The sequence below is a fragment of the Anas acuta genome, chromosome 3 (genome assembly GCF_963932015.1).
Source record: "Anas acuta chromosome 3, bAnaAcu1.1, whole genome shotgun sequence".
In the NCBI taxonomy this organism is placed as follows: Eukaryota; Metazoa; Chordata; class Aves; order Anseriformes; family Anatidae; genus Anas; species Anas acuta.
Genome location: NC_088981.1, coordinates 70,756,862 through 71,251,647, shown reverse-complemented (window position 1 = coordinate 71,251,647; position 494,786 = coordinate 70,756,862). Strand labels below are relative to the sequence as shown.

At 39.6% G+C, this 494,786-nt stretch overlaps 9 protein-coding genes and 6 long non-coding RNA genes across 50 annotated transcripts; 7 read left to right on the top strand and 8 right to left on the bottom strand.

Annotated features, from left to right (window-relative positions):
* The first annotated feature begins 9,010 nt into the window (after positions 1-9,010).
* LOC137854409 (uncharacterized) lies at positions 9,011-22,233 on the top strand. Of its 2 annotated transcripts, none has more exons than XR_011095152.1 (3): positions 9,011-9,149; positions 17,304-17,369; positions 19,156-22,233. It is a non-coding gene; the product is annotated as an uncharacterized lncRNA (long non-coding RNA). The 2 variants fall into 2 exon arrangements; XR_011095151.1 differs by lacking the exon at positions 9,011-9,149 and adding an exon at positions 9,184-16,085.
* Positions 22,234-30,266: 8,033 nt separating this feature from the next.
* On the bottom strand, positions 30,267-42,191 carry LOC137854407 (uncharacterized). 7 transcript variants are annotated; one of them, XR_011095145.1, is made up of 3 exons: positions 41,526-41,685; positions 31,534-40,887; positions 30,267-30,975 (listed from the first exon to the last, which is right to left on the bottom strand). It is a non-coding gene; the product is annotated as an uncharacterized lncRNA (long non-coding RNA). The 7 variants fall into 7 exon arrangements; XR_011095149.1 differs by having other exon boundaries at positions 30,267-31,696; positions 32,541-40,887; XR_011095147.1 differs by having other exon boundaries at positions 30,267-32,653; positions 34,280-40,887.
* Positions 42,192-52,067: 9,876 nt separating this feature from the next.
* LOC137854408 (uncharacterized) lies at positions 52,068-60,221 on the top strand. The gene is made up of 3 exons (XR_011095150.1): positions 52,068-57,349; positions 58,117-58,180; positions 58,271-60,221. It is a non-coding gene; the product is annotated as an uncharacterized lncRNA (long non-coding RNA).
* A 7,983-nt stretch (positions 60,222-68,204) lies between these two features.
* Positions 68,205-134,181, top strand: ARMC2 (armadillo repeat containing 2). 8 transcript variants are annotated; one of them, XM_068677745.1, is made up of 20 exons: positions 68,205-68,356; positions 68,441-68,561; positions 71,871-72,127; positions 73,405-73,477; positions 75,676-75,844; positions 77,029-77,239; positions 80,521-80,571; positions 90,318-90,388; positions 94,305-94,397; positions 97,274-97,449; positions 100,255-100,357; positions 103,890-104,110; positions 108,936-109,081; positions 111,184-111,283; positions 123,394-123,715; positions 125,143-125,265; positions 126,903-127,016; positions 128,438-128,570; positions 130,867-131,024; positions 133,807-134,181. In XM_068677745.1, exons 3-20 carry the CDS (start codon positions 71,910-71,912, stop codon positions 133,962-133,964), a joined length of 2,640 nt encoding a protein of 879 aa, XP_068533846.1. In that variant the 5' UTR covers positions 68,205-68,356; positions 68,441-68,561; positions 71,871-71,909; the 3' UTR covers positions 133,965-134,181. The 8 variants fall into 8 exon arrangements, with proteins under 8 accessions (XP_068533846.1, XP_068533843.1, XP_068533849.1 ...); XM_068677742.1 differs by having other exon boundaries at positions 97,271-97,449; XM_068677748.1 differs by lacking the exon at positions 133,807-134,181 and adding an exon at positions 129,763-129,941 and having other exon boundaries at positions 97,271-97,449; positions 130,867-130,999.
* Positions 134,182-137,445: 3,264 nt separating this feature from the next.
* On the bottom strand, positions 137,446-207,938 carry SESN1 (sestrin 1). Of its 10 annotated transcripts, none has more exons than XM_068677755.1 (12): positions 207,484-207,938; positions 197,521-197,664; positions 146,690-146,755; positions 145,588-145,788; positions 144,487-144,669; positions 143,045-143,275; positions 141,610-141,757; positions 140,727-140,839; positions 140,290-140,480; positions 139,829-139,973; positions 139,007-139,060; positions 137,446-138,573 (listed from the first exon to the last, which is right to left on the bottom strand). In XM_068677755.1, exons 1-12 carry the CDS (start codon positions 207,811-207,813, stop codon positions 138,487-138,489), a joined length of 1,893 nt encoding a protein of 630 aa, XP_068533856.1. In that variant the 5' UTR covers positions 207,814-207,938; the 3' UTR covers positions 137,446-138,486. The 10 variants fall into 10 exon arrangements, with proteins under 10 accessions (XP_068533856.1, XP_068533859.1, XP_068533852.1 ...); XM_068677758.1 differs by lacking the exons at positions 197,521-197,664; positions 207,484-207,938 and adding exons at positions 148,074-148,207; positions 151,688-151,703; XM_068677751.1 differs by lacking the exon at positions 139,007-139,060 and having other exon boundaries at positions 207,484-207,937.
* A 154-nt stretch (positions 207,939-208,092) lies between these two features.
* CEP57L1 (centrosomal protein 57 like 1) lies at positions 208,093-230,880 on the top strand. 5 transcript variants are annotated; one of them, XM_068677737.1, is made up of 12 exons: positions 208,093-208,150; positions 214,417-214,510; positions 219,842-219,986; positions 221,668-221,847; positions 222,433-222,554; positions 222,963-223,079; positions 223,366-223,443; positions 225,178-225,276; positions 226,028-226,108; positions 226,217-226,446; positions 228,080-228,224; positions 230,377-230,880. In XM_068677737.1, exons 3-12 carry the CDS (start codon positions 219,845-219,847, stop codon positions 230,599-230,601), a joined length of 1,419 nt encoding a protein of 472 aa, XP_068533838.1. In that variant the 5' UTR covers positions 208,093-208,150; positions 214,417-214,510; positions 219,842-219,844; the 3' UTR covers positions 230,602-230,880. The 5 variants fall into 5 exon arrangements, with proteins under 5 accessions (XP_068533838.1, XP_068533837.1, XP_068533841.1 ...); XM_068677736.1 differs by lacking the exon at positions 214,417-214,510 and having other exon boundaries at positions 208,096-208,150; XM_068677739.1 differs by lacking the exons at positions 208,093-208,150; positions 214,417-214,510 and adding an exon at positions 217,497-217,681.
* A 149-nt stretch (positions 230,881-231,029) lies between these two features.
* On the top strand, positions 231,030-319,127 carry LOC137854400 (uncharacterized). 3 transcript variants are annotated; one of them, XR_011095141.1, is made up of 47 exons: positions 231,030-236,535; positions 237,925-237,997; positions 238,218-238,328; positions 238,951-239,064; positions 240,684-240,878; positions 241,512-241,620; positions 244,082-244,239; positions 245,303-245,455; positions 245,835-245,936; positions 247,725-247,886; positions 250,910-251,019; positions 251,281-251,416; positions 251,611-251,814; positions 255,744-255,936; positions 258,936-259,063; positions 261,702-261,902; positions 262,883-263,004; positions 263,998-264,226; positions 267,285-267,487; positions 271,563-271,718; positions 273,000-273,090; positions 273,997-274,134; positions 277,056-277,207; positions 278,115-278,226; positions 279,411-279,460; positions 281,135-281,311; positions 286,261-286,378; positions 287,594-287,756; positions 290,347-290,485; positions 293,767-293,920; positions 295,107-295,202; positions 295,644-295,799; positions 296,765-296,994; positions 298,403-298,541; positions 298,926-299,046; positions 299,980-300,089; positions 300,878-301,027; positions 301,198-301,251; positions 303,753-303,920; positions 304,852-305,004; positions 308,839-308,973; positions 310,614-310,766; positions 313,522-313,731; positions 315,552-315,666; positions 317,396-317,531; positions 318,085-318,215; positions 318,342-319,127. XR_011095141.1 is itself a non-coding variant. In XM_068677734.1 (46 exons), the coding sequence occupies exons 1-46, from the start codon at positions 236,384-236,386 to the stop codon at positions 318,453-318,455; spliced, it is 6,540 nt and encodes a 2,179-aa protein (XP_068533835.1). In that variant the 5' UTR covers positions 231,030-236,383; the 3' UTR covers positions 318,456-319,127. The 3 variants fall into 3 exon arrangements, 2 of the variants coding, with proteins under 2 accessions (XP_068533835.1, XP_068533836.1); XM_068677734.1 differs by lacking the exon at positions 317,396-317,531; XM_068677735.1 differs by lacking the exon at positions 318,342-319,127 and having other exon boundaries at positions 317,396-318,227.
* LOC137854404 (uncharacterized) lies at positions 248,234-251,459 on the bottom strand. Its single transcript, XR_011095142.1, has 3 exons — positions 251,372-251,459; positions 250,876-250,995; positions 248,234-250,532 (listed from the first exon to the last, which is right to left on the bottom strand). It is a non-coding gene; the product is annotated as an uncharacterized lncRNA (long non-coding RNA).
* A 3,879-nt stretch (positions 319,128-323,006) lies between the features above and the next one.
* On the bottom strand, positions 323,007-331,072 carry CD164 (CD164 molecule). The gene is made up of 6 exons (XM_068677741.1): positions 330,815-331,072; positions 329,183-329,260; positions 327,744-327,815; positions 325,928-326,053; positions 324,615-324,692; positions 323,007-323,700 (listed from the first exon to the last, which is right to left on the bottom strand). The coding sequence occupies exons 1-6, from the start codon at positions 330,927-330,929 to the stop codon at positions 323,549-323,551; spliced, it is 621 nt and encodes a 206-aa protein (XP_068533842.1). The 5' UTR covers positions 330,930-331,072; the 3' UTR covers positions 323,007-323,548.
* Positions 331,073-334,789: 3,717 nt separating this feature from the next.
* Positions 334,790-348,728, top strand: LOC137854399 (uncharacterized). 3 transcript variants are annotated; one of them, XR_011095139.1, is made up of 4 exons: positions 334,790-334,947; positions 337,320-337,400; positions 338,562-338,802; positions 339,738-340,648. It is a non-coding gene; the product is annotated as an uncharacterized lncRNA (long non-coding RNA). The 3 variants fall into 3 exon arrangements; XR_011095138.1 differs by lacking the exon at positions 339,738-340,648 and adding an exon at positions 346,695-348,728 and having other exon boundaries at positions 334,791-334,947; XR_011095137.1 differs by having other exon boundaries at positions 334,791-334,947; positions 339,785-340,648.
* On the bottom strand, positions 335,549-344,476 carry PPIL6 (peptidylprolyl isomerase like 6). Its single transcript, XM_068677733.1, has 8 exons — positions 341,588-344,476; positions 341,276-341,371; positions 340,683-340,871; positions 340,152-340,214; positions 339,860-340,007; positions 339,047-339,103; positions 337,050-337,185; positions 335,549-335,753 (listed from the first exon to the last, which is right to left on the bottom strand). The coding sequence occupies exons 1-8, from the start codon at positions 341,669-341,671 to the stop codon at positions 335,642-335,644; spliced, it is 885 nt and encodes a 294-aa protein (XP_068533834.1). The 5' UTR covers positions 341,672-344,476; the 3' UTR covers positions 335,549-335,641.
* On the bottom strand, positions 347,685-357,274 carry ZBTB24 (zinc finger and BTB domain containing 24). Of its 4 annotated transcripts, none has more exons than XM_068677730.1 (7): positions 357,142-357,274; positions 354,546-355,545; positions 353,944-354,111; positions 353,698-353,781; positions 352,954-353,037; positions 350,557-350,638; positions 347,685-349,665 (listed from the first exon to the last, which is right to left on the bottom strand). In XM_068677730.1, the coding sequence occupies exons 2-7, from the start codon at positions 355,516-355,518 to the stop codon at positions 348,855-348,857; spliced, it is 2,202 nt and encodes a 733-aa protein (XP_068533831.1). In that variant the 5' UTR covers positions 355,519-355,545; positions 357,142-357,274; the 3' UTR covers positions 347,685-348,854. The 4 variants fall into 4 exon arrangements, 3 of the variants coding, with proteins under 3 accessions (XP_068533831.1, XP_068533832.1, XP_068533830.1); XM_068677731.1 differs by having other exon boundaries at positions 357,043-357,143; XM_068677729.1 differs by lacking the exon at positions 357,142-357,274 and adding an exon at positions 356,434-356,911.
* Positions 357,275-359,173: 1,899 nt separating this feature from the next.
* On the bottom strand, positions 359,174-423,744 carry AK9 (adenylate kinase 9). The gene is made up of 39 exons (XM_068677728.1): positions 423,677-423,744; positions 423,431-423,528; positions 422,870-422,993; positions 420,269-420,332; positions 417,558-417,610; positions 417,377-417,473; positions 413,891-414,003; positions 411,757-411,930; positions 410,941-411,066; positions 410,369-410,443; positions 408,760-408,858; positions 406,572-406,711; positions 406,308-406,488; positions 405,692-405,836; positions 404,563-404,685; positions 402,620-402,753; positions 401,847-402,003; positions 397,740-397,854; positions 397,248-397,321; positions 392,608-392,709; positions 384,898-384,981; positions 384,209-384,415; positions 383,159-383,286; positions 381,958-382,170; positions 381,113-381,379; positions 375,638-375,756; positions 374,943-375,162; positions 372,914-372,976; positions 371,938-372,144; positions 370,712-370,930; positions 367,698-367,911; positions 366,927-367,128; positions 365,559-365,705; positions 363,759-363,979; positions 362,370-362,566; positions 361,684-361,853; positions 360,105-360,203; positions 359,917-360,023; positions 359,174-359,374 (listed from the first exon to the last, which is right to left on the bottom strand). The coding sequence occupies exons 3-39, from the start codon at positions 422,984-422,986 to the stop codon at positions 359,238-359,240; spliced, it is 5,310 nt and encodes a 1,769-aa protein (XP_068533829.1). The 5' UTR covers positions 422,987-422,993; positions 423,431-423,528; positions 423,677-423,744; the 3' UTR covers positions 359,174-359,237.
* Positions 423,745-423,875: 131 nt separating this feature from the next.
* FIG4 (FIG4 phosphoinositide 5-phosphatase) lies at positions 423,876-489,461 on the top strand. 2 transcript variants are annotated; one of them, XM_068677727.1, is made up of 23 exons: positions 423,876-424,048; positions 430,010-430,108; positions 431,125-431,248; positions 433,973-434,129; positions 435,438-435,488; positions 437,710-437,858; positions 439,246-439,374; positions 440,267-440,367; positions 440,818-440,980; positions 441,611-441,708; positions 444,084-444,217; positions 446,163-446,279; positions 447,663-447,708; positions 449,297-449,445; positions 451,334-451,500; positions 458,509-458,647; positions 461,289-461,347; positions 461,647-461,794; positions 462,654-462,737; positions 465,454-465,649; positions 468,894-468,976; positions 473,467-473,556; positions 482,614-482,719. In XM_068677727.1, the coding sequence occupies exons 1-23, from the start codon at positions 423,983-423,985 to the stop codon at positions 482,636-482,638; spliced, it is 2,574 nt and encodes an 857-aa protein (XP_068533828.1). In that variant the 5' UTR covers positions 423,876-423,982; the 3' UTR covers positions 482,639-482,719. The 2 variants fall into 2 exon arrangements, with proteins under 2 accessions (XP_068533828.1, XP_068533827.1); XM_068677726.1 differs by lacking the exon at positions 482,614-482,719 and adding an exon at positions 486,372-489,461 and having other exon boundaries at positions 423,877-424,048.
* Positions 482,429-491,380, bottom strand: LOC137854395 (uncharacterized). The gene is made up of 3 exons (XR_011095135.1): positions 491,165-491,380; positions 489,800-489,908; positions 482,429-482,618 (listed from the first exon to the last, which is right to left on the bottom strand). It is a non-coding gene; the product is annotated as an uncharacterized lncRNA (long non-coding RNA).
* Positions 491,381-494,786: the final 3,406 nt, after the last annotated feature.

The window sequence follows — 494,786 nt, the reverse complement described above, 5'->3', positions numbered from 1 at the left end:
TCCTGCCTGAATATCTTTGCTTTTCTGAAGTTTCTTCACCTTACCTTGCTAAAGCTTTGTTCCCTTTCTGAGGAAGGGCCTTAGTGGAGATGACACGATGTTGCTGTTAGCAGGAGTCTCTCACGGTTTGGTTCTCCCTCACAAATGCATGGGTTGATCTGCTCCCACCTGGCCTGCGTCATGGCATATGCTTGAGTGGACTTTTTTTGTACAAGCAGAGAAAATTGCAAGAGATGTGAGGAAGACAGGAATCTCAAGTAAAGCAATGCATGGAAAAGGCCCAATAAAATGCAGTCCTTTAAGTCATATGTTGCTGTGGGGGCACCTGAAACACTCTTTCGTGCCCTTCAAGCATTCTTCGATCCACATCTGAAGCCACCCATGTTTCCCACTGCTGTCAGAAATGGTCTTCCTAACCTCTGATCTTCAGAGGTCTTTCTTTGAATTGACTTTTTTTTTTTCCCTCTGACTTTTTTTACATTCTCTGGTTTTCTAAGGCCAGATATTAAAATGTTTGTGGGCACAGTAATGTCGGTTATGGGTATGATTATTTTTAATGATGTTTTTATACAAGCAAGAATCCCAGCATAGACACAGTTGGCTGGCAGGAGCTGTTTGCCAGTACAACTCACTTCATTCCAGCTATGCTGGCAAGAAGCTGTCTTTTTTTTTGCTGCTACAAACTATGTCTGAGTCTGAAGACCGAGTTTGCTGGCCCAGCTACACCAGCCACCCTTTTTAAATATATGCTAAAGTGTAAATGTTATTTTGCACAGAATAGCAAGTCTGCAGCCAATATAAACTGTTGGCTGCATTCAAAGGTCTGCTAAGGTCAGGAGATGTGGAGCTGAGTGTGAGTGAAAATGGTTTGTGGCCCTCTTACCAGGTATGGCTGCTCAAACCGACAAGAGCACACTACTTCAGAGCGAGCCTCTGCAGCCAAAGGAATGGGAAAAATTAATGCCTCTCGCCTTTTTTAAAAGTGTCTCTCTTTGTTCATGCTCTGCTGGGCCTTTCTGTGAGAAATGGGTGTTGTAAAGCACGTTTGTGCAGCCTGGGTGCAGCCCAGAGTAACGCCATGCCACCGGCCCTCTGGCAGTGCTGGCATTTGTGACCCTGGTCCGTAATCCCTTAAATAAATCTGGCAACCTCTGGTTCTCTTTATTTGAGCCAGTCAAATATCTGCCAACTTCTCTTGAAGGTTACGAGAATTTGAATGTTTCATGCTGATCACCTCATCTGTAAGTGAACAAAAATCTTATCTGTTCCATTTCCACTGTAATTGACAGCTCTCCGTAGATGCGTGTGCAGCATTTCAAGACGAACCTGAAGGTCAAATTTATCATACAGGCAGACTGGGTGAGCTCATGGTTGAGGAAAGACCAGCTAAAGGTGTCTTGTCTAACATATCTGTGTACACACTCACACTTCTTTTTGGTCTAGCCCTGTCTCACACATCACTTATGTGCCAAGGATGGAGCTGTGCAAGGATAGTAAAGGTGAAGGGTCTGAACAAAGAAGATTCATTCAGAAATGGGTAGAGTGGAATTTCCTTCTTCTGATCCCTCTCATCTGAAACCCTCATTACACCAAACTGCTCAAGCTCCCTGTCAGCCTTTGAGCACTTTACTCCCAAACTTGGTGTACCCAAGGCCTGGGTCATGCTGCACGCAGAAAGTCCCTTTCCCATGGGAACTTCCTGGTCATATCCCATAGGCCACGTCTTGGAGGTGGAGGCTGGTCCTCCACCGAGACACTTCAACAGCTATCAGCTCTCTCACGTGAATTCCCAAGGCAGGACACGGCGTGTTATCTCCCCTCCCACCCATGCCATCCTCCTCCTGTGGGCCTAATCTCCTGCCACACGTGTCCCCATGAGGCCTGCTCCACCCAGCTGCATTCCCATGGCCGTGGGGGCCTGGAAACCTGAAAGCTGGCCACAGCCTCTGTCTGCTGGCCCAGCAGCCTCAGGACATGTGCTGCACACCCTAAGCAGGCCCTACATGCAGAACATGGGGTGCTGCCAGATATCCCCACGTAAACCCTAGGAGAAGGCTTTGTTCTACATTTTCGGAGAAGCACTCCCCGGGGTGGGTGCACACTCATCACACACACACGGTCTCGCAGAGGAGTGATGAGTATCTCCCTCCTTGAATCACAGGCATTTCAGGGGACCTCTGGCCCCATCCCACTTCTCTTCAGCAATTTTCAGTGGTGGCTTGGGCTGGATGGGGTAGGATAGACACTCACAAAGGCTGCAGGAGACACCATGCTGCAAGGCTTCCCTGAATCCTTCCCTCAGCAAGCTCGAAGTGGCCTCAAGGAACGGAGAGAAAATCAACAAGATGAAATGTTGTAGACAAAAGTGTACAGCGCCATGCTAAGGAAGGAGAAATCAGTTACATTTATGCCATGTGGAGCTCTAACATCCACAATGAAAAAAAAAAGAGGTGTTGTAGGCACAAATGAGCTAGAAATTGCCCAAGCTACTGCTGAGGTGTTGTAGCAGCCTTGGGCACTGGAAAAACTCTGGAGACATGTAGACAGAATGAGAGGAGACAGAGAGGATGGGGACTTATGAGAAAAGGCCAGTCATATGTTAGAACAGATTGAGAGGGGCCACAAGTTTCCCTTTATTTAGTAGATGACTGGAAAAACCCTTCCTGCCCACTAAGGAAAGGACATAAACCTGTGTTTCATTTGCAGCAAATGTAGCTTATGTTCTAGCTAGGAGGGTAGTTAACACCTTTCCTAGAGGTGTGGACTCTTCTTCATTAAGAGTGTTTTTGGGAGACAACCATTTGCCTTGATTTTCCTTGGTCTTGCCTCAGGACTGGAGATACGCTGGTTCCTGAGGTCCCGTCTAACCTTATGCTCTGTGACTTCCCTCAGAGAGTTAAAACAGCTTTAGAAACAAACCAAAAAAAAAAAAAAAAAAAAGTGAAGAGTCTTCTGCCCTTTCCTACCTGAGGCAGAGGTCTCTATGTACAGTAGCAAATCGTTATCTCTTCCCCTGGGCTGAGCATAGCAGGCATTGAGCAATGTTATCCCAGTTTGTTGACACACGAGCCAGGGTTTGCCCTGGACCCCAGAGAGGTATTGACATGACCCAGCTGCCTGCTGAGCAGCCTGGGTGTGTTTGGTTTCCTCCTGCTTTCTAGTGTCTCCCTTTGCCCCCGGAGAAGCTGCACGTTGTCCTGATTCATTCTCCAGACACGTCTTACCACAAACAGAAGTCATTTACTCCTCTTTCTGGTGAGACTGGAGGCTCAGAGAAGATCCCCTGCCCTGTAGGTTTCTTCTTCATGGGGAAGGGTCTGATGGGCTGGATCAGAAGACACTGAGTGGGAAGGCCCCACCGACCAAAGGGACAGGGCTGGGACGGGGAAGGCATGGTGGAGCAGGAGAGGCGACTCTTGGTGAGCAATTGCTTATCAGAAAGCCCAGGGCTGGAGAAAGAAGCAGCACAGCCAGCCAGTAACTTGGACTGGACTTGGGCTCCCAGACAGAAAAAACAAACCACCACATTTTCGGTGTTTACATTAGATGTTTATTTTACAGTCCGTTTCACAATCCATTTCTCTTCTTGCTTTGCAGTGAATTGATTTATGGTGCCGCAGATCCTATCTGGCTGCCCTGCCCAGAGCACGCACTTGGAAAAAAGTCTTGGAAAAGGGGTCTTAGTGTTGTTACTGTTTTGTCTACAACTTCCCTTATGTACTCCTTAAGCTAGAGTAGTTTCTTCCAAACCACAATAAGTTGGTCTTTTTCTCCCTCGCACTTGCCCTGGTATTTTGAAGGGTTGTGGCTCAGGTCCTGGGAGAAAAACCAGAGCAAATAACGAAAGCAAACAGGCAATGGGCACAAACTGGGACACAGGAGATTCCCTCTGAGCACCAGGCAGCTCTTCTGTGCTGTGCGAGTGACGAAGCACAGGCACAGGTTGCCCACAGAGGCTGTGGGGTCTCCTCCTTGGAGATCCTCAAAAGTCCCCTGGACGTGGTCCTGGGCAAGCAGCTCTGGGTGTCCCTGCTTGAGCAGGGGTTGGAGCAGGTGGCCTCCAGAGGTCCCTGTCCACCTCAGCCATCCTGTGATGCTGTGATCCCCTCAAATCTGGCCTCAGAGGAATTTGGGAGGCTGTGCTGCTTCATCAGCTTCATCAAGATGCAAAAAAAAGGCGTCACGTTTTACTGAGAAAATATTGATCTGGTGGAAAATCCCTGAGCAAAATTTCGTTGCGTGCTTTAAAGGAGGAGAAGGATTCACTGCTTCCTCATACAGGGCCAGGTGAATAACTGGACCCAACCTAAAAGAAGAAGGAAGTGCCTTTAAAAAAATAGAGGTGTGGTGATGACACTGTCGTGCTTTCCACGCCTTGTGCAATCTGTGACGCGCGCGGCTTCTGAAGAGCCTGTTCCCCAGTCACGCTTAGATCACTCCCTGAAAACAACAATAAAAGACCAATAAGTTGGCTGGCTGCAGGGTTTTGTTCCTTTTGCCCAGTAAAACTGCATTCACCGCAAGCAAACGTGGCTTTTTGTGGGCTTGTGTGACTGAAATGGTGGTTCCTATAAATCCCAGCCAGCAGTTTTGAAAGGGGAGCACGTCAGCCCTCCCAGTTCTGCTTGTCGCCACTAATTGTCCTAACGAGATGTTTGCGAACGGGCAGCAGGAAACAGATCAGTTTCATGCAGAGGGCACCGAGGGCCTGTGGCTACCTAAATTTGTACCTAAATGTCTCCACACAGACTTGTTCCGCAAGCTACACCATTCAACCTGCAGTTGTGTGAAGAACTGTGGGTGGGGGGCTTCACGTTCAGAGATTGCCTTTGTATTCAACTTGTCTACAAGAAGGGAACCAGTTCTCAAATAAATGCTTTTCAGCTATAGGACACTGGTCCAAATTTAGCCTGCTCCTGCACTGGTAAAATTTCTTACAGACTATATGAAAATACCTGATTCTTCCTCCTTTCCTACAAAAAGTGTGGGTGCATTTATTTAACTGAGGAATGATTCTTCCTTATCTGCAGTAATTCTGCAGGCACTGGGGAGCGATGTTGGAAATAGAGAAGTGAAATGGCCGGGCAAGCATTAACGTCTCTGCTTTTGTGCATGTGGGGATTAAATACTTAAAAGGAAGATCTGCTAAGTCTCACAATTTCGTGTGTCAATAATGCCTCTGAACAGTACGTTAAAGAATAATAATACATATATAAAGACTGCGAGTATGAAAATTGCCTCTAGATGAGGAAAATTGTATATGATAAAGTCCAACAAAGCCTTGAACATTTGCATCAGTGCTGTGAGTTGGGGTTGGGTTTAGGGGTTTCTTTTCCTCTAACTGAATCTGTGCGTTTTATCCAGGATAGCACTGCTTGAGAGTGGCTTGGAGATGCTTCTAAAAGTCTGTAAGAAAATCAAAGACAGAAATGGAAATCTGCGCAGTGGCAGCACTACCGAGGGTGAGGGTTGTTCCCGCAGGACTATCAGGAGTTACATTTCACAAGAGAGAAACCTTCTCCCCGGATAATTTTTCATAGCCAGCAAGCATGCCTTGCACAGTTTCTGTCTTGCAACAGAAGCTGTACACGGAGGTTTTGTCTCCCTACCTGACCTCTCTGCCTTGCAGTGGAGCGCCACCAGCCCTCAGGGGAAAAACCCAACCCCTGGGGACTCCTGCTGACACCTCCCTGCCTGCCTCCTGTCCCCAGCAGGCCACCAGAAGGAGCAGTGATGGATGGGGCTGCTGAGGCTGCCCTGGGGACCTGGAGGAATGGCAGTGGGACTTTCACGGGCTGGAGGACCCCAAGAATGGATGAGGGGTGGGGACACCCAGGGATTGCTCTTGAGCTCAGCTGAGCACCCCAACATCACAGAGATGCCGTGGGTACCCCGACATTGCCATGGGTGCCATGGTTTTGCAGAGGTGCCACCGGTCCCCTGCCACTGCAGAGGTGTTGGGGAGCACTCAGGTAGGCTCAATCCAGCCTCTCGCTGCCTGTCTTTCCTCCCCGAGGTCCTACGTGCTTGGCTGTTTGCCTGCTCTCCCTGCAGCCAAGTTTTGCTCTTCCCTCCCCGTCCCGTCCCTGACTGTGGCTTTGGCAAAGGCAACACCTGAGCAAACCCCACCAGGGCTTTGCCAAGCAGAGCAGGAGCAGAGCAGCCTACACTTTACATGAGTGCCCCAAAAACTGCCCGTAACCTCTCACACTCGGTGTAAACTCTGCCCGAGAGGCATTTGCACAACACAGGCTTTCTCCGGGCAAGCCTGCCCTCATGTAGAGCAGAAGTGGAGAGGTCGGCACACTCTCCTCCTCTCCTGCCCCACCATCTGCCCAGCTCCTAAAACCCAAAATCCCAAGGGGGAGGATTTCACCGGTGTTTTGCAATATCCTTCCTCCATCTGTTTTTGCTGACTCTGTTTCTCAGCCTGTTGGCTGCAGTCAAGGGTAGTAGCTGGTCAAGGACAGCCTGGTCCCATGCTTCTCTGCTCCTCAGAGCAGTGGGGACAAAGGGAGATGCAGTTTTGAAAACACGTTTGCATTATTTTGTAATTTCTTGCGAATCTTAGAGCAAGTACAGCAACCCATGAATGCAAAAGAAACAGAGGAAAGCAGTAAGTAAAGGGATTGTCAATATCTGCAGTGAGGATTGGGAAATGGCAAGCATAACCATATTAAAAACTGATGGAGATGTATCTGCTGGAATCCAGGTCTCCGTTGTCTGGAAGTCAAATGTGGTGCCCAGCGAGGATGTCCAGCTCCCAGTCACCCAGCAGTTGAACTCCTGAAGCTTTTCTTCTTGCAGCAGGCTCCATAGCAGTGTGTATCCACAGGTTTTTTAATACAAAAATCCTGGCAGATGCCAAGGCATGGTTTGCCAGCACGTTATTCCACCATATCTCCGGACTATAAGATTAAGGCAAATCTACACTATCTCTTCAGAGCAGTTTGTACTTAGCAGCATGGCACGTGTAATATTTATCCAGGCAAATCTTCTCCTAAACATGCGTGCCTGAAACAGGGCACAGGCTCAGGGCTTGCCACATGCAGGAGGCATGGTGTGGCAGTACCAGGGGTGCCAGCAGCCGTGCCCCAGGGCAGCTCAGCTTCATGTAGGATAGGCAGCATAGGGTCTGGTGCGGGGTATCGGAGAGCTGGGGACCCGAGGATGCAGAGTAGTTGTAACAGAGCAAGCTGCTGGCATGAAAAAAGCTCCTGCTCTTTGTTCTGCATCCAGAAATGGGCTGTGATATCAGGAAGAGATGGATCAGAGATGTGCGGAGCGCGACTTTGTCTTGCTGATTGCGGGGGACTGCATTAATAGGGCTGCTGAATGCTGATAGGGGCTGCTGTAGCAAGGAGAGCCAGCCCATGGGGACAGGTATGTATTTTTATGTCATGCTTTAAGCCATTGAATAGCACTAGGTGGGAGTGGGGTGAACCAGAGCAAGAGTTGGGTTAAAAGATGTCCTTTATGCTACAGAAACCTACTTGAACTCACTTGCCTTTAGCGTATATGAAAAAAAAGTGTGTTAAATTAGTTCTGATAAAGTGCTAACTGCATGAATTACATTCACAGGCAGGAAAAGTGCAAATTCTTATCATAAGTCTGGCCATGCAGCCTTTTGGGCTTTGGGTGTTTTTTGTCCAACCCCCATAGGATTGTACCTGAGGCCTTTCCCAAATAATAGCATCACTTGTAGGAAACCCTGTGATGCATCAGGAAGACCTCTCTTCTCTCCCCATGCAAAAGGAGCATTTTCGTGAAAACACACGGGCACGGGGCGATCAAAGAGGTTCTCCCTTCCTGTCATGCTTGACTGAAACCAGCCAACATTTTCAAGAGCTTCTCTACAGGCTGTGTCTGACCTTATTCAGCTTGTTTCCACAGACAACCAAGCTTAAACAAATCCTGAGCTGACCCGAATGCCTTTGCAGAAGATGAAATTTCTTCAATTGTCTCCTGCTCCCCGGAGCTCCTCAGAAGGGTTTGGGGTCTTTCTATGGCCTTTTGTCTCTGTCCCTCCCAAAAGAACTTATCTGAAGTGTTTGAATATGCTTGCAAGCATTTTCCCTCTTGCAGAGGTGGTTCTGTGGCACAAGGTCTGGCAGCTTTTTGTCTTGTCTGACGGGGTTCTTCATGTTGTTAATGGTCATAAAATTATCCCACCCTCTGCTAATACCAGTTGTTTTTGGACTAGAGGGCCAGCACAACCCTTGACGCTTCAGCATTTCACAGGCTGGCAGTGAGAGCTGGCTATGAACTGATCCGTGCGGCAAGTTACAGCTGTGGCATTGCTTCACTTAAACTTTTCCACATGTTGACTTCAGGACCGGAGTTTCTTTGCGACTCCTCCGTATGTAAATGTGAGACCTCATTTTTTCCTCTGCGCTTGTTGTGATGGAGTTTGAAAAATTAGTTCCTCTGAAAGCCAGGCTATTTTGGGTTTGCTAGAATGAACTTTTCTTTCCAGACAAATGGAGTACTGGGCTAAGGTTAAACTTCATGATTCAGTCCTTCAGCCTGCAACCACTTTTCTCCCTTGGCACGGGGCTGAGGTGACACAGAGTAGAGACTATTTCCTTCAAAGAAAAAGCAAAAAGTTCTTCCAAGAAGGCCTGAAATACCTACAGCCTGAAAAGTCCCTCAGGAATATAACTTATGGTGCTTGTTTGGACAGGAGGGGAATATCAGGTATGTATTTTTATCTGCTCAATGTTCATGTCTCTTTGTATGATCATTCACTAAGAATTATACCTTAATATTACAACCAAAGACATGTATTTAATTCTCATGGTGCCTACAAGGCACTACAGGCTCCTCTGCAGCCCCCTGAAACTGCGAAGTGTTTCACAACGTATCAGGAGTTGATTTGCAATGGGAATCAATATGCTAATTATTGTGTCAACACTTGCTGTTTCGTTGTGTCTCTTGGCTTCGTGTCCCGAGGTACACAGGCACGTACTGTCTCGGCTCACCCGTGGTGTGTAAGTGATGCGATGCGGTGGTCACACAACTCGTCGGCAGAGAGGCAACCCAAAGATGAAGACCGGTAGGGTTTGTACTGTCTTATCCAGTCCAGCTTCATTCTGTCAGGGAACATCAATTAAATCAGATGAAGAAATTAAGCAGCTTTTGTCTAGCCGGTAAGTTAAACAAATATTGATTAAAATAAAACGATTGTTAAACGGATGAGTCAAAATAACTACCATACCGATGAGTATGGTTTGCATAACGTGAAGTGTTGTTGGAGTACAAGTGTCAAATGTGAGCCCAAAAATGTCCTCCTTCTTCATTTTATTTATTTCTAACATGGTTGTGCCCTGAGTCATGGACCAAAAATAGCCAGGCCAGGCTCTCTTCTACCTCCGAACAAAAAGATGAACTTTGCCTCTTGGCTTCTTCTGCAGACTCACGCCTCCTTGGGACACCAGGGTGATGCGCACGGAGGAGCACGAGGAACAGGCGGGTGGTATGGCTTTAACCTCGTGGCTCCCAGCACGAAACAATACAAACACAGGGCGCACACCACATGTGACTGTGGGATAGTTGGCTCTAAAATTCCTGCCTCTGCGACAGGGCGAGGCTGAGAGCTATCCAGGAGTTCAGCCAAAATGGTCCTGGGAGCTTGGAGAAAGCAACCAGAAGACCCTGGCTGTCTCTGATAGCTCTTAGTTGCTCTGTGGTAGCCAACGGCTAAGCTGCATAGGAAAAATTGTAACACAAACTTGGGTTTTGCTTCCAGACTTTTTAAAGTGCTTGCTATAGGGGCTATGTATACGTGCGAGGCATGGGGAGGAGCAGCAATGTCGTGGAAGGGTGCTGCGGACTGGGATAAGGGGCTGCGTGCTTCTTTACTCATCCTTGGTGTCCCTGGCTGCCTGAAAACACAGTGCAGATGAAAGGCTCAGAGAGCTCCTCACTTCTAGGTACTTCCAGGACAAAGGAGAGTGTCCTTTTCCTCGTGCACCTTCTGCATGAGGAAAGTATATATATATATATATATTTGTCTCTTTACCACAAGGATGAAAAGGAAAAGTTAGGAAAGGTTTATGGTCTATTTATATTTACAAATAATTTTCAGACAAAATTCTTGTAAGTCTCCATCACAAAGAGCTAGAAAGAAAAACAAAACAATTTATACACGGTGCTACTCCACACCTGAGGCAACCGTCAAAGCATTTTCTTCTTCACAGGAAGCTCAGCTTTGCCAGCGCTGCCAAGGCTGGAGGCTATCGAGCCTCTAGAGGCTGGTGGTAAGCCTTTTCCTTTGAACAAGCACAACTTTGGGTGGGTTTTTGCCAACATGAGAGTTGATACATGTGCAGAGGGAAGCTAACCTGGAGGTGAACTACCCTGCTGCTGGCTCATCTCTTTTTTTTTTTTTCTTTTTTTTTTTCTCTTTTATTTTGCTTTTCTTTTACTATCACATTTCTGGGCTGCATTTGTCAAGGTTATGTTCTAACACCTTCCCTAATATTTTGACTTCACATGTCAGCGTTTTGTTTTCAAGTTGCTAACTATTATCAGATTACTGATTTTCCTGAGCTTCTCTTCAGCTGCAAGCCTCTTAGCTGAGAAAGTACTTGACTGAACCCCGGGTATTCTTGACAAGACCCACTAAAAAATGGGATGCTTTCCCTCATTTGCCTTCAGTAATTGACCTTGTGGCGGCTCTGGCCACGGGATGCCTCCAGCAGCTGCTGCCCCAGGTGAGCACAGAGGGTCGCGACACCGAAACGCCTTCGGGCCCCGCGGGTGTCAATAGGTCTGCTCAGCCCTGCCAAGTGTAGTCATGCATTTTAAGTTTCTTCCTGCATCAGGGTCTTAATTCTTGTGCCATTTCACCGGAACGAAGAGGTCGGGTTATTTATACGCTGGCCATGTTTGTGTGCTATCGATGCCTTTGGGGCTCCGTTTCCCGGTACTCCTTTTTCCCTCTGGGTCTCAGGTCCCAGCTACTCCCTCCTAATGCAATAACAGGCATTGCCCTACCGCTGGCCACGCCAGCACCCTCCATTAATGCCTCCCTGACCTAGCCAACAGCTCAGGCTGGCAGCCAGGGAAGGCCCACGTAATTTATAGCTCGTCAGAGAAGCCGACCAGCCCACAGTCTTCCTGTTTTGTAAAGAGACCTCTCACCCAGACAGTGCTGCCATGGGTGCACTGGAAAGGCAGGAAGATAAAGTAGTGCACAGACAAGCCCTGGCCCCGTCCCTTTGTTTTCGCTGCCGTTGTTTCAGCCAGGCACGTGCTCAAGCAATATCAGCGTGACTTGATACAACCAGGAGGCAACGCTGATGTGTTTGGAGCTACGCAGACGTCCCAAGGTATTTCACAATGTGGGTGCTGTTTCACACCCAGCCACCGAATGTGGAACACGAGACGTGGATTTGGGTCCTCTAAGGTTCCTCTGCTCAGGCCAGGGTCCAGCACAACAACAACCTCTTACACATTTTGTTTGACTGCTGTCCTATAGCATCCTGTAGGCCTTGCTGACCCCATGCGTGGGCTGACCCCAAAGCTTCTACGTCCCTCAGCCATTTTCAGGGTGCATCCACGGCTCTTTTGGGCTGGAATTGCCGTATGGTCCTCTGACACGTGGCTTGATCTCAAAACTGCAAAAGAGGGGCTTTCCTCCAGAGACTGCATGGAGATGGTCTGAGCTGCCAGCAGCCACCCTAAAAGCCCAGCTCCCCACTTCAGGCACCAAGCAACTGCTGTTGCTGTGAGAAGATATTTTCGTGTAATCAAATGGGAAAACAAAGGAACAAACAAACAAGAAACCCCTATGGGTTCTCCTTCACAATAGCACTCGTGGTGCACCTGCTCTTGGGTGGGGAAGTTATTTTTCATTAGCTGCTAAGCTGACACATCCAGCGGATTGATGAGGTTAGATAAAATGAGGAACAGATCTTGAGAGACGCACTCCTGAGGCAGATCCCAGCCCCATCCAGGCCAGGGCAGACCCCTTGCTCAGAGGGTATGAGGCACCCACACCTTCACAGACAAGATCGGCCAAGGGAAATCTCTTCTGACATCGCTTGGACGTAGCCCGCTCCTGGCCTCCAGGCCGTGAGAAACATTTTCTGCTGATGTTTAGGGCACATCAGGACGATAACTAACTGCACACCACCCCGGCTGCCCCGCGTCACCCAGCCTAAAAGTTTCTGGCAACATTTTGCTGAGAAGCTCTCACATTGCTGCTGCTCACATACGGGCTTGGAAATTCGGCAGGAACAAAGCGGAGGGGGCAGAAACGTGCTTTGTCTTTCTTCCTTTTGCTGCCACTTGATGTTTTTGGCTGAGATAAAAGCTCTTTTGGTAAATATTCATATCTTCATTCCGTGCTTTGGCAAACTGGGCAGACTGCATTATTTGCTGATGCTTCATGCAAGGAGTGGTAGGACCCAGATCTTCTTGGATGTGACAACCAGCAAGCGTCTTTATCAGCGAACGAGTACAAGATGGTGCTGTTTTGATGTGCAATTAAGTTACTGTTGATCTAGTCACAGCAAAGAGCTTTGAACTGAGTAGATCTCACTGCTTGAAGCAAATGGGGAAATAAAAACAAACAGGTATGCATCTGAGACAGTTTTCCAACAGGCAAACTGATGAAGTGAGGTGATGCTGGCCAGCCAAGGTGGCTTGGGTGGAGAAGGTGCGGGCTGGAGCATGGGGCAGGCTGGAGGACCTGGAGCACCCTGCCTGCCCGCTGCAAGGTGGGAGAGAGGGCCTGATCAGCAAATAAAGCAATCATTCAGAGGCCAAGAAATGCAGGTTTACAGTGGGGACAGTCAAAAGTAAACCTGAGCTGGAACTTGCAAAGTATTCCAAAGAAAACGGGGAAAGCTTCAAACACGAATGTAAGAGAAAAGCACAGTCAGGCTGCTGTGCAGTAAATGAGATTAAAGATAATCTAGGCATGGCCTAAAATCAAAGGAGTATTTTACCTCTGCTCTCATTTTTGGAAGACAAATCCTAGGGGCAAAAGCAGGCTGGTTAATGGGAACAAGGATATGGAAATGGAACTGCTACCATGGGGGAAGCAGCGCTCCCAGCACGGCTGCATTGCTCCTGGGGAGGGAAGAGACTCCGGAAAGACCAGCGTCAAAGGTGGCACATCCAACAGCAACCGTTTTGGTAGATGTGAGGGACCATGTGATGGCGGGACATCTTTTACAACACGTTTGCTTGTGCGGGGTTAAAAAATAATCCATCCAGCTGCAGTCCTTGTAGCTCTGACCTCACCGGTATGCAAGGCTTTGGAACATGCCTGGCAGGTTCATTAAAAATGCAAAGGCACATCAAAAAATGGGATAAAATGCAACCAGAGGTACATCGTGCCAGACTGACTCGATGGCTCTCTTTGATAACACAATTATTTTTCCAGACAGTTGATATCTGCCAGATTTCCTTTATCTGGGCTACTTTAATGTATTTGGTATGACGTCAAGTGTGAAACTACTGATGGAGACAAAATAGGTGAGCAGAGGGATCGCCTGGTTGCAAAGAAGAGGAGACAACGAGCATGGAGGGTGGAAATGCTAGGCTAGAAGCTACATGGCAGTGTTTTTTGAATAGGTTTGGGAGCAATTTTGATTTAACATTTCCAGTAATGGCATGCTCCTGGCCCACGTGAGCACCGTGCTGATGAAATGTGCCAGCACACGGCTGTGACGCGTGGTGGATACAGAGGTGGTTTGGAGGCCAGGCAGGACGAATGGGACACGTCGAGAGTGGCCGTAATAAAAGGAGGATGACATTCAAGTAAAAGACAAAAAGTCACACAGGTGAAGCCTGGTGTCAGAGGCGGCTTTTGCTATTAACAGGGAGTGAATCAATCGGGGAAAACACTGAGGAGAAAGAAAAACCAGCATTAGACAGTCATAGAATCACGTGCTGCCAGCTTGATCTTTACATTGCATCTATTTCCAGATGAGACGAGGAAATATTAGTACCAACCACACATCTTCCCTCTTCCCGTTCTTCGGGAAAGGTGCATGAGCAGCTGCGGGGGGAAAAGCAGGGGACCTCTCTGCAGGAGGACACAGGGAGGTCCTGGCTGCTGCTGCGCTGAAATTTATTTTGTTTTCTTTGGCTCAGGAGCACGAGCAGCCCCCGAGGCAAGTGGTGGAGGCAGCGGAGGGTCAAGCAGGGAGAAGCGGGAAGCACCGGGCTGGGCACAGCTCGGCAGTGCCAAACGGCTTCGCCCCCACTCCTGGGAGCTGCCGGCGCTCCCGCCTGCAGTGCCAGCTCTAACCACAGCTCCCGGTGAGGGGAGGCTGCAGATGTGTGCAATCAGGTTTTGTTTTAATATATTTTTTTCCTTAAAGCCTGGAAAAACAGCTTTTAAATGAATACAGACAGCTACTTGGTAGCCGGAGCAATACACTATGGATTGCTGTGCCCGGTGAGCAGAAAAGGAGGTCTTCTGCATGTGTGGTGGAAAAGGGAATTTGCAGGAGAGCCCCAGATTCAGCCTTAACAAACAGGTAGGAGCAGAGTCAGAGCCCCTGGCTATGCCTCAAGCCAGCCAGACATGAAGCAACCCCAGCCTGGGAGTGGTATTGCCCTGTTTGTTGGAGCAGCCCTGTCTGAGAGGGGCTGTTGCTGGGGGCTATCAGATAAGACCCAGCAAGTTGCTAAGAAGTGGCTTCCAGCCGAAGTTTGCCTCCCAAATATTCAGCTCAGCAAGGGGAGCAAAGGTGCTTGCGTCTGTGTGAACCAGGCTGGAGAGCGGACCCCTTTACGTTTCTGAATGTCTTTGGCTTTCCTAGGAACTAATGTTGCCTCCATCATTGCTACCTTCCTATTGAGAGGGGAGGGAGGGAAAGGAGGGAAAGAAGAGTGTTAGAGAAAAGAAAATAAGAAAAAGAAGAGCTGGATGCCCACACTAAACCACAAGAATGAGAAGTGGAGGCTCGTGGAAGTTGTGTAAGACCAGCACGGTGTTTGCAGGTTTGGAAACACATCCAGGAGGGCTCGGTCCTCTATCGAGGGCAACCAGGAGCAGGGCAGGACTGTCCCACAGGGGCAGCGTATCGATAGATGTGCTGGTGTTGAGACGCTAAGTCAATTACAATTATTAAACTGATTATTCATATTCTATTCTGTTCGCTGTGGGCAGATACTCCTTTTGGGGTTAGGTTTATGGGCCTTACAGACTGTCGGAGTGAAGCTAATTAGCAAGAGCAATCCAAATGGAACAACGACTGGTAATTGTTGCTAATGATGCAAGCACGTTACAGCAGCTAAAACGAAATCTTGGGTTGTGAGCAGCTCTGAGAGGCAAACAAACATTCACAGTTGTGTATGGAGGTTGTATGCACACCCACCTCGCTGCTAGGGGTGGTTTAGCTGAGCTCCTGTCTCTAAAAGAGCAGTTACTTGCCAAATGCTTCCCAGTGGTCAATGGAAGAAAACACTACAAGAAATGAAAGACCTGGGGAGTTGTGGTGGGAGAGGCAGGCAGGGCGGGCAGGGAGCTGCAGCACAAGGCGCTGCCAAAGCCCTGGACAAACGCGGCAGCCCTGGAACCGGCACACGGGCTGAAAGCCATTCCCTGCTTTGCTTTCACCAAGGCAAACCTCAGCTGCCTCCAGAGCTGACTGAAAAAAACAGGGTCCCTTTGACTTGCACAGGCTCTGGATTGTGCCTCCGTGCAGGTGCAGGGCCTGGAGCCTGGGAGCCAGACCATGGCGGGCTCCACAGCTGCTCGGTGCCGCTCTTGGCACACGTCTCCTGCTCCACCGAGCAAGCACGGGGCGGGACGCCGTCCAAATAGTTTGGATTAAGTTTGGATCCTGAATTATGCAACGCACGAACACACACAAAAAAACTAGTTTGTTGCTTCTGCCACCGGAGGTGGGCATGCGGGCCCTCCCTGCCCTGCTGCCAGCCCTGCCTCTGAGGGTGGCAGTGGAAGGGCCTAGTCCCCAGCCTGCCTCTCTGTTTTTGTTTGCAGACCCCAAATCAGAGTGCTGATGGCCACGGTGCTCAGTTTGTGAAAACTGCCATGCTGAAACTGCCAGCAGAGCTGGGACAACTCGTAGCAATCGTGGATTTGGCCCAGCGCTGAGGTTTGGTTCTTACATGGGATGGCCCTGATCCTGTGCCTCGTTTCTCTCTTTTTAGACTTTAAATGTTTTGGACGCATCTTCAGTTCAAGGCCTATTCCTCGGAGGTTTTTCAGTAGGATGGGTTTTGGACTTGTTTAGGAAAGCTGTGGGTAAAAGTGGTTGAACTGTTTCAGTTTGTTTTTTTAGAGGTTAAACACAAGTTAGCTGTTTTTTTTTGTTTGGTAGGTTGGATGGTTGTTTTTTTTGGTAATAACTGTGAATGTAAATTGTCATGAGATACTCTGGACAGTTGTTCTACTTATCTGTCTTTCCAAATGTGTGTGGGTAGTACATTTGATACCGGAGACAATTGTAGGAGATACTTGATGCAAAACTCCCCTTTACGTTACATTTTCTATGGGATAAAAGAGGAGTGTTATAACAGCCAAGGATGGGCAGGAAAGAGTCAGGAGAAATGTGAGAGTAAGAGTTTTGGTACCGTGACTGTGTCCCGTGGCCCCCAGCACAAGAGAGACTTGGATGTACTGGAAAGAGTCTTATGGAGGGCCACCAAGATGATGAAGGGCCTGGAGGACCTCTCCTGTGAGGAGAGGCTGAGAGAGCTGGGGCTGTTCAGCCTAGAGAAGAGGAGGCTCAGGGGGAAGTTAGCAGTTGTAGATCTTAAATAAATGCCAACAAAATGGCTGGCAAAATCTAACCTAGATTCTTTTGATTGAAATAACATTTAAGAGTGATCTGAGATAACTGATTTCTTCTTTTTTTTTTTTTTTCTTCAAATTTCAAACTTCAAATTTCAATCTGATTTTTCAATTATTTGTTTTGGCAGAATTTTTTAAAATCTGGTAGAAAGAAACCTTTCTTCTACATAGTCCCCCTCTTCCTGATGCAGGCTTTGAGTCAATATGAGTTCATCAAAAGGCGCTCAGTTTTGCCAAGAACTTGTAAAATTAAACATGATAAAGCTGTGAAAGTAATCAGTATGTGTAATGTATTTTGAGGACTTTTATTTGGTTCTTTTTTTTTTTTTTCCAGTGACTGGCATGAAACATTTTTTCATATATTCAAATTCATACCTAGAAATGCACTTTCCACAGTTAAAAGTGTCACAAGAACTTCATTTTTATCTGTTAAAAATAATTATGGGATTTGACTTTTTCTATGCTTTTATTTCTACAGGAGTATAAATGGTGATTTCTTTTATTACTCTTTGCTATTCAGATATGTCAAGGAATTTCAAAGAAAAACAAAACTTTGCCACTGAAAACAAAATTCCTGCACTACCAGGTAACCTTTTTTTATTTTATTTTTTATATATTTTTTTAAACATTGAGTGAATTGTTTCTTTGGAAATGATTTGAATAAGAGAATGCGTAAAAACAAAACTTCCATTTTTGGAGATATTCAAAACTCACTTGAACAAGGCACTGAGGAGCCTGAACTAATGCAGGAACTGGTCCTGTGCTGAGCAAGAAGTTGGACAATATGAGCTCTAGAGGTCTTTTCTGACCCATCCTATTCCACATTACTAACATCAAGTTTTGTCAATTCATCATTTTTAGGCTATTCATTCTACTCTTATTTTAATCTAGAGTTCTTACAGACCCAAACACATTTTTTATCAAAACCTGAGTCAGAATTCATTCATCTCTTCATATTATAAGTTACAATAAATAAATGTTACCTTCAGCCAGAAGGATCCAAAATTGTAGAGACCTCTTGGTGTCTCCTTAAGAAGAGTGAACAAGTGCTCAAGAGGAGTCTCATGACCTAGGCTAGCACTGCCAGTTAAGCTCAGAGATATGGCCAGGCTCCAGAAGGTCTCCTATATTACAGCAAAAATTCTTTACCAGAAAAACTAAACATGCTGAAAGGCGCCAATAACACCCACCCAGAGCACAAAGTATTTTGCTAATTCACTTCCAACTATTGCGTAAGAACAGAACCAGTAAGATAACTTTCAGAATATTACGATCTAGTTGTTATTATTTTTTAACAGCTTCAAAATACTCAGTATACTAAAAAAAAGCTTATATCTTATTACCGAATAAATAAGTCTCACTACATTTAACTAAAATTGCCTGACGTTTTAAATGCAGTTTTGCAGACAAACCGTGACACAAGTTTCTCACACGCATGCATTGAAATTATCGGTCCACGGGGTGGTAAAACATAGCAGCAGGGGTTGTGTATGGACACCCCAGTACTGTGCTGGCTCATGCTTTTTGCAGGAACGCAAGGGACACTGACACACATCACACAGTGTCCTGAAAGCAGCTGAGAAGAAGATAAATCTTATTTATTCTAGAATCTGAGAACCTGCAAATGTGGTTTGTGGTTTACATACCTAACAGCCAAGAGTGGCTGTCAGTAGCACAAAGGCTTCTGAGCAGCTCCTCAGAAGCTTAAAAGGCAAAAATGGCAATTGCATTTATTGATTGGAATGGCATCATCGCTTTTCTCCTTGATTTGCATTTAGGCTGTTCCAAGGTGTTTACTCCCAGTGTCCGCCCCATCCCCTTCACACAGGCTCTGTGTACAGCTTGTAGATGAGCTCCTTAAGGAGAAGTCTGCACGACTTTGGGATGTCCTCAAAGACATGTGCACTGATGGAAGGGAGGAAAGCCAGCCACAGGGACAGACCTGCTCCAATGAGTGCCATACACAAAACCTGCAAGTATTTTGCATCTGCCACCCGCCAGTAGCTGCAGTGCCTGCTAGCAATGGCCACTCCAGCAGCATGCAGAAATGCATGGCCTTGATGGTGTTTTGTACTGAAATCTCTGATTTGCTGAATAATACTCAATTTCCTTCAATAATGTTCTTCTTTGGTGAATTTTGTCAGATATGTTCACCTCATATTTCCAGTTAGAGGAAACCCCTTCTCACAAGGCAAAGCAAATAGCATTATGCTTGTAAGTTCCCTCATAAAAATCTCTTTCAAATCTCATAGTTCCCAGTCCACCAGTTCCCTCTACTTCTTCTGTCTTTCTCTTCCCTTTTCTCCACATGACCTCTTCTCCAGTCATTTGCTTTCCTCTGGGTTGACATTTTGTCCTGTCTGTCACTGCAGAGCTGGAGGAGGCAGCAGCAGGAACAGAAGAACCAACATCTCTCCAGGTGGAGGGATGGGGGAACACATGCTCCCATGTGCTTGTGGACGTGGAAGTGTGACGGGAGATCTGCATCAGACCAGGATAAGATTTATGGCATCTGAATCCCACCTGAGTCCCTAACATTTGCTGTCGGATGTCCCTTCATTCCTACATAAACCCAATATGCTTTAACCTAATGCAATAAACCTTGTTAAACTTATAAAATGTGATTAGCAAAGAACAAAGAATTCCTCCTACTTTCTTTATTGTGTCTAATTTATGTACTGCCTCATCCTTCCAGTGCAGGTTGATAATATTTAAAGGGCACTGAGATGTGATAATAGCATACTGCACTTGCCGATGTATTATGAAATGTATCCCATTAGCCACTTTATATCTGAAAGGCCGAAAAATTTCCACCTAGCAACAGAAAGGCATTTAGGATTAAAAAAAAATACTTGGCAGGCAGTCAGCATGTTAAACTACGCCGGGAGGAACCCAATCAGAGGTTTCTAGAGACAACAGGAGAGTACAAAAGTTGCCGTCGGTGCTGCCTATCGCAGAGCCTGAAGGTAACTCAAGGCTCCATGCCCTGGAGGGGCACGAGGCAGGTGAAGGGCAGCCCGGTGGCAGCTGTGTGCTGGGGATGTTGCTGGGGGCTGCAGAGGAGCAGCGAGGCGGCAGTGCTCCAGCTCACCTGGTCCCCACCGTGTCATGGTCCCACTCGTGTGCAGGTGGAGGAGCTGCCACAGGGACCTTCCTCTGCTTAAAAAAACTGACCCACTACCAAAAATGCCCCGTGACTGATGGTGTTGGTGAGTGAGATCGAGACACTTCTGTTAAGATTTCTCATTTTCCTCCTGTATACAAAATAAACAAATAACTAAGAATGCAATGGGTGCAAGGGACCTTATCCCTGGAAGCCAGAGCAAGCAGAGAGCTTCAGTTTGGGGCACCAAGCAAGCCATGCAAAAAGGACAAGAACTTTTCCCATCCTTTGTGTATATCATTAACTACTTAGAAAAGTTTTTTTGTTTGTTTGTTTGTTTTTTCAGTGATCTGTAATTTATCCTGAAACATAGGGTAAGCATATTGTTTACAGACATGTTTTTCCTAGGCCAGGCAAAGGCCACAGTATTTTTTTCCAAGTGCTCTGTGTTTTAACCATGCTCAAATTTCCACTCAACCCTTTTCCTTTGGAGAAGGAGCTCTCCTAACAGAAGAGGAGTGTGCAACCTGCTAACGTCCTTGTGTAGCTCAAGAGTTGAAGAGAAACAGCCAACAATACTTCATTTCCCATCAGCTGTGCCCATGCCCAGAACTGGAGATTTCAGAGGGCTGCCAAAAAAACTTCTACAGCCTTTGGTAAAACTCAGAAAATTTCTCCTGCCTCAGAAGGACATGAGCCTCAACCTCACAGTGCTACATTGCCAGAAAGTCATCCTAAAATGAGATGGAGGAGATGGAGGGATTGCGTTTCCATTTGTGAAGTGCCACTATTGTATCTGACCCCAGTGAGCAAAATGAACAAAATGAATACAAATGAGCATAGGGAATGCCTGTGACCACTCAGACTGGCTTCTGGTCCTGGAGGGAGCTGGTTTATTTATAGGATAGTTTTTTTTTTTTTTTTTTTTTTTCTGCTGCACAGTGAAGACCTTCAAAGGAAGGAGGGACAAGCTTCATCAGCCCCAGCCTTGTTAGAGAGGCAGGGGATGTACCTGCAGGAGTCATTGCTCACAGTACGTGGGCACTGATGGACATCTCAGGCCATTTGCCATGATAGGAGGAATGAATCGTGTCCTCTGCTGGGATTCATCCTCCTCCTCCAAAGGCAGGGAAAGGTGTTTGCCTTGTTTTAGTAGTGGTAGTGACAATGTTTGTGTCCAGCCTTGAAGAATGGTTTCACGATGCCTGAAGCAGCAGTGGAATCGCTCTGAACCAAGTGTTTGGTGAAGGTGAAGAGCAAAGAAACACCACCCATGCTCTCTGCAGCCTGCCTTCCAACTGCTTCCCAGCACCAAAGGCTTGCTGGTGCTCCCACTGAAGGTGCGAGCTAGCACAGCAGTGCTGGGCCGTGGAGGGTGGCCTGTTGGTGGTTATCTAAGAGGTCTTCAGATGCTTTGTTTCTTATTCCCACCTACTGAAGGCACTGCTGTGGCTCATACCTTCTGCCCGGAGAAAAGTTCTTACTCTTTGTGTTAAACAGAAGTCACTTTATTTTAGTTTGGGAACAAGTCATAACCCGTAATTTGAAGACAGAACCATGTAATCATAGAATAACCCAGGTTGGAATCGATCCACAAGGATCACCAAGTCCAACCCCTGGCTCCACACAGGACCACCCAAAAACCAGCCCATGTGTCTGAGAGCACTGTCCAAACACTTCTTGTACTCCATCAGGCTCAGTGCCCTGACCACTGCCCTGGGCAGCCTGTCCCAGTGCCTGACTACCTCTGGGTGCAGACCCTTTCCCTAACCCCCAGCCTGACCCTCCCCTGTCCCAGCTCCATGCTGTTCCCTCGGGTCCTGTCGCTGTCCCCAGAGAGCAGAGCTCAGCGCCTGCCCCTCCGCTCCCCTCGTGAGGGAGCTGCAGGCCGCCATGAGGCCTCCCCTCAGCCTGCTCTGCTCGGGGCTGAGCACACCGAGGCACCTCAGCCGCTCCTCACACATCTTCCCCTCCAGACCCTTCACCATCTTTGCAGCCCTCCTTTGGACACTATCTAATTGTTTTGTGTCCTTCTTATCGTGTGGTGCCCCAAACTGCATGCTGATAGCTGAATTTGCCATGCGCTTCCCTTCTGTTCAGCTGAGTCTTTGTGCATCCCGCCATGAGTTAGGCAGGGCAAATACAGCCAGACAAAACAGGGGCTGAAACTTGCCATCAGAGCCAGGCCTCATCACAGTCAGTGCCCAAGGCTGGAATTCAGTCATGGTGGAGTTGATAATAACACGCAGCAAAGAGCAGAGTCCTTTGCTGCCGTTGCTGAAAGCATGAAAAATACCATCTTAATTTAGAGACTTATTATGGCACATTATGGCAGGGCATGCCAATAAATGTGGAGCAAAGTAGAAGTGCTCTGCTACAGTATGTACTCTTATTGCAATAAGGGAAAGAAAAAAAAAAAAAAAACTTCTGGAAATAGAGTTTCGAAAGAAGAAAGAATGTTCTGCTGTTTATTCAACAATAAAAAAAAAGAAAAAAGAAAAAAAAGTGATGACATCCACACAATGCTCTCTCTTTAAAGTGGGTAAAAATAAACTAAAATGAAACAAGGCTCAGAAAGATACTTTTTCACCTCTTAAAAACTGTTAATCATCTCTGTGGCCTGCGGAATATTCCACTCAAGTGTTTTGTATCTTTTTTTCAGATTTGCTTTTCATCATGCTTAATATGTCTGTTTTATCAAATTTCAGACTTAAAAAAAACAAAGCTAGCCACTGAAGAAGCAGGCACCTCTAAATGGCATTCAGTGACTAATTTTTGCTGGATGAGGCAAAGCAGAAATCCTTGAAGACATTACCACGAGCTCCGGACAAGCATGAGATGCTTGTGGGGTCCCTCTGGTCAGATCTGCCCCCTCTTTGTGGGTTTCTAATGGGGAAAGCAGAGGTGGGGAGCAGACCTGCTGGACCTGGTCATCTCAGCTTCAGCAGAACCATCATCTCTTGGTCCTCATTGCCTTTGCCTTCACAGCAGACCAGGAAACAGGAATGGTGGATAAAATGCAGAGTACGACGGTACCAAGGGCTTCTGGCAGTTAGGGCTGGGTTTTTGTCAACCAGCATGTCACGTGAACCCATCTCTTGGTTTCTTAGTGAAAAACTATAGAAATCCTCAATTCAGGGGCAAACTATTGGCCTTTTTTTCTTTGTAGTTAACCGGTGCAGAGGTTATTCTCATGAGTTATAAACCATTCTCCAGCAGTGAAGGAGTGTATGGGATTTCCAGCATTAATGCTTGTAAGAAATCATTTGGCTGTCACTAACGTTATGTAAATAGATGGTTCATGTTTATACTCCACAAAACACATTTACAAGAAAAAGGCTGACTAATTCAGAGGTCAGCTTCTAATTCAAGGTTAGCGCTCAACAGTTTTTTCTTGCCTGCCAAATAAAACCACTAAAGGCTAAATTAAAACCATGTGCTCTAACCTACCTTTATGCAATTACTGATATAAAGAGGGTGGAAGCAGTTTCGCTATCAAATTTAATGCCAATAAGGAGTACGGGGAAAAGTTGTCCTACAGAAGCTTTTGCACAAGGAAGTGAATCAAGACTGCCCTGCCTAGAAGGTGTGAAGTCCTCCAGCAGCTTTCAGTGGAGTGTCAGTTACGGACTGCAGGCTTCATTTGCCAGGAATCCAATGCAATAAATAGAAATTTAATCAGAAAAATCCTCCTGTTCTGCAGGAAGAGCTCTTGTTACAGGAAAACTCCAAAAACAAAGTGATCAACATGATGAAATTTGCCCTTCTTTTAGATGTCTGGATACCCCTATCTTTTTTTCACCTATCTTTTTTTTATCCCTATCTATATTTTTAACTTTTCAGGTCTAAATAAAACTCAAAGGTGGCCCAGCACCTTCTTAAAACATTTGGCCAGAGGAGAGTGGGAACATTCAGTTGGAGGCTGGGCAGAAGGTCAGTGATGCTACTCAGCCTCTGCCAGATGAGAAGTAGGGTGCTATGTTTCCATTCAGCCCTGTATGCAAACTCACAAGTGGTTTGAGGGGTGAAATCTGCCTGGCCCCTTCTCCCAATGCTCCCACGTCTAAGAAATATTTGGTCCGGGTCCGTGAATGTGTGACATGGTGATATAAACCACATGGTGATATAAATTCAAGTGCTGTTGAGTGGTGGGACCATATACGCATGTATGTGACTCCCATGTGCAGAGCCAGCCCAGCCACGAGCTTCCTGAGTCCTTGGCCACTGAGCTATGGGCCTTATTGAGATCGTTTATTCTTGCCACCAATCCCAAACACTTCTAGTGCTTACAGTTTTAGAGGAAAGTCTTAATTTCACTAATGGAGAGTTTAGTTGTGCAGCATTTGTCTCTGGAGCCAGACACTTCATAGAGCAGATTTCTTTCTTGCAAAATCACTGCAGCTATATGAAGTAACCTTCTAACTTGGGAGCATAAAATACACAATGGACTATGAAATAAATAATGAATGCTCACACTTCTTCACCCCACTACAAACAGCCACTTAATTCACGTGTTGCATGAGTTTGCTCTCTCCCAGAGCATCAGATGTTTCGCTGGTTCAAATGCTCAAATGTTCTGCTTTTCACCACTCCTGAGTGTGGGTATTTGTGTTGCCTACAGGTGCATCTTGCCCAAAATAGAAATCATAGGCAGGGCTCCAGGCCTGAGGCATCATCACATAAGAAAATCTCATTAAAGAAGGAAAACGGTATGTTTTATTGCAAATGTCCAGTCAGTGTAGTGGTCAGTGGAATGTTTTGAAACATGTAGCTATCCAGTCCTTTGTGTTAGGTCTGCAAACTCCTGAGAAACCTTATAGACTCGGACACCAAGCCTGAAAACTGAAGCATCTGTCCAGAGCAAAACAAAGATCTGGTTGCAAGTAAGGAAAGTGCTAAGTATTCACTCTCCCAGCAGGATTTCTGAGATGCTTAACATCAGCTGCCTTTGCTGAAATCTCTCTTATTTCCCAATTTATCTTATTTCAGGTGTTACACCCATACAGTACCTTTAAATCAAGAAGATCCTAAACTTCTTTCCAAACTGAACCATCACCAAAATGTAAAGAAAGGAATTTTAAATGCATGCCCAGACTAGAGGTGGTCAACTAAGAAGAACTGCAGTGAAGATTGTGTTATACTCAATATTTTGGTATTTTAAAATGGAGATCACATGCTCTTATAATAGGCTCAATACTGCCTGTAAATCTAGCAGAGTATTTGAGGTCTACTGACCCAGCAGAAAGGGGAAATAAACAGAGTGATTATAACCCAAGATTGAGTTGATGTAATTTTAATCAATCAAGTTACACCTGTACCTGGATTGTGATCGTGACCAGAGTGGTAAGATGCCTTCCGCACAGCAAGATATACAGCCTAAAAAGAAAGAGCTTTGGGCTTTCGGATTAAGTGGAGAAATGGTTTTGAATGGATCAGTCAAGACAGCAATAATTGCCATGAGGCTTAATGTAGCTTGTGCAGAAAATGTTTCTAAATTGCTTATGGTGGATTGTCAGATGTAAGAGCAGACAAATTGAGCAGATTGCGAAAATAATCCCAGCACAGCTTCCAACAACAGAAGTTAAACTTTTGTTGTTGTTGTTGCTAAGAAATGTGAAATTATAAGAAACAGTAATACCAATTGATGGAAAAACAACAAAAGCGTACAGTATCGTTAGCTATAGTCATTCATTGTGTATCATCCGATTAAGAGAACTTGCTGAGTTGTAGTTTCCAAGACTTGCCCTTAGATGAAATGATACATCTTGGCAGGAAAGGTCTTCAGTATTGACAAGTGCATAGCGAAGCTCTTTGTAAATTGAGAAAACAGTTTTTGAAACTTTGCTGAAAAGAGCATATTTTTCCCTTTGCTCACTGGAGCCTCAAATCTTACTAAAATGCTTCCAAAGGTTTTTCATTATCTGAAAGGGGACTTATCAGCTGCTTGCCCGAGTATCTGCAACATTGTAATGAAGCCATGTTAGGAGTATCTGTAAAAACAATAAGCTATTTCACAAAGAAATTATTTGAATTTCAATAATATCCTGATTTAGAGATGCTAGTATTAACGCTGTATATTAACGCTAGTATATACTCTCTAAAAACTAATGAGAGTAAGTAAAGCAAAAAATGAGAATGAATGACTGCTTCTGGCTAACTGTTGAAATCATATATATTGCATGTAGAGCAAGGGCCATTAAGGGATGATCATTTAATCTTGAGGGTTATGCATAGCTTTCAGTCACTTAGGGATTTTAATCATCCGTCAAAATGTCAGAATTACAAACTTTTGTCAGCCATCAATTCATGGGAACGATGAGGCATGCCTTCGCATGACAGTTTCTCTCTATACCCTAAAGTCGAAAGATCTTAAAATGTTTTCCAGCTCATAGAAGTTATTTTTGTGCAGTAGTTAAGAATTGCTCAATTGCAATGCTTAAATTCTTTAAGGATGAGAAAGTGATGAAGGAAAGATGTTTTCAGTGACTGAATACTCCTTATCTTCATCTCATGCTGTGCTAAAAGTTTGACTGCTCTAATTTTAAAGCTATCTAATCTTTTATGTGCTAAAGCACATGAAATCATGCATTATTGGAAATATGAATTACAAGAAGTGTTCATTTACATGGTGCTACATATAACCTTTATCTAAAATGCATTGTCATTTTAAAAAATCACTTAGTGATAGTCTCTGGCTCTCAAATAAACTTTTCTTTCGGAGAACAAAATTGCTTCAACCTGATTGAGATACTTTACTTGGGAAAACAGAGAATTTTTTGAGAAAGTCCATAAACATTAGGGCATGTTTTGATGCTTGAAAATGACTTGGATATGAGTCTTGTGCATAAAGGATGTTCTTCACTGGGAGATCCATTCAAGTGAGCGTGCAGGCCTCAGGAGACTCGCGCTGGCAAACAGTCACATATCCTTTCTTTAGAAATGCGAGGTTTTCAATTTCTTAGAACATGTGGATTGTGTTACATTCATTTCACTGTTGCATCCAACGCATGGATGAATATTTTCTTTGTATACACGTAGTTGGAAAGGTTGCAGAAATCTAGAAAAGACAAACTCTGCTTAAGGTTGAGCTTCCAACTGAAAGCAATTTTAATTCTAGAAGCAAGAACTTTTTATCAATTGATTTCTTTAAGATGTACTTAAATGTACTAAAATGATGCTTATCTGTTTGCCAATACACTGAAGCTTATCACAGTGGAATGCTTCACTTGAGAGCAGTGGAAATTTCCACCTTAGAGAATAGCACACGATACTCGAAAGGCAAAACAGTGTTTCCCTAAAATGTCCTCTAAAATAAAGTTCCCAATTTCTACTCAGAAAGGTGGCCAACCTGCTTGAGAATGGTTCGTTCAGGATTGATTATTTGTTCCACAAAACCGAAATAAAGCGCGAGCCTGCACCAAGGCTTTAGTTTAGTCACAGGACTTGGGGTTTTGTTTTTTGTTTTCAAGTGTCACTAAATCTTTCTCCCTGCTCCTCCACTGCGAGATTAATTATTTTCCGTGCAAGGGCTCTTCTTTCAAAGTCTTCCATTATTCTGTTTTGGCCATAGTGGGGAACTTATCCAAGTCAACAGAAAGGCAGCCTTTATCACGAGAGGCTGCTCATGAAGTGGATGGTTTCATACATTACTGTGGGAGAATTGCCTTAACATAGCCTATTCACGCTGATGTGCCAGGTGCATCCACTTACGCAGCTCAAAACGCTGCTACCACCACATCCTCCGCTGCCAAGGCCATTATGTGCTCTGAGTGATGGAGCAAGAGGCAGGACTTAGATCTTCTCTGCTGGGAAGTGGAGGGAGAGAGACCAATCTTTGTGCCTTGGAAAAAAAAAAAAAAACTGCCGTAGAGAGCCTTTTAACTCTCTGTTGCTCTGCGCTGATGGAGCTTCGGAAGATGGGGAGGGAAATAGCAGGAGCTTAGAGCAAGGCTCTGCTCTGCATCGCTGCCCCAAGATGCTGTAAAGAGGACAAAGGGAAACTCGGATATAAATAGAGAATGACATTTTCCTTGCATTGTCCACAATGAATACATTTGTACACGAACAAAATCATTGGAACGAGACAGCATGCATGCTTGCTGCTGAAGAAAAGCCTGTTTGTGCTTAGTACATTGGAGACATTGTTCGAAAATAGTTCATCCTTTTGTAAATATTGCCTCTGCATTGGTGCCAGGGTTGCTGTTGGTTTGTGCTATCAGCTGAGTAAGTATCAGTCATGCACGTGCTGCGGGGAGAAATTTTAATGCAGGCACCAGCTTTAAAAGGAGCAAATTATCCTCCTAAGGACTGTCCTGTTCATTTTTAGTTAATGCAGCTTGCTCTCCCCCGTTCTTGTTTCTTCCAGGCTTACCCTGTTTTCTTGCATATAAAGTAGGGACTGTTGTGTGTGAGCAACTGAGAAAACAAATGCTCTTCCCCTTCTCTGTAGAAGTTATACAACAGCTCTAAAATAAGGGGGGGCCAAGCCACAGGGGGAAAGAAAAGGGTATTTAATTCGTGTCACCAGGAGATGAAACTTACCCCAGCCTTCAGGTGCTGCTGGTACGTGCACAGATGAGTAGAGAGCTTTTTTCAGGCCAAATCCTGGAAATGTTGTCTCTGCTTTTCATCTGTAAAGATACGGCTACAGCGGCTTAGGCTGTGTGCTCTGCCTGCGCGAAGTGGCCTAATTCTGCCGCTGCCAGCGGAGCAGCACCACGCTGGAGACTTTGGCTCTTTGGTTTGTTTGCTTGCTTGCTGGAAGGACATGCAGGTGGCAACGTTTCTTTTTCCACAAGTGTTGAGATTCCATTAAAACAAATACTTCTGTGAGATGCAAAATCAAATCTATGAAATGAAGAAAGTATGTCCTGCACCCAGTGAAAGCCTTCTTGTATCCCCGGTGCTAAATCAGATCTGATGGATAAGACAGGTTTGTATTCGTCCCCCAAACCAGCTTTTGGGCATACAATATAGGAAAAGATCAGAGTTCATTAACGTACTGAGATAATGGACCAAAACTTGCCTTTAAGTATGCTCGTGCGGCTCCATTGTTGATAGTGAGAAGGAACCGGCTGCAAATGAGACCGAATTAAACCATTAAATAAATAAATAAATAAACTAACAACCTTCCTGTGCTGTATGGCATCAAAACACTCGTAACCTGAACAAATCGTGCAGCCTGCCTTCAGTCAATGGACAAAATGGGCTTTCCAGAGCACAACCAATGCGACCCGTTTCGGGTCGCTCGTTCAGGCCGGGATGACCTGTGCTATAGCAGTGCCTCTTCCCCTCTCACAAACGGGATTTCAGACAAGAGGCGTGTGCTGTAGATGCTTAAAGACGAGGTGAATGCAAAGTTTTTTTGTTAGCAGAGCTGTACTAACAGATTTTAGAGCTAGCCCTGGATTAATGTGTTAAAAAATGAGGGCAACGCAAGAGCTGTTGCTGTGAACAAGGATGCATCTGTTGGGATTTAACAGACAGTGGTTAGTCTGGGAGGTAATTCTCACTGCTATGCTATTCATCCAAAAAGCATTTCACCACCGTGTTGGTTTTGGCAACCCAGAAAGCTTGCAGGTGTGGGGGAGCGTGCAGGATTCGGTGTCGGTCTGCTCCTCGGCTGTGCCAGATGAGATCTGGTTTCAGAGAAAGCCTTTGGACATGAGCAGTCTTTGAGCAACCCCTGGCAGATGAGGCCTGGCTTTAGATGGACCTGTCCTCTTCTTAAATCCCGGTATCCATACCCAGCAGGATGGATCTGTCTTGATTACGAAGCTCCTCCTCTGTGCTATGGTCAGCGATGCTACAAATTATGAAACCTGTTCTTCATCCAGCACGTGTGTAAGAACCAACGTGGCACCCTTCAGACCAGGCCTCCGGACTCTGCAATCCGTGCAGGAACAGCCGTGTTGTATTAGCGCCTTTATGAATGCACAATTGCAGTCGCTTAACTGGTTCCTTGTCATTGCAGTAATAAAGATTTCACATGCTGATGTCTCCTTAAAAAAAGAAAAATAATCTATAGGTTGAAGATGAATGTCCAAAGACTGTACTAATTAATTTATGGAGAATTTACTTCATACCTGATAATATGATTGATTGGAAATTAGTCCATCATTTGTTGCTTCAGGCATTCCTGATAAATAACTTAATGCAGTTAGTTTTCATGCCATCTTAACGCAGATTTCCTTGGTCTGCCATTCAGGAGCTATTTGGAGCATGTGAAATAGTAGATAATTGTCTGCAAAACTGTTGCATCCATTTTTTTTGTTTGTTTGTTTGGAATCGTATGTGCATGATTTTCATGCATGTAGTAGTCAATTATCAGTTATATTAAGCATAGAATTAAAAAATAAATAAAAAAGCAAGACATTAAAGTTCTTAATTCAGTCTTTTTTATTATTAATCAAAAGCTTTGTGGTTACATTGTACAAGTGTGACAAATGTGGGGCTTTTTATTTTATTTTTATTTTTTTTCCATATGGGTTACACTTACATGAAGTACACAGTTGGGAAGGCTGCACTAAGCCAACTCCACAGCCCAAACTGCTTTCATGTGAGTTTCCAACAACTTCGGCCCTCGTTTCAGTGTGGCTGTCTGCGTGTTTTGCAGTGCTGCAATGAGGCCAGGATTCCACTGACGTTTCAATCATTTAAAAAGAACACGGAAACCTGTTTAACAAAGGGAACCAAAATGCTTTAGTAGTGAACTGAGGTTGACTAGAAATGGGAATTTCAATGCAACCCAAAATCCGTTTCTGTAGCATGCGTTGCTGTGTTTGACCTTCGTATATGGTAGAACTCAGTGAACTTCTCAGGTTCTGTAAGAAACTCAAAAGAATCACAAAAATAAAGATGGGGATAATCATACTCCTGTCAAAGGTACTTCAGCAAACAGAAGATCAGAAAGTTGACATTGTAGAAGTAGCGACTGATCCCTCCAAGAAGTAGAGAGCTGAGTAGTCAAGGAGATGGCAGACATCCTAGGTTAGTATTTCCTTCCTCCCTGGATGCAACTCTGCAGCAGGTATAAAGCCTTGCCCTTGTCCTATATTTCTGCTGAGTACATGTGAAAGTTTATCTGTAACTTTATGGGATGGAATGACAACAAAAATAGCGCAATACAATGGAGTTATTTCAAAATACAGTTCCTCTCAGTATTGAGTAGTTACTTGCTAGAACATAAACATGGAGTTAAATACAAATATTCAAGATTGCCTACAAGAGAACGCCCTACCTTCAGCCTTGAGAGTGATTTAAAGCAAGCAATTTTGTTAATAGGATTCTAGCAGGAGCCTATACTACGAGCTTTTACCACTGTCTTTAGATGACAATTTGCCATCATAAACCTAATGTATTATTTATTCTAATTTGCTTTTATCATCCAGGTGTCCCCCTTCAAACCAGGGACCTTTGTTCCAGGCACTGTAAAAATTCATTAGAAATGTGCCTGGAGAGATTAAGATGAGTATCTGGCTACATCTTGGCCTTGATTGCAAAGGAGCACACTGTCAAGCCTCTTAATAACGTATTTACTGATGTTCAACTAGATGCTAGAGAACAAAATTGATCATTGTGCTTAAAAATGCTTGCTGCTGCCTTACAGCGGTGAAAAATGTTAGCATTCATCATACATATGGCAGACCTGTTGGCAGAACACCAGTTCCACAATCACTCTTCGTGTCCTGCGAAGGATCTGCTTTCTCGCTGGCCTCAGTTTTCCACAGGTACCTGAGCGGCACAGGAGAGAAAAGCTGTGGGTCGGAGAGGGAGAGCTCTTTGGGGCAAAGGGAGTTTGTAATGCAACCCTAAATAGAACAGAAAGAGAATAGGAAGATCATCGCAAAGCTCTACCAGGGCAAATAATCCTATTCACTAGACCTAAGAGGACTTGGTCTTGATTTAAATGCAGTTTCTGTGAATATTATTCCAATTGAGAAGCTGTTCTTAGAGCAACCTTACTCTCAGAACTAAAACCCACCTAGTTTCAATTTTACTCATTGTTATGCCGCCTGAGTAGCAACTAGCTCTTTTCCCATCTTTGTTTACCTCTCACGCGTTTTTTTTTAAAAACCATCCCCTCTGTCTTTCTTTTACTAGGTTAATGAATGTAATCCTTTTAAACAACTTCTCACAAAACAACCTCCTCGTTGTCCTGAGCAGCTCTTTCTACTTCTGGCTGTTTCCCATTTCCTGAGCACAGGTGACCAGAACAAGATGCTGCCGCAGATGAGATGTGATCAGGAAAGCTGTGGTTGTACTGGAAACCCCTCATTTGTCATAAGCAAGACCTGTGTTTGCTTCTTTCCCAGCTGCATCACACCAGTGGCCTACAGGTCATCCCATGACCTTCTCAGACATTCATGTCCATGTTGTAGAGTCCAGCTCGTGATCTCCCATCTGTAGCTGAAACACTTACTAGTTCCTTAGTGTGCTTTTTAAATACATTTACCTGCTTTTATTACACAGCCGTCCACTCACAATGGACTGACAGCAACTCGCACCTCATGTGCTGTTGGCAGATTTCAGCAGTGCAGCTGATGCTGTTCGTGAGGGTCATTAATCACAGCACTAACTAACCCTGATCATCAAGGAACTCCTGATTGCCTCATCTAGGAAACCATGTCAACAGCCTGCCACCACATCTTTTACCCAGTGTTTTGCATGTGCGTGTCGCAGTTCTGGTGGTAAGGCTCTCTCCTGCTGACTAACGATTTTCAGCGTGCCACTGCAACAACAGCTTCACAATTATTAATAGATGTGATCTGGAAGGATAACAGAGGGGAAGACGGGTGCAAATAAGGGTCAGAGCATTTCAAGGTAACTTAAGGTTTTTAGAAGTTGTCTTTTAACTTGAAGCAACCTTACTGAAGCTGTTTAGTTCTGCTCATTTTCTTTTTAAGACTTTATAAAATTGTCAAGATATGATTAGCCCTCAGCTAGCCTAGAAGTGCAAAAATCCTGGAATAGCAAATGGCAGGATTTAGAGGCTCTGATTTTTGTGGCCTTCTCAGTTACATTCTAAAAACTCCAGGAAAATCCATTACTTCAACAACATCTCTGTGAATCACTTACATGGGGGTGAAATGACAAAAAAAAAAAAAAAAATTAGTTCTGTTCCCACTTTCTTAATTCCTGAGTGGGAAAATTTTTAGATTGGTCTTTGGATCCAAGTAGAAAAGCAGCCAACTCAAATAGGATTTTAAAAACAAGCAGAGCTGCTGATTAAAATATTGGAAAAAAATGGGACCACCCACCAAGAAATCAGACACAAGGAAGCACAGGAATAGGAAGCAAGGAATGGAATAAATGGAAAATTAAAAAAATGCCATAAAGCTTTCCTAAGAGTAGATTATGCCACAATAGTCACACACACAAAAAAAAACAAATAAATTAAAACAAAAACAACATCAACAAAAAAACACAAAACACCACTTTTTTAAATCAAGGAAATGAGTAAGCCTCATCTTACTGGAATTCAGGAAAATATTTGCTAGTACACTACTTGAAAAACAAATGAACAAACAACAAAAAAAACACAACCAACCAACCAAACAAAAAAAGAATTAAGCTAAGGAAGACAGCAATTACTAAATAAACTCTGAATATAAGCCTGCGAAGTTGTTTTGAAGGGGAACTCTCAGGCTAAGGAAAGGTTACTAGTGGACTTACTTACAGAACAATCCCAGACAGATTGTATTAATTATTTTTGTGGAGTACCTTAACCAAGGAATTAAGCATACAATCAGCTGATGACACCAAGCTAGGATACTGTTAGCACAAAGGAGGACTGAAATTTCATGTAACAGAGGGCACAAAACTGATTTTACATGATGAGCTTGATTCAATATCCTGGAACCTGGCACACACCGAACTGAGCAAAAGCTCTCAGGTATGGTATTTTCACCATAAAGATAAACCCCACTGGTCACGTTTCTTAGCTGTGCTGCAGGCACAGAAATGTATCAAATAAAATTGCTCGAAAAAATGCCACAAGAAAAATTTCATACAGCAAGTTACATGGGAAGACAAAGAGAGGCAAGAAAAACTGTTTTTTATTTGTTTAATTAGAGACAATCATAATGTTACTTAACTTGCAGAAACACAACAACCCAAATCCTCCAGCATAATCTAATTCTTGTTTTTACAAGTTATTTGTGAGTGCCACTCAGCCCTTGTGCATCCTGATCTCCCTTCAATCTTACAGACATAATCTGCAAACTGGAGATTAAACTACTAGATCAATAGAAGCAACACAATGTGACAGTAAGTCCGCCTCTGTTGATCCTGGAAAAATACTTCCAAATTTGGTCTCTTGCTCCCAGAGCTGTCAAATGAAGCCAGTGTAGGACACTAAGTCAGGAGCAGTGAACTTCTTTCTGAAAACTTACCTGGAATAACGTCCTGTGATGTGCCTGAGGTATTGCAATACTCAAGAGAACTCTGTTTCATGAGCCAGGCTGGTTCATCTCTAGTCCTGCACCATATCAGGTGCATGCACCAGCTCACGTCTATAATCGTGCAAAGCGTAGAGATTCCTGAACAAATCTGGGCATGCCAGAAAACTCACAGGAAGCCTGGGGCTTGGATGAAACTGATGACACCCTTCTTGTAAAAAGCTTTTTGACACCCTTCTCATGCAATGCCATTGTAATAGTGCAAAGGTCAAGGTCATAACCTTGGAATGAGTAACAAGAACTTTACTATCAGCATCCATAAAACAAAGGTAAGCTAGGTGTCTCATTAAATCCTCAAGGCTTGTGAGATATTGGTAGCATGCAGCTCTGCAAAGAATAAAAAAAGTTAAAATATCAAAATATTAGCTGCTGTATTTCTAGCAGGGCTAGGAAGGTGTTAATGCCACCACGAAAGGTCCTGATGAGATCTTACCTGGAATATTGTGCATGCTTCTAATCCAGCATGTTGATAAAAGATTTACTGAAGTGGAAAAGGTACAAAGAAGGGTTAGAAAAATGGCTGGGGGAAAGGCATCCTCTTCTGTGACAGGTATAGCACAGTTATTTTGGCAGAACCAAGGCTGAGTAGGTTTGGGGAGTAATCTATGAAAAGCAAGTAATCCATGAAAGCTCAAGAGGTGACAGATTGGAAGGGACTTTTTACTTAGGGAGGGAGAAAGGCTATTTAAACTGAAGTCAAAGACGTTTACAGAACATGAGGGTGTCAGCTGGCTTTGACTACACGTTATTAGAAATCTTTAACCATTTAGAGGAATGGAAATTAGGAGCAACCTTACGACAAGGGTACTTTCAAGATGGAGTTCGATACCTCTGCAAATAACTTGCATGGCACAACATGGCTGTCCACAACAGCTGGGATCAGAGCCAATGGCGGAGGAGGTCTTCACCAGTCTTTTCTATGTCAGGATCAGAACTGAGTCTGAAAGCTTTGAATTTCCACATGCATATCAAATTAACACATTTGCCACCAGCCAGTTTATCACCACCTGCTATCTTGCATTCAATTGTGTTACACAAGAGTGTAAATTAACGTGAAGTGCAATTCTCATAATTATTATAGTTGGGGAACAAATGGGGCTGCGCATATGCAAGTATCTAATTAGTCATGTAGTGGTTGCATGTATGTGGAAATACCCCGTTTGACTACGAAATCACACTGAAAGCTTCGCCTTATACAACGATGCCTGTAGTTGCTACTCTTGCATAAGGAGAATTAGGCCTTCTGTTTTAATAATGCTGCACCATTCCGTTCGATTCTGAGCCCTTAATCTTGCATCACAATACAGCATTCCTGTAGCAACAAATACTGGTGTAGTTTTCAAATTTTCCATTTTGTAAGATGCCAGCTCCTGGCTTGAGGTAAATGGATACAGTGGACTACCTTGACACAAAATTAGATTAATCTTAACTGAAAAGAATCCCAGCGTAGCTGTAATAGTAAAAAGAATATGACTTTATCTACTCAGGCATTTTAGTTTTCAGTCTTCTTTTCTCACGAGAGCTCTATAGCCTTAGTATGTCACAAGTAGTTTCACCAGCTCTGTTTGTTTTAGACTGAGACAACTTGGCCTTATTAGCTCCTTCTATCCCCTCCAGTTTTGGTGGGGTCCCAAGTGCCTCCTTAGTTATATTGCAAAAGGAAATCCTCAGAAACCACATAAAGCCCTAAAAAAGCTGAGGGCAAAATTGAGTGGATCTCTGCTCTCCTTGGCAGCATCCTCCCCTTGTGCAGTGCTGCCACGGGTGTCAATGGAAGCTCTGCGGAGAAACGAGAATCACAGGCCACAGGTTGACCAGCTCTCCACGGCAGAAAGGCCACACTCGTTCCTAGTACCTTTTCTGTAGCTGCTGTATGCTTACAGGAGCGTGTTGCTGGGATTTCTAGGACAGAATGTCATCACTGCAGCACTTCTGTAATTTGCAGACAATGGACTATGAAATAGAAATGTAGTTCAGAGGACCAGGCATAGGATGAGGTCACGCTGTCTAAGGCTGGCAAGATACTTGCCTTTCTACTCAATTTGTAGGGGCACCTGCTTGTTTCTGAATTATTACTGCTTCTTTTAGGTTTGTGTTTTTACTTAGATCTTTTCTCCAGGAAATGAGAATTTATTTTGCTTATATATAGTAATTAGGATTGCTCCTAATTAATAATTCATTTTAACATTTTATTTCCTTCCCCCTCTCCCAGAACAGACATTTAAATAGTTCTGTACGTGCACATACGCATACCCCATCACATTTATTTCAGCATAAGCATGAATACCGTGAACCAAAAGTTTGGCATCCCTACGACTGTGAAGGCTGACTGCCACCTATGGGCAGCAGCTCATGTTAGCATATTTAGATAAAATTTTAATATTATTCTTTGTAATTAATTCAATTTGTAATTATTTTAGCAGGACAGAGTTTCAATTCATTTGCTACACACTTTTTCCACAGCAACCATTTAACATCCTCGGAAAGCTGAATAAAAAAAACATCGCTTTTATGAAGGAGCATCAGCTTTACGGTGAGTAAAAAAAAAATGGGGTAGGATGTTCTTATTTTTATTATTCTGACTAAGGAATAAATAGAAGTACCCTGTTTCTCCAAGCAAAGAAGTGAGACTCAAAGGCACACAGCCAGGTACATCGCACTAGATAATGCTGTATTTAATAATTACTGTAATTTTAAAGGTTAGCTATCTTGAGGTTTTAGTATTTTGTTTACTGCCTTCTTTTACTGAATTCATACAAATAGCTTAGTTGTGCAGTCTCATGAAAGTGTGTGTATCATTAGTATGCCATAGTAATTTTCTAACTGAAAATGTTCATTTTTCAGAGAAAAATGAAGGCTAACGTGGGGGAAGGGAAAGAAGAGTATAAAAATGTATGGCTTGATTATGTAAGCCTTGATTTTTCTGATAATCGGTCTGGTCAACATTTACTTAGAAAACTAAAAAAGGAAGTGCAGCCTGAAATGCCAAATTTACTGTATTAAAAATAGCGTTACCAAGTCAGTTTTCAGGCACTTACAAGCAAAAAGGCAGTCAATTCTGACTATCTGGTTACAAAAGAGAAAAATGCTAGATTACAGCTACTACACTGTAGTGAGCTGCATAAAGTGGGTATCCTCATTCTCAGAAATAATGTATGTAAAAATTGCTGGAAATCTAGCAAATTAAGGCATGTATTTTTGTTTGAGGAAAAAAAAATCATTTTGCTCCAATAAGCAGAAGTTGATTGTAGCCATTATGTTTTTCCCTTTTGGGGCAGGAGCATAGAATTTAAGAGGGAGGAGAGACAGGAAGAAACTTACAAAAGGGAAAATCGTATTAAAAGAGATAGCAACTAATAAGGAACTAAGAATGAGTTTGATACTCATTTTTTAAAATTCCTTTTTTGAACTAATCCGAGTCCTGGGCCTTCCCATTTGTGTTCTATTTTATTAAATATGATAATCAACCCATCTCAAAAAAGGGAAAAAAATATGCTAGTGCTTATCTTGTTTGTTTTCTCTAAGTTTAATTACTAAATGTATGTAATAAACTTATGAAATATTGTAAAAGCAGTATATGCCACTTCAACATCAGACATGATCATATCAACGTTTCCTGATAAGGTGCCCTTTATAATCTATAGAATTCAAGCATTTATGGTAAAATATTTGTGCTTAGGAGACAAAAGCATTTTGTAACTGAAGTAACTATGTTCTACACCAATTTAATTCTGATACATTTTGCCTCTTAATACTGAATTAAGACACTGCCAAAATAGCATTCTCCAATTTACTTTCTTGTGTGTGTCCGTAGCATTTCCCTGTATTTTCAAATGACAGTTTAAACTTAACCTACTTCGTCTCCGTGGATGAAAACTTTGCATCAGACATAAATTACTCCTTGGTATGTTTGATGAATCCAGCTTAAAACAAAACACGGAACTGCACGAACATCTGTGACAAATGACTCGTCTCAGCTATTCTGTTCTTTCTTATTTAATCTCCCACTCGAGCACAATTTTGTAGGTATACCATTTTGTAGTGCAGACCTCTTCCCCAACCTGCTGTTTACAAAAGGAATAAAAAATATTATTTTCCACATGTTGTACCAAAAACTGAATAGAACATAGTTGGACCTTTTAAAATTATTACTACTAGAAGGGAAATGAGCAAATAATCTAGAGCCCCAAATTTTCAAGAGCAACAAAAGGGAAAAAAAAAAGTAAAAATGCAATATAGGATTGTTAAATTATTAGATCAATAGCATATGAAACAGAACCCTCCTTTTCTGTTGACACTACACTGAATTACTACTTGCTTACTTATACAACTATAAACCCAGAGCAGAATTTTTCTTTATGTAGTCAGTTTTATGAATATTGAGATATTCCTATTTCAGTATCTTTAAAACCGAGGCCTTGTTAAAGGAGAGGCTACTTGGAAAGATCTCTATGATATCGGCAAATGCAGCTACGTTTCTCCTGATTTTCTTCCACAACTGATCTATGCTTGATAGAGGGAAAAAAAATAAATACCAGGCAATGAACCTAATTCTTTAAAGTGCTTGTTGTTAATTTTATGCCTTTCCAAAACAACAAGGAAAATTCCACTTCCCAAGTAAAGAGACACAGAACATCGAAAAATCCTAGCTCTAAAAATGAGTCTTTCTGCTCTTTACAGATGTCTCATCAATTTCATTTGAATGCTGCTTATACTGTGTAACGCAGATTTTACTTTACGTAACCCATATAGGCACTAAGTAATATTATTTGGTATCTTTTAACTTTGTTAAAATTGGTCATGGATTTTTATTATCCTACGTATTTTTTCAGTACTTAGCTATGTGTCTGCATTTTTCGACGGACTTTCAAAAATATTCTTCTGTTCTGGTCTATTCCATTTGTGTTTTGACACTGCAGAAGTGTATTCAGATACTCGTAATATGCTTATAGATGCAACTGGAGAAAAAGCAGATTATGTTGTGATACAGTGGAATGAATGGGACTTTCTTCTCATGAGGAAAAACCTTTTTTTTTCGTAATAATTTAATTTATAGATGAGGAAGGGAGCGAAGCACCTGGAACTGACTCATTGTGAACTCCAGAAATGCAATGAGCTTCCCGAAAAGTCTGCAGTTACCTTGTTTTTTAAGTAAGCACGCAGAGCTGACAGCTATTAACAGTAGCAAGGACTTGCATAACAAGGACTTGAAGGGAGGCTTAGCACTACCCATGCCCGAGCGATTTAAAGAGAATGAAGGCACGTATTTCTTTATGATGCATTATGTAACAACACAGAGGGCAATGGGAGACATTTAAAAAGATACGGGACCCACATCTGATCTTCCACTTGTTATTTTACAGTGCTTATAGCCTAATGCTTATCAAACACCTAACTGAGGAATGTGATCCTGCACAAACGAGTGTAAAATGTTTTAGAGGACTTGTTTTATGTCTCGTGCATCTTTAGGAAAACATAATAGGTTCTATAATTCATTTTCTTCAAGGTTCTGCAGTATATGCAATCTCAGATAAAATAAAATTGTCAAAATCAGTGATATCTGGACCTTCTGGTTCACATTAGTGTGAAGGGAAAACTGCTGTTGAGCTGACACATTGATAGATTACGAGTTCTGCTGAAGAATAGCTAAAAATGGTGATTCAATCTTGTCGGTACTATATAAGAAGAATAACAGAAGTGGAAATGTTACTCATGATATCGTGTCTTTTATCAGAGCCCTAACGGGTTCTGGTGCACTGAACACATTCTCCTTCTGAGACCTTCTGGCTTTATAAAATATCAGTGTAAGAGAACGACGCTAAATTTGCCCATTAAAAAAAAAATAGGATGAGCTTGTGCCCCAAATTTATTTAAACATGAAAATAAAGATCGGAAAGTAAAAAGACTGCCTTTTGAGGTGTTTTTTTTTTTCTTCTTCTTCTTTTTCCCTGCTCATTTTTTACAATAGAGATCCTGGTCTTGTACTGACGAAATGGAGAGCTACAGGATTATGAAACACAAGTAACATGAAGGACAAATCTGACTGAAAGAGATGGAGGATGTTATTCCAATTATTTTAAACTTAGCCGGGTTAGTTTCTTCACTAACTCGTATCGATACAGCTCCCCTGAAATCAGTATGGTGATACAGATCCATCCAAAGCATATCTGGCACATAAGGTAACGCGTCACCTTCTGTTAGGACACGTAAACATAAACACATGTGGAGAGAAGTCTTTTCTAAAAACCTCACTAATCACTAAATACTCGAAAGTGTACTTTCAGAAGAGGCACCTGAAACATCTCTGCTCTTTTACCCCTGCTTCTCTGCTGATCTCCGCCTCGTGTGGTCGTTTACACTGAAACGAAGTCGGGTTTAAACACTGACTTCAGTCCCTCAGTGCTTTATACTTATCTGTGCTGCAGCAGATCAGCAGGAAAGGCTCAAGATGGCAGGGAACCGGGGCCTTGCTGGCTTGCGTCTTCCTCCCCTGGAAAGCACCGACCCTTGCCGGTGCTTATTCCCGAATCATCCAAGAAGTCCTGCAGTAACAGAAGGGGAAACGACACTTCACAACCCTCATCCTCCGCTGGCAGGGAAAACAGGTAAGGAAGGGGGAAACAGAAACGCTGGGGGTGGGTGGGGGGGAGGATTTCTAACTGCAGGCTCCCCTCTCTGGAAGGAAAAGAAACCTTGACAGGAACTTCATTTTGTCACCAGGACACAAGCAGGCAGGCACCTCGCGTCTCTGATCCCTCCGTGTGTGCGTGTTTTTGGGGAAGGGTGAGGTATTTTTTATTATTATTTCTTGTTTGTTTTTTATCGGGGCGTCTCTCATGTTATTCACAGCTCCTGTAACCGTGCTCCTTGTAGCGTGGGAATTTTTATTTAAAAATAAAAAAAAATAAATTAAAAAAGGGGGGTTGCTGCCCAGAAAAACCATGACGTCAGCCCGGCTCTCGGTTTGGGGGCCGCTCGGGGCTTGTGTCACCTCCTTGCGACCAAGTTGCCACCAAGCCGGGTCACCTCCCTGCCCACCGCCACCCACCGCCTCCCTCACCCCCGGCTCTGCCTTGTGCAGCCCTCGCCCCGTCCCCATCGGTCCCCATCAGCCCCATCCCCTCAGCGGCCACAGCAGCGGAGCCGCCTCAGGACGGCGGCCGTTGCCCGCGGCGGTTACCTCATGGCGCGAGGCGGGAAGGAGCAGCCGCTGCCCGCCGGGGGAGCTGGGCGGGAAACGGGTGCAAAAAGGGGGGGGGGGGGGGTGAGCAAAGCAAAGCAAAGCAAAGCAAAGCAAAGCCCCGTTCCCGCCCGCGGCTGCAACCCCCGGCGCGCGCCGTGCGCACCTGCCCGCCGCGCGCCCCGCGCGCTGTATTTCCCTCCCTTAGCGACAGGGGAGGGGCGCGGCGCCGGCGGCGCTCCTATTGGTGGAGAGCGCGGCGCGGCGCAGCCCATTGGCTGAGGGGAGCCGGCCAATGGGGAGCGCTGTATCCGGGAGGCTGGGGGGACGGGGAGCTATTTCCAGCCGGCTCGGTGACGTCAGCCGGGGCGGCGGTTGGCGGAGCGGGGGGGACCGTTAGGAGCCCTGAGGAGCCCTGAGGTGGGGGCTCAGCGCCTGGGGGAGCCGTCGGCTAAGCCGTGTGGGCAGGCTGCTGGAGGAGAAAGGTGCACAGCCTGCTTGGAAAAGGCTCCTGCGAGTGTTGAAGGAGCGGCTGCTGCCTTAAAGGAGGTCCCGACGCTGCCTCAGTGGTTAAAGCGCGTTAAGCATCTCTCCCTCAAGCTCTGCCTTCACGGTTCGTCCCTTGGCTGCCACAGGTTTACCTGTAGCCCTCCAAAATCATCTGGTCCAACATCCCCTACTACCAATGTCACCACCAAACCATGTCCCCAAGCACCACGTCCAACCTTTCCTTGGACACCCCCAGGGACGGTGACTCCACCACCTCCCTGGGCAACCCGTCCCAACACCTGGCTGCTCTTTCTGAGCAGAAATGTCTCCTCATTGCTAACCTGAGCCTCCCCTGGCACAACTTGAGGCCGTTCCCATGTCCTACCCCTGCCACCTATGAGAAGAGGCCAACCTTCAGCTCCCCACACTTCCAGGTAGTTGTAGGCAGCAATAAGTGTACCAACATACACCAAAGCACACAGTATAGCCACTGCCCCATCTTCCTTTCCCATTTCTGACTCCTGTAATGACAGGGTAGCTCACAGGCAGGACTTTGAGAAGCTGAAACCCGATAGATGCTTCTAGCTGCAAGCGTTCTGTTTGCTATTGTGTTCCCAGCACCGCAATCACAGATGGAGTTGCAATGGTGTTATGTTACAACAGAAGATGATAAGCGAAAACAAAATCCAAACGCACTGGTCTGTCTTGGCAGGAAGTGTCTTGGAATTTGTTCTCCACTTCAGTGTGCTGGGGGCCCGTCCCGAAGCTCATCTCATTCAGCCTAATTAGGGCTGAAAAGTTGGGTTAAAACAGAGCTGTCCGACCCAAGTCCTATAACCATCCTGCTTGTGTCCTGATCCTCACTATATATATATATATATATATAGTGATCCTCACTATACTCAGCAGGGGAAGGCTGACCATGGAAGTGGTTTCTGTGAGGGAAGAGAAAGGCTTGTCAAAGCTTGTGATACCACAGGTGAATTGGATTCCTTCTTCAGGATGTTCTCTCACTGGGAGTCAGATGGAAGGATGCGAGAGCCCTTTTCAGGAACTGACTTGTGCCTTTTCAGTCTCACTGGCATTTTCTTGCTATTCCCACCCGATTTGGAAAGCTGCTTGCAATAAAGACGAATTTACCACACACAAGGTGGTGTTTATGTATTGTATTTGTCCAGTAATCCCACACGCCAGATTTCCTGTGAGATGCCTGCAAGGCTCAGGAAATATTTTTTTGTTGGTGTCGCTTCTTTCTTTCATTATTATTTTTTTCCCTTTTTCCAAGCATGTCCCTGGCTGCACGGCTTCTGGAGTGACTTGGGGAAGTGTCAGCTTTCTCCGAGATGTCAGATCAGTGTTAGCAGGAGATGAAAAGCTGGTCGAGAATATTGAAGCTTTTCAATTTTAAACGTGTTTTGTGTGTAAAATCCCTCTTAAATAATTAGCGAGTGCTCTAAGCATCACTGCATATTTTATATTTCATCTGCCTGGAAGAAATGGACAGTTCTGTCGCTACAGATTAACCGCGATTTATTTTGTGATTCTCTGACCGTTGGAAGAGGGACTTCATAGTTTATTACTTTTTTGTCCAATTATTCAAGGAATGGGGCTGGACAGAAGAAGGCTTTAACCACAGCTTTCCTTCTACTCCCAGTCCCAGCAGACATTTGAGTTTAGAGAGAAAAAATCTGCACAAGCTGGAAATGTGAAAAACAGAGAGTGAGTGGCTCAACAGTACAAAGGGATCGCAGTGCTGGATCTTATTGTCTTGGCTGCTGTTGGCTGTAATGGTTTGTTTATTTTACCTTTGACATAGCCTCATCCTGCATTTCGGTGTCGGTTTTTCTTAGTTGGGGGAAAAAATCATCGCTGAATTGCTGTTGGGTGAATTAGTCTCAGGCACCACTGGACACAAATTGTGTTAAAGCATTTGGCACTAAAAGCTGTTCAGATTTAACCTTTTCCTCACAGAAATGGAGTTACTAATGATTGTTTTTAGGGAATGAAGGATAAAATCACCATTTAATTCATTTAGATGATCAGGTTGTTGTCGTTATTGAGGCTCTTTAAACAGATGGCTGTGTCAGAAGTGCGTTCATGGCTCTGCTGCGGACAACTCTGCACATTTCAGAGCTGCAGAAACCAGCAGGCCCCCAAAAGCAACACAAAATAGTAACTGTTCCATCCATTTTCCTAGAAAGCCATTCTGTCCTGTCTTTGAGACAAACTTCTGAGACAGTTTTGTATTTCTAGCATTGCAATTGGCAGCACTACTTCTGGAGGAACAAAATGCTTCGATTTTGCTTCACTAGCAACAAGAATCTCATGAAGCCTTTAGAAAAGTCTCTTCCAGCTCACCAGAGACAGACATGTAGGACACTGGTGACCATCTGGGGTTGTGAAGAGGATGGACTGCAGAGGTACTCAGATCTGCTGAAAGGCCAGGTCACCAGTCAGGCCAACTGGGATGGCAGGGAAAAGATCAAGGACTCGCAGAAAGCTGATTCTCTACTTCGGTGACCAAACTGTTGAAACGCTCATTTTCTTGCAGCCTCACCATGATTGGCAAAAGCTATTCCAGAACATTGCAGAGACTGATGCTGATGGAAATGACATGCAGACATGCTTCACCATTTATGCTGCTCAGTTGCCGTTGAGTATGGCAAGCTCTTGTGTGCTCAAGCGCAGGGAGCAGAATAAAATAGACCAATCTATGAAGACTGGAGGGGTTATTTAACATCAGGAGGATTGGGGGAATTAAATATATATATATATATTAATCAGCATTTCAAAAAATGTCTTGAATTATAACTTTCCTGTTGCAGTACAGCTGTCTGACTAGTATTTTGGTATTTTGTTTGCCAGTAGCTTGGGACCAGATATCGAAAGGTGGTAACACCAAAGGGGGCTATAATAATGTGTTCAAAATAACAGAAGGAGGAATTCTATGTAGTATTTCCTAAGGCAGTGTAAAATTTTACTCTATTCTTTAATGAAAGCTATCTATGCAGATATAACAGTCTGTTTCTTAACTATTGGCCTGTTTGGGAATCTACTTTCGTATTTAGAACAAAGCCAAGCACGATGTGATATCATGTCAGTAAGTAGTGTTAATCTATGCATAATTTACAATAAAGGGCAGGAAACTTGAGAGGAATGTCCTTTTACAGCCCCATATAATGAACAGGGAAGCATGTCAGCTTATTTTCCCAGTATGTGGATTGTTTTCAAGTTTTAAACGTTTTTTAAAAACCTTTAATGTGTCTTCCTTACCCCCTCAACCTTGAAAAATAGTCTCTTCAATAGCTAGCGTAGAATTTCAGTCTGGAGATGACTGTTACAGTAAATACCATCATGTCACTTAATACAAAGTCTTGCCAAAAATTTCTGCAATAAAACCCACATCCTGTACGTATTCATATTTATCTATCGGTACTAGAGTATAATCTAGGCAGGGCTTAAGCATCGCATTTCAAAAAAGGAAATCCGTGTAAACCACTCATTACCTCTTCATCATCTGAGCACATGCAGACGCTATCATCCCTGTGACACCTCTCTAATCCTATGTGGAACGGCTTCATGAAGACAGATGCATCTTTAGCGTACATGGAGACTACTGAGTTCGAAGCAGAGCTACTTCCAGGCAAGAATGCAAACCAGCAGAGAGGGTTATTGCCCACCTCTTGCTTAACAGTCAGACAGCAGAGGTCTTGCCAATGAAATCAGCTTTTCAGGGCTCTCAGACAATTCCCATTTACTGGATGAGAGAGCTCACCTTAGTGGCATGAGTGGAAGCATGGCACAGCCTCTTCCACGGTCTTCAGAGCTGAGCTATGTCATCTGCCATGCTTGCAGGGGACTGTTTGCCTTTCCACAAACACTTAAGATGCAATATTCCCCTGGTGTCTCTGTAATTCCTGTTTTGGAGTAAGGAAGGGGATAATGTTAACACAAGAACTACAGTCGTGTCTGACTCTGAGGTAGACAGAAAGAGGAAAATTTCCTTAGTGCTGTCTCTTTAGGCTTTCTTTAATTTCTGACATTAAAATGGACATCTTTGCTCCTGTGCACATACTGTACCTCAACTTCCCTTGCATCCTTGGAAAAATTACTTTGCTAGCAGTTGTAAGTCACACAGTGCTTTTTCAGTGGATACAATTCAGCACGCAGGAGAAGTGCGTATCAAATTTATGGGCTGAAATGGAATCGTCAGCTATTCACGAGGCAACACCGTCAAGAAGGATGGCTTATGGCTTCTTGTCCTGAGCAATCCACAACTTCAAGCAACTACTGGGTTAACTTGTCTTTACAGAGAGCAAAAGCCCCTGTGGGAACGGGGGAATCCAGCATTACTTATCTGTTTAAGAGCTGCCTCTGTGTGTTTGAGTGGTGTCTTGTTTTGTTTTTCCAAGGGGATCATAACTCATTTGCATAAACAGTTCCTAGTCCATAATGAATATACATACCGGGGTTTATAATAGATAAGTTAAAGAAGATTTTATGAGACAGCAAAGCACGCAGTAGTAGAAGGGAGAAAAAGTACCCTTTTCATGCTGGCTGGCAAGAATAATCTCTTAGAGTAGAATATAGCTGGAATTTGTAAGTTATACAAGTATTCATGTGAAAATTTAAACAAACAAATAGGTATTTATGGGCACACTGGTGTTAGAAGTGCTATGGTATACTGCCTTTGTGCATTGCATTCAATATCTAATAGGTAACGTACAGGGCCAAAGTGCACAGTGCTTGTAAAAATGTTATTAAAGAATGCACCACATTAGGCTGCTGGAGAAAATAAGAAACAACGTGGTCTTAATTGTTCGCATGGATCTGGCATGACTTCTTCCAGGATAAGAAGAACAAGGATTCTTAAGTAGAAACTGGGTCTGGTGGCGAGTCAGCTGCTACTCGGAAAAAAAAAAAAAAAGAGTGAAACTCTATATGGTATCCTCAGCAAAAGAAGGAGATTTAGGATATTATGGTCTGTTGCAGAGAGCTAAGGGCACATGCTACTCTTTAAACTCATCTACCAGTAAATGAGCTCTGATAAGATGTTGGAGAGATACAACCATGTTGTAGGTGTGGGTGGAAAGAAGATGCACGGAAAAACAAGCTGGTTGGGTATGTGGAGAAGCATGTTGCTGGGAAATCTTGTGAGAAACTTCCAACTTGCTGACATGTTGTGTATAAACTCGTGTCACATGCTGTTGATTAGGCAGAATTCAAATGCTGAAGAGACAGAAGAGTGGCAGAGTCCCCGGCTTTGTGTGATGGCTGAGCAGCCCAGCATGGAACAGTTAATCTCTCGCTAACTTTTTGTTTGTTGTGACTGCTTGGTGCTGTTTCACGGCAATTTGAAGGTTATTTGATGGACTCTGGGGAAGGAAACCTGAGTGGCATAGACAATTGGAGTGGGTACTGCAACAACTGGAGGATGCGAGAGGATTCTTCAGGAGAAGAGCAGAGGGATACAGGGAGAGGGAGAAATGAACAAGCAGGGAGTGCAAAGAGGGATTGGAGGTATAACCATTCTGGCCTAATGTGGGAAATTTGAGGCATGTACCAGTGCTGTTTGCTTAGCGTGGCAGACCCCATTATCTAATTATTTCATCTGTCGTATTTCTACAAGTGATGTGCAAGCCATACTGCAACGTGGAGACAAGCACTGAAAGCAGTTCAGCTGCTGCAGTCTGCAGATGCTGATGCCTGTGGTTGCTCATGACCTGGTATGTGGGGAGGAAGCTTAGTAAAGAAGAGGAGAACCTCAATACATTTGGTTCTGTGGTTCAAACAGCTGTAGCTGTCAAACAATGGTGTTTCTGGTTTCAGAGTTTGCTTGGGTTCAAGTTCTTCAGACCAAGCTTTCCCAGTGATGGTGCCATTAGGAATTTGTGGTGTAAAGCTCCTTGGCAGCAGCTGCCCTTTTTTCAGTTTCTGCAGCAGTAGAGCAGGTTCCAAGGAGTGGGAGGGGAAATTTCAGGGAAAATTTACAAGACACCTGAGAGAGGTGTGGAGGGATAAGGAGGGGATCTGGGAAAAGCCAGAGCGATGTCACGGGTCTGTGGCAAACTTTGGGGTGGGGGCGTCTCAGTCTCTTTCTCTTCTCTTAGTATATACCCATCTCTTCCTCCCCAGGGGTGGCTCCTCATGTTCTTGGAGTTCCCAGCTTGTTTCCAAAGCCCACAGCTGTCTTCTTCCCCCCTTACAGCTGTCTTTCTCTATCAACTCAACTTTGCCCAGAAAACAAAACAAAACAAAACACCTCCTCATGGCTTTGCTGTAGCTTCTAATTATTCTCTCCCTAAAAGAAAAGGATGCCAGGAGCGACTCCTGCTACAAAGCAAAGAGGAGGCAGAAGGTGGGTAAGGGCCATTTAGGCCAGAACAACAGGACGCAGGCAAAGTCATTGCAGTCTTCAGCTGCTCCTGCCTTGCCTTGGCCAACTGAATTGATGTCACTCGAGTCATTGAGCTGATGTCAGAGGCCCGATCTGACCTTAATTTTGTTGCTGTGCACAGAATATCCCAGTTGGAAAGGACCCACAAGGAGTCACCAGCTCCACCCAGTTTGGTATTGTCCTCAAACTTGCTCAGAAAACCTTCAAGTCCTTCAGTCAAACCATTTATGAAAACATTGAAGAGGCCTAGTCCTAAAATGGAGCCCTGGGGAAACCCAGTGACAGGCCACCAGCCTGATGTAACCCCATCTACAAGAACCCTCCAGGTCTGACCTGTCAGCCAACAGTTCACCCATCTTATTATGCTTTTAGCTAACTGTATCCTGGTCAGTTCATCCAGAAGGATACTGTGAGAGACGGTATTGAAAGCTTTACTGAAATCCAGAAGGATTACAGTGACTGCCTTCCTTTGGTCAGCTAGCTGGGTGATCTTGTCGTAGAAGCAAATTTGTTAGAAATGACCTTCCCCTAGTGAACCCATGCTGGCTCTGGCCAATGACTGCATTGTCCTTTAGGTGTTTGTCAGTAACTTTCAGAATAATCTTCTCCATAATTTTACCAGGCACTGAAGTAAGACTGCCAGGCCTGTAATTGCCAGGATCTTCTTTCTTGTCCTCCAGTGCAGTTGTTAGGGATGTGACTTTTGTTAGGTAAAGCACCTTCTGGAAGGTGTTGTGAAGAAAACATAATTGGTAAAAGTACCAAACCTAACCCCAAAACTAACCCTTTACAAGAATAGTTGCCCAGTAATTTGCTACACCGATCAATGAGCAACACTTTAAAGTGGACCACCAACTGGTAAAGATCAGCCAACGTGGAAAGTGCTCTCCACCTCACAAAACTCATCTAGCTCAGCCCAAAGAGAAGCAACACAAAGCTACCTTCAGGGTCACCTGGCTGTGTAGGACCTTCAGGGACAGCTGGACCAAGGTTGCACATCCAAAGCCGATGCCCTTAACGCCCTGCTCCTCCTGGCTACTCACCGGCAGTCCTGTCAGCAAGGAACGGGGAGGTAGCAATAACCACTCCTCCATTATTAATCACTCTTTCACAGAGGTAATGAATATCCACAGTCCTTTACACACTTCCAATTATTGCATAGTAATTAATGCGTGCATTTAGCCCATCCTGTCCTAAACCACAGCATGCCTAAGTCTCCTGAGTCAGTTCAAGCCTGTCTTGTAGGTTTCTAAACCAGGATCAATTAATGGTAGGTATTTCCTGCATACCCTCTGAAAACTCTGCTGCTGCTTCCCTTCCAAGTAGGATTTCCAGTGCAGTGATCATCAGGAAGGGGTGATTGTAGTGTACACGAGAATTATAGGTCTGTGAGAAGAAAATTGATGAGAGCAGTAGTTTCTTCTCCATACTTTTCAGTATATGTAGAGGCTGCATCTTTGTGTCTAGTTCAATGAGGAACTGAAGTAATGCTAACTGAGTGTGTGTTGGAATCCAAAATTTTTCCCTTTACTCCAGATAGTTTCTGTCCAACCAAAATCTTGGCCAGCTGACCTCTCCACCTTGTTGATATTGCTCCTCTGTCTACTAGCATAAGTAAAACACAGCTCTGTTCCCTGAAAACTTTCCTGACATAGGTTACTAACCATCTTCCCTTTCATTCAGGTGTTACCATTGACTGGTCTCATCAGGGTCTTCATATCCATGCAGTGTCTAAAATTGCAGTCCTTATTTCATTTCTAAAATCGGTATTCAAGACTTTTAGTGTTTATCTGGCCCCTCACCACAAGACTATGAACTGGATTTACCTTCACTGCAGGAATGCTGGAATGTCCAGACTCAATAATTTCAAAAATCTCAGCAACTGTATATTCTTTTACATACTTAAACTAATAGATTTTTCTAAGCTGTATAATCTCACCAGATTCTTAAGGGATACCATCTGGCTGTACCATCACAAAAATCCAAGTATATCCTCCCCCAGCCCCAAAATACAATTTTTTTTTTTTTTTTAAGTAGAACTGTTGAACATCTTTTTACAATTAAAACAAATCTAACAATTATTTGAAGATGAAAGAGCATCATCAAAGCTAGGAAAGTAGATTGTATGACCTTCCTGCAAATTACCTGAAAATCCCAGACCTGTTGGGAATCTGGAGTTTGAGAAATGTTTGTCCTTTGTTCCCCTAGCTCAGGAACACTCTTCTTCCTGCACTAGTGACAAAAACCGTAATGCAGATCTCTGAATGCACCATGGGAATAACAAGGCAGGATACAGATATTAAATATTTACTTGTGACCACGTCCCACTCTGGTTAGTGCTTTCCTGGTTTAGGACTGTTATTAGCAGTGGATCTGATGATGAAGACAAACTTCCTCATCAACCTTCTCTCTACTCAACTCTAGCTTTCTAGTATCCTGCAAGCCCACAAGTCACAGCCCACGTTCGAGCTGTGCTGCATCAGGGGTCTGGCTTTATGAATGTCCCTATTAGACGAGGAAAGAGCACAGTCTGGAGAACAATTTGAGGCACCATTAAGGCCTTAGTGGGTATTACTGTGTATTTAAGTCAATCTGCAGCACTCTGTCATCTGGATCCTACATCACACCCATGTAAGGTTTTGTTTTGCCAAAGGTCTTTTATTCGTGTGTTTTCTCACTATCAAAGAAGCTTTGTTAGTATACTCAGTGTTCCCTTTCTGCAAGAATCCCTCACAGTTCAATGTACATAATTAAATATACATGTATGCCCACGTGTATTAAAAAGCACAGGTTTATATATACATGCCTATAAGAAGAGCAAATGTGAGGTGAACTGCTCTTCACAGATAATCCTAGGCCAATGAACAAAATGCACAACCCATATGTAGGCAGGTGGATGAAGTAGTGTGTCTTTTTATAACTGAAATTACAGGAACGTTAAAAAAGTAGAATGAGACTTTTGTTTGAATACCTGTTCTCAGTATTCATACAAGCCCTGAAAGCTCTGCGAAGGTGGATTTAATTTCTACTTAAAGAATTCAAAAAGATGCAGAGAAAGAAAAAAAGAAACAAACCACACGTTTTATCTGATCCTCTTTGAACAGGTAGTTGAATGGACAGAATTCCCACTTTTCTCAGCTCTTGGCTAAATATATTTCTTTTGTACCTGTGACGGCAAAGGGGGTCATTTTTTGTGCACGGTGTTGCTAGCCAGAGAGGCTTCCAGCACTCCTGGAGACCATCAATCTCCTTTCTCAACAGTACCACTACATCTTCCGCTGCTGTGGGTTCCTGTGGAAGTTCCTAATGCACGTGAACGAGTAAAACTGTAATGACAGCAAACTGCCTCCAGCTGAAGTATCACGATGCAGTTTCACAATCAGCCTAGGGTGACCTCAATCCATTTTGCTGCATCCTTCCCTCGTGCCCCCCTCCTGCCAGCAGCACCAGTCGTCCTACAGTTACAGGCTCACCTGTATCAGCTGCCTGATTTGGCAGAAACAGCTGCTTTTGGAAAGGGAATGGGTTGTGAAAATTAATGTGAAATGATTTTTTTTTTTCCAGCTTAATCATGTCCCTTCCTGACTGAACAACCCCATAGGAGTCGGTTCCATCACAAAATGACGAAAAGACTGTGAGTGGGGCAGGAACTCTCACTAAAAAGGTATTAAAACAGGCTGATAGAAACAAACTGTGCAAACTGCCAGGACTTGACAGTATCTGCTCTTTGACTTCCAGCTAAAATATGAGTGCTGCCTTGTTTGTAATGTTTTTAGGCCTTGTTGAAGTGTCCTAAGTAACAGAAGAATGGAAATTGGATAGTTTTGGATTGTTTTAGGGCTCTGCCATGCATTTGGTAAGCATGATCCAGTATCTCTTATTTCCGTACCAAGAAGATAAAGTAAAACTGTTACCACAACTAGAACTAGTGTATACAGTAAGTGGATATAATAAGAAAAGTCAATATGGCTTTTTCAGAGGGAAGTTGTACTTCTGAAATCTATTAGAGTTCTTTATGATGAGTGTAGAAAGGTGAACAAGGAGCTAAGAGTGATCCACTTTGATTTCCAAAACACTTTTACTCTGGTCCCTGAGTAATGGCTTATAAGAAATTGAGTTCATGATGGTAAGAGGTAATCATGATGAGGTAATGGACAAAATCTTCTGTGGGTCAGTAACTGTTTAAAAGCTGTGCAGCAGTGGATAAAAATAACATTTATTTTTTTTTACAACAGGTATTTGTTACAATTACACTGGGGATCCATGCTGTTATTTGTGGTGGTTTTACCTTGCTGGGCAGCTAATCTCCACCACAGCCATTCTCTCACTCCCTCTCCTCAAAGGAAAAGGAGGAGAAAATATGATGAAAGGGGCTCAAGGGTTGAGATGAGGACAGGGAGATCACTCAACAATTATTGTCATGGACAAAACAGACTCAGCCTAGGGAGATTAATAAAATTTATTAGCCATTACTAACAAGCTAGAGCACTGAGAACCAACCAACCAACAACAAAACCTAAAATCACTTTCCCCCCATCCACCCTCGCCTACATCCTCTCCTTGAGTGGCGCAAGGGAATGGGGAATGGGGGCTGTGGTCAATCCCTGAGGCTTCTTCTCAGAGAGGCCACCTCCACAGTCCCCCGCTACCAAAGCCTTCCCATGTAAACCCAATACAATATTTTATTACTAAGTGAAATCAAAAAGCTGAAGAATGAGGTGATGAGCTTTACTAATGATACTAAGTTCTTTAGGATACTAAAAGTAAGTGCCAACTGTAAAGTGTTGCAGAAGGAGCCCATGAATAGCTGCATGAGGAAGAAAAAAAAATGTAAAAAAGCTGACACAATTAGGTTAATTTTAGAAAATCCTAACTTTTCAGTACAGAGTGATGGTTTCTAAACTAATATTAGTACCACTCAGGAAAGAGGCTGTAGAATCATTTTGAGAAGTCTGATGAAAATACTTGGTCATTGTCTAAAGGCAAACCTCCAGGAAGGAAACTGAGAACAAACTGAAAACACTGGTATGTCACTCTTCAGTTTACAAGAAGAGCAAGAAGGATGATCAAAGATGTCCATATGAGGAGATAGCAAATGAAAACTAAACAGACTAAGACTTTTAGAGAAAGAAAACCTGAGGGGATACTATGCAAGATGTCTTTGAGAATGGTGACTGGTATGGAGAAGGGCAGATGGGGAGCAGTTATGCACAGCTTTGCACAACAGGAGAACTGAGTGGGAGTCTGTAAAAGTGTCATCTGGCAGGTTCAAAACACAGGATGTTTATTTTTTCCCTAACGTAGAATTGAATGTAGAATACATATTCTGTCAGGATGACAAAAATGTGATGGGTTAAAAAAGGAATCGGAGAGATCTGGGAGACAAGTCCATTGAAGAATATTGCAGAGTGGTCTAGAAAGAATTCTCCTGCTTGGAAATGCTGAGAACTAAAGGATATGCCCTGGCAAGAATCAATTTTTATGTCTAATGAGCTTTTCATAAGCACTCACAAATTGGCCATTGTGGCGAAGAGAGAACTAAGCTATGAAGACCTTTGGTCTGCCCAAGTACAGACATTTAAACTTCTACTTTCCAAGTAAAATAAATGACTTTAATGAGGCTTCTAATAATAACCACATAATGTGAGGTTACCACAGGTAAAGGATATTTCAGATACTACATTTAGCTTAATATTGCCTCAATAACAGCACTGAAATACACAAATGGCATTACTGGGCATTATTCAAGTGGCATTGTTCATATGCTGTGAATGCAACAAACCCCGTACATAACCACAGCTCTCCCTTCTGATAAACACCATGCCATATGTTTTTGTCAGGTACTAATTTGGGGAAGAATTAATCTATATAAAATTATTACATTAGTGTGTCCTAGTTATGTCAAAGGATAGAGCTAGGGGGTTCTTCATTTATACAAATATTACTGAACATTTAATTTCAGTCTGGTGGATAGTAAAAAACGACTACCCACCAAACTCATAGCATTAAATGGAAACTATATTTTTGGCAGCTCATCGGAGAGGGATTAATATTACTGGAATGGCTTTGTTTCTCAGCAATGTCTCCTTAAAACGGCTTCCTCTGAACACATATTTCTATTTTATTGAGAAAAGGAAATACGGGATTTGAAATCAATGTTTTTAAAGGGTAATTTAAGGAAATCTAATCTTGGCAGATGCTGAAATATTTTCAATTTAAAACAAATAGTATTTCTGTCATCCAGTCGGCTTTTTCAGATTAGACCATTACTCCTTGATAAGTTAATTACAAAACAGAAAGAGACTCAACCAATCTAAAAAAGCATATTAATGAAAGTATAGAACACATGTCCAAAAGCTGTTTTTACTGATTTATTGGCGAAATTTTGCTTTGTATATAAAAAACTTTGTCTCCGACGCGTTAAATCATAGGAAAAAATGCTCAATTTTTCACCCAATCACAACTAATTTCTTTACATTGGTACAGTGATGGACTATTGTTTTGCTGTGCTACAATCCATTATGAAAAGTGACAGCATCATAATTGAAATTATTTAAAATATGGTGCATTTAGATAATTCTTTACTTCAGTATAAATATGAAATACAGAAGAAATGCTGTTCTTGGAGACCGCTAGGATGAGCTACTGGAATGGAATTGTTGCTCAGTAGGCCATATTCCCCCGGGGACAGCAAATGAAAAATATCAGAAATTCCTTTGAAATGCAAAAAGAGAGAAAAAGGGGGATGGAAGGAACCTTTTTGTTGTGTCTGAAGCCTGGTCATCTTTAGTTAAATCTTAGTGCCACAGGGCAGACACCCAATATCAAATGCTGTGGAAGTTTCACACTGCATAGGTACTTAGGCTCCATGCAGACATCAGAGACAAATTCGTGAGTTTTGGATGTCAGGGATGGGAAAGATTGGGACAGACAATTGAAAAAGGAGTGCAGGAATCTTCCAAAATATCAATTATTTAAAGAGCTGTTGCTGCATGTGTAAAACACGAGATGCTATTTATCAGCACAAGACAAAAAGATGAGGTAGTTTAGCAAGCTTCCAGCTGCTACAAAAGCACATGTATAGCAGAGTTAAGAACCACCAGTGAGAAGGAAAGGTTGAGGCATTAGGCTGAGTGTCAGAACTCTTCGAGAAAGACTTTCACACTTGCCCCAACTCCACCTTTCTGCAACAGCTGTCTTTTCTTGTTAGCATTACTTGTTTCAGCCCTAAGTATCCTGAAAGGGCTTTGCACAGGCTTGGTGTTGGGAGCATGGGGCAGAAATCAGGGCACCTTGCACAATGAAGTGGGGAAGAACAGCTCTGCTGCCTGCATGGTCTGCCAAAAGCCAGAGGATCTCCCTCTGCCAGCCCTTGCTGGAGGAAGATTTTGGTCCTTACAAACAACTGGAACGAAACCAACAAAATAGGGAATCAAAACAGTTCTGTGCATTCCTCTATTGACTTTAAATTATTGTTCTGGCCTTCAAGAGATGGGAACAGAATCCCTTTCTGTCTTCTACTCTCAGTCCTAACAAATCCTATGTGATGATGGTCTGTAACTGGTTAATTTATTTGCTCAAGTTTCACCATTGGACTGATTTATAAAAATAATTTAAAGCACATCAAACTTTTTTTTTTTTAATTGTTTGTTTGCTTGTTTTTAAATAACGCTTTCCTAAGATAAGGGTTTAGGGTTTCTATTAATTCCTGTGCACTCTTGTATCTGGCATGCATTTACACAACTTTTTTCTCAGTGTCCAAATTTTAGAGCACAATTGCTACATATGGAGGTCTTATTTCTTTCACAGGGAAAAACAATCTCCTACTTAGATTCCATGTTTAATTTGCAGTTAAAATTTGCAGTGCATCCCTTTCTTGGAAACACGTCCCTAACACGGTGAATTTATACCTTGTTCAAGGATCAGGGTCCCCACAGAACTTCCTGGGACTAGAACAAGTATTTTCTTATTCGCATTTGACATTGCTGCCAGGGTATGAAGAGAGAATTTCTCTATTGAACTTGATGGCTCCAAAATTCCCATTTGATGAGCTGGCCAGGAGACAAATTTTCATGGGAAGGCCACAGCTGTTTCAGAAGTGAGTGGACCAGTTCTCCATAAATGTCTTTCCTTTTATATCCCTGGACATACGGGAAAACCTCACTGTCTGAGAAGTTTCCAACAACAGTCTTCTATGAAGCTTAGATTAGGAATTTTTCTTTAAGTTACCAAAACATCCTTGTTTTTTCATTTTGAACCTGTTCTCTCTGGTTCAACTTAATTTGTTTGGCTTATCTAGTACTTGCAAACTGAAAACACCCTGGAGCCAGCCACGGGCAGGTCTTCCTAATGTGAGATGTTGTATAACACGCTGGCAAAAAGTTACTCCAGCCCTAGAGACAACCTAGATCTGTTGTTAAATACAATCCTAAAGACGAACACAGGAGGCAGGAGGAGGGTTATTGGCCAACACCATACAATACCATATAAAACAGGCCAGGCTGGTTTCAGCTTGGCAGTAACTTACCTTTTGTCACACATTTGCAGTGTTAAGGTTGCAGCTATACAATAAAAGGCACTTATTTGTTCTCACGTTTGTTAATATTATGTTATTCCGATTGCATCACAGCAGGAGACTGTTAGAAAGTATTTGGGAGTCACCTGAACAAAACTTTTTGTTTTCCCCATGTGCTGGCTTGCTCCAGGAGCACTGAGTGGATAGAAGTAGGGCAGAAGAGACCTATCTAAAAAGGTAGTGTGGTAAAAGAAGACAGCTAAAAGAAAGACATTTTTCTTTAAACCACTCCCACCCAGCAGTGCTGTTTCTTGGACCTTCAGTTTCATTTGCTTCTTACACTCTCTCTTGCCAAATATGCTTACCTTGCAAAACTCCCCCAGCTTTGGAATGAAGGTGTCAGCAGCTGCAAGACCCCTGAGGGTATGATTATCTTATTTCCTGTCCGTCTGCTATGTTTAAACATATGCCATACTGGAAAGGTCGTTTTTCTAGTGTGACTCTGGGGTATGCTTAATGATAGTCCTGTAACTGACTGACCTCTTGTACCTACAGAAGTTAAACATCTTGGCCAAGTTTTCATTGCTTGAATCTGTGCCAAAGCCTTTTAACGCATGACTTGAGCACTTTAAAGCAATGGTGTAGAGCGAGCAAGCTTCAGTCACTTGATGCCAAGGGGCCTGCCTGATTTTTGCAGTAAAGAATCCAGAATTTATAACCACCACAGGGAACAGCAAAAGAAAATGTGTTTGTGCAGACCTTTGTCAGCAATGTCATCCGATGGCTAGGTACATCCTTCCTGGACCAAGCTGCAACCTTGGAACCGTGGATGAAAACACATTATCTGTGGCCAGGGCTTACCACCAGAAGCATAACCTCAGCTTTCAAAATAAGGGATTTACTTTTCAAGTATTTATATTGTTGAAATAGAAGTAAATTAGATCATGTTGCAGTGTTGGTTTTAGCAACTTGCACTTACTCCCATCACGTTTGGTCTTTAAATGTAGCTGAAAAATCATACTAATTCTAGAGTGGAGCTATGTTTATGCAACACTGGCTATTAACATTTCACAGTATCTGGCAACACTGGCTTTTCTGATTAGATTCAACCTTGCTGAGCAGGAATGTTTGTGTCATTTAAGAGCAATTTATTTTTTTTGCGCTGCCTGTACTCTGCATCTTCTCCTCAGACATGGGGATGATGACAGGTGATGCCTCAGAAGATAACCTTCCACTATATACCCTCTGTCTACGGTAAGTTCTGTAGATGTTGCACATGAATTTCATCAGGGAAATTCATCATGGCATGTTACCGACTTTATTTATCCATTCCATTTGATACAGCTCCTAAAAATAGCTCTGTAGATGGAGAATCCTTTCCTCTTGCATGTGCCAGTCTGCAGGATCCAGCTGTGTAACTTTCACAAAACTGAGGACTCACGAGACGGATGGGCTGCACGCACCTACTAACAAATGTGAAACTGTATCCTCCAAGAACATTCTCATGATTAAAAAATCATCAGATGTCAATTAAAATGAAAAGAGCAGGGATTCCAGACACCCCTTCACACTTATCTCTTCCTCTTCACTGTTTCCATTTTATTTATCAGATGAGCTTACTGTCACCAAATTCATTTCACCTTTTTGTACATATTATTTTTTCCTCTTCTTTACTTTTGCATATTTTAGATTACACTGTCACTCCATGACAGAACATTTCTACTTATTTCTAGGCACTTTCTGTATTTTTATTATTGGTGATCATGTGCCTGTTGCACACATGTTCATATTTAAATGAGTAAACGTACTCATCATTGATATGATGGGAACCAAGTTCAGCATCAACAAATGGCTTAGGACTGGTTCTTAGCACATGTGATAAGAAGGGGCAGGCCCAATTTTTTGTAATGATCACAAAACTTTGTGCACACACTGCGATTTTGTTGATATCTGCATTAGAAGAAGTAAATGCCTGAATGTGACCTAGCTTCTAACCACTAGAAATGGTTTTGCTTACATTATGACCGAAGGCTGCACTGACAGGAGACCACAAAAAAGTTTGCAGAAACTAAGCTTGTGATTTAACATTTTCTCCAAGGCAGTTCTCGTGTGCAGTAGGAGAGAAACAATGGGCCAGACTTTAGCTTGCTGAGCAAATACACAATACAGACAAGGGCAGATGGACAGATGGCAAAATAGTTCTTTTACCCAGTCCTTCCTCGGTGTGTTCACAGCCACATTGTAGAATATAAGAAGTGATGAAAATGAGCCGCAAAAAAACAGAGCATCCCAAGCATTCTTCAGAGGTCATACAGAACAGGGCAACAGTTTTGCAAAAGTAGGTGGGTTTGGCACAAGTATGAAGAGGGTACATCTAAGGGAGTTACAAGGTCACACAAATATCTCTGAGTATTTAAGCTGCAGCTCCTCTTGGAAATTAAACTTATTATTTATTTATTTATTTATTTATTTCCCAGTGTAATTCTACAGGTGGTATTATATTTTGGTACATAGTATAGTGCCACTCCCCACCTGGCTGTGCTTATTCCAAAATAACAAAGAACACCCTTTCCCTTATCTTACTTATCATGGAATAAAAGTGTCTACCTGCAATGCCTTACATATTGTCAGACTTCCTCTGGTTCATTTTTTCAGTAGAGACGAGTCCTGAATCTATCACTGAAGAAGAGAGGGATGCTAGGATGTCCTGGGGATGCTACTTCTGTCTGCAGAATCCTTTGCCAACTGAGAAAAAAATCCAGACCATTACACAACCCATTGTCAGCAATGGAGCACCATATTCAGCAATTTAGGAACGATAAGCAAGGCAATAGAAAAGACTCCAAAAAAGCAACAAAGATGGTTAGACACATGGTTGTGCATTTCACAAGCAACGAGCTTTCTTAAAATAACACGGAAGGAAGAAAGAAAAGGCAGAAAATTATATATCAGCAGTACTATTTCTAAAAATAATGGTTTTCAAACTTTTCCATGAGGCATTAACAGCTCTTTAAGGGATAATCTTTATTGCTTTGTAATGTACAAAGCAATAAACAGCTGCTGAGATTGATTAATAGCCAAAGCAAAGTTGAGGCATGTAATCAATCTAAAAAGCCATTTATTGTGAGTATACTACAAAGCAATAGAGATTATTGCTGTTGCACAACAAACCATAACAGAGAAAACACACACACACACACACACACACAGAGCAAAACCAGTTGTTTTCTTTTCAAAAAGCTCTCAGTGCTATGCTGCCTTTTTCCTCAGCCTTCAAACAGCAGCCTCGTCGACTGGCCACTGGCATCACAGCAAGCGATGTGCCCAACACACCCAAGGATCAAATTTGCCTTTTTCTCATCCCATAAAATTCGAAGCCAGTGGTTAACTTGCATATCCAGGCACAACTTACATATCCGTGTTTCTGAAATGATGACCTTGCAACTTATGACAGAAATTTATTTTAGTCCGCAAGGGCACAAGCTTGCAATTTGCACGATTAAATTTCACTCTGTTTCTACTACTCTGGCTCCCAAGGTTATCCAGGTCTTCCTGTATCGTATTGCCATCCCCTTCCATATCAATGATGTCTTTCACTTTTGGGTCATCAGCAAATTTCATTAACAAGCTCCATCTTCCCAGTTTAAGGCAATGAATAAAAATATGACTGAAGATGTATCCTCTTAGTAAAATACCACCCAAAGGTCAGTATCACAACAGTGGGCATTGAATTCTTCAGTTTCATGTTCGTAGGAAACACAGTTCAGCTCTGTAAGAATTACATTTCAGATCTTGTTGGATCTAAAATATCTAAACTGTTGTCTTCTAAATTCTGAACAATCTCACACCTACAGCTACCTAAAATTTAATATCAGTTGCTTAAAATATTAGAACTATTTTCATAATTTCATGTACATATCTCTACAGCTACAAAAATTTGGAGTGTAAGAATTGTACGTATGGTGTAGTGGTGAATTTGGTTTTAAGCATTTCACTCTGTTTGTTAAAAGATTTGTTTTAAAGTTATTTTTGCCTTGTAGTCAACTTTACTATTTAGCCAGACTTATATTTAATTTCTTTCCACATTCATACTATTCCAGAAAAGCACAGCTTCCCTGGAGAAGATGATCCCTACACCTAAGATCACATTGTCTGTGAATTCCTGTCCTCTGTGGGTTCAAACTTCCTCATTTCTCCACTTTGGAGAGTCGTATCATTCTTCCTGCAAGAAACATTGGGTCAAGATTCATGGCCTTGTCCACCCTTCCCCACTTTACATCTTTTTCCACTTGGAGAGTTTGGTGTCAGCAAAATCAAGGAAAATATTTTAAAAATTGTCATTGATATTCCCTTTTTCCCCCGTCAGTATGTTATTTGCAGAATGACCGTCACTGCAGTTCATGATCTTTCATCAAAACCCTGCAGAAAATGTTTAATTTCTAATACCCTAGCTGAAGCTTATCCCCATCTCAGCTGCGTTTAATGCTATATTTGTGTTGCTGATTGAGAAGAGTGAAAATCTCGTTGTTTTTTTTCCTATAAGACTGAAAATGGCATCTTGTTATCATTTAGCAGAGAATGACCTCCTGGAAGCAACGTTTGCTGCATCTGCATGATACTGCTGAGAGGGAACTGCTGGTAGAGAAGAGGAAATACAGCAAAGCTGGACAGTAGCACCCAGAGAGAAGTGCCAAAATAACTGGAAATGCAGAGTCCTGTGCAGGTCAAGTGCTGAACACCAACACTTCATGCTAGCAGAACTTCTGCTCAAACAAGGCCAGCAAAGAGAGCATACAAGAGGTGACACGCAGGTTTCTGAGGACATCTGTTGGCCTAGATGTGGCTAGGAGGAGGGCAGCTGGGCTTTCCCCTCGCCTCTTGTGCTGCTGCCGTGCCCCATCCACCAGGATGTTTGCACACCCAGCACCCAGCTGCTGCTGGCCTTGTTTGCACCAGAAAGTTTTCCTGGCAGTTCTGCTGGCGTGTGCTCCAGACGTAGCAGTGTTGGCAGGACGCGCTCAAATTTGGCTGTTTTTTGAAGACGCAACGTGTCCTCAGAGCATCAGGCTGTTATCAGCAGAGGCAGCCTGGCATTAGGGGAGGCTCACCCCGAACACCTCATGCCACGTTCGGTGGAGTGCCTTCTGGTGGTTTCCTGCAGCATATTGTGGAGCTGCCGTTGTATACTGTGAGATACCATCGGTCACATCATAAAATCTGTGCAAATATTGGGTCAGATTTTCAAAAAATCTTCCGTTTTGTGCAATACCCTATTTTTGCATGTGTTGTTTTCCCATCTTGCAGATTTGTCATTGCCAGAACCCCAGATTGTATCAAACAGCAGAGCTCTCTTGTTCATTTAGGGCAGATGAAAGGATTCTTTCTTATCTAAAGAGCAGCCTAAAGTATTGGGTACTGGGGACAAGTAGAACATAGAGACAATGAATGGTAGCTAACTATTTGCAGTGAGTGTTTGCTAAACTACTTTACAAGAACAAGTTGTAGTTTCGAGCCATGCTGTGAGCACCGTAAGAGAGAAAAATTCAGGGCTGGATGTTAAATTCGTGCCAGCACATTCACCCTGAGTTAAGAGCTGCTTAAAGAGGAGACAGCAGAGAACTAGGTGGTGCCAGCTTTCTGGAAAGCTGTGCTGATGTGGGCATTTTGGCATTACTTGGGGAGTTTCGTCTCCAGTGAGGTACATAAAGTTAAGTATTTCCTGCTGCACGGTCTTTTCATGCAGGGTAATGTACTGGAAATAAGAGATGAACCTGTTACAATGGGCTTTGCTAACTGTGGTGGAACAGTAAATAAGGTTTATGTCCAATTCTCTTCTATCTTGTTTTGAATACATAAAATGAAAGCAGTATTTCTCCATGGTGATCTCTCTAGACAGTGTTTTACATCAACGTTGCTTGGGAGAAAGCCCATGCTTGCCTCCCCATCTATCCCGTTGTCATTAGTGGTGTTACAAAGCCAGCTCTGGCAAGAGAGACAAGGCAGCTCTGGTTGGAAAGCTGTAGGTAAAAACAAAACACTGTAACTGGAATAAATAACAGAAATATGCACCAAACCACAAAACTCTGAAAACTAGTAGTCTCCTGCAAAAAACACGAAGGGTTTCACAGGGTTCCCTCACATGCTGAGTGGAGCTTTGTCCCATTTCCCAGATTCAGTGACAGGGCTTTGTTTTTCCCCGTGACATTTCCAGATATTACAGACAAGTGCATTCCTTAGATAGCCATTGTACATGTAGGACACACAGATGGCTGGAAAATACATAGAGCTTAGAGACCCTATACATGTGTGAAAGCTATAGGACTTCTACATAAATAGCCACACATGTAACCTGACTACCTGACCAATAAGTCTGATAAGGTAAGGACACAGCACCTGTGGTTTGCAGGCTGTATACAAGCAGTATGTGCAATGTGTCCTGGACACATCCATTTTATCACATATTCACAGATCCTCTGCTCAACACAGGCACAGAAGGTCTGGCAGGACTGCGTATGTGCTGTGCTGCACATGGACTGATACTTCTCTTAGATTTCCTGGATAAAAATCAGGAAGCCCAAGCTCCAAGAACCATATATTTAAAATGTATACTCACTCCTTTGTTTTCAGTGTTGATAAAAATCATCTACAGCGATTTGGTTTTGTTCCAACGACACTGCATTTTATTGGTTTGAAGCAAGTGTGTTCTGTAAATGGCGAAATTGCTCACTCGCTGCTTTGCAAAAGCCTTGTTTCTGCTCTCTGAAAGTTCTGGTTTTGACTTCTTGGACTTTTGCCCAATACTGACATTTCATTACTCTTAATATACACTCCCCTGTCCCTCCCACCAGCAGCTGGTAGCTACAATTTGACAGGAGAAGGAGTTAGGAGGAAAGGCAAGGAATGCTGATTTAGAAACTTTGACAAAGTAAACCCAATCACTATGTTAATGTGCCAGCCCCATTGCAGTGAATTCCCTTCCTGAATTAGCTACCTGCGTGCAGGGAGCTTCACAAGCAGTTCCCTATCTCAGCAGTTTTGACTCTACCCATGTCTCTCCTCCCAAGAATCTCTCCTGTTTTAGCCTCTTCTTGGTGGCCTTCACTACAGGCTTATGTGACTGATGAGCACAGTATCCCAGCTCAGTGTGCTGTCTGTAATGAATGCACAACCATAACGAGGAGTACACAACAAGATGGTCATAAAAGGAACACCTTAGGGAACTAAATTTAAGTCTGCGTCTTGTGGGAATACAAACAGCCTCTTGTTTTTCTTCCCCTGGCACTGGTTCTTATCTCTGCTTTTAGGCTTTCCTTTGGACTGTGGCCTCCACAATTTTCACAATTTCCCTCTGTATCTATTTATTCTCATAAAAAAAGGCTGTTTCTCCGAGTAACCCTTCCTGCTTTGGCTATGGAAATCTGTGTCTCAAACTGTATAGCAGCACCAAAGTCATGTAGAGTCCCACCCAGCTATTCAGGCGAAATGGTGAACTAGAAGAAAAGCAGACATCTTGATAACACGCCAGGGATTTCCAGTCACTGGCAGAGGCAGCACAATTAACAGGAAATCAACAAAAGCACTCATTGATGAAGGAACAATCGCACAGTGGGTATAATGTGCTCATAGGACGGCTCACAGTGCTTGGTTGGTGTAGGAAGCCCTTGCATGCCTTGTGTCAGCAGAAACCTACCGACCACAGGGTATTTTGCTGGGGAAGCTAGCATAACTTCACCAGGAAGGCTCAGGTTTTCATTACAGGACTGAACTTGAGGGCATCAAGTGCTGCCCAGAGGGTAAGGTGCAGATTTTGCAGGATGCTGGCAGAGGGACCAAATCACACTGAGCAATGCAAGCTAGAGAGCGTTCATTGCAATTTCCAAAGCTAAATTTCAGCCAAATCTGAATAGGATTTTAAGGAATAATAATAATAATAATAACAATAATAATAATAAATACATCCATCATAATAACAGAATATTTAAGGTTGGAGATCATCTAGTCCAACACCCCTTCTCCAAGAAGTAAACTAGAGCAGGTCGTTCAGAGGATTTTCCAGTCAGGCTTTGAGTATCTCCAAGACAGAGAAACCCACAACCTGTCTGAGTAACTTGTTCCAGTGTTTGACCACCTTCATCATAAAAATTTGTTCTTATGCTTAAATTGTGTCCACCAGGACCCCTAGCTCTTTCTCTGCCAAGTTGCTTTCCAGCCAGTTGGCCACCTGCAAGTACAGGTGCATGGAGCTGGTCCTCCCCATGTGTGGGACTTTACATTTCCCTTTGTTGAACATCTTGAGACATATTTCAGCCCATTACTCCAGCCTGTCTGTGTGCCAGCCTGGCACACAACACAACCATTGGGTGTATCAGCTATTCCTCTTGGTTTTGTATCATTGGCAAACAGCTGAGGGTGCACCCTGCTGCAGGCTGGCCACCAGCTGAATTTCACAATGCTGGTCACAACCTTTTAGCTCAGCAGTTCAGCCAGTTTTCAGTTCAGCTCACTATCCCCTTAACTAGCCTGTACTTCCTCAGTTTGTCGGGGAGGGTGTAATGGGAGGCAGTTGAAAGCCATACATAAGACACACTGCTCTCCTCTCACTCACCAAGTCGTTCATCTCATTGTACAACCAACCAGTGGTCTTCACCCCTGACAAATTTCCCCTACTGCACAGACCTTCATAAAACTTTTTGATTTAAACTTATTAAGCTACCTAGCATACGGGTTGTTTCTAACCCGTCTTTGTAATGAGCTACAAGTGGTAGGAAACATATCTTATTTAACACCACATGCCAGATGGCCTATGCAAAGCTGAACACAATAGGAAGATGATTTGTTCAGATCAGAGGTGGGTCTCTTTTGTTTTGGGAAGAAAAAAAAAAGAAAAAAAAAAAGGAGGAAAGAAATAGGGGCAGAGGGGTTGCATTGCTACTTGTGTTGCTGAAATTGCACTGGAGGCTGCTCCTACAGGTTGGCAACAAGAAGTGGCAAGTATGATCAATGAACATTTGGTATGCAAAGTGTCTAACAATTCTGACTTGCATTGAAATACAGGCCATGTATGCTTCGATATTCAGGTAAGTTTTATTTCTAGATATATTTAAGTTAGCCAAACTGAAAATGAGACTGGATACCAACACAAAATCCCTTTTGTGATTTTCAGACCTAAAAAATAAAGTAATTTCAATGAATGTGACATAATTGAATACTTTTGTGTTTTCCAATTAGTCAGACAGAACTACTCAAAACACATTGTTTTTACCTCAGCAATCTCCTTGGCAAATACCGACTTGCCTAGACCTAGTCAGTGTATATGTTTTGATTATACTTCCATCCTAAAGCCGTGTTATTGCAAACGAGGAGATTTAATTAAGTATTCGCATTAAAAAGAGGTGCTGAGAGAGTTTGTTCAATAAAAAGCACGAGAAAAGGGATTTAAGTGGGAAAGTTGCAACAGTTGAAACATGGCAGAAAAATACCACAAAAGAAATATTTGCTATAATTGCCAAAGCTCAAAAAATGAATACAAAATTAACTCTTCAATTGTTGACCTAGAAAATAGAGAGAGGAGAAATAATGTGCATATGAAAAGGATTAAAGAAGAAGCCAAGAAGGAAGGCTTAGTGGGTTTAACTGGGTGGATTTAAAAATTGTTTAAAGAATGATGAGATGATAATGGTAAAAAGAGATCCAAACTGGCTTTACCAGGAAACAGATCTACAGATTTTTCTGTGAAACTTCATTTGTATTATCTCAACAAAAGAAATGTTCAGAATAAAATAACAGAGAATGAGCTAACTGTGTATGATCTGGAAATAGCACGCACGCAAAAATGCACAAACGCACATACTCATTCTTTCGGCGGTTAAGGAAGAATATAAAATGAAAAGCAAGGAGAATACTAACAAGGTTTTCATTACTTCTGAGGTATCGAACTTGGCTGTAGAAGAAAGAGGGCTAGATGTTTAATAATTAGAGATAAGGCAGAAACTGGGAGAGATGATGGCATATGTAATGTAAACCTGGTAGGGTTACACATGGCTATCCCTTTACTAATATCATATTACTGTCAGGATTATAACAGAAACTGGAAGATACTTTTTTTTTTTTTTTCTAGAATAAAGGGGCATAACAAGCTTATAACAATACTCAGAAAGATGAATTAAATTAACGTCTACAGTGTTTTTTCTAAGAAACATGAGAAAGCAGAATTTATCATGTCAGCAAGCAATTAGCAAAAGGAAATTTAAGTCAGTAAAATATATATGTATATACATGTATTTATACATACGTGTATGTGTATGTATATATAATATCTATAGGACATAAACTTTATATAACATATTTATTTGGAGAGAGATGCTTTCAGATATATCTGAAGTTTGTTTGACAGAAACCAAGGAAGAACCTCGATCAGATGGAACTATACTTTTTTTTTTTTCTCTATTGTTCACAGATAATAACCACCCTTGTATAGCAGTTTTTAGATAAATTTCAAATGCATTCAGAGAGAGATAGAGAACAAAGACTGTTCTTGTCAGTCATGAACAACCCACTTGCCGCAACAGGCCTGTCTTTGTTGTTGTTACATGTCTGGAGATTTTCTGATAGGGGCTGTGATCACATTACCCATCCCACTAGCAGAGGGCACATGAGGGAGCTGATCGAGTGCCCAGTGCAGCTGGTAAATGGGGTCTGGCCTGGAAGCAGTTTGAGGGACACACTTTGAGCGACCCCCTCATGCCACCCAACTGGGGTCCCACAGGAGGGAGGCCAGGAGAGCTTTGCTGTATGCACACGGGGACACGTATGGCAAAGATCTGCTATGAGAGGATGGTATGAAACTGGTTATTTCCTGGCCTCCCCAAGAAAAAGATGTGGAGATGGGATAGTGCTTTGGGAAGATGAGCACCTCCAGCCACATGTGCGTGACTGCCGGTTTTGTGGCTGCAGCTACACAGTGCTTTATACACTGCACACCCCCTGGTGTGACCAACACGTGTAACCATCGTCCTTCACTGTAGGACTTTTAACATCAGTGATTTAAATCAGTAAGCCTGAGCTTGGAGAGCAGGCAAGGCAACAGCACGCACCCAACGCTCCCACTGAGTAACTCTTGGCAACCCTATGCTTGCACTAAGCCCTGAGCACGACCCAGGACAGGCTAAGTGAAGCTCCTACCGCCTGAAACCCACCACCCTCGGACTGATAACATAGCAGGACCCTCCCCGGCGACTCAGGCAGGCAGCACCCACTGCCTCCAACACCCCATGGAGCAGCCGCCATTTCCCCCCCCCTCAGCTCCCCTCAGCCCTCCCGTTCTGCCCTGCGCATGCGCAGGCGCCTGCGCCCGTCCCTGTCCGCCATGGCCCGCAGGTGCCGCGGCTCCGCGCGCGGTTGCCATGGGGACCGGCGGCGTCCGGCGCTGTGGTGAGCTGGGGGGGGGGGATGGACACACACGGGTTATCACACGACTCTTCTCGCTTTTGAGCAATTTTGGGTCTCTTCTTCCAGATTTGATTAACACCCACGGAAGGTTATCCCTTTGCTGAAGTGCTTTCTGCTTCCATAAGGCTGAAGCCGGGGCTGCTGCGAGGCGCGACGCTGTGCTGAGGGAGTGCTGAGGTAGCTCTCGGTGAGTAAAGTGTGGAAGCGGTTAAACGGTGCTGCTGTGGAGATCTGAGGTGGGATAATGCTCAGTGTGGTGCTACAGCGGGTGGGATCAGCCATGCTTTGCTCGTTAAGCCGGGGTGGGTGCTGCCAGGGTGCAGTTATCCTGCTTCTGGAGGCAGCTGGGGTTCCCTGAGCCTCTGCTGGTATCTATTGTACAATAAAGGCAAGACCTTTGGGAGAGGTGGGAAGAAAAGGTAAGAGACCAAGTGTATTTTTTTGGAGTGTAATACTCTTCTGCCTTCCAGTAGAGAGACAGGGAGGAGCTTGGCATCTGCCCTTTAGTCAGAAAAGGGTATAAGCAGAGCTTGTGAAAAAGGGTTTATATAGGTAATCTTACAATTACAAAAACAATCAGAAATACGGTCTTTAAAAAAAAAAAAAAAAAAGAAATGAAATGAAAAACAAGGGTAAAAGCAGCTGGTGCAGCTGTTCTCATTTCTTCATTCTATACTTCTTTCTACTACTTGCATTCATTTGTTGCACCTTGTTTCAGATTGTTGCCATGGAATGATTTGAGTACCTTATGCTCATCAAAGTCAAGAAAGCTTCAGGTGACCGGGAGGGTTTTTCCTTAAACGTGGATCTGGGTAGTCATTTTGTTGGAAGAGAACGGGCATAACATAGCTGGTGGGACTTACTCAGAGCTTCTGGGGTGCAGGACGCTGGAGGGCAGGTGAAACTTCTTTTTGGAGTGATGATGCAGCAGAGCAATCGCTTGATGCTTAAATATTTCAGCCTTAGGCGTTATAAAATAGAGGGTACAAATCTTTCTCTGCCTTTTGAGAAAGAGACAGTGGTCGTATTGTCTGTGGTGGCACGCTGTGATGGCACAGCTGCCAGGCTCATTCAGGTAAAGAATTACCATGGCTCCCAATTGCTTGCAAGAGAAAGCGTTCTTACCCTATCATGTGTGTACTTCTGATATTTTAATGACACTGCTTGCCCATTTCTCTGTGCTCTATTACATTTTCTGGCTAATGGGGTATCATTTAGTAGTATATTTGTATCCTATCACTACTGCAGTTTGGAACACGCATAATGGTACAGTATGCCACAATTAGGAAGTGTTACTGCTCTGGTGGGGTCAACAATGAGTCTTAAGCTGGCCTTGCTGCTGCCTGGCAGCCCCTGCTCCCCGCTCGGCGACTGACAGCGGAGACCATGCTGGCAGCAGCAGCAGCAGGGGAAGGCGATGTGCTGCAGTAGCAATGCACACCTGAGCTCAGTCAAGCATTCAGAATAGGCCACAGGTTCCCTTTACAGCATTAATTATTAAAACTTTATTCTTAATGGATTGGACGGGTGATTAAGGCAGCAGCCAAATGGTAGGACTTGCTAATTAAGCTGATGGTGGAAAAGCGCCTCTTACTAGAGAAAATGAAAGACCTGAGAGGTGAAGACAAATGAAAAGTTATCATAATGGAAGTTTGGTCTTAACTGCAACTGGTAAATGGAAGTACTTCTAGGACAGACAATCTGCAGCTGACAATAGAATTAACAAAGAACTTAAGCCAATTGTATCAAAGATGGTGCCAATCCACTGAAACACTTCGTACCTCTCAGGTAGCTCCTTAGTTTAATTAAGGAGAGCATATGCATAAATCCCATAAAATACACATTCCAAAGTCAGAGCACAGAGATTTCAAGAAGTAAAGAAAATGATGTCCTTTAGATATTAAATCTAAGGTATTAACATTTATATTAAAATTAGTCAATGTGTCTGGAAATACATGGACTATAAAAGAAAAAATGTGAATGATTTTGCATCTCTGACCTGTAGAATCATGTGGATTATGATTTAGTATCATTTCCGTGTATTGATGGTGAGAACCATGTTGGATATATGGCCTACATGGAAGACCTTCAACTTACAAGTCAAAATCTTGACTCTGGGTAGTGGGGAGAATACTGAATGGTAACTTACCCTCTGTGTTCAGTGAGAAATGGCTGTATAATTGTGTCAAATAGCCTGCTGCAGTGGAACTGCTTACTGAACTCTCTTGAATCATCAGAGAGGGAAGAGTGGGAATTGTAGCCAAATTCAGTTTCAGTTACAGTGAGGAAAAATAATGTATCAATAGTAACAGAAAAGATTAAAAACACTGAGAGGTTCAGGCTGCTGCTTTGTTCCTGTGTTTTGCATTTCTGTGTTGGTGCACTCTCCTTAACATCCACTTTTACCTGGCGTAGTTCAGCTGAAAGGAGTGGATCATGTGTTAAATAAAGAGATTGTGCCAGCACGTACAGGCTCTGAAAGAAAGAACAGAAGGGGTATCTGGAAACTTGAAACTGCAGAATACAAAGAAGTGGACTAAAAAAATAGAGAAATAGGAATTTTGTTCCATAGTTTAGAAATAACCAAGATGGCAGCACCTGATCTACTGTCAGTTCATTGTCATAAACTGTGTGAGAGGATAGAAGTTCCCCGATGCCAGTCTGAGTCAAAAGCAGTGCAGAAACATTTTTATGTTTAGGTAAGTTTGAAAAACAAATGGAATATTGGTTGGTTTAAGACTCGTGATGAGTTTGCTGCAAAATGACAAGGACGTTATCTACAGAGACCTGTACCAGGATAGTGATTGATTTTGAGGGGGCTTGAGAGATTAATGAAGCAAGTCTTCCACTGCTCACTGTGTTTGCTAGAAGATGCAGCAGGACAGAACATTGACTGGAAGTTTGGGTTTATTTATCTTATGTTAGTGTTACCTGTGTTTGCATGTGCTTGGGGGTGGGTTGGGGAGGAATTTCTTTCAGAAAAAAAAAATAAAAATGAATTGCCTTAGCTTATCTTACTGATAACAATACCTCTTTCACTTATTGACTTCATCAAGGGCAGCTTCCTAATAATTTATATTGGTTATTTCCAATGAGCTTAGGAAATAAAGTATCTCTTTGCAGCATATTATTGAATTTCTGTTTTGATTATTACAAGTATTCAGGTGTTAAGAAACAAATTTTCTGTAGTATTGGAGAGCACCATGTTTGACCAAGAAAGCACAGTGGTACTGAGCATTCTGGTTTTTAGCTCCCACTAAAAAAATAAAGGTCCTCCACCTCAGATGCTTTCTAGTCTTCTTCAGAATTTTCCCACAGAACTAAGAAATAGCGAGGGAAACAGTATCGGTAAGTCCTTATTTTCTACCACTTCATCACTCTCTCAGATTATTTTTTTTTTGGTAATAGTTTTTACCTTGATATACTAAAAAAGGATATTAATGCATTAATAATTTGTAACTTAAAACTAGCATTACATTCTGTGTCTTCTTTATAGGTTTTACAGTGTTCTTCCTGTACACTGCTTTGCAGAGGAATGCAAGCTTCAAAGAATAAAAATAGAGAAAAGACAGAGCCATTCTACAGGCTTTCGGTGACAAAGCAGAAGACCAGTTCTGAGATTATAAATGAAGCCAGAAATGTTCTACGAACACTAAGAACTCAGAGGCCATTTACACCTACAGAGAATCAAAGGAAACTTTTTGGATCCAGATCCTCACTAGCTCCTCAAAATAGACCTCCTTCGGTTTTTAGGTACAGTGACTTTAAGATTTTTCAAATATTCCTTAGCAGCAAAAGATCTGATTCTCAAATTATGTTTCTGGTGATTTTTTCCTGTGTTAGTCTGTATCCCTAATCACATCCTTTACCTTATTCTAATAATGTCTACTGTTGTAAATCTACGTGTCCCAGATGTTCCTGTGGATTAGAGCTAGAAGAGGCAGTTGTTACTCAAGTTTCATATGCAAAGAACAGTATAAGAAAATGGATTGTAACCTTTTTCTTAAGACAATATTTTAAAAATTGAAATAGTTTTTAGCTTTTCCTTAGAAACTGTGAAAGCATGCTTATTGCTACATAAACTGTTTGTATGCCAAATCTTCTTTAAGATCTTTTTCAGATCTTTTTAAATATAAAATTGTAGCTCTTGAGATTAAATTCTGTTTAAAACTGAGCACTTTTTCACTACTTAAATTATTTCTTACATATCTGTATGTGGCTTTGTTACCTAGCATAATTCAGAGTTCAATAGCTTTGGTTATGATTTTTGATATTCTCCTCTCCCTTTTATTTTTTATTTTTTACATCCATCTCCTCAGTCATTTTTTAGAATTGTCTTACCTAGAGAGCTGTAATGACTGTGGGGAGGAGAAATCAGCTGTCTTTGTTAATGTTAAGTGTGAGGTCTGCCAGAAAGGGTGCTAAACCATGTTTGAATGGTGATACGAGTTAAGTCAGTGGCCATGCTGTTTTCAAGCACTCTACACGTCTTATATTCCACACTGTGTACTGTGTAGAGTTGTGCTCTGACAGAAGGCAGGAACCTGAGAGTGACTTGGCTGTGCTTATTGGTGACCAGGTAATAAGATCACTCAGGCTAACATCCATGCTTGTTCTATCTGTGCTATAGCAAAGAGCACGCTCGTGCCTTTACAAACCAGATTTTTCTGCCCTGCAGTGTTTTGCAGTATGTGTCAGACAGCTTTGGTGCTAACCACAGTTGGGTTTGTGCATGAAGTTAGGCTTATATTAGAGAATTGTTGTAGATGTATATGAAATATACTGTATCACAGCACATGTACAGGCAGTCTGGTAATTCTTCTCCCCTGATGCTGCTGAATAGCCAGATATTGAAGTTAAACAGCATTCATCAAAGAAGAGTGGTGGTGTAAAAGTGCTCTCTTCCCTTTTCTTTCTTCATCCTTTTCTATATAGTCATTGGCAAATGATGGAAGCGTATTATTTAAAATAAATAAAACAATACACAAATATAATCACTGCTTTATTCATTTTATGCTTCTTTATCCTAGCGTTCATGCTTCCAGTTTTGATTTGGCTGAATCAAGACCAGTTTCTGGTGTTCGTCTTAGCCCACTGGATTTTGTGAGTACTTTGGACATGACTCTATGCAATGTTGACATGGAAAATACATGAATTTATACAATGCAACACAGTGGTAGGAAAGGATCTTGTTGAAATAGGTTGCGGAGAAAAATAAGTCTGTCATAATGTTAGTCCAGGACTTATAAAGTCAGCTATGTCTTTTTTTTCCTCCAAAAATAAAGCTTGAAATATTTTATACTGTTTAAATATTGCCGTATTGCATTATAATTATAAGTGACATTAACAAGAGTTAGAAGACGGAAACTTGAGTCAGCTTTCTCGTTTAAGATGACTAAAATACCAAAAGGTCACAAGCATCAACATGAGCCAACAATGTGCCCTTGCTGCAAAAAAGGTTAATGGCATTCTGGGCTGCTTTAGGGGGAGTGTTGCTAGCAGGCTGAGGGAGGTGATCCTTCCCCTCTACTGAGCATTAGTGAGGTTGCATTTGGAACGCAGGGGCCAGTTCTGGGCTCCCCAGCACAATAATAACACAGAGCAACTGGAGAGTTGGTGGCCCATTAAGGGCCACAGAGATGGTGAAGGGTTTGGAGCATCTCTCCTGTGAGGAGAGGCTGAGAGAGCTGGGACAGTTCAGTGTAGAGAAGAGGAGGCTCAGGGGGATTTTGTCAATGTAGATAAATAGCTGAAGGGAGGGTGCAACGAAGATGGAGCCAGTCTCTTTTTAGTGGTGCCCAGTGCCAGGACCAGAGGCAGTGGGCACAAAGTGGAACACAGGAAGCTCCCTCTGAGCCCCAGGCAGCACTGCTGTGCTGTGTGGGTGATGGAGCAAAGGCACAGGTTGCCCAGAGAGCTTCCCCTCTTGGGGATCCTCAAAAGCCAGCAGCTCTGGGTGTCCCTGATTGAGCAGGGGGTTGGAGCAGATGGCCTCCAGAGGTCCCTGCCCACCTCAGTCATCCTGTGATCAATAATATGAAAGTAATTTAATTAATGGTGTTTTGTATCTGAATTGCACATATATAAAGTGTAATTGATTGTCATTTATTTAAAAATTGGGTAGAGGTACTTCTCCCTCTGTGAAAATTTTGAATTATTTTCATTTTATAAATGTATTTGCTCTGTACATTTTTATATTTAATCTTTCAATATAAAATTGTCACAGTCACTGTTTAATATCAGAGAGAACAGAGTGTGCTAAAACAGTGAAGTGTGCTTGCTGTAGTACTATTCCTTCAGTACAGCAATCTAAATGTGGCATTCTTCGTGAAGTTAGGCAAGAAAAACTATTTTCAAGAGATGTCATACCATATATGTATATATTAAATATATCTATATTTGGATTTAAATGTTGGTGTTATTTTTTTTTTGTTTAGTGTGTGTGTGAATTGGGGGAGGACGCTCAATGCAGCTTCATTACTGTTAAGACCAATGCAAAAAAACTGCCTTTATCACTTTACCAACCGAGACACATTAGTACACTGTAAATGTAGAGCTTGAATTAGTTGTGGGCAGTAGGTCTCAGCTTTTACTTATCTTCAGCTAATGCCAGGGAGGGCTCCAGAGGATCAAACCGAAGGTTTTCATATAGATTGTTTATTATAAGAAAATTGGTGGAGAACCCAGATATTAGAGGGTGACATGTTTATGTAAGGCACAAAAAATTGTTTTGACGTTCAGAGTGTTGGTCACATCCTCTAAGATGTGAGATACTGACAAATAAAATGAGAACTTGCAAGTTTCTGGATCTGCATGATTTGTCACAGTGTGATAGGAAGTGGTATATATGATACGAACAAGTTTGAAGTGTTTTGAAAATACTACTTTAGCACTCAAAAACAAATCGTAAAGAACAGTTGTGCCTCTAGAATTGCTAGCAAAAGTCTTTGGCAGAACATTCTTGTAATAAATAAGTGCACTGCAGATGATGTTAAATAAGTATTTCTGAGGGAAACAATTCCAAGTTTCAATTGCTTTGCTGAGCAAGTTAGGTTAGTTGGTTAATTTTTTTTTTTTTGTACCCTTGAAAGTTTGCTTTTAAATGGCTTTCTGCGGTGATATTGGTATAAGTGCTCTGGCTCATTCAGTGGAATGTTGTCATTAGATTTTGGATATGTCCTCTTAATGAGCAAACCCAAATAACTCCTTATCTCTTTATATAAATCATTTGTGGTTGTTTTTTTAACTGCTTAAATTAAAATTGTGCTTTTATTAAAATTTCTTCTTTACCCTTGTGACAGAAGCCAGTACTAGTCACTTGTGCAAAAGATGAAGATCCTTCCATATCCCTTCCAAAGCCTGCTGTGGATGCTGCAGAGGTTAGAAAAATCAGCAGTGCTCGGGCACGCTTATTTAGAAGAACTTCTCAGGGAAATGTCTTTCCTGCTAAAATGGTTCCTCCTGATCAGAGTAAGTATCTCATTTCCTATATATTAAAACCCATCATGAAGTTATCATTAGTTACATTAATTATTGTATTAAAGAACTTTCAAGTCCTTTCAGAGTAAGTTTTAAAAATACTAAATGGCTTAAAACCAATTGTGATAATGTGATTTCCAAAAAAATGATACTGGCTTTCACTTGTGAAAATAAATTGAAAGCTTCTCAAGTGCCTTTGTTTCCTATAGGTTTTTAAGTATTTTTTTTTTTTTTTTTCTGAAAGCTTTCTTCAGTGAGTAAAATTAACAGCAAGTGCTGAAACATTTAACGAGATAAGGAGATGGCATCATCTAAGGAGATTCTCTGATGGATTTTTGAGCATAAAAGGAAGAGTAAATAGGAGTGATATGTCTCGACAGGCCTCCAGCTACTTCATATTTGTTGTTAAGTTTCATTAGTGGAGACTTAATAAAGGTCACTAAATGTGGGATGTAAAAGTAATTTTCTTGCAGATGGGAAATTAAATTACTTGAGATCTTGGTTTCCTGCACACTGGCTCATTGTATGTGGTGGAACTCTGTCTTTAATGATGACTCATTTGTAATAATGACAAGAATTGTCATTTTATATGATAAACTGAATATCTCATTTTTTTACTTTATTGCAAAATAAGGCTAACACACAAAAAAGCTTACTTTGTTACTGTGTACATCTTGTAGAGTATCCATTAGCCCTAATATGTTGAAGTGACTAATTGGAGAAGTTGAAAACCTAACATAGTTATTGCCTCGTGTTGCCTCTTCTTGTTCTGGTGTCCTGTAAGTGTTTACCTAGGTTTTTATTGCAGGTTGTTTTCATAACGGGTACGTACCAAGGTACAAAATTAACAGCTGCCTTTTTCCTGCCTTCTTAATATTCAAATTCTAAAAAGTAATCACTTCTATCACAAGGTACAATCCACTTGTCTGTAAAAAGGCAATTAAAAAGTTGAGAGATTAAAACATTAAAAACAAATCAAGAAAACTTAAATGATGTTCATAAAAAAACTTTGAATACTTTGCTCAAAATAGTCTTAAGCTTTCTCACTTTTTATATTGATACAAGGAAATTTTGATAATATAACATGACAAACAAGTAGTTCATTTTGAGCTCCCTCATGTGTATTTATTGTGTAAGAACAGTCCTGCAAAATATATTCTCTTTGGCTATTTCAGATGAAGAGAAGCTAGATTCTGAAGAACCAGCTAGGATGAGTAATCTTTGCAGAAGTAATGATACCTGCTTGACAGAGCAAAGGGAATACACACCATTTAATGATGAAAGTGGACAGTTAATTTGTAATGAGCATAGCGGCAGCAAATTGGAGAGGGAAGATGTCCTAAAAGGCACAGCAGGAAACTTTTTATTTCAACTAAAAGGTGAAAGGTCAGTATTGCTCAAGTATATCAATGTGCAACTTCCACACAATGCTCTTTTTAGTCATTCAATTGTGTGAGTATCAAAATATTTAGAATTGTTGGGATTTTAAGGTAACACTATTTGTGCATTAAACCAAAGCTGCGTTCAGATTAGTTGGCAGAAGAATTTAATAGCTGTGTTCTCAGGAAGTTTCCACACTCAAAAGACTAATTTGTCCAAAAATTGTAGGTAGGGAGTTGCTTGCTATGCTATAACTTTAATTTTTTCATCATTCATATTTTCGAAACTTAGTCTTTTAATAGATCCATATAGAATACTCAAGTTTAAATTCAATGTGTTTTTGTTTGTTTTTTGTTTTTTTTTTGAAGTTGAAGCCTGTTGTTTTAACATTCTTACCTTAGGTCCATAGATAAGTAGAGCCATATTTTCAGTTCTGGTATTGGGGAAATATGTTCATACACAAAAATTGGCATAAACTCGTTGGAAATGCAGGCAGATTTTTATGTGGGCTTTGAATTTTTTTAGTTCAGTTTTGTCAGTGATCAAAGAGCTGTAACAGATTAGTGAGACTTACATGCACACAGCCTGATTTTAGTGAACATAGATGCTATCCATTCTGTAATTCACAATTAAGTCTTTTCAGATCAGAATTAAGGAGAGGAAAAAAATCTCTTGTAGAGGGAGGAACATTCTGTGAGACTAGTCAGTCTCATGTATCAGTTGCTGCATTAGTAGTTGGACAAACAGCTGTTTGGTTTGAATAATATTGAAAGATCTGACAATCTCTACAACAAAGAATGAATAACAATTTTCAAAACATAGTCTATAAACAATTGGTCACCATTAAATGTTTGTCAGTAAATATCTTCTTTCTAGTTTGTTGTTATGCTTAGGAAGAAATTATTTCCCTGGGTTTTCAAATGCTTTGCCACTAGGGAGTTTTTTTTTTTTTTAACAAAAAAACAACAACAAAACAAACAAACAAACAAACAAAACCCACACCCTTTCATTAATTAAGTTGATAATGGTACTGAATAGTTTAAAGAATGTTGTCCATTGAAGCTGTTACAGGAACTGATACGTAGCAGAGCTATTGTAATACTCTTCTTTCATGTTAAACTGAAAGCAGCTTTAAAACAAAACAAAAAAAAGATTCCAAAAGACTGGAGTTGTAGGAGCAAAGAACAAATTTTGTGTATCCAAGGGGAGGGAAAAGGAGACAATGAGTGACCCCGACGACTTTCTAGCTAAAAACTGTATGGATTATCATACTACTACATAAGTTGCTGTAATTTGACTTTTATGTAGGAAGTTGTGGTATGAAGTAATTTGGTGTTGCAGTTGAAATGTGTAGTTAGTTAATGGTGTCCAAGTGTCTCTAAAAAGAAAAGGTCATTTGCTACTTTTACTAATTGGAGAGAATGACCTTCTTTCTGAGTCATAATTTTAAATCTTGCAGGTATGCTTAAACGGTTAATTTAGAACTCGTCATACATCCGTGCTATCCATTCAAAAAATACGTGCTTATCCTTTATTGGTGACTTTCTTGAGTCACCATCCCTGGAGGTCTTCAAGAAATGTGTAGATGTAGAACTTAGTAGCATGGTTTAGTGGTGGACTTGAGTGTTAGGTTAAAGGTTGGACTAGATGATCTTAGAGGTCTTTTCCAACCTGAATGATTCTATGATAAGCTTGAGAGCTCCCCAAGTGTGTTTTTTTTTGTTTGTTTTTTTGTGTGTTTGTTTAAGATTTTCTAAACCTGTTTTCTCTAAAACAGAAGAGTAACGTAACATTCTTCCCTCTTTTGGTGTTTAATTCAAGATGCGTATTTTTGAATGGTGCATCTTTACCACCTTCTGTGGGTTCTGCATGCTTTCTGTGTATGAGACAAAAATGATTTTTGCCAATGCTTCCTAAGAGATCTGCCTGTGCGACCTATACTCTTGTCCCAAGGATCACCAGCAACATTTAGGTGCTCGTACGTTTTTGAGTAAGACATGACTGTGATGTTGCAAAGTACACAAGAATAATACCAGGTGTTTTTGCTTTAGTAAAGGCCAAGGGTCCCTTGGGCTATTTTCCCATCTCAATCAACCCAAGCAGTTCATGTCATCATATGATGGAATGGCTCTAAGTAATCTCAGCTGCTCTCATACATTCTAAGTCATTACTAAGACTTATGCCAATAAACCCATTAGTTCAGTATTCACGTGATACTACATGAGGCAGGCAGACTTTGATTTATATCCTATTCTAAGTTCAGAGATGTCATTCTTCATCTGACAAGGCAGTTGAAAGGTATCACAAATCTGTCCTCCAGTGTATTTCCATGAGTTTCTTCTTGATAGGAGTTCCATATACACGGTTTCACTACCATAGAGGGATCATTGCAATAGTAGAGTTTTGGCGTTCTTTCTCAACAGAACATGTTTATATTTGCTAGGAGATTGATCTGATTAGATTGCAGCTACTCCTGTGTTGTACATACTTAAGGCATCTTGTACAAAGTTAAAAGATACTTTCTATTTAAAGTATGTTGAGTTCAGGAATAATATGGTGAGGACTTAAAGGAATGTGAAAACTCTTATTATCTGGAATCTTGTCATCTTCCATGTTAAGCAGTTGTGTCTGCCTCAATTCTATTTCCCAGTGATCTAAAAGCCCTTGCAATAATTAAGCAAGAGGATTGTAAAGGAAATACAGGAAAAGGTGCCTGAGACTCCTCACTGTCCTTTCCCTGCATTTCCTGTGTGTGTGCCAGAATATTTTTTCTAATGAACTTGTTTTTCTGTTAATAGTGGAACTGTAGGGCATGCCAAAATAGTATGGCAGATTACTGCTATTAATGCCATTACATTTATTTCAAAGGGAACAAGAGGAAAGTATTTTATTCTAGCTCACTTTCCACCTCAAATTCTTTTGTTGTCCAAAGAACTGATGAAAAGAATGAACAGCACTAATGAAATCACTACTACTGTATAAAGATGCTTTTTTTTTTTTTAAAAAAAAAAAAAAAAGAAGACCTTTTGGGAGAAGGGTTATTTGTCATTTGTTTTGCAATACTGTTTTTCAAATAACCATCTAGTTATAATAGAAAAGATCTATTAATTGAAGCAGATTGAATTTATTGACATGTTGCCTCAGGAAAGCAAAGAGCGGTTTCTGACAATCATAAGGAAGCTGAGTTTTGTTTTCATCTTCATCCAGCCATTGTGCCTTGCCATCTATTGTGATTACTATAGAAATGAAACTTCTAAAATGTTTTCTGCATTCATATATTTCAACAGAAGTGTCACCGGTGATGGCAGATTTGCTGATGAAGAGCAACCGTTTCCCTGGTGAGAAAAAATGATTTTTTTTTCTCCTCCTCCAATTTCTCAATATTCTGAAAGCTCAGATATCATCCCAGGACTGCTTAGAAACATGGGTGCCTTCAGCAAGGAAAAGCTTGGTGGCAAACAGTTTGTTCCCAAGTGGCCTGCTCTACACTTATATTAATTAATGATTTCTATAAATAGCTACAAAAGGATTAGAAGGTGCTGTAAGGAAGGTGCATCATGCCCTGTTTTCTATCACCACTGCTGTTTGTAGTAAATGCCTGTTTGATGTAGTTCTTAAGTATTCATTAACTGTTTCTGTAAGACAAGTTTCTCTTTCCAGTGTTCTCTTTCCAGTGCTTTTTAGAATTCTGGAATGCTTTAATAGAATACAATAAAAGCAGTGGATGAATGCTGGAAATTGTTTCTATCTGATAGCTTGAACTAGCTCCACATCTGTGCCCAAAATATCCTTTTCTTTTTTTCCTCAAAGTAAAGAATACCTACAGAGGAGAGAGATTTCTTTCCTGACGAGAGTACCCATTCTATTTTGCTCTGGTTGAATTTTTAAAATTAATGCCACAAAATGAATATCAGCTTGCTGTATTGTTTAGCTGATATTGCTGCAGATTATCCTGACTTTCTTCAGGATCTGTCTTTTCTCATTATATATATTCATAACTTTTGGAGTTCTTACGAAGATACAGAAGCAGAAGATTAATCTACTCCTAATTATACAGAAGCAGAAGGTTAATCTACTCCAAACTAATCTTTCTCTATTTCTGCCTCAGTTTTACTAGTTGTTAAGACTACTGATTTAAGAAAGAAACAATCAAGTGGTGGAAAAGCTTTTGCAGGGTTTTCTAAAGAGTTTTCCAAAGAAAATGTGATAGCTGCTCTTCCAAGAAGGTATCCGCAGAATAGAAATTTTACAGACCTCTGAGGAAAAGAGCAACAGGCAACAGTTATCTCTAGTCTATTCACTTGTGAAAGAGCGGAGTTCAGGCATGCTTTTGCTGCCTAGTCCAAAGGGAGTCTTTCTGCTCTAGTTCTTAGGTTATTGGTCTCAAAATGTGGGAGATCTAGGTCTTGAGAGTTCTTATTCCTAACTGAAATTGAGGCACCAGAATGGAAGTGCCTGCCATGGAAGGAGTAAAGGAAAGGCAATGGACAGTCCAGGTAGGACTGGAATAATAATGAATTTAGATTGAAGTTTTGTTTAGAATGAGAATGCTTATACAAGATTCAGATTAGGAAGATGAAGATGCTGTGGTTTTCAGACTAGAATATTTAGGCTTGTATTTCAGGTGTATTTTTTTAATCATGAGAATTCATCTGTCAGTTGTCTGCTTGCCTAAAGATACCCTGCCACAAATAGGAATTGTCAATAGTACTTTGCATATTAGGCAGAAAATGCAAAGTCTGAAGAATATAAAGGATGAGGATATAGGGTTTTCATCAATTCCTATTATTCTTTTAAGCCGTGCTATTTAATATGTACACCAAGTTCTTCAACAGTCTGTATAAACAGAATACCGTATTCTTTTTATTGCTGGATCTGTCATAAGTAATGGACTATGCTCATGATTGTGTTTATAGAGGAACTGTTATTTGCTCGTCTTCAGGATGACTCAGAGTGTAGTTGGCCTATTTGTCAATATATTTTTGCAAATTATGTTGCCTCTGTATTATTTATCCTTTCTCTTATCAGTAGTATCAGATAATCTCAGTTATACCTTTCACTCCCTTTGTTTTTTTTTTTTGTCCTTTTTGGTGTTGTTAGTTATGATATAATCCTCTAACTCTTAAAATAATTTCAGGACATATAATCAGTTGTATGTTTTGAAAATCTTTGTAGCTGAGAAACAGGACTGATTGAAGATTTGTGTAATTGGTTTAATACTTTAATTTATACCTTTTTTTAGCTGTCTGTAAGTAATACATTGTCTTCTTTATGTTTTCTAAAAGAAAAATAGCCTTTAAATATTGAGCTGTTATACTAAGTCTTTTTAATTTGAGGCACATCCATTACTTATTCCCACATTGTGTTTGTACCTACATTGTTTGTCCCTGAGATGACATCATAGAAAGGAAAGTTCAGTAGTAGTTGAGCAAAATAGGAACACGTTCTCTTAAGTAGCTCACTGAAGGTCAATGCTGTGTCTAAAAAGATAGAATGCCTTGCAGGTACTATGTTGTGGGTCTGGAAAAAATCACCTTGTTTAAAATAAGTTAAAAAACATATTCCCCTTTCGATCAATGAATTACAATAGAGAAAACTAATTCTGGTGTCCTTTGACAACGTAAAATACCTGGATAGTATAATTAAATAAGAATAAATGGATTAATAAACATGCAAATGTTAAATGGCATATAGGAAATTAATTTATGTAAGAACAGATAATTAAGTAAAATATTAATTTTCTGATTTTTGCTGAAAGCTAAAAACAATTCCTATTAGTTGCTTAGTTTTGAAAGTATCAATTGGAATTGTGTATAGACAGGAGGGAGGTTTTCATAACGTGTTATTTTTTTTACATGTATTATCTGAATAGTTTCTTAAATGTGTATCTGCTCTTACTCTTCAGTGTGCTTTTTTTTTTTTTTTTTTTAAATACTTTTTTAGTGTAAGGCCATCTTTGACTTCATGTTCAGACCAGAAGGATAGTAAACCCAGCAGCTGGGGAGTCAGGCTGGAGTTTGCAATCCAGTTTTTCTACAATATTCACAGTCTTCAGATGATTAATTCTGTTGCAGAGTACACCTGTTATTAGCAGAAGGATTTGAGTGTATGAGTCTTGATCAAGCAGAATTGTGAACCTTGGTGTGTGGTGGGTTTTTTATTTGGTTATTTTTTTTGGTAGGGAGTTAAATTCTGATTGTGTTTCAACTGGAGTGAAATTTGAGCTGATCTGTGGATGTTGACCAGCACTTTTGGTGGAATACTGAGCACCCACAGAGGTCTCCCTATAAAATTTTCAAGTGTAGTCCTCCTAAGTACTGCTTTTGTATCCAAATGATTTGAGTGGTATTATTTCAAACTCAAAATGTGAAATTTTAGCAGCAATAATTCCCCTGCCATGGAAAGAAGATTGGTTTGCATCTTGACCTGTAAGACAGCTACTGCCGTCTTCACGAAGTGTTCGCATTAGAAGTATCTTTTTTTTTTTATTTACAGTGCGTAGCTTTTCTGATTGTAATGATTGTTTACCTAAAAGAAGAAAGGAGAGCAATCTTGAATTGTTGGCTTGCAAAGTATAATTACTCCAATGGGAGTTAGATGTTCAGTCTAATTTTAAGTGGTGCGTATTTACTGAATCTCAGGGAAAGCATACGGGAATCGTACTTGTTTGCGTATGATATCAAAAGATCTTAAGAGCGTGTTGGGCTGTTTAGTGGCTAACCCTTTTCTGCCTTGAGCTAACTGTTCAGATTTTAATGAACATTCTAACACAGATGGACAGCATTGATCACAGCCTGCCTCTGACCCATGTGCAAGATAAACATACAGTGCACATACACACAGTTTTGAGTTGCTTAGTTTTCATGTTTACTCCATGGAGTCTGTAGCATCTCTTCTAAGTCAAGTTTGCAACTTTTGATGTAATGTTCTGTACAGCAGTGGTCTGCCTTTCTCTTTTTCCTAACATCTAGGAGCCTTATCAAAGTTGCCCGTCCTCTAGGCTGAAGGGGAACATTTTTGTGTTTTGAAGGCTTAAAGACCTTAACTGATGGAAGAGTTCAAATTTTCTGTTAATTTACTGCAGATAAGCAGAAAATAGTTGAGTATGCTTTATTGCATTACCTTTGGGGGTGGCATGTTCAAGTAATGGTCCAAAATACCAGTGCTACCTTTCATACCAACCATTGAGATGCATGGTGTTATGTTAAAGAGTTCGCTTTTCAGCAGTATATTTCTTAGGGGTTCATACGTTTTTGCAGTGGAAAATTTTGGGTGTTTAAAATTGATGGTTGACCAATGATAAGTACGCAGTGACTTTGCAGTAATTTTTTCAGAACCTGAATATCCTGATATTCTGTATATTATACATGTCAGCAAAATTTTTGGGGGGAAGTTTGCTTGTTTCATAGTAAGGGAAGCATGAGTTTGTTTCCTGTGTGATTCCAGTTCCTCTCGTTCAGTATAGTCTTACAGGTAAGATGTAGCAAGACGTGGTTTATATTTGATATTAATATGACCTGGACTATTTAATTTTGGGACCTCATGTATCTGAAGTTCTCTTAAGTTTGGAGACACAGAACCCTTCCCTTGTTTCAAGATCTCTTTTCTATGCACTTGTGTGCACCAAGACCCTGTCCCTGATGTGTGTTTCCACAAAGGTGCTTCAGTCTGCTATTAACATGTATCAGGAGAGCCTTTGTTCTTATCCTGTGTAAGAAAATACCCTTTTAGACAGATAATAAATTAGTTAGGGGAGCAAGAAAGATTCAGGTTCTTGCAGCAAGTCCTGCTGTTTTCTGTAGGGACAAGATGACTTTTTGTACCGACTTTACATTTTCCTCTAGCCTATCAAGCAGTTTATTTCAGAGTTGTGCTTTATCAGAGCTACCTCACATCTGTGAGGTATTTCTCTAAGCCATATTTTCCACAATTAAAATCTACTTAACGAGTGTTAAAGCATGAGATGTGTCATTATTTCTTCCTATATAGTCGACCTGAAAATTTTCAGAAAAATTCTGTGGTTGTTATTGAGCTGTAGTAGAAAATATGCACTTCAGCTAGGGGATTTCTTGAGGGATTGTGTGGTAAAAGCTCTTCCTTTTCCCTTTTACCCTCCTGATTTTAGCTAAGGCTCTTCAATTATAGTGCAAGTACCTGTATGCCTGTAGATGAGTTCTGCAGAGTTGTCAACAAGTTCTGTTCATATTTTAATAAGCACCGTGGTCTTTCTGAAGCTTCATAGTATAGTGTTGTCCAGCTGAATGAAGACCCAAAGGGCACTCTGAGACACTTTTCCAGATCATATTTTTCTGTCTGTGGAAATCATCAGTGTGATTTTTATTTATTTATTTTTTTGTAATCAAACAGTATGATGAGCACTCAAAAGAAGAAAACTAGTTATTTACCCATTCTTTTTAGAGACTTACTGGTTGTATATGCTTCCACAACTTATCCTTGCAGGTTCTCCCTTTGTAGTACATTTGTGAATCTTCAGTTGAAAGGAAAATACAGACCTGCTTCAAGAGTTAAATGATCCTAATCATTTAACAGTAGAACAATGCTGTCCTGGATACCGCTAGCGTAAAAAATAAACCTGAATTATAGTGTAGCTGTAGTCATGCTCTGAACATACATGTCAGTAATGTCTCAAAGAACAGTCTTTCTAAATGACACACCTGCTTCAGGACTACCCAGTACTAGAGGAGACACTACTATGATTTAGCCTGGAATTAAACCCCTTTGTTTCTAGTAGTCCTACTGATAGTGAGCAGGCCCCCGTGATCTGCTTAGCATTGCTCTATGTCTATTCTTCTCATCACTTAGTCAGACTTCTTGATTTTGGGTGTAGATGTCTATCTTCCCAATGCATGCAATATATGTTAATGATGATGTTCAGTGCTTCTATTTATGTATAAAGAGTCTGCATCTTATTGCAGTGCCTAGTCTACTTTCAGAGCCTTGTGAAGAGTTTGGTTCTCTTCTAGATATTTGAAGACCTGAAAACATCAGTACGCCAAGGATCCAAAACAAAATTGCTCTTGAATTACATTTCTGGGTTCTAAATTAACCAGGAGGAAGTAAGTTTGTGGGGGCTAAAAGGCAAAGAATTAAAAAATAAAGGGGGAGGGGAAGAAGTGGAATGATTACAGTGATTACTGGGGAAAAAGGAGGGGGGTAATGCATAAGGGGGAATGATGTGAGGGCAGAAACTGAAGGAGAACAACTAGGTGAGACACCCCAAGAGCATCCTCTATTTTCTGGAAGCATCAAAGAAGCCTGTTGGTCACTGTTAGAAGACACTGCACAGATGGACTCTGCATGACCTATTGTGGCATTTTTATGTTTTTGTCACATGAATGTCCAGTGCACTTTTAGATTATGCACTGCTGATTTTGTTTACCTAATCAAAATAAAGACAAGAAATAAAAGGGCTCTAATGCCAAACAGTGAAACTAGCAGTAGAGAGGCTTGCTTATGAGGAAGGAACTGAGAAAATTAGAACTGTGGTTAATTGGTAATGAAAATGCTGTGCAGATATCGATGTATAGCAATTGTGTGCTCCTAATTAGTTTTCTGACCAAAAAAAAGCATCAAAAACGAAAGAAAACAGTTGATAAACTAAGATGCTCTAGAAATTTATTTAAAAATAATCTAAATCTACCCTAACTAAATATTACTTGATAAAGTGCTACTATAGGTTAGCACTGAGACCAATGTGTTACTGAGAGCACGTGGATGATAAGAGATCTTTCATGTGGCAGCAACGCAGACTAAAGCTCGTTATCAGGAAGGAACTTCTGAATACGTCTCTCTGAGTGTCTGTACTTCTGTGTCTTGTCATCTGTTTATATACTAAAAGGAGTAGTTGAAGACAAGCTTTTGGCCTAACTAGACCATGTTTAGTTTCATATTTTTATAGAAGTGTAAGTTCTGTAAATTCTAGTAGTATTGGAGCTTCTGCAGATGGCACCTTCAGAAGACAAGGTTCTGCTGTTTGTCTTGCCAAGCTGTCTTCCACATAACCTTTTCTGGATTCAATGTTGCTGATGTTTGAGATACACTAGTGTTTTATATGGAGCTGGTGGAGAGAAAATGGTGTTTTGTTAGCCAGTCTCTGGAAACTCCTTGCATGTTAATTCCTCCCATTTTTTGTCAACAAAAATGAGTTTGGTTATTTCGGGATCTTCATACAACCCCTGCTTCCTCTCGTTAAGCTTTGCTGCCTCACTGATCAAACATGCTTCTTAAGAGGCAAACCTGCAGAGAAGCATTAACCTAGGGTTAGTATTACACTATGTACCCCTCTTAACTGGTAGCTAGATAATTGTGATGCAGTTCTTAAAAATGTACCATTTCCTGCAATATTTCTGAATGTGAGAGATTACAGATTTACCATTAGCAGAGGCTCATGGCTAGAAAAACAAACATATAAACACACAGGGTTTCTGAATGAAATACTTTCCCTTCAGGATGCATTACTTCACAGTCCTCATGGTCTGCTCACATTCAAGAAAGCAATGTTCCTCATACGGGCTACTGTGATTTCCCTCATACAAGAGGGATAAAGATGAACCAGTTGCCAAGTTTTTCCTCCTTTATAAATCATCAGAGCCTCTGTCAGTTGATTTTCTTGATGAGTCCCTTATCAGCTGATCAGATTTCTGCCAATTGACTTGGTTTCCAAGGCAACTGCTCTCTTGACAAGCCAGTTCCCTTCAATAGTAGGTAACTTATTTTTTAGAGTAGGTTGATTACATTTTAACTGCATGCTTCTTAACAAGATCTTGCTGCAGAAGTTTCAGCCCTACATGAAAGTGAAAAGATAACAAAGAAGCAAAAGACTGACTAAAATGGAGTTGACAGCACGGTAAAGATACATAAAGTGATTTCATAATCTCTCACAAAATTCATAAATTGTACATATTCCCTGAAGATAAGCATGCCCACCAGTTGCTCTCATTTATATATGTATTCAGGGTATTCTTTTTCTGAAAATAATGAAAGTTCCTCGGTTCTGTGAATACGAGCAGTGGAGCAGCCTGCTTTTGCAAAGAGCTATGTCTTTAAACCTATTGATACTGATGTTTAAGGAAGCATAGGTTTTCACCAGGCTTTTATTTATTTTTTAAAAACTCAGTTCAGACTTTGACATGGTCTTCCCCTTCGTTGCTCATACATAGACTGATAACTGTTCAGGTTACCACATCCTTTGCTTCAGGGTCTCTTCTATTCAGCTGGTTTTGTATTCTACAGAACTTGTGGGATTGTCTCTATTGAAGTTTCTTCGATTCTTCTTATGGATTAATGTTTTAGAGTAAGAGAAATGGACAGGATATGTGGTTTTTTTTTTTTTTTTTTCCTTAGGAGAGCAAACTCAAACATCTATATTCTAGATTCATATATCTGTATGAATATAGGCAGTCATGCCTATAGGTAGCCATGGTGTCATTATGCCTACATGCAAGTTTTAGGATACTGATTTCTGAATATAGCTGGATTAGTATTAAGTGACTGAAGTAGTTGTTCTCTTGCTTATTCAGTGTCCTTTCCAGAGGTTATAGTCTTGGTTTCAGGGATGACAAAACCTTATAGAATTATTTCTGAAACTTCTGGAGTTTGTAGGACAACTTATTCACATGAGTGAAATCAGGTATTGATTTGTGTTAAAACACTAAACTGTATTTAATGTGTACTATAGAACCTTCTTTCTTAGCCTACATGTATGTGTGTACAGATGTTGGTCTGTTTTAGGGATGTAAACACTTACCTTTTTCTTTCTTTTAGTCACTTTTTCCCAAGATGACTAGGAAATACTATGTATGAGCTTCAATAATTTCAAGACAGTTTGTATAAGCGTTTGGATTTTAGAGCACTTAAATCCTCATGCTGTAAAGGAAAGCATGTTTCACTGTTAGCCATAATAAAGCAAGTGTTCCTCTGTAATGTGATTGCTTGGGAAATTTTTGACTGATCACAGTCAGCTTTCCAGTCCCTTTTATAGGGAAGTCATCTTACAAGAGCTTTGTGTTTTATTCTGTCTCCATCTGTTGATAGGATGACTTACATCTCTGTCTGGACTGGCAGACAGGATTTAGGCGCCAATCCAGCAAACCACTTAAAAAACAGTTTAGCTTTAAGCTTTATAGCAACTAAATTAACAGGTTAAAAAAAAATGAAATAACGTTGCTAACACGCTACTGTTAGCCGTAGAATGAAATTTAGGAGATTAGGTTGTATTGGTACATGAACTATAAATGGAATAAGAAGTGTGAAATAAAGCATGTATTGAGAATAGAAAACATAGATGAAGACCTTTGTCTTCAGTACAGAATTTAAGGGAGGAAAGAGTCCTGTATTAATAATAAAAAGAGTCTATGTTATATACATGGAGATCAATGCCTCTTGGGTGTATAGATCTGCAAACAATAGATTTATTCACAAATGCATGTAGCAATTTCCTTTGGCCCAAAAGAAGTCTACTAATATAATCAACAAGAATTAAGGCATTGCTTTACAAAAAAATAACATCATGCATTTCTTTTACTAACAAAACTAGTCTACATTATGCAATTAGAAATAGTTCCCATGCAGATCTGAAAATTCTAATACTTACATTAAAGTTTGTCAAGGTTTGTTTCTTTGAAAAATCTTCTCATTAAATCTTGTAGAAGTGTTAATTCTATCATAAGAAACCGTTGTCCTTGTGCATGAATAAACCTACAGTTTTAAAGTAGTAAATTTTGTATTCATGGTGATAAAAATTGGATCAGTTTGATTTTAGGTTGGTTCAGCTTCCAGTCTTACTGTACAAGTGGAAATGCATCAGTTTGTATTCCATAAGAGTGACCTCTTGTGGTGTAAATATGTCAGTATTTCTGAAGGAGTTTTCTGTAATACACACTGAAGAAAGTTGTACTTAACGTGTCATTTTAATGAGCAAATAAACTAACAAATTAGTAAAAGTAGTTTATATTTTCCAATAAGCTGTTAATACATGGATCTTGTACTGACTATATGTGAAGAAGGAGGCATTTTGAGCACTGTATTCTGTTATATTTCTGTGTGTTTATGTTGTATCTTTTAGTGACCAGATGAGAAAGCCTGGTGTAGGTTCATTGTGGCCAAGAAGTGCGGGGTGGAAGAGAAGACTAGCAGGTACTCATATAAAGCATTTCAATTTCCAGTCAAAGAAACAGAGGTTTTAAAATTATCGTTATATTTTTTGTGTGTGTATATATATATATATATATATATATATATTTATATATGTGTGTATGTGTGTAATTTATTCTTATCTTTGCAGTTGTGAAATACATTCAAATAGATATAATCTATTTTTTGTGATTTGGAGATATTTTTTTCCCCTGTATTTTTTTTTCTAAATGCATTGTATTTTTAGTATTGGTATAGAGGAATAATATTCAAGAGATACTCACTCTAAAATCTGTTGATGTTTTCTCTTTTGGTTTTCTCATACGTAGTCTTAAAAATTTGCCAATCCCTTAACACTTCATTGTCCATCACTTCTTGTAAGCTCGCATAATTGCACTGAAAGTAATAAGGCTACCTCAGGCTATATTAGCTGAAGATACAGATTCTGGGTTCCCCTGTAGGGCTGCATTTTGCTAATTTTTACATAACAGATTTTAAATAATATTTTCTGAGAACTGGTATGGTTCATACATAGCAAATGCATATTTCAGAGTCTGGTATGCAAACTTGAAGTTTTCTACTTCGCTGTTACTTTATTACTATTTCACTAGAACTAAGCAGCTTTGTGATTCTGGATTGTTCTGGCAGAAGCTGTGATATGCTCTGCTTTTGTTTACGTAGAGAAACTGGGAATACTTAACATATCATGGGAGTTGTTATTCTATGGGGCTGTATCTTCTCCATTTACAAGCCTTTTAATCTATTTCTGCTATTTTATTGGAGAAAAATCATGTGTGTTATTATGATGTTTTTTAATATCTACTTTTTTTTTTTTTTTTTAAACATCATATAGCTTCCTTAATTCATCCTTAACCACAGAATAAATAGTGGGATAGCTGTAGGAAATCTCAAAAACTTCAGTAAGCCAGAGGGAGTGTTCATTCACAGATTATTTCTACTTTCAGATTTCTGTTTGTACTTTCACGTTTTAGAGAGGAGGTAGACTGTTTTCATATTGGTGTAGACATAGCCAATAAGTATTCCATGAAAAGGTTAAACACGGTAAGTCAGGCAGTACACAGCTTTTGAAAGCTCAGTGTTGCTAAGGCTCTTGTATTTACATGCTAAAAACAGCAACCAATAAATGTAGGCTGATTAGTGATTTTTTTTTTTTTTTTTTTTTTTTACCAGAATGCAAAGCTGTGGTTAAGACCTGTGAAAAACTGAGACAACAAACTTCAGTTTGCTAAACTCTTTTGCTTGAGTATTTTTCCTATTGAATTACAATTTGCTCAGTTAGGAGGTTTAGGACTGTTTCTGCAAAATTTCAACTACAACTAGTACCATAACTTCTCATCTGCACCTTAAAAATCTCCCAGGACTGGGAGTTCTGAAAGTTTATCATTTATTAATGTCAATTTTCTTTACAATCACATATCCACTGCTTATTCTTATTGCTAGGATTAATATTGTTTACTAAAAGCTACTAATCTTTTTTTTCTTTTTGATAGTTACAAGAGATACCTGACTAAAAAAAATATACCATGATACAACTTATATTTTATATAATCTTTTTTTTTTTTTTACTCTTCTCTTTTTCTGATGGATATCAAACAATTGCAGAAGAGTGGCATAAACCTTCGGTTCTTTTTGTTCTGAACTAAAAATTAAATGGCTTTTTTTTTTCTTTCTAGTAAGACATCTGGTTGTATCTGCAAATACATACATGAACTCTTCTATTTATTGCTCCATAAAGTTAAGCACGTGCATGGTTAGGAAGTTGATCCCATCTTAGCATTTACAAGAAGTAGCTGTCAATTAGAAAGAAAAGGGACAGTTAAGTAAATATGTGGGTTTTGTGGCAGGCAAGATAAGTGGAAGCTATTCCAATGGTCTTGTTTCAGCCATGCTCTTTCCGTATCCTGAACAGAATTTACACTGCCGATGCTGCAGTGTTTTTGTTAAACTACTCCTCAGATCTAAGACGGAGTTCATTTGATCTGGAAACTTTAATAAAAGGTCTGCAAAATAAGTAAAAAATAATAATTATGTTACCTAGTAATATGTACTTACACTAATATGCATATATGCACATACCAACAATATATATTTATAAAACAGCAGCTTTTTTTTTGCATGATCTGTGCTAATATATATTATTGATAGATTTACTCTGTGTAAAAGATACAGACAGTCAATATGGATATACAAAAAAGTGTTTGTTTTTTTTTTAAATCTCTGGATTTATTTTTTTAAATAAAACAAAACTAAACATTAAAACAGTTTAAAATTGTTTCACTCTTTCAAGTAAAGCTCAGCATATTCATTTTTTACGGTCTGAGATACTGTCCTCAGAATGCAAACCTCTTTGTACTCTGGTTTAGATTTATTGTTAGGTTTGAACTAGCTAAGAATTTACATTGTAATTTAAATGCAAGAGTTAGTAACAAAGAGCAGGAGATGCTTTCTGATAAATCTGTCCCTTAAAAGTATATATGGCTTTGTTCTTGTTACTTAGTGGAGTTGTGTGGCTTACTTCCCTATTAAAAAAAAAAAAAAAAAAAAAAGTTAAAACCTCATAAAAACTAAAAAAAAATAAAAAAATAAAACAACCCACAACCAAACCTCAACATTATAACAACAACTTTGTTTGTTATCAAGATAAGGAGATTAACCTGATCTTGAACTCCAGAGATATGCCTGCGTGCATCTTTAAGCAGTTGTTAGCTCCTTCCAAACTCAAGTTGCACAGAAACTCTGGCTCTCCAAGAGTAATGGGCCAATGGTCAAGACCAGAATTTTGTCACTTCACGTAGTGCCAGGTAAATGTGAAAAGGATGTACAACAGATTGAAATAATTCTCAGTGATGCTGAATTCATATGAAAGTCAGTACTGGAATCTATTTTTTTATGAAAACCCATTTTTACCAACAGCCTTGTTCAGTCTGAGAAGAGATCCAAGCTCTAAGTTTTGCTTCCAGAAGATTTCCAGACCACTGATTTTTTTTTTTTGGTCTTCCAATTTTTAACTTTCTGTTTGCTGATAGACATGTTTTATATTTCCTTTTCAAAAGAAACTAGAAAAAAATCTTTTTTTTTTTTTTTTTTTTTTTCTTGAAACTTCTGTTTTTGAAGGGGATAAGGTTTCTGACAACAAACAGTAGCTCTTTCTCATTCACTTTGTAGGAAATTGGTTGAGGGTGGCCAAGAGAGCTGGAAATTGGTTGATTTCAAACTTTCTGACATGTTTATTGGAAGCAAAACATCTTTCAGATATCTGCACTTTCCTATTTATCTCCCAAAATTCTGCATAAGAAATTGTCTAACGTGTAACAAAGAATAGAGAGAAGTTTGCATTTTATGTGAATTTAATCAGGAAGTTTTCAAAACCTGATTGCTTGAAGTGGTTAGAATTACTAACAGGATGTTTTAACTAGAAAGACTTTTTCCCTTACTTCTTGCTTGAGACTAAAGTGTCAGTTAATCAAGCTTAGTGTAATATTGTGCGTGTGTACTAGATAAAATTTTTAGCCCCAGAGGATTGTCTGTAGTATGGATGTTTTTAACACAGAATAAGCTGTCGCATGGATGCAGAGCTGAAAGACTGTGGGACATGTTGATGTAAATGTAGTCATTACCTTCCAATTCAGCAATCAAATGAAACATTAATGTCAGCAAACAGAAACAAATCTGGATTTACACTGTGGCTTGGCATATCAAAACATTTATCCATGTTGTTTTGCTTGAAACTTTTATTTTGGAGAAAGTGTAAACAGAAACAAAATCTTGAATAGGTAGAATAACCTAGAATATAGAAAAATAAGACTTTTTTTTTTTTTTCCTGATTGATGAATAAAGTGTGATGATTTATTTGTGTAGAAGTTGAAACCTTCACTGAATATGTACTTTTGTTTTGAAGGCTTAGAGAATGACACAAGAATAAATGAATCAGAAGAGGAAAAAATCTTTTGGCATATGAAAGTTCTACCAATTCTACAGGAACTGAAAAGTGGTGGGTAACACTGTTCTTGAGAATCTGTTTTCTGTTCTGCTTCCTACAGGAGACATGGGACTTGTTTGTATTTACTACAGAAGAATAAATGTAGTTGAACTATGTAGTCTTTTATGCTTTCATATGTTCAGTGAGTTAGCAGTGTAAAATAAACACTGGTTTAGAGATCTTGTCTGATTAAAATAGTTTGTCTTAGAGGTCATAGCTCTGCCAGCTTAGCAGTCAGTGAAGAGGTAATAATTTTAAGAATAAAGTACTTCAGAGATTCACTGTTGTAAGCATAGGCTGTATTGAAGGTCTAAACTAAGTTTAGAAAAATAAAATTTCCCTTTAAGCATAAAGTGTTAGATGTGTCAGAAAAGCATGTAACGACCCAGAATATCGAAGCAAAATTGAGTAAATTAACTGTGGCTTGAAAGATTGAACCCTGAAATCCCTTTTAGTTTCATGAAAAAGGTTGTTTAGCTTCCCTGTATAAACATTATATTTATTTAAATGGTGGGTATATAGAAAGTAGATTTTTTTAGTTCTTTTTTTTACAAGCAGTTAAAAGTGAGCATCAAATTAGGGGATTGATTCAACTGTACAGGATCTTTTGCAGAGTTTGTTATAACATGCTACAGATTAAAGTTATATATATATTTTTTGCATAATTCTGAAAATGTAGATGAGCATGGAGCACCTGTACAGTGCTGAGTGATTCCCCGAATGCACCATTATTTTAAAAAGCCAAGATTCTCATTCCCACATCTGTAACTGATGTGTAGAAAAAACAGTGGTCAGAAAATTGGAAAACAGTTGCGCAACTTCACCTTTTCCTTGCTTAATGCTGAGATTGTCAAATATCAGCCACTGAATTAACCTTTTTCATAGTGGCATGTTCTTTATAGGCAAGCAAAATACTATTTAGAGGTAAAATCTAATTATGTCATTCCCTTGATATGACTGGAACTAAGGAAAATAATTTTCAGGCCCCTTTTCTTCAGTCTCTATTTGATTTGGCTTAGTCTGCATTTGTCTGCGTTTAAAAAACAAAACACTTTTTTCCCCATTTGATTATGACTTAATTTCTCTAGTAATAAATTATCTAATGGAACTTTCATATCAGTTAATTCAATATAGTACTACAAAACCCTTAAAACTTTTGAGTTTTTCTGTTTCTTGAATATTCACATACATTGTAACTAAATTGCATTACCTCCTGCAGATGCAAGTTATATGGATTGATTTAGGTTGTTAACTGCACAACTGTTTTTTTCCTATAATAATAAGTATTCAAATAATAATTTTAATATAATTTTAACGTTTTGAGTGGATCTGTTGGTAATTCAGTGTATTTTAACTTTGTTTGCAGCTACTTTCGTCATACCTTTCAGCTAATTCCCTGCATGTGCATTTAGGTCACATTTAGTTTTCCATGTTGCTATATTAATAGGGAAGCCTTTCCTGCCCTTTTTCCCTCTTAAAGCTTTGTACAAAGCTTTTTGTTCAAAAACAAAGCTAAAGTTCAACTTGAAACTTAATTATTACCTTAAAATCTTAAGAATATCATGTGATTTGAGATGACTGTTACTTGAAAAAAATATATATACATATAACCCAAAAGTCTCTTTTTCTATAGGAGCAAATACTTTATTTTGTTACCTCCTAGTACTTGAGGGAAGATAACCTTCGAAAATGTGCTACAGGATGCATGATGAATAATTGTTGTTGTTTTTAATTTTGATGAAATGGGGCAGAGACCTTTCAGTTTTGGTTCTTTGCCTCTCCTGTTTCACCACGTACTGAAGCAGAGGGTTTAGAATCGTGGTCAATTTTGTTGTATTTTCTGTCATGATGGGAGTAGATGTGGACTGGTCATTGCTGTTCCTTGAGCATGACGACTGTAAATTGAGAGCCTCCAGGTACACAGCATTAGAGGTGGATCCTTGAATCTGCCTACACCTTTGGGCCCTTAGATATAATGGTTCTACTCATAGTTCAAACTCCTTAAATGTTTTTGTGCAAACTGCTTTGCCTCCTTGAGTATGACTAGTTCAGCTGTGAAGTACAGCCTCAGTAAACCTGGAATTTATACAGACAGTTTAAATGGGTTTATACTGTGCTTTATTACTGTCACCTTACAATCAGAAGTAAATGTAAGAATAAAGATTAAAAAAATAAAAAATAAAAAAGATTTTTAAAAATAGGCAAATCTTTTTGCTTGCCCTCTGAAGTACCCAGGTATTTGATTCCTCTATGTAGAGATGCATTTTTTTAAAAAACAATTTTACTACAGTTTTATGTTTGTATTTTTTTAAATAATATTTGAGGGATTCAGATTAGGAGATAGATGACCTCATCAGTAGCATTTGAGTGGGCAGTTGTGCATCTTGCACCTCTACTATACATCGGAGAGTTCTAGTAAGTTTTTACATTCTTTTGTTCTTAATCCCAGCAACACTTGATGTATTAGGTTAGTTATTGACTATTGTATTAGTTCTGTTATTGACAGAAAAAATATTCCTTAACTGTCTCATTCTCATGTAACATTTGGTAGGGCTCCGTAAAGAAGGCCTGCAGATTAATAGTTTCCTGGTGGACTTTTGGTCAATCTGATTATTAGCATTAAAGATGAGTTTCATTTTAGGTTTAGGTGTTATTTTGGCTCTGTGATTGCTTGGCTTGATTCTCTTCTTTTTGAAAGACAAACATAAATCTTTTTTCTGAGGATTAAGTTATCATCTTGAGAGATTTATTGGCCGTCTTATTTTTGTTGTTGTGCAACCCATTCTTTATTTTGTTCTCATGTTAATGTCTATTGAGGTGCTCTGGAAAAAAAGGCACTAATAATTGTTTTTTATTTTTCTCTCCCTTCCTCTACCCTTTTCAAGTAGAAGACAAAGTAGAAAATCTTTGTCTGGCTTGTACCAAACTCTATCAAGCCTTGAATGAAGGAGATATGCTTGGGAAAAGATTTAAAAGAAGAAGTGTGCTTCTGAAGACGTTATATAAACTTGTAGACATTGATTCAGATCCACTTTGCCTGAAGCTGGCAAAGATTATTCTCTCTGTAAGTGTTTTTAAATGCTGTTTGATAGAATGTGAAGGAAGCTTAAAATTGTGAATCACAACTTGTATTTAACTTTGCGTTTTGTCATTCTAAAGTATTTCTAAACTAGTGGTTCATTAATCACAGTTTCTTGCCATACAAATATTAGTCTTCCATTTATCCAGACTGGCACCTATTGGAGTCTGTTTTTTGCAAGGAAATTGCATCTGAGGAAGGGACACGATACCATAGTTGGTATATTTGGTATATGGTGTCTCATATATTGCTTAGGCATGGAAAAAGATAGTGTCCTAAGCTGGGATACTCAGGATTTTAACAAAATAACAATTAAAGTTAGGTGTGGAGATGGAACTTTTTTTTTTTTAAACATCTTGACCTTATTAAACACATTTATCTGAAAATACCAAAAACTTTTTTTTTTGAACAAGAGTAAGTATAATTACCTCTTTGAGAAAGCTAGAGTAGACAAAAATATAGTTAAGTTTTACAAGGTTAGATAATGTTAGTGGCAGACCTAATGTTGAGTTACACTTCTGAGGCTTTTGGTATCGCCTCATAAGATATTTGTATAAGCAAGCAAGGGAAACATGGTCTAAATTGAACTGATATTTAGGGGACATAAACATAAGCTGGAAAATTATATCCAAAGAGAAATCATGTCACTGGAAGAATGTAATGACTGGAAGCCTGCAACTATCTGTCTTGAATAGTCAGAGGTCAAAAAGCACCATCTGAGAGAAAGAATTAAGTTTGTTTAACCTAGAGAAGACTAAAGAAAGGACATGCTAACTTTCGTCAGATGTTTTTGAAAAAAAGGGAAATAAGCTGTTTCTTCAACGGCAAGGAGCTGTACACTGTAGCATGAGATGCCTAAGGTAGTCTTTAGAGATCGACATTGGAGGCATAGAGATTGATTGTGAGATAGTTCTGGATGCCTTAAAATAAGGTGTGTAAGACAGAACTAGCAATCTTTATTAAAAAATTGAAAGAAAAGGATGCCTCCAAAAGTACAGTCAACTGACTTAAAGACACGTGTATTAAGAATTAAATAAATAACCTTAATTTATGCTAAAAACAAGGTGTAAAATCAGATGTAATATAAAATAAGACTGAATTATTAGTATAATTTGAAGTAGACAAGTGGTCAATTTTTATAGAAGTGTATCTGTGATTTGAAAAGTGATTTTTTTAATTCATTTTTGTTGCTGGCAATGTCAGTGTGGTGATAAGTCTTGTCTGATTCAAGCATGACACAGCAGGTTTGTGCTTCTAAAGGGTTTATCCATTTTTCATTCGTGGTTAGGTGAGTCACCTGCTGCCACGATCTAAGGAGAGTTCCACATCCCAGTAATCACATTATTATAGTTGTACTTGAAAAACTTGATAGTAATACATTGTTATGCAGCATGCCATTCTGTTTAAGCTTCCTTTTTTTCTTCTTCTTAGATTTGTGATTTATAGAATGGCTGTGTTTCTACAAGAAGCAGGAAGCTAAAACTATTCTTCAGTTTTAGCATCAATATTCTGCATGGAAATCTCAGTGATGTTATATTTTATGTGTGTAATCAATAGATTAAAAGTTTATAATGATGAAAAAACCCTAGCAAAATCTGTGCTTAGCTTTGACATAGGTTGTATGCATTCCTGAGTAATGTGACCTTGCTTGAGCATACCCATTCCTGTAGAAATTGTTCCTACATGTAATTCATCCCTTATAGATTGCTTTTTCTCCATTAGTAGCAGCCTGCATTTATTTGATTATTCCAGACTGCTTTTGTGAAAGAACCTGTTGGTGTCTTTTTTCCAAGGACTTACGTTGAAGAATCTTTATGATTTCAGGGATTTTATTTTTTTTTTTTTAACCTTTGGAATGCGTACATTTGAGAGAATTTTTAAGAATTCTTGATCTGAGAATTTTTAAGAACTAAATTTAAGCAAAATGTTCTTGTGTGTTCTGATTTAACGCAATAAAGGAATGTTTCCCCTAATGCTGCCATTTAAAACTCTCAGTTAATTTGTTGCTTTTAAACCTACTGGTTCAGCTTCTATTAAGTATATATAGACTGTCACTAGTGAAATGATACCACCTGGCATTGCGTTGTAGACATTTTAATAAATATTGTGTGGAAGGATTCTTCTTTAAAGTGATTTAGGTCACTTTAATCAGCAGATATAATTATATATTCATATACGACATAATGTCTATGTGGTACTTATTAAGAAAAGCTCCATTACAGACATTTTTCCATGGAAACTTAAAAATCTTGAACAGGAGAAGAAATTGCCCTTCAAATGCAGAGGAAAGAGAGAGACGTGACATCAGAAATTTTAACACATATTTTCCTTTCTCTTAGTAACCTTTCGTACGTTGTAAGATATTATTTTTGAACATTTGTGAATAACTTTCATTATAAAATATATTATTGTACAAGATATCTTTGTTGTATGGCCGTAGATGCTGAACCAGTGAATCCTGTGCAAAATTTCTTTGTAAGAGTGAATTAGAGAAAAATGATGTGCAGTCATATACTACCTGCAGAAAATACATAAAAAGGTGTATATCATCTGTTATTTCAAAGTCAGTCAGCACAGTTTGCTAAAGAGAGCTTCAGGTAGCTAGGTTTCAGTGTCCTTTAATTCTGCAAACTTTACAGTTTGACTCAGTATCCTGTCAGGGTTTTAGCTGGAATTTAAGAGTTTTACTGTGGGAATACAAATTTGTCATGATGTCTGAACTTATAAAATGTTATGATGTATTTTTGTACGTAGATTTCAGTTGTGAATCTTGTGTCTTTTTCTTCACAGATGAAAGTGGATGGAAAAAATCTTCTCAATGTCTGCAAGCTTGCATTTAAAATTTGCAAGAATGAAAAAAATGATTATATCATTCAAAATGATAAATTATTGGGTATGTATTCTTTTATTATATATAGCTTAGATGTTACAATTCAATAGTTAGATTGATCATCTTTCAAAAAACATTCTCAGAGTTAGTGTTAGACATGCACTAAAACTTGCTTATGGCATGAAACTGTTTCTTCTAGTCCAGTGTTCTGTGTTTACCCATGGCTATAGATTATGTTATTTAGGGGAGCATGGAAACCTAGTTGTTTTCTGTGGTCTGTTTCCCCTGTACTACCTCAGCATCCAAAATTGTATCATTCTGTTAGGGACATTAGTTGGTATACCCCTGTCTAATCCTTTATCATTTATGGATCTTTTGTCCATTAATTTGTCCAACTCCTTTCTGAACTTTCTGTCTCTACAGTCTTACAGAGTAACAAGCTCTAGAAGTTCTCTGTCTGCTGTTTAAAACCTCCTTGTTATAGTATTGCAGGATTTGAGTTTCTACACTCAGCTTACCTTTCAGCTTTGTGATTTTTGTAAACCTCTGTCATATCACATCTCTTTCTCCCCTTCAGACTGAGGCATCCTAGCCTTTTAGCTTTCTCTTCTAAAGGATATTGCATCATTCTCTCAGTTGTTTTAGTAGCCCTTCTCTGTACCTTCTCTAGCTCCAGCAGATCCTTCTGAGATAGACAGAACAAAACTACCAATAGAAATCAAGATGTTTTTGCATGAAGTCTTATAGAAGTGAGATAATGCTATCTGTGTCATTGGCCATCATCAAAAAAGATACTGAGAACAATCAGGGGGTTTTTTAGTTGCTGCTGCACATTGAGCCAACAGTTTCAGAGAACTGTCAGTGACAGCTCTGTTTTCTGATTGTAACTATTTGTTGTTTTGAATCTACACAGTGTTTACAAATATGAGAAATATGGAAAAAACAATGAGTGCATGAAAGATAGTCAATATCACTTGATGATCATTCCTTTAGTTAAAATGTTATTATGCTTTATTAGGGTAGGCCTAGTTGTGCACATGAAATGTTTGCAATAAGTTAGAGTGTAAGTTTAGACCTATTTATATTTATATATTTCTATATAATTACATATAAATATATATGTTTATATATATATTTATATAAGACATGAGAGCACTCATGGTCTTAAAGCTTAGTATATGAGTGTTGGCAGGAGTGAAGACCAGATAAGCCTTTCCAGCATTAAGATCAACAGGAAAGGGCTCAGAGAAAAGAGAACAACTGAGATCACTCAATGGATCTTGCATACTAAAAACTACAGCTTTGTAGAGATAAACATCATAAAAAGTCTGGACAAGTTGGCTGTCTGTGCCTGTGTAAGCATTGTTTTTTGGGGTATTTTTTGTTCTCACTTCCATCTTCACTCACTTCTGTTTCTCTTGCTTTTCTTTCACTGTACTTTAAAAACTAGAGAAGGAAAGAATGTTTTTGATAGTTTTTTTGTTTGTTTGTTTGTTTGGTTTTCATTACATTTTGCACCCACCTTCTCCAGGCTGAAGACTTGAACCTTGTCATACTCATAATCACTCAGATTTCTGTTTCTATCACTGGATTATAGATTCAATTTTTTTCTTCCTCTGGCCCTACAAACTATTTATGTGCAGCAGCGCATCTCCAGTAGAAGAAATAAATTAACTGTTAATCCTAAAATAGATAGTGACTGTTCAAGACCACATTTGACATTGGGTAGAACAGTGGTTTGAAGCTGATTTCTCACATTGCCACAAGCCCAAGTGACTTAGCTGACCACTAGGCAGTTGGTGAAGGTGAGAGCCTGGGAAAGAGCTGGGAGGGTGTACTTCCATCCATACATGTGGAAAAAGTCTCAGTTTGAGGTGAGACACAGTGGTGGTTTCACACTGATGGTTAGCTAAGCTCCACCACACCTGTTCAAAAGAACAGGGGGAGAAAATATGGTGAAAAAATGCTCTAGGGTTGAAATAAGGACAGAGACATCACTTCCCAGTTTCTGTTATGGCCAAACAGACTCGGTGTAGGGGAGAATAATGTAATTTATTGCCTATTGCTAATAACAGAGAAGAGCAGGGAAAAAAACTAGAGCAAACTAAAAACACCTTTCTCTCCATCCCCCCTTTTCTACCTCCACCCCTCAAGTGGCACAGGAGAATGGGGGCTGCAGTCAGTCCCTGAGGCTTCGTCTCCACCGCTCCTTTATGGTCACTCTCTGCCCTGTGGAGGCTTCCCACAGGCAGCAGCTCTTCAAGAACTGCTCCCACACGGCTCCGTACCATGGGGTCCATCCCCCAGGAGCAAACTGCTCCAGCATGGGTGCCCACAGACCCGCTGCTCCTGCATGGGCTCCTCTCCAGGGGCTGCAGCTCTGGCCTGGGGCCTGCTCCTGCAGGGGCTCTCCATGGGCCGCGGCCTCCTCCAGGCCACATCCACCTGCTCCACCGGGGGCTCCTCCACCCATGGGGGGGCTGCAGCATGGAGATCTGCTCCGTGTGGGACCCATGGGCTGCAGGGGGACAGCCTGCTCCACCAGGGGCCTCTCCCTGCACAGCCCGCAGGGGAACTGCTGCTGCCTGCCTGGAGCATCTCCTGCCCTTCTGCTGCACTGACCCTGGTCTCTGCAGGGCTGGTTCTGATTTCTCACTCTCCCAGCTGCTGTTGTGCAGCAGTTTTTCGCTTTCTTAAATATATTATCACAGAGGAGCAACCAACATTGCCAGTTGGCTTAGCTCTAGTCAGTGGTGGGTACCAGTTCAAGCTGGCTGGAGCTGGCTCTTATCTTATACATGGGGCAGCCCCTGGGCTCTTCTCACAGAGGCCACCCCTGCAGCCCCTCTATTACCAAAACAGACAAAAACTTTTGAAATCTCTTAAATTAGATGAGGAAATGTTTTTATTCATCTGGATGAAACACAGAAGCAGAAGTAAATGTAAATTTCAACCAGTTACTAGAAATTCAAAAGAATAATGTTGGCCAGAATTACTTATTTAAAATATACCCACCAAATTGAGAATGTCTCAGTTTGGAAAGATACGCTAGGCTTGTTTTAACAAGTGTTAATTTTAACATTTCAGATATCTGACAGGGATGGCATAAAGCAAAAGTGTTACAGTAACTTTATCTACATAAAAAGTGAAGCTAAAAAGGCTACAGATAGGCATTCAAATGTGAGATGTGAACTACACATCTATGCTTTTTCATGCTCCATTTATGAGTTTTTTAGACTTCAGCAATCAGTGAGAATAAAACCCTTTAAACGTCTCAAGTCTAACAGACAAAATTCCAGGCATACACACTTTTGCAAATCTTGAAGATTTTAATGATTACTACTGTGTGTTTACAACAGGTACCTGAAGCCTGACAAAACAAAAGTGAGGCCCATTCTGTTATCCATCAATTATTATTCCTTGGTTTTGATCCAAATACCCAATCTTTCTAGCTCGTTTGTTAGCAAAGTACTATAAAGAATTCAATTAGAGGTGGTTGATTGTTGTTTTTTATATGTTAATCTCTTCAGTGACTGAACTATGTCAAATAGAAAATGTTAATATGAGGCTTTCTGAATAATGATTTTCATTTTAGATTGTTTATTGGAGGTCCTGACAACTGAAGATCTACAAAAAAACAGTGAAGCTCTCCTGTATTGCATGGGAGCTATAAAATTCATGTCTGGAAATGCAGTACTCCTTAATGAAATGGTCAGCAAAGGAGCTGTTGAAATGTTGCTGCAATTAATGAAGCAGATTAATAACATAAAAGAAAGTGACGCATATTTCTCCAACTTGGGCCACCTATTAGTCCAGGTTAGCATTTGCTTTTATTTCTAAAAGTAAACACTTCAAGGGGAAAATTAAAAAATTAATTAGAAGAGATGAGCTACGCCTGTGTGCAACCGTGAGTTGTCCCTATATTTGAATAGACTTCTTTTTATGAAGCTTATATGAAGTTGTTCAGGACCAAAATTTAATTATTGTAGGTATGATTAGTAGCTAATTTTAAAGGCTTCATAAATTCTGAAGTTAATAGGAATATTTTTAGGTACCTAATAAAATGAATTTCTGGTTATTTTATGGTGCTTACAGTGTTCTGGATCTTATAATAAATAGGAAAAAACGTGTTCCTTGTCTAAATTCTGTAAAAGGCAACAATAAATACAAACCAGCACTGCAAAATGCATGTTTAAAAAATGCATTGGAAAATATATCTACATTAATTTGACTAAGTACTTTTTGAAGAAATATTATTTAAGGAAGGGGCAACAGTATAAAAAACAATAGTAGAGTAGCTTTTTGAAGGCAGGAGGCTCAAAACTTTTTCAATTTGGTGAGTGATGGCTATAAAAAGTAGTCCTTTGCCCTAAAACTGTTTAAACCACAGCGCTTCAGAACAAAATGTGTGTGTAAGTACATCTTAAGGTATCCATAGGTTGTGGTGTTTTGTATTTGTTGAGGATTTGCCAAGTAGATTTGTCAATTATTGATGTAAAGATTAGTCCGTGGTGTAATTGCAAGCTTCTGGGCTCTTCCCAAGAAAACGAATTGGGTGGTTTTTCTGAAGCAGTGATTATACTAAATGGCAGGTTTCTCTACTGATTTATAAACAAGGGATTTGATACTTGCAATTCTATGTGAAAACAAATAGCTTACATCACTATGTTGCTCTTACTGATTTTTGTTTATTTTAGTGGAGCTGTGAGGTATGTCTCTCCAGAACAGTGTGTATAATCTTACACAAACATAGCCTGGGAGAGTTTGCAAATGGCACACTAATAAAACAAATGAATCAGAGTATGTTCAGCTGTTTGACCTGCTGTCTGAACTTCCCTGCAACTTTGCAGGGATGTCTTTTCTTCCATTATTCCATTATACTTTCTGCGTGGATAAATTTGGGTTTAAATTCAAATGTTTAATTTGCAAATATATGAAAGGAAGCTGTAATATTTTACATTTTTGTTTTGGTCCATTATAATCTACGCTATTTTTCAGTATGATTGGAAGTGTAACAAAAGGTGTCTTTTGTACAGTTCGGATACGCTGGATGTTTCTAGGAAGGCCTCAGTTAATTTTTGGAAAGTCAGTACTGACAACTGTCTCATTAAGGTTGCTGTTTCACTTGTTTGTATCTCTTCTGTAGTAGAACAAACACTAAACTGTAGTGATTCCTGCTGCTGTGCAATTGCTGTGTGACTTTTTCATGCCATTTCCTTTAGCAAATCTTCATTAATGTGACCCATTTCTTTGAACTGTTCAGTCTAACAGGACTAGCTCTATCTTCAGGGTTATCATATCAAATACCATTTAATTAAAAATTCACATCTTCAGAATACAGAAAGTTTTTGTGCCATACTTAAGCTTGTAGCAAAAGATTAAATATGCAGTGATGTACAGAAAAAATGAATGAATACAAGTTTTCAAGAGAAGAGGGCAAATTAGACTGGAGGAGAAAAACACCTTAAGTATCCAGTGATCTCTGAGGGAGGCTCTGCTGGCTCTAAATCCTGATAGCTGAAGTGTCTCAGTTAAGTGGAACTGACCCTTCATTTTTTAACTGTATAATTGCACAATCACCAGATGGCAGTGTTATACATAATCTTGCCAGGTTGTATTTTGTTGGAATAAACTTTCCCTCTGATGTCTTCATTATTAACAAAATATGTTACGTAGAAGTTTCACAATACAAGAATAAAAATGTTTGTTATAATATGCATTTTTCCTTAATAGAGGACATGAAATCAAGTTAATTTTTAACTTGTTTTATGTTACTGCATCTCGTATTCTGATCATATTTCTATGAATTACAGGAATGCATATTCAAAAATCAAGGCATCTGAAGTTTAACTGGCAAGACGGAACAAGTACTCCATATTCCTTAATTGAAAAGCACTTAAATGTCTTCCCCTTTAAAAATAGCAATTATTGGCTGTTAAATTTCCTGGTTATGTGAATTTGATCTTTCACATGGCAACATAAGGTTTAGGGGTGGTGGAAATTGCTAGAGCCATTTGTTAGGCATTTCTACACAAGTCATGTCTGGTTGAAAAACTTAAGAGTAGCTCTTGAATTCATCTGGTGGCTGGCTGGCTTCTGTTATTTTGTAATTTGGAGTCTTGACATTTCAGTTTGTACTAACTGTTCTTTTTTTATTAACTGTACCATCTCTCTATACGAGTTTAATTTCTGTCTAGCCTTTACTGTTTTTTTTTTTTTTTTTTTTATGTAAGATAGTTCTGTAGTTCTGATGATGACGAACTCTGAGATTCCCTGATAAAGTACTAGAGGAAATGCAAGTCAATTTTCAGTAACTTCACACATACACTTACCGTTGTACTTTGTAAATATTGCTGTTATTTCTAAGCCATGCAGAGATTGTATGATGCTGGTCACTTACAGTAAAATTCTTGATAATTTAAGTGCATCAGTAAAGGTTTTAGGGTTTGTACATGTACAGAGGCAACATAAGAACTCATTTTCTATCTTATAAAAAAAAGAGTGAGGAAGTATGCTGGGTAAGTCATACTACCATATGAAAACAAGGTGTTCCACGGGCAGTAAATCTGAAGGTACCTGATCTGAAATGGTTCGGAACTTCTAGGGGGTTCTTGCAACAAGTGGTTTCTGACCATTTCCAACAAAATATTTCTGGATGTTTGTAGGATTTAAGGAATGCTCTATTTGGGAAGTGGTGATAACATGAAATTTATCATTTAAATTACAAAATAGAAGGATTACTCCATTAGAAACTAGAGATGAGATGGTGAGTAAACAGAGAAATGTAAGACAGTAGTTCTTGATAGCATGAGCTGAGACAGTAAAACACAGAATTAGTGCTGCTATGGTAGACCTGGTGGAGAAAAAGCCACTGGTAGATGTCCAGCAGGACTGCAACAAAGTGGATGGTTATGATATTGTGTAAAGACTTTTCAGATTAGGTTGAGAGAGTGAATCACAGAGCTCTCCTACAATGTGGGTCCATTTTTACATGTTTTGGATTCCTCTGGTATTTTTGCTTTGCAAAAGGCTTTCAGCCTTGGTCTGAATTGCTGTAGATTTATTTATTTTTTTTAGTATTAATTAATTTCCTGAGGTAGTTTTTCACTTCAGCATTACAAATCTAGAGATTCAAAAACTCCTTCTTAACAGTGTAACTCCTCCACAGTGTACCTTTGTGAAGTTTGCATTTTGGAAGTTTATAATTACCTTGATTTTCCCTTGTATTAATAAAAATAAATGACCTGCAGTATTTGAACAGAGTTAAGCATTCTTTAAGCATTGATCACTGAAGTTTGTTACATGCCTGAGCCAGCAGTGCTTCCAACTCTCTTGGCTCAACATCAGCTACTTTTAGCAGCCCTCGAGCTCCTTCCTGCTTTTCTGTGCCATGCGTACATCTGGTTGCTGCTGCACAACAGCAGAGCACTGAGAAAACTATTTGCTAGTTAGAAATAACTTTGTTTGCAGAAGTTCCTGTTGTCTGACAAAAAACAACTTTTCTAAAACTTGTAGTATATGAGGACATGTACATTTTTGCCAAATTTGCTAAGATTGACAGCAAAGCTTTTGGAGGACGGACAGAATTGCTGTTGTGCTTAGTGACCTCTGAGCAAAAGCTGTTCAAAGGCAACCTCTAAACCTGCTCTTTGACTGATTTTTTCCTTCCAAATGATCAATTGCATATCACTGGGCAATCAGGACAACTCAGTGATGAAATACTTCATTTCTAGAGTTTTATGTGATTACAGAAAATTTGAACAAATAGTCTTTATGCCTTATATTTAAACCCGTATTGATTTAATACTTGGCTCTTAAAATAAGGAAAATTTGAAGACTGTTCCTATTCACTTTAAAACAAATGATCTCATGTTAATTTTATAGGTTCTGGTTTAGATCAAAAGTTAACTTACATGTCATTGTCTGTCTGACCTTGGTGTTTAACTACCCTTAACTAGGAAGAGAACCAGAGCATCTCAAAATATGCAGTAGCTGATTCATTGTGCATATTTACAAGTGATAGATTATTTTATGCTTTAAGTTCCTTGAAATAGAACAGTGTGAAAATACTTCATTTCCTCCAAAATAAACTTGGGCTTCAGCTTTTAATTTATATATTGATTGAATGCCAGATTTCTCTTGACCTTGATGAAAATTTGTTAATCAAATATAAAATTCAATACAATTTATTTAACAATTCATCTTCATTTGTCACTCACAGTTATCAAAATATGTATTGGATATCAGTACGAATTTGCAAGACTTAGATGTAAATTTACAAAATCAGATGTTATTTAACATATCACTTTAACTGTTCCCACAGCATTTCACTCAATTCCAGTTAACACGTGGTCATATCCATGCGTGGGAAAGAACGTGTTTTCCTCCAAGAGGGTACATGCAGGCAACGACCAGCATCAATCCTTCACTTTCAAACATTTATTTTAATATACATGCTTTTGTTACTTCCACATTTCCTGTTATGATTTATTGGCAAATACCTACCTGCAGAATATTAACAGGATATTCGGTCTGCCCGAGACATTATAAATGAGACCCCAGCTTTATGAAACTTTCAAAACAGTATGGATTCTGTAGTAAACAGCTACGATTAATGACTCTTTAAATATTCTGTACGCAGCTGACAGCTACTTTGCGAAACTTGGCTGACTTACCTCAGGCAAGATGCCAACTCATTTGCAGCGGTGCAGTCTCTGAGCTCTGTGTGGCGCTAGAGCAACGTCTGAACGATAAGGATGTGTGCACCTACATCGTCAGGATTTTCAGGTAAGTTTGGAACACAATTCTGCCTATTTCTGCTTGCAGTCAAGTCAGCATTACTCCTTCAAGTGACCTCAAAGTGGGCTGCATCAGGTACTAAAACTGGAAGGTTTATTTTCATTTAATTAGATTGGTTTTGAAAAGGTCTGCATAGTTTTTAATGATTTTATATTATAATAATGTCTTTACTTGTACTGATAGGATTCTTTAATATCATCCATACAAACTTGGATTCGTTCTCCCAGGTAAGAATATTTTCTTGTATTGTGTCACTCTCCATTCACACAGTTTCATATTTTTAAAGTACCTTTTCAAATATGTTAGAATTGCATAAATGATTCATGATTAAGTTAATTATCAATTAATTTAATCAATTTAACTTAATGATTAATCCTATTTAGGATTAATCCTATTTTAGGCCATGATTTTAAAAAGGTGCAGGAAATTACCCAATATTAAATTATATAGGGGACTGTATTGTAAAATACAGTAAAAAAAAAAAAATAAATCCATGCTCATTGTTTTGAACGGTTACAGCCTGTTTGAGGACATTAATCTGTGGGATCAGGGCCTGAGTGTGCAGATGGAAGCACTGAAAGAATCTCAGTTTTATGGGCAGCTCAATGGCTGCTTCCCAAGATGTGCTTTAGTAGAGGGAGATCAGTGTGAGTGAATCACCCCCAAAAGATTCTTTTGTAGTCTCAATAGTTTCTCAGTTGAAAAGCTTCCAGTTACCAAGCACAAGCTTGCAATACCCAGTGCTAAATGGACTTACAAACAATTTGAGGATTTTATAGAAGTTGTGAAATTAATTGTTGGCAATTTCAGGAGAAGTTGGATTATGAACACAATTTATGAATGCCATTCTGGGTGAAGTGTTTGCTGTTGCTGCTTTGTTACTGTCATGAGTCATGTTGCCTGTGGCTCCACATTCATTGAGCAGCCATCCTGGTATGGACTTTTCCCCTTATTCAGCCCCTCCAAATTATCCATCACGTTCTCCTTGATAGATGAGATTGGGTTGCACTTGGAAGAGCAGCTACACAACAATCTGTCATTCCTCCCTTCCCAGAGTTAAAAACAGGCAAAGTCTGCTCCTTTGCTCTCTGTGTTCTCTGTAAGGTGTGTGAATTGTTCCTCAGTTCCATGCCACCTTGTCTGCATTTGTCTCTCTAATTTTACTTCTAAAAATTAGTAAAATTCTAGCTGTGATTACAGATCACTTAGAGCATATCTACCTCTAAGAAGAGAGCATTTCTTTTACTTGGTAAAGTGCAATGGAAAGTGTGGCTGGTTAGGTAATGTTTTTGTAATTGCACTGTAATTCTGACAAGGGCATCTACTTGAGATAGAATTCGACATAGAGAAAAAGTAATTTGTCTTATTTAAAATTTCCTGCTGCTTCAATTTTTTTTTTTCTTACATTCAGTGATCTGCATGCTCTAAGGATACAAATTAGCCATAAAATCAATTTAATTAGCTTCCTGGAAATTGCAATCACAAAAAAAAAAAAAAAAATATTCTATACAGTATGGAATACAGATCTGAATTTTGTTCTGTTTTCCAGTAATATGGAATAATTATTCTTTTTCAGTAGCTTTTAGGCAGCTTTTCCTTGGAGAACATGCTCAGATCTATTCAGATTCCTCAGTTCTTTTAGTTTGTAAGTCTTGCTGTAATTGGACATTAAATATTGTGACTGCAAGGTTTGTTCTCCATGTTTGTTGGTGAGAGAGATGCTCTGTCAGTGCTGACATTGGGTTCTACTAGGCTTCTGTTAGGAAGAGAGTCCTTTATTCCTCTTCATCTGTCTTCCCATGTCACCTTATGGTTCTTCCATTTAATACTAAGAAGTGCTGCTGTTAATTTATTGTGTCAAATGGCAGGCAGGTTGGGAAGCTCCTTACATTTGTTTCTTTCCAGGATTCATCGTCATATGTGACTGTTTGCCTTTTATTAGAAGTCAGAGTATTGTCATTCATTCCACTTGTTGGATAACATGGCTCTGAGAGGCAAAAGCAGAGTGATTTTTAGTTTTACTTTTTTAGTCTTTTGTGGGAAAAAAAAATTCATTTATTCATTTATATTTTATTTTTGTACCTTTGTAGCAAACTTTCTTCCTATGATGACTTCTGTGCAGCTTTAGCAGACTGCTCCAGATGTTACATCTTATTTTTAGCCCTACTAAGCAAACACCAGAAGCAGCAGGTCAGTTTTTTCATCTCTTGATTTTTATATATTAATCCTCTGATGTGTCTGTGCATTATTGTGTGTAAGCCTGTTTTCTGTGACCTACTTTTACGCATTTTCCAAATAAAATTTTTAAAGGATTGACAGCATTTTAAGTAGTAAATAATTGAAGTGAAATCACTTAGATTAAAAATTCAAAGCAATACAGAAGACGGACAGTTGATTAACTTGTCTATTGGTTGCATGTGTCCTCTGAGTACTGAATTGTTTTTCTTAGTTTAAAAAAAAATACTTTTTAAAACAAATAGTTTATTTGAAAATTTAATGGTAGGAAATTGTAGGGATTCTTCTGCCTTCCTGTCCTCCGAAAGACGTGTGAATTTTCCAGAGCTAAACAATTTGAAAGCAGAAGAAACCTTACACAGTTTACAAGGAACAAGTTATCAGAATCTCTCTTCTACCAGGAAAAAAAAACATGCCTGTAAGACCTCATCTGGAACATGCACCCAGAAGTATGTGTTTAGAGTTTGTCAAAAACAGGGCTAGGGAGGTGATCGTCCCCCTGTACTCGGCTCTGGTGAGGCCGCACCTCGAGTACTGTGTTCAGTTTTGGGCCCCTCGCTACAAGAAGGACATGGAGGTGCTTGAGCGGGTCCAGAGAAGGGCGATGAAGCTGGTGAGGGGCCTGGAGAACAAGTCCTATGAGGAGAGGCTGAAGGAGCTGGGCTTGTTCAGCCTGGAGAAGAGGAGGCTCAGGGGCGACCTTATCACTCTCTACAGATACCTTAAAGGAGGCTGTAGTGAGGTGGGGGTTGGCCTGTTCTCCCACGTGCCTGGTGACAGGACGAGGGGGAATGGGCTAAAGTTGCGCCAGGGGAGTTTTAGGTTAGATGTTAGGAAGAACTTCTTTACCGAAAGGGTTGTTAGGCACTGGAACAGGCTGCCCAGGGAGGTGGTGGAGTCACCATCCCTGGAAGTCTTTAAAAGACGTTTAGATGTAGAGCTTAGGGATATGGTTTAGTGGGGACTGTTAGTGTTAGGTCAGAGGTTGGACTCGATGATCTTGAGGTCTCTTCCAACCTAGAAATTCTGTGATTCTGTGAAAATGCCTCAATATTGCTAGCTAAAATTATATAGAGAGTATACTTGTTGCCAACTTCATTAGAACTTCAAGGATCAGGTGTTGCTGTATTATTTTGCTGTATTGTAGTGATCTGTTTACTGGAGTTACTAGGCTCTAGGATTTTGGTGCAGAATCACAGTTTTAAAGATTACCACGTTGGTAGCAGCAGAGTGCCACACGTGTGGCAAATTACTCAATTGCCAGGTAAGATTTAAGGAGAAAATAATTTTTATCTAAAGCATAAATGTTTCAAAGGTGGAATGAGGTTTCAGAACAATGAGCATTATGTTTATTTTTAAAAGTGAGGAACTTTCTTAACCGCTCCAGCATCTAAACTAGCTTAGCACATTTGGTTAGCCTGTACAATTTATAACAGGTTCAGTAATTCCTGGTGAATTGTTGGAAGGAGGCCTTTTGTGCTGCTATTGTTAAAGGCAGTTAATGAAGGTAACAATATCAGCTACGCTGAACAATCAATTCCTTCTCTTGCCAAATACAAAAATAATTTATCCCTTTCCTGTTTACCTGCCTTCCTGTTTTCTATGATAGTACATGTGGAGGAGGGAGAGAGATTAAGGGACTTCCATTTTTATAAATGTCTGTTGGTTAACATTTCAGCAGCAGAGCTGAATATTTCTATGTTCAGGCTACTCTCGTATTATATGGTCTTTGATGACACTCAATAAAATGCTATGTAAACAATATGAGAAATATTGAAAGCATGGTATTTCACTAGATTTATAGCTGGTTTTCCTTGTGAGAACTGTATTAAAATTGCAACAAATGATGGGACTGGGAGTAAGGAGCTTAAAGTGAGTAGCATCTTCCTTTCAATCTTCATCTCTAATTTTATCAGGAACTTGTATAGGCTCCTGGCATAATAGCTGCGTGTTATAATGAATTCTAGGCTCATCTATATAAATTCAAATTGTTTGTTTTCAAGTAATGTTTAGAAGTTAGCTTCTCATATCTGCTTTCTTAAGTGGTTCTAAAATACATCTTTCTTCACTAAATAGCATTGATTTTTGTTAAATTGTCTATCAAAACACAAATTAGCAAAGAAATAGCTTGTATATTAAACCAACTTAGTCATTATATCATGATGATTATATAGGCAGGGTCTTCAGAATAGTTATTTCTTCCTGCAGGTTTTAAAGAACCATGAAACTGTCATTTGTCAGCTTAGTGAAACCCAGCACAATCAGGAGGAACAAGGAGAATGCAATGCACCATTTTTTCTGTACTGTATAATAAACATTTGAGCTGTGAGAAGGGGGAGCGATTTTGCTGGGATACAGTTGGCACTGCTAATCTTTCTTTCAAAATGCTGACAGCTAGTGAGTTATAGAGTGAGTTGGTATCTTTTGAAAACAAAACAACTAACAGCAGTGTGGGTAAAATTGTTTGCTGTGGGAAGAAGTAAGGAGGAGGATAAATCAGTATTATTAACTCAAACCATTCAAAATCCTCAGGACCGAGAACTGATACGTTAAGAAGGAGGAAGTGTGTGTGTTTTTTTTGAATTTTAAGGTTGTAAAGTTCATGTTTTTTCTACTGGCAATCATGACAGCTAGGAACATACTGGGAAAAATAAAATATAAAAGAAAGCCAACAGTCAGACTTTCTCAAGTGCTTCCATATCTGTGACTTTAAAAATAAGCATTAGACATCATGAAAATAAAAATGTGAGTACTGGAAATGGGACTAATGACTTGCTCCCATACCACACACTGAATTCCACAGCTGCCACCCAAATAGTCTCTGTTCTTCTCACCACACTGCAGTTTCAGCTCTTTTTTTTTTTTTTTCTCAGCTCATGCTCTCTCTTGGGTAAAAGAGTCAGAAAGAATAAGAAAGAAGTAATTTAACTCTGTGAGAAAGACTTAGAAACTGAGTTGACAAGACTTGCTTAATTCCATGTGTCAGAATCATAGGTAAGGAGGGGAGTACAGAGGACTGGAAAAGATGGATCTGCAAGGTGGGACTCAAATTCTGCAGTGCTTTTCAAGGCATCTGAAGTACAAATTCTGCTGGACTTCAATCGTGGTTGTTTTTGGAGTTTGCTTGTGTGGAGAAACAAAAAAAAAAAAAGTCCTCGGTGGTGCCAGATGTCATGAAAGCTGTCAAAATTGTTCCTGTAGAGCCTTTATCTTGTAGGGTGAGCTTTGCATGCTTCTGTTTCTACTCAGCTTTGTAGTCTGGTGTTCTGCCCATCTCCAAAAATCTTTGAACAAGGTGCTGTTCCTCTTCCCCAGCTCAGTATCTTTTCAGATAAGCTATGTAAAGGATGATGTTCTCAGACTGTGCTTAATATTACAAGCAGTGAGGAAGCTCTGCTTTTAGGACAGGGAGATTGTCTAAATAGGGCAGGAGCTTCTGTCAGTAGGTCAGGCACTGCCTGAGCTTAGGTATCCTTTTGGGGCCCTTCCAGCATCTGTATAATCTTTCATCAGCATACGGTTAAGAGGCTGTTTTCAATCTGAAGGGCACAAACACAGGGTGTGATGCTAAAATTTGCATGGAAGAGATCTTGTGACTGCTGTACAGAAGAGTCTCTTTATACTTCAGTTTAGCCTAGTCTTTTTAATTAGAAAACACTTGGTAAGCATCTGACATCATCGCATGTGGCAATTGTGTCTGCTAAGCAAAAAATAATTACACTGGGTCACAAGAAAGGTTCATCCAGCCTAGTAATCAATAGGTGAAAATCAGATGGCTAGAGAACAACGAAAACAGAGCAAGGCTTTATGATACTTCCTATGTAAACTTACCAAACCCTTCATTCTTTCCAGGTTGGAGACCTCCTCAGCCAGATGGGGTTCTCTGTGTATGAAACAAAACTCAATGGACTTCTCCATGAAATCCTAGTCTCCCCTGTAGAAGTTAGTACGGAGCTAAATACCCCATAAAAACTTCTAAAATACTCAATATCCATTGACAAGGAGCAGCAACTAACCAATGCACTAATAATTTCTCTTGCTTCTTTTAAATTTGGCCTTTACTATCTTTTTTGAGATGAGGGGACCCAAATGAAGCTCTTAAGATGTAGCTAGATCATAGACTTGTATGCTTGCAAAAGTTTGTTTGCCAGTGATTCTAAATATCTGACTTGCAGTTTTGGCCTCCTGGGAGCAACACAACCCCATGAGGAATCTGTCACTAACCCCAAAATTTCTCTCCAAGTGCTTATGGCTGGTTCAAAGGTTGTAATTTTGTATGTAAAAGCGTGGCTGTTCTGTTCTACTCTACACACATCATTTCGTGTTTGTCTGCATTTAAATTTCATGTTATTTTATTACCAGATGACTACAAATCCTTCTGCTTTTCAGTCAGCCTTTATCTTTGATACTTTGAATATCTTACTGTCATCAACAGGATGTTGTATCCCTGTTGTTTCCCACTTTTCCGTGTTGTTTATGGACATGTTGAACACAACAGGGCCCATCACAGAAACCTATGGAACTTCTTTGGCCATATTCTGCCCTTGCAGGAAACCATAATTTACTATTTTCTATCCTTTAAACATTTACCTATACCAGAACATTCTCCCTTACTTAATTTCACTAAAATTTTGTTGAGTGACGTTGTCAAAAGTTTCTGGAAAGACATACAGGTTGTATCAGATGGGTCTGCTTTATGTCTCTTGATCCGTTCAAAGAACTTCAGAATTGGGCATTGGGATTTAGGAATCTTAAAGTTGATTGCATGTATTCAACTGCCCATAAATTTTATTGTTCTTTTTTTACGGTTTCTTCAAATTTGTCTCATACAGACACCAGACTTGAATCTCACTTTGATCATTCTCTAGCAAATAGATTTCATTTTTGTTACCCTGTCCTTAGACGTCAAGCCAGTTTTGAATGAGAGGTTGCACTTCACTGTTAGTAATTAAGCTATTTAATTAATGAGTTCTTTTAGAACTCTTGGGTGATTTTCTGTTCCTGGTGATTTGCTACTGTTTGTTTCGTCAGCTTGTTCTCTAAAATTGCTTGTGATCACTTCAGCTTTTGACAGATCCTCATATGAGTCTTCCTCAGAGAAGACTACAGCATTGAAATCTCCCTGGTTTCTTTCATAGAGGGCACGAATCAATACAAGGAACTCATTTAGCTTCTCTGCAGTGACACTTTCTTCTTGAACATTCCTGTTTTATTCTGATCATCAGTTAATTCTACAGATTCTGGCAAATGTCCTGGTCCCGATATATATATGTGAAAAGGTTTGTTATTATTTTTGTATCTCTTGCGTCAGCCAGTAAATTGCACTAATTTACAATTATAATTTGTGTGCTGCTTTACCTGTTTGATTTAACAATCAGCTTGTCACAATTTACTCTATTGAATGAAGAATGGACTGGAGTTGCTTTGTCATCCTCTCTAAGGAGATGTCTGCATTTATTGGGTTCAGTGTGCCTGGAGCTGCCCGACTTTCTTTCCAAATGCATCAACCAAGCAGTAGGTCCCAAATTAGTTCTGTGAGCAAGCAGACTTCTCTTTGTGAGAGTTTTTCTTGTCTCCCTCTGAGAAGAAGACTCACAGGGCTGTTGAAAGTCCTTTTTGCTTTTTGGATTGCTGTAGTGGGGAAGACTGTCACAGACGGGGCCTGTAAATGCAGAGAATTTTTCTACTTTGTTTTTAGCATTATTTTTTAGGCAAAGGATTATCTGCATGCACTGACTGGCCTTCCTGGATGGTTTCTTTGGGTGGCTTATGGACAATTTTGAGACGAGCTCCCGAGAACCCAGTGTCTGTTTCAGTCAGTCAGTCACATGAAGTATGTCATCAAATAGCCTATCACAACCACAGGCTCTGAACAAGGGTCCAGTGCTGCAGCTATGTTTAGTTTCGCTTTGCATGTTTGCCTCTGAGATGCTCTGAGAGTATTATTGAACTCAGTGATGCTCAGTGGCATTAGGTCAACTGTATGAAGTTCAACAAGGCCAAGTGCCGGGTCCTGCACCTGGGGCGCAATAACCCCAAGCAGAACTACAGGCTGGGAGAGGAATGGTTGGAGAGCTGCCAGGCAGAGAAGGACCTGGGAGTGATGGTGGACAGTCGGCTGAATATGAGCCAGCAGTGTGCTCAGGTGGCCAAGAAGGCCAACGGCATCCTGGCTTGTATCAGAAACACTGTGACCAGCAGGGCTAGGGAGGTGCTCGTCCCCCTGTACTCGGCTCTGGTGAGGCCGCACCTCGAGTACTGTGTTCAGTTTTGGGCCCCTTGCTACAAGAAGGACATCGAGGTGCTTGAGCGGGTCCAGAGAAGGGCGACAAAGCTGGTGAGGGGCCTGGAGAGCAAGTCCTATGAGGAGCGGCTGAAGGAGCTGGGCTTGTTCAGCCTAGAGAAGAGGAGGCTCAGGGGTGACCTTATTGCTCTGTATAAGTACATTAAAGGAGGCTGTAGCGAGGTGGGGGTTGGCCTGTTCTCCCATGTGCCTGGTGACAGGACGAGGGGGAACGGGCTAAAGATACGCCAGGGGAGTTTTAGGTTGGATGTTAGGAAGAATTTCTTTACTGAAAGGGTTGTTAGGCACTGGAACGGGCTGCCCAGGGAGGTGGTGGAGTCACCATCCCTGGAAGTCTTCAAAAGACGTTTAGATGTAGAGCTTAGGGATATGGTTTAGTGGGGACTGTTAGTGTTAGCTTAGAGGTTGGACTCGATGATCTTGAGGTCTCTTCCAACCTAGAAAAATTCTGTGATTCTGTGATCATTGTCTTATGAGATACTGAAGATATATTATTGATTTATTCTTAATTATTTCTATTTTTTAGAGGTGGATCGTGTTTGTGGTTTTGTGTCCATAGCTTTGCCTCTAAAGAAATGGGCATCAGTGCTCACATAAGTGTTTTTTGTGCTTCTGCTAGTCCTCTCTGTGCCATCCCTCGTTTGGGCTGAGGACAGCGTTAGTGTGACTGCATGATGCAACAGGTCATAGAACTGACCCAGCTTCCAATAACCCTAAAAATGAAGGGGGGGGGAAAGCAGTCCTTTGCTGGGTTATGACCTGCATCACTTCCCAGGCTAATTTGTTTACACAAATAGTTTTTCACTCACAAATCCTCAGGAAACAACATGGGGCAGGAACCAAACTGCAAGTGGAAAGTAGTGAGTGCTGGTTGTGCCACCACTTCTGCTGAAATGCTCGGCAAGGTAACCCTGTGAAGAACTTGTTTAGGTAATGTGGTTCTTTTCTCTTTATCTTATCAGCATAATAATGTCCTGGATAATTAACAAGGCCATGAAAGGGATATAGTAATCAACCGTTGAAAAACAACTGACATTTGCTTACTTGCAGGAATAGTAAGGTCTGGCTCATATGATTATTTTCTCCTGCGTTTTCTGTATGTTCATAACTGACCATTTATTTTCTCCTGAATTAACATTTTGTTTTTTTTTCCAAGAAGGAAATATCAATTTTTAGGATAAATATTGTGACAACTATGAAAGAATTTTCCTGCTAATAAATCTGAATAACCACCTAAGGTCACCTTTTCCCTACAATGTGATTCCTGACAGTAGGCTGAACTGATAGAATACTAGGAAGATGCAAATAAACTGATAGTGATGTATAAGCATTTATTTTTTTCTTTTTGGTCTGAAAGAAAAGGAAAAATGGGTAAGAAGAGTGCAAAATATGTGTTTTGAATGGTAAGGAATGTAGAGCTCAAGGTTAGTAGTCAACCAGTCTTCATTGGCATATATCGTATAGAAGCATGTTGTTTTGGTGTACCAGAGGGTGCAAAAGAGTTGTAATAATACTCTCATCAATAATAAGAGTGTAAGTAATTATCAGATAGGTAAACATTAGAATATTGCATTATAAGATGGCATTACTGCTTAGTGTGATAGACACTTACTAAAATATTTTGCCATATTTTGGTATTCATTCTCTACAAAAGATGCTCAAAGCTTTCAAGCTTTGAAAAGAACTACAAAAATTATTATTTAAAAAAAAAAAAAAAAGAAAACACAACACCCCATGACTAAACAAATCAATTTATCAGTGACAAAGGTCAGATCATTAGCAAGCTGACTATTGGTAGAATTGCAAAGGAAGACATTTCTGTTTGGAGACCATCCTTCAAATCTAGAGAAAAAGATACTAAGAAATAGTGGCTGAGGCTGTACAAATTCAAACTAGTAATAAGTAAGGTTGTAACCAGGTAGATCACTAATCATTAGAGCAATACTATGGGGAATATAGTTTTGAACTTTTTCAGTTTGTGCTTTCTGAAATGTTTTTCAGTAGAGAGTATGTACTGCCTTTCATCAAATGTTGTTTGCTTGACAAAGTGCTTGCTTTTCTTTGTTACCTTTCCCAGATCTCCAGGTGTCTACAAACAAACCTAAGGGCATGACTTCATCATTACTAACATTCGTTAAGTGAACCCTATCCTGAAAAGTTTACGTAAACCGATTCTGGGGTGTAGAAACTATTGGGTAGGGTCCTGTGGCATGTGATACAGACAAATCTGTATTTCTGGGCAAGTAGCTCTGGGTGCCTGTGTTTGAGCAGGCAGGGACAAGGTGACCTCCAGAGGTCCCTTCCAACTTTAGCAATTCTGTGACATATAACTACGTTCTTCTAGTCTGTCTTCAGACTATCAGACCCTGCAAAGAAAGCCTCAGTTTTTCTGTCCGAGGGTACCTAAAAAAGCAGAAAGACAAACTTGTAAATGGATTTGAATGAGCCCTAGAAACAGCTTATACTGCTTGGCAGGTGGCAAAATTTTGCCTACTGCTACTGATTGCGTGTACCATGAAAAAGCATATTTCATTTACAGCTGGAGATAGGGAGCTGCTGGCATCTTGATTTTTTTGTTTAATACTACCCTTCCCCTTCTGATGGGTCCAGACAGACTAACAACAGGTATTTGGCCACTGTGTACAAACTCTGGAAAACTTCCCTCCTTTGTTTGTCTTGTTTTAATTGGAAATCACTGACCTAATTGGCTGTCCTTTCTTACTGATAAGGAAACCTGAACTGTTTGTAGCTCTGTTCATCATGATTTACATGGAAAGACAGATACGTTTTAATTGCAAAGATCAACTGCTGTCAACTTCTGTGACTCAGCGAGTACACTGAGTACCTTTGCTACTAGCACAGTGCAAGGAATAGGTTTTTAGAGTTAGAGAATCAAAGAAATCTTTTATACCAGCAATAAAATGTACGTGGCTCCAGTTGTCTGAAAATTAAGACTTAGATGTTGATGAGGTATGCGATGCATTTACCCCTTTAAATAGGAAAATATTGAAGGATCTTGATAGATTGGAAGAAAAGAAAAAAATAATGTCTCCTTCTGGAGCTTTTCTTGACATGTTTCTTCAAAGTTAGCTTTACAAGTGAAATTGTGTGGTTTCATGTATACTCTTCCCATTAGGTATGGGTGCACTCTGGACAGTGTGTCTCACATGAATGCCTCTGCATAAAAAGATGAAATAAGCAAACATAATTCCTATCTATGGTCTCATTTGCTTTTAGTGCCATGCATATTAAAACCTACATATCATATAAATGAAACTAATAAATGACTCGTGTATGATTTTTCTGCAGATGTCAAAGAGGGTCTGAAACTCCATATACAGAAAATACTCCAAACACTTGTCCTTGTACACGTTTAGTCTTGCTAGCAGTTTCAAAACACCATCCATCTTTGCATGCATTCCTTTACCCAGCGATTCCAAGCTGGTGTTTGTTACTCTTGCAGTGCTTACAGCAAGAGCATTTGGGGAAAAAAAAAAAAAAAAAGCCCCAAATAATCTGAACCTTAAAGGATTACATGACATGCTTTCTCTTTGACTCTGCTAGCTGAATTATCGCCGGAAGATAAGGAAACTTTGGTAATATGCTCTTAAAACCGGATGTGCTTGGCTAGAAAGAAGCTGTATTTGAGAAGTTTGTTTTGCTGGCTTGGAGGTGGAAAGCACAGCTGAGATCACACTTCTCAAAATATCAGTTGATTGCTGTACTGTACCTGTTTGTCTCCTTGCTGATTGGGTAGAGCAGTTGCTGGGCTGATACTGGTTTGACCAAAATTAGCAAGTCAATATAAACGAGTCAAACGAGCCTGCCTGCTTTTTTTTCAGTTCTCCCTTCTGATTCATCAGTTGTTTGTTTCAAATTCTTACAGCCTGTGTGAATTGGGGATTGTGCCAGCAAAGGTGAAAGCTCTTAGTGGTTAGTCAGTGAGAATGTTCAGAAAAAAAACTTTTGTCTCAATGACATTTAGATGCTAGCAAAAATATGATGCCTTGTTTAAATAAAAAGGTGGAAACGGGTCCCACAGAGCAATTGTATTAAATATAGAGAGGAGAGAACCTGTTCCTCCCTTAGGAAACAGCTTCTCAAATTCAGGAAGAGCATTCATCTTCTTGACCTTAAGTGGATGTTAGTGCCAATGTCTTGTGGCAAAGACTTCGACCTGAAACTTATGAGGATATATATGAAAAAAGGATTCACTGCTTACATGTCTTTATTCATTCGTTATCACTGTGTATGCTTCAAGTTGGATGGTGTCTGGTTAACTTATATTATCAATACCATGGAGGATTAAAATATCTGTGACTAGAACGATTGCTATTGAACAAAAACACCAAAATGCTGTGTTAATGCAAGTACAGCAGTCTAGCAGCTAAGAGTAGATGAACTTTTTGAAAATAAGCAGCTTTAGATACAAGAGACAAAAGAACATATTTTAATTAGTTTGCACTTGGATTGGTTCTGACTTTCAGGATGTTTTTTTCTTCTCCCATACAGGTGAATAAGAAAAAGGTGGTAGTGGTGGAGAATGCCATTGAATTAAGATCCACTAAGCTTGGCAAAAAATAGCTGAGCTCTGTCTGTCAGAAACAAAGTAAATGGAGATGTAATTCAATATCCCACTGAAGGGCAGGGATAGGACGTGCTGTAAGAGAGCAATTTGGTTAAATCATGAGATGTTGAGATACTATATAAAACCAGAAAGTAGGTCTCATTTACCAATGATAAGAGTAAGAGGGTAGCAAGAATATTTAAAATCAAAATCAGGAAAAAAATCACAGTGGGAGGCAACTAGAAGGGGACATAAAAAGAAACAAAAACTTTCTCGTTGTCTTCTTGCAATTAACTATAGAAAGTAATTGCTGCAGTGTTTGGAAGATAAGATGAGAACTACTGACATGACACTGTGAATAATGAAATGTGGAAATGTCTTTTCTTGTTTCTTTTTTTTTTTTTTTTGAAAGGGCTAAGTATGCTCAAATGATTAATCTCTATTCCAGGCTGAATTTATTTAAGTGGTATGTAGTATATTTAAGTGTCTTCAGACCAGCTAAGCCTGATGAAATTTACCCCGTGGTGCTTACAGAGGTCAGAAAGGGGTGGGTAATGTCTCTGGAATTCCTGAGAAGTTACGCAGGATGGCAAGGTTGTAGGGCACCTCTCTGGAAAAGGAGAAGGAGGGGGAACTGGGGAACAACAGATGAGTCAAATTTCTGGTAAAAATCTTGAACAAACAATTCAGCAATCTATAAGCAATCATAGTTAACAAGGAAATGACCTGGATTTAACAGTAACAAAGCAAGGTGAAGTAGTTTAACCTCTACGATAAGTAACAGGCCTAGAGAAGGTGGCAGTCTTTGGCCATACAGCTGACATTTGCATACTTGTAAGTTTAGTAAGGTCTGGCTCATATGATTATTCTGGTATATAAAGTGATATTTTAAGATGTTTTAAAATTAGTGTGGGCTTGATAAAAATGGATTACCTATACTAAACATATACCATGAGTAATTAGTAGCCCCAGTGCTGTACTAGATCTGTCAGATGTTTTGAATTTCTTCTGTAAACTGGGTTAGGAGAAATAGTAGCATATGAAATTGTTTCTAGTTGCTATATTTGGCATTATTTCAGTTATTCTGGACCTGTTATTAACCAAATTGTGGAACAGATTAAGTATTATCTTCTTTATAAGTAGTTAATAGCTTCTGATGTTTTCAAGTAATATGGTTTCCTTATTTTATTGCAGGATTTGGTTATCCGTATCATCTTCATTCTTGGTAATTTAACAGCAGAGAATAACCAGGCCCGTGAGCAATTCTTTAAAGAAAAAGGAAGTCTTAACACCTTGATATCATTATTTCAAACCTACCACGAACTTGATTTGAATGCAGAGAGATGGTGCCATATAAGAGGAAGGGAAGAAGAAAAACAAACAAAACATCCTTCAGAAGCAGAAGATGTTCTGATAAAACTGATAAGAGTGCTGGCCAATCTCTCCATTCACCCCAGTGTAGGAGCAGCTTTGGCAGCTGCCCATCGTGTTGTAGAATTGCTTGTTACAGTACTAGGTAATAACATCTATGTTGTGTGTGTTTCCTGTGTTCAATCTGTAGGGAGAGTTTAGGATTTTTCTACTTGAGCTTTATATCTAGATCAAGCCATACTTGAATCAATTCTGTTGCTAAAATAGCAAAGTCAATTTGCTGGTATTCATAAATTGTATTTTGTAAAATGCTGTTTGAGACAGTGGGAGCATTGACTTTTCAGTGTCTGTGGAAAGAGGTTGTAGAAGTGTTTAATTCAGTGGTGAGATTTGCAGGCTTGATCATTAAGGATAAGCAAACTAGAATTTTATTTTAAGTACATCTCACTGAGAGTTCATGTGTAAAAGGACTCATTGTTATATTTTATTTAAGGTTCACAGCTTTATGACTGTTCTTGGATTGACTATTCTTCTTTTTTCCTATTCTCATGGCTTTTAGTAGCCTCCAAAAACTTAATCTCTTTTTGTTTTCATCCTTTTTGGGATTTCCAACCTTAATCGCTTTCAAGGGAAGATGGTCCCTTCACCTCTAAACCGAGTTTTAGAACTGCATTTTCTTTACCACTTAACAATCCTTTTGGAAATCTAAACGTAGGCTAGGATGAGGCAGACCATTCTCCCAGTAACAGAGGTTAGCAGTGATGAGATAAATTTCAAAGAACTCAGTATACTTGAGTGGGTGACATTAAATATTACATAAAGACAATCAGGCAGTTTATGTGCTACTTTACCAGTCTTACCTACCAGCCATGCAGGATTAGACAAAGGCAGACTCACAAGTTCATCCATTCTTTCTTAAACCCTGTGGGAGCTTTTAGGGTTGGAACTATCTTAATCCTTGTGTAAGCACTCAAAGCTTCTCTCTGGCCTGCTCCCCTTTGGCTGAGCACCATATTAGTTTACAAGAAAACTTTCTTTCCTTTACACTTGGTTTCTGAGGGCAGAAACCTCAGAAAATCAATAAATGCAACTTTCAGCTTTGCTAGTATAAGAGGAAATTTTATATTGGTAATGTTGTCAGGAACTCTGAGAGAATGTTTCAGATATTATTAAAGAACACTATTTTTTCAGCGTCTTCTAGTAGCTGACATCTCAGTGTAACAGTCTTCAGTATTTCTTTGTGTCAGCAGTCTGATAACTATCATACAGGTTTCTGCATGCAAATTCTCCTCAGTCCCATCTTAAAACAGTAAATAGGATCTGTAAAATCTTTTAACTAGATTTTACACAATGTTACATTAGTCACAATGATTTCTGTTGATGAAGAGTCAGAAAGCATGATTTTGTATTGCCATTCTGCATCAGCTGTTCCTGCTAGCCTCTGCCATTTTAATGAAAAATAAGTTTTCTCTCATAGTGTCTTGTTAACTATGATTCAGTTTGCTTCTGAACTGTAATATACTTTTAAGTTACTCATGTGGGTATATATACATATGCTTTTTTTTATATCAGAATATAAGTCAATTGACGTCTGTGAGGAGTTGGTCATCAATGCTGCAACAACAATCAACAACTTATCCTTCTACAAAGTGAAGGGTTCTGCTGTTCAAGACAAGAAGCTGCACATTGCTGAAAGTAAGGACTTTTAAACTAGTACCTTCTGAAAGTGGAAGTTATGCATGCTAGATTTTGATACCACAGAAAATCAAGACACTGACAGTGTTCTGTGGCATTATGTTGCAGGATTATGAAGGTCATAGGGCTGAATTACTTCCATAGTGATTTCTGATTCCTTTGGAACATAACTATATGACTTCTGTGAAAATATTTAGGTTGTTGACAAACCCCATTTTCTCCCCAAATGAATTGGCCATGTTGTTTTCTGTGTAGCGGTTTTTGCTAGACTTTTTCAAAATTCATATGCCTGAACCAAAATAATCATATGGCTTTTTACTTCTAATCAGAGCATGGTAAGAAGTTTTTTTTTCCTTGTTACCTCCTAGACTTGCAAAATTTTGAGTCTGCAGTTGTTTTGTGTCTGGATTATGAATCTGTTGCCATTATAGGAGTTGTCCATGACATCAGAGGAGAGAGAATCACACAGCAGTCATATTTCAGTGGTGTGTAGGAACTGCATCTAAGTTCTGGGACTCATTGTGTTAAACTTACACAAAAGGCTACTGTTATACAACAAGCCTCTATCTTGCAAATCTCCCATTTTTATTGCTGGTGTGTGGAACCAGTCCCATCACCTTTCCTCTGTCTGAAATGAGCAGAGATGAAACCTTTAGATATAGAAGACCAGCATGCTTCCTTCAGGAGACATTTTGAGAATATTTGCTGTCTGATACAAGTGGGTGGATCCCAAAGACAAAAAACGGTCATTTCTGTTGTCTCTTTGAGACAAGTTCAAGGCATGTTCAGTATTGCAACATTCAAAGAAGGAAGTAATGAGGATGAAGCCAACCTCTTTTCTCTTTTTGTTTCTCTTACTTCTCTGTGGTGGAAGGGTTAAGGGTTCACTGATTTTCGTCCTTCATATGGTGCGCTGATTTCAGTGATTCACTTCTTCCTCACAGAAGACTGCTGAATGTAAAATGTAAAATTGCTTCTTGTTACGGTACGTTGCTGCTTGTTTGTGATGGTAGCTCTTCCTAGGAAATGCAGAAGGTCTCATTCTGTCTGCTGAAGGTGCATGCTAACCATATGTGAAACTGCTAAGCAGGAAACCACCAAGCAAGTAAGCGCTTCAGACCAGGGGCAATATTAAGTAGCTGTTCAGAGAAAATGTATTTGCTTGTTGTAGCAGCACTAAAAGAAAATAGAGCTAATGTCAGAAAATAATTTTAGTTTAAAGAGACGTCCCACCATAAGACCATCTGTTCAGGATCTAAATCAATTCTCTTAGATATTACAACATTTTTTTTGTTCTGTCTTCCTGGATTTTCACATAAGCCCACTCAAAACTGTATAGCAAAACTGGCTCCCATTATTGCAACTGTGCTTAGGCCATCTTCATAACTCCTCATCTGTTCCTTTGCATTTAGCCCCATATTGGAGCTCTTTGTCTCATCTTCAAAGCCCTACACAATTTAGTGCTTGTTCTACCATCTGCTCGTGCCCTTCACTGCAACCAGACAGTTAGATAAATGTTCCCATGCATTATATTTATTGCTGTTGCTGTTTGCATTCTGATATCTACTGATAAAAAGCCAAGCACGTTTGTGATATACAAGTAATTGTTTTTATTTCATTTCTCTGCAAACCAATAGTGCTTTTAAAGCTGTTAATGAGCAACAGTATGGATGGAGTTGTGGAGGCTGTCAGAGTCTTTGGCAATCTTTCCCAGTATCATGAGATCTGTGACTTCATCGTACAGAAAAAGAGTGAGTTTTGCATTTGTAGGAGTCCTGTTTTTAAATGTCTGTAGTTCTAAAAAAGCAGAATTCCTAATAAGCTGTCTGAGTTAAAGGGTAGAAGCAATCTTAGCTGATATTTTGCAAATTATGCCAATCTTAGAATCCAACAGTAGTCATTATAAACACCACTTTATTTCAGTTTCATTGAAATGGAAATATTGGAGTAGGAAAAACATGCCATGGTGTACCTTCACTAAGGTAAACACTACCAAAAAAAAAAATAATAATAATAATAAAAACAAACACTGTTTTTCCTGAAGACTATAGTTTTGAATTTCCCTTCACTCCTTCATTTCCTCAAGTCCTACAGGTTTGTAGTGATTGGATTTAAAATGAAAATCTAAGTCAATTCCCATGTAGGTTCATTAGCACAAATTTTTGATTCTGATATTTGACAGCTTATTAGTGCTTTGTGATACGCCTCAACAAAGAGACCTCCTGTTTGCCTCTGGGTGAAGCAGGATACAAGTCTTCTCAAGTCCTTTTGCTTTTGTTGCTTGAAGAGCTTTGGGAAAAATGGCTACTCCTTGCTACCCAGAGAAGGTGTGTCTTAAGTTTAATTAAACACCACTTCACTGCTAATTTTTTTTCTGTCTGCCTGTCAGCGCTAAAAGCGAGGTGATATGCCACAACATACAACCTCTTCTTTCAACGGTGAACACATCAAGGCTTGTTGGAGGGAGAAGGGATCTGCAAAGGAAGAAGTGATACCTAGTAGTCACTTGCTAATGAGCTGTCTCAGCCAAAGGACTGAATTTTCCACCTTGGAGAGACTGTTGCCAGTGTGCTGAGCACAGGGGGAGCTGGGAGGCTGCCTCCCCACTAGGCAGGACCGACTCCCTTGCTGGGGTTGCCCTCCACTGCCTCCTGAGTTCAGAGTCAGCAAGCACTGCGAGATGCTGCATGCCCAGCATCTGCTTCTTGCCTGTTCCCTGCAGGAGCCCCAGGCTGCAGCAGTCCCAGCTGGACTTGGTGCAGTCTAAGGCAACCCTGCCTCTCAAGGAGGTAAGAACTTCCCTCTGTGAGTGCCAAATGCCTAATCTTAGCAGTTTATGCTGACTCTGTAATTGAAAGGAGGGTGATACTTTTCAGAAGTAACCCTGTAATCCAGTTCGGTCAATTTAAGCTCTTCTGATTGGATTTTCACATTACTTTGATGCAGAATTTTGTAGGTGTTGTGTTGAAGAAACTGGTGTTCAGCGTGATGTAGTAATGGCTATTACTCTGTCTCGTAAGACTAATCTAGAAACATCACACAGTTTACATTTTGGGATAGGGTATCCCTGTATTTGACTGCTTTCTGAGTGTACATATTTAATAAGTGTGTTATAATGGCACTTGCGTGCTAAGTCCAACTTCTCCTTCTCGTTTCCTTCTTCACAATCCAGTATACAAGTTCGTGATTGCCTTACTTGATGCCAAGAATCAAGATGTCTGTTTCTCTGCCTGTGGAGTTCTGCTCAATCTCACAGTGGATAAGGACAAACGAGCTCTTCTGATGGAAGAAGGAGGAATTGGGAAGTAAGTTCCTGATTATGTTTTCAAAGGCCACATTCCAGTAGTTTGGCCAAAGAGTTTCAATCAGATTCTTTTTCACTGGAGCCAATAACTTACAAGGATTCCTCCTTAATAAATATCCAGGATCTAATAGTCTTCAAGAAAGAGCCTTTCATATTCTTCCATATGTGTGGGTGGGTTGGTTTTTTTTTGTTTGTTTGCTTTTAATTTTTGCAAAAGCCTTAAAGTGGTTTAGCCTGCTGCAGTGCCAAGAATTGTAGAATAATCTCCCAAAGACCCTCCTGATATATACAGGTGAGAGTACAACACGATAACTGAAGCATGAATGTCTTTGCAGTAGCTGCTTATGCCTGACTTAACTGGATCCTACGTGGTTTAAATGTACAAATAATGGACACCTTTAATGTGTATCTGTTTTAGCAGTGAAGGAACTAGGACACCCCACACGGTCTCTTAAAATTGTGGTAACATCTTAGTACTTCAGGAAGAACAATCTGATCTACCCGTGCTTGATACAAAAAAAGCTCCTGTCTTCTCTCTCTGAGAGCTCAACTTTAAGGCACTTTTATTGTAAGTGGTATTAGATCTTGACAAACCACTGTGGATGCAACACTTGTGGCTTTGATGTGCAGATAATAGCGGATCCAGCTTAATTGGAGCAACATGAAAGATCTTGTTCTTACGCTTGTAAAGCAGTTGATACAACCCACATTTATGTAACAATATGCCAAACTTTGAAATGCTTTCCTGCTCATATATCATATAATTACTTATTTTATACAGCGTAAACAAGACTTTTTGTCTGCTTATCTTCCCTTCCCATGTTCTGGTTAACTTTGAAAATTTAAAAGGTGAAAAACAGACATAAAAATAAAATTCAGACTAATTGAAGAATAAACGTGAGAAATATGAGAAATGTCTACCATGTAGAATCATATATAGTATGAAATTGTCTATACTATGCCTCAAAATTTGTGAAGCAGGAAGGAAAAGCTAACAATATGAAATGAATCCAAAGAATATGCAAGTGATTACAGTCAGGGTGACCTTAAAAAAAAAAAAAGGGCAGCTCTGTGGATTTTTGGAAATGAGGTTACTCTACCAATATATAGTGGTTCTAATAAAACAAGGAATTAGTCTCATCAGAGAGATAAACTTCAAAAAATAAAAGCAAGATCCTTTGTTTTTTCATCAGATGCGTGCCAGTCTTCTGCAGAAAGTGCTCTCAGAGAGGGAAGAAAAAAGCAAACTTTCTTTTGGTTGCCTTCCAGTTACTGGTGTTTCCAGCCACACCTGAATGTGATAGCTCTCCTGTGGTTCCTTTGCTAATCACCAGGCTGTAACTCTCACGATGAAGCCAGGAAGTGAGGGAAGGTGGGCACCATAGTGTCGAGGAAGAGAACAGCAGCGAAGGATTGCTATTAGAGAGATCACTAGGGACAGCAGGTGAAAAATAGTGTTTACTTCTGCTGCCCCAGGACGTGTGAACAATGCTGTTTGGTAATGAGAACTGTGGCTAGGTACTGTATGTAAACTGGTACACGCAGAAAAGTTATAGCTTAATTTCAGAGTCCTGCTTATGATCTAGCTTGCGTTTGATATCTGCAAAGAGGTGAGACTGGGAGAAAGGCCAAGAACCTAATGGTGCTTAATAAAACCAGCAGTTCTGAGAGGAGTCCGCTGGGAATGCAGGCTGAGCAAATACAAGAAGGGATGAAATCTGCAAAATAGTCAGACTCCACTGAACCTAAGAGGTAATTCTGTGAGTCATAGAAATAGCAAATTATTTTGGATAAGTCTTCTGCTGAAAGTTTTCTGGTTAGATCTTCTGATGTGTAATAAGCTGGAAGCTCTGACTGAAGCTTTTTCTGCATTCATATCATCTTTCCCAGGTGAATTTTTGGTGCCTGATAAGGTCTGCTTGCATTGCAATCTCTGCTGTGATAGCTACAGCTTTGGGACAGTCACAGATGGCCAAGAAATTTGTTGGAATTCAGCATCTTTGAATTGGTTGCATTTGTGACATATACGTGAATGAAATTGGTCAGTTGGGTTAAAAAGTTACTGGAGATGGACAGATGCAGACAGGCATACGTACATAGATGTGAGCAAAAGGCACATTTGCATCCTTAGGGAACTAGACTAAGTGAAAAAGAAGAGAATAACATCTTAAGTTTATTAATGTAGAATTTTCTTGCAACCTTTCATGGAATCTACGCATTTCTAGACGGCCTGGATTTTGAAGGGCTCAGGAGAAAACTGCACGGAGCAAAGCACTGTTTGTGTTTGATACTGACAGGTTAGTCGACTGTTTACGAGACTTTGGGCCAGCGGACTGGCAGCTGGCTTGTCTGATCTGCAAAACCCTGTGGAACTACAGTGAAAACATCACAAGTGCGGCGTCATGCTTTGGGGAAGATACTGACACACTGCTGGTGCTGCTCACGTCGCTCTTGGGTGAGATTCACAATGCTGGTCTCTTTAATAACAGAAATAGAAGGGGCAAAATCAGCCTAGATAATAGGCTGATAATAAAATATTATTTAATTAATAATAGAAATAGAAGGGGCAGCATTGTTTGGGTGGGAAGTCTGTCTGTGGGGCATAAGTGGTTGGCCCATACAGAATATCCAGCAACACAGTGGTTTATTGTCATGTAGCACGTTTAAAATGTAAATGAAATTGGAGCAGACCTTAACTAATTTTGATTTGGTTTTAAGGGGAAATTTAATAAAGATTAATGCTTGCTGCAAAGAAGACTACATGTTAGTCATACCCAGATACAACTGAGATCCCTGTGGTCTATTTTGTTTTAGACAATCAGAAAACTGGGTGGGTTTTGTGAGGATTTTTTTCTGGTCACAGAAATTCTTTAATTCTACTTCATAAGTCATTGCTTTCATTATATCCCTTGTCGTAATGATAGTTATAGCATACCTTAATATGAGAAGTAATCCCATTTATTTATCCGAAAATGCTCAGTATTTCAAGATCACGAGTGCACTTTTTAATATTCTGCAACATAACTGCAAACTTTACAGCCACAATCATACTTGAATTTTCTGGCATGCAGCAATGAATATGTATCTTTGTTTTGGATAATTCTTAATTGTTTTTTTTTTTGCCCCTCTGCATTTAACACTGCTTATTCCAGCAATTAAATTGACTGCAGAGCCCAGGCTGTGAAGTAATTGGAACTCTCGTTAACGAGTACAGCTTTCATGAATTGGCCATTCGTGTACAATCACAGTTCCAGTTCCAGCATGCAATGACAATTAATCAAAAATAGGTCAGAAGTAAATCAGAAGGCTTGTCTTCCTTCAAACTGTAGTCACAGGAGGAGCTTCAGAACAAAAAAAAAGCTCACGTTACTCATTGGATCTGGTTCCTCTGTGTGTTAAGAGCCAACAAATTCCTAGTAATAGCAGCTGGTTAATATTGTCCCACATCTTCATCCTCCCATTGTATCCAGCAGCAGCCTTGACCTGCCATTGCTCTGCTTCTATGGTTCAGGAAGCAGGAGGCAACTTCTGACGGTCAGACTGTCCTCCAGCTTCCTGAGGGCGTGCCGATGGAGCACGGCACAGCAGACACCTCAGTCCACCTGCTGTGTGTGGCCTCCTCCCCTCTATTTTTCTTTCCTGTACCTGGAACAAGGTGACAACAGATATGCAGGAACCAAAGGGGAGTGGAGTAGCCTTGTGTCACTTCAGAGAAGGTTCCCCTGTGACAGAAGTCAAGCAGGGGAAGGGGTTGCTCAGAAAGGCTGAGGAGATGCCATCCTTGGAGGTGCTCAAAACCCAACATACCTGCACCTGAGCAGCCTCGTCTGAGCTGGCTCTGTGGTGGGCATGGCCTGACCCAGATGTCCCCTGGAGCTCCCATCCAAACTAAATTATCCCGTGGTTCACCTGAATGTAGATCTGATGTCTAAAGCTGGGTTTTACCTCTGATTACAAAGTTTCCTCCTGCAGAGATGTGGCATTTCCATTCTTGAATGTTTGTTTTCTTTATTTATTTTTATTTTTTTTTACATAAAGCCTCCTAAGAGGCATCTCCCCTCCATGCAGTACCCCCATTTTAGGCTAGCATTTTGTGATTTTGGAAGCTACTTCACCATCAGCATCTCTTTCATTCTGGCAATTTGGAAGCCCTGTAGCAGCTTGGAAATGAAACATCACTTGCTGCTACTGGTAACCTCCTATGAAATGGAGCCATCTCCACGGATGAATACCTCAGCCTCTTCTTTTATGGCTGTTGCAGCTTGCAGCTCGGGCTCCCTGCTCTCCCAGGCACCTTGCCATTCTTTTACACATTAATAGCTGGTGTTTAAGCATTGACTCAGCGTGGGTAATGGAAGTTGCCCTTCAGCTCCCAGCAGGCAGCTCTCTTTAAGAGCTATTGAACAGATTGTGAACCTGGTGCTCTTTCGCAGCCCAGGGCGAAGATAAGTCACGCTGCCCATTAGGAGGGGGATTGCACCTTTGTTTCTGGTCCGTTTAGGGCCTAAGTGCTGTCAAATGTGCTTTCTGTGTGTTAAACTGTGCCATGCTCTTGCAGGAAAACGTTTGTTCAGTGTTATCAGCCGTGTTTGTAGAGCCCTGACTCAGGAGCGTGCTCCTGGTTGCGGACTGATTCCCGTGAGGGTTTGCTTCTTTGCAACATCCAGTGGCAGGCACACTGGAGGGGAAAGAACAAGTGATGATGTCCCTTCATTCCTAACATTTCTTGTCTCTGTTAAGACTCTTGTTTTATTTATGAAGTTTGCGAGGAAGGGAGGGCACCAGTAGTGTATTAACTAATCTGGGTCAAGTGCTTTAAGCATGGCAGTGGACACAGCTTGACTGAGTCTTCACAAACCAGATTGGCGAAGTAATCATGACACAAAAACCACAGTTGGAGTTAGATGAACAGATTTACTAACATTAGCAAAATTTTTATAGGTAATATTAAAACCTATGTAGCTTCCAGGCTGACAGTCACAATAAGTGCTTGGCCTCAGAGACACAATTTAGCTATAGCTTGAGGTGTGAGAATAGTAGAAGCTACAATACACTTCTTACCATTTTCTGACATCCTTTATTTTCAGTCAAAGCCAAGCCCCTTAGACAGGGATGCTCCATTTGTCGTCAGCATGGAGTTGTTTTTAAGTCTTGAACTTGTATGTGCTGTGGTCAGAAAGTACGTAGTTGGGTAAATATTAACTCAGAACTGATGGTGGCATTTTCCTTGATTACAGATGAGGAGCTGGTACAGGATTACAGCCTCGACAGGGATTTAAGGGACTACCACAAACGCTATTGGGAGAGAGAGTTCAAACCTGTGGCAGAAAAACTTCTTGACAGAATTCAAAGCCATCACTCCTTCGTTCCAGCTGTGACCATTACTGCATTTTAATCAGTCGTATTTTTTGTCACATAGATTGTACAGATGTAGATTTCTCATGTACCTGGTCATTGCCATTGGTAAGTATGGTGGGGAGCACAGGAAGTTAATTTTTAGGAAGTTAGTAAAGCCTGGCGTTTATATGCTGGAAACTATCTTCTGAGAAGCTTGTATGAATTTTTTGCATGTGTAATTGCTTTTTACAATACATTTGAGTTAATCAAGCAGCTGTTTGGTGTGATTTGTCGATTAATTCTGTAGTTGCTTGGCAGGCAAGTTGAAACAAAGGGAAGCTTTCACGGTCCAGGTTTTGGGACTGGTGAGGAGAAAGCTTCAGCGAAGGTAATGAAATCTGCAACGTTCCTTTTGTCCCTACAGCCCGCAGAGGAGAACTGCTCAGCTGTTGAGCATGGTTTGGCTCTAGCAACAGCTCTGCTGAACTCAAAATGTTCTCAGTCGTTATCCCTTCTTTTCCCACTTTGAGGGGGGAAGATAAATGGCTTCAATGCCCCATTTGCTTCTTGGCAAAACGAGCGGATGTTGGTTCTTGAGGGTATTAAAGGCAGCACGATGGGTAAGTGCTCCCCTGTGAGGAGAGCGCTGCAGGCATTTGTTCTTGGCGTCTGCATCAAGGCGAGAGGCAGGCAACCACCACGCTGTGCAGTGCGGGGTGGGGAGGCAGTGGAAAAGACCTCGTGGCTACGTCCTGTCAGAAGGTCTAATCAGAACTGAAAAATGCTGAATATCTGCCTGAAACTGGCTTTGTTGCTCGAGTCCCTGAGATGGCAGGAATGCATGCAGTTAGGATCTGTTCAAAGACAATGCGAGTTATTTCAGGGATCCAACTAGCTGAACTGTGAACAATGGCCCGGAGCAGCGTGGTGTGCTCTGTAGCATGGCAAAACTGGGCATCCCGTGCTGGAGAGAGAAGCTGGGGCACCTCTGTCCTCGTTATCAAGTTTGTCCTGTGGAGGCTTCAGGAGGAGGCACGTGCGGGAGTGCTGGGTGGAGCAGAGAGGACAGCAGAGGCCTCAGAGCACTCATGGAGCTTTGCAGGTCCATGTCTTTTCCTGAACAAAACTCGTGGGTAACAATTCTAAACCCCCAAATGCTGAATTTCTGATGTACTCTTACAGCATCTTCCGCCATTTGGTTGTCTTTGTGGCAAACTTCAGTGCAGCTCTCCTGTGACTTCAGGAGCTGTTCCTACTTAGAGTACCCAGCCTCTGCCGCTGTCTTTGTTTCTTTTGTCTTGGTTGAACATGTGCAGATATGCAAAGTTTTGAGCTGAAAATATGAGCTGGAAAGTCAGGGGCTGCTGGAGAGGATTGTTAATTGCTGCTGATGGGGCAGGTGGTTCTGTCATGCTCCCGTAACCAGATGTTCAAAAGAAAACGCTGTGCTTTTTCTTGTTGCTTGTTTGATTGGTTTTCTTTCAAAGTTTGCTGGCGCAGACTGGGTGTGTTCACGCTGCCACTGGGAGCAAGGCCACGCTCACACCGCCTCCTTCCACGCGTTGCCAGGCCTTTTGGGCAGCTTCCCCCACCTCCACCTCTTGGGGTGAGTTTTGAACATGAACACAACTCACACCCATGACACTTGGGTGAGGTGCTGCTGCTGCGCTATGCAGCAGATGAGGGCAGCTCACACCACGTCAGCGACTATGCTGGTGTCGTGGCTTGTTCCTGCCTCACACCTTGGCATCCCACACTGCTGCTGCTCTGTGCAGCGATAGCAATTTGCCACTGTCACTGATTGTTTTCACGTTTTTAAAGATATTGTCGCTGCTCTTAACAGTCTTGCTTGCTCTGCACTACTTAGGACCACAAAAGCGTTGGTACAGGGAAAACCCCAAGCATTTTTCAGCCCCGTGCTCCAAGGTGAGTAGCTCTGTGCGTGGTTACAATCGCAGGTTGTGGTTAGTCCTGTCTGAAAATGTGACGGTGTGAAGTCCTTCACACGCTGCTCTTTACTGCTTCAAAGGGGAGCGAGTGTGTGCATGTCCCAGCATGTGTCTGGCGGTTTGATGCTGGTACCATGCAGTCTGGGCTTTCTGGAAGTTTCCTGCCTACCTCTGAACCAATAAACGGACAGCAGGGCGACCAGATGCTGCAGAAACTCCACTCACAGGTTGGGAAGACACTTTTTTTTGTACGCTGTTAGGCATAAGTTAGTTTTATGATATGCCTTCAGACAGGAAAGTTTTGCTGTTTTTGGAACCTCAGAAATCCTGTATTTTTAGTTAAGAGGAAATAGCAGATGCTTCCTGTTAGTCACAATTTTCGACAGTTTATTAATTTCTCCCCTAGATCATTTTAGATATTTTAGCTTCTTGGATTGTAAGTGTTCTCAGAGCAGGCTGTGGTAACAGAAACCAGTCTGAGCTAGCTTAACTCCACTTGTGGGGTTGGGCAAATCCATTTCTTTCCTGCCTTACACAGTAGGCTCCTACGTTCCGGTTAGCAGGTCAAAGTTTCTACCCCCATTACGGCCAGCTATAGGAGCGTGTCCCAAAAAGTTGGTCACTCAGGCATCAGCCATAATCCTTCTGGATTTCAGTAAGGCCTTTGTCCAGAAGGATGGTATCAAACTGCCCATCGTTGAGCTAAACATGTTCACACCAGGCTGGGCAATGACCTGGCTCATGGGCTTGCAGTAAATGGTTGCAGAGCAACAGCACAAAGCTGTGCCAGGGAGGTTCAGGCTGGACATCAGGGAAATTCCTTCACTGTGAGGGTGGTCAGACACTGGAAGCAGCTTCCTGGAGAGGTGGTTGGTGGCCTGAGGCTGTCAGTGCTCAGGAGGCACTTGGACAACACCCTAGATCGCATGCTGTAACTTCTGGTTAGCCCAAAGGCGGTCAGGCAGTTGGACTTGATCACTGTTGATCCCTTCCAACCGAACTGTTCTAAATCCCCCTCCCACTCCCTGTGCCTCTTGCCATAAATTCCTCAGCCTGACTGCACAGAAGTGAATATCCCTTTTGATGCCAGAGGCCTTTCTGGCAGTTGTCTGTGAAAACTAGCAATCTAATCTGGAACTAAGTTCACTGCTGGACCATTTTAAAATCCATGTTAATCTCCAAGTGATATTTAGAGCCAGCTTTTGAAAATAAGTGGTTGTATAAAAATGCGTTTGATATCTCCAGTCACTTCCCACCCGTTACCTGTGAGGAAACAGAAAACCCTGTGTGGCGGAGCTTACCTGAATAGAGGGTAGAGGGCTGAGGGATGGAATGAGGGAGGAGACTAGGAGGGTATGAGAGAGGTGTTCCTGCTGTAATTTTAGTGAAGAGCTAAATACATTTTTTAAAACTTTATCTCCTACCACTTTAGACTCAATTGAAAAAAATCATGGTTTGTCATTTTAAGTACGTTTGCTCAGTTACTGTTTCAGGCATTTTAAAAGTCTTCAATATAATGGGTGTGTGAACGAGTGAGTCAACCAGCAGGAAGAGAAATGTGAAGTTAAACCACACACAGACACCAAGAGAAAAAGTTGTTACCTTTATTTAAAAAATACCAATAATACTGACAAATTTAAAAAGCGATTCACACTCATACAAAAGTATTCATGTGTTCTCCAAAACCACTGTATATTAAATGTCAGCATTTTTAATCATGTTTTGATTTACTAAAAATAGATCGTATTTAGCCTAGTTATTTAAGCAACTGCAAAAAAATCAGTAAGACCAGCGTTGGGCATGTAATACAGTAGGACTGTTTGGCAGTCTAGAACAACATTCCCACACCTTGTCCTAGCTCCTGAACAGGTATCGATTCCCCCTTGAAAAACAGGACAAGAAGCTACTCGACACTTCGTGTAGTTAGATCTCTAAAAAGCTCGGAGGACCGATGTCCTCTCCTCTCCATAGGAAGACCATTGCACTTTGGAGCTCACCAAATAATGCTGAACAAACGTCCTCTAGCATCTTAAGGCTAAATTATTTGAGAAAATTGACTGCTATCTTTCAAATCATCAGTGTGGACAGAAGAGGTTGAGTTCTGATTAAAAAGCTAAGTAACGAGGCTTTTTTTTTGAAACCACACACAATAAAGGCTCAGACAATAGCAGTGCTCACTTTCACTTTTAGCTTAACTGGAACAGCCTGGGTCTGTTCACTCCACCAGCACAAATAGCAGCATCAACGTTTTCTAAGATTATTCTTGTAGGGAAAGCAAATGTCATCAAGTCCCACTTCTTTTCACGCTCCAACTCCTGTCGTATTTGCCTTAGAAGATCTATATGCCTATCATTTGCTATATTGCCACAAGTTCATAGAGTGTCCCGTGCTGTCTAAAGCCAAAATACCATGATCAGGCAGCACTTCTGCACAACCCTGTCTTTTCAACTGCCAAGCGTTCACTGCCTACTGGCAGCAGCGATATTCCAAACACGGAAATAGCTGAAACTAAAGGAGTTATGGCACAATGGGCGTCTTAATTTATAGCTACCGTTGGTCCTGAGGCTTCATATCTTCCTCTGCCACACTGCAGCTGCACAACATTCCAACGTCGCCAGGCAGCCGGAGGCATCAGGTCATATAGCGAGTAATAGCTCTCAGAGCATAAAGTAGTTCGGCTTGCATCCGAGCTTCTACCAGAAGCAAATTTACATGGACCTTTCGGAAACAGAACAAGTTGAGCGTTAGCAAAGTGCTCGCAGTGACGTGCTTGGGTAAAAGGAAGTCTGTGGGGCTGTGGGTTTCGCATTAGTTTTTGCCTTAGCAGTGGGGGAGCGCCTTGCAGGTTTCAGCTACCCAGCTCGTTAGCTCTATCAGGAAAGCTTGCTGAAGGAGGAAAGATTTAAGGAACGCTCTGGTACCGTAGCACGGCGCAGCAATGGGGCACGGGTATGTTTAAGCAGGGCCAGGGTCATAAGAAGATGTAGGTGACCTTTAGCAGACCAACTGGTTTAGCTGGGAAAAAAACAGACAAGCTTTCAAGCACAGAAGCCCTTCATCAGCAGCAGACTATGTGCAGCTTGGGAACAACTGCTGAAATTGAGCTCAATTCGGTTAATTAATTAGTTGAAGGCAAAAGGGTGGTTGGTACCTGTGGAGCGGAGGGGGTTGTTAGCAAAGGAAGAGGTGATAAGGTCGTTTGCCCCTGTGGGACAGAGAGAGAAACACAGGTAATTATCACCTGAACAACACGGGAGTGGTTAGCTGAGGTGAGGCACGTCAGAAATTGTAACATGCCATAAAACTATCGTCTCTGTTGGGGTAGAGGCTTTCAGTAGCTGCCAGAGGTACGAATTTGAGTGCCCCAGCTCATCTTCTCAATGTCTTTACTGTATTTCTTTGGGGAGGAGATCAGAAACTATGTGGTGGAGAGGGGTGAAAAGCATTCTCTCACTGGCAGCAGGTTGGCTGAGAGTTTGGTTTGGCATGTAGGGGCTGTGTTCGGTTTCACTGATATTATTTCCATGAGGACGGTGAGAGTTGGCTGGTGATTGCATTCAGGAACATGTAAGATCCTTGGATTTTGATGGTTAAGGAGATGCAAGGGCTGGGGCTTTTAAGAAGGGTTTATGTGCTTGAAAGCTTGTAAGTCTAACAAAAAACAAACAAACAAACTATACACAGGGGTTTGTTTCACCCTTAAATCATCCCAGTTATAGTATCCCTGTTATAACTAGGTATCTCTAACCTATTTTCACGAGGAGCTTAGCAAGAAATGGAGCCCTTGATATGAACACTGATTAAGAAAAAAATTTTTCAGTCTGGGCAGTGCTATCCCCCCGAATTAATTTACTGAACACGAGCAGAATCCCAGTCACATCAGCCAAAGCTCGAGTGCCAGCTGGGTAGGTGTGGCGTTAGCGTGCCAAACAGGTCTCCCACCCGTGTCCCTCAGACCACACACGCACTGTACCTTCTCAGAGTGTTCAAACTGCCTCCAGAAGCTATCGTACATTCTTTTTGTGGTCTTTTCGGGAGTGCAAACCACAGTCTTGATATAAACTTTAAAGCTGCGGTCCAACAACTGATTAATTTCACCATAGTCATAATCATCGTATCTGTTCAGAATTGAAAGACAAACACTTTCATTTTCCAGAACCAGATATTTCACTTGCCTTGGTTGTAGGTTCCTTCAAGAAAATAAATTACTGTGCAATTTGTACCACTAGTGGCCCTTCCCCAGACGTATAAATATGTTTAAAATAAAAACAAACATGCATGTTTGCTTAATAAATAGCTCTGCTTTGCTCTGAGGAATAAAAAAACGAAAGAAAAAAGCTATTTTATATAGAATTATGTATAGGAATAAGAATTATGTATAGAATATGTATAAGATAAAAGCTGGTATGTATAAAACACTGTAGCAAAACTGACCTTATTCCAAACATACAATGAATATAGTTCCAGATCGCTCGTCTTAGCATTGAGGTATCCACGTCTTTGTGCATGGCCATTGTGTTGTAAGTCAGATTATAGGCAATGTGAAACTTCTCATCGAGGAGCTGTCCCACATCTGGGTAAAGACGGTTAACCAAGGAATAGCCGTGGTCTTCCCAGGAATAATCCTTAGAAGAAGTAAAAACGCAGAATGGAGCATTTCAGAAAGGAACTTGTGAAGGCCTCGTGCTTTAATGTCATCTCTCTCAGGGCACATCATCCAGTGTGGGGGTTTTGTTCAGCTGGTTTTTGCTCTAAGTCTTGCCATCCATGGGGCAGTAAGTTACAGCACAGCACTTTCTGGGTTTGGTATTTGCCAGACACCAAACAGACCGCACCCCAAGCTTCCTGAGAGCAGCCCCCGTCCTTGTTACCTGAGCTCGGAAGGTGGGCACGTGCATGCCGTGCCTGGAGAAGTCTTTGTAGCCATAGCTGGTATCCTCAAAGTGACGAGACACATCTCTTGTGGGTGCTGATTCTTCATCTTCTGTTAATTGCAAAGAGAATTTCATGCAATTTCAGTAAGAACAAACTGGAAATGTACTAGGGGAACTGTTACAGGAGAATGGGAGCCTGTGCTTTTCTAAATAAACACACAGTTTCACTGGAATACCTGTAATAAATCCTTTGGTACACCTTAGTGTGAATTCAACTATCCTTTTTTTAGAGGCAGTTCCATGAAAAACACTGAGAATCTTTCTGATCTGCAAACATCTTTTTTCCTTTCTTTTGTGTACCAGTCTTCACCCTATCCCCCTGGCCTAGGGGGTACTTTGCTCTGAACTCAGGAGGTCTTTAAAACTGTAAAGGGGAAACTTGGTTTGGAACAGAGAGCTTATTGAAAAAAGACCTCTAAGTCCTCCGTGCCAGCTTTATTTTACAGGAAAACACTAAAGAACCTGCAACAACCCTCAGGTTCAAACAGATTGTTATTTCACAGTCATCTGTAACGTTTTGTAGACTTAAAAAGCTACATCTAAGGACTTATTTTTACAGCACCTCATAAAAGAGGTTTAAAAGTTTCACATTCTGTTGGAAATAAACTTCTACTAAACATGATGTTGGTCAGTAAGTATTAATGTATGTTTGGGGTGCCACAAATCTTGCCACTGCTTTGCTTTTAAGTGATCCTGCAAGAAAACCAGGCACCCCTCATCTTGATCCCTTCAAAGCAAAGGTACTGTTTTTCAGACATCAGATAATACTTATTTCTTAGAGTGCTTTAGAACATATACACACACGCTCCATCTGCGCTACCTGAAGAACACACGAACATGCTTTCCCTCTTCTCTCTCTCAAAACGGGTGGCCATCTCTTCTTGGCTGGCTTCCTCTTCATCTCTGCACTCCTGCAGCTGCTTCATTTTCTCCATGAGAGCCTCAACTTCACAGACGGACTCTGTAGTCTTGAAAAGGAGACACAAACATTTCAGTTCCCTGTGTAACAAGAACTGACAATTACAGGAGAAATCATCAAGCCAGAAAATTTAAATGCAGGCTGTGTCCTTCATTTACATCATTAAATACTGATTTTTCCAAGAAAATGGCTCTTGAAAGAAATCTGTACTGACCTAACAGTTCACATTTAGTCATCATCTTTTCTCAATAAGATCTCTGGTATTTTTAGTATCTTTTAAGACTCACAGCTTTTTGGAACCAGTGGTTGTTACACTAAGATTGAAATAATTTCTTTTATCTAATCTAAATGTTCAACAACTGAAAAAATAGGGGCTGTAACAGAAATTCTGATAGAGGAAGTAACCACAATTTACAACCCAACTGTATTTTTCCCTTTCTCTGCTCGCATATTGAAGAAAACATATCGAAAGGGAAAGGAAGAGTGAATGTAATGCAGATTTAATGAAGCCTCAAAGGACAGCTAGCGCAAGATAATCTTACTTCACAAGAGCTGTTTCAACACCACCACAATATGCTCTTAATTCAGTATCTGGTCCTGTAAAAATCCATCATTACAGAGCAAAATTAAGTTATCTTCAGTTTAAATTATTCTCCCTTTTTTTTTTCTCTGCCTTTTGCAGTCGACTTGCTCCTTGAGAAAACCGGCAAGCTGATCTGACAAGATCTGAATGCCACCCACGCTATTACAGTAGAGGAACCTGCGAGGAACCTACATTGAAAATATCCTGTTGTCACTGCTCTTAAAGCAGCGCTCGGTTCACATCGTGTTTCTCACCAACTGGAAGCAAGTGCAGCTCAGCGAGCACAAGTGCTGCAGGCAGGAAGTACTGTTTTAGACACAGGGTCAGAAAAGTGTGAGCGATCTGTCGTGTGATGCACCACCAACACCTCAGGGCATCAAAGACTAGCATCAAAGGAAGAGCCAAGTTTCCACTGCACACGTGGAATAAAAAGCTTTCCTGGCCACTGCTACTCAGGTCATGTATCACCATCTAGCTGAGGTCAGCAGCAGTCCCTCAGATAGGCAAACAGATAAGAGATCAAAAAAACAGACAAGAGAGATTGTATCTTCGGCTCTTCCTTTGCTAGCTTTCCCCAGTGCCACTTCAGCTCCTCCTAAATACACCTTTTCACCAGGTTAGTCCTCAGCTAGGTTAGGCTCAGCAATCCCACTGAACAAAAAGCTGCTCGCACAGGTATCCTCGGTGTGTTCAGTTTACAAAGAAACTACTTCTGTTGAAGGAGAGTGTTCAGACAGTTCCTGAGATACTCACAGTTGGGCTGGCGTGAATGTCATCCACCCCGTGGTACCCATTTGTCATGTCGCAGATGCAGTAGTTGCTGACGGAAGGTGGCCTGAAGGTGTGACCCCCTTCGCAATCGATCTCCGGGCTGATTCCACAGCCAAAGGTGAAGGAAGCCAGGGAGTGGTAGTGTGTGAGGAGAACCACCGCATGGATCAGCTCCGCCAGGGACCAGCTGTTCTCTTCAGTCTTCAGAAGTTGCTTTAAAAACAATGCAAGACAAAAGCTTTACGTTTAAAAAGGAGTTCGAACGATTTGTGCAATTTATCAACACTTTCGTTTGACAGGTAAAATTAGTTTTCCAAAATCCACAATTGCTTCCTAACTCCCTGCTGCCCTAACTCCCTGCATGCTCGCTGTCCTGTTAGCAGGTCACCTGATGACTTCTCTCCCCTCTCCAGCCCCCCAGCAGCTATCGAGGCAGTTGGGGTTTCTGCTTTGCACCGTATGGTTTGCACTGAAACCAGACTGACTCGTGTCGAAATTTCACGCCTCTGGTGAAGACGCAACCTCAACAGTTGCCTCTTTCTTCGACCGGTCTTTACGGACTTGGAAAACCCTGGCACCTCCTGGCAGATCAGCTGTGCAACAACCTGGCATCAAGGCTGGGCTCCCTGCGCCCGGTCCCCGTGGGTGGAATGCTCTGCGTTTGACAAGAAGCTTCAAACCCCAACTTCCCCTTCAGGCAGGAAAGTGTGGGAGGTTTGGGCCTCCTGGCAAAGCGTGTGTCCTCCCCCACAGCCCAGGGTCCTGCCTCCACTCTCCACCTGGCAGGCAGCGCGGAGGCAGCACCCACTTCCTCCATGCTATGGGTGAAGAAAAGGGCAGAGGAGGGAAAATTACCCCAGTAGCCACGTTTAGGGTGCCCGTACTGTGCGAGCTGCTGTTGCTGCACACCCAAAGTGTTAGTTCTGACTTTTTTTCCCCCCAAATAAAATTATCTTCGATGTAAACACCAGGGGACTCGGAAATGCCTGCAGAGAGATTAGAGTTCTGAAAACCGAGCGTTTGAACCAGTGAATACTGGGCCAAAAAAAAAACATAGTGATCTGCCTTCAGCCTGGCGCCGCCTCAGAAGTGCTCGGGGATTTCTGGTTACTGCCAGCATCCAACTTCAGGAAGCGCACATCTGACCACAGCAGCGCTGCACCAACAGAATTCTGACATGCCAATTCTGAAATAGCGGCCTATCATAAATTAAATCGGGTTGTGGTTTGAGACCAGTAATGATTATGCCAGCTTTATGGGGTTAGCACAAGTGATACATCGTGCACACGGTATCGCAGTGACTGAACACCGAAATGAAAGTGATCTGAAACACAGAACATTTCTCACCCTGTCTGGCTCTTAACCCTGAGACTGCATTTACTGAAAAACAAGGGTACATTCACATCACTCTGTGAAAGACTTACCTCGATATGCTCCTTGGTGATAAGCCAGGGTCGGTGAGCCAACATTTTGTTCAGTTCTCCCAAATTTTGCAGTTTTTGAGGTGCATTTTCCAGCCCATTCAACCATTTAGGGTCTCCACCGACGTGAAGGAAGTCATTCACATGGAGGTTAACAAGGTAAGAGCACTGATGTCTTGCTGCAGCCTAAAAAGGAAAACACGGTTGTGGTACAGAAAACAGTGACAGTAAGTTAGTGCGTTACAACAAATGCCACAAGTCATCATTTCCTCAAAATATTCAAGAGTAAGACTTGCAGTGTTCAAAGGCTGAATTAAAAAAAAAAAAAAAGCCTGTTTTGATTATTGTTCTCCTAACACAAATATTCCTCATCTGTCTATGTTCTAATGATGCTGGCTACAGGAACAACATGCCTACATCCAGGCATAGATTTATTTTACGACCTGTAGCATCCTGCACAGTACTCTCCAGTGTAGAGGAATCAAGACTGCTTCTAGGCAAATCTTTACCAGGTAAAAGAAAGGCAGGTTTCAGAATGCATAGAGCAAGAAGAACTAAGGGCAGCTTTTCAGCAAAGAAGAGATCCGGTGTCATTTATTCAAGCATTAATACTTTTCCCATCAAAATAAGATGGGGTGCAAATCTTCAGTGTAACTTCAGCAGGCCATTGCTGACCACTGCACCAGCAGATAGGAAATTATAAAATCAGCCACTTCTGGCAGAAAACCTGCTCAGAATTCAGAGATTCAGAAGTAGATAATGGGACTACCGAGTTAGAGAGAGGTGCATTTGACAGAGCATGCATACAAAAAGCTGTCTTGAAAACCAGTTTCTGAGATACTAAGGAAACCAGGAATAAACAACTCTTATTTTTATAACAGATTTTTTTTCTCTTCCTTGCATTCCTACCGAAACTATGAACATAAAGTACTGATCTTATGAAACAATTTGTAAAACAGACACAAACAAACCTACTCTGTTTTTCCCCTTAGCTTCTGACGAAATGCCCTGCCAACTAGAAACTGCAAAACACTGCTATTAAAAAAGATCAGAGGCAGTTGCCAAAGCGGCTGTTTCTGCTCGCTGCTTTACGTTCCAGCATACCATTATCCCGATGTAGTGCCGGTAATGAAGAGGGAGCGGACCGTCCATCTGCAGCAGATAGTGCTGAGTTTTCAGAAAGCTTTCGAGGTACTGCGGGTGGAAAACCATCACCAAGGTAACGTTGTCCAGTCGGCCCAGCGTGGCGAAAGACTCTGCAAACAGCGTGTGCATCATGGCGTCTTCGTTTCCCACTTGAATGGTCTGCGTTAACAGAAAGAGAGATGAATGATATTGTCTGAGCAGTACTGATAAAAGAGAAAAAAAATGTATTACTGCAGCACCCAGGCCCCCAGTGAAAGGAATTGTAAGATATCTCTCCTAATGGCATTAAATCAGTGCACATAATGCAAGCAGGAGATCCTCTCAGCACCTCTCATTTGGATCCCAAATGATTTTATCAGCAGCAAAAAGAGATTTTTGCCTTTATACCTTCTCTCATGCAACACTGACTTCTCCTTAACTCTCACCTTCACTTTCTTGAGTGCCCCAAATTCATCTCAAGTTATTATAGCAAGAGCAAGCTAACTGAAAAAATATTTTTTACTGAAAGAAAAAGCAAAAAAAATAAAAAGCTACCTAAAATGACAAGAGTGAATTATAAAAGGAAACTGAAGCTTAAGGCTCAGAAATTCCTAGAAAACCACAGGCATATTACTGACTTGTCCTCTGCTCCAAGTTCTCCTACCAGTCGCTCAGGAGAGGAGCCCCAGCACTGCTCAGGCACTCGGCAGTTTGTCAGATCTTCAGGGTGGCAGCTCAAGAAAAACTAACCCCGGAGCAGAGGGGCAGGTACCTCGGGGACCAGTAGGAAACTACATCCGGATGTTCACAAGGAAACACACGCTCTGACACAGAGCAGTGTTGGGTTTCTCTGCTGCTAGAGAGCAGTGCAGGAGGTGTCACAACTATTCCAGAGCTCCCCCGGGCTCTCGTTGCTTTGTACATCAGAACCGTGGCCAAAGGCTCGCCAGGACTGAATGTGATCGCAACTGAAAATGTTTTGCAGTTCAGCAGCTGTCCTGAAACCAACTGTGGGTGACTACTAAAAGAGCTGTTCCTTAAAAGCATAAAGTTCACTGTGTACTTGAAAACACCACCACACCTCCTTCTCTGGGATGAATCTGCTTGGTCCGTGTCCCAGTGGTCTAGGAATTCGTATTCCAAGTTCCTAGAAAAGAAAAACACACCATCTCAGCGCTCGGTTATAAACAGCCTCTTAGCTGCGGCTGCAAGAAAGAAAAGAATTTGCCATTCAGGGCTGAGCTTATTTGGGTACTCGGGGTGCTCTGCCCCCGGTACTTTCGCCAGTACCACTTGTACGAATGCAAATTATTTTTCCGCAAGTACTTGAGGACCAGGCACACTTGTTTACAGAGCGCAGCCCCACTCCAGCTACAAAACCTGCAACAACAAAGGCCCTGTCAACCACAGAAAAAAAAAGACACAAATATAGCTATACGTGTGCGCACAGCACAACCTGGTTCACAGAAAAACTGTGCAGGAGGCAAGATATTCTGGCAGGGCGTCCGGGACAAGTTGTTCAGTACAGAGCCGGCTGCTGTGCGGTTATGCCACTGATACAAAACGAGACTGATGGATGTGTGCACATCCGCACTCAGCAAGCACATAACACTCCGTGCATCTGTCAGGAAATGAAACAGCTGTAACCCTAATCAGATTTCTTTTTTCCCCCGACCTCAAAGAGGTCTTAAACTGCTGAAAGTACCTGATCTACATCTGTGCCAGCTTTCTTTTCAAGGCTTTCTTTTCAAGACGGGTAAGTAGCTGCTCAGGCTCACACGGAGGCAAGGGGGAGCACCCTGTGGTGCTGAGGCACCGCAGGCAAGGCAGAGCAGAGGGGTGCCTACAGCTCTTTTAGGATTCAAGAGCAGTCAGAGCCCCTAAAAGCTGCCTGCCAAAGCCAGATTTAAGTTTTGCTGCGTTTTCCCTACATAGGTGAAGGCTGTTACAGCCAAGCAATACTGCTCTCACTTTCTAGTGCACCTTTTGTCCTTAGCTGAGGTTTCTATTTGCACGAGTTCATCACACGAGAAGCAATTTTATTAATCAGTTACCGCTCCCTGAATTTTCCACTAAGACTAAAAACCAGCTTCTGAAGGCTGTATACAACCAGCACGGATCCATCTCAGAGCTACCAAAGCTCACCAGACTCCACCAGCCTCCAGCACCTCTCAGACCGAAATCAGCAGCCCTCATTTCTCTTACAGGGGTAAATGGAGGCCAAAAAGCAGCTCTCAGCAGCCCTTTCAGGTATCCCACAGGACACTAAGCCCCTGATGGGGCTTTTTCCTCCTCCTGACAGTCACAAACACACCCTGCTTGTCAGCTGAGGTGCTACAGCAATGCCACTTGGATTCATTTCTTAAAAGCCCTCTCTCCCCAAGCTTCCTATCACTCTTCCTCAGTAATCTTGCAGCTTCTTATCCCAGCTGCAGCCACGCTAGCAAATTGGAGAAACACCTTACATGCAAATGACAGCGGAGGGAACGGCGGTACACGTCGGGTAATTTTGCAGATGCCTGCAGTTGTCTGCCAGCTCAGCCACTCCAAGAGCAACACCTTGAAGTTTAATTCCTGAACAACTGCGTTTCAGTCGGCCCTGTCCCAGGGGAGTTACAAGGAAGAAGAAAAAACAAATTTTCAGAAACAAGGCGAGGTGACCGCTGATGTATTTTGCCCGGCAATCTGAAACACATCCACGTCGATACGTGTTACATTTTTTAAAGCATGCCGGGGCCAAGCTGCTGTGTTTACGCTGCACAGAACTGGCAGCGTTAGGAAGGCAACGCTAAAATAAAAAGCGAGCCCTCTCTGCAAAGTGACGTTGGGCTTCCTGGGGGGCTGAAGAAGTCGCCTTGTTTTCCTCAGGCCCTGAAATGATGGCAGGGGTTCAAATGATGGCTGATGGCACCCCAACACTTTGACCTGACACAGACAGCCCAGAAATAAAGCCCAGAACACTCCTGGAGGACCTTCCTTTGTTTTTTTGCTGTATTTCCAAGCTCCACAATGCCTTCCAAACACACTCATCCTAGACACACCTCCCTCCAGCCTTTCCTTTGGAGGACGAGCCACCTCCCGGGCCACCTGCAGCACCCCTGCCCCTCTGCCTCCTGGCAAGGACACCCCTCGCAGGACACCAACAAGCACTCAGCGAAGGAGCCAGGGGCCAGGCCGAGCAGCAGATGCAAACAACCAACATTTATTTTGCTTCTGACAAAAGCCTAAGCGGCTTTCATGTGATTCCAGCCCATCAGGTTGCGCACCGGTGACCTCAGCGCTGCGGTTTCCCCAGCAAGCTTCTCCTGGCTTCTTTCCTCCTTTGTTAACCTCGCCGCGCCGCTTCCATTCCAACCAGGAACTCCGCAGCTGAATCCAGCTCCGAGCTCAGCAGAAAGCCGACCACAACTGAGGCCTGATGTGCAAGTAAGACCTCGTAGCGATAATCCACCGCGGGCGGCTGCAGCTGTACAAATGCTGTGTTGCTGGGCTGGAGGAGGCTCCCTCGAAAATCACGGGAAGGGAACCTCTCTCCTGTGTCCTGCAGAGTCAACCAAGTGTAATATCTCCCCCTTAGACAAAAAAGGAGAAACGCAGAAGCTGGGTGTCTACCCGAGGCTGCTACAGGAAGACCAATGGCTTAAGATGAGGTCGCAAGTCACAGGCTAATGCCCTAACCATCAGACCGTGTCTGTTCAGAGACCTCTCAACCAGGAAATGTGTGTTTTATGCAAATCTACACCAAGAAACAGCTCCTCAGAACACAGGCAGAGGACTTAATGAGACAAGTCTGCAAACTCAATTAAGCTTCCCAGTTACCACTCTCTCTCACCCATCTCTCACTCCATTTATCTAACTCCATGATGCCAACTGAGCCCAAAATCTGTACGGCATGCACAGATGTGCTGAGCAAAGGCCACTTACAAATCCATCAGCATGTAGAAACTCACTCTACTTACAGCTTTTCTGTAGCTTAACACTGTCAATCAAGCCTGTTTTTAGGTAAATTTTTAAAGTATCTTGTCAAGAACAGCACTCCTATCAAATGGAAGTAAAAGCTTGAGATGCAAAATTGAATTGCAAATGCTTAAGAGATGCATTTTAATACCTGGGGGACGATGTTCTCAGTGCTGTTTGTAACAGATCATCATCTACTTTGGTTTTAAACCTTTTCAAACCAAAGAAATGTCACTGCTAAACAGACACCCAATGTCAGAAATTCCACCTAGGAATACTGAAGCAGAATTGAGCTACGTGCAGGGATGCAGGGCTTTGAGACCAGGAACAGCCACGTAACCCCAGCTACTGCTACTGCTCCGTAGTTGAGCCTAAATGCTTTTTCAGATCCCTGCTACCGGCTCCTGGCAACTAAAGCTCTGCCTCTTATCACCAAACTTCTCCCAAAACTCAATCATAGTTCGGTCAGACGAGTACGGTGATTGCCACCAAACTTCTGATTTTCGGTAATTCAGGATTCACCAGCTGAGCACTAACCGTGAACCACAATCTTCAGACTGCTTGCCTGGGTTAAAACACAATGAGTCATTTTGCTCCCCTCAAGTACAATCAGCACCAATATCAAATGCTGTATCTCCCGGAGATGCTGATTTATATACCCACTTCAGCCCCTCGAAACAGCCAGAACAGAACATTTTGTCACAGACAAGCCACATGCGAAGTGAAAAGAGAATTATCAATTTACCTCACTAAACCACGCCTGGATTAACATCTTCACCCAAATCATCTGTATCCTGACTAACCACTAAGCACTGCTCGACTCAAACGAAATTTTATGGAAGTCCCATTCCGTAATGCAATATAAATGAATCAGCACAGGTATACAGAGGGAAATGAGTCTGAGGCGATGCTTTTTGTGGGTAACTTTTCCCCAGACGGCCAGTGGTCATTTTATGTAATCTAAGCACATTCCTATCCAAGCTCAGGGTTAAGTACAGCACAATAAACAACTTGTGGGTTCAAACCTCTTCAGCACAATTCCCAGGTAGACTTAATCCCCCCACTTCTCCACTGTGCCAGTGCTGGAAATTCAGCTTAGGATGCTGTGGCATCTGCAGCCGACATTAAATACATTCAGTTAGAGCTTTACACTCTTCTAGGCTAACAAGACCCAAAGGATCTCCGTGTCCGAGATGCTGGCACTGCCTCTCCAAGGGAGGCATTGGCACTTACCCGTCTGGGAGGCTGCTGCTGCCCTCGCTCTGTCTGGTTCCTGCTTCCCCTTTAAAGGTCACCGACAGCCAGATCTCTGCTGGTGACACTGACAGCCCACAAAGTCTGAGACTCCTCGTTTAGATCTTAACGACAAGGGCTGCCACACTGGGCTCACAGGACAAGTTATTTTGCTCTCCCTGTGCTCTTAGCACCAAGCTGGTGCGTACTCAGCCTAAAAGATGTATTTTTGGTCCTGCTCGTGCGGCTACCTTATCAGATGGGTAGCTTTTGCAAGCAGGTGGATTAAGAAACAAAGAGTAGGGATTAAAAATAAATTATTTTATCTGAAAAAATAAAAAACAAAACACCACAGCTCATGAGCACCACAGTTTCTAAACGCAGGGCTAACCAAACCAGGCAGTTTTTCCTCTTCTGCTCACTGATGTAATCCAGAAGCCTCTGCAATCGCTGTGTCTCTCTCAAGCCGACCCCGACTGCTATTAAGGTCCCATAACAGCAGTCCCCAGATGCCCACGTACCCCAAACGCCGCTTCCACTCCCTGTGTCCCCCGGAGGTGTCCCTCAGCCCGAGCCCTGGCCATGCCCGCACCCGCACGGAGACCCGCGGGCAAGCTCCAAAGCGCTGTCAGCGCACAGCAACCAAACTGCTGCTTCACCGAGCGCGTTTTCCTCCTATATTCATCAAAACCCTTTAAGGATCAACACGGGAACGCTCTCCCGATGCCTCAACATCCTTTAAAAGACCGCGTTTCATCAACCCCCCAGGCTGCAGGGCTCGAGTCAGACAGATATCAGGCATCCCAGCTCCGAAGCAGCGCTGCATCCCCTGCCCGAGGCCAGCCGGGCGGCCCCGCTCCCCCCCGGCCCCTCAGCCCCCGCCGGGTACCTGCTGCAGCCGCCGCCCGCCCGGCCCAGCCTCTGGCGGCAGCGCGGGGCCGGGCCCTGCCTCACCTCAGCGCCCGCCCCGTGAGGCGGGCCCCGGCCGTGAGGCGGGCCCCGAGCCGGCTGAGGGGAGCTTGGAGCCCCCGGGCAGCGCCCCCGCTTGGCTTTTGTGGTCATGGCTCCAAAATCATCCCCCAGCCGTCCCCCTGCCACCAGGGTCACCCACGTCCCCAAGCACCGCGTCCAGCCTCCCCTCACGCACCCCCAGGGATTGACCCCACCGGCTCCCTGGGCAGCCCGAGCCCTCTTTCTGAGACCACCACCGCCACCACCACCTCTGTCCCCGGCTCATTTCACCACCTTCCCCCGCCGCCCGCTCAGCCCAGCCGTGGCAGGAGGCGAACATTTCGCAGATATTTGTGCTGCTGCTTCAGAAATTTGGCCTCGCGCCTATTCCCAAGATCATAACAGTCCCGGGCAAACATATGTTTTGCAATCACATCAGCAAAACACTCGGCCTTTGTTTGCGGCAGCCTGTGCTTCTCCCGCTGCCCCCCCCGGGGCTGGACGCGCTGCCAGCTGCCTGCCATCTCCCACCTCTGCTGGGGTGGGATGTTAGGCTAGCAATCGGCTCAACAGAAACACGCCTCTGAACCGGACACCCTGAGTTTTTCCTCATCTTCCAAAGCAATCTAGGGTTTACGAAGCTAAAGTGTGTTAAATCACGTTCCAGCGAATATTGTGAATTAAAATAAAATGTCAGACACAAAGAGAAGTTGCAGTTTAGAGTGGAGGAGGCCAGGACAGCTCTGACACAGTCCCCTGGGGGATGAAGGCTCCTGCCTATGCTTTGCAATGCCCCAGACCCAATCTTGAGCTCTGGCGAGCTATCTGGTAACAACCAAGCAGGGAAATTCCACGACACTGAACTTTACACTCCTTTAAATGCAAAACTGAACGCTGAAAAACTCTTCACTGGTGGCTCCTGTTACGGGCATATGAGTCCTGCAGCCAAATGCAGAAAACACCGAGGACAGGGAAATGAGGCACCAGGGCTCAAGGCACCCATTCTGCACATTTCTGATGCTAAAGCTTTGGAAGTTGTCTTCTTTTTTCTCCACTTTCCAACTACTGCCTCCTGTCTGGGCTACAAAGTTAACTCAGCAGAGTGGAAGGATACTCTGCTTCCAAAGGCTTTGCAGTACCACATTAAATTACCCAGAGATGTGCCAAGTGCCACAGCTCCTTACTGGGGGACTTGGTTTTATGGTGCCCTGTTTCTCCAGAAGAAATGAAGCGTGTGTCGTACCTGCTTGCACTTCATAAAGCGCTCAACAGAAGCATGGAAAAAGAAGAAGAATTCCACACTGGCAAGGAGGGTTGCGTTTTGCGAGCTAATAAAATAAACTAATGAAGAGCACTGCTTAATTCCCCCTGGCTACTTCCTCACTTCAGGCCAAAACTTAACAAAGAGCTGAGGAATGGGCTCCTCTTGCAACACAGGCAAAGGGCGGGCTGGTGCTCAGAAAAACTGTTGAAAATTAGAGTAATGGCCTGAAAAGTTGACATGCACGAAGATGCCTCACCCTAAGAAGCCTTCCTGGATGTCAGATGAAATGTAATGCCCTTCAGTGAATTTGTTAACGTCCTTGGAAGAAAAATAAATAACTAAAAAGTGCAGCACTCAGTTCCCTGAAATGTTTTTCTATTTCCCTCACTGTAGCGGGTCACCTTGTCTGAGTATTTGTGAGGAAGCCTGTTTATGCTGATATTTGCTCCTATACAAAGAATCTCAGTAGATACAGATTTTTCTCTGACATCACCCAAGGGAAATTTTCTCCCATGAAACGGCCAACTCGACGGCAGAAAATTCTGCTGTGTTCTTTGCTTTCTGTATCAGGATAGATGAAGGCAGTGGCAACATGTCAGAAAAAGCATGTCCAAAGGGGAAGAGGAAGTCACACAGCTGTAGCAAACAAATAATAATGCTCTTAAAAGCTCTCCCATATGGCCTGAGCACACAAGCTCTGCTCAGGCCCCAGGTACGTCCCTGCTGTAGCAGAAGCTCATCAGCCTGCTCTGCTGCAAGTGCTGTCTCACAGCAGCGCTCACACGACTATTTCCAAAGTGCAGCTTCCCCAGATCAAGGAATGCACAAAACGGAGCCAAGAGCTGATCTATAAGTCAGTATGCAGCTGCACGCTGAAATTATTTCCATTCTGGGTCTAGCGAGGCGAACTACCCCCCATGGTATGAGAGATGTCAGGAGGAATACGGTTCAGTGCCGGCACGAGGTTTGTTTGGGTTCTGAGCGCAGAATCCCATGCAGCCAGGGGATGTGGGGACACATCTGGTGCAGTTTGCATAAAAACCTACAACAAATATTTAACGTGAGAATACAGGGAGATACCAGGTTTCCTTTCACCCAGAAAGAGCATATGGTAGATACAGGCATGGGGTCACCTCAGGCGAGCAGCACCTACAGCATGGAAGCATACTTCTCAGCAAGCACTTCCATAAAAGTTGCTGGCATAAAAGGATGGCACTCGACATCTGTGCTCACGAGGTTTGGTCATCAGAAATGCAAGCTTTCCTTGTTGCTGCAGTGAAGGAAGTGTAATAGAGAAGCTACGAGGAGACCAATCAGTTACGATGTGAAAAGCCTGATCCTGCAAACACATGTGTCTGAGCTTACCCTCTGTGACTTGGAGCAGGGCCATTTGAGACTAATAGGGTGACTTTTTGAGGAAAGTTCAGCACAAACAGATGACTCTGAAGAACTGGCAGGCCAGCATCTCAAATTCTTTCCATAGGAAAGCTATCCAAGCAGGAGCACTCCAAACGCCTGGTGCTGCTCTGCGCTGGACATCCAATTAGCAGCTCAGAGGATGATCGGACAATTCTTTCCCAGAAATATTTACAAAGGCAAACAAGGAGTTCCTTGGTGCTCTGAGGTACCTGATTTGCTTTAGTTCTTCGAACTGCATTGTCGTGTTTTCTTCCATAAGGCAGTGGCTGAAGGTGCTGTCTCCCAGCTGCAACTGACAGCCCAAGATGTTGGGGCCTGCAGAGGTGAAGGGGCTCCTCCACCCAGCTTCACACCGGGATGCTTACAGTCCAAATGACTCAGGACTTGTTTTGTTTCTTAAATTTATTTTCCTTTATTATTTGGGCAATTTTTAGCTCATTTTGATTGACAGAGGTTAGGCACTCCTAGCCACAAACAAATCCCAGGGGGCAGTGACCCCTAGCAAAGCAGCAGTGCAAAGAGCACGGGGGCAATGATCTCTTCAAGAAGAACAACTCGAGCAGCTCTGCCTCATCTGGTGCCTCAAGGAAGTCGCCAGGTGCCTCGGCAATGACTGAGCAGCCCCACAGCAGCAGCTCTGAATGTTTCCCTGTGGATTCCTCTCGTTCCTGGCTGTCCACAGCCACTACCCTTTTCATAACAAATTTCAAACATATCTCCTAATCTCTTCTATCCCTTTATTATACGCTTGTTATTTCTAAAATAGCAAAAATCTTTATCATGATAACAGGAGGGGAGGCGCAGCAATTGAACCATTAATTACAGCGATGAAAGAATTTAAATTAAATAGAAGACTCTATCAGCCCATCAGCGGGTCAAGAAAAATTGATCAGTATTTCAAAGCATTCTTTTTTACTTAAACTTAACAATCTGATCTGTCAGTCTCCAAAAAAAATTGCACTCTATTATTAGCATCAGCGCATAACTCTAGGGAGGAAGGTAAACTGTATTCTTTGTGCATACCTGAGCCTAAATTCTTGCTGTGTGTGTCAAAAGGGACCAGCCCTTAGGAACAGCACTGCACCTGATACCTTTACAGCAGGGACAAAAACAAGTTGTTTAGGAGAACAAAGGGCTGAAAATTGGCCACATCAGGAAATAAGATCACAGCAATGTACAGAAGCTTTCCACCTTGCAGTCTTTAGGAATGTAAGGCTAAAATTGAACATTTTAGACTACTAAAAGACAATATTTATTGTCTGTTCTTGTCCACCACGTGCATCCCTGAAATGCAACTTCTCTGTTTATAGCTCTTATTTACATGCTGCTTTCTTAATGGCAACACCTTCAACCCTAATGGGCAAATGACTTGCAAGTAATCAAGGGTTTTTGTGAGTAATAACAAAGCAGGTAACTCCTAGCCCACTGCAGCCCCAGCCTCTTTTCTCCCAGCCTACCAAGCTGCAAGGCTCAGCTCTTACATCTGAGCTGCTCTCACTGCCTTCAACTCACCAAGCTCCAGCATCTCCAGTGCCTCTATCTGCTCCCTGAACTATTTGGTTTGTTACTCAGGACTCTTATGCCCTCCCACCCCCAAACAGTCATTCTTCTAGCAATTTCTGCCTGTGATTAGATTTCTACAGTTCAACCCCACCTCTAAACCACAAGTTGTTGCTTTGGTTTTTTTTCCTCCCCCTCAGAGCTTGCCCAAATTTAACATCCCCTTCTGCAGTCATTAGGTAGCAGAAGTACGAAGTTTGGGGAGCTACAAGAAGTTGAGATCTTGAGATTATTCACGCTTTGGCACAAAACCGGACTTACGGTTTTTAAGACTACTCCAACTAGGTAGATTAGGAAGATGTGTTTCTAAAGATTAGCAGACTGAAAGAATGTTTTACCAGATTATTCTTTCCCCTTTTCGTAAGGGTACACAGCTCCTCCTAGGCTGATAAACAGCCACTGAATTACAGAAGTTGTTTGTCTGGCTTGCTGTGCACATCCCATGTTAGCAAAGTGGGCTCCTTCTTCCGAGGTGGCTTGGGGCTTGTGCACCACGCAAGAATACTCTGGTTAACATCTCCCCGCTTAGGCACAGCTCTCCCAGGTGGAAAGTCTGTATTAACTAGCTCCAAAACTGACCTTGGTAACTCGCTGGTAACTGCTGATCTTTAAGAGGAGGGGGTGTAAGGCGAGGGGATCAGCTGTCCAGCTGCACATTGCCACTCTCTGGGGAGCAGAGCATCTGCAGGCTGCCAGCCACTCCGCAGTCTTTCTCAAGACTACATAAACATCGAAGTTGAAAACAAAACTCACTTAATAAGAGTGCATTTGGAGTTCATTCAAGAAAAAGAACGCTTAATTTATAGCCGTCGAGCACCGGTTTTGTCTAAAGAGGTCTCTGCTCTCCGCTTCAGTTACCAAACCGCCAGGTCACACCAACACCCACAACAGCTCCTTGGAGCTGGGATCCATTTTACTCTTTTCTCAGGCGCTCTGTCCCCAAAATGAATACTGGAAAGGGACAAAAATCCTTTCTCGATTGAGTGAAAATTCACCCTTGGGAAATTCCTGCAACTCCGAGCCCTCATAATTGATTCAATTAAGAGCACGGAGGCCATGCAATACCTTATTTGTTACCCCAGCTGGAATGCTGTCAGACAGTGCCTCACCACTGCCGTGTAAAGGTGCTGTTGGAAGGCCCCTCCTACAGGGATGGAAGTTGCCTTATCACTCTGGGTGATCCACTGCAAACAAAACCTGTTACACGCTGCAAACCTGCATCTCCGAAGCAAGGGAAGATGAGCTGAATCACCCCTGTGTGAGTTTTTCTACTTTTTTAGAACTACATTTGACCTTGGAAATAGTCCTTGTATGAAAACAGAAACGAAAGCAATGAAAGGCAGCTCACTATTAGCTTCTGACAGATGTCAGACACAACGGCAAGCGCTGAGAAAAACAAAACAAACAGACAAAACACCTGAAGGAGTACTAGTGCTAACCTGATGTACTGGAATTGGGTGAGACCATGACAGCAAGCGACCCAGAGCCTTTCTATAAACAGGCTGTTTATAAAATGCTTATTACAGTTGCACTTCTTTGAGTCCACCCTTAATCTCACACTACAGCCAAAACCTAACTGGTTTTCTTCCTTTTTCTTTTTTTTTTTCCCCCCCATAAATTCACTTTTTTCCCCATGAAAATAAATCAAGAAGAATATAACGCAGTAAAAGCGTGTCACGTCATTTAATGCACTTCAAGGTTTTCAACTCTTTTTCTACAGCTTGGTTGTTGAAGTGAGATAAAATCAAGTGAAACAATACCAAACGAATATGGGAAGTACCACAAGAGATTCAGGAGCCCTTATATCAGTAACAGCAGTTTGGGGAACTGTTTTGTGGCTTTCTTAGACTTGCTACTTTCAGGCACGTGCCCAATACAGCCCAGAGCTGCAGATGGTGGGGGGGGAACACTAAAAAACACTTTTTATTTTCCGTTTTCCATGGTCTAGCTGTGACCCAAATAGCATGCAGTATTTATCTGAGTTTGTGAGCTTGGAGAAAACCATCAGATCTTTATTAGGAAAAAAAAAATCTAAATACCTATAAAGCTTTATTTTCCTAGCATCTTCTGTAACGACCTCTCTTGATGTTTTATGGTTGTAAATTCCTCAAGATTGATTCTGTCTCCGTATTTGTTTAATACGCAGAGCCAAATACAACAATATTATAGGATTTGTCAACTCCTTCAGAACATTGTGTTGGCAACAAGTTAAGCACATCATCGTGGAAGAGCATCTCCTGATGTCTAATTACAGCAGTTAAGAAAACAGACCATCCTCTGGGTGCTGCAGGTCCCTGGGGTACAGCCCATCTTCCTAAATCCTGGAGTTGTCCGGAGCTTGGAGAGCTCTTCCAAGGCATCTGGGACAGCCTGGCCTGCCTGCAGGACCATCTCCTTGCCCTCCTACCTCCACGGCCACCTCAGCCCTTTACTGCTGGCCACAGAGGCTTTGGGTCCCTGCAGGACAACCAGAAAATCACAGAAGATTTCTGCAACTGCGCTGCTTGGGATCTCAACAAAACCACAAACTTTTCTGGGCTTTGCAGTCCTGCTGCCTGCATCAGTGACGTTTAAACCGTGGATCTGTTCTTGCCGTCACCCACCTACCTTCTCAAAGATGTATTTGCAACTGGAACAAAGCAAAGCAGGCTTGAAAACAATTCTGGCACTTTCTGTTGAAATACAGTTTTTGTTTGTTTGTTTTTTAAAGTTAACCACAGTATGGGAATTTAGCCATAAAACCACTGTTAACAATCATAATTTTAAATCTGTTGCTATTGTGAGAGACGAAAGGCCACCTACCATTGCTGGACCACCCTAATTACTGTCCAGCATTTCACCCATATGATACACTTCAAAAGTCTTGAGAAAGGCCAGCATTGTACGGGTAGCCCCTCCGATTCAAATGCACTGAAACCACACACAAAATACATACAGCAGGCATGCCACAAAAAGACACAATGCTCTCAGGTTTCCATAGCAGAATCAATATTTTTGCAATCACGAGAACATTAAAGCCTGATTTATGGTATTTTCAAATGTCAGAGGAATTGTGGGATAAGTACGAGTAAATAAATACAAATGCACACAGTAAGAGAGTATTAAAATAGGGATAATATCCTTTAATAAGGGCTTTGGTGTTTACAGTTGACATTTGAGCTCACAAATCAGCTCTACAGGACATGAAGCTATACCGTTCAAAAACCCTCTCATTGTGTCAATAAAGCTACAAATCATACCTGTCCCCTATTTCTTACCTCCTAACTACTTTGCAGGGCTTCCAAGTCAGCAAAACAATGTGGAAAATTTAAGCAGACCCAAACCAAATCTTCAGTGCCAATGAAGATGCAACAATGATCACTGAGGCTTGTAAACTTAACTATTAGCAAAAAAATCTGTTTGGTTTGCTGACATGCCTGTATTATTAACAACAACAGAGAAGCTCTCTCATGATCAGGGTGTTTGTCATCTTGCTGAGAATTCCTTCTCATGAGACAAGACTGCCACAAAAATAATTTATTTCTTTATTCTGGAAAAAAACAGGCCCTAACTATTTGCATTTACTTATGTAAATGTATTTCCCCTTTTAAAAGACAAGTTTCAAGAGTAGCAAATGGTTTATGCCAATGTGAAATTTGACTTGAGAAAAAAAAAAAAAAGAAAAAAATTACATGTACTATCACACTTTTCACCAACAAGGATAGCTGAGTCTAACCCAGGTTAGGATTGTAGCCACCGAGGGCCAGTGTCTGACTCCTGGAGCTGCAGCTAATATGGAATTACTTGGCAAAGCTTAGGTCTGGAGTTGTCAGGGATCACTGCGTGATGGCTAAAACAGGACTGAGCCGAGTCCAGGAGAAGTCATTGGGGTGGGCTTAGGCCTGGGGCTCACAGAGAAATGGGGTGTGTGTTAGGATTTCAACCAGCAAAGTCTGGCAGGGCTGACTCAAGCATCAGGCTCACCTGAGGATCACCTGGCTAAAGCCTGGTGGGAGTCATTTTACTAAGGCAAGGTGTGTGAGTGTCTACAGCCTGCAGGTGAAGCCCAGAGCTTGCATCAGGATCCAGAAGGGCAGCTGCAGCTGTGGCAAACAATAAGGAACCCCAGGGTAAGGCAGGATTTTTGCTGGGACAGCATTAAAGACCAGCAGCTCTGGGTACAGCAGGCATGTGCCCATTCGATAGCCATGATTTCTGACCAGTTGTGAACTGGCTCCAACTTGAACTGATGACCTGAAGGGTTTAAAAAATAAAATAAGAGCGTGTGTGTAGCTGAATGTTGTTTCCAAGAGGCTGACTCTCTGCTTTGTAGGAATAAATGAATAAAACCCTGCACCCCTTGAACTCATATTGCAAGATCATCTTTATTCTTCCTTTTCTTTCACAACCAAGGGCCACATTTGAGACAGGCTGGTTCCCACAGAGAGCCTCAGTGTAAGAAACCATCAGATAGGGGCCCTGTATTTCTGGATGGGAACGCGGGCTGAGCCCAGGCAGCTGAGCATATGTGATGCTAGCTCAACAAATTTTGTGACTGTAAAAATACGGAAAGTAACTCGAGTGCATCCAGCGTGCACCTAGGTCACCAGACACTGCCTGGCCATCCCAGTATGGCAGGTCCAGTCAGTCTGAACGTGTCCCAAACACATCAGACGCCTGGGTGTATGCACATAGCAGCCATTTTACAGAGGCTTTCTAACCACCAGAAGCCCCAAATGGCCAAATTGCTTTTTCCCATTGTCTGTATAGTCTTGCAGGAGGGGTGGAAGGCACAGGAATGTGTGTGGGTAATGACAGAGCTATTTATGGGGTCCTAACACCAGAGTGACTCCCTGCAAGGGCACTGGCTGGTGAAAAAAAACAACACAACTGTCTGCTCAGCCTCTTAACAAGACAGCCGTTCACATAAAACAAAACATACATTTAGATTTTTGGCTCAATATTCTTGCCTCTGAATTGTTGCTCTCTATATGAACAAATGCTTCTTTGTTTTAAGAAAGCCTCACCGGCCACAAGTTCCCCACGAGAGGAGCACTACAATCCTCGAGCACAGACGGGCCTGCCCGGCCATAAGCAACCAGCATGTTATGGGGTAGATGGCCCAAAGCCAGCTCTGACTATAGAAGAATCCCAAGATCCTCTCCAAGAGAGGGTAAGTTAAGACGGCATCTGGATACCGACCGACCGAAAGGTACTGGCTCCAGTCATCCTCCAGCCTGCTATGCCACTGCCCTGCGTGCCAGCTTTTTGACATTTCTGCAGCTATTAAAAAAGAAAGAATAGCCACAAACAAGTCACCACGCAAAACTTGTAGAAAAAAAGTACCACACTAAGGAACGCTGGACACGGAGGTGTCCAAGTAAAGTGTCTTCAAGCAATCAACATCATGTTGAGAGTTATCGACTAAGGATCCTCAGTCAGCACCAGCTGAAAACATGCTCAGTCCCAAGCACACAGAGCATGGACAGGCCTGCAGCTTATTTAGGAGGCAAGGATGTCACCAAGAGCTGCAGGAGAAGCACGAGTCTGAATTTGGCAAGTAGATGCCTCCTCCACTCTTTTTAAAGTAACTCAAGTTTGCATTTGAGTATCCTACTAAGTTATGCATGGTTAAAAAAAGGTATAAAATTCAAACATCATGAGAACTGTTTCTTTTTTTTTTCTTTCTTATAAACAGTTTGTTGACAGAATCGAGTAACAACACTTCACATCATGGTTTTCAAACAGCAAATAAATCCTGCTATAAAAGCAAATGTATTCCGTGTTTTTTCTGTCAGCTAGCAAAGTATCAACTAAATGCTGATGGCATTTATCCTGCTATTTTGTTCACCATCAGATTTGAAGGAACACAGCTGTACCCCTTCTTCTCCCATGTATTACACAAGTCTCTTTCCCTAAACATGGTTTTCCTCCTCTCCTCACCAAAAAAAAAAAAAAAAAGATTACACTATTGCGTGTGACACTAATGTGAACTTCCTGATCACACCACCTACAACCTTTACCCCCGTGTTGTTCCCGGTTGTCTCGGGGGGCAAAGGGAGTGGGCAGCTGCTCAGCAAGTCTGTAGCTATCAGCACGTTGTGAAAGGAAGACGAAGACAACTGGAGTCAACAAATTAGATTGTATGATTTAAGCGAACTGCCAGGAGAAACAGCACGTATTTTTAGTCTGGTAACAGCGTCCAGTGCTACAGAAGTGCATTGTGTATGTTACCCGGGAAAGCATTCAGTTTGTGTGGGGGAGAGACTTAAACCTCCATGGCTTGCTGCTTATAAACAACAGCTCACATCGAGCGGAGGAATCCATCTTAGGTGCCCTTAGCCCAGCTTGAACACTTACTAACACAGTGTCACAGTGGGTTGGGAAACACCCAGAACAAATGCTTCCAAGGTTTTCAGTTAATTTCTCAATTACGTTTCTTCTAGGAATTAGTACATCTGTTCCATGCTTTGAATTTGTTTTCCAACTTTTTTTGCTTTGCTTGGTATTGTTGAAAAGTGCCTCATACAGCCAAACACAGAGAGCAGACTCAGATGAGTGCAGAGACTTTTCAGCAAGCCCCCAGGTTCATGGGGTCTATTTTATGCAACAGAAAGTTACATCTGCTTACATATGCTTTAAATGTAGATAGTGGAACACTTTACAGGTAGATGATACCGACCTATGCATGTATGCATGACCTTAACACACATATACTGGTAGTGCCTGTACACCATGTCCTTTCCTGGTAAGAAGCTCCTCCACCAAACTCAGTCACAAAATTCAGAACAGAAAGACCAGTTACCAAAGCAGACATCTCAAAGGGATGAAAACCTCCAGAGAACAGCTGGGCCCTAGATTCAGTCTCGATTTAGTCCTCCCTTCAGAGCTTAGCCGAGTCCTAGCAGGCATAGAAACACACAGTAACATACGAAACCAGGCAATACTGGCAGAAATTGGCATAACATTTTTCTACTGTTTTACTGTTTTCAGTCTCTCTTGCCCTCACTGCTTCCTTCTAGGACAGCTCAGCTCTTCCATGACACAAGAACTACAAGGGGCTGAGGTGCCACACTAAAGCTCCAGGACAATGCCCACAAGCAAAGTAGGCCCCGAGTACTCCTCTAAGCCTTCACCTGCAAAGACCCCACTTCAAGGTGTGGTGGAGTCTGATTTTTGCTATGCCACAGGCTGCTGCTGTTGCCATGAGACCTCTAGCTCTACAAGAGCAAGTTATTATTTTGCTGGTGGCTCATTATCAAAGGCACAAATCGAAACGTCTGCGCTGCCCCAGGAAGCACAGAGGCTGGCAGAAGTTCCCTGGGTTTGAGCACGTTATCATGAACCTGAAACTCGCATGAGGTCCCGAAGTGCAGACTGAGTTTCAGCCAGTTTCACACCGCAGCTTCCTTCCACCTCAGAAGAGCTCTGAAAGGAGAGACTGAAAACTCTCCCTGTACACTACCTTCAAAGAAGAACTCAGGCTGCACTCTTGCCCACTGTCTGACATCTGGATCCATTAGGGACAAAAGGCAGTTTCTGGAACTGAAAGATGACAAACCAGACCTTAGATGGGGAGATGGAGAAAGAGCCAAGGACTCCTAGGGAAAAGCATCCCTCTACCTATCTGGTTTCATGACAGTCCAGTCCCCCTTAGCACAGGGACTGTACATACTCACCCAGGACAACAGCTCCATAAGTCGCTGGGTAGTGTATCAGCAACGAGTGGAAACCACGTCCCTCAGCCTGGAAGCAGTCTGGGGGGATGCGGTTTGGCATGAGATTGCCAAACAGGGTAACTTCACTCAAGTTTCAAGCAGTGAAAGACTGGGCAGGAATCTCACAAAAACAAAGATTTTATCAGAGTGTGATCAAATTGCAACTAAATCCTTCCCAACGGCCTGCTAGGTTTGCTGTATAAACTCTGCAGACAGATTCAGCTGCTAGAACGGCGCTGTCAGTTCTATTATTAAGCAGAGCTGCTTGCAAACAGAAACAGACAAAGTCAATGTGGAAAAAAAAAAAAAAAAAAGTAGCCTATCTATTCCTTCCACCACAGCTACTGTATTTGTTTTCTCTCTTTGGACAAACACTCGCCCAAGCTTGGGACTATTCCAGCTGGTTACATCATGGGTTCACATGGCAGTGGTAAAAAAAAAAAATAAGAAAAAAAAAATCAGTCTTCAGTGCAACTCAATGGACTTTATTATAATTATCTCCTAAACCCAGCAGCATTATATAAAGATAACCTTGTTTGTTAATAAAATTACAGAAAGAAAATCCAGATGCCTTTCTTGACTTCTTCACTTCAGAATAAATACAATAAAGCACAATTACAAAGAGTATCTAATTCTCACCTAGATTTTCAGACATCCAACTATCATTAACTTTGCAATTAATGCTACAGGCCAGTGACAAATGATGTAGGAGTACCAGTTACCACAGTTTAACATAAACAGTTAAGTCCCCAAATAAAAAGAGATCCAAAGACTTTCAATAGGCAACAAATAGTGGGCAGCTAGCAACACTGAGAGATTTACTGAATTCAGGAGCCATTTGCAAACTGTCTGCCTGAGTATGGCTGAGTTATGAAAAATTCTCCCTTTATAAACGGTGTTGATGGGATTTAAACGGCCCATTTAAGAAGGATTAAAAGCCAATCAAGCCTGCACAGATAAGGAAGCCAAAAGAAACTGTGCCCTTGAATTCTGTACATGCTGTTTAGCCTTATCTGTGTTTCAGTCTCCTGGCACACAGTGGGGATAAAACAGGCTGCCTTGCACGCAGCCAGTGAGGTGGGCTGTGTTTGGACCATTTAATGCTCATAGAGTGCTTTGAGCTATATTGTCCCTTCCCTCCTCACTCCCCCCTTTTAAAGCTACACACTGAACATCATCATTTACCATCCCCAGCAGGTACAGCTAGCAGATACCAAAAAGAGGCATAAATTGCCAGAGTCTGTCCAGGCATGCTCTAACCATTAGGTGTTTTCCCTCCTTTACGTAACTGATGATCTTGCTGTTCTCTGCTAGACTTAAAACTGTACCTCAATACAACTCCTGTAAATATTGACAATGGGGGAGGCAAGTGGGGATTTCTGGGAGGAGGAGTGGGTGGGAGATAAGAACCAGGCTTTAATGTGTTTTTTGGTTTAATTTTTTTTTCCTTGCCTCAGAAGTATTCTGCTTTACACAAAGGTTGTTACAGCTTTAAATTTCTGTACCACTTCTTGGAATAAGAAGACCAGAGCATGCAACTTGTTCTTTTAATTCATTAATCCCTCCCTTTCTCATCTTCACTCCAAACTCCAGCCTATTCTGGTAACCTAAGTTGCCTATTTCTGATGAGCCCTTTGTAAGAGAGCCAAAACTAAAGAGCATTCAAGGTGAAAAGGTACAATGCCACGTCTTGTCTTGCTTTCCATAGCCTGTAACACAGCTGAACATTTCGTTTGCTTCCTTTGGTCTCATCCAGGCTACAATAAGAGCCTTATGAAAGAGCCCTCTAAGAATCCAGGCCACTGATCCGCACGAGGACTATTTAGCCATGACACACAGCACTGATGAGCACAGCTCAACAAGCCAGCTCGGGCAGCACCATGTCCATCTCAGCACAGGGCACTAAGAGAAGAGCAGCAGTGCTGGGACCTGAGCTTCTCTCCTCGTCCTTCCCTTCCCTTCTCTGCGCCACACCTGCCTGTCAGAGCTGGTTCAGGTGTCCCCGACAGGGCACCACAAAACACGCTGTAAACATATCCTGATGACTTATCTGCGATGTTTATCAGCTTATGCTCTTCTCCAAGGGATCGTGCAAACCATTAGGTAAATATAACTGGAGTATTACTTGTGGAAGGAGACAGCTATTCCACTGGGAAGCGGAGTTATATTTAAGAAACAAACAAGCCAGCCATGGGTATTTGGGAGTACATTACCTTCATGCAAACCTAGGGTGGAAATGAAGAACATCAACATACAATAGCCCCAGGGAGATTCAAACAGCTAATCAGCTTACTTGCTGTATTGGTATAAACCACAGAAAACACTGATTCTGTTGGAGATACACTTCCCTAACTTTTACGACCACAAAGTTAATCTTTAAAATGCAGTTTTGCTGTACGTCAGCACATCCCTGCTTCCATTGGTCTGCCAGCACGTGAAACTACCATGATAGTAGAGACTTCTCTGACTTCCCTTGTCTTCACGTAGGTGAGGAAGCTAAAGCCCTAGTCTAAATATTGTTTGGTGAATGCCTCATTCAACAGATTTCATCATACAATTCTTATCTGGTTACTGCATACTCTCAGTATTGATGAGTGTTAATCCTTGCATTTTACAAGTATGGGTTTACATCCTGTAAAGTCACTGTGGTACAGTCATTCAAAACATGTTTGTGAGTATCGATTTTGCAGCAACGAGTTCACAGTCCAGCCCTTCCTTTGGAGGGCACAGGCAGGGAACCACCTCAAGGAGATGAAAGCAAGCATAGCAAATCCAATCCCTCTTTTGAGCTCATCACTCTTTTTATTAAGAGTTGTCACTGCTGCAAAAGGGGGTCCATTGGTACTTATTTCTGTTTGGGCTGCAGAGCCAGCATAGATCAGACAGCTGGGTCTTCTTATCAGTGCCCATACCTGATCGTGTGACAGGAAAAAGAACCAGACTGGCATCGTAGAAGGGCTCTGAAAGAGGAAGTGAACCTTAAAACACTGACAGTCAGCCCTGCATCTGAATGCACTCAGGCAGCAGCCTCACTGAAACTCCTTCTGAGTGTTAGTCACAGGTCCCCTGCTGCAGTGCACGTAGTTGGAGGATTATGAGCTAAAAAAGTGCAGTTTGGCTTTGTCACCGTAACCTCATGATGTTGTTTGGGCATTTGTGAATAGTCAGATCTTCGTGCAGGAGAGCTGCTAATAGCATGGCACGTACCAATCGCACAGAGTGAGTGATCTCACCTAGGCAGCTTGTGTAAACACAGCACAGACACAAACATGACAAGCTTCTGAGAGTGCTTATGCTTATTCTATGAAGAACATTTACTGTGTTGCCCAGAAACACATAAATAGGGCTCCCGGGAGTTTTCTTCCCCTTCTTACCACCCCCTTACAGAATTTTCCATTAATGAAATTTATGGAAAGGACAAGGATTCCTTCACAAGAGTCTCTTGCTATTGCGGTAAATTACCATACCGTGCTCTGAAGAACTTTTCTAAACAGTATTTCCCAAAACAGCAGCCTTCCTTTTTGAATACCCGTTTCCCTTCGGAAGTACTCTGCTATTACAGACAAGAACTGCCAGCAGCACTCCAGAGCTCCCGTTTGACCATATGGATGCTACTAGGGACAGATTCTCCCCACGAATGCATTTTGGAGAGGCACTATATAAACAATCAAATCAAATTTAATTTGATTGTACACTCATGGCAGAAAGTATTGATAAGTGATCCTTCCCTTTCATTTGGTATTGAGCACTGTGCCACTTAGATTTAATACTGGAGAAGCAAAAATTTCATTAAAAACCATACTCAAACGTTGCACATTCATAACAAAAACTCCCAGATCCAAGCATTTTAAATTTGAGCTAAACATCTCTAAGAGTGCTAAGGACTTCATCATGCCAGTCCTTTAACAACTTTAAGAAACAAAGCACAGACACCACAGCAGAAACATCTTTTGCTAAGCATAATCAAGACTTGAGATCCTACACTGACATTTCACTGTGACAAAGATTTCCAACCAAAGGTTTGTGAAAAAGTTGGAAGAATTTGGACCATGGCTCAACGTATCTTTGATGGGTGGTGCTTCTTAGGAAGTAGAAGCCACCTCTCATGTCCTTATTCCATACTGATTTATGAAGATTAAGATACATCAGTTCTAGCACTGAATATGAAGTTGTTGGTTTGCAAGTTATTTACCACAGAATCCTGGGAGAAAATAAGGTTTATCAGGAGGAAGAACCTTAATGTAGCCAGAAAACTACAGGGGGCAAGCTCCATTTCAGATCAGGCTTAAAAGCTTATCTACTTTTCCCAATTGTATGAGCTGATCTAAGAAAAGCCACTACTTCTCCCCACAGGTCTGGTTTGCTCTTTTCACAGCTACAACACTATTTCTATTCAAAAAAAAAAAAAGAAAGAACAGGTTTAGAACATTTGCTAAAAGGTTTTATTTGTTTTTTCTCCCCATAAAAAAGCAATTAATCCTTTCCTTGATGGCGGCACTGCCACAATTGCCAGCGCAGAAGAAATGCTGGTCAGACTACTTATTTTAGAGATACATGCTCTGGATTAAGTAGGATTTCAGAGAAAAACTTCATGCTAGCCAGATGATGAAGAGCTTAGCCAAGGGCTTTGCTATTTTGGGGGTAACATCATAAAGTGAGTGGCTGTTTGGTTTCAATATATAGCTACTGAATTCTGCCTGGCTTGCCTGATGGGAACAGTGACAAAAGTATTATATATTATTCACTGATTTAACCTCCATAACCACTGACAGAAATACACCTGGAAAAATTTGTAAAACAAAGCATGCAAAATATTTAGGTGACAGTCACAAAGAAATTAGGAAGTTACTGTGGCTGTAGACAAAGGAGAGGTGGACCTTGAAGGCCTGTTGGAGGCAGGATGCCAGCTCCTGCCTCTCGGCTCAGTCAGCTCCCGCTTGGGCATCCCAGCAGAGGGTTGATGAATGTGTTCAAAGGCCTCTAAGGACAGACGTGCCATGACTCCCAAGGTAATCAGTGCTTGATTATCCTGATTATTAAGATCTAAATTTTACTCGGCACCACCATCTGACTTAATCTGTGAGCACAGAATGACTCTTCAGTGTCGCACCAAAAAAAAAGTGTTTTCTTTTTCTAAATGCTGAAGAAGTTCGCGCACCACCACTTCTTTTTCATAGCCGCAGTAGATATTGCTAAGAAAGATTTTATTACCCCATTACTAACTGCATGTCTGTGCCATCATACTCATCCAGATAAAAGCGACACAAATGCAAGTCTAGGAACAAACAGCATCAAGCGTAATGCGTGACAGAAGTATAGCTGACAGCAGGCATTTCAACTTCAGCATGGCTCAAAGCATTATTGTGCTCAGTTCTTTTATGGCCGCACTGGATTTGTGACTGAGAAGCAGGGGAACAAGGACAAAGAAAAGGGTGATTTAAAATTTTCTAAAGAACAATACAGTTTCCGGAGTGGGCAGTGGAGCTACTAGGAAAGGCGGCAGATGAGTCTTCCTGCTCCTCAGAGCTAGAAATCTCCAGAGCTGAGCCAGGTGGTTAGAGGCAAATAAACATCTCTGAAATCCAAGGTAGGAACAAAGGGAATGAGACATGACACAGGCCGAGGGAAGGAAACTGGAGATGATTGAACGCAACTGAAGCAGTGCTTCTTGTCAACCAAGACAGCCAGAGCTGCCTCAAGGAAAGCCAACTCGGGCAGTCTGATCCAGAAGAAGAGATGCACTCCAAATTCCCAGAAAGGCCACTAGTTCTCTCTTCAGTTTGTTTCAGTGACAGGACACTCTGTTATGCCATTAAGACCTCTTTAAATGGTCCGTGGCAAGTTCAATTTGTTAGCTGTTACATCCAGTCTATTACCAAGGAAGGAATATGGACAGGCACAAATGGATGCGTACCAGGGTGGGCATGCTCACTTACGTGGATCTTCCCAAATGTCTCAGGAAAGCCAAGAAGGACACCATACAGCTGGCCCCCCACATGCTCTCCAACTGCCTACAGTAGCTCAGTGACACTACTGCTTGCCTGCCCTTTAACATATGTGATAAAAAAAAAGAAAAATCAATCCCATAGGAAAAAAAGAAAAAAAAAGAAAAAATGCCAAATTTAGCTCTGACAGATGGTGTCACTGAGATGAGCACCTTTCTCTCCAGCATAGTTCTGGACTAATTTGTGAACTTTTGCTCCAGAGAGAGGACATATACACAATGGCATAGCAAAATCTGGGAAAGGAGGTTCTTAGAAAACTGGACGTCTGCTTACATCCAGTGTTACTAACTCCTGTCTTTCTATCCCAAAAGTAACTTGGGACTCCTGCTTCATTTCAAGAACCCCTGAAATAAAAATATGCAGTCATGCACTTAAGTCCTATTTCTCCCTTTATTTGTGAATCACTGCTATGCTTTTTCACTAACAAACTGGTTGTTTTTTCATCATTATGACTCAGGATTTGTGTTAATTACTGAACAACAGTTTGAGGCAATGATCAGGTACATCTATCTATACAAAATAACTTCCCATGAAGACAAAGTCCTTGAAAGGCACTTATTTTTCCCTGCCTACAAGCTTACAATCTCACCAGAGAACAGCAAAAAGAAAGCATCATGTTAAAGCAGTTACCACAGTGGGAAGGCAATCGACTGCAACTTCTAGGAGCTGCCATAACACAATAAAAATAAATGAATACATAGGGAAAATTGCTGAAATCTGTTGTGTGTCAAATGATAATATGAATTAGTACAGTAATCCACCGAGGCAAAAAGCCCACGTATGCAATTAAACTCTGTGTGAAATCCCACTCCACAAATAACTGATAAAGATTTGTTACTATTACTGTCCTCTTTAAATACGTTGATCTTATTTATCAAAGTATGGTACTTAACTGAAACTGAAAGTTTACTTCATCATCAAGAGAGGCAATTCTTTTCTTTTTAGACAGTTCACGTCTGAAGGAGTTTTTACATCTGCTTTAAAATGTAGTTTTGTTCAAGCAGCATGATTTGGTCACCCTTGCAGTACATTCTCAGTGATTCTGTATGAAATATACTTAGCCCATGAACAAAAGCTTTTAAAACTTTTTTATTTTCTTCACTTAGCTAGGCTTACTAATTCACCTCGGTTCAAAAGTCTAAAGCAGATGCCTACAGAGAGTAGTCCATCCTACACTTACTGTGCCAGTGCAACAAGGCGCCTGAATGAAAGCCAGCTTCAGTCCAGAAAATGTACAACCACGACACTGTTGTCACCATTTCAGAGCTATTAAACCCTGCCTCTTGATATGAGAAACAGGTCGAAGCCTGCTGGAAGACAGCCAACCATAATGAAGGTCAAGTTACATCCCAGATACATGCAATCTCACTCTGCTCAGCTCATTAATAATGGTGCAAACTAAACCCACCATCTGACGAGAAGGAAATCGGCTGCCTTTTGCTGATGCTTCTTAATCCTGGACTACCACCACCTGATTCATTCTTACAGTTCCCCAAACTTACAGGCCCTGTAAGCAGTGAGCATTCATGCAAGCTGCTGTGCTCAGCAGATAACTGGATCATGAGAGGAGAGGAGACTTGATGAGGAAGCATCCCCTTCATAGCCTCAGCTGGGTGCAATACTTGTAGTTAAACTGCTACCAAGTATTTAAAGTGGGTTTGGTTAAACTGTCACAGACTGTGTGTGTACTTTTTTAAACACTGTTTACAAATGGCTTAACAAGAAAGAGATACCAACTGAGTCAATAAGAAGCTTTTATAAGCCAGCATACATTTATTTACATCAGGACCTAAAGTAGCTTATATTTTACTGGTAAATTGGGTATGTACGGGAGATCATTTGCAAAACAGACTACTGACAACAGCTACACTGTTGTTCTTGCACTATTGTCAAGTCAGCCTGGGAACAGCTACTGCTGTGGTTTCCTTGTGAAAGTGTAAGCATTTTAAGATCTGATAAGAGACACTGTAGGAGTACATTATAATAAAGACAGAATTCAGTTTTAAATCTTCATCCTAATAAATAGCCTAGGATAACAAAAGCTCTCTGTGACGTAAGGGCAAGTAACTCAGGACTTTCAACAAGAAAACTAAAAGTCATAGAATCATAGAAGTTCAAGTATTTGAACTTGACACTGCCTATTGATACTGGATGAGCCAAGAAGGATTCCAATTTTTAGTCCTTTTCAGCTTCAGACCATACATTTATGAAAATCTTATCTCCCAAATTAGCAAATTTATATACGCATAACTCAAATATCTGCATATCGTTTGACTGTAATTTAGGCGTAGCGAGCAGTTGGCATTCAAAAAAATGGCATTCAAAATAATCTGCTGATGTCAATTTAGTGTTGAAATGTTAATTTCATACATTTAGTATAAATGGGGGAGGACAGGCAAGAAACACAAGAATCACTCAACCATTACTCAGGCATCTACAGAGCTCATTTGCTGAAGGATCAACCTCCCTTATTTCTCAGATACATTAATATGTGCTCTAAAATAAAAATTACATTACCTGAATTGGAATAATGTTGTTTCAGGGGAATGCATAAGTCAAGTATGATGGGGAACTGTCTCTCCACAAAGTGTAGTGTAATACAGATACTCTAACATACATAATTTTTCAAATCAAAAATTGTCAGAGACATCAGTTTATATTACTCAAAGAAAGTATGCTGCATTGCTTAATGCTACCAGCACAGAAGTTTAAGTGAATCTGCAGCAGTCTTTAAAGCAGCTGAGATAGCCTGTGTGATATGCTCTTCTTCCCCATTCAAAAAGTAAGGGAGAGGTAAAGGAAGTTTTACTTGCTAAGCTAATGAACCATTTGTATAATTTATTTGACAGTAAATTACTGGGACTTTACTAAACAATTCACACTTACTCAGTAAACATAGGGACTGCTGCACTGTTTAAATGACAGTCATAAATTGGGAAGATCTTCCATAAAAATGGCCAGAAATCTTGTACTATGGAGATCTGATTTTAAACCTGTTCAGCGGCCAAACATTTTTGCATTAACCATACTATCCACAAAATGCATTTTTAAAATTAAAGTATTTTCCTGACAAGGAAACTGGTCTCAGCTACAAAAGCCATAGCTGACTTCCTGCTCTTTCATTAGACCTAAATAATGTGTCAAGGCCAAAAAAAAAAAAAAAGAAAAAAAAAAAAGAAAAAGAAAGTACACATTGCTACTTCTCCAGGAAAACATTGGTATAAGCCATCTAACAATCTGCTAAAATCTTATTTTGTTTTGTATTCTTAATGGTAAAAAAATGGTAAAAAAAAATAACGTGGATAGTTTGCCACAGTGTTACGCCCACTAACATATGCAATCAGGACCTCACAAGATGCTGTGACGCAGGCGACACACAGACATATCATGGAACACAATTATAAAACCCTGAGAGTTGATACAATTCAAGAGGTACCAAAACCCCAGAAATTCAGGTTCAGTATTTCAGCATCTATTGCCTTTCTAACCTGAAATTAATTTTTAATTAATTAAAAATTTTGAAATTTGGCCATAAGTGGGTCGGAAAAAAACAAAGAAGTAACATTACTCATACAAAACCATCTGAGTTTCCTTTTATAACCACTAGATCTCTGCATCAATACAAATCATCAGACTAGAAAAGGGAAAGTCAGGCTAAAATGAATTTAAGGTACATACATCTTTTTAAATTGACTGGGCTTCATTAGTTTCACCTTAAAGAATTGACTGAGGTCCATTGGCTAGTGAGGTAGTGGTATTGGTGAGTGGTATTTTTAAGAAACTATAGAGGATGGGAAGCATCACAAAACAGAGGAACAAGAAACACTGCTTTTATTTAAGGAAGGAAATAAAAAAGGAACGAGTTCAGCCAGCTGAACTTCACTTAGTGAACAAAATGGAACAGAACAAAATAATAATAATAAAAAAAAAAAAGATAAAAATTCTGCAAAACAGCTTGTAAGTGCATAGATGGTAATAAGCGACTAAGTGAAAGCCAAAAATCAGTTTGAACTGCATGCTGAGGACAGATCCTCAACAAACCTTTGTAAATTGCATTCTTCAGTGGGGTAGTAGGTCTGAGGACAGGGAAGAAGCCAGCATATTACAATCCTAATTTTAAAGCAGCCAAGAAAGCCTTTCCTTGATGAGACTGCTGTAATAGGAACACCAATCTGTCTTCAGCTGAAAAAGCAGCCATTAATGGCTCAGTGCCAATATGCAAAGACACAGTGAGTGGGATTCCGCAGGAAACACCCCTAAATCTGGTTCTACACAGAATGATTACCTCACTTAAGGAATCAAAAGAAGGTCTGAATTAATGAGCCAATAACTAACGCTTGTAAAGACTGCAAAAATTTGGAGGACAGATGAACTTCTAAAAACTCTTGAGAATTGGAGAAATGTTTCATACTCACCTTAAAAAGAGAATTAAATTCTTATGAAAAAAATTTCAATTATTAGTCTTCAATAGAAATTACTGACTATATAAAGACAGGAAAGGGAAACAAGATGCTAGAGACACTCTGCTTGAAGAACTAAACATAATAAAGGATTATGGCATCATGAGGTCGGTGTGAAAACAACAAAAATCCACATACCTTACTGTGATTTGTATACGGTAACTTAGCTTACAAGACAGAGGAAGCAAGCAGGAATACCCCATTGTTTTGGTCAATGAATATCAAAGATGTGAACTGAATGCTGCTCTCTTCACTCCTAGCAACAAAAATCATCTGAGGCCTAGAAAAGATGATGGAGAAAGGCCAGGAACAGGGAGCAAAGCCAAAACACCCGAGACATTTCACCTATGGAGGAAGAGACTGAGAAGAGAAAGGAGATTCTGCAGAGTCTTGACTGCTGGTTAGTATTTATACAAGTTGGAGAAACTTCCCAGACATGGCCTAGGTACAATAATTGCTTCTTCCCTGGGGCATCTTGACAGATCTAACAAATCTCTTTAGGTCCTTTCCTACTTTCCTTATTCTATGGTTCTATGAAAACACATTTTAATGTAGTAAGCTATCCCACACATAAGGACAAAGAAACTAATCAACACATGGGAAAGTAATTTGGAAAGAAAACTCCAACAAGAACATTGGGAACTGCAGATCAGACTCCCCTGTGCATTTATGGTGTGGTTCAGCTGCTTAGAGGCTAGTTTGATCTTAAGTGTATACAAATAGGAATATCAGGTAGAATAAAGAACAACCTCTCCTCCATACACTATGCCAATCCGACCATTTAAGAATATGGTGACTTTCCTGGTGTCACAAAGGATTTGGAAACACTGGAGAGATGGGTAAGGCTCCCATTTAACTTAATAAGGAAAAGGAGCCTCTTAGTACACAGCTTAAAGCCAATTTATGAAAGAGAAAGTTGAAAGATGGCTTGATTTTTTGCACACACACACATATATATATATATATATATATATACATATTTATATAAATCCACACACACCTCTAGACAAGATTTCAGAAAAGGAGAAAAAGATTGAAATGATGAGATTTTTCAGATTCATAAACTCACAAAACAACTGCAATGAATGGAAATTGAAATTAGACAACTTTATCCTGAAGAGGTACCATTTCCTAGCAGCAAACAATTAAACACTGAAAGCTCTTACTATGGGAAATGGACACCCCTGTTTCAAATTTTTCTGAAGTGAGAATAGAGATCTTTCAGAAAGATGAGCTTACTTTTAGCTTCTGGGAGAAAAACAAACTCCATGACCTACATATACAAGAGATCAGATCAGATAATCACAATTATCTAACCTGGCCTAACAGCCTGAACACCTATTTCCCTTGGCTGTTCTAGGAGATGCTGCTAGTCTATGCATTTTGCAGCAGAAGAGAGCCAAAGGGACTGAATGCAGAAGTGACCTGACACAGAAACAGGCAGAAAGAATGCTGTTTCAGGTCCCTTACAGGCAATAGCCACAGAAAGATCCCCCCTTCAGTTTCACAAAGCCAGAAAGGAGCTTTAAGACTCAGCAAAGTAGAAAACTCAAAGGGCCACAGGGGAAAGAAAGAAGCAAGGAGAACAAACAATACAGCAAGAGGAAGATGCCCACTATCCCTCAGTGAAGAAATGGTGAGCTGCCTTTTGAAAAGGCCCTGGGCATGGAATGCATGCAAAAAGAAACGAAGCTCATCTACCCCCAAAGAGATAGGAAGAAAAAAACAGACTTCCACTTTCCCTGATGGCTGCCTGACATGTCCTATGTTAATTGTAGCTGAGGCTTTCTATTGACTCTTCATGGGCTGTGAGGCCACAGACTTGCCTGACAAAGCAGTTCAAAGTCGCTTTGCTTGCAGGGATGTCACAGAAAGGATGCATTTTATTGTTATTGTTGCACTGATTAACCCACCTCTAAACCTCCAGTATATGCCCTTCACATATAGTCAGTGTTTACATTTTAATTACTCTATTAGCAATTCCAAAGGAATCTTTCCTTTCCCTGTACTAACAACCAGGGGAGAAATTTTCCAATAATAGATTGTTTCCAAGTGTGGTTACTGTCATAACAACTTAACCTTCAGCCCATCCTAACGACTACTGCTAGAACAAATTCTCCCCTTGGCCAGCAATGCAGCCAGCTGCACTCCAAAACACTGTCAAGGCTGCTAGTGGATGTTCAGCAGGAAACTTCAGCAAGGTACCTAATTCATGCTACCTGTCTGCTAAAGAAAACTGAAAAATGCTGGTACAGCTGGTTCTTTTCTGCGACAGCAAAAAATTTGACATGCTGATGACTTGCAGCTCCCAGGCTTAAGGTCTTAATGTTTTCGCCACAATGCTGCCACCAAAAAAAAAATAAAATAGTAATAATGAAATCTCATGTCAAAATAAATAATGAAGTGGTTGGAAAACAAATTAAACATAACTGTTTTTTTGAATGAAGACATTAATTTAGAAAGGATTCCTAAAAATGTACAAAGGAGAAAGATTTATTAAGTTGTGTCCATATACATGATTCCAAAGTAGCCAAGACAAGATAATTCATAATAGAAGAGGGGAAAATTTAGGACTTCTTTGCTGTTTTGGAAAATATTTCACAGTAAATTAAGTTAGAGAAACAGAAAACAGTCAAACTCTAGCTTGGAAGAAATGCATTAGTAACATTTGAAAAAATACAGTTAGATTAAGCAATGTGGGTACTGGAGCTTTGACAGGAACTCTTGGAAAGGAGTCCTAAGGGATGACGATGTGGGGATTGGAAAGTCCCCGAATAGAAGAATGGAAGGATGTGACACTACAGCTGTCTCCAAAAGCCTAAGAACCCTAAGAGACAAAGGGGAGTGCAGGAGAAAAGTAAAAGCAAAGCAAAGCAGCCACAGACAGGATTAAGTGTGGTACATATTAGACGAGAAAATGGATATGGAAAGAACTTTGTGATTTGGGGCTGTTAGGAAAATAACAGGGGATTCTGAATTTCTTCAAAGTGAAAATGTGATTTCATTGTACTAGCTAGACCTACACTTTCCTTCCATTAGTCTCAGTAATAAAATAATTAGGATTTGGAATCTTGTGTGTATTGACCATGTGTTTCTATAGGTGTGCTGTATGTCCCACAGAACAGAGGGCGATATGGAAATGAACAGAGGGCAATATGGAAATGTGCCCTTTAAAAAATAGATTGTGCTACAGCAGCTCAATCCTGAAGTCCCATTTCTGCCTGAACCGAAACTTGGAGCTCATGGGTCAGAAAGATAAAATCCTATTTTATACACGACACAGAAATGAGAGAATATGAAAGAGTGTAGATCTGTGAGGAAATGTATACATACATCGGGGATGTGCAGGGAAGAAAAGGAAATTATAATAATGAAGAGAAGGAAAATGTCACCAGCAAGACATAGGAGAAAAGAACAAGCTGACTGTGTTAAAGCACTTCTGGAGCTAAGCCATCTAACAAACACGGGAAACATTCTGAGAAAAAAAATGCTCCGCCAGGCATACTGAGACATGTTTGTTTAGGAGACAGGAGGGATTTTTCACAGTATTGTAAGGTAGGTTCTGCTCCTCTTTTGAATGCTTTGGCTACTTTTCAGCCACTTGAACAACTGGCAAGTTAACACCGTGTTCTTCTAGAACTGCTAAGATTAGCAACACCTCTAAAATCCTGATTTTAAGTGTTCATAACATTTGAATTGAAGTTCAGATGTCTTCAAAACAGTGCTTCCTACACAGAAGAACAATGTGGTATCACTAAAACAGAAGCCTGACTAACAGCACATTCAATCAATGACATTTAAAACAGAAGCATCACATTCTGAAGTATTCTGGAGAACTGCTTTTAAGGTAGATATTTAATATTAACTCATACTTACTGAGCCCCAATTTATCCTTGTAAATATCTGGTTTTTGAGCTGATTGTGAAATTCCAAACTGTAGCTATTTAAGACCCAAGGGATGCTTTAGCAGCAATGCCTCTTTACTCAGCCAGGACTTACCCCTCTTATAGCAAACTATTCACCAGCTGAACAGAGCAATCAGAAGTTGCCTGCTTTGGTCAATACTTCGACGTTCAGATGGAAGCAAACAGCATATGCAACCTACCTAGGAAGAGCAACTCTAAACTTGGCAAAAAAGTCAGGCTGCCTGCTCATTTTTCACCCTTGCTTCTGTACCAATACCAACAGTGCAGAGCTGTTTCCTAGTCAAACTGCTTTAAGCAGACAATAAAAAATGCCTGGGAGAGATCAAATACGCAGTTCTCCAGAATCTGGAGCAGTTTGGAGTTTTCTACTTAATATCAAATCAATGTTATGAAGCTGTTATTATGTGAAGCAAACTGGGATTTCCTATCTTTTTTCCTAATTTTGAATCTATGGACAAAGAAATACCAATAGGCTTGTATTTTAATTGCTGGTGTGCAATTGCTCAGCCTGCCATTTATTGTTTCATAGCACTCAAACAGTCCTAGGAAAGGCTGTAGCACTTATATTTATGATTTTCATATGTAAACCATATATTAAAATGGGCCTTTATTACAATTTTAATTCCCCCTTCTCCTCCCATGATGAGGAGATACGGCACACAGCTTTCACTGCAGGATAAAGCTGATGAAAGCGATTAAAATAGAACATGTTGCAAAGCTGCTCAGCACCACACTCTTGTTTTCTGCAGTTTCAGCACTTCCAGAACTTGCAGGAAGGCATAAATAGACTACAACAATGAAACAGAGCTCCACCAGAGATCTGAGACAATGTACGCAAATACAGGAACTTCCCTTTTTCAAGTCTCAGGATCCCCTAATCCATGTAATATGCTACATCAAAAAAAGGGGGGACAGAATTTGGGTTGCCTGAATGATTTCAAACGTAACCAGCACCCTGCTTAAATTCTCACTAGACCTCAATCTTGGAAGCTTTGGCACATTGCCACATCTGGTACCACGGGGTGCAGAAATAACTTTGCTCACCCAGAGAAGCTTCTTTACACATCACAGACTTTTAAGCTCTGGCAATCTGAGTGAACAGAAACTTTTACACCCATTTTCCAACTGTATTGATCTTCCTCCATTTCAGCTCCAGGGGAAAAGATAATCTGCCAGGACTACGTGACCAGGCTGCAGATTTGTGGGCAGAGCCCACTGTGACCCTCTCACACCTCCCTTCCATCACAACTGAGCTGACAGCTCCCTCCTGCTCCCAAACTGATGCAAAGTTTTCACAGGGATGTAACTGAGCAAAGGGAAATCCCTCTTTTTAGCACTTACACGCCTGACAAATGGGAGTGGTAGGCACATAGGACAAAGAGAAGGCCTCCTGTGTAGTTCATCTGCTCCTGCCAAATATCAAAAGACCTCCTGCAAAAAATGGATAGGGCAAGGCTTTCACATGGGAAAGGTCAGGACCTTTTCCAAGGCAAAATTAGGGCATATTTGTGCAGTTTTGGCACATCATATTGCCACAGTAATGCAAAGCTATACTAACTTAGAAAAAAATAATAACGGTATAGCTGTAAAACTCCCAAATGCAGAGAGAGTAATGCCAATATTAAAGTACTTCAATCGCTACAGTTCATAGCTGTTGATAAGATGGAGAAGAATTTGTGCTGTGGACATTTTAGACTGGCAGAAATATTTCTGAGTAGTAGCATTACGAAACAGGTGAAAAAAAAGCCCCAGAAGGGGTAAAAATACCAACCTTATCTTGACGCATGGTGGTTTCCATGTTCTATTTGACCTAAAGGCCAATACACCAACTCAAATTCTTGAATCAAGCACCTGCTCCCCCTAAATTAAATGGTATTCAGCATTTTCTCCAGCTCAGATTTACTGATCTCAAGTGTTAGATCAGTCACCTATAACCTATCCTTTTGTTTCAAGTCTGTCTTTATTCTTAAATCGATTTATCTGGGAGGATTTCTCTGTTTTCCTCCAGTTTTTCAGTAAAGAGAGATTACAGCCATCTGCTTGCATAAATAAAGACAGACAGGAGGGGGTTTAAGGATCTGGAGATTTTACAGTGAGCGAACAAACTGTTTACATATTTTCCCCTTAGTTTCTACTTGAAGCAGAACGCTGTAACACAGTCCAACCCCTCTGCGTTGGAGCACTTATTTATCAGCTTCCTTTTGGCAAAGCTTTCTCTTACCTCTTATTTTAAGGCACTGAGGGTACCAAGGTGTTTCCTGTGCAGCCATTTATCACAGCAGCCTGTGATTTATTTTAACAAGAAACACAAGATAAAAAGGCTATCACAGAAAGGGTAATGCCCCCCAGTGCAGGGAATACAATTCTAACAACCACCCTGACAGGTTTCCAACTCTGAATATTTTCCTACCAAAGCAAGCACTGTTAATGTATGTCTAGCCACAGCACCGTACAGGTTGTTGGTATATTCAGAAATTGTTGCCCCCCTCCCCATGCTCCCAAATTAAACTGTTCACAGTACTATGAACAATTTACATCTAACCCTACAGAGAAAACTGACAGCTTTATATACACACACACACACCTACAAACACTCTCTGCAACTCTGGATTTCTTCTGTCAGGTCTCACCATCTAACAGGTGTGGTACATGCTATTCCAAAAACTCCTATAAGGCTTCCACCTCCATTTCTAGATTAAGATACATCACTGTAAGAAATTGTTATCACCAGCTGATAGAGCTAATACTTCAGCTGATGTTCGGAATTGGTACCGAGTTCATGTTAACCTTGAAATCACCACAGATTTGATAAAACCTATTTCTTTATTTAGCTTTTAATTGCTGACACAACAGACATGTTCCCACTTCCTCCAGGGGACAAGTAATTTAATCTCTGAATTCATTAAATGTTTGTGCTCTGCCTATTCCCTGGGCTGTATGACGAAAGGTCCTGGCCAAGCAAGCAAGCATAATCTAAGCTAAACATTTCCTTCATTCAAGGATAAAATTTTGACCTTTCTCTATTACCTTCTAAAAAACTCCAGACTTAAAAAAACAAAACAAAACTTTTCCTTAAAGACTTGACGGAGAAACTAGTGTGCAAAAGAAATTTTAAGAGATTTTTTTTTTTCTCTCAAATTTATTCTCAGCATTTAGAACCTAATGTGTCCTCTCAGCATGAGGAATTAATCAGTTCTCTGAGCTATCCCAGCCAATCCACTTTCCATTTTTCCCAGCCAAACATCTGTAATTGCCCTCCCCCATCTGTTCTTCTTGAAGGAGTTAGTTTACCATCTTAATTGCTGCAACTTCCTTTCCAGTTTCACCAGACAATGGATCGGTGCTTTCCTGAATGAGGATGCCTTCCTTCTTTTCTATCACTCCATCTTTTCCCCTTCACTAAACGGAGGTGATAGCATGAAGGATGACAAGCGCAGGCTTGTCTCCTCTGCTTAAGAAAGAAAAACCTTTTGTTTAATTCTGGGCAACTCATACACGTTAGGTATTCCAAGATTAAAACGAAGAGATTAAAAAAAAAGTATATAATAAGACAAATGCAAAGGCAAGAATAAGGAGTGCAAATACATCTATCTATAAAAAATACAGGCTATATTTGGTCTAAAGCAGATCAGGAGATCTAGACAAGGTCTCTCTAGAAGGCTATTTACAAGCCATGCAAACACATTCCCATAAACTACTGTAACCACTGTTAAACATTTACATGTTTTTGCCTGTGTTCAGTGTCATTTAAAAGGTCATTTTATTTAACAAAGTCAATGTGATGAAATGTATACCTGACTCAAACAAAGGTGTTAAATGCCTTTTACATAGATTTACAGTTCTATTCTGTGAAGGATCCCCTTTGGCTGTTATCAGCATATCAGTGCCTTACAGCTTTATGTAAAGCGTCATCAAATTTAGCCGCTAGTATCCCTTTTTGTCTCTTACCCCTTTCCCAAGAAGAGGACAGCATGTGTATAGAAGTAGCAACTTTGATGAATAAACCTGTTTTATACGTATGAGGGGAAAAAGAGCAGGTGGAAATATCCTTGAGCGTGGCTTCCCCATGGGTATGTAATTCATAATCTAGAAACACTCAGATGCAAAACAAGTAAGTCTGTGCTTCTGAAGTCCCCCCTGTGCATCCAGGAATGCAGCTTTCAAAGACAGCCTTTGGTTTTGAGACTTTTTTCCTGAGGTCTTGTGCACCTTTTTAAGCGTTGAAAGTAATTGGACAAAATCCAGGAATGCTCTATAAAGCCAAAAGAAAAATGGCTGAGTTTAATTTTTAAAAAGAATCAAATGTTACACCGTTTAGGTCAAAAGCGTGGTGACAGACTCCCCAAGAAAAACAAACACTAAGTCCTTTCCTATCAGTATCTCTACCGTCACCCACACCTACTGAAATGAATTTCCTTCTTTAGCAGTTGTTTCAAACACTGTATAATATTACTTTAGTAACACATCCTTCTCTGAAGAAGAAAACTGATCCAGGCCTCTTGAGCCTAAAATGAGAACAGAAACCAAATCCCCTAGCAATTCAATTGCTTCAAATGTTACCAACAGCATGCAAAACAAAGTACTTAACACCTCTAGCTTTAAAAATGGCATCGTTTCTCTGATATCAAAGTCAAGAATTTGAGTTGGTGAGAGATTTGTGGGACAAGTTATGCTGCATAAAAGAATTAAGGCTTTAACAGTTCTGGTTGCTTTTGTTGAGAGCTGATACACAGCATGCGAGGCACATCAGCTGGAAAGCCCTCCCTGGGGCTGTGAAGTTCCTGGCTGTTCACTGCAGCCTTTCACAGAAAGGAGGAGACGATCTCTCATTCGTGCCAGAATAGCATCAACTCCTCAAACTATCAGTTTGAGATTTTGGCTGCACTTCTCCCTTTCCCTTTTTACTTACACCCTTTCCCACTTGAGGACCCCCAGAGCTGGGGAAGACGGTTCTGCTGAACAGCCACAGCTCTGCAGGACGTAAGCAGCGAGACTCTGCTTTTATTTTCTTCCCTCCACATCTCATTTCACAGACTTATGGAGAGCTCTGAGAAAAAGCATTCAGCCTCCAACAACTTCCTCGGGACACCTTTAACAAGGTAAACCCTGTTAGCAGGTGCCCTCCTTTCATTTCCATTTTTGACTCTTGCCCTTTTTCTTTCTACTTGCAATTGAGATTCTCCCTGAGCAGTAGAGCTCACATTTTTTTCCTATGGTTTTCTAAACTTTTTTTCTTCAGCTAGAACACACCTGGGATGAATCTGTTATAATGAGTCTGTTTCATTCTTTGGTTGCTATTTGACCAAGAATCCAAGGGATGAACCTATTAAAATTTCGCTGAGTGGCAAATGCTTCAAACACAGCCCACCACAGGATGTCCCATTAGGACTAGGTTCCTCTTCATGCACGTCTTGCATTTGTCAATAGGCAGTGTCATCTGAGATCAGGTCACACTTTCTGCAGTTCTGTGATCAGCTGCCAGTTTTGCTAACTAATGTTGTATCAACAAATCCTTCAAGAGGCTAAGAGATTGTCACTTAATAAAATAAGACCTCTCGGCATTTCCTCACAATCTTTTTCTCTCTAGGAGAAAGGGAGAAGTGTCCATAAGCCTGCAGAGGGGTTGACCAGCAACAAAAACTATGTAAAGGGAAGGACTTTGTGCTGAGGCCTGCACTGTTCAACATTTTCATATGCAAACTGGAAGACACCTATAAGCTATCTTCCAAATTCAGATCCTTTCTTAAAGCCTACATTCATACCTGAGGCTTACTAAATCTCAGGTTGTGCAAGCATAATGGTGGTAAGCCAAGGAAACCCTAAGGCATTCCTATAAAAGGTTCTTGGGATTTCCTACAGCATACGAAAGAAAATTAGGATTGGGGGAAGCAGTCAGAGAGGCCCCTTTCTTCAAGCAGCAGGTCTTTAGGAGCCTCTTTATCAGTGAGCAAGCACCCCTCCTTCACACAATTATCCCTAATTACCCTAATTCAAAAATAAACTGGTCACTAGTTATTAAAGGGACCATAAACAAGCTCTCCCATTCTTCTCCAACAAGAAAAAGTTGTTCTTTATAGCAAAAATGACTTCTGCTTGCCACATTAACTAATTACATTTTTATATAGCTTGTTATATAAGCTTGTAAGAAAAATATACATAAGGTTCCTATTCTACTCCTGCATTTGCAGCTGATCTACCTTTTTTTTTTTTTTTTGAGCTTCTGAGGAAGGCTTTCTTAGCCACTTTTGTGTGTTAAGAATTTAAAACAACATAGACTTGTGCATCACAATTTTAAATATATTTTGCTGGCGATTCCTCCATAAATGCAGGTGTTAATTCCTCAGCACTTCACTCCGAAGAGTGAGGAATTTTAATGGGGTAATTTCAAAGTTTATGAAATCATCAGCAATGGTGTAGAGTTTAATAACGTAACATTTAAGACTGGTTAAGCTACACCAATCAGTACTAATGTAGCAAGGCTACTCTTCCAAAAATCTTGAGACATTAATTCCATATAGATCAGGAAAATATAGGTGCTTATTCAAAAGCAAACTGGCAATTCAAGTTTCATCAGCTACTAAATTTACTCTTACTTAAATATACCATAAGGAAAAACAATTCAGGGAAAAAAAATAATCTGAACTTAGGTTTAAAGAAATTTGTGGTAGGTGCTTTTTCTTTGCTTCTAGCCTCACTTCTAATCCCTATTTCCCTTCTCATTCTCCTATGTATATTTGCCTCTTCTTTTTGAAGGCACTAACCCCTAGAAGCCAGTGTTCCTGTATTTAGTGCTTGTCAAAACATAGGTTACTTGATAAATACATTAGTTTGTTTCATAAATGAGCTGAAAAAGCTCATTTTTTTTTCTATGTGCATCTCATTTGAACCACAACAAAAGTAGTATTTATTTTCCATATAGCTTTCCTCCCTTTCTTTTGGCTAGGAAGTAGGTTAATGAGTCCTGATGCATTCAGTTATGCCAAATACTTATTCAGCTGGAACATTCACTGCAGCTGATCAAATCTTTCCTTTGGTAATGATCTGAAGTTGCTTTGCATAGGAGTTCAGGGTTTTAAGTCATCAATTTAAAAAAAAAAAAAATAAATTCCAAGCAGATCAGATCTGTTTAAACTGATTTCAGTTAAAAAAAAAAAAAAAACAGCCATAATTCACTGAAACATGATCAGGACTAGTTACTAGGCACTTACAAAAAAAGGAAAAACATGATTGCAATTGTAAACAGAATATTACTGAGGGGACATAAAATGGCTTTTAAAGAATAACTCCTTTCACAATAAGCTGAAGTCAGTACATTATGAAGTCTGAAAAGCAACTTTCAGCTTTATTGAAGCACTTTCTTGCATCTTAGCTGTCACGTATACCCCACACAGAAAAATATAAACAGATCTAGAAAACTCACACAGACCTCATTGTGCTCAGGAGGAAAAAAAAAATTAATTCCACTCATTCAGCTGAAGCCTTACAGCAGTTCCAAAGAGGTTAACTATGTTTGCTCAAGTTTATTTGGGTATTAAATGCAAGATAAAAGATCTCCAGCTGAAATGTTACAGATTATATCTTATTTTTAGGAAATAAACAGATTCCAGAGGTGTGTTCCTGCTCGCCCAATCCCCAGGCTGTAGCACAGTGCTGCAGCTGCTCGGAGCCCAATCACAGCTTTGAAGGGAAACTTGTTGGGCTGTTTGTGTCAGCAGCGCTGCTGATGGATGGCTGCTTCAGGGGAGGAGATCGAGCTGTGTGGTAAATCTTCCTATTTGTCCCATCTGCTTTTCTATTTTAAACAGCTGCAGTGATCAGCCAGGCACCCTATGTTAAATACATAGGAATTGCACAAGAGAAATCATTTATGTAAGTGAAAATGTGGCTTAGATTTGTTCTTCTGTTCTTGAACTGAGCATGGAAACTTCTGCAAGCAGCTGTGGAAGTTTACTACAGTTTTCTGCCTACCTTTAGGAAAGTAAACGACCTGGCCTAACATGATTTTGCAGCTTTTAGAAGGGCAGCGCTGCAGTGCTAGCAGACTTCCAGCTGATGGCATTCTCCACCTCTCCCCCTCCTGCTGCCAGACCCACTGTGCAGTATGACTTGTAAGACGGCAAGAGAAGCAATCTGTAAGCAGAATATGTTTATTAAAATATGCCCTTCAAATAGACAAAAGCATAACACACAAGCTTTGCTTGTCTTGCAGTGGCACTGAGGTTGTGCGAGCATCAAGTATGCCAATCTCGTTTGGCTCTGAAGGTCACTGTTTCAAAGGAAAGCTTTACAAGTGCAGCCCATTACCGAATATTAAGCCGAGGAGGCTGGCAAACATATTGAGACAAGCAAAGAGGGTTTTTTTAATGTTTTGTTTTCAAACAAGTTGACTAAATTAAGCCCGAGCTTTCTGGCCAGACCCCAGTTGGGCCAAATCCTGCTTTCCCTTAGGCTTCCAAGTACCTTATTCTTTGTATCCCGAGACACTGTGCTGCACTGTTGTGTTCTGTCAAACAATTTACTTGCTTCTTAAAGCCAGCTACATTGCTATGGCAAGCAAGAAAAGCTCAGTGTTAAAGATGAGAATAGCAACCCCCCCACCCCCAATATACATTTGAGCAACATATATTGAGCCATTCTGAGTTTAAAGCAAATTAAAAGTTAAAAATGAATTGAAATAGCAATAAAATGAAAAAGGCAAAATAGCACTGCAGGTTGCCTGCTTACAACTTAAAAAGAGATCATTACATTTGGTCTCTATATAAAATTTTCTTCATATTTATATGTTGCACTGTAAGTTTTCTGAAGTGCAGTACTGTCTATGAGTTAACTGCTAGTACTGCAGTTTCAGCTATCCATACCCCTATGACTTTGCTCCAGTCATTTTTTCCACAAAACTTAAAATTTCTGTAGCTTTATGAGCATTATTGCCATTTTTCTTATGAGCAAAATGAGGTGGGGCAGTAGCTCATCTGTGTTTCCAGCCCAATCCCAGAACTGTTATGCCCATTTCAGTATTACTGAAGCCAGAAGGTGCATTTTAGGAAGAAATGCCGGAGTGGGTTTTCTTAGTAAAGAGTCCTGGGAAGTCAGAGAGAACACGCACTTGCCAAGTCCTTGCAAGATCAAAGTCTCAGTTATATTTCCTTCCACTCTTTACAAGAAACCAATGCTGAAAGTACCTTTCAACAGAAGGACACATGAATGTGACCGTAGCTTTCAACAACAGGACGCATGAATGGGATTGTACCTTTCAACGGAAGAACGCAAAGCTGGCAAAGGCTAAGATACAATCTTAAAGATTACCCACAATAGCTTCTATTAGCAGAAGTTGAAGCTGGCAAGTTCATACATTCATTGTAAAACTCTGCAACTATGACAACTTAACAAAAGAATAAATAACCACAATCTCAAATCATTACAGGGACAAATCAAAATTACTTTTAGAGCATTGGCTATTTGTACAGTTTATGTTACTTCCTAAGTCTCACCTTAGAGAAGCTTTTCATCCCGAAATCAGTTTAAGATTGTTGGAAAAGCTTAGCACCTTTAAGAAGAATTTCAGGACAAGGACTGTCATCTTCTATGTTCAGATGGGCCCAAACTAGAGATTTTGAATAATATTCTAATGGTGATATAATACTCAGTTTAGTCAATGTACCAGCGTGTTTTCTTTCGGTTCACCAGAAAGCACTGGGGAGATAGTACAAAAGGTCGCTGTGCAAACATGCCTTAAAAAAGGCATGCCAAATTAACCTAGAAGAATAAAAATACTGCTAGACGTACCTGCTTGCAGCTCTGAGAGCCGTATTGTCAATTTACGCGGATGCTGCTAAGTTGTCATGCTCTGTCAAGCAGCTGCAACACCAGATCGCTGCTCCCCACAGGCTGACAGTTTTTCTTTCATTCGGGATTTCAGACAGCTACACGTTGTTTGCCCTATTTCCTCACCTCTTGCCCTGCCCCAGCAGCACGTTCCTCTATGACGCTCCTATGGGTGCGTCAGAGGCACGCATTGCTGCAGAGCAGCCCGCTGCATGATGCAAGCACCTGCAATCTGGAAGGACTGGGGCTGGCAGAGGCATGGTGCTGTACACACTTCATAGGCACATGAGGTCAGGTCCTGTCTGTACAGTCGATGCCGAAATCAATAGCTTCACGCAGTCAGTGGCACTGAACATAGGTTGATTTTGTGACATACCTGTCTTTCTCTGTTCTACACGGGAAGAATATTTGGGTAAACGTGTTGAGGGAAGGCTTAAAAGGCAGGCATAAGACTGAAAGCCACCTCAGATAAGTTTTCATAAGTGTCACAGATGTTAAAAAAAACTTGAGGTCACTCAGAATCACGTTTGCATTTGGGGTAGGAAGTCTTGAAGTTAAAGACAAGCCTAAATACAATACCAAATTGAGCATGAGACAAATACAGACAAGAGGGTTGTGCTAAGACTGGGCAACACTTTTCAGAGTTACGGAGGGAAAACATCAAGATTTCAGATACACAGCACTATAAGAATACTATAAGCTAACAGTAAGATGATGGCAAAAGTTGTACACAAGAGCGATGAGAAGACAAAGTTAATGAGAAACTTGGGAAGGGAAAGACTGTAAGTTCGATTTGGGATTTGCTAACTACAGTAGGCATCAGATGTAAACATGAACTTGGTCTGTGCACAGAGGACTCAGACAGGAAACAGAAACCACAAGTCAGACACCAAGAGGCAGTCTACCTCACAGAATCATCTAGGTTGGAAGAGACCTCCAAGATCACCAAGTCCAACCTCTGACCTAACACTAACCAGTCGTCCACTAAACCATATCACTGAACTCTACATCTAAATGTCTTTTAAAGACCTCCAGGGATAGTGACTGAACCACTTCCCTGGGCATCCTATTCCAATGCCTCAAAGAAAATTAATAGAGAAAACATTGAAGGGTCTGGTGTAGGTTAAAAAGGCTACAACAATAATCTACTGCAAGTTTAATTAACCTGGACATACAGAACAAAAACACTACCATTAAAAAACAAACAAAACCATCTTTAGCCAAGCATAAAGATGTTTATCAAATGGATGTTACCGCTCACACCGCTTTCATTTCCAAATTCTTCAAAGTCTAACATTGACAGGTTCCACTCTTCCCTAAGCTATAGAGCTTTGTGAAATGCCTGATAGCTCAATTCCAAGTATTCTTCTGACTTAGCAGGATATATACTATTTCATTCCAGTGGTACAGAGTTACCTGGGAGCTGGTACAAAATTGACATGAGAGAGATGATTCTACTGCTTTCTTATCTCAATGACCTAGCATGGAGTGAACTTCTCCCTATCAGACTATTAAAAGGCTAAAAGCAAGCAAAAGAAAGTGTTTAGAAAATTTTGTCCATTAAAATCTGCATATTCCACAGGGCACTTTCATGGAAAAGAACACCCAACAAGCAGCCAGAGGTGGATACATTTTAGTAAGATCATAAATGTTCCCCTATTCGCTATACTTTTTCCTCATACCTTTCCCTACTGCTCCATATAAACACCCAGGCAAAATTCTACCTTACTGAGAAATACTGCTTAGTTTTAAATGTTCTCAATGCAAAAAAACAAAAACTAAAAAAAAATTACAAATTTTATTAAGTACGGAATTTTCCTTACCCTAAACGTACCCTAAATGAAAGAGAGGTGACTCTTAAGCATAAGAAAATTTTTTCTAACTTCCCAAGCTACTGCATTGATCACTCTCCACCAGCTGATATCTCTCTTTCCCACTCCAGAAGTGGAAACTAGACTTCACCTCCTATTTCACCTGTCCCTTTGCTGAACAAGGCAAACAGCATGCATTTCAATCCCTGCTCAGTTCTGAGCATGGCTCCTCCAGCACCTCTGCACAAGGCTCTGCCTAGCTCCAATCTCACCCAAAGCCTTAGCCCTTCGAGAGGCTGGATGGATCTCAAGCCAGAGGTTCAACTCCGTCTGTCATTAACTTGAAACCTCATGTTATATTCTTCTACCTTAAGAAATAAAAGAAATAATTAGAAGCAATGGGATCCTCATTCCACAAAAGCCTAATGCTGGAGACAAAAGCCTGTTATCCCCCTCAGCTTGAAACTTTATTCTTTCAGAAGTTAAAGTTCATGAAGTAACACTTGGAAGAGGTAAATTGTTGGAGCCCAAAGAGCGTGTTACTTTTTCTTTACATCTGCTATTCCTGGAGTCTCTTGGCTCCAGGCATAGGACCAGCTATAGTCACTAAAGCCTCTGTACTAGTCACCCCATCCAGCTGGGTCTGGTAACCAACAGCCTCACTGACAAACATTGTAGGCCCACAATGGAACAAGTCACTGTGGGATAAAGTACTTTAATAAACATAGTTTAGGCTTGGGAGATTCCCAGATTTCCAGCACAGAAAAATCAAACACTAGCAGTTGGACATTACACAAGCACAATCTCCCTACACCCCTGCCTTCTCTGCTTCCAGACACTCAGCATAAGAACGCACAACAAAGAACCAAATACAGTCCATCCCTCCTCTAAAGAAGGCTGATAACTGAACCTTAAAAGAAAAACTACCTTTTTATTTTCACGTGTTTTCAATTTCTTGCTTCTTTATCTGATATTTTGAAGATTAAGACTTCACAAGAGGGAAGGGATCGCCACAGAGGAAGCCTGCTCCATTTTTCTGCTATTTTTTTCAGAAACAAACAAACAAAAAGAACTGAAAAACCCACACCATTTTGAAGTTCAGTATTTATAACTCCAGACTTCTGACATTCAGAAAAGCTTTTACAACTAGGCCATCACTAAACATTCACCCCAGGAATTGTGTAACTAATTCATGTCACTTGGAGAGGGCTGGGGGAAACTATTAGCCCAGCCTTGTGGGAAAACAGGGAAAGAAGTGGCCATCATCTGCCACCTTCTTTAATCTTGTGCCAAGAGATTAAACCAATAATTGTCTACAGCATCACTTTGTGTTTGGCATTTGCTACATTTCCTTCCTTTCCAAAATCTTTTAAGAAAAGGTATTTGAAGATGATGGGATATATGCCTTAACATGTAGGCATGCTTTAACACAGAAATCAAGGCAAGCTTTTACCAGAAGTTCACACAACTGCAAACAATCAATTTACCACGGCTGGGAGTTAAAGTCTTGTCAATTCAGCCACAGCAACTGGCCATGTATTTCCCATTTAACACAGCAAATCAGACAAGTCAGTTTTTACAGATGAGCTACTCAGAACTTCATTAAGACATGGTAGTTTTTAGTTCACAGGCAGTCATGTGAAGAACCCCTAAATCAGAAAGCTCTGTTAGGAAGGGAAGTGCTGCAGCATACCCGGTGGGATCAGTCTCAGAGAAAGACTCGTTTGCTCTTCGGGTTCCAGATTTTCACAGCATTGCTTGCAGAACCTCTGCAGTTCTGGGATGCTTGTGGCCATCCACTGCGAGTAAGACACAGCTGCACATGGATCTGTGTTTGAATGAAGCGCTATTAAACAGAGTTGAAAGACAGCGTCACTAAAGAGACATGTATTTCAGCTCCTATTGTTTGATATAATTAGGGGATGGGGAAACAAGAAGGCTTCGGCACATTTAATATGTGCTATTATGTCATCTGGTTGCATGTTTGCTAAAGGCTTACTTCATTTGGCCTGAATATAAACTTGGAAGAACTTCAGGTTCTTTTAATGGTAATGATCGAGTTCCTGTACAGTACAGTCAAGTAAAAAAGCTTGACACGGGTAAACGTTAATAGCAATAAGATTACATTTTTCTCTTCGAGAAGAATTTAACTTTACCCTGTATTAAACTCAGTACAGCATATGCAGTTTTGCTCTTCCTCCACACCGTCCTGCTGCTTCTGGGACTTTGTTTCAGCCACTCAGCTGCATTGGTGCAGGTTACATATTTACATCTTGCTGCACCTGGCTTTGGAAAGCAAGTTGAAAGTCCACCAAAGAGCAAGTGCCAAACTGTAAAACAAAAGTCATATACAAACAACACCGGAATTTTGAATTACTTTTCCTTTCTAGATCACCATGTATTCCTCTAAAACCAGAAATAAGTAGGGAAAACTCCCAAATATAAGATGCAAGGGACACCCAGTTCTGGTTCAGACGCCCACAAAGACCCTGCAGAGCCATTCAAGTGTAAAGAAAGACTGAACCCACAGTGCCCTCATGTGTGAGGGGACGTGAAGTGGAAGTATGGACATAGATTTGGAAGAGAAAAGCTCTTGGGCTTTTAAAAAGAACCTTCGCTAATGGAAAAACACATGTCCTTGTACCAAAAAAAAAGAAAAAAAAGAATTTGCCCTTTTTCATTACAGACTACGTACTATAAACAGGTGCAAGAAACAAATGACAAACAGCTCAATTTTCAACTGCCTTTTCAAGTGCTTGTGGGCTGAAAGTTTCATGTTTGTTCTTACCACAGGAATGCAACAAAAGTAGTTACCTGGTATAGAAGCCTTTAAATAGTATTTAAAAGAAGTATCTTAGTAGAGGATCAAATTTTACACTGCAGAGGCAAGTCCAATGATACTCTGAACAACAACACTTTCTCAGTGCCTGGACCTCAGAGCACTTCAGTCTATCACCAAGGAATGCAAAACTAATATTTATATAAAGATTGTGAGGGCAATGCACCTTAGACTAGCATTCTCAAAAGCCTGCAGATCAAGTTGGGAGCCACCTAAATTAGCCATCAGGAAGCCCTGAAGACCAGAGTGCATCTTCAGCCTCATCTCTCAGTGTGCTAGGGCTTGCTGCCCACCACCAAAAGGACCTGCATCTATTCAAGACCACAACCTGAAGCCCAAAGACTGGCTCTTTCACCTCAGTGGTTAGATCCCTTTAGTAAGATAGAGGCCAAGTTCAAGTTATTAATAAGCCCAAAGCCATTTCAACGTCTCCTCCCGAAAACACAAAAGTTGAGCTGCTTAATGATGGCAACGCTGTCAGCACTTCCTACTGCACTGGTCCTGCTTCACATGCAATCCCCAAGGTGCTCGCTGGCCCAGAAATGAGAGCAAAACCTACTGCAATTCTCCCACCTTGGCAGCCTAGGCATGTACGAGACATGACTGTGAATCACCTCGGGCAGAAAAGGTCCCGAACCTGGAGTCCTCGCTCTTTGGGCATGCTCTAACCACGAAGCTGTTACTCAGGAGTAGGAGGGGTAGCTCTGTTTTGTTTTGTGCAAAGCCCATCTGATAGGTCTTCAATAAACACGCTCCAAGAACAGCGTGTTCCCCGAGCGCCGAGAGGAGACAGAGGAAACGGTTTTATCTGTGGATGCAGAGCGAGCCTGAGCAGAGGCATGAAATCATCGCCCACTTCCAGAACCGAAACATTTCTATGCACGGCTGAACATCCGATGAGGTTCTGCTGCCTAGGAGCTCACCGATTTCACCTGCAGGGCTAAAAGGACCTTGAGTTTTGAAGCGCTGAGTTAAGGCATAAACACAAGCTTTCTGGAACTCGGCTACAGGCTGCAGAATTGTCTTACAGTGACTTAGTAAACACCAGGACCTTTGTCTTATTGAATAATGATCAGAACAGAGGAATCCCCATGGTGCTGATCACAATCGTCACAACTCTTAAGATACCTCATTCCATTTTTCAGAAAAAATCATACTTATAAAAGCATCAAGTTAGAATAAACAAAGCACTCTGGTATAGCTCATAGCATCAGAAATAAGCCTACCCAGATGATTACAACTTCACTTTCTGTTGTAGGGAAAAATATTCAATTGGTGTCATGCTTCCTACAGTACAAACCGTTGAAGAACCTCACCTCTTTCAGTTATTGTGAGCTAGGCATTGCAAAGAAAGCAGAGACAAAGCAATCAATGAAAATACTGAAGAGTAAACTCTGTCACAATCATCATCTAAACATACTTTGTCACATACATGATCTAAGCATACACACAAGTGTCTGAATTACTGCTCAAGGAAGCAATCCAATGCCCAGAGCTGCATTCTGATGTGTTAGAGACCAGTAGTAGAACCCAGGGACACATGGTCTGCTGGGTCTTGACCATAGCCAAGGCTGAACTACACAGAACACTGCTCAGCTGGAGAATCCCTTGCCATCATGTCAGCTGGCAGGAGGGACGCTAAAATGCAGTGCAGCAGCCAGGATATTCCACCCTGGAGGGTCCCTTTGAACACATCTGAGTAAGACCTTTGCGATAGACCACTCAGAGCACAAGGACTCTGTTTCTTTCTAGTGAGTGTAAACTGTCAATGACAAAAGAAACCCTCTCTTCCACTATATTTCTTTGCCATAGTGGAAGATTAACAGTATTTAAATAGAATTTTTCAAAACTCACCCTAGACAATGCAGAAGTAGTTTTCATCTGCTTGTAATAGGAAAAAAAAAAATGTAGAATAGCAAGCAGTAACACTAACATGCATCCTATGATTTTACAGATAATATAGTTCAGCAAATAATGTTATTCTAGTAACAACTTAAACACATTCACCAGTTTTATTTAACATGAGCTAGAAGAATACAAAATGTTAAATAATGCCCCACCTCTCCCAGACTATAATCTACTGTTTTGTGGCTTCCTAAATCAGAAATTTTGTTAGCTGCCATTATCTTAATTTAAAATTTTTATTGCTAAGCTCATAATTTAAGTTAGAAGTCTAGATATTCACAAAAATTCTATTTCAGTCTCTTGCTAGATTGTTCAGAAAAAAAGAAAACAGACTGATAGCAATGTTTCTCCTAGTACCTACACTAATATATTCTGATTAGATTAGGAAAAGTCTACTCAGTGTCCAGCAATGTAACACTCCATCATAGATTCTCAGAAGACAGATTTCCCTCAAAAAGGGAATGGATTAGCTTTATGACCCCAATTGTTTCAACTATTGAAATGTCACTGTAGCTGGGATGATAGATTTTTTTTTTTTTTGGTAGTGCTGTGGAATATTTTTGTTCTGCTCTGCTTTAAAGACAGGTAAAAGCATTTCTCCTGTGATGAAAAGAGGTAAATTCTTGCTGCGTGACTTCTTTAGTTTTGTTTTTTAAAGACATTGATGCAAAGTCTTGATTAACAAAGGAGATAAAATCTGGAAAGTTTCGGTTGCAGATAAATTATTTTTAATACTGAGAAACTGCAAAATCAGGAATTAAAATAGAAACAGGTATACAACTGATACAGTGGTGAATGTTCATAGCTGTAAAATATGAAGTGCTACAGCTATATTTCATCTACCATCACAAATTTCTTTTTCATGCATTCTCTTTTCTTTCCTCACAAAGGTATCTCTCATCATTGCTTTCATATCTAGGTAGAAAAAGTCAGCTACAATTACATCATTCTTAACAAAAACTTGCATTAAGATATCATCGCTGCCACCACCACAAAAAAAAAAACAAACCTAAAAATAGAAAAGCAAGTGCCCCATCTCAAGAAGCTTTCAGTAGAAACTATTCTGTAACCAGAAATAGCACAAGAAAATAAGTTAACGACAGAAGTTTCATTTTTCAAGAGCTTGAGAATAATAACATCACCGAATTGAAGTCTATTGCAAACAAATCAAAAACTGGAAATTAAACAAAAGACATGAAGTCTCCCCCAAGTGTTCCTTCAAATTCATTACATCTTTCTGCAGCAAGCACATCAGCTTAAGTTCATGTAGGTGATCTACAAGTTAAAACACAATCTGTGTAAGAAACAAAAAGATAGGGACACCATCCAAACCAAATGGTTTGCTCCAGTACAGATAGGAATCTAAGAAACTGCTACTGCTGTCTCCAACAGCGTGGCAGAGCTGAACAGCAGCAGGCTGTCAGCTCAAAGCAGCTAGCTACCTGCTAGGAAACCCTTTCTATGTGGTATTCTCATGTGAAGCACACAAGTCAACAAGAGTTTACTTAAGCTAACTTAAATGTAAGTATTGGCATGGATTTATCTATTTACTGCTATGGTAACTGGCACACCTGGGAGCTCACAATCAGCAAGCCAATTTGGTCCTGCAAACACCGCAGCTGCATTCACATGACATTACATTTAGCCTCCTGAGCCCTGCTAGGAGTTATGATACCAGGGTAATACGGATCCTGTGCTTCCAGGCTCATCACAGCACAAAAACTCCTTCCTACATCTCTTTGCTCACAGTGCAACATCTTGGATTAAGAGACAACCGTGACCAAGCGGCTTGGCATAGTGATCACAAACTTAGTGGTCACAAAAGGTCCAGGAAACTTGAAACCTGTAAGAGGAAACGCACTAGCGTTCATAATGTAAGGAAGCAGTAACAGTGTTTTGAAATGGAGTCCTGCAGCAGAGTATCAAGATGCTTTTGGACAAGCCTGCCAGCACACAGCCTTAATCCTGTAAACACATGTATGCCTCACTTTACCACACATGGGCAGTCTTGTTAACTCAGGGCTGCTCCCAATAACATTCTCCTGAAAAAAAAAAAAAAATCACAACTGCTTAATGTCAAAAAAATTTTGTTATACACAACGTTGTTAATGAAGTACCTGCTGGTTTATTTTCCATGCCTAATTCTTTGATCAGATGGTAATAATGTAACTACCCTCAGCAAACAGCTCCCATTGCAAATGTGACAGTAGGTGGCCAAAGTACTAATGCTAAGACAACAAACACTCCAGCTCAAAATGAAAATCCTCAGGAAAACAAAACAAAAAACATGAAGAGCCATGCACAACAGTCCTCTAATTAAATGAATATGTTTGTTTAATATCATAACAAGGAACATCATCCGAATAAAAAAGGAAAAGTGCTTTGCCTTTTGGTACAAGAAAATTCTGACCTGCTGCTGTAGCACGACAAAAATGCATATATAAATATATATATTTATATATTTATATAAATAATATATTTATATATATTATATATATATTTAAAGGAGCCCAGGAGCTGAGCTTTAAAAAGTTGTATAAATTTATCCTGGTTTTCTGAAGCTAAAATATTTAGAAGTGTTCTAGAAAAGAAACAGTATTTACATACTGAACATTGTGATTGACAAAAGAATTTTAGCATGTGTCAGTCTTAAATAAAATCATTGTTCAGCTCACCTCATTAATCTAAAAACTGTATTACAACTACATGGTTGAGCAAAATCCACCATCGCACTTCAGAAGGCCTTAGAAACTTCTTTGCTACTTAGGCTTTAATATCAAGCACTTCTGCACTGAGGGAAATTAATTTTGCACCAGTTGAACAGCAGGTATTCTCTTCTAACCCAAGGAAGTTTTAAGGCCTCGGATACTTATTTCACCATCTGACATCCTGTCAACAAACAAGACCTTGCAAACTGAGTTCGGAGTCTGAAATGAGGAAGACCTGGTTTTAAATTCCAGTTCAGTCCAGATGCTACTCATGCTTGAATGGGATGCTCATTCATCCAAGGCAAATGCTCTAAAAAGATATTTACTGTTTAGGAGAAAAACATGCAACTCCTACTGCTTGAGGAGATCGACTCCATGTATTCAACTGCCTTCTGAGGTCACTGATCTGAGACATGCAAAGAAGACAGCAAAGGTCACTCGAGCAGACGACCACTGTGGCACCTGCCCCACTTGGTCCAAGGCGTGTCGCTGCCAACTTCTGCATGCAAAGAGGAAATAAGAGATGAAAAGTATTATTACTGCAAAATCTCCACATGCAGACCAGCCTTGATTACAGAGGGCAGAGCCAAACGGGTTATAATAGCAAAGAATGACCTGGGATAAGTCTGCCACAAAGCTATATCTTTAGCACGAGGTAGTAGACTTCCACTGAAACAATTTACTTTGATCCTCCCCTGCCTGAATAAAGGCAAACACAGAGCACAAAGGCAGCTTCCCACTGCCAACTGAAACAGGCCATTACAAACTAGGGTTAAATGGGGCTGGCACTGAGAAGTCGTCTGTCAGTGCTGCTTTGGTGGATTTGCTGCATTACCCCAGTTTATCAAGAAAAGGTAAGTACTGATGCACCTAGCGTAACCAGCTCTGAATAAAAATAATTCCAAACAATCCCCAGACAGCACACCACTTAATCCTCAAATCAAGATGAGATGCTACAAGGATTTGGGGATATATCTACATTTTGCCCATTAACTACAGAAAAATCTCAGGTTGCCTATGGACAATTTACAAGAAGTACCCCAAAATTTTGATAAAATTGGACTGAGATGAGCAGTCTGAACAGATGTGGAAAAGTTCTAAGCATTACTTCGGGGGTATAGACACTAAACTGGACCATTCAAAGGACCATTCTGTCCAGATTTTTCCTCCATGTCATATGAAATTAGAAGTTAAAAACCAAGAATCTTTCCTTCTTGGCTGAACATACTAACTGGAAAGAAGGACTTCCTGCCTTGCTTCAAGTTATTTCTTAAGAAATAACTTACTTCTTAAAACACAAAACAACTCTACCTGGTCAGCACCCCCTGCAAAATATCTGATATACTACCTCGAGACATGTCATCTTGAAATCATCTTTAAACAGGCAGTTTATAAGTGTATATCTAGATACATAATAACATGATAAACTCCAGAAAATGTTAAATCATGGCAACTGCTAAATATTTAGTACTGTCAAGCAGTCCTAGTCCTAGACATAAATTTGCTCTCAGTATTGATTGGAAATTCAGAAAAATAAAAAGCTTGAGAAAAGCTTTTTCCACTCCTCAGTCTCTATCCTACTTGGAAACCAATGCAAATCTAGATTACAACTAAAATTTAAATAAATGGAAAACCCAAACAAGCAGTTTAATCCGAGTGGAATGTACTGTTGGCAAACTGGCTTCGTTTTAAAGCTGGAAGTTTTGTTGCACCAAAACACCAGAAACAGTGGAGGCTCAGCAACAAGCTGCAATGGAAACATCTTTCAGAATAGAGGTTCCCTTTCTCCTTCGAAGAGAGAGAGAAGAAAAAAAAAAAAAAAGCACAGAGGAAAGATTTTAGAGCTTTAAATAAGTTTTCATTCTCAAGTTTGTTCCTCCTTTGAGCAAATATCATGTTATTTCATGTTTACTCTCTAGGAGTGAAGGAGTCCTCAACTAAAACACTTATTTCAGAAGGAAAACTTGAAAAACAATTCAACACCAAGCAAGAATATCCTAGGGAAGAAAATTGAACAAAGATGTTGTTATGCCTTAAGTCTCAAAACTTGGGCTCACAGAGCTGGGTGTTTAGGTTAAGAAAGGAATTGGCAGTAGAGAACTGCAAGTGAGAAAATCTTATTGCTGACTTCAGAAAGAATAGAAAAGTGAGAAAAACAGTTATAACTTCTAATTTATTTTCATTTAAAAACCAACATGTTTTCAGAAGCACTGTGCGTTCTTTTAGCACAATGCCTGGATTGAAAGCAAGTGCTTGTAGATGCACAGAAGGAAGACTTATATCAGATTACATGACATAATTAGCAGTATGCATTGTAGCACTGCCTCTATTTTTAACATAATACCAGCCCAATGCATTTTCGGGTGATATGCAGGCACTGGTACACAACGCTGGATACTTTTGACTCAAAGTTGTTTGAAAGAAGAAGGTTGGTTTCTACACAAAGGTAGAATAATGAAAATGGTTAATTGCATACTAGGTTTAAAAAGAACTAACCCAGTTCACCTTCCCAAGCCAACTTCTGGCAATGATATAATCCAAGCTTTCCAGAAGAATACACAAAGAAAAAAAATAAAGTCAAAGTTATTGGAAACTTCAAGAAAGTGGTAAACAACAGAAAAACCACCACTTAACGTTTTGGATTTAATTCATGGATGTAGGTCCAAGTGAAGATTTCCATGTTTGACTTGATTTCTGGAGAGAGCTCTGAGCCTTGTCCTTTTTTTTTTTTTTCATCCTTAAGCTGTAAACAACTTACTGGAATACGTGTGACAGCAAATCATATTTTTGGAAATTTCAACACTCAGTATCCACAGGAAAATATACTCAAGCCTTCAAAACTATCTTCTGTCCCACAATGGTATATTCAGTACTTTTCCACATGTTTATTTGAAAAGGAGAAACATGGACCTGAAGAAGTCAGGAGTAAGAAGACAAAGCAGCAAGAATTTCTTCAAAGTTCCCTTGGTGGTAGTAACAGTGAGACAACAATTTTCTTTTAAATAATCTATTTTGGTCAAACTAGATGAAAATTTATTATTTTATATAACCTAGGAGCCCATACTTCTTTTTCTTTTTTTTTTTTTTTTTTTTTTTAACTTAATGCTTCTATAGTATGCTAACTTCCAAATCTTTCCAAATTCTTAGCACTTTTCACTTTGATTGAACATCTTGAAGATATTAAAAATTTCTCCATATATGAATAAAAAAGCATCCAAATGCAAGCCAATGTCTCAAAATTAAGACAGCTATTTATATATTAAATAGGGAAACTAAATTATAAGTATTTTAAAGAGAGGGTAGAAATAAGCTGGCTTTTTGGCAATTTAAAGCTGAGCAGAGCTTTTAGCAAAATCAGTGCAGAGAGGCAAAGGATCGCTGCTATGCTACATTACCTTCAGGATGTGAAAAATAATTTAAGACAGAAGCCTAAACTGACATCTAAATACACGAGTATGGAAAGGGTCATCTCCAGTTAGGAGGTTAAAGGTACAGCCAACCTCCGCAATAGCCTCTAGTGAGAAAAGCAGAAGCAAAAAGAAGTCTAAAACAGTTAGTGTCCCACCTGCTAGATCAGAAGAACAGATGCTCTTACTTACAAAATGCATTCAAGCTCAAGTATTTCTGGCTCTGCAGATCTCTAGATATTACTCTTATAAAAAAAAAAAAATAAGGAACAAAACTTTTTGTTTCCTTTTTATGTAAGCAACTGTAGGGAGTACATTTGTTGCTTACCTTAGCAGTAAATAGAGATGAGGAAATGTCTGTGTTTAATTTCTTCACTTTAAAGCATTTCAATTCAGTCACAAAATAAAAATTCACCAAGCCAGTGTCAAGCGCCTGCATCACTTCACACCTCTTTTCAAAACAACTCTAGTTCTCATGCCCTGAAAACCAGAATCACATAAACCCTTACAGCTGCAGATCAACTTACCCCAAACAATTGTAAGAAAAAGCTGAGTAAGCGAAGCACATTACCACGCAAGAAGAATGGAATACAGTTAGCATGGAAAAGGATGGAAAGGCTCCAAACAGAGGAACAGCATTCGAAGTGACCCAGATACCTCACTTTACATCACTTTGTGAACCTCCACTGTTTCCAAGCCACTCTTTATTCCAGCCAAAGACCTTCTCAGGGTGAGGCAATTTTGCAGTTGACAAACTCAACAACAGAAAGTTTCCTGAAGTCTCACTCAACACAAAGACCAAAGCCTTCAGAAAGCAGGCAAGTAGGCTGAAGGAAGGAGGGATGAGAAAAGGCCAGCTAAGGACTATTAACAATTGAAGTTTAAATATAAAATATAAATGTATATTTGTGTATATCCACACCCCAGCTCGGAACATTCCCTGACATTTCAAGATTAGGTCTCCTCCCTTAACTTCTCCACACAGCCTCGCTAGGCATACGTGATACAGGCCCAGCAGCAGCACAGCGTGTTTACAATAAATAGGGCAGAGATACTGCTTGTTCTTTTGGTAGGCTAGCAGAAGCTGTAAATAAGCCTTATCGTTTAAATGCATCATATATTAATACTTCAGTATGAGCAAGAGTATCTGGACGGCAAAAAAAGCCAACAGACAAAATGTTTTCTAAATTAGCAGTCTGGCAGAGTAACATGCGGCTTTTGAAGGGAGCACCCTACAATAGATAATTAAACCCATTCCACCTCATGGCTGGAAGAAACAGAACATACTTTTACACTGAAGTGAATTCACACACAAAAAAAGAAAGATATGTTTTCAGTTACTTTACATAAGAGTACTACGGGAAACAAAAAACAATATGGGCATTTGCATTATGCAAGGAAACGAGTCAGCTTCCAGATGGGGCCGATCCACCACCACCAGTGAGGAAACTAAATTCATGGGCTTGAACAACCCATAAATTTTCTGTGAGGTACCTTTCTGCAGTGACAGACCAACAGCAGGCATCACGGGGAAACATCACTATCATGCAGTTGGACACTGTCAAATAACTTAGGCAGAAACCCCATCACCTGGTAGATGTGCCTAGCACTTTTCAGCTCCAGATTTTCACGTTGACTAAGGAGTTATTGCAGGAAGGCTGTGAAGATTGGCGAGGAAGTTCTAAAGTCATTTATCAAAGACTACACCAAAAGCAGATGAAAGATCTGGGAAGTTACCCAAAGTCTCCTGAATTGCACCCTAACATGAGAGCCATCGGGATAAGCCATTTGAGAACAAGGAGCATATCTGAGTTTCCCTCTCATTGCTCTAACAATTAAGTGCCACAGAGATCAACCATGAACGCTCATTCTCTAGAGCAGCAGACCTAAAACCAAAAAACAAACCACTGACAATGTACTTGCAGTCCTCCCAAGTCAACCATTGATTTTAAACAAGAGGCAGAGGCTCCTCATGTTCTGGTGCCACCCATCTGGTACGCATGGTCCTGGAGATCAAAGGGAAAGCGCTCAGAGGCCCCCCCAGCACTCACAATCACAAAACACAGAGGCTGGAAGTAAAAGCCAGCCAGTTGGCAATGCTCGCCCTTTCCCAGGGAGATAACAAACATATCACTCCTGACTGATGCTTAAGAGCAATTTAGACAAAGAGTTCTAGTGATGAACGTGACTCATTCTTCCTCAACAGGCTATACCATTGCTTTACTTCCCCAGTCCTTGATTTTTTCCTCCAAATGTCCAACTCAAGTTTTGTTAAACTTCAGATCAACTGCTCATTCATTTCAGCTCATGTTTTATTCTTCACAGGAGTCTCTTCATCCTCTCCATCCCCCATTTATCTGGGAACACGCTATGTTGGCCTTCCTGTTAGCTGACCATACCACCAATTTCGTCAACCTTTCTTCACAAAAATAAATAATAAAAGTCAGATCTCAAAGATACGCTGCAGGTTCCCATCCAGTATCACTGCAACTTTAAATTCTGTCCTTCTTCTCCAGTATTTTGACCCTCCCTGCCAGCTTGTACTCTTCAGTTCATCACATGCACATCTTCATTAATCAAGGTGGCGCTGGCCAGAACCTGCACAACCCGCACCGAGCACTGGCTGTCCTGACCTCACTCACCTTCTGAGGCAAGTTTTCCAGCTAGCTTTACTCACTGCACGGTACTTTCTTGCTCATAATTACCTAGCTTGTTAATGAGAATACTGTGTGAATGTCGAGGACTTCAATCTATCAGTCTCTCTGCACTGTAAGACCTGTTACTCCATCACAGAAGTGGAAGAAATACTAGACTTAAAATCATTTATCCTTGGTAAGTCTGTTTCAGCTGCTGCTCAACCTTTTTTCTAGGCACTCAAAATGTGTTTTTATCACCATTCCAGTATTTTTTTCTTTCAGCTGAAGTAAAACCCACCAGTTCATTCTTCTTCCCACCCCACTTGTGTCATACTTAAGAGGTATGCACTATTATTATTTTTCAGTCTACTACATCTCTCCACTAGCACGTCTGAGATTACTTCAACTAGGTTTTTTAAGCACCTTGGAATGAATTTCATCATGCCCTACCAGATTGAAAAATCTGTTGCTTATCTAAGTAATCTGCAGTTTTCCCCCTCTAATCCAGGCCAAGCACTATTTACCATTTTGTCATGACTTAACTACACTTGCTGGATTAACTATTTCAGAGAATGTTTCAATCACCTCAGCACCATCTCTTAATCCGTAAATCTTTGGATCTTTTCTTCCTTACTTATTTCCAATATGCACCTTATTATGTACAAGCAGAACTGCGACAACCAAACACATCCTAGTGCACTTCACATGCATCTTCAGCAACCTACATTTCCTATTTTCTGTATATTGCAAGTTTCACATCAATGAAGAGGTCAACAGAGAGCAAAGTTCTTTCACTGCTACTTTTTCCCTTCAAGAGAAGTGTTTAATACTATCAAGTTACTTCTCAAGTACTCCGAGACCAGTTTCTTTCTTCCTTAGATATACCTCCAGTCACGCTTTACATGCCAAATTCTGAGTATTTTAACACCTGTAGGTTTTATCCTGCTGTTTTGTCATCTTCCATGCTCTGTGGGCTAATACCTTGTGGTCATTCATGCAGAACCTCGTTTCCATCTACGAATTCTCAGTCCACTCCCTTGTTAATCTAAAAAACTACTTTCATGAATTTACATACCTCAGCAGAGTAGTATGTTCTGCACGGTCTTTCCCAGAAGACACTGGATGGTTTTAAGAGAATTTAACTAGCAAAACTCATACATTGGATGACTCTTCTCCAGCTCCTGATATACACCTTATACAAATTCCAGTTATGTACATCTAATTAACGTGACAGAGGCTGAGCAGAACAGTTTTAACAATCACGCATTAAGACCTTCCATTGCTGGCCAGTCCCCACCTATTTGTGTTGGCACGCAGACACCTAGGATACCGGGTGGAAGGACCCACTGTTCTGCAAGGTCATGAGCATTATGATATAAATACGTGCACAATAATATATTTACAGGAAGTCATCAAAAAGCTCTAATAGAGTTGGGGTTTTATCTGATAAATGTTTTTTTGAGATATTTGAAAATGTGAAAACATACGAAGTTGATCTTGTCACTGTTAAAACACTGCAAATAAATAGCTTTAAAATGTTTAAAGTTTGGTGATAAAGCTGATGATAAAGTGACTTTATCAGCTTGATATCATTAACAAAAGCAAGGAAGCCTAAATTAGAGAAAAGGAGGCCAGTGTGCTGATATTTTCTTTGTAATAATTCTTGCAAAAATAACTTGTCTAATCAGAATGAGAAATCAAATACATTCTCATAGGCTAAAAACCCGTTATTCTATATATGTAGATAGGTAGCACCTACACTAAAAAACTCATGGTCCTGCATACAAGTCAGAGAAATAGGAATTAATTTTAAGCAACTGTTTTTACATGTTTTTATACAGACAATACCATTTATTATTCAGAAACAAAAAAGAAAGACGCACGCTTAGGATTCCACTATATTTCCAAGCTATTTTTCTCCAGGAAAAAATAAAAGTCCGTAACAAAGACAGACTCTGAGGATGCCAAGCTAGGATCCTAAAAAGGAGCCATGCTGACATAAGCTGCTGCCAAGCCTGCAGCTTATGCTAGCCACGTAATATATTCTACCAGCCTGCTCCAGACAGAAATCCACAAAAACACTAGCAGCATAGCTGCTTGCACCTAAATAGTCGTTGGTTACCCCACCAGGCAAGAAGGCACCAGCTCCTGAAAGAAATAGCTACCAGGCAACATGGAAAATCCAGGTCTTTGGTTTTCTCGGTGACCTATCCTGAATGCAGAGCAGAACGATGAAGAAAGCACATTTTCCAAATCATTTCATGCAAAAAATTCAGCCTACGTTGGCTACTCGCCTGAGACTTACCATCCTACATGAGGGAGGACAGCAGCACTGCCCATTCCCAAAAGTAAAACCTTTGGGTTCAGAGCTGCCTCCCCCTGCCCTGGGCTCTATGCAGTTAGCTTGGTAGGGAATAAGTTTTAGACAGCATAATGATATGTATCAATGTGGGCTTAAAGCCTTATCCCAGCACAGGGAGATAGCATTATACAAGTGAATCCTGTAACAAGGATACTATCCTCAGCAGGATTTTGCATTTATAACGTTCCTAAGCTATTTAACTAGAAACACTGCTAAAAGTTCTATGGGGTAACTACATTTAATAGTTTGCTTTATCTGCCATCTTCACTGCAGAGATTTGAATAAGATTCCTCTTGGCCATCAACCAAAAACCATTTCATGCCTGACAATAGTCCGCAGCATCCAAAGTAGAATACTTGGATGGGATTATTTCTTCCACAAATGCTTATCCAAAGATTACAACAAACACTTTTATTTCCGAGTACGAGAGCCAAGACTTGCCACTCTATAATCATAAAATATTTCTCTTTTAGATCCATGCCTAAGAAGAAAATGAACTTAAGCAAAAAAGTTACAACAGCAGCTTTCAGAGATTTTTTTCAAGTCATGTTGGATTTGATTTTATTTCCTTAACTCATTGTAAACCCTTTGCTGCAGCTTGTGTAAATGCAATGGTTTTCATATCCATGTACCTCTTTCACAACCATGGGATTTGAACTTGGGCTTGCTGCGTGGAGAAGCAGCTGCCTGTTTTCTGTTGGAACTATCCGAGCTATTAGAAAAGCTAGTAACAAAGTTCCTAAACAAGACTAATAGTTTAATGTGCCAGTAATTTCATGTATGTAAAACTAAAAGAGACTTGGGAGATCAGGTGCCTGACCCCCTCCAAAATTCAGGTCAGAGATTACCACATATCTAGCCTTTGAATGGGCTCTGACAAGTGGTGCCTGCTAAAAGTCAGTCTTGCTCTGGCAGTCTGCTCCAGTGACTGACCACTCTCACTGTAACGGGCCACCTTTCTTCTCAGCTGTATCTTTTAACAGGCAAGATACTGAGGCAAAGGTGGCAGATAAAGTTTTCAACTTCACACTCAAGGTTTTATTGGTTTTGTTGTTGTTTGTTTAAGAGAAACAGTGTGATCCTCAAACCTTTCACATATATACAACATAGATATGCTTACAGCTTTTACTGGTAAAATCTGCCGCAAGAAACATGCCCCATACAGCTCACACTGTATAAATTAAATTATAGCATATTTATTCATCACATTGCACGCTACTGACAAGTCCTACAAAATAAGCCTCTGTCAGCTTCAATAATCCAAACCAAGAATTTCTTTGAACCAGTTCAAAGTAGAACAGAGCTACAAGTTCCTTCAAAGCCTATATATATACACACACACAGGGATGTTTTTCTTCCTTTGATTCCCCCATATGAAGACTGTTAAGGTTCAGGGGGAAAAAGCACAATAGTGGGAATCGGGGAGGTAATGCTGAGTACGGCTCTATGCGTGTGCTTGTGAGTAAAAGAAATACCTTAATTTCCTTTTCCTACCCTGCAGAAAGCAGTATTTTTAGCAGTGCCCTTTGATGCGAGCGGCACTTCGGGACCTTCGCAAAAACTGCAGGTGAGGGAGCAAATCGCGACGCCAGCGCCTATAATTAGACTGTGAACCGGGGGAAGAGTACAAAGTAACATTTATTTTTGTTAGCATAGCAGGTCTGTAAAGCTAATCCTGCGCTGCCTGGACTCTCGCCTGCTCCTGAGCTGGGAAAGAGAAGTTGGGAGATGTTATGTACCGGTGGATGCGCAGACCCAAACCTTTATTGTTTTTGCACTGGGGGTATCCCAGCCCTGTTAGCACAGGCACCCGAGCTGTCAGAGGATCAGGACAGTTGGAAGGGACCCCCAGGGCTCCCCCAGCCCCCGCAGCCTCGCAGCCGGCCCCTCTCCCCTCACCCCTGCGGGCTCACCTGCACGCCGCTCAGGATGGCCTCGCTCTTTTCCCTCACGTCGCGGAAGGGGCAGCGCTTGGCCAGCAGCAGCAGCCGGGCCAGCACCCGGGGAGCGGCGGCCGCCCCGCCGCGCCGGAGCACGGCTTGCCCGAGGTGCTCCAAGGCGGCGGCGCGGGCGGCGGCGTCGCGGTTGCAGAGCCCGTCCCAGCGCACGTCGCCCTCCCGCTCGTCCATCGAGCCCCCCCCCCGCCGCCTCAGCAGCCCCGCGCCGGCCGCCCCATGGCGGAGCCGCGGCAGCCGAGCCGCCCCTGAGGAGAAGGAGCCCGCGGGGCGCTGCCCGCAGCGCATCGGCGGGGGAGCGGCGCCGCCAACGGCCGCCCAACGGCCGCCCAACGGCCGCTCAACGGCAGCCGGCGGCGGGGGGCTTCGCCTCCAGCCGGCCACCACCCCGCGGCGCCGGCCGCTCCGCCCCGCCCCCCGGCGCGGAGGGGAGGGGGCGCCCCGCCCCCAACGGGTGATGGGCGTGACTGACAGCCAATCGGCTCGCAGCGCTCATCGATGGCGGTCCAATCGGGGAGGAGAGAGGTGGGTATAAGGAGGGGTGGTGGGGGGCGTAGTTCGTCCGGAGGGAGGCGCTGTGCACGTGGTGGGAGGAGGAACTACGAGTCCCAGGAGGCAATGCGAGGTGGGGGGGGGCTGGCGGTGCTCGGAGCGGCTCCGCCTCAGCCCCGTTTACCGGTGGGGCGGCCCCGGGGCAGGTCGGGGGAGGGGGGGGGAAAAAAGTCGCTGCTATTTCTGTGAAGTCGCTGTTATTTCGCTACTAGGGCTTCTCGGGGGCCCTCTTCTTTTCCCCCAAGTCCAACATTTCAAAATTTCTCGATCTCCGAACAGATATTTCAAAAATAAAAGCAAAAAGCCGGGCGATGGTTAGGAAGAAAATAAAGTTCAGAAGCTTGTGGTGGCAAAAATAAAGTAATAAGGAAAAAATAAGTGATAATAATGATAAAACACTGGGCTTTGAGCAACCAGAAAGGTTTATCAAGTAGGTACCTTCAGCCTTTGCTGTAGCCTAAGTAAATGTAGCAGCAGGGAAGGCGAACTGCCCGTGCTCAAGTACAGCGGCCTTCTTAAAATTAAAAATAAAGAGTAGTAATAATAATAAAAAAACTCCCTGTGATATTAAAATCAAGCAGCAGATCCCCAATGTTTTGATGCAGGTGAGGTGCAGGCTGCTGTCCTGTAGGCTGCCTTGCCACTGCCCTGGCCACAGGGACTCCTTCCTTCCTTTCTGCAGGAAACAAAATTTTTTGTTTATTTGTTTTTGTTTTTTTTGATAGAGTTAATTTTCAGCCCAGTCAGCTCCCCAAGCCGATTTGCCTCCTGGCACGGCTCCTGGTGCTGTCAGGAGCAGGAAGCGTGCAGGCAGGGGCAGAGCCACCCAGGTGCAGCTGCCACCTTGAAGCCACCATGGCTTGGGGCATGCTGAAGGGCTAAAGAGCACTTGCAGGTAAATCAGAAGCAAGATGTTGGCTCTATGTGGCCTGGCATAGTTATTTTGCATTTCGAGCATGCATGTTTCCTGCTCTGACATTCAAAACTCAGGCCTGAAGTTAAATACAGACCAAGCAACATCACAGAAATATATAGAAACTCTAACTCCAGGCGCAGAGCTGGGACCAGCTCACAAAAACTAGCCATCAACAGCTCCTTTATTTGCAAACAATCTGCTTTCTCCATCAGGCATTCCTTTCGTTTTCCTGGCACAGTTTCTCCAAAGCTTGCAAAACAAGCATCGTTCCATCATTACCTGTAGCTTTCAAGGCAGACCGTTCTATTTTTCCCCATTCCTCCTCTAAAAGCCTTTCTGCAGCGAGGCTGAGTTACCATTGTTTGGTGGCGTGAACAGGCCTGGGCTGCTTCACGCAGCTGCTTCCTCTAGGCCTTTGGCACCCTTGTGAACAATATATCTACCAAAATCATCACCACCTGCAATAAATGCGAGACTTTACTTCTCTAAGCACTCGAGGCCTCCACCCATCATAACTGATGGGTTCAAAGAAAATAATGCTGCCAGGGCCTTTTATGTTTTATTTTTTTTTAATGTTAGCTACCATTCAGCTTCCTGTCCCGTTCTGTTGTCACTCATTACAGTCTCCCAGTTTTCCTGTGAGTAGGCAAGTCACGAATGCTTGCTTTATTTCTATCTAAATCTTGATCTTCAGGGGTTGGATGTACCTTGTTTTTCCCATGGTAAGTTTGTGCTCGCTGGGTGTCTCTGACAATACCTACGTACATCAGGGATCAATAAGGTGAAATCGAATCAAAACTGACGCCTTGATGTTAGACTTCAGTACGGCTTATATTTCCCACACTGAACGCTAAGATTGATTGAGAGTCATAGCACTGCCTTTTATCTTTTAGAAGTTGTTTTTTCCACTGGCTGCGAATGAACTCTGGCTACAGGAAACAGATTGTGAAACTGGCTCCAAGGCCTAAACTTCAGATTTCAGCTCTTTGTTTGATAGATTTTAATGTAGCGCTTTGGTAATGGAGATGAAGGTGGCTTTATTTTTTCCAGACCAAATCTCTGCAGTTTTCCGATACTGGGTCAAGCTCCTGCGTGTACTGCAAGACACTGTGGAAATCAAGGTCAAAGGCTACTAGCAGAATTAATCAGAGCCTGAAGTTAGGGGAATGTGTTTGTTTGATTTGTGTGTTCACTGGCTGGAGTTAATATGCTTGTTTTTGATCCCTAAAGAATGGATAAGAGAGAGGCAGAATTATGAAGGAAACAATCTGGCAACCCATCCAGAATTACAGCATTTGAGTTTTTAGAATGATAAGCTGAAGTAAAACAAATCTGTGGCTGTTTTAAACCTCAGTGTTTCCTTCCTTGATTATTTATCAACTTCCTTCTCTTTTAACTGCATAAGGACCTCTATAGCAGTATGCAAATCATACCCAAATGCAGAGTTATTTTTTTGAAAATATAAAATAGTTGTATTCATGTCCTCTAAGTTATAAACAAGACCTACATTATATTTTATTTACTTTCAAAAATTCTTTTCCAGTTTCTGTATGCTCTCAAAAGAGCACTTTGCTGCAGAGTTCCTTTAGTATGTTACTGGGAACTGTCATTAACACAGTAAAACTCATGCAACTTAGAAGGAACTGCTTTTTGAATTAGATTCCTTCAAATGCTGTCATTTATGCCCATTTTTTGTTGAGGCTGATTTAATTCAAGCTAGCAAATACCTAGCCTGGGATCTCTTTCTTCTAAAAGTTCACCTTCACCTTTTGGGAAGCACAGGTTCCTTTGAGAAGAGCTTGGCTATGATGAACCAGAAGCAACCTCTTAATGTCACGCTGTGCTTGCCAACTTTCTGGCTGTACTCCAGTTGAATGTATAAATGCAGCCTCAAAGACTTAAGAGCTAGACCCCAGGAAAGAACATGTGTAAATGAAAACTTCTGATCCAAAACATGCCACTGAGCTGCCACCTGAACTGTTAGTCTGTTTCTGGATAGAAAGGTCCAGGTTTGCCCCAAACCTGTACCTGTCTCCTGTTTGTGCACACTTGTGGTCTAGGCAGTAAGCTGAACAGCTTTGAGAGAGGTCCAGCTGAGAAGTTCTCTGAGCCCAGCAGACTCACCCCAGTAAGGTCAGTTTTTTCTGTCAATAGCCACTGCAGGCTTTGGTGCCCATCTGCATTTGGTGGAGAGCTCACCTTCAGTGTGACAAGCCAGTGATGAGAGAAGCAGCTTTCAGCTCAAAGGGACTTCTGTCAACACCTGGTATCTACCAGCAGAGTGTCCTAGGTGCCTGGAAGGACTGCAAGTGGAAGGGAAGTGTTCATCCACTCATTACTTGAAATTGTCAGAGAAGAAGGCAAACACGTGGTTTGACATCAAAACTGTTGTGAAAGAGAAGGAAAGAGACACAAAGGGGAAGTGTGGTTTTGTAGACTTTTCCTAGGAAAAGGGACTCCGGGGTTCTGGAGGCTATTCCCAAGCTAGTGCTGTTTTATTTATTTATTTTTATTATTTTATTTTATCCAGGGACTATTTACTATAGAAATAGTAAGATGCATAAATAAAGCCCAGGACTCTTTTCAAGTGGTTAACTACATGTCAGAGACTCATCCTTGGTTTACTTTGTCTTCTGCCTCGGCTGCCATCTCCGTGTCCTGCACTCTTATAGGCCCTGTCTGCACGGGGTCATAACTTCAAATGAAAAGGTGGTGACTCCCTGCTTCCTTCCTACTCTTCCTCCTCCCAGCCCCAGCATGGTGGTCAGGGATGCGGTATGAATGCTTCCCAGGAAAGCCATTAAACTCCCGCTTCCTGGCCAGTGCTCTAACCACTGGGTAACAGCGTAGAGAAGATGGACACTATTTCCTCAAGCTATGCTTTAAAAGAAAATGAACGCTGCTTATTGGGAATTTTTTGTTTGCTGACAGCCAAATAGGGCTTTCAAACACCTTTGGCAGGCTGTGTATTAGCACAGGCTCCAGTATTTTCCAGTAATAACACAAAGAAAAATGCTGTGGCAGCAGACGTGAAATGAAATCACGGAGCGGAGAAGCTACAGGGACTCTTTATTCATTGTTTTAAAGAGCAGATTCTGGCACTCACCACTACAAGAGGACTCCAAATTCTGAGTCCTAACAGGACAAAGGTGCCAAGCACCAGGGTGGGACTTCACATACATCCACGTTCATAGCGTTTCCCTGCATCAGTTCTTGTTAGCTCCCTACTAAGCATGCTGCTTGTTTTGGCCATATACCTACACTTCTTTTACACACAGGGAATGTAAGCCAATCATTACCAAACTTGGGATCCAGCCCTGAGACTGATCCTGGCACATCAATCCAATATCAGTCCCACCCCTCTGTGATTTGCTAAGGTCACACAGAACACCAGGAATTCAAGTCGAGTCCCTCGAGATCCACAATTGTGTTCGAAGTTGCCTGGCAGTCAGAAACTGTGCATCAGGGGAGAAAAGTCTCTTAATTATATTATAATCAGTTGAAATTAGTTTTATGTATGAGACATCATGCAGAATTTCATGGCATCTTACTCAGATTTTTCCTGCACCTCTGAAGTCATGCAAGTTGAAATATACAGATTATACGAAGCAAGTATTCTTCTGCAAGGTTTTGAATGTTTTAAGTTTTCCCAGACAATATAGTGATATACTGTTTTTGCATTTCTGAGTACACATTATGCCATACTATATGCATATTCTGGCATTAATACTTAGAATATTGTACGTGCTCAGGATGCACGATGTGGATGTACTGGACTTGCTGTGAATATTTTAAGTCCTGCAAGCAGATGCTATCCTTTAACATTGTTCTTCAGCACGAGAGATCTCCAAAAGAAGATTGAGGAATTGCTCTTAAATCTGCTTGCAGTTTTTCTGCATCTTTAAAGACAGCCATTGGTGACAACAGATGACTTGGAGAATCATTTCTTGCCAGGAGAAAAACTTATATTTTCCTCGTTAATACTTATTTATGTATTTTTGGTCATTCTTTTTCTTAGGTTGCCTGGTGTACAAATAGACAATAGAATTCTTGTTCCCTGCCAGGTACCTAGTTAACAGCAGCACAGGAGTATAAGAAAAAAAATGTAGGGGTGGCAGTAGGTAAAAGGAGACAAATCCTATGAACAGTTATTCTCTTTGTTTCTGATCTCATCCATGTCATGCTCTTCCAGTTATCTGGCCAAAGATCTACCTCCTACTCCACTCTAGGTTAAAGGATGGTGGATGAAGACTGGCACTTTCCTGAGAAAGTGTTGGTAAAAACATAAGTTTACTTTGAAAATAAATTCCAAGGCGATGGTGGGGACACAATCTGTCTGTTTTATCTGCCTAGAGGGCAAGTTGCAACATTCAGAACCATCTTTCAATGATCCCATTAAATATTTGAGACGTAAAAGGTGAAAATTATCGTGCAGTAAAAGCGTTTACTGTGAATGAGTCAGTGCCTGCAATAACTATCCCCTACTTCATTAGATTTCTTCATTATGTTTGTCATGTCAACCCACACGTATATTATAACCCACACCCTACCTGAACATGTGTCTTTCTTTTTGTATTTGCCTTTCTAATCTCTAATTATTCTGCCTCTGCACAGATATATAGTCTTCTATACTGGAGATAGTTTCTCTTGAAACTGTTCCCTTTGCTCAATAGCCTAGTCTTCCTCTTTAAATCAAGGTTCAATAGGCAGAGTCAGTAATTTCCTCCTGCCTTCCAGTCTGTCTGTTCACTTGTACTCTGCTTTGCTCTCCAAAAAGCTAGAAAGATGCTTCCAGTCCAAGGAGTACATTCTGGAGGGTAAAGAGAAGTGAGCAAGCTAAGCAAACTGTATGTGGAAGACAGTGTGAGGGCATCATCGGCAGAAAATAGTGGGTAGAAAAAGTAACTTTTTGCTTTCTCCGTGAAGACTACTGAAGAGAGCACCTTACTTTCCCCATCACTCAGTGTACTAAGAGCAAACAGGATCTGTTGGAACTGAATCCTAAGCATGAAGGGAAGAAACTTGATAGTTCTTGTGTGAGAGAAAATGTCCCTTCTAACTTTGTTTAAAAAAGATAAAATATATATATATATCTTTTTATGCTAGTAGAGGGAGTGGGAGAAAAAGAAAGGGAGAAGAGCAAGGAACAAAGCTGTAGGATGGTGTAAATACAAGGGAAAGACAGGAAGTGAGGGAGAAAAAGCAACTATAACATGGGGGTGGATGAAAGGAGAAGATGAGAGAAACAGAATTACTAGGGAAGTGAGGAAGTATGTTAGTGACCATTGATAATATTTGTTTTTGTATTTGGTGCTTGTTACATAAAGGTTATATTTCATTACTTTGGACTGAGAAATGTAATTTTTTTAACACTATTCCAGGCCAGGTGCTTTCACGCTAACTTATCTGCTGTTACTTGATAGGAACTTGTGGTCTTGCTCCTCTGAGTGCTAAGTTCAGTTATCAGCTGCACGTACAGGTTAAAGCAGTTTGCACCAGCTCAGTCTCCCCACAAAGGTATGATTTTATCATGTACATATGACTGATAGCCCAGTTTAATGAGGAATTGGGTCTGCTGCACTCGTAGAAGAAAATAGCAAAACTCATTATGACCCAAGATTGCTTCATATGCTGTCAGGTTAAAATTCTTTAAATAAATAAATAAATAAAATCTCAAATCTGTTTTTTTTCCCAACCTCGTTATTTCTTTCCCCAGATTATTTGTGTAACTCACTCCATTTTCTTTATTCATCTTTTTTGTTCTCTATTTTTTATCTTGAGCAAACAGGAACTGCAGTAATATCGATATGAATGTTTAGGACTGACACAATGAATAAAAGCCTTAAGAGTTTCTGTTCATTACAATACTAGGTTTTACCATATTTTACAGTACATAGGATCATAAGAAAACACAATGTTTTTTTTCCCCTTTTTCCAAGAGTGAAAAAATGATTGTATTGAAGTTCGGCATGAGACTTGAGATTTAGAAATGAATAGGTTTTGGTATAGCAGTGTCAAAGAAACTGTGCACTAGACCTTTATATATCCAGTTCTGAGACTTCACTCTCACAAACAAAAACACAGTTCCCATGGATTTGCCTGTGTCAGCTTTTGAAAAAACTCCCCGCTGCCACCAAGTTCCTTAATTGGTCTAACAACTTTTAGTCGCTTGTTCTAAACTCATTTAAAGTGAGGATCAAGTGAACTTAAAAACATGTTGAAATGGTTTATTGATTCAGTTAGCTTTCCCTTCCTATTACTTTTGCAGCTGTCACCATTGCATATCTAACCCCTTTAGATCAAAGAAGGCACAGGAGTACCAGTTCCTTAGATATAGCCTGAGCAAGGTCGTGTGTTTCAAGCTGATTAAAGTGGCTGTGTCAGGATGCTAGAGACTGGGTGTTCCCAAAACAACAATGCAGTTTGCCTGCAACTTTATTTATTTATTTTGGTCAGTGGAAAGGCTGTTCTTTGTCCGTCCGGAACGAGGCTAAAAGAGCATTACAGCACATCCAGTACAGCTGATCAAGCTTTTTTCATGGTTCTGGAAGGAAAGTGAAAGGGGAAAAAAATAGACCGATTTGGATTGTGTCATGAAAATGGCCTCTAACATAACCTTTTGCCAGCAATACTTGGCTCAAACAGACAAGGCAGCAGCCAGCATTCTGGTAGTTTCTTGATATAGCCTGCGTAGGGGCAATTCTTTAGAGATTCTCCTATAAAATGTCAGATAAACACTGCATCATTCTTTGATTTATCTGAGAGTTTGTTTTCAGTTCAGAAAAAAATATTATGCCCAGCAGGTCAGGTCAGAAGGTAGATATCTTTGTGTTTCTTTCTGAATAATGCTTTATTCTGATTTTTCTTTTTCGTCTTTAAAGCTGTTCTGACAACATCTCTTTTCTTTAGTTCTAAAAGGTTGCCCTCATCTGAACAGGCCAGGACCTCTCTAAGGTAGCAAATGCTGGAAAACTTAGTGAAAGCATCCCTTACATTGTCACATTATTCCTCCGGTGTATATCTTTAGGGAAACTATTAGGCCAGCATTATTCCCTGGACCCATTAAAATTCATTCCTAAAAAGCTTGTCCATGTGCTGCTTTACACTGTGTGACATTTTTGTGATTTGATTTTGGTGATGCTCAGTAGCTCCTCACTGTTTACATGCTTACTTGGGCTAGACTTACCTGACTTTAATGAAATGGAAAATTGTTTGCTTTGAGTAACAAACTCTAGCTTGCTTGCACTCTTTAGAGTTATGAGAGTCATGTATAGATATATACGGACCTAAAGACAGGTTCACCGTCCAACAGCCTTTGTGCAAGCTCACTCTGGCCTGCATGTGGCAGTGAGCCGAGAGCCAGAAGTGGTCCTGCCGGAATGAAATGGGCCTGCTCATGCTCGCCCCCAGGGCGTGAGCACTCCAGCAAGGTAGGAGGTAGGTAGTGCAATTGCTGTAGTGCAGGGCTGTCACAGAGCTAATTTGCTATGCCAAAAAGCCTCCTGGATGAGGACAGCTTTGGTTTGGAGACAACATAGGTGGATATGCCAGGCTAAAGGTTAACGGGAAGCCTGTGGGCAGCACTAAATTGCCCATGCTTGATGTTGATTATGTATAACCTCCTATTTTGCATTTTTCTGTGTTAAATAATAGCGGGCATCTGAGCATCATTGCTGCAGCCACCAACACAGACTGGGTCAGTTCCAGTTAAAAAAAATAAAGGGTGAGACTCAATGTGAACTGCAGCCACAAGTGCTTCTCCCCGGGCTCTGCTACTGGGGCCACAGAGCCTCAACCTGGGTGTTTTGTCAGCCTCTATTTAATGCTCACACTTCTCCCCTGGTTGTTCCCCAAACTCCAGCTGGTGCACTGATTTCCCCAGTGAGGAGCTTGTCTAAACAGCACTGGTTTGACTGCTTTAACTGGTGTTGTTCAAGTGCTAAATCCTCCTAGGCCCTGCAGAGGTGTACTAGCACAAACACTACCATGCAGGGAGAGTATCTGCTTTAAAGCACCTCTCTAGGGCTAGGTACATGCATCCATGGCAGCATGGCTGTAAATAGCAATCAGTTAAGTTTGCCTGTGATGGTCTTATAGAAACATAAATACTCCTGAGGAAAAAGTTGGTTGTAGGACAGTTGATGTCCAAATGTATTTTGGGTCCTTAATTACTTTCTGATAGGTTTCTTGGATTCATGTGCTGAAAATGTTTAGGCTCTTTGATGGTGTCTTGCTGGTGTAGAGTGACTTGGTCCTTTTCCCAGCCCATTTCCTCGTCTGAGGCCTGCAGTATTGTAGATATTGCTCCTGTGTGGGATGGTTCTTATAAACTGTGTTTACCTCCCAAGATATTAAAGGGCTCATCCACACCAGAGCACTTCGACTGAAGTAACTGTGTTGGCAGAACCTAGAAATGCTATAGCAACCGTTCCCTCAGCCTATTTTAGTCTCCAAGAAGCTGTGGCAAAACAAGGCGTCTGTAACCGTGTCCACAGCAGGGGTTCTGCAAACATCAGCGTCTCCGTTGTGAATTGCTACCTTCCTTCACAGCCATCTTAAGAGCAGCCTGGGGAGCTCTTGCTGCCCGTGCTGCTCCAGGGTGCGTCTTACCTTCTGCTGTGCTGGTAAAATGGTGGCTGTGCATGCCGAAGCCCATGTGGGATTAGCTAGATCACCATCACTGGGCTGGTGAGCTGGCCTCTCCTCTTTCGCTTTCTTCCTGTTTCACCTGCTGAACTAAAGGGTGTTTTTCTTCCCTTTCTCCCAAATAGCACCCTCCTCCCCCTCTTGTGTTGCTGAGCTTGACCAGGATTTCTCAAATCTTCTGGCACTTTATTCCTTCCCTCTCTTATTTGTTATTTGCTTCGGATCATTGCCCTTCCTACAACTGTCCGCATACCCATCTCCTTGGAAACAGCAGGACTTGTTTATGTGAAGGCAATAAGGAAACTAATTGATTTGTAGCAGCTGCAGACATGCAAGAAAGCAGGGTGCCTTCCACTGGAGCATGGTAACTGATGTAAAAGTGAGCCTGCAGTTGTGCTAATTGCTGAAGGGTTAGATGGCATGGGCAAAAATGACCTTCTTACACTTCAGTTTCCAAATTGTGTTCCACTTAATAGCAGCAGCAGGAAGTTTGGTGTGTGTGTGTATGTGTATTTTTAAAGACCATTTTTTGTTAGTCCTTTTCGTCATCAGTGTGTAGGAGTTGAGAAGCAACAGGAAAACGGGTAAGTCTTGCTTATTTTGTACTTCGAGGATTATCATACTGTGCCATGCCAGGTACTTTGTGAAATATCCTGCCAGTGCCCCATGCCAGAATTATGTTCTCTCCTGTCCCCAACCCTGATCTCTCTGTCTGTGGGACTTCCCAAATGTTAGTTGGGTTTCCTGGTCCTCCAGGACAGAGCTGTGGAGGTCCACAAACAACTTGTACATGCCATATACCTGTGTCAGAGCCACCGGGTGGGACCTTTCACCCACCCTCTGCCTTCCTGCCCACCCAGCCCCGAAGGCCAGCTGCCTGGGCTCCGTGTGACCAGCCACAACCCCGAGATGGTGGCAGGCCCCCCTAGGAAGCTCTTCAGAAAAATCCTGTGGTGCAAGGGTGGGCAGCTCCCCCTCTTAAGCTCAGGTGGCCAAGGAGGAGCCACCTCAGTGCCAGGAAGGCTTGTCTGTGCCAGGGGGGCCACCCTGAGCTGTGGGATCTGTCCTGGGGGTGTTAGCATGCAATAGCAGTGGTGTCTGGGAGGCCTGAAGTCAAGCAAGCCCTGGTGATGAGTTGCTGTTGTCAACATCTCTGTGATGACAGCTTGGAGAAGGAAGAAAGTTGTTGCCTTCTTGGGAATTAGTGCCTGTAAATAGCTCTGTCCGAGCAGAAACCCCACTCAGTGGGTCTCTTGAAAGTTGCAGCACAGCAAGCCATGCTCTAGGGCAGGCAGCATCATGTGCTGCTGCTGCTCCATCAGAACAATTTGTGTTTTAAATTTAAGAGATACCACAGTGGTATCACTGAACCTTCACATAAGCTGTTTTTTAGCAACTGAAGCTGAATATAATCTTCATTTCTTAAACTATATCAAGTGAAGTGCTTGGTACTAGTTTGAAAGGTAGCTGTGTTGTGCTCTATCTTCCCTCTCTTGGTATTGTGTTCACACTTCCAATGACTAGCAAAATCTGGTCGGAGCTCTCTGAAGTGAGATCTCTCAACTTTAGATGTGTAAGTTGATAGGACCCTGGAAGTGGAAGAAAGCTTGTATTTTTAAGGAAAGCATTTGTGTGACATTGGGATTGTCTCTGCTCTTCCTAAGTAAAACTAGTAGATGAATAGAGGAGTGAAGAATACAGTGAAAAAGCTTATTTTTACAGTATCTGTAAATCCAAACTTAGTAAAGAGGGCTCTAATGTTAGTTTCTCTTATACCACTTCCCTTCGGATGATCTGTAGCCCTCCTTCACATGACCTGTAGACCATGCTTGGTTGTCATAGCATTCACAATGTAAACAACAAAATGAGGCTTCAATGACTTGTCATAGAGTACATATGAACTATAAAAATGTTGTTAATCCTTGGCTTTTAAAAAGCCAGAAATAAATTATTGGAAAACACCAAGAAAAATCTTAGAAAACTTTGACTGGTTGAGGAGAGCTATCTTTAGTGTTACAGAAGACATTGTTTTGGAATTGCATTAAAATACACAATACCTCTGGGTGCATGTGGCTTTTTTAATTATTATTTTGATGCAAATAACCTATTTTGATGTAAACAGAGCCAGGGACTGCCCAGTGACATGCCTTGCTACATAGTTCATTGAAGAGCTAATGTCGTTATTTAACTCTCCTTTTGCAGGCTATGGATTCTGAATCAAAGGACAGCTTCATAGGAAGCTTTCTTCAGCCACCAGATAAAATGATTCCTGCATCCTTTGCTTATATAGAATCAAAGAAGTTGGCAGCTGTTGGAGTTGACGAGCCTTCTATCTCCAATAACCAAGGTAAAGCCAAAATATGTCTTTAAAGTTGTGTTTTTAATTGTTCCTTGTGAAATCTCTTGAGCAAACTCCCCATTCTGTTTTACTCAGTTCAATGACTTGCAGTGGTTATCAGGCTGACAGTGACAGGATGTGTATGTGTCCTGAGGGAGTAGTCTCCCTGAAGTCATACATCTGGAATGGAAACTGCTTCAAGTCTTCTAACATCCTTATAAACTTTGGCTTTGAAAATTGTTTAACTTAAATATCGTCAGACTTCCTCTAAAAGCAAAGGAGAATGCTTCAAACTCAACAGAAGCAATTCACGCTTTAAATCCAGCAAAAAAAGATACAGTACTTTGACTTAAAATTGGCTTTGTGCAGTGCTATTCAACTCTCTCTAGCTTAAAATTACTTCTAAGCTTTTTTTTTTGTGTGGTGTGATTTACTGGGAGAACTTGTGAATAAAACAGACTCTCAGGAAAGTTATCAGTGTATTTGTCTGTGTGAAATACAGGTCCACTATGATTGTCTTGTGCCTTAATCAATGATTATTCCCTAGAGCTCATAGGACAAATGCCTAGGGGCTTAGCATGTCCAGAGAGCTCAGTGAATCACAAGTGTACCATACTTGGATTTAATGCCACGGATAACTTTGCGATATTGCACAGACATAGCATAGCCTGTGCGTGTCATTATTCTTTGTTTTGTGGCTTCCCCATATGAAGAATCTGTGACTTCAGTAATAATCTTCTGTCATATCACATTTGGGCTTTTTGGATTAAAATGTTCAGTTTAATATTAGGCAGCTAAATAGTATGTCAATAGAAAGATGGAAGAAGTGCTCCCACTTCATCTTTCTGCTCTCTGGAGTCTGTTATTTATTCTAAGGAGGCTGTGGGAAGCTGATTAGAGTTGTTATGGAGCTAGAAATATTTGCTGGATATTCCTCTACCAAGTGAATTGGTATAAGGAAAATATCAAGGCTTATGAAATGTCAGGAAAAAAAAAAAGCTGAACTTTGTTACAGAACATGTCTTAAACTTCCATAGGTATGTATGCTTTTTGGAGAGCTAGTAAACTTTTTCTTGTAGTTGAAGTTGGAACTCTGATTTTATTTTTGGTGTAATTTTGACTGGTATTGAGACTAAAAGTAAAATCTTGCAGATTTGATTTTATGGTTTTAAAAAGATATTGAATACAAGAAGTGAGACGGTTGAATCATTACCTTTTGAAACAATGAAGTTTTTTTAAATGCATCCTCTGCTAAAACGTCCCTTGCATCTGATTTTTCCAGCTGTCCAGTGTCCTTTATCTGCCCACACCAGTTGCATTACACCAAAACTTGTGACCTAACTTGGAAACCTGTGTTCCTTGCTTCTCTGTAAACAAATGCTAATAGTTCTAAGTCCCAGAGTTTGCTGTTCTGAATTTGCCATGATTTCTTTGTGTTTGCTAACATTTGGAGTGAAAATAGCTTTTCTCACAGGACCTGTGCTTTCTACCTCACTTATGTGGTAAACATGTTTATTTTCTCCTAGATACATTGCGAGTGTGTTATTGTACTGTTGGAGAATGTCATTCATTTTAGAGGTGATCCTAGAAAGAAAATCTAGGTAGTATTTTTCCTGTTTGAAGTGCTTTATTAAAATAGTAAGAGGAACTGTCATAAGAGCTTAAATATAACTGTTGCATTGTTTGCTAGCTGTGGTGGCAGCCCTGAGAACTCTTCAAGAAAAGATCCACCGTCTAGAGCTGGAGAAGTCACAAGCTGAAGATAATCTGTGCAGCCTCTCCATAGCAGCTGCTCAGTATAAGAAGGCCTTAGAGCATGAATCCTACAAAAAAGACACAGCACATCAAGAACTGATGCAACAGCGGAAAGGTATTTCTCTGAGTGCTCAACTGTAGCCACAGCAACTCAAAGGGTATAATCCAGGGAGTGTTTGATTTGACAAACAGCTGATTAATACAACCCCCCTTTCTTTTTTTTTTTTTTTGCTTCAGAACTGGGGAGAGGCAGAAGCCTGATAATTGCAGATCAAATTTAGATCGTATTTGTACATATATTAACCAAGTATTGCGTAACCCATAGAGCTGTTTTAAAGAATAAGATTTCAGGTGGTGTGTTTAACTCGTATGATAACAAAGCATCTGCTTACTTGTATAACACTGCTAACTTGAGAAAAGTAAGTAGAAGGGAAGGAACCAGATTCTGGTTAGATATCTACTGATATTAATCAAAGTAACAGCTGTGCTCACACCTTCGGAATTCATATTAGGGACTAGCTCTGGAAAAGCATCTTGATTCTCTTGTCATATATAAAATATATTTTAACCACACGACTTGTTCAGACTAACAAAACTTTTATTTTCTCTTTTGGAGATAGAGAATTCCTCAAAGAGATGACAGGATGGTTAAATGTATGACTCCCATTGCTGTACTGAATGTCTTTGCTTCTCTCTGTAGATATAAGTGTGCAGTTAAATGCGGCACAATCCCGCTGCTCCCTGCTGGAGAAACAGCTGGATTACATGAGGAAAATGGTTTCCAGTGCGGAACTGGAAAAGAAAATGGTTTTAGAGCAACAGGTGAAGCCTTTTAACACATTAACAAAGTAGTAATATAATAAAAAATATATATAAAAATGTGTAAGAGCTGAACATCTTTCTTCCTCAACTCTGTTCAGGGTGATAGCAAACAAAAGCAATTTACTGTCTGACTGGCTGTTGACAGCCATTCAATGAATTGTATGAAAAGACTCCCTAGGTGGAACTCCTAATGAGCAAAGCCATGCTAATACTTGCATATTTGGTAGACAAAAAGACTGCTGGAAACTTACGTCTTCTTCGTCTGCCTGGTATTTTTCATCACTTTGCAATTAAAAAAATATTAAATTTAAACTAATTAAACACTTCTACTGTAGTGTGTTTGTTGTTTTTTGCTGTCTGAAATAATTTAAGTCAACTGGCATCTTCACTCTTGCCTACATTTTCCAGACCCAGCTTCAGAAAGAGAATGATCAGAACCAGGTGGAACTGCATGCCAAACTTGAAAAACTTGAAGTACTAGAAAAAGAGTGTCTTAAACTTACTGCTACTCAAAGAATTGCAGAGGTAAGCAAGCTTAGAATTAGTCTGAAAGTTATTCATTTGGTACTGTTAATAGTGTAAAAGTTCTTGCAAAAGTTTCCTCTGCTAAAGCTGAGATCATAAAACATACCTGACTGAATGCTTGACTACCTTGGATTCATTTGCATAAGTAGTGTTTTTTTTTTTCAGTCTGGGCCTTAAAAATTCCTACAGTCCTGTTTTATCCCAGATTACAATTGCAAGCTACTTCAGTTTGCCATACTGAATCAGAAGCCTGAAGTGTGACTAAGCATTCTTACCTTCAATTCAGGACAAAATCAAACACTTAGAAGAAAAGCTTTCTGAAGAAGAGCATCAGCACAAGCTACTACAAGCCAAAGCTGCTCAGGTACACTGAAACTGTATTATTTTATCTCCTTTTTTATTACTGAAGGAAACTATTCTCTCCATCCAAAATTCCTTTTTAATTACATATAAACTCCACATTTAACTCTTAGAGTGCTAGCTCCTGGAAGAATCCCTGGAGTACTGAGTAGACTGGTTATAAATTACATAGGAAAAAGCTTGTCTTGATCAAGAAAGATTCTGCTTGTTTGTTTTTTTTTTTTGTTAATTCATCAGCCTTAAAGCTGCTACCAGCAATCTGGGTGAAGAGTGAATTTCTGGAGAAACTTCCACTGAGTCAGATAACCTTAAGTAGAAAGTGGTCATGTAGAAAACCTTATACTTCCAGTAAGGTTGTTTGTTCTAATTTGTATTCCTTTTTTTGTTGAGATTTGCTGAGATTTAATGTACTATACTATACCTGGAAAAGTCTTTAATCAGTGATACTGTCACATTATTTATTAAGTGTGAGTTTGGGTTTCACATTCACATTGTTCTGTGAGGTCACATTTGGTTTGTTGGGCTACCACTCACCTGAGGAACATTCACCAAAGAGACCAAAATCAAAGAAACACAGTGATCTTTTGTTAAAAGAGCAAAGTAACTTCAGGTATTCTCAACCTCACTTCACTGAGAGGTAGCAGCCACTTTGAAAGAGCTGTTTATGATGGTATTCCCTGGCGAGGGGGGTGCAGAGCTGGAGAACAGTGTTGTGAGAATGCAGTCATAAGCAAAGCTGAAGTTTATGTTAATTAATCACTGCAGTCACTTTTATACCTATTCCTCAGTCCAGGAACTTTGAATTAACATGCAGATTGTAGCCCAGATTATCTGATCACTTCCAGAATACAGCGGAGTGGCACAGTTGAAAACTTGCAGTTTTTTGGGTTTCTTTCTTAAACTGTTTTTGTTGCTGCAGAGCAGAAAGCCTAGTGCAGAGATTTTATCATCTCAGCAGCATAGTAAAAATTACTTTCCCAGAGTAGATAATCTGACATTAGCAGTAGTATAAACATTTGCTCAAGAAAGGACTTAAGTGAAGTAAATTGAGTCTTAAACTAGTACTAGTTGCTCCTTCGTTCACTGTAGGATCAGTTTAGGTCTGTTGGATCTGTGTTGGGAAACACAGGGTGTGGCATAGCTGGTTCAGCTTCCTTTTGATGACAGAAAAATCAGAATAATCTCACTTTAGTGATGAACCTCCAGCATTGTTTAGCCGGAACTGTTACACATGCCAAAACAAAGTTCTTGTCCTGTGTTTGATTGGGAATGGCTATTATCCTGTTTATCCTGAGCCTTTATATCAACTTTGAACTGCAGAGCAATCTGTGGATTGTCCAACAGGCTTGACCTCTGTGTTACACAGATGGGCTCATTTCTCTCTGCCCCCAGGCTGTGAGATCCAAATGTTCATATTCTTTGGATTTTATCATCAGATCCCCAGCAAGCAAAAGGATTGTTTTATCTCAGTTACTAGGTTATCATAGTGGAAAAGTACACCTGCTACAGCTGGATATGAAAATGGGAACTGGTAAAACAGAGCTGCAATATATGTCTGATACCGTGCCATCCTAGTGATCTGTTCAGTTTTTAAGCATAGCTTATCTTCCAAGCAGAATAGTTACTAGTGCCCTTAATTGGCTCTCATTTGTCCATGAAAGAGGGAATTAATTAGACCGTGTGATTTGAGTCTGCTAACATTACATTAAATACTTGCTTTTTTTTATTATTCACAAAGCTTCAAAAAGGACTTGAGATAAGCAGAATTTTGATGTCTTCAGTATCATCTGAAAATGAATGTAAAAAGAAAAACAGGAAGAAAAATAAACCCAAGAAGGTAACATGAAAGTTTTTCATTAGCATGGTGTTGCTGATAGTGTCTGACTCACACAGAGATTGGAATTTGTGAAAAATGGTGATGTAAGAGCCACTTGATTTGTCTGATGCACTTTATTACATTTCCAAAGTGAAGAACAGTGCTGAATACCTCTTTTTTCCTTTTGGTAATTAAAACTGGGATAGGGCTGGTAAAGTCTCACTGGAAAACTTTCCCGTACCAGCATGATAATAACCTCAGTTACAGTCTTAATGCTGTTCTGTGTCCTGTCTTTGCTGCTTTTCGTTTTATCTGGCAAAATTAGCATTAGCTTCCAAAGTAATTTTAAGCAGGACATCCTAAGATGGCATATTGTGCCTAAGATGGCACGTTGGGGGATTGCTGAAATCAAGAATATTTTGCAACACATGTTGCAGGTCAGTCAAAATTTTGCAATTCTGGTTTTGCAAACTTCAGTAATGCTCAGTTCCTTTAATGTCAATCTAATTGTCAAACTATCTGTTAGTAAGAACATCTTCATATCTCCTTAGTTAAGGTAATTTATTTATCTCATCTGTTATTGTTGGAAAATCCTACTCGTTCCACATACAGAAAGGAAATCATTTTTTTTAAACAAGAGGGAAACTGAGATGATGCATTTCACTGTTATTTTATTTGAATTTTACTTGATCCAAAAAAAAAAAGAAAAAGAAAAAAAAAGTTGGGTCAGCACATTGGCATATCTTGTCTTAATTTTCTGTCTGTCTTACAGCACAAAAATCCTACAGTGAAGAAAATGCACCCCTCACAATTTCACGTAAAGGCAGGCGTACTACCTTTTGTGGCTGGGAAGGTGCGTGAAACCAAATGTTCTCATTAAATTTGCTTCTACTCTTTCAGTAAGTCTCTTTACTGTAACTGTTAATCACTTTTGTAAACCACTTACTAATTCTGCTTTAAGTCTGTCAGCTCCAGCCATTCTGTTAGTGCAAATGTACAAAGTGTGTTGCATATTATGAAGCATCGCTGTCCACGTATCACATCACAAAGACAAGATGGAGCTACATCTGGGATTTCAGGACAAACTGCTCTTTCAAAACCTGTATCCTCTTGCTCTACATCATCTACTGTCACTGGAAGTCTTTCTGACCTTCTCTTGGCCATGCAGGACGAGATGAGCCAAATGAGCTTGTGAGTACTCATCTCTGGTGTTACAAGTGGCTTCAGCAGTAGCCCTGTGAAGCTATGGGTGTGCTGTACTCAAACCTAGCCTCATAAGTGTAGGACTAGTTGGGAGAATGGCCTGAGCAGGCCTGACTGGTAAGGCTTTTCTCATTCAAAAATTTCTTCTTGTCCTGATATTTAACCGATGTTGGAAGTGAGCAAACATATTCTTCATCTGGGTTTCTTTTCTTGTACTTAACTATGCTGCTACTGAAGTAACAGCTGAAGCACATGAAAAATCTTTCAGGCCTATGATTTTTTGAAATTTAAGATATACTCTAAGATCTCTAAAGTATACCTAGACTGCTCTCCTGGAGAATGCTGCAAAGGTAGTGTTAATATTGAGTAAACCTGTATCATGGAGTCAGTCTGGGTGGTAGAACAGGTTAGTGTAGCTGTGGTAGGAATAGCTTGGTCACAAAATCTAGCCTATGTTACTTTGTCCTCACTCTTTGTGTTCTATCTGTGCGTACCTAATACGTCTCTGAGCTGAGACAGTCCAGGGTGCATTCCCACTCCTTGTTGATAGCAGAACTTACCAGTCCTGTAAGGTGGTTGTGAAAAGAGGCACACTTTCCTGCCAGAAAAGGGGCAGGATGAAGCTAACACTCTAGATGCAAGTGTACATAGCATTCTAGCCATGCTAGTAAATGTGGATTAATTGTGTTCTTATACATCTTCACATTAACACAAGCTTGTAGAATTGTGGGTTAAAGCTATGCACCTGGTCATAGTAGACATGTCAACATGATGAGCTGTGGTTGGAACAGAAAAGGACATTTTGGTTAAACCAGTTAGGATGTTGACATAGGTTTGAAATCCTTGATGTGGCAAAACTTAAACTGGCAACCAACCTCTTCTTCACAAAGTAATGGTTGGCCTAATCATACTAATTCAAGGACAGGGGTATTTTTCTTTATAGTAGCAACTAGTTGCTTCAGTTAAATTGTCAAGAATCAACAGTTACTCAGAAGTCAGAAAAGAAGCTTTGATCTTTGGAAAGATATTACTTGTCTAACAAAGTCTCTGCTTTTGATCTGTTCGGCTACTTAGGTACCAAGCAGATCTACACCATTCCTTTTAATTAAGGACCTGCTAATCTTTTTTAGTACAATTTTTCAATTCGGACAATCTGTCAGAAAATAACTAAGTGTTGTTTAAATTAGTAACTTAAATTGATTTAGAAAAAAGTTACTAATTTAAACAACTCTTTCCTGTATTATCCTAAACCTTCAAAGTCTGCACTAAATTGGGCAAGAGGTGAAAATACAGTACTTCATAGCTGCTATTATCCCCTATTCACTTTCAAAATGTTCATTTTGCACACTGTTAGACATATAGTTGTTGTGATTGTGGCTAAGAGAGAGGAGTAAGATGTACATCAACTACAAATTTGAAGTGAGAAAATCAGACCCCATGGAAAAATCTTTTCTAGAGAATATATTCCAGGTGAATGTATTTTGTGTGAAGGGGTAAATAACGCTAAATTGCTGTACTCTGTACAAAACAGCTAGCATCTCATGCAATACACTAGAAGTACGGGAGGAAATCCTATGGGCTATATAGTGAATACTTACTGTACCATTTTTGTCGTTAATAGTGAACATCAAGAACTTCTGAAGCAGATACAGGAAACTCAGGACTCCAAAGTTCATGAAGATCTAGAACAGAAGCTGAGTTGCCTTGTAAAACAAATGAACATTAAAGAAGAACAAATATCCAAGCTGAGGAAGCACCAGACTAGTGTAAGAAAAAAAGTAAACTGTCCAGCCTGTAACACTAGTTAAATGGCTACCACAATTCTGCCTCCTGTTGACATTAACTGGAATGTCACTGGAATGCTTAAGCTAGGATGTTCCAATATGGGTGATTAAAATTAGCTTGCTAGTGCAGTGTTCTTGTACACCCAGTTTCTCCTGATCGAAAAACAAACAAACAAACAACAGCAACAACAACAAAAAACACCCGAAAAAACAAAACAAGAAAAGGTACTTAGAGCTGGCAGCCAGATATGTATGACAGTGAAAAAAAACCTTCCTGTCCTGTAGCAGCTCTGCAATACAGAGCTAGGTTGCTCTGTCTGTTGCTGCTGCTCACTGTGTTAAGACAGACTGTTGAGATTTCATTCCTTTATACCTTGTCCCTGTGGGGAATGAGAAAATTAGATGCATAATTCCTGTACAGACTGGCTTAGATGTCTTGTATATTACTGAAATATTGAATTTCTTATTAACCAAATAGTTTATTGATTGCAACTTCTAAGAAATCATAGCTGGATAAGCCTTTTAGTTTCATTTAACCCCTAACCTGTACGCATTCTGTCAGTATTTGTTTTAGAGCCATAAATAACAGCTTTTCATATATGCCCATATAATACCACACTTCTGTAGATGAGCTTCTTATCCCCCCTGTAGCAATTTGGTTTGGAACATAATAAAAAAATGCAACCTATAATTGTCAGATATTCTTCTGATCTTTCACCTTATTTTGCAGGACAAATAGGCTCACCTAAGAACTTTACTTATATAAGAAACAAAACAGAACTCGGTGTGAGACTTTAAGGAAAGGGAAAATTATATTTGATTTCAGTGTGAACAACTTCACTCACGTTCATTCTTTGATAGATTTTACCTTTTATTATTCATATACTTGCAAGCCAAAGACACTTATCAAAGTAGTCTTGTCAGGGTTGCATGTAAGCAACATAAACTGAAGACACTGACTGAGTCCTCGCTGTCTCTCTTGGCAATGTCTACTGTTTTTTGGATAAATAAGTTATACTCTTGAAGAGCCAACAATTACAGTGTTGTTCTTTGCCTCAGAATCTTGCTGACTTCATGAACTTTAGACAGTGGACAACAACTGTATCTTTGCTTCTTCATTTTGCATATCTTTATGGCAACCGCTTGCCTTCATTTGGGGATGATGGGAAAAGGAATGGCACGTATGGTGTGGTACAACTTTGTTATCCTTGTGTGTTATCAAAGTGCACATCTTCTGCTGGCACGTCATCTGTGCTGTGGTACAGCCTTATCAAAGCACACGCCTTTATGGTCATGATGTAAATAGCACATTATTCATGTTTGTCTGTTTGATTATTGTCCATCATGCCCTGGTTATCAATACAAGCCACTCCTGTAAGCCTTGACCTATTCTTTTTTTGGTGCTTTTGCACACACACATTTCTATTTGTATTTTACACAAATCAATCTTAATATCTCTGGTACATATTTCTGCGTTTAGAACCTGTCATGTTAAAAATGCTGTAGCTATCTTTGTTTTACAGTTAATAATATACTCTAGAATGCAATTAAAATTCGTTATTTTTAGAAGTAGACTTAAAGCCTGAATTGGCATATGGAATGTTGCCACCCTAATTTTACCTTCAGGACTGACATTTTCATGCCAAATGCAAGTCAAGACTTATCTGACATTTAAAAAACATTCTGTAGCACTCAAGCATATTTATTCTGTTTCTTGATTCTGTTGTGAGGCCTACAAGCTGCTGAGATATGGTAATCTATAATAGTCTGTATAGATTCTTGTTAATATGGTAGTAAAATCTGAAATGTGAAAAGACCATCATAAATGTAAATTGGTAACAGATGGTATTTGGGCTCTCTCTCTCTCAAGCAAGCATTTTTACTTTAGGGAGTGGTGAGGTTCAACAGTGTGCTGAGTGTGAGTGAGGTCAGTTTTCTGTAATGCTTTCTGTGTGGGCGAGGTCAGTTTTCTGTAAAACTTTCAGCAAGACAACTGTATGCAAGATGAGTAGGTTTTAATTATTTTTTTAAAAGGCCATTAGGCATCTTTAGCTTGGAGTTTGGTAGAAATTTAAGTTACACAGCAGTAGTTCTTCCAAGTTTGTAACATTCTAATTATTTATCTTTCTTCTAGGTGCAGAAATTAAAGCGAAAGACTCAGAAATTGAAACAAGAGGCAGCTCATGTCAAACAAAAATATGGTAACCAAAAGGAAGCGAAGGAGATTGCAGTCACTGTAAGGCAAAGTATGTCCAAATCTCATGCTGGACAGAAAAGTAGCAGCTCTCTTCAGCTGCTAAAAAATGTGCAGAAGCTTCAGTCAACACTGAAAAAAGATGATATTATGTGGGAACAATAGTTCTGAAGTTTACTGGGTTAGAAGCTTTGAAGTTGTTTGACAGCTAGTGAATTTTAAATTTCACAACGTAGCTTTTAAAAATAAAATAGATATAGCAATTCACATTCTAAAGTATTTAACAACTAGTAGGTCAGTTTGTTCTCCTCAGAATTAACTTTCATGTAGCATAGCTATAATTCCACTACACCGAATTGTAATAAAGTATTTTAATGGATTGATGAAATGCTTACGCATTAACTTGTCAAATAAAACTTAATACGCTTCTTAAACTTAAAATAATATGAAGCCTTTGGTGTCCTGTTGTCCCCTACCTCCTGCCAAGAAGATACTTAAAGTTTGCTTTTCCAGAATGACTACGGCTAGTGCTTCTGTTCCAAGACAGCCAGTGTTTTTCCGAAAGCCAGTGTTTTTCCCTTTTCTCTACTAACTGAAGGTTCACAATCTGAATCTTCAGATCATTGCAACCGAGGCAGAAAAAGAGGAATTGTCTCTTGTTTATATACTTACACTTATTATGTAAGCTTTATTGACAATCTTAGTGTCAGGGAATGCTATGGATTGGAAGCAAATAGCTATGCAGCTTTGCATGTATAACCCTTCAGACCTAGTAAAAAAACAGCTGTTTCATGGTAACTTCCTATTAAGCATCCCATTGTTTTGACAAGTTTGAAGTAGCTGACTTAAAACTCTGAAGAAGAATAAACAATTTTAAATGACTTTCACTGTGCCTATGAGTAGAAGTTTTCACAAAAACAGTCAGTAAATTGATGTGTTTGTCCCCAGCAGATACTGCATCTGCAGGATCAGGACTAGTGATAGTGAATGTTGACATGAATAAGGAAACAGAAGGACTTAAGAAGCACATGTAGGGGAGGAAATGGCAAGGATGACATCTGGGAGGAGAATATTGGTTTGCTTGCCATTCCAAGACTGTGTTTATGGCTCTGTAAAATTTTTAGCACCCAGGTTGATGCAAGAATGAGGAGGGACAGGCGTAGGGGAAGAAAAAAGTGTTTCAATTTTTCAAAAATGTTCTACTGCATATCTCATATATGAAAAGAAAGAAGTGGTCTTTTAAAGCCCCTCTACAGGTAAGAAAAAAAATGGAAGCATGCCCTCTTGTTAGGGCTTTGAATGCTAGTGATTTGTAGTCACAATGGAAAGTTGGGTCTTCAAATCACTGTTTCGCTCTGGCATCTGACGAGAGAAGGGGTTGTGACATTTTTCAGACAATTAACTTAAATTTAGAATAAACTGTTACAATCTTTGACAGGAGTTGTGTGTGAGAGCTTTTTGGGGCAGGTTTGAGGTGGGCAGTGAAGTTTATATGTCATAAACATCTTTATGGGGACTGTGGGAAACCAGGTTTTTCAGCAGATACCTGGGAATGAATTTCCTCCATTCTTCATTTCCTTCTTTGTTATGGATTATCTCTGGCTTAGAAAAGCACATCGTATGCTTAAAAGCACTTGAACACATTTCTAAACATGGTATTTTCCTGGTATAGATAGCATTTCTGAGGTAGGCTTACACGTTTCTGGATGCTGGAATTGCTGATAGTGGAGACAAAAGAAAAATGAGTATTTCTGCTGTTAACGTTTTCAGACTGTTTGTATCCTGCTGCCACGAGATAAGCCTTTGCCATTCCTAGAGGTAGTTAAATAACCTCTGAAGCTCTGTATGTGCAAGTGAGAAGGGCTCATTGTGCCTTAAGGAGCCTAACGCATTGTCTTTCATGTAGAGGTCCAGCCTGACATGAAAATACTCAGACATTGGATTGAGAGAAAAATTGGCAGTGTTTTGCCCCAAATACATAAAAATGGGCAGGAGTGAGAGCCAGAAGGCCCTGAGGCCTTGCAGGTGGGGCTTAAGGCCGTCACAGCGCTGGTAGCTTGGGGTTGCTATAGGGAGAGCTGGGCCTGCCCGGGCAGGGTGCTGGCACATCAGTCACCTGCTCCATCTGTGCCCTGACCTGGTGTTTGTGTTGTCTGTGGAAACCAGGGGAGAAGGTGCCATCTTGGTGCTGGAGAAGGAGGACCCATGCTCTCCATGTGGCGGAGGGCAGCAGCTTGGTGGCAGGCAGTCAGGTATCGGATGGGGCAGTGCTTCAGCGATGAAAGCCTTGAATAGCCAGGCTTCAAAATGTGCCTGCCTGCCTGCTGATGGGATATCTGGTCCCAGAGCCCAGAATTAAGCTGCTCTGCTTGCTATTTTGTGGGGTGAGGGGCTGGAGGGAAAAGGGAAAAACTGCTAAAACGGGTCCTGTCAGCAGCTGGGCAGGGAGGGGTTGGGAATCAGCTTGTGTATTTATTTAGTAGCACATTCACAGTTCGGAGCAATTGGCAACCACATAAGGTAAGCCTTCAGAGAGATACACAGCGATGAGCGATGACACAGAACGGCAGTGATGAGGTGAACTTTGTGCACAAGTGCTGGCAAGGTCCGGGTCCCAAGGGGATCAGGCACCCAGATTCCAGCGGGATCTGAACGCTCTAAAAAGTGCTGGCCTTGGACTCCATAAACATATATTTGGAGAAAGCACTGTGGTTAGAGCAGTCTTTTTTATAAGAACAGTATGTTTTGGCTTAGTAAATGCTTGCTCTAGTCTTTTACAGATTCTTGTTTTGATTTATATCTTGCATGTTCTTGTTTGTCTCCTTGAGTGAAACTGTATATTCCTTTTTTTTTTTTTATAAATGTTTTGAATCTAGCTATAAAGGGCAGCAGACAAAAACACGCAGTGATCCCAAAAAAAGACTAATTGGTTTATTTACTCAAAATCCTGGCTCTTTTATGCTGAGTTATGCAAAATTACCACAGCAAGAATGATCATTGACAACAGGTTTTGTTAGTGTTTTAATCTAGGGTTGTATTTTATGGCTAGACTTTAAGGAAATTGGACAAAAGATGTAGGTCAAACAGTATAATTAAAAATACAGAACAGCAGATTGGATCCAATAATAATTCACTTTCCTGCTGCTAATGAAATATGCTAGCACAAATTAATGGCTTGTTACTTAAGCCCGTTGGAAAGACTTTGTCCCAGTACAAAAGGCATTCAGTTTGAAAATGTGTGTTACAATCTTCTAACCAGCAAAGCTAGAGATTGGACATAGCTATAAATCCAGTGTGTTCTGGGAATAGAAGCTGGCAAAAACACTCCTAGCAAAATATCAGAGCAGGATCTCACTGGGATTTGGAGAGCGGCTAATGTAACCGAGTGCAGATGTTTATGTGGACCGAAAGACGTTCCCAGAATAAGAATACCATACAAACACATGGTGATTTTTATAGCAGAAAAACAAGGAAGTGGGGATAATAAAACATATGCTCTTATTTCTGATGAAGCATTTGCTGTTTTGCTCAATGCGCCTCTACTGAAGTGGGCAAGGCTGCCTCTCCAGTGCCTGCTGCTGGGGCCTATGGAAGCTTCTGGAAGTCCTTGGGTTGTGGGGCTGGTGCTCATGTGAAGCTCCACAGGCTCCCTGTGTGGCTCCCTTGGTCTTAAGTTGGCAGAGAAAGTAAGAGTTTCTGAAAGTGTGATGTATCACACGCTGAGGTAACAGCTAAAATAGGTCAGGTGGATTTCATCCCAGACACCTGGTTCTCACTACAGGCTACAAGGGGAGCCTGGGGTGATAAGCTTAAATGAATATATTTGTGTTATACATAGATTTTAGTCAGATAAATTCTGATTGAACATGGAGCTTTTTCCACTGATGTCTGGGAATCTTGGATTAACTCCTCAGAATTCATGGTGACAGAAGTGCTGCTTACATGTAGGGCTGCTGATGGGTTGCGAGTCCTATGCATGACACTGCTTGCAACCATTTGTCCTCCTGTCTTCATGCCAGCTTCACATGCAGTGGCCTAAGTGTGGGTCCCCTTCCTGAAAATGCTCTCAGGGTAACTCTACCAAGATGAGCAGTCTCACTGACCCAAAACTAGGACATCAGGGTCTCAGTGCTCTGTGGTTGAGGAAGAAGCAGATCACTACCAGGCCTTTATGGCCTATGGAGCCCTTTCCTTCCCTACTGTATACTATCTCTATAATTTTTTCACAAGCCTATAGAGTTGCACCCGAAACCAGGCAGACTATTTGTACCCAGTTCATACTATAAAAGTGTATTTTGCTGATGCTTCAGACAAGTTCCTTCTGCAAGTTGAGTTTATTTCTGGGCAGATTTACTATTTTGCCAAAAATTTTGCTTTTCTGGTTATCTGGAGAAGTGGTAATTTATATTTCTGCAGCTTCACTCCCCTCAGCTAACTCAACTTCAGTTCCATCTTATATATCATAGCCTGAGCTAAGTAATTCCCATTAGTTTGTAGCCATATCTGAATTATTTTTATCTGAACTGTACTGCCTGCATAGTGGCATCTTTTTTTCCCCTCTTGCTAACAAGGATTGTCTGCTTTTTATTTTCCTTACCAATGTTTAGTTTAGCTGGTATTTTTTGCTTGAGTTCTGGGCTTCCCAGCACTTGTTTCTTTTCCTGTTTTCATTCTCTGCCTTTAACTTTTTCATTGGCTGCACCATCCTTTCTTACAAGCTCTTTACCCTGCTTTTATTTTGAGCACAACTATCTTCTCTTGCGTGTGAAGTTCAGAGAACTGAATTCTCTAATTCCTTCTTTGGTTGCTTAGTGCAGCTCTTACTATCTCTTAACAGAGACAAGGATTGCCCGAGACCTTAGGATACTGTTGACCAAGAAGATCTGCAATAATATATATCTTACACTTCTGTATTCAACCTCTGAATTGTTTGTTTGTTTAAGAAAAAGGGAGAAACCTTATGCCCACAGCTGCCAAACAGATTCTGCAGACCACTGAGAAACAGATGCTACAGATTGTTGCTTAGTGGTCGATTACAAATAAACTTGCCTCTTCCTTCCCTTTGCCCCCAAGAAAGAAAACCCAAATCTTTCTTCAATGACTTGCTGCTTTTCCTTAAAAAGACAGCTCCAATTTTTTTTATTTTTTTGCTTTTTAATTGATTACACATCTAACTGACAAGGTAGTAAATAACTATAATTCCAGATGTGGGGAAGGAACGCAGCTACTTTAGAAATTATCCAAAAAAAAAAAAAAAAAAAAGGATTTTCCCATGAGAACTGAGTGACTTTAGTAAAAGGGGATTATTTGCAGACAACACTCTGTCAAAAAGTGGCATTTCTCGCAAGTTTTTCTACTCCTCGTATTCTGGTCAACCTCAAGTAATAGTTTCAGGTGAGAGAAATAGTGAAAAAATAGATTTTGAAGCTCAGTGGTTTTTATTTTGGAAAATAATTAAAGCAAAAAAGCATCAATCGTTTTCTTGTAAAATGTTTTATTCAGCATATCAAATTTCATTTTTGATTATCCAAAGTTTCTGGAGTGTTCTTAATAAACTGGGTAAAGAAGGGAGGAGATACTATTTGCTAGCGGGATTAGGGTGGGGTCTTGAAAAAATTTGGCCCAGAACAGTTATCTCCTATTTTTGTCAGGCTAGTATTCAAAATGGGAAGAATCCATTCCACCCAGTTCTGTTCCAGCTATTAAAATAAAATTATCATTAAAGGAAATTTTGAATAGACAGTTTTTTTTTATGAAGATGCTATGTGTTATATACTGTTTATATATCCACTTATATATTTTTATATAAACAATATATAGAACAATATATAGGAGTGGGAATTTATGCCATTTACATAGACATTTCTCCAGGTCTAGATTTCACAGGTGATTTGTTCTTGAGAAAGGAGCTGCCTCTTCTCGACTGCTTTGTCTTTTGGTCTGCCAAATGGAAATACACAAAATGGATGAAGTATACAAGATCTCTTCTACTGAGAAGGTCCAGCAGCTGGAAAGAGAACTAGCAGCACAGTTGGCAGAGCTGAAGGCACAAATAGAGGACAACGGGGTACTCCAGGGAACACCAAGCAGAGCATACAGGTAACGATAATTTCCTGAGGCATGTAGGAAAGAGTGAGATTATAACAAAGCATTGCATCTCTCTCTTTTTGCCTTTTATTTTATTCATTTTTTCAAATAATATAGATTTCATGTGTCTAAATATTCAATTTAGTGACTTCAATACATACATGGGAACCATGAATAGCAGGTTTTTCTTTGTGTGTACCCCACCATTACATTAGAAATGGAAGAGAATGTGAAAGCATCAACTAAATCCCATTTCATGTCATGTATTGCAAACAGAACTTTAAACCTGCCTAGCATGTTAAGTACTTCTTTCTTGTGGTGAAGAGGAAGTAGCTTTAAACATAATGCTGGGATGTCTAAACAGAATGGTCACAAGTAAGACAGCTGCTCTTACTTTCCTCAGCCATAATGAGATATAAACTGTGACAATGCACCCAGGTTTGGCTTCAGGCAAGCTGTAGACCACCTGGAGAATATTTGAGGGAAAACAGACATCAAGCAGTCTTGACTATGACACTTGAGACAAAAAGGAAAGCAGATGGACTACTGTCTCCATTCCACTCTGAATTATAAATCTTTAGACACGTGGGAGATTCTTGTTAAGACAAGGGGAACACATTTCTGTTTTCATTTATGAATAGGAAAAAAACATGGGCTAAAATTCAAACTTTTCAAATACAGTGTTAATTAAACACTGATGTCTAGTCGAGGAGGTTGCTGACCATTCATGATTGGAGGCCTTTAAGAACAAGATAGATAAATATTTGAAAGCAAAAATTTACTTTTCCTGCCTTAGAGCAGTTGGAATGCTAGATGATCACAAAAATCCCCTCCCAGTCCAACCTCACTAAGGTTTTGAAGTATTCCAGGGGCATTTCCCATATATTACTTTTGGCCAAGATTCAGAAGCAATTTTCTAATGGCCCAGGTTTCACCTATGTTTTTAATTTACATGCATACATTTTTATTCAGTTAAATAAAAAATTCGCTACATATGCTTGCTGCAAGTCTATTGATGCATGAAAATTGAAAAAACAGTTTTCATCCACAACTTTTCTCAGCCCCTTGTGATGCAGACATTTTAGGAAAGAAGCTGGTTAATTATGAAGGATGCTTGTCAAGGCACTCTGCATAATTGTGGGCTGTCATATGTGCCCATAAAATTGACAAGCATCCAGATGGACTTTTTAAAGATTTTGACTAAAGAAAATGGAGGTGGAAGAAAGTAGTGTGCCAAAAAATTTCTTCTAATTAAATAAATGATGCTGCTTTAGTATAGGTTTTTATACCATTAAACTCGCTTACGGTTAACCTCGCCATTTGAGTTGTGCTGGGCCTTACCATTTGCTTTCTACAGGCTTGTATGTAACATTCTGCTGAATGTTTTCTTTTTCTCTGCAGCTCTGTTCCAGTTCCAAAGGATGTAACTTATTTCAGAAAAGAAAGGGAGATAATACTGAAAAAAGTCTTACAGGTAGGTAGCTATATCATACACTAGCTTAAAATAGGTCACTTTGCTCTTTACCAAGTCAGAAGTGAAAATTAAATTCAGGAAAAGTGATATATTTTGTGGAATGAAAAACAATCTGTGCCTGTAATATTTCTTTGCCACATCTCCCAACTAAATTCAAAGTCTGAGTATTTTTCTATATTCACCACTCAGGAGATAGATTCAAAATACGCTCTGTTTGCAGGTGACAGAGGCAAAACCCCTTGTTATTCAGGCTGATGTCATGCAGAGGGAGTTAGAGAGCTGCTGGAGAAGGGAGTACACAGCAGCAAGCTTGCCTCTGCTGCTGCACCAGGTAGGATTTCTGCTTGCTGCAAAGCTCCAGGCAGTTTCTTCTAGCCCAGCAGGTTGCACTGTGATTTTAAAATAAGAATGGTATGCAACTCCTTCCTGAAAACAGGCATGAATGTATTAGTGCTTGCAGTTTAAAACATTTCCTTGTCTGATGTGAAATAATCCTATTCTGTTTCTTTGAAGAATGGGAACCTCAGCCAGATCAGATGGGCTGGAACGGTGTTCATGTATTTCCCTGCTGCTTTTGCTCTGTTCTATTATATCTGCCTTGTGGGATATTTTTATTCCAATTTTTAAAATGGAGCTCAAATTTCTAGGCCCAATGGATGGAATTCTGCCATTTTCCTTGTACCAAGTGTTTTTTTTTTTTTCATTCCCAAAGTAAGAGGTGGATTATCTTGTTGCTTTCTTTCCACTGTGACAACTTAAGTACCCAACATAATATAAATGTATAGAATATTTATATTATTAATCATAATAACAGCTCAGGGGTCTTTGACTATTATTTTGGTGTTGTTTCCTGATGCTTATGATGATCTATATACTGCTTAAGTTTCCTGTCATGTTAAACTGCTGTTGTTTACTAATGTGTGATGTGTTGGTTATTTTTTATTTTATTCAAGTTTTTTACAGACAGAATCACTCAGCTAGTCCAGAGTAAATATTTGCACATGCTTAGATGGAAGAGATTTTGTACACACAGCAGTGTTATTGAGAAGCTTTATCCTCTCTATCAGGTAGGATCCGAAAAGTAGGTTCTAGCACATTTAGTAGATGTTCATGAAAAACAGTGTTTTTCGTTGTTAGCAATGGCTTTTTTTCATCCAAAATAAAAACAAAAATAAAAAATTATTGTTAGGGGTAATTTATAAGACTTTTTAATATTTAGATTTTGGTATAAGTTATGGTAGCATCTGTTTATATGGTATATATAGAATCATAAAATCATTTAGGTATAAAAAGACCTCTAATATAATCCAGTCATAAGTTTCAAGCAATGCAATACTTGCCTGGAATATCACATCCCTGTCTTCCACCTGCTAGTACATAATACGAATATTATGTATGTAATAGGCATTTAACCCTATTTAACTACAGTCATTATGGTTTATTGAAAAATGTAAGCACTTGTAGACAAGCAGCATCTCAAGTCCGGTTCAGGAAGATTGAGAGTTTTTACTTTTTATCTCTGCTTTTATTGTTATTTACTTTAATAGCAGTTATTTTTCTCAGTTCAATATTTTCAATTTTCCAGGAGAAGCAGTTTTTGCTGCAAATAAACTGAGCTCTCTTACAGGTGAAAATGTTTTTTTCCCCTTCAGACACAAATAAATGTCACGCAAAATAGCTGAAATAACTGCCTTGCTACTATGTGACTATTCTTCTTTATAGTTGTAATTCATACTTGTTGATGGAATCTTCTATTAAATCATCTCTATTGTCAACAACTCTATTTTCTGCTAAGCACGGTCGTGCCAGTATTCTCAGTAAATCTTTTGTTCTTTGGGTGACTGGAATTTTCTGAAGGTTGTGACTGCTGGGAATCATGGTGGTAGAGCTTTGGTAAAGAAGACAGTGAAGAGATCCACCATTTTCCCACATGAGCTTAATGACAAGAAGCAGATCTGCAACAGGACTATTTGGGAAATGTATGAGCTGAGGGCCAGGAAAGAGAGAAAACTGGTGCTCTGGTGCAGGCAGAGAAAGTGGCAAACTATGTGCATGCTTATCCAGATCCTGTGCTGTTAAAACTACTTCAGTAACTCATTCTGCCATTATTGATGAAAAGGAAAATGCTGAGTAGAAGATGGCCAAAGTGTATTTCCAGTTCCTGGCCAGTTCTGGACTGCCTCTGACCAGCATAGATGAGCATCTAGATGAGCCATTCCCTAATGGGAAGTTCTCTAACAACATCAGCAAGATGTGCTTTTAAAAAATTGCACTTTTGCCCAGTCTTTTAATGGAACATACTTTCCTGGCAGGGCACTTGTATGTGAAGTCTCACCTTTTCTGGTGTTACTTGAAGAGTCTGGCCTATTTAAATGGAGAAAATGTGAAAAGATCCCTACATGTTTTTCAACATTATTATTAATCTGTCTGCATTCACACTTTGATGACTTAGAATACTCTGAGCTGTCTGCTTATGGTCAGTGTTAGCTGCTTAGAGAGATTCACTATTTAGAGTGAAATTTGTTTTTCCTCATTGAAAATACCATTCTTAAGCATTTAGGAAGGAATTAAACCTTAGAGATTATTCTCAAACTGAGACTTCTTAGGGAATGCAATGGTCTTCTAGCTAATTAGTGAAGATGCACAAGTGCAAAAATGATAGTTTCTCTTCTACATTCGTAAATAGCAGCGGGTTAGTCACATCATGGAGGAATATAATGATGCAGTTCAGAGGGCCGCAAGACTTTCAGCTGCAAGGGAGAATTTCCTGACAGGAAAGAAAAATCCAATGAATTTGGTGACACAGGAAGATCTGATGATTTACACTCAGTGGTTAGTGTGCCACTTCCACTCTTTGAAGGGCATTCACCGTTTTCTCCAGGTAAGACAAACATTTTGAGCAGTGAAAATAATTACACAGCATTCAAATCCTGGGTAAGAAAGTAAATTCAGTAACATAAAATTCAGTGTAAAAGAAATCTAGAGGTTTTGAAGGTACTGAGCCAAACTCCATACATATGACTTTCAGTTCTTTTAGCATATTGATTTTGCTGGAAAGAAAACACCTAAATTCAGCTTTGTCATTGTTGTAAGTGGAATAATGAGTTCTCTGGCTGCAGGGTAAACAGCTTTGGGCTTCTTGGATTTAAGGAGATCTAGAATGAGGAGGAGAAAGCCTGAGAGACTTTTTTCCATATTGTTACTCTGATACTGTTTTGATAGAGCAGAATGTTATGAAACGGTTGAGTCATCTTGATGAATAGTTAGTAGATTTGAGGAGTATTTAAGTGTTGCTTTTTGAAGACAAATCTGAGTACATCCTTATTTTATCTAGTTTCTTTAATGATTTTATTAGTGCCACAAGTCATTGACAGTGAATGAACTTCTATAATTATACAGAATGGATAACTATATTTTTTTCTTCTGTGTTTTATTTTATTACTAAATTTGCAGTTGAATAGTTGTATGCCTTCTAACTGACTTAGAATAACAACAAATATGTTTTTAAATCCAGATTCTCCAGCATTTGCCTGCTTCTCATAGACTGAATGTGGTTGATGAGAAATGTCCTGATGTGATCCCAAACAACTGGGACAAATTAAGTGCTTTTGACAAGAATTCAGGTATTTTGACTATTAATGTTTTCCTCTTCAAGAGTTTCAGGAAATGGTGAGCAATGATCAGCTTTCCTTTAAAAGTCCTATGGATAATGCATTTGTTTATGTATGTTCTTTAAGAAAGGTCAACAGTGCAAATGTGGGAAATACTGAATGTTGTCCTTGGTTTACATGCTTGAGAAATTTGGAGCATGGCTTTTGAAGTCAGCAAGAATCCTGGAAATCTGGTGTCCAAATTCCGAAGTGTGGAGCCCTAAATCTGTGGCGGTTGCTGCTCTGGCCTCGCCATGCACTGGGATGCAGAAACAGGCAGTTCAGAAGAATACTTGTGGGATCAGCTCAGTGGAGAATCCAGGATGTTGTCCTGATTATGCCAAACCCTGAAACTCACCCTTCCAACTTTCTGCAAAGATATTATTTAAAATATTTCAGTGGGTGGCCGGTTTCTGGAGAAACTAAGAAAAGGGAGCTATTGTTCTCAGACCCATACTGAACTATCTCTAGAAAAATCTCCTTGTGGTTATTTTCAAGTTCTCTTTCCTTTTGAAGGAAGGGAGTGATGTTGCTTATGTGGAATTACCCACGTGAATGGTACTTAGCCTGACAGCATTCCTGTTGCAGAGTGTTTAAACCCTATAATTTAACCTGTGCTTTTACAGAGTGGGAATGGTGTTGCACTGTAGGAGCCCACGGGACTGTCTCTGGAAATGCGTAGCCCCTGCCTCTCTCCTGGGGGGGAGCAGGCCACAACCCTGACCTGGAATGACACTGCCCTGTGAGTGGCACTTGGTGGAGAACAGTGTAGGAAGGGAAGAGATGAAGAACAGAGCTAAGGAGAGTGCACATTTACCTGGGAAAAAGACACAGGGCCTTTAGCTCTTAGTTGTTGTCTGCCTAATCTCAGACTGGTCTAACTGGCCTTGCTGGTGCAGCACTCTTTCTCTTCTTAGCCCCAGAGGGGTCCCAGGCATGGCATGGCAGCATTGCACCAGGAAAGCAGCACTATCAGTGTTAAGGCACAGGGAGAGGAAGATTAAACCCTTCTTCCGTGATAAAGCCCCTCAGACAGGCCACATTTCCCTCACGAGTAGTATAGGAGAGGGAGGGATAAGCCATGATCACACATATGGTGGGCTAATATTGCATGGAGAAGGGCACTAGACCTCCAATATGTTACAGGGTTGATGCGAGCCATTCATTTTGCTGAGAAACAGATGCTTACTGGTATTTAAAAAGCAACTCAGAAGTGATCTAGCTCATTTTGATCTTCAGTATTTAGTTATCTAATATTCGAGGCACAGTAGCATATTACCATCATAAGCTTCATTCATCTCCTAGCTAGATCTGAGCTTCACAGATGAAACAACAGAATGATTAAACAAGACATTAAAAACAAAGACGAAGTAAAGCATGGAACAGAAGAGCAGATGGCCCTTTATTGCTGAAACAATGAGATAATAAATTAGATTACCTGTAGTTCCACTAAACCCCGAGAGTTTTGCTGAACTTTAGCAAACAGTAACTTACCTATTAGAATCATTGTGTGTATCTGCAGTACCCATCAGTATTGGGTAAAGGAGAATGAGCTGGCATTTTTTCAGACTTTCAAAATTCTCTGGAAAAGAAGTAGCAGATACAATGCTGCAGTTTGTTATGGCTTGGCCCGAGACAGAAACCAGGCAGCTGGAATAGTGGTAATCTTTCTGTAGAGAAAGGTGATGGCACAGGGCAAACTGTAAGATTCTGCGTAAAAGACAGAGTTAAACTTCTCAAAAAGGTGAAAAGATGACAAAACATACGGGAACACAGTAGTTTTGTCTGATCAAAGGTGAAGGAACACCAAAGCCTTGAGCAAACCTGAGATGAGGTAAAGGAGGGGAAAACATTTCCATTCTTCTAAAAATGGGTGCTATACTGCAGACAAGACTCTTCAACACGGATACCAGGCCACTCAGCCATCCCTAGTACACCCTTGTTTCAGAGGTTTGTGATAACAGCATCATGCCAGTATCAGATACTGGAGGAGTGATAACCCTAAAATAGTAACATACTTGAAGTTCTTGTGGCATGTGAAGATTTGGGAGGTGTGTATGTGTGAGAAGAATGCTGTACGCCCCTGAGCTATGACTCTTTGTTCAGGCAGTAGGATTTGTTAGCTGGCATCCTTTCCAGCTAGAAGATAGGCACTCCTCCAAGGACCATGGAGGTGACCTGACCTACAACAGCTGTTAGACTTTCAGGGTCTGGTGGAAGGCCCTTCCCTAAAAGCAAAACAAAAATAAAAATCCGTATGAGTGTGGGCTTTTCCCTCCCTCCTTCTTTCTCTGGCATATATCCGCTTCAGTCTGGAAAAAGGAAATTACATCATTGTATGGATGCAAAGCAAAGGGCACTGACAGTACTCTTTGCAGTCATGTTGCTTAAAATGTCAATGTTCTCCAGCTGGACTGGTTATGGCTTTTTGCAGAATCCTGTCACAAGGACACTGGATTCACATTGCCACAGCACAGCACTGAAACCAAGGAGCTGAGACCCCAGCTCCAGCTTCTGATGGCTCACTTTGGTATTGACTACAACCTTGAGGATCTGAAGAACCCAGCCAATGAGATGGAGCTCTTTTCCCTGGTAACTGAAATGTGTTTCTTTATACTTAGGGGAAAAACAAAAAAAGCCTTTAAGAATATGCAAGGAAGTTCCATTTATGACAAGTCAGTGTTTTGTGTCATGGAAAAATAAGGTTATGGTCACTTTTGTTCTTGACAGGAAGTGGCAGAAAAGCCTGGATCATTCCCATTAAGCTGTGGCAAACTCTGACAGTTCTACAGCATTTGTATTTTGCAGTGTTACCGCTCTGAGTCTGTGCCTTTGCTCTCCCATCTCTCACTCGTGCCTTTTATGTGTTTTTCTCGAGTTTTCCTGCCCCTGTGTTGTGCATCCCAGAGCTGTGGTACTTCCACTAGAGGTCGGCTTCTACACACCATCATCAGGGACTTTGCCAACCTGCTACAGTTAGGAGTTATCAGCAGGAATAGTCTGTTTTTCATCTGTTCCTTCACCTACTAGCAAAACCAACCCCAAACCTCCACTTTGTGTTCAGGGCCCAAAAGAGATATATAGCTGTGAAACATAAATAGCATTGCTTTTAAATATGTCTTGTCTTACAAACCATGGCCTGTAGTGGAGCTGGTGGTACAGATGAAGAAGACAAAGGTTTGGTTACATAAATTGGTCTGTAAGTCTGCCATCAGATTTGACTTGCCCTGGTGAAATCACTGAACTACCCAAGATAAGTACAGGCTAGGAAATAATGCAAATTGCCTTCACTGTAGGCCAGTGGTGCTTGATTAATTTTTGAACAGGATTTTCAAAGAACCTCCTCTTGATGAATGCTATTCCTACCAAAGTTGATGACAATAGATTTATCACTGACTTTGACCAGAAGAGAGTAAGTATTTTTGAAAATCCTGGTGTTCTTTTTGGAAGCTCTAGAGTTAATAGCAGGGAGTTTCATTTTGCCTGCTGGAAGTGAAAGAAGAAAAAAAAAAAAGGAACCAAAATGTCAGCTTTGTCTCTTGACCATTCCAGTTATTTATTTTGTTTCAGCTGATTATATGCACTATTACTTTTTATAGAATTTAATACGCTGCTTGTGAAATTTATAACCGTGCCGTCTCCTTTTATACTTCAGGTTGTCAGAAAGTTTAGAAGCATCTTCAGCAAACAGCAGACGATGAGAACATTTCCAGTTTATGACACAGAGGCTTCTAGATCAGATAAATGGGGCATGTTAGATCCAACCAGGGCTTTGAAGAAGAGAGCCAATTGGATTCCCTTTTTAAAGGTAACTGTGAGGAACTTTCCTTTTTTAAATGTCTTAGTAAAATGTCCTAACCAGTCTTCAGGATGTACCAAGATATATTTCAAGAAATAAATTCTTTTTTTTTTTTTTTGACAAGTAGAATGATGATCTTTGAACAGTCAGGTCTTAAGTATCTTCTATACTTAAGTATAGCATATATATATATATATATATATATATATATATATATATATATATAGTATAGCATATATATCTGCATAGTCAAGAGCCCCTGTTCATGTCTGTTGAAAATAAAAAAGTAAAAGTGAATATCTTGCACTTTCCTTGCGAAATATTGCCTCTTATCCCAAAAACATATAGTGATATTCACGAGTTATGTGGTTATTTTTATGTCAACCAGATTAAGCCTAAAGTAGACCCCTGGCAGCAAAAGCTTTTGATAAAACTGAAACAATGGAAAAAAGTGGATATGATGATGGACCTTCATTCAAAATTTGTAGAGGTAATAATTTCTTCTTTAAAGTTATTTTATTTTTTTTTGTACAATTCCAGGGTAATTTAATATCTAGAAAAAGGTTGCCTCAGGTTTGTGTATCATCTGTACATGCCTAAATTCATTAAAGATGCATTACTAAGGTGTTATAGAGAGATTTCTTTTCCCCTCTTTCTCAGTTCAGTGGTTTCAAAATGCAACTTGAACACTTGCATAAATATTCAAAAGCTCTGAAGTTCACCTAAGTCAGGTCAAGTCAGCCCCAGAATTTGTGTCAAAAGTGTCAGAGGAATTGCTCAGAACAGCTTGTTTTTTCTTTTCTTTTCTTTTTTTTTTTTTTCTTCTTTTTTTTTTTTTTCATTTGACTGAGGTTCAGGCCTATGGTCAAAAGACAAGGGAGATGCTCTTATAGCGAGGCACAAGTCTAAAACTTCTTTAAGTTTTAGACTGCCTGTGACCCACAGAGAGGTGACCGAGCTTCACAGGTTTTCTCTTGATTCTGATGATATATTGCTATTTCTGGCCACTTTGGATATGTCCCGCAGGCCAACCCAATTCCATCTTCACTGCCTGCCCTCCAGCACATTCACAGATCAGGCCTGCTTTGCATCCGCAATGGGTTTTAGGGACCTGTAACACTTCACATCATTGTCTTGCAAATCACTTTCAACTGTGAAGAGTAATATTCATTTGTCCTAATTAAATCATATTTACTGAATGTACCCTGTAAGGCTGAAGGGCTGACTAGTGTGTGCCCAATGAGCTCTGCTCATTCACACCTGCTGCAACTGCATTGAGGGACTGCAGGGATTTCTGGAGTCTTATCACATTTTTCCTGTGACATTTTCATGTGTCTGGCATCCTCATCTGTAAAACTGGTATAACAGGTGTTCTCTGCCTCTTAAAGGATGAGGAGAATTAATACACTTAAGATGGTGAGCTAGTACTATAGGATTTGGGTCTGTATAAATACCTCAGAATACACAACTGATCTGGCAATCAGATGGCGAGGTTACTGCTTCTCATTTCTTTGCTAAGGCATGACAATGTTCTTCAAATTATATCTTTGAAACAAGTGATGAAAATATCCTGCAAGATTAGATATATTTTTTCAGAAATTACCTTTTGTACCATGACAGGTTTTATTTAACGTGTTTTTGGCAGTACAAGATTAGGTATTTACTGTAGCTTTTTTTCTTTAATTTAGGACTAAAATAAGCTTTCTTTTATGACTCCTGTTTTCAGACCCTTTCACCATGCCAGATATTTCACAAAGAAACCATTCTTTCAGATCTTGCCACAGCGTATAATTTCTCTGGAAAGCTTGGGCAAAAGCCGTCATCACCACTAACACAAGTAAAAAATGGCTTTTCAGCTCACTGAGACAATGAAAAAGAATCCTTTTCTTTGCTTCTCCCATGGTAATTTGCTCAGCAAATATTGTATTTTTGGTTTTGGTCAAGAAATATATATACCTCCTTAAGGATGAGGAGTAACAGCAAAAGAGAGAGGAATTACCCAGGAGTCCCACCCCTCCACAAATCTCAGTAAGAAAAGAAGTGCTTCTGTGTCCTTTACAGTCTGGTGCATTCCTTCAGTATGCAATGACAGACAAGTCCATTTCTATATTTTCACCCCAGAGAGTGGGCAGCAGGCAACTTTCCCAAATAGAGAAGCAGTAGTGGGCAATGCTGTGCTCCCTCACTAGATGCTCTGAATTGACTGACTCGCTTTCTGGCATGCTGACTTGTTTGCCTTGTGAATCTTTCCTCCGTGTTTGATGTGGTTTGTCTAAAGGTCTCGGACATGGAGAGGGTGCTGGAGGGTCTCCAGAATCATGCAGCAGTGGTGCTCAAACCACATGCTTTGCAGTCAAGTTCTGCCACCTCTCATGCCTCAGGACAGCCGAATTACGATCATATCTGGAAGGAAGTCTATGCCTTCTCTGAGCATCAACAGGTACTTGGAAGAGGAAAAGATGAATAATAGTCAATGAATGTGTCTAGCGAGTATTTGTCAGTTCCGATAGGAGGCTCCTGTAACTGATAAGTCTCCCTTTTTCAAAATTTAGTCTCCTTTTACTTGCTAGACAATATCTGCCCAGCTGCAATGTATGGTTGCTTGTCCAAACTACGTATGTGATGCCCTCTCTTCCCTGGAGCTCACTAGGGGCTGTGCAGCAGTTGCTGGAGGCCATCCAGCAGCTGAGCACCTGTGAATCTCACAAGCAGCTATCTGCTTTGTGTAGGGACCTGTTCTCACACCTGCAAGAGAACAAGTTCCTCTTTTCAAGGAGGAAGTGGAATTTGTGGGCATGGCCTTAAGGAGGTTCAATAGCTGTAAGAAAAGTTGTGAGAGATCTTCAAGTTTTGGAGATGGGGAAAAAAAGACAAATGGCCTAACTGACAGGGAAGTGAATAAGAAGTAGGGTCTACCTCTTGGGTATCTGGGAAATGTGTGGCATTTCTTATATGGCATACTCAAACTCTGTTATTAATCATCTGAATCAGAAGGTATTCCTTTGATGGACTTTGATTACCTGTTTATCGCCCTTCTGATTCAGAAGTCATTCACAGCTGCTGCTTTAACAAAAGTAAAAGCATTACATACAGAACTTTTAAATATCAGAATCTTCTGTATCTTCAGTCGAATGCTTCATTTGGCTCACTATACCAGTGTCAGGCTGACTGTACCAGTTGGCCCTGGGCAAATTAAGAAAGGGCTGAAGAATCTCCTTGCCCCACTGTTTGTTTATTTTAAGAGGAAGAGTCCCAGCTACTGGAGCTGGATGTAGCCCCAGTGTCAATTAGAAGGTCCTGCATCTCTGCTTGTGGTCAGGGTCAAGCAGGGCAGTGGGTGATGTAGAAGCAGGGCAGAAAGACAGCAGAGGCAGGAAGACATCACTTAATCTCTCCCCATTCCCTCCTTCCTGCTGATGAATCTGCTCCAAGTCTGCTACCAACCCTGTGCATAAAAATAAACCCACATATTTTTGTTAGGAAAAGCTCACACATGTAAAAACATGCAATTCTTCTTACCTCAGGTTGACTTTAACCCAGGATACAAGAAATATTTGATTATTTAATGAAACTTCAGAAAAAAAAAGAAAAGAAAAAACACAAAACAAAACATTAGGTTGACTAATGCAAAGTACATAATGATTAATAAAAAATAAAATAAAATAAATTTGCACTGTACGTCTCCTGAAAAGTACACTGACTCCATGACTGGACTGGGAAAGAGTTCTTCTGCAAGGGACATGACTGATCTCAGTAGCATTAGGTTAATTAAAAACCCAATTTTGAAATCAGCCTGGTCATGATGGTATAGCAAGGCTTAATTCAGATCTTCCACAAGAAAAGCACTATTTAGGTCCCAGTGTTTTTAAAAACAAAATTAAACTTTTACCCAAATATATGGCATCAGGCTTCTTAGTCAGTTCACTAACATATTTAAAATGACATTTTCTGTAGCGCTTTCAAGTGGAAATTTTAAGTGGACATGCTTCATCTCATGCTTAGTTCAAATAATTTCACTGATGATATTTAATAGAGATGCAGAAATACTGCTGTTGATTCATAAAATTATATTATAATTCTATTTAAGCTCACATTACTTTAAATAATAGTGATCGAAGGACCTAGTATTTCTAAAACTTAAGAAATTAGACGTTGTTTGGAATCAACAGGAACAGGATGAATGAGGATGGTCATGGTTGGGAGAAAGATAAGAATAGAAAAAACAGTTAACAGATAATCTATCATAGCAGGGATTATACAAAAAAAGTATCAGTGTTTGACAGTTTCTCATGATTTGTTTAGCTTGAAGGAATTTTTGGAGGCAACATCCTCATGTTAACTTGCAAATTTATGTAACAGCCAACCAAGTCTGGAGTTCATTTGTGTTGCTTGTACGTGTGCCTTTTTAAAAGTACCAATTTGTGAATTAATATTTGTGAATATTAATATGATTTTTGATAACCAGAAAAAAACAGTGCCAGAATCAATATTATAAAATCCTTAGCACACTGAAAAGTATTCCAACTTATGCCATCCAAGTTCAAATGAAGTAGTAAAATAAATTGGGATAGGGAAGTGGGTTAAGAGGACAAATCTTTCACGTATACCTGATTATTTGCAGAAATTAATTGGATGACGCCTAGTAAATCACTGCCCATAACATTCCACAATTAATAAATATTGTGTGACTCATAGCAATCTTCTCATTTACACTGTTACTAATGCCAATTTAATTTCACTGATGTTGGTGGAGTAACTCCTGATTCATGTGAGAAAGCCTTGGAGTTGATAACAAAGCAAGGATATGTACTTATACGTACTGCTTGCTGCCCTTCTGCTACTGTTCATACTGCGTTGTTGAGTGTGCTGGAAAGGAGTGAGGGGGGAAAACCAAACAACAAAGATTGTTTTTAATTTCACAGGATGTTAACTATGGTTTTTAGTATTTGACTGTGGTGGAGATGTTGTGTACACATCACAGTAAAAGTTTTCCTCAGCCTCGTCTGATGTTACTTCTTTGTTGCCACACTACGATTTTGCCCCAACCTCAGCCCATCGTCTACTGGAGCCCAGAAATCACTTTTTACTGGAAGGGAAAAGACAAAGATTAGTAGGTCAAACATGTAACTAACCATAGTTGGGTTGAGGTTTTGATGAAACAGATTTTCTGAACTTTTTTGGACAAGTTCCTTGATCTGACCCTTGCTGCTGTCTTGTCTTTAAAATAGGGATAGTTCTTTCATACAGCCCAGGGATTTTATGAGGATAAAACACTAAGGACTGGAGAGCAATCAAATATTGAAGACTTCTATGCCACTGTAATTTCACAGCTGGATGGATTATGAATTTGTTCCTGTATGGCTGTTTCTTTCCTTTTTTAATAAATCTTGTGCATAAAGCTGTCAAGTGATAAACATAAGCATACATACCAAAGCAGTCTTTAACCGTATGTGTTGTAACTAGGAACTAAGTACTGAGGATGATCACACAGCTGTGGCTCATGGTGAGGAGGATGTAGAAAACACCAGCTCCAGTAAGCCCCCAGCATCCTGCAGAAAGAAGAGTGAAAGAGGGTAAAATTTTTCTTGTATATATGTTTGCATTTCATAAAACGTGAAGGAAGAAAAATATCAGCCAATATTTCTCTGATGGAAGCAGTAGTGCCATCCTCTTCTTTTTCATTATTCCAAACTGTAGGTTTCCATGACAGTGAGTCCCAGAGGTAGCAGCAGACTCTCAGACAACAGACATAGCAAAAGTCCTTGCTTTAAAAAGGTTTAGAAATCTCCTTGAGTAGCAAAAACATAATTACGTTTTTTTCTGTCTGGAAAAAGGTATAGTTATATGAGCACCTTGCAGCTGCTAGGATTGGAAGAAAGAACAACAATTGCCAACAAGGAGCATGTGGTGACAAGAGGAACCTACCTGTCCTTTCTTCTCCTACGTCACCTGAGGCTCCGAGAGCTAAAGGTAAAAAAAAAAACAAAAAAACAAAAAAAAAAAAAACAAACAACAAACCAAACAAAAACAATCAACCAAAAACAAACAAACAAACAAACAAAAAACCAACTCAAAATCTGCATGGATCAGAGTTGCTGTTTTTTTACAGTGAGGGCTGTCATCCAAATGCAAACACAACTGTATGTTGTTCTGGTTCATTTCAGCGAGTATGCCTGGGGATCCTGAACTATTTTAGGTCTGTGGAGAGAAGCCTGACCATCAGTACCTCAGGCCTCTCCTTCAAGGCTGGTCATCTAATTCCCTGCGCAGAAGACACCTCCTGGGTCAATGCTGCCAAAGGAGGCGCTGGTGTTTCTGGTGGCTTGTGCTCTCAGCCCTATATTTACTACACGCCAGCTGACTACAAGGTGAGTGGTCAGCCTAGCCGTAAGCCTAGCGGATCTAGCTCTAATTAGACATCAAGGTTTGCAGACCTAGCCTTAAGTCTCCCAAAGCACGTGCTTCAGTAGAAGTGTCTAATCTCCTTCTACTTCCATGCAAACTGTGTTGTGATAAATTGCTGAGTCACCTGAGGGATTTGGTGTAACTTGCTCCTCAAAACCATGTGTCTTGCGTTTATGGACTTTGTAGCTATATCTGCCAGCGGTCTGTAACAAACCCATGAGACACTTCAGGCATGCAATACTTTAGTGTGAGTAACGCTGGCCAGATAACCATTAACTCAGACTAGTGCTGCTGACTCGCTTGAAGTAAGACCTTTATGTGTGGGATTTTCACACAGTAGATGTTCCTGAGAAATCTGAGGTATTTTGTGATCTAAGGAAACGATTTATTTAGATGTAGGTACAGTTTAAGGTTTGTTTTGAACCTTAGATGAGAGTATGTGGTTGAACTGATAAAATTAGTACACTTACCTTCACAGACTGGAAAAAATCATTTCAATTAAATTCCTAAGCTTTATCAAGCTTTTGTTCCCCACCCGTTTTTTTGTAAAATATACCAAGCAGAATGAACATATCATGCTGGTATTAGTGGTTTGATGTGATAAAATGTCTTGTCTTTTGAACTGTAAAATTTCTTTTAATCTCTGCTACCTAAAACTCAGGTCAAAATTCTCATATAAAAATCCTAAAGAAACACTATAGCACTTTACTTCTTCACCACTTTACTGAAGACTTGTTTGCTTGTTTTTGCTGTAGAAACGCATAGAAACAAGCACATTGCTACTTCATGGAGGAATTATGGCTATTACTGAAAAGGAAATAGGTTTCCTGCCCACATTTTTTCTAACATTAGGACTTAAACAAACAAAAAAACCCACCCACCCTCAAAAAAACCTTCCTGTCTCTAAATATAATAAAAGTCTAAACCTCTTTAGAAATAAAATCTTTGGGGAGGAAATGAAGTTGCTGATACTTTTAAGGTATCTTTAGTTTTATTTCTAATATGGACACTTTTATCCTTTAAACATCTTTAAAAACCCAACCTCTTAAACTGCCTAAATGGAAAGCTACTTGGAACTAGAAAATTTCCATTTAATCAATATTGAATGGGTTGGCCCAGCATCTTCAAATTTTCAGTTCAGAAAAAGTAATTAAAAAATTATTCTTTCCAGTGGAGAATTTAGTTTTCCTGGAAGCCGGCATTTTGACAAACTGTTCTTCTGGTTCTGGAAGAACTGTGCATAATCCATCTTTATTTTCATTCCCTTTTTCCTGTTGCAAAGTGGGAGAAATGATGCAAAGATCAATTCTGACCTTCTATCTAAGCACTCACTGTTCTGGTGATTATCTGCGAGATACTTCAAAGAGCCCCTAGCAGTGAGGGAGGCGTTGTTTCACCATGGCCTCTCTTTCCCCGAGACTAATACATAGATATGGATATATATGCTTGAACTTCAACTAGAGCCTAGATAAATATTTACTAATCCTATTACAGTTTAATTGGCAATGAATTTAAAAGCATGGACAACAGTATTTCCTTAACAACAGTTTCTAATGTGATTTTCTTTTTTTTTTAATTTTAATATACTGCACAGACTGTCTCTCAAGAACTGAAACAATAATAGAGCCATTTTCCTGGCAAACTAATTGAGACCTATCTAACATACTCTCTGATGCAAGCTATAAAACCAGGACCGTATGGCAATCTTTTTTAATACTTTCAACATCTAATCTATGTCCAAAACTGTGTTATGAGTCCTTCCAAATTGTAATCTGAGCCATTGTGATGGCTCAGCACAAAATATGTCTGAACTGAGTCTGAAGCAGTTTTGCACCCTCAATAGCAGACTGCTTGGGATGGAGGTCATCAGCAATGTTAGCTTCAATGACAGAAGGCCCTACAAACAATGCATTACATTAAATTAAGCCTCCTTCTGTCCCCTGCTGAGATTCAACTTGGAAGAAAATAGATAAAATATATGTAGGAGCATGAGTGTTATTTTATAACCCAAAAGGGATTTGCTAAGCCCCAGTAAACCGGAGCAGAGTTACTGGAGGAAAATCAAAATCTGCAGGCAAAAAATCTCACATAAATATCCAGTTGCTTGATTTGTTTCTACAGATGTACGGCTGGGTATTAATGTTTTTATGGAATAAGATGTATTTAAAAAGGCATATTAATCTTTGAATATGACTCTCATAACAAACTCTGCAGGGAGAAGATCTTTTTTTTTGTTCTGTGAGAACTCTCCAGTTTTGTGTCACATGCCACTTCTGCAGAATGCAGTTGTCATTAACCAAGATTTTTTGGTATGGTACAGAGCAGGAATCATTGAAAAAAATTCAAGAGGTTGAAAGGGAAGGCATTTCAATGAGTGTTCTCCATGAGGATATTTAAAAACACAGTTGAAAACCCCTCTACCTTCTATGGGGAAGTTGGACTAGTATTTGCTCAGTTATCTACCTAAACCAAGTAAAACTTAATTCTGCTGCAAAGGGCTTTGATTTAACCTTTAACAAATTCTGCAGCCTGTCACTAAGAGTGGTGAAACAAATAGTCCATTTGGAAGAACAAGGAAAGAACAGAGAGTGCAGAACAGTGTATCAAAAAAAGGAAAGGAATCTCTGCCCAGGCTGATCCAAGATTATGTTCAAATTACGTGTATGTTTTGCAGGGCTCCCTCATTACCTTTATGGTAAAGAGTGCATTCTGATCCAACATAGATCTATGAAGCTGGCAAGCTGTACTTCCCAGCATAATTACTTTTGACTGGCTAAGTTTGACATGACTAAAACAAATACCTCTTCCTTTTCTCTGTCCATTCTTAAAAAAAGAATTTTAACACATCCAGGTGATAGCAGGTAGTTTGGGTAGTGCTGGGGATTTTGTAAAGGCAAGTGTTAGCAAAGCCAGTGAAAGGAGGAAGTGCCAATATATCGTGCACCATTGTGTGGCACTAAAATGAGAACAAAGGTGCATTACAAACAAGGAAATAGTAAAGACAAACAGTGGAAAACTAGAGCTTATATTTACTTGCTGTCTTAGAAGAAGAACCATTTTTAAAGGTTCCTAATGCTATAGCCATACTGTTTATTTACACTGGGAGATTAATTTCTGTAATTATACACCTAAAGACAGATGTGTGTAATTGCCTTTGTGGCACTCTTAGTGAAGAGACAATATTCTGAAACTTAATGTACCACTTCTACTGAGGTAGAACTGAATTCTTGCCCGGGGCGTTACCAAGTTAGTAGTGACTCATTGCACACAGAGATGACTGTCTTTTAAAAACATTGATGTTTTTTAGGAAAGCGTTAAGCTTTTCAGCTCACTTAACAACTCACTCTTAAACTATTCTGTTGAACAACTTCTGACCTTACAGCAATTTGGGACATCAGTCAATGGGCATTCCTATTAATTAGTGCTAAAGTCTTCTCGTGTTTGATCTTATCTCCAAATCTTGCCAGTGTTATTACCCAAGAAGGCTTTACAAAATGTGTTGACTTCATATTTGAATGGCAGAATTTAAGGCTTTTGCCAAATTTGAGGTAAATTATATAAAGTGGAAGAAGTTGTACCCCAGGTCAAGAGCTTATCTTCCAGTTTTGATACCTTCTTGGTGCTTTTTGTGGACTTACATGCCTGAAGGAAAAACACAATAGAAATTTCATACAGTTTGTGTTACGCCATTATAGTATAAATGAAATCACAGTGTAGGCATTACCAGGAAAAAAATATTTCAGCAACATTTTGTTCTTGTTCTTTGCTAATGACAAAATACCATGTTACTAGGCCTGGCCCCCTGTTAGATACGCATATTATACAGAAGTACAGTCCTTGTAGAACTGACTGTTTTTATATCTCTGTGTCTCTGGGTATTTTTCACACATAGGTGCATAGTGCTCAGTTCATGGAGTTTGCAGAGGTGGAAAACCATGATGACTTCCACACTCGTGACGATGGATATATTCACACACAGGACCAGAGAGGGGCTTACATCATGTATGATGTGGCTTTAGAGGACCTGAAGAAGCTTGAGAACCAGCTGCTGCTTGTGGCCAGTCAGTACATCGAGAAAGATAAAAGTAAGATAGCTACAGGTCCAAAACACTTGTGATAATTTGGTTTGCTGTTTTCAAGGTAGACTGATCATATGACTTCTTGAATATCTACAGGACCAAGTTCTGACTGGATGTTTAGGACCTTTCTTTATCTTCCTAGTTAGTTAAGTGATGAATGTTATATAAGGATCTAACTGAGCACATGGAATTACATGTCACATGTTGTTGATGTCAAAGCTGTGCACTTATTCAGGGTAATAGATATCAAAGTCATCCTGGAGGGGAAAATAACACAGAAGGGACATTTACTGATGTATTTAAGTGATATAATGAGCCAGCAAATCTTCAAGGCACAGAGCAAGTCAGCAAAGAAAAATGTTAATTGTTTCTGAATGTCTTTTAATTAATGTATTGGATTGCTTTTCTGCAAAACTAAATTTACCTTCAACCACTTTGAACTTTTCTCAGTTTGTAAAATGAAGCTGCAAAATAATTTGTTTGCAGACTTTTTTTTTCCTGTTGCTTTTTTCGTAGTCAGAACTGAGATGAGGCAGACTGGATTACAGATTTCTAAAAAGAGTGGCCATATTTCTAGAACAGTGAGGAGGAAGAAGCCAGAAACTGTAGAAAACTGGGGGAAGAGGGGGGACGAGGGCCATTAGAAAACAGTAAATAAATGACATGTACATCTATGATATTCAGAGAATTGCAGAAAATATTTCCTGAGTCACTGGAATAACATTCTATGGGATGGGATAATGTTTTTGGAGTTTTAGTATGATTCCCCAAAACTGAATGTGTGGGCATGCAATGCAGGTCATAGCCAAAGATTAAGAAGACCTAAACCCTTATTCCTTACAAACATGAATGCCTAACTGCCTGCTAGGACTTTTTTTGGAGTCCCTGAAGGACCTCAGTGTGGGCCTTCTCCTGGAGCATTTTTTTTTGTATGAGGAGAGTATGAGAGGGTTGGGACTGTTTGTCCTGGAGAAAGTTCAGGAAGGATCTTGTCAAGTGTATAAAAAACTGATGGGAAGGAATGAAGAAGAGGGAGCAAGACTCTTCTCAGTGGTGCCAAGAGACAGAACAAGAGGCAATGGGCACAAATTAAAAAAGCATTTTCTTGTGTTCAGATAGAATTTCATGCATTTTAATGTGAGGGTGGTCAAACACTACTATAGTTGCCAAGATAGGTTGTGAAATCTGTGGTGATACTCAAAACCCATCTGGACGCTGTCCTGGGTAACCTGCTCTAACTGACCTTGCTTGGGGCAGGGTGTGGGCTAGAGGATCCCAAGAGATCCCTTCCAACCTCAATTGTTCTGTGATTCTGTCATTACAGGAGAGAGACTACTGAACGAGGTAGGGTGCTCTGGTAGTCTGGTATAGCAGTTCCTATGCTTTCAGGTCACTTTGTTATCCTCTAGTAATGTACAATTCTAGTAATGTACAACCCATCCTAGCTTCTTAGGAAGCTAGGACCTCTTGTTATGGTCTCTTTCCTTCTTGTTATGGTCTTTTTCCGTGGGTAAACAAAGGAAGTACATGCTGAAGAAGCAAGGAACTCAGCTGCCACGGACACTAATGCTTGTAATGCTGACTTCTTCAGTAACCATGCACTTCAAATGGCTCTCTTGCAACTTTTGAAAGATAGGACTCTTAAAGTCTGGAACTGAGGAGTAGCTGGTGAAGCCTCTTCTATTCACCCCAAGACTAATTTTTAATTCTGCAAAACTCTAAACGCTTCAGATTCGCTCTGCTTGAATTATCTTTTTTTGTGTCAAAGTTGGGTATGATTTAGATTGTTTGGAAAAACAAGACACCAAAATCATTTTTCCTTCAGGATTTCGAATGCGGTGCTGATGCAGAAATATTTGTAGCAATCTTTTTACTTTCTTCTCAGTAATTTTTAAATTATGAAGACTGACTTATCTAATAGCAAACTGTCTGAAAAGAAAACTCTCCTCTGGGTCTGCACTCTGCACAAGCGTTGTGGTTCAATCCTGTCAGGCACCTTGGCCCTAAGCGGCCATTCACTCACTCTTCCCAGGTGGGATGGGCGTGAGAATTGAAGAGGTAAAAATGCCAGACCTCATGGTTTGAGACCAAGATGGTTCACTGCACACAAGCCCAGCAGAACAAGGTATCCACTCACTGCTTCCCAGCGGCAGTCAGGGGCTCAGCCCCCTCCAGGAGAGAAGGGGCTACTTGGGAAGACAAACACCATCACCCCAACGTCCTCCGTGCCTCCTCCTTTCCCCCAGCTGCTATTGCTGAGCACAGCACCACATGGTGTGGGACATCCCTTTGGGCGGCCTGGGCCAGCTGTTCTGGCTGTGTCCCCTCCCAGCTCCTGGGGCACCCCCAGCCTCCTCGCTGGCTGGGCAACACCAGGAGCAGGAGAGGCCTTGGCTCTGTGCGAGCACTGCTCTGCACCAGCTGGAACATCCCCGCGTTATCACCCCTGTTGTCATCACAAATCTGAAGCACAGAATAATATGAGCCTCTACAAAGAAAATTAACTCTGTCCCAGCCCAAACCATGGCACCTGGTATATCTCTTTGTAAAATTTATCTTTGATCAGTCTGTGCTGATTTTCTTTGATTTGAGAGTGAAGGGGAGGAGGAGATTATCCCAACATGATTTGATGCTGTGAAGAATTATGTATCTCTTTTATTTCCTCCAGTAGTTTTATTGTGCTTTCTCTGTCTTGTTCTCTGTTTCTTGATGTGGGTCTCTTTGAACTCCAGCCCTTGCCTTTACCTTGTTAAAAGATGATAGATGAGATGTGTTAAACCAAATGCCTGGTCCACTTGTTTGCCTCACAGAATACTCTGGGGCCCTCCAAAGCTTATGGGACTTGAAATCTTTTCCTCTTTTTCTGACCTTAGGTTCCTTGGCAAGCAAAAACCACAATCCCCGACTATAAATAAAAATAATTAACACGAGCCCTGGGACTTTAGGCATATGGAAATCCCTCTAATATTGGCATCTGCTTGTTTCCTACTTATGTTTTTTCTTAGGCAATGTAACTTGTGGGAAGTATGGTGGCAGCAAAATCCTTGGCTGGGCACATGCCTCTGTGGATCGATTTGCTGTGTTGCTTGACCTTTGGACCTGTGAAGCTGCTCTCTTGGAAAAAAAATGCCAGGTACAGAAGCTTTGCTTGGTTTGAAAACAGTGACTTGCAATCTTCAGGTTGTTTAAGGTTGCCTTTCAGCAGCATTTCCCATTGCAAATGCACATGGGTGCTAGGGCTGGTGACCATAGGTGGTGGTACAGGTTCCAGATATATCAGGATCTTGCTGTTAGCTGGGAGCACTTCTGCGAGGCCCTAGTGATATCACCCATCAGTGTAAGGGATGATTGGAAAAGAACAAGGCCATCTCCAGAGCCAAACTGCAGAATGTTCTGGGAGAACCAGGTTGAGCTCTGCAGAGCCTGGGCCACCAGGGAGTCTGAGATGCCATTTTTTTTCTGTGGTCCTGGCTGTCCCTGCTGCCTGGGACTGGTGCAGAGAATTTCTTATGGTTGTCATTAGAACTGTAATCGTCGTACCTTTGTGAAGCTCAGGTGGAAGAGACTCAGTCTGCAGTTGGCTAGGATCATCATTTGGGTTACCCTTTGTCAGAGGGAACCAGAGAGGTATTTTGCTTGTTACACCATAAAAAATAATCCTTTGTATATATGGTTGTAAATATCATAAATTTGTTTCTTCTTTGTTAGTTAACCCACTTGAGCACAAAATGACATGACTTTGTATAGTATAACATATTAAAAAAAAAAACACAAACAGTAGATACGCATATTAAGTGGTTTGTAGCTTTGCCATTCACTAGGGGTGCTGCATATTCTGCTTGCTTTCCCCTTCCACTCTCCGAGTCTAGTCACACATCTATATTTTGCCATGGGACGTCAGTGCATGTAGTGTTTCTGCCCAAAGATTACAGTCTTGAGATGAAGATTTGACAAGTTCAGAGCGACAGCCCCAGAGAAGCTTGGAAATATATTTCTATGTATGGGACTCACCAGACCCCAGGACAATACAGTGAGTGTCAGGAAGTGTGAAAGAGCAGATAGCCCACTTCAGAAGCAGGGAGAAATGGCACTACTTAAGGTCACCTTCACACTCTTGAAATGTTTTATTCTCAGCCCTGGAGTAGCACAGGGCAGTTCTCAAAATAGGAATGCCGGGGGGTGTTAGGGAATCTCCTGTGTACCATTGAAGTAGCTTTAAATAGAAAACCTTTTAAACTAAAATGGTTGTATATAGTGTAGGTACTCTATGAAAGTGGAAAAGGGACCTTAGTAGAGGGACTTCATATGGCAACTATATAAAATGCTATCTAATTGCCTACTTCACTAAGCTTCTGCTCTCATCCCAATAGACCTCACTTTCCATTGCTGTATGAAGTTACCTCAACAAATATACCTGTTATTTTTATCACAGGCCTTCTGTATAAAGATTTTTTTTTCTTCAGAAAAAGAAAGCAAACAAACAAACAAAAACCAAACAAACCAAACACAAAGCATCCCAGTAGTGAAGAATGAAACTCCTACACCAACAATGCACTAATACTCTTTCAAAAACATCAAAGAGCATATTCTGAAACTACTCTCACAGTCCAACTCTCTAGGCAGCGTTAGATGTACAGATGTGTTGTTCCTGGAGGTCTTTTGCTTTTAGCTCAAATGAAATAGAAATGTGTCTCCCTAGCTTTGTTCCCAGCTGGGACAGAATTCTTTCTGAGAGAGGAAACAATAGCCCTTTGTTCAGCAGCTGAGACAGCTTGCCTTTGCCAATATAAAACTTGTCTGTGGCCTATTGCTCAAGCTCTGTATTAGCTTCGTGCAGAGCAGTTCAGGTCAGACAGGTCTAAACCAGAGAACTTGACTGTTTCCATTGAAATCTTTATTCTTAGCTACTGAGTTACCTCTGAGATGTTTTGCATCTTCCTCTTCCACAGTCTTCTTGTCTCAGCATGGAAAGTAGCATGAGTGAGTTTCTACTTCTGTGTCAATGCAAAACAGCCCACTGTAGATCTTTTTATATTGATACAACCAATTTGCCCAGAAGCAACAGCAGCACAAGTTCATATTTTTAATCTCATAATTGCCACCAGCCAAGAAGTTGGCATATTTCTTTTTCTGTCCTAGGCTATAGGAATTTGTAATTATTATTATTTTATTTAAATTAAACTTTATAGCTGCTCTTGGTAGAGGAGCCTGAAGAGGGCATGTGTCTTTGTACATCTTTAATCACATCTAAAATTAATTTGGAGTTTCTCCAGAAACTGACAAGTAACTGTGACAGTCATTGCCACGTGAGATAACCGAGTCTTACGTGAAATCTGCTGGTTTCAGGGCAGGGGAAAATGGAGTTTTTCAAAGACATGAAACCAGTATGTATGCTTGACAAAAAAAAAAAAAAAAAGTGGGATAAGATCTGGAAAGAAGTAGGTGTTTTTTGAGTAGTATGTACGTTGCCGTGCTATTTTTCAAGGGGAAAAATATGTATAATAAAAATCTTCATGCTTCACTATGCTTCAGCATGTTAACTGCACAAGCTGTGGAAGAAATTTCTCCTTTGGGCAGGTGATTCTATTTTCTGTTCCTGATCCTTCTGACAAAGCACCCAGTAATATCCTGTGTCAAAAATAAGATGCCATGGCAGGTCACTGTTGGTTTGATACAGGTGGCAACCTCCATATTCAGAAATCCCTTGCCAAAAAAGAATGAATATTTGGGTGAATAAACAATTCTCAGTGTGTTTCTGAATATCTCTGCAGCTTTTAGATGTTTACTTTGAAGCTTACCAACATGCTTTGGACCCAGAAGAAAGATTTGCTTTGGCCCAAGCAATAATTGACATCATGCACAAACATCCGCGGTTTGATCTCAAGCTTGAATATTTTGTGAACACCTACAAAGACGAATGCATCTGTTTACAACTTCATCACCAGCTGCTGAGGGACATAGTAAACCAACAAGTAGGTTGAATTTATAGTACATCCATCCTGAGCAAGCAGGAGGTGAAATCCAGAACGGGAAACTTTGATTGTAGCTTGCACTGGTTTACAGTGTTAAGTTAGGTTGATAATAGTTTAACAATGAAGTCTATAGATGCTTTGTAAATGGAAGGCCTAAAATTCAAAAGTAAAATACTATTATTTCATCAATATCAGAAAGAGAGTGTTGGAAAGATTGCAGAGCTTCATAAAGCACATTAAAGCCACATCTGATATAAGTTGAGAAGGAAATAGGAGTTGAGAGGTGTGGAAGCTAAAAAAAAAAATCCATAGTTGCCCTGTAATGCAGTTGATAGGGATCTAGTCCTGTTTAAAGTCTCTTCTCTCACCCTAATAAAGACATACAAACGAAGCTTGTACTTCAAAGTGTAAAAAGCAGTATATTTCAGATAGCTGTGAATTCCTGCGCTAATAGAGCGCAACATTTCAAACCCTCAGATTTTTATTCTGGTTTAAAATCTGCCTTAGACTTCCTCTGTATCCTGGCACAAGGTATTTCTTTTCTCTGAACGTTGATCTCATAGGCTGCAAGTTCAGCAGTTTAATTAGCTATCCTTTGTAACACAACTTTTAGTCTACAGCTAGAAGTTTTGATATTAGTACAAGAAGCTACTGTTACACCTTTGTTGCCACGAATACTAACATATTGTTAGCAGTAAAAATGGAACATTGCCAGCATCATTGGAGCTCAAATGTTCTGAAGGAATATAAAAGATTTCAAAATAATTTTAGCAGAAATAATTCAGATGGAGTGGGTACATATATAAAAGACTCAAAATTATATATAGTAACAATCTCTCTCTATATACAACACATTTATTATATAATAATAATTTAAACAGATCGTGCTTAAGTAAAGAATGGTTGTTTTTACCCTGATTTCTATCTATGTTTTTGAATTTTCTTGGCTAATGTCACTTATGTTTGTTGCTGATTTTTAGATAGATGTTCAGAGGGATTATGTCAACAAGATTTGGCGGAAAGGTCAGAAAGGTGGTATCAGTGAATTTGGACTTCCTTATAATGTGATTGCTAAGCAACTTATCTCTCTTAACACTAGCCAGTGAGTAACTTTACAGTTTTATTTTTCTGTAGAGTAACTGTTCTAGTTTCTGTGACCGATGGCTTAAAAAAAAATAATAAAAAAATAAATCTGGGATCCAGCACCTGAAAAGTATGACTATTTGAAAAAATGGCAGTTTTAAGATAAATCAGGCAGTAGAGAAATGTCTCATGTTATTTAGTCTCATGCTATTTAGTATACCTTGGATGTGCCAGAAAAGCATTCAAAGGAGAAGAGTGACTCGTCCCATACCACCTTTGCTCTGCTCTAACTTGACAGTGAATTTGATTAATTCATCTTGAAATTAATATTCCTATGGGGACAGAATATTAAACAGTAACCATGAAAGTGAGTACTTAACCGTAGCCGCGCTTTAGACTGACTGTATCAGTACTCAGATGTGGCTCTTCAGCTTTCACTACCCTTTGGCCACAGTCTGATACCCTTTGTAGCCCAGCCATCTGGTTGGATATGTATGTACTGTATTTTCACACCTGTAAGCCACATATTACTTATACTATAAATCTGCACCATGTTTCCCATCCTGCAGCTGTGCAACATCGTGGGTGATGTGAAGAACTTCCTTAGCATCTAATACATACCTAGAAGCCAAGAGCCCCCTGCCCCTATTGCTCCCACTGCACACACTTTGATTTTGTGCTGGTTATCTGAGAGCTTATTTTCAAGTGCAGACACTTCTCATGGGTGGGCATAATGGGCATGAAAATGTGGTTAATAAAGCAGGGCTGCTAACAAAAGATAATTTCAAACATTTTATTTTCATTAGCAATCGAGACTATTTAGATGTATTCCAATGTAATTATGTTTACTAAGGCTTCAGTTCTATTTTCAGATTTGATGATTGATTTCTGTACAGCTAAAGCCATTGCAATTTATTCTCGCAAATTAAGCAATTGCAAGGTTTCCTTATGTATGCAACTTCTAAAAGCCTTATTTGAAAGCTGTTTATTCTTTATTTTTGTTGTTTTTAAGTCCTACTTTGAAGAACATTTATTTGCTGGAGTTTCACCCTTCTCTTGGTCTGGTGTGCTTGATCCCCAAAGTTCTTGAGTATATCTACCAGGAATACTACAGCATGTGTAGACCCAAAACAGCCAGTAAAGCGATTGATTTAGAAAAACAACTACTTCAGCTAGCACTTCATGAGTGGCTGACTATGGAAAAACCACAATCTTTCTACAGCTCTCAGATTCAAGAAGATGTAAGTTCCACTTTTGCTTGTGTTAGTAATGACTGTTTACAGCCAAATGCCCAGGACTGTGATCCTGCTTAGTTCAATTATGTTTGTTGGTTAAGTTATGTTTGCTGTTTAGTTTTAGTAATAATAATAAATTATTATTTATAATTTAATAATAATAATAATTAATCAATTCAGTTACTTTCCCAAGCTTGGTGAAGATCCATTCCATCTACCTTAAAAGTAAGATTTTTTTTTTTTCTGTAAATGAACACAAATGTTGAACTCTTGATCTCACACCAGTACAAAATGGGAACAATCAGCTTAGGGACTAGCAGAACACCACAGTTTAAATGATTATGAGATCACAGTAAGTCTCAAAATTTTGTATGTGTTTGTCTACAGTCCTTCAACAACAACAGCAAAAAAGACTGGACATTAAAGCAAATATTGTTATAGCTGAAGCTGGTTATTACTATAATGTGCACCATTTCCTGGTGTAGGACTCTGAATTTCTTTGGTTATAATTTTGATAAATACTAATTATTTTGAATGAAATTATTGATGCTAGATGTCTTTATTGCGTTGATTTAAAAAATATATTTTTTAGCCAGCTTAATTGATGCTTGAGAGCCAGAAATGGAAAATAAATGGTTTTGTCTCTTTTCTCTACATGTTCAGAGTACAGCTGTGCTTTGGAGCATTGTTAAAGTTTGGAAAGGCTCAATAGGTAGTGATGTGCTGTATTTTCATTGCTGCCAAGATTGGCCATCATAAACTAAAGGAAGATATGCAATTGCACCATGTTTGTTAGGGAGGAAATATGTTCCCGTGTTCCCTGTTTTTTCTATAACGTGAAGCAAATCAGGATTTTCCACTTATTGCGGTAACATCTCTGGACTAAGCTTTGACTATGCTTGATTATGGTCTGAGCACTGAAAGTGGGCTTGAGGAGCTGCAAAATTTCACTGTCATCCATATTGCCTGCAGTGGAGGCAGTGGTGGGTAAGAAAACTCAGAAACCATTGCAAGGCAAAAGGGCACAGCCACCTCAGGTACTCCCCTCCCTGCCCTAGAGTGAATCCCGAAAATTACTTAGCCAGCATCCCTCTGATGCCAATAAAATCCACTGGCAGTGTTCCACTCTTCTTGCACACTGCAGATGACAAATGATTCTTTGCTTTTTTAATTTTAAATAAGTCAGTGGCAGAGATCTGTACATGGATCTTAGAGCTGTCACCCTGCTGTTGCCAAGGGGAAAAGGGAAATTTCTTTCCCATTCTTTTTCCTCCAAGAGAAGCTAAGAATGAGACAAATGCATGCAAGAAGGCAATGTTTAGAAGATAGTAAGGCTGTTAAAGTCATGCATTTAAATTTTAGGAAATTTGCCTTTGCCAGTGCAGATTTAATTTGGTTTGCTTTTGCATAGACATGATGATGCAGTCTTTACATGATCACTTTTTTTTTTGTATGACTCTGTATGCCATAATCAACATTTCTCACCTTCCTGGGCTGCTCCATTTATGACCGTAGTCCTCATTCTTCCATGTTTTTCCAACCCTTCACTAATGAAGTTTTTCCAAGATCCAGGTTTTATTCCCCGTATGACTTCCTAAACATCCTTCAGCTTTGTAATAAACAAATTACCCAGGGCTGAGGTACAGATGCTGCCAGCCCGGGAACAGGTACTTTTAAAAGAGAGGCCTTATAAAAAAGAAAAGTGAATTCTGGAACTACACAACCAAATGATCCATAGGAAGCTGGGAGATGTTTCTCTTACCTCAAGCCAGGATCTTATATATGAGATTATATTATTCATTTCCTTGAGATAAATGTCCAATATGTCTTATATTATTTCCTTGAGATAAATGTCCAATTCACAAGCACACCATATGATAGACATGGTCTATTCTAGTGCTTCACCAGCATCACCATTAGCAAGTTCTCCTTAACGTCTAGCACAGATTTGCCTTGCTGTGATCTAAGCTTATTTGTGCTTCTCTTGTCCCCTTTGGAACTAGGGATCCTGCTATTCTCTTTGTAGTAATTCTGTGGAGAAGCACATGAAGATAGGCTGTTGTGTCACACCCATCCATAGTCACAGAATTACAAAAGCACTTTGTAAAGTGCTGGGAAAGAGGGACAAAATAAAGTTGCACAACTTCTGACTCTTAACTTTGGGGTGTTGCCTTTTCAATTTTTTTCGATGTAGCTGTGAAGGTTTTAGCAAACAGCAGGTGTTGAAATCTAGACTTGGTTACTAATAACAGCGTGCTTGGGTTCAGACTTCCTCATGTTCTGTGATTCACTCATCACAAGCAGCAAAGCATGAAGCCATTCAGTTATAATAGCAGCCACGTCTGCCTGTGACATGAGCAGCGTGGCACAGTTGTACAAGCTGTGGCAGATAGAGATGAAGAGCGTTTTTTCCTACACACAGAGCCAGGAGCTGTTCCTGCTGACAATGCCACAGCACAACAGCTAATGGGCCATTAGCTTCTGTCCAACTCCATGTTACCTAGCTGCAGCTTTTTAGCATTTTCCTTTCCTGGGATTTCTGCTCTTTTGGGGGCTTCCGCCATTCCAACAGACGAGGATTCCAGCTCTGCTGAGTTGGCTGACCTTATGAATTTACCGTCCCTGTTTTGGGAACATCATACCTACAGTGGCACGTGTGTTGGGATCTGCACAGTCTTTATAGGAGGAATAGCCTCAGCTAGTAATGTGAATCAAGTTACAGAGCCCCTTCTCTAGAAGGATACATACATCTGAAAGCCTTCATAATTTTAATAACAACAGGAATAATAAAAGGCAAATACCTTGTGTTCCAGTAAATGGACTTTATTAAGTCCTTTGTGTAAACTCAGGATTATAGATTCAGTGTCTCTACCTTGGAAGCAAGTGGAAAACACTCCAGTATATTTTTAAAGGTCAGAAAAGGTCAGGGTGGACCCAGTCCTGACCTTGCATGTATTGCAAGTAAGAAGCAACTTCAGTCATTAAGAAAAACAAAAAAGAGATCAGTATTTAAGAACCTTTGTCATCTACATGTAAATGATGGCTGTTTTTCCTTCTCTTGCAGTTATTTGCAGAGGTACTGATAGAGGACCCCATGCTGGTGCGAGAGATTGCTTCATCACTGTTAGAGAAGGGAGCAGATGAAGAAAGAATGGAAGGCAGAGGAAGGCAGTTCTTGATGCTGGATTCCTTCTCCACACTCCTGGAGCTTGTCACGCTCCGCCATCGCTTGATAGAGGTGGCAACAGAGAGTGCACAGTTAGCCAGGTGAGTGGATTAGTAGTGCCTGTTTCTCTATGATGACCTAAGAGAGATGTGGTTTGTAGGAAACAGTAACATTTTAAAAATTGGACAGCTACTATAGCTGGGAAAAATCAGAGGGAGAGGGAGCATTTCCGTTTTTGTTGTGGGAGATACATTTACTTGTCATATGGAAATGGGGTTACAGAGGTTTGCTATATTCAGAAGTTGAGAAACAGATCAGAGGCCATTTTTGAGGCTGCTCCTCCAAGCTTAACAGAACAGATCCTTTGCCCAGTGAAAATGGGAATCCTGTGATCCTACTGAAATTTTATCGAAAGGAAAAGAAGGAGGAATTCACTGATCAAATGAACGTGAAGATGCAGATGATTATTTTAACTGCCTTCTTATGAAAAAATATTGCAATATAACAAAAGACACACAAGAAGCACAAACATTTTTTTCACTACCAGGAAGAGAAAAGCATAAAAATTGTCCTGGATTACTGATCCTTGTGAACATAATAAAATAATCTACACAAAGGAAGTCAGTGTCCTGCATTTAGGAAATTATCACATTAGCTGGAGATGACGACAATTTGTACAGGAAGACAAAGAAGATAAGGACTGAGCTAATGGGGAGACCACAAAGGATAGTATTTAGGATTGTATAGGACTTGGGGACGCAGGTTGTTGCTGAAGTTCAACTTGCTCAACTCCATATTACCTGATGTTTTTAGGAATGAGCTCAGTAGAAAGCAGAAGAGTGTGTTATTAAAATTAGGGCATTATAATGCTGGAAGATTAAAAAAAAAAAAAGATATGGAAAATAAATGGAATATCTTACACAAACATGGTTCTAAGGACTGGGGTAGTAGGAATAAGATAACCTTAAGCTTTTTGTTATTAATGTTTATGTGTAATATTAGGAAAGGAAGCTCTTGTATGAGCTTTGAGCTTATTATTTGGAAGCAGCGGAGGAGGAGGAAGAACTGTATGTCTGGCTTTTGGATGACTGAATTACCAACATTTTGCAACCATGGAAGGGGGAGGAAGTCATGATATCTTACTGTGAATCAGGCAGTGAGTTTTGTTTCCCATAGAGATATGAGAATTGATGCTTTGTAAGTGATTCTGGTGAGGTCTCACCTAGATTATTAAGTATAGCTTGGAGATTTGTGTTCAGGAAAGATAAATTCAGATTCAAATGGGAGCAGAGATGATCTAATAGGATGATGAGGGGAAATAGAGAATGCATTTTACAGAAGCAAATGAAATATCTTGGCTTGTTTGTCCTAGCAAAAATGAAGGCTGAGAGAAGATATGAGCGTTCCCTATAAATACATCAGGAAGATAAGCACTGGGAATGGAGAGCAGTTATTTAAGCTAACGGCCAATTTTGGCAGCAGAACAAATGGATCTAATCACTGTGAATAAATTTAAGCTGGAAATTAAATGGAAATTTCTAAAAATCAGACAACAAAGTTCTGTAACAAAAAGAGTGGAGGGTAGAAAACTAACACAGTTTTAAATGTGGCTTAATTCTTTCATGAAAAGGATTTGGGGGACGTGATTGCTTGCAATAGCAAAGTTGTGTGTATTAGGTAGATGACACTCCAGTTTTATTTTCCCCTTGTCTCAACTCTTTTTCAAGCTTTCTTCTGGAAAATTTACGCTCCATATCAAAAAGTCAGAACTGATTGTTTTCAGCAGCAGAAAACCTAGACATATCTTTAAGATATGTGAACTATGACAATGCAAACTTTGTTTGATGGAAAACCTAATTTTCTGTCACAACTCTTCTCCATTAAAATAAAACATTCTTGAACAGCTGTAATTTGCTATCTGGAACTTTCTTAGGCAAACTAACAAACAAGTTCATTTACTTCAATCCAAGTAAGTCCATGAAGCAAGAAGATGTCTTTTCTTGGTGATTTGTGTTTCTTGTTTGAATTATCAGATTTCTAATAAAATACAGATTTTAATTAAACTTACTCCTCTGGTTGAGTTATCTTTGTATTCCAATACTCATGCATGCATACACATTTTTTTCTGGTAATTACTATGGGGTAAGTTTAGACTGCAACTTTCCATTTAGTTGAAAAATCAGTATCAATTCACCTTTTTTCATGAAACCAGTAGGAACTCAGTATTTTAAAAGCCCTATCTTCTTGTCATTTTTCATTGATATTTGTCAACTGATGCAAAAATTATCCAGAGGAGACAGATGAGCTGACCGGGTGGTTACATGGCTGCCTTTGTTTTGGGGTCAGGTCTAAGAGGACATACTCACCAGAGATGACATACCTAGAAATCCCTGAAAAGCAATAGTAAATTGTCATTTTTTTCTGGTAAAGGACGTTAATTCAGTGACAAAAAGTAAGACTTCATGATAAGGCCATTAAAGCAAAACGTTATCTTCATTTAATAGATGGTTAGGTCAGTCTGAATGCCAGTGTAAACATACATGGTTTATTCAGGGTGACGTTTTGAGGGGCTATTTTTACATCCTCACCTCATATGATGAAGTTCACTGTTCATTATAGTATGAACTGTTAGACACTCAGATTCAGACTGAAACATCAGAAAGGCTAGTATTTTTTTTCCTCTTGCTATGCAGAGTAACATGAAATAAGTGCACCTACATTTATGGATTCCTCTGGAGAATTCCATTACCACATCTTCTTTCAGACTTTTGGGTGATCTGCAAGAATTACTCCTATTATTTGTCTGTCTGTCCATTCCTGGAGCGGAAGCTCAAAAGTATACATTTACATTGTATGAACCGTTCATGATAGCCCTTCTTGCTTTGTTCTTCAGTGTTCCTCAGCTCCTCAATCCAGATGGTAGTTCCTTCTATGATCTGATGAAAAAGGACGTGCTTTGGTAGAATAGTAAAACTAGATAGTGCAGATTTAGTCTGAATTTTGCTTCTCTCTGGTTTTGTTTGACACATTCACCTTTTGGACACCTTTTGGACACCTTTTCTTTTGCTTTACCTTTTTTTTTCTTTGCTCAGTACCACTAAGCTTATCTGTGTGTTGACGTCTGTGCTGTATAAGCTGTTAATGTGTTTGTACTGGTTAACTATAAGAGCAGCATTTGCAGTCATTACACAGGGCTCTGTTTTAAGACCTTGGAGTTGATTTTGGATGTGCTCCATGTGATTATTGAGTGATGTGCATGGTGTCTTTCATAAATTTTGTCTCCTGCCCTTTTCTTTCTCTAACTTTGCAGGCAGGGAATGCTACCTTTAAAGCAGCAACTTTAAAGAACTTTAAAGTTCTTTAAAGAACTGAGAACTATGACTTCTAGGCTCCATTTATGTCTTTATCACATTCTCACAACATAGCTTCTCAGTGACCTGATTTATTGATTGGCAATACACCTGTCTTAGGTGCTAGGAGGAAGAAGGAATAATTTTATTCCTTTGCAGTCTGTATTAAAAAGCACATTTCTAATTAGGCCATCTTCTTGTATTACATGAAAAGAATGATCACAGATCAGTGTTTCTGTGGTCTTGCATCTGAAGGAATACAGTGATGAATCCTTAGGGAGGAAATATAAACTGTGTCCACCTTCTGGTGCTTTAGAGATTTTCTGAGCTAATAGTTACATCTAGACCATGTGTTTATGCCTGCTGATGCACTGCCCTGATCATTTGTCATACTGGGGAGGTTGTGTTGGGGTTTTGTCATACTGGGGCCTTTTAGAATAAAACTTTCTTAAGTTATGAAGTCAGTGTTTTCATAGTAATACTGTGTCTGGGCTCTGCTTGGCTATTGAAACCTCTTCTTTTACAGTCAGTCCTCCTCCCAGTTCCTTGTCTAAAATTATATTCTTCTTTGTAGACTCTCAGCTTACTGTTTATAAGTCCTGTCTGTATCAATAGAATGGTAAATGCTAAGCAAACATCAGCTATCTGGATAAAGCACTTGTTCACTTCATATCTACCGTGCTACTTCAGATGACAAGAAATGTTTGAAGTTGAATGCTGATGTTATGTTGAAATGAACCTGCTGGATGTAAATTTCTTGGTGAGCATTACTTACAGCGGAGAGAAAGTTAATTTTTCAAATACATCCACATGTTTTTGTTTCTAGGTTATATAAGGCTTTTGCAATGGAAACAGGTTTTGGGGAGTTCCATTTGTATCTGAGGCCAGCACACTTTGAATCTGCAGTTCACAAGGAGAAAGCAGACCATCTCCCACCAATATTCATTACCTCTCTCTTGGAAGATGACAGCTGTGTTGACAGGTAGACTGAACTTTTTTTGTGTGTTTCTGAAGACACAGTCTCTTTAGGTTGGATGCGCCCAAGTCTTCAAACTGCTTAGGCTCAAATATAGGCCACAAAAACTTCAGTGATTAAGATATATAAAATTATTCACGTGGAAAATGTAAAATGGTACATGATTAGTTTCCTTTTCCTATACAGCCTGAGATAGAATAATTCAAACTTAAGACATTGAACAGTGAAAGTGAGGAGACACAGAATTTGTGTGGAAAAGTGACAGTTTTGGAACTAAAATGCGTTCTCTTTTAAAGCGAGAGATGCCCTACAATGCTTAGATAGATGCTATTCTGAAAATGGCTGCCACGAAACCTGAATGTAGCAAACCAGAATCTCAAGAACTGTAATGAGTAAACTCATAATTCTGAGCACGGAGAAAGCTTATTCTCCTAGAGTTATACTGCATTTTATGAAGTGACAACTTTGATCTTTGTTTTGCACTCAGTGACTACAAATAGATCCAATCTCTGCACTAGGAAAATACAATCTATCATCATCCCTCTTCCTCTGGGAAAAGTGACTGGAACAAGTAGATTTTGCGTTTGCTTTGATTTACTTTTTAAAGAATTGGTACATACGTTTGTATATACACACACTGGTTTGTGTGTATTTTAGACCAAGCTTTAGGAGGAAGAAAGGAAAAAACCTGTGAATTTTCTTACAACATTTAGGAAGGGCATTCCTGTTATTCCCTATTGCTATCAAAGGCAATAGGGCTCTCTTCCTTCCTGTGTGTATACCACTTGCAGTCATGTGCTGTTCCTCATATCCCATTCACTTGTGTACGCTCTTGCCATCTGCAAAAATCAGGATGTTCCAAAAATTTTTTAGCAGTTGCAATCAACTTGGAAGAAAATTTCAGCTGCAAGTTGAATCATGGCCAGTGATGAACATCAAAATACAGGAGACAGGAGGGCAGTGAAAAAAGAAATAAATTAAAACATGTTAGGCCAATTATTCTGCTATATACTGCTGGCCAATACAAGGCCAGCAAGACATCATCAAACTGAACAAGCAGATTTTTCAGTGGTTTGGACCAAGCTCATCCAGGAAGAGCTAGTGAATCGTTGTAAATTTAAACACAAAACTTCATGAGTGATATTATTCTTCTTAGGAAAATATTTCTGAAAACTCAAGCAGCATTCTAAGATCTCCAATTTAGGAACTAAATTGTCCTTTCATCCTCAGTTTGGCTTCAATCTGCGTTATAAATTGTGTTTATAGATAATTTTATTTCTGTTGCAGATATATCCCATCTAGCTTACCACTAAGCATTCAAGAAATCGACAGTCATATTGGAAAGTTTAGTTTTCGTACAAGAGATGCTGTTATGCAGGTGAATGATTAAATTTTCAGAATAAGTGAAGAATGTGTATTATTATTATTTATTTGCTGGGGTGTGTAAGGGCCTCAACTATATGTTTGCTAGACAATACAGACTTCTCTACACTTTGAGTGATAATATGATTTAGTCTACTGTTTTGTAATTAGCTTTATAAAATTACACTGAAAATGTGGTTGTTCAGATTGTGGCCTAATTCAGATATCCTTACTGGGATTAAACTTGTTAAGTCAGCAAGATTTTGTCTGAGGAACTTCATTAAATAAAGCACGATGCATGCATGTGGCTGTGTGCGTGCATAGTAATAACACTGGGTGCAGAGAGTTCTGTAAAGGAAGAAAATGACCGTAGTCTTCAGTGCCATTTTCCATACTAAGTCCTTTCCTCTGTTGTATGAGTGTATAAAAGCAGTATTGCACAGTGCCAAGCCATGGAGGTTTCTTCTTTAAAGCTGTTCTTAAAGTCTCCTTCTTGCCATCAACTCACTCATGACTTGTACTCTACAGCAGGGTGGCATGCAGTAAAAAATTTGTCAAGGAAAAACAAATATATTTTCTTTGGTATCTACTCCGTTCCCAGCCTGTTTGCACTTTGCTGCATGCTCTGGTAACATCATGCTCTGCAGAGTAGAGCTGAGAATAAAGCCCACTAAATACAAGTGAACTTGATCTCTACGTGTTTTCTTGATCTCTACATTTATTCATGTTTCAATGATAACAACATCTACAGCTATAGCAGAACGTTCCCTTACCCTTTCTTTCACTAAATTAATATGCTGAAGTAGTATAAGACAAAGAGTGATATCTGTAATGCAAAACACCTTCAAAACAGCCAAGGCAATGCCTAGTAAATGGCTAATGCATAAAATGCCTAATGCTTTGTTGTTTTCTCTCTCCTTAGCTCTTGTGTCCATCTGGAATAAAGAACATGCAACTTATCCTTGCCTGCCAGGTCATTCAGAAAAATGCTCTTTTGGCAGCTGTTCAGCAAGCCTCATTTTGTTACCTGCTCCAGTCTGTCCATACCCTGAACATAAAGGTTAGCATCACCTTTCTCCTCACATTGCACTAGTAATGGGTTTTGTCAGACTTAGCCCAAAGAGGGCATCTGTTAATTCTGCTTGTAATTGATTGGATGTTGGTCCTGTGCAACACTTGGAACAGCATCACTGATGACTGCAGGAACTGCAGGGATTGTGTATTAGCATATGACATAAAAATAAATAGTGTCACAGCGGTGATTTATTTAAAGTTTATTAGTTGGGTAAGTGATGAGGCATAGCTAAAAATATACCTCAAGGTAGGGCTGAAAGAGATTGGAGATGAATTTGATTCAAAAGGCACTGATGAAATTTTATAGCCTGTAGTATGCAGGAAGGCTAGCAATCACAACCTGACCTTGAAATATGTAGTCTTCTGGGATGGCGATACCATCAGCTCCTGCTGCTTTAATTTCTTCTGTCTTCTGAAAACAGAAATAATGGTCAACACTCTTTCCTATGGGAAATATTCATGCCAGTGGGAGCTGAGCAAGCAAAGCAAAATGGCCAGGGATTGAACTCTCCTTGCCTTTTCCATGGGGAAGGAGGGATCCCCAATTTAGCTGTGTGCTGAATTTGCAACATTATACCCTTGAGATCTCTGTTCTTTTGTCAAATGTATTTAAAATTAGGCAGACGGTTCAAAAGTTGTTGGAGATGGTTTGAACCAGCTAAAGAAACAAGGCTAAAATATTTCCTACGTGACTTCAGTTTCTTACTAAGTTTAAAAAGGACAAATACGCTTCATCATGGCTCCCAGTTGTCTCATTTTAGGTTATTCAGAGCAGTGTGGGGAGGGGGGGGGGAAGACATCCTCTGCTGCTGTGACTTGCAAGCTCCTGAGCATGAAATGCCATTCCTAGAGCAAAACGTAGTATATAGTTTCTATATACTTCCTTTCCTTACATGTAAGGGAGCTGATAGGGCCAACACTCACCCCAAAGGTTGTAAGCTTCATCAGAACAAACCTGTTTCACAGCTGCCTGGCTTCTCTCCTGCCCTAACATAAAGTGGGACAGTGATTTGGCACTGTGCAGCTGAGTTGAGGCTCCCAGGGCTCACTGGACCAGCAAGTACCAGAGAGGCCATGGTTTCATTTGTCCCTGGTCTCCTTTCCCTCACTATGACAAGTCTGAGACTTCCTGGCTAATTTCTAGCCAGATGCTGTGGCACTGAAATTCACTGTGGAAATGAACAGTTCCAACCTTGGTTTCTTTCCCAAATCATTCTTCTGCACTGCCACACAAACTGCTGGCGTTGTGTGTCTCTGCTGATAACTATGAGTAGCCTTACTCTGGCAATAGCTCATCGTCCTTCCCTGTGGTGAAAAGGATTGATCTTCCAAGCATTTGGAGCTCTTTTCCTGTCTAAATGGTGAATGACTTATTTTCCATAGGATGCAATTTTTGTTTTCAGATGTCTGTCCTCCTCTGTAAATCATTTAACAGCTGCCTCATCCATTCTGGATCAGTCTTTGCTGATTTACAGTTAATGGTTATTAGCTAGGCAATCAAACTCACACAGAACAATTAATATGACCAACAGAGGCAATGATAAGGAGCTCATACATCTGTTATGCCAGATTAACAAGTAAAACTGGAAAAAATACCCTCCTTGCATAGGAAAGAGAGATGGTTGGATATAATATTATCAAGATGTCACAGGCTGTCTGCACTGAGGGATCCCCCAGTGCTGTGGGTGGTATGTGTGCTTTGGCCATGCCCAGGAACAGGCCAAGGCCCCTGGCATATCCTAGGGTCCACGTGAAACATCTCCCTCATCTAGATGGTTGAGAGCCAAGACCTGCAGGCTGTGCCATGAAAGGCACAGAGTTAACCAGCCCAACCTCACAGTGCAGTAAGACTTCACTCGGGCCAGCCTGTTCACTACTGGTTTCATAGTCTAAAGACATTTAGAACAGCAAATTTCCATATATTCATAACTTCTGTGTCCAACATACGAAGGCTTTCCCATACTGACATTCTTATAGGCAGAGGTATTTCTCAAGAATGATGTCCTCTTGTCAGAAATGACACTGCTTGTGTTTGCCCATTCACTTCTAAGGCAGTTACAGACCACATTTTTATACTAGTTGTATATTCCCTGTGCTCAGCCAAAGCAGGAAGAATTATTCTCTTATTCTCTGGGTAAAAGTTCCATTTTCTACTACAGCAGAGCAGAGGTGTTCTTGGGCAGACCCATATGAAGGCTGGCACTAAACCAAGTCAGGTTTGTACTTAGAAGAAGGAACTCAATAAACTCTCAAAACATGGCTTTTTTTTTTTTTTCTCCATTTTGGTCTCTCCCTTTCCCACTCAATTCAAAAGACAATAGTTCTCCTTGACTTGCAAGGGAATTAGTGCCCTTTCTAGCTCACTGCCAACTAATGGGGAAAACCAAAGAAAGCTGGACTGCAAAGTGCCTGTGCCACTTTTGAAATAAGGAGTGGTAGTTTTCTAAGTTCTTAAAGTCTTCCTTCTTGAAAATTAGGAATTGTTTTTTGCATAAATATGCAGAATTTTCTGAGTTTCCATCATACCAGGTTCCATTGGGACTGTTCATAGGGAGGCAAAATCATTTTCCAGACAAGTGGTCTGGATATGCAATTATTTGTACATAGTTGAAAAAGCGAGTATTTTGGAATATTCATATTTTATTTGTAGCTGATTGAATGTCGAGAATGTTGTCTGATTTATAAATTGGGTGCTGCCTCTGACTCCACTGCTTCTACAGTTTCATTATGCCTTTGCTCAATGAGAAATGATTTTTTTCTGTGACTTTCAGTGATCCTAGTGAATTATTATATCATAAAGTTAGGGTAAATGAGAGCACACAGAATTGCAAATCTACATTGATTTAGTAGGAAGAGCTGCCATTCTTTACGAGAGCAAGCACAGAATTGATATTCATCACATTTTAGGGAGGAAATGTAAGTCTAACAAGTCAGAGGAGTTCAGCAAGTGGAAGAAATTCAGTGTCTGGAAGCCAAGCAGAGGATCAGCTGCTGCCAGCAACCATGCCGGACACATCATTTTCTGTGCGTTCTTCAGGTTTATGCCGTGCCTCTCACAGGTATTTGTTACAGACTGGCTAAGCCCCTGTCACTGGGTAGGGGTTGGTCTGATATGCGTGCAAATCTCCCAGACCTCCTCAGTGACAAAATGTAAAGATGTGCTCTCAATCACAAGGCCATGGTCCCAGGCTCCCCTCTTCTTGGTGTGACTCAGTCTGAGCATTGTGGTCCTTTAGCCGTACCCCATCAATGGGACTCAAGATTCATGTCAAATCCTCTGTTATTTAAAGGCAGAAATCCTGATATCTCATAGGGTTTTTTGAACATCAATGTCCTTACACTTGACAACTTCACAAAATTATGAGAAATAGTAAGTGGGACAGAATACAGCCATTCAATACAATGCCACTTCTGCACAGCAGAAGTTTGCATCTGCAATCATATGCCCACATACTCATTCCTTGTCCAAATTTCCTGGCTTTTCCATGAGGTACTGTGCACTAGTAAGGTATTTGCATGAATTTTTAATGTTATTGAGTGCTGATCATCTGGAAGTTGAGCACTGAAAACTGTGTTGATTGAATGTTTGGTTTGAAGGTACAAATAAAAGGGTATTCAACATTTTCATCTTAGCCCAGGCAGCCTCACGTTTCCTGATAGTACCATGCCAGTATAAGGAGATGCATTATTTTTAGTTAGCTGCTATTTCTTTTACCATTTATCTTACTTGCAATGAAATTAAAAATAAGAATGGGAGACTGTCCTCAGAGCTCATCGTGGCACTGGTAGCTGATCCACAAAATTGTGTGCATTGATATCCGTTATATACAAGGAACCATCAAACTGGATATAGTTGGAGAAGCATCTAATCTAGAGAAGTTATTTGAGGAGTTCAGATGACAGTTATCAGTTGACCCTTTGAGAAGGGGATTCCTCTCAATTTACACGCTTTTCTTCCCTTGTCAGGCGTCCTGAAGCTTTTATTTCCATCCAACTGGAGAAACTGGGGCCCCGAGATATGATGCTGAACACTTTCATCCAAAAGAAAGAAATGCTGGGCAGCAGAATGCAAACCCCTGTAAGTATATCAGGAGGCTTAGCCTCTTTGATAAGGACTGCTGATTTTTGGCACATAGGCAAAGTGGTAGCTTAGAGTTCAAAGGTATTCTCTTAGGACATCCCCCTGGTACACAGAACCATGACCTGCCCCATCACACACTGCCCATTTGTTCTGGGAAAAGATGCTGAGGCTCCATGGACTTCAATTTTTTCATCTGTGAAGGGGCTTCAGAGGTCAGCAACTTTCTTGCGGGTGGTCAGGTAGTCACAGGCTGCCCGAGCACCCACAAGAGCAATGCCTGATGGCAGCTGTGGAAGACCTGGAGGAGGTGAGGAAGGTTGGATGTGCTTAGGGTGTGCAGGTCAGACTCAGGGCTGCAGATGGTGGCCCAGCTCCATAGCAGCACTAGTGGGTGACTTGAGGGTCCTTGGTGAGTGGCTTTGAGATGTGTTATATGGAAGGGGAGAGTCCAAAAGTGAAAAGCTCAGTTTGGTTGTGGAGGAGGAAACAGCAGATTTTGTATGTTTAAGAAATGCCTCATTTTCACCTTTCAGCATTTTTCCCCCCTTGGTTTTGTTTGTCTTAGAGAGTCATAGAAAATTGTAAAAGTACCATGATAGGCATCCTATTCACCTTTTGCAAGTTTCCTCTTTATCCAGTGTCAAGCTAAAGGTGAAAACATGGATCCTGAATCAAACTGTTTGTGATTCCCTATCTATTGCTGAAAACATAACAGGTTAGGTGTGGTCTTTAAGAACTTAGCAGGTAGTAACAACCGAAATCCTTCTACGCTAACTCTTAATGGTTATTCTGTTTTTGAAAATTGTCAACATAAGTTATTTACTTTAATGTAGTCATAAGCTTCTTGCCAGCCGAGTAGGCTAGATGGGTATGTGAGAAAATAACTGCTAGTTGCAAACTCTTTTGGGAAATGTGAAAGAATTTTTTAACAAAATTATGTGAACCAGACTTGAATAAAATAATTCTGGATTTATTCACAAGACTGCCTTAACTACTTCATCTGTCATACTTGTTGAAATTTCTCGATGTTTATCATCCTTAGGGTTTTGAAATTACGTTTTTGAGACGTTTCTAATGCTGTGCATAATCTGATTTTATAAAATTTAAATAATAGAAAATTACATTTTTAGGGGGCTTTGTTAGACATGTAAGTCCTACACGAAAATATTTTCTCATCATAGGGTGAAGTTCTGGAACTCAAAAGAGACGTTATTGCTGAATATTGTCGTAAGTAAGTATATCTGATATAATTACTATATGTCTACTATGTTTAATACATTTCTAGTATAGACATTTCCATACAAACACAACATGTTTAAAACGTAACTCTTGTTCTGAAGGTATCTGTTTTATGTGGACAGTACGAACTTATGAACTTTCTATGCAGAATGTTATGAATACACCTGTAAACTATTTTGCAAACAGAGGAAAAGAAAAGCACGTAGTGGTTTAGTAGGGTTTAGTGGGATAACATTACAAGCAGTACAAGTCATGTTCTTGGACAACTAGGAAAATATGCCACTTAGTTTCTTTATGAGGGGAAAGGATTGATGATAGGATAGTAAGTAGAATGCAGAAATACCAAGTAAACACATCAATACAAAAGGGAAATTGTAGTGGAAATAATCTGCAGTTGATCAGAGAATGAACTGGTAGTAATGTACTGTCCTATAATTTAGATCTAGTTTGTACGACAACTTGTGAGAAATTCGAGTTTCAAACAGAGTTGGACTTAATTTTATTTATTTTTTAAATTCTGTGTTCATATGTCAAATTTCACTATTTTGTAGTTTTTATCCACAGCTGATTTTGTGTATCTGGGATTTTCATCTTGCACACAATAGCATTGAGCACACCAGCCAATAAATGAGGATAAAGATAAGAGTTGGATTTGATGATCCTTATGGGTCCCTTCCAACTCAGGATATTCTGTGATTCTATGAGGATAAGGAAATGGGCTATTTCTGGTCTATTTTTCACTGAGAAATGGACCATACTTGATAAACACCACTAGACTAGTTTGTACATTACTTTTCTATTGGAGTGCACCGCCTGTTATGAGCCCTTAAAGAATTATATGTTCCAGTTCCACTTTGCCAAAAGACTGGGCAAGAAACTGGAGTGTGGCCATCCACATCCGTCTTTTCCTCATATGCCAAGGTATGCAGAGGTGTGTCTGAGGAGCCCTGGAACAAGTTGCAAAAAGGGCAGCTGTTTCAGTATGTCTTGCAATTGAGGTAGATCCTTAGATTTGTAAGAAATGTCTATTCCACTGTGTAGCCGTACAACCTGGGAATTTCTGCAGCTTACCTTTTGGTTTCACAGATAAATGTGGACCAAGGTGGATATTTTGGTTCCTCTTTGCATAGCTTTGTGTCATGCAGCAGATGCAGACTTCCTCCAGCCCAGGTGCAGCTTATCCAGCATGTAGGTAAGGCCACACCAATCAGTCTGCAGCTTGCAGACAGGGGTTAGAGTTTCAGTGCAGCTGAGTGATTACGAAATCTGACTCAGGGTCACACCATCTAATTCCCAGTTCTGCAATTAACTCATCGTGTCACTTAACTCCTTCCTGCTTCAGCTTCCTTATCGTCCCGTAAGCACCAATAGCTACCACAAAGCGGTTGCTGTATTCATTAGTGGATATTTCTAAAGCATTATAAAGACATCTGTTTGATGACAAGCATTACATGTAAAATTTCGTTTGGTATGTAAATACCACTTTGTGATTTTAATTCCTCTAGTTGTCTCAGTATGGAAGAATCATAGCCTGTAATTTTTGCCATAGAAGATGCCAAAGATGTCCGTACAGAAATAAACTGGGCTCAACGAAGGTAGAACCTTTCACCTGAGCAGGTGATGCCCTGCACTATATATATTATAATTTTATATTACACTTTTTTAGGCTGAATGAGCGTGTGTCCCAGCATGCCCTGAGAGGTCAGCTCATTGCATACTACAATAGCCTAAGAAGCCTCTTAGATGATTTTCCTGTCATCAGAGACAAGTATTTTATAATTGGAGTCTCTCAAGGAAAGAAGGAGGAGCAAGACTTAAAGGAAAACCTTGTAGCTGATCCCAGGTTTGTATTATCTTTGAAAAAATGTTCCTGGGGGCCAGATTCCTCATTCAGTGCATATTACTAAGTAAAGGTGAATTAATACATGTTTGTAAGGGGAGTGATAGCCTAAAGGTGCCCTGAGCAGTATGTTCAGCCAATTTTCAGTCAGTTTTGATGGATGGAGAATGTGTACAGTCAGACTCTCTCCTGCAAGAACTGGCATACAAAGAAGTGAAACCTCAGAAATGTGCTTGCTTCTAGTCCCAACACTGTATGTAATAGGAAAATAAGTGGATGATTGCATTCTCCGGATGAAAATCCTCTGCTTCAATGATTAAATCTATCTAGTGAGGTTGTTATACCCTGTACATTTTATTTATTTAGGATTGAACTGAAACCTGTTAACAAGTCAGTCATAGACATGAGGCTTGTCAGAAGTTAGGGAGAGGAAGAGCACACGACAGACCAGTGGATGACCCTAAATCATCTGCTTCTTTCAGAAGGGAGGTCTGTTTGGCGATGTCACAAGGATCTTCTTCCTCAAAACTTAGGCAAGCCCTGATGCTGACGGTCTGTAAGCCTCTGGGCTGCCCAAGTTAGCACCAGCAGGCAGATGGTTTCGGATGTGAAAGTAGCCACCCAGCACACTGGTTCTGCTATTGTTCATCTTTTCCCCTGGCAATTGAGAGGCTCAGCAGCAAATACAGAAAAAAATGGTTGTTAACATTTAAGCAAGAAGTTAGTCCTGATAACAAAGCTTGGGGATGTGGTTACAAGCCAAACAAGTCATAAAAATTATAGTTCAACAGATACTTGACAAGGAGACTGTTAACCCCTCCCTGTTGTTCAACTCCATGTCAGCTGTAGTTTGTGGATGTATACTGGTCCTGGTTTCTAGTTGCCAGGGACCAGCCTCATCACAAGCCCGAGGTGCAGGCCATTTTCTTCCTTTATCAACCTGCCTTCACTGGGTGTTGTCTAAGGCATTGCCTTTTGTACTTCTATCTCAGATGCCCTCAGAAGCTTTTGAACTCAACGGTGTTTTGCATACAATCATAAAAAGTAGTTCACAGGCCATTTGTAACACCTTTAGTCTTAGCTTTAGAAAGAGCCTTTCTGAACACAGCAACATAAACTGTTTTAATAGGCTTAGTTTCAAGCTCAGGCTACCCCCAACCCCAGGTGCTTTCAGTCAGGGGGTTTGTGATCACAGTTTCCACTTTCTTTGTTAAACTCATTTGGGAGTGATGACAAGTGACCACTCTTGGTCCTAGCAGCTGTTTTGTTTGCTGATGTTTTATTAGCAAGGATTAATCAGACATTGAGTTACTTGCTCAGAGGAGCTGAGTTTGACTGCAGAACCTATACATCTGCAGCTTGTGCTATGCAATACCTGCTGCTCTTGGAACATCTAGCAAAGAAGAAAGCCATGGTGGGTTTCAGGAGTGTGTGAATATCCCACTCTGGGATCAAGTGCTAGCTTTGTGCACCCTAACTAGATAGTTGTTTGTGCCTCTTGGTCTGGTAAGTTTTCAACAGCAAGGAAATGTTTCAATGCCTTGGAATACTTCAAAGGATTATACCACTACAATTCTTTAAAAATGTTAATATAAGCATTTTAACTTACAACACAAGGAAAATATAAAAGCTTACTTGGTAGAGGTAGTTAAAGTGGAAGTACCTAGAAAGCAGCTGCAATCCACCCTTTAACCTACTCAGCCCTACCCCTGCCCTGGTTGGCACACAACTGGGCATTGATGCTATAAAGTCACCTTGGAGAGCTGCAGAAAGCTGTAGGAAAGGCTTTAATTAAAAATGTCTCCTGCCCTCTCAGCCCCTCTGTGCTTTTTTCATCCCTGCCTTATCAGTCATTACCAGTTAATGTTTCATTTTCTGTTGCTGTTTAACAGGAGCTAAGAAACACCTTGTAGACAGGAACTGTCAATTAGTTATGATGAAAGCACAAATTTAGCTTCCATCTTGCCTGCATTTAGAAGGTTATAGCAAGACATTAATTCAATTGCTTTCTTATCTTCTGAACTAATCTCGTTGCCTGCATTTGTGGCTGCCAGGCACTTGGAGCAGGGCTTGTGTTGCCCATCCCTCCTGCTGAGAAGGACCAGCAGATGGGTGAAAGAAACATGGATGTGGTGGAGAGGGAAGGTGGCTAGGTGTGGTGGTGGAGAAAGATTGGTGTGGAGTGAAGAGAGGAAAAAAAAAAAAAAGGAAAAAAATAACATGGAATAAAGAGCAAAGGGAGAGAGAGGTTCTGGGGAAAGAGCAGAAGGAATGAGAATGGGAATAGTTATAATGAAAAGCTTTTTGCACATATATATGTATTTCTGAAAGCCTGAAGTTCATTAACATCAATGAAAATGTTCCAGAATAGCCCACTTAATTGGAGATGCCTGTGTCTGATGAGGGTCCCCTGATTATCAATCAGTGCTTTAAAGGGATGGCTCATCTGACCTGTTTCAGATCCCTGCTTTAGGATGACATGAATTGTGTCCAAGGAGTGCCTCTTGCTCTCTACAACAACTTAGGAGAGCCTCAGGGAGGTGCTCATATCGTATATACCTGCATTTGGCCAGGTGCGTAGTGTGAAGCCCCTCTCCCTCCCAATTTTGCCATCTCCTGTTGCAGAGCCCAGCTGCAGTGGGACAAAGGGGGGGGGGGGGGGATGTGGACACCTGCCCTGTGCCCACCCTCGTTAGCGTACCTAAGCATGAGCAGTACTCCTGAGGAAAAAAGCAGGAATACTCAGGTAGGAAACAAGTCCTATCATGTAGAAGGTAATGAAAGATTCCCTCAGCAACTGCTGTCTTGAAAGTAAATGTTAGAAAGAAGAAAGAGGGAAATGTAGGGCTGCGGTTTTTGTGTAGGACAGGACCATCCTGTCCTTCCCTTCCCCCCGCCTGTTTCTTTGTTCCCAGATTTGGCATTAAAATCTGGGTCATAGCTCTTAGCTATACACTTTTAAAATGCCCTAGTATCTGTGTGACCAAATATAGCACACCTTTTGTTTTTGTTGTTTAGTTTATTTTTTTCCCATAATGTAGAAAATCTGCTTTGTCCGGGATTAAACCATCTTTTAGCTGTTTTTTGGGAGATAGCACCGCAAATCATTCATGTTTTTCTGGGATAAGTAGCACTTGGACTCACATGGATACAATGCAGTGTCCCTGTTTTGTTTCTGGAGAAGGTAGGTGCCAGGGTGACACTGCTGGACGGCTTTGCAACCATGGGGCAGTGCTGTCGGAGTGCTGCCCGTGTTCCCTCAAGCCTGTAAAGGCACAGAGTATCTGGGCAGAGCACATGCTTCAGCCTCTGGAAGATGCTCTGGGCACTGTGTTTGCTCTCTCTGTGCCGGTGTCATTTATGGGCTGTGATGTCAAGCAGAGGAAACGGAGAGTTACAGCACAAATGCTAATCTCACCCTGAAAAGCGTCACTTGTGCAGTTTCCTTAGGCACAATTTGTGCTTATCATTCTTCTGCAAAAGTTAGGAAAGGACAGCTGGTTAAACAAACCCTGCCCAAATATAACTTCCTGCTTACAACACAGAGCATTTAACCTTTCGTTACTCCATCCCACCCAAACCAAAGGTCTATTTTTTGCATTCAGCCTTGCTCTGTCCAGACAAAGGAAAAGAAAAAAAGTTAAAAACCCTAAAAACCCTGAAAAACTTACTTCAGAAGGAGATGAGCTTAATCTCCTGATTGAATTTATATCTCATCTCAGAATGTACTAGCTGCATATTGTACTTCATGTATGTGAAGATGAGAAATGACATATTGTATATAAAAACAGGAAAATGAATTATTCATGTCATAAATGCATTTTAATATCTTCTGGGGAAAAAAAAAAAAGAGAGAGAGAGAGAGAAAGGTTGGCTGCCTACTAGTAATTGCACATCATATTTTAAAATAGTTATTTAGATTTTTAATGCCTGCCTGCTGCTTTGCCTTGCCTGTCTCCCATTCCGTACAGAAAAACACACTCCTGGGGAAGAGACTGTGTGCCCTAAGCAGAGAAGCTCATGTCCCAGCTTTATATAAGCAGATGCATTGGTCACTATCTGGGGACTAACTTCTCTCTGACATGGTGGAAGGGGGCACGGCATTGATGGACCTGTTATCTTCGAGGTGGACAAAATTGGCAGATGATGCAAAACAGCTCCACCCTTCTTATTTGCTTCTTGCATTAAGGAGCAAGGGGACATTTCTTCAAAACTCGTGCCTGCTTCTCACCGGTGCTGAATGCCTTTGAGTCTCCTGGGATTTGTGAGGAGTGGATCATCTTGGATGATAGACTTTCCAGAGCATGTCGAGGAGCATCTCTCCGTGTCTGGTCCTTTGCCTGTTAGTTTTTAGTAACTAGTACTGTTTTGATATTGCTAGGGCCAACAATGTCATTAGACATATTGAAGAGATGCTAGATTCTCTCACCTCCCACTCAGCTACCACTTGGGATAGAAAACTCAGCAGCTCTGTAGCACCTGCATGCCAGTATTCAGAAGATGTCATCTCAGGGCGTTTATACAGCAGTGGATGCAGGTGCATACCTCTGTCCCAAGGTGCTTCTGCGATGGCAGGCAGTTGGACTAGGTCATCTCTGAACTGTTTCAACTGTTCTGTTCTGTTCTATTCTATTCTATTCTGTGGCTGAGCTCAACTCAAAGGTGCTGCTGTAAAACTTGTCAACTAAACTGTCTTAGGGCTTGGTTGAAAATCAAATAAAACGAAAATTTCTGTCAAACTCAGCAGGTTTTTAAGGTCAAATTTTGCCTTGTATTTTACATATCAGTGCTAAATAATGTTAGGTCTAAAGCACGCTTGCTCCAAATATTGGAGGCAATTCCAATATCCAAGTAGCAGCTTTATCAAAAAGAAAAAAAAAAATTTCAGGGAAGTGACAGGCAGAAACAAGTCTCAGAATGTTAAACATCTCTCACTTCTTGCAATCACTCAGATCCTTCCATCCTCGACCACACCATTTGCTGTCTCCAGATGGACTCACCTTCCTTAACCTGTGGTTCATCCCTCACCCTGCTGAAGTGCTGATTATGTTCAAGATGCTTCCAGAGAAGGTCAGTATTTGCTAATGCTAAAAGAGGTTTTGTTCTAGGCTATAGACATCTTTACACACACATAATAATTTTGCTTGTTATTGGAGATAAGGAAATGTACATCAGTGTTTTTAATCAGGGTACAGCTAGGGTGTGCCACTGATGAAGACAGCTGATGAAGAGTCATAGAATTATAAAATAACCTGAGTTGGAAGGGACCCACAAGGATCATCGAGTCCAACTCCTGGCTCCACACAGGACCTCCCAAAAAACAGACCATGTGTCTGAGAGTGTTGTCCAAATGCTTCTTGAACTCCGGTGGGCTCGGTGCTGTGACCACTGCCCTGGGGAGCCTGTCCCAGTGCCTGAGCACCCTCTGGATGCAGACCCTTTCCCTAACCCCCAGCCTGACCCTCCCCTGTCCCAGCTCCATGCCATTCACTCGGGTCCTGTTGCTGTCCCCAGAGAGCAGAGCTCAGCGCCTGCCCCTCCGCTCCGCTTGTGAGGGAGCTGCAGGCCGCCATGAGGCCTCCCCTCAGCCTGCTCTGCTCTGCTCTGGGCTGAACAAACCAAGGGGCCTCAACTGCTCCTCACACGTCTTCTCCTTTAGACCCTTCACCATCTTCGTATCCCTAATTTGGACACTCAGTTTTGTCTCTTCCTTATATTCCTCACACTAGTTTATCTGCCTCTAGCAAAGGAAAACAGCGTCCATCTGTTTAGACTGAGATAAACAGTGAAAATGATGGCTGGGAGGCACTGGGGTAGCAGTTTCTAAACCAGAAGCTGCAACACCAGATGGTATGGTGACGGCTGTGAGTGCTATCTTCAGCCTGAATGAAATCTGGCACTCAGCATTGGTCTTTGGGGTTGGGAGGCCAAGCAGGGCTTCCAGCAGGAACTAGGGCTGCAATTACAACCCTCCCTGCCCTGGGGCCCCTCACAGGAAGGTCTGACTTTGTGCTGGAGCAGTTGTGGCCACAGGACCAGCATGCGTCCTGTTAATGAGTAGCAGCATCTGTTAGTGCTCCCATTCCTTCCTCAGTGGGAAAGTAGATGGGATGTTAAGATTAATTCTTCAGTGAAGATCCAGTCGTCTTCTTTTGGTGTGTCCACCATTATGGACAGAGTCATATTTGCTATGTCATATTTGTTCAAAAAAATTTCCTACTCTGGTGTATTTTCTGAAGGCCAATCATCTGAGTGGTTTTCTTTGTGCATTTGTCCTGCCTGCAGGCTGCTCTCAGAGCTCTCCACCTAAGCCTAGAAATTGTCGGTGCATTTCATGATGTGGTTTCATATCTCCTGGCTTTTGCTCAATTAGGAAATTCACCAAGCCCTTTCTCTGCCTTAAACCCAGAGCCTCTGACCCCAGACTGGGGAGGAACTGAAAGGATTGGTAAGTTACAGATACTGCATGTTCAAGATAGATTTCTCTGAGTCCTGAAAATGAGTGTGAAATGCTGAGAGTGAGAAAGGGACAAAGCGAGTTTGAAGATGAAATCGATGTTAACTGAAGACTGAAATCAAAACAAAATTCCATTCTATCTTTTTTGCCTTTTCTGCTCCGTTTTCCTGGTGTAGGACTGTAATTTTTCAAGGTTGTACGCAGGTCTGAAGCAATCTCAGAGAAAAGCAGCTCACCTACCGGGTTCAGGACTTCTGCTCCAGCAGGAAACAGAAAACATGGTCCAAAAATTGCTCTTCCGCCTCTCGCAAGTTTCTGTTAAGCCATCTGGTCAGCCTGTGGGGATTTCGTCTTTACCAGCAGATTAAAAAAAGCAGGCTTTGCTTCCTTTAGTAAATCTGTCACTTGGTTCTCTATCCAAAGGCTAAAACAGACGTGGCATGTGTTGTCCTGCGTGAACATGTATTTGTGTAGAAACAGTACCGGCACTCCTAATAGCTTTGACCTGTTGTTCATGCTAACCTGTAGTTCAGGGGTGGGATTTACGTAGCTTTACTTTTGTGGTTAGGTATGTAACTGCTGGTGTCTAACCACTAGCTGAATACCTCTGCTGTCACTGACACCCTTGCTGGGCACTGTTGTCCTTGCTGGACACCTTCGTGGGAGCTGCTCATCCCAAGCTAAAATGTGTTTATAGTGAGTGGGATGAAACCCTCTCTGGAGCTGCCTGTATTCCTCTACTTAACGTTGCAGAAGCCCAATTAAACTTCATAACTGATAAATAGGCAACTAAAGTTACAGAAGACAACCTTGTCCCAAGCACTGAAGTGTTTTTAGTGCATGTTTTTTTCAGCCACTGCATTTCTGCTGTGTAGTGAGCCAGAGTTTCAAAACATGGCGTGTTATATTTAATCCCTTCTCTGTGCATGTGTGTGTGTGTGCTGCAGGGCTGGACTGTTTTCATGCCACCTAGAAATGCCCGTGTTTATAGATTTGGCACCACTCAGGCACAACTCAGGAGTAAAAACATCAACTGCTTCACTCCTACCCTGGCATCTCTTAAAAAATGAAAAATTGATTACGTCCATTGGGTAAAAATACAAAACTGCTCAAGAATTGAGAAAAATTGCTAGCTTTGTCTTTCAATGTGTCCAAATTTGTCATGTGATGCCTTATGTATTTTTTCTTTTTATGTGAGCAAGATTTTTATTACCAGTTCTGAATACATCGTCTTGAATTTTCTTTTTGGAAAGGAAGAAAGGACTCAGTGAATCATAAATACTTGTTATAGCTTTTATTTTAAAATTGTGCTTGTGAATGTTTGATTTTGAAGTAGGCTTATTTTCTCCAACAAAAAGCACTCCCTGTTCTGTGGTGTGTGCTCATTGTACCATTAGGTGTGTATTAGTAACTTCATTTCTAAATGGCTGAGAAAACTGACGTAAATTAGCATGTTTAATGAGCTTTGAAACAATCAAAAGGGCTGAGCTCAGTGCTCAGTGAGAAACCACATAACCAAATGTAGGAGGAATATTTTATGCAAGGTGCTGCTTGAATTTCAGACACATCTAATGCGTGCCTAGCTACCACACTGCAAAAACATAAATTGTGTACAATGGAGTAGTCCTCGCTACTCTGCTGTCTCCATAGAGCATTTTGTACAGACAATTTAACTGTGTTGCTCCTGACCAAGAGATCTTTCTTGTTGCTGTTGTTCAGGAATATTTTCCCTCTCCCCAAAATCAGAATATATAACTTTCTTAAACAATGACAGCCTGTGTAGCCTGACAGAAGGAACATTGGGTTTCTGTAATAGGTGCTTCAAAGTTAAATCACTTTTGTAGCGGATGTACCTTGGGAGGAAGTCCAGCTCCATGCACACATTTTGTGCAAGCAGTGCAAGCACCAAGTAAGATCAGGTGCTCCTGTAAAAAAAAAAAAAAAAAAAAAAAAAAAAAGTCTTTGAGAGGTCTGTTGCTTTGGGAAGGCTTTTTTTTGGATGGGCTTAAAGAGAATCAAAAGCTTCAGAGCCTTAGCAGAAAAACCTTCGCTAGCTTACAGAATTGAACCCTAAAAGTATTTTATTGAAAATAGTTGGAGAAGCTGTTCCTGTCATCATCTACCTGGTCATAACTAGTTTGGGTCTTTGGAGTATGTAAAATGCCATCTTAGGATGTGATTCTGCTCCCATTTGACAAATTTCATCTTGATACGATAACCAGTAAAATTGAATATAGCACTGGCCTTGTTGGCATTCTGTAACAATTGACTTTTTAATTGGTAAGGATAATAACAGAACTATTAAAGATGATTGTAACTTTTCATTCCTGTGCCTTGTCCTCCCTTACTACCTCCTTGTAATTCTCCACCCAGCATAATCTCTTTCCTTAAAGAATGTTTTTGTAGTGTTGAGGAGGATGGAAGTGCATTCTTTTTCTGCTTGACAGGGTAAAGAGGAAAACTACAGGAAGTCACGAGGTAGAAAAAAACGTGGAGGGAACATGCGTTTACAGAACTGAGATATTTTTATGTGCCTTTCCTGACACCTTATCTGGTAAACTTACTGTTCTTGGGACTCTAGGGAGTGAACTTCAAGAGATACAGAAAATGATTGACAGCCTTCAGAATCCACTAGATCCCAGTGAAGTAGCCCAGCTGCTAGCTGCTTACAGAGAAGTGATGTTTCTACAGTTTGATGCAGCAATCCGACATCGACTACGGTAGGAATTACAGCCTCCAGGGATAGGAGGGGCACCTTTTTTATTAAAGAGGCTTTTTATGTTCACAAGAAAGAAGATGTAGGAAAGATTAATTTAAATTTTTTCCATGGTATCTGCTCATGAAATGTCCCTTGTAAGTGTAGAAATATACCTCCTGTTGATTTTCTTTTCACCAAAATTGATAAGAGTTCTTACATGCTTCATTGAAGAATATTAATACACGATGCCTGAGTATAGCTGTCCTATTATCTGAACATTGTACCCCCTTTATGTTGTGATTCATAGTTTACCAAATCAGGGAGGATGAGGAGGGAGGTGGATCTGTGAGGCAGAGTTAAGAATTACCTTTTTATTCTATTACAGGATCTACGTTTTATATTTTCCTGTGTCAGAGAATGCTTAATAGCATGTAGAGGACTTCCAGGATACTGAGATCTAGGTTTACCCTCCTGTAAAATGTTAATTCCCCCATTGCAGAAACCAAAATGAGATATACTTTTCAGGACTTCCTAAAAAGTAACTGTCTCCCTTTTCTCCCCTTTCTCTTACCATATGTTGTCTGTCAGTAGTGATCACAGAATGGTTTGAATGTACTCAAGAGAAATCCTTGGCAGAACTGAAACAAGGGCAGGATGTGCAAAAGTAAAGGAAATTTCAGCTCTCTTTCCCTCAGTAAAATCCATTGATGGCATGACATAAGGCTGGATTTGTAGGTGTAATCAAAGACCATCTAATGGAGCAGCTGGGTTAGGGAGTCCAACAGAACAAAAAAAACTCCTGGACTTGGTCCTGAGTAGCATGCAGGATGTAGTTCAGATTATGCAAGCACAGTATGACTGCAAAGCATCCTTAAAGGAAAAGTTAAAGCCAAATAAGTATCACCATTGCTGGGAAACTACATAAAAAAGAGAATACTTAAATGCAGGAAGAAAAAAAAAAGGAAAAGAAAACTAAAAGGGTTAGCTAAGGGAGTTAAATCCTTGCAGATGGCATGGAGACTCTTTGGAGACATACTGGAGGCACTCAAGAAATGTATACCACATGTGAACAAAGACTTAAGAAAGGGTAAGAGGATGCTGGTATTGCTAAACAGCAAGATGAAACAGATCGTTAAAGCTAGACGGCATCCTTTAAAAAGCTGAAGTTTCATTCCAAAGAAGAAAACAGAAGGGAGTATAAACTGCAATGGGCTGATTCAAGACATCCCAGGAATGATTTTTAGGAACAATTTTGCTGAAGGCATCAAGATAAATAATGATTCTTATGTCAAATATATCAGAAGCAGTCAAATGCATTCAAATGTATACTGCTAGTCAGTAGGGTTCAGTGGAGATAGGGCAAAAGCACACATTTTAAAAAAAATAAAAATGTCTGCATTCCATATAGCAGAGGTTCCCTCACAAAAACCTTTTTTTATGGGGGATGCATCAAGAGGATCTGGTGCAAGTACAAGAGTTGCCACGAGAAGTTACGGGACAAATGAACTGAAACAAAGAGCAGCAAGTTACCAAGAGCAGATAATGTTCAAGAATTATGAAAGAACTTGAGGATTTACGAAAAAAAAAGAAGGGGGAGGGAGAGGGAAAGAAAAGGCAAAGTACTAACTGTAGTGTGTAGTTTCTTGCATAGAACTGCTTTGATACCTGGAGACTGAAGGTGATTGGTGTGTTGCCGGTTTCTAAACAGGATTGCGAGAGTGATTTGGCTAATCACAGGCTGATAAACCCAATAGTGATTAGGTTTAGGTTCAAATTAACAGAAACTGCAATAAAGCAGATGAATGGGCAAATGTGATATATTTGGGAGGAGTCAGGACTCCTTCTGGGAAGTGCATTCACACTTTACAGGCATTGGGGTTCTCTGAAAGTGTTAACAAACATGAGTAAGAGGTTGATCCAGCTTGTCTGGATTCCCTAAAAGCTTTACTAGTCTCAATGGAGACTCTTAAGGAGTGTAATCAGCTACTGGACATGGGAGGAGACGGTCACATTTGTAAATAATTTAGTTGAAATTTAGGAAGGAAAAGGCTGTAAATGGATAACAGTTGCAGAGGATAAGGGAGGTTACTAGTAGTGTCTCACAGGAGTTTGAACTTCCTCCTGTGCTCCTTCCTCCTGTGCTTCCTCCAAGACATTCATAGATGACTTCAAAAAGGGACTGAGGCTGAAGTGATATGGTGTGTACATGACACCGAGATATCCAGGACATGAAGTGCAAGGGCTGACTAGTGAAGGACCTGATAAGACTTACTGCAGAAATAAAATAGATGGGGGTCAGTGTGTCATTAAGCATAAAAAGATGCAACTGGGTGGATAAAACTAATCCCAATGTGTAAAATGACAGGCTCTGACTTAATCGTTACCATGCAGTAATGAAATCTCAGAGTTGTGACAGATAGCTCTGTCAACGTTTCAGTGCAGTAGTGATCAAAAAAAAAAGAAAAAAAGCAAATCGATTCCCTTTAGGAAATGTATGGAGAACAAAATTAAGAACACCTCTATACCACTGAATAAATCAGTGTTGATGAGGCTATGCAGTTCTGGCACTCCATAACAGAAAGGGCAGAGAACTCAGGACGGTTCCCACGAAACCACACAGATGATCAAAGACACAGAACAGGTTGCTGCATGGAGTAAGTAGGACTCATGAGGTAGGACCTTTATCTCAAACAAGGAACCGTGTTAACAGGAAGTATAAAGAAATGCAGTGTATCGTATGCTTCATCTTTATTATTCTTATTGCATGGGCAATTAGTTTCCATTTTTACAACACCATTCCCATCACAACACACCTACACAGGGTGTACAGTGTGGCACTAATTTATTCCTTTATGAACTTCTTTGCGAAGTTTGATCCCAGAAGCTGTTATTTGTTCCCGTAATTCCTTTGTTAGTCCTGCAACTGATAAGAACTGCATGGCATTTTTAAGAGTGCTTGTGTGTGTGTGTGTCAAAAATGAAAGAACAAGATCCTTTTCTTAGAGTTGCCATTCAAAGGAGCATATGCAGCCACATAAAGAGTTGAAGCCTAGATTGCTTCTCATATTGTGAGATCCACTTTGTCATGGGCTCTTTGTTTTGAAAGCATGTGAATGAAATACAGGTGAACTGAATATGACAAGGAGGCTGAGTTGAAATGGCAAAACCATGACTAAACTTGGTTGAATAATGTATTTACATGATGCATAGGATGTAGTAAGAAGTAGCTTTTGTTGTAGAACATTTGGAGAATTTTGAAGCAATCTAATTATTTTTAATACAAAAATTTTGGTTCTTTCACAGGGAGACATTTTTGTCCTCAGGGAATGTTTCAGCCTACCAGAATGTTACAGACAGGATGTCCCATGCACTGCCTCCACTTAGTAACTCTGCGATTCAGAGTGCATTTGCTTCACAGCTACGGCTCCCACAGTTTCTGGATCCTCAAAGTTGCAGGGTGAGTAAAGCATACCTGCAGAGACAGTCTTCACCTGTTTGCATTGAGCTCCTTGGAGAACAAAGTCCTCTGCAGTTCTTGCTGGAGTGCTTACTTTTCCCTACCGTGGTGCAAAGAACCTGATAGCTAATTTAAAAAAAATCCCATGATCACAGCTTATTAACTTGGTTCATCTTCTGGGATGAAAATGCTGTTTACAAAAGTAAATAATAAAAATTTAGGATGGAATGTAATCACAATAGTGTCACCAAAATGTAGTTATTCTCTGCGCTATATGTTGGAATATTTTACCTATCTCTACTCCATTGCTGCTGTTTCTAATAACTTTCTGCTTTGGGTAATAATCCTTATGAGCTCTTTCATCACCTAGCAGCAGATTTGCTTGCCCGGCATGTCTGTTATGATTATACATAAAGTGTTTAGGCCTACTGGTTTATTAGCTGCATCATCACACAGAGGTACACAATGCCACATCAGCTGTCTGTGTGCTAAAGAGGCACCTTGAATGACACTGGCAAAAAAAGCTGGTGTAATGGTAAGGGAAGTAAAGGTGAGTCTTGCTGGTCATATTAAGCATGTTTTGAGGTAATAGGCAGTTTTAGGTGATCATTCAAAGTTCATGTTTCCTCATTTTAATCCCATCCTTCCAATTTTCCAATATTTGATAATATTGTTTTATTTTTAAAAATGCCTTTCTTGAACAAGGAGTTATAGGAATAGAATTTTCTTCCATTTATGCCTTGATTTTGGTGACAATGACACATAAGACCTCTATAGTGTAATGGAGAAACAGGATTTGTACTTCCATGCAAAACTGCAATGTCTTAGATGAATAAGATGTACGCTCCTTGGGGAACCTTGTTCTGATGCCTCTGAGATATGACCAGCAATAAATGATGGGCAGTCACTGAGTAAGAACCTAGGAGCTATTCTGTGGAGGCAGAAGTACCACAGTATCTTGGTAGGAAATACATTCTGGAATGAATCTTATTGCTTCCTTCCCAAAGAGAGATAATAGATGCTTCTCTCTTCTAATACATGGCCTACTTTCAAAGTCAGAGCAGAGTGTATCAACATATCAAGCATCTTGGCCTCTGAGTTGCCTTTTCTTGATCAAATTAGATGGGAGTCTCATAACTAATTGAATGCTGTTCTTATTTATGAGCAGTTGTCTCTTTTCTTTTAGACACTCATGCATTTTCCTTGGAGGACATTCCTAATGGATGGCGGATTGTTTCCAGTCACTATCAACAACTCAATTAATGTAAATTACAACATGCAGGTACTGTAAGACAGCAGCCTTGTGCTTATGTTCAAAAGACACAAAGACAAGATGAATCTACAATGCAAGAGGAAAATAAACAAATGCTATATTGTTTCCTGTCTTTCTTTTTTAAAGAACAGGAGTGAACCAAAAACACCTCTCCTTTTTCCTGTCCAAAAGCCCGTTCTACTGTTTACTTTACGTTTGATCTTTCTCCAAGCACCACAGAGCACTTCTGTTGATAATGAACCTATAATTGTCATTTTTCTAATGTGCTAGAACTAGAGAATCAGATTATTTTTATGCATGGGCATATGGGTTTTAGGACCATGGTGCTAAAAGCTGGAACTCTGGGTTTATAACACACACACAAAAAAAACCCTGTGCTCACATTAGCTGAGATTTGCTATTGCTAAGCTATGAGCAGCAGACCTTCACAGACTCTCCCTTCCTCTCCAGCTGTGCCTGTGCAACCTGAGTGATGCAGACCGAAAAGTTGCTCACGGGGAGCTGACTGCAATGCAGTTTCTAATGGAGGATGTCTTGCAGAACTGCTACAGCTCTGCTGAGGAAGATCACACTGATTGTCAAGCCTCATTAGCTAAGAGCAAGCAGGTACTTCTGACAACTCAGTTTGGCATCATTCAGCTTCGGTGTAGGACTCCCTTTAGGTTTTGCAACTAAATCTCTGTGAACGTAAGAGACCCAGACCTGAGAAGTGTTGTAATAACCTTACCTACTCCTGGCCATCTGGTAAGAGGCCAAGGGAACAATGTTGTCTCCTACAAATCCCAAGTGCTCTTGAGCTAAGCCCTGGTGACTGATGCACCTTGAGGGCCTGCTGGTATTGCTAGAATTCTGACTGATTGTCCTGACTTCTCCCCACAGCCCACATGAGGCCCAGCTCTTTCTTTGGCAAGAGCTATTCAGTGCCAAAGAGAAAGGAGCAGCTTGGCCACTGTTTAAAAAAAAAAAAAAAAAAAAAAAAAAGTTAGTCATGGAGAGGTAGAGTATTGTGTTATGGACATATATGCGAGGGATGCCTGCTGGGGGAACCTGCCAGAACCTACACAAAGGTTTTGTTCAAGGAGAAAAGGAGATTTCCAAACTGCTTGTGATGGATAACAGATATGCTGATCAATTTGTAAGGGGTTCACCCATTTTAATGGGTGAAGAGGACAAATGCAGTCATTTAAAGATCTACTTCCTTTAAGATCTGAGCTAAGAGTTTGATTTCTATAACAATACTTTTACTTAGAGAAGAAAGCAGAGTTGCTGTTGAAGATACTCGCTTGAAGAAAGCAGCAATATAACAAAGGATTTAACTTCTGTGTAGTTTTATCCCCATCTCTGCTGTATGGAATTACTCATTGCAATCAAAAAGCAGCCCTGTTTTTTCCTATACTGTGCTCTGAAGGACACTGGTATACAGGCCAGATGCAAGTTTTGATTGTGCAAGAGGCTGTCACACATTTCATTCCACTGTATATTGCATGAGATGCTATTAAGCAAAGCAGAACATGTGAAAAACTTGCCACAAAACTTTCAGAAGCAAAATATTTCTCTATGACTTTTCACAGAACTTGGCAGAAATGATTGACACAAGTACTAACTGGTTGCAAAGCAGCAAAAAAATGTGCAAACTTTTGCTGAGGCATCAGGATCCAGTCCTATCATGTAACTTACTGAGATCTTTCCTGATACTGTGGAAGCAACTGGAAATGTTAAAGGCAGAATGGGGCCGGCTGAAGCTGAGGACTGAGGATATAAATACAGTTCCTCTCTACAAAGAGTTTTGTGAGCAATATGGGTAAGTTTCTGTTGGATGCAAGTATTCCAAAGTGACTGAAAAGATGACAAAGGAAGGAAGCCTCTGCCTTCTTTATCCATTTTCCTCCTGTCACCCTCTTTCACTTGCATTTTTTTTAAATCTATCCTTATTTTTTCTCATTATTAACCTAGTGCTTTTGCTTTCCTCTAGAGGCTTGAAAGCTGCCTGTGTTTCCATATGTTTTTTTTTTTTTCCTTTTTCTATGTCTATTTGGATTGTTTGCTGATGCTGTTTTCCAAGTGCATTCTTCTCAGTTGTGTGACCTGCCTCTGTATTTCAAACCTCATAAATAATGTTAAGTACAGTATTTTAATAAATGGTAATTTTGGAAGCCTGTTAGATGAATAATAGTAGAATTCTTCCTAACCCCCTCACTTGGCTCAACTTGGAGCAGTCAAGAATAGAAAACTGGAAGATTTCCATGAGAGAGGCCTTTCTGGAAGTAGAAAATGGAACACTGCCTCTTAAAAAGCCTTGTCCCCAGAAACCACAAAAAAAGGAAAGCGAAAGAGCAAGATGGGTGAAGTAAGGGTGAAATCTGTGCATGAAGGTGCTGGAAGACAAAGCTGTCATGCAAGGGAGCATGGAGGAAGCAATGCTGAGTGGGCCTCTTCTTATGAGGCCAAGGTGTTTTGGACTGACAGGCTGGAATTCACCACAGAAAGTTTTGTGGTTACAAACAGGGGTCATCTCTGTGTGGCAAGGATGGGACTGTTTTGAAGCTCCTGGGACATGCTGTGCCCAAAAATCCCACCATGTTTCCCTCATCCACACCCTCACCTGTCCCCCTTGCATAGACGAGAGTCTCCTTCTTCCTTCTCCCTGAGCACTGTGGTAACCTTTGTGTCAGGCCACCAAAGGTTTAAAAGGCAGCATGATTAAAGCAATAAAATGTAACAAGGTATATATGCCTTGCTAATGGCTCCTCTGCCTCTCAGAGCAAAGGGCACATCTGCCTTGGTACTTAGCACTCAGGGGCACTTCACAAACCTGTGACAAGGAATGAAGGAGAGCAGGCAGAGGAGGTGGAAGGAGTTTCATCTGCTTCACTGACAGTGATGGACATCTGCTTGTTGGTGACCAGATCTCCCTGCTTTATCTGGCTGATGCTTTGTTTCTTCCTCTCAGTTTTCTCTGTGTTTGTATAAACCTGGAGAAATTACTGAACTATGCAATGAGGCAGGATCCATGCAAAAGAGATTCCTGCCCTGTTTGAAGGTTGAGTGGGAATAACCCAGTGGGCATATTCAGTGCCTTAGGCATATTCTGCACAGGTTAGGAACAGGGGCAAGGGAAGGAAAAGGAAGCTAAGGTCCAAAGTCAGTAAATGCAAACACAGTAATTTGTAGAAAGAATTAATGAAATACGCATGTCTTGGTGGTTCTAGCACAGACATCTTGCACCCGGCCATGAAAGCCATAGCCAGAAAAATGGGCACAGAAGAGGACTTTGGAGGGCCTGTTACAAGCACTCAGCATATACTTCCCCCAAAAGGAGCATCAGAAATTGAAATGAAAGTGTATCAGGTAAGAGGAGGATCATTAATGGGTGCGTCACAGTCTGGTGGGCATCTGTGGAGGCTGTTGATGGGGACGTTTGGCAGATGTGGATGACTGGGGATGGTCTGCAGTGGCACCTCTGCTTTGTGGAGCATGGTGTGGGTCCTGGGACAGCCCACAGCAACAGGAGAGCCTGCCTCTGTCAAAAGCACGTGTGGCACAGGGATAGGCATGCAGTCACCCCAAAATTATATTAACCATGATACTTTACCTGAAACTACTGTATTTTAGAAAAAAAAAAGAAAAGAGCAGAATTGCTTTGGTTCAGTCTGGTAGTTTTTGATATTTAGCAGGTGGTTTTATAAACAATATACACATCTAGTATAAGCTGAGTGTTAAACATCATTCCAGCTTCAAAAGCTCCTGGAAAGCCTGGAAATCCACATGATCCATGATGTGCAGAAGAAGATTAAACTAGAGATGACTCTAGTGACATCTGAAAGAGCCAGACAAGAGAGCAGCCTCCCCACTGGTAAGGAGAGTTAAAGTACCATTGCTGGGACACGTGGGGGGCTGCAGACTCAGAGCTGAAAAGCAGCCCTGATGCATGCAGAAGCAAAGCTGCCCTGTGTGTGGACAAGAGGGCAGGTTTGGTCTCAGCTCCCCACATCCTCATTTGGAGGCCCGGGACCAGATAACCAAGGGATGGTTTCATTGATCGAAAATGGCAACAAATTCAGATTCCCTAAATCTAATATTTGACTTTCTCATTATAAGATGAGCATTTAACCATAATCATTGCAAAGACAATATTGCAGGCAGCACTGAACTCTAATTATTCTGGAATTTGCAGGCAGCTTGAAGCAGACTGATAAGAAAATACTTCTCTCCTCCTCTGTAATGGAGTGTTAATATTTTAGGCAGAGCAATTCAATCTAAATGCCAGACTTTTTAGCATGTTACATATTTACTTTGTACAGTGACAGCATGTGTATTCACAGACACATATAGTACAAAAAGAAAAAGTGGAAATAAAAGGGATGAAAAATATGCCCAACTGCCTCTGGCTGAGGATGCAGGCAGCCATAATTACTGTACAGAAATGTTCAATTTCACACAAAAGCCGTGTTCCTTTCTCAGTATTTACAGAAAACTCCTATACACAATTGTGGGCCAGGTCATTATTGACGGAACTGCTCCATAATGAAATTGCATTTTGGCTTTGATACCAGAACAAATGTGATATTGCGGCTCAACACAGCTTTTGCAATCTGTTTGCAATGACATTTACTTTTTGTTGTAAACATTTTAGGAAAGCTGAGAAACCTTAAGCTGTACAGCACGCCCAGTGTCAAATCCCAGGGATTATTGAGGGATCAATATTTTGTGACAGTGATACCCACTGATGTGTGGTCTGTTTTGTTTTCTTTTCTTTTCTTTACTTTTTCTCCCTCTATTCCTGCAGAGCTCTGGAAACATAGGGTAATGCAAGAAAATTTCTCAGTTGTACGACCACAGATAGTTGAAACATTTGTTCAAAGGCTGATGGAAAACTACCAAGAATCAGATACAGAGGTACATATTCTGCATTTCTATCAAAGCGACAATTAAGCCATGTTTACAGCTTTGTTTATTAAAGCTCTTGTCAATCACTGACCTAAAAGAGAAACACATTTCTTAAGCTTTTGAGCTCATATTCAGATTATGTTGTTTTGTAATAGCAGTACTGGCAGCAAGCTTGTGTATTGCCCTACTGCCTTGTGACAGCTTTATGTCAGATCTCAGGACTGTAGTAACGTGAGGATGAGTTAGGGCTGCAGGTTTATGTCCAACTGCAGTGCAGGATTGCAGGGCTTTATGCACAGTTTAAGCAGGGGAAATTCTTCCTGAGTCAGTGCTAAATCAGGGATCCAGAATTATGTTAGGAAGCAGGTTTGTGTTTTTTCTTTCAGTGAAATCTAAAGAAAATATTTACGACAAAATGACCATTTCAGGTTAAAAATCACAGTGCTTTTTTTTTTCTTGAGAAAAGGGATGTTGGGGCCCAACAGCTCAGGCAGTTTCTGAGCTGCTGAAAACATTTATCTACTGAAAATTGTCTTTTAGCTTCAGATAGAAAGAAATACATTATACAATTCCAGCTAGAACCAGTCAAAAACCTGACAAATTTGTTTACCATTAGATCAGTGAAACTGTAGATTGGGTAAAAACATTTACATTGAATAATTTTATTTTTGCATCACTTTGATATCACAGAAACATTTAATTTACAACAAGGTGACCATATTTCATTTTGACAATATGCTGTATATAGCAGCTTATGACTCAGGCAAGCTGTAAGATTTCTTTTTTGTTTTTCCTAGGTTACTTTTAAAAAAAGCCATTTACAACAGTGTCTTACTGTACTGGGCTGTGACATCATGGCCAGAGAACGCAGCAACTTTGAGACCTATTCCATGTTTTATGAAAATATTCTCCAGCAGCTGCATCATCTACTTTACCAAAAAGAACAAGTATGATCAGAGCATTGATTCTACTCTTCAAGAACAGGGCAAAGAGGTTTCTCTGGGTGGGAGGTACTTGCTAAGTGAAAATGAAAGCCGAGCTGTCAGGCTGGGAATTTGCTGAGTTGGAGTTGGGCTACACGAGCACAGTCACCGTGCACCTTTATGCTTTCCTTCAGGAGCTGCATGCGGTGGAAGAAGGTGGCAACCAAGGCGATATGGCTCTGGTGCAGGTTGGTGGTGATGGCCTATCGACTGGTAGGGCTCAGCAGTCCCATTTGGGACAGAGTGTACGAACACATGGTGATAGTCTTTGAGAAGAAAGGTAAGGGGGTCCTGGGGCTGCTGTTCCTGTGCTCAATACCAGAAAAAAGTATGAAATAAAGATAACCTGGAGGCAAAGGTAGTAGTAGCCTGCTGTTCTCTGGTTCGTGTTCAGAATGGATGATGTACTGGTAACCTTTTAACTTAAGCTTTCACTGATGGGCCTCTCTTCCTACACGAGGCATTTTCCAGAGCACTTCAGTCATATGCATTGAGCAAGATAGAAATAGAAGTGGGTCAGGCACGTAGGCTATGCCGCAGTGTAGGTGCCAGGTAGGCTGCATGATGGTTGCGTAAACAACTCCCCTCAAGTTGACTTGACTTTGCAACTTCATCTGTGTTTTTTTTAGGATAGCGGGTATGTGTGGGTGGAATTCTCTGAAGAAGTAAATCCAGCCAATAAATTAGAAATGCCATCTTGTGGTATCATGTGATATCCCTATAATCTATTAGCAGAGTTGGAGGCTTGGCTCCATCATCATAAACGCCACTGCTAGAGGCATGTCAGCTTCCACAGAAATCTACGGTGCAGAGAAGACTGCTTGGGTTTCAGGGATGTTTGCACACCAGCATTGGAATACCTGCATGTTCCTCTTCTCATTTACCCTCATTGCTGACTACAAGATTTCATTTTTTATTCTCAAAGTTTCTTATCTGTTTCTTGACTCACTTTTTCATGCTCTTTCCAGTTTTTGCCCCCATATCTTTTTTTTTTGTACAGTGCCTTGTCAGCAACCTCTCTCCTTCCCTGATTCCAGTGTCTGCATGTTTGGGGAAGCTGGGTGAGAGAGAAAATGAGAAACATGTGTGAGGTTTGAGCTGGGTGGAAAGATAATGGGAAGAGCTGGTAGGACTTTCCAGGAGTCTGTGTGCATGGGAGTCTCTCCTCCCCTCCCCTTTGCCAGCCCATCGCCACCAAATCCCTGTCTCATCTGCCTCTTCTTTCAAGTACAAGACAGCTTAATCCTTGTGACTGGCCAACCTGGATAGCTGCCTGCTGTCTCTGGGCTCCGCTTTAACCTCAAAAGAGACTTGTTCACAGCTCCACTTGTCTGCTCACTGGCCTACAGCAATTAATAGGGCTGTTACAAGTCTGAAGAGAGCAAGTTCAGTTGCTGAGGAGAGGTGACAGAAACCATGACAAAGGTTCAGGCATGATCAGTCATGGCAGACAGTTTAAAACCTAAAAAGTCTCTATGTAACATAAACGGACCATTTTTTTTTTCCCCAATGTACTCTGGACTTGACTGATTTTTTGCTGATTTTACAAAAAAGGCATCCAAAGCAGATGAAAACCCATTCTGCTCTGAATAAAGATCAACAGAGTTTTTCAGTAGGGCTAGAATACGTGTATTTTCCCAAACATTCATTTTCAGAAATCTCTAGATAATGCTTTCTGTAAGACAAAAAAAAAAAAAAAAAAGAACATTTCACTGAGAAACTGAAGTTATTAACATTTATTACTTAGACCTGGCACGCAGAGGTGCCAGGCAACTTAAAAGCAGAGTGTGCTGTTGGCTATACCTACAATGCCTATTTCTTATCTTCATAATGTAATATGCTAAGAATGTTTTTTAGCTTTCCTCCATTGTGCTCATCTGGTTGTAAATGCTGTTCAGAGGTATGAGAATGACCAAACTTTTACACCTAGCAATGACCCACCTATGTGAAATGTAAATGATGTCATTTAAATCTCTTTAAATTCTACCATGCACCTTCCTATTTGTGCTAACCTGCATGCCCTTTCTGAGAGTATGTTAATTGTCAAATATCAACAAATGGCGCACATAATTGTTTTTATCGTGTATTAAATGGTCTGTATGTACAAGCTTATCAGCAGACAGCACGTTTGCTCCGATAAATGTATTACCTCACAGCTTACTGAACAAAGCCTGGTCACAATTCTGGCTTTCTCTCTGGAGGCAACGTAGGTTATGCTACAGGAGGCCAGGCTCACCTGCAGAGTAGACCTGTGCACAAGATCTCCCAAAATCAGGCTCCCAAATCCTACTCTCTAATCTCTAATCCTGTTCCTCCCTCCTGCACTCTTTTTTTTTTGGTCTGTCAGTTCTCATACCCACTACATCTTTCTTTTGTGATTACCACAAACACTTTTTAAGGTTATATATGAATCTTCCCCCCCCCCTTCAAAGATTGGTCTTGAACTGCCACAATTCTTCCTACTGTTTCCAAGAAGAAAAAATATTTCTAAAACCAACAGAGATGTACCTAATGGATTATGGGTTATTTCAATGGGTTATTTTCATCTAGCCATTCAGATAGGAAGATATTGTCACTCTGATACTTAATTCTGTATCATGCTACATATTCAGAACTCTGAATCATTTACTCCTGGCTATGGTATTTGCTCATCTTCAGCTTTGCTCATTCACTTTCTCTGCTGTGATAGATTGCGGGGCTGAGTCATGGAATGATTATGGAAATAACCGCTCTCAGAGCCCAGGTTGCTGACTTAGAGGAAGAAAATCTCAGTCTCAAAGAGAAGATAAGGAAAGAAGTACGGGATGAATACGAATCATTAGTGCAGAACCTATTTGTGACTTGTGTCCATCTAAAAGTAGGTACAAAATAAGATGGGGTACCTAATTGGTCTTTTTTGTGCTGCTGATAATTTGCCAGTATGTGTAGCACTCAAAGGAATAAATTGCTGTAGTGTGCCAGGTGGATGAGTGGGTGAATCATTTATCTCCTCCTGTATATTTTAGAAGCATCCTGTAAAAATGTCTGGTAGAAAAATTGTGTACCTGTTCCAAGACAGGAGGCATAGTCTCAGTGGAACAGGTACCACATTAGAGAGAGTGATAGAAGCTCTTTTTAGTTACTGCGGAGGGAACTTTTTGGATATAATACTTCAACTTGTAATATTCTACATTATTTTTCTTGAAAACTTTATGTCCAGTGTGTAATAGTATTGCTTACTCTAACAATGCCTTTGTTTTTCAAGTAGTCCGCTGATTTCTGTGGTACACTATCATATGTCATTACTTACAAAAATAAGGATACCGCAGTCTAGCCTATAAAAATTGACCTGATTGTGACCATGTGTCGCAATAGGGCAACTATTAGCAACTATTGCTATAGAACAACTGCCTGTAGCAGATCCCCAGGGTTTTTATTCACAATCCATAAGCCCGTCAATGTCTGTGATCAGGACAAGAGTGACTTGAGGAATACTGAAATTCCTTTTGCAGTCCTGAGGGTGAGAGCATTTTTTACCAGAAAGCCTATTTTATCACCATGGTGCCACTGCTTCCATTAAATCCATACCTCTCAGGACTGCCAATAATTTGTCTATAAATGATATAATTGAAATCTGCTCCTTGCAATGTCCAGATGTAATAAGAATATTGCTCTGTCTTCCTGATACATTGATTATAGGGAAATAATTATCAAGAAAGACCATCTGGTTGTGACTTCTGAAATCTTTTGAATGTTGCTTTCCCATATGTGCACATTTAATCTCCAGTGGGTTCTGTTTGTAACTGCAGGGGAAGTTGGATGTCTATCGACTTAGCATTGAGCAACGAGTGCTTGAAATCATCAGTGAAGTGAGAAGGGAAGGAGTTGACAATATGATTGATCTGAAGAAAAAGTTTGGCTCCTCTGAAAATAAGGGTGACTTGAAAGAATACTTGTCTAAAGTAAGGAAAAATGTATGCATGTCAATAAATGAACACAAGGATAGTAACATAAGGTTAAGTTTTCTGAAGATGGTTTAAGTTACTGCATTCTATCTTGGACATCCACTGGGTGAAGAGCAAAGAGGTGGCCCATTACTAGACTCTTAATGGCTACTCATTTGTCAGGCTGTCGTGAATCAATCATCTTTGATTGTGTCTTTCTTCTCCAAGTACAGAAATTTTCAGCCAGACGCAGTCCTTAGATCCTGAATATCTACATGTATTTGAATTGAGTTTGGTTTTAAACTTAGAAAGTATGGTGTTAGTTTCAGTCACGACAGATAAAGCAGAGTTCCTATGTAGGTGAACATCAGAGGTTAAACTTCCATCTGAATAAGTGTAAAAGTGAACTCATATTCAATCACGTCAGACTGTGCTGTCATCTGTTGTCATTTTCCCAATTTTGCAGGGAGGAAACAGAAAATGAAGTTGCAGTGACCCAGATAAATGTGTTGATAGGTGTTTTATCTTATTGTGCAAGCTGTTCACGTAAAAAAGTGGGGACCAAATCCTTTTTTTCCATTTGGGGTTACTTAGAATAAGAATATATTCAACTCTGTTTTGAAAAAGTGCCCCCCAAATTGATGTTCTGGGAGTTATAAACTAAAGCCTGGGAAGTAATTTTGAGGCTACAATTTCCAAATCAATCCCTTTTATAGTCAAACACATCTCTCCTTGGTAAAGTTCAGTTTGTACTGAAACTATGGTAGTCAGTCAGTGAATACAAATGAGATCAAATGGGTAATGGCTAAATACTTCTGTCTGAAGCAAATATGCCTCCAGATCTTTCAAGCAGAGAAGTTTGTGAAACAGGATATAAATGTAATACCACTGTAGAGAGAAGGGCTTTCAACCCTCCCAGTAAACCCGGGGGATAGGAATGCCCAGAAGTAAATGAGGAACTAGTGGAAATGAAAGAGTTCCATGCCTGAGAAGGCTGCAGGGAAATGTCCACATTCCCACTGGGAAAGGACAGTGTGCAGAGGCAGTGAATAAGGAGAGCAGAGAGCTCACATGCAGTCCAATGGCTATGGTGTGGGCAGGGTCACGGAAACTTGGTGCACGCAGGTGGAGCATGGTCCTGGGTGGTTACAAGGTGTTTTAAGAAGGGCCAGCAGGGAAGAGGAGCAAGAATTGGAATCTGTATGGAGTTCATTCTCTGCACAGAGCTGTTGTGTGAGTGTGAAGATGCACTCCTGAAAGCCTATGAGTCAAGGTCAGGGGAGGGAGTCATTTGTTAATGACTGTGGTGAGAACCTGCTGCAGACTACCTGATCAAGAGGATAAATTGGATAGGCTGTCTACTGGGTGCTAAGGAAAGCAGTCTTAACTTGAGGCCTTGGTTTTCATGGAGGTTTTATCCCTGTGGAAATCTACTGGAAGCAGAACAAAGCATTTTGAAAGCACAGGCAGTTCCTAGACAGCATTAGTAATAATATCCTAAATGCAAATGCTAGAGAGCCAGCCAGGGTAAATCCCTATTTCTGCTGCTCACAAACAGGGAAAATCTGGTGGTATCATCACAGATGTCATCTGAGGCTGCAGTGACTGAAAAGATTTCAGGATCAGGAGGAAGGTTGCAAAATTATGCTGCAGCACTGTGACTTGAGACTTCTGGAGAGCAGACTTCTTTAGGGAATTGCTAGGCAGAACATCTGTGGAAACTGCCAGGAGGGGAGAAGGTGCTCCAGAAAGCCAGCTAGTTTTTTAAGAAAACTTAGATTTCAAAACCAACTGTCCTGTTATACAAGAAGACCATGGAGTTCATCAGAAACTTGGCCTTACTTGACTTAGCAAGGATTTTCTTAAACGACTAAAATGCAAAAAGAGATATTGCAAGTAGAGGAAACATGGACAGGCCACAAAGGCAGAATCACAGAGAGAGAATCACCTATAGTGATGAAATTAGGTAGGCCAAAGTTCAGGTAAAACTAATATGGGGCACACGGGGTAATAAGGTGAGTTGACACTAGATCATAGAATATCCTCAGTTGGGAGGGACCCACAAGGATCATCGAGTCTAACTCCTGGCTCCATACAGGACCACACAAAAACCAGACCATATGTCTGAGAGCATTGTCCAAATGCTTCTTGAACTTCAGCAGGCTTGCAGCTATGACCACTGCCCTGGGCAGTCTGTCCCAGTGCCCAACCCCCCTCTGGGTGCAGACCCTTTCCCTAACCCCCAGCCTGACCCTCCCCTGTCCCAGCTCCATGCCGTCCCCTCGGGTCCTGTCGCTGTCCCCAGAGAGCAGAGCTCAGCGCCTGCCCCTCCGCTCCCCTCGTGAGGGAGCTGCAGGCCGCCATGAGGCCTCCCCTCAGCCTGCTCTGCTCTGCTCGGGGCTCAACAAACCAAGGCACCTCAGCTGTTCCTCATGCATCTTCCCCTCCAGACCCTTCACCATCTTTGCAGTCCTCCCTTAGACAGTCTCTAATAGCTTTATTTGCTTCTTATACTGTGACACCCAAAACTATACCCAGTACTCAAGGTGATGCCGCACCAGTGCAGAGAAGAGTGGTACAATCCCTTCCCTCAACCAGCTGACAGTGCTGTGCCTGATAGTAGAGCTTCAGTGCAGGGACACCTTGAAAAATGGAGGACTGGATTTACAAAAGCCTTGTGAAGGTTTTTAAGGAGAACTACAAAGGAGATGCACAGCCCCATGCAATGGTACAAGCTGGGAGCCACCTGGCTGAGTGGAAGCTGAGAAGGACCTGTTAAGAATGGCCGTAAGACAGATGAATATTGTTATTCTACTAAGCACTGATGAGGTGGTACCTGGCACAGAGCCCTGTAGAAGGGCCTGGTGGTATGAGAAGGGTGCTTGAGAAAACACAGAGTCTAGCATGTGGCTGCCAAAATGGCCACTGGCCTGCTGTGGAGTACATTGCCTACAAGAATTTGAGGGAGCTGATCTGGTTTAGGCAGGCAGAAAGGAATTCAAGAGGTGACCTAAGAGCAGCCTTCAACTACAGCAAACAAAACCAGAGATGAATTCTTCTTGGTAGCACCAGATGGTAAACAAGGGGCTGCAGGCACCAGTTGTGGTGAGGGAGGTTCATGACAGACATCAGAAACACTTCTTTATGAGGAAGGTGGTGCAGCAGCAGGACAAGTTGCATGGGGAAACTGTGTGAGCTCCACCTCCAGAGTTGTTCAGGACTTGGTTAGACAAGACCATAGTGGACATGGCTTAGTGTTGTCAACAGTCCTGCTTTGAGCAGGAAGTTTGACCAGATGTCCTGGGGCCAAGACCTCCAAAAGTCCTCTACAACCCTTTTTTCTATGATTTTTGTGTAAAGAAACTGCTTTCCTCTGCCTTAAGAACATTTTCCAGGATGAAGTTGCTATTCTGAACAAAGAAAAAGAAAACCCGATGACTATACTTCTCATGAATCTTATAATTTTGTTCTTAATAAGGACATTGTAATTAGGGTGAACCAGGCTACTAATGGTGTATGAACCAGAATCTCCATCTGGCATAATTACAGTGTTTATCACCATTAACTGTGCTTCATTTCTGAGGGGCTTACCTGCTTGCTATTTTGGATTAGATTTCTTCCATTTTTTTTTTCCCCATTTCCTGGACAATATTCACATTTCCTGTTTCCGTGGAGACACAGTAATAAAGTTTATTGCCAAAGGCTGTGCTGGTTCAAAGTTTGAACATTTGAAAATTAGAATGAAATGCAAATAGTTGCCTGCTTTCTCAATTATATTTACTTCAAAATCACATATATGTCTTGGGGAAGGTAATCTTTGTGGGTGTCTACTTTTACGGATGTCTTCTGTAGCAGGAACAGCTGCAGCTCTTGCAGGATGAAAATATCAGGCTAAGCAAGCTGGTGTGCAAGCTGAAGGCTCTGAACTGCTGGAAGCAAACCACTCAGAAGGCACGGCTCTCTGCAAAACTGAGAGATGCTGAGAAGGTTATATTTCCTTACCTTTTCTTCTGTTTTAAGTGTCTGCTAAACTAATGGTCAGATTGGTCAGACTCATTATTATTCAGTGAGTTTATAGGCTTTCAAGGTAACCACAGGTTTTAGATATAAAACTTTTTCCCCTCTAAGTTATAGCTATAAGGGTGGTCTTCAGCTGCGAAGGGCATGAAACAAATCACTGATGCTTGCTTGAAGCAAGAGCCTAGGAAGTATGAGCAGCCTACAGTATTCCTAATTCTGCTGTTGACTTAGAAGAATAACTATAATATTATATCAAAATAAACTATATCACAACTGACCAAACCATATGAAAAAGAAGACAGGCAGATATGAAGTGAAAACAAAGTAGACAGTTTGCTTAAGAGAAGGCTGACGTTGTTTTTTGTTTTGTTTTGTTTTGAAATTGGTATCTGCTTAAACAAAGCAGAACACAGCATGAGGTTTGTAAATTTAATTACAGAAATACAAGATGAAGCACAAAAATGACTAAATTAAACTAAAGTGAAGATGAATGGAAAGAAAAGTGCCTCACTGCTTTAAATGAGGCTGATTAGAATGGAACAAACAGGTTATTGATTGTTATATAGGTTAATTAGCTGCACATGTCAAGCAAAGGGAAGGCAGAGCGGATCGTATTTAACTTAAAAAGAGTGAAAGCAAAATGTTTTTTTTCTGTACTTGTTAATTTTGAAGCCAAATAAAACTGAATATGCATGTGTTCAGTTCAACTATATCACAGAGATGCTAAATTGATATTTTATTAATTTATTAATTTATATTAGATGCAGATCAGCCAAAGATGGATTGAATTATTGAAAACTTGTGGATTTAAATAAGAAATAAGAATTATCTTCACAGTATTAAAAAAAAGTCTGAAATAAAAATAAATGGGAAAATGTTTTTTTTTTTAATGCTGAACTAACTCATCTTGCTGAGACAGAACTTGCTTGTGTCTGACTCTGCAATGACCCTGCATATCTAAGAACTGGTATTTCACCATCCTGCACTCAAGTGCAGAGGATCCTGGAGCTTGCTTGTAATGGGGAAGGAGAAAGAGCTGTTAAATCTGTGCCTGACATAATATCATGTATATACATATACATTTACATCTGTGTTTAAAACAAACAAAAAGACCCTACCCAGAAGGAAAACAAGCTACATCACGCACATTTTTCCTTTACAGATAACGAAGGAATAAACAGATTAGTAGATGGACAGCTCTTTCTAATGCACAAACAAGATGAAGTTTTGTTCTGCACTTGTTTACACAAAAGAGCTTGAATTGTTGATGTGGATGTAATTAAAGAGGTGCAGTAGTACCCTCATGAAAGATTGTTATTATTTTAGTTATAAAATACTGTCATCTCCAGCTGGAGTACTTATGCCTGTAACTCTGGTCAAAGCAAGAAAAAAATATGCAGATTTTCATCTTTAATGAACCTCTCTTGTCCATTCTGTTCTGCATTTTGCCTTAAAGTAATCCAGCCTCAGTTAGAAGAAAATATGAACAATTCAATCCTGCTCTACAAAAAATCTCTTAGAGATTATCTTTCAAGAAACCTGTTGTTATATGGAAGAGAGAAAATCCTTGCTCTCATAACTGTTCCTGTTATTTACTTTGTTTACAGGAAGCTGTTCAAAACAAAAAAGAGTGTCTGAATGCTAAGATGATGGCAGAACAAGAGGTGACTTCATTGGAGGGTCAGCTCACGTCCATAAGGAAAGCTCTTGTAAAATCTCAAGCAGACAATGACAAGCTAAAGAAACTGCTACATAAACAGGTATCTGAGTTAGAGCTCCAGATTCATCAGCATAGCAAGCTGAATTCTCCTCTCCATCTCACTTGCTTTAATGAGGATTTTGCCTACTGTTATTTTGTGAGAGGAATGGATTCAAAACCAACTGCATGATACAATTACTGAAGCTAGATATGTATTTTATAACACTGAAATAGTGTGTTCATTTGATCTTTTTCACAACTGCAGGTAGAGAGAACTAGGGAAAACCTGTAGCATCTTGTATAAAGTTTAAGTCACAGGCCAAAATGACAGCTGCAGGTACTATATTCATATATGTTATCAACATTGCTTGATCTATGTTTTTGCAGAAGAAAAAATGCATTTGATATTTTATTCCACAGGCAAAAATAATAATTAAAAAAAAAAAGTTACAGACCTTGAGGTTATTAATCTCCTACCCAATCATTAAATTTCAAGGAAACATTTAGACATGTTGTCGTTAAACCCACGACAAAATCATTTCACATTTTTTGCCATCTGAATAGCTTCATGGATATATCACTGCCATAACGAGCTCCTTTCTACACATGGCTACATGTGCTGAAATGGCTCGTTCCTCAAAGACAAACTGAAAAGTGCACCCTTCACTTGCAACATAATTAATGCCAGGTAACATGACTATGGAAAATAAGCCTTGTCAAGCCAACCTCATTTCATTCTGCTGATAAGATTACAAGTTAGATAGATAAGCATAATGCTTGAAATGTAATACATATTTGGAAAGACCTTGTAACGTGGGTTAGCAGCATACACCTTCTGTATTTTAAACTTTAGCATTATGCAGTATCTCTAAAAATGCTACATGGATTAAGAACTAGATTTTTTGACGTCTTACAAATGTGTTATTTTTATTAAATGAAGATGGTTTCTGATGGATTTCTACAGGGACTGGTAGCAGAATTTTCAGTATTCAACATTTTGGTCAGTGGCTTGGAAATAAATGCAAAATTATAGATTAAAAAGGTTACCGATGACATATTTGAGTAGGATTGTTAGTGAATTTGATGAGTTACATTTAATGAATAATGATGTGGGCAGAGCAGGTGTACAGAGTTGTACAAAGAGCTTGGTAACTTAACTGTCTCTCCAAGAAATATTGCGGTTTATGAGTAGATACAGAACGAGAAGAAAGCAAGGCTTCTACAGAACAGGGTAACAGCATCCCTACAAAAGACAGGGATCATAACAGGCGAATGAAGTGGAAGGAAAGGAGGGATGCTGCAGTCTTGTAGTTTATAAACAGCTAAATAACACATACACATTAAAAATGGTTTGTGTACAACATGCTGTAATACTGCCTCTGGTTCCAGTGTGCTATAAAAAGATGAGAAAATACAGAGAGGATGTGGAAATGGATTACGAAAAATGATTTGAAGGCTGCAGAAAACAGTCGAGAGGAGGACCCGGTCTATTGTGCCTATCTAAAAGGAAAGTGACTTGTTTATAATCTACAGATATTTTGTAGGGAGAGAACAGCAGATGCTAAAGGGTCCTTAGAGAAAGGTGTAACAAGAGGCAGTACCTAAAATTTGAGGACAAACAAACTGAAAATTGGAAATAAGAAACAATATTTTCAAAATGCAATTAACCATGGAAGTGACAACATCTGAGTATCCTTAAGTCAAGACCAAATGCCTTTCTGGGAAAGATGGCTTAGCTAAACCAGCTTGCTCATTCCAGTACGAGAGTAATTGAGGTAAATATTGTGGCATGTGATATTAAAAAGTCAAATCTGATGCTTAATTGTTCCATTCTGAGCTTGTTGGCCTATGAACCTCCAGTCTTAGTATGGTTTAGAGAGCTTCCCAAATAAAATATTTGGGGCCTGAGTGCTTTGTGTTCTGATTTTTTTGCTGGTATGGTGTTGCCTTTGGAAGATAAATTGTTTTTTCTGAACAGACAAGCTGCCAGTTTACTTCCAAAAGACCCGCTGCATCTACCTTCTTTCTTGTGGCTGTTTTTGTTATTGGTTTTGTTTTTTCCTTCGGTTTCTGACATCAGCTTCTGGTTCTTTCTCTTGTTTCTAATTCTTTCCATTGTATAGATAGTGATGAAGGTGTTTACAAATTGCAGACTCCATTTCACAACCCTTGGCTGTGACAGCTTGACCCAATCTGCGTGGTTTGTAATACCATTGCATTCAGTTGGGATACAGATTCTAAAATGCAGCCACACTTACTGGCTTTCTCGACACACAGTGTATAAACAGCAGTGTTTGAAAACGCTGTGCTCATTTTTCCCCTCTCTTGCCTTGTTTATGCTTTGCTTTTAAAGACAAGTCCCACATGCAGAACAGAGGCTGGTTGCAGAGAGCAAATTACAGCAGAACAAGGAAATTGGAACCAACTGCCTTCTTGTTTATTTGCAATCGAACAAGTTCTACACACAAATGGTGTTTCAAGGCTTCTCTCTCTCACAAGCAATGCTGTAAATACAGAACTCTGTTCCCACTCCCCCTTACCCTTCCCATGTGCTCCCCCCTCCTGCAACCCAGATTTTATTTTGAGTTTAGGTCTGACTGTTCCTTTCATAAGATCTGAAGATAATTCAGATTTGTGTACCAACATTTCATTCTCTTCAACACCAAGCCATATGGGATGGGGTCTCTCCTCATTCTGCTCAGCTGGGGATAATATGTCAGGACTGGTCATCAGGGTTTAAAAGGAAATCTAAAAGGTGGGTATGAGAATTGGGGGAAGTAATCCAAGTCTGAAACTTTCATGATCTTCTGTTGTAGAAACAAATGCTATTGGAAATGGGACATCAGATGACACAAGAAGCTAGGAAGAGAGAAATTCTCAGGGCGGTGAAAGCTGAAAATGTGGAGAAGATGCTTGAAGAAATAGAAGGAAAAGAGCAGAGACTGGAATGCCTGACCAAGGGAGCTGAAAAGCCTTCTAAAATAGGCCAACTTCAACAAAAAAGGGTCAAAAAAGAAATGCACAAGGTAAACTCTAAGTATGCATTCAAAAAACAGAAATGATAGTATTTCTGGAGCAGCATCTCAGTTTTAACACTGTCTAGCTACATCTGAGCATATCCCCTCAAGTGTCTCAGTTTCATGGTGCTTCACAGCAGCCCTCCAGGGTCTCACAGCAAGTGGCACTGTGCTGGGTGCTGGATGCTTGGGGTCACGCTCCTCCTTTGGGTGGCATCTTGTGTTTCTAGTAGCTGTCGAGCTTGCTTTGGTGCCTTTGTCCTATAGAGTGAGTATTGTTCCCCTTATTTTAGAAATAAACTACCTGGGAGTTCATGCAAGGTGCTGTGCAGTGGGGACAAGAATCTGCAGTGCCTGGTACTTCCCTGTGACATTTCCCAGGCAGGGTTTTCCTCCCTCTGTGCCAGTGCTGCAGAGCTGATAAACTGCTGTCCTTTTGCTTTATCTACTGCGCATGTGACGTAAACCCTCTGCCCTTACCTCTTTGTTTTGCATACATTACACCAGTGTTTCCCAAATTCTGAACTGCCAAATGAACATACTGGGGACAGGGCAGCTTTAACTCTGTCTATACACAGAAATGGCATTAGTTTTAACTAAACTGAGGCCATTGTACTGAACTGATGTATTGACTTTAAATTGGTTACTGCATTCCTAGTCGTGGATTTAGTGTAAGTGAGTAACCAGGTCGCTTTAAGAGCATTCCCCTGTAAAAGGGACTGTAGAGATTTAACTACTTCCATTTAAAAATGGTTTGGCCAAGTAAATCTCTGTGGATAGTGCAGCTGGTAGAGCGAGCTCTTGGCTCTGAAATGTGCAGTGTTTCTTTTGTCGTGTAGCCTGTAGAACAAAATGCTATTTGGAAACTGCTTGATTAGGCTTTAACTAGATGAATCCATCCACTAACTGACAGCTTTGCTACCACTAAAGTCTCCTAGCCCTTGTGTTCTTGATCTAGAAAGCACCTTGTAAATGTATCTGAATGCCTCTCCTGTAAGCCAAGCAAGTATATTCTGTCTTCAGTCTTCCGAAGCACCAAGGTGAAAGCATTGACTGTTTGTTTTCCAGAGTCAGGATGACAAATGCCATTCTGCTGGGAATAATTTCCAGGCTGCTGGCATGTTCTTTCAGCAAAATTGTAGGATAGTGAGAGACCGCTACACAGCCGAAGCAGTGGGTGCAGACACGAGGCCACTGATTTCAGTGTTTTCTGTCTTTGATGGGGCTCTGAGCTGGGGCTCTGATTGCTGTGATTACAAAATAACCCTTCAAGAGAGAAGAGGTGGCAACAGCTGGATCAGCCTTCCAGGAGAGCAGAGGGCAATGGCAACTGCAGCGGGGAGGCTTTTGCCACACAGCAGTCGCAGCCACAGGTAGCACTTGTGATCATTAGCACCAGCAAGCTCTGCATTTAAACTTGGCTGGCAATCTCTGCAGTCTGTGGGAGAGATGAAGGAAAAGCTGCCTGTTTTTTCACATACCTCAGCCCTGAAACCAGAGGTAGGGTTACACAAAGAGAACAGTGAGAGAGGTCCTCTGCTGGTTTTATTTTCCTCCCGCAAAGCCTGAAATGCAGATTCCAATTAAGCAATAATGAGGACGTCAGTTTGCCCTATTTTCTGTTGTATTTTGCATCCAGAGGGATCATGGATATGCTTAGCAAAGCTGTAATTACAGATTATTACAACCAGCAAGAAGTGATGGTCTCTCATTCACAAGCACGCACAGGGCATCAACATTTTTTCCTCTAAATCTAGGCCCCTGCTTTAAGCTGGAATTGCTGGATTATGAATTTTTGTTGCTGCCATTAATCCTTTTATACCTTTTAGATAGGAAGCCAGTTAACCCAAGAGCGCAGTTTCAAACTGGAGACCTTCCAGCACGCTGATGAACTACCGTGTCAAGTTTATGGCCTGGAAGCTTCCCAGAGGAATGTGACTGCAGGTAAAGACTGATTGTGTTGCAACCTGCTTCCTTGGGGAAATAAGTCTTATGAGCTATGTGTCCACCTCCCCGAATCCCTCCTTAACCTTTGAACCACCAGGCAACTTCAGCCAAGTATGAAAGAAGAGAAGACCTCCTCCATAACTTAAGTGCCTAGGTGGAAGGGAAAGACCTAAATCAGTCTTGGGAAGTGATTCCTTCCCTCACTGCAGCTGCTCAAGCAGTACAAGAAACATTGAGCCCCAAGCGAATAGCTTTAAACCACTGCTTAGGTCATCTTTTGCTTTGTAGGGACATCAGGGGAAATACGAGGGGTCTGCATGCAGGGGAGGAGGCAATTAGGAAACCAAGGATCCCAAGTGGTAGGAAATCAGGCTTCATTAGAGGCTCTGGTCTTCATAAAGCTTGCTTACAAATCATGCGGACCAGTGAAACAAATTGGTACACTGGTAATTTGATGAGCTGTTTGCCCATGATTGTAGGTATCTTTAGAGGAGCTCAAAACAGCGGTGAGAACTTCCTAGCCTTTAGACAACTTAACCTGGAACTTAAACTTTAAGAAAAATCTTCCTTCTCTGCTGCTTGTTAGGTATTTTTTTTTATGCAATGCTTACATAATTCACATAGTTTAGAACACTCAAATAAGGATTTCTACTCCTATCTGCCTGAAATTGCTGCTTTCTCTGTGGTATCAAAATCCTACTGGGGCTTCAGTCTGAGAAACTCATGCAGACGATGGGTGATACCTAAATCCCTAGTAAATTAAATAGATAGATAGGAAAAAATAAACAATGATCTTTCAAGGTGCAGCTCTATGCCACAAGGAATGTAAAGTACCACAGATTTAGTTACAGTTTGCTCTGCAGGAAGACACTAGTTATTCCTGCCAGAGGAAACTGAGAAATGCTCGTTAGCACACTGCTGAAGACAAGACATGAACCGATCATGGAGAAATAAAGCACAGGGAGGTATCTTTAATTAGTGCACACATCCGTGTGGTTTCTGTGGCTTTAAAACAATGAAGTCCAGGGGAAGTTTGTGCAAAATTTCTAAGTCTGATGATACTGAGAAGAAGGAAAGCAGGTGAGACAGAATGGAGACTTTTTTTTTTCCCTTGCAGTAAATTACTGGTGTTAAACACGATGCAGAGCTAGAGAAATTGTCTGAGGAGCTTGGAGCTCTCTGTCGTAAACAGAGGACTACCATCAAGCTATAGACGTAAATACTTAGTCTGAACCTCTCCAATATATTCAGCTACCTTTTTTTCCTCATTTTTCTCCTACATCTGTAATAGTAGATGAATGTTGTGAGGTATTTTTTTCCCCTTCAAAAAGGTAGCAGGAATACAGCAGATCTGTTGTCCCATGGATCTAGTTCCAGCCCCCCTGATCTGAGCAACCTGAGCCACATCCTCTAGCTCTTCCTGTGCTCCTCCTTCATCTTCACGTCTTCCTTTTCTTCCCTCCCAGCTGTGCTGAGCCATGGCCTGTCTGGGCGGTGTAAAACAGCTGCTGCCCTTCTCCCTGGGTTCCTGTGGTGCTTGTGTAGTCACGCCTCTCAAGCCCCATGCTTCGGGCTGCAGACACTGCCTGCAGTCTGCCTGGGGGTAGCTCTGGGAGAGGCGTCTGCTCTCCTGGTGCTTTACGGGAGGCCAAGTGGCTTGGACACATATCCTGGAATAACGCCAGACACAGCCAACCTATACAGTCCAGAACGTTTTGCATCATAGCTGAGGAAGAGGAATGCCTTCCCAGAAAGTGCAGGGTTGCAGCTATGCAGCAAAACACCCTCACTTCTCGCCTACAGTTCCTGGCAAGGCTAACGGGTGGTTTCAATGCAGTACAGCAATGCCACGCCGTACACAGGTACAAACCGGGGTTAGATCATGTTAGGGGTGGTGCCAACCACAGCATTTGGTTCAGCAGGCTGAAGGGTGGTGTTAAGCGGCTGCATCTCTGCTTTTGGGAATCCTAAAAGGACAAAGACTGGAATTCACCAGGAGCACGTTATTAACCCCTCCACTCCCACCTCTTTTGATCTTGGCTTTCAACAGGACCAAAGAAATCAGGGTTGCGGGGAAAATAGGTGCACGACACTGGGCACAATTTTTTTTGCTTCACTGATCTATTTCCTGCTGAAGAAATAAATGCTGATACCTTTGTTACTATGAATGAGAAGAGCTTAGAGTGAGCCGTTATGTAAAAATACCGCAACTAATTTTTGTTCTGCTTTGTGTTAAGATCATATGTGAACCACTTTGTGCAGACCAGGCAAGCTATTGTTAGCACTGCCCTGAGCGCTCACAGCTCACTCCCTTTCTGTTGCTGTTGTTAACATTCTGCTAGAGATCAGAAACAACAGCTGTGGCATTTATTCAACGCAAGTTCCCCTTTGGCTGTGTTGTCAATAACACTCCAGGTTCTGCAGCTCAGGTCCAGAGGAACAGGTCTGCAGCACCCACTCCGCTCGCTGATTACAAGCAGCGCCCTTCGAATCCTAACCCAAGAAGCAGCACCGTAAAAAGAAGAAACACTCAAAGACCAAAGACAGTAAGAACGCTGGCGCTGGTAACAGCAGTCTGAGAGAGCTGCAAATGAGCAACTCTTTTGCTCCATGCACCCCTGGGGTACCCTGAGATGGTTGGTGACTCTTCCATTTGTTACTTGTGCTTCCAGGTTCCTAGCAGATGGAAGGAGAGCGTGGCAGAGAGGCCGTTACCACACCTAAACGAAAAGCCTCTTCCTACTGTCTTCCTGCAGCTACAGGAACAGAGGCCTGTCCAGAAGTAAGCCTAAATGTGTTTTTTATCAGTTCGAGGCATTTCAGAAACTACCCAGGTTGGCAACCTTGAAGTGAGAGAAGCCCCATTTACACACAAATCAAAGGGAGGCAGCAATCCTCTAGTGCTGTGCACGTACACTTCAACACCTTTGGATGCAGTGCTGGCAGCTAGAGCCAGTTCATCCTCTAACTGGGTGATGCAGGTCCTCCTTCTGAGCAACAGCAGCGCTGCACGTCCTCCCCTGATGGCCAGTGCAGCACAGCAAGGCAAGGATACCAGTCAAAACTAACAGGCTTCCTTTTATTGCGGTAACCTTGGAACACAGCCGTGCAAAGCACAGCTAAGTTCTCAGAGCAAAAGTGGTTTTAGTTAAACTGCTTCCCTATTGCAACCATCGAACACCACCACATCCTGCCTGACTGCTTTTACCCCCGGAGGTTGCTGCCTGTGCAGTGAACCTCTAATGTTTAAAAATGAATCATCAAAACGTCAGAACCTTTACCTTCCCTAGCACCTTCTTCTCCTTCCCCCTAGAAAGGGGAAGGAGAGCGGCTCCTTGCACCGTGCTGCACTGCTAGAGCAAAATGCATAAATTCATGCTCCCTTATCTGCATCTCTCCCACATGTAAACCCATTGTTTTTATAACTGAATCAATAAAGGAATCAAAGCTGTTTTTCAGAGATGTGTCAGATTGTACTGCAGCTTTTGATGATGAGTTAGAATGCTAACCTATCAGCATCACCCAGGTTGCTGGATGCTTGTGCACGTGAATAACAATACTCACCTCATTTATATATAACCAAGGCTTAAGCATTATTATTTCATTCAAGTTGGCTGCTACTGTACAAGTAGCAATATAAACAGAATGCTGTGGAATCAGTCATCAAATAACATGAGTTCTTTTTAAGGTGTGCCTTAAACGAATAAAAAGGGGGGCTGGTAATTACATAAAGCCAGCTGTTGCTGAAGGAATTATCAAATGTGATCATCACACATTCCAGGAACCAGAAGCCAATTTGGACGTAGAACAACATCCCCTGCAAGAAGCACTTACACGCCACTGCAGTGGTAAAAAGGGAAGGGATGGCTCAGGATAATCGCAGCATCTTGATGTAATACTCCTCTGGGAGCTCGATACAGCAAAATTCAAAGATGAACTTTGAATGAGTGCTGCACTGACAGAAGGTTACCCTCCAAGAGCAGCAGTACCACAAGGCTAGTACTATAAGAAAAAGCAATCCTGCAAAGGCTTTCAGTGCTGCGCTGTGACAAATTTAATTCAGTGCTTGACTGCATGATGTAATGGATGATTTTCTGGAAGGCACAATTTTAACACCTCAGGAAGCTCTAGGTTTCCTCCATTTCCATACAGCCTTTCCAGAAACAGTACTCAAGTTTTGCAGATTTCTTGTATTTGACCGAGTTGTGCCACCACTACCCTTGTGACACATTCGCACTTGACTACTCACAAAACCATCGAGGTCACGATGTGAAACTACTGAGGTTAGTTCACTGAGAGCTGGTGATGGTTTCAGTCAGCCTGTGACTACAGAACTGCATGCCCTATGTTGGCTTTTTCAAGCATACTCTGACAATCACTCCCTAGCAAATATCCTTGCTCTCCTGATTACACAGGAAAGGCAATCAGATCCAGAGCAACCCCTTTTTCACGTAGGCAGGGATCTTAACATGAAGAAATGCTTTAACATGAACATTAACAGCTTGCCCAGAGCCACAGACTGCAGCCCCTCTTCCACCTTACAGGCAGCCAGCCAGTATTAGGAACTTTGCTACTGGAAAAAGGCACATTCAGCATTAGACTTACAGGTTGTCACAGGTGGAACATGTGACAAATACCTTGTCCTGACCTGACAGCCAAAGCACTACAGAGTTAATCTAACACAGCAAATTTCATCGCCTAATTGAAAATTACTTTTCTGAGACAATTCTAAATCTGAATCTGTACTTTTGTACAAACCAAGCGCAAAGTTAACTTCAGAGAGCTAGATCAACTCTTCAAAGATTTTGTTTTCGCGCTTTCCCCAGTGTTTGACTGCTGTAGAAAACAGTTCTTATCTCCAGAAACTTGGCAGACTGTCCCCTCTGGGATTGCTCACATGAAAGAAAGTTTACAAGTAAAATTCCATTCAACAGATTTTATTTATCAATTTGGTTTTGTGATTACAACTGTTTCAGTTTTCTTCCACTGAAGACAAAATAAACTTTTACAGCAACACTTGCAAAGAACATTCATAAGATAACAGCTTGATATTTGCACAATTGGCTTTGAGAAAAAGCCAGATAACTTGAAGAGTCACTACAGTTCAGTGCCTAAAATTGATTTAGGGGCAAATAAAACTACAGATCTATGAGCTACCTTCCACTTCAAAACACAAGGCCGAGAAGAACTGCAAGTTGTTACTTCGGGTTATTTGCTAGTACACTGCACAGAGTAGCCAATACTGCAACTTCGCCAAGGAGTAATTTGCTTCTACAGTGAGGCAGCCAAGCACAGGGTGGAGACATACAACCCAGGCCCCCTCCCCACAGAGGGGAACAGGAAACGACCCCAGCCCCAACTCTGGAAGCTGTGGATTATACCTCTGCAGCAAGGCTAATGAGCAAGCAATGCACAACGCAGGCCTTCCAGAACACAGCTGAGCTGACGCAGTACAAGCTCGAGTTTTTCAGACTGGTATCTGTACGTGTCAGAGATCCTGGGTTTCCTAAAGTCTTGGAAAGTAGCCACTGCTGGCACCAAGAAAAAAATTTAGTAACTAAGGCAAGGTATCCTTTCTACCCTTTTAAACAAAATCAGAGGCAAAAGATTAAGCAATTTTAAGGCACTTGAAAATTATTTTCGTTTGCTTTATCAGCGTATTTTACAACCTAAATCAGAATCAGCATAGCTCATGAATAAGCATTTTAGCAACATATTACAGAGCAACAACTTTTTTTGGTGGCAATGTCTTCCATGCTATGAAGTGTTCTGTAGCATTTTTCTGCAAGTTTCCGAAAAGATAGCCCTTGGAGGCAAAAATATATATATATATAACACACTACGAATACAGTTTGCTTTGCTGAGCTGAGGAGAACTCTGTCACACTTTAGGAGAGTATTTTGCTCACTTCAAAGCACAGAATACAAGCTCATGGATATCTTCTTAAACAAATAAAGGTAATAAAATAGTTCTGAGATAGGGAAAGGAGAGATTAAGTGATTTCACAATAAGGCCAAGGATATACCATCTAACCCACACACACTGTTGCTGGAAGCTGGCTGCTCACTTGTTTTAATAAACCTGAGCTGATTGTCTTAGGTTTGCTTAGAAAAACCACAAGCTCATGAACTCAAGGATACAGTACTGGTGAATAACCTTTGTATTTTGTAGTAATTTGAGTTTTCTATGCAGCACAACAGAAACAATGCCATTCAAACTAGAACATAAGAAAGCAACACCGTGCACTTAAGTGATCTGCAAATGAAGTGCACTTGATTTGCTTCGTGTCTAAGCTACACTGCCATGACTATTACCTGCATTAATGCTATCCTTTTGTTGCATTTCTGCCAAATTTAAGTCAAATCAGAGCTAGTAAGACAGTACTACAGATGATCCTGAAATTGATGATCAAGCAGTATCATCAAGAGCTACTCTCATGTGCTACACCCACTGTTTCATTTTATTTTTACTTCAGTTTTTCCTGTGGGGTTATCTTTGTGGGTCTTCAAGTAGGTCTACTTTGGAAATGACGTACCTTTGTTTACACTCAGATCACAGGGGTGATCCAGCCAAGGAGGGAAAAAAGAAAAAAAGAAATAAAAGCATTTGGCTGAGTAAGTTTTCTTAACCAGTTTCCTGCAGGGTCAAACAAACCCAATACCAGGAACGAGGCTCATGGAAGATACAGCCCTGACACTACCAGGCCTACAGCAATCCTGACTTGGATCAAATCAGCAGATCCTCTGACTACCCTTAATCGCTCCTGCAGCAAGCAGACACAGGAAGGTTAAAAAAAAAAACACAAAAACCACAACTGAAATCAAGTTGCATTTGAATAAGGAAAGTCAGGATTTCCCCAAACACCAATATTTCAAGTATAAATGGAAATCATTGCCTTTTCACACAGGGAGTGAACTGTACTTTCTCTGTCACTTCAGTTTTATGGTCTTTGCATGCCAGAACAAAAAGGTAAACGACTTACAGCTAGTTTGTAGCTGAACATCACTGTACCATACTCCCTTCACCTGCAAACAAGGTCAGCAAGGGACAGTTATTTAACGCAGAAGATTTTGAAACTGGAATGCTTAAGTCACACATACTCCTTTCTCCTATATAAAGCTAGTACCTACTAAATTTTATTTATCTTTGATAGATGGGACACTTTTACAGCCTGCTAATTTTTAGTCTTTTAAGGCACTAATCTTCATTTCCCCTTTACGAGCATTATCCATACATCCCCTCTCCACCTTCAACATTATCTGGGAAGGGCATGGGATTTCTGTTTGGAATGCATTATTTTGTCAGGCAACCTTTTATTTTTTTCCTGTTTAAAAAAAAAAAAAAAAAAGAAAGAAAAAAGGGTTCTTCGATTTCACTATGAGACTATCTACTTCTACAATTTCGTTCACCTTTCTAGCAACACGCTGTGCAAGCCACAAGCTAGAATAAATGGTATTTCACTCCCTGAAGTCAGTCACCAATAATTCACATCTTAATAAAACTGAAGGGACACTGTATCAAATGTTGATTAAATCAGCCTTCATAGGAAGTCATGAGATTGTCTACTCGAGACAGTGTTGCCACTGAGTAAGAGACTGAACATCTACATTTGGCATATCAAAAACAAAAGAAGTCCCACATCAGCAGCCATTAAAGAAAAGACAGCCATTAGAACCCATGCAGCATATTGCAAGTAATCCTGTTGGAGAGATTCATATTACCTCTTGCCAAGTATAATGGTGCAAAAATATTCTTTTGAAGTCTTCTCTTAGAAATTTAAAGGATATTATGAACTGCTGTCTTCCATGAGCAACAGAAAATATTTTGGTTCAGTGAACTACAGGTGTTGGGCTACTAGTCCATTATAAAGTGACAGGTCCTAAAGTGTGTGGTAGTTTCGGTCTTTTGACCTGCAGAATTTGTACAGAAAGAAAATAACGGCCTGCAGACCCAGAACAAGGACGATTCCACCGATGAAACTGGCAGCATCGAATGTAGACTTGCGTGAAGAAGGTGCAGGAGTCACAGTACCTGTCAAAGGACACAGAGCAGTTTGTGAGTGTACAATGCTTACAACTTTACAGATTGTAGCGTTGGTGTGCTCCTGTTAAGATTACTCAGACAAAACATTTGAACACCAACAAAAACAAAACGTAAAAGTAAAGGTATGCCAGCAGCTGCATTTAGGTAAGTGATACTGAAATTTTAATTAAGCAATGTTTGTAAAAAGATAGGGATACTTATAGCCAAGCTGCCTTGGACCTCAATACTGAGCAAGTCCCAGCTGGACATTATTTGTACTTCAAAAAGCCACAGTTTTCCTCCTTTCCATAGTGTATTATAGATATGGTCAGTCAAAACCTATTTTCCAATTTTTCCTGCTTGCTCTTTTTTGCCTAAATTTGCATTATCTTTCATCTACTACACTTTTACTCCAGAAATTATACTTTAAGAACTCAACTGAAGCCAAAACACATGAATCTAGAAGTAACAGCCATCTGCTGATGGCTAGTTTTAAAGAGCTTCACCTCGCTAGAGCTTTTAATGAAACAGCATGTTCAGGACTAATACTGAAATAAAATACAACTTAACTTATTCCCACCACTGGATGCACCCCACTATACATACACTTTAAAAAAAGGTATCCCATGCTACAAGTGAAAAATAAAACATCTTCCAGAAGTTAAGTCCTGCAGCTGAGTTTACAAATGACTTTCAGACATGCTATTAGAAGTGGCCAATTGATTTAGTTTGACCAACACATTTCTGACACTTAACATTTCACCAACAAGCATTGCTGGTTGGGCTATTATCTTGCTACATACATACATATACATAACCTCAGCAAAATTAAATTTGGTACAACATTAAAAGTACCTTTCTAGGCAACACTAACACCAATTTCTAAGTGTTTTATGCTTCAGCTATACTAATAAAGCCATTACCTGGAGTACGGGTTGTTGTGGCTGGAGTAACGGTGGTTGAAGGCATAGGAGCATGTGTAGTTGCATTGGTGGTGTTAGCTGTTTGAGAGAAGAAAAATTCAGCACATATCATAAGCTTCAAGAGCAAAGTTTGCAAGTATTTAAGTTCTTAAATAAGTGATTTGCTTTGTTTCAGCAAGAATAGGTTTTGATCTCAGACTATACCCCATGCAATTTACATGTTCAGCTGCATGGCATTAAGCCAAGTTTCTGCAACAAGGAATTTATTTATTTATTTATTTAAACTTACAGCCTGACCATACCATTGTTATCCAAATATTTCAAGGCTCTCCGCAAATCAGAATAGTTTTTCACTTAGGCAGAAAACCCTTCTTTCAAACACTAACATAAATGTTATTTGAATAAGAATCAGGACAGCTGCCTCAAGACAACTGAATCTGCATCCAGGTCAAGGACTTTCACTGAGTGGCCTTTAGACTCAGTCAGTATTCAGTGCATTTAATTACTTAAGTACAATATCTCTAGACAGGAGATAAACACCAAAAAAACGTTTCCCAAAACCACTAACTGCCAACATCATAATTGGAATATGAGAACACTTCACCTGTAGCTAAACTGTCTCCTAAAAGCTCTTCACTTAATATGGAAATCTGGCTCTCTGACCTTCCCCATCCCACGATTAGTATTACTAAAAATTAATGAGTATTCTGCTATGTACCTAGGACAAATGCCAACATTTGTTCATTTACTGATAGGTAATCATCACCCCTCTGTACATTAAGCTCTCATGAGTCTAATCAAGTACAGCTCTTGTTACCCCCCCAGCTGCTTTAAGGATCAGATGCTTTTAAAGACAAGATCTTAAGAACCTGACTGTTAAGACAGCAGTGTGTAAGAACAGAAGCTTTTGGACTGGGCAACAAAAAGTCAAGCTTGTAAGAACCCATGATTTGTGGAAATGACTAATGTAATCCAAACAATTACCACTGAGCCAATTCTTAATTATATCGGAAGGAAAAAATTCTCTGTCATAGTTTATACAATCCACTTCTTCCAAGCCTTGGGACCATTCCTGTATTCCACGCCTCAGATGTTAGGCAGTCATGCTACTACAGTGAGCTGCAGAAAAAGCCCTTGTCCTTGTTTTCCTTCACTAAGCCCTAGCTTACTGCCATTCTATGTTGAACAGAGGCCATCCTAGCAAGGCGTACTGCATTATAATTGCCACTACAGTTTCAAGTTCAAGCAGCAGTTTACTAAGTGATTCTGTGCGTCCACTCATCACTTCACCGGGTCATGCTCCTTCATATTACCTATAGTAGGATGAGCTGTGGTAGCAGAAGTTGTTGTGGTAGCATTGGAAGACTCTGTAGTAGAATTGGAAGGTGGTGTTGTGGTATTGGATGACGATGTAGTAGCGGGAGGAGCAGTTGTATGAACTATGAAAGAATAAAAAGTTACATTAAAAACATCAGCAACAGTATTTAACAGGAGAACAGTAGCAGGCAGAGTTTTAGGGACTCTGAATTCTTCTGTAGTTCTGGTTTGTAATTTCTAACCAGTTGAACTAACAATCTTGTGAACTAAGCACAAGTTGCACAAATGAATACATGTAGACTTTGTCACAGGCAGTGCAATCAACCCAGTGCTCAGCCTCAGTGCAAATTAGAATGCAAGATCCCTGTTGACTACGGCAACTCAGGCTCCTCAAAGCAAACAGAAAGTAGAACAGCCCTCCTGGACAACCACAAACTGCGCAGGTTTTACACAACACAGAAGTAGGTAATCAGTACTGCTTCCTGACCTCACTGCTCAGAAAAGCAAACCTGACCTACCAAGGTCAACCAGAAAGCAGAGTGGTTAGACAGCTGAAGCCGGGGGGATGGGAACTAGGACATCCTCAACAGTTTGAGAGTCTCTGTTCTGAAGGCTGTGGCTAGTATAGGCGTAAAAAAAAAAAAAAAAACTAGCAGAAAAACCTGCGAAGCCTTCTACAACTTACGGTATTAACCAAGCTAATCCCACACAGACAGGACTTGGTCAAACTATGAACACTCACACCTGAGCTTCCTGAGGGAATACCATTATGTCCAGAAGCCTTTAGAGCTCAGTCATTTATATTTTTTGGCATCTTGATGCAATTTGGCATGGTGGGAAACCAGAGCTGCCTGATTCTAGACAGACATCAGAATCTACACCTGGCCTCAAGCCAGTTTAGGTCCACCATAATGTACTTCCATGTCAACCCGCAGAGGTAGTGCTGAGCCATGCCACTGGCTCATTAGGAGCTCCCATCCATCCATGTTAGTGATTGACATCACTAATTTAACTCTTCCATGGTGCCTATTAAAACCGAGCCCTTGCTTGTACAACAGGAGGAACCAGCCATAGCTGGGCAGTGGGGAGGAGGCTGGTGATGAGAGCCTCCCTTCCCCAGCCACCCGACTGAGTTCTGCTGCCTTACAGCCAAGTGACCCAGGTACTCCTGCCCCTCAGCCTCACAGGACATGAGGTGAGGCACAGGACTACTGCCACCGTACCCATTTACGGCCCCACTGTCCACTGCTGGCTAACCCACACACAACACGAGGCCTGCTGTAACCATCAGAGTCAAGCTATTTGGGATAAGCCATCTTCCAGCTACCATGGGTAATGCAGAGTACTGGTACCATTTTACAGGTAGGTTTCTAAGTCCCCCCGCATTTACTACTTCTCAGACAAAGCTGAGGATTTATCATGTGAAAGTTTTTGTTTAATACGACTTACTCTCTTGAGGATAGTGCTAAGCTCCTAAACACCTCCGAGGTACTTCGAAATAGGATAGGCTCTATCTAACAGGGAATTTCACACATTTTAATACAAGAAAACAGGGCACTAGCTGAGGAGACATCTATTAAAAATACATCAAGCTTCTTGAAACAACATCAGTAGCAGTTACTGAACATGTAATAGAATTGTGTATTTTTATGTCACATCATCGGTTTAAGCTGGAAGCAAAGGGCTTATTTACATACTCGTGTGAGCATATGTAAATTGCAGAAGTCATTAACAAAAGTCACCACGTTAAGGAGTTGCAGATGAGACTGCTTCAATTTAAACAGCCTAGAAGCAAAATATCTAAGTACTTACGTGAACAATCTTCAGGCACACATTCATTATACGATGAGCTGTTTACTTCTGCTCTTTTTGCACAGGTATAGTCTGTCAGAAAAGGAAAGAACAAGTTCTAAATACTTTTTATCTTAAAAAAGTTCTGCTACTGTAGATATTCTTAAATGCTAATAAACTGTTCCCAGGATAAACTAAGTATCTTCTAGGTAGGATAACATTAAAACCACTTCAATATGCAGGACCTCAGTCTTATATTAAAAGTTACAGAAGTTTTCGTACATTCTTCCACTAGTTACTCTACTGCTCAACATTTAAGCACTATGCATACTTGGTTAAAGACCACTTTGCAGTAACAGTAGAGCCTGACACTTCTTTATAGCCTATAAAGATTAGGCAGTGTTTCTACTATTTGTTACACTTTTCAAGTTAAATATTTTGGTTCTCTATGGAAACAGTATGTAATTCTTACTGTCTTAAATTCTCCATGCAAGCAAAACTTAGTTCCAGCTTTTCAATAGACCCATGACCTTGTAACTGTTTAAGACATCCGTTTCTTGTTCATTGTCTGCACTTTCCTCGATTCAGATTTCTTCTCTGCCCTCAAAGAAGTTACTTCAAACACCTGTGAGATCTGCCTGCTGGTCAGACAGCGCATGCAGTGCACCTTCCTGAAGGATGTTTGTACCAGACAAGTAACATTCCAAATTCTTTTCCTCAGTTCTGAACCATCCTCAGCCTTCATACATACTCTATCCATAAGAACATTGTTACAGCCAAGCCATTTTGTTTTCTTATTCTACCTCACTTACAAAGTGTACACGATCCTCCTGAGGACTACTTCTGTAGCCTTAATATGCCTTTGTCAACAGCAGCTTTATCTCCTCAACAAGAGGTCACCTAGAAGTATTTACATCCACCTCCCCAACAATGTGGAAAACAAGGTTCTGACCGAGGCCAGCTAGTGCTTTGCATTCTTTTTGACTCTACTACGTCCCCTTCAGTGGGTTGCAACTCTTTTAGGAACACTGCTCTTAACTGGTCTTATTTATGGATTCCTTTCCCTTACTGCATTTCAGTTCAGGCGCAGTGTCAGTGACCAGGTCTATGGCACAGCATCAGAAGGGGCCGCACTGGGATGCACCTGCACGTCACAGCCCACTCGTGACCTGACCCCTTAACAATAAGCACGAGTGACCAGTTTGTTCTGCTGACATTCTGGAAAACGTTAGCTTAGCAGCAGCAGATTCAAATCAGAAGCCTTACAAATCTGGGCTTATTCTGAACATTTTCAATTGTCTCACAGAAGAACTTCAAATTTACTGAATAACAGATACAAATTATGAATTTATCCTCCATTAGGTTATCAAACAGAACAACGTATTTCCTGTAGTGAACATCAATACAGGTAAAATACATCTAGTTGGATTAAAGGATTTGCTTCGTGTAGTCTTACTTACTTGTTTCTCCACACTTCATCCACTGGCAGTCATGTGTGCTGTTACATAAAACACAGGTAGTAAAGTTTCCACAGATGTCTGAAAAGAAGAAACAGATACACTGGTTAGGTCAAAAGTAGCACTGTAAGAGAGCAACTTCACCCATGGAAACAGTCCTTAGGATGATATTTCTCACGTATCAACGCCCTGGGTTAAGGCACAACCATTCTCACTGAACTAACTGCTCCTAAAAGCTGCAATTTGTGAATGCATCTGACGAGACGAATACATATCCCTCCCAACACTACTGATACTCCAAAACCAGACCTCACATACACACTGAGAATATGCCTCAAATAATCTCTCATTATAGTCAACCTGGACAGACAGCAGAAAATATACTGCTCTAACTGAAGCTACCAAAGTAATTAATTGAAGTCTCCCATGGCAAAAGCTTGGTCCTTTTGATTATGGATCTTTTAATACAGCCAGCTATGAAAAAATAAATAAATGAGAATCCTGCAGTAGAAAGCAGCTGATTTAAGGGAAATAAAGACACCAGCTTTGAGGACTTCACATACAAGTGCACATAAAGGAAAGCAGAAACAAAGTAAATCTATCCCCATTTTGATCACAGCAGAAGCCAGCAACCCAACCAGTCGGGCTGCTTTTTTTACCGTCAATCTCAGCCACACATTGTCCTCTCAAAACCACAATGTCAACACGTCCAGTGTCTGGATCAAACAAATTCTCCCAATCTACAATTTCACTGCATTAGTTTTGAATAAGACTTAGTCACACGCTCATCGCATTCAGACAACACACGGCTCTTTGCACCACAGCCTCCAACACATTCCCCGCACATTTCCACCTCCTCCAGGCACCGATGGATGACCTCTCGCCTCTCTCTGCTCACCAGCGAAGGGAGCTTGGCTGTTTGTGGATTTTTGGCAATCGAAACAAGCAGATGATAACCAGAAAGGGATCGACTCTCTGCCTTCAGTATTCTGGGGATTTGAATCATGCCTGAATGCTGCTGGACCTTCTGTTGGGTACAGCAGGATCGGGCTAGGAATACTGGTGCTATTTCTTTATGCTTCTTAGAAGCAACGAGATGCAGTAAGATCGTTGCCTGTTTGTATCAGTGAGGGATATGACAGTCTTAACACAATTAAGTGGCAAATGGTGCCACTTAAACCACTCCATTGGGTGCATGGCCATTCCTCGCTACGAGATCCCAGATAAAAGCTGCTTTTTTCCAGGTATCAGGCACAGCTTCGTGCCTGCCCAACAAACAACGTCCACCTTCGGGACCCCCCCTCTGGTTCTGACCGAGACCTGGCACAGCCCACAGGCTCACACCCTGCGCCTCAGGACCTCCACTCTCCCTTCAAACCTCCCCAAAACCCCCCTGGGGAAGGACCCTGGTCCTTTCAGCACCCGCTAGGAAGCCTTCACGAACACGCTGCCACCCCCGGGGGACGGGGGCAGCCCTGAGGGCGGCCGAGCGCCCCACAGCGACCGGCACCGGGCGGGGAAGGGGAGGGGAGGAGGGGAAGAGGGGAGGGGAGGGGCTGCCCCGTCAGCAACGGGGAGGGGAAGGGACGGGAAGGGGGGGAGAAAGAAGAAGGGGGGAGGGCGTGAGGCACTCACCAGGGGCCTCCTCAGCTCTGGGCTCACGCGCCCAACGGCTCCGCACGCCGCCCGCGGCCAGGCAGAGGGCGGCCAGCAAGAGGGCGGCCAGCGGGAGCGCGGCTCCCCGGCCCATGGCGGCGGCGCTTCCCTTCTTCCCTTCTCCTTTCCCTTCTTCTTCTTCTCCTTTCCCTTCCTTCTTCTCTTCCCCTCAGCCCCGCCGCGCTCCGCTCCCGCCGCCGCCGCGCACCCTCTGAGCGCCGCCGCCGGGCTCCGCCTCGCCCCGGCCGCGTCACGCCCCGCCCGCCGTCAGGGGGCGGCCGTTGGGCGGGTAACGGCTGCCCCAACCGCCGCCGTGGCCGCCTCAGCCTGACACAGGGCTTCTCCTCTCGCTGCTGAAGAGATTTCACCCCTTCTCCCCGTGTTGTTCTTCCTCCCTCAGGCGGCCTTTAGCCCTCTGCGAACAAAAAATGTCTGAAAAAATGGCTTGTGCCACGCCGACGCAGGCAGATGGTGGGAAGCTGAGGCGAGGGGATGTGGTGCTCCTCACGCAGGGGAGCCCGGCTGTGGTGCTGATCTGGGAAAAAGACGAAAAGATAAAATCGGGAAAATTCTCCCGTTTCTCTTAAGCATGAGCCGGGCTTGCGCACTACAGGGGAGGAGGCAGCCAAATAAACTTCTGGCTTAATCCTCCATTTTAGTGTCTTGCCAGAAGGTGCTGTATTGCCACAAGACCCATACAGCATCAGGAGCTTTCAGGCGAGCCGCCTGTCGGGGTTACTGGGCAATAACTACAGGATTTGGGTTTGGGGTGGTCCTGTGTGGAGCCAGGGCTTGGACTCAATGATCCTCGTGGGTCCCTTCCAACCGGGGATATTCTGTGATTCTGTGACTGCTGATAACATAATTTGGGTGAAGAAAGTTCTGTGCCGTCATCTATCGGGGTGTGTAGGATGTCTCACGCTTTGCCTTTCTGTGAAGAAGTCTCACAGATGAAACAGAAAAGCAAAAGAAACGGCAGACAAAATGAGTTTTGTGGTATAAAGGGGCACCTCCTAGATGACGGGATGACCTGACACGTCTTGTTGGCTGTGAATTTTACGGCATTCCAATTCCTTTCAGGAAGGTAACAAAGGTAGAGAAGTCGCGCCACCTCAGCGACCTTTCGGTCTGCACATGCTGGTGTGACACAGCTCGGTTATTCCCTCAGTACAATCAGAGTTGCTGGCTCCTTAATGAGAAGAAGTAGTTTCCACATCCATTACTTAAATATGTTTCTGTTATGGCTTTGAATCAGCAGCACGTAAAATAAGCTGTGGAGCAGCATAAATAGATATTGCAGCACCGCTGAAACGGCAGCTGAAGCTGGGAGTTCCCCATGGCTCCTGCACATCCCTGCTGGCCGTGCCGCAGGGGTGCCTGTCCTGCTGGGACAAGGACCAAGGACCTGCTGGCATCCTGCCGGCCTTGATTCACTGGGTCAGTCCCCCGTAATTTCCCTAGGCATCAGGCGTTATTTGAACTCACGTTTTTCCCTTTTTGCAGCTCCTGGAGGGTTATGGTATTCAATGTATTTTCAGCAGTGAATAATAGGGTGTTTTGTGTTATGAGTGGCAGGAGGACAGCAATCTTTTTAAACTGCAAGCAAACAGGATATATGCTAAATGTGATTGTTAAAAGATGACTGATAAAAAATAGCGTGTACATATTTGGAAAACCAGAGAGAAAATGAAGTGAATGAAACCAAACAAACCCAAGACGACCAGCAGGGCAAGAATTGCAGCTACAGCTTGTCTCCACAAGTGAGTGAAAATATGTCTGTCCTGTAATCCTGGGGGCTGGTGGCAATCCAAGTGAATGATAAATGTGGTTTGCCTGTTTTTTTTCTTAAAGTCAGCATCTTGGGACTTTGTTGAGGAATATGGTCAGCAGGATCACGGCAGTCGGGGTTGTTGTTGTTGGATTTAAAATACCAGACTCATCACTGTATTCATTTCTCGTTACGCCGTTATATACTTAGTGGTCAGTAAGGCATTTACCTCTGCTTTGAATGTCAGGACGCAAGCACTGTGTTACTGGAAACGTATGCAAAGCACTTGGCAGAAATGGATCAAGCCTAAGGGTCTGCAGATGTCCATTTTAGGGAAGCACATTTTAAATGTAGTAAATGCCCAGGAAACACAGCGGATCGCCCTCTGCATCTGCTGGTGCTGGGCAAGACAATAATGACAGGGCTTTGAAGAGGTGCCAGGGGAGCCGACTGCAGTCTGGGATGGTGGCAATGAATAAAACAAAATGTAGCAGATAAACTGAAGGGAACATGTGTTTGTTTCAGTTTGCAAACATTTCTCTTTGTTTCAAAAGTGTTATCTCACCTGCGTGGTTTTGACAGGGAAAATACAGCATCCAAAGTGGTTTTGGGGTACTTCACACCATTACATATTGGTGCATTGTTGGAATCTGCAAAGTGATTTTTTAACCTTTGTAACCTTTTGAAAATATTGCTGGTACTTTGACTCCCATGCTCAGAGCCTGCTAACCTGAGCTAATCCTTGTGCAGAGAGGCGGGTAGGATTGCAAAACCTGCCGTGAAGGTGCACCCGATCAGGGCTGGATACAGCCCCGTGGCACGTGCTTTGATTGAGGTTAACAAGATGAACAAGAGCCTTCCTTTATTGTTTCACTGTTCATCACCCAGAGCTCCTTAGGCTACTTGCAGGAACTGGGGGACCAGAGCTAAAAGCCACATTCTTTGAGGTGCCCTCCTCAATACTGGATGAAAGATTTTGCCACAATTTTTCTGGCAGAGTGTCCTTCCCGACCAATGTGAATACAGTAATTGTGGCTTGCCTGCAGGATCCTTATGCCTGAAATTCAAAACGTATCCTGTATGTCGTTCACCCAGCCATCATGCTTTCTGTCAGGGCTGTGACCTTTGGCACGGGATCAGCTTTCTGATGCCTGACGCAATCAGGTGCTTGTCTGCCCTGCGGGATCCTGAACATTGCCCGTCTGCAGGGCGCGAGCTCCCGTGCCCTGCCTGCTGCTCTCAGCTCAGGCTGTTTGGACTCGAAGTGATTTCCTTACAAATAAGAAATCAAAGAATCCTCCTTTTAGAATTTTCTTCTATAACCTGCAGAATTAAAACTACTTTTCTAACTTTCATCTTCAAATATTTAAACAATTTAAAGTCCTTGCAAGAAATATGAGCCACTAACCTGCATCCCAACACTGAGCTTTGAAGCCATATCTTTTTATAGCATTTTCTCTACTGCTTATGAAAAGTAATCTGTCAGGACATATATTGTTTTATGAAGAAAACACAACAGCATATTTTTGCCTTTGGCACAGAACTATGAAGTGAAATTAATTATTCTCTAGGCAGTTTAATTGATCTGAAATGTTCCTACAGAAGACTTGGTCCGTGTATAGATTTCAGAACTCTTCAGAAAATAAAAGGAGAAAATGTGTTGACAGCTCCTTAGCTAGCTGAAGACGTATACATATATTTTAGGCTAAAGAATATTTTTGTTTGTACCATAGATAAAGAAAAATCTGAATTTCTTTGCTAAAATTAAGATGTTCGTTATACCCCCTCAGAGCATGTGGGATCACTCTTAAGTCTACACCCTCTTAATGCATTAAGTTGAACACTGGGTAAGCGATTTGTTAAATTCATCCCCAGTTAGCAAAGAAACTTTGGCACATTGCTATTCCTGAAATCCACAGGCTTAAGCTCAGACAAAAGTGGGCCCCTCCTAATGCTTTGCTAATTCCACCTTTCCCATCTTACGCTGGCCTTGTTTTGCAGATTTGAGTGGCTCACGCAGCAAGCTCAGCCCAGGAGCAAAGGTCACTCCCTTGGTGCAGCCTCTTCGTGCTGCTGGAAATAAAGGTGAGAGGACGGTAAGCTGACAGTGTCTGTGTGTCTCACAGATTGCGTCTGCACCTTAGCCCTTATGACTGCTCCTTCCTTTGCATTTCCCGTGCACTTCCTTGTGGCCTCTCTTTCCAGGCTGCGTTTTCATTTTCTTCTTTTAGTGCTTCTCTGCTGGAGCCATCAGCACCCAGGCTCTGCTCCGTTCGCCAGAGACGTCTTCCATGTATGCAGTCCTCAACACCAGCAGTTGTGTATTAGACATTTGCATCCATAGGTAACCTTAACATTTCCTGCTCTGTGCTAACCTTATAAACAAGATTTTTCCCTGTTTTAGTGGGAAAAAACATTTTTGGTTTTAACAAAATCCGTGAAAAAACAATTACTTAAAACTTAAGCTTATTTTAACATTTCTGGTTTTAGCCTGATGCAGCTCAACCTGATTTCAAGGGTTATGTCAAGGGATTTTAGTTAAGAGTGATTGGTGAAGGATCAAATGTATGGCTCTCAGAGAGGCCTCAGTCCTGCAGACATTTTTTTCTCCTTTCCTCTAAGAGATGTGAGTTACCACATACGGGCTGCACCTGGTGTCAGAGCTGTGCAGGGCATTGGTGCCCCAAGCAGCGCTCTGTGCTGTGTGGAGGTTGCAGTAGAGGCAGAATTTGGCCAAGATGGGTCAGCTTTATCCATCTGGGTGCATACCCATCTGTCCACCTGCACTTTACCCACTGTATCATCATATTTTAACACCATTATTCATAAACCAGGGGCTGGCACTTGAACATGTTCACAAGTATTTCCCTATACATGTGTAAAAGTGTTTTTAACAGCCTACAAACACTTTTTAAAGTCAAAATAACAATCCCAGATCATTCTCATGTACAAAGAAGTGCTTTTATTCTTATCGTAACTGAAAGCCTGAGCAGGAAACAGCGCTCTATCTCACTGCGCGCAGAGAAACCAACTGTTGATCATGGCTGGAAGGTCCCACAGTCCAAAATTTTGCAGTCCACTGTAGGCCTTCTGTTGTTCGTTGGTACAGCTTCCAGTCTCTGGAGAACCTCCGTGCCCTCAATCACCTGCCTGTGGTAGGGAAAAACTGCTCTGAGCTGCTGTCACTGCCCAAGCAGCATCCCCTCTGCAGCTGCTGCAGGGCCGTAACAGAACCAAGCAGGCTCTGCTCTTTTTTTGCCATGGGGTAACAAATGCCATTGGCTCTCGATTAAATGGTTGCCAATTGGTGTTGTAGGAGATAAGAAAATACTATGAGTTTGCGCAATTACATTTATTTCAAGAAATAAGCCTTGTACCCAGCTGCAAAATACTTTTGAGGAGAAAGAAGTGAAAAAAATGTGCTAAATGTTGGCAGTGACAGTTACAGGAAGAGTCTCCCGGAGAAATACCTTTCATTTCCTCCCTTCGCAGTGCCAACCTGCACCCTGTGTTCTGCAACCTTTGCTGTTTTCAAGATCTTTTCAAAAGTCTTAGATAAGTAAAAGAACCTATCTAAGAAAATCTAATAAAAATTTTATCTATATAATATTTTTATCTATGTAATATTTTATCTAATAAAAGAACTTACTTTTATTAAGTAAAAGAACATCCAAACATTTCCTCTGTTTTCAAAGTGAGGTGGCCAGAAGAGAAAATGTTTTCCAGTGTACATATACGTTAATTAAGAGCTTGTCCTGTAGAGATTAGCCTTGTAACAGGGGTCAGTTATGCTCGAGGATTCTGCACCTTCCAGATTACACAGAGCCGGTGGCGAGGCAGGAACTTGAGGTAAACACCATGGGTTAGAAATCTGTCCAGCCAGCCATCCCGCTTGGTTTGTTCTCTGCAGGTTAGGCTCTCATGTTTTTCACATCCTCCCAGAACGCTATCTGTCATGCAACTACGTGGAAGCTGCACTGTAAATTTCTCTCTCTGTGGAGAGAGAAATTTAAACGTGCAGATTTTACGCTGCTATGCCTATTAAGCTGCTTGGAGTAATGATCTTCCTTATTACATTTTGGAAATCGTAAAAATCCCACCAGGGCCAGCCCTGTGCGTTAACCTACTGAGACAAGCATTTGCTCAAACAATTTCTCTCAGCTCCTGCGGGCAGAGCAGAGGCTGGAGGCTTTTCTCAATGCCTCCGTGCCCGTCAGGTCACACCTTCAGCTGACACCGAGCTATGCAGGCTCCGATTTGTAGCCAGGGCAGAGACATGGAATGAGGGGGTTACCTCAAATCTGACGTATCCATCCTCCCCCTGGCCAGAGACATCCTTGTTGCAGCTTTAGGGACTCAATGGACCTCCCTCCAGGGCAGCAGTGTCCCGCAGAGCTAGGGCAACCTCCTGCACGCTGCAGCAGGTGCAGACTCGTGCATACATACCCAAAGGCCACACACTTTTTGTCCAGGTAGGGAATTGGCTGGAGGGTGATGTAGAACTGGGAGCCATTGCTGTGGCGGCCCTTGTTGGCCATCCCGAGGACTCCTCTTCCCTTGTGACGGATGGCGAAGTTTTCATCTGGGAAAAGAGTTGAGGGATAAGAGGCAGCACTTGTGCTGCTTCCTTCCTCTGCTGTGCTTCATTTCCAGCTCCCACAAACTCCCATGTCTTTCTTCCCCACTCACACTTTCCCTTTTCCTTTTTCCCCAAAGGTCCCTCAAGTTTCGTGTGAATAAAGTCTGGTGTGAATCAATAGCCTTCCAATGGACAGCTGGGGATGGAGAGGTGACAGGGTGAGCAGAAGCTGTACTTAGATTTGTGGGATGGCAGCAAGGGCTGGATGCTTCTTCCATGGACAGGAGCCCAGCGAGGAGGTGGAGAGCAGGGGAGCACCGATCCTGACCTCATCCACTGCTCATCTCCTGCCTGCTCACACCGAGTGATCCAGGGCTCCATCAAAATCTCAACAAGCTTGAAACTGTAGAAACATTTAGATTGTAAAATTGATTTTGGGGGGATCATTTTTACCCTGTTTGAGCGCCCTTCTCAGAAGCTGATTCACAAAAATGGTAATGAAATGTTAACTGAAGAGTTACTCCCCGAATGCTGACTCGTGGTTCGCAGAATGACTTCAGCAGTCTAATTTTGGAGCGGGATGCTCTGCGCTCTGTGCTGCTTCGATCCAAATGATTCTCTGTAATTACCTCAGGGCTCTGAGCTCATTACGGTAAAACGTAGCCGCGTCCCTTTAATTTCAGCAAGCGTTGCAGTGAATGGAGGTGTGCCAAGTGCCCAGTTTCGCAGAACAGAGTTTCGCCATCTGACAGAGGCATCTGTCACTGTTTGCAGATATCGAAGATATTTGTCCTCTGTCCTCTGTGTAAACAGGGTGGCGGGAAGCACTTGGAAAGCAACCTAAGCCTTAAAATAGACGGCTGTACCCGAGTGAACACCTTGCTGGAGGATGAAAAGCTATGGGCAACTTTGAAATGTTAAGGAGAAAGAGCAGGGCTCTGGGCAGTGGTGGTCAAACCCGCCAGGCTTCCCGCTTCCAGCCTGCCTTGGCTCAGTCCGTGGCCTCGAGGTGAAAGTGGGCTCTTCATTGCCTTTGAAAATAAAGTTTTCAGCTACTCTTGGCACTTCTGATCTCACTGTTGGCTGCTGCCCAGCCTGCTCGAATATAACATTGGTTGTGACATTGGCAGAAAGCAAGCTTTTACATAAGAGAACATAAATCATTTTCAGAAGCGCTTCAACTGCCCTAAAACATCTTTATGGGTAGCATTTAATCCAAACGGAGTATCCCAAGCGCCTATGTCAATTATATGGGTGTTTTTTCTTAAATAGTGCATGTCATAATGTCCTTTTTTCTTTACATCTCATTACTTTCTATCAGCATGGGGGGACATTTATTGTTAAACTCGCTCATGCCTGTCATTTCTCGACTTTCACAGCTTTATGGACCTTCTGCACGTCGTCGGATTCAGAAGTAACTCTGCATCCCACCGCAGTCACAGAACTGACAGCAGCGCTGCCTGCGGTGTGCCCAAGCCTTAAAAGCTGCCTGAGGTCCAGGAAATCTGGAGATAAAGCCAACTCACTTCCATTACTTTAAACACATTTGAACGAGTGGCATCAGCAGCCTGGACATCTGCAGCTAACCCACTTCTACACTTCTGAAGTCCTTCCACAAGGGTGAGTATTCATGGTTTGAAGCGGGCAGGCGGGTGAATCTCAGCCCTAACTTTGTCAGGGAAAAGGGACAGGTAGAGCTGAGCACCCAGCATCAGAGGAGTGGGCCAAGACTGCAAGTCAGTGCCTAAAACAAACTCTCACTGAAAAAAAAATAATAATCAAATTATTTCCTCTGGGGAAATGAAACAATGTGATTTTTGCTTAAATTTGCCATTTGCACAGTAAGGTAATTAAGGAAACATACCTTCAAAGGTGGGACCATAGATTGACTCTCCTCCATCTCCTTTCCCAGTGACTATGTCTGTAGGGCAGACAGAAGGAGCAGTCAGAGGCCGGGTGTAGCACGGGCAGGATTCGGGGTTGTCTGAGCAGCTCCAGCAGAGCTCAGAGACATGGGTTCCCTGTCCTCTGGGGAAACAACTGCACAGACCTTTCTCTTTTAGTACCAACATTTTAACAGACTTTTGGGAATGTTTCATGAGTCACTGCATTAGCCGACGATGGGACGGGTTGGGAGAAGGGCATCTGTCAGAGAGAATGGGGTTAGAACAAGGAAGGAGGAAAAGGCAGCTGTGATGCTATAGCAGGTTAAGGCTTCTCACGTGCTTGAGAAAGAAGTATAGTAAAAGAGAAATTCCCATTGGGACAGATTTCTGATGGGTGAGACAGTAATTTTAGGTTGGTTTTGTGGACTGCATAGATACCTGCTTAGATGTTTGGAATATACAAAGTTTGTCTTCAAAGTATAAACTTAAAATGGATTTGAGCACTCGTGTTTAGAGTAGGCAAGGCAAACACAGGAAAGAAATACAAGTCTTGGATAATTAAAAGAACAAATTATCTACACTTTTTATCTATTTAGAAAGTAAGATGGCTAAAAAAAAATAAAATGTTTTCGGTTTTTCGTATGTATTGATTAAGAGCTTGTCCTGCAGAGACTAGCTTTGCTGTTGTGTTTGGTTATGTCTTCTTGGACTGTAAGATCCAAGATCCATTCAGATCATCCCATCCCACATCTGCTGTGACCCACATTTATTCGGGCTGTTTGGAAACACACCTCCTCCTTGGATCCACCCGTTCTTTACCAGCTGATGAAAACAGGAATTTTTGTAAGTCAGCTCTCGGCCGCTGTAAGGAGACTTCACTCCTCCAACACACAGAGCACGGAAATTCTCACAGGTTTTGGGGCACACATCAGAAAAGAGCTGCAAAGTGAGTGTGAGAGGAGAAACGTGAAATTCATAACCAATGCCAACTGGTCAGATTTTGGTCCCCCCTCCTTTGGCAAGTGAAACCACCACATTTGCTATTTTTGCTCTTTGCTTTTGCTGTTCTTCACAGCACCATACCTCAAACAGAAGCGTCCCGACAGGCTGCTCATCAATGGCTATGTCCAGGTACACAAACACGTGCTGTTTGGACACAAAAAAACAAATCCAGTGAGATGAAGGCCAGCTTTCAGCGCAGCCCTCGCTTTCCAACACAGGGCAGCTCCCAGCAGCCCAGTGAGAGCCATCTCAGCGGGATTGCTGGTACAGAACAGTACTTCTATTGCTTTGTGTAAGCAAACAAAAAGGTAGAGGACGTTTCACTCTGTTCTGGGCAGAAATAACCCGAGCAGTGTGCTAAAGCGAATCCTGGGCAGGGCTCACTTCTTCGCCTTGCCCTTGTCCACACCCCTGTGGCAGTCTGTACGGTAAGAGCAGGACAAAGGAACCAGCAGCAATGCCCTTCCCACCACCCCACCACAAGGCACGTTTCTTGCTCTGTGCCCCCCGTTCTCAAATCTGCATGGAATCCATGTGGCATCCTCTGTGTTTTATCAGATAATGCGTACAGCTGCATTATCATGTGTTATCTTGTAAACCTGCGTTACTTGCCTGGCTGTTCTTCAGGTGCTTGGTGTAGAAATCCTCAGAGATGGCCTGATAAAGCACCTCGGGCCTAAAATCGCGGTAGTCCCACTGGTGGAGGGCCCACCTGAGCAGCTCCTTCTCGTCCCCCAGCAGCCGCCCGTCAACGAAGCACATCACGCGGGAGGCATAGGCCCACACCTCACCCCGCAATTCCTGCATTGCAGAGGGGTTAAAGCCTCAAGGAATCATTTCCACCTTGAGTGGAGAACCGACGGGTAACACTGCACCACTGCTTGGGTGGCCTGTGCTCTTTTTATGCTTTCTCTGGTTTTAAAACCACAAATCTGGCCAACCCAACGAGTCTGCACCCCAGGTTTTGGTGAGGTGCGCTGATGTTGCACACAGCTCAGGGGCTGCTGCCTGCGTGCTCCTCGGCCCTCATCCCTCAGGGATTTCCCCAGGGCCACCCAGCACCTTCTGAGCAGCACTGACAGACACAGCCAAGCCTTGAGGGCCCTGCTTATCTTACCAGCCCGAAGCTGTCAAACAAGGGGCCCACAAGCCAAGACCCGCTCTTAATTATAGAGGTGCAGGTGTCTGTTAGTAATGAGAGTTACCTTCTTTTTCTCCTGTAAATATTCATGCCATGCAAATTCTAATAAAGGACATATTACAGGATCCGCAAACTTGCTTGGAAACTTCAGCTTCAGAGCCTAGATTTTCCAGATATGGGGAAAAAAAATGCTTACAAGCAGTTTAATACCCCTCCACCCTGTCCTATCCCAGCTTGTACTTCCCTGCAGCCTCCGCCACGTGTTAACCCAGTAACCGCACCACTCCCCTCCTGCCTTTGGCACCTGCAGAAGCAGACACCCGGCACCTGCCCGTGGATGTTGTGGGGTTTATTTCTTCCCCTCCCTGCTGCTCACCTCAGCTGTGCACTTGGCCACGTGGAAAGCTGGGTCCTGGAGCAGCCCCGTCACCGCCACCGCTACCAGCTGCCTGCGGGCCATGGCGCCCCTTCGTCAACACAGCCCGGTGCCACGGCAACCCGGCCACGCACCTCCTGCTGCGGGTACAACATGTTCGTAGCATGCCTGCATTGCACGTAACTGTACAGCTCTCCCCAGCTCTTTGTGTGACGTGCCCTGCGGTGACACGACGGGACGTTGTTCCCCGTGGTGAATGCAGCCTGGCACGGTGACAAAGCAGTTCTGGAGGGGTCGCAGCTATCACAGCAAAGCTTTCTGCCACCCCAGCAGGTTTGCTCCCTTTCTGCTGAAGCATCCTATATAAAAGCGGCTTTGTGGGATGGCTGCGGGTTCAGCGAGGGTCACTGCCAGCTCACCTGAGTCGGGTCACTTCGCTTTCAGTCTCTGAGCAATGTGGATTTTAGCGGACGCTTTTATGAGACAGGACAAAACTTGGTGGTGTGTAAGGTCAGAGATTCATGAACAACAGAACAGTCTGCATGTCCCCAGAGGAAACACATCCTCAGCACATCAAAATCTGACTACTGATGAGACAGCTGTAATTTTCACGCAGAAGAAAACCATGACAGAACAAACCTATGTTAAGCACAGCAAAGAATTACATTCATTTCTTGTCTTAGAAACAACGCACATTTGTATTTACATTTTTTGGAACTGTATAGCCAAGTGGCTTCATGAAGTGCTACACTTGTTCATAACCCCAGGGGCAGAACCACCAAAGCCTGGAGCCTCGCAGCTCAGTAGTTCTGAACCGCTCTGGGAGCTTCCCAGAAGTTAAGCCCATTTGCAAACCGAGACCTATTCTTACAGAGAGAGTTATTGCCCACCTTTTTCTTTTCTTTTCACTCTTTTTTTTTTTTTTTTTTTTTTTCATTTAGGTGTGACAAACGCATTTTGCAAGGCACTGACGTGACGCTTCATTACAAGTCATTTTTGCTGTGCTCTCTACTTTTACCGCATGATGTAGTTTAGCACAGAGATAAGGCTGTGGGAAATAAATCATGTCTCCACTAGGAAAAAAAAAAGCATTTTTGACATATTAAAATCCCATCTGAGATGAAGCAATTTTAATTTGTATACACACAAATTAAATGGGGTGGCAAAGAACAAGCCTAGGTGTGACTCTAGCTAACCGCAACCAGCCAGCACATTAAACTCCAGCTACTTTTTCGACTCTGGCCAAACGAAGGTCAGGAAAGCCTTTTTCCTCCTCTTCAGGCTGCCATAGCCTCTGCAGCTTGTGACAAGCAGAGCCTAATTTTAGTAGCATGACCGTATGGCTTCTGCTCCAGCCAGAAAATTATATAGCAGCCATATAGAAATTCATTTTTCTTAAAAAAAAAATAAAAATAAAAAAAAATATATCTACACAAACACGCACACATATAGCTTGTCCTTACTTTCTTACTCATAATTTCTAGGTGTGCAAATTCTTACTGCCATTGTGGGCAGGAAGGAATTAGCTACAGACATGCTGCTAATAGTCAGGTAATAGCCAATGAAAACCAATGGTCAAAGAAAAAAACGCAGCAAGAAAAAACAAAGAGCAGTTAACCACAGCAGCACAATATTGTTAGCTGGGCAGGGCTGTTTTCTGAAAATTTATGCTGGGCTTTTTAAAAAGAGAGAACAAGCCAAGAGCCACAGATTACTTTTTGTCTCTATCCATTTCTTATTTTGTTTCTCCCCTTCCTTTCATGTCCCTTTGTACTTCAGGTACACAAAAATCTCGTGAGCAGGTTGCCAATTACCGAAATCCTTAATTACCAAAATGCTAAGCTGGATGCTTGTTTTTCTTTTCAGCTTTTCTGTTACCCACTTATGACAATCTGAAACTGCTTTGCAGGCTTAGTCACAGCACTCGGATGGGTGTAAATGGTTTGCGGGTGCTAAGAGTTTGCTGGAAGTGTGCTCACACAGCACTGCCATCATTTCTGAGAGAGGATTACAGTGAAGGAAAGCATGGCAAGCACAAGCAGTTGTACAGTATGTTTAAAAGATGATCCCGAAGCCCTTTCAAAAGGCGTGCAGCTGATGTTCCTGGAAACATGAAGTGCTTTGAAACGTGTACACGTGCCCTGACACATGAGCCCCGAGTTTTCCCTCTGCGTGATTCTTGGAGGGTTCGCCCTCGCCAAACCTCTCCACCTGCTGCCTCTGCTGCCATTTCAGTTCCTTTCAGGCCAAGATAGCACCCGAGAGAGGCCGAGAAAGAGAACAGAAAGGCAAGCTGGATTAATGTACATTGGCTACAGCACCGCCCAGCAGGAAGCATAACGGTGCGCTTGTTAAAGATGCAAACACCAAAGAACTTCACAGCAAATACCTGGAGAGGAAGCGCTGCCCAGCTCGTCTGCTGCAGCTGCCGAACCATAACAGACGGGGCTGTGGAGGGGAAATGCAGCTGTTGGTCACCCAGTGGTCAAAGCAAACAGTGTGGGAGGCTTCAAAAGTCTTCCTACTGCAAGGGGATGATGGACACATTCGGCTGAGGAAACAAGGCAGACCTCTAAGGAAGCTTTGTCTTCCACGTGGAAGGCAGGAGCTGACATCACTTCATTAAAAAGTTTAAAGCACACCCAAGGAGGAAATGTGATTATGAAGATGACGATATGCTCGCTACTGGGCTGTCCACAACCTGAAATTCTCCAACTGACTGCTGCGGGAAAGACCCCTGAACACTTCTGGGAGCTGGTCCCCTTTGGGAATGCACAGACACCAGGCTACAACCGTGGATGATACAGAGACCTGCAGGACACACCAGGGAGTTGCTATTCCATCTATTCCAAAGATACTTTCCATTAGGTAGGGTTAAAACATAAGCCAGAAAAGAGCAGTAAGCGTACTACAGTGAGATGCTGGATCACCTAGAATATGCCTGCAGGTGTTTTTTCACGGGGAAGAACTGCTTGGGCCAGAGATAAATGGTGGTCCATCCGTTGTCCAAAACCATTCATTTTTCACCATCTTTATGGAAGATCTGAAAAGGGATGAAGCGTATAGGGTCTCCGGTAGCTCAGAGAACTGCAGGTCTGTGAGAAGCACCATCTTTAATCCTATGAAGAACAGATACAAGAGATCCTGAAACCATAGCTCTGGGAAGTACGGCATCGCCAGTTCCCTCTCCACTCTTTAAGAGGAACTGGGAAAAAGCGGAATTAGGAAAAGCCTCCAGAGCAGGACTGCTGGCCATGGGCAGATGCGCACACGCAGGAGGCACCACGATGACAGCCCAGACTCTGCAGCACGCCTGGTCTGCAAGCTGGTCTCCTCCTGGCTGCTCCCCTCAGCATCTGCTTCCCCTGCATCTGGGCACTTCCCACTAGGTCTGCCTGCCACGGGGACACAGAAAGCACTCACCTGGGCATTGGTAAGGGATTAGGAACTAATCCCATATTACCCTTCATCGAAGCAGGGAAAGATTTAGAGAAACAAAAAACCAACACACAACAAGACAACAGCAGCACAATAGGTTAATAGCAAATACCATCTGTGGCCTGATCACGATGCCTCACTAGTTCAGAGAGTGAAACAACCATTTCACTCACAGACACAAGCCAATCTCTTCTTGAACAACTGGCAAGGTTGATGCCAAGCTCAGCATCCTGAACTGTGTGAACAAACATTCAGGTTGCAGGAGTTCACGAGGAGGTGGTCACCGCCTCCTGCCCTGAGACACCAAGAGGCAGACACTGTAAAACCCCTGGTGGTGCCTCTGAGCATGGCAGAGAGCACAAAACAAGTGTAAAAAATACGTCTGATCCACAGCGACAGCGTCCCGGCTTCTAGACGCAGATCTGCATGCGCTGTAAGCTTCAGATTGCTGAGGTCGAATGTTATTTACAGCTAAACCACGGATATCAGTGGCAAGCAGCGTAAGCACGCACACAATAGCCAAGTACATACCTCGGCACAACGTGTTTGCTCTACCCCATAAGAGTTTGTTTAAACTTTCACTTGGCCAATCAGCCAAAATCTTCAGGAAAAAAAAGCTGGTATTTCATTAACTTGCATTTGGAAGAATAGTGAAATTAATTTCGGGGTCACACACACTGAGCAGTTTACAAACGGAGTGGCATAAACATACAAATGTGTTAATTGCTCACAAAAAATGGGTCTTTCAGTAGTCTACTTATTTTCCTACATTTACATCCAAAATCCTAATCTCATTTTTACACAGTAAGCACTGAGGTGAATTTGCTAAGATTATGTTGCGTGAGGAGGTGAGAAGCTGAGGTGTTTATTGGCTAGGGAGGAAAGATATTTAGAGAGCTGCTTCGAAGCAGTTTCAGGGGCATGCATTTTTTGCTAAATAGTTCTTGGTGACAGCTGGACTGACAAGCAAAGCTGCAGGGGTTTCCTTTAAAACTCAAAGCAATTTTAGGCTTCAGTTGCAGCCTTAGAAATGCACACACGGAATAGAGATTGATTTTCATCTTTAATATAAATGTATTCGCTACAAAGGAAGTAAATGGTGTCAAAATGCAACATTTGTGGTGCGAGAAACCACGCGAGCTTTTAATTTCCCAACTGCAAGCTAAAACGTGTGCTGACAGCTTAAGCAATGCAGGGTGCAAGATTAGTCACTGCTGTGCTATCCACAGAAGCAAGTTTCTTCACTGCTTGTTGGGTAATTTGGTAGAAGAGCGTAAGAAAATTCCAAAAGCAAAACTTCCTTTATAATTATAGGGAAAGAGAGCATCCAGCCATGCCTGTGTGACTGCAGCTCAAACGTGGTTTTCAAGGGGAACTTCACAGTGAACAATTTAAAGCACAAATAAAATAATAATAATAATAATAAAACAACAGTAGAAAGTGTATAACAATTATTTTACTGGTGGCTTGGAATTTAGCTTGTAATCAGCTTCTAAACATTCCAGGAGTTATGTCAGTAAATGGCAGAGTTGCACATTTCAGTGTTGTAGTTTACCTTCATTATAGATAGAAGTTGTTGGTATGAAATATCTTAATTGTATACAATTCAGTAAGATTTCTGTAGCTCTTACAAGCAGCTTCACTGCATTTTTTTTATATGTTCTCACAGCACCAAGACTTCAAGCTTTTGAAGTGCAGCTGCAGAACATGCTGCTCCTCCTCAGTGGCAGGAAGTATAAATTGTATTGTTCTGAGAGGGAAAAAATCAGAAGGTGAAAAGCCTGACTAGTGTTCTGCTGTGGGATTTGGTTCTTTGTATTGATCCACTCCCACTGCCTACCCTCCTTATGATCAGTCTGTATAAAACCTGACCTAGGCCTTTGAAAAAATTGAGACGCTTACCCAAAGTCCAGCAGCACACGGTCAGAAGCCTGCCTAATACTTAGACAAGGAACATCAATCAAGCAGAATTTGGGCTCCTTGGAACAAGACAGACACTGACACACTGGGCTGAGCACAGCAGAAGACTGCCAAGGTGATTAAAGAGCTGGAGGTGACGAGGCTGGGTTTGCTCAGCCCTGAGGAGAAGGCTCTGGGAGGAGCTGTCTTCAACTGCCTCACGGGAGGGTGCAAACGCAGAGCCAGACACTCCTTGGAAGTGTAGCAGCGGGATGAGAGGCAGCAGACACAGACTGGAATTTTGGGAATGGCCATAAAATACAGGAAACATTTTGTCACTACAGTTACGGTCAAACACCAGAACTGGTCGTCCAAAGAGGCTGTGGATCTCCATCCTTGGAAATGGTCAAACTGAGCAAGATGATGGACCGGCTGGCCCCTGGAAGTCCCTTCCACCTTAAACTGTTGTACTATTTAAGAACTGCTCTTTTATGCCAGTGACTCCCTCTGGTCAGTCACATAAGCCAAGCATCAAAAATTTGGTTTTGTTTCCAAATTCACCTGCCGATGCCTTATTTTTTTTTTTTTTTACATTTTTAATCTGTTAAAACACAGAATACCAATGTAAATCACAAGAAGGACTTTTTAAAACGGATGTGATGATTGAGTACGTTGCTTTTAGTACCATTTTATCTGGATTTTAACACACCTGTACACTACATGAGATATTACCAATAGCTGAACTTGAAGATGCAAAGCGTATACTCCGGCACACCATTTTATTAGGATGACAAATCTTTTTGTTAGCAGTCAGTCACTGAAAACAATCTGTACACATCTAATCTAGACAACAAAAATAGCTGTACAGCTTTAACGCAATATGCCCCCTTTATATAGCTCGTTATGCTCTGGAGAGGTTCATTGTTCAAGTTCCCACAAAAACAATTTCCGGCTTTAACATATATTAAAAGTAACATTACATTCTGCTCTCAAAAGTAGAAAAAATAACACTTTAAATATAAACTGGCTCCTAAGCTTAGACCGAGGCCTGTCAGGAAGAGAATTTTGCACTTAACAGACAGTGCCTCCAACATCAAGAGCTCTTCAAAGTGCTTGGCAGAGCGTGTGAACGTTATCCACGCTTACTACATTAGGAAACTAAGGCACGGAGGTCAACTGCCTTGCTCACTGTCACACGGCGGGCGAGTGGCGGAATGAACACAACTCGGGCTTTTCGGTTGTCCAGTGTAACCACCGCATCCCACTGCCACTGTTCAAGTGCAATGGCTGAAGCATTTCTGAGGAGTGAAACTCTTAAAGCATACAGTAACGGAAGGGGCAATCCGGAGCCAGGCAAAGGCTGCAATAATTTCAACCCAACCCAAACCAATTTGGTATTCAAGAAATCAAAATGCACTTAAGGGAATGGTCACACAGGAAGTGATTCTTTAACCCGCAGAGAGAAAGCTCATTAGACGTAAGACATACGGCATGATCTTTGCAAAAAGTACCGGTTATCTGAAGCTTGACAGTAGCTCAGGTAATGTGAAATCCATCAGAGAAGCTGTACTTTCAGGTCAGCAGAGACATCAACACTGTTCTTCCACCAGCAAGGCACACTTCCCTGGAAAGTCACGTGGAAATGCAAATTGCAGGGCAAGTACCTGCTCAGTAGGCATGGATGTGTAAGAGGCACACACAAAAAAAGTATGAATCGCTTGTGAGGTATGGACTAGAGAAATACCAACTGGCGATAATTAAAATGTCTAAAATAAATAATATTAAGAAAACTGAAAGTCACCCATGGAAAATCACCAAGAAATGCATCTTCAGATAGATTATGCTGCAGAAAAGAAAGTGCGACGCGTGTAATCACTGCTTGGCTGAGAAGCACGCTGTAGCCTAGCCCTCTGATGACAAATAAGCATTTTCAGAAAGGTTGCCCTTGAATAGGATGCTCATGAGCTGACTCATTTACTGACAGAGGCTGCTGATGAGATTCAGAAACCTGTACGTTTTGATTCTGTTCTCCACTAATTTGATGGGAAGGAACTGTATCTTGGCTGGAGTGCGACTGTTGACTTGATTCCTGAGTCAGCTGCATGTGCTGAGCTGGATGGGAAGATCCTGCTAAGTGGATGTGTTCATTTTGCCCTTGATGAGCGTGGAGATGTTCTAGTGCTTCCTTGGAAAGAGTGATGACATGCATTTGTTCAGGCTGGGCAGCCTCTATTTGATTTGCCATCATATTGATGCTTTGGATTTGCTCCGCTTGCTCCTGCTGAGCTGAAAGCAACAAGTTTTGCAACTGCTGTGGCGGCTGAGCAAGCAGCGTGAGGTTAGCAGCCTGCCCCGTTGTCATATTTGGGGCATTTTCCGCAGTGACAATGCTAATGCCTTGATTGTGACCAGGCATGAAGTTTATGTTATGCACCGCGTCTGTAACCAGCAGTTGAATTTCCTGCCCTCCAGAGGTGGCAAGTTGATACTGCTGCAGCTGAAGAATGTTTCTGACTTCCGAATTCGTGGTGCTGCTGGGAGCAGCGCCGGCTTCTTGAAACTGCTTTTCCTTGCTATGAATTTTCAAATGAGACTTCAGGTTGTCCAGACGAGCAAACTGCAAACTGCATTCCGGGCAAGAAAAAGGCTTTTTACCGGTGTGTAAGATACAGTGTCTCCTCTTAGCACTGGAATCAGAGAAGGATTTTCCACATATTCCACAAGAATATGGCTTTTCTCCTCTGTAAAAGAACAGATTTGATCGCATGAAAATATTCACTTTAAAAGCGCTGCTTTCGACAACAATATAGAATAAAAAATCAAAACAATTTTCTTTTGCTGCATCATAAACACTTAAGAATATTCAACATTAAAAAGTGTTGTTTGACTTCCTAATTTTTATACAACTTCACATGCTGTACAACACCTGCATTAATCTATATCTGCTCAAGAGCTACAGAGACAACACAATTTCCCTCCTGTTATGATACCAGAAGTACAAGCTCTGTGCTGCTAGATCTTGATTAAGAATGCAACAACTTACAGGATTGTAAGCACCGACTGTTCTCAGGATGTTTATTAATAGTGTGGGCTCTCTAACTAAATGAGTCTCTAAACCCTTCCTTGCTGCTTGTCTCAAAAGTCAAGAAATTATACTGGAGGTATTTTCTTTTAAGGCACAAAACAGTCCTCAAGTGATTTCAAATCTGACGTGCCTTTATGCAATATTCACATCGATAAAAGCTAAGGAATGCTATTAAAAAGACATGATAGACTACAGGAAAACAGGAAAGTGCTCCAATAACCTTGTTACACCATGGCTGCTGTTTTGCTGTCAAACAAAAATTCACAGGAAATATTTTTCATAAATAATACCGAAGTACATCGTCATTAAACAGACACAATGTAGAGAAGAAGAATCTTCAGCGTTTTGGCAAACTAATATTTAACTGTGCAATATCTTCCACTACTAATTATTTCTTTAAATAAATTAAACAAAAATGTTAGCCCTTAATCATCCATCCCAAATGCAAACAAACCTTGACCATCTGTAACCGAACAGGCACTGGATACAGGTAGCAGATGAGAAATTACAGTTGTAAAGAATGTGCTGAAAATTAGACATACTTTACCTGTGAATTCTAATGTGAGTCTGAAGAGAACTTTTAGCTGTGAACGATTTGCCACAAATTTCACAAGTGAAGGGCTTCTCACCTATCAAAAAGAAATTTGACATCGTTTTTCAGGTCGCGCTTCCCATGAATTTATTTAAAAATGTGACACTTTACTGCACATTGTTCCTAAGCATGTAAAGCCAAATGATTGTGCTTCTGCCATGGGTCAGGATGGTTAACTGAAACGGAACAAGCTCATGCTTTAAATGAAGGTGTAGAATTTTGAAGGTACATCTCTGACATGTCTCCTCTTTGAAGACAGAGAACTAGGTGATCCAAGCCCTTAGAGCAACAAAAATCATGCCTAAGACAGATGGAGGTGTCTTGAGCTCAATCCACATGGAACAGCAAGTTTGAAAAAGGCTGACCCTGAACTTGGAGACATTAATGCCAGGCTCACGTGCAGCACACCAAGCAGATGAGTAAGCCCCTATTTCCAAACCTGAGAAGTGAACCCATCACCTTAAAAAGTCTGCTGACCTTTAAGACTCCATCCTACACCTGCAATACCCTGGGAACATATCCCATGTCTCTGCTCAAGGCACGGGGGTTGGAACCGGATGATCCCTTCCAACCCAAACAATTCTATGATTCTAACACCAATCAGAGAAAAAAATAACTTATGGTGGGTTGAATAATTTTTTGTTGTTTGTTTTTTACTGTAATTTTAATTCTTGTGTCTGAGTAGAAGCAGAATGAATGAATTGAATAGCAGAAAGGTTCACAAGAAACAGATACCACCCAGCAAAATGAATGTCTGACTCACACCACAGATTTTCTCTGCATTCAATGACTTTAAGACACTAGGTAGGAGAATCTGGATCACCACAGTGGCAATTCTCACCACCCAGGCATATTGAAACTCAGCACAGGGCTGCAGCCGCTTTCCAAGGAAGCCTCACATTTAGTGTACACCTGCAAAGCTTTTCAGCTTTCATTCTGCTTCAGAGGGCTGGGGTGAAGTTTGAGAAGAAATGTTTGTTGGAAGGGACATTGGAGGTCACCTGGTCCCAGACCCCACTGGAAAAACAGGAGCAACTTAAGGGGACTGTGTTCTTATGACATCCAGTGCTACAGAACTGCTGCCAAAGAGTAACAGTCAAATCAATGTTAACGCTCTTCCCCCAAACTACTTGTGATTTTAATTCTTGTTTTTGAGATGGAACAGATCCGTTGCACTGACAATACTGGTGTCCAGCCTGTCTTTTCCAGAAGCACTACCTACTGCAGATCAGTTTCTACTAGAACTCAGTTAACCTATTTTTGCAACTTACATGGCTACTGTGCCCCCTCTCCTCATTTCCCACCACCAAGCTCATCTCCTGCTACATTTACAGAGCTGTATCAGCTTCAGATACAAAAATGTTGTGTGTAAATACATGCTACATTGTCCTCAATAAAAAAGGCAACATTTAAAAGTATCACAAGTTAACACTATCCCTGATACACCAAAAACTCCCAAAAGAGCAAATTCTGACTTCATCATGTCCTAAGGAATTTAAAGCTCTTATTTTCACTGAGAAGGACATGAGTTAAAATTCACAATTTGATCTTGTGCACACTACTATAACCACACGTAATATAATCATATATAATTCAATTCTGGGAAGGAACAATTGCCACTGTTTAGAGCTATTTTAAAAGGCAATATTTACATGTCATCTTATGAACTTCTTCAAAGAAAAGTATTTTAAGAAGCTTATGCTTTGTCATCATGAGAGATCAACTTTTTTTTTATTCCTGTTGTCTGGCCATTCAAGTATCACCTCACCCCCTAAATCTCTTTTAAAACACCCTCTGATGTCACTTGCATTGCACCATCCCTTCCAGCCAATCTCCTGCCAGCACCTGGTTTACTACAACATAATAAAAAGATAAACTGAAATAATTATTTTTACGGTCAGCAACATTTTCCATAAACATCCATCTCCCACTGACACTTTTAGGACGTACATTTTCTGTTCCTACATAGCTCATTTCAAGCCCAATAAATGCTGGATGTGGCTCTCCAGATGAGCTTAATTCCCAATCTAAGATTTTACCACAGGAGAGCTAACCAGCACCTTCTGCAGATGGCTTCCTTAGGGGAAAAAAAAGAAAGGAAGAAAGAAAAAAAGCTTTTCTTGTAGTAGGTGCTGCTTCTGCACTGTTGTAGTATGTCCTGTTTTGTGCTCGTTATGTAATCTCAATAGCTATCTCCTAATTAGAAACACAGGCAACATTATGTGTAAGCACAGACAAACCCCATCCCAAAGAAATGAGCGTCCTTTGCGCAATGTATTGTTTTGTCTGTGTTATTTCAAGAAAAAAGAAAAAACAAACAAACACAATTTAAAAACCAGCAGAGGATAGTACCTGTGTGTGTTCTTAGATGTTTCTTTAACTGAGCTGCATCCATGAATTTGCGATGACACTGGTTACATTCCGGCAATGAACGGCCTTGTCGCAACAACAAAAAAAGTGTCAGTGCATAAGTGATCCCCTGTATCTCTTCAGTGATCTTTGTTAAAGCACTTTCCTGTAAAATAACCACTTTGATATAATATAGAGATAAAACACAAGGTGATTCACTGCCTTCTCCCTACCTCGTCATGAAAACTAGCAGGATGACACACCCCTCTGACTCTGCTTATTCTCAGGCCTGACACCTGCTCCCCCTCAAGCTTACTTTCTCTTGAACTCCTGCAAAATCTGATTTTTTCCACCACTTCCTGCATATGTAATTTTACCTTCATCTTTCTAAAACAAAACTGTAAAACACTTCTTAAAGCTTGTCTGCCATTACTAATCCAAAGTAATGCGAAACTACAAGGCAACACGCAGCGCACAAGTGTTTATAAAACTCCTAGCTTTTATGTAACACGGACAGCGGAGCTAAAACGAATGAAATTTTATGGCTAGTACAGCACAGCTAATTTTCAAACATCAGAAGGGTCCTCTTCAATTAACTATCTTTTTTAAACATTCCACTTATTGTACACTATTCAGTCTTTTGAGCCTAAATACATTGTTGCAAAAGAATACTCAGCCTTAGTCAATCTTTGTGAGGACAAATGAGCATGGATTGTCAGCCAGCTCTTCAACCCCAACTTGTGATACCTGTGTGCACTCGGTAATGGCTCTTCAGCTGTCTCTTTTGGCTGAAGTACTTCCCACACTGATCGCATGTGAAAGCCTTTTGCCCTGTAAAGAAAATCACTTATTAAAATGCAAGCTGCATCTAAAGTAAGTATACAAACCAGAAAAAAAAAGTCAGCACATACAAGAAAGAGTAGAAACACTTATTTTGCCCATATAGGCGCGTTTCTGGGGGAAGGGAGGTTACCTTTGCCTTGTAATATTTACCTGTATGTAGGCTCATGTGCTCCAGAAGAGAATGCTTTGTTGTGAGAGCCTTGCTGCAGACAGTGCACGTGTACGGCCGCTCTCCAGTGTGCATCCGCTCGTGGACCTGAAGGGAGTGCTTCTGGGAAAAGCCTTTGCCACATTCGCTGCACTTAAAAGGGCGCTCCCCTGAAAGCAGACGATGACATTAGGAAGTACAGAGGTGGTATTTCTCACTAGGTATTCCAAGCCGACAATGGGATCACTGCAATCTAATATCTACTAAACGACTTATAGATAGTGATAAGGAGAATTAAAATAAAGAGGCAGGCCTCATGCAGCAGTAAAAATATTTAAGTCTTGCCACATAATTCAGTTATTTTCAATTTCAGTTAACAGAGAAATGATTAACTAAACTGCAATCAAGGTAAGACATAAAGGCTACGAGATCTCCTGATAAGAAAACAGCAAACAGTCTCGGAATCGCACCATAATAATTAGGATGAGTGTACTATTTTGGGCAGCTCTTGCTATGGACAACAGCCCATATTTAAACAAGAGGCTTGCATTTAGCAGCAAGTCACTAAATCCTACACTCAAAGAAGCAGTCTCTTAAGGCCTACCTGTATGACTTCTCTGATGAATAGCTAGAAAGTGATTATATTTAAATACTTTGCCACAGTCTTTACAGCGAGCTTCAGAACCTGTACGTTTTCTTTTTCCATCAGTTCTCTTTGCCAGTCCTTTTTCATCCTCTTCACCAAGCAGCTTATAATCTTTTAGTTTGATGGACCTCCTTATTCTACGTTTGCTGTAACGGCTCTGAGTGCTCTGCATCCCCTCAGATTTGGGATCATAATTCTCATCCTTCTCAGCTGACAGATCAACAGCAGCTTCTGAGCCACAAGCAGGTTCCGCTTCTTCTGCATCTTTCCTTGCTGGATCCTGTTCACTGACAACTGTTTCTTCCGCTGCCACGTCTTTTTTCATAGAATTTTGCTTATTCTGCATGGAGTTGTTCTCTCTCAGCTGCACATCTTCAGGAGAATTTGCTGCTGATTTTTCTTCCTGGACCGTCTTGACTTTCCTCGGTCGCCCTCGTTTTCGCTTTGGTGGCTCCTCGGTTTTCTTGTCACTTGCAATAAGGGCTATGGAGGTGCCGCTGTTAGACGGTGCCGGCAGCGCGCTACTTGGGCTGCGGCTGGCCTGGTATTCAGAGTAGGCACACACCAAGTCGTTCACTTTCAGGAGCTGTGCAGTAGCTAGAATTTGTTCTGTGCTTTTTTCACTGGCGTGGAGGTAACCAGTGTAGATAAATTCTAGCAGTGCTCCAAAGGTGTCGGCAACCATTCCCTCCAGCATGTAAATTGACTGCCCTATTTCGCCCTCATCTACAAACATCATTGAAAAGTACTCACTGCTGGCAGCGAGCAGAGCTTTATGGGCTCTGAATTGCACATTCTCCACTATTAGAGTAATGTCACACAGAAAATCTTTTTTCCTTTGTTCTTCAAAGTTAGCTAGAATGGTATCTTTGTGAGTTTTCGAGTGGATGACAACCAGTTTCTCAGAAGGGTCAGGAGCCGTCTCTGCCATTTTTATTGCAAATATGAAAGGAGGCACCTACAAGAATATAGAAAGTTTAAAACACATCCTGGAAGTCAGCATATAAAGACATAAAGTATTGTTTTATTTACTAGTCAGAGTTCAACAATTTCTAAAGCACTTCTGAAACCTCTGAACTGTTTTTTATAAAGTCAATTCTAATGCTGACAGTTTTTTTTTTTCTTCAGAAAGCATTTTAAAATCCTAAGAAATGGCTACAGATAGTTTCTTCTGAGATCAGAATTACTGCCAGTTATTTTATTTGTTTAGCTCTAATGTACTGTGAACTGTACAGCATCTAAAAACATGGCTGCCCCTTCTGAAAACTCCTCTTTCACAACTCAAACAATTGAACAAAAAGCTCTCTTTGTTTGCTGCTCCTAAACAGAAACAAACAAACCAACCAAAAAAAAAAAGTCAACTGCAGCTTCATCGCTACAGATGCCCCAGTTCAGACTATTCAGGCTATCAAATCCTGTAAACAATGATAAAACTTGATTTGCTTCAGCCTGGCCAGACTCCATGTCCTTCCAAAACTTTCTCCTTCAGCACACATACCTGTGAGGCTTCAGGCTGTGTCCGCAATAAAGGCATAAAGCCAGCAGATTTTTCTAAGAACTGTGTCTAAAATAGGGCTGAGTATTCTAAGTATTAAGCATCAGTTTGGCTTGCTACACATTTTCAATTATAAATATAGACAAATAATAATAATAATCCAGCAATTCTGAAGAATCTATCAAATGAAAATAGCACGGAAGATGTGCCAAAAATGGTCGTTTCACATGGACCGGCTGAGCCAAATGTGAGACAGGCTAGCTACCTGCCATCCTAACTTATAAAACCGACATATTAAATACAAATACATGTTAAAGTGTAGCAGTCAGTGAAGGCAACAGTTATGATTACCTGAAGGAATGCTGTAAGAAACAACATGAGTTACATACAGGTGATATCAAAGTGCTATTGAGGTGGCCAACAAGTGATTCTTTAGGCCCACTGAGCCACCAAACTCATGCTAGAGCCAAATTAGAACAGTTTGATATGAAGGGACCTGCAAAGGCAACCGAGTTCAAGTGCCTGACCACGCCAAGGTACACAGAAGTTAGAGTGTATTACTGAGGGTGTTGTCCAAATGCCAGCTGAACACTGACAGGCTCAGGACATCGACCACCTCTTCAGGAAGCCGGTTCCAGCATTTGATCACCCTCACGGTAAAAGATTTTTTCCTTATGTCCAGCCTGGTGCAGTTCTGTGCCGTTTTTGTGTGCCCTTGGTTACCAAGGAGAGGAGCAGCTGCTTGACCAAGCGCAGCAGAGCCACGTTGACCTGGGAGCCCCAACTTCAGGGGCATGCGGGCCTGATGTTCCTGGGGCCCCCTAAAACCCTCCTGCGCCGTACTACAGGCACTCCCGAAGCACCACCGCGGCCTGCGGCCGTCCCTACACCACACGCCCGCCTCCCACAGCGGGCTGCGCCGGTTCTGCGGCTTCTGCCCGCCCCAAGCCACATCCTCACCCCTCGGGGGGCACAGCCCAAGCGACGCCCACCCCGCACCCCCCGGGGTCAGGCGGCGGAGCGGGGCCGGGATGCAGGGGGCCCGGGCCGGGCACTCACCGCTCCGCCGCCGCCGTGACGCGAGATGGCGGCCGCTCCTCCTCCTTCCTCCCTCCCTCCTCCCCAGCCGGCTCCGGGCTAGGGGAAGGCGGGGCGGGCGTCCTTGAGGGAGAAGAAGGTCTGCAGCTTGAGGTCGAAGCCCGGGGGCCGGCGGTGGGGCTCGGTGTAGTCGCTCGGCATCTCCCGGCCCAGGTAGGGGACGAGCTCGCAGTGCTCCCGCAGCTCCGCCAGCTTCTGCCGGTACGCCCGGCGGCCCTGCGCCGAGCCGCGAGGGTTGTGCGCTGCGGGAACAAAGCGCCGCCTGTGTGACCAACAACAGCCAGCTGCTCGCCAGAGACAATAAAAAACAATGCTGCATTTTGCAAAGGTGGGTTTCCAGTGCACTAGAACTTAAAGTCAGAAGGAGTTTAGAAGAAGACAACCTGTTGTCCTGGATTCCTGTGGTCAAACTGTGCATGAGGAGAGTTCTGTGCACTTACATAACCCTTACAGGTCATCATCCAGCACTAACAATGATTTAATGATACAACACACGAGCAAAGCATTCCTAGAATGGACATGGTTACATTAGCAAAGCTGTGCTAACAATAGAGTAAAAACAGTCTTCATGGGTGAAAAAATCTACAGTACAAAACCAGCTTTGCTGGTTTAAGAACTGTATGTTCTTCCATAAGGAAGCTACTCCAGCAAAAATGTGTGTTAGCCCATGAAAATTGTGAAGGGTGCTGGAAGCTGGATAGAATAACTCTAGATGTGAAGAACAGCAGATAGATAATAAAGGTTGCCCTTATCTGACAGGATAAGCAAAACTTCCAAATAACAAAAGGCAAGGTAAAGATCACCCACCAAACTGGTTGGTTTGTAAAAGGCAAAAGCAGTGCATTGAAGTGTTGGTGTTGCTTCAGAAATCTCTAGCAATATATACTTGAAACCAGATCAAAGCCACAGCAGAGCTGCAAATCAGGCTGCAGAAATCTTGAAAGATGGCACCATTGTAGCCTGATTGCATACTGTTAAAGATTATTAGCTGCAACTGTTGTCTTGGAGTGGAGAAAAAAAAAGTTCTAAAAAATAGCCCGTATGAGCGCAGGAGATGAAGTCTGAACAAGTTTCCTCAGTGCAGACATAGTCCTAACCACTGCTAGCTCCATGAGGTATTACTTTATCATAATTTTGTGGGTAGAATACAAACACCTAGTTTAAATTTTGAATTATCTTTGTTGTGGAAAAGCAAGATGGTCAGATCGTAGATAAAATTAAAAAAAAAAAAATTAAAAAAATTGAATTAAAAATAATCAGCATACTGATACTCTATATTGATATTGAAATCTTGTCAGATAATTTCACAAACAAGCAGACTGATAAATAACATTTCATTTCTCTTTGTTAAAAACAAAAAAAATCTAATTGAATCTGCATAAACATCTATTCTCTGGTACTGTATAATTTAGTGTATCACTAAGCCCTTGTAAAAGAAATGCTTTTCTTGAAAGTGACAGTTGTTTTATGTGCACTTAAGCTGGTTTTCAATACAATAATACTTTTTTTTTTTTAAACGTATTTAGGTGATGTCTTGTCAGAGATATGCATGATCAGAAAGTTGTCCTGAAGTTATTTGCAAGGTGAGGTTTTTTACTAAGTTTTACTTGCATACTTGAGACAGTTAAAAAAAGACAAACATTCAGGCACCAAAACCATTTCTCAGAGTGTGTTTCAGCAGTCTTTTATTACAGTGATTTCCATAATTTTTAAAGACAATTAAGGTTGTTTATGACTGCTTTAAAATATGGTGCCACCTAAATTATAAAATCTAACCTTCCGTCTCAAAATTCTGTGATACCTGTTAGAGATGTTATCAAGGCCATCAAGTTGTTGGTGATAAAACATCATTAAAATCTTGTGATTTGTGAGCCTGTCTATCTACCTAAGCTGTCAACCTTATTTTCATCCCTGGTCCATACACATCTCCAAGAAACTTGGCAATGTGTACTTCAATCAATATATAATGGTATTTTTCCAGATTGGACATAAGAAAACAAAATAAATTGATTATCAGTGTATCAGATGATTTACTGCAGTTATTTAATTTACTGTTTTTATAGCATATTATTTTGTACGTTACCTTTTAAATGGCAGGCCACAAACAGCAGAGCAGTTCTTTTTACGCTTAGGAATGGAAGCTTCGGCTTTAAGCATCCAACTTCATTCAGAGCTTTTATTAGAGAAGTTGCTACTCCCTAAAGAAATAAAACCATTTTAGAAGACCATTACATAGATCTAGAACAAAAATGTATACAAATCCTGATCCTGTCGTCATGCAAATCTAACAAACGAGGATGACATCTAAGCTAGTGAATTGTAAAAAACAAACAAACAAAAATATAAAATTGTGAGGGAGGTAACTGTAAAATTTTGTCTTTATTTCATAACCATATCTGAAAATGTAACCAACTATCCTTAAATGATTACAGATAGGCTTGTATCTATCGTGGTTTTACAAATAAAAGCAAAATGTAATGTTACAAGGTATGATAAATAAAAGAGTCATGAAACCCATTGCATAATCTTGCAGTTTCTTATTCCTGTCTGGTATCTTGCTTGTATTTTTACCATTTAAGTTACTGATATCTATTATTTTAAATATTAAAAAAATCCTCAATGGTGAGTATACATTTTTCAATCTAATGTAATCCTCTTAATACTCATAAGACTTAAATTGCATTTAAAACCAAAAACAACAATGCACAATCACATTTAAAAAAAAGAAGCAGCAACTGGCCTGTTCAAGGTATCCAGCCATGGGAAGTGCAGTGAGTAGTATTGGCTCCTTTTTGGGAGGGAGCTTACGTGGAAGCTTCAAATTCCAGTACTTCTCTGGTAACCTAACCAGATAAAAAGTAAACACTTAAAAGTTGTGTAAGATGTGACATGATTAAGGTTGAAAATACAGCTAGTATATTCACCTCATAAACTTCAGAAGTTTTTCCTCAGTCTCAAAAACGTATACTTTATCTTGGTACATTACAGCGTACTCAATGTTGCCAGGCACCAAAGCTTCATATCTGAAGAGACAGAAAGAAAGTATTATGCTTGTGCAGTGCATATTCATCAGATACTGGGAGCCTTCTGGCAATTTAGCAATTTGTAGGAATTAAAAAAAGCAGCTATCACATTGTCCATGCTTCCATCACATTACTGGCAGCTACAAGGGTCAAAATCTGAGTGAGCCCCTGCCTCAAAACCTGCTTATAAAGGGACTTTTATAGAGCCACTCTAGAGCTCCTCTAGTTAAAATGCAACCATGGTTGTTCAGAAGATTAACATGGGACAGCACAGAATTGACTCCTAAGATTGTACCTCAGTGAGGAATTCCTGCACGCTGAGGAAATTGTTGGGGCTTTAAGGTGGCGATTTATGGATCTCTTAAAATATTGTAATAGTTCAGTATTCCATCTACATAGGTTTTGTAGGATTTATTTGAACTTTTGAAGGGTTGTGGTAGGGAAAACTCAAACTACATCCAAACAGACTTCATCACAAAAGACAGTAAGCCAACACAGATCCTTGTGATTGGCTTAATACTCGTTCAGAAAGCTAAGCTTGCTGTCACCTTCAGTCAGCTTTGGCGAAATGGATCCCATGCATTTAATACACTTCCATTTAACTGTCAATTTAAGTAAATTGACATTACCCAAGATACATAAGGAGAAGTAATCCTGGGTTCAGAGAACTGATTACCTATGTATCTGTCCTTCTCAATCTTCAGTAGGTGATCATCTGGCCAACTTAAGTCTCCACTACATAAGCCTGCCTCACAACTGTTAAGGGATTTTGGAGAGAAACCTAACCCTCTTGCGTTTCTCACTTACAGATGTAGAGGAACTGCTGATTTTTGGGATGCTTCAAATATACCTCGTCTGGTTACTAGAAATACTCTAGACCATGCTGTAAAGGCAGGGAGTTGACAGGGAACTTTTCACCCTCAGAATAAAGACTAATGCAAAATCTTTTAACAGCTGAAGCAACAATGTTTTTAGTGCCCACTACTGCAAGAAAACTAGTGGAGGAGAGGAGCAGAAGTCTGGAAAAGGCGGGTCTCCAGTTTTCACACTATAGTGTAGTGCTGCTCCTTTCCAGACTGCACACTTGTGCTTCCTTCCTATGGAAGCTGTAAGAACATGGAAGAGAGGGACAATGCTGCATTTCTGAATTTTATTTTGAGGAGGAGTTATGACATGAATGGAACACTAACTCAGATTCAAGGGAAGTCTTTCAGGTTCCCCAAATTTAGACATTTTGTACTCAGTTTACTTTCTATGCAAGGTTGTCCAGATTCAGTCCAAAACCTGTAGTCATATGAGTTTCAGAAGGTTATTTTGCATAGATTTGCAAAGCCACAGGCACAATGTAGAGGGTTATGATCAGTTTTTCTTTCCAAACCCCGAATGTTATTAAAAAGTACTTTGAAAGCATTTCCTCATTAATGTGTTAATATAGGATACTTTGTCTGTAATTCAAGTTATAAAAACAGGAATGATGTACCTCTGTTTTCCATCCAGGTAAGTGACTGGACAGTATCCGTGCATTTCAGCACTTTTGGGGAATAAGGCCTTCACTTCTGCTGCTGTTAGTCTTTTTGGTAGCATGTCTGGGGGTGGAAGAGGGTGAGGTGCCAGTGGTGGCACATACACTTCTGGTCTGCTCAAGAATTTCTGTAAAGGGAGAATATAAACGTTTGCATAATGAAAGAAGGACTGAAAGACTGTTAGTCAAACTCCAGAGGACATGAAATTTAGATACTTGTTTCTTCTACAACACCTCTTAGTGTGTTGGCACTACTGCTACAGTTGGGTAAGTCATTTCTTTTCCAACCCACTCTCAGTTGAAATCATCACTATCCACCCACCATCCATCACTATCCATTGCTATCACTGGGGCTTCTTATCCCCAGCCCCCTCCAAAACAGATGGAGAGCGGAGGAAATGGTTACTTTAAAATGATTTTTTCATCTATGACAATTTGTAAGAAGAGCACTGGTTTGAACTGGCTCTCAGCTGCATTTCATCTGACTGTACATTTGATAGCAAAGTATACAGACCAAAAGTGAGAATACTAGTAATAGTAGCCTAATTCAAATAACCTATTGCTTGTTTCTGTACAGAATCAAAGAATCCAGGCAGCATTTCCTTCCCCTGTAGTCCCCTCCCCACAAGCATTTTGACACTTACCTCCAGTTCTTCCTGTGAAGCCATTTTGTAATAGTGTCCTCGAAACTCTGCAGCAAACTGCAGTGATGCTGTGCTAGAGCAGTCAACCAGTTCACCCTTCTCTGCAAGGCTGACGGGACAGTACTGCCCAAACTCCCCCAGCCGACCCTGCAGCTCTTCAGGGGTGATACATAAATCAGCAATGCTGGCTGCTTTGCCTGTTAATAAAAATTAATGTTTTGCTAATGAAGGACAGAAATGTAAAGCATTTCTATGTAGAAATGTTACAGTTTAGAAAATGTTCCAGATTATTACGTGAAAATGATATCAAATAATGAGAATCGAAATAGCAATTTTTATAGATTGATATTAAAATGAAGTTGCAATCCATTTTATAAATTAATTTTAATGACACTTTCCTAGCACTTCCTTTTCTTTACTCAAGAAATCCAATAATCATTAGTTATGTGGGATACTCTGCATGCTTAGCTTACTAGTGTGTTTTCCCTGGGACAATTTTATTTATTTTTTAATCCCTTGTGTTGCTAAGGCATACTTCAGCTATTATATTTCTTAACATTGGTGGAAAAAAAGTGCAAGATGTGAGGAAAGCTTCCCATTTATTCATCTGTATCTTGCAAATGTATCTGTATCTTGCTACAGTCTATCTGGATGAAATCTATTCAAAATCTTGAATAAAATGCTATATAAAACCCAGGTTATTTAAGAACTCTGCTTTTCAAACTTCATGAGACTTCAGACTGAAATTTGTAAGGAGAGTGCAGCCACAGAGCTGTAAAAGTTAAAACCAAAAGGAAGGTATGAGATAAGGAAGAGACACGTTTGTGCTTTAGAGAAATCCCTGTTAAACTGTACAGACGTATTTGAAGGGCAGATTTAATCCTGACCTACGCTGACACACACAAATTCAAGTGGGAGCTTTCCCATTTCATGCTTTTCATCCCTCAATTCAGAAATTAACTCAAATGGACATTTAACCTTAATTCTGAATTTATAATTAACATTTTTCCCTTCATTCCCAATTCCTCCACTGACATTTCTGTGAATCTGCAAGTCGTATTTTCCCTTGTGTATTTTGGGGTACCCTTTGTGATTTTCTGTTATCACTCAAAGTTGAGAGATCTGCTCTGGACTTCAAGACCTCTGACTTCTTTCAGCTGTATTCTGCTACCCTGTTCTTTGGGAAGATGGCTGCAGACTATTGGCAAAGGCATAGTTGGTTTTGCCTTTTCTGTCTTCAAGAGATCTCTTCAAGCTCTCTCCAGATGAGATCAAAGAATCAGGAATTAGGTTCATTCAAAGCAAGTTGAAGTTGAATATAAATGCACTCATTACATTACAGCTTGTAAAAGAAATTAATATTATTCTGAACAACTTTTTTTCTTTTACCTTCTTTTATTCTTTCCAGGTATATCTGTATTTCTTTAACAACCACTTGAACTTCCTGCAGTACTTTGTTCCATATCCACCACTTGCTCTGAGTGGCATCAACCATGCACCAGTTCTGGTGCTCCTTCTTATAGTAGGTCCTGATTGCATCAATGTGCTGTTTATAGCAGGAATTTTTAATTGCTAGAATCTGTGAGCTGTCGTGTACAGGGTAGGAAGGTCTGAAGACAACAAAAAATAGCACTGACTTAATATGAGTCTGAAGATTAGATCATTTTATTGAATGTTTGATGTAAATTCTAGAGTTCATTTTAAATCCTTTTTAAAAATCCTGCTTTTCTGAATCAATAGAATGTACTAGAGAAACACAGATTTGTTATTAGGAATGATACCAGTTCCATATGGAAAGTAGTATCATAGAATCATAGAATGCATTATATGCTTCTGACCAGGTAGTTATATTCAGAAACAAAGAACAAAAAAAAATGTTATTTATTTCCCAAATAGAATTCAATATTTTGTAAAGGTTTTGGATTGTGTCAGCACACACTAGCCAACACACCATAAAATGCTACCCTAAACAAAATGTTATGGGAGTATTAGAATGAAGGTAAGTAGTTCATTGAAAAACAGGCTTAATTCCGAATTACTCTGTTGTTTGAAATTGAGAAGTAGTCACAATCCTTGGATATGTTTTGAAAACTATCTGTAATATTTACATATACATAAATGAAAATAATCCATTTGACCTCTAAAACATTATGCAAGACCAGAAGAGAGATTTTCACTATAACATAGAAGCTTTTACTATTCTGGTTCTAAATGTAAATGAGTCAAAAAAAAAAAAAAAAAAAAAAAAAGAACTTCTGTTTTAACAGTATTCATTTCTCTATATCTGATGTTGTACATTTATTTGTATTTAAACCTATAAATGTAATTAGTTCGGTATTTAGAGTCAAGAAGGTATTTAGAGTTTAAAGTAAATGCTTTCAAAGAGAAGCATTAATTTAATTTTTTGCTATGCAAATTGTCTTTAGGCTTTCAGTAAACAATTAAGTGTTGTACTGATTACTTGATAAAATGAAAGAGAGAAAATGAAAGAGACATGCAATAATGCTCTAAGATAGCTGGAACTTCTTAGAAATTCTTCCCCTGATGAGAACCAGGTTCTTATACAATTTAATTTCAAGGTGAATGTTCTGTTCTTTTTAACTCTCTGTTGGTTTATAAACTACTTAGTGGTCTTCCTCAAAAACATCCAATAGGTCTTTAAACAGAATATTTAACTCATAAAAACAAGCGAGAGATTAATTGTAAGATTTAGATGAGTAACTCATGAACCGTATGCTATTAAAGTATACATTATTTCTATCCTTTTTAAAAATAACTACAATAAAGACTTAAAGAAATGATCAATTTCTCTTATAATGATAATATTGAATTGATGAATAATAAACTTCAGCAGCAGAGTGGACTAGTAAATTTTTTGATACACAATTTCATTAAAATCTATTAAATTAAGCAGTAGGTGCATGCCATTGCATACCAATATCCCTCAGCCACGCACTCTGGGGATCTGTCCAGAGAGTGCCACAGATTTCTTTGACAACTTATATCTTCATTTTTGTTCTATGGAAATCAAAGATTGTCAAGGGCCTTATGCCCATGTCTGTTCATATATGGAGTTTGGAGGCAGCTGGATTATGCAGCAGTGCAGCCTCTCATAATACAGCACTGAGGCACATACATAGAAAGAGATGACAATATTATGTGTATAAAAATATCAGGGAGCATCACTACCTATTCGTGCTTTCTTTGTCCGACAGAGCTCTTCTGAACACTTCCTTTGCATCCATTTCTAATTCAAAGATTTTCACTGGAATTATCCTAGCTGATTCCAGGAGCTTTACTTGTTTTCTTGTTACAGGGTACCCATCAATAACAACTCTGCATACAAACAGAAACAAAGACAGTTTTTCTAGGAAACAAGTTCCTAATTAACCATTAAGACTACCTGTATTCCCAGTACATTCTCAACAGAGACAAAAGTCTACTCCTATGCCATCAATCCTGGCTTGACAGACACAGTCTTCTTTCTGAAGAACTTACAATCATATTAAAATTTTAGAAAATCAAGTAGCTAAAATTAGAAATAGTAACGAGTAAAGGAAATACACAAGGGGCAAAAGGTATAGAAATGTAAGTGGACATACAAATGATTGGAGTTCTAAATTCTGACACATTAGTCTTCCAGAAACATAATTTTAACTATGTGAAAACTCCATATGAATTGGGAGAATTAGTTTTCAAGATGAAAAATAAATTGATTTACAATATTTGAGTTTCTCTCTTTTTTTTTTTTTTTTAATCCTATTGAAGAAGAAATGCTTCTTCAGAAATGCTTCTTCATATTAGAAATGCTTTATATATGCTGGGCATATATAAACACTGGGGCATAACCTACTGAAACAGTATTCCAGTATTTAGCATGATAGAAAAGCTGAAAAAATTCTGATCTCAAGCTGAAATAATTTTCAGAGATTAATCTGAAATGGCCTTTTCCTGTAACAATTCTTCTTTTGAGAGAGTTGAATTTCATGAAATCATGATCATGAAATGAAATGCTTTTTAGGTCTGCCCATCTTGGACAGTGTTTCAGTGGTGGGAAAAAAACTAGGAAATCTGGATCATGTAAGAAATTAGCTGGAAATAATTACTGGTTTATGTTCCTCCCTAGTAAGTTAACTCTTAACAAAACCAGAAAAAAAAAAAAAAAAAAAAAAAAAAGGAACACTGAACTATCAGTCTGCTTGACCAGAGAGAATCAGGTGTCCAAGTTTTTACTGCAATTGGTAATAAGAGAGAGAAAATGGCAGTTTTCAATGTATAATAGAAAGTATTGGCTTGTTGGCTGAAGAAAAAGGTAACATAAAACATATGACTTTGATTTGATGGAATAAGCTGACTTGAAAATTGCAGAAAATTATGTTTTGGGCTGGTTTTCCTGAGTAATGTGAAGAATTGCATTTTGGACAGGTTATTTTCTTAATGCATCTGATGTGTTTTAGTGAAATGGTTTTACAGTGATAATGTGGAAATCACTGCCTCTTGAGGAACTGTCATGTCTTGAAAAAATCCCTAAAGAAAAAGACCAAAAAAGACTCTTACCCAGTGCTCATACATACACAATCCATCAGAGCCACATCCAGGGCCTGGATGGCCAGTTCATCAGGTACAGTCAGTCCTTTGTGAAGGTGCCACTTTAACTGAAGTCCCAATGCACTCTCGGGCTGATTGTTTATCACTAGTCGTATGGCATCTCCTATACTCAGCCGCATCAGCCCATATACACTTGCAAATTTCCTGGCAACTGTAAAACATTTTGATTTCAACAACCAACTTTTACATAAGCAACATCACAGCCTAGCAGTCTGTTAAAGTATGTTCTTAGTGTTACAAGCTACGTGCTCGTTCCTTGGGTCATCTGCAATGCGTAATCTTGGTAAGCAGTCACCTAACCCCAATTAGCTCTCTAAAGTACCCAGACCTTTGTGTATGTGCAAGGTGTGTCCAGGGCACACTTTAGCTCAATTTAGCTCAAACCTCTGCAGCCATAGTCAATTTTATTCAAAAATATCTTTGAAAATACACTTCTGTTATTGCCCCTTTTACAGAACAGTCTAGCAGTTCCAGTTCACTAACTTCGTAAGAAGCTGCAATAAAATTAAGATAGATAATCTGTAAGTACCTGACTATAAAATGATACACTATAGAATGTAACTAAAGGTTTCTATGCCCAATAAAAAGAGTAGGAAGACTAACAATATTAGAGATTTATGTTTTTTTTTTTTTTTTTTTTTTTTTTTTAATAGCAGTAATGACAGACACAGTGTCACTCATTTGATAATTTTTTTCTTTATAGGTAATAGTGTCTCCTACCTGTAGTCTTCCCAGATTTTGGAGGTCCCACAATTGCAATCTTAACTGGCACAGGTGGTTTAGGTTTTGGCTGACAAATATATTTGATGGGATTTTTCATAAATGTTTCTTTATTTGCTTTACTTGAAAAGAAATAAATATATTGTCGATGGATTACAGGAAAGAGTGTGTTTTCAGGGCTTTGTGCTGGCTTGATTACCTCTCCTTCACTGAGCTGTAGAATACACAAAATGGGAAGCAACTGATTAGGTTTGGCATAGCCCCCTCTCCCTTTATCCTACAAAAGTGGTTTTACAGGCAGGTTGAGAAATATCACTTGGTTGAGATAAAACATCAAAGTATTCTGAAATATATACAGGCAGACATAATATTTTGTATGAATCTGTGGTATTTTTGTATGTAATTGTAGAAAAAGATGAAATAAACACTGAAGAGAGAAAGAATATTCACTGTTTCCAGTAGGTGGTACCGTAACACTTTCTGTCCATCAGCAGAGTGTAATCAGAGGTATAATGCGTAACAATTTTTTTGTCTTTTTTTTTTTTTTTAATTTTCAAAGAATTTACGCCATTTCTATTAAGGATAAAAATATTCCTCTGTAAATTAAAAACAAAACACAAACAACACTTATCTGCCTGACAGTAGAGGATACACTTAGAATGTTGTACTCAGCAGAAGTCACTTCCAAAAGAAGAAAACAGAAATGAACATCAATATTTAAATTGTGGTGAAATGTAAAACCACAGTGAAGCAAGCCAAAAAAGCTTTTGGTAAAATAAATACACTGCTGATGGAACCTTTTCAAATACATCAGGTTACCTACTAGAAAGTCTGTAGTGCTGATGGCTAATTGAGTAGTAAGACGAAGCAATGGTAGAAATGGTCATTGCAGGAACACTAAATTAATTTATTGCAGCACTGTTCACTAAGGAAGAATTTAGTCATGTCCCTGTTAGAGCCTTTCTTGAGGAACTGCCTTAAAGTGTCAAAAATTGTTTTAGAACAAACTGGAGACGTTTGTAGGGAAAACTGCAGAGACCAGATGGTATTCATGTTACAGTTCTATGGGGATGCAGAAGTGAAATTGTTACTGACTGATGTATAACCTATTGCTTACGTTGGTTTCTTCAACAAAAAAGTAATGTGGAAAAATTGATAATTATTTTAAAAGGCCTCTAGGATGCCTCCTGGCAACCACAGTCCAGTACATCTGTCCCTGTATTGAGCAAATTGGGAAAAAAAAAATCGGTAGGTACTAGAAATAATGCAGAGAAGCCAACTCAGCTTCTGTGGAGGAAAATCATACCTCACAAATCTATTAGTATTTGTTGAAGACAATCTGCTTGATACAGTAAGATAAGGGACTGTTTGCTGCATGGCATTACCTTGCCAGACCCTGGACTAATTCTTAGGTTCTTGTTCTCACAAGAAGTCAATTCAGAGTATATGCCCTCAATTTATAAGATGCCAGGACTCTGATCTACTGTATATTTGCTCACACTCCTCACTCAGCTCATCATTTTTCTTCTCTGGGTATCTAATCAGTTGCATAACTACTTCCCCCTATCAATTTAGTTTAAAAGTAATTGTCATATGCTCTATTTGCCCTTCTTCGAAAACCCTCCAGTCTGTAATCAATTTCATTATTTCTATAATATCCTAAAATACCCTTAAAATGATCTTATTTTCCTTTCATTATTGTGAGCATGTACATTTCCTACTGTCAGCACACTCCTCTGATTTCATCTAATGGCTTTCCAGGACTTTCTTCCAACTGATTTTTTTTTTCTTAGTTGGTAAAAAAAACAACACACAAAACACACAAAACACTTCAGCATAAATGAAGGATTTGAAGAAATGGAATAGCAAAACTGTAGTGACTTTAATAGGACAAAGTTCAAGTCCTAGCATGTAGGGACTAATAAGAATTTCATATATTAAGCTGGGATTCAGTAACTGGAAATGACAGAATTCTGAGAAGACATATCTGCTTCTATTAGTCAGTCATTTAGATTATTAGATGCCAATTTGATGCAGCCATGGAAAAGGCAGCTCTGATCCTAACACACTTTAAGTATTTTGATTCTCTAAAGTCCTAATCAGATCTGATCTACGTACAGTTCTGGTTACCAAGATTAAAAAAGGAAAAACATGATCTGGAAGAGGTGAAAACAAAGACCAGCATGATTTCTGTGCAAAAAGAAAAAAATAATTAGCATAGTGAAATGAAGGCCAAATGTATGCTTCCTTCAGAAACTTTCTGCTTTCTATTTCTTGTTTGCTGTTGTAGTTTTATTATTTATCAGCCCTCCTTTTTATTTCTGATTTACTCACAATCCAACTTGCTTTTATTTCTAGCATTAAAAAAATACATGTATTACCCACTAACATTTTGTTTGTTACCTGTAAAAATCTATAAGCCCACAGAGATAAATATGAGTACATTCTGACCTCAGCTTTCCAGGCTGCTGGTAAAATAGGAAATCAGATTTACTGTTCTTCAAAATTCATGCATATTGACAACAAAGAATTATTGCTGATGAGTGACATACATTTAACATGTGTTGGTTTACTTTTTTGCTACTGCAAGTGTTGATGGCCACCTACATGACTTCTTGCAAATTCAACCCCCAAATTTTTCCAGCTTGTTTTCACTGCTTCTAGAAGGCTCTAATATCTTTGTTGTTCTACATTTCATGGGTCATTACCAATTAGGCATTTCTTTCTGACTCAGTGCACCTTTAAACTGCATCAGTAGTGCTAGTGTAACAAACTTTAATAAATGCCTCTCAGTGTTAGTTTAGCTGTAACACTGAAAAAGCTAACACCTTTCATTACAAATACTTGCTGTATTTTGTATACGTGTTGTAGTGATGTAGTTTTGATTCAGTAATGTAGTTTTCATTAAGTATTACTGGTATTACATGATACTGTCTCATAATATTTGTATGTGAAATATATTCTTTGAAAGTATTACTTTCTAAAAATATTTTTGTATTATTCAAGAAAATTACCTTGATTGGATCCCACTGACCAAAAGAACTTGGAAACTTATATAAGAAAATCAACATCTTATGTGCAAGTGGCAAACTTATCGGGTAACATTTCTCAAAAATGCTTCCACGGTTTTCCACTAGAGAATTCAGCTTGCAATATATTTGGTAGCGTACGATGTGAGGCTTTCGTCCTCCATTGATCTCAATTAGTGGTATTAGCAAATTTTCAAGTTCCTCCTGGTTAATTGAAAAATAATAAAACATTAAAATAATAAACATGTTCAGATTTTCGTTAATAACCATCAGCAAGATTTTCTGTGAACTTTCAAGGATTTTTGAGCAAGTTCTCAGTCCCTGTAAAGCAGAAAAATTTTATTTGAGACTGGTCTTCCTCCCCACTGAAGTCCAAGTTACCCAGGCTACATTAAGTATCACAGTATTCAAAAAGAATTGGAAAATCTGACAGTTAACACTGAGGAATATAGTACGATAAAGCTTGAGAAATATATTTTATAAAAATATTCAAATATCATTCTTCCCTACTCCAAACAATTTAGAATGCTTTCTTTAGCTACTGTCTAAAAATGTTCCTGCTCTCTGGTGACTTCTTAGTCCCCAGCTTATTCAACTAAAATATAAAGATATTATTAATAGTTTTACCAGTGCTATAACTTTTTAAAGTCATCATTTATTCTTCCATAAAAGATGAAGATTCTACAATGTCATAGAGGATCATCAATTAAAGAATCAGATAACAATAACCAAAAGTCTTGAATAACGTATCAGAAATAGCAAGTTATACAGCATTAGTAATAAGGGCATAAATATTATTTGAAATTTTTTAAAAATGGGGAAAATGTAACAAGGGATTCTAACTAGTATGCAATCCCAATTAATATAATTCACATGTTAACGTAATTAAAATGCTAATAAGAATTTTGCATTTAAAAAAGTATGTATGAAACGTTATCCATATGTTCATGATTCTCTAGTTTGGTTGCCTGTATCGACTATTCTGTTTGTCTTATAAATTATATACTTTTGTAAGCATGTAGTTTCTTTGTACAGTTTTTATCTCTCTCATATATTTAGATCATGACATCAGCAGCACTATTGCGCAAGCACTGTAACTTTAAAATCTGATGACTAAAATAACACTGAAGACTTCTTGCATCATACAGTCATTTATTATCATATAATTTATAGATCATGTAAATTAATAAAATAAGCAGTGGAATAGGTACCTGTACACCTTGTAAATTGTCTCTTTCTGAATCAAACCTCTCTGCAATCTCATTTTGCATGCGCTCAACAGCATCAGTCTCCTGTTCTTCTTCAGCCTCTTCTTCTTCTTCTTCTAAAAACTCCTCTTCAAGTATAGCTTCAATGTCTTCATTTTCACTCTCATCTTCCTCCTCACTGGCTTCGTCATGTTCCCTGCTTGCTAAAACCTATAAATGTAAAATATTCTGTCTTCATGTCTTCTATACATATGTTTTGAGCGAACATTTACTATCTTTTTTATTATTTTTTTTTTTAATTAGAAAAATCATTAATTCAACCAAACCTCATTTTGGAGGCATCCTCTGTTGCAAGCAAAAATCTAGTAAATTCTAAAATCATATTTCAGAGGAAAATACAAAGGTATTGCATAGTGCATACAGGGAAGCATCATATCTGAGAATGCTTAAAAATCTTAATCACTATGCTGTAGTTTTGATGAGAACAATATTTTTGAGAAGTGTCTGCTACAGATACCTGGGTATTGTAGTTTGGCAGGACTTTGTTAAGAACCCACTTGTTAGCTGATAGCGTAGCTGATCAAGTTTCGTGAGCAGTCTAACGCATTTATAAATATGCTTTGTAATTGAGCTTGGGCAGAAGTCCTGGTAGAATCCTATTCTGCATTAACTGTGGATTTGACAGGATACTTAAAACACATACCTAACTACAATCACTCTTATGCTTACAAAGTAGGTAAGTTAAAGACATTCTAAAGTATTTTGCTGAATTGGGGCATGTATTGAGAATTGTTTTTAGTGTTGATGAATCAATAGTTTCTAAAACAATTTAAACATCTTGCCAAATTACTTCAGAAAGCAGAGATTTCAGACAGTCTATCACATTTGTACTATTATATATTGCCCTGAAAAATGTGAAATTTCTAAGATATGAAATGCAAACACTTCTTTTTAAAATAGTTTTTGTAACTTTTTTTACCTTCTGTTTCCTTTCTTTTTGTTCTGCTAAAAGTTCTGCCCTTCTTTTAGCAATATTCTCATCCTGTTAATGAAAAAAAAGATGTAAGAAGACAATGATATTTTCTCATAAATCTCCTCTTAGAGTTGGTATAATGAACTAGAATTAACGTTATTCTTTCCACCTTAAAACTCTGAGTTGCTTCTAATGCTAAAAAATCCTGTCTGTGTAGCCTCAACTATTGCAAACCAGATATGCTTCTAGGTGAACATGTACTTAAATTTTTGTAAAACTAAATTGTCAACTTTTGAGAATGAGATTAGGGGAAGAAAAGACTGTGATTCTGTTCACACTGAAAATATTATTTGATATTGAATATTATATTTTTTTGTCAGTAAAAGAGTCAGAGTCAAAAAAGCTACAGTTTCTAAATTTGTAGGTAGTTACTGGCATTTGGCAAAGGGGTGAATGAGTATTATATGTGTGCTATTTGCTAAGTGTGTTTAAAACTGCACGTTTTTGACCAAGTTATAAGCATTTAAAATACATTCCTTTATAGATACACTCAGTAGATACCTGTCATATACATGATCATTAAATTCTGTCTCAGAAGTAATACCCAGAAGCATTCTCCTTAAGACCACTGGGGTTAATGGGGATTCAACCTGCACCTGCTGTTCTTGCACACTCTGATACTTCCACCTGAATTGAGATCAGATAAACTGAGCATGTCACCACTGCAGGCAATACTGCAGAGTTAGAAATCCACATGAACTTTAAACAAAGTAGTCTAGATACCAGGGCACTGGAGGCAGAGCAGCAAGAAACTGCACAGTCTAATTTTCTTTACTCGCATGGCTATTTAAACTCAGGTGTTGCTGAGCAGCACCGCAATGCAGATGTACTCATTCCTCAGTCCCCTGTTGCCAGCTTCTTTCGGTGCAGAAGGAAACTAATGCAGCATTCAACAGGTGTATCCGCTTTTCTGACTCTCTATGCAATTTTAGTAATTAAAGAAGAGAATAGCACACCCATCCATGCCCCATTCTCACAAGTGTCCATCTTGCTCACTGACTGTATGCTATGGAAAAATAAGTCAACATGCAAATAAAAACTGTAATGCAATACACATCAGCAAAAAGATCAAAATATTATTACTCCAGAAATCCTGATTCTCACCTTTCCTTACTTCTAAGTGGGGGTCTTTTATGCCTCGATCAATTTGCATAGTTGCTTTGTGTATGTGTTTTAAGTAACAGACTGTTACTGTTCTTTTTTGTTAATAGACATATTGATGCCTACACCGTAGAAGTTTGGACCCTAAAATCCGTAGCATACGTATTTGTCACTAGAGTTCTCAGAGTAAGTGCTTACTTCGTGAGCTTAGTACAGTGATACAGGCTGCTCACTAGAATGCTCCTTTTCCAGATAGATTTCCAGCTTGTGTCAGGGAAGATAAATGCAAAAAATACTTGAGTTCTGCAAGATTATATGCATTCTCAGAGCCAACCTCTGGAACAAGCAGCTAATGTAACTTACTGGTACCATATGGGTCTTATTCGAAGCTCCATTGTACTAACATACTGTGTGTTAGCTGCTCTTTAGTAACTTGGACCTTTTTTGAAAGTACATGTGAAGTAATATAATTTCCTTTTATAGAAAGTTAGGAACCTTGAATATCTTGCACGGATTGTACATGTCTACATAGAAGTTTCAATTTCAAGTCACTTGTAACCTATTCAGTAATAGTGCTGTCACACTGCCAGGTGTCCAGCAGCACAGTTACTTTGCTTGGTCTATCAGATATCTACACTTCTGCATGAGTTAATTGCAGCAGGCTGTGCTAATGTGGAAGGGGCAGAAGAGAAAAGGAGAAATGAATTCTTTTTGGTTCCTATGATGAATCTGGGAATGCTGTGAATGTGGGGAGCTGTGTCTCCTGGCTCCTATATCTGTTCTGTGTGTTCTTCACTATTTTGGGAGTTTTAGAATCTGTCTTCAGACCTGTGCCCCTGAAATTGCAAAAAGTTTGACAGAACTAAAAACCTACCCTTATTTTTGCTTTCAGTTCTTTCAGTTTCTTTTTATTTTCCATTTTTTTGTTATGTCTTTCTTTCCATTTTTGCAGACGTGGAGGAAAAAGACGGTCAATAATGTCATTTTCTTCTACATTAATATAAACTGCAACATCAGGACAGAGTCCTCGTTCTGACAAATACTGGGCTTCATCTAAAGTACGAGGGAAACCATCTAGTATAAAGCCTGTGGACCTAATTGAAAAAATAGATATTTATCATTATACAATGTAGTTTAAAGTGCATCACAGAGAAACTGCAGTGAATTTAAAAAAAAAAACAACTAACTCTCTTATAATGAGAAAATTTAAAATTTACTTTCATGTATTAACTTCACAATGTAGAAGTGATAAATCACTATATATTTTAATTGTTGTACTATTGCATTTATTTCTCATGGGGTTTTAATGTACAGAGATAAAAAGTTACTTTAAAATAACTTTAAAATAAATAAATAAATAAATAAATAAATAAATAAATAAATAACTGGTGTCCTCAGTATTATTTGTGTGACCCTAAAAACTGTACTTCTTAGCCACTGTTCTCAAAGAAAACATGCCCCAAGCATTATTTTGGTAACATCTGTCACAGCACTTTTGTATTTGTGGACACGGTGGATGATATACTTCCTAAGATTAAATAAAGAAACAGAGAATCTAATTACAGTTACCGGAATGGCTCTTTCTTCCACCAGTCAGGGACGATGTTATCAAGTACTTCTGGAGGCAATGCCTCTGAATCCATTAGATTTGCTTTGATTGCTTCTTCCTCATCAGTTAACTCCACTTCCTTTATATAAAGAAAATCCACAACAAATGAAAACAAATGAAACAGAAAGAAAAAAGATCTGAGACAGTTGCTGTTCTTTTTGTCTAAATAAGGCACTGGTTACAGTCTTCTTTTGTCTTAATCCAACAGAAACAAAGTAAACTCCTTTGCTACAATTCATTGTACTACATTATACATAAAATTAATGCCTGGAATACTTGTGGGTTATTTTCTACATGCTTGAGGTTGGATATTTCCCTAGAGTTTGGGCAATTTCCTATCAACCTGAAAGGCACAAACTTGGTGCTGGCTGTACTAGGGGTTAGCTTTCCCATAACTGAGTATGGCATCTACCCCTAACTGGCATTAATCAGTTCATCATTTAGAAGCACTAGATGTAAAAGTGGGCCTCAGAAACTTAGAAAATACATCATAGTTTCATTAATGGTATGTGGTAACTATTAAAATAACAACAAAGACAACAAAAATTGTAGCGCAACATTGCATAATAATTCAGCTTTACAAAGCACAGGTCCCATGGGCTACATTTACATGACTCTCCAAGGGCAGTGCCTAAGGTGGCCATGAATACAATATATTTTGATGTCTTCTCACCTTTAATTTCCATTATTGTCCAAATGGCTGCCTCATAAACAGCCTGAAGGCTGCCTGCAGACAATGCAGAGAGGTGCTTGCTCTAAAAGCTAGTCCCAAAGTGCACCTGTTACGTGTAGTACCTAAGCCTAGCTCTGATCTGGCCTTGTGGATTGAACATCCATTAGCAGATGAAATGCATTAGGCAGGTTTCTGAAGTGTCTTGTTGTGTTTAGCTTCAAGATGAATTCAGTTCATGTACTCTGAAACTGTTCTATGTGAACTGAAAAGGTGGGAACAAATGGGAGATTTGCTTCTAATGCATGCTCTGGGCAGAAACTAAAATGTTAACTGAGATGTAATGCTGTCATTGTTTGACAAGGAGGTTGGATATCACAATTACCATGCACTTGAGTTGAACCCTCACAATGTTGCTGTTCACATGAAATAGAATTCATGAAAATTAATGAAATCATCTTACTGATAAAATATACTTCGGGGGTGGTAAAAATGTACAGTTTTCATTGAAAAGTGGTAAAATTAGCAAGATGACAAGAACAGATGGAGGTTCTGTTAGAAATCCAAGTGTCCTGATAGAATTAAGTTCTTCACTAATAGAAACATCTTAGATAAACCTCTCAGAAACGTATACATTATTCAACAGGCAAAAGTGGAAGTATTTTAAGCTAGTGCATGACAAGCTCAAAATCACTGCTGTATGAAACCTAAACCAAGCACAATTGTTAAATATTTAATTATACATAGGCTCAACTCAGAGGAATAGAAACTGATTTTTTTTTTTCTTTTCTTTTTTTTTTTTTTTTTTTTCTTTCTTTCTAATTGCCTACAGGAAGCTTTCCACTTAGTTTTACATGTTCTCATGCTGGAAGACTACACTGCTTTACATCAAATTTATTTATTTATTTACTTTTTAAGAGCAATTTTTAACTTTTGATGTAATCAAAACAAAGATGTCAAAGAAAGGTATGTAGGATTACTGAGTATGGGCATGTGACCAGATATCACAAAGATAACATTGTTCTATAAAGCAGTAGGGTTATTAATGACTAGACACATGCTGAGCATTTGAATACCAAATCTAGCTTTTAAGATTTTGTGCAAAAATATTTTTTCAGCATATGAGATTGATATGGTTGAGGATGTATTTCTCATAGAATGGCTTCCTGACACACTGCACTAAAAACGAATGACAAGAGGATATAAATTGATGATCCTGGATTAGTTTATATCAGTCACAGTGTCAAAATACATACTTTTAAAGATATACTGGAAGTATAGACATTACAAGCCAGAAAGATATGTTTGTTACTCAGATGCAGTATTAAATTTTCATGGAAATATTTCACAGAAGAAAATATTATTTTCTAGATAGCTGAGATTTTTTTTCACCTGAAAACAGAATGGCCAAGTTCATAACTGAGAAATCTATCTGGTATCCTTTAACGAATGCAATACCTTTTCCGCCATACTTCTATAAAAATCTCACTTCTAAAACGTCATCTATATTTGTTTAAGAAGACTAGACACATGAGTTTGTCTTTTAATCCCAGTAGTCATGAAACATCCACTTGCATTCAAAGTCACCGAGAGATAAAACTTAACATGCAGCTAGGTATTCCTCTGTCTCTTTCAGCAAATTAATTTAAGTTGTACCCTGAAATTCTCTTGGGAATTCATTATAAAGTTCTGCTATACTTTCCTCATTGTAGGTAGTCACATTAACCTAAATTGCTCAAGAATTTGTTAGCATGACCTGCCAGAAAATAAAGCAATAACCCTCACTAACAAAAGGATCCAAGGTGGTTCAGGAACCCTCAAAATGATGGTAGGGAGCCGGTTGCCACAAGGCCAAATCTGAATAAGAATTCTTATGTCTGACATTGATTCTGATAACGTAGCCAAAAGAACCTGAGAAAACGCTGGAAGCCACAGGTCTAATGAAGTGTGAGTGTGAGTAATATTTCCTCTATTGCCTGACACAGGGTATATATTAAAAGATGGTAATACGGCATATGAGATACCTAAGAAGACAGAGCGGTAGCCACAAAGATATCTTGAAAGAACTGTGTGAAGTGGGAGAAACAGCAAAACACATGTAAAAATATATCACTGACGTCACTGTAGATGTGGTGTTGAAAATGCATCTGTATTTGATAAAATTATTGAGATGTGTATTCTGGGTGCAGAAAAGAGCACCCAGTGTTTTGGTAGTTCTAAGGAAAAAGTTGCCAGGTGAAAAATAGGTCATTGGCTCTCCAGACTGGTTAAAGCTGCAAGGGCTTGGCTGACACACTAAAACCACCACGATATTTGCTTGCTAAATTCCCAAAGACTGAATGCTGTGTTTTGTTTGCCTTGTATTATTTTTGCTTTGAATATTATAATTGATTTTTACCTGAAGCTTCAAGAGATATACTTCAAGGATTTGAGTTAGGAGAAGTAGTGGGTCTTTGGAAAACAGGATAATCATACAATTTGGTGGTAATCACACCCAGAGAAATGCTTAGGCAGTCCATAATCTTGGAAACTATGCCTTACAGTGTTGGCCTACAAATGGAGCTAGAAACAGGTTTCTAAAGTGAACTGCAACTATATCAGCTGTGTTTTGGTCATGTCCGCAGATAAAGCACTTTATAGCAAGTCTAAGAAAAAAATACTAATGTAGAAGAACATTGTTTACCAGGAGATAAAAAGCTGATGAGGAAAAAAATACTAGCAGAAGGGCATCAATGTAAAATGTTGTCTTGGTGCCAAAAAAAAATAATTAAAAAAATAATAATGCTGACTGAGAGCCAGCCATAAACATCAGTGCCAAGAACACTTGCCTTATTTTTGGCTGTGATGATCAAATTGTAAACAGACTTGCCAAAATAACCTCCTCTTAGATTTAACTGATGAAAACCTGAAATTTTGTTCTGACATCCATGATTTGATCAGTACTCCATCTGTGTTGAAGCATTTGTTTCCAATATTACCTGCTCTTGTATTATTTCATCAGGAATGCTATCTTCCAGTTATCAGGGACCCCTCCCTACCCCGCTTTTCAAGGCAAGAGAAAGTGGCCTCGAATGAACCTTTGGCAGCTTCCTCAAGCACCTGAGAATATATTCCATTCAGTCCCACTGAATTGTGTATGTTCAGATTCCATAAACAATCACGAATTCGGTCCTACTCCGCTGTGTGTAGTACCACTATTTACGCATGCTTTCCTATTTGCACTGAGATCTAGAAGGCTACAGACTAGACTGTACTTGTAAAGACCAAAGTAAGGAAGGCATTGGGCACCTCAGCCTTTTCAGTATCTTTCGTAAAAAGGCCACCTGCCCCATTCAGATGCAGACTCCTATTTTCTTTGTCTTCCTTTTGCTGCTGCTGTTCCTGTAAATATCCTTCTTTCTACCATTTGCTAGTTTCAACTCCCAATAATTACTTAACTTCCTAATCCCATGCCTGGATGATGGTGTGTATGCCTCCTCCACAGCCTGCTTCCCCTCCTGCGTGTTTCCTTAGATTCAGTACTAGGATGTCTTTGAAAGTCTTTGATGACTAGTAATATGAAGAAACATGACAGCTATCAGGAGAACAAAAAAATGGCTCTTAGAATGTGATGCAGAAACTTATTTCTTCCTGAAGCTTTGAGAGTTGGATAAAACCTTATTTGTATTGTCTAGAAGGTAGAGTTTCTTGTACTATGCATTTGAAAGATCTTTATGCTGCATACCTATGTGTAGTGATTTCATTACACAATAAAGGCTTTTATCATATCGATTGCTGTCTAAAGAAAAAATCATCATCATCATCAAAGCCTTGCATTTTTTTCCCCCAGTATATTACTGCCTAATAAAAGAAATTGTTGTCTTCTGGTAAACATTTATGTAAATGATTATTGCTAAACAGATATGTTTCTTGCTTGGGGATAAGAGAGGTTTTAGAATATGTATGTATAAAAATTTACAGTAACTATTCAAACTTAAGGAAAACACCTAATTTCCTGAAAACTATTGTTCATGAATTATTTTACAAGTATCATAAGTATCTAGCTATGTGAAACATTTTTTTAAACCACAAGCCGTATTTTATCTACCTAAGAGTTTTTTTTCTGTTTAGAAACTCCTCCAACAATAAGAGAACGAAAGACAACACTACAATCCAGATAATAAAACATATTAAAAACAATCATACAAAAAAACAACCAAACAAAAAAAACCATACCTTACTCTGGTATGAACATTGAAATATTTCTGACTTTTAACACGGGATGGTCAGACTGAAGGGATGGTTAAGCATTCTATTTATTTTGCCCCAAGACAGTGCACAGAGTACTGCTGGGGAACATTTTAAAACTCTTTGCAACTGGTGTACGTGTACCAGCCTGAACCTACTGATTATAAGCACTTGAAGAAAACCACACCCTCCCATTATTATTCTGACCTTCATTTTTTTTTCTCTATTTGTCTTCCTTTGTCCCATTTAGTAACTCTAGTATCTTGGAAAAAACAGAAAAGACAAACCAAAACAACAACAAAAAAAAAACAACCATACATAATTCTTATAAATATTTGGGAAAATCTTTGTGGCATTCATAAGAAAACACAGTCAATGCATGTATTATTTTATTGGAAAGAACAGTTATTCCCTAATTTTATCAAGTAAATAATGTAACATAAGCACTTTTTACCTAACAAGAATTTTATAGGTAATTGCTAGTTTGGTCTGAAAATGGTTATGCAGTGTACAGACACGAAAAAGTTCAGATTGTTACCTGCTTGTTTTCTTCATTTTCAGTTTCAGTCACGGTCTGAGAGAAATCTTCCTGTCCCTGTGATAGAATTAGCATTTTATCATCATCTTCTTCAGGTTCTTCATCAAAATCAGGCCCAATTTTCTCTTTAATTTTGGGTAAGAGCAGTTCCTGTAGATATTCTTCAAATTGAATATGGAAAATACCAAATTTGTCTGCTAGCCATCGTGCACAAGTGGTTTTACCTGCTCCATGAGTCCCCAGTAAGCACACCCTTAGGGGAGGTGCCTATAGAAAAAAAATGAAATATTTTAAAATAATTTGGACTCCACAGTGCACCTCCTACTGTTTTTCAGTTCCAAACTGTCATTATAAAAATTGCCTAAAAACCAATCAGATTTTGCATTTTAATTTTTCCAGGTCTTCTGCTACCATTCCAAACAGATAACCCACTCTCTGGAAATATAAACAAATACACTACAGCAGATAGTGACACTAAGTAAAAATGAAAGCCCATTAGATAATTCTGGTAAATATGCACTTCTTTTACCCTTCTTCCAATAATAATAAAAAAAGACTTAGAAAAATAATATTTGTAATTTGTTATTTACGTCAGGTGATTATTGTATGCCCTTAAAATCTTCTCTTTTCTGCTTTACCTGCATCATCAATACAATGTGTTAATTCAAATGTACACCATAAAGTTACTAAGGAAGCAACATGTTTTATTTGTTTCAGGGACTTGCATGATATACAAATAATTAATTAGAAAAAAAATCAGTAATGATAAACAATTATAAATGGAAATGGAAAATAGTGATTATAATTTGTTATTATATTCTTCAAATATTGTTAAAGATTCTCACTTGTATTGGTTCATTGTGAGCCACATACTCTTCAGGGTTCTTCAAAAATTTCTCTCTGTATTCAGGATTTGAAAAATAATAAATCTTTTCTTGATATTTAGCTGCAAGTTCAGAGAGTCCTGGATAAAGGACATAATTCTCTTTCAGACTGACTGGACAAAAGTGTTTTGTATCTCCCATGTGCCTTTTCTTTTCCTTAGCTTTTTCTTCATCCTGAAAAGATTATGAATTTTTTCAAAAATTGTTTAAGCAGTTCACTCAGATTAAGCAGATCAAGTAGATTAGAACAAGTTATATCAAATGTGTCATCTGAGCATTGAATGAGAATGGTGTTCTCAAAACACTTTATAAGCTGAGTGTAAGTCTATGAAAATATGTACTTTCTAGATTCACTCAGAAAACAAACTATCCAATCTAGTGAGACCATTATGGAGAAAAGGCCCATGTTAAATTTCAAATGATAATACCATAGCCAGCTGTTGAATACCAAAATTAGGTTAGAAGTATCTATGATAATATCTTTTCCTGCAGTGTTCTTGCAACTCACTTTCTGTTGCTTCTAAATGTTAAAAAGCAAGTAGACCTCTTTGGAAAATCAGTGAGAGCTGGTAGTATGAAATCTATTTATCCAATAAAATGACATTCTAAAAAAATCTATTTAATACTGTTCCAGTACAGTATATAGATACTTTGTACTGTTAAATTTGGGAAATGACATATCTGAATATAGGATGAAAATTAAAGAAAGGTGAAGCCAGACCTTTAATTTAATTGAAATATTATAAATAGCTGAGATGATACAGAGGATTGTACATTAGGACTTTTAAATTGCATCTTTTGATACTTGCGTGATAGATCACAAAATCATTGCTGATTGACAGAAATTAAAGTTCTCATTTCCTTCTTTTTATAAAACCCCTCTATACCATTAAAAACAAACAAACAAACAAACAAAAACAACTAGCTACATTGATTCTATTAGCATGGGGTATTTATGCTTCCTGCTGGAATAAAACTACTATCAGCCAGAACATGGGAATACAATGAAACTGTTCTGGAAGCATGTGCTTACATTTATTCTTTAAGACAGCAGAAACTGGATCACACAAAAACAGGTGCAAAAACTGATTTCTATGGGATACTGCTCAAACTGAAAATAAACTAAAATCAGATGATAAATGGACAAAAACAGCATGCTTACTTCTTCTTCTTCATTTTCTTCTTCTGCAACTTCATTTTCTTCTTCAGCTTCCACTTCAGCAACCAGATCTTCTGCTTCCTCATCTAAGTCTTCAGCAGATAACTCCCAACCATGATATTTAAAAGGTTCTGAAAAGGTTAATTCTCTTCTGTTTCAATATTTTTCATTTGGCTATGTTAAAATAAATTCTCTTTGTCCATAAAAGTAAGCACATATATGGAAGCAAATCATGCCAACTGTATATTCCGTTTCTCCTACTCATAGAATAAAATGTTATTCACAAACATATGAAATAAATATATATTAAGGTATTGATTCTTCCAAAAATTAAATTGCTACTTTTTTTTTTTAATTGAAGTAAATTAGTGTTGTCAATGGGATCTCCTAGTATGAAAGTATTATACAAACACATGCAGATAGTGACATTAGTATGTGCAACAGTTTCTTTCATATTGATTATTGGCAAAAATCATCAGTCAAATTTTATTTGATTATAAAGCTAGCATAACAGATACTTTGTTTAACTTGCACTGGAGTAACTATAGGAAAAATGTATTACTAATATTATTTATCCAGTACTCAAAATTGTTAGAGATTTTAGATTTTGAGTGAAGAAAGTGTATTTGCCATAAAAATATTAACACTGCAAAAATTCAGCCTTGAAACACAGTTGATGCAGGTGGGTAGATTATTACACACACTGAAAGTCTCATTGACATAAATGAATATTGTACATTAGTGAACCTTTATTATCTGTTCACTTCTCATACAGGTATCCTGGCACAAAAACATAGAGAAAGTGACTAGGGAAATACAACATCAGAGTGTTTAGGGAACTATTTTGTATATATTTGTATACCTGTATATGCATTTCAAATATATATATATTCCCCACTCTTCCAAGGTCTGGAAAGCTGTTAGCGTGCTTTTCAGCTTACTTACATGTGCGTAAAATAGAAATGAGTTTAACCTCTCCCCCATTCATCATACAAACTCTCCAAAATCCCTCTTGGTAAGGTAAATGTAAATCACATAAACAATATTACTTACCCTCCATAACCAGAACAATCTGATTAAGCAGACTTTCTGGACTTTGCTCAGCAATCTCTAAAACAACAACCTGAACTTGAGATGACTGCTTAATTTCTGACTCCACTGTTCGCCAGTCATTCATGAAAAGGTTAATCTTCGTTTTAATTATTTCCATTTCTGGTATATCTAGAAAATCATCCTCTTCAAATGCAGGTAGCACGATTTCTGAAAATCAAATCATATATAGAAGGCAATGTTCCTCTAAAACATTTTGCATTTAAGTAAGTATCATTATGTTTTAAGATAATTTTTATTTTCCTCAGATATGGTGGTATAATTTCTCCCTAATGCTTTAATTTTTCTCTTCTAATTATAAATTATTATATTACTGGTTTAAGAAGATACTTTGAAAATGCCAGCTTCATTATGTTGAAGTACTATATACTGATGCATCTCCAGGAATGCAGACAAGTTTCGATTACTTAATTAAATTTGCATGTGGTTATTTAAATTAGCACACATATATATAATGGCTTTTTATGCATAGCAAAATACAGTATATATAATAACTTAAAATAATGATTTAATGATGAACAGTTTTTGACAGACAATCCATATGGTCGTACCTCACATAGAACTTGTCAATATAGGAAGAAATAAAGAATAAGAAAACTAGCACACACTGCAAAGAAACTTAATGTTCTAACCTGGTTCAGGTTCAGTTACTAAAGATGTAGTGGATTGCTCAGGTTGCATGCTAGGTGTCTGTTCTTCTTCAAGTGGCGTATGTTCTGTTTATGTGAATATAAGTATAATGCACATTACTAGGTGTTTTTCCCTCCTGCACAAGATCTCAATATATACGTGTTAATAGATCAAAATTTCATTTACTTAAATGAAAGAGGTACATAGATATATAAAGATCAACATGCCAACATTGCTGAGAAAATAGAAGATTTAGAGAAGGGAAAAAAAAAGAGACTAAACAGAGAAGTTCACTTCAGTGTAAATATCAAGGATATGAGGGTGCTATCAACAACTGAAATCCTAAATTGATAAATCCTAAATATGCAATATAAGAGTTATTAAACAAATTACAAATGACCCTTCTAACCATAACTAAAAAACAAGGCAAGACAGGTACACTGACATTATGATCCACCTTTTAAAAATTATCTGTACTGGAAATGTCTTGATTCCTGAATATCTCTGAATATCTTTGCAGATACACCTAACACCCTTTTGCTGTAGCATGAAACAGAAACTGGCTGTTAAATAGCTTGATATTTAGATCTCTTTGTTTAGAGAACTGGAATACTTTCAATGTCACAACCAAATCTGTGACAGAATTAAGAGGGAATTTATTTCTGACTTTCAAGCCTTGTTTTGGTGATTTAATCACTAAACCAGGACACTTGGAAGTTATGAATCCATTTTATCAATTGTGTATTGCTATTAATGTACAGATATTAACTCAGAGTTGATCTGCTACATATTCAGAGACAATTTGGTCATGCGTGTGTAAAGAAAAAATAAAGTTTAACAGATAATGGCATAAATTATGCACTACATATGAACTCAAAATATCACAATATCATGAAAATCATAATGGAACCTCTTCCAATTTCAAAGAAAAAGTCTTTTTCTCCTCATTATGTTATTGATAATAACTGTAAAAACAGAAAACAAAATAATGCTTGGAACATCTATTTATACTTCTTCAATTTTATAAGTTGCTTTTAAATTCCACTAATTCTCATTTGGTTATCTGTTGATACATTTTGTTTGTGTTTTTTTTTTCCTCAACAAAATGGATCAGCGTGATAAAATTACTGTGCTAACACGCTGTCCCAGAAGAAACTGTTAACTCCCCTATTTATGCTACTGAATATGGGGAGAATATGCATGTATTGAGGGCTGAAGGTCTCCCCCCAAATAAAGTAGTTGCATCATATTTAAAAGTCACTGTGCGATTTACAGGATTCTCAGAAACAGAGCAAGCTTCTCTTACACTACTGGCAAAACTCAGCAAGTAGCAACAGCCTAGTTTTACCATGTTCTTGGAGTATGACTTAGTGTGCTGGTGTTCCCTCTGCACTTTCTCATCTAAGCACTTACAAGGATCTTAAGAATACTCTTAATTCTGCAGACAAAAGCATTTTAAGAAATGACTTATACTTAAACCAATGACCTACTGAACCCAAATACTGGTGCTATGAAACATTACAGATGTATGTACATACAGAATAATTTTAAGAAGTGCCAATAACGAGATGCAAAAGTGTAACCCCTTTCTCTGGAGGCCAGAAGTCATCCATAGGTGTACAAGAAAAAAGACTGTGAATGTAGATATTATGTGCCCAGGCAATATACCCTGGGACAAGGAGTACTATATTATTATTATTATTATTATTATTATTATTATTATTACTATCATTATCATTATCATTATCATTATCATTATTATCATCATTATTATCATCATTATCATTATCATTTTATAATAATTACTAATTATATTATTATTATAGTTAATATATTATTATTACTAATTATATTATTATGATGATCATTATCATATTATAATAATTACTAATTATTATTATGGTTAATATATTATTATTATTACTACTACTACTACTAATAATAATAATAATACAGAATGAATAAATAAATAAAATTAAATGAAAAGTATATATCAAGGCTTCCCTCTGTGGAAACTTAAACTGAGGAACTCACAAAAAAATTAATTTTAATGAAGCCATGTCTGCATAGAATAACACAGTTTAATGAGTAAAGGAAAAGAAAGACAATCTCTTAAATAACTTGTCCAGAATTGCAATTGTATAAGGTTGTCCAAGCCTGTCTCGTAACGCTTTCTCATGAAAAGTAAACAAAAGTTAGAAATTGAAAAAATGCATTGATTTAAATAAGAAATTCAAGGTACTATGCACGACAAACATGGCAAAAACTTCATGCATAGTGCTATACCAAATCTGTCACAGTGAACAAAATAATAAAGAGCGAGCTGCTTCCAACACCATCTATTTGCTGAAAAAGCCAGAGGTAATTAAAAACTTATTGACAGTAGGAGAACACAGCAACAGAGAAGGAGAAACTCATCAGTTTGTAGGGCTGCATTTCATATCCATGTAGACCTTGTTAGGTCCTGAAAGTCCTGGTACAAAGTTCTGTCTCAGCTAGAAGGTACAGAGGTGCCTAGATAGCATCATCACTTCCCTGTCTGTACTATACCACAGCCTCCAGCAGCTGCAGCGTGTTGTTGCTACTGTTCACCTTCCTTGCCCTCCTAGCATTTTCAGCCCTGATTTTCTTCCTTCTCCTGTCATTTTTCTTTTGTATTCTGTTTAACAAGGCTGACATCACTTTCTTTAGCTCACAGACAGAAAAGAAGTTGAGAGCAATGACTGTAATGGCCTGATATTACTATAACCTTGCTGTATGCTGTGTTTGTCTCTTGCCAGAAATGAAGCTGCATGGAAGAGCTTGAATAGGGGAGAGAGTAGTTTTCTACTTTGCCATAATTTTCCCCTCCTCCTTGTGTTTCTGTCCTGTTTTGAGAGCAGGAACAGACTTTGACACAAGCAACATCAGGGTTAGCCAAAAAAAAAAAAAAAAAAAAAAAGGTATTGCTAAACCAGAAAGACTTATTTAATGCTCTGTATGTTAAAAGCTTTGACCATTTTCTTAAAAATGCAGGGAATACAGTGAAAAAGTGGTTTTTGTTTTTTGCTTGGTTGATGGATTTTTATAGTTACCCCCTGACATAAAGCAGGCCAATAGTCACTATGTGAAATTACAGCAATGTAACTTACATTTTTTGTTTGCCCTAACCTGAAAACTCAAAAAAATGTGTTTCTGGTTCATGAAGAGTAAGACTGCCCCGTTATTGTTTTCTTCTTTAAGAAAATTTATTTATTTCCTCCCTAAACTGAATGCTTATTTTTCTATTGTGAATTGCTGCAGAAATACACAAATGCCACATTATATTTTCCAAAATAGAGCCTGCTCAAAAAATTTTATTATCAAGTACGATGTAGGTGGATTTTGGTGATTAGATATCAGAAGTATATGGCAGGAAATAGGACTAAACATAACAGCAAGTGTGGAGATGCTGCCTAACTTTTCTCTAACATGCTACCAACTAAAGCAACATCCATGCGTGTTAATAGCAGCTGGGATAAGGGGCTATGAGCACCTGGCAGCCAGGGAACACATCTAATTTTTTCTGACTTGCCTGGCTAAGCTACCTATGAAGCTATTGTATCAAAGGAAGTATCAGTGCTGTCTTCTAGAAGTAATCAAGTCTGTGCCCTGCCTCCAGTGAGTTAATTGCTGAGGAAATAGAGGTAGTGACTCTCGTTCTTTTGTCATCAGCCAAATTTAAAAAGATGCAAGTTTTCAGATACGTTCCTCTTTCTGACATCCCTTCATGGCTTAGTAAGGTCAGCCCCTTCCTAGTTTGCTACTCGTGCCTATTTCTCTAGCCCTAAATTCCATATATGAAGGCAGGCATTTTAAAGTTAATATGACAGTTCTGGGAACTGCAATGCCTACATCTCCTTGCAAGTCTAAGTCTTAAGGTGTAGCCCTTTAGAAATAGAGTAAATTCCTAGATACTTCAGTGTTTTTAAGAATTTTATTCTTCTTCCATTTACAGGGCTGAATATCTTGGCCATGGCAATTTGCATGCAGGATCTGAGGGCCCTGCCAGTACTGACCGTCTCCTGTTCCCCATTCCCTGGAGTGCCCCAACTCTGCCCAGGGTCCCACATCACCCTGAGACCATCAGCTCTTGCCCCACTGAGGCTGCAGCAGAGCCAGGCTCCAGCTCCCCACAGCTCTGCCCTGCCTGGCCCCAGCCTCTGTCAAGCCAGGCCCACTCGTGGGCCCATGTCCTGACCCAGCATCAGCCTGTGCCTGGGGAGGCACCTGGTGACCTGTGGCTGGGGTTGCTCAGGTGCCCCTGGCTGGGGTATTGGGACTGGGCCCTGGTGCCATGGCCCTCTGCCCTGGTGGCTGTTTTGTACACTGCTCTCAGTTCCTGACACGTTGTCCCTAAGGTGAACGACAAAACTTCATTTTATTTGAGCCACTTTTCAATAACAACAGGTTAACAAAGAAGCATTTTGATGAGTATTTTTGTGATCCTTTATAGCAAAGAATAATTAACGCATTTCCTCTCCTCTTTTTACAGCTTTGAACAGCACATAATTGTTAGACTGACACCTCAGTGGCTAACCTTCCCTGCATTTGAGTGATTTTTAGTCCAAAAGCACAAATGGGAATATAATTAAGCAGAAACAGCATGCAGAATTCACATAATTCAATATTGAATTAGAAATTAATTATTTTCTTGAAAATGTTTATAAACATTTTCTTTTTACTAAGCTAAACATTCATCTCATCGCATTAGTTATCCTCAGCAATGGCACTGCTGTCTCCTGTGATTCTAAATAGGAACATGAAACTACCTTCCTTTTTTATGTACATTAAAATATGTTGTATAAATGCCACAGTTAATTATGTTTCAGTCTACAGTGATGTATTCCAAATGAGACAGACATCTAGCCAAGTAAAACCCATATAAATCTGGGCAGCAGTAATGCATTATGTAATGATGATTCCATTAGGAACACAGATATCAAGAAAATAAGCAAAGGATACAGTAATAACTAAGTTACACTAACTGTTTTTTGCACATTATCCCTGGCACATTCACACTGTAGAAATCACATGTGCTGCCTTGTGAACCGCAGACCTATTCAAAGCAGTAATGTATGGAAGATGGTAATGCGTATTGTCTAGATCTAGCATTTGACAGAGCATCTTTCAGAGTTCTGCCCTTTAAAAACTTCTCAATTCTGAGTAGGTCATGAAATTTTGAAAATACACAGGCAGAATAATGGATTTAAATGAATATGTGGCATCATCTGAGACAGCATATTGAACACGGTAACAAATCCACTCAATAGAGGTCTTCCCACATGAACCTTAATCTCAGGAACACTCACAATTCATGCTGTACCTTTTTTGATAGGCTACATTTATCAAATGATGATAAGCAACTTTGATGTTCCAGGTCTGATTCACTACTCTAGATACATAATTCAGTCATATTACCTCTACCAGAGAGTTTTCTTGCTTAAGGAATCTTATTCAACAGCAATTGTTGCATACTTAGGGAGTTTTTAATAGATTATGCAGGCAAATCAAAGAAATGTTTAAAAGATGGGAGAAGTAACAAAAGGAAAAAAAAAAAAAAAGATTACATTCCTAGGGAAAAGGGATGATCCCAAAACCTTACAACCCAAATATTATTTTGTATTGGCTCTGGTATTTCAACATCATTATGATAAAAAACATTGCCTCCCTGACATTTGGCTTTTCTCAAACTCAGTCTTGGGGACCCAGAATACTGGAGAATAGTTTAGTAAGGCAACTGCACCTTTGCTATTATATATGAGTTACAACATTGTGCTTACAGAGGTGATTCACTGTGCGAAAAGATTTTTGAAGAAAGAAACATAATCAAGAAAAATATCTTGAAAAGACAGTAATGACTTAAAAATAACTGGATCTAAAAATCCAAACACATTTCCTGCAGAGTAGGTGTCAGTCAATCTAACCGTGCTGTTCTTAATCGGTTTCTTTTCTTCATAACTGAGGTGATAGGAGACAATCCCCCACACCCCTAAATCTGGAGCTTTCACGTGGCATGTCTATACCACAGTCTCTCATATTCTTTTGCTCTGTGTCATTTTTGCTTTTACTGAGCGTAGTTACCATAGAGACAAACAATCCTCAAAGGCTTTCTGCCCCCACATTCTCCAAGTGAGTTACTGGGGAAGGAGAGGCTTTAATGTATTTTTACAGTGTTCTGCTGGTATTAGATATGACTTGTTCTGCCCTCAGTCCATATTCAACAACAAAAAAGATGAAAAAGTCCTTCCCTCACCTCAAACCCTGCCAAAGCTGAGACAGAGAGAACAGAAGCTAACATGGCTTCTTCATTAAGGGTTTAACCATCAAAATAAACAGACAGGCAAAATGTGGGATAACAGCGACACTTTCATTCCTTGAAATTGATACACATTTCATTATGAACATGTTTTCATTTGTCTTTTTGAAACAGATCCTGTAGTTTGTTTAATAAAGACTTTTTATTACTTAAAAATATATGCTGCCAAATAATTTTGAGCTAATTACAGTGAAATGCACTTAGTAGGCAACCTTATATTGTGTGTACTGAATCATGGTGTTTGGTAAAAAGCTGTTTAGTCTACAGATCAAGTTGACTCTTTTCACTGCATAAGGATTGAGGTGACGCAAAAAGAATAAAAATGTACATTTAACATCTTTCTATTTAACGTTAAATGTTTTATGTTGGATTTATTTGTCTCTTGGACTTCAATATATTCTAAATCTTCTCATAGTTAAAATCTAAAACGTTAATTTTAAATACTAAAAAGGACCATCCTCATTAAAGACAAGTTGCCTTCAAAATATTTTTTTGAGAGAAAGCTATGATATTATTTATTGTTTATTTTCATTAGGTAATGGCTCTATGGCATTCCACATACTGTAGAATTGTGCCTTCTACCAAAAAGAAGAAAATACAACTCCATGGGAAAACATGAAACAGGACAATGGATGATTAGCAAGAATACAGGACATATTCCCATTATTTACATCCAAAGTTCAAATTCATCCATTTCCATTTTTTTCCAAGATTCCTTGCTGCAGAGAACAGATTAGTAATTTCAGATTAATGTGGATGTTTATATTAATTTGAAAGTGGTCTGTAGAACTGGGATTTGTTAAGATCACATGCAGCTATTTATGAATACTGGAATTTGTTTCCTGGTATGTTTTTAAAATTCCCTCATGCTCCTCTCTCTCTCTCTTTTTTTTTTTTTTTTTTTTTTTGTCACAATTCATGATAGTGATTTTCTAATATATATTTTTTTATCTTCTGATTTCCCTCACTTATCACTTCATCCTGTAAAGAGCACTCATTGGTTTCTGAAGAAGTTAACCTGGAATTTCATCAAGCCTCACTTTACTTGTTATTTGTATAGATCCCTGTACATATTTATTAATTTGGCATTTAGACTGGACACAGCAATGGAAATAGTGGGGTTTTGTTGTTTTTCAAAATGCATAGTACCTGGTACATTATTTTTAACAGGAAATCACTAAATGCCTTTAATTGCATTTACAAATGTTAAAATGACTTGAACTTGACTATTCCATTATAAACTTTTTCTTTTTATAAAAAAAAAAGAATTATATTTACAGCTCATTTTTCAAATATAGTAAAAACTTGCAGAAAATGATACAATTCATGATACTAACAAGTAAGAAAGAGAGATTATATATGCTACAAGGCCAACCTGTATGATTGGATTCTTCATTATGACCAGCAGAATCACCGGACTGTTCCTGAGACACTTGTTCAGTTTCAGGTGGAAGCTGCTCATCATTGTCCTCAGATTCTGTAGGCACAGAAGTAACTTTATTCATTTATGTTCATTGGTAACTTTAGCATACCCATTGATGGTTGACTGAGGCACTAGAGAAATAAAGATATTTTTGGATCACACTGCAAAACTTGCATTTAATCACCAGCAAAAGAGGTGTTTGTTCCTTTGATGCTTAGGTATTGCATACTGAACAAAACAGCTTACAATCAGCTACTTGATCTGTGCAGAAAGGCAGACTATCTATCAGATGCTTAAATACTGTGAAGCAGAGAAGAATAGTACTTAGTTCAGTGCTTTCATGTAAGAATATTTTAAATTCATTATAAGCTACGTGATCTGTGCTCAAACTATGCTCAAAAACATGACCTTGCAAAAGAAAACACTCAGTGTTCTACAGATCAGCTCCTGTTGGATGGCAGTGCTTCTGACTTGAAGACCTGTGTACCTGAAGGCTGGTATAATTTTTCTGACTGTATGAGTTGGTTAATAATAAATACCACTTTTTTCTGCAAGCCTTGTTCTGCTTATGCCCTTAGTAGTAAAACACCATTAATATATATAAACATATTATGACTACCCAAAACTGAAATAATATTATACAAGGATGTATTTTAAAATCTGAAGTTATGGCATTTATTTTTACATATATCTCTTTTTTTGGCAAATTGAATTTCTGATTTATGCAGTATCAGGAAGATTTAAATTTCTCATAAACAAGCATCTTCTTATGTAGTTAGCAGACAAAACCCCACAGCCTTTAGCATGTGTCAAAGCAAGAAAATTCTTCACTTAGTCTAATTCTTTATTTCCTCTTGATATTCACAGGAATGCAGTCCAACAAAATGAGTTTTGATGCTCTGTATTAAAGAAATCAAGAGTTCGTAATATGCACAAAGAGGAGAATGACATGCAGAAAAATATGTGCAAAATGGAAGATAATTTGTGAAGGCTGTCATTGTGCAAACCCTCACATGCATACATAACAAAATCACAGACAGTCCTTAAGGTATTGGAAATAGCTGTGGCAGAGAAGCTGAGCATGTCTGATTTTCACAGTGTGTCTGAGTACTTCAGAGATTTCATTTACAAGATTGGTGCTGTATGGGAACAAGAAAGACAGACAGACATTAAACAAAGCAAACAGAGAAGATTTTTTCTTATAGATGTGCAGAAGCTGACAAGAGCTTTTCTCAAATCGTAGGCTTTCATTCTTTTTGCTGAGAAGAGATGCATAGTTGTACAAAACCAATATCCCTTAGCCTTTTTTTCTTCTCTGAATAAAAGGCCAAAAACTTGCAAAACTGAAGATATTTGGTATTTAACTGATAAGCTGTTCAAAACCTTTCTGCTTGAAAGTCTGGAATTCTGCCTAAAAAGCTGTGATTATGGGCATTAGAATGTAATTGTTGTGTCTGGCTTATGAAGGAGACCAGAAAGTGTCTTTGAAGACCATGCAATAATGCTCAAAGACTGAACAAACCATTCCTGAGAAGATAATATCACCACAGCTTGCTTTAAAGTTTGTGGTACAAGTAATTTGCTATTCCCCTGTCTGCAGATTAATAAACTTTCTTTCTTCAATTTCTGTTCTCACTGAAAAGCTTCCACGTAGAGGTAGAAAAAACAAACAAACAAGAAGATGGGATTGTAGTTACACGTCCCACTGAGATACAGCAACTGAGGCATACACATGCATTTGTTCCTGTCCAGTTTGCTCTAAGGAAGGGATAATCTCTGGCAGAAAAGCAGGGCTGACAAATAAAGGACAGAAGATAGTCTTAAACCATGACAGCTGCTTACTTCAGTGGACAAGATCAATTCCATCCAAGACAACGCCAGCTTTTATCTCAAGAGTATTGGAATGATCACCCAGATCATTTGAAGCTGTATAACTCTTCTATATTCTCATGAAGTTATATAGCTGTCATATGGTATAAATAAATCCATACTCATGCAAAGCTGCTAAAAAATACTTAAAGACAATTAAAAAAAAAACTCTTGAAAATAATTTAAGCTCGGAATAAGAAACCTGAAAAAGATATGGGGCTATAATTTGCAGCTAGACACTACAAGAGGTCCTATGTAAATTTTTTTTGGCATACCTTCACCAGACATTTTCAGCATTGAACTTAGCTTCCTAACCTAATTAAATATTTTTGATAAATTCAGCCAAAAAATTTCCCTATGTACTTTTAATTTCATTAGGGGACATGCAAGTACATTGCTCATTACTAGAATATTTTTTCCCTTTTAAACACAGATAATATTATAAATTTGAATATGTTCAGTCCTGAAGCAATTCCCATTTAATTCAACACTAAGGTAACAAAGATTGCAGTTACTGAAATGCAACTTATTTATGTGACACATCAAAGGAGCATGACTGGGGCTCTGCAGTGTTTTTCTGTGTTTTTTTTTTTTTGTTTGTTTGTTTGTTTTGTTTTTTTGAGTTCTCATTTTACTATCATAACTGCTATAAAAAAAGCACTGTGAACATATAATCAATTTATATTTTTGTAAAGACGTCACATGGCAAAAAAGCTGCAGTCAGTGTGCTGATGGCACTACATGTGAAATAAAACAGATGTCAAGCTAAGAGCAGCATGACTGAAGTGGTTTTGGTGAGTCAGTGTTTGATTATTGAAACCAAACGTAGGCGTAGGAAAACACGATTTCCCTGAACAAGGACTTATCACGTGTTAATAGCACAAGTGTGTGTGTGACATTATTTCTTCTGTCATTAATAATTGTTGTTTTGATGTACTCAGATAAAAATGAGTTATATATTCAAAATTAAGATGAACTTTGTAGTTTGAGAGAAAGAATATGGTATGTCCGTAGAACACTTTATATTTAATACTTTAGAACCCACTCACTTTGGAGAAGAGCTATCTGTTTTATTTGAAAATTGAAAATTTAATTGAAAGAACAAAGCTTGAGTATTTGTCAAGGAAAGGTAAAACGTTACCTAATAAAAAATTAAAAACAAGTTACCAAATTCAGTGTATCCTATACTACCTTTATGTCTTAGTCCTTTTTATAGATAGATAAAATAAATACCACACTGGATAATGAAAGAGTGTATAAGGCATATTGACAAAAAAGAACATAAGCTTGGCCACAATATCTTTTGACAGAAACTAGTATATTATGCTTGAAAGTAAGACAGAAATGGAAGTCTAGCCCCTATAGCTGTGAGAAAAATAAAATGAAAATGAAAAATAAAATAAAAAAAAAAAAAAGAATATTAGCATGTATGTCAATTTTTAATTTCTGATCCAAGCTGTAGGGTATAATTTAGGCTGCCATTGAGCTACCTACATACCCTGTAGCAGAAGCAAATCCCCAACCTGGTTCTTAATGTAGGAAGAGATATTTGTGCATGGTACTTCATCCTGATAGCAAGTTTAAATCAGACAGCAACAATCTTCTAAGAAAGTAGGCAGTGACTGAAGAAGGTAAAAAGGAAGGTTCAACCTTACAATTTTTTTGACCACTGAGATTCAAAAATGTTGAAACTAACCAGAATTAATTTTAAATGTTGACCCAACTGATAGAATTACCCGAGGAGCAAAATTCCAACTGGTTTGTGACAGTTAGCCTGCCCTCAAAACCAGGACAATTATATTCTCTTTTTTTTTTTTTTTTTTTTTTTTTGAATCCCGATTATTTAATCAGAACAAAGATAACCCTGACTTGGTTCCTCTTGGGGCCATTGGAAGAGGAGTCAACCAGGGAGGCTCTCCCTGCCTATGAGGGCGTGAGACTCATTAAGAGATGCCAGGAAAAGCAGTTTGGGACTGTGAGAGACTCATAATATTATGGGAGACATTTCAGAAAAGGACCAAAGGCAAGAAGAAGAAGGGATCAAAGTGGACTGTAGAGGAAGAAGTGTAAATAATAGAGGGAGAAGAGGATGAAAGGAAAATTGGGAATAAATGCTCAGACTTGTTACTGGCTGGACCTGGGGACACAGAGCTGCAGCAGCCTTGCCTCTAATGGCATATGGGATTCATCAATTTGTAATATATGTTGCTACTGTATTCAGCAATCCTTAACACATGTTAACAGTGCCACTCCTGAAGTAATTTCCATTCCCCTTTAATTGTTTCAGGCTGAGCTTCTTGGAGGAAAACACATCTTCAGACAGTCTTGCGATTTTCTGATTAGCCATTGGCTGAATTCTAACAAAAATTTCTAATTTGTGAGGGGGATACGGATTTTTTCATGAGTATGAAGTTTCAATACAGTTAACAACCCACTTAGAAAAGTTACTAGAGAGGAAATAAAGAGTTCTGCCCTTCAAATTTATTGAAAACCATAACTGTGCTGGCTGATTTAATAAACATCTTTATTCTGCAACATCCTTTAAGAATGCCACATAGAAATATAGGCCTGAATCAGTGAAGGAAGCAAAGACAGTAATTTGAAGTCATTTTTCTAACTGTCGAATGTAAAAAGAAATTCAAAACTAAAATATGCATAAACACCAAATTCCTAAATCATTTGAAACACATACATGGATAAAATAAAGCTTGAACGATACATACTTTCACCTTTCTCCTCAGCAGCTTCCTGAGACTGCTGTTCTTCTTCTAGTGTCAGTACCTCTTGCATTTCTCTTCTGTGAGTAAAAGATAATTCATCTTAAAGATTTATACAAAGATGAACATAGCAAATTGCAAATTATTAAATGGAAGTAAATATGTGGAAAAATACTGTTAAGAATTGAAATATAATTTGGTTCATACATGTATCATTGTATCATACTTGTATCGTTGTCTCAAAAGGCTGGGCTAGTAGAAGGCTAATGAAAATGCATTTAGCAAGATAATCTTCTGCCACCACATGTATCGATCTAAATAAGATAACCCTTGAAGTTAACACATACTGGGTTATTTTATATCCATCAGGTCAAAGCTTAATGTGCTTTTTTATTAAATTTCTGTTGATTGATAAATGCACTGATAACGTTTAACTCAAAGTAAGGCTAGAATTTTCTTGTGAGCACTTTATATGTTTAAATATTTAGTATAATTTACCTTGCTGCTGCTGCTGCTTCTTTCTTTTCTAATGCTTCATCTTCTAGTCTTCTCAATATCTTTGAATTAATTTCATCTTTATTTGCTAAGTATGTTCTGCGTAGTATACAGCTGCCTGCAGTACAATTATGCAACAGTAATTAGTTTTGTGCAGCTGTATAAAACTAAAGCTGAGTTAGGAAAATTATTTAACAAATAATAAACAATTTTCCTACTTCTTTTTAAAGCCCAGAAAAGGCATATATACCACTGAAATGTTATTATAATGTTTTAGAGCTTTGTTTTCAACTTCAAGCATCTAATAAACTGACACTGGGATATTGGAAGGCTATGATGAAGGCTATAAGGAGAGAGAACACTGAAATGATTTATCTTATATTTCCATGTATCATGCATTTCTCTGGCATTTATTTTGTTTGGATGTGCACAAAGAAAACTATGAAAGAACAAATGAAAAACATTCAAATAAAAATTTAAAGCCTGTGCATACCTGTACTGCTACAGCTGGTTGACAGAAAGGAAGAAATACATTGTTAGGATACTAGGAATCTCAACTGATTTATTTACGTTGGCAAATAGATTTATGATACATGGCCATGTGGTCGAAATCTATTTCCAACAGTTGAACCATGCTAGTTTAGGCTACCTCAAAGAATAGCTTACAAAGTAGTGACTCAAAATGCTATGTAAACTCTAGTACCACATTATTATTTAGAGACAGAAATATGGGAATCAAATAAAGAGTTCAGTAATAAATAAATTGTCCAAAGGTGGAAAAAAAAGGAATAAAATAAAAAAATAAATAAAAATTGCTAAGTTCAAGGAAACAGCCATAAACAAAAAGTTACACTTGCAAACAAGCCTTCTAGCAGACATTATGGACTTGCCTCCTTCACCTCACCTTATCGATACTTATTCCTCCCAAATCTCATGTGGTCACTATTGTGAACTCACATAAAATTTATTTTTAAGTAAACTCAAGCACATGTTATTTAACTTTTAAGAACATCGAGCCTGTGTCAATTTGATATAGATGATAATTTTGTGTGAATGGTACATATTTGAAATAGATTCTCTTAATTAATATATATAATTCTGAAAAATGGAGGGAGAGTAATGGGATTTTTTTTTTTTTTTATGTAGTTTGTGAACTGATATTTAGATAATTCTGTCTGGATATTCTTTTGCAAAAAGGTTGTGAGTTTTCAGTGGCTTTGTCTGGTGGCCCAGATATGTACTTCCCCGACTTTGTGTCTTCTCACAGTGTTATGAAAAGCAGCAATGCCAAACAGCATTAATTTAATAAATTATTCAGAATCCAAATTACATTGAACTATAGTGAAGCAGCTTTAATTACTGAATCAACCTATGGAGAACATCTAGAGGAAACAAAATTAGTATACTATCTATGATTCTACGATTTCAACCATTCTTTCTTCCTTATATACCATCATGTGTTGTTTCTCACTTAAAAGATCAATATTATTACATTTCATAAACGATTTCAGTATCACTTGATCAAATTGAGCAAGTGACTTATAAGCATTTATAATAACAGATAATAAATTAGCTAATTTCCAAGTGGCTGACCTGAGAATATCAACCACTAGTATTAACCAGAAATGAATTTGCTAACGGAGCAGGTTTGTAGGTAGCTGATCTGATTCTGGTTAAAAGAACAATGCTCTTGAAGTGTCCTGTTTTAATGCAATTTAAGGTCTTACGAAAATCTCTATGCCAGCATTACATTTCCCTTGCAGTATAAATACTATGTCTTGCATTCAATTTGCACAGGACTGGTTTCAAGCTGAGACAGTAAAAATATATATTTTATCATTTAAAGTAAGTTAATTCATTTCCTCCCACCTGAGTGAAACTCAGGAAAAAAAAAAAAAAGACATTCATTCATATGAAAGTCTGATACAGTACCAGGGATAAAATTAGTGTACAGTCTCATTATCATCTCAAAAACATTAAAAATGGGAACGGTGATTTCCTTCTAAGCTTGAACTCTACTTAAACTTAGGACCAAATGGAGTGCAATTAAGAAAGAAGTCTTTATTCCTATGTAATATAAAGATTATGACAGTGTTAGTTCAAATAGAGGTAACACTGGTGTTGTGAGCATAAAATCTAAATTTCATGAAGATCTGTCTCACTTCTAGGTGGAAAGACTTAGGTTTAGGCTTTAAAGAATCTTCCAACTATCCGACTATAAAAACAGAAGGTAATTGCATGGAAGAGATGGCTACCAAGAGGATAAAACAGATTGTCCAGATCAGAACAAGTGATCCAGAGATAAGTTTTGAAAACTAGTGGCAGTGTCAGAAAGGTGTGCATTGAAGACCCTAGAGTGGTCTTCATTTGAAAGCCTCTGTTATGGACTTCAAGTTCTTCCCTTCCACAACGAAAAAAAGGGGGAAATTATTATTGATGAGTTTCAACATGGTTCCCATGAAGAATTATCTATTCCTAAAGTGGCTGACCTATAATAAAGATTATAGACTAGACAACCTTTTCTTTATCCAGTTAATTCCCTAATTTCTTAACTTGCTCTTCACTTGTCAGAATTTGACATAGTTCTGAAAGCACCTACCCCACCTCAGTCCTTTCCCTGCAGAAAAGGCTAGAACTTGACTCCTGCTGTCTATTATTTAGTATTAATTAACATACACCATGTTAATATATCACAGTATTGTTGTGTTTATTATTGTAAACAAGACACCGTATTAATATCACATTGCTACATACCAACTACATGCATTAAGGTGTTTTTTGTGGTAGGAAGAAATGACAATGCACAGCATTCCAGAAACAAGGTTCATGACCATTTTAATATTCTTGAAATTTCTGGGAGGCAAAGATCAGGCATGGAAATGCAATGTATCCTTAAGTTCTTTCTGGAACTGCCCAAGATGAGCTCTTCTTAAGTGACAGGAACAACAAATATGATTTTTTGACAAGCAGTGGATCTAGAAATTTCTCATAGAAATCTTCATCCCGTTTTAAGTATGTATACAAGCTCCAGCCACATTTGACTTTTCGTTAAGATGTTTAAGTTACAAAATTTCACAAAGTCATATAACGAAGTAGTTTGGGTACTTAGATGATTAGCTGATCATCTGATCAAGATGACATGCTTCTGAAAAGCCTCTTTTTTAAATAGGAAAGCTGCTCTACATAAACTATGTAAGCAATGTTTGTTTTTATATTCAAGGACAAGGGATTTTGACTGATTTTAATATCAGTTACTGAGGTTTTTTGAACCAAGTGTTAATAGACGTTCCTTTATCGAGGGGCAGTTTCTACTACTGAAAAACATTTTGATAAGAAACTGGGTTGAGCAAGTAATGATTATATATGATTGTCACAGGACAATGAAACCTGCTGTGTAGTATGAATCAATCAATCGATTAAGACATGATTTGGCAAGCAAAACTGTTAACAATGTATGAATCTGTTTCATTTTTCCATACCTGGTACCAACCTTCCTTCTTGTTTGAAAGCCTGAAGTAAAAATTCCTTCCTCTGCATTCATTGATATCAAGCTATTGTATCAACCTGGCCAAATAGTTCCTTAAATTTCTTTGTCCTCAGGATGGGGAACAAGGTACATCTGCATATAGGTACTCCCCACTTTTCTCTTAAGCAGAGAAAGTTCATAAGTTATAATCTGATTTTGCAAGCAGGGAAACCAATGAACAGGCAGGGAAATTTGAGAGCCACATTAGAAGCTAGCGGTCAGCCAGACATGGAATACAGAGTCTGCAAGACAAAGTCTGCAGGAGTCCAGTGTTATTTACTAGTATTACTGATTGTAAGTAGTAAGAGAATGTAAATAGGTTTGTAAATAGAAGGTATTTACTGCTTTGTAAAGCATTCCTCTTTTCAGTTATCTTAATTCCCTTAATCTAAACTATAAGAAATTTAGAGTAACCTTGTTGATCCACTAAATCCTTCCTTCTCTGTTCACTTTCTACAGACTCCCAAAATTTGTAAATAGAACATAACTGCTGGGTTTTCTTGCAGGTGTGTTTTATCTACAGATATCTATTTTCAACACATAAAATAGAAAAGGTTAAGTTCCATTAGTGTGTATTTACTAACCATCTTTTTCTGTATCCTGCAGACAGACAACAGTGTCAGGTAAAAGTCCTTTTTCTGATAAAGCTGACCAGTGATCTTCTGACAAAGGGTAATTATCCACTACCCATCCTCCTTTTTCTGCAGCACCAGGATACCTGTCTTTGTTCTGCTTCGTGAGCTGTTATGAAATGTTCATTAACGTAAGGTTAATTAACATTAACATTTATGTTCATTAACATAAAAAGACTAACACAGCTTGTGATATGTTTAAAAAGACTGTATGATACAAAATGATTTTCTAAATCTTATCACTCTTTCCCTATTATCATTTCATGTTAATAAAAAGTAAGACATTTATAATTTTACATATCTGAATGCAATAAAAACATTTTGAACAAAGAGAGATGAATATGTCAGTAATTTTTAGGGCTGCCTATAAACAATTTATATTTCAGGTTCAAGATTTACAAAACAGTGCATAAATTTAAAACAGTTCATGATTCTTGGATAAACTTCCAAATACAATTCTTTAACAGTGACTAAGAGTGTAACAATGTACTTCTTCAAGATATTTCTCCTTGTCTCTAACAGTTTGTATCAACCTTCAATAGATTTGTCTTTCATGGTCTTGCTCAGTCTATCATCAATCATATGTAAGCTTTCAGGCTATGTGATACGAACTAGACTGATCTTTCAAATTGTAAAATTAAGAATATATGTATCAATAATCTATGAACTGTTAGAGGCTGCTTTTAGAAAGAAAGTGCTTTGATTTGCAATACTTGTAGGTTTACCTCTGCAATAGCTCTCTCCAGTGTTTCAGCATATATTTCAGGTGCCAATATAACTTCAGATTCTGATGCACTTTTTACGGCTTCTTCTACCATTGCTTGAACTTCTGGGTGGTCAGCAGTTATCTCTGACATTTCTAACAACATAGATTTTAAGAACATCACAAATTCCTAAAATACATGTTTCCTCTAATCAGGAGCAACTGCTTGCCAACTAAATTAAGCCACTGTATAACTACAGTGTAGCAGTCATTTTAAACAATATTACACAATGATATTGAAAAAGAAACAAATAGCACTCCCTCTGAATGCATTTCCGAGGAATATCTTAAAATTTAAGTTTTAGGATCTTGATTTGCTGCTCTCTTATTCAAAAAACAAAACCAAAAACTTTTAACTCTACAGTGTATTCTACTGCTAAATGAAGTATTCTTTCAATATGAATGGAACAACATTTAGTATACTAGAAATATCAGGCAGCTGCGGCATCTGAGAATTTCCTTTGATTTGATTTCTCTTTGATTCTTAAATCCAAAGGTTGATCAGATTGATTTAAAAATTAATACAATGTGTAGTTCAAGACAGTATATCATCAATAATCAAGAAGCCTGCATTCCCTAATATATACGAAATACTCACATTAGATTCATATTATGTTAATAATTACTGATACAATGAACTGTAATTACTTACAAATTTTTTAAGAAAACATTCAGAGTTACTTCACAATTTACATACTAATTTGATAAAATTATAGCATAGTTTGTTAAAGAACTGTTCTTAGTAACTGCAGTACTGTTATGTGAGGAGTATAATTAGCAAAAATGTCGTATTTGCTTTCTTTAATTATGCCAATATTTTTCAGTGATTGTATTGATATTTTTTACATGCACAAATATACACATTACTAGTTGCTGTGTTTTTTTTCTTCTTTTTTTTTCCCCACAAATTACAAGCTCCATGGGAAAGAGATAATAGCTTTCTAAGTGTTTCTATTCTGAAAACAAAAAAGCAAACAAAACCCACAACCAAACGGAAAAAAACTATAAATAGACTTTACACTTATTGTAGCTACAGACACTATATTCTATTTCCCCACATTCAGAAAATGCTATTTCTTCAGCGATCTCTTGAACACCTTTTGCTATTAAAGAACACCTTGAAAGGAAGATCATGACTGAAGGAACAATTGTTTTCCTTTCAAAAAGGCAAAGGAACTTGTAAAAACTACTTCACTTTCCATGTTTATTTCATTTCCATTTTAGATCCTTATAAATATATTTAATAATGTCCATTACTAATTGTATACACCTAATAATCCATTTTCATCACTTATGACAAAATGTCAGTCTGTTCTGTATGAGAATAAATCCTAGTATTTGTAAACCACGTCAGGCTTACAAACGGTTTTCATTTATTTTAATTGTCATGAAAAATGAAAAAATCATGAAACTATTTTCATTTTGCTTATTTGTTTATTTCAACTAATTAAAACACAGCATGCTTTAAGTTTCTCATATCCAAGTGGCAAAAAAATTTAATTCTTGAATTTAGATCCTTTCTTTCTTCAGTTTTTTGTGTGTGTGTGTGTGTGTGAATGTACACTTGTTCCCTTATCTATGAAAATTTTCTGAAATGAGTTTATGCTATAAAAACACAAAGTGTAACTGAAACACCAAATTTAGCTCCTACAAAAATCAGTGGGAATTTTTTCCCTGTATAGTAAAATGGTATTAATGAGTCAACTAACCTAGATATGTTTTCAATTACAAAATTAACCATTTCATTTTGTTTCTTAAAATCATAGTATCAACAACAGAAAAAAAAATTAAGATAGTCCTACAAGTGTAAATAAGAAAAAAAAGATTATCTTTCACTTTTTAATTTCCAAGACACAGTGAAGGCATGGAGTGCCATGCTTAGAGTAGCTAAGATTTACTTTTTACCTTCTTGGATGATGTCAGATTTTACCTCGCTACCCTCTTTTTCCAAGTTTATTTCTTCTCCCATTTCAGTGGTTTCTTCAGAATCATCTGCTTCCTCGATACTACTAAGTTCCTTCAAGTCTCCTATAGTTATGAAATCATAATAAAGTCATGAAAAAACAGGTAAGTAGAAAATCATTTTATACAAATACTTCACCACTAAATCCATCTGACTAAAACATGCCAGCTTTCCCTTCATGAACTCCAGCCTCCCAGTCTGTGAAAGCCCCCAAACAACCTTTTAGGAATTGTAAGCACCTTTTAAGCCCTGGCAATGGACAAGACTTGTACCCATCAGAGACACAAACAGCTCTCTAGCAGTATCATTTGTCTGTATGCCTATTTCTCTCTTTAAGAGAAAGATCAGAATTATGACAAAACACAGAAAAGAGTAAAAAATACATACATTCTGAACCCTTCTTCATTTCAACAGGTTTCTTACCCCCATACCTGATCCCCAAAACACAACAGTGTGGTTCTGTTCGAGCTAGATGTCATCCGAGTGCATTAAAAGACTAGGACTTTTTGTTTAAAGATATTAAAATAACATGTTATTTTAATTCAAAATATTTCCACACTTCATCAAGCTGCAGAAACTTAGGCAGCTGAAGAAGTATAGATATGGCCAGATATGCAGAATCTTGTGAATGTGCAATCTGAGACAGCATATTTGGAAGGCTTCCCTAAGGTGGAACATCTGTAGTTCATGAATTTACACAGGTGTAGCAGACTAGCTGCTTTTTTGAAGAAAAATTCAGTTTTGAAAAGATTTAACTTTTCAGAAAGAAACTCAAAGGGAAAGATTCCAACCAGTATGAATCAGAATCAACTTCTTCTTTCAAAAGGAGCTCAGAAAACTTTCTCGTAATATGATTCTCAACTTCTGAATATTTATATATAATACCAAAATATTGAGCTCTACTTAGATTCCATTCACTTCATGTTCTTTTGATTTATATAATATACACATTAGACACAACAACTTCTGTAATATTTTGTGAGTAACTTAGAGCATTTCTCAGTGACAATTGTTTCCATTAGATAACCTAAAGCAATGATAACTTCAAAGACCACAGAACATCTTAATCACCTGGCTCTTTCAACTGTTTTTCTGATTCCAACCTATCTTTCACTGCTTTTATAGCCTTTTCTACTGTATCCCTTCGCACTTGCTCGATGTTTTGTTCTCTTGATTCTTCTATGTGGAGCTGAATGAGTTCCGTCATATCAAGAACCTAATGAAAGTACATGAAAAAATAATAATTAATGAAGAATAGACATATAGCACCAGATCTAACAGCTACACAGTGAAATAAATTTGGAAAAGATCTGCAAATTTCAGAAAAAAATACATATAATTCAGTGAGTTATTCGTGTGTGTGTCTAAAATACTTTCTAATTTGTGATTACATCTAATTAGCTTAGGTGCAACAGATAGTCAAAATATTTTTATGCTAAGACAAATAACTGACACAAATATTTGTCTCACATAGAGGAGAAGTAAAAGAGCTTTTTTTTGGGAAGTTAGCTACTTTTATGTAAATGAATTTCACTTAACTACTATTTTTGCATAGTATGTATGCTTGCAGTATGTTTGTTAATATTTGCAGTATGTATGTTAATGATACAACAGAAATAAGAATGTTTTTAACTGACTTACAAGCCTCAGCTAACACTCGTATTATATAAGGTATTTATTAACCTACCTTTCCTTTATATTTGTTTGCAATTAGGTTACAAATAGTTGTTCTTCCGGAAAATGGAGGGCCAAATACTAGTACTTTACAAGGAGGAATTGGCATTGGTGGTAATAGGTAAGGCCGTGGATTCAACATGAATTTTTTCAGTGCCTCTGGGGTTGACAGTACATACATTTTACCTAGAAAACTTAAAACAGAAGAGAAGCTATCAATTTAGACAGTTGTCTTATAAAACAGAAATAAAAATAAGAAGTGCCAAAATCCACTAACCTGACAGCCAATTCTGGGTCTCCCATTACAATATCACCCTCCTTCAAAGCCACAGGACATGCTTGTCCCCATCTGCTTCTACGCCATCGGTATCTGGGTGCTATTTGTTTGAATGATGATAGAGCGCGGAAAAGATCATCCTGTTTATTAAAACAACAATAATGGCACATGTAATTATTGTCTGAAGCTACATATACCTTGTTCTGTATAAATTAGCCTTCTGAAATATTTTGTTGGAAAAAAAGCAAACCTAAAAAGAAAATCAAATCACAAATTTGAAAATATTTAAAAATACATACATATTTCACTATTGTAGTACAATTTAAGGAGAAACTATTTAGGTTTTCAATTTTATTTAATTAAAAGGAGTACTTAAAATAGTTCTTGTAGGCTTCACTAATTATTTTCAGAAGTTAAAATATGTAAAATAAATAGGTACAAGTTAGCCAGTTAATGAAGAAGACTGAAAGTGACCAAGATTTCTTCTAAAAGGGATGAAGAAAGGACCAAGATCTAGGAGGGGGAATAGCAAGGCCGAAATATTTCTTTCAGGCATGCAGAAAGGTCATATGACAGGAATAAGTTTAATAGACGTTTACAGAATGTGAATACTGGATGAATTCTAAGGTTTAAGGTGACTCTAAATTATCCAAAATAGTACAGACAAGTGCTAACTATGAAGAACTGCAGAACAAGCTTCAGGGTCTAGAAAGCTGGGCATTAAAATAGCATTTTTACATAGAAAATGATGAAATGTCATTGACTCTTACTACTCTGGAACAGATCTTGGAGTTTAAAATATTTGGGCAATGCCCAACAGCAGTCAGAAAAATGAACTGGATATCAGAAATAGTTAGCAAAGAGAGAGTAAAATGTTTAGATACATTTTTAACTTGTATAAATCCTGCCCTCTTTTTTATTGCTGTGTGCATTCTGCTACACTAATCTCAGAAAGTATGCTGTAGAATAAGTTTCAGAAAAATGTGATGTGATGGATCAATGACACAAAATGGTTTCCATGCAACAAGAAATGAGATTAAGTAGATAGAAATTCTTCAGTTCTGGAAAGAGACAGCTACATAAAAACTGTATGGAAGTCTAAAATCATGAGTTATTAGGAGGCATGTAAAAAAAAAAAAAACAGAACTATTCACTGACTTTTCCGTGTTAGCAGCTAGAGGACTAAAAGGTGGCAGGTTTAACACAAAGGGAAGCAATTCTGTATATAACGTCCAGTTAAGCTGCAGAATTCCTTGATCCAAACACTGCACATGCTAAACGCTTACACACAGAATAACACAAACACATAGCCTAAATAAATAATAGGTATAGACCTCCTCTGATGCAGAAAGTCCTTCACTTGTGAATTTTGTCAGGGACTGAGAAAACAAACAAATGGATTTTTTTTTTTGCTCTGAAATTGTATAGCTGGGTTTCCCCAGTTACAGTACGCATATATTCACGGTATTCGTATATTCAAAGTTTCGTTGAAAAAGTAAGAAAGATGACACTGCCAAGTGAATGCAGATTTTTGGTTTTCAGTTTCATTTGGAATTCAACAGTAACTTGTCATGTTTCTAAATAACTAAAGGAAACACAATGTATGTGAATTCAGCAATGTTGCTAAATTCAGCTATGTTGCTAAATTTGTATTAGCATGCTACACTTTTCTTTCAGGAAAAAAACAAAGATTGAACTAAGAATCAGCTGCTGAGGCTAAAATTTGGCTAAAAATCCTTTGGTTAAATCCTTTGGCTAAAATTTCTTCAAAGGAATTCATTCTTCATCCATTGCTGAAACAAATATTTTGTTCAAAATCACCTAACTTTTTTTTTTTTCAATCACAGATTTATTTTTTTTTCATACAATTTTAGGTGGATTTCAGTCCCAGAGTTATCTTGAATTCACATTTTTTGAAAGTTGAGGTTCAAAAAATGCCTTCATTGTGTCATAGAAGAAACTGGTTGCAGTGAAATAAAGATTGTAGAATCACAGAATTATAGAATGGTTTGTGTTAGAAGGGGCCTTAAAGATCACCTAATTCCAACCCTGCTGCTATGGACAGGGACACCACTCACTAGATGAGGTTGCTCAAAACCCCATCTAAAGATGTTATTGTATAAGCTCATAGTAGAAAATAAATATTTGTATAATTATTACAGTCAATAACATTTTAGAACACACTTACATTTTCCAGTCCTTCCAGCACTTCTTCTTGCTGACTTTGAAGTCTAGTTATAGGAGCTCCATTTAGAACACCCATAGATTGAAGTTGAACTACAACTGACTGAAAAGAAAACATCTTAGTACCAATCAAAATTGCTTTTGTGATCTGAAAGGACCCCCAAAGTAGTACTTAAATTGTAACTTATGGTCTATATAGTGGCCACATTATATAAATAATACAAATGTATATAAAGTGAGGTCCAATTTCTAACTTGAGGCCATGCTAGTTATTCAGTGGAGCTCTAACAACCAATTTGGTATATACAGGCAATGTAAAATGCTGAATCACAGCCTTTGTATCTCCTCAGTATGCTGTGAATCCAAGGCCTTCTAAAGGAATACACTGGAAGGACTATTTCCTACAAAGCAGTACAAGTATTCAGATGACCTCCATTCTGTGCCAAGAGGACTGGAATAGGAGGAAAATCTCTTTAGGAGATCAGAATATTATGCACACTTGAAAGCAATACAACTTTGGGTAATTTATTTTAAAAGATAATTATTATTGCCTGCCAATGAGAATCAGACGATAATGAATTTAATTAAGTATTTCCTGAATGTGATCTTGCTTGAATGCAAGAGTTCTTGAAATGAATAAGCTAATTTTGTCATGCTTGGACTAGTTCCATAATTCTCTTTGCCTTACTCATAGGTTAAATAGTTGGAAACCACTATACAACTTTATTGCATTTAGTATAAATCTCTTGTTGTGATGTTCACAAAGAGATCATAGATGATGAAATTTTATATTCCCACTTCTCAGAATTTGTGTTTTTTTTTTTTTTGTTTTTTTTTGTTTTTTCTTTTAATTTACAACCCATAGAACTACAATTGATAGTAAAGTCAAGCTTAAATTTAAACGCTTACAGAATTATACTCAATTTAATTTGTTTCAAACAACAGCAGGGAAAGTGCAGGAAAAGCTCACATCCTGCATTCTCAAAGACAATATCTCATTTCATTTTCAACCCCATACTTTAGGTTCTGATTAGAAGTAACTCTTATTATTGAGGCATTGGATAAGATTATTTATCTTCAAAATTTATCATTTTTAATTTTAATAGAGAGAATGAGTTGCTGTGTTATAAGCCAAAAATCTAGATACAAAGACTCAGAAGATCTGTCAAATGGAAAAAAATGAAGTGTCTTCTATTACACTGTAAAACAGTAACAAAGATAATAAGAATTCTGTCATTTTAGACACAAGCACATTAAGCCAATTCTGTAAATATATCACTCCAAAAATGTTTATTTTCACATGCTAATAATTATACTTGACACTAATACAAGATATAAAGCCGTAAAACTGGGGATACAATGCAAATGAGTTTGTAACCTACCTGGAAACATTTTACTGTATCACATATGTAAGCCTGGGTGCAGTGCAGTGAGTTATATAGTAGTTTTAGAACAAAAGCAAGCATTTCAAAGGTGATGTTTTTTATTAATAATTAAGTGAGCTTTATACAGAACTTAAAATTTTGTTAACACCTTAAGAAATAAATCAATCCAAAGAACTGATAAATTCCATTATTGTGGAAGTTAATTAAGTTGGTGTATAGCTTACTTACTGCAAAGAGTTCGTCTGGCTGCTGATTTCCATCCAGTTCAATGAGATATTGAGAATCCTGTTCAGCCATCAAGACCTGTTTAAGAACAAAGACATGCTCATCAACTGAATGTACCTAACCATGTAATGACATTGAAGCTCATTCTGTTCCTGTAAATATTAAAGGTTGGACTATTGTGGACTTCAGAAAAAAAAAAAAAAAAACAAAATTCATTATGCTGATGAATTAAAAACCTCTAGATTCTAGAGTAGAAACAACATGCACAGATGACAATTTTGTATTATTGATTTCAGTATGAATTACAGATCTTGGGGATATGTTTTAGCATGCCTTGTGCCCACCTCCATGAAATAGGCCTCAAACTCAAGAAAAACCCCTCTGTTGTGGTTTCATCCAGCAGGCAGCTAAGCACATTATTTCTTCTCCTAAATACAAAAACACAGGAACATACCAGCCAACACAAAGAAAATTAACTATCTCAGCCAGAGCCACGACACCCTGAAAATAGTGTAAGATATTTTAAACAACTTTTTTTTTTTTAAGCATTATCATATTATTTTGCTTTTTCTTACTTCTAAAGAACGAAGCATTATATCCTTATACATGCCAACTCTTTCCTCTGCGTTTTCAAGAAAATCTTCAGGCCTTTGCACTAATTGATGCAAAATTTCTGACATCTTAAGTGAATCTTCTGCAATCTGAGGAATCAAAAGTTAAATATTTCAGGATACAGAAATAAAATAATGTACTAAACTAAATTTTGTCTACACTCTGAAGTAAATAAAGTAGTTTTCAGAAATATTGCAATGAGTGCCCGGTGATTGTTGACAAAGATCCTACTTCTGATGAAATGCAGTTCCTAGAAATTGAGAATAATGTGACTGGAACTTGCATTGTGTCTAGCCAGAATTACAAACCAGAGCAACCCAACTGGGATTCAAAACTAGTTACTTCATGAAATAACACAAAATCTATTTGTAGTAGTCTAACACCAAAAATTGTGTTAGACTCTATCTTGCATATATCCAACACGTAGAACATGGTACAATAAACAAAAATTAAGAACTTGTATTTGCTCAAACCAAGATTCAAGGCAATATAAAGTCACCATTCTTCTGGTACACCCTTTTAACTTACAGCAAAAAAGATTTCAGTGACTTCCAAGTTAGAGGATTAATGCAGAGCTATACAATAATCACCATTTGCTGTTATTTCAATCTACCATTTAAATATTTTCCTACATCTCTTAAAGCAGAACAGAAATGGAATTAAGATTAGAGCTCAGAAAAATTAATTCATAATGTGGTATGGGATATTTTAGAACTTGTTCTGCTTTGTCTAGAGTACATTCTAATACTTTGTACTGTTTAGGAATTAGCAGTACTTACCTCTTCTTCTTCCTGCTCTTCAATTTCTTCTTCATCCTCCTCTCCATGCTGTTCACTATTTTTCTTTTGCTTTTCAATAACTTTAGGATCCCATTGGTTCCTCTGATATACCTGCCCTGAATCAGGGTGTTGCCTTTGTCCCGATATTCTCTGACATAAGTCATAGTCTGAACACTAGCAAGGAATAATTAAAAAGAAATGTGTTTAGTGGACTGCTATAACAATATTATTTTTCCTTAAACTGCAGAATACCGGGGAGTGGGAGGGCGGGCAATGGGACAGGACTGTTTGGCAAATATTTGGATTCATAAACTTCTTCCCACATAACTTTCTAAGTAAATAATATCTTAAAAAAAGCAGCAAAGTTACTTGGTGCAAAAATAAGTTATTAAAAAGACTTAATCACTCGCATAGTTACTCCCCTTTAGTATTTTACATTTCATATCAGGAGTGCAGCCACAGCTTGAGCACATTTTGCCATATCCAGTTTTTTTTCAGGTGTAATTTATGGATAAAAGTCTTTTGCAAACAGGCTTGTGATTGCTCTTGCAATTAATGCTGAATGGGTTTGGACTTGAGCAAGATAAAACAATTTTAATAGGTGCCTCTGACCTCTCAGATCTTCACTAGTACCCAAAAGCATAGTGCTACTGTCCAGAGGTTAAAGGTTTTCAGCAGTTTAGAGCTCTGAGAGAACAAGTACAGGTCTTTCTATAAAACCACCTGCAGACAACGTTAGTTTAACAATAAACACAGGTAAATCTGGATGTGGTCTTAACATGGATGTCTTAAAATTCTACTATAGAATTGGGGATCGTGTGCAACAAAGAAGAAATGGTCTTCCCTTCTGAATGGCTAAAACTTTCAAACATACATATGAAAAACCTGAAATAACAAGAAAATATTGTAGTTAATAAATTCAAAGAATGCCAGAAAGGGAAAATTGATTTCTGCAGAAGAAAATAGAGCTTTTGAGATCACATTGCTAGTAAGAGGCATACTATCTATGCTCATTACCTAAGGTATCCCTTGAAATATAACAATACTTCAGGATATTTCTACATTTCTGCTGTAACAGTGAGTCATACAGCTGACATTGACTACTATATGACATAGCACATTTTGAAATAGGGAAGAAGAAATTTGGTCAGATATAGCTCTTTTTTTCAAAGGTCTTTTTTCTTTGAGAGCAAAATTTCTCTAAATTGGTCTGTAATAACAGTATTTCGTTATTCCCAGAGATATCTAGTATGTCCCCCATTTCTTTCTTTTGTAATGAAAATAGTTGCAATTCTGATATATCCATGAAAACTGCTCAAACCCAGCAAAATCAAAGGAAAAATTATTTATTTGAATTTGGGGCAAGGATTTTTAATGAGCATTCTGTCTCAGTTTTTTTTCCAAGAAAATGATGTAATTACATGAAGTAAAGAATTCTGTTTTCTTTCTAGTGTAGCTAATATCACTCTTCCATATGAAACTATACAACATCCATTCTCAAGAGCTGGGATTTCTCACTGCCTGGTATTAAAAAAAAGGTTGACTTTCTGTAGCTGAAAAAAATAAAAACAGCCTAGAAAGCAGCACAAATATTTGTTTATTTAATGTTTTAAGATTTTTCCAAGAGAAAAAAAATGAGGAAAAAAATGTTTGAAATAGACATTCATGCATTTTAATAATGCATGGCCAAACAGATTAAGTCTGGAAAGTATGGAACGTAAGGAGCCTTGTCATTAAGACCCTGACTTAAATCTGTCAAAGTGATAGACTCAGTCCAAGCATGAAAATTTAGCATCTGACAAACCACATAGATTAATGCCTGATTGATCTGGTGGCCTTCTATGATGGAGTGACTGCATCTGTTGACAATGGAAGACTGACCAATGCCATCTGTACAGGAGTGAAAAGACTGTAGCTCTTACTGAAGTTATAGGAAATGCTCATTATTTTATATGATCAGTGCTTATAATGCAACCAGTTAGTGTAATTATTTCCAACATAAAAGAGAACAATATATTACTCCTCAATAAATACTATACTCAAATGCATAGGAGAAAATACTATCTTTTGACTTATGCAGTAAGTCTACTAATAATTAGGCAAATGTCTAACAAGTTATTGAATAAAACATTACCTTAATGTTAATCAAGAAATCTGGTTTTAATTTTAGATTTTTTATTTTCTCTATTTGCTGTGAAACAGTCATATATTCCTCTGAGAGAGAAGGTAATCCACTGAGAACGTAACCTGCCAAACACATTTTATTAAATACATGTATATCTTTTAGAACATTATGACAAATATACCAGTTATACTGATCTCCTTTAAATAACACATCTATTTAGTGGCAGAATTTAAAACCATGTACATGACATAACACTGTTACAAAAATCGTGCACCCATGTCCACTCTAGATGAAATACAGACATAAGAGTGTATTATTTTCAACTTAATATAGGACTCTTAAAGAGTGTTAACTCACTTAAGAAATGTTAGAAATATTTAGACATTAAGGATCATACTCAGACCACCTGCTTCATGTGCCTAACTCAGCCATTACAGCTGACTAAAAGGAAATTAGCTTTTAGTAACTTTTTTTTCCCCCACTAAAAGTCATTGTGAAAGGTATTGCACAAAATAGCCACACTATGACACAAAGCATTTAAAGCATTTTAAATAGGAGTCTAAGCTTTTTCTACAGGCTTTAAAGGCCATTATTGACAATAAATGCTGGATACACAGTGCTCCTAGACGTCAAATTTTCTCAGAAGGAGGCAGTATGCACACAGTATGCATAACAAGGCACATAACTTGGCAAGCATCCATTCACTAAGGATTTGCAATACGAGTTCTTTTCAGCAAAGGCACTGACTATACATGACAGTAGTGGTAATACCTTTTTCCTAGTATTAGTGTGCTCAGCCCCAGAGAGACTGGAACCCATAGCTTCGAGTATTGTAACTACCAAAAACTACATACAATGAAGGAAGAACTGCTGTATAGCAAGGAAATCAATATTCATGAGGCCAGAATGAAAAACTAAACAAGAATTGAGCTGATTTTTTTAGCTTAATGATAAGAATATTCGTGAAATGCTCCAAATGCTTAGACTTGTATGTGATAACATTTAAATTCAAGTCTATGCAACACAAAAACATAGCAGCAGCCTCTGTAACGGATAGTAGAACTGAGCTCTTTGGGGAGTTTCAATCCACAGATGTAAAATTTATGGAAGAGCATTAGCAAGAGAAAATATAGAGCATAATCATTCCTCTGGGAAATGAAAATCTAAGTTGACACCTCTAGAGGATTCTAGCAGGCAGTGAGATATGGGGAGCCTGCACAGCCTCCGCTTATAAATAGCTGGTTAACAACAGCTGATGTGAGAAGAATGTGAGTACAACATCTGCACAGATTACTCCAAACTGTTTGCTCTCTGAGAGGGTCTTTGCCCTAAGGCTGATAACGCTGTCAGGAAACTAACAATGAAGAAGTTTACCTATACGACAACCATCAACCAGATCAAACGTTAACCAGGGTAGTATCAAGAGACTTTTGAGAAAAGGAGTCATCTCGAAAAGAAACATTAAGGTCTCTTACCACAAATTGTAATGCTTCTTTAGAGTGATAACAAGGTAACAGCAGCCAAACTGGGTTTGAAGTGCCACATTCTCTTCTTCTAGGTCTCACAGAGCAGCCTCCATGCTGGGTGCTGTGAGTAACTTGCATTTTGGCTGCTGGACTGACAGTGCAGGCTAAGTGACCCACACCTTGAGTGTGTGCATGGGAATTTCTGGGGAGTTTTCTCACTGGTGTGTGGATCAGCAGTTTGGAGGAAATAGCACACACAAGGCTGCAACATGAACATTTCCAGCAGAAAGTGTGTCTAAATAGGTGAATGTGTGGTCTCAGAAGAGGGAACGTGTGCTTATAACCACCACCCATGTTTGAGAGAGGGTTTTAATGCATAACCATGCAAGTTTGAGTGTACTCCTTGGAATTAGTTTTAGGAGTTCCGAAATTTGTAGGTGTTTATTAAGATTTGGCAAGTGCCTAGTGCTGTGGTTTATCTGTTGCGTGCCTGATACTGAACCTATTCCCTGATCATCAGTTCACTGATTGCCAGTTAATCACTTGTCATTAATAAATCAATAAACAGCCTTCGTCTTGATATGGTTTAAATAATAATAATTGAGCAGGTTTCTCTGGTAACAATGACACTGAACTTTCTTTGCAAATACTATTTACGCTAACATGGTATGAACTTATTCTTTTATTGTTCTATTGAAAAAAATTAGCAAACACACCAGCTACAGGGAGGTTACTATTCTGTAAATTCTTACCTAAAATACCCTAAAATACAAGTGTGCTTGTTATTCTCCAGTCCTTCAGTGGCTATGTTATTTTAAAAAGAGAGACTGCTTATTCTGAGAAATAGCTTAGCAGCTTCATATCTGACCTCCTTAAGAACTCAAAGAATTAAACTCCACTTAGTGACTTAAGCTTTTAAAATACCATCTTTTGTTTTAGCACTTTTAAATACCTCTGACACATCAGTCCCCCACATAGAAGGTGTTTATTTTCTAAGTCAGAAGAATATAATTGAAATAATCCCTTACTGTGTGTACTGTTTAGAAACTTCAATTTTGCAATGTTAACAACTAAAGTTAGAAGTAAAACCTCAGCCTCTCATATAACTGTTTATCTTTAATGAATATTTAATGAATAAATAACAGCCAATTAACAGATTAGTTCCTGCTGAAAGCCTACTTAAAATCTCCAAGGATTATATTAAAATAACGGTTGCTAAACAAAAAATTATTAGAGAGAGAAAATATTTAATGAACAGAAAATACTTAACAAAAAACTGGGTTTGGAGTTGAGTTCTAGTTAGTAGAAAAAACAGCAAGGCCATAGGTTATTCTATCCCTTGTCCATTTGGGGGATTTGTAATACAAAAAATGGCTTTACTACAACAACCAAACTTTTATCAACTTTTTGGTTTACAGTCTCTAGAATCTCTGTGGTGCTCTGTGATACATCTATGACATTCATCATCAGACTGACTCAGAGAGGGGAACTTAGATAACACAGATGTCTCTGTAGGCCTTTATTGAAGTCCTGTCCAGACAGAGTAACATTAGCATTACTATTCCTATCTAACTTGCTGTGACAAAATGGAAAGGCAAGCAAGCCCATACTACTTCACATTTTAAATAATGTTTTTCTTTTTCTATACCTTAAATTTTTAAAACATTTTGGTAGTATTTTTTTTTTTGTTGTTACATAAGTATTCAAGTCAAAAATTCTGTGTTTTAAATCCCATAACATTTACATCCAGATAACACTGCCAAATGAGAGTCATTGAAACACTTAATATTTGGGGCAAATTAATTTTCTCAAAATTAACACAATATAGGATTGGCATGATGCTTTCTTATCTCCCACATTGGTAAATTAATCCCTACCTACACTCTCAGTTTAGAGATGCTCTGCAACCTTAGGAGCACAAGAAAAGTTGCTACTGTCTAATATAAAATAAACTATATTTAAGCAGTAATGGATGTAAAATGTGACAAAATTATAGTTACTTTATTCTTGGAAATTTAAACATACTTACCAAAATGAGCAGCTTCTGGTGACTCAATCTTTTTCAGAATCATTTCTGTAACCAGTTCTTCGGAAATACTTTGACCTTTAAAAAGCAATTCTTGACACTAAGACAAAATGCAAAACATAGCCTTATTTAATATATATTTGTCAGGAATGTGACAAAACTTACTAGCACATCATACTTTTACCTTAAGCCCATATTCTGTTTCTTCACGAATATTCATTTCAATTACTTCCAAAGCTGAAGAAGCACATCAGACAGAATAAAATTAAAACAATTCATAAATAAACATATACATGCATGTACATGCAGACAAACATACATAGACAAATACACAAAGGTAGGTATATGTGCTCCAAGACAATTCTGTGATGAAACACTGCATAGCAGCAAGCCAGACTATTTTTTGAATGACAGCCATTATATTTAGGGCCTTTATTATATTTTGTCCATCCAGAACTTGGTGCTTTCTAGCAATGGATGGGTAAATTATCTTCCCTACAATTCAGGTCTATGTAGTAAAGATAGCAGCCTTGCAAGTTTAACTAATGATTTATATCATATTAATATTACTGTTGTGTAATCCAGAGAAGAATATTTGAGCTCAAACACTTTCAAATTTTAAAAGCAATTTTTAGAAAAAGAACTGTTCAAACAGAGAAAATCATCTGTTTTAATAATGCCCTTAAAAGCCTACTATGGTCTAAATAAATCATTTAATTAATTACCCAGTTTGACACCCCTCAAATTCAAAGGTCTTCCTTCCCGCTGTCTCTCTGGACAGTGACATCATGGCAGAATGATCCTGGAAGTCTTTCACACTTATTGAAATTAGCAGAAGCTCCCACAAAATTTTCAAGAATGACCGTTAAGGTTACATATATATTACCGAATAAACCAGGCCAGGGAATGTTCCTGAAGCTAGTGGCTCATGCCTATACAGCTAAAATCTTTCTCCCCAGAACACAGTGGCTGTGTCCAAACTACTGTTAGTAGTGATGATGACTGTCACAAATATTCCCCACACAGTGAATGGCTGCTTGGGAGACTACTACTTGGCAGGGAGTCAAAACTGGCCCAGGGAATGCACTGACAAACAACACAGACCACTGAAATACGCTATTGTACATGTACCCCTGCCTGGTTTATTTATGACCTATCCACTGAATAAACGAATAGACAGTATTTTGTCACATTACAAAGACTGTGAACACTTTTCATATTTAATAATTCTTAAACTTGGGTTGTTTTCCATATAAATAACACAGCACAGGCCAGATACTGACACACTGGAACAAGGCCAGTGGCAGGCATCAAGATGATTAGGAGGAGAGGCCAGAAGAACTGGTCTTATTCAGCCTGGAGAAGACAGGCTGAGGGCAGCTCTTATTGCTATCTAAGACTACTTAATGAGAAGGCACAAAATTAAAAGCACTCTCTTCACAGAAGTGCTGAGAGGACAAGAGGCAACAGATGCAAGCAGGACAATGTGAAATTCCAATTAGGCAATTCTGATTTTGGTCTGATCTGTGTTTTGGACCAGGTATTAATTTTTTTTGTTAGACAATCCCATTAGTTAAAAATTCTATAATTATTTAAGTAAAAAAAGGCACTTGATAAAACTGACTTTTATAATATTTTAATTCCAAGCCTTTAAAATAAAATCAAGTTACTTCATTTGATAAGTAAGCCTATATATTCACAGGAATATGAAGTGCTACACTGTCCACTAGAGGGCACATTTAAAAGAAAAAATGTAACGAAAATTAATAGATAAAGAGTTAATTCACAATGACTGTACACATATATACCATAAAATTAGATTTATAATTTGGTATCCTCAGAATCATTCAAAAAATGTCTACATAGTTCAGGTTATTATATGCCTTCCTTTTCTTCTACTTAAAGTAAGGTATTATCCTTCAAACAGGTAGGACAAATCTGGTGGAAAAATATATCTTTTTTTTTTTTTAATAAGGTTTAATTGTAGTAAATGAATTACAATTTGTGAATTACAATATCACACATACAAAAATATTAAAAGAGCTGAATATATATATATATATATATATATATATATATATATATTGGTTACGACTGACAAGATTGATATAAAAGAAAACTGCCAGATAATTATTTTTCATGGAAACCCACTTTCTTGCTGAGGTACCTCAAAATGAATAAAGCCTTCTAGCAATATATTTAGGGGGAATATAAAGTAAATATCAGATTCCGCTCTACAGACTTTTAAAAATCTTTGATTAGAGGGACTGTCAGAAATGGAGCTGAATGGCTTAGAAGATGAAATGGTATCTTCTAGTCTGGTGTATGATGCTTACTACAAAGCATCTACTATGGTAAACTTAGCTAAACTTTGTGAAATAAGCCATTGGACGTATTTGTTTTAGAAACTTGAAAGTGCCAGCTGCCATTCTTTCACTGATTTCTTACACTAATTCAAAAGCTGTGCTTCTGTTTCCTGGAGTACATCCCCCCTTGTATTAGACACTGCATAAATACAGAAAGGAAAGATTCTCCTATTTTCTCACGGTCTGTATCAGAAAATGTCTGTGATCCCCGGACTTCAATCAGTTGCCTCCACGTAAACAAGAAGGGTCACATGAAGTACCTCACATGACTGAGAATGTAATTTGATTATATATAGGCTTTTGAGAAAAAAAAAAGGGGGGGGGGCGGGAGGGCAGTTTTTAAACCTCTTTATACCTAAAAGGCTATTTTTGAGCAATTGTGTATCTGGCAAAATGATTACTTGGTCTTCATCAGTAGTCTTTGTTGCAATCAGCAACATATCATTTTGAATTACCAGGAAAAAAGGATATTCTAAAACAAAAGGTATTATGAAGCCAATGAAATGTTCCAAATATAGTGTATATTTACCTTCTATATAAATGCATTTCCATATTTGTGCTAGTTTTCTAGCTAAAGTTTTCTTTCCAGAACCCTTAAAATGAAAAATACACATTTAAAAGAAAAACAGTCAGAATGATAAAAAATCATATTACACAATAAATCATATATATTTTACATGATAAAAACAGTTAAAAGCAGCCATTGTGAACTCTGCACTGGACAAACACAAACATTTATTTTAATACCATCCCTTATTTTACACTTCCCAGCATTGCTAATATACTGTCACTGTCCTTTGCAGTTGAGTATCTCCAAAGCAATGGTATTGGCTTCGTTTCTGAGTAATTCTTTTTAAAACTCAGCTATGATTTGTCCATAAATTCCTTTGAGAAACTCTCCAGGATTAAAATTATCTTCAGTCTCAGAGAAAATTATGATTAAAACCTGTATGGTCGTATTTCTGAATAAGATACATAGGGATAGTGCTTTTTGGCTAAACAATGAAAACATAACTATTGCCCTTGTTACTCCATAGACCTGCTTTAGATACTGACAAAATGTTAATCTTATCACTTAAATTAATCCTGAGGAACCAACATCACCAAGATTAATGAGTCCTCTAAGAGTATGGCTACCTGAATGGGATTTTGCAAATTCACCATCTACTACCTTTAGGATTAGGCCCTTTTGACAAGGGTATTCAAAAAGACCTTTTTTTTTTTTTTTTTTGCCAGTCTGCTTGTCTGTTTGCCCTAGATAAATTTTGTTATTGAAAATAGTAAAAACAAAACAAACAAACAAAAAACAGACACAAATAAATCACACTCCCAGTTAACTCTGTATCAAACACTCCAGCCTAGTCATAGCTTTCATCTTACAGATGTGACACGAATATACGCATTTGGTTTTGCTTTAATGGCACTATTTTTTTAGCTGAAAAGAAATATCTTAAAAAAGACAGATTGACACATTAGCCGTATAAATACAAGGTATTATCATAAAAATAGAATATTTAATACTGTTCTCTTGGCCAGGACAGTTCATTTTCAATCCTTTGTTAAAATTTGTAAACCTGTTAGGTATTAATATCAATCATTTACTGAATGCAATGATTTCAGAAGAGAATATCTACTTCCTAAATGTTTTTTGCATTGTCTTTCACTGGGCATTTCATGCTGTTTTTGTTTATAAAAAATGTAAAGTTACTTTTTCCATATAAAGTTAGAAGTTTGAGCTTTGTTTAAAACTTGAGAAGCCAGACCACTGTAGCTGTCTACTGAGCTGACTGCATTCTTTCATGTCTCATGCTGACCAAAGGCTCACTTGTCAGCTATTAGCTTATGTTCTGCCTCTGCGAAGCTTGTATCTCAGCCACTTGCAGAACAATACCCTGGGTTCTTTCCCATTTTGGTCAGGTGTGAAGATCTGCAGTTAACCTTTACCCAGCAACTGGTGCCAAGAAGTAAGAAAGGATGCAGAGCAAACACTAGGAACTGGGAGCCTCAGGCTTTTAAGAAACCAAATGTAGCTGCATCTTGGCTGTATGGACATTCCCCCATGACATAATCTGTCACTGTCATGTAACGATACATCCTGGCATACACAGGATAGGTGTGCATTAGTATGTGGTGTGGCCCAGACAGAGGGACATGGAGTGTAATTTGGTGGGTAAATAAGCACTGAAGTGTGGGTTGGTTGCCAGCTCTAGGTGCACATCACTTAACTCTGCCTGGATAGCACAAAGCAGATTTATGTACAGTCACTTCAGACTGTGTTGTGGTACCTACTGAAATTACATGTACATGCAGACGGCAAGCTGCTAGAAGACCTTGTGTTCACACAGCTTCCTGTGCTCTGAAGGCACTGTCATGGACAACTGCAGTGCTTAAGAGGAAAGCAGCTTCCAGTGTATCAGTTGTATGTTTTGGTGCATACCAGGTTTAGTTCAGACATAAGGCATGTAAAAAGAACCCCCTTCAGCACACTTAGGGGCTAATGTAAGAGTCTCCCATACTTGGGAAGAAGAAATCTGAGAAGTCTATAATTACAAAGTATCAATCTTTCCTAAGTCAAGGAGGCCACAAATTATTTGAGAAAAAGGGAAAGCTTCAACTATAATTCTAATATAGCACAATTCTTCTTATCAGGATACCTAGAAGGATTTCAATTATTCCCAATCATATAACCTATGATTATGTCAAAGTTCATTTAAATATTTAATATCTCATTGCATGCCTCTAAGTCAGTACATTAACCTGAAAGTTCTTTTATGCCTATTTATGTCTTTGTCAAGTTTACTAAAAATTAGAATATTAAAATAACATAAAAACAATCTGGTTGCCAATACGAAAACTTTTAGTATTTTGCATATTTGCCAATATGCGACTTTATTTATACTAATAATGCTTTCAAGTGCATTTAACCTGTCATTCAGGCCCCAAAGTGGCCTCAGTCAATATGATCAATATATTTACCTCACTCTACAGGATTTGCAAAATGGAAAGGATAAAATATAAAGTAAGTGTCTGCTTTTCTTCAGTGTTACTAAACTAATGCTTTTGAAAGGAAAAGTAACATTACTAGCGGTGTATTTGAAGAAAAAGAATTAACTTCTATCAGACATCTTACGGGCTTTCCAAGGACAATAAAGCAAGTGGGCTTGGACAACAGAAAGGATTTTTCAGCTTCATCTTCATCGAAGATGTCTGTAAAGGGCAGAGCTTGTTTTTCTCCTTGTGAAGCCATAATTTATCTAAGATTGAAAGAAAAAACAGCTTGTTATAAAATATATTTTACATATGTATAAAATGACATATTCTTAAGGGAACAGAATAATAACGTGATACAAGGCAAACTACTTTGTAACAGCAGATGTAATAAGAAGGAAAAGACTTTAGTGAACATACACAATGCATCCAGCCTTACGAGAGGATGTGCTTCAGAAAAATAAGGGATTATTGGAGCCACCCCTGATGTAACTATGCTGATGTTGATAACAACTTATGCTCTTCTTCCTGACTCTCCAACTGTCCATAGTATTTCTTAAAGCAGCCTTTATTTGTTTTGTTACCTTTTCCTTCCTTACCCAATTACCACATGGCTGGAACTTCTCTCTGGAATGGGCCTTGCCAGGACCTCTTGTGAGCTTCAGGCAGAGAGGAGCCCCACCACTGCCAGCAAACTACTCACTGTGTCCACAGCCAGTTAGAGCCGTAAAGCTTTGCAGAATTAAATCACGACTCATGATCTGTCCTGCAATCCTCTGGTAAATCCTGGGACATCCAGCGCTATGCCACAAAGGGAAACAGAAATTTCTAAGTAAAGTAAACTAGAGCAGAAATTGGGCCGACATTTTAACGTTAAAAAAACAAACACAGGCACAGCGCCCCCCCCCCCCCCCCCACGCCCCTACCCCCTCAGCGCCCGGCCCCGCACCTCAGCTCGCCCCCGGGCCGTTACAGGCGGCAACGGCCGCCGCGCGCGCCGCCGCGCTGTGTACCCCGTCACCATGGCAACCCCAAGCCCCGCCCCCTCCCCACCTGACCACGCCCCCTCCGCGTGGCCACGCCCCCTCCGCCCCCCCGCGGGGGAGCCCACGCGCGGCGCCGCCCCACACCGCCCCCCGCCTCACGCCGCCGCGCGCATGCGCAGTGCGTCCCGCCGCCGGGAGCGCCCTTCGCGGCCTGTGGGGCCGTGTCGCGACAGGCGGGCTCCTGTCGCCTGTCGCCCCACGCGTGAGCCATGCCGGCCGCCGCCGCGCCGCTGATCAGCTGCGTGCAGAAGCTGGTGCTGTACGAGACCAGGGCTGTAAGTAGAGGGTGGGCGGGGAGGCGGCCGGTGTCGTGTGGGGCCCGCTGAGGTAACCCTGAGGGAACCCTGGCCCCACGCAGCCTCCTCGCTTCCCAACACTCCCACACTCCTGTTTCCTATCGCATCTGAGGTAATACGAAACTGTCTCCCCAAAATTCACGATGGAAACCGTGAGAAGGCAAGGAAAGGATGCCTTAGGTTGTGAGCACAGTGGAGTTTACACCGATCCTGCTGCCTATTCCTATAAAAGGCCTTTATATCAAAAAACAAACTGGATAATAAAGTAAAAAACAATTCAGAAAGCTTTTTTTTTTTTTTCCTTTTCTCTTTATTTTTTTTCTCCTCGAGATAAGAATGCGCTAGCATTATTGGAGTCAGACAGGAAAGACTCCTAGAGGTGAGGAGAACTGAGTTCACAGCGCCAATTGAAGCGCCAGAGAGCAAAATTCTATATTTTCTATTAACATTTATGTTTAGGGGAGTCGCTGAGACTTTTTGAACAGCTTGGATCAATAAGTACCGTGGAGATGCAAATTATATCTCTTGCTTATCCTGGGAAGTTGAGGGCTTGCTTGTTTAGAAGCCATTGAACTGAAACACTTTCATTCAGATCAATTCCAATAATCTTTCATTTTACGCATATGTTTACTGTTGAAATGCACACCAGAGGGCAGCCAAGATGCTTCAGGAATCTGAAGAAGAAGAAACAAAAGATATTTTCTTTTCTTCTTCAGAAGATTGATCTTGTGTGTATCCCCCAAGTGACACCCACCTGAAAGCGGTAGGCTGATTCACTGGAAATTTTCATTCCCTGGAGGTGGTCTGACATTGAGCAAAGCAACTTGTGCCATCTCTGTAAAAGCATATCACTTACCCATTTTCAGGGTTTTATGAGGCTTAATTAATATTATTTTATTCTAATCAGGTTCTTCTACAGTCTTTGTCTCCATAGTACCCAAATGACTTCCACAAGTTTATTAAGCAATGTGACTTGCATAATTACTTGTGGATTTTTCTGCCTTTTTCCCTCAGGAGAACTCTGTGGGTTTTTTATGCATTTAATTTCTCTTCAAAATAATTTGAAAGTTTTTGTATTAACAAAATGAGGTCAAAGAACCTGGTTAGCTTATGCTGAGGTTAGTCTGTAGTCAGACAGGAGAAACTGTAATGTAAAAAATGATTTGACAGAAAAAGCTACACAACTTTTACAGAATTATGAAGTGCACGAGTTTATACAGGTGGTTATTTATATAGGTGGTTATAGATAGTATTTGAAAATTGTTAAAAGTAAAGAACCATCTACTGGACCATTTAATTAGCTATCATAATTTTCTAGCTAGAAGTTGCTGTGAAATTTTGTCTCTCTGGAGTGACTTCATTAACAAGAGAGAAAGAACCATCCAGGAATGGCGATGACATAGTGGAACAGAGGATGGAGCTGGGGCAAGGGCAGGAGTTTTGTGAAACTCAGGAAAATGTTGTTTCTGTCTTGAATGTCTTGGTGTAGTGCCAGGTATATGGGCAAAAAAAAAAGAGAAATTTATTCTTAATGGTGTGTGGGGGATCTGAGACCATTTATAAGTACAGCAGTGCTTGGTGGAATAACAGTAATGAGAACACAATGAGTTTTGAAGGGTATATGCTATTCAGCTGGAAGAAAAACACTAAAGCTCCAATGTGGTAGCACAGCACTGCATAGGAAAGATAAGCCTTCAAAGGCCTGCTGAGCTTTTTTTTTTTTTTTTAAGTGGCAGATAGTTTATTTCCTTTGTCCCGTTTTCTCCCAGGGGTCATCACGTGTTCACTATGTCAAAAGGAGAGAGGTACTCATGGATTTAGTTTTGCTGTGAATCCACTTTTCTGGTTGGGATGATAAGGGATTTGTGACCACAAATTAATGCACTTAAATGTAGTGGATGGATGAAGAAAAATAGGTATTTTCTATTACTATTTTTTCTTTTCAAAACTAAGTACTCAGGCAATTATGTTGAAGACTTTATAGACCTGAATGTGTTTTTTAGATTCCTTTAGTCTCTTGAAGAGCTAAAATTTGTAGGAATCTAATCCACAGTCTGTGAAGGTGGAGAGGTGTGTGATGGGCCTGACATTTCACAGAAAGTTTTAAGTGGAAACCAAGGAGTTACTGGCCAAAAAATTGTGTGTTTACTCCCTGACATCTTGATCTCTAAAGAGAGCACTGCCAAAAGTCATGCTCAGCTGATCACTGCAAAGGATGACAGAGCAGCTGCAGAAGTTTCTTCAGGCATGTAAATAAGAACAGAACGAGAAGTAGACCTGCATAGAGACCTGCATAGAGAAAGAGGAAACAAACTAGCTAGGTTGTTATGGCCCTACAATGAAATTAGCATTTATCTTATTTTTAAGTAAGAATGACCATAGTGAGTGAGGGGAAAAAGATAAAATGAGCTTATGAAAAGGGGAACAATCAATGTTGGGCTAAAAATAAAATTGGGTGTATTCAGCATGCTCTGGTTGGAGGGTAATACCTCCATGCTGGAAACTTGAAGACAGGCATGCAAAACTGTGGTATTGCTGTAAATATTTTCAACAAGCTGTTCAAGTTCAGGGTGACGCTGTGACTGGAACATCAAATGAAATGCTTAATCCATTCTGAAGGCCTGTGCATAATTTTCTGGAGGAAAGTAATTGAAAATTGAGATAAGTGACATAAAGTGCAGTCTAGACTCTGAAAGATGCAGCCAGATTAGTCTGATTGTTTTGCTTATCTTCATCTAAAAATTAGATGGTCTTATGTATTTAAACCAAATGCTCTGCTGAGGTGCAGTGCTGTGAAGAAAGCTTTTGGCTTCACACATGGAAGGGAGGTTAGCAGAGAAGTTAATTGTAAAGTGAATAACGAATCATCTCATGGGGGGATTTTTTTTTCAAGTAATGGATTTAGGACCAATATATTTTAGCATTTACAGTAATGATCTTGACCCCAAATGAGGCTGAGCTCTGAAATATTGCCAATAATTAGGATAATCAGAGTATAAATAGCATGAAATGGTGATAACCCTCAAAAGAAATAATTTGAAATAGAATGGTATACTATGAAACAATGCACCTAGGGACAGATTACACACCAACAGAAGTTTGGTGAGAGTTTATCAATTCAGAAGGTATAGAGGAGGAAGATCTGGGTATTTTATCTGAAAAAAAGATGGAAGGTTGAGCTGCTGAAGTGCAACTGTGAAAAAAAGCAGATCTGTGGTATGGTCATTAATGAGAAATACTAATGTATCTGTATAATGAGACCTTGTTTGGTGTATGGAGTGTGGATGAACAGAAAGTGTCCACAAAAAGTAAGAATTCATCATGGAAAAGGTACAGTGAAGGTCCAAAGAGGTAACAGGTGCTAGAGATACCTCTCTTAGGAGGAGCAAAGGGTCAGGAATATTTCTTTAGTCTGTTGTAGCGAGTGCTGAAAAGGGATCCAGTTACTTATGTTACTAAAAGCATTCCAGTAGAATACGATGCTAAAGAGAGGAGAAATCTTTGGCTAAAGGAATACGTATAGATGAATGGTTAATAAGTTTAGCTGAAAATTAGAAGGGAGCATCTTGAGATCCTCAACGGAAGCAGCAAGAACAAAGTCCTGACTGGGACAGAAACACTTTGGTTGCACTGGGACAGAAAAGAATTACCAAATGTTGTGAATTTAGGATGGGGAGTAAGTAGCTATTTCTATGTGCCCTGAGAGTGGTGTTTGGCAAGCTATGGTTTAAAATTTCCCATCTTGAAAGTGTTTGAGGAACTTCAACAGACTGGGGGAAGTATACAACATGCTCGCTGAGTTTTTGCTGTTTCCAGAAACATCTTTTTGCTCCTTCTCTCTACCTTTCTTCATGTCATTCTGCCAGTTTGTCTGAAAGATGAAAGATACTCCCATAAGAGCTTGGGGATCTGTAGAAAGAAGGAGTATAGTACAGTTTTTGCTATGCCTTATGTCTAGGTGCAATGACTCTTCTCCCTTTCTCTGCTATAGTAAAGAGGCTGAACCTATATACTTTTAAAGCTTATGTAATGCCTCGTTTAAGCCATGAAGAATTTCTGATTTACAGTCAAGTTCACTATGTATTAAGACTACCACAAAATTATAAGGCCAAACAACAATTTGCAGAAGTTTTTTGTTTTGCTTATACTCCAACTCCTTTTAGAAGAAGCTATTTTTACTGGCTTGGCTGAATCAAGAGATTGATAAAAGAGGGTGTAAAGCCTTTCAATTAGATTTCTTTGCTTAAAACTCAGTCCCAGGTGGAGGTGACGAACGATTGTTCCTGTCTTGTGATTGCTTAGTGATAATTGTGCAATAAATTAAGCTTCAGTCGAGATCTCAAGGTACTGTCTGCATGGTGTACTGCCATGGTTGGTGAAGTACAGTAAGCACTGTAATGGTCATGTACAAGGTGGAGGGAGGTGCTGCTGATGTTCCCTCTTACTGTTCTTAAAGTTAAGTTGTGTGGTTTTTTTCTTCAAGAGTTTACTATTTAAGTGTTGTTGTGCTTTCAAGGAAACTGAAAGGGGCTTTAAGTTCTTCCGTCACCTCGAATATTTTGACTTCAAAGATGTTTCTTAATAAATAATGGGTATGAATTATGAAATTGAGTGTTGTGTGAATGTTGTTATTGATTTCCTCTCCCACACCTTGAATCCATGTGACTGTTCAAGTTAAGAGCTGGCTGCATAGATTCACATGAATTTGCCATGCTTTCCTCCTAGGCTGAGCAGCATTAATGAGTTATCTTGCTGCGTGGTAGCACCATACTGATTAAATGAATTAGTGAAATGAGAGCTGCCTACAGCATGTCAGTCTTGCAATCTGCACTTACTGTCAATTCCTCTAAATGTAAAAAATTACTTCTAGTCCATTTCCCTTAAATGAGAAATGGACACACTATGCATTTGCAGTCTTTCTTGTTTTAAATGAGAAATATAATCGTTTTTAATATATATTTTTACAAAGAGGAATGAAAAGCTGTGTAACTGGAGATGATTTGTCTGGAGAATTTCATGTGATTTCAAAGTAAGCTATTTCTTTAATTATGGTGTAGTTTGGTCCTAATCATAAACTGCATCCTTATTCCTGCAAACACCACCACACTGCTGTTGGTACATATGTGTTCCTATTCACAGAGACAAAACTTGTATTGAAAGCTTCTTCATTTGAAAGTGTTGATTAGAAGAATGGTTATGAAATGTAGAACTTACATTATTTGTGCCCCTTTTTTCTCTCTTTTTTTTTTCTTACTTTTGCTGTTTTCCTTTGTCTGTCTGACTGCTGTTGAATTATCTTTCCTTTTCACATTTTTTTTTAGCGTTTTCTCATCAGATTGTCTGTCAAAGCTCTTATATCTTTCACTTTGTAAGAGTGTTTGAGTTCCAGTGTCAGTGGAGAAGGACACCGACTCATTCAAACTGGCCTGTTCCTGTGGGTCTTTGTTACACAATGCCACCAAGAGACACTGGTTAAGTTGCTGTTTTGCTGCAAGTGTTTGCAGCCTGGTGCAAAAGGCCAAGTGGTTGAAGAATTCACAAACTCGTATGTATAAACTGCTGAATTGTGTATAGCAAACAGGAAGACAGTTAACATCTGTGGCTAGGGTAGTTGGACAGTGCCTGCTGTAAGATGCATTTTTTCTTCTCTAAACAAGTTTTCACCTTTCTTCATTTTTTATTTTTTCCCTTTCTTGTACAGTGGAGTGAATGAGTTTTTTTAAGTTGTGAAGTTTGATTATATGCAAATGTACTTGCCTGAAGTACTTATATCTAGAGCAGTTTATTAACAGTGCATATGGAATACAGCTTATTTTATGTTAATCGAAATGGATCAAATCTAGAAGCTATATAAACAGCATTGCTTATGTGTAATGTTATAATGGGCTTTGATTGCTTTATGTTGTGTCTTACATGTTATGTTCTGACTTTTTTATCTAGAGGTTTTTTCTTGTTGGAAGTAATCCTGCAGAAACCAAGTACCGTGTTTTGAAAATAGACCGCACTGAACCAAAGGATTTGGTTATAATTGATGATAAGGTGAGTGCATCTCTTGTTAGATATTTTTTTTTTTTCAATTACTCCAAAAATACCATGTGTTATCCACTGGCTGAATTTTAATAGTGCACATTTAATCTGTTTCAACAAAGGTATGGTACAGAATAACAGTCACGGAACAGTTGAAGTTGGAAGGGACCTCTGGAGGTCATCTAGGCCAAGCCCTATCCCTAGAGCTGTATCCGTTAGATCAGGTTGCTCAAGGCCGTTCCCAGGCACTCTTTGAATATGGATGGAGACTCCGTAGCATCTCTGGATAATCTGTTCCAGTGTTTGACCATCCTCATGTAAAAATAGCTTTTTCTTATGTTCAAAAGGAATTTCCCTGTATTCCAGTTTCTCTCTGTTGCCTTTGGTCCTTTTACTGGACACCACTGAGAAGAGTCTGTCCCAGTCATTGTTACTCTCTTCTTTAGGTATTTTGATACACATTGATAAGATCTCTGAGCTTACTCTTCTGCAGGCAAATCAGTCCCAGCTCTCTTGGCCTCGTATGTGAGATACATACATTATTAGCATGATAATGACTATATTATGGGGAGTAGTCTTGAGATCTCCAAATAGTTCATTCACTTTAATGAAAATTTCCCAAGGTCTTAAGTTGGCTGTGTATATGCTCCTAACAGTTTTCTTATGTTTGGTTATGCTGTTCTGAATGCAAAATACATTTAATTACTATTTAGCCAGATTTTCATTGTTTCTAATATATCATATCTGAAGCAAAATAAATATTTTCAAGAAGGTTATAATTTAAAACCTTAATGTGTAAGAGTCAAGAGATGTTTGAATTCACATGTGACTGTGATTATTACTGTTGCAGTGGACATTGTTTTTTGTGCATAAAAACTCGTTGTACCTCCTGGTAAGAGTGAAACAGGAGACTGAGGATGCAGGGCAAAAAATTGTTTTATTCTATATTAAGTAAATTCTACTGTTCTCTGATATGGAGTAACATCTAACTACCAAAGCAGTAACTTGAGGGACTTTTTATTTTAAAGCATGTGTATACGCAACAAGAGGTGAGGGAACTTCTTGGCCGCTTAGACTTGGGAAACAGAACGAAGATTGGGCAGAAGGGCTCTTCTGGGTTATCCCGAGCTGTCTCTGCTTTTGGAGTAGTAGGTAAGTGTTTCATTTGTTTTTTATCCCCTTAAGGAGGTGAGGCTTACTGTGTCACACTGTACATCTTTGTCTCCCCTTGAGGTTGTTTTTTTTTAAACTGAAGATTTTCACATGGAAAACGGTCTCCTAAATTTCAGAGCTCACAGAATGCTTTTTAAAGTAAAACAAAAGTCAAAGTTGGTGTCCTTTATTAGCTTGTATTTTCTTCATCACATACTATTCAGGAAGATGACTAATTATTTTTTTTTTTGGTTAAATTTTGCAGTGAAATCTTCAAATATTTCTTTTTCATGTTTGAACAGGTATGACTGTCAAGTATGTCAACTGAATTTTTAAATGCTGATCGGCTGTCCATTATCTTAGAAGCTATTAAATTCTTGAAGCAATTTTCTAACTAACTTAATCTGAAAGTCACTACTTGCCTCCCTATTGTCAAATATTGAGTTTAATATTTGGATGGGTGATGTCTCCAAAGTAGATGTTAATGTGAGCTCTGACAGCCCCAAAGAATACTTTGTGCCTGATTGACATCAATATACACCTGAACATCTAAATCCAAAACGGCAAAGAAGGTAGAGACTGCAAGTACTTTAAAAGATGCTCCTAAATTTTGTATAACAACCAAATAAAAATAAAATAGTTTTCTAAAGTTGCAGATTCTGCAACCTTACATCTATATTTTTTTTTCTGCTAAAGAAAACCCCCAAACCAAAAGACAATTTGGAAGCTGTCAATGGATCCACTTCTTTTCAGAAATTCCTCAGATGAAGTTTATTTCCTATTAATGTAGGGGCATTACTAACACAGCTGAAGATAAAGATTCTTCTTATAGTCTTACAGCATTGGCTTTCTTTGCACAAACTACCAGTGTTCCTTACATAAACGTATGATATGTTTGCTCAGTTGGCAAGTAGTCATGTTCAGTTAAAATTTTGCATCCAAATTGTATGTATATTTATATGTATGCTTCATAACCATTACAGAAGAGTTGAAATTCTGTGTATTGATTATTAGATATGGTGTACTATTTTTAGACATTTTTTAAGAAGCAATATACTCTTTTGGTAATCCTCAGGTATTTATCATGCACTGTTAAGGTACGTGCTCCAGGCGTTTTATGTCTGGGTCCTATCTAATCTGAGGGAATTTAACAATTTATTTATTGCTGCCTTCTGGTCAGGAGGACGGTGCTATTTTTTGTAGAATCAGAAAGGACAGTTTTGCTCTGCTTTCTGGTTACTTTGTTAACCAGAGATGGTGTATGTGGGTGCTCCAGAATGGGGGAGATGGCATAGTGTTTAAAAATAGAAAACACTACTAAATGGGGAGGACCAAGCAAAATGGAAAGGCTGGATTCCCAGTCAGACTTTAGGATAACATTTGGTGAGATTCAAAGGACAAACAATGTTCGCTTAAGAGATTTCACTACCTGGAGGATGCAGGAAGAACTTCGACTGCTATTTAGGAACTGAAAGTCAATAGCCCAGCTCTTTCAAACAGAAGGTTTTGCTTCATAGTGTCAGCAGGGTCTCCTTTCCTTGTGGAGGTGAGAACATTTTTCCATGGCGGATAATAAGGGAGAAGAAAAGAATTGCCATTCATTCGATCGCCTTGCAGCCTCCAGCAGTGACAGGGTGGAAAATGAGTATGCTTACTCATCCTTCTTTAAGTTATAATGCAAAACTAAAAGAAATTATAAATGCACTTTAAAATGACTGTGATTTACTTTTTCCAAATGAATATATTTGTTGACAGTGCAGCAACATTGCAAAGCAGCTATTTTCCAAGACCTCATTCATACAATTTATTAGTTAATTAAACTTTGTGTTGCTGTGTTACTACTTACATTGTATTGAAAACAAATTTTGGTTCAGGGGTGTTTACGTATTTCTCTTTTTAATTTGAACTTATGCTTTTTTTTTTTTTTTTGCATTGAATGGTTTATTACACATTTTCCTGATGATACATAACAGAGACATGCAAAGAAACTCAGTAAAGAAGTATGGCTATACCCTGTAGTGGTAAGGAATAAGTAGAGAGTTCAGAAGCCTTTTTTAATACACAATAAAGCCAGACACTGCCTGTTCTGGACTTCAGCAGAGTCAAGCATATTTCCTGAGAGAATAAATGGCAAGAAAGGATTACCCTCGATTCTCTGAATGGCTAATTTTTGGGAGAATCTGGGAGACATTTGCCTACTGTTAAGGAGAGAGAACATAAAGGTAATATTGTACCCTTGTGCTTTTTTGTGCCCCTTCCCAGCAAAGAATACATAAACCTGAAAAGAAAAGTTTTAGACTTTTGGTGTCTGAAGTAATTAGGCTATGCCTCACTCTGAGTAGTGAGAGACATTTAAAAAGTAAATGCAAGTATCGTAAGCAGACAGCAACTTATTTGGAATAGTCTGTGTCTTAACTCTGCTACCTAATATTAAAAATATAAACAGTGAAGGGCGGGAGGGTGAGGAGAAGAAAAAAACAGACAACAAAGAAGCAAAAAACCCCAACTACATGTACGTTGTTTTATAACACGTTGAGGTGAACATTAGGAGTCTATCAATAGCAGTATTTTTATTTACACATATAATCAGATATATACATATATATAAATAAGAATATTTTATGAAGTCCTGAATGGTTCTGATACTGTTTTTCTAACTACGATCAAATCAATCCAAACATCCAACTAATGGTATTTTCATACCTTTTTTTTTTTTTTAAACAGGTTTTGTCAGGTTTTTAGAAGGCTACTATATTGTGTTAATAACTAAAAGAAGAAAAATGGCAGATATCGGAGGTCATGCCATATATAAAATAGAAGATACAAACATGATATACATTCCAAATGACTCTGTAAGAGTCACTCATCCTGATGAAGCCAGGTAAGTTATGGTGGCAAATGGTGTGTGCCTTTTGAATGTTTTCCAAGCAATGAGGAACTGGAACTAGAGATTTTGGTCATGGATTCCCTTTTGTTATGTCATTCAAACCATTTTATCCTAGTTGATAAATCAGTCTAGAAGAATGGAGAATGGGACACAAGTTCTGTGGCCTCTACCCAGGAGGGTATCTACCGCTGTTAGTCTCAGAGCAGTTTGTCAGCCTCTCCATGCCACATGTCAAAGCTGCATCTTAGCAATTGCACAGCGCAAAACATCCAATATAAGCATTGTACTCTACAAAAGCAATGTAATGCTAATACTAGTTTATATTGTTTGGGGTTACTGTCCTTTCATTAATCACTTGCATCATGTTAATCTCACCTGAAGAGATCTTTCAAGACATTCTGAGTAGATGATTTAATGTAATCTTTATGTGCTGTCAGAACCTTGTGGATGTTGGTGTTGTAAAGGGTGATAAACTCACCCATGGGTAAGTTTAGCTTCATTTTTCTTTCTGTGACTTCTTTCTGAAGAAGAAAATGGGGCATTTGATCAGCAGGGAATCTTGTATGAAATGTACAAATACATCCTGATGTTGATTTTATCAGGATGGTGTAACTTTAATTTTATAAAATGCTGGCGAATGGTATCAATAAACTACTTCTCAGTGTCTACCAACAGTGAATATCCTAAAAGTTGTGATGGGTTATGATAAACTGATGGCAGGTAATAAATTAAGCTGATGGCAACTATTAAAAAAAAGTTTCCACATTAAGATATGATTGACAGCATACCTCAGTCTCTCCTCTTAAAGTGCAGCAAACCATATTATCTAAGCTATTATTTCAATACCCATGGTGTTAGCCATTTTATCTTTCATAGGCAGTGTTAGAGTTTCTTCTGAGAATTTGTAAGTGTATAACAGGTTGATCTAGATATTTCTTTCTCTGTTCATTTGAGAATAACTGTAAAAATCTTTAATTTTTATATAGTACTGTTGGGAGTTTGCTTATGTAAATCCTAGAAATTTTGACCCACATTTGTGGAAAACAGAATTACAACTGTCTCTACAGCTGCCTAAAGAAAGAGGATCTACATGAGTAGACACTGTATAAAAAAATTATTGGTTTAATCCAATTGTTGACATTGTAGTGGAATTACCTGACTGTCAAAACAATTGCAGTAAGATAGCTAAAGAACTTCTGACAAGAATCAATATTTATATGTAGTTTACTTGCTGAGGTCCTGGTTGACTTTGGTCTGTATGGCTAGTAATAACTGTCCCTTTAACTTCCATTATTTTTTTAGGTATCTGAGAATCTTTCAAAATGTGGACCTTTCTAGTAATTTCTATTTTAGGTAAGTACTGATTACTAAGTCCTTTAAAGTAGTGTAATTACACTTCCTATAAGATTCTGCTTTTGGATTCTGATAATCAAGATCTTTAAGTTGTTATCTTAGGGAAGTTAGATGGATATGATCACACAGTTTGTCTATTTTCTCTGACTTTTGAACCTGCTTCAACAAATTCATTGAGAATATAGCCTCTGTGAAGCTGAAAAACTTACAGAAATATTAATGACAGGGTAGATACTGAAATTTGTGTTTCACTGACAGAAAAACTGCAGTATGAACCCAGCACTAATCTGTTCTGTTTGCTATGCTGCCTTGTCAGTCTGCACATGAAGACCTTGTGGAGATCTATGAACTTGGAGGGGAAATTGTAGAGCTGAGGAAATTGTAAAATATAATGAGAGTTTTGGGATCACTGCTTTCTTGCAATTGTAGATAGAAGGACATTGAACTGAAATTGATAAATAGTTCTGCTGCTCAGAAAATAATGGGATTTCTCTTTGCCCAGTTCTCAGATCGTTTACCTTTGTTTCATTCTGCAAGGTGTTCACAGTAAGTGTCTCCTAGATGCAAACTGTAAACAGTTGCCAGTATTTTTGTGTGCTGTTACAGGCTCATTATGAAAACTGCAATTTTTTTCCTGCAGCTCTTCTTGATTGGTTTTCTCTAGTCAAGTTGGATGGGGAGAGTGTAATACTACTTGCCTTAAATAAATAACACAACTGTTCACCCTTGCCAGATAACACAGTCGTTCTTTCTTTAAAAAAGTGGCGTATTTCAGGGGATTTGCTTGTCCTGTCAGTTTTTCTTTCTTGATCTCATTTTACAGAAATGGAGCTTTGCCTTGATTCTGAAACAAAAGAACAGAAATAATACCCTGTGCAGAGTGTATCTTTCATAGGGCCTTCTTGGCATTACTGATTCACTTGCCTACTCTTTCATAAAGTGACAAGTCCCTATGTCTAGTCCCAGCTGCTATCACACGTGAAATTTTTCGTACAGTAGAAAAATGAGGGAAAGGTTGTGCTAAACCTAGCAGTGTTAGTTACGAGACTTTGTCCTAAAACAAAACGAAACAAAACCTCTTAAAAGTACCAAAGTACTTAACAGTCTAGAACATACTTCCTCTTGGAAAATACAGGCTTTATGTCACAGCTGTATCAGTGAAGAAGAAACCTACCCAGGCTTCGTGTCTGTTTCGTGGCTTTGCACAGGAAGACTGTTTTCACAGTGCTGAAACTGCTCTTTTCTTATCTCTCAGATCTTGTGTAATATAACCCCCATTTTTAATCTGCTTGGAGATGATGAACATATGCCGTTGCGGTGGTTGTGCCTAGAGGGGAAAGGAAAGGTTTCTTGTAAAACTCTCTGATAAACACATTTACCAGTTTAATTTTAATTGTTCATGGAAATTTAGTGGATACGTGGGTTAAATGTTGTTATCATCAACCATAAATCTATACGCCTAATTTGTTTTAGATTGTTAATGAATATTTAGAATTTACTGGAGGGCCAATAATCACCGATGCTGCCTTAGGCTAAAGTGGAAGTCTCTTTGTACTTCTGATTTAAGTGTTGCATAAATTTGGTTTCTCCATGGGGAAATGAATCCTAATGGCTTGTAAAAGTGAGCAGTAAGCATAGTGTTGTCAGTATAAAAGGCATGAGATGCTGCATTTGTTACTGTTATGGAACTAAATTAAAAAAAGACAACTTTTGCTTATTCAGCAGTCCCCACTCTTAGGATGTATTTATGCTGCAATCACAAATTTCAGGTCAGAAAGTTTTTGTGGGTCAAATTTCTTGCTGCTTTGAGTTCAGGTAGTAGGTAGAGAGCGATACTTAAATTTCTGAAAATGTAGGTTGTCTCTGTATGGGTATTTCTAGTGGAATAGCTAGCTTTGATCATCTGGATTGCTTCTTAGAACAAAGGGAAGTATGTTTTCAGATATGTTTTGTTCAAAAGCCATGTTCAATTTTCAATTATAATAAGAATATAAATACAGTTTCATCTATTGTAGCATAAACAGTTTCTGTGTTTGTAAAGCTTCTTTTGGAAACCATCTGTACCATTTGCTCGTATAGAATCAGAATTTTTGTATGTTGTTTAAATGTCATTTTTTAATGTATAACATAATATGTTAAATAAAAGTATAGCTAGAGAGTAAGGGCTTTCAGAGAAGTCTCATGCAATTACAATTATTAATAAATGTTAACTGTCTATCAGTTACAGCTATGATCTGTCTCACTCCCTTCAGTATAATCTTACGGTTCTGAGAATGCCACTTGAGATACTGAAAACCGAAACAAGTCAGACCCGACAAGAGAGTTTTGATATATTTGAAGATGAAGGACTTTCAGCACAGGGTGGAAGTGGTAAGTAAATAAATCTAATAAAACAAATTTTGTTGGTCATGAGTACATTTCGAATATATTCCATTTAAGTTTACTTTTGAGAAACAGTTGTTTCTTCAATATTAATCAGTAGTCAATAAAGCAGTGAATTAATAAAAGATTAAAGTACCAATTAGACATTTGAATTTGAACAATGCAATTTGTAGACATGATCAATCATTGTTTTGGTAATTTACATTGCAGTTCAGGCAGATAATTGAGCATGCTAACATTTTTCAGCAATTGATTATTGAACTGATTTGTAGTATTCTCAATAGGATTGATTTACAAACAGAATAGGAAGCAATAACTGGTTAAATGCTAAACCTTTTTTGTTTCATTTTGGGAAATACTTACTGCAGAGGAATTGTATGAAGTTAGTATCAACTTGCTGTATCAAGCACTGTCAGGAAGCCCAAGAATATTCGTTGATTTCGGTTGAAAACTACAGCCTTCACTTTGGAGCTGACATACACACATTAGACAAAAGATTGTAAAGATGACCAATCAGACTTGAAAATTGTTCTCTCTCCCTTACGCTTTGCCCTTCCAACTCTGCCCTTCCACCCCATTCCAAAAAATCAACCCTACCCTAAATTCTTAATATTGGATTTCATTGTGTTGAAGCTGATGTTTCTAGGTTTTATTATCCTGTGACTTGCACTAATAATCTGAACGCACTGGTAATAAATTGTGTATTTTTATTTTTATTTTTTGGTATTGTGTCACCACTTTTTTTTTCACTTGTTTAAACCTATAATATTCTAATTTCTGAAATGAGTAAAGACTCAGGTTCCAGATGTATTGGAAATTGAATTTTAATACGCAGCCCAACAACAGCTGTGTTGCTTAGTGTCAGCACAAATTAAGAAAACCAGACTAAATTATGTAAGAAGGGGAGATATAATACTTTTTTTTTTTTAAAGGGTTAAAGGCTATTCACAATCTTCCAGAGCTGATCCAGAATTGAAAAGCTTATATAGTCCTTCTCTGGGAGTATTTTTGCCTGAACTGGAATTCACAACCTGATTTCTTTCCTTTTATTATCAAATCCTCCATTACCATACGGAGATCTCTCTTTAGTATTGGAAGTAGCAGAAACTTCTGCACAGTGTGTTGAAGACACTCAAATACTGCAGTGACTGGCAACCATATTAAAAATTTACATCTCAATAAATGCTGAACTTCAGCAAGTGCTTCATGTTATCTGTGTTTGGCAAACTTCAAGGATATGAGTAGATGTTATGCTGGGTTGCAGCCGAGGGTAAATAAAAATAAAGGTCCAGTGACCCTATGTTTAAAAAAGAGTCCGATGTAATTGAGTTTGTTTCTTAATCGTTAATGCTGTTTCATTGTAATGCCTTCCTAGGTGTATTTGGAATTTGCAGTAAACCTTACGAAAAGTACGTGTGGAATGGGAAGCTGCTGGAGGCAGTAAAAAATACTGTTCATCGTGACTGGCTGCTGTACATCATTCATGGATTTTGTGGGCAATCAAGTATCCTTTTACCCTTGTAACTAATGGCAGTTTATTGATTTTAAAACTTTGAATGTGTGAAATACATTGAACTATTTCTTTTTAAGGTCACCTTTTAATTTTATAATTATCGATTGTGTTTTATTTTCATTACTTCTCTAGGCTTTGCGGCTAAATATGGTTATGTTCTTTTTATATGGTTGTGATGCAAGTAGGCTGTATTCTCACAGAGGCACTAAGTAAGCATGGACTTCAGTAATAAAGAGCTTGAGAAGATTTTAAGGCTCAGCTGTATCTTTCAAAGATATTTGAGGAAGGGCAGAAAAGCTGAACAGAACTGAATTGCTGACATAGAAATGCCCTCTAACTAATCCCCTTTAAAATAGTTTTTTAGTAAGTGAGATTTGAAGAAAATCTTGACTTTACACTGTTTCTTTCGGAAGATGATGATAGACCTCCATGACTTCTGCAGCAATTATTTTAAATGTCTCTATTTACATAATAGTACTAGGAGAAAAAAAAATAAAAAAATGCATATCTCATTCCAAAGAAATGCCATCTCAATATCTTAGTTGATAAGAATTTAGTAAATTATGGGGATGTTAGATTTTAATCATCAACAGTATAATGCTAGTTAAAATAGGCATACTTCTCTTCCATATGTTGTGAGGAGGTATTGATACATTGTGATGTAAATTCCCTTTTCAAAATGCTTCCAAAATGATTGTTGAAAAGGGCAATATTTTCTCCCAACTGCAAAATAAATTTGGAAGTGATATTCATCTCTATAAGGAGATTTTAGTAGAACAGATGTTTTGCACCCCAACTTTTTTTCCTAGAATTTATTTTTGCTCACTTGAATTAAGCAAACAAAAATCATGTACAACATGTAACCCTTAACTTCTCTTTCAAGAACTGTTAATTTATGGTCGTCCCATATATGTCACTCTGATAGCCAGAAGATCAAGCAAATTTGCTGGAACACGTTTTCTGAAACGAGGAGCAAACTGTGAGGTAAAATAAGTGTGATCACAGTGTTGTGTGGTAGTTCCCCCTTGTCCCCTAACAATGTAGAAAACATGAACCTGGATGACTAGTGAACTGATACGTTTAGAGGGTTGCTGTGGCTTTGGTTGTAAATTATATTATTAGATAATGTTACTAAAACTGTCGCTACATTTTAAAGGCAGGTAATAAAGCTTTCTTAAAATAGTAATTTTTAATTGGAAGTTCTTTATAGCATTTATGTTATTTGCATCAAGAATGTTATTTGTCAAATAGAAAAAAAAAAAGATCAAATACATTTAGGGAAAAATGGATATTCAGCCTTCATTTGTGTTGTCACTACTATGCTTTGGTGTCTTACAGCTTAATTGTGCTCCATCTGTAATGATCAGTTCACTGTAATGCATGCAGCTCTGAAGTGTCATGTCTATTTCATGTGTGTATTTCTGTTTGTTGTAGGGGGATGTTGCTAATGAAGTGGAAACTGAACAAATCCTTTATGATGCATCGGTTATGTCATTTTCTGCGGGGAGTTATTCTTCCTATGTTCAGGTTCGAGGATCTGTCCCTCTGTACTGGTCTCAAGATATTTCGACTATGATGCCTAAACCACCCATAACACGTATGTACAAATTTTTCTTTGTAATAGATTATGGCTGGCACTGTGTCCTAATGGAACACCTGAGAGAGTAAATTAAAACTGAACTTGTAAAGTGAATAAACTGTCTAAGCGTTTGTTTTATGGGAGGCTATCATTTAAGGTAAACAGAGTTCTTTATAGTAAACATAGTGCCTTATAAACATTCAACCATATAAACATCTGCATTTGATGAAATTGAATAGAAAAAAATCCCCATCTTAGACTTCATAGTCAGATATGGAATACAAAAAAACTTACATTAAAAAATGTCAGTTTTCTTTGTGCTTATTGGTTTGTATACAGTTATGTATTTTATCTTAAAGGGTTGTGAATAAAATTTTGAACTTGTTGAAAATGTTGGAAAACATCTGGGATAAATTTAATGGGGCCAGAATAATTGCTCTCTAAGTATCTCACAAAAGTTTTGGTTTAAAAGTCACTTCCATTTATGAAAAATGAGGATTTTTTAACAGCTTTTGCATGAAAAGAATACATAATTATATCATTATAGAGACTTAGTAACTATTATGTGAAGAGTACATTTAGGGGAAAATTATATAAGTGACTCTACAGCTGTCTTAATGGGATCTTGAATATATGTACCTGTTGCAGTTGACCAAGCAGATCCTTTTGCACATGTTGCTGCTCTTCACTTTGACCAAATGCTTCAAAGATTCGGCTCTCCCATTATTATTTTGAATCTCGTGAAGGTACAATATTTTGAATATGTTCTGTATGTTTTGCTATTTTAAATACAATATGCTTTTCTGTGGAGTCTCTGTGTACTTTTGTTTGTACTCTGAACTAACGTTTGTGTTTGTGGTTGTTTTTTTTGTTTTTCTGTTCTGATTCAGCCATTTTCTCTCATGGTATCTCAGCTGGGCAGGTTTGAGCTTGCTGTTGGAAGGTGGGAGGTATACCAGGCAGCATAAATAAGAGAGGAGGAGTGGACTCCAGACCCTGGGAGTTTACCCAGTCTCAAACAGAATTTCTAATAAAATAAGAGAAAATAAATATCAAACATCTGAATATGGTGTCACAACAGAATAACAGTGTAACCTGTTTTTAAAATTAGTTTTATTTGCTACAAGGCAGAAACCATAAATTCTTTTTACATTTTGGCAGCTTTAGTAGAGCAGATGCAAACTGTGTAGTTTGATTTTTTTTTCCAGAATTTCTGTCATTTTATTTGGTATTTTCTTCTGATAGCTGGACAGGAAAGGTTATTTTATATATCTTACTGCAGTTTTTTCTCTTTAATGAACTGCTTCCACATTCTGTTTTAAATTGATTTGTTTTGCTTGAATATTTAATACTTTTTAGGCTTAAAAAAACCCACTATTTATCATTTCATTTATCATGTAGAACTGTATTCAGTAGAAAAAAGGACCTTTTATCTGCTTGTAGGATCCATTCCTAGTATGAAAAAAGGTAGGGAAAATACAAAAGGAAGACTTTTAAAACCCAGAATTGTAATAAATGGCAACTAGATGACCTATTTTTTATTTCTAGAAGCTTTCCTACATAGCAATACTTTTAAGACTGTCCAAGAGTCTGTGGAATCAACTTAGGATAGCATTTGTTGACAAGAAAATTTTCTCTCATGAGAAAATCTTCTCATATAGATTTTCTCTCATGAGAAAATCTTCTCTCATAGATTTCAAGGGCCATTGTTACAGTGAGTCTAGACTCACATAACCTTGACATGTGAATGATTATATGTCTTTATTCACAGGCCGTTTGATACTACAGCTGAAAATGCATCTCTTTCTTTCCCTCAAAAAAAAAAACAACAAATCACCTTTGTTTGCATGTTGCTCTTGCTTTTACACAAATGCTAATGATTTTTGTCTCCAGTACTTTTATTATTTGATTTCTTAAAAGCTGATCAAATGTAAATCTACTTCACACTTTACCTGTCTAGCCTGGAAGTTTGTTTATCAGTAACAAATGTATTAGACTTTCTTTGGGTTTGTTTATTTATGGCTACAGTTATGTGTTTAAATCAGTCTTTGTAACATAAGTTCAATATAGGTTTTAGTTTAGACTAAATTGAGAGAAAAGCTATTTTATAAGAGTGCCAAAAACATACGGTATGTTCAGAGAATGGCGGTGTAATTCTAACTTTTGTCAAATATTTAGATTATTCTCTCTTCTGTTTGTAGTGCAGTTAGACTAGTTATGCAGATGTGCCAGCAGTGGTGTGGTGTACAGCTTCCAATTCTAATTTCTGTTAATGACTAAAACATTCAAATACACCACTGAAGTGAAGTAAAACTACTCATGCTTAGCTTTTTTTTTCAGTGACATTCAAAAAAGTGACAAAGTTTGCTCTAAGATGGTTGAGATAGTGCTGTGCATTGATTGATTCAGAATGTACTAATGCATAAGAGGGATGTGAGTCTGTTTTTAATATAAGCATGCACTGCTACTATATGACTGTTTAATTAATGCTGCTTGTTAACTGTCTGTTTATTGGTTTAACAGACAAAATGTTTGCTAGATTTTTTATTTGTTTTTCCTTGTCTAAGCTATTCTACTTGAAGAAGAACTCGTGATATTTACTGTTTAATTTAGAAGGCATTATTAAGGTTTTTGTTTCTCCCATAGACCTTTTATTTCTCCCCAAAAATATACCTAGGAAATAAATGGGATAACTGTTTGAACACAGGTATCAAATATGCCTGACACTGCACACCTACTGCTAGTTCTGATTTTAGTACAGTTATACCCTATTTGTTGCTGATACATAGTATCACTGTGATTTTTCACAGATTTTATCAGTTATTTCACTTAAGAAAATATTACTAATATAAGCTGATATTACTCTGATATTGTTCTTCAAATTCAAATGCTCATTTTCTGATTTTTATGTGTACTGTGTGAACATAATTTACTATTTTTGTTTATGTCTTGTTTCTGCCTCATTCATACCAAGCAGGTAACACTTAAGTCTAGGTTAAAGAGTCTGTGTTAGAGTGTATCAGTCTATAATACATACACAGACCTACATATGTAAGTGTAAAGGTTACATATGTTTGTTAATGAAAGTACTGACGTTAACGTCCTTTTCTTTTCACCAAAGGAACGTGAAAAAAGAAAGCATGAAAGGATTCTTAGCGAAGAACTTGTTGCTGCTGTGACATATCTCAACCAGTTTTTACCCCCAGAGCATGCAATTATATATATTCCTTGGGATATGGCCAAATACACAAAAAGGTAGAAAAGGTCATTCATTGTATTAGTGCTCTTAGCCACAATTCAAGTAACTATATGATTTCAGTTAAATTTAGCTTAGGAATGATGGGAGAGTCTTATTAAGATCTATGGACAGAATAAAACCTGACCTTTCTGGAGGTTTTTTAATGTTCAAATATATAGCATCATACCAAATTGGAGCAAGGCCTGAAAACTTTGAAGTTCTCTGCAAAGGAAAGTTCTAGAGAAAAGCCAACAGCATTCTCTTTTTATTTTGAATGAGTCAAAACACTGCATTTTGTCAGGTATTTCATACCAGTCTGGAATTTATTGAGTTAGAACATTCTTTTTTAAGGAAAAAAGAAAAGGGAGGAGGGGTGAATCATATCAATGTCTCTTCCATTTCTGCTTTCAAAAGGAAATGAGGATAATAAGGATATTGTATTAATTTCAATGTTATAAAGCATTTAGATTATTAGATTATTTATCGTTGGCAAATATATTCAGTAATTTTTATGATTTTTGACAATAGATTGTTGTACTAGTGTTATGTGAAAAGGATTAATGTTTTCATAAATGGTGAAACATTTACAAGTAGGAAATGTTTTAAATCTATAAACGCAAATTGCTTTTCTTCAGTAACACACAATTCATTTTTGAAGTTGTGTGGCCTGCCTATATCTACTGTTTCTTATGATACCAAAAATTCCAGACAAATAACAAGAATGGTTGTATCTGCTTTTGGGTCTCTGTTACTGTATCAATCTGAGCAAAATAATGAAAAAAATAGCTTAATTCAAAGGATAGGGATGTAATTAAATATTTTTAATGGAAAAAAAAATGCTTTGAAAAGCAATCCTTATTATTTGAGATTACAAGCTGGGAGTTATGGTAGGTCACATAGATATGAATGACTATTAATTTAAAGTTTGACTTGGTTTCACACTTGGTTTTTATTCTAAAATGTCAGTTAGGTTAGGTCTCTTTCTGTTATGGTGAAATAACAAATCTCAAAAGAAGAGTAGATTTTCTTTCATAAGATATGCTAGATACAAGTTCTTGGGCTCTGTATGGAGCAATGCTTCATATGGGGAATGATACCAAGTGATCAAAAGATGCCCCTTCCAGCTAAAGATAAGTCTATATTTATAACCACACTAGTACAGATACAAAAAAATATCTGAGGGCATTGAACAAGATCATTTTTTTTATCCAACCAAGAGATACTAAAGAATGAACGATAATGTGTCTTTGCTTAAAGAACTGACCATTTCAGGAATGCTGAGACTGTTTCAACATGTACTTTTGAAGTAAGTTTTGGTGGACATGAAGTAATGAATTATGAAGTAATATTGGTGGACACGTTTCAAAAATAATACTTCCATCTTAAGATAAGCAGTCATGAAAAAACAAGTAATTTTTAACTTCTGTTTACACATACTTGTTTTCAAAGTTCTTACTAAAATGTAAGAACTGTACTAAAATGTACTCCACTTGAGTAATAAAGTCTCAACTAATGGATGGATGCCCTGATCTGAACAAACTGGTATAGAAAAATGTGAAGAACACGCTGAAACAAACGTTACTGAGTAACACAGGACCTTGTAAATAAAACCAGGGCATGCAATTTAACATGATCATGTATCCTTTTCTGTCACATTCTTATTTTGTGGTAATCACAAAAACTTCAGCAGGGAGAAGTGTGCCATATTAAAGGCAAAGAGTTTTAGATTTTTGATTCCAATTCAATTTTATGTAACATGGTTATTAATAACTAAACAAAATTGCTCAATGTTTGTTTTCTAGGTCTGCAAACTGTAAGGAAAAGTGTAGACATAATTACTGTTAGATAAATAAATCTGATGGGAGTCTTCAATTAAATCATTTTTGTTAATAAAAGACTTCCAAGCAGTGAAAATTATTGAATATTAATGTATCTTTACTGTGTTTTTTTTTCTCTTCTCAGCAAACTTTGTAATGTGCTTGATAGATTGAATGTGATTGCAGAAAGTGTAGTAAAGAAAACTGGATTTTTTGTGAATCGACCTGATTCATACTGCAGTATTTTGCGGCCAGATGAAAAGTATGTATTCTTATACAGATGTAGAATGAATAATATCTACTGTTTGGAGAGTTGTCTGGAATTTCTACTGTCTGTTTTAAGGCTTCAGTTAACATGAAAATATATATTTCATTATTAAGTTTTAAGCAAAAGGGATTGTAGTCAAAGGCATATGCTAAGAAATATAATACACTGAAAATTTTATAGTCAGTATAATTATGCTGTTGTTTTTCCACTTATAATGAATTCTTCCATCAAACCATTATTTCTAACTTGTATTCTGTGCCATGTGTATTTATATAAAGCTTTTTTTTTCCTCAACCAACAGAATGCTAAATTTGAGGGTAAACTTTAACTATGAGAACATTTGGAATTTAGTAAGGGGCATCTTTTAAATAAATGAATGAACAAAGTACCTATCAATGAAATGTTACTTAGTCCTGTGTTTTTGAACTGATTTTTATTATATTAATACAAAACTAAAAGCTTTTTTTTTTTTTTTAAATATAGAAGACGTATTTGTGTGGAGTGCTATGGAAATATAATGATTTAATCAGCTAAATCCTCTAGGGTCTTTGAAAATTCAGAAATAAAGTAACTTCCAAGTTAATTTCATCACTACCCTAATGGGTATTTTTATTTTACATTAAGAGTATCTTTGCATTTTTAGCCTAACCTGTTCAGAAACAATGAAGTAAAACTCAGAGACTCTTAGAGCTTTTTTGCTATGCAGTACAGTAAAAGTGGCAACTAGCATGAATGAGATCGATGTATCCTTGTAATGCTGTGGTTTGTAGGGAGAGTCAGATGAGACTCAAAAGTAGTGCATAAGCTAGTTAACCCTCCTAGCTTGAAAACAGTCTGTTGTTCAGGGTTTACTTGCATTAAGTATAACTGTTCTTCTACCTCAAAATGTCATTAATTTCAGATTCGTGTTCCCTGCCTCTGGGGTACAGCTAGTGCCTGCACAGAGTAGCAAGAACTGGACAATGAATGGACAATGAAGGCAAAATTTAAATCAGCCAGCTTGTGCTACAGAGAACGTTTTGCCTCTACCTTTCAGTCACTAGCACTGTACCTACTTCTTTCTGTTTTTACACTTGGGACCCATTGAGCAAGGCTTGTGTAGGTCACACTCTTTCTTGAAGGGAGCAAAAGAAATATTTCATATGGCTTAGCAACATTTCTACTTCAAGGCTAGGTTTTTTTTTTCCAGTGTAAATACAACACCTTACTAATGCACAGAGCTTTCCCTGCTTTCTTCTGTTCAATGATTCCAGTTTTGCTTTGCAGCAGGTTTTTAGTTGACACCCTTTTTCACTGAGCTGATCTATACATGGTATCATCTGATATATTTTTAAAAGGATTTGTAAGTCATTCTATTCTATTTTGTTTCTCTTTCAGGTGGAATGAACTTGGAGGTTGTGTTGTTTCCACTGGTCGCCTGCAGGTACTAAGATAATATACTTCATTAATTCAAAGTTGTAGTGATGTAAATCAGCACTCAAAAAGCACCAGCAAGCCACATCATGTAAATACTTGATTGGTGATTCACAGGTTGTTCTTTTAAAGTAATATTTGTAGTAGAGTCAACAGCATTATTGGAGTCCATCTGAGAAACCTAACTGGGAAATAGGGCTTTAAGTTCTTGGGTAGTACCACAAAATTACTGGAATTATATTTTTGCTGAATATAGTCTGAGAAATGTTCAGATTTTAGAATAGTTCTCACTACTACATAGTCTGTAGTACTACCCAGGTAGCAAAAGTTAAAATACCAGCTTTTTAACAATCTGTATAATATAGTATTAGATGGGAGGGGTGAGAAATACACATACTTAAGTCTGTTGACATTCACACACGTGAAAATGAGTATTAAATGCATTTTTGCTACTGCTGCAATGTTCTGTACATTGTTACAATTACTGCCACTAAACGAAAATACAACTAGAAAAACTGCTTTGAGGTCAAAAAAGTGCAGGGTGATAAATTATTTAGTAACGGATTAATACTTGAATGTTATGGTTATATACTCTGAACACAGGATGTGTTCTAGAGAAACATCAATGCCTTTTGACGTGTCATTCATTACTTTGTAGTTCACCTAAGCTGGAAAGCATGTGACTTTACTAACTGAGCACACTAGGATACGGTCCTTAAGGGCAGATAAACAGCAAAGCAGGTAGAATTTGGTCTGTTCTAAAATAAAGAAGCATATCAATGTCATGTTTTTTTTTTAATGCTAGTCTTACAGTTTTACCTGTATTAGGGGTATGATATTCTTTTCTTTCTCTAAACTTAATCATTTGAGGTTGTTACCACAGGAGTACTGCATAAGCATTTAAATCATGATTTGTCTTGTCTTGGGATAGACAGCTCGTGTCACACTCAAAATGTGCTTCTTTATTAAGACAAACATTTAGATGACTATCACAGATGTAACCATATAGATATATATATTTGAGTAGAAGAATCCCCCATGCTACTATATTAAACATTTTCTAGCAGCTGTTCTTATTCTATAATAACTTCTTTTGTGTGCATTGCGGAATTGAGGAGTGGAGGTGCAAGGAGCATTAAAGTGTGTATGACTGTGACCAAAACGTTCATACATGTTGCTTAAGATATGGGAAGCTTAAAATACAAGCACCATCACAGTAGAACCACAGCAAGCAGGCATGCTTTTGTGCAATAGTTAAAGCATATTTGAAAATTAGACCTTCACTGATGCAACACACTCTTCTTAAGGTAAATTTTTACGACTGTTTATGAGTTGAAAGATTCGGTTTGTGTGGTGAGAGAAGCAAGAATATTTTGGAAGTTGGCCTTATAATAGTAATTTAGATTGCTAGAGATTAATTTAAAAAAAAAAGGTCTTTGAACAAGGCTTCAGTTCAAGGCTTGAACTGACATAAAATTTAGTATGTCAGATGTCATAAGTCTTAGGATAGCAGGAAAAATAGTAATCATGAGTGCAGTAGCTTTTTAATTAAAAAATGAAAAAATAAAAAAATTGCCTTATCTGGATTGCTTTACCAGACTGGAGTTCTCCGAACCAATTGTGTGGACTGCTTAGACCGTACTAACACAGCGCAATTTATGGTGGGAAAATGTGCTTTGGCATACCAGCTCTACTCACTGGGACTGATTGATAAACCTAATTTACAATTTGATACAGATGCTGTTAGGTAAGAAATACTACTTCAGTGTGTCAATTTTATTTTATTCTTTTGTGAAGGGACTTTGGAAAAGTATTGTCTGTGTACAAGAAAAGTGCATTTCTTTTTCTATTGCAATGATTTCATATTTATTCATCTAAGTCAAAAGTCATTCATGTTTGAAATCTTCTTGAGAAAATCCAGGCAGGTTGAAAGTTTGCTACTCTGAAAAAGTGTGTTAATCATGTTTCTTAAAACTTAACTGCTTGGCTTCATTCTCTTTATGTACCTAAACTTAGACTGAAGAGTTTCCCTCTTAAATAACCATAACAACAACAACAAAGTCTCTAGTAGTCATTCATTTGCTTCATGCAAAATCTAAACCAAAAATGAAAACTGAAATTGATACATGCTTTTCTACAGAATGCCAAACTGATACTTGTATAGAAGTATCTTTGTATCTGATTTGTATCTTACCTTGCTATTTCTTACTTTTCATTTGAAAAATGTTGTGCTTCCTGATTTACTGAAGAAAGGAGTTTTCAGCAAAGTTGTTCTCTCCAGTCAAATATCAATGGCACTTATTCAAGCGTCCTCAAACAAACAAGAAAAGTCAGCATTTAAATTAAATGCTCTGGAGGTGGGAGGAAACTAAGCTACTTAACTTGTGAATGCACTTTGCTAAGAATATGTGAGGCGATGCATCTTTATTCCTTACAGCTGTAGTAATGGCCATGAAACTTACAGCTTCATTGCTGTCTTTGTCTACTGGTTTGTTAGTTTTAGAACATGGACATGTAACTCATATTTCTAGAAACAAAAAAGCACTGGGTCACATGTTTCTCTCAATCCTCCTCCCCTTTACTTGAAGTGTACCTTCAGCTCCTGTCCTTTCTCCTCTGTTAGCTTCTGACACTTGCCTGGTGCCAGGAGCAGGTAAGTTGTACAGAAACAATCTCACTCGCAGCTTGCTGGCTCACTGGGCAAGCAGTGGCTTTTAGCCTCTGCCTGATGGCCAGCTGGCTTTCTCAGTGCGCTAGCAATACCTCTCATACACCATGTTCCAGCTGCTGGGTGCTGCGTCTTTACCTCTGAGAACAAGCAATTGCTGCAGTTGCTGTGCAGCCCCCGGGGACTTGGTAATTGGGGCTGTTGGTTTATAACCAGAGGGGATCAAGAGGAGATGGACATGTCTTCAAAACCACACAAACAAACTGGAGATTCTCATGGGTGGCATCGTGAGCAGTGAACAACTATATGGAGGCAAATGTGTTTGGTTTGGTTAAGCACATCTTTTCGTACTTGACCTTGGGCAGAAGATTTGCTGGACAAGTGTTTTATTTTTACAGAAAGTGATTTGTTGCTTAGGTGCTATACTGATGTGAAATAAAATAAATGTCCACAGGGTGGGGGGTGATAAGTATGTTAGTTTTCTTCTTTTGATTACACTTTCAGTGTATTCTAGCCAGATGTCCTCCTTGTCATTGTCTTGCTCAGGCAGGGCCATAGTCTCTATTTCTGAGAAGTGTTTATTCAGTCTTATCTTTTAGACTGGGTACCATTTATTCTGTAGTGTGAATGTATTCTGATATATTACAAATTAGTGAAAATCTTAATCTCATCCTTTTTAGTAGTTATTATGTCTGAATGAAGAATACAGACACAGCTTGAAGTTTCAGAGTTAACAGGTTAATAGCATGTTTTAATGAAATACTTGTTTTTGTAAACTGGAAAAGTACCGAGGAGAAGAAAAGGTATTGCTTGTTACATAGAAAAGCAATTGGATGTGTGAAGATGTCTAAAGTTCTTGTTTTCTTTTACTTCCAAGTGTTATTTTGAATTTTAAACTTTATTCCTTTTTTCTTCTAAAAGCCCTTTTCAACAGTTTAATAGATGTCACATTTTGCTTTTCCTTCAGATTATTTGAAGAATTGTACGAAGATCATGGAGACACACTTTCTCTGCAATATGGAGGTTCTCAGCTTGTCCACAGAGTAAAAACCTATAGAAAGATAGCTCCATGGACTCAGCATTCCAAAGACATTATGCAAACACTCTCAAGATATTATAGTAATGCTTTCTCAGGTAAATCTAATTAAGTCCTTTCTTTTAAGCTATTATTTAGAAAACATCATGTGATGCTTCAATAATCAGTACTATGGCCTTATGGCAGAGATCCTCTGTACTATGATTTCCAAATAATTTGGTAAAAACTGCTGGATATCAAATGGATATTATGATTTGATGGAATCTTTATAGCACATCTCATTCAAATGTGTGCTATATCATGTAACCTTATTTGGTAAAGTTAATGAACCGATATAAGAACTGTTTAGTGAATATAAACAGGTAGCACTGAAGCTGCCAGTGCAGTGACATTTGCATCTCAACAGAGGAGCAGGTAGCTATTACAGAGCTGTTAAAATGATGGAGAGAATGGCTTCAAAAATAATAGGACACTGGCTAATATAAATTCTATGCACAAGTAGAAGGCTGCAAGTGGAATAGTTCTCAGAATGGAATTTGGTATTTTGTATAGCATGTGATACTCCTGGGGACTATCATGTGGGATATAGCTTGTGGGATTCCTGGGGAAAGCAAGCTCTGATGCACATAATTGTTACACATGAATAGAAACTACTAATTATTAAATCTGTGGTAGAAAGGGCAAATAAAATTGAATTAAAAAACCAAGCCCCACCAAGTAGATAAACTATTATTTAAGATAAATCACTTGTAAAACATTAGCTTACTCCTTTACTGGCATGTGTCACTTATTCATACAGTTCTACTTGGCTATGGAAGAGGGAAATTAAAAAAAAAAAAAACACCTTTGAAAAACACTGAGTCATATCTTATACAAAAAGTTTTTAAAAATGTCTAGTGTTTTTAGAAGTTATGAGAAAGATCTAAAAGAACAATCAAGGACAGTCTAGGACTGTGTGTCAAGACAGCAAACACTGAGTGCTGCTGTGTTCTTAATATTGTGTCAGTCCTATTACTCTTGGTCACGAAAGCTTCACTGCTAAGGAACAGTGTTGTATTTTTTTCTAGTTGATTTTTAGTAACTATGTTAACTTTAAAACAGTGAGATGGACTCTGGCTGAAAATACTCGGGTACACTCTGGTTCCTTTGGCTGAAGTTCCTGCTTTTGTTAGTGACAATTTTGTGTATGTGACAAAATGAGAGCACAGAGCATTTAAAGTATTGTTTCTAATTGTAATCTGTGTAATTTGCATATCATATTTGCTCAGATTAGTGAGAAATGGAGAGCTTGTTCATTTCAGTGTTAGAGTCGCTTATTATTTGCCCTGGTAAAGGTATGGTTTCATCAATTCTTATAAACAAAAGGAAGCATGTTTGCAGTATCACCTGTTCTGGTAAGTACAAGATGGAGAAGAAGAGAAGGCTCAAGGGGATCTTATCTATATGCATAAATACCTGAAGGGAGGGTGTAAAGAGACAAGAGACAGGTTCTTTTCAGTGGTGCCCAGTGACAGGACAAGAGGCAGTAAACACAAACTGGAACAGAGGAGGTTTCATCTAAACATCAGGAAGCACTTCGCTGTGCAGGTGATGGAGCACAGGCATGGGTTGCCCAGGGAGGTTGTGGAGTCTCCCCCTTGGAAATCTTCAAAAGCTTCCTGAGCATGGCCCTGGGCAAGCAGCTCTGGGTGTCCCTGACTGAGCAGGGGGTTGGAGCAGGTGGCCTCCAGAGGTCCCTTACAACCCTAAATATTCTGTGTGATTTTGTGAACTCCTAAGCTGTTCATACTTATGGCAGACACTGGACTGGTTAGATCGAAGCTTTTGGAAACAAGCTTTAGCAGAGTTCCAGATCATCATTTGAGGACTTGGTCTACTTGCAAGTATAGTAAAAACTGCTGTTTTCATAATCAAATAATTTGTTCTGAAAAAGGTGTTACAAAAAAGGAGAATTAATTTTTTCATTCTGCATTCTCTCTTGGCACAACAGTAAACTTGCGGCTGAGTACACAAACAGATGTTAGTCTTCACTGAAGTCAATAGCACAACGGAGACTTTCATAAAGTTTCTGCACACTTTCATCAATTTCCTTATGTTTTTGGTATTTGATCTCATTTGAGCCAAATATGCTTTATGCATTTCTTGTGTTTGAAGATGGTGTTGTTGAAATGCAACATTCTGTTTTAATTACTGCATGTTTAATATGAAATTTTAAGATTAATTTCAGAGATATGTGAAGGTTCACTGTCCAGCACTGCCTGTTGCTCTTCAAGTAGTATCTCCAATCTGTTACTGAGACAAACGAAGAGAGATCACTTCCTTATGTTTCTGATGTGAGAAACTTCTTTTTAATGCTTATTATTTACCAGTAGTAAACAGGCACAGAAAGTTATAGAAATCATGGAAAGTGCCTTGCCTCATACAAGGTATCAGATTCAGAACAAGATTACAAATGGTCTGCTAACAGTGCCTCCTAAATATGCCACTTAGCCACTCTTGCTTTGCTTATTGTAAAAAAATGTGATTATAAAATTAATTTTCACTTTCTAAGAAGATGGTTTCCTCTGTTGACCTCAAAGCTCTTAAGATAATTACCAGGAATTAAGTTGTACAGATGAGAAAAAGTAAGACATGTAATGGTAAGGTGTTTTGCCCAGAGATACTGATGCGGTAGATAAGACAGACTTCTAAGAAAGATAAGACTTAGACTTCTAAGAAAGATACCTTTGAGTGCAGCTTGACCCTAGTTCTTGTGCAGCTTAGCTTTCCTGTAGATTTTTTGTATCTATAAATTTGTATTATGTCGCCTATATGATAGAAGAGTGCAGAATTAAAATATATTCTAACAATCAGTTTAGTAGCTGAAGCATAGAAGAAAACCAAGTTTTTCTTCTAAGAATATGGGACAATGAATTTTAAGGTAACTAGAAAAAATCTTACAGGTTTAGGCAAAAATTCTGGCCTTTTTTCCCATGCACGTTCTTAGCATGCATGTTTTTAAATTTAACATTTGAAAAAAAGTAGAGGGTATAGTGTAGTTTGGGAATTCATCTGTTGAAAGTACCCTGGCTATAAACAGGTAAGTTGTACCAGAGATAAGAAAGTCATCTAGCTAAGAATTACATGTTACTTCAAAACCATCTCTGGCAGGCATTCTGATTATCTGAATTCTAACATTTTTCTTTTGTTTGCAATTGAAAAATTAGGGAATAGTATTCAAAATAATACTCTTTTGGCTTTTATGCCTTTAGAAAGTAAGGTGACATTACAGACTTCAGTGCTGGAGTTGCAACATGCATAATAAGCTTCTGGAATCTGGAATAATCTGTTTATCCACAGACAGGACTGGACATAGTAAACCACCTTTTAGTGTTGTATGAAAATAAACTTAATTACTATACCCTTTTAGTCATGGGATGTTACAGTCCCAATTGTGTTGAATCTCTCATGATTTAGTAATTTGTCATGTAGTGCTGTTGCAAACTCAGATTGAGAGCAGTAGATTATTTTTGGCTAATTGAATTAAACATCCCCCTTCAGTTCCTGTTTTCTCAAATGGTCTTAAAATGTGCTAGTCTACACGTACATTGCAGTATCTTTTGAAAAATCGGTGCAGTCTTTCTACTTGCTTGTACATAATTATAACATTCAGTGCTAACAACGAAGTAAGAAAACCTGTTTGCTCTTTTGTCTGCGCTCCGCTGTGCATTGACACATTCTTATTTATTTTTGAAAAGAGATTTTCCACCTAGATAAGAAAATTGATCTGAAAAGCTCAATATCCTGTATTCTCTGCCTACTGTGTCAAAGACAAAAGCTTTCATTATTTTTGTTCAAAATATATCATAAGATTGTTCAACCCTTGAAGTAAGACTGTAAAGAGGGGAAGGATTGTCTCCTTTTGAATTAACTATCTGCTTCCCAAGTCTCATGCATATATGTTACCTATATTCAAATTAGGCGTTGAAAAGTAAATCAGAAAGGCATTTTCTGACAAATGTCTCACTTTATAGTTACAACACGACAGCTGAAACACAAAATGTAGAAGAGAGTGTGTCCTTTTGCAGAGTAAAATTTAACAGCAGAGTCATTTTTTTGCTACAGAAGAAAAGTGGAAAAGCTTTAATGAACTGCTGCCATAGACCTTTTTATACAGGTGGTTAATTCAGTTGGTGTGGGTTTAGATTCAAGCTGTTTTTCATGGAACAAATTTCATTTTGTTTCATTTAATTTTAGCATCTGTCATATAAGTAGTGACATAGTTTGTTAATTGAATTTTGTTGTTTCACTCTGATTTAGTTAACAATTTCAGAATACCTTCTGTTCGTGGGAGGTGAAACAATGGTAAATGAACAAAGGCACATCTCTGCCTTCAGTGTTTACATATCACACCAGTTTTAACCTATTAACCAATTAATTAATTTTGTCTTGGGGGTTCCTCCAGTTACTATGCTCAAGGTGGAAACTTCTCTGTGTTGTTGGATCTTGTTAATCGCTTTCTTTAAACCACTAAATAAATAATTTATCAGGAAGAAAGAATGTATGCTATTGCTTGTGACTTTTCCTTTCTGTTTATTACTCAGTGTCCTTTACAAGTTTTTCTTTAAAAAAGATGTTTTTACTGAGTTCCATAGCCTTCTTGCATAGGTCCTGGTCTTCCTCATTCTCTGCTTGTGTCTTCCTGTGCTGACTTAACACTGGTAGGTAGCCAGGCACCACACAGCTCTCTCACTCTCTCTCCTCAACAGAACAAGGGGAGAAAAATACTATGAAAAAGCTCATGGGTTGAGATAAGGACAAGGAGATTGTTCACCAATTACTGTCACAGGCAAAACAGACTCAGTGTAGGGAAGATTAAATTAATTTATTGCCAATTTGTAACAATAGAGAGCAATGAGAAGTAAAAGCAAACTAAAAACACCTTCCACCCATAATCCACTTTCTTCTATGCTCTCCCATAGGCGGTGTGGGGAATGGGGACTGTGGTCAGTCCCTAATACTTAATCTCCGACTCTCCTTCATGGTCACTCTTTTCCCCTGCTCTGCTGAGGGCTCCTCCACAGGCTGCAGCGTGGAGATCTGCTCCATGTGGGACCCATGGGCTGCAGGGGGACAGCCTGCTCCATCAGGGGCCTCTCCACAGGCCGCAGGGGAACTGTTGCTGCCTGCCTGGAGCACCTCCTGCCCTCCTGCTGCACTGATGTGGGGGTCTGCAGGGCTGCTTCTCACTCCTCACTCTCCCAGCTGCTGTCACACAGCAGGGTTTTTTCCCTTTCTTCAATCTGCTCTCCCGGAGGCCCACCCAGCATTGCTCACTGGCTTGGCTCTGGCCAGCAGCAGGTCCCTTTTGGAGCCATCTGAAGCTGGCTCTGCACTGACATGGGGCTGCCCCTGGTCTCCTCTCACCCCTGCAGCATCTCTTGCCATGTAAACCCAATACACTTTGTTAAACTGTGACACTATCTTGCAGAAGTAATATGTTCTGAAAGCCCTAAGGACCTATGTATGCTTTTGAGTATTACTGTGTAAGAATTAGTAAGCTGATCCTCTTAAGAAAATAAATAAGGTGAGCAGAAAAAAAGAAGGTAAAATAAGTATATTTTTGCACAGTGCTCTGAAGGGACAATAAAAGTATCTGGAAAGAGTAGTAGAGAGAAAAGGAAGAAAAAGCCAGATTCCGGGTGAAAGGCCCTCTAAGTAGGGAGGGGATGTGGAGAAACATCAAGGGGTTTCCCCTTTCTTTCACTTTTCCTTGTGCCCTGCCTTCACCATGTGGCTGCTTAATACAGAAGATACCATATCCAAATATTGACCCCAACATGTGCACTTCGCTGTAAAGTTTCCTACTATCCTATAATCTTGCCACCAGATTTCTATATAGCACTTCATTTGTCGGCTACTCGTGTGTCTGAATTCCCTGTAAAAATACTACACGTTGCATGGGGGAAGAGATGTGGGCTGAGATTTTGGTATCACAGCATCGGTTTGTGGATTCTGTTGGTTATTTTACCTGCTTTTTGGTACACTGAGAATTCACAGTTTGTCTTTTTGCTGCAGTGTGTTGCTAAAGGGACACTCATCTCATAATACTCTTTCTGAAACACGGAGAGAGCTGAAGAAGTAATGCTGTCAGAGTGCCTCTCTAGTCTGAACTATTCCGTGTCTGATGATTACTGAAGTGCCAACAGAAGTGGAGACGAGAGCTTTCCACATGCTAATTTCTCAGGGCTTAAGTAGAGCTCAATTTCCCCATATTCCTCATACCTGAAGATCTTTTCCATGTAAGCGTCCTCTGCTTCTCTACATCTGCTTGCAAAGTTGTCGCCCTCACTGTTCACCATCCCCAAGCCCTCACCTGACTCCTGTATTTCCTCAGATCTGTTTTAACTCATCCTATCTGCAGCCGGGTAGTGAGGGAGATTTCAAAGATGTAGATGAACAACATTTTTTGTCATGCTTCATCTACAGTGGCCCGTAACTGCTGGATTTTGTATTTGCCTTATTAATGTAATGAAGCTTAGGACATGGTGATGGAAAAAAAAGTCCACATTTTTAAAAGGTGTTTATAAAGTTTAATCATTTTACCAACTGTTCTGTAGTAAAAAACAAACAAACAACAACAACAAATTCTTAATTTTTGTCTGCTGAGGGAAATGTGTGCATTGTATTGGTTGTTGTTTAATTTCAAGGAATTACTCTTCTGTTATTGAATGTTTGGTATCTGACTTAAGTATATTTGGTATCTGCTCTGTAGACCAAGTCTAAATGCATGCACATGTTTTGTGCATGCACATACACGCAGAGGTGGGAGACCAAGCTGCAGGATGAGATCTTACCTCTGGCAAGGCTGCAGGCAGAGCTTCTGCCTCGACGTTGTTAGAGAAGCCAAGGAAAGAGGCAGCACTGCAGCCAGCCCCATGTGCACTGCAGCATGGCAGAAAGTCAAGTCTAAATGAAGTTCTGTTGTGTTGTTTGAAGCCCAGAGGTCCCTGCGGGAGTCTTAGGACATGCGTGCGGGGTCTGTGAGGAGAAAATCTAACAAATAAGCAGCTGCCTGAAGGAACTTGGGCTCTGCAGTGCCAGTAAGTGTGTCTCTTATCTCACAGATGCAGACAGGCAAGACTCCATCAATCTGTTTCTGGGAGTATTCAAGCCTACGGAAGGGAAGCCTCATCTCTGGGAACTACCTACTGATTTCTATTTGCATCACAAGAATACCCTCGGTCTATCCCAGACCAGGCGAAGGTATTGTGATGTTCTGTTTTTTTGTTTAGTGTTGCTCTAATAAATTTTAAAAATGCATGCTGCTAACCAAATAATTTGGTCAACCTGTTGAAAACTCATTTTCTTAATTAACTACTGTTTTTTTACACTTTTGCAAACACTTAAACAAAAAAAACCTTCAAGAGATTACCAGAAGTGTTGGACGTTGGTGTTTTGAAGGGTTTGCTTTAATAGGTTATTTTCCTGCTGTACGGAAAAAAAAGAAGGTTCATTTTGTATGAAATAGTCCTGCAGTGTGAAGTGCTTCACTGTCTTGCTGAAATACAGTTAGCAATGCCCTAGTAAGCTGCATACAGGTGTGGTTTTGATGGTTGAATGTATTAAGTTGGTGTTGTATTGGGTATTTTTATGCGCATAAACTTCGTGTATATTTTTGTCTAGTGCACTTAGTCTGCTGCTGTGCTTACCAGGAAGCCCATCATTTTTTACCTTCCTTTCAGCCATGTCTGGCCTATTTTGAAGATTTGTTTTCCTTCAGTTGCATCCCATTGTAATTGCACAGTAATATACAGAAATAATAGAGTTGAAGTTTAAAAACTGTAGAGTCATTTTTAGACTGATTGCTTTGGAATGTGGAATGATTTCATTAAAGATTGTAAATGCTATGTCTAAAAATATGTTTTCATTTTAATAATAAGGACAGCACTAGGCTTTTTGCTACATACATTTTATGGATTTTGTTGTTTTGCATTTCTGTTCGTTCTACAAGTTAGAAAGCTCTGTACCACTAATGGTGGATGCAAATATCTGCATTTAGATTTTTGTCTGGGGATGAGTCCAAGCGTTTAAACTGTGCATATGGTCCCTGTTGGCTGCTTGTTCCATTAACCCATCATGATAGGACAGTTCTTAAATTTTAGTCTTTTTCTCCTGTCTCCCGAGGCTTCTGTTGAGGCTAGCTCCTATCAGCCATGTAACTGAGTGCTAGTTCAGACGTGAAACATGCAAAATTCATTTTGTTGCTTACTGGTTCCAGACATTATTGTACGTCAAAATGAATTCAGCTGAACAAAATGACATCTCCATGTAATAAGCAGATAGCAAAAAAAACCTCTTGTGAGTGATTTTTGCTTGTTTCTACTGAAGTATTTTGCAAGGTCTTCAGATAACTTCTTCCTGCCTCTCTGTTAGATTCCTTGGGTAGAGGAGCAAAGGAAACAATGAAAACAAGGATATAGAAAGAGAATGAAGATGTTTCCTGTCATTGAAACCTCTTATGACTATTTCTGCTTTTCCTATATTGTATTTGTCTCTGCATCAGAAAAAAAAAAAAAAAAAAAAGAGATTTCATAATGATTTTCATTATTACTTTTGTATAATTTGTGACTCACATGAAAGGACAGTGGAGATGGAAAAGAAGATTTTCTTTTGTCTTTTTTACTTAAATTAAGTAAATTTTTAAGTAAAAATTTTTACTTAAAATTTTTACTTGTCATTTGTGCAAGCAACAAGACTTGGATATGTCTACACAGATTCTGAAGACACTGAAAAAACTGGCTTGCTAACATGGCCTGATATAATACTTTATCAAGAGATGAAGAGATGGGACTGTCAGATGTAACTCAGTCTTTTCTGCTTAGGACATTCACAGTTGTTGGAATTGAAATACATTGCCCTACCTGTTTTACACCATTTGTGAAGTCCCACTGACAAACCTCTCCCTGGGTATGGGAATACACCCATTGCTTGCGCTCCAGATAGCTACATTGACATCAGTAGGAGATAACCGCTATATAATGCTCTGATAATACAGCCCTTAGCATCATGAATACACATGCATTTGAAATAAAATCAATGAAGATATGTAAATATGTTTTCCTTCAAAGTAATGAAATAATAGAAATTGTCAGAGTAATTTAGAGAACATTTTGAAGTATGTTTGAGAAGAGAAAATCAAAATATGTAAATATAAAAGATAAAACATGCTTTATTTTAGATGTGCTGTTTCCTTTGTTTTTTTTTTTGTTCGTTTTGTTTTGTTTTGTTCTTTTCAGAAATACTGAATAAGCTTCCAGCAGGCCATGTTTTTTTGCTATTAGTTCTGCCAACAAATCATTCTTAGACTTGAGACAGCTGTCACATTAAAATCTATTTCTATTTGTACAAGTCAGTTGCTTTGAAAATCTTCTGGTTTTATTTATTTATTTTCATTTACCTTCATTTCTTCATACTGTTTTCCTAAATCTTGTGATCAAAATAACAAATGGTGGTGGGGTGAGGGTTGGAATCTTTTTTTTAATTACTTTTTTTTTAAATAAGAACAAGAAATATACATGTGAAGTATGCTTACTCCATGGCTTGTATTCTTCATTGATTTCTTTATATACTTTCAATATGTCATAGGAGCTTAATTTTTAGTCCCATAGGTAGGGCAGATGTACTTTGTTCAGTGGAACAAAACCACTCTGCTCCCCATACCTGTTGTACAGTAGGGGCCTGTTGAGAGCATCTATTCAAGGATAATTCTTTACTTCCTTCCACTTGATTATAAGAAAATGTTTACCAATGAGACTGTATGGTTAGATAACTGTTAAGTGCAAATCCTTAGATTGGATGCAATATGAGATCTTCTGTATCAATTCTGACTGTATTTCCTGTACAGCTATACTTACTGGTGGACCACTGATGTGCTGAAGCATTTACCTCTTCCTTTTGATGAAGGTATGAACTGTATTTGATCTTTCCCTACTGTAGACATACAGTGTCTTATTTCTCTGGGATACTGTGGAGGATATCTTATGAGGAATTGTCATCATGAAGGGAAATCAAATTATGGTGGTTGATAATGTGTATTTATGAAAGATGTGCTTTGCATTTCCTTCATATTTTCTTGTCTTAGAGGGAATAAGACTCTAGAAAAATGCCTGGTAGGGTGAATACATCAATGGGCTACTGTTTACCTAGATTTTTGTAGAGTCAGTAACTGTTAATAAAAGAGTATTTTTTTTTCTTTTCCCCAGTGACATGTGCTGAAAACAGACGCAAGTTGACAGTGAAGAAATTCCACAAGTACGAAGAGGAAATAGATATCCATAATGAGTTTTTTCGGCCATATGAGTTGAGCAGTTTTGATGAGACCTTCTGCTTGGCAATGACCAATTCTACACGGTATATTTGGGATGTTTTGGGAGTATCAATCTTGAACTGAAAATTTGAATTCATTCAAAGTGAATGAATGATGCATTTGATTAATTTGCTTAAAGCTAGGTAACAGGGTAGATTTTTTCTGAATCTTCAAATTTAGCCAATTCTTAGAAACTAAACCATAATACTAAAATGGAAAATTAGTGCTGAAAAATTCTGTTAAGATAGCACTTAAATTTACAATTATTTTCCACTATGGAGTATGTAATATAAGGGCATTTGTAGGCTGAGAAATGGGTTTTCTCTGTGGACTCATTAGATCATGGAGGCTACCTTCAAAGCAATTGTTTTTTAATTGTTCTGCTTGCATTTTACAATTTTATTATTACTTTTTTTAGTTCACCAGGTTCTCAGAGCTGGCTTGGTAATTTTTTTGTTGGCAGCAACCAGATGGATATTCTAAGCATAATCTTAATCACACTTTAGCTAATGATTTCCAGGCAGATTATGCTTCATGTAGCTTTTTGACCCAATTTCAGTGTTGGCAGCATTTTGAAAACAATGTATGTGAGTCACAGGGCTTCATCAGTACAGGAGTATGCCATTGCTCTAGCCTTCTTGGCAAGTGGTAATGTTTGTAGCTGTTTCATGAGACCAAATGAAGCTATGGAAAACTTTTTAAATATGTAGTAGGGGTTTTATATGCACATGACCTTAACTTGTAATGACAAAGTTCTTTTCATGCATATATATATATATATATATTATTTTTTTTTTAATTCAAAGGTAAATGTTAGAAGTAGTTCTTCCAGATCTATTTTTTTTGTGTGTGTGTGTGTGTTCAATTTTGCTTATGGTGAGGTTTTCTTTTCTCTTTTGCCAGGGATTTTATGCCTAAGAATATGGGGATTGATCCAAGCCCATTTACTGTTCGTAAACCTGATGAAACTGGAAAATCAGTGCTGGGGTAAGTTAGAAACAGAAAATTTTGTTCTGGTTCAATAATAGTGAAATTGCAATGCAAATATATAAACACTATGTGTTTGTGTAGTATATTCTCTGTGACATGAGAAATAAAAAATCATTGATGGTATACTGTAGAAGTGTATGCTTTGAAAATCATATCTAATTCATGATTTGTATTTGATGCTGGGAATTCTTTATTCAGATTGTTTAATCTTTTCTATTTAAGTGAAACTCATAAGGTAATTTTTTCTAGAATGAAGATACAGAACTTGTTAAAATTTGATCATCTCTTGGTACTGGTACCAACTTTGTATTCGCTATTGTAGATGGACCATATATCATTGTTGCCTTACAAGTAAATTTTGTATAAATAGAACATATCCTGAAACAGCAGTAACTGACTATTTCAGCATAGTTTTTGATCAAAAAAATAAAAATGTTACAGGAAAATATTTATATAAAATTATATAAAACAGTTATACAATAGTTACTGGGACAAATGAATGTTTCATGTAGCTGCTTTTGCATTCTGCTCTTGCATCGTTACTTCATTTATTCCATCATTGCGTTTGATCTGCCAAATCACGTAAGAGCTGTGGAACTCTTCCAGAACCACTTCATTCTCTCTTAGATACCTCATATTAAGGAAACGTTTTATCAGTAGTGACTAAACCTGTGCCGTCACAGTGTTGTAAGTTCTTCTGAAAACTTCGCGTTCTGTTACAAGCTATAAAATTTGACTGTCTCATAAATAACATCTGTTATGCCTTGACCGTGAGAGACTTACTGTCCATAAATGTTGAGCAGTCTATGCTTATCACTAGCAGAACCTGATTTCATACAGGTAATGTTCCCTGGGAATAAGCAGAAAGACTGTTTGATAGTTATACAATTTACCTCTTCTTAGAACTGTGCCTGTTTGTATGCTTTTGAAAAAAACCTTTATGCTTCTCCTTTAGTATATTTTGGACTAACTTCTGTCCAGCTATACTATGAAATACTTAACCGTTTTATATCTTTCTCAAGTTCTTTGCTTCAGGCTCTCCACTCTGACTTTGAGGGATTGTTTCAAGATAGATAGCTGGATCAGAGCCATGATCCCTGGGTATTTCTCATAAGGCTTTCCATGCATTGGCTAACGTCCTGACCTAAAATGTGGCTTCAGCCTTCCACCTTACCTTAGAGATATTTAGCCCTTTAGATGGGAAAGAGATTTTATTTCTAAATGCAACAATGCATGCAACAGTGAGTTATTCCTATTATTTCGTAGCAACTTTATAGTCTACAGGTCTTTCAAGCAGCTTCCAGAAAAAAAGACTAGCAATCTGTCCTGTAATGCCCTTTTGAGGGTATAAACTTCTCCAGCATAGTCCAGGCAGGCAGCAAGATCTTTTGAGAACAGAATCATGCCAGTGAGATGAGGTCCTCAGTGTTTTCAAGGTTGAACATTTTGGATGTAGTTCTATATCCCTGCTCTTTCTATTACTACAATTTCATATTCCCCAACTTTTCCATTTAGGGAAATGCTGTGAAATTGCTGACACAGCAATCTGTCATTCTCAGCAGAAGAGTTTGTAGCTGGGTGTTATAATATTGAATTGTTTGTTTTGTCACATCCAAGCTTTTCTTCTCTTTTCTCACTAATTTTTTCAATCTGTTCATTGTCAGATACCTTTCTGAGACACCTGTTTCAAGAGAAGTAACGGTCTAATGGATATGAGTGCAAAGAAAAAAAGTGATTCATTTAAGAAATATTTTTTTTTCCTACAGAAGCTATTTCACAATTTAAAAAAATATAATAACATGATGGTATCATCACTTTTCTTAGGTCACAAACAGCCTTATTTGTAGTATGGTAATACTGACATCAGTAAATTCGTAACATCTACCAGTGGAGTTGTCTGTTTGTTTTTCCTGACATGTGGCATATGTGCCTCAGTGTCCTTATCAGGTCATGGTACCAGAATTATATTTGTTTCTTCATAGGCCATACTTTTGCAATACAATGTCCACGTCTGATTCCTCCACAGTACTGGAGGCGTTTTGGTAGATGCTGGTACTTGGCTCATGGCCAGCTCTGTAGAAAAAGGGAAATAATGATTTACTGATGTCTAGATAACTTCTTCATAATAAGTTTCTCCAGAATATGTGGAGTTTTGTTTTTTGTTTTATAGGGCCACTAGTTGTAGCGTCTTTGCCTTGCATTTTTTTCAGCATCTTCCGATTTATTATGACATTTCTGGAGGGTTTGATAATCTGTTTTCATCTGTTAGTGTTGTAGTCCCCTAGGACAATTAGATGTTGGCCTTCTCCCAGAAGATTTGGGGCCTGAGAATAAGAAAGTTAGTGAACTGGATAATATTCATCAGCAAGTGAAACTTTTTCCCAGAATAAAATCAAACATCTTATGTCTCAATGAATTCTTGTGTGTGTGTGTATATATATATATATATATTAATATGACAATATGGGGGAAACATTTAAAAAGAGAGACAGAGAATTGCTGGCTTAATCCAGTGAGATCTCTTTAGATGTTCTGGAATAACAAGAGATTGGTGAAAATCAAATCAATCATGGGATTCAAAACGTGAGCAGCAAGTTGCTCCAGCGGATAGAACTTCTCTTTTCCTCCTGTAAGGTAGTAATCAAAATTAGGAGTTTTAAGTCCTTGCTATTAATAGCTTTCTGATTTCATAAATACACACTACCTTTCATAGGAACAAAAGTAATCGAGAAGAAACTGTGCTGCAGCGCAAAACTGCTGCTAGTGCTCCACCACCCCCAAGTGAGGAGGCAGTGTCGAGTAGTTCTGAAGATGATTCTGGGACAGACAAAGAAGATGAAGGAGCTGTTTCTCAGCGCTCTACTCCAGTAAAAGTGACTGATACAGGAGATAACACAAAAATCACAGAGGTAAGAAATCAATTACAGAACAATCAGAAGTAAAACACAGAGAAATTAAAAGATAAACGTCTCCAGTATTAGCCACACTGGCTATAAAACTTTGCTATTCTCAGTTTCATATAAGAGTCTTCAATTACACTGCACATTTCACAAAGCTTAAAGTGGAAAATAACATACATAAGGAATGGAAAATAATGTTTTAAACCTATGGCATTTGAACGGGACTCAGGCCAGGTGTAGTCCATAATACTATGTCTAAAATATATCTATGTTATTGTGGTAGTTCAAAGCAGTAGTGCACTTTTGAACATCATCCCTTACTACGCTTTAGCTTACATTTTGGTACAGATCTGATGTCCTGAGACCTCAGACCACCTCTTTCGTTTAGAAATCTCCTCCTTTTGAATGATGGCACTTGCTCATGTGGATATTACTGTAAATTAACGTTCAATCTGACTAAATTTCACCCTGATTTATCTGTGGAGTTTTAAATTGTTTCCTAATGAAGTTCTCTGAATTGTCAAAAACAGTAGAACAAAACTAATTCTAAAAATGACTGTTATCATTTTGTCACATTGGTCCTATGCTGACCATTAACTCCAAGGTTGAAGACAGTGGCAGGATAATATGTGCAATTGTGCATGCAGAGTCATATAAAAAGAACATGTATTCTCTGCTACGGGCTATTAATCCTTTAATGCCTTTTTTTTTTTTTTTTTTTTTGCTAGCATAACTCAAATTCTGTTGGAATCCCTTTGGTGCTAATTTACACTAATTTGTATGAAGTGTTATGCAAATACCAATTTTACAAATTCATGTAACATTTCTCCAAATTCTTTCTAATAAATACCTATTTTGGGTACCACTGAAAATGTCTCAAAAACATGTATATTTCTTCCAAGTCACAGCTAATTTAAATGGTTATCATTTTCTACTTGTGTATGTTATTGCTTTTGTAGAAACTTCAGTATTCGAGACCTCCGTCAGTATAAGATGTAGTACCTGACAGGCAACAGAGAAAAATGTGCTTGTTTTTCTGCTACAATTCAAATTTTCATTCCAATCAGTCTTTACCCTACAGTAGATAGATTTTCACCCTTCTGTATAACACTTTCTTCCAAACTTCAGCAAAGTTTTTGCAATAAAATAACTATGAAGTTGTGTGATATTAATTTTGGAGAATTTGGATTAACTGTTAAGTTAATACAAGTGTATTATTTCTCTTTATGGAAGATATATCTGAAAACTTTTTATTATCTCTGAAAAATAGGATACCTGTTTTCCAGCAATTCAGGTTATTTCTAGAGTTTTGTTTGTTTGTTTTTTATCAGAAATCCAACCCTATTTTCTTTATGATTCTTACCATTGAACACTTACACAATATATTTCACTACAGATTTTCCATCTGTGTATTAAGCACACTTCAACACTGAGACCTAAGATACATTTTTTTTTAGATACTAAAGATGTTTAAATGAACAGTGCATGTAAATACAAAATATGATTTAAGTTAGTGTTGAATATTAATAGCTTACAATTGGGTGAAATATTCTGATTTTTGTTAATGCACATGAAGAAATATTTTCCATTTTATTGCACCTTTTCATGCATCAAATTTTAGTCATAATTTGAATTGCTAATTTTCATCAGGATTACCTATTCAGCTAGGCTGTGTTAGCAATTAACTTGGCTTATCATTAATGTCTGTGCCTGCTACTGTAAATTTGTTTATTCTCTTCAAAAGTACAAAGCCTGTATTAGATGCATTATTTTTTAAGGCCTAATGTTTATGGAAGCTTTTTGTTCAGAAGTCAAACATAAATTAGTAATCTTAAAGACTGTTACCCATTAGATTTTAATATATTCACCAGCTAATCTTCATTTAGCTTGGAAAGAGTTGTTTTTCCATTACTAGGCTAAGCAGAACATCAAATACAGGCTTTTTAAGAAAAGTTTTGAAATTACTCTTCTGGCAGTGGCAATTATTTATTGTTTCAACACTTGTAGTTAAAAAGTTTTAAAAGAAGACCTATAAATGCAGGGTTTCAAAGCTTGATGGCTGAACATAATAACCTAACAAGAAGCAAAACAACAGTGAAAAATGATAGCCTATCTAATTGATTAAATAAGTGTCTATTTTCTAGAACTGGTAAATCATAAAAATATTCCAGATATACTTTTCAGTTAAGCTTAAATTAGAAGAAGAAACTTTAATGAAGACTGCACTTAAAAGCATAAGCTTACAAATACTCTGTTATGTGTCTCTGTTAGTTAAATTGACAATATGCTAACACTCTAGCCAGTGTCAGTCTGCACTTTACTGTTTTCTCATTTGTGGAAAATGGATTTTGTTTAATAGTGTTCAAAAATATGAGAAGTTTTGGAGAAAAGCAGCAGCATGTGGCACTGCTGTGTGTGAAGGAGTTTATATCTGTAAGCTTATATTTTTAGGTGCATTTTTGAGTATATATAGTTATTGCAGAACAATTGGATGTTTGGTCAGGAATTTGAATTTTGGTATTTTTTTACATCAGCAATTGTAAAGCAGAGAATTGTATAGCCGGGGGTGGAGGGATGTGGAACCAGCTAGTTCCTTCCTATTCATATTTCCCAGAAGTTAATAATAAAAATCTTTTATTCTTCTGATCAGGACATACCTTTCTGAAGAGCTTCTTTCACTTCAGATCTTTTTGAACTAAAAGAAAGCTACCTATTTTTATAGTTGACACTCTTGCAATTGCATGTGCCTTATCAGTAACCCCTTAGTTTAACACTGACATACTAAGTACTGTATGTGCATTGGCTCCTTATTATAGCTGACTGACGTGATTGTGTAACTTATAAAATAAAAATAGTTTTCTATTTTACTGAAGGTTGTAATTATTTCAGAATTGACAGAAGGAAATGTGAAAGCAAGTTCCGAACTAACATGTTTTTTTCTTTGTTAAATCTCAACACAGAACAGAATTTAATATGTACAACTTTATATGCCCTATAAATATAAATTATTTTCCTGATTGTTATCTGATGTATATACTTTCTTGATGAACAAATGTCTTGATGAAATTTTTACTAAATGATTTTTATTTAAAGAAAACTTCCTAATGTTACTATGTATATTAGAAACTTGTTTGGTTTTGCCAGAACTTATAAAACTATTTTCAGATTTAAAAATAACTCTTTGAAAGCAATTTTGTGTTTGGATGTTGTTACAGTATCCTTGGTCTGAATCTTTGTTCTTATTATGTTACAGAATGTAGTTCAGTCCACCAAAGATGTGTATGGAGTTAATCTTTCAGATGTTCCTTCAGAAGATGATCTCACAATATACACAAGGTGATATAAGTTTCCAGCTGTAATCATTAAAAGATAACTTAAGTTAGTTAAATAAAGCTTGTCAAAAGGGCTTCTTTGAAGCTTATTTAAATTATAAATTTTAGGCATATTTGGATGTATCCAAACACTGTTCTAGTTTTTAAAATCAAACCATTTTCAGATGTCTGTGTCAACTCTAAATTCTGTGGAAGTAATGCATGTGTCTCCACATGCAAAATTTGGAACTTAAATCAAATGAAATATACTTTGATAGAAATGACCATCACTTAATACATTCCTAGAAATTAATAAGCAAATTCCATATTAGGAGTGGTTTCATGGTTCTAAACTATGTAGTCTGTGATTTTTTCCTGCTTTTTTTTTTTTTCCCAAATACTGTATTACACTAATGCAGATTGATCATAACTGAAATAGCCTTTTCTGTAAACATGCATACAAATGAATGGAAGTTTTTTTTTGTTGTTTAAAAAACTTAGCTTATTCATAGAGGTATGTGTTAACTGTTACATTTTACCTGAATGTAAATAGTTGTGTGACTTTTGATGCTTAAAGAAAAATGTTTTTCTGACTAGTAGAAAATTTTTTTATTGAAACATCTTGACTATTCAAGCTTGAAGTACAAAATAGTGTATTTTATAGGGAGACTTTGAGGCCGCTACTAAATCTGGTATAGGCTCTGGACAGTAAAGTTGAGAAAATAGGAGGAAGAAGCAGGTAGCAGCACACTCTAGGCATGGATATTCAGGTGACAGGTATTTCTACTGTAAATTTCAATAGAGGACTTTGTAAATTTCAGAAGAGACTTTGGCTGTTGGCATTACCAAAGTTGCATGAAATAACAGCACACAAATATATGTGGTGTGTGGGATTACATGTGCTTGTGTTTATAAATACATATGCACAGCATGAAATGTAATCTGTGTAATAATGTGCTCTTACATACTTCGTTTTGAACTGCATCATTCTGCCACTTGTTTGTAATAATTGGTCTCATGAACCCGAACCATACGTGCAGGAAATGAGAGTAAGGTACAGCATATTGCAAGACAGAATACAGCTCTTCAGGTGGCCCAGCAAGTTCCCACTCAGTTCCTGCACTTTGTTGTAAACTGCTACAATGGGAGGCAGCATGCTGCACAGCATGTGCAGTTGCTTCTCAGGAGCTGCTGGCTTATTGTGAGCGGCTGGAGATAAGAGCTGGTGTGCAAACATCAAGGTGTTACCTCCCAGCTCTGACTAAATTGTAGCAGCTACAAAAACTTCTGCTTTTATTTCAAGGGTAACTTGGACTTTTGTCCTGTATAAGACAGTTGTTACCGCTCCTGCAGGAGTCATGAACTGCCAGCTCCCACAGAGCAACGAGCAAATTAATAATATGCTGCTCCAACAAAAGGGAAAGACTCCTATTGTATCAGGAACACTTGTTTCTGAATCATCACAACCCCATATAGGGCACTAGTTGTGTGATGCCATTGTTTAAAAAATGTGTATTTAAGCTATTCTCACATTCATTCCTCAATATCACAGAATAGTTTCACTAGAATAGTTTCAGTTGCAGATGAAATGAAACTAGAATCAAACTGAGAAGTTACTTATACAACTCCCTGGTTAAGGACATCATTTCCCGAGTGGCAGTCTTTCTCTTTGAAAACTAGTCAGAATAATGGGAATTCAGTACCAGAGGTCAGTTGGAGAAATTTGAAGGCAAATTGAAGACCCTCTAACTTCCTGAAGGCTTGGAATGCTGTTGCCAAGAGAGCAATTGCTTATGCAAGACACCAGGAGTGCAAATCAATTATATTAGCTTAACAAACCCGTGTTTCAAACACCTGCTTGACTGTAGAATTAATGGGGTTTGAAAAGGGTTCAAGAAAACTACACGTCATCTCAGAAAAACATCGTGTGTATACTGAAGTGAACACTTGAGAGGCATGCAAATTGAAATGAGCTTGTGTGCATTTGTTTTCTAATGTGTAATAGCAGTGACTATCTAGTATTTGAATCATCTTTAATTTGTGATGGATGTTCTAATTCACTTTGATCTTTTCTGGTTTGATGATATGTTATGTCTTAGTTCATTAATCCCGGCTGTTAATTATCCTCTTAAACATTTTAAGGAAAAAACAGTAATTTTCTTTTTATTTAAAAACTATTTTTCTGTTAACTTTTGTTTAGGGGTAGCTAGTTCTCTTGCACTCTTTTGTGCTTTGGAATTCCCATTTCTAGCTATTTTTTATATATGGTGTAATTTGAAGATGGCTCACTTGAAACAGACTGAGGAGGATGTTTCTTATTACCTCTGATGAAGTTTTTAACTTGATATCTCTAACTTCAGTTCCTTAATTACTGGAAGATGGGTGCCAATTTGCCAAGTATCACCTGGGCATTTGCAGAGCTGCTTCTAACTCCTTGCTCTCCCAGCTGCTGTTGTACAGCAGGTTTTTTCCTCTTTCTTCAAACATCCCTCCCAGAGGCCCAACCAGCATCTCTCCCTGGCTCAGCTCTGGCCAGCAGCAGGTCCCTTTTGGAGCTGCCTGGAGCTGCCTCTGACCTGACTTGGGGCAGCTCCTGGGCTCTGCTCACAGAGGCCCCCTGCTACCAAACCCTTGCACATAAACCCAACGCTGCCAGTGCTGTTTGTTGTCTACTGCAAGCTACTTTGTGCAGATGAACATTTTACATTTTTTCAGGCTGGAAAAACATTCATATTGTTAGAATAATACTGTAAACTTCATGGGGGCTTTGAAGCTCCCCATTCATATCCTGTTCAAGACCAAAAAAAGCTTGCATTCATTTAATTTCCCTCAAGGAACTCAGATTTTAAAAATACAACAGTTACAGACTCTTACCTCTTTTATCTAACATGACATAGGGCTATTTATGGCCTGATGCGCTGATTTATGCGGAAAGTATAGACTTTACGTGCATCCTTTATTATAATGTACATCATTTGAGAATAGCTGCAATTTATTTCACAGTATGATTATAGTTCTTGCTTCAAATCTTCTTCTATAATTATAATAATGGAAACGGAGATAGAAGATCCTGGCTCTACTTGACATTGTTGGACATGTTGCATATTTTTGTCTTTGTTAGCATCATCAGGTTATTACTCTCTGAGGACTCATAGATATAAAGTACCTCAGGATAAGTTACTTTATGTTAACTGATACATATAAAGTATATATGCAAATGAAAAATAATTCGAATCTGTTCAGTGCATTTTCATGATATAATTTGTGTTAATTCTCATCAAAATAGAAACAAATTGAAGGTTTATACTGCAGATCAGCTATGCATCGTATCTTATTGAAGTCTGGTAATTTGTATTAATTTGGGCCTCATATGTTTCAGAATATTGGATAATTTGAAGCAATTCATGAAAATACACCTTTAGTTTGCCCTTATTTGTTTTCAAACAAACATTTTTTTCACTTTAGTTCAGTAGCAGGCTCCTGCACTAGAAGATATTTAAGAAGATCTTTATTTCCTCTGCTAATTCTCCTATCTAGAAATTGAATGTTGCAGTTTTCTGCTGTTTTCATTTCTAAAGTACAGAATCTGAATGGAACAGAAAAAAAAAGCCACAATCAGTTGTTTGGGAATGTATTATTCCGTTGTCTTCTGGGTACTATTCCTTGTAATTGCTTTTGCACTGTTTATTGTCCCCTGTTAAAATGAAGTAAATATTTCTGAAATAGAATAAGCCTATCTTTAAGTTAAATGGGATTTTACTATTTAAAAAGAAACTCCGCCTTAGAAAATTGAATTAAGATCACAACTAACATATCTTCAGTAGCACAGTTTTAGAGAGTGGACAAATTGAGTTTAAATGTGAGTTAAGTACACACTCATTTTTGAAACACTTTGACTTGTCTTACTAGACTAGGAATTAACTTTTTTTTTCTCTATTTCCTTCCAATTGATTACCAAGAGGGAAAAACAAAACAAACAAACAAAAATAAAGTATTTTACGTCTTCGATGTCTTCCAGCAAACACATGGAGATGGGGAAATTCTCCCAAAAGGTTGTGCTTGTGAACTGGACTGCCACCATTTCACCTGAATGGACTAGATTGAGTTTGTCTGAGGGCTGACTTAAATCTGAAACTTCTTGAGGGACTTTCTGTCTCTTGTGTTGACTTTTACCGTAGGTTACCCAACTGACTGATTGCTTTGAAGAAGACATAGGAGGTGACTGTTGTGGGCTGTTTTGTAGGAGCAGAGGCCTGTTTCTGGCCCTTGAATTCCTACGTGATTATTAATTTAATAGGCAAACTTTTTTCAAGCTAAAAGAAGCTGTTGAGTATTCACATGCACCTGTTGTGAGGTTTTAAAACTACCTCTTATTTACCACAAGCGTAGGTTTTCATCAGTGACTTGCATGTATTTACTTAAAGACTCGTTGTTTGTGTCACTTTCTTTCATCTGTTGAGGTTTTTGGGAGATAGTTCATTCATTTTCTCCTATGTACTCTACTGTTTTTGCCAGATTTGTTCAGCTGGGACAGAGTCAACATAAACCAGACAAGAGCAGCCAGCAATTTTGCACAAAACTCCACTTGGATAGAGTTATAAATTTGTAAGTATTCTTTTTCTTTTAGCCTATTTGTATTTACTTTTGTTATTAGACCTAAAAAATTGTCTGGTAAATTTGATGTTATAGAGCCATACTTCTGTTGAGGATTCATTGCATAGCATGAAGAATCAGGTTCATATTTCGTAAATCAGTATGCAGTGCATTCCAACAAAAGAGCATGTTGAGTCTGCATAAATGTTATTTGAACAATTAAAATCCACGACATTTTCCTCAGGAAAGGGAAAATCAAGGTCAAAATTCTTCCTGTCAACAAAGCACTGCTTGAATACTTTAATCCCAAAAGATTCACACAAGGGCCATATTCAACAAAGCCAGGCAATTGAGGTAGGATGGTAGGAGTATCACTCTGTAGGGATATTTGGAGTAACTTCTATGTATTATTTTTTTTAATTTTCCCTTAAGCTGAAAAATAAAGTTATAATAGGCATACCTATTTAATTTATACTGAGATAGGGAATGTAACTGTTTGTGATTATGAATTGATTATCACTGTACAAGAATGTCCTCTAGTGCCAGGACAGATCATTTGAATCTTTTCTTAATACTAAAAACATTGGATCATGATGTTATTCAAGAATCATACTATTATTGATGCTGGTCATGACGTTTAGATGATCAGCTCCTAACTTCCCAGTTGAAATCTCCCTGTACTGTAGGCTGCTTAAAGTTTCACCAGGGCAGGCTTTTACTTGCTCGTGTTTCTGGGTACCTCTTGCCTGACAGCATTGCCACTCCATAGGACTACAGACCTCTAGAGCAATCCACTGATGTACAGACACCTCAGCTTTGTTTCCTGCACTCCCTGTAGTCCATTCCCTGTGTGCTGATGAAGTGGGGAAAGCCTGAACATGGCTCTTGCCTGAGCAGGAATAAAGACTGTGGGTGTCTAATGAGGGAGCAGGATACCATGGAACAGATCTATTATTGTGTGTAAGATAAATACTACCTAATATCAGTTCTTAGTCACTTGATATTATATATACTTAAATTGATGGCACCACTGTGCCTTGTTCATCATTAATAAGCTTACACTTTGTAGGTGAATATGTCTGTAGTTTTATAATGAATTATATCTGATGGGTATTAAAATAGTAAGCTAGCTTGGCAAACTGTAAAATTGTTTTTAAACATGAAGGAACAACTCAGAGTGTTTTGAAAGGAAACAGTTATTAAGAAATCATTTCATAACAATAGGAATATTTTTGCTTTGAACAAAGGTGATTCTGTTTGTGTAATTGCAAAATCTCCCAGTGTGTTTTTGACAGTTGTAGGAGACGATCATTCAGGTTGGGATGCCCCATCCCTGGCGGTCTTCAAGACAAAGTTGGATGAGGCCCTGAGCAACCTGACCTAGTGGGTGGCATCCCTGCTCATGGCAGGAGGTTGGAACTGGATGGTTTTTAAGGTCCCTTCCAACCCGAGCCATTCTGTGATTCCTTTCTTGCCCCCCTTAACTTAGAGTAAATTGTTTCCCATGCTCCACTGCTGTAAAATGAACACAATAAAAAGAATCCATGCATATAATTGTGATGGCAGATGGATGGAGTCAGACATTCTTTTTATTCTTTTCTCAAGTGTAATTTCCTTGCATATCTGTATTGTGAAAGTGTCAAAGTCATAGAGCACGCAAATCTGTGCCTCCTGTCACTCCTCCTACTAAAATCATACAGCTCATCTTTCTCTGCCAACTCTACATAATTTGTTCTGTGCAGATCTGAGAGGAAACAGGGTATTTTATAGCTGGTAGTTGGCTTTGTTTGTTTGTTTGTTTTCCTGAAAGTCTATGTTTGTACAGCTTAAAAAAAAAAAAAAAAAGAAAGAAAGAGAAAGAAAGAAAAACCTTAATCTTTTGTTTTGCAACTTCTTAAAAACTTTGAAGTACTGTTTGGATGGCAACAGAATGTTCTTTCAAGAAAAGTCATAGATGTAGCCATTCCTTTAAAGCATGTTGTTCAATTCTGGAACACTGAAGCTTTCTTCCTGTGTGCTAGTATTTGAATTGGTGCTCTGAATCAGAAATTTCCTTGGAGAATAGTAACCTTTTAGACATAAAATAGTATAAACATATTAAGCTCAAGATTAGGCTGAGGGAGAGTTTTCAGTACCAGCAGCTGAGGCACATCTTGCATTTTGTTGGGCTGTATGTTCCCTTATGTCTCCAGTAGTTCTTCAAGATATCGAAAAAAATGGTGTTAGGTACATTTTAAAATGGAAAAAAAAATCATTCTCCAGTAGTTCCTTGCAGATAAAAATGCAATTAAACCGCAGTCTTTTTAATAGTAAACTGAAGTACTCAGTCTAAAACTTTTGTTTCTTATCAGCAGTAAGATAGAATACAGTTATATAAATGTCCTATGCATGATTAATTTTTGCATCTATGTCGTTTCCACACTTTTCAAGAAAATCTTTTATTCATATCCTTTTTAGATTGTAAAAGAGCTCACAGCCTTAAATCCTGTGGCCATTTGTATGTATCAACTACATAAAGCCGATATAAATATTTCTTAATTTACTATTACTGAAGGTGTGTGTTTTAAGTATTTGAACCAGTAGATTAGATATCATGTATACTGCTAAGGATCAAATTGATTTCGTAGAGCACATTTTATTAGCACATTTATGAACGTGAATATGCACTTTAGAAATAACGAAGAAAAGAAGCTTCTGGCCTAAATTTAGAAACTGCAAGTATAGATTAGAAGCAAAAAATGGACCCTTGAACAAGGACAAATGTGATTCTTTTAGTACAATGTATTATGGTGTATCTGAAGAAAGACTTTGTTGAGTACTGTGGTATAATTGCTGTTGGCTGACACCATGCACCTGTACCTAGTTTCCTAGTACTCCCTGCAGTGTGATAAAAATAATCTAGGAGTGCTAGAAATTTGATTTCCTCTTGAACAAGGAATTGAGTGTTTTGATTCACTGTAGCACTTCTGGAGAAGAGTGTAGATATGCTTTAATGAAGAGCAGCTAGCTGGTTGCATACATCAGGGTACAAGGTGTTTTCAGTGCCTCTGTACATTGTGGCGTATGCAATACAGCAACAATGCTTACACCAACTTTAATTAATCCACATACATCTATTATCCTATTTTGTTATGCAGGGCATTGATGAAGCTCAAGTAGGAGAATAATTCAGTGATGCCTGCAGTATGGTTCAGAGCTGTGTTCTCCTTAAATCTTTAGAAAATGGACCTTCTTCAAAGATGTATCTTGTAGTCCGTGCTTTCAAAATTCTCTTGAAGTTAAATGCGTAATTTTCAATTTCTGTTAACTTACTGAATGTTTTACTGGAGTATTTTTAATCAGATAATACCACTTCAAAATATTAAAGTAAAAATACAGCAGAACATTTTGTAATTCTAATGGAGTGTTTTACAGCCCTAGCTACTTTTGAAAGCTGTTACTTTTGAGAGCTGGTTACCTCTGTTTAGAGCAATTGTCTTGTTCGTTCAGTAGTTCCGTATGAATTTGTTTTTATAATGTCTGTTTCTGGGAGGATTAGAAAAAAAAAATAATGTTAAATTTGCTAAGTAGACATGGCATCACTTCCATATAACTGCACAGAAAAAACAGTTGTTATTGAGTGTGTCATCTTGCTATGTTTTTAAATCTCAGGAGTTCTTGAGGAGTTCTTGTGGGGGGGCAGACCTTATCTTGAAAGGCAGAAGTAAATGAATAAGGGATCTGAAGAATGGTTAGTATATTTATTTTTTACATGAAACCTTTGCTATATATCTAAATGGTTTCTTGACACTGCTGTGGGAACAAAGGCCAAAGTAAAGCACATTCATAATTAATTAGTCAACAAGTAACTTTTTAGAAATTATAAGCTCATATCCTGATTACATTAAGGTAATGTCATCTTCAGTAACATCCTTATCATTTGCCTAATTATTAGTAGACTTACTGCATAAGTCAAAAGATAGTACTTTCCCCTATGCATTTGAGTATAGCATTCATTGAGGAGTAATACATTGTTCTCTTTTATATCGGAAATAATTACACTAGATGGTTCCATTATAAGCACTGATCATATAAAATAATGAGCATTTCCTATAACTTCAGTAAGAGCTACAGTCTTTTCACTCCTGTAGTACAACATGTACTATCATGAGCCAGGGATCATGCCCTTTCTCTCACAGTGTTTCGTTTATTAACTAGATTATTTCCTCCTTTTATTTTGAATGTGCAGAATGAGCTGCTGAGACAACATCTAACAGTGAGTCTCTGGTGTGGTGCTCCAAAATCATTCAGATTTTGGTTGTAGTTGTCATACAGAATCACAGAATGGCTTGGGTTGGAAGGGACCTTAAAGATTATTGAGTTGCAACCCCCTGCCATGGGCAGGGATGCCCCTCATCAGACCAGGTTGCCCAGGGCCCATCCAACCTGAACTGGAGCACTTCCAGGGATGGGGCATCCACAGCTTCTCTGGGCAACCTGTGCCAGTGCCCCACCACCCTCTGAATAAGAAATTTCCTCCTAACATCTAATTGAAATACTCCTCTCTTTTAGTTTAAAACAGTTTCTCCTTATCCTATTGCTATCTGCCTGTGTAAAAAAGTTGCTCACCATCTTTTTTATAAGCCCCCTCTAAGCCCTTTTTTAAGCCTCCTTAATCACCTGTCTGGGATTGCCCTGACCCAGGTGCAACACCTTGTTCTTGGATTTGCTGAACCTCATTGAGTTCACATGGGCTCACTTCTCAAGCTTGTCTAGGTCCCTTTCAGTGGCCACCTCTTCTCTCCCCTCCCATTTTTTTGTTTTTTGTTTTTAGAGTGTGCATGAGTGAGTTCTTTGGGTAGCTGCCTTGTTTTGTCCTGTCCTATCTCCTGGTTCCTCTGTCTTGATTAATCTTTACATTTTGAATTAGTGTGGTCGGCATAAATCATCCCAACTTTAAAAAAATCATCTTGCCTCAGAGATCACCCTTCTGTATCAAGTGTTGTAACCTTCTTTCATATTCCTTGTCTGCACTTTGGAGAAGCTGCTTCTAATTTGGATCGTAAAATCCTCATTTGGATGTATAACTGAAAAGAGAGTCTTTTCTTTCACTAATATTTGAAGCTGTGCATGCTGTAAGAGTTTCAGGTGATTCCTCAGGGACCTTGATGCAGTCCAGGTTTTGCTACTGGTCAATTCTTCAAGAAACAACTTGCAGTAGTATATGCTAATGGACAGAGGAGGTTTCCTATTTTTTCAGTCCTCTCCCCTCCTGAAGACTGACTGAAATTTTGTTGTGTGTAGGAAATGCTGCATAAAGAAGGAAGAAAATGTTGAAGGCTTTTTCAAAAGCTCAGCAAGCAATTTAAGGGGATATCATTTCTGGGAAACAAACAAACAAGCAACTAGATTTGCCAGAGTTTTGTAGATCAGATCTATTTACTTAGGATTCAAACAAGGGTATAGAGTATGCTTTGTCTCCTTCAGATACTCTTTAGGACTTGAGGAGAACTAATCTAGTGGCTTTCTGGTGACTGCTGTACTTGTGAGCTAAGCAGTCCATGCACCACTTCTTCAAAGTGTGAAACATCTTTGCTGAAGCTGAAGCTATAGCTGTATGTTTGCTATAACCATATCTTCTTTTACTGTAGAGACAATACTACTCTTAGTGGGATGATAACACAATGAAGCCTGGTCACAAGTGGGATGAAAGTAATTGCTCTAACTCTTTGCATTTCAAGGGTGCTGTCATTCAGGACATGGAGTTTGCATTCCTATCTGTGTAATTTTCATTGGGAGGACATAGAAATACAGATCTCTCAGGGATATATGATAGCCTAGTCCTAAATAACATGCTGTTCTTTGCGACTCTACTGTTATTAAACCTATTCATCAGATTAGATTTTTACATGAATAATGTTAGATAAATGCCTTTAATTAAATGACTGGATAATACAAGCACTCCATAAACATCTCCAGTTTAATATCACAGAATGGCTGAGGTTGGAAGGGACCTCTGAAGATCCTCTAGTCCAATGCCCCTGCCAAGAAGGATCACCTAGAGCACATTGCGCAGGATGGCATCCAGGCAGGTTTTGAATATCTCCAGAGAAGGAGGCCCCACAACCTCTCTGGGCAATCTGTGCTGGTGCTCTGTCACCCTCACAGTAAAGCAGTGCCCCCTCATATTTAGATGGAACTTCCTGTGTTTCAGTTTGTGCCCGTTGCTTCTTGTGGGGTTATTAATCAAAATTGGCATGCATGAAGCTGACGTTCTCTCAAAGCATTTTTAGCATGTTGAAAATTGAGATTTAAGAAACTAAATGCTCAAAATACACTTTGTTGTCCAAGTTTCACGAAGTCTAAGGAAGTGACTTTGACTCACAAGTGCTTCAGAAATGTCATGTCTTTAGAAACAATTCAATAAAGAGAAAAAACATCAAATTAGTGTAGTGGGTTTTGTTATGTTTTGGTTTTGCTTAATAATGCTCAGTTTCTAGCAGACTAAGCAGGCCAGCTACATTTGAGGAGGTATCACCTTTCGGTGCTAGATAATGATATTGTTATCACAGTGTTCTGGTGTTAAATGCCATTGCTAGAGGTTCAGCTTGAATGCTTTAAACTAGGTAAATATCTGCAGAAGCTGTGGGTGCTTTGAAAAGCAGTCTACTTTACAAGCACTTAGATATAAATATAGATGGACTAGTGTTTGGTACTAATACTGAAAAACACCCACGTTAGTGTGTTCTAATCAACTGGAAGAATATGTTAGTGAGGCTTAGAAGAAACAGCCACTCTGGGGAAAAAAATGGAAAGAAAAGTTGAATTTCCACAATGTTATTCATGCGGTTTATTAATGAAAAATAAAACAAAATGCTGATTTGGTGAGAGTGTAATAGCAGAGGGTGAAATCCACACAAGTTTCAACTCTTTTGAAATAAGAGCTTTGTGTTGTTTAAGAAAAGCATCAAAATACACATTTTATTATTAGTTTACGTTCCAGTGTAGTACAACAGAATTCTGAGATTAAGAAGCCTTGACAGGAATCACGGTACAATTTAAAATAAGGAAGAACAAGAATACATTCTGTGCAGTAAAACTTCATTTTTTTTTGCAAATTCTTTAGCTACGCATGTTTAATTCTAGAACAGACAAATGTTTCTGTGATACAACCTAGCAAACTGATCTTAGATATTCAGACAAACTCTGCGGATGACCAATGAATTTATAACTGACATTGCTGGTGATGATTTTTGTCTTTTTTTTTTTTTTTTTCCTGTAGTGCTTGTAGTGATGAGTACTTTGACCAGGCTTCCTAGAACATCTGTAAAACACCTGCAGAGAATTCTGCCCTTCAATTTGTAGTTTGACAGAACATTACAGTATTGTAAGATTTGAAAATGTACGATATGTAATATTTTTCATGTCATTTAACATGAAAACATTTTACTTTGCATAGACACGGGGTTTTTATAGAGGTTCTAAAACAAGTACAACTGTGGAAGGACCAGAGTCTTATCTTGAAGTTACTTGCAGTAATGTTTATGTTTAAGTTAGGTTTATGTTTCAAGCATTACATCTTTCAGAGTAACATCTTTTGCCCTAAGACCAAGAGTAGATCTGTTCCTCCACAGATTCCTGATTCCTTAGGGAAACTAATACAATGTCTATCAGCGTTGAAACATAACCTTGCATAGAAACAATATGCTCCAAAAATCAGAGCCTGGAGAAACTTGCAAAAAAAATTAACATTCAACACCAAGAGCTGCATAACACAGACCTGAGCAACATGCAGTGGCTATATTTTCTCAGAAATTACCAGCCACAGTACCAGCAATTAGTAAATTTTTTTTTTCATCTTTGCCTCTTAAAAGTGAACGCTTATTCTCTCTCTCCTATTCTAAGAGTAGAAATAGATTTTAGATTGTTTTCTCAGCTGTGATAATCATAGCTGAACAAAACTAAATTGCAGTATTCAAAATTGGGTCAGAATTTTATCTGCTTGGGAACTCGTGATTGGCTCATAAAGAAATACTTGTTGTAATTCCTCCTATAAGAGGCATTATTTCTCAGAACTTACATTGTAATCACTTTTTAATATCTAATGCCTCAGAAGTTAGTGATTTAAGGAATAATTTTAATACTTATTATGGCAGTAATGGTGTGCTGCCTTTTGTGCACACTCCTTTTTACCCTGTTTACACTAAATTTTTATTCCGATTACAGTACATGTAAAATCTAACTTATTAGACATTGCAGCATCTAATGGAATTGTCCACACAACTCTGCATTTTAAAGTTTCTACCAAATTTATGATTGAATTGATCAGCATTTGGTAATTAAATTGTAAAGAATGGACAATTACATTTTGATTTTAAAACACTGCATTCACCTTTTTGAATGCACTGCAATGTTGCTAAGATACCTAGGATAAAGCTTCCTCCCCTTTCCTCCACTCAGATAAAATACATTTTATACAGAGAACATGGAGCAGAGCAGGAATTTTTAATACACGCTTTACTATAGTAATACTAGACCAACTGGTGAAGTACGGTTATGGTATAAATGATGTGAGCCCAGAGCCAAGTTCGATTAGCTGTGAGCTGGCACTGGCCAGCTCATATGTTCTCCTGTTTTAAAGATCCAACAGAAATGTGCATTGTACACATAGTGCAGTTGAGTGCCTAAAAAGAGAGAGCTGTCCTGGTTCATTTTTAGTACAGCTACTTTTGCAGCCAACAGTGGTGTCACTAAGACACTAAATTGCAACCATCCCACGTAACCATTAAAGTCCAATATAAGTCAGAGCAGTTTCTTGATATGTTGCTGAAAATTAGCTGGTTATAGCCTGGAATAAGCACATTTCAATGATGATGTGGAAATTTGGGGCTGGAGCTGATGCATCGATTACTTTTGGGAAGAGAAGTCCAGACTGGAAATGCACTGACTGATTTTCCTTACAACAAACTCTGTGTACAATAAGTAAGAGTAACAAAGAATTAGAGGTGTCATTTTCCACACTTCACTCTTCTTCCCTGGTGTTTAGATCTGAGGGACGTGTGTTTGAATGACTTCCCCTTTCCCTCGCAGAGATCCTGGGAGAAGCATACAATGAAAAGCAGAGAAAGAGGAGAAAACCATTAAGAGCAGCTTTGCTTCTTCTGTTTGTTCTTCCTTATGCACTAGGACTGTAGTAGGACAGTTTTTGATGTAACGTCTGTAGCTCTGAGGAGTAGTGGTCCAGAAGTGACAGTAAGATGAGAGGCTGACCTCTCTGCTGAAAGCTATGCAGTGTGCTTAGAATTGCATTACATAAATACTACATGTTTTAAGATGTGTAGATGAAGAGCGCAGTATCCTCTAAGGCACCTTTCATTGAATAATAGTCAGGGAAGGCTTGATTTTCAGTTAAATGTCATATTCTGTTTGGATGCTGTAGTTGTAACAACTAAACAATCAATATTCTGTGCCATTCAGCATAGTCCTAAGAGAGAAAGCACAACTGTACATGTTTTAAATTTGCACTATACTTGGTAAGAACTCAGTAAAATCAGGAAGTATCATGGTTTATGTGTATAAACCTTTTGCAAGTCCAATGTTTGTCTTCAGTTCCTAGATGATTTTTTTTTTTTTTGCATTATAATATTAAATCTATGCAGTTGTATTTCACTTTTTCATAAAACTAGTTCATATTGCTAGTCAATTTATTGTATTTCATAGGAAGGGAGTATAATACAAATTACTTGATTAGTTTGAGGAGATGGTCAGAAGGGCTTGAAAGGAAACTTCTGTTGTAGTCCCATCTTGTTTAAAACCAAAGGTTTTTTTTGTCCTGTAACTTCATTCCTTCAAACTATATTTCAAATAAGTGGTGGTATTTCTATTTAAGTTATAAAAAATGCTAGTAATGTTAGACCATGTTATCATAACAATTCAATTCAAAATCTCTGGAAATCAAATGGTTGCTGTTACAGTATAAATGTTGGGTAGTTTGGAATGGCTGATACTCGCTGGCTGTTGTACTGGAAGTTTTTCTTCAAACTTCTCTTCCAGTCGACTGGGAATAAGTGGGGCTTTTTCCAAATTGACCTTGCAAACATTAGTTCCTGGTCATAGCACAACTAGAAGAACGTTGCTGTGTTTCATTTATAGAAGAGCTGTGCCATCGTTTGAGTGCCCCAATTCTTCAAAAGCACTATTCACTGTTATTTTCTCTCTAAAAGAGGAGGTTATACACACAGAAGTAACTTCTTGTTTCTTGAAGAGCACCCAGATAGTGAGTTATGACTGTGGTTTCTGTGCAGTATGGCAATGATGCTAATATATGTGAATCTTCCTTGCATTTGGGCTGGTTAATGTTCACCTTTGGAAATAATTGGCTTTGATAGGAAGTTGCAGCTGTAATTTCATAGTCCAAAAATGTATACATATGCTAACACAATATATAACAATAGCATTCTGACTGTTTTTCAGCCACTGGCTATTATTCCAATACACTATTAAGTAATGTGAAGCTTTTAGAAATTTTGTCGTTGGTAACTAAAGTAGTAGGTGACAGATGAAAAAGCTAGTTGAAAAAAATCTCAGGTATTAAATGCAGTTTTGCTCAATGCATTATCAAAGAATATGTAGTAGGCCTTGGAAATCTCCATAAATGACAAGATTTTGAGGTTGATCAGAAAATAACTAGTGTGTGAGGAGAAATGAAATACATTTAGTTGTATAATAGTGATGTGGAGGAGGCAAATGAGTGTTCAGCCGTTTCTCTCAGTCTAAGAGCTATGAACAACCAAGGCACATAATCACAAATGAAAGGAGCGTAGCATCAGACACAACCAAGTAGTAGAGCGTATTCCCAAAGGATTCCATAAGTCTCAGAGAGACATCAGAAAAATCACCCATGGAAATCACTTTTCAGGAAACAGTAGCCCAGTTTCAAATTTTGTCTCAGGTAGTTTCTCAATCCCGTTTGCTGAAATATGGGAGAATATACTGGAGAAGGGATTGTTCAGTACCTGTTGTAGTGAATACTTTGGCAGCTTCATTTACAGAGAGTATTTATAAAGCAGATATATTTTTATAGCTATCTAAAGAGTTAAATTAGCTTTTCCAGCTGAAATACAGACTAAAAATATATTAAAACGATGATTCAGAGAACTCTTCAAAACATGTATGCCATTTTTTTCATAACCAAGAAATGATTTATTTCTCCTGCTTAGGATTTACAGGTGCATTGCAATGTTCTAGATAACTCTGAGTTCCGTCAGATATTTTTTTCTTAGAGTTCATTTCAAAATCAGATTTCCACTAAATCAAACAGTATTGACAGAAAGAAAAGTTAATGCATAGGTTGCCTTCAGATGTCAGTGTATTAGTCATTGATGTTCTGTTGCAGAATCCAAACTGATCTGCTATCAAACAGGTAAAACATCAACACTGTTCAACTCTGGGAGTGTTTTATAAATAAATTAGTAAAATATTGCTGGGAAATGCACATAGTATATTTATGAATACTGCTTTCACAATAGCTGAGTGCTTTAAAATGAAAATGATTTGCTACACAGGTACTTCTAGAGTTTATTCATTTATTATGTATTGAGTATAAATAGTTTTGTTACTACCTTGCAGTTGATTGTGGAGAACACATTATTACTGCTGAGGAATTTGGCTTAGATCCATAGAATATTATAAATTGGAAAAGACCCTGGAGGTCATCTCCTCTGAGCAAGGGTTTGGATCAGGACCAAATTAGGCTGCTCAGGGCCACGTACACTTGAGTTTTGAATATCCTTGCATTTTGCATGCCCTTTTTGAAATCTGTCTTTTTATCATGCACTCCAAGAAGAGTCTGGTTCCACGCTATCTACACCATCCCGTTAGGTAGTTGGAGACAGCAATGAGGCTGGCCTTAGCTTCTCCGGGCTGAACAAACTCAGCACTTGCAGCCTCTCCTCACATGTCATGTGCTCCAGCTCTCTAACCATCTTGTTGGTTTTTTTTTACTGAACTTATCCAAGTATTTCATTGTCTGTCTTGGACTGGAGGGCCCTGAAGTGGGCACAGTGTTCTACATGTGGTCTTTTGAGCCTGGAGCAGAGAAGAAGCAATCATTTCCTTTGACCTGCTGGCTTAGCAGTTTTCAAGAGTTGCAGTTGAAAGACCAGCTTCTACCTTATAAGTGAGTCTGATTCACATTAGTGCTTAGAAAAGGTCTGACATACTCAGGTTCGTGTAAACTTTCAGACTACATGTATCTCTCATACGATTAGTAGGTTTAAGTATTAGGATTCAAAGATAGCATGTATTTTATGAAGCTATCCAAAATATATTTTCATAAATTATCCTTTGTCCCAGTGTATAGAGTGCTGTTACTGGTACTAGGTTTTCTGTTTCTTTATAGTTAGATAGAAATTTCTTATCTGTTAACTTCTTTCTGCTTGGTGGTTTAGAGTATAATCACTTGGTTGTTATAATTGCTGCTAAGTGGGTAGTTCAATAACATTTTCCTGTTACCTGCTATAATGTATGGCACAGGTCAGCTCGGGTGCTTATTGAGCATAGGAGATCTGAGATAGGATGAAAAAATGAGGACAGAGTCAGGAAAGTACAGAAAGTATCCTTAGTGTGATTAGTGGCATCTTACCTAATTACCCTACTTGGAAAGCGGGTCTTACGACGTCTGCAGTAGTGTTCACAATCTAGGTAAATAGATTATCAAGTGCAAAGTTACCTTTTCATTGATTCTTGTACATATATTTCAAGGAAAATAATTACTCCTCTTTAATCATGCAGTTGTTTTACTTAAACTTCTGAATATCTTTTTTTTTTTTTTTTTTTTTTTTTTCCAGAATACCAATCTCCTCCTTTTCTCAAGATAATATTTACGAAGTCCAGCCTCCAAGAGCTGATAGGAAATCAATAGAGATTTTTCATGCGCACATTCAGGCTGGAAAAGGAAACATGCAGCCACTGGGAAAAGAGGACTTCTTCATGTACAGAGAGTACATTCGAAACAGATACCTCTAAATACAAGCTGGATTCTCATGTGAAATCTACAGTACTGATAGGTCATAAAAAATAATTTTGGAAAGGAAATCTAGTTTTGTTATTTTGCAATAATAAATTTATTTATCTAACAATTCTATCTATTATGGTTTGCTATTGCACATTTATGGTATCATGCTTTACAGGAGAAAAAGTGATTTAATATCTGCTCTTCGGCTGGAAGAGAAAAGTGTTATTTTAAGAGATTAAGTGAATAATTTGAGCACCTGTAATAACGGAAAGGTACGTAGTGATTTATGGCAAAGAAAATATTGTCTTTTAAGTTTTTATATTACTTACATTCTTATGTTTGCTAGCAGAGATGAAATGATTTGTACATAAGAATCAGAATATAATATTTTTCTTCCTCTTTGTTCTATGGCAACAATCTTTTTTACAATCAAATGTTTTCTGATATTTCTTGAGATTTTTAGCAAATTGAGTGCCCAAATGACTTCTTGCACTTTGCTGCTTTCTTAAACCACGCTTTTTTTTTCTTTTGCTTATGTCAAAATCAAAATTTACACCTAGACTAACATTATAACTCTAATCTGTGTCAAATTAACTTCATTGGTTCTAGTAGCTACAAATCTGTGCTACATGCAGGGTGGAAATGGCTTGTGAATAATTATTGTGGGTTTCTAGTAGGCCTCTGAGGTGAACCACTCACTGACTTACATTGTAAATGAGGGAACACTCTTGGCTTTAGAGTCTTGGAGGTTGCAAGACCATTTTGCTGTATGACAGGCATTACCCTTTTTGCAGCATATTCTTTCCAGCCTCATATTTGTGCTCAGTTAAGACGCTTCCAGGTATAAGCTTGCAGCCTCCTAACAACTCAGTGTCACTAAGTGGTGTAGAGAGACTGGATCAGCTGGGACGGTCATGCAAGGGAAAGCAGTAGTTGGGTTTAGGGAAGACTGAACATCATGTCCAGTGCTATGTAAGAAGTGGAGAGGTATCAGGTACTTGACATAGATTTTTTAAGTTGGTCTTGTGATCAAAACATTTTCTCAAATAAGAAATAAACCACACACACAAAAACCTATGACTTGCAATTACAAGCTAAAATTTCCAACGCTGCTTTCTAGCCCTCTGCCTTGAGGAACACTGGCAGCAACAACAGCATCCTTGATAGATTATGTTATTCCACGTGTTTGTACAGGCCATATTTCAGAATTTTTTGGACCAAGTCTGAATAACTTATTTGGGGAATGTCAGCCAACTGCATGCTAGATGTAGCGAACACGTTTGTGTTCACAGTAAGTCGCTTGCAGGCAGCTACTCCAGATTTTTGGCTGCATGCTGCAAACATATTCTGCATATGTTTGCATATTTCATGTAGTCGGTAGCATTTTTGTCAGTAATTCAACAAAAAAAGAGATGCAGTGAACAAAGAGATGCAAGTTTCTTGTGGGGTCTGTGCGTTTCAGGAAACGATTTGTGTGTGGACAGTTAGAGAATGTGGTACCTCAAGCTACCACAAATGGTGTCCATTCTGTTGTTAATTGTTTTGAAAGAAATTAAGGTATTTTTGCAGGTGCAGGAATGAAAACACACTTCAGCTAATACTTCATTTCAACTGGCAACCTCTTTTCTCTGGAAAAACAAAACAAAACAAAAACTAAGACAAAAACAACAACAACAAAAAAGTACCAAACTCTCCTGTCCATTATGAAAAAATACTTGGAAAGAATAAATGTTTCCTTTGGAAAAATGTAGAGCTGGAGTCCTTATCCTAACAAAACACATGCATGCTTTTTTTATTGCATTTAAACTATTTCCAAAGATGTTTTGCAGATGACCACATTTCTTATACCTCTGTTGCTCGTAGATACTGGAATTTCATAAAAGCTGTCCTTGAAAGTGTGCCACTTAACCACAGATAGGTGAAAGAACTAAAGTTGCTGCAAAATACAGAAATTGTAACAATTTTACAGCTCTAAGAGAAAATATGTTCAGGCTTTAGCAATTCAAACACTGTTTAGCAAAAAAGGATTAAAGGGTTTTGGTTTTACGGTTTTGAGAGGCGAATGGTATCTCAGCCCATTATCTGTAATACAATGCCATGCTTTTCAGTGTCTTTCTAAATTTGTGCCATGACAGTCCTATAGCAGCATCCCCTTGAATCTTGCAGCATATATAGCTGCCTCTTGTTTCTCCTTCCAATTAGAAAAGGTTTTAAAAACAAGCAAACACAAAAATACTAGTTTTCACTGTGGTTTGAGCCATGTTCGTTACTTCATGAGATAATTGGGCATTAATTTTCAGGTGCTTGGTTGTGTGTTCTACCACGAGTGTACTGAAACTGCTAAGAACACTTCAGGGTGCTGATGTCAACTATTTACTTGGCTTGTTTAAAAAAATAAAACAACACACAAACAAGGACTCCTAGCTTAACACTGATTGAATTACAAATTTTCAACTGTCTGAATAAATCTGCAGCCTTGTGTATGTAAAGCATTAATTGAAAAGGAGAATATGTTCATTGCCCACACAAATTAAGTTGCACAAAGGATTCCAGAGATGCTGGTGTGCATGTACTTGCTATATTCTGTTCTTGTGAGAATAAGTTCCAGTTGTCAGCTATGTGAGAAGTTCTGAATCTGTTTACCTTTCAGAAGCTGAGGAAAGTGTGTGCAAAGTAATATATATTTTTGTTTATAAGATATTTGTTACAAAGAATTGGCTGTGTTGGCAATGAAAACTAACATGGTGCTTTTTTGACCCTAAGTGCTAATGATCTTAAACATCTTAATGTTATAAATCCATATGGACAAGAGAAATATCTCTCGGAGAAACGTGTGGGTTTTCCTCCAAAATTTATTTCATTTGTTCTGGTGTGTTTGAAGACTACATTGAAATAAAATACCAAAATGTATACATGGAGATAATGACTTCAGTTTCTTTCCTTGTCAATTGAGGAGGCACAGCCATGGGTTTAGGACTCTCTTTTTTGAGCCAGTGTTTCCTTGATGCCAGTCCAAAAGCTTGAGCTGTGTTCTGTGACTGCTCAGACTGATGCTTGTGCCTTTTGGAGCAATTACTCCCAGCACTTTTGTTGGTACTTTCACGTCCTTGAGAGTTTTGTTCCCACTTGCAAAACCCACTCACTGTCTTTGTTCTCTCACTCAAATTCCTTTCCAGAAAGACTCAAACATGAAATACAATGCTTGTAATGTGCACGCTGTTTCAGCTACAAGAGGGGAAATGGTAAAAGAGCTGTACTTACTTCTGAGATAACGTTTAAGGTAGCTCCTCATTTTGGTGTTGAGTTTTGGAGATTTTTGCACGGGATCCTAGGAAGGTTACATTGGCCTTCGCAGACGGGCCAGTCATCACTAGAATAAATCCCAAAGCATGTGACCTGTCAGATCATAAGGTGAAACAGCAGCTAATCTCAAGGTATTTCATTCTCCATGTGCATTTCACCCTGTCAGTACTCCATGAATAACCACACCCCCAAGTACAGCTCATTGAAGATAAAGCAGTGTGACTTCAATAGCTGCACGAGTGTTGCATTATGTATGAAGTTCCATTTGCTGGCATGTTTTGAATCCGAGTGATCACCTGGAGACTGATGTGGAACAGAGAAAATGTGCTCGGCTCCCACATGCCTCCCTCTGTCTTTTATATACTTAAAAAACCTAATTGAGCTTGTCACTTCTGGTGGTGATTTAAAAGTAACATGAAACTAGTGCAATATGTTATGAAGTATTCATGAAAAAAAAAAATCATACATTAAAATTGCAACCCTTGCAAATATTGATGTTCAGCAGTTACCTAATGGAGCTTAAATTTGTGGTACAAAGAAAACCCTAATCGGTCTACTAGAGTCAAGTAAAAGAGCACTGAGAAAAGGCTTGAAAAACAAGCATTTCATGAATTACTGTATTTCTAGAGGAGCAATACATGCTTCTTGCCATATCTGACCAAGGCTTGGCTGTAACGCTTAAATTCCCCTACTTTGTATTCATCTGTACAGAATAAAAAGGTGGGGTAATAAGGGCAGGACAGACAAATGGCATGTAATGAGCTACCTTGGGCGGCCCTTAGGTGTTTTCCCATTCTAGGAGCAGCTGTGCTGCTGGGGTTAAAGCCCAGCAAGGTTTTTAGGCACTGCAGTAGCAGCAGAGTGTACATTTGTGGTCTTCCTGTTGTAGCACACTGAACATAGGAGATAGTGTGCATACTGCAACCTCCAAATCCCCTCAAAAACCCTAGGCCACAAGAGAGCACTTTCATTTTCTATTCCCTGCCAATTCAGGTAATCCTTTTTCATAAGGGTTGCCTATTGCTATCTTATTTTCACTGTGTTTCTTCTGATTTTTAGTTAGTATTATTATTTTTAATTTCCCTTCACCTTTTTCCACCACCTGTAGCTCAAAATCCTTTTACTTACCCAGAGCCATGCCACAAGTTGCAGTTCCCCCTCTATACCCACCTTTTTGGAATGAAAACTCCCTAAATCCTTTTACTGAAAAAAAAAAAAAAAAAAAAAAATTACATTGAAAAACCTTGAATCCTTCTGCAGCAATCCATCTCTCTCCTTTTTAAAGGCCGGCTGTGCCATCAGCTGCCCTGCTTGTTTTCCTACCTCCCGTGGCGGTGCCAGACGCGCGTGTTGTCTCTCTTGGGTTCTCCGTGTCTCGGTAACACGTTGGGAGAAGTGCTCTGCTTGGGTACAGGATGTCAGTGCTTGAACAAATTGCAAGCATCACTTAAATCTTTTCCTCCAGAGGAAGACGAGAGCTGCTCTGACTGAGGAAGTGAGAGCGTTTTGAGTAGTGCCCTTCGGTTGCCCCTGGCCCTGCCGTAGCAGCGTGCTGCATCCCACTGCACGGCGATATCCAAGGGGGAGGGAGGTGTTTTTTGGCTCGTACTCCCAAGCAAGTGGATCCAGCCAGTTTCAGTGAGCTGCTGTCGGCACATGTCGAAGCTCACAGCCATGTCCAGTGAGGGACTGTGCAGTGACTGGCCTGGCTTAGGTCCCTTGGGGTGTTTTATCCTTCCAGTTTGGACGCCTCTGTTCCCTCCCAGAGCTTCTTCTTGGGATCAGCACGGGGCTGGGGCTTACATTGCCACCTTCTGTGGCTGTTATCTGTGCTAAAACCAACATTAACCATGTTGCAGGCTTGAGCTAGAGTGCGATTCCCACTCCTCAGTCCCCAGCACAAGCGGGGAATTCTCCTTGCTGGGTCTGTTTTGTGAGGACACACTCACACACTACATCCGATGTCCCTTCTGGCTGCTCTGGTTCCGCAGGGGAGGGTTCTGTTCTCTCCCAATGACGGAAAAAAAAAAGCAAATGTTGATTTTGCTATTGCCTAATTACATCAGTACTCTTAACCCTGGAATACATTCAGAGTCCCTTTTGCTGACCTCGGGAGGATGGTTGGTACATGTCGACTTGTGTGAGCAAAGCTCAGATTTAAAAGCGACTTGGCACGCTTAAAATCAGCCCATTACCCCATTCCTTAAAGCACGTGTTACCGTATCCTGGATGTCTTGACTGAATGGGGTTAAAAGGTGAGCGTGTGGATGTCTCTAAGCTACAATAAAATGCAGCTTCCATTATCCTTTCCCAACCACGTGAGGAGATCAAGCCGAGGGCAGGACGTGGCGGTGGCTGCTGTCTGCAACCTGCCCAGCTCAGACTCTGCTGGCTTGTGAGTAGCTGCACTGCTGCTCACCGATGCTGGTAGAGACCTGTGGGGTGCTTTAGTTTCCCTGCGGTTAGTGGAAGCTGCCAATGTGAAGGTAAATGTGTGCTTTTGGGTAAACCTGCCACCCTGATTTCACTCTGGGGCTTTTGTTTGCCTGTTACTAATACATTCAAAATTACTCTATATGAGTCACCATTTGCATAGTTAATTTCAGGATTTTCTGCCTCAATAATGGGAAACTGAGAGAGCAAAGTTCCTGAATTGCACTGAAACCACCGATGATGCCTATGGAAAGCTGCGTGACCATGCTCTGTTTGAAGGTAGGTCCCATCGGTAGGTATACAGCAGCTGGCTGGGCTACTCGTACACAGCACCACCTCAGGAGGCTGGACAGAAAGGTCTGGGAGAAAACCTGCTTCTTTATGTCACCAGTCTGTGGCATCTGACAGCATCCGATGTTCCAGACAGGCCCTGTCCACTTTTCCTGGGATTTCTGATTCAGGTGGCCCAAGGTAATAATTTACCATGGTAAAAACATTACTCAGAATTGTTCTAATAGCATGATAAAGATGCTACGAGAGCAGTATATACAATTTTTTTTTTTTGGTCTAATCTGTGTTACTAATACTTTGCTTTGCTTCTTTTATTACTAATGTATTCAGAGTTGACGTCAATGAGTCATTTGTTTAATTTTTATTATTATTTTTTTAATTTTTCTCCATACTTCCCTGGAAATTCAATGTAGAGCACATGAGGAGAAAGGAAAAGAAAAAGAAGAAACCAAGGAAAATAGTAACATTTCTACTCTCATTTAAACCCATCTCATTGTGTGCATACATTCTCCACAGCCCAGAAATCCTGTAATAGCTTCTCCCATAGCGGCAATAAATGCTCTGTGCCGCTTTCTTCCCGGGTTTTTGCCTGTTCAAATTATTGGATAGCAGACTCAGGATGTTCACAAGCTGCATCTGTGAAGCTGAAGGCTCAGTTGGGAATTCTTGTTTTCCTTCTCCCCAGCACAGAAAGTTGTTTTGTGGGATCATGAGCTCCTGCTCAGCAAGAGAGGGACAGCTCAGTGAAACCTTTCATATCAGAAGCAGGATTTTAAGGAGGAGCTGGCAGTCCTTTACAGTGGGCTTCACACCAGGGGTGAGCAAGAGCTAGTGTACATCCCGGTGAGGAAAGGGGAAAAGGAAAAAGGGCAGACAAGGGAAGAGCCAGAGCTGTCTGGGCTGGACCTCAGCGAGGTGTGCGGAACAACCAAGACGATGCGCAAGGAAGAGCAGCGAGGAAGGCCGTGACTCAGTTGCTAGGAGCTGCAGAAAGGCACTGAGTGACTAGCCGTACATGAGCTAGTACACAAGTACACCGCCTGCTTTCACGTTGTCAGCCAAGCGGGCAGGCTGGCGGTACAAAGCCCTGCGGAGCCCCAGCTGAGGGCCCACCACGCGCGGGCCCACGTGGGGCCGAGGCCTTGCTGGGCCGCAGCACGTGTACGGCCCTGCGGCCGAGAGATGCCCCGCACCCCCGTGAACTCTGACAGGAGTCACAGCAGTCATTTGGGAGATACATGTGCTGAGCCTGATTTGAATTTCCAAAGGTCACATTTGTCACGCTGGGCGTCGCGCGGTTCTCATTAACAAGCGTCTCCAGCTGGCCCCGTGCGACGGCCTCAGAGAGGGCTGTTGTATGCAGGCAGGGTGGCACCGGGCTGCCACTGAGGCTCAGCCACTCCAGACAGGGGCAGGCACACCTCTGGAACAGCACCTCTCCAAAATAAGGGCCCAGGACACGTCAGGGCAACCTCACATCGCCAGGAGTATGTGGCACTTGTGATCTATTACTAGCCAGCACAAAAAATCGGGCTGCTCAGGGTCAGCAGAGCGTTTCAGTGACCAGAGTCTTGAACCAAAAATGTGTCTTCTTTGCTGATGGGTGGGGGTTGCTTCTCTACACTTTGCAACAGCCTTGTCCAGGGACCAGCTCTCCCTGACCCCCCTGGGACTCACAGAGCTTGGCTCAGCTTCCCCTCCGCCTGCTGACAGCAGGTTCTCCTTCTGCTGCCTTGGCTTGGGTTTCGGATGAACATTCTGTTATGAAATGGCTTTTCCAGTAACATTTATACCCTTAGAGAACCCAGAGACCCATCCACTTCCCACTCATGAGATGTTTTACTTTCAAAGACTGGGTTTGAATAGTGTGTTAGCTTTCTCTGCGGCCTGCTGAGCACTCACCCATGTGGGAGCATCACTCGGCCACCAGCACAGGAAAGAGTCCATGGCCTGAAGACGAGGCTACCTTCATATTTCATCAGAAATAACTGGTCACAACTGGAGAACCTTCACTTCTCTGCCATGTAAACGCTGTGTGACCCCTCATCTACCTAGCATACCCTGCTTTCAGGTGTTTAATGCTGTGTGTGCCTGGCAGATCACTGAATCTCTTCATCTGTTTTAATCATCAGTGCATGCCTGCTCCATGTTCCCATTTATTAAATGCTGGGTGTGGAGCATACTGTGGATAGCACAAATATCTTATTGGATCAGTTTTTTC

Bases quoted from the DNA above. Each gene is read 5' to 3' on its own strand.
- PPIL6 (XM_068677733.1), bottom strand. From the start codon at position 341,671: ATGGCCCGCAGGCAGCTGGTAGCGGTGGCGGTGACGGGGCTGCTCCAG. The intron at 339,104-339,859 runs GTGTGTTTCCAA...TCTGCCCTACAG, and splicing joins CGGGTGGATCCAAGGAGGAG to ACATAGTCACTGGGAAAGGA. The intron at 335,754-337,049 runs GTATGTATGCAC...TCCCTACCACAG, and splicing joins AAAAAGTGTGTGGCCTTTGG to GCAGGTGATTGAGGGCACGG.
- LOC137854400 (XM_068677734.1), top strand. From the start codon at position 236,384: ATGGAAATACACAAAATGGATGAAGTATACAAGATCTCTTCTACTGAG. The intron at 286,379-287,593 runs GTCAGTATTTGC...TCCTGCCTGCAG, and splicing joins TCAAGATGCTTCCAGAGAAG to GCTGCTCTCAGAGCTCTCCA. The intron at 295,203-295,643 runs GTACTGTAAGAC...CTTCCTCTCCAG, and splicing joins ATGTAAATTACAACATGCAG to CTGTGCCTGTGCAACCTGAG.
- ARMC2 (XM_068677742.1), top strand. From the start codon at position 71,910: ATGCAAGCTTCAAAGAATAAAAATAGAGAAAAGACAGAGCCATTCTAC. The intron at 90,389-94,304 runs GTACTCATATAA...TTTGTTTTGAAG, and splicing joins GTGGAAGAGAAGACTAGCAG to GCTTAGAGAATGACACAAGA. The intron at 94,398-97,270 runs GTGGGTAACACT...ACCCTTTTCAAG, and splicing joins TCTACAGGAACTGAAAAGTG to TAGAAGACAAAGTAGAAAAT.
- FIG4 (XM_068677726.1), top strand. From the start codon at position 423,983: ATGCCGGCCGCCGCCGCGCCGCTGATCAGCTGCGTGCAGAAGCTGGTG. The intron at 449,446-451,333 runs GTAAGAAATACT...CTTTTCCTTCAG, and splicing joins TTTGATACAGATGCTGTTAG to ATTATTTGAAGAATTGTACG. The intron at 458,648-461,288 runs GTATTGTGATGT...TTTCCTGTACAG, and splicing joins CTATCCCAGACCAGGCGAAG to CTATACTTACTGGTGGACCA.
- SESN1 (XM_068677755.1), bottom strand. From the start codon at position 207,813: ATGCGCTGCGGGCAGCGCCCCGCGGGCTCCTTCTCCTCAGGGGCGGCT. The intron at 144,670-145,587 runs GTATGCTGGAAC...TTTCCTTTTTAG, and splicing joins GGCACTACATCGGGATAATG to GCTGCAGCAAGACATCAGTG. The intron at 140,481-140,726 runs GTAACAAGGACG...ACTTCTTCTAAG, and splicing joins TGCCCACCTTCCGAGCTCAG to GATTATTCCTGGGAAGACCA.
- CD164 (XM_068677741.1), bottom strand. From the start codon at position 330,929: ATGGGCCGGGGAGCCGCGCTCCCGCTGGCCGCCCTCTTGCTGGCCGCC. The intron at 327,816-329,182 runs GTAAGTAAGACT...CTTTTCTGACAG, and splicing joins GATGAAGTGTGGAGAAACAA to ACTATACCTGTGCAAAAAGA. The intron at 323,701-324,614 runs GTAATGGCTTTA...GTCCTTTGACAG, and splicing joins CACAACAACCCGTACTCCAG to GTACTGTGACTCCTGCACCT.
- CEP57L1 (XM_068677737.1), top strand. From the start codon at position 219,845: ATGGATTCTGAATCAAAGGACAGCTTCATAGGAAGCTTTCTTCAGCCA. The intron at 226,109-226,216 runs GTGCGTGAAACC...TTCTGCTTTAAG, and splicing joins TACCTTTTGTGGCTGGGAAG to TCTGTCAGCTCCAGCCATTC. The intron at 228,225-230,376 runs GTAAGAAAAAAA...TCTTTCTTCTAG, and splicing joins TGAGGAAGCACCAGACTAGT to GTGCAGAAATTAAAGCGAAA.
- ZBTB24 (XM_068677729.1), bottom strand. From the start codon at position 356,460: ATGTTGTTTCTTACAGCATTCCTTCAG. The intron at 354,112-354,545 runs GTAGGCCTTAAG...GTCTGCTTTCAG, and splicing joins TCATCAGAGAAGTCATACAG to GGGAGCGCCCTTTTAAGTGC. The intron at 353,782-353,943 runs GTAAATATTACA...TTTTCTTTACAG, and splicing joins GCACATGAGCCTACATACAG to GGCAAAAGGCTTTCACATGC.
- AK9 (XM_068677728.1), bottom strand. From the start codon at position 422,986: ATGGCTTCACAAGGAGAAAAACAAGCTCTGCCCTTTACAGACATCTTC. The intron at 420,333-422,869 runs GTAAGATGTCTG...TTTCATTTTAAG, and splicing joins TTATTGTCCTTGGAAAGCCC to GGTTCTGGAAAGAAAACTTT. The intron at 370,931-371,937 runs GTACCTATTCCA...TCAATTAACCAG, and splicing joins ACAATTTACAAGGTGTACAG to GAGGAACTTGAAAATTTGCT.